Here is a 496,047-nt window from a genome sequence, read left to right as displayed (position 1 = left end):
TCCGCGACTCGACTGCTAAACGCACGCTGTGGATCGATCAGATATGTATCAACCAGTGGGATCTGGAAGAGAAGGCGGCGCAGGTGGCGCTCATGCGCGACATCTACAGGCAGTGCACGCGGTGCGTGACGTGGATGGGCGAGCTGGTGAGAGACGGGAGCGAAGTCCAGGTCCGCGACGCAGAGGCAGTGTTTACTTTCCTGGAGCAAACCGCCGCAGCGACAGTCACGCCGCTGGATGGCCTGCCAGTGCTCTTCCTGGACTCAGAAGAAGGCGAGGCCGCGCGGGAAGCCTTCAGGAGCTTCTCCATGTACGGCAATCCGTGGTGGTCACGCATCTGGACAGTGCAAGAAGCCATCATCCCGTCGTCAGGCGTGCTGGTATGGGGTCCGCTGTCGATTACTCGCTCGACTGTGCTTTCGGCGGCGCGCAACCTGCGCGATCTGGACAGTTGGGCTGCGCTCCCCGACGGCTTCGCGGCTCTCCGCCATACCTACACCGAGCTGCTTCGACGGCTTCTCTACCCCGTGCACGGCTTCAACCACTCGAAGAACGACAACGCGCTCAACCTGCTGATGCGCTGGCGGCACCGAGAATACACCAATCCGCGCGACAAGGTCTATGCGCTGCTCGGCCTGATCGCGCCAGCCGCCATCCCCAGCGCCCAGAACTGCGACTACACTGTCGCAGTACCCCGGCTATTCGCACACGTCACACGCGATCTCATCAGACACGAACAAGGCCTGCGGCCGCTGCTGGGCGCCTGCGAGATGCCGCACGCGTCCGCCGCCACACCCTCGTGGGCCATCGACTTCGCGCGCTGCAACCGCATCGGCAAGCGCCAGATGACGTGGTGGGGCCACTCGCACCGCTACGCCGTCTTCTCCGCGTGCGGCGACCACGGGCTCGAAGAGCTCGACACCGACCCGGAGACCCTGGGCCTGAGAGGCGTCTACGTAGACGAGGTGCGGGCCACCGTCGCGCTGCTCCGCGTCGACCCCCAGGACGCAGTGGACCCCGGCGCACTCCGCGAAGCCATCGCCGCCTGCGCCCAGCTGCTGGCGCAGTACCGTGCTTCGGGGCAGGCTGCGGCGGTGTACGAAGACGGCTTCTCGTGGGCCTCCGCGTTCTGCAGGACGCTGGTCGGCGACTTGCTCATGGACGAGATGCCCGTGGGCAGACTCGCATCGCTGGGGCGCGAGCGGCTGCAGGACGCGTTCGCGGAGCTCTTCGACGCGCTGGGTGTTCCGTGTAGTGAGCCCTTGGATCTGGATTTCGTGTCCGCGCCGGGCTCCCCTGGCTCTTCGGCTTCGCAGGCGTACTCACCCACGTCGCCCCGGCGTTCGCGTTCACCCACGTCTCCAGCGTACTCTCCGACTTCCCCAGCGTACTCTCCGACTTCCCCAGTGTATTCTCCGACCTCCCCAACGTACTCCCCGACATCTCCTAGATTCGACGCATCCGCCATGCCCACAGCCTCGCGCACAGCCGCCGTCCTGAACGGGCCCGGCAGCCCCCCAAGCCCCTTCGAGACGCCAGTCGCCACCCCACACAGCCCGTCCCCCAGCGCCCCAGACCCCCGCGATCCAGACTCGGCCTCCGACGCCGACAGCACCTACAGCTGGACCTCGGAGCGCCTGTACCGCCTCCCCACGCAGCGCGCCCCCGCCACAAACGCACAAAACGCGCCCGCTTCGCCCCCGCGGCACACGCACCGGCGCCGCCCCGGTTCCTCGTCGCCAGGTCATGTCTCAAGTTCCCCGAAGGATCTCTCGCACCTCGACCCCAAAACTCTATCCACCCACCTCCGCGAATCCCTCACCGGCAGCCTAGAAAACCAGACCTTCTTCGTCACGCGCACGGGCCGCATCGGGATTGGCCCCGCGCCGACGCGGAGGGGGGATGGGGTGTGGGTTCTCAGCGGGGGGCGGGTGGTGTTTGTTCTAAGGGGCGGTAGTAGCTGTGGCACTGGGTATGGGTATGGGGACGGGGACGGGGACGGGGACGGGGACGTGGACGGAGGAGTCGATGGCGAAAGCGGAGGAGAAGGTAGGGGCCCGCGCAGCGCAGAGCCTCAGCGGCTCACGCTCGTCGGCGACGCGTATCTGCACGGCTGCATGGACGGCGAGGCCGTGCGGGCCGGGGCGGCGTGGGAGCGGGTGTGGATCTGCTAGGGTGCCTGCGGTTCCTGCGGTTCCTGCGGTACCTACGGTGCGGTGCTGGGGACGCGCGGTGCGGTACTGGGGACTCTTTAAACGCGTACAGTAGTACGCTAATATGCGCCGGCACGGGTTGTGCGGGACGCGTGCACTGCACATCGGACACTGCACGCCCGCACCACACTCGGATACAAGGGGCGGTGGAAGACCGGTTGAACTGCATCGTCTACGATGGAATTTCACATTACACTACATTGAATCCGAAGAAGCCACGCCACCCCAACGCCCATAACGCCCCGCGCCACCTCTCAATCCTCATACATCCAGGCGTCTCCGCAACGCACACCCGTCTAGTGACCGCCCGTGGTGGGCAGCCCCAGGCCGACCTTGAACGAGTCGTAGATCAGCCACTGGAACGCCGTCAGGGTGCCGATCATGAAGATGCGCGTCGGCAGCCCGTTCCACAGCCCGCGGAACCCGATGTTGCCGTAGATGCGCGAGATGGCCTGGCCCGCGCCTTCGCCGGCCTTGCGGTCCGAGTTGAGCTTGGAGACCATGACGTCTGGGGGCGTTAGCATTCACACAATTCATACGACCGGGAATGGGGAGACGTACCCGCGGGATGCGACACAACCGCGCACCCGACGCCGGCGATGTAGCCGCCCAGGAACGACACGCCCGTCTGCTGCAGCCCGCTGAGCTGCTCCTTGGGCTTGCCAATCGCCTTGTAGATCTGCGACACGGTTTCCTCGAACGTGGCGAACTTGACCATGGTGTACGGGATCTGGCGCGCCCACAGCGGATACAGGCCCTTGTACAGGCCGCCGACGCCCTCCTGCTGCACGACCTTGCCCCAGCCCTCGCGCAGCGTGGCCGCGAACGGCGGGACCGAGGTCTGCATGCGCACCTTGATGGCCTCGAGGGGGCACAGGGCCAGGTCGGCCAGGAACTCGGCGCTGGCCGAGGCGGCCAGGAAGACGAGCGTCTTGGGGGCCTCCGGGGCCAGGCGCTCGCCGTACAGGTACTTGAAGACCTCGTAGAAGCCGTACTTGCCGGCGCCCTGCAGCGAGTAGCCGACGAAGGTGGGCGACCAGCCAGTGAAGACGCCGCGCAGGCCCTCCTTGGCGTAGATGGTTTTCCAGGCCTGGACGTTGGATTTGTAGAGGTTGGCGTCGACTTGGCGGCGGCATTTAACCTGGGTGCGTTAGCGATGGAGGTGGGAGAGGTGGGAGAGGTGGGTGAGGAGGGAGAGGTGGATGGCGAGATAGCGAGCTGGGTGAGAGGTGGACGGCGGGCAGGGTGGACGGCGGACGGGACGGCAGACGGGACGGCGAGCACACAGATCCAGACAGCGCTCTGAACAGCGCTCTGAACTCGCAACTCACACGCGCCCACCCCTCCCCCTCACCAGCAACCCTCAACCCCCAACACCGAACAGTCTCCACAACAGCCCTAAGAGCACCATTGCAGACCCGTCCGCACCGCACACCCGCATGCCGCCGTTCCAACCAGTGACCGCGCTCCCGTCCAGAGCCCAGCATCCGCAGCCACACGTCGACGGCCTCCTCCACCCCAATCTCCCTACACACATCTAATACGTACCAAATCCAGCGGCGTAACCATAGTATGCGTCGGCCCGCACGCGACGATCCCGCCAATCGTGCATGCCGCGAAGTAGCTGCCCGAGTACAGCTCGATCTTGCGCTGCGGCTTGAGGCCGAGTTTGTCTGCCATTGCGGCGGAGTTGCGGGGTCAATTGCTCGTGGGCGTCGTTGGGGGGTGCGGTGCGGATTCGCAGCTAGCAAAGCGGCAGAGGGACGGCGTAGGTCTGGTCGCGGAGGTGCGGTTCAAGACGAGAGGCTGGGTGGGAGTAGCAGTAGGAGTAGGATAGCAGCAGCAGTGTGTAGTATCGCGTCGCTATGACGTCGTCGGCGCAGCGCTCAGCGACAATCCCACAATACAGCACAACTAGAAACCTCGGGCCAGCAATCAACAAAGCAGGTAAACAGCCAAGACTGCAGAAAAGCTTCAGCCGCGTCTATATATCTATTCTCTCGCAATCGCACGCGCAATGACGCTGCAGCGCGAATCTTGACTCCCGTGGCTTCCGCTGCGCGGTGACGTCGCTGCGCGCTATCCACGCGCTAGCCTAGAGGAGGCTGATAGTGTTATCGCTGCGGAAGCGCGAGGCGCGAGGGGGATCCGCCCGTGTCGGTTCGCTTCGTACGAAGCCAGTAACACTACTAACTGCTGCAGGCTCGGAGTTCTCGCGGCGCAGACAGCCCGGCAGGGGGCACGGCAGGGGAGCGCGGCAGCGAGTGGTGGTAGCCGTGTGCTGCGCGACGGGCTCGTGTGGATGTGCTTCGTGTGCGCGTGAGTATGCAGCGCAGCGGGCAGAAGACAGACACCAATGCAGTCCACCGAAATCAAAGGATCGCCTACAAACACTACAAACACCGCCTCTTTAGAGCAAACATACTTTACGGCAAGCTTGGAGTAACATCTAACGAGACCAATATACACAGACAAGGCACTTGATACCTAAGTTTGCAGAATTCAGATACCATACTCTCACATCACAACCACTCCGTCACCCCAACCTACGCGCAAGCTAACCTCTAACCTCTAATCTCTGGGTGTCACTTGCTTCGCCAGCCGCGCTGGGCATGTGCGGTACGAGACTTCTACACATCCAGCCACGAGCGCGAACGCATAGTACAGTGCAGCACAGTACCGCACCTACAGTACAGTCAACCCCACTCTTCCCCTCCCCCCTCCCCCTAGCAGTAGTATATAGTATACGCAGGCAAGCGAGATACAGCACAGCAGACAGACACAGCAAGAAGCAAGTTCTATAGCAGATTCGCAGTAGAAGGTTTCTTGTCTTGTGCAGCTACGCATCTGTACCTAATAGGTAGCATAGGTAGTATCTAGCCCGTCCTTTGTACTACGCACTCCTAACACCCCTAGCGCTAACGACAGCTGTAGGGCTGGAAAAGAACAGATATAGATATACGCCAACCTCAACCTCAACCCCCGAAAATGCTGGAGGCAGGAGGCAGGAAACAGGAGGCAGCTCAGACGTGCCTACCTACGTGCAGTGCAATATCTTGCTCCTGGGTTAGCAGTAGTATGCGTAGGTAGGCGAGGGAGATACAGGAGAAGTATCCAGGGCCAGGTAAGATGGAGCTGCGTGGCGGCTCCGCATTCTGCAGTGGAGGTTTCCCAGCTTGACGGTTACTTGTCGTGAGATAGGTATGGGTGAGAGAGCAGTGTAGACGACCTGAATGCACACACGCCTTGAACACACAACATGAACGCACCCACGCCTCCAGAACACTTGTCCAAACACATCGATTCTTCTATCTAGCCCCCCAAAGTATCTGTTCTGTTCTGTGTAACATAGCATAAGCATACCAGCCCGCCAAGTAAATCACCAACAACACATGTCAAAAGCACGACCGCACATCCGGTCCCCCAAGCCGGCGCCGAGAACCACTTTTTTGCGCCCCCGCGGGAGACACAGCCGCCGCATGGATCGTCGCGTGCATAGCAATACATCTATTCGTCGCTGTGGCGTGGCAGCCGACACTCGCCTCGAAAGCAACAACCAGAGCGGCAACGCCCGCGGGAAATAAACGTACACGAACGGACCAAGAAAAAACGCCTACGTAACCCCAAGCCATGCTGTGCAAGTAGCGAACGACGGTAGCGAGCGTGAGCGAGGGCCGATGGCGGGCCGGAGAAGAGAGAGCATGCACGTCGTGAGGTAGAGAGACACAAGGCAGGCCAGCTCCCTTCTCTCCAACACGCGGGGGTCGTATACAAAGGGGATGAGATGAGATGAGATGAGATGATGATAAGATGATGATGTTATGCCGCTTATCCGCTCGCTCGAAGATGAAGGAACAATAGACAAGAATAATGCGGTGCTGAGGCTGCGCAGCCGAGATCTAGCGCAAGCCCATCTTGAGATGTTAGATCTCTTGAGAGACGTTAGACCTCTTGAGAGACGTTATATCCAGCGCGAGCCTATCTCTTGGAGAGGTTAGCGTCTAGCGCCGGGCGCGGGGGACGCATTTCTGCTTACCCGACCGCGTCGCTGGCCACCGCCGGCAGCCTGCTGCTGCTGCTGCTGCTGAGGCATGTACATTCCTCCGTACGGGTACATTGGCGCGCCCATGCCTGGCGGCATGCCCGGCGGCATGCCCTGGCCAGCGAGGTTGACCGGCTGCATCATGGGCGAGCCAGAGAAGCCAGGAGCGGCCACCGGGGAGGCGTTGCGGTAGGCGTCCATGCCGGGCTGGAAGCCGTTCATCTGGGGATAGAACTGGCCCTGGCGCGCGAGCAGCTGCTGGTACTGCATCTGCTGCTGGCCGTTCATGGCTTGCATGTTGGGCATGTACATCGGGGCGCCGCCCATGCCGTACTGGTCGAAGCCGTTCGAGTCCATGCTGGAGGTGCGCTGCAGGGCGACCGGGTCGAAGCCGGGAGCGGGAGCGCCGTAGAATCCTCTGGGCTCAATCTGCGAGCTGTCCCGCGACGCCGATCGGGTGGTGGACGACTCGCGGTTGCCAGGTCCGCCACGAGTAGAAAGACCCACTTCGTCCATGAGGCGCTTGTAGCCCTGCTGGGGCTGGGCCTTGATGCGCACAAGCACGTTGCGGACGTTCTGCACGACCTCGGCGCGGATCTTCTCGTCGAAGAAGGGTGTGGTGAGCACCTTGAAGATCAAGGTCGCACCGCAGTTCTGGTCAGACAGGATCTCCTCGAGGATCTGGTCGTTGGGCGAGAAGAATAACGCCTGCAGGATGATGTCGCGCGCCTCGGGCTCGTTGCGCTGGTTGATGATCTTCAGCACTGTGAGGTAAGCAACCTTGTGCGTGCACAGATGGACAATGTGCGGGACAAGACGAGGAGCCAGGACAGTGCGCCTCCTGGGGAAGGTGCAGGTGTCGAGGAACCAGGTCAGCAGCAGCGCACCGTTCGCGTTTGTGGCGAGCTGGACGCTGTGGAGAGCAATGGCGGCCGCCACTGTACGCTGCTGGTCCTTGCTCGCAAAGTGGCTTTCCAAACACGCACGCATCGCGCGAGATCCAAAGCGGCCCTGGGCAAGATCCCAGAGACGGCCGAGCATCACCTCGAAGATGAAGTTGTTGAGGTGCTGGTACTTCAGGCAGCCCTGCATGACGTAGTTGCCGAACTGGTCAAGGAACAGAGCCATTGCGTATGGCCGGAGAGCCTCCACGACCAGCTTCTGCATGTTCATTGTCTTGGAGACGTCGATGATCTTCTGTGCAGCCCACGTTCCATTCTTATGGATGCCAATCTTGGCCAGGTGGGGCGCGATCTCGCGAAGCATGGCCTCCTTGGTGTGCTCGGAGCAGTGCTCGAACAGCTTCTGGACGACCGTGTTGCCGAGGTAGTCGGACGAGAGCTCAGCAATCTCGGGGAGCATGTTCAGGGCGATCGACTCAATCTCCTCTGTAGAGCAAGAGCCGTTGTCGATGCGCTTGCGGATCTCACGCAGTCGGGGTGCATCGTGGACGCGAGTGTGGCTGGGCTCCTCGACAGCAGGGATCTCATCAACGTAGCTGTTGTACTGGATGGCCGCCTCCACCTGGGCGATGATCCTGCCCTGGTCTTCGTCCGAGGCACCCAGTTCTTTCACGATCTGGAAGATGTCGCCGCGGATGTCAGTCAGCTCAGGGGTGACCAGAGGCGCGTTGGCGGTAGTCAGGCTGGCAAGGTTGGCCTTTGTGGTGTTGATAGCGCCAATGCCCTCGGCCTGAGTCTTGGCCAGCGGATCAGGGCTGGGCGAGGGGAAGACACCGTTGTGGCCGGGAGTAGCAGCCGCGCTGGGGATCTTGGCGTAGCCGATGCGCACGGGTCCAGCGCCGGGGAAGATCTCCTTGCCGTTGAGCTGGGACTTGGCCTGCACAGCGCTCTCGAGGCTCTCGAAGTTGACGAAGCCACAGTTCTTGTGTGTCAGGACACGAGTCGACTCGATGGATCCGAACGTGCTGAAGATGACGTTCAGGGAGGAGACGGTCGTGGAGGATGGGATGTTGCCCAGCCACAGAGAGCGGGTCGGGCCTTCGAGCGTGCCGTCGTCGCCGAGGTTGGCGCTGGACTCGTGTGCATTGCGCAGATGGAGGTTCTTGACAGCTTCAGTCAGGTTGTACTCTGCGTCCTCGGTCAACTCGGAGGCGCCCAGACGGGTGGGCATGTAGCTCCGCATCAGGCGCTGCTGGGGTGCGTCCAGGACGCCAGCAGTCCTGGCACGAGGACGGGCGTTGGAGGCGTAGTTGGCGAAGGCCTGGACCTCGAGGTTGTGCTGGCGAACGGCCTCGTGGATCAGGAGGGCATTCGCCTCGGCGGGCGTCATGGCACCGCTGTAGTTGCCGAACTGGTCGAGTTCGTCCTCATCCTCGGCATACTTCTCCTTTGCGTTGACCGAGTAGGAGCGGAAGCGGTTGGCACTGTTGATGCTCTGGCCGGTGGCGTTCCGCTGGCTCTCGAGAAGCAGCTCGATGTCGGACGGGGCCAGCTGAGCGCGGACGGGCTGAGGGGTGTCTACAAGACCGAGGTAGTCGAGGGTCCTGACGTCGGTGTCGGCGAGCGAGTCTCGCGAGAAGTGCGACTGGGGCGAGCCCGGGCCGTTGGACGGCTGCGAGGCAATGCTCTGCAGGGTGCTGCTGCGGTCGCGGCTGCTGGCCCAGCCGCCCGAGAACATGGAGTTGCCAAAGGGCGAGACGGCGGGGGGCAGGTAGCCCGGGCGTTGAGGCATGGAGCCGGCACGCAGGCGCGAGAGCAGCACCGACTTGGCAGCGGCGTTGGTGGAGCCCGGGGCGGCAAAGACGTTGCTGCTGTCAGCGGGGGTGCCGGGGGCGGGCTTGAACGGGCTTGTGGAGGGAGTGGGACGCGAGGTCTTGGGCAGGAGGGAGGACGAGGACATAGACATTAAGCCGCCAGGCGCTGTGGAGGGAGAGAAGCGTGAGGGCAGGGTGCCGGCGCGGGCACGGCGGGTAGATGTCTGCGAGGCTGACGTGGGCTCGGGCATGGCTTGGTTGAAGTCAGGGAAGCTGTCCGCGCTGGGGGACTCCGGGATGGTCTCACGCAGCGGCGTCGAGTTGCCGCTGGTGGGCGGACCCCACATTTGTGGAGTCAGGCCTTCCTGTGCTTGGATCTCGCGTGCACTGGCGTTCCATGTTAGCAGGTGACGGCATGTTTCAGGAGTGCGACAAACCGTTTGGAAAATAAGCGGCCGCTGTACTCATGCGACGGGGATGCGGAGCCGAGGCGGGCGCCTGCAGCTGTCGACGAGGCGGGCGGAAAGCGGGCAGACGGGGGCTCGACGGGCGAGGCAGCGCCGCTGGACGAGGCCGAGTGCGGGGCGTTGGCGCTCAGCTGGGGCAGGTAGGCCAGGTTGATGTGGTTCTCGGGGCGCGCGGTCGGAGCCATTACGATTAGATCTGTCTCTCGACGGAGCGGGCAGCGGTGTGGCCGACGGCTCGGCGGAGTGTGCAAGGGGCTTCACGCAGAACGCCCTTGGATCCAGTCCTGGTGTGCGGGCGCGGTGGCAGCAGACGCGGGTCTGGCGTGGGCGGGGGCTCGGCGGGGCGCGGTCGCGGAGGGCTCACAGCGCAGCGGCGGGAGGGCTACGAGGGCACGGAGCCAAAGGAGTGACTGGCAGGCCCGCTGGTCGCAGTGAAGCGCGTCGGGCAGGCGGGCGTGGAATAGACAGCGCGGCGCGGCTGGAGAAGAACGAAGGAAAGGGATTACGCGGGGCTCTGATTAGACGCGGCGGTCATGGGAGACAGGCTGATAGCAGAGGCGGTCCAGCAGCAGCAGCGATGGGGAAGGTGGGCAGACGGTGCGAGCAGCGATGGAGGCCAGTCTCGCTTGTTCGAAGAGGCCCGTCTGCGCTGCAGTAGCGCGGGAGCACGTTCACCACCAGTACGACGAGCCCACCACCAGTAGCGATGCGCGTCCACCACGGCGACAGTGCGGGCTGGCCGCGCCGATCGGGCGATGCGCATCACGGCTTCATCTCCACGGCGTCGTCGAGACGATGCTGTGCTGCCCGCCTGCCGCTGCCGGCAATAGGGGCCTCTGTGCCCGCGGCGTGCCTGTCTGCGTGTGCGGTGGTCTGCTACAGTCCCGCCTGGTTGGCCCGCGGGCATGGCTAGCAGGCCGGACTGAAACGTTCAGCAGCGCGTCGCACCTCCAATCTGACGTGGAACCCACGGCTCTGGCCTGCCATGTGTCCTCATTGGCCTGCGCGGCTGCTGTCTCAATATGCGTGCTCGATATGCGTTGCGAGGTGCATGGCCGCCAGAGTCATTTTCGAGCATTGCCTGTGCCCGCCGCTGCAGACGCGCTCAATGGGGCGCTGCCAGGCGTCTCACAGCCCAGCGGCGCGTCGCACACAGATGAACGGCCGGGATGGGCGTTGAAACGCCGTTTCCTGCGCTGCGCGGCGTCATGCTCTGCTGCTCGGATCGTCGAGTGCAGTGTTCGTCAGCTCTGCACGCGACCAAAGCGGACTAGGCGGCTTCGACCGCGTCGCCGTTGTCAATCCCAGACCGGCGCTACGTTTCAAGTGCTGAGGGCGCCGTCGCCAGAGCCGAAGCCACCGCGCCTTGGCGACTCTGAGCCGGCGCGTCACTGTCGACGACCAGTGCGTGCAGCGACTGCCGCCTGCTGCATTGCCCTGCTGCACTGCACCCGCGACACGACCGCACGTGAAACGCGCATCGACCGCGCCGTCAGACTCGCGGCTGCCGGAGCCCCACGCGCATGGAAGCCTGAAGCCTTCGAGAAGACGCCCCGTCCCCGTGACGTCTCCTGCTCTGTCGCATCTGCCCCGCACTGTGCCTGCGCCTGCGCCATGTCTGCCGAGGCCCCGGAGTCCATGGTGCTCGACGCGCCCGAGGATGCTGTGGATGGCGCATTGGGCGCGGAGAGCGGCCACAGCAATCGCGACCGCGACCACCACAGTGACGCAAATAGCCACCCACACAGCGACGACAACGCCAGCGACGACAATCCCAGCGACGACAATGAAGACAACGACGACGACGACGACGACAACAACGATGACGCCCCCGTCGCCCTCATGGTCACGTCGCGCGCGCGGCGCGCCAACGCCGGCAACCGCATGTCGACGCTGCTGGCCACGGCCGCCGAGGCCGAGGAGTGGGGGGAGGAGTGGGAGGAGGTCGCCAACGAGGAGGAGTTCAAGGGCGGCGACGTCAACGAGGCCGAGGACTACAACATGGACTCGTCCGAGTCGGAGGAGGACAACGAGCCCGCCGACGACGACGAGGGCGAGAAGGAGCTGCGCAAGGCCGAGCGCCGCGAGCGCAGCAAGAAGCGCAAGGCCGCCACCAACCCCTTCGCCGCCCGCGCCGCTGTCGCCGCCCGCAAGCGCGTCAAGATCGACCCCGAGTCTGCGCCCGCCCGGCCGAAGAAGAAGTCGGAGCGCGCGTCCTGGATCCCCACCGAGGAGGACGGCCCCATCCGCACCTCGTCGCGCCGCCAGACGGTCGCCAACAAGGAGAGCACGCTGGCCAAGCTGCAGGAGAAGGACCGCCGCCGCGACGACACCCTGGCCATGATGAAGGCCGCCGAGGCCCGCAAGAAAAAGGACGAGCCCAAGCCGCTGACCCAGGCCGAGCGCCTGGCCGAGGCCGCGCGCCAGGAGCGCATCAACAAGAAGACGCTGCACCGCTGGGAGGAGGCCGAGGAGGCACGCGCCGCCGAGCGCCAGGCCAAGATCGACGCCCTCAAGAACCGCCAGATCGAGGGGCCCTTCATCCGCTACTACAGCGGGCCGGCCGTCTACGTCGACGACAAGCTCAAGTACGCCGGCAAGGACGCCCCGACCGTCGAGCAGCTGGAGGAGAAGCTCAACAAGGAACCACCCGACACACAGCCTGCTGAAACCGCTGACCCGCAGACACCGCGCGATGAACAACCTGCTCAACCGCCCATGAGCTCGCCCGAGATGTTCTCCATACCTGCCTCACAGTCCATCCAGCCCGACACGCCGCTGCCGTGGGCGTCCGGGTCGCACGCCGCCACCAGCGACGTCTTCATGGGCGGTGACGTGTTCATGGGCTCGTCGCACAACCTGCCCTACAGCACCCCCGCCACCGACGACACCCCCACCATGTTCGCCCCGCCGCAGAACCAAGACTCCTTCCTCTACGGCATCGACCAATACGCCACCCCGCAGCCCGCGCCCTCCACCCTCCCCCCAAACCCCTTCACCCAGCCGCAAAACCCTCCACCCGCCTCCACCCCCCTCCCCCCGCGCCGCCGCACAATCCGCCGCACAAACCTCACCCTCATCACCCTCTTCTCCCCCGCCCTCGCCCCGCCCACCCGCCGCCCCCTCCCCGCCCTCAAAGACCGCGACCGCCCCGCCCTGCTCGCCCTGTGCAGCACCCTCTTCGCCTGGTCCCCCGCCGACGCCTCCGCGTTCCTGTCCTCCACCCTCGCCCTGCACGCCGCGCGCACCCACAAAGCGCGCCTTGCGCACCAGCTCGCCCTGCACCCGCCGCCGCCGCGCTGCGCCGTCACGAACAAAGTCGCCCGCTACCGCGATCCGGAGACGGGGATCGTGTACAGAGACGCGCGCGCGTTCGGGGTGCTGAGGGGCGTCGTGGGCGGGGGGTTCGTGTGGGCCGGCGCGCTCGGGTGCTATGTCGGCGGGCGCGCGATGCCGTTGCAGGGCACCGGGGGCGTGGGCTTTCTGGGGATGCCGGCGGTCAAGGGTGTTCCGGGGCGGTTTCTGGAGATGGCGCGGGGGAAGGAGGGCGGCGGGAGTGCAGGGGGGAGTGCAAGTGCAGGCGCAGGAGCGAGTAGCGTGAAGACGGAAACAGAGACGCCGGGGTCAGCGGCCATGACTCCCGCTGCGCCTCCTGCGACTAGAACTGCTGCGCCGGCGCCGTGAGGCGGTGCCAGCTAGCCCCAAGTACGCGCACGCGCGTGCATACATACCCCCGTAAACCACCTGTATCACCACCCGTATCACCACCGACAAGAAGAACGACGCCAAAGCGAGACGAACAAGCACGACGACAACGAGGACGACGGCGAGAAGAAATACAAATAGACTTAATGCAAACACATTCAAAAACACAGCCGCACAGCCGCACATCCACCCGCCACTCACCACTCCCCACGCCGCCGTCCCCCCAGTCCACCGCAAGTCTCTCCCTGCTCCCCCCATCTAGCCCAAAAAGATTTATAGACGCAACGCTGGATCTCAGACGAATATCACGTGGCCCCTGCACAAGCTAGAAGATTGCAGACGCAGTAGGTACTGCAGGCAACACGTCCTTGGATGCGCTATATGGTATCATATCGCTGGTGGTGTAGGGTGAAGCAACAGGGATAGAATATAGAAGAACTATCAGATGTCAGATGCAGAAGTGGAAAAACGTATTCGCACACTCCGTGGCCTGACTGCGCTCGAGAATACGGGCAGATACTGGCTGTTGCTGGGAAGATACGCGGTGACGTTACACCGCCACATGTAGTCGTCCGATACTTGCACCCCAGGCTTTAGTCAGCGGGTGAAGCTCGGTGCTCAAGCGGGGCGCTGAACCTCCTTCCTTTCTTGACCATCTTGTTCAACACCAGTACCGTATACCTAGTTGCAACGGGCCAGGGCGGGTCGGGATGGCAAACTCTTCGAGCACCGTGATGGGCAGCGGGCCAAGCCTGCGTGTGCAGCGGAATGCTGGAGATAAGACGGTGGCGACGTCGAGCCGTCTCGCGATACAGTACAAGACGCCATAACCCGTGTCAACTGCAGGCAACCTCCAGCTCTCACCGTCTGGGCTCGGTGGTCCTACTCAGCGCCGGTCGAGAACACCACCCGTCGCGGTGTAGATGTGTAAGTATCGTGTATGATCTGCATCCGAGCGTCGAAGCGATGCCAAGTCGAGCCCTGCGGAGCGTCGCCCGACTGCCCTGCACGTAATGAGACCGAGCAGCACAGAGATTTCCTCGCTGACCGTCTGCCATTGCGTAAACGCGTCCAGAGAGCCCTCGAGCACCGCTGCCGCCGCCCTGGAGACGAGCCCGGCATGCCACTCTTGTTATCTTCCACGCTTGGCGCCCAGACACGTGGACCCACTCTGCTCTACTACCGCGACGTCAACACGCGAGTCTGGCACCGCGATCGGACCGTGAGCACCATGTAGGTGTATAAAAGCAGAGTGCGGGCGTGGGTGATGCGGACAGTGGTTCCGCGATCCAGCAGTCCGATACCATGCCGTCTCTCCTCCTGTGTGCTGCTGCGGCAGCGCTGGCGTCCCAGTGCGTCCGCTCAGAGCCTCTGCCCAGGGAATATGTCTCGTTTGAAGGCCCGCTCGAGGTCGAGGCGGACGGGATCCGGAACATCAACGTGGCGTACCACGGCGACGTGGACGGAGAACTGACCATTGCGTATGGCGCGTGCGGGATCGAGAGTATGTCGCAGGTCAGCCACCGCGTGGGGAGTACCCATGTCGGCAGCCATCCGTTTGCGAAGCGCCATGCGGACTGGCAGGACAGCAGGCCCACCAAGTTTGTGTGGAGAGCCCCGGCCAACGTTGAGAGGGGGTGTCTTCACGCGTTCGTGGATGACGTGCTGGTGGGCAGGTCGAAGGAACATCAGGTGAAGAGGAGGCAGATGAAGAAGAGGGCCACCTTTGCAGAAGTCTCTGACCCCATGGGGCCATGGTTCGACGGTGTGGAGTATCTGAAGGAGAAGAACGCAAACGAGACGTTCGTTGCGGCTACGAAAGAGAAGAAGTTTGGCATTCTCGGTGGCGGCATCTCCGGTCTGCTCACTGCTGTATGTGTCCTTGCAATCTATCATTCCACGAGACTAACGCCCGCAGCTCATCCTGGAGTCGGTGGGAATCCACAACTGGAAGATCCTGGAGTCGTCAGACCGCCTGGGAGGTCGCATGCTCACCGCGTATCTGAACAACACGAAGCCTGAGGACTACCAGTACCACGAACTGGGCCCCATGCGCTTCCCCTACAGCATCCACGATGCAGAGACCAACGAGACCTTTGCGATCGAGGACCAGAAGATGGTCTTCCAGCTTGCTGATATCTTGAACGAGATGAACAAGGATGAAGATCCGGCACTGCAGGTCAAGTTCATCGATTGGATCCAAACAAGCCAGAACGCCCCCGTGGCGACTTCGCAGCGCCGCCCGGATGGGACGATCCCAGGCCGCATGGAGACGAGGCTGGACCCAGCGCTACTCGACAACCCCAACTCGACCTACTCGAACGTGACTGCGGTGTATGAGGCGATGGCAGCGCTCGACGACTTCAAAGCCCTGACGCCCGAGCGCGTGCGCTTCTACGCAAAGGACGTCTTCCGCGCGCACAAGCAGGCCGTGGAGCAGGGCATGCTCGACTTCAGCGAGGTCGAGTACCTGAGGCACGTCATGGGCTACGACGCCAACATCACCGACCAGGTCACCACCACCGCCGTCTCCTGGCCCATGTGGGAGTTCGAGACCGTCTACTTCATGGCCAACCGCTGGCTCACCATCGACAAGGGCATGAGCCGCCTGCCCGAAGCCTTCCGCCCGCTCGTCCAGAACCGCACCAGCTTCAACACCAAGGTCTTCGGCATCAAGCACCACGCAGACTCCAATTCAGTGACAGTGTCGTCGCGCCCCACCGGCAGCAGCCCGTGGGCTACGAATACAACCGCCGAGGAATTCGACTACGTCTTCAACTCCGTCCCCTTCAACCTGCTCCGCTTCTGGGACCTGCCGCCGCACTCCTCCCTCATGAAGCGCGCCATCGAGCGCACCGTCTTCGACGGCGCCGTCAAGGTCGCCATGCAGTACAAATCGCGCTTCTGGGAGCACCTCGAGCACCCCATCATCGGCGGGTGCGGGCGCGTCGACATCTACGGCATCGGCCAGATCTGCTACCCGAGCTACGGCATCAACAGCACGGGCCCCGGCACCATGCTAACGTCGTACATCTCCTCCTCGGACGCGGTGGTCGCGTGCGCGATGCCCGCAGACGAGCACATCGCGTACATCCAGCGCGCGATGGTCGAGCTGCACGGCCCCATCGCGGACGAGATGTGGACGGGCAACTACGCGCGGCACTGCTGGGAGCAGGACGAGCACCACGCGGGCAGCTGGGCGGTGCCCGTGGTGCCGCAGCAGCAGCTGTACTTGCCCGCGTTCTGGCAGACCGAGTTCAACACGGTGTTCATCGGCGAGCACACGTCGTACACGCACTCGTGGGTGTTTAGTGCGCTGGAGAGCGCGGTCAGGGGGAGCGTCCAGATGCTGTTGGATATCGGGCTGGTGGATGAGGCGAAGGAGGTTAATCGGAGGTGGATGGCGAGGTGGATTAACCTGTAGGTGGACTACGTGGATTACCTCTAGTGGGTATCCCCAGCGTATTGTGGGTGTCTGCTGAGGAGCGTCACTGTCCTTCCACATCTCTACCATCAATGCGAGATACAAAAAAGTATTTTCAACAAAGCCGTACCCACATCTATGAAGTGATTGCAGGCACCGTCACTCTTCCAACCTGGCACACGGAAATCTCAGCAAATCAACCAACAGTGACTTACAGGATCGGAGCACATATAGCTTTTGACTCCACCCAGTAGCATGCGCCCCTCCAACCAAGCAATAGCCTCGAGGATGTAGGCGCACACTTGGAGCCGAGGGAGTAGCCTGATGTGGTGGTGGCAGTATGTGGAAACCCAGGCAAGCCATTTCAACCCAGCCCCATGACAAGAGCTCTGCCATCCGACTTCCACCGGTACTGACTTGCACCCCGATGCTAACTTCCACCCCCAGCCCTCTTCCCCAGACCCACCTGCGTCACCCCCCTAAACAACCCTCTCCGTCAACTCAAACGCCACCGGCCTGGTCTCCACAAACGCCTCCCCAGCATCAATCCGATCGAAATACGCCGCCAGCGCCCCATACGCGTCCCGCCACCCCTCCCGCATCCCGCCAAACTGCACAAACCCGACCGCACACACAATCCCCACATCCGCAATCGACAGCTCCGTCCCGACCACAAACTCCCTGCCCCCGGCCGCCGCGTCGCGCACGTAGCCATCGAACGCGCCCAGCGCGCCCTCGACCTTGCGCTGCTGCCGTGCGGTCCACGGGGCACTCCGCGCTTCCTCCGCCCGCCGTCCCTCGAAGCGGAGGAGCACCATCGCGTCCATGCACCCAACCGCCAGCGCAACGACCTGCCGTGCCTTGAGACTCCCCCGCGTGTCAGCGGGCACGAGGCGCGGCCCGGTGTCTGCGAAGGTCTCCACGATGTAGCTCACGATGTGCGCGCTCTCGTAGACGGGGGCGTGCGGGGGGTGCAGCAGCACGGGCAGTTTCTCCAGCGGATTGTGGGCGGGTGTCGCGGTGGATGCGTGCCAGGGGATCTCGGATTGTAGTGTGAAGGGGATGTGCTTGAGGGCGAGCAGGATGCGCGGCATGCGTGCGAAGGGGGACGGGGTGGCGGAGATGAGGGTCAGGGGTGGGGTGGCCATGGTGGGTGGTGTTTGTATGGTGGTTGGCAGGGGTGGGGAGGGTTTGTAGGGAGGGCGGGGGGTGGTGGCGGAGTATGGGGTTGGGGAGGTGTGCGGGGTCGGCTACTTGCTAGACGTCATGCGGCTACTGTGGTGGACGGGACGGATGGACTTGGTGTTGCTAGGGAGGCGGAGCAGTCTCCGTGGCCACGGGCGGATCATCGTTGTGGTGGGTTGAGTAGCGTGTGCATATGTCATGCGTGGAAGAGTGTCTAGTGACATGTAGCTGTGTGTAGGTAGTCCGCGTCTAGTGTTGCCTTAGTGTAGTTTCTATACACCCGCACTACCCAATACTCACACCACGCCCTACCCGACCCGCTGACACAGCAGCTCCAAACCCAAGAAAATTGTTTGTATGTTCGATACTCTCAGTCCATCATTCTGCAACCCAAAACAGACCTAAAGTACAGACTAAAAACACAGACCCTACCAACCCAGACTCTAGCTATAACAGACCACACCAAGAAACGCCGTTCTCTCCCCAACACTGCTTCCCTAACTATCTGGAAGTAAATCGCATCAGATACGTAGTCTACCCAACACACCGCCTCCAAAATCCACCACGAGCAAACATCCACCACTGCATCCCAGTCTCTCAACTACCTAACCGCTTGTACGCTTCTCCCGCCGACCAGCTTAGAGGAGGGGTAACAGGCGACAACATGTGGCGGTGTAACGTCACCCGTTATCTCCAGCATCTGGCCGCAGTGTTGAGGCCATGGAGTACTCGGAGTGCACGAACAAATTGACGTCTCCACCCCTGCCTCCGCAAGTCCCTTTCGTCTGTTAGATTTCTCGAGCAGTTCCCTTAGTGATACATGTGGGCCCTTGGCCAGTCTGGAGACCTGGACTTCGCCTCGTGTCGGTATGACAGGATTGGCGACAGGATTGGTGAGGATTAGTATATAGAGCAGAACCGGGACGAACTCGTGACACCCATGATGGCGGTTGAGGCGCATGCTGCTCTGTCCTTCATAGCACCGCGTACTGTGAGTGCGTTCTGCACTGCACATACAGCACAGCACCGCTCGACACTCCCCGCCATCTAAAACCCTGGGATCCAGAAGAGACACGAGATGACATACTTGCACGAAACCGCACATTTTATACTAATCCACGTATAAGACTTGAAAACTCCCCATGCAATCTGCAAGAAACCCCGTTCTTTGAGGAGTACAATAACAGCATAATTTGAAAGTTATCTAAGCAGTGAAAAGATTACATATTACAAGTCTAACCCCGTCGACCACGTCCACGTACAACTACAACTACACTTATCTCGTAGTCAGCGTCAACGTCAACGTCAATACTCGTCTTGAGAAGAACACACAACGCCCCAGAACGCCTCACCGCGACCGCCAAGCGGCCCGTCGCGGCGCAGAAGATATATATACATGCACTCGTGCTTCGTAACGCATCGCATCCGTCGCATCGCATCCGTCGCACCACCCACGCATCACACCATATACACAAGCCACCCACCCTCTTATTCCCCTTCCACATCCCCTTCCCCTTCACCAGCCTACCCCCTCATCTCCCCCACAAGATACGGCCCAATAGTAACCGCCGCGGTCCAAACAATCAACACGCTCTCCACCCCCAAAACCCAGGGGACGCGCCACACGGGCCCATCCTTAGCACGGCACAGGACCGCGTAAAACGCAACGGCGAAGAAATGCCACAACAGCGTCGCGGGGTTGCGAATCAATCCCGACAGCAGGCCCGCGGGTTCGCTCAGCGCGGCGCCGCCGAGCTGGAAGTACCGGAAGCATCCGTTCTTGAGGGCGGTGAGGTGCGTGTTGTGCGCCGCGAAGAGGGCGTAGAGCGCCATGGCGAGGATATTAATCACGGAGGAGTGCGGCTTGCGGGCCCAGTGGAAGCGCGACATGGCCGCGACGACACTCTCCGCGTCCTCGAGGTCGGGGATGTGCGCGGGCGCGAGCAGCGACGTGAGGGTCACGACGTCGGCGAGCGCGACCGTCATGCCGCCGCCGGTGAGCGGGTGCCGCATGTTCGCCGCGTCGCCGAGCAGGATCAGGCCGCGCGTTTTCTGCGTCGTCGGCGGCAGGAACGAGTTCGGCATGGAGCGGAACTTGCCGGCGGCGAGGGCGCGGGCGAACGAGGGCTGCAAGCTCGCAGGCAGGCTGGGCAGCACGACGGAGGTGAGGTGGTTTTTGACGCCGCCGGCGGCGGGGGCGGCGCTGGGCAGGGCGTCGGGGATGTCGATTAGGATGCGGGTTTCGTGCGTGCCGATCTGGTAGACGAGGACGGGGGGCGCGTCGGTGAGGAAGACGTGGCCGTGGTTGGGCAGCGGGAGGTCTGCGTCGATGAGCTCGAGGGCCCAGAACTTGCTGCGCACCGCGGGCTGGGCGGGGATGTACTGCTTGCGGAACTTGGAGGCGTAGCCGTCGGCGACGAGCGTCACGGCGCCGAAGTAGTAGTCCTTCTCGCCCTTGGTTTGGCACTCGACGCCCAGCACCTGCCCCGTGTGGCCATTCTTGACCAGGTCGGTGACGGTGCTCTCGACGACGGTGACGTTGGGCGCGGCGAGGGCGGCGGCGCGCAGCTTCGAGATGAACTTGCCGTGGTGGAACGAGCGGCCCTCGGGCTTCTTGCCGGGCTTGTCGGAGAGCAGGTTGTCCGGGTAGGGGATGTGGACGGGCTCGCCGTGGTACGAGACCTGGTAGCCGTAGCACGGGATGGCGTCGATGCCCTCGAGGCAGTCTGTCGGTCAGCGCGGCGCTTCAGTATAGGGGGGCCACATACCCTCCATGCCCAGCTGCCTCAGCGCATTCACGCCGCCGGGCTGCAGCAGCTCGCCGACGATGCGGTCGGGCTCCTTGAGGCTGCGCTCGAGCAGCACGACGCTGCGGCCCTGCTTGCCGAACGCGACGGCGGCCGCGCAGCCGACGATGCCCGCGCCGACAATCACCACATCCGCCTCGTGGTGCACGCGCCGCCGCTCCTCGCGGAGGCCCTCGGTGTACGTCCCCGGGGCGGGTGCAGCGGCGGCGGGCGGGCTGCGGGCGCGCAGCGAGGGCGACGCGGAGACGCCCGGCGGCAGCGTCATGATCTTCTCGGAGAACATGGTGAGCATCGACATGGCGGCGAGTGGCGGGCCTGTTGAAGGTCCCAGGTGTGCGAATGAGGTTGAGCGGGTGAGGTGAGTCGATCGTCCAAAGTCCAAAAGTCGTGCGTCCCAAACCAGATCGTAGCCGTCGATCCCAATCCTCAATATTAATCTCTTTCCGGTGCAAGGAGTCTTTCAGCGAAAAATCACATAAAACAACCAACTCGTAGTCCGTCACCAAAAACCCAACGCACGTCAGGACCCTTCAAGCCCGCAAGCGGCGATGCGCCCATCTTAAACCCGCCGTGGCAATCGCAGGCGGTGAGCGCCCTCTGCGCCCCGCCGCCCAGAACCCACAACCCCGGCTCCCGCGCCCCTGGCAGAACCGCCAACCACTCGCCGCGGTGGCGTGAAGCTCATCTCATGCCGCGACGGCGTCGTACCATTGTCTGCCGTTCTGCGTACACAATCGCTGCTTCCGTGTATATTTTTTCTACACGAAGGATTTGTGGGTTTAAGGGATCGGAGGGCACGTCTTTTTACTGTATGATTTAGGCACGCACAACTTTCACATGCGGAGACGGGGTCACGTGCACGCGCTGCAGAACACGTTGTATAGTACAGTATAATGTAGTATAGTATGGTATGGTATAGTGCGATAAGTATGAATTAAACCCGCCCCGCCAGCGCCAAAAACCCCGATTACCCATCCCCGCGCTCCCGCGTCGTCAAGCCCGTAATCGTGCGACTCTTTACACTACATAGTCCACTACGCCGCCCAGAGAAGACGCCGCGCGCCGTGCAGTCCCGCTGCGCGAGTTCTTAATGCCGTCTACACGACTGTCTGAAGGACTTGCGTGGCGCCTCGACGGACTGCTGAGCGCCGGCGAGCGGGTTCGCCGCCTCGCCCAGGAAGCTCTGGCAGTAGTAGGGCTTGTAGAATGCGGAGAGGCGGGCGAGCGCCGCAGACTCCTGGGCGCTGTGTCTGTCGTTGCACACACTACTCGCACTACTCGCGCTGCTGCACTACCAGCATCACGCCGCGTGCGGGTACTCAGAGTCTGGGGAAGGCAGCCGCGGGGCGTGCGTCTATTGCTTGCTAAATACAGAAACCCTCAATCTGGCTACCTACCCGGCTCGTCGACGCGGATCTCAGGCGTGCGTGCGTTCCTTGCGGAGGCGGGCAGCAGGGGGAGCCCCGTGGTGGGGGCGTGGCCGGGGGAGGGAGGCGTGGCGTGGCCGGGGTGCTCAGACGCGGCCCGGGTGGATGCGTCGGCGTGCGAGACGCGCAGGGCGTCGGGCATGGAGATCGAGGGCGCGGGCGAGTAGGAGTGCGGGTTGAAGTCAGCGGAGCGGGGCGAGGTGGCGGTGTCGTTGTCGCTGTCGGGCCCGCCGAAGGTGGTGGGCTGGGTGCGGAAGCCGGGAGAGGGGGGGACGCTCAGTGACATGTCTACTGAGGCGTCGTAAGGGTTATGCCTTCCGCTGAGTTCAGCCTCGGACGGTCGCAGTTTCATGTGAGGAGGGGATTGCCTACGGTCTGGGAGCGTCTCCGAGTCACGGTTGCTGTTCTTCCCCAGCGACAGGCTGACTGTGCTTCCTCCGTTCGGGTGCGGCTTCAGCAGAGGCGAGTTGGGGTTGGCGACGAGCGTCGACGAGCTCATGTTGGGGTGCCCGACGATCGATCCAGCTCTCGAGGTTGGCCGCGACTGTGCAACGCCAGCGTAGAAGCCAGCCTCGATGGCACGGATACCGAAGAGGTCGCCCTCGTCCTTCTCGCGCTGGTTGAGCTCTACTGTGTCTTCCCTGGTAGCCGCAGTCTCCTCATCCTTCTTCACGAACGCGTTCAACCTAATCCCGTAAGCCCAAAATTACACAGTGCATGTGATTGAACTCACTTCCTGCGGTCAAAGAAAACCTTGATAAACCCAGCCAGCATCACCAGGGCCAGAAGAGACAAGAAGACGACACTACAGCTATCAGCATCCAGTTCAGTCGGTCCGAATCTCGTCTTACATGTACTTGTACGCCAACTGGAGGTCGCCAAACCAGTTCGACATTATGACTTATGGGTATAGTAAAGAAAGTTCGAAAGCACCGGCTGCGTTGACTCGTACTGAGCGTGATGATCACTTGGTGAAGTGGTTGTCGGGATCCTCGTCTGGTAATCAAACGTATAACAGGCGGTTCGAAAGCGGTAAAGCAATGATGATCTTGGCTGTAAGTAGTCGATGTAGTAAATCCAATGCGGAAAGGCAAGTTCTAATGAGAGGACGTGTGGTAACACACTGTAAAGAGTGACTGTGAGCGCGAATGTAACACCTGGGACCGAAGAATCCTAAGAGAAGTGCGAGGACCTGGAGTTAAAGGTGAGCTATTGCAAGCGCGTAGCCTCCTTCGCTGGCGCCATACGAACGGTCGGCACGTTCGATACGATCTAAAAGCGGTATGACAACCTGGCTCAGGATCCCTGTCTTAAAATGCGAAACGCGGAGCCAATGAAAAAGTCTTGCGCAGTGGGTGCCGCCCAAAAGAGGTGCCCTGTTCGCGTAGACTAGCTGCTATGGTCATGGCAGCGTTTTAAACTTGGGCTTCGGCCTGTCTAAGGAAGGCCAGCCTTGCACTCTTCGGCGGTGTTTCTGGCGGTGCAAGTGCGGATGTACAATGTCTCGTCCATGTGGTGACTGAGGTCGAGGCGGCTTTGTTGCTCTCCAAGACAGTGTCAGATACTGTCAACGTGGCTGCGACAAACCGATGAACTCTGAGACCTGCCATTCGAGGAAGCATGTTTGCGTGGCGAGCATCAGGCGTCTGGCAGACTCTGGTTGAGGCACGCGTGCGCGGTGATTCGTCGTCGTCCCGTCGTGCCCCTGAAGCTATGCGGGGACGATGCAGGAACAGGACTGGCGGCTATCGGCAGCCCAGTCTCGCGTGCTTGGCAGGGGAAAAGAAAGCCCACACTCGGATAAGTTGAGCATCAGAACGGTCAGTGCTGCATCTTTTTTCGTGGCCAGAGGACCCGGCACGGGGCCTCGAGTCCATGGCCACAGCTTCCGGTGTCAGTCCATACACCAATCCTGGTGCCTTTCGGTGTTTTTCCCTGCAGCGTGGCCTCGACAGGTTCATGCCGGCTACGAGCTGACATGCCGGATCAAAATAACCGCTTGCTTGCTGAGACAACATCCATGCAGTATAGCGATGTGTTCACAGCGCCACCTGCTCAAAGGGTCGTGACAGGCGCAGGAAGCACGTTATTGACTGTCGCACCAGAGTTCAAATGGCAGGCTCCCGTCAAAACGAAACAGCGACGTATCGTCTGACTCTGCATCCTGCGGGGGAGCGGACTCGCGTACAACGACTGGAGCGAGCCTCATTGGGCAAATGCAGTTTCCATCGAAGACGCGCACAGCATGGGCGTCCTCGTTGCTCGAGTCGCCGATGACGTTCTCCACCACAGCTATATCGTCGACTGTCGTTTTTGGCAAGTGTTCGCTTTCAGATCCCTGTCGATCGCCATTTGGCGGTGAACTCAAAAACAATCTGGAATTCGGACATAAATTAGAGTATGCGATGGCGCATTTCCGGTCGCGTAGAATATGGCCAGTCTGCTCGGCGGTGATGGTCTTCGGCCTCGTGTTGGCGCCGGTGGGTACCGAGGACCAAACGAGTCAAATCTCAACACCGTCATGCACGATCAGTGTCTGCCTGTGAAATTGCGATTGCAGTTTTCGTCGTATTGCTCCCCCTTAGTAGGCGCATCGCAGCCATGGCAGGCCGCCTGAACTTGCTATTGTGAGACTATCGATTCGGTACCAGCAAGCCGTCCGTTAAGTGGATAAAGGAGAGGATCGCCAACAGCTTCCGATCAGCCTTGCCGACGCCATTGCGGGTAAGACCTCGTTTCGCGGCGCAGTTCCTACCGCTTCTCCGCTCCCGTTGCCTTCGAGGGCTGGCTGAGACCAAACGGTCTTGCAGCAGGGGCTTCGTCTTATCAGATCATCACCAACAACACGTTCAAGATGTCGATGTAAAGGGTGAGCAACGTAGTTGTTTAAATGTGGACTGTAGGCACATGGATATGTAGGCATCATGGTGGGTTCACCGAATTGCTAGATCTCGGCCTTGGCGTTCGCGATGTTTGTCGTCATCGACTCAGTTGCGCCCATCACACAACGCAAGTCAAGTTCACTGCGTCCGATCACTCAACGACAGCAAAATCCATATAACATAACAAGAATCCCATAATCAGTTCCATCCGCACCCCAACCCCACCATGACCTCGACAACAAAACCCTCCTCCAACCCCTCCAAAGTCCTCAAAACAGAACCCCTCGTACGCCCCCAGCACCCCCGCACCACCCCCTCTAACACCCCCCAGGACCACAAAGACGCCAAATGGGCAACCCTAACCTCGTACCCCCCTCCCCCTCCCTTCTAACCCCCCCATTCTAACCCCCCCAGCATCACCTTCCTCGACCCCTCCGGCAACCAGCGCCGCTGGGAATCCGCGTCGCGCCTGACGCGCCCGGCAGGTAGCTCTATCGACGCTGTGGGCGTGGCAGCGATCCTGCACGACCCCGCAGCCGGGTCGCCGCGCATCGTGCTGCAGAAGCAGTGGCGCGCGCCGGCGGAGGCCGTGGTGATTGAGATTCCAGCGGGACTGATGGACGAGGGCGAGACGGCGGGGGAGTGCGCGGTGCGTGAGTTGCGCGAGGAGACGGGGTATGTGGGGCGGGTGATGGAGGGGGAGTTTGGGGTTAGTCCGGTGATGTTTAATGGTATGTGGGGTTCTGGTTTTGCAGCGGGTTTGTGGTGGTGGTGATGAGGGGGTGCGGTGCTGCTGTGCTGTGAAGTGCTGACGCGGTGTAGATCCCGGGTTCTGCAATACGAATCTCAAGATGGTGCAGGTCGAGGTCGATATGGCGCTCCCGGAGAACCAGGACCCGAAGCCGCAGCTCGAGCCCGGCGAGTTCATCGAGACGTTTACGGTGCCGCTGACGGATTTGTATGCGGAGTGTGTGCGGTTCGAGAAAGAGGGGTATGTGCTGGATGCGCGTGTGGGAACGCTGGCGCAGGGCGTCGAGTTTGCGAAGCGGTGGAAGTTGGCTTGAGCAAGGAGACAGAGCAAGAGGGTACCAACGAGTCTATTCCCCACGCAAATCAGACTCGCGGACAGCTCTGGTGCTGCGTCCGCATCGTTGTCCGATCTGCCTCGCACCGCAATATCTACATACCCAGGAGCCTGCTAACCGACTGCACCTTCCGTGGTAACAGGCACAAGCAACAGCGAAAGTTCATCTTGCTACCCCTCTCATCCTCCCTCTCCTCCACCACCCCCCGTCGCAGTAACAACAGGCACAACAAAAACCCTCCTCCACTCCTCTCCATCCCTCCCCCTACCTCCCCTCCAAACCGCCCTCCCCCACCACTCAACCCCACAACTAACAACCGCCACCGTTGCACCCCCAGTATCCGTAACCGCCCATGTCTGCATTTCTTTGCGGCGCCCCACGCCGTGCGCGGTGTACGGCCATGTTGGGGGTAGCTGGGACAGGAGAGAGGGGGGGATGGCGTAGGTTGTCGTTGGCGATGGTGTTGGGCCTACAGTTGATGGGGTTGACGGTGTAGGAGTTGGAGACAGCGGTGTAGGAGTTGGTGGGGAAGGAGTAGGAGTTGTTGTTGGCGTGGGCGTTGGGATAGGGGGTTGTGTTCGCAGAGGGGGGGTCGGGGTCTGCGTTGGCAGCGAAGAAGAAGAAGAAGAAGAAGAAGAAGAAGAAGAAGAAGAAGAAGAAGAAGAAGAAGAGGTAGGGGAGGTAGTATTAGGGGCCCCAGTGGGCGGCCAGACAGGGACCGTGAACGAGGGCACGCGGCGTGTTTGGGTTGGCTGGTAGTGCAGAGAATCAGTGAGCACGGATGTGTCGGTGGTGGTGGTGGTGGCGGTGGAGGAGATAGTGCTAGCCGGGGGCCAGGAAGGGAAGCTGAACGAGAGAGCGGTGATTGTGTTGCCGACAACGATGAAGTCCGGGGTTTGGGTGCTGGCGGCGAGCGCGAGGTCGGGGGTGACAGTGCCGCCGGTGTCAATAACAATGTTGGTGGCGAGGAAAAACGCTGGCGCGTTGAGGCGCGGGGGAATAGCGGATAGTGAGGCCTGGGTTGCGGAGGCGGAGAGAGCGAATGTAGGGAGGACGTGGGATGCGACGCGGAGGACCAACGTGCTTGCTGTGAGGAGGGCGTCAACACGCATTGCGTTCTGGACGCTGGGCTCACTTGTGCTATTGCGTGGAGTGGACACTAGACTGGCGTCTCGAGACAGAGATTAGGGCAAGCAGCTCGTTTGCCTGCAAACGCTTTGTTGTGATGTGCATACACTTCACATCAGCACTGGGAAGCACATTTCAGGTCATCATGCATTGCTATTCAAAACCCGAGTGCCCAACGCCGATGAGGTACGCAATCATGAGGGACGAGCCAGCCATGGGCTGCAGATGCTCCCCTGGTTTAAACACGCTCTAAGCACAGATATGATAGCGAAACGACCTCGAACACTTCAAGGGCCGCCGCGGAAACAATACATACACGACTGGCACCCTTAGCCATAACCTTCCATATCGCCCAACTTTCCTCTAGATGACAGCACCTACGCAGTCTTTGTCTGCTTCTTCGCAGTACCAATATGTGTGTTGTGTACCTTTGTTGCGAACTTGAGACTGGTGACCGTCTCTTGCAAATGGGCTTGCAGCGGGCTGACCATGACAAACATGAGGGTCTTCGAGTTGCCGCCAAGCGAGTATTGAAGGAGGTAAGTCAACTATACTCAGGTTAGCTGTTGATCCTATGTGAGATTCGGAGTACTTGCCTTCGAGTTTCTGTACGGGATGTGACCGCCCTCCTTTGCCGACCCAAGTGCATTGATGACATCCCCAAGACAACTCAAACTCTTGTTGATGTTCTGGGTCTCCTTGAGACGTGCGCCCTCCACCTTCGAGTGCTCAAGACGTTCCGAACCAGCGAGATCGACAAGGTTGAGCGTGCCCTCACTTCTTTCGCCAGTGATTTCGTTGGTACCAACAAGCTTAAGAATAAAGACCGAATGCGATCGAGAAGAACGCATGTTGGCCTTTGTAGCGGCTACGGTTCGGTTCTTGTCGGCTGTCTTCAGTAGTTCGGTGACGCGGTCTGGGCCATCGAGTTCGATGCTGACGGTGTTCTCAAGGTTCGTCTGTTTCTTCACAGGATCGTGTCGAACTTCAACCTTCTTCTTGTCGAGATCCTCAGAACGGCCGAGCAGGTCGTTGTACGTTTCATTGTAGACTTCGAGGAACGAGCCTTCGATCTTGTAGCGCCAGCCCTTCTCTTCCAGACGCTTGGCTTCTGCGTAAATCTGTGCTGTCGCGAGCGGAATCATACCGTCTGCTGAAGACATTGTGTATGTCTTGCCAGAACCAGTCTGACCGTAGCAGAAAATACACACATTGTATCCATCGAGTGCACTCTGCACCAGTTGGCTGATTTCATCGAAGACCTCGAGATTCTGCGACTTAGGACCGAAGACGCGATCGAACGAATACTGGTATGAGGCGGTGATGTCCTTGCCGGTTGCACTAATCTTCTCCGGTCCTTGGATAGCCACCTCCTTGCTGTCGGTATCGACATCAGGAAACGAGATCTTGGCTGGGTCTGTTTCAGATGCGTGCGCTGGTCGGACACGACACATGACTCTGATGTTGCCCTTCAGCTCCTGTACCTGGTTGAACAGCTTTCTTCGCAGCGTCTCTTCTTGACGCAGCTTCTCGTGCGCTTCCTCGGCGGCTTCAATTGCCTCCTGCATGCGCCTGTGGAGATCGTTGTAGGCCGATGACTGCGCCTGGCTGTCCGACTCGAGGAAGTTGATCTTCTCCTTCATAGCCGTATTTGCCGACTCAAGCGTGAGGTTCTTGGTCGTCGCGTCTGTCAATTGACCCGAGAGCGCGTTCTTCAGAGCGCGTTCTCGGTCCAGCTCCGACTTGACGTTAGTCAGATCTCCCTGAACGAGCTGCAACTCCCGTTGCTTAGCATCGGCCTCGATGTTTGCGGCCCGCAGCTTTGAGGCATATTCAGCCTCCACTTCCTGCTCCTTCTGCAGTTGTCGGTTTCGCTCGAATTCGGTCTCCTTTGATAATTTCGCATTGAGTTCGTCCAGTTGTTCCTTGTGCTCCTTTAGGAGCTTGTCGATCTGTGCCTCGAAGTTCTTGCGGATCTTCTCTTCTGCCGCGTCTTTTTCTGACTGCCATCGATGGGCGGCCTTGGAATGCTTGTTCTCCAAGTCCTCGATCTCGTTGCGGTGCTTGCGCCTTGTGTCGTCGGCTTCGAATGCAGCGTTTCGGTTTTTCATCTCCATTTCCATCTCCATCGTCTTCATGCAGCTTTTGGCGTCTTTCAAGTCCGTCTCCAGGTCTCTGTTGACAGTCTCCAGGCGGGCGCGGATGGCTTCGAGTTCCGTAACTACAACATTGAAGATTAGCTTCCCATCACGAAAAATCCAGAATTGGCCGATGCGGTTATGCAGTGAAAGAGCTGCTACAAAGAACACTCACCTCGACTCTGGAGCTGCTGAATGCTCTCTTTTTGATCTGTCGCCTTCTGCATGTCCGTCTCCATCTTCTCCTTGAACGCAGTGAACTGCTGCTCCATGGCTTCCATTCGATCGTCGTAGAAATCTGGACATTGGTCGTTAGTAAATCTGTTAAGAAAGCGCCTGCGCGAAGTTCGAGGTGTAGAAGCAGGCCGAGTGGGGCTCGGCAGCGGAGGCTGGCGCGTAGGTGTTGCATGAGGGAGTCGCGAAAGCAGTGGCGGCTTGAGGAAGGGTTTCTCGCCCTCACCAGAACAGGATATACCACGTCCGAGGCCAACAATGTGATCGTCTGCGTCTGAAGCGCGCAGATTGAACGCTTTCAGACTCCTGCAGATATCCTCACAGTCGGCATCGGTAGGTTCCTCCTGTACTGGTGTGATCGGGCGAAACGCGGGGGATGATATCGATCGTACATGGGACAAAGGACGCGATTGCTGTGCTGGTATGTTGACGGAGTGTGGGCGGTACTGGTGAGCTGAGCGCGATTTCCTGGGAGCTTTAAAGCTCTCGCCAGGGTTTGTAGATATAAGAAATGGTTGCACACCTCTCTCTTCTTCTTCATCTTCCTCCTCGTCGCGGCGATACAGCGATGTCGCCGGGCGCGCAGTCGAATGATGAGACTTGCTGCGCACATGTGTACCGGTGTACTGGCCGTAGGCCGATCGAGGTCTTGGTGGTTTGGCACCGGGGCCCATGCTCGCGCTGAACCCGGTAGTTGTTGCGCTTCGTGAAGCGGGTCTGGTGCCGGCGCGGGACATGGACGTGGACGTGGACGCTGAGAAGCCGCGCTCTTTCCTTGTCACAGCGCTCTTAACACTGGTCGACAGCGGTCGCGCGCTCGGGGGTGCGGTGGGTTTGCGATTGACGACATCCCCGGCCCTGTCGGCCAGCGTTCGTCGGACTTTCGTCGCCGGCTCGGGTACTGAGTATGTCAGTGGCCTGTCCGGCTCACAGTACATGGGCAGGACCGATTTACAGCTCGATGGCTTGTGCTTGTGGCTCATCGGCGGGGGTATGCCACTGCGCGCGTTCATGCTGCCGTTCTGGAGCTCCCCCAGAGGCCGTGGCGGCGATGAGATCTGAGGAAGGCGCGAGGCAGGCTTAGGGAGCGCCGAAGCCTTTCTGACGTCCTGCGTGCAAAGAGTCAACTCAGCCATTCGGGCGCATAGAAGATTGTTCGATGGCACAACGTACCAAGTCTTCCATTGTGAGTCTAAATCTTCTTATACCGTTAGTGCTAAGAGAGCGAGCAATGCGACCTGAGCATGCTACGTCACAGCCAAAAACACGAGCGCGTGGAAGAAGATGGTGTTGTTGCGGCGTACTCGGGTCGGCGAGACTGAACGCCAAGAGAACAGTAAACAACACGAACAACACAACCCCTGTCATAAACAACCGAACCTTTAGCGCCGTATCAACGCTGTACGGACCGCTGTCAAGATACTGCATCTATGTCCGACCAGTCACCTCCCTAACACTTTTGTAGGATCTAACCGTCCTTATCGCAGCCAATGAGCTGCATAACAACTCTGTTCAGGCGCATGCATACCAATAAGAAAGACTTCCAATGATATTGCTATTCCCCAAGTGGCCGGTCGGACGGGCGAGGACCGTAAGGTGTTAAGACATTGCTCGTTCCTGGTAAGCACCGTAGTAGGTAAAGATGACTCGCACCGTACAACCTGACCGAACAGAAACGTTCTCAAACATTTTTTCTGTCAGCAGCGTGTGTTGCAACTTTGCCGGACAGCAACGTTATAAGACATTCTACTACTGGTCAGCAACGTGTGTTGTAACCACTCGCAACCAGTGACACTACTAGAGAACAAAGTTCTCAGACATTCCCTCACACTAGTTGACAACATCTTTCGTGACCTTTCTCAACAGTAACGCCTTGAGACATCCTCTGCTAGCTGACCACGTGAACACTCGCGCCGCACAACCTTTCTGATCAGTGACGTTCTAAGACATGCTCTGCAGCTGACTGGTTACGTGTGTATCATAAGCCTTCCAGACGGTAACGTCCTAAGACATAGTCTGCTGCTGGTCAGAACTGTAGGCCGCGAACATGAGCACTCGCACCGCACACGTTTGCTGATCAGCCACGCCTTCAGCCATTCTCTGCTGCTAGTCGACAACATGTTCGTGACCTTTCCGATCAGTATTGTCCTAAGAAAACCCCTGTACGCGCACCACATCACGAAGCAACACACCCTCACAACAACAGCCGAGACGCAACATCCCAAAACCACACGATGAATAAATATCTCAGTGCTCGCAGCCCATGCTAGTAGTTCTACCGTCCCAACGCCTCGCTGTGCATATGCAGATGCCCGCTCCCGCGCCGTGCAAATACAGAATCATCAGGAAATCCACCGCGAGGTCTACGATGCGGGCAACGTGGTTGGCGACTTTGCGCCGCACGCCTAGGGGCCCGCTTGATAGTGCGCGGTGTGAGCGCTTGAGCGCCATCTCTTCGGTGAGCTCGTGCAGGAGAGCGCGGGTCTCGAGGATTCGGTCGTGGGTGTACTACACTTGTTTCACGTATGCTGCGAGTGTGTTAGTGGGCGGTGCCGACGACGTGGGTTGTTCGGGGACTTACTAGCGTCGATCTGCTTGATTTGCGGCAGGGCTAGGCGCACCTTGTTGCGGTACAGCGCGGGTTGTGCTCTCTGGAGTGGGTTGCCCTCGAAGTACACTGTCTCAAGCTCCTCCTTGTCTTTGAGTTCTTTCTCGACCTCGGCGAAGCTGCTGAGCTTGCAGTTAGAAGCCCAGAATTCTGTCAGATGTGCGAGAGTCTTCAGGCCTGAGAGGTGCTCGATGGGGTTCGAGCTGATGTCGATGACCTGTAAATTTGTGTTGTGCTCGAGGCCCTCCAACGAAGTCAACAGGTTGTGCGAGATGTGTAGTTCTTCAAGGTTGACAAGTTTGTCCAGCCCAGATATCGTACGTAGACGATTCGACTGGATAGACAGGATCTTGAGGTTCGTGAGGGTATCGAGGCCTTTGATCTCTGTGATCTTGTTCTTGCCCAGCCACAGCTCTTCCAGTCCTGTGAGTGTTTCCAGATTCTGAATCTCGCGTATCCTGTTCGCGCCCAGTTCGATTTGTCGCAGGTTGGTCAAGCCGTCTAGATTCTCGATAGTACTGATCTTGTTCTGCACAAAATAAAGGTCCTTAAGCTTCTTCAGATGGTCGACGCGCTTGATGTGCTTGATCTTGTTGAAGGAGAGATCGAGCGAGGTGAGTTCGGTGAAGGCATCGAAGCCTTTGACGTGCGAGATGAGGTTGTCGTAGAGATCGATTTCAGTCATCGTGGCTGCAGCATCGGTCGGTATCTCGATCGTCTGTATACGATTCTGCCGGAGGCAAAGACGCTACATCTATCAGTATAGGCAAGCTGACCTCAGAGTGTCTGCGCACCTTCATTTGCTTGAACCGCTCCAACCTCAGTTTCGACATGTCGCCGATCTTACAGTGCACCAGTTCGATCTCGTCTTCATCGTCCGGAACGTCGTCTAGGAGGTCTTCGTCTGCCTGGATCTCATCGGGCGGCGGCCCTTCGTCCTCTGATTCTTCCGCATCGCTCTGCACTTCTGCGTTGGGGTCTGCCGGATATTTCACGACGACTTGCTTTTCCACTCTCAACTTTCCATCCCATCCCTTACTATCTCGTGGTTTGTCATGCTCATCTTTGTCCTCATGCGTGGGAGCAGCGGTGGTTGGCGTGGCGGGGTCATTCTCGGCGTGCGGGGCAGCATTTGGCTCAGCCATGGCGAAGAATATGTGAAACGAGCGAACACACAAGAGTGAGTGTAGAAGCTGGTTGCGGAGTACTATGACGAAGTGAGAACAATGGAGGTTAGCAAATGCAGAAGTTACGTAGAAAGCTTAGCTGCAGCTAGGAAGAGCAAGGGTCTCCAGCCTTGTGGGGTGAGACGACAGCCTCCACCACGAGTGGCGGTTACGTAGGCAAACAATGCTATGGTGCTGATCAAGCATTACGGCAAACACCAGCCTCTTACTAACGGGAGCAGAGTAACGAGAGTTTTACGTTTCCAGGTACAGGGTCGTACGTCGGGCTGATGCAGACAAATCAGAGCTCAGGACTGGCGTGCTGCCCTCGTAGATTGGCCAAACTCTGAACAAGCACCTGCGAGCTAACATGATCTGCTGTGATCGGTCCATGCACCTCGCACCCACAGATCTGTGAGACTCATGGCCAAGTGCAATGGTAAAGTCAAATTCGATCTAGTACCCGTGCTGTGCTGGATGTCTGACCAGACTCTCCCAACCTGACATCTCTCCTATCAGCTCGGGTTCCATCTGACGGTCTTCCAGAAGGTAGCACAGAGGTCCATAATTGCTTCTGGCTGGAACCTGTGTCAGGCGGAACGGATACCGTTTTTGTGAAGCACTGGACGTTTATCTGCGTTGATTGCCCGTCTTTGCTTCTTCCCGCAGCGCTTTTGAACAGCCGAAGGCACAACATCACGGAACGGCCCAGCGCCCCGCAGTCTGTGGCGGTCGCAGGCCTTGGATTGGGGTGACCCTCAGGCTACCGCAGACCTTGTGATGATGCGACCAGGAATGGGTTGTTTGTAGATCGGCACGGGATGATCTCGACGTGCGACGGGCCGTTAGGGTGCTGCACTGCACTTGGTTCGCCACAGCGTGGAACGCAAGACACGGCATGTGACAGTGCACCAGACAAAAGTACATGCCTGGGAACGCAGCTGGTCAGCGCAAGCTTCGATGGACTCTTTCACGCTGCAAGGTCCGCTTCGCAGCTGACAGGATCATGGATTATTGCGGGCGCAGGATGCAGCGGCTGGTGCTTCTGGTCTTACGGCTGAGGCGGGCGTCGATAGGCTGCAGCGGTAAGCCTCCCTGTGCGACGGCGCTTAGCAGTGAGCTTAGCTCGGCCAGACGGCCGGGTGAAAGACCAGAGGCCACAAAGGCTCGTATGCAGGGCGCGAGTTTATTGAGCGAGGGCCAGCGCTCGGCGGCCATGAGGCTCTTGAGCAGCCATCACGGCCGCGCGAGGAGGCCCTGGGCAGCGTGCGTCGGCGCATTCCCAGGCCACGGCGGGTTCCTGTGCGGTGCGCAGGACGAGGGACGGCTGGCAACGCATCAACGAATCATCGCACCAGCAGCGCACCCACAGATGGAGTGCAGATGGGAGCGAGTTAGGGCCTGGGCCGCTCAGCAGCGGCCGCCCGGCTAGCACCCAATAGTGCTAGAGAGCAGCAGCATGCACTCTCCATAAAGAGGCCCCTGTCGCAGACGGCGTTCGCACGAGAGACAGACGCTGCCAGCAAGCCCGCCGTGCGTCACGCCTCTGCCTGCCTCGCTGTCTCGCATTCCACGACGGCCTCCGCAGCGCACCCGCACACGCAGCCGCATCGCAGCCGCAGCGCAGCTCGAGGACGCATCCCGTGCAGCAATTCGTTGGGTGGAGTATTGGCGCTTGATGACGGTGAAAGACGGCGTCTCATTTCCGCCCGCGTTAGCGAACCAGCCTCATCCCCAGCACCGATCCTGACCTCGTAGCTCCCTACGCCGCCTCTCTCGTTCCCTCGCGCGCCCCCTCGACGACCTCCCCCATCGCGACGCCGCGTCCGCTCATTCCATCTCGTGCGCCTTCCGACAGCTGTGCTGTGCCTGCCCTGCCATCCAATTGCCCGATTGGGAGTCCGCCGGAGCTTGGTCAACGGCTCGACGACAGCTCTGCCACGAGGTCACCGCCAGGTCACCGCCCCACGCGACACCGCTGCATCGCCGCCGCCGCCGTCCATCTCGACACCTCGCCGCCGACTCGCTGCCGTCTGAGCACCGTCGCGCGCCATGAGCTCCGACCCGCACACCGGCGCATCGTCGCTCGGCGCCGCCCAGCCCAACAGTGACGGTACGCAGACGCAGCCCGCGCCGCCCGCCGCGCCGCCCGCCGGCCCATTGCTGACCATGCCAGGCTCGCACACCATCGTCCCGTCGACGTCGTCCACCGCCGAGGGCAAGCAGCCCCGTCTGGACGTCCCCTCCGACGCACACGCACCCTCGGGCACCGGGCTGAGCGGCGTCACTGCCGCCGACGCCGAGAGCGTCGGGAAGGGCTCGAAGCACTCGAAGCGCAGCTTCATGGGCAAGCGCCGCGCCGGCAGCACCGCCAGCAGCAAGCGCTCCGGCCAGCCCACCAACCACCCCGACAAGACGGCCCAGGCCCCGCCGCTGCCCGCCACGCCCGCCGCCCACCGTGAGGGCTCGACAAGAAGCAAGGCCAGGAAGACCGGCGGGCTGCTCTCCTGCCTGCCCTGCTTTGCGCCGAAGGACATCCGCGACGAGGGTACACCCCTGGAGAACGTCAAGCGGGCCGAAAAGATCCCGGAGGGCCGCACCTCACAGTCCACTCCCGTCAAGAAGCAGTACCCGGTTGCCGTAGCTGAGTCCAGCGCCGCCGAATCCAAGGACCCCGTCGACGAAAAGGCCCCCGCCGAGACGTTCAGCCCTGGTGCCGTCGAAAAATCCAGGTCTGGCGGCGACGGCACCGTCGAGCCCGTGCGCCCGTCCCATGACAGCCCCCCTCAGATTGTGACGAGAAGCTCGTCTAAGCGACAGCAAGCCTCGGACCCCGTCCATGCCCCGGCCGTCGTCCAGCCTGGCCTCCTGCAGACTGACCACCCTGCGATCAACGTACAGACCCCGACTCCTGGCACTACGCCCGTTGTGGGCAGGCCCTCGGAAGACCAGCAGCGGATCATCGAGGACCAGACTGCGGAGCAGAAAGCGCTGGATGCCGACATCGAGATGAAAGACGTCCCTTTGTCGAGTAACGATGTGCACCACGAGGGCGAGGACCCGATCGCGGCCGCTGCCGCCGAGGCCAAGGTTGATCTTCCTCCCCCGCCGCCGCTTGAGCAGAGGCAGGACGCTATCCAGAAGCAGACTTCGGAGATGTCTGAGGCCTCGGAGCCGCAGAAGTACCTCCTCGGTCCCATCGAGCCCAGGTTCACAGGCAAGAAGTGCTTAGTTCTTGACCTCGACGAGACTCTGGTCCACAGCAGCTTTAAGGTATGTGGTTGTCGAGATCGTTCTGGCCCCACGCTAATACTGCATAGATACTGCATCAGGCCGACTTCACCATCCCGGTTGAGATCGAGGGTCAGTACCACAACGTGTACGTTATCAAGCGTCCAGGTGTCGATCAATTTATGAAGAGGGTCGGCGAGCTGTACGAGGTTGTGGTCTTCACTGCGTCCGTCTCAAAGGTACGTTTTGGCATCTCACCTCGCACGCAAAAGCTAACAAGCACAGTACGGTGACCCGCTCCTCGATCAGCTCGACATTCACGGCGTCGTACATCACAGACTATTCCGCGAAAGCTGCTACAATCACCAAGGCAACTATGTCAAGGTATGCCGTCCGTCACGCCCTCTCTGACCGTACTAATATCTCCTAGGATCTCTCGCAAATCGGTCGCGACCTGAAGGACACTATCATTATCGACAACTCGCCCACATCGTACATTTTCCACCCGCAACACGCCGTCCCGATCAGCAGCTGGTTCTCTGACGCCCACGATAACGAACTCCTCGACCTGATACCCGTACTCGAAGACCTTGCTGGCAGCCAAGTCAGCGACGTCAGTTTGGTGCTCGATGTTGCTTTGTAGGCGGAGACGAGAAATACCCCTTGCGCATACCCTGTTTTATCGCCTGACATAATCTTTCCGGAGTCTTCGATTCGGAGCTTGTACTTTGTAATCAGTCTTGTAATCTGCACGAGACATGCAAAGTGGACAGCCTTGGGATGGGCAGTCAATCGCCTTGCCTACGCTGCATCGCTACGCTTGTCCGGCGCGGTTCAAATACCCCTTCTACGCAAAAATCTGGAGCAGGCATCGGTGTTGGAAGGATTCGAAGCTTGGGAAAAGAAACACTAATACTGGTTTATTCATACATACCCCTCCCCCGATGTACACTCCTCGAGCGTCACTGTCGAATACCATTTCCTTTGTACCTACCGTTTTCCTTGACCTAGTATAGCATTTCGGCGGGCTGCATCAATGCATTTCCTTTTACTCTGTTGAACATGGGTGAACCAGGATGTAGAGCAGCTTCAAGAGTGAATTCATTTTGTAGAAGCACACAGTGTCGAGTGAAGCCTGAGGTCATGACGTTTGAAGCACATAATTCCGAAGTCTTGGCGTTCACATGCCTGCCTGACTCGCATTGGCCAGCCACTCGTCTGTGATATCCGCGTCAAGCCAGCCAAACTTACCCACACGACCAACTATTCCCCTTGCCACGCTGCAGCTTGCAGAAATAGGCAATTGAAGATTACAAGCTTCCGTAGCGTTATAAGCTTGCTGCCTCCGCTACCCGTAGCACATTCCTCAGCAAACTCATGGAATCGTAACATCGCACCAAGATGGAAAAATACAGCCAGTTCCGCGACAAAGGTGCGCATCTAGTAGTGCTGTGTGATATGTGCTCGAGCTGATGATGAGCTGCAGGTACGGCGATAGCGCCTTTCCTCCCTGTGCCTCCCCCGCCCGTCAGCATCGTCTGGACGCCAATATACGCCTTTCTGTTCCTCTGCCGCATACCGTTTGTAGTTGGGCTCTCGATTCTCCACTTTGGCATCGTTGAGTGGCTGCCTCTCGGCGGGAGAGTAAAGTATGCGGTGCTCTGGGCGCTGCTGGGCGTGACTGGAGTGTGGTGGGTCGACTTCCAGGTCGACGGCGTGAAGCGTGGGTGCGTATTGAGTCTTGCAAACAGACGCTTCAACATGTACTAACACCATACAGAAAGCTCTCCACGTCGAAAGAGCACCTCCCCCAGGCCGGCACAATCATCGCGTCCTCGTTCACCTCCCCGCTCGACCCCCTCTACCTCGCCGGCATCTTCCAGCCCATCTTCACCCGCTCATACCCCAACACCCGCAAAGTCGAGCCCATAACGCTCCTGCGCGCCATCCTCCTCGCCTTCGCGCCCCCCGCCATCCTCCCCGAAGACCCCACCAAGCTCGTCACCCTCGCCTCCCTCGTCGCCGCAAACCCCAAGAGCATCATCTGCGTCTTCCCCGAATGCACCACCACCAACGGCCGCGGCATCCTCCCGCTCAGCCCCAGCCTCCTGGGCGCCACCCCCGACACCAAAATCTACCCCGTCAATCTGCGCTACTCGCCCCAGGACGTCACCACCCCCGTCAGCGGCGCCGTCCTGCGCTGGCTCTACCGCCTCCTCTCCAAGCCCTCGCACCAGATGCGCGTCCGCATCGCCATGCGCGTCTTCAACAGCGCCGCCATCGACGCGCCCGGCCGCCCCGAGAGGGCCGTGGCCTCCGGCTACGACGCTAACATTTTCGACACGCCGGCGCTGCGCAACGGGAACGCCAATGGGATCGCCGCGCTCGAGGCCGAGACGGGGATGCACGTTGCGCCGGGCGCGGACGGCGAGGTCAGCGCAGCGGAGCAGCGGGTGCTGGACCGCGTGGCGGAGGACTTGGCGCGGCTGGGGCGCGTGAAGCGCGTTGGGCTGGATGTCGGGGACAAGATTGAGTTTCTGAAGGTGTGGTTGAAGCGCAGGCGGTAGGCGGGGGATGATGTGCAGTTTGAGTGTGCTGCTCGGTAGGAGGTTACCGTAGTCGTGTTGAAGCAGTGCTTTTCTCGCTGCTACAAATACTAAAACTGAAATCGAGACTGAAATCGAGATCGAGACCGAGCCTGAGACTGAGACTGCAACTGATATCCCACGCCCCGCTGTGTTCTTCACTCTTCACTCTGCATCCACCCCCTTCTCTCTGCTCCACACGCCTCTAATCCTAACCTCCCATCTTCCACACACCGTGTTTTCTCTGCCCCCCTCCCCCTTTCAAACTCTTACCTGCCCAGCTATATCTCCTCCTCCCTCAACGCCGCCAGCGATACGTCTACTAAACCCGCGCCGCTACGAAACGAAATGAAATGAGATAAAGCGTCTCAGCACGCTGCCGACCAGAAAGGCCACAACCCACGCTTTACCCAGGCCCGGCACCGCATTCACGGCCTTGATGTTGGAAGCGCGGCTGGCGGGTGTTAATGGGCTGTGTTGCTGGGTGCTGGGTGCTGGGTGCTGGGTACTGGATACTGGCGGCTGGCTGCTGGGTAATGGGTGCTGGGTGCTGGGTGCTGAGTGCTGGATGCTGGATACTGACTACTGACTACCAGGACACACGCAGTCTCGCAACAAGCGCACTGCAGTCCGACGTCGCGGCCAGCCCGCCCGTGGCGAGAACTGTCCATGCGTGTGCGCCCACGCAGGGAGGAGAGGGCTAGAAGTGCCAGAGAGGGAGAAGGGGACGAGATGGCGAGCTGGCACGGCACTTAGCACGAGAGAGCCGGGCCAGCGAGTGAGGCGTTAAGGAGCGAGGCGTTCAGGAGTGAGGCGTTCAGGAGCAAAAATAGTCTATTTTATATATATCGCGTTCATGTGGCATGTCGTATGCACGTTTCCCCAGCCAAGTCTAGGTTTTCTTTCGTAGATATAAGGATACACAAAGGCAAACTCCGGGTTCGCTAGGGGTCCAGCTGCGTCGGCTGGTGTCTTTTCTTCTTTACACGGTCTGCTGTCGTCGGCGGTCACGTCCTGCAGTCGGTGGCCACCTCCTCCAGCCGCCGGCCACCTCGTTCCGTCAACGCCTAAAAATCCCCGTTGACTGCACCCTCCGCCTTGGCGCCGCCCTGGTACTCGCGCGTAATCTCGTCCAGCACGCCCGCCGACGCCGCGACGAAGCCCAGATACGGCCGGCTGGGGTCCAGCACGCGCGACAGGTACTCCGGGTGGAACTGCACGCCGACGTACCACGGGTGGTCCTTGATCTCGACGACCTCCATGCGCACGGCCTCGTCGTCCTTGCCGACAAAGTGCAGCCCCGCGTCCTGCAGGCGGTCGATGTAGGCCGGGTTGACCTCGTAGCGGTGGCGGTGGCGCTCGAGGATCGTGTCGGAGCCGGCGTACAGCGCGCGCAGCTTCGACCACTCGGAGCCCGGCTGGAAGAGCGTCGGGCGCAGGCCCAGCCGCATCGAGGCGCCCATGGTGGTCTTGTCGACCTCGGGCATGAACATGATGAGCTTGTTGGGCGCGTCGCCGGCGAACTCCTCCGACGTCGCGTCCGCGATGCCGCACACGTTGCGCGCGTACTCGATGACGGCGATCTGCATGCCGAGACACACGCCCAGGTAGGGTTTCTTGTTCTCGCGGGCCCAGGTGGCGGCGGCGATCATGCCCTCGGTGGCGCGCGAGCCGAAGCCGCCGGGCACGAGGATGCCCGAGGCCTTGACGATTTCGTGCCAGGCGTTGTGGAACTTGGCCGGGTCGGCCTGCTGCATGTGCGGCTCGAGGTGGTCCGAGTCGATCCAGCGGATGTCGAGCTTGCGGCGGCAGCGCATGGCGGCGTGCTCGAGCGACTTGACGACGGAGAGATACGAGTCCTGCAGCTCGACGTACTTGCCGACGAGGGCGACGGTGACGGGGTCGTGGAAGCGTGTGTCGCTGCCGGTGAGCGTCTTCCACTGGTTCCAGATCTTGACGCCCTTCTGGGTCATGGCCGCTGGGATGGTCAGGCGGTCGAGGGCGAGGAACTGGCGCACCAGCGGCACCAGCTTCTGCTGCTCGAGCAGCATGGGCACCTGGTAGATGGACGGCATGTCCTTGACGACGACGACCTGCTCGGGCTCGACCTGGCAGAAGTTGGCCAGCTTCTCGATGACCGACGGCTCCAGCTCGCGCTCGCAGCGGCAGGCGATCTGCGGGGTCAGCACAATATCGTATGTCGTGGCTTTCAGGGGCCTACCAGATCCGGGATCATGCCGTTGCTGCGCACCGTCTTGATGGCGTGCTGCGTGGGCTTCGTCTTCTGCTCGCCGTGGATAATGGGTATGTATGAGACGTGGATCTGCATGAAGTTGTCACGGCCGGCGCGCCTTCTAAGCTGCGCCAGCGCTTCAACAAACGGCATGCTCTCCATGTCACCGACAGTGCCGCCCAACTCGATGATGCACACATCCGGCTCCTCGTTGGTGTCGTCGACGGGGATGCGCGCCACCTTCTGCACCCACTCCTGGATCGCGTCGGTGATGTGCGGCACCACCTGCACCGTCTTGCCCAGGTAGTCGCCCTTGCGCTCGCGCTCGATCACGTGCTGGTAGATCTTGCCCGTGGTGATGTTGTTGTCGCGCGTCAGCGTGATGTTGAGGTAGCGCTCGTAGTTGCCGAGATCGAGGTCGACCTCGCCGCCGTCGGAGAGGACGAAGACCTCGCCGTGCCTGCGCTGCTCAGCATGGGAAGAGGGGGCCGGGGCGGAGCGCGTACTCCTTGGGGTTCATCGTCCCCGCGTCCACGTTGAGGTACGGGTCGATCTTGATCGAGGACACGTGCGGCCGTCAGTAGAGCCGCTGGTGCGTCGCGCGGGCACTTATCTTGAGCCCCATCGTCTTGAGCAGCAGCCCCGTCGAGGACGCTGCACGCGAGGGTCAGTCTACGCGCGCATTGCTGCCGTCACCGCGTCTTACCTATGATGCCCTACATGCTCGCGTCAGTGCTACTCCCGCAATCTACGTGCTCTACGCTTACCTTCCCCACGCCGCTGATCACACCACCTGACACAAGCACGTACTTCATGATTGCTTATAGTGCCCGGGCTGCGGTTTGGGGAAGGGAAGGAAGAAATATAAGTCGCGGCGCGTCACAAGAAATTTGTAGCGTCCCGCCCACTTTGGCTCGGGTGGGGCACACCGCCCGCCAAACCTAGTCGAGCCAGTCAGGTCAGCCGAGGGCCTGCAACCGACCGCCCCGACATCACGCCGACATGTTCTTGAACGTCCATTTCTATCGCTGAATTCAGGCTATCAATGGTATCGTGCGCAATCAGGCTATCAAATGGTATCGTGCGAAATGCCGTGCTAACCTCAAATGCCCTACCCCAGTACAAGCCCTCGTCGTCGAGATAGTACACGGCCACCAACAGAAACACCCTTCATCATGTCGTCAGATGCCAAATCATGTCCGCAGAAAATGCTCCAGGTATACAGAATATGACTGTGCCGCCCAGTGCTTCAAGAAAATATGACTGTGCCGCCCACCGCTACAACAAAATATGACTGTACCGCCCAGTGCCACAAGAAAATGCCCATATAATATCGCTGAAAGAAACCTCCCTGGAGCGGGAGCTGCACCTTACATCCTGCGTCGCCGCTTCATCTCTTCTTCCTCCTCGTGCTCCTGGCTGGCGGTCAGACGCTTGCGAGCCAGCGCCTTCTCATTACCCTTCTTCACCTGGATGTTGCAGCCTTGCAGCTTCAGCGCCCGAGTCAGGGCACTGCTCGGCCGCATGCCGGGAAAGTCCTTTGCGGTGTACACGGTGAAGACGTCACTCATGACCTCGGTGAGGATGGGCGAGGACCCTCCGACATGCAGGTTCATGGGGTCGATGCGCATGAGCACGAACCGAAGACGGTACCTGCCGTGAGTGCGACACGACAAGTCAGGGAAGCAGAAGAAGCACCCTTCGTGGTCGTGTTCATCCTTGGCAACCGAGGGCGACGCTACGAGCTGGCCCATGAGTCTGCGCGTGGTGCGGCGATCCGGTTGGATGAGCGCTGTCTCCTCGTTGGTCCCGTCCGCATTCCACAACGTGCAATGCACCACGTTAAGCGAGTACCGGAGCTCCTCCTGCTCGGCTACACCGGTCTTTGGGTCTGTGACTAGCAGTTGGATGATCGGCGGAGGGTCTATCACTCTGCGGTCACGTTCACCGAACCCACATGCTCTTGCTGCGACAGGCTGTTGTCTTACTCGCAGTTCAAAGTTGAGATTTCTAGCAGTGTTAGTCTTGTTCCACACGTTCAGGGCACATGGCATGCTCACAGTTGCTCGTTGTACACAGGCTGTGGTATGGATCCAGGTAATGGGATCGCACGCACTTCTTTCCGCGGAGGGGGGCCAGGTGCATGTGGTTCGTGGTACGCTACCGGGCCCAAGGGAGCTGCCACAGACCCGCGTTGCGAATGCGAATAGGACCCCACAGATCCACGGAATGTACTACTCGAGGCATAGCTCGGAGTGTATCCAGGTGACGGGAGCGGAGCATAGTGTCTCTGCTGCTGCGAGGGCTCGACTGGAGATGCAAGGGACGAGTATGGCTGCTCGTGTGGTGCATGGTGCGCGTGCCGAGCTTCGTCGTATGAAGCGTAGCGTTGCTCACTGAGCCTTCGCGGGTCTCTGTTGTCGTACTGCGAGCGAGGCGAGACTTGCTGGGCGTAGTTCTTTGGCGAGTAATGTGCTTCCGACCTGGGGGGTGTGTATGGGTTGGTGTGGTGTACTAGCTTTTCGAGAGGCACTGCTGGTCTGTAGCGTGCTGTCGGAGGTTGCTGGTGCTCGTGCCGTTGGGGAGGCTCAGAGTGTATGGAGGGCAAATGACCAATGGGTGAGCGAAATTGGTAGTCCGTCCGTGGTGGTACAGCGTCGGGTGGGATTTCCAACTGCTTGAGCTGGATAGGTGGGGGCAGTCGTCGGTGATTGAAATCCAAAAACCTTGGCGGCGGGAAGACAGGAAGCTTCTGAGTTTCTGTCATGTCTGGAGCTGAAGGGGAGGTGTTTGACGGAGGAAGAGACGACAGCGGAGAGGGTGGATGTGGTGGTTGGGACATGCGTGTATTATCATTTGCTCAGACCAGGACACGATGCACAAGGCCGAATTGGGCGGTTCACTACTGTACGCTTGTGTTCAGTTCGGAGGTTCCTTCACACTTCGGGAGTGCCAGGGAGTCGTGCAGTGTTGGACAGAACGTCAGGAATGCGGGCACCGCCTTGACTGTGGCGGCGTGAGAGGTTTATAGTTTGGAGTCCCCTTGTAGGCGACCCTGTACGTATCTGGATCGCCAGCAGCCAGATCGCCGCCCGAATGCTTCAGTTCGGTTACGTCGACGTTGGGTGGAGGCGCCGTGATGCTAAGACAACGGGCAGCCGGGAGCGAAAAAGGATGCCGACGAGGGTGGCCTGCCACATACCTGGTCAATAGGCAAGCCTCACGCCAACTGTCCAGAAACGCCGGTTCGGAGTATAAAAATGACCAGGAAGACGACGAGGTCAGCAGGGGACGGGCAATACGTGAACGAGGATGCTTGGCATGTAGGCCACACTTTCCTGAACAAGTGGGTGGAGCAGAGACGGTTGACGTATAGCGCGTTGAATTCCTGGAACGCGCAGAAATGGGCTCTGTTTGTGCAAAGAGCGGGCTTGTGGTGACTACGAAACGACAGGGCCATGCTAGCCTAGTCGCTGCATGTGTCGCAGCAGCAACCCACTTTCTCTCAATTGCGCTGGCTTGCATGCAGCAGTGGACTTGCGAGATGCTCTGATTGCTCCGAGCGAATCCTCTTGTGGTCCAACGGCGAGGGAGACGGCTCTCTAGCTCGCTGCCGGGTGCACGCTGGCTTTGCTGGCTTTCTGTATTTTCGTGGGGCGTCGCCGAATAGGCTCGCACCCGGGTAAAAGAGACAAACAATGGTCGTCCCCAGGGTGCCGCAGGTGGGCGGCTGTTCGAATCACGGCGGGCAGGGCGTTGCACACTGTAACCCGGCAGCAGCCAATTTGGCGCAATATGCCAGATTACCACGTAACTCGGTCGACCGTCACCGTTCAGCGGAGGTAGCATCGCGAAGCGGCTGCCCAGCCAGAGCATGCGAGGACGGCTGGCATGAGGGCACGGTGGGCGTCCCCATCTGGCCAGCCGCCTACGAGCAGGAAGAACAGGCCCGCGGAGGGTGTGGCCGGGGGCGGCTGCAGCGACGAACCTGGATGCTGCAGCAGCATCAGTGCATCCTGAACATTTGATCTGTCAAGGCGTGCGGCGGCCAATGGCACGCGGCGACGCTGCGGCTAAGGGGATCACGGTCGCCGCCCTGCCACAGCTGGTCGCGTCGCCTCTCCGCAGCGCGAGTCGCGGTGGGGCGATCCTAGCAGGTTCCCTGTGCCGCGATGGAACGGGGGCCGGACAGCCAGTCAGCATCCCAACCGTCTCCCAGGTTTCCGGACGCATCTGCGCGACGTGCAGGTCCGTCTCATGCATCACAGTCAGTGACATGAGACAGCGTTTCCTCACCTGGATGCCGGACTCTGCCTGGCGACGGACACGGCCGCCATGCTCGTTTGTGGCGTGCGCTTGTCTCGGGCGAGGGCAGGCTTCTTGGTAGCGAGGTCGCGAGAGACATGTCGCGGGCAGTGGCAGTAGCAGTGGCAGCACCACGCCGCACAGCACCGCGCCCTCCCGCCCGCCAGCTCCTCCAGCCAGCTCCTCCAGCCAGCTCCTCCAGACGGCGAGTAGCTGCCGGTGCCGCCAGTGCGAATTGCACATGGCGCGTCCCGGGCAAGCTGGCGGCGGGGCTGCTGGCTGCGGCGGGCGCTGTGCTGTGCTGTGCTGTACTGTGCTGGGCGGCGGGAAAAAGCAGCCTTGCGCCCACCGTTTCACCGTCGCACCAGTCGCGCCCTCTGCCGCTGCCAGGCGGTCCCATACGCGCCAGAGCACTAACGGTGCTCGCCAGCGGTCGTCTGTCCCATCCGGCGACTGCCCTGTGGACCGCGGGCGCTCTGTCGCCTCGAGTGTCGAGTGGCCGCGCATGTACCGTCGCACCACGTCGCCGGCCCCTGGCCCTCACGGCCTGCGTCAATACGCTAGCGCAGCTCTCTATTGAGCGCTGTCGCGTCTGCACAGTGCGAACGCTTCGCGCACCCTGCCCTGGGCCTGGAGGTGCAAAACATACGGGCAGCCGGCGGTCTGTATGCGGTGCCGACACCCTGGATGAGCGCAGCTCCGCCCTGTGCTACATCAAGCGGTTGCATTCCCATCTCAGCCCATTCTCTCACAGACATGCATCACCCTGCTTGCTCAGGTGCACATCTGCTGGCCGTTGCAGTTGGCTGTGGTTGACACTAGCTGGTGCTCCATGGCGGCTCGTCGCCGTCCACCAACTCTACGCGAGGCCGCCATTCACCGTTTGCCCTCACCGCCCGTCTCAGAGTCCACGGCACTGCCTGCTGCAAACACTCCCGCCGCTCGCCCAATCCCCCGCCGTGCAGTCGCCCACCAGCCCACCGCGCCCCGCGAGATTGTGGATTGTGCTGCGAGATTGTGCTGCGGCCACCCGAGCATCTCCCCTGGCCACGATCTGCATCCTGCCTCCGAACGGTTTCCCTCGGCAGCGAAAATGGCCACCAACTGGGGCAACTACACCGGTAAGCATCTCCTCCGCCCGGCCTGCCTTGGCCTGCCTTGGTCAGGCTTGCATCCCTCCCAGCCTCGCATCGTCGGCATCATCGGCACGACCAGCACCTGCGTCTAGCTGACATGCTTATGCCTATCACTTAGACTACACCGGTCCATCACGAGTTGCTGGGACAGCTACCCATGTACTAGATGCCCGTCTAAACCTGCTCACCACCCTAGTGCCAGCGATCTTCACCGCGAAGACCTGCCTAGACATTGGCTGCAACGCTGGTAATGTTGCGTGCCAACTTGGTACGTGGAGGGTTCCCCCCGGCTCCTTGTCCTAAGCGACTATACCTACCAGATTTCCATATTAACCTATGCCACAGTCTTCGACTATCATGCATCATCAGTCACTGGCGTCGACATCGATCCAAAGCTAGTGGCCCAGGCCGAAAAACTCCTGGCGCTGCGCTCTTCACGTGCTCGCCCTCCCACTGGACACACGCAGCACCTCGTGGACTACTACCCAATATCCGCGCTCTTGAACCACGGTTACCGCATCGAGCCAAAGAACAAGGTCTCTCGCATCTCGTCACCCGCGGCGACAACTTCAGATTGGCCTTCCGTCCATTTTGTCTCCGCAGATTGGGTTGCATCGGCAGACCGGGCAATCTCTGGCCCATACGACGTGATTCTGGCCCTCAGTGTGATCAAGTGGATTCATCTAGAACACCTCGATGAGGGGTTGATGTCATTCTTCAAGAAATGTGCAGATAGCCTCCATTCAGGCGGATATCTGGTGATTGAACTGCAGACCTGGGACTCCTATGCAAAAGCCGTGCTCCCGCATCATTCGCCGCACTTCGGGGAGAATATGAAGAAACTCGTCTACCGGCCAGAAACATCGTTCGATGGTTTGCTCGCGGAACATCACCTGAAACTCTGCGCTTCGTCCACCGAGCTTCCCCGGCGCATCAATGTCTATCGTAAAGACTGAACATCGGAGCTCTGCACCAAACTCGGACATATCTCTTCGCCCGTCACAAGCGTACCCAGAATTGCAAGCCGCGGTGATCGTATTGTATCCACCAACAATGTGACTTGAGCGGATCTTTCCTTGCTGCGACCTCCATTCATCGTACTCCTCTTGCATACGAGCAGCATCACTGTAGTCGAACTCTATCGATCTAGTCCCGGTAGACGGTCAGAGATGGTCCGTGATTCAAGTCTTCTGCCGTTTACCCAGTTGTAACATGTGGAAATTGGGTCCTCGGCACAGGGTTTGCACGATTGCGCTCCACGTTTGAAGAATTCCAGCCAATCCGGGCTCGCAACCTGGTGACGATATTGTCCAAGATTTTCCTGGACCATTGAACGTGGTGTCGGAAAGTGTGGCATGTCTTCAAACCTCCCTGATTCGCTGGAATTCCATTAGGTTCCATTCCCCTTTTTGATTAACGAATCAGGCAGGTACCCTTTACACAGGACCCGTTTCGGGCCTTTGCTTACCGTTGCTAGGCTTTCCTGGTCGTCATGCCTATCACATCTAACAATTGCGGGTACATGCGCTCAACACGGCTCGTGCATCGTACGATGTTGTCCAGCCAATGCCCAATCAAGCACTATCATAAAGGTCTACGTGCATTGGCAGTACATATCACCACAGCATGCAATTATCGATTGTTAGTCCACTATATCGCGGCAGGGAACGGTCCAGTCAAGACTTGAATGGTAAGGCACGTTTGTGCAAGCATGCGATAACCCTAGTCGAGTGCGAATTACGACACATAAATGGTCAGGATTATATGACCATTTTCGAAACCTTCAGGCTTGGATGAACAGTTCGAATGAAGCGGACGCAGCGCAAGTATACCGGTCTCCACATTATTACGCGGCCAGCATTAAAGTTCAATGTCGAGTTCTGCTGTGATGTTGTAGTGCATTCAACCCATGCAATTTTCCTTCATTTCTCCTCAGTCCCATTACCTCAACCCCATACAATCGTAGCATTGCTGGACAGGGGCTTTCATTGGCCAAATGCATGGCAGGTGCATCTAGGACAGGCTATAGAGCGAACACAAGCAAGTCGTGCGAGTACTTGGGCACCAGCGCGCCTCGATTAGTTGCAGTCCTATGTGTTTTGTTGACTACATCGAAAGACGCTGATGGAACCTCGAGATCGGCTACTCAGAAGACAGTGGCAGGTAGAGCATAGGATGCTAGACACGGGTGAGCTTCACATCACCTCATCGTCAAGGCTAGTTGACCCACACGTTGAAGTCGTCACCGGAAGTTTGTGCTCAAATTACCACCCGCCGACAGACCCGACTAGCAGTGCTTGCCGGCCCAGATGCTTCACCTACCTGGATCGTCGCTGGCTCAAGTAAGCACCCCCACCAGGTCTCATGAGCAGAAGACACTGGCATTGAGGGACGTCAGCACCAACGAGACCCAAGCCCGCTCAGATCCCAGCTCGTCGACGTACAAGATTCGTAGCAGCTAGGTGACAGGCACAGCTCTTTTGCGACCGCTCCTGCTAGCATCAGGCCTCAGGGCTCGTGCTCAAGCACACCCGGCCTACCGTCGCGTGAGTAACCCAGCTTCGATCCTCTCTGTCAAAACCCCTACTAACGGCGAACGCGTGCTAAAACCCACTAGTGCCAATAGAACACAGCAGCACGCAATTAGAGGTACGGCGCGGACGGAGTGATGCGGCGCTACAGAGAAAAGCGGTTCCAACTGCTTGCTGATCTGCCCTGCGTTACTTGCTATGAGACGTCTCACTATGCAACGTTCACAGTAGCAAGTGGGCATACATACACTCATTCAAGGCAATACTGATGAGGCTCGGCTCTTCGGTGCTGCTCAACCGGGTGAAACCTTCCTCCGAGAGCCTGAGCCAGCGGATAGGTACGCTCCCAAGAACCATAGTTTTGGCTCATTCTTACAGGTACCCATACGGTGCTCGTACCACGCCCATCTCGTAGCATGAACGAGCAGAATCGTAGAGCTGTTCGTCGTGCAATTCCGTCTCTCGTTCAATCAGGCTTTGCATCGAATACGCGCCAACGCACCCAGCACACCATCAGACATCTCACAAAGGCACCAAGCTTGCAAATATTCGCCCAAGCGACCAGTAGAACGTATTGGTTTGATGCTGTGGAAGTTGACCCACTCGCTTGTCGAATGGGTGTCTCATGACACGCACCTTGTGCGGCATAGTCTTGCTAGATCCACGCATGTTGAACAACCTGTCGGCCGCCATACAGTGCACTTGTTCGAGTTGTACGACAGAAAAGTCGAGCAACATACGACCTACCTATCGATAGTAGCGTCATTGATCACGCTGTCCATCGTAAAGCACCGCCATACCAATGGCATTGTGATCTGCACACCATTTCAAAGCTTCGGCAACACCACGCCGATCTGAAGAATAAGGTCAAGTCCGCGGAGAGCCAAGAGCCAAAACTACGGGGGCAAATCCGCCGAGTACAGAGTTCATGCTTGCCTGCTATGCTGGTGAATGGATAGCGCGGCGGGGAACTGTTTTCGATCCATGTATATAGCACAGCATGAAAGTGCAGCGAAGACAATGCTGAGCAATACCTTCCCGGACTGCCGCGCATAATGTGTCGTGTATGTACGTACCTGAATCGTGAACGGAATAGTGCTTTTGCGCTCTTCTCCATCAGCATTCTGAGCATGGCAATTGAGGCTATGACGCAGCAGGTCCAGAACCACAGAGTCGGTCCCCGGCCAATAAACCAACAATAGAGTCAGCCACTTCCGTGCTGTCCACGTCGTTTCCACGCGTCGAATCGTCCTTGCCTGTTTGAGTGGCAAGAGAATAGAATCGAGAAGAGTGCAGAGACGGCAGCCAATGAAGAAAACCCGGTTGCTGCACTGCTAAGAACCTTCCTTGCGCCTGCAGAACACCTCCTTCGTTGCACGACGACAACTCAGCAGCAACTAACCCTTCTCGTGAACCACTCCTGAGGCACAGCATCGAAGTTCCGGCCATTACTTATGCCAACGTCCTCGTACTCCGTTTGCACCGTTGCCGGCGTTACCCTGAGGCTGACCGCTGTGAAGATGGGGCTTTTCGACGTTGGGGTGCGGCGTCCACGTAGCGGCCGAGCGGCTGCGTGCGGCGACAAGTCTTTTTCTTGCTGACAGGCTCCGCGCCTCGCGGCACAGTCGTCTCTTCAGAGCAGAATAGTGTTTGCAGTCTCACAGGCCTACGACTGCAGCCGCACGATGCTAGCAGCTGGCGTGTCGCGCTTCGACAATGCCACTCGCAGCTGTCGTCCGTTCGCTGGTGGCGGAAACGCTCAGCTCGAGAAGAACACCCAACCAGTGATAACCACAAGCGCAGCCAAGGATTGCATCGTGGTTTTTCGCAGCAACAAATACTTATATGAGCATGCGAAATTCGTGGAGGCGAAAACCATTACAGCTGTATATCCTTGCAGCTCGCTCTTGCCGCGCTGCTGAAACGCCACAGACTGGTAGTCAGTCAGCCATCCCGACGCTGCCGCACAGTAGGGTCCAATCCTCAAGTAAGCATCCACTACTATACTCGTACGTCAAGTGTGCCTCGTGCGGCGTCAGGCGATGCAAAGGGCGGCGTTGAGCGTGATGCTGCGAGGAGTGGCGCGGCGCGCTGTGAGCCACAATATAAGATGCTTGAGGCTGACGACGGAACAGGCCTAACAAGATTCGCACAAGCCTTTCACGATCCTTCCTGCGGATCTGGTGCGCTCGTAATTTCGAAGTCAGCTTACAGGTGGCCTTGCTGCAACCGTCCACAACAAAGCGAATGACCACTACGTCCAGGTGACACAACCTAAACTAAACGACCATTCCTGATCTACGCGATCCGTGTGCGGAGACACAGAACCAAACTTTTCGGACGTTACTCGCATCTTCGTTGCAAATTGTGTTGCAGGTCAGGTCCTGGGAAGGAGTAGACATCTGCCCCCTTGAACCAGCACATCGAGTGATCTGGTTTCATCACAATCTTGAGATGCCACCAACCAGCTCGTCCTTCACAACCCTTAATGTTCCAAGCGATGTCGTACCAGAATATATGGGGTCGTTCATGCTTGCCGCGCCTCCAAATACAGATCTGTGGAGAAAACCGCCTTCCCGAGACACGTCCACAGCACCCGTGCTCTACACATCCCTGCGCAACCCATTCATAGCAGCCGAAGTTACCGTCTCTGCCGACTGGGAACTGGAGTGGGATCAAGGCGGGCTCGTCATCTTTGCAGGCACACCGCCAGGTCAGATAGCCCCTGCAGCAACCCCAGACGCCCCAAGCGTGGTCCCCATTCTGCTCGACAACTGCACAACACCGTCAGCACCAGCCCCAAGCACACACCACAGGAGAAGAACCTCGAACTCCCGAATTCCGGTTCCAGAAGCAGGCCCTTCCCCTGCCCGCTCCAGCAGCCCACCGCCGGCGTACGCCACGCCCGCTCCAGCATCGAAGTGGGTCAAAGTCGGTCTCGAATTCTGCAATAACGCATGCCACGCCACATCCGTAGTCGCCAATTCAGAGGGTGCCGACTGGTCGCTGACTGCGCTGCCCGCGTACCACGCCCGCCGCCTAGATCTGCGCGTCAAGATCGAGCGTATTGGGTATGCGCTCTGGCTCTGGTACGAGGACGAGATGCTGGGGTGGAAGAAGTTGCGTGAAGTGACGTGGTTTTTCTGGGGCGTCGAGGACAAGGCTGTCCGCGTGGGCGTGTATGCGAGTCGGCCGGCGAATTTCGGGGTTAGTTTGTTTGAAGGGCGGAATGGGTGGGTGAATTCTGGGACGAGGAACTTGTGTGTGGATTTTGAGGGGTTGGAGATTTTTTGAGGGGGAAGCGAGGATTTGGGCTTCGGGAAGGGCATGGTGTTGCTGTCGAGCCAGAGGACATTGTGCGCGCCACATCAATGGTGTTAATGCCAGGTTTTTCACAAACGCCGCCTCTACAAATCTTAACTGCAGCTCTACGAACAACCACTACGGCTCGACATAGGGTCACGGAGAGCTGCAGTAGGTGTCCGTGGACAAGCGTTTGGGATTTGTGGAGGCTACATGCTCGGAATGCCTGGCTATGATGCCATTGGTGTGACGCTCACAGCAACCTCTAGCTCGACAGCATCGCAGGTGGGCTTTTTGGCCACTCGGAGTGGAGGCTCATCTTCAATGGCGATGGGATCGCGCGCCGAACCAAGCCACTTCACAGAAGCGACACGACGACGGTAGGAAAGTTGTAATGGGTTCTTTCTGTACATGTGGTTTGCATTTTGGAATTTGTTGTCATTGTATCTATCCGTCTCTCACGTTTCCTCCTCTCTTCATTCTCGGGCAACTGGCGATTGCATATGCAATGTTCGTAGTCGATACTTCTTCTAATCCACCACGGTATCAGGTATCCATGCCAAACATGCGCACGTAGTCCTCCTGCATCTCCTCGTACTCCTCTTGCATCTCCTCGTCTCCCTCCGTCTCATCATCCCCGCCCGCCACACTCATCTGGGCACCATCGAAAACACCTCCATCGCGCTGACCCCGAGCATCCAGCCCCGCGAGCTGGCCCCGCAGGCTCTCGATCTCAGCGTCCTGCCCCCCGCTGGCTGCCGTGCGTTCGTGCGTGCACTGCTGCGTGGCCTCCGAGCGCTGGCGGACGGCCGATTCACCTGGGACGAAGTCGGCGGTGGTGTAGTAGGGCAGCTGGACGCGGGCCGTGGAGACGTGGGGCGCGGGGATGATGTAGATGGAGTCGACGTTGCGCATGGCGATGCCGGGGGCAACAGTGTTGGGCGTCATGTTCCACGTCAGTGTGGTGCGGGAGTGGTGCGGGTTGTCCATAGTGAAGTCGTGGAGGTACGCGAAGGACCAGTGCTGGCGGAATATTTTGCCGCGCTGTTCACAATAGGCTTTGAGGTATGGGCCAAAGGGATCGGTGCGGTGGATGCGGAGGAGGGAGAATACAGGCCTGTCTTGGTCGAAGGGGTTGGCGTACACTCGCAGGGTGACGATCTCGTTGTCCTGCCCAAGACTATGTGTCAGCTCGATGGATGTTTGAGGGGACAGAGAGACTGACCGGGTCGAGGTGGCCTGGTGGCAGGGCAGCTGGAGGAAGTAGTGTTGGCATTTGAAGGCTCCACTGAGACGGCAAGAATGCAGCAGATGTTGCTGGAGCGAGAAAGACGCTTGGAGGCGGTCCGAAATGCTGTCGTAACTGCTGACTTCCGTAATAGTCTCGGTTCAAGCGCTCAGGTTGCAAGAAGCCTTGCGTCTCTGGTTGTTGACTTGAAGCTACAGAAGCTGCGTTTGATCGAATCAGTAACTGGTAATCTTCACAATCAAGCGAAATCCAAGACAGACAGAAAGCAAGCAAAATTCAGTAACATCGACTTACACCCGGTTGACTGCTCTCGCAACCAGTCAGATACTGCGGCGTTCTTGGCCTGTAATTTCTTGGTCTGTGATGGCACCTTTGCTTGAGGAGGATCGGACACACGCTCAGCGCTGTCATCAATAGCTTGTTGATTAGCCATGGCCTTTCGCTTGTTGTTGTATGCCTCTGCCAGGCTCGCGCTCAGGTTTGCATGAATCTTGCGCTTTTCAGGGTTCTGGTTACGAGAAGTGATAGCTTCGTCATTGGTAGGCGTCTCAACGCGTGCTGAACCTCCTGGCTCGGTCCAGAGCTCAGTGTGGTGTTCGTTGCCAGCCATCTTCCGCGTCTGTCGAGTAGTTGGTGTGTTGAGTCGAGGTCGTTGTTGCACGGCAGATTCAAGTGTAGTGTTGTTTGTTGAAACTGGAAAGTTTATAGGGCAAGGGCACGTGTTCGTAGGCAGCCAAGCTCTGTAGCGTCCTAACGTGGTTGCAGTGAAGTACTCGGTTGCTGCAGCGACGTCAGGCAGCTTCTGACGCGCAACTTTGTCACGAGTTAGGCCATGTGCAGTCTCGAAGAAAGTTAAGCTGAAATACGCTGAGCCAATTCTGAATATGTGAGACTGTCGACAATGAAGCAGAGCTTGTGGCGTGCGCTCTTCTCCGCAACTCTCGTCATCAACCAAGTAGATAGAGAGATATTCACAAAGTACAGGAAATGATCAATCAATATTGGACAAAAGGGATCCTGGGTTACATAGAGGGGTTACTGAGGGAGAGAGCAGTGAACGAAAGAAAGTTGACCGGAGTGAAAAGAGGGAGCCTCCACGTGGGAACAACGCAGGATATTTAGACAGTCACCTTTCCCTACATTCCAAAATGCATCACACTGTATATCGTACAATAGACAAAGCTTTGATGCTGGTCTACGGACCTTCACAGAGTGACTTGGTAGCCTCTCGCGGCGCTGCTATACCTGGGGGGAGTACATTGTTGCTGATTATAGTATTCACAATGCCTATTGCCTACATAATTGCGTATAATCTGAACAATACGTCTTGCTCAACACGTGAAACGTGTGTTGGATAGATGTGATAAGATGAATGTGGTGGGATGAGAGGTCAGATGCATGTTCCCGACATCGATGCAGCCCCACTTTTATTTAACTCGATCGCTTCTAGTCTCGATTCGGGAGACAGTTGGTGAGCCGCAGCCCGCTGACATCTAAAACCGCCACGATCCCAATCAAGTATACAGCCTTTGATCGAGAATACATCTATGAGAAATGTTAAAAGACTTTCTTTTCCCATTGCATTTGCTCCTGCACGCCCGGTCGAACTTTAGATGCGCCACTCCGTTCAACGTGACATTTCAGCAATGCTGAAAGCTATCTTCATTGCATTTGTTGACAAGTAGATATGTACGACCAAAGTGCGGTATATATGCGGTGCGTGGCTGTTGACCGGCTGCCTTGTACCGCTGACTTCTGCATGTTTTGTTTTCACCTCAATTACCAAAACATGGGTCGATGTACTATTTTACTACGTAACATATGCCCAACACCATTGTCGATTGAGCCAGAGTGGTTTCATCTACTGTGAGCATGCCAGGTTTCCGATCATCCAGTGACTTCGATCGTGCTCATTGACCAGAGTGAATGGTATGCAACAATCTTTCAATTCATTTGAGTGCTGGTATCTGGCATTTACTGTCAATATAACCTACCGTGAAACGTATTCTCGAGCACACAGCGATTCACCATCTCCGTTGATTGGCTGCGTGGCCAGCAATTGTAGGACGACAACTATCGTCACTCTGGAAGATCGAGGCTGTTCATGAATTCTGGCAGTATCAGCAAAGCTCTTCAATTCTCAACAACGTTGTAATACATATGTGCATATATTTCAAGTGCCCGAAACACTACGACTTTTTGTAGCGAATCTTGTCGGAATAGCCACTGCTTCCGCGACGCCTGCGTTTGAGAAAGCCCCCGAGGTCAGCTTTGCAGCTTCAGCCTTGTCACTGTTGTGAACAGACTGCAGTTCCATATGCCACCTCAGCCTTGCGTCAATCAAGCCACAGTTCGACGGGTAGTACCGGCACTATTCGTAATACATTGGCTATTGAATGCGCGTGCATGACTTTGCCGCTAAGATCTCCGCAAGTTGTAGTGACGAAGTGTGAATGCTTCATTGAGATCTTGCTTGGAGATGCTAAGCAATCTTGGTGTGTCCAAGTTCCAAGTACACTTTCCAGATCCACTCCTGCGTATGGGCATATAATTCACGAACCGATGGTACGCTACTCTTATCTGTAGCCTCTAATGAAGTCACGCTCCCCCATCAGACGAGGCCTCAGCAATTCATGTAGCCGATTGAGGCCACACGTCAGGGTTGGAATGGAACACCGGCATGACTGAACGACTCGACGAAAGACAGGTGTGAAGTGGAGAGATATAATTGTGTTAAGCCTCCCATTGCTGTCATCCACTGAGAGAATGAGCTTTACGGTTGAGAAAATGATTACACGTTGAAGAGTGGATTGTCTGACTCGAACCGATGTCACTGCCTCTTTTGCCGTGCAACGAGGTCGCTGACTTCCAATTAAACCGACACTCGTGAAGTCTGTAATTTGATAAGTGTTTCGTGATCTTCGCGATGCAGCCTTGCCCGCGGCCTGACAACCACGCTCGCTTGACCCTGCCATGGTAGAGGCACCCCCAGAAAGATCGCTTAATCTGCAACATGAGCTGTCAATGCATGATAGAAGTGATGCTTGCTTGTATATCGCATCCGTTGGATACAACTAAATCACGCAAGTCTTGGCTGGATGACTGAATGAGGCGGAGTGCATGAGTGCATGCATGATGGTGCGGAGAACTGATCTTGAGATGCCTGAGGCTCATGGAATGAGGTCACGAAATACAGCCACTAAAGTTGCGAATGCACGCTTGACCCAAATTATCTGGCAAGGTTTTGCGAGCTTACCTTCACCGGATTCTCTGCAGCATTTACCGCAGAGCCTCCTTGGACTATGTCACGGCGAGTTTCGTTGGTGGTCTGCGCAGATGTTTTAATAGACCGGGCTCAAATCTAGTGTCGAAAACGCCTCCCAAGGGTCCCTTTGGTGATGGTTGTGGTTGAGAGTGATCGAGGACTGGCTGTAGCAGCTTCGCGAGTATTCCAACCTAAGCGAATTGAAGCTCATCGCTGGCTTCACAGCCTTGCGCGCTGTGTCTCTTCCAAGTTTCTTTCTGCCAGGCTGGCGTTCTAGATCCTTGGCTTCATACATGACATGCTGCTCATCGGTGAGGTTTGGCCGCGTTGTTCTACGGCATGCACGAGGCAGACTCCAGGCTGTGTTCTCGCAAGAGGTTCGGCGCAGGTGTGAGTTTTCCGTTGCAACATATGTCGTTCAAGCTGTATTGCGACCTGCGAGAAGACCATCGCAAGGCTAATTGCAAAGTGAGTGTTCATGCCCCTGTCTTGACTCGTCACAGAGTTGGAAGGAGTAACACCGCGGTTTCGGCAGTGAAGCAACAACCCACGACCGGCCAGCTGGTGGCGTTCTGACACGTATGTTCTTGCCGTTGAATGTGCATATCGGTTGTTGTGAAAGACTAGGTAGGTTGTGCTTAGCGTGTGCTCGTGCCTGCAGCATTAGCTCTCTGAGGAGCATCCAATGTTGAAGCTTCAATTCAAGACTATGAGAAAGAAGATGTGGTGTGTTGTATACGATCTACCGGGCACACACCGAAGGTGGAATATACGTGCTAGCTCTTTCAAGCCACGCAAGTGTGAAGGCTGACGGCATCTAGGGGTGTCATGGCTCTGGGAAGTGCGGAGCATGTCGATTGCTCGGTAGGCCTAAGGACCCTAGTGTCCCAGTCGCAGAGTCTCTCGCGGCTCTTTGTGTGCGTCCTAAGCTTCACATCAGACAGTAGTCGTTAACACCCATTTGTGTTTATCTGTCGACATTCTCCTTGTGGCGTCTGTTGCCGGCCAGACTTTCATACCTAAGTAGCGATAAGTGGGACGGGATGGCAGCGCGTGCCGGTGTATCGTTGGGTCACAAGATGGCAGCCTGCTCTGTACTCGGTATGTGCCTACCTTAAGCCTTCGTCGCACTTGAGTACCGCCCATAAGATCGAAGACGCTGACTGTCATCTGTGTGCCTGAAGTAAGTGGAGTGGCAGCATCTAACGGACAGGCCTCGACTCGTACCCTATCAGCAGGAGATATAGCCGGCATAGCTACGGCGATTGTGGCTGTTCCAGGGTTTATCATTGCGATGATGCAATTACTTCGAATTCGTGCTGCGAATGCTAGTGAGTGACAACTCTCCAATAGAGACGTGGCAGGTAGCGATTGATGGCGATCAATGTATCATCCCGAAAGGCTTGAATGAGCAGCATAGTCAAAATGAGCTCTTGAGAACATCTGCTTGACATGTCCTCGACAGTTCACCATGCTGACGAGGCTGCTTAGGGAGTCGCAACTGGCCAGCCGCCGTTGGCAATGAGATGGAGATGCCAAGTCGAGATGTAGTTACGACAAGCATGGGCATACTTCCGATAGCATCAGTGTCCGGCTCTGACGTGATGGCTCAGGGCAGTTTAGACTTACCTCAAGTACCAACAGCTGCTCTAATTGTCCAACCTGATGGTCGAAGTGCACAGGATGGGATGTCTGTGTTGCAGTCATCGCAACAAGCAGTTCCGACGCTAGGCAGGGTTGACAAGCAGAACATACATCGCCATGATGCTGAGCTGTCTGTCCTTGTCGATTGTGAGCGGGCAGTGTGGGCCTGATGACTGTGATCCAGAGCACCAGTGGCTGATGTTAGGTCTTGATAGCGGCGAAATAGAAGTTTTGAATCCAATGTTTGATGATGGTGCGATGATGAATCCTCGACGGAGAGAATGCAAGAATGTTACGACTTGGGAAGAGCGCTGAACATAGAGATGTATGGCATGAGCGCAGATACGGCTGTTGATCATCTGCTATTGTAAATAATGGACGATGTGATCATACTCAGCCAAGACGTCTTTTCGGGAGGCGAGGAACCAGTGTGCCAGCGATGAGAGAGGTCGACAAGAAGATGATTAGCAAACCGGGGGAATGTCGCAGGCTCGAAACGAGTTCAAGAATGCTTGGTCAAATGGGTGAGGAGGCATGAGGCTTCTGTAAGAAATGAAGGGGCATACTCAAAAGCGAGAGGGGCATAAAGGGCAATGGGAGAAGGGGGCAGAGGGCAAAGGGGGAAGATGGCAGAGGGCGAAGGGGCAAGATATCTGCCGGCTGATGTTTCTTGGGCTGTCGGGTTGCCCTTTGAAAGCTCATCCGCTAGCGCTCTGAAGGACCACGCTAGTGTCAGTAGCGGCGCACCGATCTCCATACTGTGCATTTACTTACCTATCCGACGACACCCTGGACGGGCCCCCAGTGCCAACGCAGTGTGAATGGCACGCCGTCGCCGAATGCACGTCTCTTCAGCTGCATGCCGTCGAATCTGACTGAGCGGATATTGCGCAGGCTGGATGCGTACGTGTGTCCTTCTGTCGCAAAAAGTGCTGGGGACGGCAACATGTGGCTGTTTTCTCATCACTCTCATGTTTTCTGATGTCTTATTTTTTGGGTTGTCTATGAGTTTTAGGCAGAAAGCCTGCATACACTTTGTTTCGTCTGTCCACACCAGGCACATCTACTGCATGGCTGCATGCACACAGATTGACGTAAACCATGATTGAGGAGCGTCTGTCCCACAAGGCAGCATTTGCCATCGCGTGTGTTAATCGTATCAATGTGGTTCATGTGCTTCCGTGCGCACGCTGCGCCGCAGCCACCCATTATTGTAACCCTGCAGTCTGAGTGTCTGAGTCCTTTCGTGTGTCTGGTGTCAGAATCCGCCGCTCTTCCCACGAAGCCTAAAGAATGGCTGCATTTGAGTGCGATAGCCTAGTAAATATATTCACGCTCAATGGTTTGCATAGCGAACTGCTTAGTGGACACCCCAAGGATATTTCGTGATAGTCTGCTTTATTTTCCTACGAGTGTGCCTCTCGAGGTTGCGCTTCGCATACTTGCCGGTGAAAATCACCACGCACTTTCGACACCCTTCGACACCCTAATTGAAGGGTAATATTCAGTGGAATTCGTACGCACCCATTTGCCCAGCTAGTCCTAGTGCATCTCTCCCGCACCGCCACACAGCCCGGTAGACCCAACACCCAGCGCAACAATGACAATACCGTCAAGCGACGGCTTCAACTGCGGCGCAAGTGCACATGACAACGCCGCGACTGCCCATGTTTCCCTGCGTGACGCGTGTTAAGCCGATCAAGATCAGACGATACAGTGATGCCTGCGCCTGGCCAGAGGACACAGTTTCTGCGAGCACATGCTGCACTGTTACTTTCCACCTACTGATCTCGACTTGACGCGCCGCAGACCGGGTGTTGGTTCGGCAGTGCGAGTCTCGCGACTTACACATTGCCAGACGTAAAAAGGTTTCTTCTTTACGCAGTACCACAGCATCGCACCTAACTCTCAACATTCAAGCTTAACTCTAGTATATAACAGTATAGCAATTATGGTGCAGGCGTATAAGTCTTGCAACTTACGCACCGCCAGACGTAAGTGTATTTCTTCTTTGCGCGGTGCCCCAGCCTCGTACTTGACTCAGAATGCTGTTTTGGCTCGATTTGGATATGTGGTAGTATGGCGACGGTGGTGCGCGTGCAGTCGTGACTGGTGTTGAGAAATAGTGTGTTCAGTCTCTGCTCCGGTGCGTAGGTCGTCGGTCGACTCATAGTGATCAAAGAATTGGGTCGCACGGCCAGAAACACAGTGGATCGATGCATTTCCTTTCTGAACTGCTACCAATCTCAACCTATTCCTCTCTCGCAAGCCATACACACCCCTACCCCCTCCACCCGCCACCGCCCCTACCTCTCCACCCCCCACCGCCTCTCCCCCGAAACCCACCGCCGCCTCGCCCCCTCCCATCCCCACCCTCAACCATCCCCTCAACAACCCTCCCCTCATCATCAAAACAATACCTGTACTTGACCTCCCCGACCAATCCCCTCCCCCTTCGCACCGCCTCAGGATCCCACTCCCGACTCGTCTCCCGCCTCAGCTCCTCGAGCCTCTGCTCCGCAACCTCATCCCCGACCGGCAGGAAAAACAACTGCGGCTTCGCCACCGTCGCCTCGAACAACTCATGCAGCGTGCGAAACGGGGCTGCATCTTTCGCCTCCTTCGCGGCCACCGGCGGCGGAACGGGGACGGGGACCGGCGCGTCCGCGCGCGGCCCGCGCGGCGCATTCGCAGGCGCCCCGGCCCCGACCTCGCGGTGCTGCGCAACCACGCCGTGCGGGGCAGTCGTGTACACGACCTCGAAGCGGGCGCTCGGCGCCGGGCGGCCCGCAGCGCGCGCGTCTTTCTCGGCGCGCTGCGCGGCCTCCTCGACGGCGATCCAGCGCGCTGCGTCGTCGGCGGGGACAAAGTCGGCCCACAGTTCTTTGCGGTTGCCTTCGGGCGGCCAGATGGTGGCGTGCAGGGCGGCGCGGGCGCGGGATGCGGCTGTGGGGGAGGTGAAGAGGGCGAGGGCGTGGGTTTTCATGGCGTCGAGGAAGAGGGTGGGGAGGAGGGTGGGGTCGGGGGTGCTGGAGGGTGGGGTGGCGAGCGCGGTGAGGTGCGTGTGCAGTTGCGAGGGGCGGAGGGGGCGCATTAGATTGCGGATGTAGAGGGCGGGGGTTACGGGGTGGATGGCGGGGATGGTGGGGCGGTCGTCAGTGAGGGTGTCGGCGGGCGGGTTGGAGGTGGGTTGGAGGAGGTCCTTGTATCGGTCGAGATTCTCTTTCTTGTCCTGCTTAGGGTCGGAGGGCGAGTCCTCAGGTCTTTGCTGCTCCATGACTACGTCGTTAGAGGAGACGTCTTGGACTGGCTCTTGACTCAGTCGGAGCTTCTTTGCCAAAGCTTCTTTCGCGGTGAGGTCTGGCGAGTTACTCCTTCTCTTCCTCTTCTTTGTATCCGCCTCCAGCTCCTCGGTGTTGAGTCTCGAAGTTTCTGCTGTCGACCTCTCCGGTATCGGCAATAGCTCTGGCTTCTCGACAGTGTCCCGCTCGTTCGGCGCTGGGGAAGGTGTCCCCATCTCCATAGCTGTGTCTTGCGTCTCTGCTGGCGTCTCTTGCTCCGGCTGCGCAAGTCTCAAAGTTTCAGCGGCCGGCCCTGGAGCTTCAGGAAGCTCGCCTTCTGCATCTTTTGCTTTCTCGCCTTTCGCATCGATCTCGGCCTCCTCATCTGTAGGTTCGGTGATGTGCGGTCCAACTTGGTCGTCCTCGGGCGCCGCAGGCGCAGGTCTGAAGACTTCCGTAGGCTGAAGGCCGCCAGCTTCTTCCTCCGCTGTAGTGTCCTCCGCCGGTCTTTCAATCGCCTTAGTCTCGTCAGGCGGTGGCATGTCACTATCGATGTGCGAAATCGTTTCCGGCGAGCGATCGGCTGTCGGCGCAGGCACAGGCGCGGGCTCTGCCGCTGCCTTGGTCTCGGCGGCTGTTTGCTTGGGTTCTAAGCTTGCGTCAGCTCCACCTGCAGCTGCAGCATGAACAATTGGCATACCTCCAGCTTCTTCAAGTGGTGGATCGGGCACGTCATCTTCCCCTGAGCTTTTGTCTTCAGCCGGTTCGGACTCCTGTGCAGCATCTTCGGTCGCATTGCCTGCCTCGGTTACTTCAGTACCAGCAGTATCTTCCTCCTCAAGCTTCTCGATGATTTGCGCTTTCCGCGAAAGCCCGGTGCTCGGTATGCCTCGATCTTTCAGCAGCTGTCGCAGTTGCGCGACTGTCAGCTTGTTGTAGTCGGCCATCGTGCCTCAATTCGCCCACGGGTAGGACTCGCAATGCGCACGTTATAGATGTGAAGGATTATACAAAAGAGGCAATGTGTCAAGAACGTGCGTCAGAAGACAGAAGTCGGCGATTGGTGACTGAAACTCGACGTTCGCAGCTCTCAAAGAGCAACGCGACAAACGACGCTAAGTCGACTTGGCTTGCATCAGCGTGCGCCTCGTGCGTGAAGATCATCAACGGTTGTGGGGCCTCCGCCTTGCCGACCACGAGGTGGCTTTGGGCCACATTCCGACAGACACTGACACATGGGGTACCGAATTCAAACAGTAATGATATTCGCACATGTCGCTAACCCAAATATCCTCCTTTTGACGGAGAGCGAACGATACACTTACAAGACCTCCCACGCTGGCATCATATGTCCACGAACCTCTCCTGCTCTATATTTGGATCCATCATCACGGCCGAGGCCGCCTGGCCGATGATATCCGCTATATGTAGATGCTGGTTGATCCCAGCAAGCTCGTCCCTGACGTACGATAGATCGTACCTGGCAGCGTCAGCGTGAGAAACGGAGAAGACATAGCCTTGAATAGATCAAGACCTGGCTTCCTCGAGCTCAAGCTCCAACTGCCTGATGCGCTCATCCTTCTCGCGCGATGATGGGTCTAGTGCCTGTGCACTGGCCTTGGTCTTCAGCTGCGTGACTTCGCGAACGAGCAATGCAATTTGGTCAGACTGATCGGCCATGACCTTGGTCTGGTGCTCAAGCTGAGACTTGATGTCACCAAGCGCATCACGCAGAGCCGAGGCCGGTCCTCCCGTGCTCGGTGTGGAAGCAGGGGGCGCAGCTGCTGGGGCGGGCGTGGGTTCGGCTGGCGTGGCCTTTGCTTGTGCGGGAGCAGATGCTGTGGGAGGGGTAAACTTCTGTTGCTCCGGTTCCTTGGGGCTTGCGGCGATGACAGATGGGCGCTGGACAGGCTTGGCCACCTCTTCGAAGCTGGAGTCGCTCTCCTTGTCTGACTCTCCATCCTTCTCAGCGAATCGATCGGCCTGGGAAGACAAGGAAGCATTGTCCTTCAGCTGCGGTGGTGGGGCGCGGAACACAGGAGCAGGTGTCGGCTCCGGCGCTGGCTTTGGTGGCTCAGCCTTGACGGGGGAAGGCTGAGCAGCAGGTGGCTTATAGTCGGAAGGCACCTCCTTGGGCGCCTCGCCGTTGTAGAGGCTTTCCAGCGAGATCTTGGGCGGCAATGCAGTCTTACCGCCAAACCATTCTTCAGCAGTGACGCCAGCATTGAGGCCGTTCGTAGGTGGGAAGATGTCGCTCTGGAACATCTCGGCACGGCGAGGTACAATGAAGGATACGGGTTCAATGAAGCTGTCGTTAACAGTCTTGAAGCAGCGCAAGACTTCGTTCTCGTGAAGGTTAATACCGCGCTTGGGCATGAAGGCAACACCTCGCTGCGGGTTGGGAGAAGAGTATTCGGACAGGTACTCGAACTTGTCGTTCTCGTATTCGTAGTAACGGATGTTGCCATCACTGAGAGTGTTAGTTTGCATCCATTGTAAAGCGCGACGATCTGCTTACCCCTTGCCAGCAAGGTACAGGCACTGTGTACCATCGTCCCAGAAGGGCATGCAGACACCGGAGATCGAGTCGAGGATCTGGAAGCCGCCGATGGGCTCCGACGGGTTGCGGGGGTCCCACAGACCCAGCTGGCGGTCGCTCATGCGAGAGAAACCAGTGGTGGCGATACGGTCGGTCTCACCCATCCAGACGGCACGGCTGTTCTTTGCACCAGGGTGTCCAGCAACCTCATGGGCGGGCTTCTCCTGGCGGACGTCCCATACGCGCAGCTTCTTGTCTCGGCACGTGGTGACGAGCTGGGAACCGTCGGCACTCCAAGACAGCGACTGCACGATGTCGTTGTGCTTGAGGGTGAGCTTGGCCTGGCCAGCCTCGACATCCCAAAGCTTCACGGTGTAGTCGCCGGAGGAACTGGCAAGGACGCTCTCGGCAGCGGGGTTGAACAGGACGTGGCCGACCTTCCTGAGCCAGCATTAGCGGGCGATCGCAGTAGGCCTCGACAGTACGCACCTCATGTGCCCGCTCAGACGAGCGACGGGCGAAACGTCGGCGGGCTCCTCGCCATCACTTTGCAGAGTGAAGTTCTCTGGGACCTGCCAGATGAAGACCTGCGCGCTGTGAGCTTCCCCCTGTCATCACATGTGGGGCGGTCGCACCTTGCCGTCGTCCGAGGCAGACGAGATCAATCGGTCGTTGAACGGACTCCTGCAAACTCATGAGCGCCAGATTTCCCTCTCGAGCATGTGTGCGTACCAGTCGGTGTCGAGCACGGCGGCGGTGTGTCCGCGGAAGAGGGGCATGAGCTCGGGGGCGCGGCCATTCTCGTTGATGGGGATGACGGCAAAGGCGCCACCGCCGCTTGCCTCCCAGTTCACGGAGATGTACTCGGGGTTGGCCTGCGAGGGTATGAGTGGTCATGTTGTGGTGTCGCGTGCGAGGCTGCGCTGACCTTGATCAGGTTGGTGTCCCACGCATTCTTCGAGATGCGGATGTTGTCATAGCTTTGTTCCTGCCGCGCATTAGCCTACGTCCAGGCCCGTAGACACACGATCCGTACCTTCTTCGTGCCCTTGCCGAAGACGTGGCCTGGTGCAATTGTCAGTCGCGTCAGCAGCGCGGAGGCGGGTGCAGGAGCACGCACGGTACTTGGAGGCTCTCACGAAGCGGCCGGCCATGGTTGCGGTATGTGCCTGGCTGTTGGTGCGGAGGTAAGAGAAGATGAGTGTGCAGCCCCTGAGGTCGCAGTCCAGTAGGCGCCGGTGGTGAATCAGGGTCGCCTGTTGTTCCGCGACGTTTCAATGCGCTGCTGCTTCCCATTGCTCGCTTGGCGATCCACCCACCAATCCATGTCGGTCGCGGGCGCTAGCCATCGTCATCATGCTGCTCTCCACCACCCCTCTGCGCTACTGCGAACACCAGCTTGCCGCCCGTCTAGCTAGTCCACCCGAGCATGGGTCGGCGTGACTTGCAGTCATGAGAACGAGAGGAGTCGACGGAACCGGCACCCGAGCGACACAAGACTGCCCAAATGCTGTTCACGGAATATCACACGAGCAAATGGAGCCCTGTAAATACTAATTTTCATTACCTCAAGCACAACTACGTAGTCTTATCATTTTACGACCTCACCCTAACTCATCACACATCTTCTACGTCTCGTACTTGCTGTCGACCTCAGTCACATCAGAGTGTGCATTCTCCGCCACCCATCCCAGCTCTCCGCACCGCTCTGTCAGCCATTGCTTCCAATTGCCGTTTCCAGCTACCAGCACAACATTGTTAAGGGGTAATATCTCCACTGCGTCCTCGTCAACGCCTTGTCTATGCCCCTGATGAACTCCTGCGTGTTGATAGGGTTCCACTTTGCAAATAAGTCCTCGAGAACTTCACGCACGCACTTTTTATACATTGTCTCTACTAAGCAAGTGTATTCCTCTTTGCACTTTCGCTGCTTGTAGCGCTCTTTTCGGTCATACACCTGGAACAGTATGTCGGCCAGTGCATCAGGTACATTTTGAGTCTTGCACAGGTGAAACATAAAGTTAGCAACTGCGTACACGAAATCTAGCGCCCACTGAAGAGCCATCGGGATTGGTATGTGCCAGTTCATGAAGTTTTCGAGGTGCGTAACGACAAGGTCTTCGATGCTGTAGAGGAGGCGGCCGACGCTGACGCCCTGGTCGAAGGGGATGCGGTTTGGGGCACACCCTTGTCATGGCCTCGAGTAGATCACTGTCAAGCCTCATCATGATTCCAATGTGTGGTCACTGGAATCTGCACAAATAAGTCGGTATAATATTATATGCATTCGTGCTGTGAATTGACAACGTGAACGTTAATTTTATGACAGGTCTTAAACGAGATTCAGGCTCTTGTTCTGAGTCGCTGCTATCTATTATCCTGAGCTTAAAGGTGGTGCCCTGTTACGAGAGCCCGTTGAATAGTCTATGAAGCTAAAGCGAGCAGAAAGGCGCTGGTTTTTACTTCATTGACATCGAAGTGGCCATCGAAGGTGGATCACGAACGTACCACGTCATCAATATTTCGTATGCGTACTTTGAATGATACTCAGCATGACTGTATTTATCTTGTCATGATCAATGGATTGCATTGCCTCTACATTTGGGACTCTGTTCGCGCGCTCTTATAGGTACCAAACCGACCATCTCTAGATAATAACTACGAGTACATAACACTGCGCGAGCTCAAGCTAGATTATAGGATTTTGCTGCTTGCTTGCCTAGTCTTACATCGTATGGCGGATCATGGTCTGTTGTAACGTATAAGCGTAACTTTTGCACACGATACGTATTCTCTTCAAAACACCATGTCAAATCAACGTATCCTTCCAGCTCTTCGCCTGATAATCTTGTTCTGACAAACTCTGCAGTCTCCTTATCGATGACCGCTATCTCAGTGCCTAGAACCTCGATGACAAGGCGGCGTGAGATTACGTTTTCGTTCGCTGTGTTGTCGACTGACAATATTGCATTCCTCCATGAGTCGGATACGTGGATTTTTATTCGTGCTCGTCCTGATGGCTTGAGCTGTGATTACCGGCATGTCAGTCACTTTCACTTCCACGGTGTACGAAGGTGGAGCACCTTGGACTTCGATTGGAAGCAGCTTGTTACATTCCATGAAACCATGTTGGAGGACAAAGAACGAGTAGTTGTCCTTGGTGTTGTGGAGATTGAGTACACCAGTGGGGAAGATTCAAAGAAGGCACTCGTGCAAAGGCTTAGGGATCCGCTATATTTAATCGCGCAAGCCGTACAGAGACAACTGCATTGACCGGGCTGCGCATGCATCAGCAACCCTGGAATACAACCAATGTTTTGATTGGTGGCTTCGAGCTCCCAATGCACCTGCAGGGATGCCACCCCGCCCCTCTTCGAGCTTTCACAGCAGGCATTCCGCTTCAACACACATATCGACAGTCAAAAATCTGATCATGGAATCTATGTGTCGGTGATAGGACGTCCCAGCCGTGTGGCATATCCTTATCAGTTGAAAGAGGCAAAGAACTCGGCCTTTTTGCTCAAATGCGCAAGATCAGTCACAGCCTCATGCATGGATTCACGAAGCACTTGTCGTGCTGTCATTCGGCCGTTGCAAAGGCCCCATACGTTTCGGTGTACATCTGGTAGGCTTTAAGGTCCTTCAAGCCTCGTCCTAGGTTCTTTTTAAAACCCAGCCTGTTCGCCACGTAATCTCTCAGTTGTCTAGTGATCCGTCTAACCGCCGAAACACCTGCAGCCTTGCAGCCATGACCTCTATAGATGTCCTTCATGAGATCGTACCAGGCTATCCGAAGCTAGCGGCACGTATAGAGCTCCAGCCCGAGCTCGCAATATACCGCAGATTCGTTGCTCTGAACGCTCAGAATCTTCTATATTTTCAGGCAGAGTTGACAGACCTTGAACGAACCCTGAGAGAGCAACAAGTTATCGACCACAGAGACGGAACCGGAAACAAGTCCAGATATGCGGTACATTGGTATTGGTTGAAGGAATCGGAGAGAGACAGGGATACCGACCAGCTTGAGCTTGTCATGAGAGTCCGGGAGGTTCTCAAGGAGTACAGTGCGTGAGCAATATTTTGGTAGTCAAGCTGGAGTGATCAGTGCTAACTCTCCAGATCACGCCCTGATGCAGCAATCCGCAATTCTGAACTACCCAAACCCAGATAGATGGGACCTTCATCACATGCAAGATTATCTACAATCAGCAGAGATGGGCAAAATGGCCTTAAGAGGATTTGATGCAGACATCTGGGGTACGGCACTGCAACGCGACGACCACAAGTGCGATCTCGTCACTCTGCGCCCGCGAGCGCGAGAAGACCCTTTCTCGAAATGGGTGAACGAGAACGCCATCGTCAGATTCTTCCGGTGTGGGTGCGCGCGCAGAATGAAGCCCTCGCCGGTGCATGGAATGATTGGCTACGAGGATACAACAGTCTTCCGCATAACCTACTGGTTCACGAGTATCTTGGCTTCTCTGCTTCTGGTCGCTTCGATCGCGATTTTGTATAGCGTTGAATCCGTTCCTGCGCGCCTGGGTATCATTGCTGCTTTCAACGTCGTCGTCTCGATATGTTTGATGGGCCTGGCAAACGCGAAACGCGCAGAGGTCTTCGCTATTACAGCTGCGTGAGTTTCACGCTTTACACACTAGGTCATCACTGACTCAAATGCTGTACAGATTCGCCGCTGTTCAGGTTGTCTTCGTCGGATCTGATAATAGTAAATCAAGCTAAAAACGGGGCATACGGCCTGATTCCTCAGTTCTGGCTGTCTAGTTCGCAAAGGCGATGAGCAACGCGTACGCGGGGACAAATTTTGAGAAGTCATAATGCCGAGACTATGTATTAGATCTGTGATGTAGACTCTACGAATGATTTCAATATACAAGGACAGTACAGCGATGGTCGTTGATGAGGTACATCTTGCACATCATTCGTCCCTAGGTGCTAGGAACGCTGGGCGGCTTTTTCTCGCTTCTGTTCTCGTCAGTACTATCGATACAATGTGATAACCACATCTTTAACCCACCTTTCGTTCTTCGTCAAGCTTCTGTTGCTGCTGGGCGAGAGCACGCTCGTTTTTGGCTTTAGCCGTCTCTTGGGTAAGCACCGCGACTGTGTGAAACGTAAGCGAAGGGCAGCAGAGGGAAAGGCGAGATCAAATAGTGTTCGGGTGTAAGAGTCTGAGCATGCGACACGTACCATTTGTTGGGGGAATGTAGGTAGTCAGTGAGCCAAATAAGACCGAGTCCGGGTCAAAGACTCCGTGTTCTGCAATCGTCTCGGAGCCCATGACAACATCGATTGCCTTTTCATCGACAACGTGAAAGATAGACGTTTCGTAACGTGGGTTATTCGAGGAAGAGATGTACCATCGTGCCTCAATCCTATCCAGGCTCACGACTTTCCCGCCTCCAAAGCCAGTACCAATGCGCCTTTGTTTGTTGACGGACGACCCTTGCCAGCCAAGGCGCTGCGCATGCTCTTTCGAGATTAGGTTTAGTTTGCAACCAGAATCGAGTGTTACTTTTCCATAGCGTTGTACCTCGTGATAAGATCCAGGCGTGACATAAAGTATGTCGATAGTTTGCACAGTTGCGATGGACCGGGCAGGAGGACACGATGATGGAGAGTACTGCCTTCTGGGCTTGAGAAATCCTGGAAGGAAACGCATTGCTACAATGGAAGGCAGGATTTCAATAAGAGCGTGATGAAGACCTTGAACGATGCAATCGGGGTGCCGGCAGGCGGTCGAGTGGTGCCCGAGATAGAGGGGAATAGTGTGCTGTGACACCACGAAGAATCGAAGAGTCTATTCGAGATGCCAGGCTGAGATGCAGATTATTGTCGACGTTATGACAAGACCTAGAAGTGCCAGCTGCAATATAAAGGATGGAAGAAATAACTAGGGGGCCTACGACTCATGGTCCCATCATTCTCGAAGAAGTTCCACGTTGTTGACGGTATAAGGTTGGCATGTTTCGTAATCTAGATCAACGTCGCGTCTCCAGGATGCTTGTAACGGGAAGGCATTTCTTCAGTCCCCGCGACCTGTGATTGATTAAGCCAGTTCGTTAGTGCGCAATCCGTAGACGCTCGACCTTATAAGGGGCTCGTGCGCGCCAGAAGTCATCACTCGAGTTTGACACTTCGTCATTCTGTTGGTGTCGCTCGCCCTGGTGCAGATAGCGGTGTTGTACAGCAGCAACCACTATGCCTGTTTGAGCGTGACTGTCACTTAAATAGGTATGGTCATCTCTGTTACGGGTATCGTAGGTTTTGGCTAGCGACTGGCGGCACAATCCCTCCGCGTCCCCGTACCGTTACCGATTCTCAGGGTAAAGGGCCCCGGTACGCCGTGTGCTGGTTGAATTCCCATCCTTGTGGCGGCAGCGGAACGATTTCGGAGTTACATCCGCTACCACCTGGTGGCTCGCTTAGCAGTGATATATACAGGGGTATCCATTAGCTCACGAATTATACACGCTAAGCGGTGAAACATAGGTACTAGGGACAAGGGTACCTAATTCTTTAGTTCACGGGATGTACAACAGCTACACCAGTCTCCGAGAGCTTCTGACTTGCTGGATGCGTGCCGCGCCGGCACACTGTATCCGCCCGACGTGCACCCCCCCTGTACATAGGTACATACACAGTAAATCAGTACGGAAGCCGCACAACAGCCAAGCCGAGAGGATCTGAGCTGCAGAACTCATTCAATTAATGAACCCAGAGCCTCCACTAGCTCATCTCTCGTTGCTGTATGTATGGACTGTTCTCGTGCATCAGTGTTCACTGTTGCGTACTTGCTTGAGTGTGATACCTCATATCTCAAACTGGTGCACATCGAATCAACTAGTAAGCTTTGGTGTGTCTGTCCAGCTAATTATATAAGCGCCTGTCAAATTACCTGGACAGACACACCAAAGCTTACTAGTTGATTTGATATGCACCAGAAAATACGGTAGTCTATTGATAGCTAAAGTAGAAAGTCGATGTTTAGAAGCACGCTGAGACAACTCTACGTATAGGTAGCTGGACGACGAGCGTAGAAGCCGAAAACGCGGGCGTCGAGCCAATGAAAAAACACCGCACCTGGAAAAAGCGTCTTTCATCCAATCACAACAGTAGGATTTATGTCTTTTCTCCACACCAATTGACTGGAGCCGAACCTCGGTCCAACGGGATATGCGGAGAACAACAACCTTGGTATCCCCGCGTATCCCTTACCCTGATTCTACCAAATTGTCCTGCACTCTCCATATTACCCAAAACGACCTGCAGTATGTCTGAAGAGGATACAAAACCTGGTGCCCCTGCGGCGGAAGTTGTCGCCGAGAAGGCCGAACACATCGAAGATGCTGGCGAAGCTGTGGAGAAGAAGCTGGAGGCTATCGAGAAGAAGCTAGAGATTCCTGTCAAGAAAGCTCCGGGTAGCGCACTGAAGCTGCTGAGCGATGTCGACAAGACCGCACTGAGAATCAACAAGTATGCATCAATGCGCAGTAGTGTGTCTGATACACCAAGCTGACAAAAAGGTCACAGGCTGCTTGCGTTGCCTGGCGGGCTCGCGTCGTTCCTCTCGACATTCAACTACACCCTTTACATTCTTGCCTACGCTCAAACGAAGTCGCCCTCCATCACATCGCTTCTACAGAAGGTCTTCTCGGCCATACGCACCTCAAGCGCGGTCACAAAGCCTAGCACATCGGTCCTGGTCAATGCAGGCGCGGTCCCACCCATCGCTGCGCTCGCAGTCCTCGTATCGAAAGCGCGCACAACTCTGCGCCTATTCGGCTGTTTCCCGCTCTACGCATGGCTCCGCACACTCCTCGCCGGCCCTAAGCCCGGCGCAGATGTAGTCCTGCACCGCATTGCCACCTTGCAAGCTAGCAGCTACTTTACCTACCAGGCCCTCGAGAACATCTCGCTCCTGGCCGATTCCGGCGTGGTCGGGCCTGCGTTCATCTCTGCGATCAACCGTGGCGATTCGAAGACGGCGCGCGTGTACCTGTGGGCATACCGCGCGTGGCTGGGTGGTGTCTCATGCGACTTCCTGCGTCTGGCGAGGGAGTGGCAGCTTGAAAGCCGCAGGAGAACAACAAGGGCCAGAATGCAGAGTGAGGGCAAAGCAGTCGCGGAGTACCAAGATGATGAGGACGCGAAGTTCGATCAGAGGTGGTGGACAGACGCTATGATTGCAAGTGCATGGTTCCCTATGGCTTTGCACTTTAGCAGCTCGACTGGCGGAATCCCTGGATGGAACCTCGGATGGATGGGCATGTGTGGCCTGGTCGCCGGCAGTACCAGGATAACACAGCTCTGGGCGAGCACAGCTTGATCGAAGTCGATGGTCCTGCAGGAGTATTGAAGGCTTACTTTGATGTGCTTCAAGCACTCTGGTGTAGTGAGTGAACTGCGAGTTGTACATTATTTGCTGTCGAGTTCAGCAGGCTTGTTCAGGCAACAATATACTTTACCAACGAATGCTCAGTGGTGATACAGCAAACTCATGTGAACAACCATGCAGAAGCCAAAGATGCGTCAAAACATAAGCAAAAGTCCATGTCGACGGCCTCGACATAACCACATTCGACTCGACCAGTAGGCTAACCGGATTCGGCAAGTCCAACCGGTCTATGATAAGCGGGGAGTGCATCATGTCGACGATGCCGCACTCCGAACATGTACTCCATGAATTAAAGTGCGTTACCGGACGCCAAGCAGTTGGTATTTAGACGCCATACACGATACAGATACAAATTGAGAGACTTTGATCCTGTCTCATCATCTGACTGCCGCACGACTCCAAGACGCTTATCGATCCGAGCAAACAACACATCATGGTTGGTTCTGCACTTCAACCGATTATCGATTGCGCTCTAACTCTTTGCGGTTGCAGGAATCCGAGCTTCCATCAACAGATGGCTTCAACATCGTCGAAGCAGACATCTCGTCACATCTGGACGCATTGGCATCCGGATCAACCACATCAATATCACTCGTTACCAGCTATCTGAACCGAATTGCAACATACGATATCGCTGGAAATTTGAATGCCTTCACAGTATTCAATGACAAAGTCTACAAAGAAGCAGCAGCATCTGATGCTCGACGAGCTCAAGGACTACCGCCGAGACCACTGGAAGGCATACCTTACACCATCAAAGATAGCTACAAGTACCTCGGTCTAAGCGTCACTGATGGCTCGCCCGCTCTTGAAGGTGTGATGTCAAGCGAAGATTCGACGCTTGCAAAGAGGTTGAGAGATGCTGGTGCGGTGCTCCTTGGCAAGACGAACATGCCGCCAATGGCTGCCGGTGGTATGCAAAGGGGGCTGTACGGGCGCGCGGAGTCGCCATACAATCCCAAATATCTGACCGCAGCTTTCTCTTCGGGATCGTCAAACGGTGCGGCGTCGTCTTTGGCTAGCAGCATGGCAGTGTTTGGCTTGGGAAGCGAGACAGTAAGTTCGGGGAGAAGCCCGGCGAGCAACAACGCACTTGTATGTTACACACCATCGAAGGGGACTTTAAGCTGCAGAGGTCTTGTACCGCTGTATGTAACGTGCGATGTCCCGGCGCCATACACACGATCTGTTTGTGATATGTTGGCACTCCTTGACGTTATAGCCGCACCGGATGAAGAAACAAAAGGCGACTTCTACAGAGAACAGACATTTGTTTCCATTCCTGGACCACCAAAGATCGAGTACGCTTCCCTGAAAAATGCAGATGCTTTAAAAGGCAGAAGAGTAGGCGTACCGAAGATGTACGTTGGCCAGAAAGACTCCGACTCACATGCGAAGCCAACATACGTCTCACCTGAAGTGATCACCGCATGGAAGAAGACAGCTGAAGATCTGCAAGGACTCGGTGCAAAAGTAGTCTACACCGACTTCCCACTCGTCACCAACTATGAGAACGACTCTGTCTCCCAAGAAGCCAACAACGTCGTCGGCGCACCATCAAACTGGAACCACGTAGAGCGCGGCATCCTGATCGCAAAAGCATGGAACACGTTCCTCGAGCACAACAACGACACGAAGATCAAGAGCCTGGGCGACATCCAAGACTCCGCCATGCTATTCCCCAAGCCGAAACCTTACGTTCCTGACACTTTCCTCGAAGTTCGAAACTGGATCGACTACGCCGGCCTTCCTTCCCTCCTACAGCAATCCAAAGAAGAATCCGTCTTCGACGTACCCGGCCTCGAAACCGCCGTCAAAGCACTCGAAGCCCAGCGCAAGCGCGATCTTGAGGACTGGATGACAGCGCTCAATCTCGACGTCATCGCATTCCCAGCCCAAGGCGATGTGGGCCTCGCCGATCTCGAATTCAGTCTAGAAAGCACAAAGCACAGTCTGCAGAATGGCGTCAAGTATAGCAATGGCAACAGAGCGGTACGACACCTCGGCGTGCCGACCGTCAGCGTGCCGATGGGCGTGCTCGAGGGGAAGGGTATGCCTGTTAATATAACGTTTGCTGGGCGAGCGTATGAGGATCCGAAGTTGTTGGAATATGCGTATGCGTTTGAACAGGCTACGAGGAGGCGCATCAGTCCGCCCTTACAGCCACTCGCCACGGATATCATAAGGCCGGGAGCTATTCAAGCCTCTGTGCAAGGATCTATAGAACTTGAAGTTCGTGTTCAAAGTCAGACAGTGGTAGATGGAAAGCTTGCGATCGAGATCAATGGCTCTGTTTTGCCAGATGGTACCGAGAGAGAGGTACAGATCTTCGTTGATGGCAAGGAGATGTGGAAGGACAGGATTGTGACCGAGTCCTGGAGCGTCAAGCTGGAGCATACTCTGGTGCGACGAGAGTGTCTTGGTTGGGACCTCAAGCCGTTACCGCCAAAGAAGGCTATGGTCATCGTAATCGTGAAGGGGGCAGGGACACCAGAGGAGGCGAAGCTGATGTGGGCGGAAGTACATTAATTGGGGTGGTCTTAGAACTGCTCATCAACTTTAGAGCGGGTAATGCCAGTTCAAATGTAGGATGCTAAAGGTATCGAGTCACAGATCAACGTGAGGAAGAAGAGTTGACATATCTTGAATGCTTTATCTGTTTTCGTAAAATGTGCCGTTCACGCGGCGCCTTATTCTCCCTCGTGATGGTATGAAGGCGCGAGCCATCATTCGATTGTGCAGTGTGTATGCAACAGTCATGCTTCCAATCTGGTCCTCCACCTAGGCTTCACCATCAGCATCCTCCGGTCTTGAGGCAACAATCCTGCTCCTCGTCACTCGATCCCGTAGACTTCGGTAGTGGGCTGGTTGTACTGACCAACCCTAGGCACCACGTTCACATCGACCGGTAATCCAAGATCCAAGCGCCACTTACTCAGATGGCTCACGTCTAGGTCTTCCACAAGCGCCTTCATCCATTGCTCCTCGAGATCAGTCTTCACATACACTTCCAGTCTCTCCAGCACAACAATCTTCGACATCCCGTTCCATCTGGTAGCTACTCGCCAGGCTTTCGGCACGACCACCAACTGTTTCACGCACTCAGAAAGGAACATGTAGAATCTTCCATGTTCTTCTGGGCGATGGACGAGACGGATCATCTGGATCGTGGCCCAGCCATAGGTGATTCTGATGCGAGGCGTGGAGGCGCACAGAATGACAGCATCGCGCAACTCAGTGGTCTGGTCACCATCGTCGATCTCCATTCTAATGTTGCCGACTTTCTGCGGCATGACAAAGACACAAATATATGCTTCGAGCTCGGTGATGCGGACGGAGATAGGGATGCGCGCTCGGTATATGGGCAGGAACTCGTTGCGCAGCTGGCGACACACTTGAGTCAGGCCCAGGCAGGATCGTCTGTACAGGCGCCAGTTGCGAGTGAGAAGCTGCGCCTCGCGAGTTGTTCGCGCCTCGCGTTTTGGGTGCGCAAGGCCTGGCATGGTGCCCTTGTTGAGAACGTCGGCGACTGCGAGGACGTAGATTCGGTTTCGGATTTCTGTGACTTGTTCCAGAAGGCTGTTCTGGATGAAGTAAACTGCTTACCTCCAGGCACCATGAGAAGATGCGGGACTCCAAGCGGTATATCATCGTATTGCGGTACTACGGTCCCGCTGTTTATGGGGATTGGTTGCGACATCGTGTGTCGTTCTTGTAGTGGTGTTGGAAAGTTGCACTGATAGTGATTTATACTCATCACCCGGGTGATTCCCAAGCTGCTGTGTAAAAGCGCGTCTCGTGTAGCGGGAAAGTAGCGCGTTGTTTGTTGACAGTCGAGTCTCTTTCACCTCACCTTAGTCACGTCCCCTTCGCTTCACCACACCTAAAGAATCCTCATATCTTTCATGACGTCTACTGAAGGTGAAGTCCGTGGACAGGTGATAAAATCCTTACGCAAAAACCTAAGAAGATAGCCAAATTGTGATGACGACGTATAATGGGAAGCTGGTGCTAGACTCGATTTCTTGACCGTAGAAACAGCTTGATCTCAACTTGACATGCATCCTAGTGTTCGCTTCCCAAGCGAGTACTCAACTTGTCCAACCTAGACACGATGTCGTCTTGTATAGAGGAGCGTGTACTCGAGGACCTGTTGGAGGTTGGTAAAGTTCTACAGGTGCTTGTCCATAGGTACAGATCGCCTTGATACGAATGCGATAGTATATATACTGGTAGCTTCCTGCAGGGTTTAGAGAACCAGTTGACTACCGTTAAATTCTATATCTTATTGCTCAACGGAAGCAACAATGAAGGCTTTTCGTTTAAAAGCAGCCAGCAGCAAGCAGTAAGCATCAGGAAGCAACTGTTCCTATCTCCACCTGTGGCCTGAACGGACACCTGATCTTCTTCCGCCCCGTCAATCCCAGCGCAATCTCCCAGTCACCCATCTCAGCTCGGTACTTCTCGAAAACAAGCGGCTCGCGCATCCACTCCTCAGCAAACTCCCGTTTCACATGCAGCACACAACCTTGAGTCAGCGGGTAAGGCCATGGCTCTTGATCGTCATCCGAGTCCATGCTGCCACAGACAGCAATAAAGTCGTCAAAATCTATATCGACTACGACCTGCGTAGTTCTCTCTGAGATATAGGCATGAAACTGCGGCCAACGATCAGCATCGAGTAAGATGGACATCATGTCGCTTTCCCGCTCTGGGTGCGTGAATTCAAGATGAAGATGCGGCGCGCAATTGTGTGACAGCAGCAGATCCTGGAGATCGATTCTGCATGGAGATGTAACATCGATACTGATGTTCCCGTAAAGTAGCTCAGGATCGGCGGTGGTGGCAGGTTGGATGACTTTGGCAAGATAATTTTTCAGGTCCCAAATATCGATGCGTATTTTAGTGTTCTCTCTGTACATGGGAAGGAGCTCCTTCCGGACCTGACGACAGCACTGTGTGAGACCATACGCTTGCCTTTGGAAGCCGGCCCAGTAACTGGGATGGGTAGGAGCCGAGACATTATCGGAGTTGCTTCGAGGCACAAGCCGAGGCAAGCTGTCGTTATCGACGGGTGGATCGCAGCAAAGTAGGGCTTCGTATATCCGGTTGCGAAGTTCTGCAAAGCAACCTAAGTCAGACCGCTTGGCACAAGGTCACGATATGTGTCTTACCTCCAGGGATCGTGAGCAGTCCTATTTTGGCCAACACTGAAACACCACCACTGGAAAGTACGTATGCATCGTGCATCGTTATGTTTCCAGCAGGATATGCAAAGTTGTAATGAAGTCAAGAACGTGGGTTGTCCAACACGAGACTGAGTGGGCTGATTGTGGCCTCACAGTCAACGAATCACTGCCCGGTTCGCCCAGCCGCTATACCTGTTTAAGCAACCAAACACCACATCCATTCCAGCTCTGTGTATGTATGTACACGGTCGGTGAGGTAGCCGTAGACGTCATCCAGCTCGACTGAGATATTGACCATCTCCTGGTGCATTGTAAGTGACTCGTCGCGAATCGGGCAGCAAACTTGCGTCAAGCCGAGAAACCCGTCGTCGCATTTCACCTCAGCGGGGGGTTATGCGAAGCCTAGACGCCGTGGAGTGTACAAGAGTGGGACCGTCCTCGGTATTTGTGACAGATATCAGGGCTAGTTCATGCGATCTTGCGTCAATTGTATTTCCATTTGCAAAACAAAGGTCGCGAACCTCTGGGAAGGGCCAATAGGCGCAAGTGTTCCAATTGCGTCACGAGTGTTGGTGTTTGATGCCATTGATCATATGTAGCGGGAAAATGAGCTCAACTCCGATATTGGAAAGAATGGTGGAAGACAAGTGACGGATCCGCTGCGTAGAGAAAACAATAAGCGCGCCAAAAACAACCGCATCATTCCTTTCACTTGGGCAAGAGCGAATACGGCCATCACGACTATCAAGAATCCTTGTAGAAACGATCAAAATGTTTCCTGAGTTCCAAAATGAGCAAGTAATTACATTGCTCGGGAAACGAATCAACTGCTTTGACTCTTGCGGTTACACGCGTCGCCCGTTGACCCAACAAACTCGTATACCTGGTCCCTGGAGATTCACCACTTACTGACCCGAACGCCGGATCCAGAGACGATCCTTGCCGCTTCGTAATACCTCAATGTTCGACGGCAGTTGCAACTCCTCAAACCACTCTTCACCCGTCAACTCAGCCACGGTGGTGTCACGGCCAGCAACGTGAACGGAGGTTCCAAGATACTCAGGCTTGAGATGAACGAGAAGCCCTGATATGGAGGTACTGCCTTCGAGACCGCGTGCAAAATGAAATGATGAGCTGTACATTCTCAAAGCAACGCGGACAGTGCTTACATGGTTGCTAATCAAGCTCCACCACCTCGGAATTTGCATTTCTCTCTCAGAAAAGAGGGGCTTTAAGGCACTATCGATACCATTCGGCCAGGGTTGCGGACCAGCCTCGTGATCGTAGCATGTATAGGAGAGATGAAGGTTAGGTGCCTTACTGGACGCCAGTATCATGGGAAGTACGTCTACCCTCAACTCCCACACGAAAGAGATCCGAACGTCGATGCAGCCCACAGCTGATTCTGGATCATTTGCCTGCATAGCAACAACATCGTTCAAGTAATCCGCCGTAGCCTCGAGAGCGACACAGATCCGGATATTTGAGTGCAGGCCCAGAAACTCTGCTCGAAGCTGTCGACAGACTTGAGTGAGGCCAAGATAGGGTCTTTTGGGCGAGCACCAGTCCTGGGAGGCACTGGAAGTCTTGCGAAGAAGAGGGACGTTTCGCCTGCGTTGGTCCAGGAGTGCATTTTGTCGCTGGTAGTAATGCGTAATGTGGTCGAAGTCTTCGTCCTGCCAGGCATTGGCATCTTCAATAGCCAACTCGTAGATGCGATTCCGGATCTCTGCGATGTGTGCATTAGTCAAGCGATCTCAGTTGCGCAGGATATCACTGACCTCCAGGAATCGCAAGCAGGCGCGACGTCTGCGCAACTACAGCGCCGCCCACTGGAACTTGCATGCCAGGTGCTGTTAGGGAATTTGTGTTGAGATCAGCGTGACGCGTGATGTTGTGGTGGTGTTGCGAATTTGGTGGGGATAGAGCGAGCCGGCGAAGATAGTTTATATGCATGGAAGGCACAGTGAAAGACTGAGGAAAGCGGAGCCTGATCTGAAGCTATCCTTCACTTGCATCACACCGGTAGGGCTGTTTGCGATCGAAAGTTACCCTCATGGTTCTATGCTTGTGTCAACCCAATCAGAAGAGTCAACAATGTCGTGAAAGCTCGACAGCGTTTGCTCAGACGAAAGAGATTCACAGCGCACTCTGAGGCGGCACCACGACCCATGACAAGGACTTGCCGGAAACATATTGAATGCTGCACCCAAGGATGGCCAAGTTGCTATCAATACAGCTCCAAGGCAAGAAACAAAGGATAGGTGGCAATAGTTGCAATCTTCCTTATGAGTGCAGTTGCGCTCAAGTAGAAACATTTAGATGTGATTAAGGAGGCTTGTTAGTTGTGCCAAATCAAATTTCAATCCTTCAGGACTACAACAAAGCTACTTGGACGTGACTGGTTGCGGTACGTCTTGGTCGGATAGCAATCTCGTGACGAAGCCCCCTAAAATAAAATAGAAAAAGCTACAACTTACAAAGCTACGCTAGGGGAGAACAGATGTTGCTCTTCAGGTACGAGCATCTTCGTATTGCCGTACCATTGTGGTGAAATTTCCAACAAAGTGGGGCTCAAGTGGCTGTGCATAATGTCACAGCTGTTCAGACACTTCGAAACTGTTAGCGGTGTTTCGTATTGCGAGTGACTTGTAGGTTCCAACGCCTAAGAGAAGTGCAACGCAGGTTCCAGCGTTGATGGTGGTATGATGGTGACAGCGGCGACAGCGGCTACCAAGCTTCCCAAGCCTGCGCCAACAATCTTGACTGCTGACGGCGTGGCGCACTGCAATGCAACGTCGATCACTCAGCACCGCCGCTCAACAGACCCGCAAGCGACCTGCGGTGCAGCGCAGAAGAGCCCTTCATTGGCGTGAATATGCTGATTGCACGTTGCAAAACAGCGTCGAGACGCCACACCGCAGGGCTGACCCGTCATGCAGGGACTCAGCGCGCGCTACCGGGAATCGTCGTCACGTTGCGGGTCGCTGAAACGTGCATTCCTGACGGACGCGCAACGGTCATAAGGACTGAATCGCCCCGCGCGACAGGTCTGCTCTCCTGACGCTGCTGACGCTGCCTCGATGGCTTCTCTGATCCCTCCTACGCACAAACGAACATAGCAAGAGCGCCCTTGCCTACGCTACAACCAACCACGCTTCCGCGCGCCTCCCGCATCCCCGTCCTGCCAATCTCCGTCGACCATCGATGCTGAGCTCTTCAGTCGACGCGCCATGAATGCACACCCGTGGACACGCGCTGGGCATTTTGACCCCATGCCACACCTCAGCAGACGGGCAGAGTGCAAGAGCGATGCACTTGAACACGAGACAAGTAGGCATGCATTCATAGCATTGGCGCAGCAGGCATTGACCAAGGGTAGTCAGTGAGAAACCGCTGTGGAAGGCCCTGACCTTTCACCACTTCGGCCTCATACTCTCAGCGACTTTTGGCGCGATTGCAGTAGTCATCGCCTTCTTCCTCATCTTCCGGCATGCTACCCACTACCTGAAGCCGTATGAGCAAAAGCAGTACGTTTGCACACCTACTGCACCTCTACAGAAGCTGACGCGCACAGCATTATTCGGATCCTTCTTATGATCCCCATTTACGCCGTTGTCTCCTTTCTTAGCTATCTCTACTACAAAAAAGCCATCTACTTCGAACTTCTGCGAGACTGCTATGAGGCCTTCGCCATCGCTAGCTTTTTCACACTCATGTGTCATTACATTGCACCAAACCTCCACGATCAAAAAGAGTATTTCAGGAATGTCGCCGCCAAAAATTGGGTTTGGCCCGTTACATGGATGCAGAAATGTACCGGCGGAGAGAACAACGGGTGGCTGAGAAAGCCGCGGAGCGGGCTGACATGGTTCAACGTACGCAGAAACCTCTTGGACTTATATGCTCTGGCTGACAAGTTCTCAGGTCGTGTGGATTAGCATCTTCCAGTATTGCTTCATTCGACCATTCTTCACCATCGTCGCCGTGGTTGCACAGACGCAAGGCCGCTACTGCTCGAGCTCCAAAGATCCCCGATATGCATACATCTGGGTGGCAGGCTTTGAAGCTGTCTCGGTCACGATCGCCATGTACTGTGTTGTACAGTTCTACATTCAATTGAAGGACGATCTTGCGCCACATAGACCGTTCCTAAAGGTGCTGTGCATCAAGCTCGTCATTTTCTTCTGCTTCTGGCAAAGTTGGATAATCTCTTTAGTGACGGCAGATGGTGGTCCCTTGAAGGCAACTGATCAGATCGCTGGACCAGACCTACGTATCGGTATTCCGTCGATGCTCACCTGTGTTGAAATGTCCATTTTCGCAATCATGCATCTCTTCGCCTTCCCATGGAAGCCATACGATCTCAAACGCCAGAGCCCATTGGATACGACTATCGACGGATATTCACCACAGCCGACAAAATACGCGAACGGAGCAGCACGCGCCCTTCTAGATTCTCTTAATCCCTGGGATATCGTCAAAGCCAGCGGTCGCGGTTTCCGTTGGTTGTTCTATGGCGCACGACACCGCGAAAATGATGCCTCGTACCAGACAAAGATGGAGCCGGTTACCACGAATACCAGCTACAACGGCCCAACGTTTGCAGGGAATGGCGAGCCAATTGTTGCGTCTGGATCCGTGACGAAGAACGAAGGGTTTGGCGACTCAGATACCACAGGTCTTCTGAGCAACGCGCAAGCTAACCCGTACCTACAGCAGGGTGCGACTTCGTACGACGGCGCGTTCGGACCCGGGACAATCTATGGAAGCCCGCCAAATCCGGACCGCCTTCCGCAAGCGCCGCTTCCTGGACAGGAATACGGCGTAGCCCACCATGGCTCTAGAAACGATCGATTCCAGGACTTTGAACAACAAGACACTACGTATCATGGTGGTGCAGCTGTCGATAGCTACTATGAGCGACCAAGATACTATCAGGGTAACAACGATGTAAGGCCGAGCACAGAGTGGGATATGTTTGCAGGAGCGAATCAGCCTGCTCAAAGGCCCGTAGGCGATAGCAATCGCCCTCCAGGACGGATGTAAACTTCATTTTCTTTTAACTGCATACATCGTCTGGACGAGATCCATTTGATATCCCAGGTCAGGCGTTTGTTTTTCTATTTTTTTTTCTATGCCTGGCATGAACTCCACACACAGGAGCTATGACCAGCGCCTCCTACTCAGACATAGGCCTTCAAGGACAACAAGTCTGCACTTCAATCCGTCCCAAAACTTCTCGCTCACCCGTGCAGTCACATACATCGCGCAACCGAACACCCTCAATTCTGCACAAGCCAAATATGGTCTGCCGACAAGCGACACACACGATAAGCAAACATGCTGCTCACTGTTTAACTTTCCACCGTTATTGGCGTTGCTTACAGCGATCATGAGTTTCTGAACAGCCACGACGCGCAGGTCCGGTCGAGGATTTAAAGCGGGAGAGTCAGCGTCCTGGACACCCGCAAGTTGGACACGTTCCATTGCTATCAATATCAAGGTGAACATGGAGTCCGAACTTCACACGACGCTGAACTCGGTCTCCCGAAGACATAAGAACCACACAAACTTTAGCCCATTTCCCTTACAAGCAAAGACTACAATATCGCCCCCGCAACAGCATGACGTTAAACGCGTTTGATGATGATTTCTGGACGTAGGTCGTACAAAACTTACAACATCCGATTTTGACACAAAGACGCGCCGATTACAAATTTAGTACACGAGCACCACATCAAAGGTGTACGAGAAGTACAGATAGGTACACATCAGTACATATCGTTGGATCACGCCTGCATGGAGTGATTAGTCTATCCTAGCCTCATGCCCATGACTTGTTTAAGTGAGGATCCGCACTGCTACTTCGGTGAAATCGTCTAGCCGGTCCGGGCTATGTTCCGCCGGAAGCATTTCACGACTCGAACGTTCACTGGATCTAGAAGGTGGTTCTCGAACTCGCCGACTTAGCTGACCCCGACGCCTTCGTTAGAGACAGCCCGAGCGCACATGTCGAAATACCTCCCGTTCGGTTCTTGGCCTAAGTTTGTTAACGTTGGCGCGTTGGCGTTTACGGTTCCTTATGAATCCACAAGTCAGGATGCACAAGTACTACAACTGCTCGTTTATCAACGTAACAACCTAGTGTCATGCGTTGTAAGATAGTTGGTTTCTGTCTACGACCACATTGAGTAATACTACGGCGAAATCAACTGAGGTCGGGACGATTGGCTAGACAACAGACATTCACCAAGAACTTACGATGGCACGGGCCGCAAGACTACCTTCGACGTTATGCGAACTGGGTAGAGCCTGCGACCTAGTTTTGCCGCCCGGCCGATTGGAAGTAACAGTAGATCGACAAGCGGACTGTTCACAACCAAACAGAGTTCGCTGGATCTGGAAAGGGTCGGTCGGGACTGTCCGGGTCACGGAAGTGTCAATGTGTCAAAGGTGCTATACGGTGCGGCATAGGGCTTGTGCGCTACTGTCGCAGTGGCTTGGGAAACGAAGCCGGGGAATTTTACAATGTCTTGTTTATTGCAGAGCAGAGCTCGTGTTCGACAAGTTGCAGAAGGGCCTAGATCATGTGGATACGACTTCCCCATGCTGGGATAGGGGTTCTCACCACTGTGGCACCGCAGGAAGGATCCGCCGTTGTATCCCTACAAATGCCAATTCTGTAAGTACGGTTTACGCAGTAAAGCGAGCTGTGGGCTGTCTGGGGTATCAGAGTACACTAAAGGTCAGTCCGCTTGAACCCTGTGGTAGAAACAGAGTGAAATTCTGATTGTCACCACCAGAATCAAGCATGCCGCCTACACTGACGGTAAAGGAGGCGACAATTACAGTTCAGAAGTCTTTGAGGGTGACCCACAAGAGTCAGAATGAGCTGGAGTTGCTTCCGCTCTCGCAAACCACATAGTACGTCGTAAACCACACTGTATGAGGTCACCCAGATCTAGCAGTGATGTCCGTTCGTACCTTCCGGTAAACTCGGGAGGCTAACCTCCACCGTGAACATCTATATTTCGCTTTTCTCATTTCGGAGCGTTAGTTTGGGATGCTCACCGGGCTGTCATTGTGGCGGCGCTTGTTGTTTCGAAGGTTTGATCGACCCCAGGGTATATCAGCGCTCTGACTTTCCACCACCCATCATTCGTCTTTAAATCAATGTCACATTGAAACTGAGTGCCAAGGAAAGGCCTCGAGGTGGGGTCGTAATCAAGTACGGCTGGCAATCAATGCATAATTACCTACAGAGTGAAGGTTTACTAGCGGTGCGGGTAGTCAAGTTTAACATGCATGACACAATACCTCCGCTCCACAATACCAAGACAGCCAAACCCCCGTTGCCAAGCTCTTTAGCCAAAATGCACGACTCGCCACGCTTGTTTCCAAACAGCCCCAGGAAAGTACTCGAATGAGCCAAGAGAAATGATGTGCGGCATCGTTCGATACTATAGGAGATGCGCTTGCCGACGATGAGCTCTATAAAGTTATAAGTGACACCTCAATATCGAGAGTACAACTCACCCTTCGTCTTTCATTCGATTCTTCCGTGCAAGCTTTACATTCGTTTCCCATATATTCGGTGCCGGGCACAATTCCTTCTCTTCGATCAAAGCAATTACTGTCTCATCCAAGATGAAGTCTACACTCGCTATCTCCACCCTCATCGCCGGTGCTCTCGCCGGTGCTATCCCTGGTGATGTCCACACCGACATTCACCGTCGCAACGCCGCTCCCGTCTGCGCCTTTGAGGCTCAGGGCCTCGCCTTCGATGACTCCAACGCCTGGAACACCACCCCCGCCAAGCGCGACCTAAACGTGAAGACCTGGAACCCTCCTTCCAACCTCAAGAAGGGTCTCGATGCCGTCTGGAAGCACCAGGTCGACACCTACTCCAACGCTCTTGGCTTCAAGAACTACGGTTATGATCAGCTCATCGCCGGCAAGGGCAAGATCAACTACTGTGTCCGCTGGGAGGGTGACGCCAAGGTCACTGCCGCTCAGCGCGCCAAGGTCCAGGCTGCGCTCAAGAAGCAGTACAACAAGTGGATCAGCGTGCTTGCTGGATTTGACGGCTTCCCCTACAAGACGGTCGATGTCAACGTTGTTGGCTGGGCCGTCAAGAACAAGAGCCAGCTCGAGGGCGATGTCAGCGGTATCACCGTCTACACCGACAAGGACTCCGAGGGCGTCCCTCAGTGCGCTGAGAGCTGCGGAAGGTTCTTCCACCAGGACAACAACTACGCCGCCTGCAAGGCTGGTGCCGCTAAGCACTACGGTAAGCTTTCACTTTTCCACTGACTGATTTGAAACATGCTGATCTTGACTAGACCACTCTCTCTGGCTGACTCCCGGTATGCAGGGTGGCGCTGGCGGTGACTGGGGCCAGCGTGTCGGCCAGGAATACTTCATGCAGAACGTCGATGCGGAGAACATCCACATCTACCTCCACGAGGTTGGCCACACCTACGCGCTCGACGACTTCTATGACTGGACCCCGGAGGGTGTTACCAACTTCGTCATGTTGGCGGGCAGCGCGATGGAGATCACCGAGTTCGATGCCTGGATGGCTCGTGACTGGTGGAGGCACCTCAAGTCCAGGTACAGCTTGTAAGCGTAGTACGCTCACAGTTGGTATCTGTGCCCCTCTGCATGAGATGTTGGCAGAGGCGGTGTGGCGAAAAGGTGTGCAGGGCTGTATTTGCTTTGCTTCTTGTCAATATTACCCCTTACATACAGCTTTACAGCAATTTATACTTAAGGCGACCGAAGCCACTCCATTCCTCGGAAGTGTGACATGTCGTGAGCTGCGCTAGAGAAAGCATACTGATGCAAAGGAAGAAAAGATAAAGCAGGGTTCTGCTCGAGCAGCCGTCGTATGCTGCGAAAGATTGCTGTTCTCGTCCTATCCGTACAGTCAGACAGGGAAGTCGCTGACATCGTCCGTCGAGATCAGGTGAAGCTGTCAAACATTGTTCATGCTCACTCTGCTGTTCAAAGAACATGCTGGTCCACAAGTCGAGGGTCTAGTCCGAGGTTCACCCAGTCCAAGTCGCTAGGGCCGCAGGTATACCACTCTGGATCTATTCCCGACAACAACAGCTATGACCATCATGGATTCCGGCACACGTCGTTACACGAAATTACCTCGTGGCTCCATCGTCTGACGGCAGGCCGAACGACTCAACTCTTGATCCATCCGTTAACGTTACTGCCATAAGTTGTAGAATTACCGCCCGCTTATAGAAGATTTGGAAATCAGAGACCCGAGACTCATTTCGTATCGTCCTTAATTCACGGATGCGGTAGTCACCCGGCATCTGCGCGAAGGTGGTTCGGCTATGCAACGTCGGCAATGTCGCGTCGGCAACGTCAGTTCCTTTCACGGCCAATCCATTACACTTTCCTGCCGGTAGTGCTGAGTACAGGTAATTTAGCGAGGCGCCAGACGCTCAAGCAGTCGAGGCCGCGGTGGTGTGCTGGCTTGTCTGGAACGCAGCCACAATGTGATCAAGCGCCAGAATTGGGGCCTGCAATTTATTAAGTACCACTGCAGGATGTCGTACTGCGGCTGCAGCGTCTGTTCCTGAGCCACTAGCCGGGCGTTTCTCTTTTAGCGAAGTTGAAATATGTGTCATCGATACTCATGCTTGCAGCGCAGCAATTTATTATAGGGAATACCAGAATAGAGGATACAGCGCGAAGTGGTAAGAAGAGTCTTGCTTCGTTTGCGCTAATTATGTCAGCAGTGTTCATTCTCCACCACACGCTTCGTCTGTACAATATCGTACATCATTCAGATCCAACCCGGTTCAGCGCTATGGATCTACGGAATATTGGCTTGTTGCATCGCAACAGCTGCAGCCGACTTCGCACGAGCTGCAGCTTGCAGTTGCATGCCATCTGTTGAACCTTCCTGGACAAAATCGGCATGCTCTCGGAATGTGCGTCATTGCGCGCATTTCCATCTCTCTCGGAACTGGAACGCGACGTTCCTTGAAGATTCCGAGCCAGCTGCTGGGCCCAGTGCTTGCTCGGCACCGGCCGACGTCCTCAAATCGCGAACTTGTGCATCTCGACGCGCGTGCACTCTAAGATATATGCTTTCATCCAGTGCGAAACACAGAGAAACACTTGGCTGGAAAAGACATTTGGTTTCAAGATTGATGCTTGTACGGGAACAATGCGTCGGCTGAGTTGAGCCGAGAAAGTAAGCCACCTTTGCGTCCGCCACCAAACCAAGCTTTTCAGTGAAGCTTGGGTGCGGTTGGCGTTCATCGCCACCACAGTGTTGCGAAAGCCTCCGGCGTACCTCGTGCTTCATTCCGTGATAATTCGAATCTGTGTTTCTGCTGATCAATCAGAATGCGACTAATCAAATGCCGAAACTCATTGCCAGTCTATCAAGACCCACCCAGTAGTCCGCTGGTGAAGCAAGTAGGACTCAACAATCAAGCATGGCCCGGTGATGGCTACCGTATGTGGCTGCCGTTATCTGCGTTTGGGTTGGTCGGTGTGATTCGCAAAGCCTAGCGATGCCGTTGTGACGACAATCCACAATTAATCCTGCCCCATGGGCCGCGCCATCGCTGTCTGGGGACTCCACTCGACGGCTCCACGGTTATACTGTTACCCCGTGAACTACGAACCAAACCCTAAATCGGCGATACAAGAAGACTGTAGCGCAGTTGCTTCGATCTTCGTCGAACCATTCTCTCCTGACTTTCCACACCTCGCGCAGCGCATTGGACGATCATGGCTGCTGCAACCGAACACATACCTAAGGATAAGGAGTTCGTCTCTGGCGTTCCTCAATACAACGAGGACCTGGAGCATGCGAATACTCATGGCACCTATCTCGATTCTGCTGAGACTTCTCATCTCTCAGAGGAGCACCGCCAGTATCTGCTTCAGAGACATGGCACACTTGAGCTCGATCCTATGCCTACTATGGGCGATGCAGACCCTTACAATTGGCCCACCTGGAAGGTTGGCATTCGACAAGCAAACCCAAGTGTTATAGAAACTGACAAAGTTGCAGAAAATCCTGAATCTCGTTTTCGTGGCATTTCACGCTTGCATGTGTGCGTTCGCAGCCTCGGCCATCATTCCGGCCTACGAGAATATCGCAGAAGATCTCGGGGTCAGTTTGCAGAGGACGTCATACCTGACCTCGCTGCAAATAGCTATCCTTGGCGGTGCACCGCTTTTCTGGAGGCCTCTGTCGACTCGCTACGGTCGTCGGCCGATCTTCATCATCTCTTTGATAGGAAGTCTGGCCTTCAACATTGGCTGTGCGAAGAGCACAACGTATGCATCCATGGCGGCCTGCCGTGCTCTTCAGGCGTTCTTCATCTCGCCTCCCAATGCTATCGGCAGTGCGGTCGTCGTAGAAACCTTCTTCAAGAGTGAGAGAGCAAGATATATGGGCGTGTGGACTGTCATGATTACACTTGGCATACCTCTTGCGCCACTCATCTTCGGATTCGTCACGTATTATGAGGGTTACCGATGGATTTACTGGATCTTGGCCATCGTGAGTATATCATCTATCCCATTTGAGATCATGTCACTGACCGCCACAGATCAACGGTATTCAGCTGGTGCTCTACACCCTGTTCGGTCCAGAGACACGCTTCATTCGTCATGATAATGCCGAGCACGCCGTATCTGGTTTCGCCGCCTTCAAGGAGTCGTACCTTAAGTTCCGTCGTATCGATCCTACGCCTATCACCGTTATGGAGTTTGTCTCGCCCCTTCGACTAGCCAAGTACCCTTGCGTCATGCTCCCAGCCTGTGCCTACGCCATGGTCTTCCTCTTTGCCTCCGTTCTCACAACGGTCGAGATTCCACAGCTGTTCAGCGAGAAGTTTCACTTGAACTCTAAGCAGCTCGGTCTTCAATTCCTTGGCCTGATTATTGGTTCAATTATTGGTGAACAGATCGGCGGCCATTCAAGTGATATGTGGATGCGTGCTCGCGCAAAGAAGACCTCGCCCAAGAAGCCCGAACCCGAGTTCAGACTGTGGTTGAGCTACTCCGGTATTCTACTTTCGATTTGCGGTCTTGTGGTCTTCCTGATCCGCATCGAGCAAGCCCCCGAGGGTCAGTGGAATGTCACACCCATCATCGGTGCTGGTATTGCCGCAGCAGGCAATCAGATTGTCACGACGGTGTTGATTACGTACGCTATCGATTGCTACCCTGAGGAGGCTGGCAGTATTGGCGTATTCATCACTTTGGTCAGGCAAACTTGGGGTTTCATTGGTCCCTTTTGGTTTCCTGATATGTTCGCCAATATTGGTCTGGCTCCCAGTGCCGGCGTTGTTGTTGCCATGTTGGTGGTAGGCTCCCTCATTCCTGTCGTATTCTGCCACTGGAAGGGCAGAGCGCTCCACAGCAATATGAGCAAGCGATTGTAGGAAGTCCTAAGTATACTAAATTGTGGATTCCATACGCATTCAGATCGAATGGTTGCAATGACGTGGATTTTCAACGGCATGCCTGAGTCCATTTGAGTCGCTACGTAATGTGCTGAAATTGATGTATACAGAGGTGATCAATATATAAACTACTTACAAACCTGACTCTCACGTTGCAGAAAAAACGGTGGATAAGCGACCTCCAAGTAAATCATTTCCAACATAGAAGTTGTAGCTATTGTAATACCTAAAGCCAATATTTAGTGACGTATTACTACATTGTAGGTAAATAAGTGTTTAATAGAGTTTTTTTATGTTACTCCTACTTTGCTGTTGCGTGGTGGAAAACTTGGCTCATACCTTAGCCCACCGTTTATTCCGCAACGTGAGAGCTTGCCACCAGACCCTCCGTCTGACACAATTCTTCTGCCTGTTTTACCACATTGGTTCCGTACACCATGGCTTGGACGTCTGCGTCTGCCCACTTGTCCGGAACCTTGCCACCTCCCAGCTTAAGTGCAGCGAACTGCTTGTCCCGTTCCTCCTTCGCCTTGCCGGCACCGAGATGCATGTTACGCCCACTTTCAGCAGCAAGCTCAACCAACGCCTCGGCTCTCGGCTTCCTCAGTTTCTCGTACAGCTTCAGCGCCTTGTTGATCGTCTCCGGGTCTGCGTCTCCAAGTCTTGATGGCTCAAGTACGACACCAAGCACGGCGCCGTCTTCAATCGCTTGTGCCGCGCCTTGCGCCATGTGCGGTAGCGTGGGATGACAGGCATCGCCGACCAAGGCCATGCTGCCGCTGACCCATGTGGGAAGTGGATCGTGAACTCGCAGTTTCCATTCAACGACTTCGCCTTCCGGAACCAAATTCAGCATGTCCTGGATCATGGGACAGAAATCCTTGTACACTTCCAGCATAGCGCTCTTGCTACCCCTGGTCGTGTACTGCGCATCTGGTGCGCCGGCAAAATTGACGTCTGGCTGTGCAGTCGACAAGTTGTAGATCTGCTTATTGTGGATGGAGTATGCGATGATATGTTTCTTTTCTCCAATCCAGCGCGTTACCGTATCGCTATCAATCAGCTTGATTAGCTCGGGGTACGGCGCCATCTGCTCGCGGGTGAGCATGATGCGATACGCAGCCTGGCCCGAGTCCTTGACCGTTGCTGTCTCGCCCAGCCCGTCCAGCATGGCAACGCGGGTGTTGCTCTTCACACCGTCACAGCCGAGTAGGATGTCACATTCGACGTCTTCCTTCTCACCAGTCTTGTTGTTGGTCACCTGGAACGAGGGCTTGGCGCCGAAACGCGCATTTGTGATCGTGCTGCCGAACTTGAAGGTGATTCCACTCTCCTTCTGACAGCCATCATACAGACCGCTTGCCAGCGAGGCACGATGTCCGACCATGTGCGGGTAGTTGTACTTCTCCTGGACGTAGCCTAGATCGACATATCCCAGCTCGTTGTTTGAGGCGCCGTCGCGGATGGATGTGTTTGCGCATTGCACGGCTTCGGCAGCTATTTGCTTCCAGACGCCCATCTTATCAAGAATGATAGCCATGTTGGGTGCTAGCTGGATGCCTGCCCCCACGAAGCCAAGGTTTGAGGCATGCTCGTACACTGTGATGTTTTTGTGGCCGGCTTTTGCAAGAGATAAAGCTGTAGCAAGGCCGCCCATCCCAGCGCCTATGATTGCTATCCTAAGGTTGTCCGCCATTTCGTGGATCAATGCTTGTCAAGTGATGGTGGTTGTTGATGTGCCAGGCTGGGTTCCAAGCTTTTGCGGGGAAGTTTCCGTTGGTGCAATGGCTAAAGATGTTGACCTGCTTGAATCGACAAACAACAGCTGACTAGAGCTCTTTATTCTACAAGAGCTTGATACACTTGCACAAATATACCAGCTTGCGTGAAGCTCTTATGCTCCGGTAGCCAAACTATCACCGAGGTGTGGAAAAGGAATTATCCGAGGTCTTGTGGGAAGTTGCGTACGTAGGCAACGGCTGATTGGGCAAGATCGATGAGCAGCAACGTGAGACTCGATACCGAACTTGGAGGCCCCACATGCACGTGAAGGTTGAAGACGTTCGATCTCGAAGCAAATGGTCTCGAGATTTCGGATGTTTGCATCTGCCGCGCAAACCCACCGAGGTGAGGTGGGGCCAGGGCCAAATCTAGCGTCCGAGCTCCAGAGAGGGGAAGCTGGCAATCCGACCTGCCGTTTCTGCAACGTCAAACATCCACCATGAAAATTAAGACCCGTTCGTCAGCTCTTGCAATACAGTCAACAGTATTGACTCAGGTTCGGACTCGCAAGTCGTTGCTTACGAGTATTGTACCCTCGCTACGAGTGGATAGAGCCGCTCGGCGTTTCATTTCGATACCAGCCCGGTGCGGGTCAAGATGTCGTACAAGAAGGCCCCTGACGCCATGTACATACTACCCGTATGTGGGGAAAAGATAAACCTGCTACTCTATTTCGGTGAGATGAGCTACTGAAGGATCTTCTGGCCATGACATGTTAAAGTCTTCATGGGAACACAATCTGCCGAGTTCAATCTTGACTCCTTCTTGCCCTGCCTGTAGGTGTTTTTATTGACAAGATGATGCAAGCTTTGCTCGGAAGTGCTGTGCTCATTGGAGTTGCACAAGCATTGAACTACACATGCACGCCTGCCGCGATTCAAGCTGCACTACCTGAGGGTGCCAGTGTCAACTTTGCATACCCTGTTGCAGCAAATGCAACATTCGAGGTTCCAAAAAGCGACACGGGCTACCCTAATAGCCCACCCAATCTACCAGAGTTGTGCGCCGCATCAATTCAGGTCCAGTCAATTGGCAACAGTACTTTTGCATTCGGTATCTTTCTCCCCGAACAATGGAACGGTCGTTTTCTGGCAGTTGGTAACGGTGGCTTTGCTGGGGGTATCAACTATGTTGATATGGTAAAATTCGACGTAACCTCGGTTCTTTCCATTGTTAACATAATCACAGGCATCTGGTGTACGCTACGGCTTTGCCACCGTTTCGACAGATACCGGGCACAACTCTACCAGCAGTGATGGTACGTGGGCGTACAAGCAACCGGATCGTGTTGAGAACTGGGGTCATCTTGCTATGCATGGCTCCGTTGTTCTTGGAAAGGAGATCACCGCTGCGTACTACAAGCAAAACGCATCGTACAGTTATTACTCTGGATGCTCCACCGGCGGTCGCCAAGGTCTAAAGGAGGCCGAGTACTATCCAGAGGACTTCGACGGCATTGTCGCCGGCGCCCCGGCGTGGTGGACAGCGCATCTCCAACCCTGGACTGTCCGCATCGCGCTATACAACCTTCCCACCACGGCGGACTATCATATACCGGTCGCACTGTTTCCGATCCTGAACGCCGAGATTATCAAGCAGTGTGATCCTCAAGATGGTCTGGTCGATAACATTGTATCGGATCCATTGGGCTGCAATTTCCAGCCCATGACATTGTTATGCGGCTCCAACGGTTCGAGTATCGCCAACGCCACATCATGCTTCACTGGCCCTCAGCTCGACACGGTGTTCAACATCTTCAGCGACTATATCGGCGAGAACAACACTGTATTGTTTCCTGCCTTCTTCCTTGGCAGCGAAGGACAGCCTGCCTTCTTTTCAGGCAACGCACCCAACCTGCTCGGCACAGGGTACGTGCAAAATTTCCTCGGCAAGGGGCCCGACTGGAATTTCACGGACTACAATGACGATATCATCACCCTGTCCGATGCTATGAATCCCGGTAATGCGACTGTAGGCTTCGATCTGTCTCGATTCAACGCTAAAGGCGGCAAAATTCTCTCATATCACGGGATGGCTGACCCTCTCATCCCAACCGGCTCAACTCCTTACTACTACGAGCATCTCACTCGAAACATGAAGCCAAAAGGTGTCGACGTGGATGATTTCTTCAAGTACTTCCTCGTACCTGGCATGCGCCACTGTTCTGGTACACAAGCCGGCGTGGACGCTCCCTGGTACTTTGCTGGTGGCAATCAGCAGCCTGTTCTTGCAGGCGATATCTACAGCGTTCCCGGCTTCGAAGACGAGGAGCATGATGTGCTCAAGGCGATGATGGCTTGGGTCGAAGAGGGCAGGGTACCTGAGTACATGATTGCCACAAAGTATGTCAACGACACTACGCACGACGAGGTACTGCGACAGAGGCCAATCTGCATTTACCCTAAGCAGGCCAAGTACACTGGCAAGGGAGATGTTAATGACGCTGCGAACTGGGAATGTAAGGGTCTGTACTAGATGGGTTGGCTATTTACTGTGCATCAACTCAATGCACTCTACACAGTAGGCATAATATTAGGATACACCCCACCATCTGTGCCCCACAATAATTATGGCTTTCAAGACTACCTATATTCATTGTTTTGTACAACGTCAAACGAGTGCTGCTGTCATCAAAGCATTTGGTGATCGCAATACGTGTCCGATCTTTACGAGTGTTGTACGAAGGCAAAAGAATGTTGTTGTACGGAAGTACTTCTGCAGCCGTATATCAGCCGAAGTGGTTTCCGCGGGGAACAAGAAGCCCCGCGCTAGCGCATGAGGCTGTCTGTGGGACGCTTCAAGACACAGCCGCGTCACCACTTTTATACTGAAGGAAGGTCGTTTCGCGCACCACTTCTGGGAAGACAAGTCATCAATCAGACTCAGGCTGTCACCTAAAAAGCGGGATTGCTGCAGCATAGTGGGAAGAGCTTTCATCCGGCTGCTACGTTGTCGACCACGTAATCGAATTGGAATATCCAAGAACGTCAGAATCTAGAGGCCCGGAATCAGACTCGGCTCCGTACTGTTAAATTGAAGGTGTACAGGACCATAGCGGCTTGGTGGATTGCGACTGTCATTATCCATCGACTGCACCCGCATCAAGAACCACTACCAATCCAACGATCTTTACGTAGGATCTTAAAATGGCCAGGAGAAACTCATTCGACGAGGCATCCGTTGCCTTCCGACAACATCTTCATGATCTGAGTACACCTCGTTTCACTACGGCTGCTAAGCAGACAATCTACGAATATGCAAAAGACATGCAGGACAACCGGAGACCGCCATGGCTATACGATCTGACCAAGGTCTGGGAAACACTACTTGCTGAGCCATACAAAGGAGTGACCAACGACGGGAAGATGAGAGATGGCTTATTCGATGCGAAAGATGAGGGCTTCGACACCGAATCTGTTGTCAAGGCTGTTGAGGGACTGTACAATGAATTGGACGAGGAAAAGAAGAACAAGTTGTCTTACCCAATCAATGCAAGAGAATGGAGAGCGTGGAGTAATCCGGAGTTCATATTGCGACCTTTTGGCATCCGCCTGGAGGAGGGTAAGTAGAATTGCTCAATGTGGTGTCACAAAATGCAGGCGCTAATCGGGAATAGTCTCTGAATCAATCGCACAAACTATCCTGAAGGTAGTTGAAGCATCATTATCACCAGAAGGATACAAAAAAGCTGTTTCCGCCATGCGCGTCAATCACTTTCTCGGCGAGGTCGTCAAACTTCCTAACATCATGAACAAATACTCGTACAACTTCCTCATCTTCGGCACTCCCTCATCATCTCCATCTTCGCCATGGGGCTGGCTACTATACGGCCATCATTTAGACATTGCATGCTTTTTCAAAGGCAACCAGATCATCTTGAGCCCCTCGTTCACCGGCGCAGAACCTAACATCATCGACGCTGGTGAATGGAAGGGGACCGAGATCCTGCACAAGGAGGGCAACCTCGGCCTACGGCTGATGCAAAGCCTAAAGCCCGAACAGCAAAGCACTGCACAGGTGTTCAAGACCCTAAGAGATCCGGCGATGAAACAGGTCTACGGCAACTCTGATAACGACGAGTCGAAACGCGACGAGCTCATCACCGATACCTGGGGTCCAGACGACCAACGTCACCGCTGCGGCGCATTCCGCGATAACCGTATCGTCCCGTATGAAGGTGTGGTAGCCTCCGACCTTTCATCTTTGCAGCAGCAGCTCATCCTAGACATCTGCAACGAGTTCCTCTTGTACCACCCTACCAAGTCTCGCGCACTCAAGCTCGAGCAAGTCAAGAAGCACTTCGACGAGACGTATTTCTGCTGGATCGGAGGCTATGGTGACGACGATGCGTACTACTTCCGCATCCAGAGCCCGGTCATTCTTGTCGAATTTGATCACCATTCGGGCGTTTTCTTGGCGAACAAGGAACCAGCGAAGTTCCATACGCACACGATTCTGCGTACGCCTAATGCAGGAGATTACGGACAGGCTATTAGGGAAGGTGACGAGAGGCTGCAGTGATACGATGATGGTCAAATGTGATGGAAAGCCATGATGTTGTTGATAGAAAGCATGTTAATATCCTACTCACTTCGCAACAACCACAAGATGCTTCGATGATCCTCTCGATCTTTTGAAATTGTGCACGTCAGTATACGAAAGAGGTGTTGCATCTGAACATGAGCACTCTACTGCTTTCCAAAGTGTTTCTTCAGCCACGGCTCAATCCTCTCCACTACCTCATCTGGCGCCTCATATGGCACCCAGTGCGAGGACTTAATCATTTCGGGTTCCTCGAGGTGCGGGAGCAATTGCGCCTTGTAGGCCGCCATTAATTCTGGTCGACACACGGGGTCTTCACTACACCCAATGTACAACGCAGGCACCTTGACTACCATTCTATCACGCGGCAGCTCTTTGTCGCTTGCGCTTTGGTAGTTGAGCGTCGTAGCCCTATACCAGCACTGAGGACCCTCAAAGCCGTCCCTCGTCATGCGATCGATGAACGTCTTCTTGAATGCCGGATCCTGGGCGTACGGACGCAACTCATACTCCTGGCCACCCTTGGTTAGGTACTCTCTCGTCGCACCCGGAACGGTCCAGATTTTGGACATGGCATTTCCTGCACTATGTTGTGCGCTGAATGTACGCTCCAGGTTGTCGTAGAGGATCTTGGGGCCATCTTCGTTGGCGAACACATCCCAGTAAGAAAAGACTGCTACGCCGAGCTTCTCTTTGGTGACAGCGTCGAACTTCTCGAGGTCGAACGTATCGCCGCTTGGAGGCGTGTAAGGCACGTTGAGGTTGGCGAGCCCAACGACTCGGTCTGGATAGTGGTTGTAGAGGCGTGAAGCAGCGCTGGAGCCCCAATCGTGTCCGATGGATACCACATTGTGCGCACCCTCAGCGTCGGCGATCTCCATGATATCCTTGGTCATCTTGTGGAATTGGTACTCGGCAGGGTCAGTTGGCTTGTCCGTTCCATCATACCCGAGCATATCAGGGATGATCATGGGATGCTTCGTTGAGAGAAGGCCTGTCGCGACCTTCTCCCACATTGCCGCGTGGTCCGGCCAGCCATGATGGAAGATGAGCGTTGGGAGTGATTTGTCGCCCTCGGTCACATAGTATGTATACGTGTAGCCCCTTGATGTCTTCAAGGTCTTCTTCTGAAAAGCGTCCATGTTGTGCTATTGATGGTTCGAGCCTGATGCAAATCTACAGTATGGACAAACGTGGCTATATATGTGTTGTCGGCAACTCGGTCTTGCGTCCAGAACAGACACCGCCCAAGATCAGCTTTGGTCGAAGAGTGCGACTCCACAGTGGTTACCTAGCGGTGCAGCAGCTGCTTACAGCGATGGCTATCGAATGATGCGGGGTGTCTGGCAGACACCAGACTCTTACGATCGAGTAAGGTTCTGCGTACCATATGTCATAGTGGAGGTTAATTGGGTACATCGGAGCCGGGCTAGGCGCTCAGCTGGTGTAGCTCCGTGCGCTAGACACGGACTCTGACGTATCAGGCAAGCGTTGCGATCAAAACAGTAGAGTAATCCCGCTCTTGAGGTCGAAGGTTCCTCGGCTGTCTCAAAGACCTGAGTTTACGATAGCGAATCTCTATTATATTTGATACTCATCACCTTACGAACTCGGTGTTGTATCGGTGAGTTGTGTACGAGACAGAGACAGTCTGCTGAATAGAAAATGAACACGCGTCATCTTCAAACCCACCAAGCGACTAGACCAGCTCTTGGCCTTTGTGCAGCCCACATCTAACGGCCGTACTGATAATCAGTTATCACATCCCAAGTGGCAATGTCCAAACACATATACCTGTTCGGGAAGGTCACCGTAAGCAAGATGTCAGGCCTGCCGGTGTGTGAGAGTCAGACCTTTCCTGAGCTCTGTCAGCAACAATAAACTTCAGACCAAGAAGGGTAATATGAACAGGAAATAATTATGAGCTTATTCTTGCAGTGGCTACTTATCCAAGATGCACGATCTACAGCTTGGCAAGGAGTTTCTCCTTCGCCTGTATCCGTTTCACATACTCGCCCTTCAGCTCCAATACTCCGAAACCCTTCTTCGCCCACTCATCTTCCCACGGTGGCAGCTCGTAAGCCTCAGATCCCTCCGCTGGAGGCCCAGCAATCGTTCTCAGCGTATCAAAGTACTCCGCGAAATCCGGTGCAATAGTATGGAAGATGTGCGTCGGACCTAAGCGCTTGATTCGGTCTTCCTCCCATTTGGTTTGCTCAGCGGTGGATGGTAAGGTGCCGCGACCAGCAAGTACACGGGCTACAGCCACAGCCTGATACTCGTATGCGCGGAATGAGAGAGCAGCGCGGATCTGACCCACGACTGCAAGCGATCGATCGGCAACGTTGAAAGTGTGCTGATAGAAACCTGCCAGTCGGTTCTTTGCGGTGACGGGGTTGGGTTCGAGAAAGGGATAAGATAGCCTGTATCCTGTGGCAAAGTAGACGACGTCCACGTCAGCACCAGATATCCAGCTTCCATCACTGAACTCGACCGTTCCATCATTTTCAAGCGTAAAGCGCGAAATCGTCGGCTTTTTGGTGACGCCAGGCAGTTTCCAAACATCATCGAGTGCCGGGTTCGCATTCTCGCCTCGCTGCGCTATAATCAACGAACCACGGACAGATTTGTATGTGTCAAGCACGAAGTCGCTCGCAGACACGCTGCCACCAACTACAACAACGGACTTGTCAACGTATGCATCCCGGCTGCGGAACTGTTTTGAATGCTGGAGACGATCAGGCCAGCGTTTGTACCATTCTTCGATGCCTGGAATTTTCGGGATATATGGCACACTGTAATGGCCTGTCGCGACAACCACAGCGTCAAAACTCTCGGTCCACCAGTAATCGTAACCTTGGCCCTTAAAGCGGACATCCGACTGCCGCAGCACAATGTCCCATTTACCGGTCTCTATATTTTTGCGAATACTTTCGACAGTGGTGTTGAATGAGACTCGGTACAGATGCTTCGCAAAAATGTCTTCCAGGTAATCAGCAACGACTTTCCAAGGTCGGGTTGGGTTTGCATGGCCGAATCGTCGCACTGACAGGGCTGAATTGATCTTTGGAATCGATGCGTAAGTAAATTCCATTACAGCGGCACCAACATTGCTGTCGAGGTACTGATACAATCCTGTCCTTGTTGTTGGATCCTCTGGTGCGGGAGGCGTGAAGGTAGGTAATTGCGAGGGGACCTCGTTGTGCTGCGGCGAGACCAAGGTCGAATTGAATGTGTCAGGAATCTCATCGTACAGCCTGTAGATTGTCAGCATTTGCGAGGCGCAAAAAGTTAACAAGCGGTTGACGCACCAGGTTCCACCAACTCTGTCTCTTCTTTCAAACACACGGATTGTGTCAAAAGCCTTCTCTTCATCTAGTGCTTTTACAGCTGATAGGCCGGATGGCCCAGCGCCGATGACTGCGACAGTTCTGATCGGAGAATTTGAAGGCATATTTGAATTGTATTTGGACAGCAACTGTGCCGCTGGCGGCAATTTAAGCTTACGACGGTTGAGAGATAACAACCTGACGCCATTCTGCACGACATAGCGTTTACTCGAACAAGGTAGAAGTGGTGGAGACGTAGTGCGAGGGTTGAGCTTTTGTCGTTGGCCGAGGCTGTCACGACATTATGGGATGCGATGCGCTCATCATCAAGCTCGACTGAAGAGCGGCAATTCGAATCAAAAACTCTCGCGTCCTGAAGAGCTTTACGGAAATCTTGACGCATCATTTGCACCGTGCGCAAGAAGCATTATGTCAAGCTGTAAGAAGCCTTGGTACTGCTTGTTGACGTCTGAGCAACGTGTGCTGCATGACTCGCGCCGGGATACAGAAGCTCAGTACCTACCCTGACGTTTGTGCATTGGAGTCGCGTCGGTCATTGCCAACATACCTATCTGAATGTTGACGACGCATTCTAATGTTGCAGGATTGTGTGTGTGCACGCAAAGGAGGCATTACCTAAGTAGCGATTGTAAATGTACCTATTTAGGTGTCAATGCCTTCTGATTAACATTTGTCTGTGGTGCGGCGCACCATCTGCATCTGCGACTTCTCAATTAAAGATACGGGTCGACGATAGTTTGAAGCGTATCACTCGTTCCGGAGCTAGCTCGGATATTCGTCACTGAGTGTGCAAGAATATCGAAGGCTGTCCAGGAAGGTACATCAGGTGACTGCGCGTACCCGCACACACGTCCAACATCTTGGCGTATCCGCCCTGGCTTGGCCAATGTCTACCCTCGCGTCCTCCTAAAGGGTCGCCCTGTGCATATGCGAGAAACTTTATAAATTTCTATGACGAACTCAGGGCGCGTTGGCTTATCCCCGCACCAATCCCATCCAACCCTCGTCATCGTGGTGCATCCGGCTCAGCCCGGTACCTGATCGGCTCTGCTCCCAAGGGATCGCAGACGGCTTTGTGCAACAACAACGGGCCGCTGGGGCATGTAGGGATGGCTACTCCGCGGCGGACACCTTGCACCTGCCTATTGCGGAACGATTGCATAGGGTTGCCGAGACCAGCTCAAAGGTTAGAGACCTCCACACAAGCAACATACCAGAGAGTTATACCCGGTCTCAACACCAACTCAAGCAGGTCCTGTCAGCCCACATGCAGGCCTTGCCTAATGCTGATGTCATACCAACTCACATCTTGTCTGCTCTCACTTGCTGTTCTACTAGTGAGAGACGGCTCGCGAAATGAAGCTACGAGACATATAAGAGCGTCTTGGCTCCCTTACTTTACTTCGCGCGGCGCCTAGCAAACAGCTCTCCACAGGGACAGGCAAACGTAAGAAGGTCGAACCGACAAACAGCGCAGTATACATAAGGATACCTTAAGCCGACTTGGTGTAGCAAGCACTTGACACTACCATGAAGGCCTATCTCTTGGTCGGCCTCGTATGGGGCATGGGCGTTGCAGCTCGCGCGCTTCACATCGATGATACTTCTGGCGGCGTAACGTACCGCGGTCTGGAGCGCGATGGCATACAACACTTCTATGGCATACCATATGGACAAGACACAAGCGGAGAGAACAGGTTCAAACCTCCCCGCCCATATGTGCCACTTCCTGGGTCGGCTATTGATGGGACAGAACCTGGAGCCGCCTGTCCACAGCCGCTTGGAAAATCGTCCCCACCATTGGGTCAAGGCAACATCACAAAAGTTTCCGAGGACTGTCTAAACTTAAACATCGTCAGGCCGAGGCTCGACGACGCAGATGCGCACCTAAAATTGCCGGTAATGGTCTGGATCCACGGCGGTTAGTCGAGACCTTTGAACCAATGAAGATTGTGACGGCTAACTGACAACGAACAGGCAGCTTCTGGTGGGGTTCGAACATGGAGCCAACTTTTAAGCCTGACGGATTAGTCCGTCAGTCCGTCGAGGGCGGTAATCCAGTGATCCATGTGGCAATGAACTATCGCCTGGGCTTCTTCGGATTCGCGCAGTCAGACTTCCTTAGACAAGAGGGCAGTGAGAATGCTGGACTTCGGGATCAACGCCTTGCGATTGAATGGGTCCGCGATAATATCGACATCTTTGGCGGTGATCCAGAGAATATTACCATTTTTGGACAGTCTTCTGGTGGCCTTGCAATTGGAATGCACATCCTCGCTTACGGGGGAACAAAGCCCTTGCCGTTTCGAAAAGGTATCGCACAGTCGCAATCTCTTGAGCCTGGCATCACCGGGAATTTCTCAAGAGATGCAATGTCTGCCCTGGTAGACTACGTTGGCTGCAATGCGACCGATCTTCAAGCCTCAGAGACGATTGCTTGTCTGCGCGACATGGACACCGACACACTGTTGAATGCGTCGATCACCACTTATGCAAGCGATATTGGCCACAACGTTGGTGACATATGGCTGCCGGTGGTTGACGGTGATTTCCTGCCTGCGCCTCCGAGTGAACTGATTGAAGAAGGTCGATTTGGAAATGCGACATTTACGACAGGCTGGACGCAAGACGACATGAATTTCTACACCAACGTCAGCATAGCTACAGCTGATGACACATACAACTTCTTTCGCTTGTACCTTCCAGCCCTACCAAGGCAGTCTCTGAAAGCACTCTTGAAGTTGTATCCAGTTGCTGAGTTCGCTCCACCATCAGGAACAAATTTGACAGCAGAATTCTATCGAGCAGCGCGTATCTTCCGGGATATACTGATGGTCTGCCCATCACTTCATTTGGGCGCCGCAATGCACAAGGAGCACGGTCCGTCGGTCTTCTACTACGACTTTAATCAGACGATCCTCGAACCGATATTGGAACACACCATCAACGTATCGCATCTAGGACGCGTTCACACATCCGAGTTTGCGTACGTCTTCGGCAATGTGGAGGCATACAACAACTCCGGTAACCCCGTCATTCTGACGGAGTCGGACTATGCTTTGCAGGAACGCGCGAGCCGATCGTGGAGTGCCTTTGCAGCGGACGGAAACCCAACGCAGAAGGGGCAGAATACTCTACAAGGCTGGCTTGACGCATACAATGCCCCGGATCAGACTCACGTCATGACGATTGGCGGGCCGTGGGAGGGCTGGTGGCCATTGAGCGGTGTGAGCTCGCCTGAGGTGGTGCAGCATCAGAAGCTCGTTGAGAGGTGTGCATTCTTCAACAGTCCAGAAATAATTCGAGACCTCCAGTATTGACCGCCGGTCTTGCTGCTTTGGAGCAGGTCGTGAAGCTAGAAACGGACCAGATGCGACGCCTCGGAACGAGAGTCCTAGGCAATGGAACCGGAAATATTCTACATGATGGGGATCAATAGTGAAACGTGCCACACAGGTGGACTGGTAGTTGGTCCTTAATGTCCGTCCACGGTAGGGCCCGGCTCTTGTTTGCTCTCGGCCATATTCATAATATATGCCCATTCTTCTCTGCGAACGCGGCAGACACTCAGCCTCCCATTTGTAATCAGCTGCATGTCTCGCAGCTTGCCTCCGGCTGCTGCGTTATCTTTAATGCTCTTAAGGTCTACGATATCGTCGAACTTCTTGACAAACTCAACACCCACGCAATACCACTTCGGCTTCGCCCTGTCGCTCTTGGGATCATAGTACGGATCCTTCTTGTCGAATGCTGTCTCGTCAACTTTCGCTTCTTCCACTACACGCAAAATGCCCACAACACCAGATGGCTTCGCGTTGCTGTGATAGAAGAAGCCGAGGTCGCCCTTTCGCATAGCTTGCATGTTGTTGCGCGCCTGAGGGTTGCGCACGCCACCCCAAGGTTCTGGCTTCGTGCAAGCAGCCAAATCGTCGATGGAGAAGGCGACATTGATGCCGTTCTCATATCGAGGCAATGGCTCGGCCTTGAGAAGCCAGTAGACTTCTTGATGGCCGTCCGAGTCGCGATTCGATTCGTTCGTCGAGGCTGCGGGTGCTAAACTCGATTTCGGTTGCTTAAGCTCGGCTTTGGTTGGCTTCGATCCTGACTGTAATTTTGCGCTTTTCTTGGGGGGTGCTTGACTGCCGCAGTATCAGCTTACTGGTGTGTTCAGGAAGCAAACGTTCGAAGGTACTCACGCTGCCCCATTCACGTCTTCCTCCGCATCCTGTTCTCGTGCGCGCTTCTGGCGGGTCGTCTTCTTAGCATTGCGTCTCGGTGTTGCTTCCTCAGACGACGGTGAGCTGTCTTCATTGTATCTTGGGGCTGATGAAGGTGTTTGACGCGTTGAGCGACGCGTTGCCGTCATCTTGAGCGCGTTATGGCTAGTTGTTGGGGTTGGAGTGTAAGGTGAGTCCGAGGTGGAATGTCATGATTGGTCAGAGAACACAGGGTCGTTTCCAGGCCCGGTTGGTTGTTCAGATCTAGAGCTTCGAGAGCACCTAAGTATATATATCTGCAGACTCATGTTGAAATTGGAAAGCCATTGCAGGACACCCACAGGATGCTGACAGGATGTTCCTTGCCCGCGAGACGCCGATCCTGTCTCCCTAGATCGACACAACTGCATTCAGAGGTCTTCGTAAGCAAAAACAGCACTTCTGCTTCGCTCAAAATGAATACCTCCAGGGAAGCTCTTTAATTGTAATAGCGGCTTGGAAAAGTTATTTATTGACATCATAGTTAGCCATGTTTAGTTAAACTATGTTTGAATAAATTCGGACTGCAACACCCAGTCGGTGTCCTTGCTCCCACCGGAGCCTGCTTCATCACCTTTATTCGATGCACTCGACACCACGGACGAAACCGTTTGCCTTCCGATCAGCAGCTCGGATTACGTGGGGCCAAGAGAGCTTCTATAATCTACATTCTGCAGTGGGATACACATGCGCGATCGCTGACTTTCAAGTCTTTGGGATGGTTTGTGCTGCTTCAGGTTTGCCGTGGCGTACCATCCACAATAGGACCAGTTGACCTCGCTCGCGTATATATTTCGATCAGATGGCCGCAACAGTAGCGCGCTACCGGTTTTTGTTGGTTGTAAGGTCCGCCTAAGCAGCGCTCCGCAGCCAGGATGACGACAAGGGATGGCTAAGCAAGAAAAGCCTTTTCGTTCCGCCATGTCTGAAGAACAGGGTAGAGATCAAATCCTACCAAAAGAGTTTGATGGAATGGCTCTGAAGGCATCCAGTAAACCTCCATCTGGCTTTCAGTGTTGAAAGCATACCATGTCATTGAGGCATTGATCGTAGGATCTACTGCTGGTATCAAGTGGAAGAATACTGAAGTGTTCGCGTCGCGACTCGACGTTCCGACACACACGCCTAGGGGAATGATAGCTGGATACCGGTTGTGCCGCATTTGTAACGAGAATCGAGCGTTTTGGTGTATGATTCTCGAGGCTTCGATGCCAATATTGTTGAACAGTGCTGTTGCTGACTCTATATCTGGTGGCGGACACGCAGTGACAGAACAATGCGAACGCCATCAGCTCATCATCAATATTAATCAAGTCTCCCATTCAACAGCGTTTGACCCCCTCTTGTCCCGCCATTCCAACATCCTCCTCACGTTTGGTCCATACTCGGTTTGAATCCACGCATCCGTAATCCCGTACGCATCGAAACGATCTCTCAAATTCAGGCTCATCGATCTCTGCATATTGAACCAACTGCAGATCATCGGGAACGATTGAACAGCTTCTTGGTCACTCCAATACAAGTTGTCCTTGACAAGTCGCAAATGAGACTCGTTGCTGTAGACGTATAGACCAGTTTTGTGGCGATGGAAGCGCTCCAAGAGGTCTTTCTGATTTGAGGGATGGGGCTGCAGGAGGACGAGCTGCGGGCGGTAGCCAGCTGCTTGTTGAACAAGGGGTTTGCCTACGAATGTCGTGTTTGGGGTAGGCATGAACTTGGCGGTACTCAGGTCCGGGTCCATAAAGGTTTTTATTTCGCGCCGAGAATTCATTTGCAATGGATTGGGGTCCTGCCACTGATGAATGCCCACTCGAACAGTGGTCAGTGTCTGGTGAAAGGGAGAGAGCAGTGATTCGAGGGTTCGCACTTCGCTCCATATCGTCGGATCGTCCGTCATGGATCGCTTGTTGTTCACCAGAACAGTAAGGTCCTTGATAGATGCCAGAAGATGTGCAACGTGCTCAATTGGGGCTGGTTCGGCGTGCATGATGATTGATCCTTCGACAGCGTGACACCGCAGATCAGTCAACGCGGCAGTCTCGTGGTTCGTTGCCCGGGTAGTTGATATCGTCGCTGCCAGACTTCGAAGTAGTCGTGATTCCTGGTATTCTTCTTGTAGGCGCGTGCATGTTCGAAGCACGGCTGGGACTGGGGCCTTGTGTACATCGATCGCTACGCAATGCACATCGTGCTTGTTAAGCTCCCATCTTAGTCGGACTGGCTGATAGAGATAGCCATAGATCTGATCCCTAATCTCTCGGGGAAGATCAAGGAGCTTGAGACTTCTGGTTTGGCTGTTGTTTGGCGTAGAGGTAATGTATTTGCGACATTCGTGGTGCGAGTCCATTCGAGCCAGGACTGGCCTTACTTCCAGTACTTTTTTATTCATCGAGTTCCTGTATAAAGACTGAAGAAGATGCGCATTTGACTCAAGATAAGAAAGTCAAGGTCACGTGATGCTCGGAACGGGAGGCGGTGAAACGCTCATTTGCGAAAACGCTCGTGCACGCTCGCCATACTTTACCTCGCCAGCTCAGATGCCGAGCCAGTTACAGAACAACCGGTAGCCTCACTCTGATCGTGTCCACGATACGGGGATGCTGGGTCGCCATGATTCAGGGCCGGTGTTCCGGTTTTCAGAGGCCATACCGTCACTTTTCAATGGGCATGATCTACAAAGGTACGGATCACCTTGCGTAAGATCGCGAAAACAACCAGGAGTCCTTGTAGGTGATGTCGGCCAAAGAAAGTTAAACACAAAAGAGATGAACAAAGACGGCGTTGGAGAAGGGAACTCGGAAAGGTTCAGGATCGGCGATGAGAGGGGGGCGCCACGACAAGCATAATGACACCGCTCTTGCTTCTTGCAGCTCTGCTGCCAACGTCCACCTTTTTGGTGTTCTCTACTGTGTAAATCCTTGCAAATCTTCACCGTTCTCAACGGCTCTGAAAGCACGAGCTTTGATTTCAGAACGTGGCTGTGCACTTACCAGTACGCTGTACACAAGCAACGTAGCACTGCCACACAACGTCACCTGCGCACGTTCATCTCGCAATCGACGCGGACCACTACGGAGTTTTCTGTGGAGTTGTAGGTAAGAGGTTGGTGCACAAACGACACAGCCAGTTTCCAGCAGCCAAAAATAAGAATCACGCTAGGATCCACCACTGAGACCCTGCATTTCTGGTAGCCCTGTCGTCGCTACGTGGCCTCGGTTCTCGACCACATCGCCGCCGACTCTTCCGTTGCATTGACCACGGAACGCGGCCTCAGTCTCAGAGTACCGGCCCCATTGGCTAAGCTGTGGCTGGGATGGGCTCGATGTGACGAGCACTGCTGTCCCACCCCACAATGTCGCCGTGAGAGTGGCGGTGTCGGCCGGTTGTTGAGACAGCTTTCGTGCGATTCGTATGATGACACTGCGCATGATGACATGGCATAGAGGGGCATAGAGGGGTTATATAAAGTTAAGGTCAGTAAGGAGGTTTTCGCTGCGATTTTGCACATACCACTTCTGTTTTCATTCTCTACTACTATAAACCCTCAACATGTCTTACAACCAAGATGGATACGGCCAGCAAGGCGGCTACGGTCAGCAGCAGCACCGTGGCGAGGCTAGCGAGTTCTACAACCAGGGCAGCAACAATGGCTACGGCCAAAACAATGGCCAGCAACAGTACGGCGGTCAGCAGGGCGGTCAAGGAGGCTACGGTCAGGGCCCTCCGCAGTACCAGCAATACCCCTCTGCTGCAGCACATTCCTCGAACGGAGGCCGCAACTCCGAGAACCAGGGCTACCAGAACCAGTACGGCGGTGCGGGCGACCCAGAGGGCGACCGTGGTGTCATGGGCGGCCTCGCTGGAGGTGCCGCAGGTGCCTTTGGTGGACATAAGCTAGGTAACCAAGCTGGCCACGGTACCGCAGGTACTATCATCGGCGCCCTCTCTGGCGCGTTCGCCGGGCACAAGGCTCAGGACGCGGTCTCAGACTGGAAGGATGATCGCGATGAGAAGAAGAAGTGGGAGAAGGAACAGGAGGAGAAGGAGAAGTACAACAAGCAACATCACGGTGGCCCACCACCCCAGCACGACCAGAATCGCCGCAACAGTGGCGACAGCCGCGAGCGTGGTAACTTCGGGGGCAACTTCACTGCCTCATCGAGGGATATCCGTATCGACGCGCACGGCGACTTCACCCTCCACGCTCAATGCGCCCGCACCGATGGCTCGTACCAGTCCAGCTCGATCAACTTGAACCAGTTCATCGAGAACGACAATGGCAGCTTCCGCTGGACGGGAGGTTGCAGCAACGGCGCCCAAACATATACTGTCCAGCAGGGCGATACACTCCGAGCCATTGCGGGCAGGTTCTCGCATTGCTCATTTGAAGAGCTTGCGAGGCACAACAACATCTCCAACCCCGACCAGATCTGGCCCGGCCAGAATCTTCAGATCCCCGGTGGTGGCAGCCGTGGTGGAGGCAACTTCGGTGCTTCGGCCAGGAATGTGAGGCTGCAGCATGGTGGACAGGAGCTTGTCGCTGACCTTGGTCCTTCGTGGCACACAAGGACTCTCAACCTTGATGAGAGGATCGGTAACAAGAACGGGTGCTTGGAGTTTGTTTAATCCGCTGGAGGAAAAGTGACAGTATGAATACATGACGAGACACCAAATCAAAAGAATTGAATGACAATGCTCAATTGTTAACTCAGATCTCATGTTTGCAATTGTGATCGTCGAAACTCTCTTCCGTCGGGTGGGTTGACCATGTTAAACGCGTCGGAGTAGAAGAATACTGATATTGCATTGCATTCGGCCTTGTTTGTGACATGCCATAAATTCAAATTATTTTTTGTCATTACTTGGCTTCTTAAGCTGGTACACAAAGCCGAAAGGTCGACAGGGCCCTGATTTTCTAGTTTATATGCATACCTTGACTCTGTCTGTCTTCTCAAACTTAAATGATCCTCGAAGACGCTATGGAGCTGATCCTTGTTTGAGATCACTCAACTTTACTCTTCAGGTCCACCAAAATTCCATCCTCTGAACCCATCGAATCTCTTTGGGACCGAATGAATTGGAAGAACATATACATCATTCTCGACTTTCTTCTCGGCTGCTCCTCAGCAACACATTCTTCCCCTATGAAATTTAAATGTTGCGAATGCACTCCTTATGACATGGACCCTCGCGTGGCTTCGTTCAGCTCACAGAATCCCTGGAGAGAACTCTATAACATCTATCCCCTTTAAAACGCAAGCCTACGAGCTACGCGGAGGCAAGCGCATGTTATGTCGCAAGTGGTTGAGTTTGACCGGTGTAGCACACGGCCTTGCCTTGCAATCTACTACTGCGTGTACAAGGCGTGCTTGTTGATAACTTCACACGTACATCCAAAGACAACATAGGCCAATGCGTGCGCCATGGCGAGGCGAGCGTGAAAAGGAACCGTTGCTCAAGATGACTACCAAGCAAAAAAGAAACACGTACGTGGAGACGACTGTTATGCGTGATATTGCGATGCCCTCAACTCTATATAGGCCACTGAAGGAGGCAGTGTAAGATAGGTGCAAGATCTTGGGTATCAAGAAATAGGAAGAGCTAAGGTGCAGGAAGAACGCTCATCATGGTATCATATAAACACATACACCTCGTCGCGCGGTCAGATCGAGCGGTCCGTGCTCCCAAAATCTCGCCGCGTGATCCCCAATGTCCAGAAAGATGCTTGAAGAATGGAAATCATGAGGAATAAGAGAGGTAAAACAATGTACGATGTCGTCGAGCTCAATACCAACGGGCACCACCACCATCCTCCTCTTGAACCCGGTGCGGTATCAGCGGCTCCCTGATATCGTACGCTCTGATGAACATCTGCCATGTTGGGTAGTCGATACTGAACACAGCTTGGTGTTTCTGTGCGCCTTGATCTCGTTGTTCCGTGACGCCTCGGGGGGCAGCAGGTACTATAACGTGTCAGTGTGATATTCGCGATCAAGGAGTATACTGACTTACGGAGCAGTGGTAGCCCATCATTGTCCTTAATAATCTGCGCATTGCCTTCTCTTACCAGAAAACTAATGTAGAATAGGTTTTCGATCGTCTGCCCAAAGTCGCGCGGATTGATGGCGAAGTCGAACAAGTGAACGCCAGCCTCGTCGTCTGGTGTCCTAGCAACACGATGCCTGGCAAACGCAGCAGCTTCGTCTTCCTCTGTTATCGAATCCTCCCCAACATCCTCAGTCAGCTGTTCGATTTCAGTAGCCGCAGCGTCTGCTGCAGCTTCCAAGTGCTGCTCCAATCTCGACTTGATGCCCTTGACCAGATGTGTGAGATTGGTATTCTCAGACTGCGTGATATCGCCTTCTTTAATTTCATGTGGCCTGGTTGCGGGGCCGACAGGACCTTTTCTTTGCGTTGCTCGTCGTTGTGTGGTTCTGACCTTCTTCTGCACTGACAAGGGACCGAGAAGAAAACTCGACGTGGGTGGTCGCTTATTGCTCGGAAAACAGGCTCGTCGCCCGAATAAGGCCCAATCAAGACCATCGCCGGTGTCTTCCTCTTCATCCTCTGCGACCGCTATGGCTGGCGCGTCTTCTTCGCCATGTCTATAACCACCGGACTTCATAAAATATATGCACTTCGATACGAATTGATCGAGATCAATACCAGCGCCACCACTACCGTGCAAACTCTTCTGCAGCTTCATGTTGGCCATATCTGTCGCAGTAACAAGAAACCTGGAGTCGACTGTCGCATCTGCGGTCTGCCTCACTTTCCCAAACGTCGAGTCGTTTTTCTTGAGCAGCTCGAACAAGCCATTGTTCTTGGCTTGAATGAATGTGTCACGATTTTCTGGGCTATGTCAGCGTGATTCAAGAAGATGTAGGTCTGGCGTCGCGTACCCTCTAGCTGACGGTGATGATCGCGCAGCTGATAGCGGACTTGGCGGCGCTTTTCGGGATCCTGGTTGGGATTGTAGAGTTTGATTTGGCTATCTTCATCTTCCTCGGGCTGGGTAGTCGGTGCCCTCCGCGGGTTCCGCTGCTCCTGTTCTTCCTCGTCTTCATCTTCCTCCTCATCCTCATCCTCGTATAACCCGGAGTTGCCAGTTTGACGATAGTTGTCGGTCCGCCTCCGTTTGTTGCTGGTGTCGCTGGTTGTAGAGCCAGTATCGGGCGTTGGGATTCGCCCAGACGCGTTACTGAGGCCCCTGCGTTTCGGTGGTTGCGGCGTGCTCTCGCGTGAGATGTTCTCCTTATCGGACGACTGCGACGGGCTCAAGACTGAGTATGTGGAAACACGCGCATGGCTGTGGCTGTGAGGCGCGACTGAGGGGTCACGGTACAAGGAATCGACTGTTGAGGCACGAGCCTGAGGGGTGGCCGAGAGATGTGTGTTGAGACGCGCCATGACGGCTTGTCTTGCGCTGAAAGACAGATAATAACGAAGGAAGGGCGGTGTTGATGTTTGACGTCCGGGCACCACAGGCTGTGGCCCGGCCAGGACGCGGCTGCCGTTTGCTTAGCGCGAATCTCGCGAAGAAAGTGCGGAGCGTCATTGGTCACGTGTGAACGCTCGAACGCGTACCCCTGCCATTCAGTGGAGCAGGTGCATCCGTGCGGGCAAGCAAGCCACACCCCACGTTTCACACCTCGCAACCGGGAGACTTCTTGACGCTTGTTCTGGAGCAACCAGGGCTTTGGGTGAAGCCCGTCGGTGTCGCGCGCCTATGGACAGCGGTAGCGCACAGCTTCCTCACCGCTCACGATGGAAGCCTTCAACTTCGCGACGTCACTTGACCTGACCGAGCTGTCAGTGCATGTGAAGATGTGAGCTTCTACACTGCTGTGACCGACGTCAGCTAAGAGATGGCAGAGACCGTCTAGATGGGAACCAGAAGCAAATACCGTACTCGGTGCTGCTCAGGCGGCCAGACCTTCGGCACCGAGCTTCCAACATCAAGTAAGTGACCGCCTAGGCCGGAGCCGGAGAGCGCGCGGCTGATGCTATTAGTCCTCACTTTGAGCTATATGTGACAGCACAAATCTGGGCTGACAGTAAGCCTCTTACCATTCCCGTCCAGACCGCCTACAAGTCGTTCAAGAATGCGCGCATATGGAACGAATGGCTCGAACTGCCCGTCACCTACGCCAACCTCCCTGCTTCTGCGCAGCTCGCCATAACTTTATGGGATTTGTCGCCTCTAGAAGATACCGACTCGAACATGCATGCTGTACCCTTCGGCGGCACCACCATACCGTTGTTCGACAAGGACAACACACTACAGAAGGGCCGGCAGCGATGCAGGATCCACCGTCACAAGGCTGCAGATGGCCTGTCAAGTACTACCACACCGTCAGTCATACCGCCAGCGCGACGAAACCGTAAAGCACCTGCAGTGGAGGACACAGTCGATGAGCAAATTGCTGAGATGCAGCGCCTGGAAGATCTGCTGAAGAAGCAAGAGATGGGCGACTTGCCAACCAACACATGGCTAGACAATCTCGTTTACAAGAAGATGATGAAGATTCGCAGCGACGCGCTGAAAGCCGAGGCCGCTGCCCTCAACCGCAGGAAAGACACAAACGGTAGCAGCAACGGCACTGATGATCATGAAGATGATCTAGAGTTATTCTATCTCGACATCGAGTTTCCGCGCTTCGATCATGCTATTGTCTACACAGACGTAGAGTATCCTCCGCCACCCGTCTCTGACTTACGGTTACCTGCAGAGTCAGATATCCGGTTGCGTCCACCACCGGAAGTGTCATTTGGACCCGACATAGATGTCGATGGCGTCGGGTACGGTGATGCCGATGCTGGCCGGCTCATCAAGATATACGATCCTGAGATTGGGCGAAGGGTCAACCCAGCCGAAGACAAGCATCGAGAGTTGATGCGCAGCCAACAGACAGACTCGCTGGACCGCGACAGAAAGCCTAACGTGCATGTTCGCGACAAGCTGAATTTGTTGATGGCCAAAGGTCCACTTGAAGAGATCACGTCACATGAAAGGGACGACATCTGGAAATTCAGATACTTTCTGCTTCGCGACAAGCGCGCCTTGACCAAGTTTGTAAAGTGCGTAAATTGGAAGAACCCAAGAGAAGCGCGTCAGGCTGCACCTTTGCTCGACAAGTGGGCAGAAATCGATGTAGATGACGCGCTGGAGCTACTCGGTCCCCACTTCGACCACCCGGTTGTGCGAAGCTACGCTGTCGAGCGCCTTAAGAAGGCCGATGATGAAGAGTTGCAGCTATATCTCCTCCAGCTCGTACAAGCCCTCAAGTATGAAGCAGCCGGGGAGGGTGATGACTCGTCTCTTGCGCGCTTTCTTGTGACACGAGCAGCGAACAGTTTCGCACTGGGCAACTTCTTCCACTGGTATCTCATGGTCGAGATCAGCGATATGAGCTCTGATCAAGAACCTGAACACCGCGATCTCTTCGCAAAGGTCGAATATGACTTCATGGTTGAGCTCGAGAAAACACCAGAGGGAGTTGAGACTCGTAATACTTTCCGTCGTCAAGGCGAGCTTCTCACTATTTTGGCCAAGATTTCGAAAGACGTGCGATTTGGCGGTGGTGATCGAGTCACGAAGCTGGCTCGTCTCAAGAAAGCCCTTGCCGATCCAAAGAACGAGCTGACGAACTTCGAGCCACTACCTCTCCCACTGGATCCTTCGGTCTACATTACTGGTATTGATCCCGAGAACTGCAATGTGTTGAAGTCGTCCCTTCTGCCTATAGTCCTCAACTTCCGTACCAGTCACTCGCAGAAATACCCGATTATTTTTAAGTTTGGCGACGACTTACGCCAGGATCAACTCGTAATTCAGATCATCACGCTTATGGATCGACTTCTTCGCAAAGAGAATCTCGACTTGAGACTTACGCCGTATCGTATTCTCGCCACCTCCACCTCGGCCGGTGCCTTTCAGTTCGTGCCCTCGATGAGTATTGCAGCAGCATGCCAGAAGCACAAGGGGTCACTTCTTGCGTACCTGCGCGCCAATAACCCCGACACAAACGCTGACCTCGGAGTCAAAAAGGAGGCAATGGACACATACATCAAGAGCTGCGCGGGCTACTGCGTCATCACATACCTGCTCGGTGTTGGAGATCGTCACTTGGACAACCTACTCATTGCACCTAGTGGAGCTTTCTTCCACGTCGACTTCGGTTACATCCTCGGTCGCGACCCCAAGCCTTTCGCCCCACAGATGAAACTCTGTCGCGAGATGATCGAAGGAATGGGTGGAGCTACGCACCCTAATTATCTTTCCTTCAAGGAGTATGCGTTCACGGCCTGGTCCACGCTGCGCAAATCTTCCAATCTGCTACTGAACTTGTTTGCGCTCATGCAAGGCGCTAACATTCCTGATATCAAGGTCGAGCGTGAGGGTTCAGTACGGAAAGTACAGGAGCGTATGTGGATGGGTAAGAGCGAAGGCGAGGCAGCGGAGATGTTCGAAAGACTTGTGGAAGAGAGCATGGGTGACTGGAAAGCAGGGGTTATCGATTGGGCACATGAGTTTGTGCAGACATATTGGCGAAAGTAGATTCGGAGTATGTATTGCGACTGGACTGGTTGCAATTGGACGCTTGACAAACCGCTTGCAGGGGTGACACGCCCTTCGGTCTCGGTGTGTTTATGAGTACAGCTATCAAGTGCATGTACGAGCGTTTGACACTCCTCCCGCAATATACTACGCAGATCTGGTCTTCTTCCCAGGCTCGGATAGATTGTTCGACTTACTCCAGCATCTTGCACTCTCTACCCTGACCTTTATTAGCAAAATTCTCTCCAAGACACTCCAGCAAGTCGGCCGGATATAGGTTATAGCTCCACGAGCCCCAGGACTTTGGAGCGCAGAATCGATCACTTTGCGTTGCAAGCGTGTACACGTAAGATGCCACCCGGGCAACTGCGTGCATCTCCCAGTCCTGGAAATCGATCCCAAAGTCCCGGTCGTCGACCTGATGTTCAACCATGCACGACTCGACATAGTGACCGTGTCATGGTAGACCAGAGGCAGACCAGCCATTGTAGGAGGGTACTGAAGTAGCCTTGACTCAATATTTTCCACCGTCTTCTTACACAAAAGCGATTCTTCGTCTGTAAGTCCTGTGTAGTTGTAAGAGTACTTCCGTTCCAGAAGACTAGTCTCACTGATAACATCGAGAGCATCGCATAGGACGACCTGCATCGTTGCCAGCCGTGGAGGCTTCTCACGTAGTGCTGCTGCAAGCTTCTGCGCGTTCTGCCACACCTCTTGGTTGTGCTCAGTACGGTAAGACATGTTGCTCATGAGGACGACGGCATTCCGCAACTGAGAGACAACATCGACACTGATCAGCCTAGCATAATATGTGGTCTGTGTATTCATGTTTTGGAAGCTTTCGATATGAGTTTGGCTGCGATGTCATCATTGCATGTAGGTTGGCCCTCTACCAGGCACACAATATACAACCATACGGCAGGTGTGCTCACGTTGGAAGTAGGTGCAAAATTGCAAGATGAGTGCCCGTCGGGTGTACTTAAGTGCCACACCACACGGCATCCAGGCACAGACGTCCAGTGTCACCATCCCGTTGTCTTCTCTCCGACTCGTTGAGCTCTGGGGTCTGCACTACAGACACGTTATCGCAACGTTCCTCTTTCCGTTCGATCGCCGTGGGACGTTCCACCTTAGCCCTGTCCGCTGAGGCTAGGGCCAATTCAGGTACAGGTGTACAGTATCGACATTCCCTCATCGTCTGTTCAGCTCCCGAGGCCGTTGAGTCTGCATTCTAGGCCCTCACATCGGTCCTCTTACTGCCGTGACTCTATTTTCTTCCGGCCCAACTGTTGAGGCTACGGCGACTTTTGCGTTGACCCGCTTCCAAATCCTCACATCGGAAGTGTTCCCCTTCAGGCTGATTTCGTTCTACTCGGTTTTGGCGATGATCCGAACAAACTACACCCGTTCCTCATTTTCCTCACAAACCGTAAGTACTCCTCAAGCGCTTCGATATGCGAGGGGTATGTTCTTTCCTTGTTCATCGAAAGCTTCAAGTACTTGCCATCACTCCGGCCTCTGAGCGCACAGTAGTACTCGCCCTCGTGCTCAGAAGATCGCCGTAGAACGACCTCAAGCTTCTTGCCTTTCAAGCCTGTGACGTTCGTAGCTTGTTCTAGCGAGTGTAAGTTACGAGTTTGGTCTTGAGTCGATGCAACGTACGTAGGCATTCGGCTTTCAGCAGCGCGATTCTGTCCAGATCATCGATTGACTCAGTGTCACTCATCGCCGTTGAAATTGTAATACTGTTGAATTTTGTCGCGATGTCAGTTGAACAACACCAGACTAAAGGATCGAGTTTCTGCAGATAGCGAGTACTGAATGTCGCCGTCAAAATAATTGCGATGGGAGTCTTTTATCTCCGCAAGGCTCTGAACTCCATGTACCTAATTGCAGTCTACCCGCAGGAGTCCAAAAGCTTTGCGTGCCCAAACACGGACCACAATTGGGTAGAAAGCAATGGAGATCGACCGTTGAGCCGAACGTGCACGACCCAAAGCCCAGGATCTAGGGACTGGGGAAGGAATTCCTCCTCCGTATACCGTCATTGTGGGCTCTGCGAGAGATTCCTCCGCTACCAGTGGTGCTGAAAGTGCTTGGAAAAGGGGCTATTCGGTCGCAGACTTGGGCTGCACACTTAACTATACTAACTTTGATGCCGCATCGAAAGGCCCGTTTGTTTATCTAGGATGATGACACAAGCACACCAGCTCTTTTCAACCAATCTCTCCAACAGAAAATAAAGCACCGGCGAGATGTAACTATCTGAACATGCCCATGTAAGAGTGCCCACACTGACTGTAAGGTGAGGAGTGGTGTTGGAACGCGACGATGACGCGACATTTCACTCTAGCGAGCCCCACCTTCATCTCCGCGCCCGCTCCTCATGATCCTTGTCCCGAGCTACATTATGCTCAGATCTACTCTCTTAAATGCACTACTAACAGGTTTTTCGTTGCAATTGTCTGGATTTGACTCTGGTATCTAATTCAGGCTATCTGGAATAGTACTTTAAGGTATACACTTTTGCTCAACGTGTCGAAATATCTGAATACACTGAAATGGAAGGGTAACGCTATACAAGTGTCGCAGCGGTAATCTATGCTGCGATGCCGACGGGCTGAATGCCAACTTCTGTCAGCTTCGCCGCTTCTGGCTCCTTAATTTCGACTTCGACGGGGTCAATAGTATCTGTCAGCCCCATGTACTTCAAACTCGCGGCCCAGCCCAGATCCTCGCCGAAGTAGCTCTGCATAACTTCGACACCATACTTGATACCGTTCTTGGGATCATACGTAAGGCACTGTTTGCCAACCGCAATGCCAATGACGGCATCCCATGATGGAAGCTCCGTCTGCTCGTAGCGATCAGAGTCTGATGCAGTGTCTGGAAGCTCGGAGTTCAGGATCGACGAGTAGATGTTCATCGCGGCGGCCTGACCCATGACCGTAGCGCTTCCAGCACGCTTGATGCCCGTCCATTGGATAACGTCGCCAACACCGAAGTGGTATGTGGAATTGGGGATGGTTTCCTTGAACACGAGACTGTTCTTGACCACAATCTCTTTATCTTTGTTCAGACAGGCGTCGGGGAGGATGCCAGTCGTAGGCTCGCCCTTTCTTGTCGAATCGATGACAAAGTCTGCTGTGATCTTCTCACCGTTCGCCAGGGTAACTTCGAATTTACCGTTTGAAAGCTCCTCAATCTTAGCTCTGCTGCCGAGAACGACGTCAACACCCTCTTCCTTCAGCATGGTCCCCACACGATCTTTGAGCTCTGAGGGCAGTGGCTCCGATGACAGGACCTGATCGCGAGAGTGCACAAGCGTGACTCCGATCTTTGGGTAATATTGCTTGATCTCGCCGGCGAACTCGATTCCAACAGCGCCAGCGCCGATGACGACTACTCGTCGCCCATCGTGCTGCGACTCATCACCGCCTGTAATCTTCTGGATGAATGATTTTCCGTCTCGTAGATAATCCTCATAGCTACCCGATTTTGGGACTGCGGGCCAATGCCTCTTGAGCCCTGTAGCCACTACAAGATAGTCATACGCTTGCTGCTGAGTCTTGCCGTTGCGGTCAGACCATTCGGCAACCTTAGCCTCAGGATCAATGCTCTTGACTGAGCCGTGTCTGAATGTCAAGTTGGACTGCTTCAATTCGTTCAAGTGCGAGAAGCGCTTCCACATGTGACTTGTGTACTTCGGTGCCACATGGGCAAGCGGAGCTCCCACCGAGTGGACTACAAAATACCCCTGTCAGTACACGATCTGCTGCTGGAAAAATTCAAAGACAACACTTGTTGAAGCCTCGGTTAGTGGGGCTGAGAGATTAATGACGTACAGTATCCGTCGCGCTCGTCGATGACGGTGACTTCAACACCTCGTCTGCTCTTTACTCCTTTGAAATCTGGTCCTGGGTAGATGGGCTGTCTTGCCTTGCCGTTGGACAGTTCGAGAAGGTTGACAATTGCTGCAATGCCTCCGTAGGCACAACCGACAACAAGAATGCGGTGAGGTGTTGATAGCGACATACCACCAATGGCATCTGTGAGGTTGGGCATTCTCATAGTGAAAATTTTGATCTGATAACGATTCTAGAGGAAAGACAAGTGGGATGGAAAGGAAATAGAAAAGATGATCTGATTAGATTAGGACCTGCTCGGCGTTTTATCGCGCAGACCGCTTTCTACCGGTATCGGTCACAGGCTACCTTTTCGGAAACAGTCAGTCCACAAATTACGCTTCGGCAGCTCTGACATTGTTCTAGCATCCACTTCTGTTACGGGGTGGTGTGCTGAAGATGCGATTGGCGCAGACCAGCAAGGTTATCAGATCCGCAGCAAATTTTTATCAGATCCTCTCCTTGGCAGCGTCGGCCTGACGGCTCCTCTTCCACGCAGCCCATCGTAAAGTCATTCGCCAAGAATCCGTACATGTGTTGGCGGCAACCTTGTCAGGACTTCTTCGCCTGAAGCTGCTCTGTATTACTGCAAGGGCGGAGCGTGATCCCGCACATGCGTCCGTTGATTTGGGTCCTGCTTCTTCTGACCTTAGGCGTTCACTCTACGACTCGAGTGTGCGATGAACATATGACGAATGTAGGTAGTGCACAGCCGGCGCCGGAGAGACCAGCGACTAGCCTGAGTTGCCGGTGGGTTCAGGTTGCTTCTCACAACGCCAGCTCGGATACCGGTCTGCATCATAAACCGTTCCACAAAACCACGACCAGGGTACATGGTGCGAAACCTATGTCACGTGCATTTGCATCGGACATGAGTCACATATTAGTAAAGTCGCATTGGTGATCGAATTCCGCCGCCAAGTCGCCTTTTAGGTAAGCCACACCAAGCCTGCGAACCACCCCATTGGTGCGGAGTGGCTGTACGAGGATTGCGAACTGTGTTTACTGATCGACTGTGCGGAGTTCCACTGCACAAAGTGCACTCAGCTCCAGTGTTGTCGCTGCCTAGAGCGTTGGTCCCTTTCGTAGCCAACCAGAATCTGTCCTTGACTCTATTACGAATCTTGAACGCGAGAGCTTACAGCTGTACTTTGCAGTGGCCAGCTAGTGTGCCACGGTGGGAACTACCTATATAAATCGCAAGCTTCAGGAGGACAATATGCTTCATTCGAACACAACTTGATTACCGTTCCAGCTACTCTACCAATTCCAACACCATGTCCCAAAAACTGATTACCGTTTTCGGCGCAACGGGCGCACAAGGCTCGTCTGTCCTTCGGAGTCTAGCTGCTAGTAATTCAAAAATGTTTACACTACGTGGAACCACCCGCAGCCCCTCGAGCGACTCATCACAGAAGATCTCTGCCCTTGGTGTTGAGGTCGTGAAGGCCGACGGATGGGACAAGGAGTCCATGGTCGCAGCCTTCAGTGGCTCGTGGGGTGCCTTCGTCAACACAAACAGTGATGACCCCATTTACGAAGATCCTGACTTCAAAAAGACTGAGCTTGATCAGGGCAAGTTGATTGTAGACGCAGCTGTTGAAGCCGGTGTACAGGTGTTCGTGTACAGCGGACTCAAAGGTGCAAAGGAGATTACAGGTGGCAAAGTAGCGAACCCGGCATTCGATGGTACGTGTAATTTGATTATGTCAATGCGGACACTGATAGGATCTAGACAAAGGCGACATTGGCAAGTATGCTGAAGCTACTGGAGCTTTCAAGAACGTTGTTCTTGCAGGTCCAGGTGACTATTACGAGAACTGGACCCATAAGGATCTGGCACCAGTCTTCGGTGGTTTTCCCTACATCCCATCTGAGGACGGCACGTTGGTGTTCCGGTCGCCGAAATGGGGTGGCAAAGAAGAGATCCCATTCATCTCAATCGCGGAAGACTACGGCGATATCGTACACGGAATTTTCCTGGACCCTGCAAAGTGGAATGGGAAGTTGGTGCAAGCCGTTAGCGAGGTCACATCTTTCGAAGAGACAATGAAAGAGTTCGAACGAGGTTTGCATCACTAGTCAATTTGCCTCAAATCGAGAACTGACATATAGTAGTCACTGGCAAGAAGGCCCGCTTCGAGGAGATCCCAGATTGGCGCGACTTCAATACTTATGGTGTCCGTGCACTGGAGACGGTCAAGCTCATGTTCGCCTTCTGCCAGGAGTCCGGTGGGCTTTACTACGGTGAACAGACTGACAGTCATACGGCAGCGGATCTGAAGCAGAGAGCTGCTGAAGCTTGCGGCAAGTCTGGTGATGAGACCAAGCTCTTCACGCTCAAGGCATTCTTCACGAGAGAGTTTACCGGTAACTAAAACAATCATCTGGTTTATTAATTCCATAGTTCTGTACACATAATACATTGTTTTCCTCCACTATCTGTCATCAGAACCCGATGTTTAGATATCTGTTATTTCTCCCACTAATCAACCCAGTAAAGTCAGTAGGGAGCTCAAGCCATTTTTTCACATGCGTTGAATAACAAAAAGTACACATATTACCAAGTGGTATCGGCGTTTGCTCTCTCAATAACGCCCGCAGATGCTCTCATTGCTGCCCGCTAAATCTGAACATTCGTCTTAACGAGCACACAGTCATTGATCTGCAGCTGTTCAATCAAAAGAGATATCGGAACTGTTCTTGGTTCGCACATTTCACAGATCGCTCTCATGAACAGTTCATGAGGGCACAACAGCGTGGATATTGGATGTGGCCAATGTTGCAAGAACGAGAAGATCACACCAAACGCATCTGGGGGATCGCATCCGTTGGCGTTCCTTGTAGTACCCGATCGAGCTGTGGATATTGTATACGCCAAGAGATTTTCACGAACAGAGCAGTCCCCGTATCACTGCTTTACTGCAGTCCCGTTATTTCATGTGACCATGATCAACTTGATAAACGTCGCATTGAATAGGAAGTGGTGTATACTGGATGTACTGCAACCATGTCCACAAGCCACGATATGGGCGTCTCAAGAATCTAGGTTGCAAGGCGAACATGTGTCCTGAAAACATAACTGTGGTCATGGAGTTGATGTCACTAGACATTCCCATCAGATATATGTTCTTGAAATCCCACGTCTTTGGTCTTCCGCCTCCGCGTTTCTTTGCAGAAGCGTCTTGCGCACCCAACCCCATCACATCCTGCAGTATGCTCATGCTCAACTTCGTGCTTGTGCAATTCGGCGTTTGTAAGAAGTCGGTCGTCCGCGCACACAGAGCACTTGTGTTTGAGCACATATGGGGCAGTGTGTATAGGTCTGCGCTGGGATTCTGGGTCGGGCCAACGAATTTGGGTGGTATCGCCCACAAATGCATCGTTGCTGGTATCTGAGGCATGCACTGAGCCGGATGCGGATGGAAGCTGGGATGACATGGAGGGACTTCTTGTGTTCAATTGAAATGGTGGGTAGGCTACCGGGGTGACTATTCGCGATGAATCAGTCAGCGGTGTTGTGCGTGGAGTGATGTCCTCGGTATTTTTGCCGACAGCCGTTTGCGGTGTGGTGGCGGTGATAGAGTCAAGTCTTCTGACGTCGATATTAGGAAAGTCAAGTAAAGCTACGACCAGAGCTTGGTCGAATTGGTAGTTGGGCAGGCCGGCTGCCTTTCGCAAAGATAGACTAAGCATGAGGTTCCACCTGTCGCTCTCACTCACTTTATTCGACACGGTACTCCTTGCGACGTTGTCCAAAAGACGGCTACTGATAACGGCAAAGTATGCACGTTGTAACTTTGAATGGACATCAATTGGTGCCATCTCACGAATTGAGAGCTGAAGGTCACCTTCAAGCTTTGTACATGACAACAATTGTTGGTAGTCTGGACGTTCGGGTATTGGAAACAGGCCGGCCTCCCACCTATAGGTTCTACCGTCCTCGGACCTGGTGGAATGTCCTTGCATCTTTCTGAGCATAGCTTGAAGGACCTCGGTGCAAGTAGGTTCTGCTAGAGTAAGTGCAGCAGCAACGTATGACCGGACCCCGTCAACATGCTCGTATTCAGGATCCGCACCTGCATCGAGCAGCTTCTGCGCCAAGGCGAGCACATCTCCATCTGAGGCCTGTTCAATGCATGCTCTCAACGGCGTCATACCTTGGCTGTTGAGCCCATTAGGGTCGACGCCTCGACTCAACAGAGTCTCAACATCCTCCAACGCCCCTGCATAATGCCTCTTTGCGACTGGACAAACTCCGACCACCTCATGTAGCATCGATACCCCACTGTTACAGGTTTCTTGGCGATATCTGTGAAGTACTTGTCGCGATATGCATGGAGGTGAATGCCAGATGGCTTGGTGAAGAAATGTGTTGCTTGATTCAGCTGCACATGGACTGCCAAAGAACTTCGCCGAGAGATCAGCGCCCTTCTCAACAAACTTTCCAAGGCATTCCATCTCTTCCCAACTTAGTCTCATATTCCAGTGATCAAAGTCGTGCCAAGGCTCTATAAATTTCTCAAAAGAAAAGGCACTGGATCCCTCAGGTGGTGAAGCATGGATGCTGGCCCCTGCGTCCAGCAATAATTTCAGATTCTTGTTGCACTTGTCCCGGACAACTTCGTCACCGTACTCGCGAGCTCGAAGTTCCAGGCAAATTTGTAGAGCCGTATGAATACCTGGACTGGCAGGAGATAGCCCAGCATCGTTCACTCTGGCCCCACGCTTGATCAGTATGCTTACAAGGTTGGGCCCGGCCCAAGCGACGGCTTGCAGCAGCGGCTTCCAACTTTGATTAGGAAGGCCGTTAACTTCGGATCGACCAGGTATAAGAAGTGCCTGCACGGTATAGGCCCGGTCGTTTCTTATGGCATTGTGCAAGGCTAAATCAACACCTGATGGATGCGTTGAGCCTTTGGCGCCATATGAGAGAAGCACCCACACGACCGGTCCGTTCGGCATTGCACTTGCGATGTCTAGCAACGTCTGATGGGGATGTTGCATGATGTCCATTTTCGTGAGGACTGGATGATTGGCGAAACGGCTGTTAGGGGCCTCAAAAGGCATACCGATAGGATCATTCACCTCGCTCATGTGCTCCATCAGGAGCTTTTCTAGCTTGGCGCACTCGTTGTCCAGAACGAACGCGATCATATCTTGTGTTACTTTAGATGCGGTAGGTGGATCTTCCACCCACGCTGGGATCTCAATAGAAGGCACTAAGCTAATATCACTGTCAGTCGTGGAGTACAAATTTGCACCAGACACATACGTTGGCGTCTGTGTGGCCGACCCAGTGAAAGGAGGCTGTGTATACGTGAGTCCTGCACTACTCATGGCTTGCCATTCACCGGGGTTTGTGCGATGCGTGACTGATTCGGTATCAACAGACATAGGCTCAGCTGACAGTGCTGGCGACTCTTCATCACCAATATCGCGGCCACGTCCAAGATTACTGTCACTTTTGTGATCGAGCCGAGGTTTTCGACCTTTGTGTCGCATGAGGCCCCATTCTTTGAGCTTCATGCGATACGCTCGAGTCCTATATAGGGTGAGAATGTGCAAAAATGATTTCAAGCAGCTGCTTACGACGCCCTGAACTTGTACTTGCGCTCCATCAGCTCTTTGACTTCCTCCAAAGGTTTCTTTTGATTGAAGGAAAGCTCTTTGATCTCATCTTGAACTACATCCCAGTCCTTTGTCATGTCTGCGAGTGCGGATATCCCGAGCGTGCAAAGTTTCGAAGTTTGTCAGTGGTCTTGGCCGCCAAGCGCAGCACGAAAGAGGTCACTAATGTAACAGGACGCGTGATAAATCAACGTTGCTGGTATAGTATACGAGTTGCAACGACAGCAAAATCCGGGGAAGTGCATACACGAGAGATGCAAGTGCAAGATTACGAACCCGAATTGCACTTTTATCTGCGCTAGCTTTGAACGGACTAGCGCATATGACATCATCGACTTGCACATTGAAACTTGTGCAATACGACGAATATTGATACAAGTGGTCTTATAGAAAGCATAGATTAGAAGGATGGAGGTGTTAGTTGATGTTTCAGCATGACTGGGCTTCACCAGCAATTCGATGAAAACGAGGGCTGCGAACATGCTATGCCAGTTGTTCCTGAAAGAGAAGTGGAGGTCGAACCCTGTGGGCGGCTCTCAAGTTCAGAAAAAACGGCGGATAAGACTTTAAGCTTACCAACTTTATGGAATACCTAACTTGTAGCTACTATAATACCTAAAGCTAGAATTAAGTTAAGAGTTACCTATATTGTAGGTAAAAAAGTATTCCATAGAGTTTTGCAGTGTTTCCTCTACTGTTGTGTGGTGTACTTGGCTTATATTCTTAGTTCGATGTCTATTCTGCAACGTGAGAGGGCAGAATGCTCCCCGTACTTGTATGATCCTTTGCAATAGGCTAGGTGAGTTATCGATAAAAAGATTGGCATTGGGCGTGACAAGCGATGACAGGGTACATGCCGCCTGTCAGAGATGACGAGATTTAACTTTGTCCCAATACGACGCTCCGCAGTCATACCTTCTTGGAGAGTGGAGCCAAAGCCACCATCTGCGCTGCGTTCCCGCTTTCGCGAATACAAAGTAACAATGTGTCCCGGCTGCCATGCCAGAGGCAAAACGACACCGATTTGAGACATAATAAACTCTGTATACATTCTACTAGGTATCGAGGTTGCTCACGCTCAATCAACCGTTACACATGAAGGACAAAGTGATGGGTGCGTACTCTTGTTCTTGCATTTCCAGTATTGAGGCCCGGCAAATGTCAAGCCAGCATCAAAGTCTTCGCGCATGTAATCTCTAGCGATCCAGACCTCGGTGATCTTCTTCAGTCTCCTGCCCCTGTATCTCTCTCGGCTCATGCGCAACTGTGTCCGACAGACAGACAACACATGCCTGCCTTGTCAACACGACTTCTTCGTGTGAGTATCGGTATGGTGCCATGTGCCACTGGTTGCACGGTTGGTGTGCAGGCGTTTCTCCTGCCGCGCCCATCTCATGACGCGTTCTGCACTGCCAGAACCCGCGACTCGTAACATAGGCATGCATCGGGGATGGCAGTCTTCTTGTGACAAGTGCTGTCATTGGGAGATCTTGGCGGACCGGGATGGGGAGCATCATCGAGTTGCCAGCCTACAGTACTGAGGCTCAAATCAAAGACTTCACGATGCGGTCTCGGAGCGGGCTAATACCGGTGTCTGAAATGGACCCGAATCATCTGCCGTTGACCGTCACTGTTGACCCCATGGGTAAGAACACGACGCCACGACGCACGACAAATAACCCGAGCGCGGTTCCACACTGAACTTGGCAGGTCACTAACCGCCTGTGACGTAGTCTGGGCACTTGCTCCCACATGCACAAGCCATCCCCGCATTTTATCCAGTCTCTGAACATCACAGGTCCGAATCGCATCGCGAAAACTGGCATCCCGTTGTTGCGCGACTCGGTACGGCGTCATTACTAGTTATATTGCCGAACCGCCATCTGTTGCGCCAACAGGCTGCCGTGGATTTGCCGGCGCCATCTGAGGACTACACATGGCGGACTCGCAGGACGATCCGCTATTAAATGCAGGCGATGCCCCGATGCAAAGACGCAGGTCGTCGAGGTGGCTCATAAAACGATTTCCTGTCATCATGTTGTTCTTTGGTACTGCATCGCTGCTATTCTGGGTTTTTGGTTCCACCGGACTCGGGCGGCCGCTAAAAGACACACCATCCAACGGCTCAGATGGCGAGCTGCTTGTCACGCTACCCGGATATGGCTCATTCCAGGGTACACACGTTGTCGCCAACTTGCTCAAGACGGTAACCTTCAGCAAGCCAGTCGATGCGTGGCTTGGTGTTGACTTTTCGACTCAACCTGTTGGTGAAGGTCGTTTCAAGCCTGTTACCTGGCCAGCAGCGTTCGAAGGTATCAAAGATGCCAGTGCTTACGGGCCAGCGTGCTGGCAGAACGTGTATGGGTCGATGCTACAGTCAGAGGCCTGTCTCAACCTAAACGTCTATCGGCCATCTGGAGTGCCTATGGATCAAAAACTGCCAGTGTTTGTCTTTCTCCACGGCGGATCGTTTGTTGGTGGTACTGGCAAGAGCTTCGACGGAGCAGCATTCGTCGCGAAGAGCACGCAACCTCTGATAGTCATCACGGCGCAATACCGACTCGGAGCCATCGGGAACATCCCAAGCAAGCTTATGCAAGAGGAGGATGGTCTGAACTTGGGCGTCCGGGACCAGCGGCAGATGCTGGAGTTCGTGCAAAAGTACATCGAGGACTTTGGTGGCGACAAGGACCAAGTCACACTCGGTGGTCTCAGTGCCGGCGGTCACTCCGTTGGGATTCACCTATTTCATAACTACGGCGAGGATGCTGGCAAGCCTCTGTTCAGCAAAGCCATCCTGGCCTCGGGATCGCCAACAGCACGTGCATTCCCTGGAGTCGACTACCCCTTGTATCAACGTCAATTCTCAGAGTTCATGGACTACCTCAACTGCCCCACGACGCCCAACGACGCCGCACTTGCGTGTCTGCGCAACGCTGAGGTTGATGATATACAGTTTGTCTCGTCGGCAATGTACTCCAATTCAGGATACAACATCACGTGGCCCTGGCAACCCGTCTCGCCTGGCCCGCTCATCGAGAAGCGCGGCTCCACCTCCGGCGAGGACGGCACCTTCTTCAAGATCCCCATCCTCATCACCTCTGCGACTGATGACGGTAGCCCCTTCGCACCGCAGGACCTGCGTACCAACGCCCAATTCGTCGCCTTCTGGAGGAACCTCGCTCCCGGCCTAACTGACCAAGACATCGAAGACCTTCAGACCCTGTACCCCGACCCCAGCGTGTCCGGCGCGCAGTCCCCCTTCCTGCCTGTCGTAAGCAACTTCGTCAGCCCGCAGTTCCAGCGTATCAGCGCTGCGTACGGCGACTACAGCTACATCTGCCCCGTCCAAGATACAGCCTCGCGACTCGCAGCCGCCGGCGCGCCCGTATACAAGGCGCGCTTCAACACCCCCAACTGGTCTCCTACCTGGCAGGGCGTTCCCCACGCCAGCGATGCCAACTACTTCAACGGCCAGGCGGGCACGCAGTACCCCGAGATCGCAGACATCTACAGCAGCTACTATGCCAGCTTTGTCGTCAGCGGCGACCCGAACACGTATGCTGATTCCCGCGCGGCGAAGTGGGACGTCTATACCGGAGCGGGTAGCAACCAATTGGTGGTCAACCCGCTAGAACAGGGCGGTCCGCGTATGGAAGCAGAGGCGGACGGAATTCGGATGACGCAGTGCGCATGGTGGCGGGATGAGACACGAGCCACAAGGTTAAACAAATAAACTAGGCGGATGTTGATGGAACTTTAATAACGCATGTAAACGAATATGACTAAGACGCATTACCTCGCTCCTATTTCAATATCACCTTACTTTCAAGAAACACCAGTCAAGAACAGAATCGAAGATTAAATACATCATAGAACAGCACATAGCGTAATTATATAACAGGTAACGGCTAATAGTATTCGTCAATGTATCTACCGAAATTCTTGCGAGGTTCTACGAGACAAGGCCTTGTTTCTCCAAGTGCCTAGGCTTAATTGTGTCGTCCTGCATCGTATATGGAAGATTGCCAATCTTCTGCTCGAGGATCTGCTTGGTTAGCTTCCATAGGTTAAGACCCAAGACCGGGCTCTTCGACTGGTCTGATGGCTCTGTCACCTTGCGGTCTGGCACGATATATCCACCCTGAACCTGCTCCTTAACGATGTCTGTGTGAGTCGCAGCGAATAAGATCGAGCGGCAGCCTTGCTTAACGGGGTCTTTCAATAGCGGTCGTACAGCAGTGACGCCAATCTTGCCAAGCGTGCCGTATGCCTCAATGGCCTGCTCCTGCTGATCGGTAGCAACGCCGCCAGGGTGTGTGGCGTTGATCCACGGCAGGCCAGTGTCGGCAGTGATCTCACCGAATTGTCCTGCCTTGATGCGGAGCAGCAGTTCGCGGAAAAAGACGATCTGTGCGAGCTTGGTGCGATTATAGAGCTGCAAAGCGCCAATATCCTGGTTCATCTCCTCGATGGAGGCGAATTTGATGTCACTGCTCGCCGGCCGGTGCATATCCGAGGACTGTGCAACGAGACGGGAGTCTGGCGTCTTCTGCAGGATAGGCAGGAGCGTGAGCATCAGATGTGCCTGTGCGAAGTGATTGACTTGCATGTGGGTATCCAGACCGTCCTCGCTCTCGTTATACACGCCAACACCAAGCCCGGCGTTGCATATCAAGGCGTCGAGCCTGGACAGCTCCTTCGACAGCTCCCTCGCAACCTTGTCTGTTTGTTTGAAGGACTCGAGATTACATTGTCTCCACTCGACTCGACTGGCATCGCCCCAATGCTTCAATGCATCTTGTGCCTCGGCAGCGTGCTGTTCACTTTGTGAAAGGAGGTAGATTTTCTGGGGGTTGTGCTGAAGAAGATGGGCGACAATGCCGAAGCCGATGCCCGCGGAGCCGCCGGTGACGACATAAACCTAAGACATGTTAGCAAACTCGAATCAAGATGTAGGGAGTTCACTGACCTTGCCGCTGAGATCTGGGATCTCCGTATCTGGATCGAACGTGTTGCTGGTGAGAGCTTTCTTGATGGTGTCCATGCTGTGCTGTGAGGTCGATAAGAAAGTACGTCGACTGCCGAGCTTCTGGGCTATCGTGTAAAGTTTTGGTGCACCACTTATCATTAGTTCAGCTTCACGTACTTATACCTTTCTACTTTGTACAGCCGTCCGGAGACGCGTCCAGCATCGTGTCGTCATAATGAGATGCACGTGGAGGCGACGCGAGGGATCGATGCTGCGCATGAATCTAGCAGCATCTACGGGCGTACATATGACGTGAGGGATCTGTAGGTGAATACAGACATGCCTCATCCGTCTCGTCGCTGCGTTGTAGCCGTGACGGATGACGCGAGCGTGTCTGGGGAAGCCGCCCCACATGGCTCTCCGGAAGCGCACTAGCTCAACGAAACATCACGATTCTGATAGACATTTTAGAGCAAGACATGTCCTGTTGTTGGTGAATCGTTATTTGGATTTCCGACATCCGTCTCGAACCGTGCGGTCCTGTCAGTAATTATGTCGTAGCCAATCTCCCAACCAACGTCCAGCTCTGCAATAGAGCTTCCCGCAGCAACACACTATCCACCAGGAGGACTGATCTCCTTCTCACGTTGGGGGGACTAGGGATGTGAGCCAAGTACGCCACATGACAGCAAACTAGGGAGAACACAAGAAACCTCTACAGAGTGCTTTGTTACCTACAATTTAGGCAACAGTTAACCAAACTTTAGCTTTAAGTATTATGATAGCTACAAGGCTACAGGTTCAACGTGGAGCTTGCTACAATCTCTGTCCCGATGCCCCGCGTCGGAATCATCGTATACGATTGAATTCGTGACCTACTCCCTTAAAGTTTTTTGACTCAGCTGCCAACCGCGGCTATTGTCACTGACTTTGTTAAGTGCGTTGACTTTGTTGTACTCCTTGACAGCATAAATGGACACGTAATTGTTAAATTACTGTTGTTGAAGACCTCCTCTATTATGTATGTTTTCTCTCGTTTGTCGTCTGAGTCCATCCGAGTGTAGCCTGGCATGACCGCAAAGTTGACACGGACATGGCGGTCTCCTGTGCATTCGTCAGTACGGGACAAACAAGCGATTACCTTTGAAGATGCAGAAGTGGGAAACTCCGTTCAAGATTGATGCGTTTTGTAAAATCATATATTATAGCCTGGACTGTAGTGTGAAGCTATGACTAAGAAGTATTTAAAGCCGTATACCTCGAAAAATAGTGCAGGCCTTACTGCCGTTGCAGAGAAAGAGTACCCTAGAGCTCAAAAGCTGCTTCGCCGGACGGTTGAGAAGTTGAGAGATGAGCAAATGAAAGTCAACGAGAAAGAGGAAAACGAAGCTATCGAAGAAGCCATCGAGGAGACACTGCGTGACAGCCTTACTCTGGAAGCTTTTAATTCCTTAGTTCAACGAGGTGCTACACGGTACGCACGGCCGACTTGCCAACTCGCAGTCTCTAGCGACGAGTGAGATCAGGACCTCTATACACGGAACGGAAGATTCAGCAAGAAAGAACGTATGAAACAACCAGAAGAACCTTTATTTATACCATCTAAGTCATACACCCACCGTGCACGAGCAGCCGAGAAGCCGAAGCGGCCACACACCATCTCCCACCCTACACCTTTGAGGAGTTTTGAGATGGTAAAACGTACGCTTCAACATTTTGCCGCGAACTCAGCCGTGATACCGCCAATTGAACTAAAGCCACGGTAATCATCCTGGTTATCCTCCTTTGAGTGGGAACTTTCTGCAAACATACGCGGCGCGTAATTGCTGAAGGTGACAGAGCGTCCGCTACACACAATCTCCTTTTTGCCAGTGACGAACCATAGCCGGGAGCTTTCGGTCGCCAACAATGTTACAGCCCGTTTGATGACAGCGAACCAGCTCAACATCATCCCAGATCCCTCCTATATGGGTCGCAATATGCTGCACTTGTTCACGTTGATCAGTGTCATCGTGGATTTCTTGCTGACAAACAACGCATTCGAACAGCTGGGTCTCTGAGTGGGTCTCGGCAAAGTGAATCAGAGGTTGGAATCTATTCACAAGCGACACGAGCTCTCGAGCTTCGAGGATGGCGTTGGCTGGCAGTGGACGCGGAAAGATATCATGCGGACCTGCCATATGATTAATTGGTGTTTCACATCAGCAGGGGCATCATGTCAAAACGCACCATAACGCTGCGACTGAGCGCGAAGGTAATTCTCTATAACTGATGGGAGGGTTTTGTCGTCCGAAGCCTGTTCTATGAAGCGCAGAACCTCATCCAGCTGGAAACATGCATTCTTTGCGTCGTAACGAATGACTCTAGCGCTCTGGCGAGCCTTTGGGAAAACATCCCGGTGCTGTAAGGTAGAGGTCTGCTCCCCACTGTACCATTGTATGGCGATGATATCAGTGTGGTGTTGTTCAACTGCTCGCTCTGGGACACTGAGCATCCTCGGTAGACAGGCAAAAGCATCGCCTGTGTGACCTCTTTGATCAATGTTGCGATCTCGCCCTGGTACTCTTGTGGGTGATCGAGAAACACCGGACTCTCTGGAAACCAGAGAGCGACGCTTTGGTTCCTGCTGATGAGATTTCTCCCTTCTGTCGTCTTTGTGGCTGACGTCGTGACTCTCTGACAGTCTTGCTGGTTGACCTAGAGGCTCGGCATCCTTGACAGCCATAGAGCGACGTGCGACTCCATCAGCTGCGGAGATTGCTTCGATTGCGAGGTGCATGTGATTGAAGAGGGCTTGGGCTTCTCCAAATGGAAATTGATCGATGTCAATTATCATTGGTTGTTGCTGTTGCAAAAACAGTGCGAAATGATGCTCTCGTTCGGGCTTACTCTGACCAGCTAAACCATTCGGACCAGCTAGAGTATTCTGCCTGAAGAAATATGCTATTGCATACGAATGACTCATTATCTTTGCTTCTGGTTGCAATTTAGCGTAAGGCTTGAAGAGTGACACTCAACCACAGGTACTAATGGAGCGTTGTGAGTACTGCGAGGCCACTCTGTTGCCTTGTGATTCGTATGGCGGAGGGCCTTGTGACGCCATGGCGGAATTCCGTTGCTGACGCGTCTGACTATGGTGTGTCAGTGGTACTGGCTTTGAGAGTGTTGAGGTGGCGGCGAAAGTGCAGCGTACCTCTTGCCAAGTCTTAGCGCGTCCTGCTTTCTAACGCGTAGGGAAGGAGCGACGAAACCAAACACGTGCCCTTTCACGCCTTAGCGGTTGGAGCCAGACGAGAGATCTTACAGTTGAGTGCACGAATTTCCATGCGCGATCGTCGCAATCCAAGCCCGATGGTTCATGATGGTGGCGTCCTTCGACCGGATGCATTACTTCACAACAGGGAAGACCATTATACTATAGTGCTCGTTTTGGTTCTCACTCTGCCCTTATTCAGGGATATAACCAGTCGTCGCCCAAATCTATAACCTGAAACTGATCGTGGTTGTTCTTTGATCACCACGTAGTCACCGATGGTAAAATATTGGCAGTATCGTAATTGAGTGGCGACTTCTGACCACGCGACATCTGGTGAAACAGTGCCCATGGGATGATAGGTTCGATTGGCAGTTGTGTGTGTCTCGTTGCCCAGGTAGTAGGCGTGGCTTGGGGGAGGCGAACATCCAGCTACCAATTCTGGCAAAGCCATGAGCGGTGAGAGGAGAAACACGAAAATACGATGAAGAACCATGCTGTGACCCGTGTGGAGGTGAAGCGAAGATATGGCTGTAGTTCATGTTTCTGGAGGGCAGGTATTGATTAGACGATGATGGGATCACAGCAATAACCACGCTAGAGCTGATTTTGCAATTACTTTGCTGGTGAAGGTGAGAGACCACTTACCTAGAGGACACATGCGGGAGCTGAATGTGCACGTGTTTGTGTATGGCTTGGGGCTGGAGCAGATTGACTTTGCGTTGCAGGCAATCTTGAGCGCAAGTGAAATAAGATGGGTGGCAGAAATGTGTTCATTGTATCCGAATTGCATCTATCGCAATTTTGTAATATAAGGTATCTCGAAACAAGCGCTAATAACAAGGCAGAAAGTATTCAACATCAACGGTGCCTAGCGACCACCAATCTGGCCCTTGGGAATCGGCCTGACCCACGACAAGCAGAGGTTGAGCGCGATGATCATGCAGCCCATGATCCAGAAAACGCGCGCGTACTGGCCCGGGTGGTAGCGGAAGATGATGGCAAAGATGATGCCGCCAAAGTTACCGGTCGCACCGACAATGCCAGACAGGATACCGTTGGCGTGGGGGTGGATGTGAGGCACGAGCGCGAAGTTGGCGCCGTTGCCGGCCTCCATGAAGATGGCCATGAGTGCAATGAGGCCGATCATGGTGTCGAGGTTGTGAGGGTCGAGCTGGCCGATGACAATCATAAAAATGCCGCTCATGACGCCGACAAAGTGAATCCAGAACTTCTTTGCCCACAGGCTGCCGTTGGTGTACTTGTAGATCAAGTCGCCAATGAAGCCACCGAGCGGGCGGGTGATGACGTTGAGGAGACCGAACATGGCTGCCCAGCGACCAGACTGGGTCTGACCGAGGGTGGGGAAGTTCTTGAGGTAGTAGGAACCAAGGACGGAGTTGATAGCAAGCTCACCACCGAACGAGCAGAAGTATCCAGCACACAGCATGATTGTTTGTGGCGAGACGATAATCTTCATGGCCTCCTTGAGAGTTGGCTTCACGATGACTTCGTGCTGGACTTCGTCGATCATCTGGCCGTCCTCAGAGGTGGAGCCGGACTCAACATCGCGCTCAGGAGCAGGCTTCTTCTCATCAGATGAGCTGATGGATCCAGTCACTGCCGCAGGCTTGTCCATGATGCCGCCGGTGGTGGCAACGACGTTGGCTTGTTGGGAACCATGGACGACCACAGCACCACGGTCGGCCCAGGAGCCAGTGGGTGTATCGTCAGTGAGGAGGAGGAGACCAGTCGCAGTGATGGTAATAAGGATGAACGGAACAATGAAAGACACGCGCCATGCGACGTGAGAAGTCAAGCCACGATCATTGCGAAGCGAATCGTAGATAGCAGGCATAACGAAGCTAATCAGGGTCAGTCGAGTTAGAAAAGCTGCAGCTGGCATACTTACTAGGTAATGCCACCACCAGAGTTACCCCAGCCGCCGACAAGGGCGTTGGCAGTGCCGACAATGTTCCTGTCGAAGAAGCCGGTGGTCCACACCTGGCAAGGAACAAAGGTGCCGCCGAGGATACCGACAAAGAAGCGAATGAAGTACAGACCCATGGCATTCTTTGCAGTACCCGCAAGCGCAGTGGGAATAGCACCCATGAAGAGCAGGGCAGCAAAGGTCTTGCGAGGGCCCACGTGATCGCACATGGGACCAGCGATCGCTCGCACGAGCAGTGTCGCGGTCAGCGCAATGATGTTAGAGTTGGCGACCTCATTCTGCGACAGGTGCATATCCTTCTTGATACTGATACTGAGCTGTACACATGTGAGTACACGATGATTGGTTGGGGGTGTGGGTCATCATACCAGAGGCGGGAACGCGTACCTGGAAGAGTCAGCATGTGTGGAGCCGAAAGGGATGTGGAGACTTACCATGACCAGAACGCGATGAAAAATCCAAGGTAACTGAAGAAGAACACACGGCCATACTTGTCGACAGGGTTGAAGACGGGGATCGACTTCGCCTTCTTGTTGTAGGGGTTGATCTCTGGTGCCGACCAGAGCTGTCTGACTGCGAAACCCATGATGCGGATGATTTGCAGATGTCTGGGGAATGTTGTGGAGAGACTGGGGTGTATGCGGGCCCTGCGGAAGAGAGGAGCTGCTGAATGCCTACAGATAAGACCTGAAGATACGGCACCAGAAGTTATATATTGAGCATGAAAGACATCAAATTCACTACTTCCGCGGTAGAGTACTGTGACGCAGGCCTTTCCTAATCCAAGCCTGAGCTGCACATCATCCGCGGTGCCAAGGGTGATAATTGAAGATTCGGGCTTGAAATGGAGGCTTTGGCGTTTTCGTTATCTGCGTTGGCGTTCAGCACGCTACGACCAGGAGTGCGGGAGTGTGCACAGGTCGACCGCAACTCCGATCAGCGCTGTGGCGCCATCTAGCTCTTAGAGACGTTTCGGTAGAGCCTTCGGAGCATGGATGGACGTCGTAATGTTGAAATTGACGGCGTAACGTTGATGCGGAGCGCTATGATTCGTCAGAATGGCGCTCAACGTGGGATGGTGGAGACGGAAACTTCTCTGGCGGCGGAGCAGGCGTTTTCTTATCTCTGGCTATCTCTTGGCGGACTTCCCCTACCGTTTTCAGAAGACCTTATCAGAGCCGCAATAGATAATAAGAGAAGCTGCTTTTCCGCGGTGCCGCTGACAATTTGACTGTGTCTACAGGTTGATACGATGCATTGATGTTGTTGCTACACTGCCAGCTCGTGGCGTCGTCGTCGTCGTCGCATGGATGAATGGAACAAAATTAGTCCACAGACACGTTTTGCAAGTGAATTAGGCCGCAATACGGTCGATAGCAGCTTGCTTTTGTTGTACATACTGCGAGCTGATCGTCGGAGAAGTGGTGAGCTGGTGAGCTGCTCCAGTGCGGTCGTTCACCAGCCGATAAGCAATGACTTTGCGTAGCACAATGCTGACAATGACGGCAACACTGCAGTCGTACATGTTTCAGCGCACTCAGGGTTTAGGTGTTCACTCCAGATCCGTCGCGTTTTCTGAGATCGCTCGTGCAATCTGGGGTAATGCGGTCAGGGGGCACAAGCCAATCAGCCAGACCGACACTGCCTTATCTCACGGCGACATCACAAGTTAACACTCTGTATCGGTGCTATCTGAAGGTCGACTAGATGTCTCAATGCCATGAGAAGTATATCAGCTCGTTACCTCTGGGCTACCGTCATGGTTCTGCCTAGACCATCCACACGCTTCGGTGTATCAACACATCGCCAAGATGGCCTCTAGCTTACAGATACTCGATACTCAAATCGACAGTGTAGGCTCTTCCGCGGCGATGGACTTTGTGGCTGTACAAGTGCATTTCTGGCATCCGACACGATGATCCAGCCCTCCGAGCGTGGGCGTTGTCGCGACATCGGACTGTCAGCTCCGGAGAAACACCAACAAGGACCTCCAGCGCATGAAAAATTCTATCGGTGTCAGGAGAGATCAGGCTCAAAATGCATGGCGCAGAACGTTGGGCTCGAGACTGCTCTTGGCGGTGGGTACTTGTATGGAGACGAGCGGCCGGCTCGTCCGAGGAGATGTCGCAACAGCAGTTCAGGATGCTATTGCTGAGCTAGAGGTCAAAGAAGGACCGGATAGTGATTGATTTCTAATGGCTGCCAGGTGAGTGCTTTCTCATCGGAGAACTGTGGCTCCCATTGCCATGTTGCCCATCGTGACTGCCTTGATACGATGTTAGTCTCCGTTGCATCCACTGTAAACCGCAATCATTGCTACGAGAAGCGAGAAGTCACAGCTGTAGATGAGTCTTTGTCTGTCGCTGTTCTACCACTTCATACCGACGACGTCGTACCATGCGCCGTACTCTATACTCTTATACCTTGCACCTCGGATGGAGTATACCAGGCGCCAGCTCTACACCCCGATTAGTTTACTTGTCCGAGATACTAAAAGGTAAGCTGCGACGACTGTACCAAACGTTGGCGTAGTGTGGGTTCACGGAGGCGGCAGTCCAGGTGCAGAAGCGCACCATCAATTTCCTTGCCTTCTTCTGCCACTAAATGCATTTGATCCTCCTCGTCAGAGCCATATAGCGTGTAAAGACGTTTAGTCCAGAGGTGGAGGGCGACTCTTGATGCGCTGAGCTCAGCACACAGTCACGTGTGCCACGAGCCTGTCAACTACAGTGAGCTCAAGCATAGCCCAAGCACAGCCCAGCCCAGCAAGCTAGTCCGTAAAAAGATCTGTGGTGTCGTCAGTCGAAATCCAACAGGAAGAGCTAGATCGCACCGCCTGTCCTGTCGTACTGCATGCCGTGGTCAGCGCTGTATCCTAGCTACTACTAACTCTTACTCTCAGTCAGAAGATTTCAGACTCGCAGTCCGCCATAAACGCCCTACAGATCACGACAGCTCTTGGTGGCATTGTAACCTCAGAGGCACTGTCCGCATCGCCCCCTCTCGTCCTGTGCATGTACGCTCCGCAATCCAACTAGAATCCACACATGCGCCAAAACCGCAATAGCACAAGAACAGTTACTAATTTTCGCATTCGATCTACGTCTGCCCTGCCTGTGTGACCACCGGGGCCTCACCCGCCCTTGGCCGCTCTTCCCCTCTCCTCCCTTTCCCCACCACCACCGCACACATGCGGACACAGGCGCGCTAGCAATAACAAGAGGCACCACCGGGAGCCATCGACGGCGGCATATCCAAGCAGGAAGATGTATACCAAGCAGAGACAAAGATAAGGAGAGAAGTACAAGGGCGGGACACAGAGCCGCGCTGACGATGGGTGGTTGGAGAGGGAGGGAGACGGGTAGGGAAGGTTCGAGCATGGCCGCCGGGCGTATAGAGAGACGTGAGGGAGGTAGGTAGGTGGGTAGGTAGGAAAGACGCGACCCTCGACGGCGCTGGGCGGGAGGGTCTAGAAGTCGGGGAAAAGGTGGCCATGCCTATTGGGACATTTTAGCACGTGTTCTACATCGTAAGGAGGTTTCGCCACGCACGGATCATCTCCCGCCTGACCGTACGCCTCTGTCTCTTCGGGATACTTGTCAAACTGGCTGGCGTCACCAACGCCGGCGCGAACGGGCGGCACGTAGGGCGCGTCAATGTCCTTTTTCTGTAGACGGTCCCACGTTACCTCGGCAAACCAGGGGTGGTTCATGACGTCCTTGCTGCCGCCGTGCAGGTTGCCCAGACGCTTGGTGAGGTCGGGGGTGATGAGCTTCTGCAGCAGGTCGTGGGCGTCGGGGTGGATGTAGGGCGGGTACTTGACGCGCGACTTGAGGATGTTTTCGTAGATCTTCATGGGCGAGCCGCCGTCCCAGAAGGGCGTGAAGCCGCACAGCATCTCGAAGATAAGGATGCCGAGCGACCACCTGGCGGGTTAGCGGAGAGCAGTAGAGAGGGGGGAGGGTGAGCAGCGCACCAGTCGACCGACTTGTTGTAGCCCTTGGAGGCGACGACTTCGGGGGCCAGGTAGTCGGGGGTGCCGCACAAGGTCCATGTGATGTCGGGCACCTCCTTGGCGAAGCCGAAGTCGGTGATCTTGAGGTGGCCGTGGCGGTCGAGCAGCAGGTTCTCGGGCTTCAGGTCGCGGTAGATGATGTTGTGCGAGTGCAGGTAGTCGAGGGCCAGGGTGACCTCGGCGGCGTAGAACTTGGCGACGGGGTTGGGGAAGCGCTGCGACTTGCGCAGCAGGCTGAACAGCTCGCCGCCCTCGACAAAGTCCATGACCATGTACAGGTTCTTGCTGTCCTGGAAGGTGCCCCACAGGGTGATGAGGAACGGGTGCTTGACCTGCTGCAGCATGCGGCGCTCGTCGTTGGTGTGCTCGACCTGCTTCATCTTGACGACCTGGGCCTTCTTCAGCACCTTGACGGCGTAGAAGCGCTGGTTGTGCTTGCTCTGCACGAGGTGCACGCGGCCGAAGCTGCCGGTGCCGAGGGTGCGCTGGATGGCGAAGTCGGTCAGCGAGTACTTGCCCTTGGTGACGCGGGCCAGGTTGAGCGGGGCGGCGGCGTGGAACTGCACGGCGCCATTGCGGGCGGCGGGCGGTGCGGCGCTGCTGGCGTTGGTGTTGGTCGGGTGGATCAGGTTCTGGATGCTGGCGACGTGGGCGGCGGGCGCGCTGCTGAGCGGGCTCGCAACGGGCGGCGGGCTGTAGGCGGGGTTCATCGAGTCGGTGGGCTTGTGCGGCGCAGGCGCGGGCGGCGAGGGCGACGGCGGCTGCTGCTGCGGCTGCGGCGGCGGCTGCGGCGACTGCTGGCTCGCAGTGTGGGCGTGCGCGCTGTCGTTGGTGCGCGTCTTGGTCAGGTGGAACGAGCCCGAGGCGCGGGTCTTGGAGGTGGTTGGGGTGATGGGCGCGCCCGAGGCCTCCTTGGTGGGCGACGACGGCGAGTCGAGCTCCTTCGTGCGCTTCTTCTTCAGGAACCCGAGGGTCGGCATCGGCGCGGAATGGGCGCGTGGGCAGCGGCCGGCAGCGAGCAGTGGGCGCGTCGGGGGCGCTGGCAGACGGCGCGGCTCGCGGCTCCCAGAGGTGCGGAATGCGCAGGCAGTGCAATTGGCGAGGGCGGCGAGCGAGGGCGCGGACAGGCGCGAGGCAGGGCGCGAGGGCAACGGGGCGCGAGGGCGACGGGGGCGCGACGAGCGACGGCGGCCTCCAGCGGTGGGTGGGCAGCGGTGCAGAGGAGCTGGGGGAGCTGGGCCGGCAGCGTGAGGGGTCGTGAGGCTTGAGGCTGGAGGCTGGCGGGGAGCTGTGCGCGAACCAGCGCAGCACCGCCCGTCGTCGCCGTCGTCGTCACACAGCCGCGCCTGTTTCACGCCGCCCGCAGCCTGTCCTGTGTGCATCTCGCATCGGGGCAGCTCTGCAGCCGCCAATGCCTCGCAGCAGCAGCGCACGCCCCGCCAACAGCCTCAGCAGCTCCAGCAGCCCTCAGCAGCCCTGCCCGGGTGCCCCTCGCTGCCCCAGTCGCTGCCCCAGTCGCTGCCCCGGCGCAGTTGCGTCATCGTCCCGCCGTCTGCACACCCGGCGCTCCACCAATCAGCCGCAGCTGTGGCCAACGTCGCTGCTGAGTGTTGTATAAGAGCACTGCTCGTTTGTCTGATTAAACGATACTTGGCTGCTGCTATCGACTGCAGAATGCAGTGTACAGAGGCACTGCCCGATCGCATGCTTCAATGGTTCTTAGCTGCTGTGGCCAACGTCACTGAGACATGTATTGCATGGACAGTGTAGTAACAATATATGTATTCGTTCAATCATCCATTCATTCATTCATTCATTATCAGCTCAGGCCATGGCCATGACAGACATCCACCGTGCCGCAACTCCAGGGTATATGCTCAAACAAACTCTATCCACAAACCACTCTTTTAACAAGCAACTCGATCCACAAACAACTCTATCCACAAACAACTCCATCCACAAACAACTCCATCCACAAACAACTCCATCCACAAACAACCCTACCCCCGCACCCCAGGCGCCGCGTACACCTCCAGATCCAGCCCGCACACCTCCATCCGCTGCTGGCGAAACCGCTCGTACAGCCTCCCCCACACCTCCAGCGCCTGCTCGTTCTCGGGCCGCAGCCGCGCGCGCGCCGCAAACGGGACGTCGTACTCGGGCCCAGGCAGCTCCGGGTCTGCGAGGCGCACAAAGGCCGTCGACTGCTCAAAGGCCGTGGCGTTGAAGTCAGCGCCCTCGGCGCGCAGCTGGTGCGCCTCGTACACCATAGTGCCCATGGACAGCGACCAGGCAGAGATCAGCGACTCGGGGGCGTGGAAGGTGCGGCGGAAGAGGGCGAGGTCGGACGACGGCGTGGCGGCGCGCGCGGCTTTGAGCTGCTGGAAGCTGGCCTGGGTCGGGTGGATGAGCAGCAGCGACGTGGAGAGGGCAGTGCGCTCGGACGAGGCGGGGTATGCGGCCATGGGCGCCGACTGCGAGAAGGCCAGCAGCGAGTCGAGCGAGGAGGCGTCGAGGAGCACGCCGGGGCCCTGCAGGTACACGAGACGCTCGTAGTCGACGAGTGAATAGAGGCTGGCGAGCGAGTACGACGAGGGCAGCGTCGGGTCGGCGCCGTCGTGGATGGGTGCCATGGGGGCCAGTGTAACGCCGTAACGGCGGGCAGCGGTGCCCAGCAGGCGCCGTGTCGTCGCCATCTCGGGGCTGAAGCCTTCGGCGTCGGCGTCCTGCAGCCACAGGCGGGGGAACATCAGCACGCGCCGCGCGGGGCTCTTCATGCGGTGCAGGTCCGACAGCAGCATCACGGCGCTGCACAGCTCGACGTGCTCGCGCACCACCTGCACGTAGCCCAGCCGGCCCCAGTCCAGCTCCAGCCCGCCCATGTACTGCGCCATCGGATCCTCCACTGTGGGCCGCGCCCATTTCGCGTCGAGCGTCGGCGGCTGGATGATTTTCGGCGCGGGGAGAGGTTTGGGCATGCGCGGCTTGATTGCAGCCTGCAGGTTGTGTACGTAGCGCTGCTGCAGCACGTAGCCGGAGAGGAAGAGCGCGAACGTGAAGGCAAAGACTGGGCTGTCAGCGAGGCTCCGCCGTCTGGGTGCGCAACATACCGATCATGGCGGACAGCATCACCGATACCTGCCCGCTCGAGAGCAGCAGTCGGCCCATGGTCGCGGCGCGCGGTCGGCGCAATCGAGTTTGGGTGTCGTAGCTTTTGATCGATACAGAGCCCCGCGCAACAGTGGTTCAGCGCAATACAGTTCAGACGAATGCAGCTCGTGCAAGCAGGCGTCCGTCCAGACGCGTGTGACGTCCTGTAGGCCCGAGCCGCACAGCACAGGGCTGAAACCAACGCGGCCGTCGTGCGGGGCAACAATCGATACGCCAGCCGCCCTGACGCCTAGCGCCAAATTATTCCATGCGAGCTCAGAGCAACGCGCATCGCCATCCATCTCGCCCTCGCGCTGCACACCGCACCCGCCACGCACACCCCGCCCTGCACCCCTCGCATGCGCCCGCCATGTCGAAACCCACCTACGACCGCGCCGATGCCTCTGCTCTTCTCGACGACCGCGGCTACTCGGGCCAGCTGATCCGCGGCCAAAACCCCGCGCTGCTGTTCGAGAAGGGCGTGCGCGAGCGCATCACCGAGTCGTATTACTGGAAGGAGCAGTGCTTTGCGCTCAATGCCGCGACCCTGTGCGACCGCGCCGTCGAGCTCAAGTTCATTGGTGGCACCGCGGGTATCACAGGCAGGCCGACGCCGTTCCTGTGTCTGGCCTTCAAGATGCTGCAGCTTGTGCCTGAGAAAGCCATTGTGCTGGAAATGCTCAACTTTGCAGGGGACGAAGAGGACGAGGATGAGGACGACGTAAAGGAGGAGGTGAAAGAGGAGAAGGAGGAGGGCGAAGAGAACCCAGAGAACCCAGAGAAGAAGAGAGACCTCAACGCCGAGGGCAAGTTGGGCACCTTCAAATACCTCCGCTGTCTGGCCGCCTTCTACATCCGCCTGGCCTGGGATCCCGTCCAGATCTACACCACCCTCGAGCCGCTGCTCACCGACTACCGCAAGATCAAGCGGCGGCTGAAGGAGAGCTTTACCCTGACCTACGTGGACCAGTTCATCGATGATCTTCTCACCAAAGACCGCATATGCGCGACCAGTCTGTGGAAGCTGCCCAGCAGAGCTAATCTGGAGGATCTGGATATGCTGGAACCGCGAGAGAGCCCGTTGGGCGACGAGATAGATATGCTGGATGAGGAGGACGAGAGAGCAGCGAGGGAGGTGAGTGTGCGGAGTGAGAGGAGCGCGAGGAGCGTCAGGAGCGCCAGGAGCGCCAGAAGCGCCAGAAGCGCCAGGAGCTACCGAAGTCGAAGCTATGATAGCAGGAGCCGCAGCAGGAGCTATGACAGCAGAGACAGAAGCCGAAGCCGGAGTCGGACGAGGAGCCACGACAGCAGAGACCGACGGCGGAGTCGGAGCCCTGGTGAGAGGAGTGATGGCGAGCGCAGCAGGAGTCGAACAAGGAGCCGCAGCAGAAGCCAAGGGAGGGACTGAGCTGGACACAGCACACACGAGATAAGACATCATAACATCTGGTCTACCCCTACTGTGTCGCACTTTCTGTTCAAGTCGTTGCGGCCATCAGCGCTCTTGCAGGGTCATCCACGGTGAAGCTGCCTCATTCAGCACCCGAGTAGACCAGATAGGCAGTGTGTCTGCTTGAGGGCCAGGGTTGACGACCCTCACTCGGATATATCGAACTAGGGCAACTGCGAACAACTGGAACATCACTTAATGGAAAAACATCGTCAGCCGCGCGTTCCTCCAGTCATCCATCATACACCATCACTATTGCACTGGACCTCACACGGTCGGTACCGCCACTACGAAACATACGAGAGCACGTTGATCCTCACTCGCTTCTCAACATCGTAGCCAACATGGTCGACGTCATCGTTAAGCCGCATCTTCTTACTATACCCCGGGAGATACGAAACCATATATACACCTTCCTTCACCGAGAAATGGAGCTGCGCGCTATCAAAACCATCGGCCACTCCGAAGTCTTCGTCCGCCTATCATTCACTCCCTATCCCAGCGTCAACCTCGTACACTCACGCCTCAACGCCGAATACACCGACACCGGTCCGCATCGAGCTCTCTCTGCGATAATCTTCAACCGCACGTACGCCACCGACGACGATTTCTGGTGCATCCACCCCACCGTCGTATCCAAAGACAACACCGCCCTCTCCCTCACAAGATCTGCCACCCTCCGCTTTACCCCCGATCCGCTGATCCCGACCGCGACCCCAATCGCTCTCCTTACCGCCCTCACCGCTCTCGCGCCCGCCCTGCAAACTATCCGCATCGCAGAATGCGTCACAGTCCAGCATTATATCAGCACACCTCTGACCCACCTCCCGCGGACACCAGACAAACTCGCCGCTATGCCCCGTCGAATCGCTGACCTACCACTCGTACAGCGCGTAAACTGCCGCCGCATCACGACGTGTTCCGTCCATCAGGTTAACCTGCCGCCGTACGAGGAACTTATTGTTCAGCAGTGCAGGATGCATTTGTATGGCGTGGGATGTGCTAAAAGTGATTTTTGGACGGCCTATCAGGTTGTGTTTGGGAAGATGCCAAGGGGGTTTCTGGAGTGGTCGGATTCTTTGGGGCGGAATAGTGGGGTCAAGACGAGACCGAAGATGGACAGAGTGATTGAGTGGAGGTCGGAGGAGATGGAGAGTTAGTTGAGACAGTGCTTCAGTCTGGTAGCTTACAGTAGGCTGAACTACTGCACCCAAGCACCAAGTATATCTGACCAGCCACTTGACACTTCTGTATGATCTAAACCATCTTCGTTGCAGCCGATAGGCCGCAGAACTGCATCTGAATTACTCCATTTGAGCGTATACACCCTAATAGGAAAAAGTGTTGGTAAGAGTGTCAATCCCTCTTGCCGGGTGCTACAGTTTGTCAAGTGGCTGGTCGGACGCGCCGCCTGGGTGCAGTACAGAAGGCAAAGAAGATGAACGGAGGCGATTATCTGATCGTGTCGTGTATTAAAGAGCCACAAGACGGATTGTGGAACCAGATGAAGCACTTCAAAGCCAGGAGACGTATCCAGCGCCCGGAGAACAGGTATTCTGTATGCTCCTGGTCCACGAACCTGATCTGACGAAGATACCTTGGAGGGTCGGGGTGGGTTTCAAGCATATAGCTAACGAACTCTCGTCGGTCTTGGAGATACCATCGTCTCCCTCAATTTACTAAGGCAGTGCGAATTCGCGCCTTCACTCACGTTCACTTGCCTTCCTTCACTCGCACACTAGAGCGGCGTCCGTGCGGTGAGCTTCTCTTGCCGAGTGATCTCCTTCCGCGCTTTTCAACCATTCCCGCCAACCTTGCAGATCCAAGCGCAGTCTTTCATATCTGTAATACGCCCGCTAGACGCTGCGGCAAGTAGCTAACATCACGACAGCTGGTTCGCGAACAATGCAAGACGCGAACATGGCTCCGGACCGCCTTCACCTACTGACGCTGCCTCGCGAGGTACGCGATTGCATCTACAGCCATTTGTTCTAAGCAGGACAGTTTCGCACACTGGCCATCAAGAGAACAGAATCTCAGGATCTGCGCATTGACGTCCGTATCGACAACAGTCCGCTGCTCAACGTGCTCCTCGTTCACTCGAGGATCCGCGACGAGTACTCCGAGGCTGCCTGCTTCAAAGAACCTTCTATCAGTATCGTTTCGGGACGTTCCCATCTTTCGCCTTCCCTCCCGTACAAAGACGTGTCGGCGGATGAAAGGAAGCTCGCCAAAGCCGCCGTCATCCGCGCAAAGCATGTATCGGTTTACCATGACGACACGCCAATGCACGATCGCGTAGATTTCTTGTTCGAGGAAGCTGTACGTTTGGTCTCTTATGACTTGGCTACACCACTTTCAATCCGTATAGTCACTCGGAGCAGGATCGGCACGGTCCACTTCGACGCCTCAACATGTACGCCTGGGGAGTTGCCCAACAAACCAGACGTCATGCTGGACGGAGCGCTTCTCGGACATCCCCTAGCACAGCAGGGTAGCTGCCTTAGCCTGTCTAACAGATCCTACTGGTGGGCTCCGGTACGGGGATGCCACCGCGCCGTTGATTTGGTTACGTTCGGGGTGTATACTTCAGGCAGAGTGGATGAACTTCTGTGGGACGAGGACGTCGTCAGGAACGCCCCGTGGCGCATCAACAGGTACTCGGAGGCTGGGCTCAAACCGATGTCAGAAGAGCAATTGGAGAAGATGAGAGATCTGCCAAAAGTAGCTTTCGATTGGTCAGCACAACGCGTGGACATGCCTGAGTAGGACCTCTGAGATTGCCGGTGCAAGGACCTGCAGTATTCGGATATGGAGACAACACGATTGGTAACTAAAAGTCGTCGCTTTTCAAAGCCTCCATTCAAGCTCATTATCCGTCTTATGTCATGAACCCTTCAAGGTCCGTCTCTTGATCATGCTTCACTTCAGATCTTTTTGCGAAACTCTGCTACAATGTCTTCTTCTCCTTCTTCTCCTTCTTCTTCTTCTTCTTCCCACCGCTGAATCTTGTCACAAAAGTAGGTATTTGAATGCCTTGACATGTCGGCACTGAAACAGCTCATGCGGATTTCAGGCCTTGCGTACATAACACAACACACGCATTCCACCACTCAGTCAGGTATCTCGGCGTGCTAAAACGATTTGTCTTACCCCAGCGTGATACCACACAAAGAGATTGAGCAAAGCCATACTTCATTCGTTTCGTGATTGTATACATCTCGTTTGTGTACCGGTTTGTTTTCTTAGCTGCTTGATGGATTGTCGCTCACACAACCCACTGCTCACTTCTCGTTTGTTCGTCATTGAGTTGTCACGACACATGTACTGAAACGCCTAGCTACTCAAATACTCCGAACCAGTTCAACATACTGAGCCCTTCACAGTACCAAATGACTGACATCGTAAGCGATGGAGGCTCGAACGTTTCGGATGATGGTACGAACAGCCTCATAGAAGACACATCTCGCGATTGTATGACAGTTGTATCCAAGCAGCACCATCTTCTTACTCTACCTCGGGAAATTCGCGATCACATCTACAGCTAGATACTAGATACACGAGCACACCCTTGTGGTTTTATCTATCCAAGGAGGTACTCAGAACAATAACGAAAGACTAGAGATACACGACAGTGCGCAGGGGACCTACCCAGACATCCGTGATTTTATGAAGATCGAGATCCTAAACCTCCCATACTTCAATCTCCTCCTCGTAAACTCCCAGCTGAACGCAGAGTACAAGCAAGCCGCCTGCTTCACCGACCTAGAAGCCCGCTGCACATTCAGCATCTCCAATCCAAATCCTCCGCGCAGGTCTCTCCGCAGAACACCGCCTATCCGCTCCGTCCATGAAGTCGCATTCTGGAGACACGCCTTCCCGCACCACCTCACCTTCGTATACATCTGGCCCGCCGACGACATCTCCTGGCAAACGCCCGACACCGTCTCCGTAGCCGACTCGCTCTCCCCATCGCGCCTGAAGACCTTCCGCGTGTTCCAGCGCTCCCGCTGCGACTACTTGACCCGCCCTGACCAGTCTCCCGTCTCGCCGTTGCACTTCGCGCCCAGCCCACGCATCTTGCGCTTTCTGCCCAAGATGCCGTCGCAGGTGGGTCGGCTGCACATGATTCAGCTTGGCGAGGGTTTGCGATATGGACAAGGAGTGCGTGGGTCAACGCAGATCGCTGGTGAGACGGTGAGTGTGCACGACGTTCGCCGCATTGGGGTGTATGCGTATGGGAACGGAGATAGGAAGGCGCTGAGGCGGTTGTGGACGCGGGACGAGGTGCTTGCGTTGGATGATGCGTTTTCCCCGTGTATAGGTTATGGGCCGGAGGCGTTGGGGGTGGTGACGCCGGAAGTGAGGAAGGTCTGTGAAGTGCTACCTGGTATGCTGACAGGGTGGAAGGAGAAGCGGCGGGTATAGGAGGTTGTGCGTTGGATGTGATGGCGTTTTATTTGGGATGCTGTAGGGATCTGCGTCGAATAGATGTAATAATACAGGGTATTGGCCTCATACTTGCTATCATGTGCAAACTACCTCATCCATGGGACAGGAATGTTGCAAAGGTCTCAAATTGATTCACTCTCCTGAATTTTCGTGCTCGCGGTGCAACTACACGCAGCCTCGAGTTAACATCGGGAACAAGTCATCCTCTTCCTCGTAACTATCTGCAGAGGCCTCAACAATGCCCATATCACCTTCTGTCTCCCAATCGGCCGTGTTGTCGATGACTTCCGTGCCCTCTTTTCTAGGCTTGCGTCGTCTTCGTGTTGCTTACTCATCGAGGGGCTACTTGCGCCATATGAGATGCTGATGAATGCTTCTTCGAGATCACTCTCGATCGGTCTCTTTATCTTTTTGACCATGGAGTTCTGTGGCAGGCGAATCGCGAGCTCTGCCGACAGCTAGCTAGAGCAACCAAACTGGGATCCCCGAAAGTCTCCTCGATCAGGTTATCGACATGTCGGAAAAGGTAGAGCTCGGCCGGACGACTACTCTTATTTTTCTCCGACTTCTTCGAGGTCGCGCTACCTTCTTCGCATTACTCACTGAACAACGAGTCAAGCTCGTGCGCGTCCATTAGATTGCAGCATTGGCAGAAGATCGAAGTTGAATGAAGATACGTAAGTGAGCTGATGTCTTGAAGGTAAACTGCCAAGCACAATGTTGGCTTGAGCACGTGTCCCGTGCACGACTGCCTAGTGTAAATATTAGGCAATCTTGGGTGAAGGAAGCGCATGCGGACGTGTCACAAACTTTCTTCCCTGACTCGACCTGCCATCACTCCTTCCAACTCCCACACCCAAATCAACTACAGTACCCCATCCGATTAATTACCACCACGATGGAGGGAAACAAGATTGAAGTAAGTGCAGCTGTGTTCGCTCTGTCGCCATCACAGTGCCTAGGCACATGTGCGTTGCTAAAACTATTCATAGGATCCCGATCAAAGCAACACGTCCTCCCTGTCACGTGCCTGATAGCTCGTGCTCACGGGTTACTTAGAACCCCACGTAGGCTAGATAGCTCCTTAGACTTATATATATATTTATAAGATTAACGTACCTCACGGGCGAGCGAGCCAACGGGCGAGCGAGCCACTTTTGCCAAGCCCCCACCAAAGTACCCTTTTTATACCAATGCCTCAACAACAACCTATTATTAACGCGTTAAAGGAGGCTCAGGTACAGCTTGCGCTTCAAGCTCTTAAACAAGACGCGAATCTCTCACAGCGACGCGCTGCAGCCATCTACAAGGTGCCTTAAAGCACACTAAGCCATCGACACACTAGACAACCTTCACGAGGTGATACTATGCCTAACTCACGAGGGTTAGATAATAATGAGGAGCGGGTAATTGTTAAGCACATACTTAAGCTAGACGGGCGAGGATTTGGCCCCCGGCTGGCAGATGTGGCTGCTATGGCCAATTCTCTGCGCGCTGAGCGCAATCTAGGCCCTGTTGGCACAAACTGGCCCAGTACGTTCGTCAAGCGTCAGCCAGAGCTCAAAGTAAAGTTCAATCGCAGGTATGACTACAAGCGAGCCCTCTGCGAGGATTCAGGGGTTATGCAGGGCTGGTTTAGCCTGGTAGCTAACGTCAAAGCCAAGTATGGCATCCAGGATGATGATACCTACAACTTTGATAAGACAGGCTTCATGATAGGCCAGATCTCCCAAGGAGCAGTCGTCACAGCTTCAGAGAGACGAGGAAGGCCAAAGGCAGTCCAGCAAGGCAACCAGGAGTGGACAACAGTCATACAGGGCATCAATGCAAAAGGATGGGCTATTCCACCCTTCATCATCTTCAAAGCGCGCCACCACCTTTCTGGCTGGTACAAGGAGGAAGATCTGCCCCAGGACTAGGTTATTGGAGTCTCCAGTAACGGCTGGACTACTAATAAGCTTGGTCTTGAGTGGTTAAAGCACTTTGACAGGCATACAAAGGAGCATACTGTTAGTACCCACCGACTGCTGGTTATTGACGGCCATAAGAGCCACAACTCGCTCCAATTCCAGCAATACTGTAAGGATAACAAGATTGTTACCCTGTGTATGCCTCCTCACTCATCACACCTCCTACAGCCACTTGATGTAGGCTGTTTTGCCCCTTTGAAGACAGCGTACGGGCGCCAAGCCGAAATGCTCATGCGCAACCGAATCACCCACCTTACAAAGGCTGAGTTCCTGCCATGCTTCAAAGCAGCCTATAATGCAGTATTTACTCCTAGTAACATCCAAGGAGGGTTCAGAGGTGCTGGATTGGTCCCCTTTGACCCAGAACGGGTCATATCAGCCCTTGATGTGAAGCTTCGGACTCCATCACCACCAGTCCCTGCCAACAACGTGCCCTGGCAGTCACAAACCCCTAGCAATACCCTAGAATTTGGGTCGCAATCAACACTTGTGAAGTCAAGGATTCAGAGGCATGTAGATAGCTCTCCTACATCTATGGTTGAGGCGTTTAAGAAGGTGTTAAAGGGGGCTGCAATTATTGCGCACAAGCTGGTTTTAGCTCAACAGGAAATCAGGGAGCTTCAAGCAGCTAATGAGGCCGCTACGCGACAAAAATCACACAAAAGAAAGCAGGTTCAGAAGGAAGGGACACTGATAGTTGAAGATGGGCAGCGACTGGCAGCTCTAAAGGAGTTTGGGGCACGTAGCGATGGAAAGAGGGCAAAGAAGCAGGTGCGCGCTCAAGAGGGTGAGCCTGCCCAAAGGCGCTGCAGAAGGTGCAATCAGACTGGTCACAACGCGCGAACGTGCAAGATTGATGTAGAAGAGGTCTCTGAATGATATCACATGCCATAGTCTGCCACAGAGTGCCAAAGTGTGGTGTTGTAGGCTATAATGGGTCAGGTTTTGGTGAGGGCTTGGCAAAAGTGGCTCGCTCGCCCGTTGGCTCGCTCGCCCGTGAGGTACGTTATAGATTCTTATAGATTAGTAGCTAAGACTAATTTATAATTATTTAAATATTTTATTCTTAATCTATTATATATATTTACTTACTATATAATATATCTAGCTTTATAAGCTCTAGTACTTATACTACTAGAGAATATATTATATAGAGTACTTAAATATCTATATATATATACTACTTAGTTATAAACTCTAATAAGCTATTATCTAGTACTATATATTATATACTTAATCTATATTATATATAATACTTAATAGAATTAAAGCCTCTAAGCCTCTTCTAGTAGCACTCTATAATAGTAAGATTATACTATAGTATAACTACTAAAAATATAAATTAAAGAAATAAGTATATATTATATAAATGAAACTAATATATAAGAGTTCTTTTTTCTATATAATAAATAGTATAATAAACTTTATATACCTATTAAGATTATACTTTAAGTAAAGCTTATAAGCACTATTTAATTAGTTCTTAGAGATAAATACTATTAGGGAAACTAAAGGGGTCTTATACTAAGAAGTATAGATATAATCTATCTATCTTAAGGGTAAAAGGTAATAATAAGTAGTATAGAGTAGACTATCTAGCTAAAAGGTTAAGTTAAGATCTAATGTTATAGATTAATACTTAGGTTAAATATAAACTTTAAGGGTTATATTCCTACTTACTATATACTTAGAAATATTCTATAGTTATTCTAACATTCTATATTATATTAATATTAGAAGATTATAGAATATTATAGAATTCTTAGAATAATATATAATATATTTTATAGTAGCATTTTACTAAGGCTTTAGAATAAAAGGGGTTATATTATTATTAGTTATAAATACTAACCTTCTTAAAGACTTTTAGGTTATCTCTAAGTATTATTAATCTTTCTCTTTCTTATCTTTTATTATATCTTATCTTAGGTTTATAATACTATTCTCCCCTTCTTATCTTTATATTCTTATAAATTAACCTATAACTTTTAGAAGTATATTATACTATAAATCTATTAGTAATTAAATTAACTATATAAGATAACTTATAATAGTATCTTATTAGTATTATATAAAGTATAGCCTTAAGTATTATATATTATTATTAAAGAAGAAGTATAAGAATTACTATAGTATAGGTAGCTAGAAGTGCATTCTAATAGAGGTTCTAATTCTAAACTTTACTTATATTAATTAATAGTTAGAGTACTTAGAGTAAATAGAAGCTAAAGCTAATAAAGCTAAGTTTATAGTACTATAAGTAATACTAGCTATATATAGAAAGAAAGATTATATCTATAAATAAAGAAAAATATTAAAGTGCAATAAATAGTAGTAAGTAGATAAGGTTAGAAAATATATAAAGAATATTAAGTTTCTTAAGGTAGTAAAAAGTATTAATTAAGACATTGCTTAGCTAGAGGAGAGCTTAATACCTAGTTCTCTAGCTCTTAACTAGAGTATATTTGTACTATTTATTCTAGAGAGTAATCCTAATTACTTATTATTTATTAATAATAAAATAAGAGTTATTAGTAGTTTATAAGGTATATAACTAGTTTTTATATATTCTCTAAGTCTAGATATCTTAACTATTTAACTAGGTATTCATTATCTAGTCTAGTTTTTATTTATTTTATTATTTTCTTAACTTCTTATTTATTATTACTATTATTCTAGTAATAGAAGTCTTTCTAGATTAGTATTTTAGTAATAGCTAGTTCTAATAAGGAGATATAGAATATAAAGTATATTTTTATATCTTTTAGTAGCTTAAGTTAATAGTTAACTAGGCTAATTTTTTTTAAATAGAAAATAGTCTAACTTTAACTTTATCTAGTTTTTATTAGTCTTTTTATATATAAGTTCTTTATAAGAAGATATACTTTATCTTCTTTCTTTAGTAGAGGTGCTATTTTTCTTTTCTTATTAATATAAGAGATTGCTTATATCTAAGCTCTAATAACATTCTTTAGTAATTTCTAGTATATATTTTTTAGTTTCTTTACTAAGAATATTACTAATTCTATTTAGATATTACTATTAAGACTTTATATAAAAAGATTTAGAAATCTTCTATAGTTTATAAGAAATAGTATTATACCTATTACCTTTAATAATTTATTATTATACATAATTTATACTATAAGTAAGAGTAAAACTTAGTTATTTTACTATTAGTTATAGTAAATATATAGATATATCTCTATTATCTAGTTTGCTTATTCTATTTATATTATTAATTATAGATTATAAGCAACTAAATTAATTAATAGACTAGAATAAATAATTAAGTAAATTAATTAGGTTCTCTATTTTCTCTAAGGTGTTGCAACTACTTAAATATCTACCTTTTTTAGAGCTTAATTAAGCTAAAATACTAAGCTAATTAGAGATTACTTTAGCCTAGACTTAGTATGCAGTTAAGGTAATTAAGGTTATATAATCTAAACCTTCTCTATAATCTAAGAGGGTTATTAATTAGTAACTTGCTATAATATACCTTCTAGGTGCATTAATCTATTAATTACTATACCTGCTTACTATAGTAATTATATTTCCTTCCTTTAATTAGTAATCTTAAAAATTTATTATTATTACTAATTAACTATTATAACTACTCTTAGTGCTTTGCTTAATTAAGCAAGTAAATAGTTATACTAAGCTATATAGTAAATAAATAATATTATGCTCTATACTTATTCTAACTCTAACTCTTCTAATTACTCTTATATAATATTATTACCTTTCTTTACTCTAATCTGTTCTTTGATTACTACTAATTATAGTATAGTTAACTTAATTATACTTAAGAATATATAACGTAAGTGCATAGCGAGTGGACCGGCTAGGCGAGTGGACCGCCCTAACAAGCTATTGGGCACTCTGCAAGCAATTGCGCAACACCACAATGCTTTACTATAGCTAACAGTAGCAAATATTAATTGCTGACTTCTACTGCATCTTTCTCACACGTGCGCGAGTTGTGCCCTGCCTTACCGCAGCGCCTGCAGTGCCTTTTGTGCTGCTTGCCTGCACCTGTTCGAGCCCTACCCTCACGAGTTTCCCCCTCAAGCTGCGCCCCAACGTCGCGTTGGGCTATCAAATCCTCTGCCTGTTCCTTTGAGAGGTCTCCACCCTTCTGAATCTGCTTTCTTTTGCGCGATTTGCGCTCAGAAGCAGCCCTGTTTGACGCTTCAAGCTGCAGCACTCGGGCGGCTAGTAACGTCTGTGAATGCAGTATTATTGCAGTGCCTTTTTGCAGCTGATCCATCATCTCAACTATAGGAGAAGGTGACGATCCTTGGTGCCTCTGAATATGATCGCGAAGCAATGTTGATTGAGCCTCTATCTCATTGGCGTTGGTGGGTGTCTTAGGGTTCCATTGGGGCTCCCCTGTGAGAGGCGGTGTTGGCGTGCGACGCTTCACATCAAGCTTTAATAGCACTACCAATAGATCATTAGGCACTAAGCCAGTTGCTTTGAAGCTTGATACAATGTTTGCCTTTGAAAACGCCTTATCAAACACCTTCCCAAGGGTCGCGATAAAGGCTTTTTTGTCAATCCAGCCAATATGGTCCAGCGCCAAGACTCTGATCTCTTTGCTGTACGCCCGCTTTAGGGGGGCAAAATAACCCACATTAAGTGGTTATAGGATGTGAGATAAGTGTGGAGGCATACATAGGGTAATAATCTTGCTCTCTGTGCAAAGATTTTAGAAAGTAAGCAACTTGTGGCTCTCATAGCTGTTAATTATTAGCAGCACGTGGCTACCCACCCTCTGGCCCCAAATCTGCTCAACAAAGTGCCTTAACCAGGCTACTCCAATATCGTTAGTAGTCCAGCCGTTGTTACTGACCCCAATGCGCCATTGGGGCTTCAAATCAGGGTACCAGGACGCGTCGTGGTTCTTTGCTTTGAAGATAAGGTAGGGCGCAATTGCCCAGCCCATCGCGTTGACTGCAGCAATCAAAGTCACCCACTCACGGTCTCCCTGCTGGACCCTAATAGGTTGAGTACGTCTCTCAGATGCAGTAACTACTCTGACGCAATTTCTAATGCCTATAGTAAAGCCAGTCTTATCAAAGTTGTAGGTATCTTTGTCCTGGATGCCGTACTTGGCCTTAACATTCCGTACTAGGTTAAACCAGGGCCCAATGACCCCTAGGTTGCTGCAGAGAACTCTCTGGCGATCCCTCTGTCAAGTTAATCGTGATTAGAGTCCAGGCTCGCGTTTAACGAAGTTTGAAGCCTATTAAGGGCTAACAGGCTCTGCATCGCGTGCAGCGCGCAATTAATTAGCTATATCTTCAACGCAATGGAGCGTTGGGGCAAGTCCTTGCTTGTCAAGCCTCCTTATATACTGCACAAGCGCCTTCTCTTCTATCTTATTAAGGGCTGATGATTTAGGCTGGGTATCGCGTGTTGACTGCCTCCTAGCGCGTCGCCAAAGGAGGGTTGTTTTTGACACCTGGTAGACAACAGCAGCGCGTCGCACGCTTAGTTCTTGGGGTTTCTTGATTGCTTAGAGTGCAAGCTTGATCCTGTCTTCTTTTAAGAGCGATTTGAGGTTATGTGGCTGATCCATTAAGGTTTGAAGGTTGGAGGGCCTAATGGCTTGTTGGGGCGGTCCACTCGCCTAGCCGGTCCACTCGCTATGCACTTACGTTACTAATCTTTTAATTAAGGTCTTTACTTTAAGCAAAGTCCCTAGTAATCCTCTAATTATGCCCTCTACTATCTACTAAACTTACTTAGGCTATCCTATTACTTCTAAAGCTCTAATAGACACTCTTAAGTAGCGCTAATCTTATAAGTCTTATATTCTAAATAAGTAGAATAATAAGTCTGCTTAGTCTAATTATTCTAATCTTCCCCTAATTAAGAGTAATATTTAATTCTATATATACTTTAGTTATATAAAGAAGACTTAAGCTACTATATTTAAGATCTAGATCTGTTATAACTATCTAAGTAGTAGTAGTAATAAGTATATTAGGTATAGCATATATCTATGCTAGCTTATAAATAGTATAATTACTTAAGTTTTTAGTTAGTGCCTTAGGTATATATATAAGAACTATCTTATAAGTATCTATTTTAATTCTTATAAGGTTATAATTTTTTATTTATTAGATTATAGTTTATAACCTAAGAGTTAGATTATAATTATCTTACTAAGCTTATTACTAAGCACGCTAAGCATCTTAATAAGCTTAGGCCCTCTACTTCTTAATTAATTAAAGGTCTTACTTATCTCCTAATCTAGTATTTCAATAACTTAATTACTAATCCTATTATTGTAACTCTAAAGTTAAAGAATAGCTCTAAGCACTCTACTCTAGGCAAATTATCTAATCTTATTTCTTTTTCTAAGAAGAAGAAGCTTAATATAGTTAAGAAAGTAGGTCTTTTATTAGAGTTTAGGTAAACTTTACTAATTTATTTCTAGCTTTAAGTAAAGTTTTCTTCTAATCTTTACCTAGTTACTCCTAATTAAGAAGTCTTTAGTCCTTCTAAAGCTCCTCTAAGCCTATATAAGCTAAGGTCTTATATAATCTCTTAGAAGAGCGCTAATACTTATAGCTGCTTATTATACTATAATTAGCTTAAGGCTACTACTTCTAATTAAGAGGTTACTCCTCCTATAAGTATTTATTTCTATTTCTTCCTTTGCTTATACTAATCTACTTAGAAGAAGTCCCTTATTATTTCTTAATCTTCCTCTTTTACTATTTCTACTTTATCTATTCTTAATTACTACTTACTTAAGTAAGTCCTTGCTAATACTTAGCTTAAGGCTAAGAATAAGGCTTATACTTAGTATACTGCTTATATTTAGGCTAAAAAGAAGTTAAAGGTAGAGCAGGATTAGAAGAAGCTTACTAAGTAGAAGAAGATTAAGTTTAGAATTAAGGATACTAGAGCTTTTACTTAATCCCTCTCTACTAACTACCTTAACTTTTCTTAGGCTTAGCTTAATTAGTACCTTAAGGCTTATAAGGCTTTATCTACTTAGGTTATATAAGTATTTAGGATTCTAGATTATATCTTCAGAGTAGATAATAATTGTAAAGAGAATAAGGAATAGAAGTAGTTACTACTCTTATATAGTTAATTAATCTCTAGTTCTACTTTTCTTTATTTAATAGTTTACTTTTTTCTTTTCTTAGCTCTAATAATTAATCTTTCCTTCTATAATCTAAGTATCTTAAATATTAATTAGTGCTTTAAATAAGTTAAACTATTACTAAGTAAGCTTCTTAGTTAATTTATCTATAGGTATACTCTTAGTATTAAGGCACTTGACCTTAAATAATCTCTTTAAGTACTCCTGCCTAAGCTAGAGGTTATATATATCTATATAATATAGCTTAGTTATAATCTACTTATTCTTCCTTATTTTAAGCCTAATTATTTGCTAGTTATTATACTAAATATTCTAGACTTACCCTAGGTTAAGTATAAGCTTACTAAAGAATCTCTTAATTATTATTAACTCCTTAGCTATAAATTCTAGGGCAATTAGCTTAGCCTCTATAGTTAATATTATAATTATTAGTTGCCTAGCATCTTTTTAAAAGATTAGTTCTCTAAATATAATTAATATATAGCTATAAGATAATCTTTAAGTATCTAGATTATTAGTAAATAACATATTATTATAGATTATAAGATTAGGGCTATTATAATTACTATACTTAATTCTATTATACCTTATTTAGTATAGGTAGGTAATTACTTAATTAGCTATAGTATAGTATTCTTTACCTAGATTTATAAGGAAGTATAAGAGTTTTAATACTACAAAGGTAATATTAGGCCTAACTATAATTATAGTATATAGTACTAATCTAATCTTTTCCTAAAATAATTTAACCTCCTGCTTAGTTACTTCTCTCTAATTTAGGATTAGTTCTTCTAAGAGGAGTAGGGTAGGTAGAAAGGTCCTATCCTCTAATCTAAACTTCTTTATAATCTTATTAATATATATATTATAAACTAGAGTAATTATTCTCTTTACTTAATCTCTTATTACTCTAATCCCTAAGAACTATTCTACTAGTTCTTACTCTTAAATCTTATACTTACTAAATACTTTATTCTAGATAGCCTTAGCTTCCTGCTTATAGAACTTATAGAATAGAAGTAGAATATTATTAACATAGAATAGAATTAGCATTAATTACTCTTTATTAAAGAATAGGCAGGGCTCTTCTTTTAATGCTATAAGTCTAAGCTTAAGTAGTATTTTAGAGAACTCTTTATACTAAAGAAGTAGAGATTCTCTTAATCTATATAACGCTTAATTTAATTAAATATTATAACTGTAAAGTTTTTAAGATAATTTAGAATAATCTTTACTCTAGTAGATTCCTAGCTAGGTATAGCGCTTAGGTAATCACGCTATAAAACCTCCTAACTCTAAGGAGTATTTTTCCTGTGCTTACCAAGCCTATAGCTCTACTAGTTCTAGAGATATTAACTATTCTATTCTTAGTAGTATAGAGAAGCTTCTAGAATAAGCTTATAAATATATACTACTATTATTAGTAGGGATTGCGTGTATAGACGCGTAATCTGCTTAGAAATCTTGTTAGTATATTACTAATAAGAATACTCTAGTATTATCTAGAATATTCTGCTTAGTAATATAGTAGGGAGGAAGAAAGTATAAGTACTCCTATTCCCCCTATGTTATCCTGTACCTAGCAACTAAGAATTTAAGTTATATATACTATTATAACTTACTCTTTTTATATCTTTATTACCTCTATAGGCTATACGCTTCCCTATTAGGAAATACTAGACTAGTGTGTCTAGGTCTTCTAGTCTAGGAAGAAAGTAGCTTAGCGTCCTCCCCCTACTTTCTTTATAATAACCTGCTTTCTTAAACTCTATTAGTAGTTTATAGATTACTAGATTATCTAGAGTAATTAGAGTATTTAGAAATGCCCTAACTATATTATATTAGCATACTTCTAGATTAAACTAAGCTATAAATACTATTACTATTTAGAAGGATTAAGTAGCTAGAGTAGCTATATATATACTACTTAATATATTATTTTCTTAAAGATTACTTCTAATAACAATCTAAGCTTTATACTTAATAAAGTAGCTATTTTAATTAAACTTATAGGTCTATACCTACTTAAGTAGAAGTAGTTAATTATCTTTTAATATAGGGATCTTAGTCTATATACCTGTTAAGGTTGTACTTTAAGCAAAGCTTGTAGGCACTTATTTAATTAGTTCTTGGAAATAGATACTGTTAGGGAAACTAGAGGGGTCTTGCACTAAGGAGTATAGATATAATCTGTCTATCTTAAGGGTAAGGGGTAATAATAAGTAGTATAGAGTAGACTATCTAGCTTAAAGGTTAGGTTAAGATCTAATATTATAGATTAATACTTAGGTTAAATATAAACTATAAGGGTTGTATTCCTACTTACTATATACTAAAGCTAAGGTTTGCTTATTAATAAGTCACTAATAAGTGTCTAATAAAAGGTAATAAGTATGCTTATTAATAAGCAGAGTTATACTATGCTTATTAATAAGCAGTAGTCTATGCACTTGCTTATTAATAAGCAAGTTACATAACTATAATTATAAGTTCTACTTGCTATACCCCTATAACCTAGATAGACTCTAGTTAGTTACTTATTATACTGTGCTGCACTTCTTTGCAGGATTATAACACTACCTCCCCTTCCTATCTAGTTTATTCTTAAACTATGTAAGTTAAGGACAGGATTATATATAGCTAAGTGTCCCTATATCTAGTAATAGGTAAGTTAAGATGTTTTTGCACATCTGCAACCTTTATCTTAGTCTTAAAATTTGTTAAGCTAATATGCTATCTAAAGTTCCTTATAACTGTTATTTCTTTAAAGGCTATAAGTGCTATATTATGCCTAATACTCTAAAAAGAATAAAATATGCTAAGTGCACTAAAGCTAGCAAGCTATGTGTTAACATGTCCTAGGAGTTATTAGACTATACTTATAAGGAGTATTATAAGAAGGTAGAGAATAATAAGACCTTGCTAGCAACTATTATTGCGCAGTTATTGCAGAATAAGAAGATTCTAAAACAGGCTAAAGATTGCGCGCAGCATAAGGCATTAGGCCTAAATTAAGTTAGGTAAACTTAATTTAGTAGAGGAGGCTAATTGTCCTGCAGCATCTATTAGCATATATACTTTGCTAATTACTTAGGGTGCTATAGGTCTTATAGAAGAGTCTATAGCTAACTATAGTACTTCTGCACTAGTTAGTAGTAGTTAGTAAGGTTTATTACTAGTTCCTATATATTCTCTAAGTTTAGGTATCCTAACTATTTAACTAGGTATTCTCTATCTAGTCTAATTCCTTAATATTTTATTATTCTCTTAACTTCCTATTTGTTGTTACTATTACTTTAGTAATAGAAGTCCTTCTAGATTAGTATATTAGCGTTAGCTAGTTCTAATAAAGAGATATAGAATATAGAGTATATTTTTGCGTCTTTTAGTAGCTTAAGTTAATAGTTAACTAGGCTAATCTATGCTAAAAAAAAAATAGTCTAACTTTAACTTTGTCTAGTTTTTTTATTAGTCTTCTTATATATAGATTCTTTATAAGGAGGTACACCTTATCCCCCTTCTTTAGTAGAGGTGCTGTTTTTCTTTTCTTATTAATATAAGAGATTACTTATAACTAAGCTCTAGCAATGTTATTAAGTAATATCTAATATACTTCCTTTGGTTTCTATACTAAGGATATTGCTAATTCTATTTAGATATTACTATTAAGACTTTATATAAAGAGATTTAGATGTCTTCTATAGTTTGCAAGGAACAGTATTATGCCTATTACCTCTAATAGTTTGTTATTATATGCAATTTATGCTATAGGCAAGAGTAAAACCTAATTATTCTACTGCTAGTTGCAGTAGATATAGAGATATATCTCTATTATCTAGTTTACTTATTCTATCTGTCTATCTGTCTGCAGATAATAGGCTGTAGAAAGTTTCTTCTTTATTCCTATTGCTGCTAGGAATATTGTCTAGAAATTTAAAGTAAAGAGCTTATCTCTATTACTAATAATTAATTTAGGAATGCTATAGTATTAAATAATCCTGTCTAGGAATACTAAGCAAGCTGCTCTATAGTATGGCTATATTAGAAAGGTATAAACTTAGTAGCTTTTATAAATCTATCTACTACTATAAATATTAAGTTATAATTATAGTCTATTATAGGGTCCTTGGAGATTAGTAGTTATATAATAAAATCTATTATAATGTTTGTCTATAGTATAGTTAGTAGTTCTATTACCTGTATTTCTCTATACTTAGCATGTGTACTATGTTTATTCTGCTAATAGTTAATATATCCTTTAATATATCTAGTAACCTTATCTTTTATATTTAGGAACTTATAATATCTTCTAATAAGTTCTATAGTCCTTATAATTCCTAGGTAACTATATAGTAGATTGTTATAATAATTATATATTATTCCTTCCTAAAGGTTATCTAGTACTTAACTTAGTATATAGCGTTCCTATAATACACGCATAATATTATTAAGCTACTATAATAGTCTAAGGGATCTATCTTAGTTAATCCTAAGTATAGTAGCTTTATTAATTATCTTCTTGCCTACTAGGTTATATTATTAGCTAAGCGCGTCTGCTCTGCTAGTATCTTTGCCTAGAGTATATAGGATCTTAAACTTATACTAGCCTAGCATTTCTAACTATCTAACTTGTCTTTAGTTTAGGACCTTAGTAGTAGTAAAGTATACTAAATTCTTATAATCTATATAGATTATAAGGTCTAAATAGCTTTCTATATATACTTGCTAATATTCTAGAGATAATATAATTACTAAGAGTTCCTTATTATGCATATTATAGCATTCTTCTAGTTCTAAGAACTTGTATAAGTAATAAGTAATTAGGTGCTATTATCTATCTTTTTCTTGCATAATGCATACTCCTAATACTAAATCTAAGGCATCTATTTCTATTTAAAGTAGCTTATTACTCTTAAATATAATTAGTATTAGGGGATTAATATATGCCTATTATAATAACTTAAATGCGTTATCCTATTTTTTTTCTAATAAGAAGGGTGTATCCTTCTATATAAGCTTTATAAGTAGTAAGGCCTTCTTTAAGTAATTCTTAATAAATTATCTATTAAAGTTAATAAACCTAAGGAATTCTTAAATCCCTTTAACTATTATTAGGGTAGGCTAATTCTTTACTATATTAATCTTAGTATTGCTTATCTTAACTCTATGTTATCCTATAATAAACCCTAGAAACTTAACTTCCTCCTTATACTATTTATACTTCTTAGGTTTTAGTTAGAGGTCTGCTTATTTTAAGCATTCTAGCACTTCTATAACATATTATATATACTCTTTTAGTATCTTAGAGTATACTAGAATATTATCTAGATATGCTACTACTATCCTATTAAGGTATACCCTAAGGATATTATTAATTAATTCCTAGCACATAGCTAGTGCGTTTGTTAGACTAAATAGCATAACTAGGTACTTATATAGTCTATATCTTGTTCTAAATACTATCTTTTATTCTTTACCTTCCTTTATATAGATAAGGTTATATGCTCCTCTTAAATCTAACGCAGTAAGTACTAAGCTCCTTATAGTTAATCCTATAACTCTAATATATTAGGTAATAGGTATTAATTCTTGATAGTAATATTATTAAGCTTTCTAAAGTTAATATAAGGTTATAGCTTGCTATCTTTCTTTAGTATAAAGAGAATAAGGTACCCTGCAGGTAATTCTAATCTTCTAATAAATCCCTTCTAAAGGTTCTCCTTAATATACTTATATAGTATACTAAGTTCCTTTTCTAATAACTAGTATAGTAGCTTAAAAGTTAGTTACTTTTCTTCCTAGAGCTTAATCTTATAATTCTAGGGTTTATACTTAGGTAGGGCTTTTACTATAAGCTCTTCTTTAAATATCTGTGCATATTATTAATATATATCTAGGATGCTAAGAGTTATATATTTCTCCTTAACTGCTACTTTATAAGGCTAGGGCTAGTTGCTCTCTATATAGTTAACTGCTCTATCTTAGCGCGTCTTAGTTAAAGTAATATTACTAATTATCTTCTTATCTACTAGTTATATTATAGTCTGTGCAGGTTCTAACTATATTATGCTGCATTTGCAGTGCTTTAGTAAAAGCTTCTTAAGTGCCTAATCTATCTATAGGTTATGCTTTTATAACTAGGGAATTCCTAATATAATATTATAAGTAGCTATCCTAAAAGTGTCTAGAGTTATTTCCTTATAGTGTTCTTAGATAGTTATTAGAATAGATAATACCTTATAGGTTATTTCTAATTCCTTAGGTATAGGTTCTCTATTAGCTACTTATAGTAGGTAAGGTTTTATCTTCTAAGTAGGGCGTAGTCTAGCTAGCTATATTGCTTATAAAGAGATATAGTTAGACTATAATCTATAGTCTAATAGTGCCTATATCTATACTTCTCCTAATTTAATAGAGAGTATAACTAGGTAATTAGTACTAATATTATTAATAGATTAATCCCTAGCGCATATTATTTGCGCTAGTCTAAAAAAGACTTATCCTTGCTATCTAACACTTCTTTATATTTAAGGAATTCTTACTGCTTCTTAGCCTTCTTATAGCCCTTATAGTTATTATATAGGTATTATTACTAATATAGGTTTAAGTAGTAATTATTAATTAATAACTATTTAATACACGCATACTAAGTGTCTTTCTCTCCTAGGAAGTAGTATTATTATTACTTATCTTATAAGTAAACTTTGCATATATTATCCTTGCATTTATACTATTTATTATAGCAGTGTTATTTTATACTAGGGAACTATCTACTATTTATTTTATCATTATAGTATACTATGCACAAGTCTATGCTACAGGCTATCTATAAAAGGGTATAGTAGAGGAGGTTCCTTATATCTATTAGGTACTAAGGTGTTATTCTTTATTATATAGGTATTTACCTAACGTTAGGTTTATCCTATACTAGAATATCTTTACTAGTATAATATAGCGTCTTAATAGTTATATAGTTATTTTATTAATAGTCTATAAACTATTTGTTATACTATTCTTTAGGTTTCTTTAGGAGTTTATAGATAGATACTAACGCGTTCTTATAGTTCTTGCAAATTTACAGGTCTAATATTACTATAGCCTATATCTTGCTATTATTATATCTCTATAGTAACTTCTATAATTAAATGCAAGCTACTATAGGTTTATTATCTATAATATTAAGTATGTTGTTATTTAGTGCATAGCATCCTATACTTTCTTTATTATTGCATGCTATGCGTTTATTGCTAATGCGTTATGCTGTATTAGCCTAGTGCTTAGCTTCTAGTTATTAGTCTAGGACCTAGAGCATCTAGTTATAATATTCTTAATATTTAGTAGATCTGTATTATTTAGTAGTATAGACTTCTTCTAACTATTAGTATAGTATAGGTGTGCTACTTTAGACATTTTATTAGTTCTTATTAGGTTTAATATACTTATTATCTATTCTAGATTCTATCTCTAGGTCTTCTATAAGATGTCCTATATTATTAGTAATTATTTCCTAATTACTAATATTAGCAAACCTAACTTTGCTAGATAATATGTTAAGCTGTTATATAACCTTATTCTTGCTATAATAGTCTCTAGCAAAGTAGCCTACTTTGCTATAGCTATAACAAGTTATTAGTAGCTTATTAGTTCTAAAACTACCCTTATTCTTAATATTCTACTACTTAGGTCCTTTATTAATATTAGAAAGGTCTACAGCCTTAATGCTATAGTATCCTATGTTAGTTCTAGTATAGACTTGTTTTAACATATTAGACTAGTAGCGTCTACTATATTATCCTTATTAGAGGTTATTTTTCTATTAGTTCCTAAAGGCATATAGTGCAGAATTAGTAGCCTGCGCTTAGAGGTTATCTTGCAATTCTAACTATAGCTTATATAGTTTAATATTAATATTAATTATAGTATTAACTAATATATTAAAGGTGTTAGTGCTAGCGCTAGTATGCATTAGCTCCTCCTTAATCTTTAGCTTAAGTCCTTACTTAAATATAGTTAAAAGTGTAGTATTATCTTAGTTAGTATGTGTAGTAAGTTATTAGAACTCTATAGTATAGTTAGCAGCTAACTTAGTTTATATAATATGTTAGATCTTATATCTTGTGCTAGAGACTTTGTTAAACATACTAAATATAGGTTTAATCTGTTCCTTAAAAGTATTAAAGTCTCTTATCTAGATATCTACTTTATCTAGGGCCTTGCCTGCGTTATACTATTATATAAAGGGTTTAATCTATTTAAATGCTGCGCTATGCATATAACTACTAACAAGCATAACTCTTTTAATCTCTTTAATGTGTTTGCCTTAGAATAAGAAGAACAAGTTCTATTATATAAGCTAATTATTAAGCTTGTTATATTTGCTATAGTAGAGATTAGGTTTATTAACTATAATATTACTTATATAAGCAGCACTATTATTAGTTATGTCTATATTATTAGACGTTAAGCTAGGGGTAGCTTGGTTTCCTAAGGTAGTAGATATCTTAAGGGTGTTTAAAATATTAAGGTTGTACTTTAAGCAAAGCTTATAGGCACTTATTTAATTAGTTCTTAGGGATAGATACTATTAGGGAAACTAGAGGGGTCTTGCACTAAGGAGTATAGATATAATCTGTCTATCTTAAGGGCAAGAGGTAATAATAAGTAGTATAGAGTAGACTATCTAGCTTAAAGGTTAGGTTAAGATCTAATATTATAGATTAATACTTAGGTTAAATATAAACTATAAGGGTTGTGTTCCTACTTGCTATATACTAAAGCTAAGGTTTGCTTATTAATAAGCAACTAATAAGTGTCTAATAAAAGGTAATAAGTATGCTTATTAATAAGTAGAGTTATACTATGCTTATTAATAAGTAGTAGTCTGTGCACTTGCTTATTAATAAGCAAGTCACATAACTATAATTATGAGTCCTACTTGCTGTGCCCCTATAACCTAGATAGACCCTAGTTAGTTACTTATTATACTGTGCCGCACTCCTTTGCAGGATTGTAATAATACCTTTCTATATAAGCTAATTAATCTCTTTACTATAGGCTTAGAGAAACTAATCCTTAAGTAGATATTATAGTAATTATTTCTAGGTCTTTAGTAGTAGTAGGAGCTAATCTTAATAAGGTTATTCTACTTCTAACTTTAAAGTCTTAGTATTTTAGTTACTTAGTATTGCTGCTATAATAATTAAGTTAATAGTCTTATAACTTAGCTAATTATTCTAGTCTCTATTTAGACTAGGGAAGAAAGTATTTTATAAGTCTAACTATAGTTTTTTTTCTTTACTTAGATCTATAATTAATATATTTATACTTCCTTATAATAATCTGCCCTCTATCTAATTATTATAATCTAACTTATTTCTTTATACTAAAAGGTATTTACTTATAGGTTAATTAATGTTAGGTCTTAAGCCTTATTAGTAATAACTTAATTATATTAGTAGATTATTTTAATATACTTTGCCTAGTATTATAGATATAGCTTAACTAGATTAAGAGGTAACATTAGTTAAGCGCTTACATATTAAACCCCTAGACCCTATCTAGTTACTAGAGATAGGTAGATTAGCTCTTATAGAAGAGTTAACTCCCTATTAATTACCTGCTCCTAAATCCTCCTAAACACCCATATCTTAATTAATTAGTCTAGGCGTTTGCTTAAGAGTAGCTAAACCTATACTTTCTAATTAATCTACTTAATTCTTTAGACGCTTACTAGCCTTATATATATCCTAAGTAGCCTCTATAACCTTAGTTTCCTAATTAGTAGGTAGGCCCTCTATACTAGTTAATATTCTAATCTACTTACTTCTAAGATCTTGCTTAGTAGTTAATTATTCTAGTTAGGTTGCCTAGTACTCTTCCTTTAGAACTAGTATCTTAATATCTTATCCTAGATTATTAAATTCTCTAATCTAGAGTATGTCTGCTACTTTAATTACTTAATCCTTTAGTATTTTGTTATCTTTACTACTTATATAGAATAGATTGTTATTAAATATAATATTTCTTATAATAATTACTTAATTAAAGGTAGGTATCTAGATTAAATAGATATTAAAGGCTTAATAGCTAACTAAGTACCTAATATAACTATAAGGATTAACCTTAAATTCTTGCTTATCTCTGCCTGCTAATTACTCCCTATCTAAAGGATATGCTTAACAGCTATAGGTATATATTCTACTCTAATTAGGGCAGAGATTAGTAGTTCTAATCCTAATCTCTAGAGACTTATACTAGCAGAAGTACTACCTAAACTAGGAGTCTATATAAAGAAAGTAGGGGGAGGACTAGTCTACTTTCTCCCTAGTCTAGTAGACCTAGACTTACTAGACTAGTAATTTCCTAATAGGGAAGCATATAGCCTAAAGAGATAATAAAGATATAAAAAAGAGTAGATAATAAATAACAGTATATATAGCTTATACTCTTAGTTGCTAGGTACAGGATAATATAGGGGGGAATAGAAGTACTTATACTTTCTTCCTCCCTACTATATTACTAAGCAGAATATTCTAGATAATACTAGACTATTCTTATTAGTAATATACTAACAGGATTTATAAGTAGATTACGCGTCTATATATATAATCTCTACTAATAATAGTAGTATATATTTATAAGCTTATTCTAGAAGCTTCTCTATACTACTAAGAATTAAACAATTAATATCTCTAGAACTAGTAGAGCTATAGGCTTAGTAAGCACAGGGAAATACTCCTTAGAGTTAGGAGATTCTATAGCGTAATTACCTAAGCACTATACCTAACTAGGAATTTACTAGAGTAAAGAGTATTCTAAGTTATCTTAATAACTTTATAAGTATAAACTCTAGAACTATAAGATTAAGCTCTAGGAAGAAAAGTAACTAACTTTTAGGCTACTATACTAGTTATAAAAAAAAGAACTTAAAGTACTTTATAAGTATATTTAAGAAAACCTTAAGAAAGAATTTATTAAAAGATTAAAATTACTTATAAGGTACTCTATTATATTTATTCTAAAGAAGAATAGCAAGCTATAACCTTATATTAACTTTAGAAAGCTTAATAAAATTATAATTAAGAACTACTATCTACTATCTAATATTCTAAAGTTATAAGATTAGCTATAAGGAGCTTAGTACTTTACTATATTAGATTTAAGAGAAGTATATAACCTTATCTATATAAAGAAAGGTAAAGAATAATAGATAGTATTTGGAATAAGATATAGACTTTATAAGTACCTAGTTATACTATTTAGTCTAATAAATTTACAAGCTATATACTAGGAATTAATTAATAATATTCTTAAAGTATACCTTAATAGAATAGTAGTAGTATATCTAAATAATATTCCAGTATACTCTAAGATACTAGAAGAGTATATAGAATATATTATAGAAGTGCTAGAATACTTAAAGTAAGTAAAACTCTAACTAAAACCTAAGAAGTATAAATAGTATAAGAAGAAAGTTAAATTTCTAGAGTTTATTATAGGATAATATAGAGTTAAGATAAATAATACTAAGATTAATATAATAAAGAATTGGCCTACTCTAATAATAGTTAAAAAGATTTAAGAATTTCTTACGTTTATTAACTTTAATAAATAGTTTATCAAGAATTACTTAAAGAAGGCCTTACTACTTATTAAGCTTATATAGAAGGATATACTCTTCTTATAAAGAAAGAAATAAGATAATATATTTAAGTTATTATAATAAGTATATATTAACTTCTTAATACTAATTATATTTAAAAGCAATAAGCTACTTTAAATAGAGATAGATACCTTAGATTTAGCACTAGGAGTAAATATTATGCAAGAAAAAAATAGATAATAGTACCTAATTACTTTCTACTTATTTAAGTTCTTAGAACTAGAAGAACACTATAATATATATAATAAGAAACTCTTAGTAATTGTATTATTCTTAGAATATTAGTAAGTATATATAGAGAGCTATTTAGATCTTATAATCTATATAGATTATAAAAACTTAGTATACTTTACTACTACTAAGACTTTAAACTAAAGATAAGTTAGATAGTTAGAAATGCTAAGCTAGTATAAATTTAAGATCTTATATACTCTAGGCAAAGATAATAGTAAAGTAGATGCGCTTAGCTAATAATATAACCTAGTAGGTAAGAAGATAATTAATAAAGCTACTATACTTAGAAATTAACTAAGATTAATCTCTTAGATTATTATAGCAGCTTAATAATATTATATATATATTATAAGAATATTATATACTAAGTTAAGTACTAGATAACTTTTAAGAAGAAATTATACATAATTATTATAATAATCTACTATAAAGTTACTTTAGAATTATAAAGACTATAGAACTTATTAGATAATACTATAAGTTTCTAAATATAAAAGATAAAGTTACTAAATATATTAAAAGATATATTAACTGCTAGTAGAATAAATATAGTATATGGGCTAAGTATAGAGAGATATAAGTAATAGAACTACTACCTATACTATAGATAAATATTATTATAGATTTTATTATATAATTACTAATCTATAAGAACCTTATAAAAGACTATAATTATAATTTAATATTTATAGTTATAGATAGATTTATAAAAGCTACTAAGTTTATAACTTTCTAATATAGCTATACTATAGAGTAGCTTACTTAAGTATTTCTAGATAGAATTATTTAATACTATAGTATTTCTAAATTAGTTATTAGTAATAGAGATAAGCTCTTTACTTTAAATTTCTAAATAATATTCCTAGTAGTAATAGAAATAAAGAAGAAGCTTTTAATAGCCTATTACCTATAGATAGATAGATAAATAGAATAAGCAAACTAGATAATAGAGATATATCTATATATTTACTATAACTAATAGTAAAATAACTAAGTTTTACTCTTACTTATAGTATAAATTATGTATAATAATAAATTATTAAAGGTAATAGGTATAATACTATTTCTTATAAACTATAGAAGATTTCTAAATCTTTTTATATAAAGTCTTAATAGTAATATCTAAATAGAATTAGTAATATTCTTAGTAAAGAAACTAAAAAATATATACTAGAAATTACTAAAGAATGTTATTAGAGCTTAGATATAAGCAATCTCTTATATTAATAAGAAAAGAAAAATAGCACCTCTACTAAAGAAAGAAGATAAAGTATATCTTCTTATAAAGAACTTATATATAAAAAGACTAATAAAAACTAGATAAAGTTAAAGTTAGACTATTTTCTATTTAAAAAAAATTAGCCTAGTTAACTATTAACTTAAGCTACTAAAAGATATAAAAATATACTTTATATTCTATATCTCCTTATTAGAACTAGCTATTACTAAAATACTAATCTAGAAAGACTTCTATTACTAGAATAATAGTAATAATAAATAAGAAGTTAAGAAAATAATAAAATAAATAAAAACTAGACTAGATAAAGAATACCTAGTTAAATAGTTAAGATATCTAGACTTAGAGAATATATAAAAACTAGTTATATACCTTATAAACTACTAATAACTCTTATTTTATTATTAATAAATAATAAGTAATTAGGATTACTCTCTAGAATAAATAGTACAAATATACTCTAGTTAAGAGCTAGAGAACTAGGTATTAAGCTCTCCTCTAGCTAAGCAATGTCTTAATTAATACTTTTTACTACCTTAAGAAACTTAATATTCTTTATATATTTTCTAACCTTATCTACTTACTACTATTTATTGCACTTTAATATTTTTCTTTATTTATAGATATAATCTTTCTTTCTATATATAGCTAGTATTACTTATAGTACTATAAACTTAGCTTTATTAGCTTTAGCTTCTATTTACTCTAAGTACTCTAACTATTAATTAATATAAGTAAAGTTTAGAATTAGAACCTCTATTAGAATGCACTTCTAGCTACCTATACTATAGTAATTCTTATACTTCTTCTTTAATAATAATATATAATACTTAAGGCTATACTTTATATAATACTAATAAGATACTATTATAAGTTATCTTATATAGTTAATTTAATTACTAATAGATTTATAGTATAATATACTTCTAAAAGTTATAGGTTAATTTATAAGAATATAAAGATAAGAAGGGGAGAATAGTATTATAAACCTAAGATAAGATATAATAAAAGATAAGAAAGAGAAAGATTAATAATACTTAGAGATAACCTAAAAGTCTTTAAGAAGGTTAGTATTTATAACTAATAATAATATAACCCCTTTTATTCTAAAGCCTTAGTAAAATGCTACTATAAAATATATTATATATTATTCTAAGAATTCTATAATATTCTATAATCTTCTAATATTAATATAATATAGAATGTTAGAATAACTATAGAATATTTCTAAGTATATAGTAAGTAGGAATATAACCCTTAAAGTTTATATTTAACCTAAGTATTAATCTATAACATTAGATCTTAACTTAACCTTTTAGCTAGATAGTCTACTCTATACTACTTATTATTACCTTTTACCCTTAAGATAGATAGATTATATCTATACTTCTTAGTATAAGACCCCTTTAGTTTCCCTAATAGTATTTATCTCTAAGAACTAATTAAATAGTGCTTATAAGCTTTACTTAAAGTATAACCTTAATAGCTAATAGGCTTAGCATAATATTATATAGGCTATTCTATATAGTATAGTTTTATTATAAGTTATATAATAAGCTTACTTCTTAGTAGTTAAGCTAAAGTAGGTCTTATATAGAGCTTGCATAGCTTATATTAAGCTTAGTAAGCTTAGCTTATATAGCTTATATTAAGCTTAGTAAGCTACTATACTCTCTATAGTATATAGCAAGTAAGAATATAACTCTTATAGTTTATATTTAACCTAAGTATTAATCTATAATATTAGATCTTAACCTAACCTTTAAGCTAGATAGTCTACTCTATACTACTTATTATTACCCCTTACTCTTAAAATAGATAGATTATTTCTATACTCCTTAGTATAAGACCCCTTTAAGTTCCCTAATAGTATTTATTTCTAAGAACTAATTAAATAGTGCTTATAAGCTTTACTTAAAGTATAACCTTAATAATACTCTATACTATCTTCTCTAGTTATACTAAACCTAAGGCTTTTTTTCTTTATAGATTACTACTATATAGCTAAGCTTATTTACCTAATACTAGAAATAAGCTTATATATTAGTAGAACTAGGCACTTTAATAAGCTAGATATTATAGTTAAATATGTAACTTAGCTAGTATTCCTAAAGTCTTTTCTTTTTCTTTAATTTTTTTAGAAACCTAATTTTTTCTTTATAAGGAATAGACTATAGTAGGTAGAGTACTAATATAGGCTTAGAGTTTCTTTATAGAGTTTTTAGTTAGAGTAGAATAGAATAGGCTAAGCTAGGATTATAAGGGGGTAGCTATCTAGTCTTAAAGGCCTTTAGCTAGAGGGGGAGATCCTATTACGTGCCTAATAGCTTATGCTTATAGGTTAATTAGAACCCTATGTAGGCTAGATAGCTTCTCAGACTTATACATATATTTATAAGATTACAGATCCTCACACTCCCCGAAGAGCCCTGCTTCCAATAGGCGTGACCAAGAGAACATTGGCGCTCAAAAGCTTCTCTTAGCGCTGCAGCCTACCTTTGAGTTGATGAAGCGCACATTCGAGAACGAGGCCGAGATCGACGCCCTTCAGAAAGAGCTGGATGCCAAGACCATCCCATTCGTAGTCCCGGAGGGTGCGGAGCTAGTTCTGTCTATCCACAGAGGCATGAGAGCCATCGAAGATTTGATTGTAAGTTCTTAACAGAGGCCGACGATATCCCGAGACTCTAGACATTAATCGTATGGCAGTTGGCATTGAGAAAATGCGCAGACGATATCGAGGCAGAAAGAGATGCTTTCCGCGAGACGCCTGGCATGAAAGAACTCGAGTCGGACTTCGAAAAGCTCAAGAAGAAGCACGGACACACGAGGGCCTTCAAGAATGTGTTTGAGCCCAAAAGCTCTTCTGGCGAGTCTGAGACGCTTGACGATTAGTAGTGTCGAGGTGTGGTCTGAAGTGAAAAGGTGCTTGCGTCAAGTGACAAATCTCCGAGCAAGGCTCCCATGAGTATTCCTGTAGTCTTTAGTTCCCAAAGAGAGCAGACTTCATTGTATGGCATTCAGTTCGAGCACATCAATTCAGTGGGCACGAGGATAAAGTAGAACTTCAGCCGTTGATTGATCGTATGTGGTGATGTCACTGCTTGACTTAGTTGGGGCCACATGATACTAAAAACATCACAGCATGTGTAGCAATCTCGGGACTGAGCAACTCGTTCGATCTATGTACAAGAATGATTCACGGGAATGCTCCGTAGAACTCATGGAACATAACAGCGTGTGTTCCGTTAATTTCGCCACGGGTTTCAATGAGGTCTGAGTACATCACGACCGTTTTCTTCGAGATAGTGTCACTCTAGGCACTGTGCAGCTGCCTCAGGTCCGAAAATCGACGTCGATTTTCAAGTGGCCAACCTTGATAGATGGCTTGCCGCCCCCATCGAACTGTACTCCATACTTCTCCGACCAGACCTTGAGCGCGTCTTGATGGTGAGCGTGCTCTTTGCGCAGACCTTTCACGTCAGCAGATTCTTACTGGTATCGATAGGATGGCTGACCATCTAGGTAAAGAGCTTGGGCTTCGTGATCTCTGTGTATAGTCTTGAAGGTCTGGTCGCCGCTCCTGCGGAAAAGTTTTTGCAATCGCCACCAACGCCACTTCTCGCCATCCTCAAACCTTGGAGGAGTAGACTTTCGGAGGTTGTAGAGTCAATAGAATGCGGGGCCAAGGAATTTTGAAGTGTCTGGGAACGTCAGAGTCGCACGGATCTCGTAGTACTGTAAGATGCACAGCAGTCGCGTGACGATGAGTATCTGGTCCTCTCGTTCCTTCTCGACACGGCTCCCTGCTGGTTCCAAGACTTCATCGCCAAAGTGGTGTCGCCATTTCAGGACAAGAGTGAGCTTTCGGATACCTGTGTCAACGTGCTTGCCCTTGTGACCTTGTCCAACTGCAAACAAGAAATCGTCGAGCACGGTTGCGGTGTAGACGGGATACTCGTGATCAGTGTAATACACGAAATGTGCACGTCCTTTGAACTTCTGCATGGCTGCCCTCCATAGCACTGCATCGAAATCTAGTGGAGTTCGTATGAATGTCCTGATCGGGTCTTCTCTTCTAGCGATGCATGGATTGCAATTGCAGTCAATTCTAGGGGGTTTATGAGTACCGCTATCGGCGTTGGAGCTTCCAAGTTCGCAAGTCGGAGACGCGGTTATCGTGAAGCCCTTTGTGGGGTCTACTTCGAGGGCATGTTTGCTCTCTTGACCAGGCAGGAAAGTTCTCTGCTATGAGAAAGTAAACGTCCATGAGTAGAGTGCTCCTCATCTAAGTCATGCGGGTGGCCAGACGGACTGCTCATAGTTGTTAGCGGGCAATTCATGCACCCTGAGGACTACAGAACGATACCTTCTGGGGCACTATGAACGCCTTTGGAGTCTAGCACAACTGGGCTTGTCGTCTTTACGTTATCCAGTAACTGGGTGGCCATGCTTGGACTTGTATTGAATGTATTGCTGAGGGCAGTGAGCAGGCGAAGGTGATGATGTTGGAATGGTCGATGGACGAAGTTGGAAAGAAGAAGACGAGGGATTGAAACATATACTAGCTCCGATCGAGGTGATTTAAACGAGTCTAGTGCCAAGTATCCGGACAATGCCAAGTATTAGTGGTGTATTGGCGTCGAGGAAGCGAAATGTGAAAGCAGACCCCGAGAGACTAGCCCGCCTCGCAGACCTTCGATCCCGATCTTGCATTGGCTTGGGTGGTGACAGTCAAGACTATCTTTTCCAAGACGACATTTACAATACCAGATACTTCCATCTTGAACAACATTCCAACAGTGGCACCCGTGTTTGCTGAATGCGGCCCCACAACTCCATACTGAACACAGCTGCACGTTCACCAGCGCTCTTGTGCCACATGCAGGAAGATTGCCCGAGACCGACACGCCGCAATGTGTGCAATCGAAGGCGAGGATACATCGGACAGCTAGAACACTGACGCGTACGAACACACGACCGGCCCAGGCGAGGTGCACATGATAGAGGGCCTCGAGGTCTTGAATAAGGTACGGTTCAACGAGTTCCACCACAGTCTTTCACGACTCCAATCTTACCAAATCAGCACGAGCATCTGGAAGATCCCAGGCCTTGTACCATCACTGTTCCCCGTATTACCTTCAACCTTATATGCTTCTAAACCTAGCAGATTTCGTGGGGTATGCTGTTCGTTGTTTCTTGACGCGGAACCGTTGGTGCGCGAGACGGACTTTAATCATGACTACGATACTCTTCTTATCACGATTACAATTGAGGCTAGGGTAGGTTCTTATGAGAATATATACATCACAACAATAAGGTTCGTTATTGAAGGTCCGCTGAAAAGGATACCTAGGCGCAGCCGTGCAGCAGTAGCTCAATCCTTTATTGGTACTGAAGATCATGGATGTGCTGTGGTTCCGAGACAGTCGCTACCTTGCCCCTAGATCCCTTTTGGATGGCGATCCAAAGTTTGGCTGTAGCAGTCCTTGGAATGAAAATCCTCGAATCTGGTCCCTGTGTTCAACAAGACACTACAGTTATAGAGAAATATATAAAGGGCAAATGTCTGCTCTATATAATACAGCTTCGCTTCTCTACTGGCTTCTCCCTCTGTTACGGAATCCTAATCGTATTATACTCGCATTTATCAATACTTAACACCTTCAAGCCCAGTAAAAAAACGACAACAACAACCTTCCTAAGACACCTGAACGTATCCCAGTTCCTAGTACCAAGATGCCTTCAAAAGTCCTCCGTTTTTCGAACCTATTCAGCGGAACAAGACCAAACACGGTCTACGCACAATTTTCTGACCAGAAGCATCGCGAGAATATTGTGGAAATTTACACCCATGCCAATCACAGGTCGCATGCGTGGGTAATCTTTTCTGTAGACGTTTCGCCGGGGGAACACGAGCAGCGGTGCTTGAATGGAACCGAACAGAAGTACTACGCATACGAGTCCAATCATGAAGAAATTCCGTTTGACATCACTTCTCACTCAAGCAAGATCAATCGGTACACCACTTTCGTTGCAGAGAAAAAAAAGGAAGCGAAGACATCCACGCTCGTAATTACTGGGCTTACTTCATCAAATTGGTCTACACATCTTGACGAGATCTTGTCGTTCGAGTCCGCGTATCGTGCGAAAGATACGGCTGGCAACATCACGGTTCAATTTCGCGACATGGAGCGTGCCGAAACGATGTGGGAGAGCATCAAGGAGACAGGCATGCACAAGATATACCACGTCACTGCTCGGTTCGTGCATGATGTCTACAGCGAGGAGGAAGTCAAACAGATGTATGGCGACGATTCCGACGAAGAGGTTGTCATTTAAGTACCTAGATACCTTCGAGCCTGTCAAGGTAGCTTTACGTGAATGGGAACAAAGACTGAGGTGCTTGTCAGCTTCGAATATTTCATATCTGCTTAACAATACACAAATTTCCTCCAATCATAGGTACTGGGATCAAAAGATGCAACTTCAAGTGTGTAAGGTGGTACTATGGAGTCAGAAAAAGCGATCAGTTCCAACGGCAGAATTAGCACGAGATATCATTGACATGTCACTGGTACGAGCTAATTCTGCTTCTGCCTAGCAGACTATTTAGGGTAGGAAAGTCTTGGCATATCACGTGCTACCTCTCTTACTTCACCACAACCTTGCGAAGGTAAGCTGCACCTCTTCTTCACCAAACAATCCAAAACACGTCCAATAGTTTCTCGTCAAACAAACTCACGCGATGGCCAGTCACAAGGACAAAGCTGTACGTTGATTATCGTAGGCCTTCTGAGAACAACTGCGCTGAATATCACACAGAATAACAAGCCTGCTCGCAAAATGGGAAAGAAGACAGAGAAACGGAAATACTCTGGCAATGGTAAACAGACCAATGACAGAGTCATAATCGCAATGCTGGAGCGACAAATCAAGAAGGCTCAGAAGCTTGAGAAGGAAAACGCCGCAATGCTAGAGCGACAAATCAAGAAGGCTCAGAAGCTTGAGAAGAAAAACGCCGCAATGCTCAGAGTGGTTCGCAAGCACTACAAAATGAAGAAGAAGAAGGAGCGTGCTGCCTCACAAGCCGTCAAGAAACTGTATCGCGACCACTGCCCCGATATCCTTCAAAGAAACCAGCAGGAGCTGACCGCTTCGCCCGAGCTTGTCATGAATACAACAGATCTCATCTCAGAAGCAACTGGACCCGCTCCAGAGGAGAGTTTTTCCTCTGAGACGCAGTCTCTACAGAGCGGACCAGACGACTCAGCGACGGTCTCTGAGGAAGATCATAAGGGCGGCAGTGAGGCTCTAGCCAGGGATGACGCATACGATGACAACGAGGAAGACGACACCTCTAGCCTAAGGGACGACAGGTTGAAGTATTACGCCTTCAATACTCCTTGCAGTGACGCTGTCCTGAGTCGCGTAGCAACTGCACTCGTCAAAGAGCACAAGCTTACAGAAAGGCCATCAAACGCCCTACTGTCTGAGATTCGCAGCTTCGGTCAGACCCTCGAAAAGCAACACCCCAACAGAGTGTTCTGGGCTCCTTCCTACCTCGCCTTCAGAAAACTACACACCCTCAACACCGCTCGTACCGAAGAAAGGAGACCCACGACTTTCAAATATACAGGTCTCGCGAGTATAGTCGAGCACGCCCGCAAGTCGGCCGATGACTTCATGGTCGTACTCAAAGACTACGAGAAGAACCATATGAAGGACGGCCAAGAGAAGAAAAGCAGCGCTTGAACTGTAACGGAAGCAGGAGGAGGTGGGTATTGAGCAGAAGAACTCATGGATGACCACACAGGCTATTTTTATATGCTTGCAACGAGCCTAAGACTTCGAAAGAAGTATAAGGGCAAGGCAAACAATCTCTTTGTGTTTGACGCGTCAGGATTTACCGAGTAATTTGGGCGTGGATCTATGGACTGCTGGCTACTGCGACATATTTTTTCTTACTCTATCGCCTGGTGGGCTCATCTCAATGAGATATACAAAAGCGATCATTTCTGTAAGAGTTTTGCTCCTTATGACGTCTTTGGACTCCGGGCTGCCTGTGCGACTTACAGAGCCCGCGATTTTGAGACTCGATAGACATCAGATCCGTACTGTCAGATTCTGCTACATACATATCAAGTCCTACAACCTCCATTGTTTCAGTTGATACAAGTTCTACCGATACGCAGTAGAGAGCGCGACAAGTAGTCGATACACTGAGATAATAATTGCTACTAATCACCCCTGCGCGTCCCATATATCAATGTGTGTCTATGTGGGCAGTCTGTGATAAGAGTGTCCTGCTCTCAAATAGTCTCAGGGCTACTACTACGTGAGTCAGAGAGCTTCTCAGCATTATGATGTCTTCATTTGTCACTCACAATCGATTTCCTCTGCTGGCTGTTGGTTTTTGGTGCAAAATCAAAGTCTGATAGCTCACTGTCCCATTCACCGCCATCAGTGCGAAGCTCAGGTTCTCGTCCACGACCTGTCTTCGAGAGCGACTAAGTGTTGCGAGTTCTGCGCCTGTTGTTAAATGCAGAAACACGCTCTCAAGGCTCTGTAGCGTTGCTAGTTCCAGTTGTGCGCCTGTTATCAAACTCAGAAACACGCTCTGATAACGATGGCTGGAAGACTATTCTCCGATTCGCGATCACGGTGCGATCGATGCTCGAATTCGCGTCCACGACCCGATTTCAAGAGCGATTTAGCGCTGCGAGTTGCGCACCCGGGAAACACTTGTAGGCTGCAAATTCTTAGCTTGAGTTTCATGCGATGCTTTAAGTTCAGTTGAAGGCTTCTGTTATGAAAGAACAAGAACCAACTTAAGTTGGCTTAGTTCATTTCTGTTGAGTACGACGGTAAGGCAGCGCGTAAAATTATGCAGGGGAGGTATAGAGAAACAAGCATAGTAAAAGATGCCGGCAGAGCATCGGTCCCATAACCCGTTGGAAGTCAATGATTGATTGGGCCATTGAAGGCACCAACGGAAGCCCGGAGAGTGGCGCACGGTAACCACATTATGTAGTAGGCGCCTGCCAACCAGTCAGAAGGCACCTGCTCTCCAACGATTTTCATACCTGATGAACATTGCTACAAGGCGCCCCGCCTCCCCCGTACCCAATGCCCAGCGCAACCACCATAGACGAAACTACTCGGCGGGAGACCTTACATTCAGTGCCAATTAGGAGTTTAGAATGGACAACACTGGATTGTCCTATGAGCCCATAAAAGGTATTGTGCTAGAGACTTCTTGAGACCAGCATCTTCGCCGGTGGCTCCCAAGACCTCATCGCCTCACTCTATTCAACACCAAGGCTGCGACGGACAGCTTCGAAGACAATAACGATGACGACGGGATCGCAGCCATCGTCGCCCAAGAGGCTGCCGAGACACATCTCGAGGCAATGACCATGAACATGGACACGCCAAACGACGAACGGAAATACAATAAGCGCCCGGCAGATTCTACAGGCAAAGGAAACGGAGTACGGATGTCCTCTCATTACATTCTCAGCCCAAGCATTTAGTAGCCTCGTCGAGTTGATCTGGATTCCAAGAAGTGACCTGCCACCCAATAGCGTTTAAAATTCGAATTCAAGCTCAAAAGCTATATATATCGACATACTGATTGTATCACTGATATTTTGCGTTGAATCAAGTTGGCTGTGATTCATGGCCCTAAGAATGCAGAATAGAATGACCTAATGCCTTGTCGGTGCTTGTGGATAGGTGCGGACCACCCCCTTACATTGTCGCAGTATGCTGTCATAGTTACGAGCTCAGATACCTACGCATCCTAATTAGCTAGATAGCTATAGGATATGTTGGAAATACAAAGAGTAATGAGTAATTAAGTGTGGCTGCAGCGCGTTGTTCAGTAAAAGTGCCTATCCAACAGGATCGATGCGCGTGTACCTAGGTATGATGTAGGGAGGACATAAGTCTAATATACACCTAAAAGATCCCCTGTAGTACCTTGATAAATATGTTACTGCTCTACTGTCTACCAAGGTATCTACTTACAGATGTCACTGAACAGTTATTTCTATCAGAAAAGGGCAACAGTCATTGGAGAAGTGTGTTCAGACCCGTGGTCTCGATTACGGGGCCTGCGAGTAGGTAGTCTAGCCCTGTTAAAAAGATACTACGCTTAAGAGGCCCTCTCACAGTAGCCTTCCCGCATTTAGGTATGTACTAAAATAGGGGTGGTCTGCATATTTCGGTCATAATCATATGATTAGGAACACCCTACACTCATAATCGCATGCATGCACTCTCGCACGTATATCTCATTCATTTCTTATCTTTCTCTACTCCTTTCGACTACACCAACGATGCCACGGTGAGCTTATAAACCAGACGAAACCCTCCTGTAAGAAGAAATCAGCACTTCACATGCCCTGTTCAGTCTACCAGCAGTTGCGCATAACAACCATGTACAGGGGGAAAGGCGATCAGAACAGTTTTTCATTCACTTGGTCGCAATACACGTTTGAGTCTCCGAACGAGGCGTTGAGGGTCAGGAGTCAGGGTATACTCGTGTTACGATGAATGTTTGGCGGGTCAACGAATACAGGGGGTGAGCGTCCAAGCGCGTCCTAGAGGTCAATGCATGCTTCGGCACAGATCGTTGCCGTGGTCAAGAATGTTTGTTTGTTTGAGCATGGGGCAAGTCAGGTCTCGAAACGCCAAGCTCAAACCTTCCTGAGACAAGCGATTATAGGCACAGTATCACTGACTGCAAGAAAGAACTTGAGTACCTCACGAGTGGGCAAAAGACAATGCCGTTGAGGCAGGCTAGAACCCCGTTTAACTAACTGTTCAGCATCTTGACTATTTACGCTCCCTCTGATACAATCCACCATTAAGCAACTCAATATCAAATATACATAGGCATTAACCATCCAATCATCCATGCAGAGAGGGTGATCCGTGAACCAGCCACAGCGCTCTCACTTCTCTGTTAGCATCCCGAAAAGACGCTCAGTTGTTCTTGTTCTTATTGCCCTTGCCCTTGCCGGCGTTCTTGCCACCAGCAGCAGCGGATGACTGAGCAGGAGCAGCAGCGGCAGCGGGGCTACCCGCAGCAGCACCACCTGCAGCAGCACCGCCCGCAGCAGCGCCGCCCTGAGTCTGAGTGCCTTGAGTGTTTCCGGTCTGCTGTCCGTCTGTGTAAAGTTAGCGATGATCATGCCAAGAAGGAGGAAGACATACTGGTTCCCTGTGTACCCTGGGTGTTAGCGCCTGTCTGGGTGTTGGCAGCGCCTTGCTGTCCGTTGGCGCCTGTCTGAGTGTTTCCAGTACCCTGGGTGTTGGCGCCTGTCTGAGTGTTGCCAGTACCCTGGGTGTTGGCGCCTGTCTGAGTGTTGCCAGTGCCCTGGGTGTTGGCGCCTGTCTGGGTGTTGCCGGTACCCTGGGTGTTGGCAGCACCTTGCTGTCCATTGACTCCAGTCTGGGTGTTGCCAGTACCCTGGGTGTTGGCGCCTGTCTGAGTGTTGCCAGTGCCCTGGGTGTTGGCGCCTGTCTGGGTGTTGCCGGTACCCTGGGTGTTGGCAGCGCCTTGCTGTCCGTTGACTCCAGTCTGGGGAGCCGCTGTACCAGCCTGAGGAGTGGCTGCGCCAGCCTGGGGGGGAGGGTTTCCAGCCTGGGCGGCGGCTTGGGCAGCGGGGATGCCGTTGGCTTGGAGGTTCAGCTGGCCATTGCCGGTTCCTTGCTGTAGCGCTTGGGCAGCTGCAAAGGCGGCCTGGGGCGTACCAGCGGGCTGGCCGGGCAGAGTGGGACCCTGGCTCTGGACACCGCCGGCGACACCGGTCTGGTCGCAGACCTGGGGACGGACCGCCTGGGAGGTGGAGCCGGTGGAGGCCATGTAAGCATCGATGTTGGGGAGGACGTTTGTGCAACGGTTCTGGTTGATCAGGTCGATGTTGTTTGCTGCGGCCTGGCCCTGAACAGACATGATCTGGAGCTTGTTGACGACATCCATGAAAGCACCACCGGTGGCGAGGGTGGAGTTAGCAGCCTGGACGTTGGGCTGGGCGCCATTGGCAGCGTCGATGATAGCCTTGTGGTTGAGCTCGTCAACCTCAGCGTTGTAGGCGACAAGAGCAGCCTGCTTGAAAGCAGCGTTGTTCTGAATGCTGGCACCAGTGTTGAGGAAGTTGGAGACCATGGAGGTGTCAGCCATCCAGTTGGACACCGCGGTGGCGAGATCACCCGCAGTAGGAGTCTGGCCATTGGTTCCCGTAGCACCGGCACCAAGGCCTGTGGGTACGTTCTGTGTTCCTTGCTGCTGAGTCTGGCCATTGCCCTGCTGAGTAGCTCCACCCTGAGTAGCTCCACCCTGTTGCTGGTTGGTGGCCCCGTTGGTATTGCCGCCATTGGCATTACCGTTGCCTTGCTGGGCGAAAGGAGCAGCAAGAGCTGCGGAGGAGAGGAGAGAGGCGACGAGAATGTACTTCATGGTGAATGGTAATATGTCGGATCAACCGAAATGTGAATTAGATGCTTGAGTGGATTATGGTGAACGAATTAAAGGAAGTTGGAAGATGCTGAATAGAAGTTATTAGCCTGTTAATGAATGAGGAACCTGTCCGATGATGCTAATGTGGGTGCAGGTAGTCGAGGTATTTGTAGTCGCTGCACACTGCATCTTGTGTCATTGTCCATGCGCCTGAACACTCCGTGGAGGCGAGTCAGGCTGGGCAGCGATCTGGAACGGAGCCGTTTGTGAAGACTTGGCAGCTATTCTCAAGACAGAAAATTGCTTGAAATGACAGTCTCGTAGTGTACCAAGCGGTGCTCCAGCCCCTTCCTTGAGGTCGAAGTCAGGCGAGCGATGTGTGCTCAGGCTAGATCCCCAGACACAAACACGGAATCTCGCTGGGTGCACCTAGTTCAAACGATCGATGCAGCTACTGACCCTGTTTTGTGTCCAAGTGTCATTGTTTTGGTGGCGTCTGAGGATCAGTTTCGTCTGTCTTGGCACGCAAAGCTTGCCGGAGATCATCGAGTCTTGTCTCAACCTTTACCCACGAGGGACGCTGTTTGCCGCAAGGTTTGATTGGTTAAATCGCCAATACATTGCCGGGCAGAACTTCTAATTGGTAGTGGTGAAGTACAATCTGCGAGTGATTCCCCAGGGTGTGGACTCACTGCGCTCCGCAAGTAGCTTCGCATGGTGGTCAGTGCGCATTGTAAAACGGATTTCGAGATGTTCCGTCTCCGGGGAGTAACATGTGTTTGCTCTCAACCTAGCGGTAATCTGACAATGTGCGGGCACCACCCATTCTTAAAAGAGCCGCAAATGCGAAAGCCCACGAAGGACCTACCTCAGACTTGTTTCATAAAGTTCTAGAGCGCACGTCCTTAGCCAAACTTAATTTTTAGCATCGTACATAGGGTTAGTTGGGGGAACGACTATGATATAGCAAAGCTCGTACGACGGTTCCCATGCTCTGGGGCCGCCCTTTCCCCGCTGTCATGCTCGTCAATATAAAGTTACATACGAGAGGTGCAGCATCAGTGATCGGCCCGGAGCGAACCACATCGCTGACCACAATGCATGCGAGACAGAGCAAGACTCAGTGGGCCGACAGGAGTGATAGACTAATGGCACGTATTCGGCTACCGTCCGCGGTAAACGGTCTTTCTTGATCAACAAATCTAATGAGCCTTTGTTTCATGCCTGGCGTTGCGCTCGAACGCGATGGCTATTGCTGCACATTGGCCTCTGTCTCATTCGAGATGGACCCTTCAGCACCTTTCGCTTGTTCGTTTGGCCACCCGCTCCATTCAACACCGCTCTGTGCGGGATCCATTTGCGTTTCGATCTTTCGCACGATACGAGCGGGGTTACCCGCCACAACAGTGAAATCGGGTACATCCTTTGTTACCACGCTTCCGGCGCCTACAACACACCCTCTGCCTATCGTTACACCGGGAAGAATCATGGCGTTCCCGCCAATCCAACAATCTTGCCCGACGTGGATTTCCTTCCCAAGTTCAGGACCACGAGTCCCCTGGCGAATCACGGGATCCAGTGGGTGTGTACCAGAGTAAAATGAAACGTTTGGTCCGACGAGTGTACGGTCACCCACGGTTATCAGACAAGTATCCAGGAAGACAGAGTTGAAATTGATAAAGACATTCCTGCCGAGACGGACATTGTAGCCGTAGTCCATGGCCAGGGGAGGCTCAATCCAAGGATCATCTTCAAACAAAGCGTCGTCTTCTTCTGGTGTTGCGGCTTGCGGGGGCATTGGAGTCTTGTCCTGAATGATGCTGTTCGAGGCATCAGAAAATAGTACTCCCAGCGCAAGACAAGAGCAGGGCGGGTACCTACTCTCTGAAAAGCTCGGTCAGCTTCCGGCGCGAGACCTCGCCAGCACTCGTATAGCGGGCACATGCATGTTTGCAACGTGCTCGTTCTGCAATGAGTTCTGGCGTAAACGCGGTATAGAGCTCACCGCGAGCCATATGCTGCTTGTTCTGAGAGATAGTCATGATGACGATGATGCCTGATTTGAAATTGCAAGTCTTCGCACGATGGGTAAGCGTCTTCTGTTATTACAATTCACGTGAAAGAGCACTGGCTCAAATTCGTGCCAATCAAGGAAATCCCGTTGTCCAGCATTTAGTAAAGGAAGAGTCTACGAAGGTTTCCCGCGGGGCAACCACGGCTACAAGATTATGTAATAAGAGCTAGATGCGCTAGACTAAATACGGCTTAGTTTTGTGACGGCATCGTCCGTGTTGTTCGCAAACACGCGTGAACAATGGCAGCACCACCCTTGCGCTCTTGATATTGTCTGTCCTCGTTTGCATAAACCCACAGAATTTGTGTGCCTTCGCCTCTTCTTTTGATAATGCTGTAGGCTTCCTGTATTATTTTACCAGCCGTGCCTTCCTCATCTCTTGCCCCAACATGGCCTCAAACGGATCAGCGACTGCGTCGCACAACAACATCTCTTATGTAAACCGCCCAGCGTCGCAGGAGTCGCGGAGCTCAGAGCTTGGTACAGACCTACGTGCACGAGAGGCGCCAAATTTCCAAACCAAGCCTGTCAATCATGTGCCACCAGAGTTTTTCTTGAACGGAACACGCTCACTTGCAGGCATCGGGCTGCGAGCTTTCTTCTTGGGCAACGCTGCGCTAGCAGGCTTCCTTCTCGCGGCACAACTCGCATACCATGGCAGCCACCTATGGCGACCATCTCTTTTCCTTGGAATACTCTCTATATTCCACTTCCTTGAGTTTTACACCACAGCTGCATACAACACACCTGATGCGAAGATAAGCTCGTTCCTGCTCACCAACGGCTCTCACTATCGTATTGCGCATACAGTAGCTTTGTCCGAAACCATTATCACATCCTACTTCTTTCCAAGATGGCAGTCTAGGGTCCACTCACCAGTGGCTGTTCTTGCAGGTGTGCTTATGGTGGTGGGGGGGCAGGTGGTCAGGAGTACTGCTATGGCGCAAGCAGGCACAAATTTCAACCACCAGGTCCAGTCGAAGAAGAACGAAGGCCATGAGCTTGTGACCCGGGGCTTGTACGCGCACTTCCGTCATCCATCATACTTTGGCTTCTTCTGGTGGGGCGTTGGCACTCAGGTCATGGTTGGGAACACCGTTTGCACCTTGGCATTTGCCGGGGTCTTGTGGTATTTCTTTATGAAAAGAATCGACCGTAAGCTTCCGATCGTTTTGGGCTCGGTGGAGCTATGCTAACAATCATACAGATGAAGAGAGACACCTCGTTCAATTCTTTGGCAAGGACTACGAGACGTACCGAGCGAACACACGCGTCTGGATACCTTTTATCTAAGTAACTATGGAACAATAGGAGAAGCTGGGGGCAGGTTGCGACCGGATTGTGTGCTGCCTGGCTAAAGCCTTACATATCTCCCCATCATATCTTGCTTCGCACGCGTCCAGCCACATCAATCGAGTATTTGAAAACTACCCATGAGTGGGGCTTTATGCTCTGCCCTCTCTGCGTCATCTTCCTTCACGTGCTCTCGGTGACCCAGCGGTACCGGTTGTGAATGTAGTTGCACATCTTGGCTGACAGGAAGAATGGTTCTAGGACTGTTGTATACTTGCTCCGCTGAAAGCTTGACGAGCGCGTATGATCTCATGCTAGTGAATGAACGGATGTCGCGACTAAGACTTCTTCAAACCTCTGATCCAGTCTTTCGCCATATTTACCCTTCGCCGCAGGAGTGGGGAATGTCGTCCAGATCGTATAGAATAGAGCATGGGGCATGGAAGAGAGTGTCTGTAACTTATAAGGATATCTCGTTACGTGCTTTGGTATCGATGCGCGAGCGGATCTGCCGTGTCATTCGTGCGGGTGTTGTGTGGGTGAACCCAAGCATCTCCGTATCAGCGTGTTTCCTGCCAGAAATGCAAGGCCGCATCGCGATATCAATCTTGGGTCGACAAAGACATCGTCTTCCCCAGGGAAATAACAACCAATGTAAAGTAAGCGATGATTGCGGCTGCTTGCAAAGATGTGCGTTCGAACCCCCGGACTTATTGCCGAGGCCCAGTAGTGGGCTCTTCACCGTAGGTCTGGAGGTTTCAATACTGTGCCACGAGTGAAACACAGGATTTCATGCTCCTGTGTACAAGTAAGGTGGAAGTCGGCTCCCTGCATATGTACGCCCTAGGTCGCGTGACGCGCCCGACCGCCGATGCGTGCCCCTCACGTAACCGTGCAGCACACCAACAGGCTGCAAGTTGGGAACCTCACTTGCGCTGTCTCACCGGAGCCTGGCAAGCAATGCGAGCGAGACCGGATGCATGTTGTTGATGAGCTGGCAACTCATGACGCCGCCCCAGCTGAAGTCGCCAAGCGCTTGAGTCGCTGACTACATTCGAGTAGTTCGCTCGTCACCGCCATCAAGGGAACTGGCATACAGCACCTTTGACCAGGCTGCTGCGATAGTCGCGCCGCAATGGCAGAAGCTCGGCGAGGTAGTGGCGTTCAGGGTGATCTGGAGAAGGAATTGACGTGTTCGGTGAGTCGAGGTTCGTTCTTCAAAGTTGGTGTTAGAGTCAGGGCGGGGAAGGAACGGTGGGCAGGAACGTCACAACAATGAGAGGGAGGGACGATGAACAGAGCCAGAGAAGGATCGAGATGCCTGTCCAGTGCTCGTTCTTTTCACGGTGCTTTTGTGGTAGGAAGCTGGGATGCGCCTGCTAACAATGCTTAGATCTGCACCGATCTCCTCTACCAGCCGCTTACGCTCCTCGACTGCCTCCACACCTTCTGCGGTGCTTGTCTGAAGGAATGGTTCTCATTCCAAGCATCTGCCGCGACTTCGATCCATCCATATACGTGTCCCTCGTGCCGCGCCTCGGTACGCTCTACCCAACCGAATGCGACTGTTACAACGTTACTCGACATTTTTTTGAAAGCGAATCCAGGAAGGGGAAAGAGCGACGAAGAGAAAAAGGCGGATAAAGAAAAATACAGACCCGGCGACAATGTGTTGCCCAAATTGCGGCGGAGAGGCGGTCCCGAAGACGAGGACGATCGCAGGGTCCTTGAAGAAGTACAACAACTTAGCTTGAGGGAGGTTGGCATACCGAGCAGTAGCAACCATTCTTTGGAGCCACCAAGAGAGAGAAGAAGGCACGAGAGGAGCCGTGAAGGCAGCAGAGAGTCGAGGCGGACCACCAGTCGTAATACCTCACCATCACGGGCTGTCGCACCAGCAAGGACCATAGAGCATCAGGCGAGCCTGCGGTCGCTGCTCAGCGCTTCAGATTTGGGCGCAGATGAAGTGGACGAGGACCTTGTGCGCCACGTACTGGAGGAGTTGCTAGCTGAAGGGGTGGATTTGAACGACATTGGCACTACCCAGGAGGAGGAAATCACCGAAAGGATCGCTGAAGCTGTGCGCAGACGTCAAGCTGAGAGGCAATCTGAACGACACTCAGAGCGGCAACGTGAAAGACGCGAGAGAAGAGAAAGGCTGGCAAGAGAAGGCCTGATGAGTTCATCGCAGACATCACTGCCGCAACCTATACGCAGCGCTCCACTGCGTGACGAAGACGCATCACGGAGACGGGGCCAAGGACGTTCAGAGAGTCGAACGTCAACACCACAGAATGGTACAAGGCATGGCCCGCCAATATCGCGTCCCGGCCTGATCGATGCGGCGAACGATGGCAGTAGGCAACATAGGCGCTCTTCGAGCCAAGGCAGCTCAAGATCAGCGAGGAGAGCAGACCGTCCACCTACTCTTGGCGTCTCGTCTTCCAGACAGAGTGCCAATGGACAGGAGCGGGAGTCGACCTCCGACAATGTGACAGTGTCGAGACGTCGACAGTCAGACAATCAACAGTCGGGCAGCGCAGAGGCTCGTCAGCAATTTCGACGCAGCATCTACGATAGTATGGCTGCTGCAAGTCCGGTCTCGCCTCTAACAACGGGATTCAATATACCCGGTAGCGACAGCCCTGTCAGCACATTGACGACGTTCGCTCCGCCACTGCATCCCTCTCCATCATCACCACCTGCAGAGACCCCTTTCCGTGTCCCGTCATTGCGTCGGATTACCGATCCCGCGAGTGGAAGACCGCCTCGTATTTCCCTCACAGGCACTCCACCACTGGTGTCGCCCCCATCGTTCCTCCGTTCTGCAACTGACCCAAATGTCAATGAAATACGCTCACGACAAGCTTCAGATTCAACGCCTTCAACGCCCATTCTCCATGCGGAGCCACATGTTTCATGTAAGTCTTGTGGCAAGGACCATATTGAGTATGAATTGCACTACAGCTGTCAACGGTGCGACGATGGCAACTACAACATCTGTCTGCGCTGCTTTCGTATTGGCAAAGGCTGCAGGCATTGGTTCGGGTTCGGCTGGGCTGCATGGTTGCGCTACGAGCGCCAGACTCCTCAGGGTGGCTACCCGCCGAATGACGAACATCCTCACGTGCTGACCGGACGTCGATATCGAAGGCCACTCGCCCAACTCGTCGAATCGACCCTACCTCCGCATGAACTCCTAAGTGAGCACAACCCCGACCAGCGCAAAGAACTAGGCGTGTTCTGCGATATCTGCAAAGCGTTCGCGAATGCATGCTACTGGAAGTGCGACTACTGTAATGAGGGCGAATGGGGTTATTGTAATGATTGCATCAACCAGGGTCGTCACTGCACGCATCCACTCCTTCCTGTTGCACACAAGTCTCAGACCGATTTATCCGATAGCCCTGAGCTTTCGCTGCCCTCAACGCCTCACGCCAACACCGATTCTCTCGCACCACCTGACCACGATTACGAAGCTACAACACCCCCGTTGACGCCTAAGACGGCTTCGTTGATGCGGGGCCCGATCCTCTTCACCATCGCAAATCTCACCTTTCGCCCTCTTACATTCACAACACTATGCAATATCTGCAGATATCCCATCCCGCCGTCGAACACTCGCTATCACTGCTTGAAATGCAACGCCGGCGACTATGATGTATGCATGGCTTGCTATCATAAGCTGGTGGTTTCGAACCGGATCAGCAAAGAAAATGGTATCAATGGCTGGCGTAAATGTTTCCGTGGTCACCGCATGGTCGTAGTAGGTTTTGAAGATCGTGACGGGGGGCAGCTGCGCATTGTGGTCAAGGATCTTGTCGGTGGCTGGGCGCTCAAAGACGATGAGGATCAGGCAAGGTCGCCAACATCAAGAGCTCCGCAAAGATATCCTCCAGACGGTGGTACTGGACTTAGATTACAAGCTCGCTGGGGCCACTGGCCGGAGGAGGGCGTCAGAGATGAGCTTGCATTTCCGAAAATTTCAGAGATAAGGGAAGCGGCCGATGTTAATGGCGAGTGGTATTGGGGGGTGTACTGTGGCATGGTGGGTCTATTTCCTGCCAGTCATGTCGCTACTGTTTGAGTTGCAGACCTGCTTTTTGAACACGAAGATATGAATGCATGAACGTAATTGTAAGACATTATCCGAAAGAGTTTAATGGTTGCTAAACTTAACACACCACAAGAATGACCGACTGGTATTGAAATTTCAACTATCGACGGAAACTAGCAGTATCTTGCATCAGGAATTCTCAGTGGCCAAGATGACTTTGTGGTCACATACATCAATCTGGGTTAATCTGTCTCAGACGAGCAGAATGAATTCGTCGAGATTATGTGATCTGTTTGTTTCAGGTGCAACGTCTGTGAAGAAAGAAAGGGACAATCGGTGATGTAAGTACTCTACAGAATTGCCAGAAACTCGTTTTATCTACTGGTGGATTTCCTATGAAATCCCGATCGACTTCCTTTATCGAAGACCTCAATTATGTTCGCATGGCGTAAGCTCAGATTAGTACCATCTGCTGATTCTCCAGTTCCCATCTTGGACCAATTGCATGCATCTTTCAAGAGTAACATCTCTGCAAGCAGTGTCCATCAGAAGCCGGCCCAAGCGCTTATGTGTAACTGTCTCCTTCTGAACATATGATCTGCCATATGTTCTGCCATGTGTGCTGTTGTGATGCATCACAAGGAACACGAAGAACAAAATCAGAAAAAAAAACACAAACGTTGAGACTGCACACTGATACCCTGGGCGCGTTTCCAGCAGAGCCATATGACGGTGGCGGCGAAGGGGCTGTGGCTTCCAACCAGGCGTGTATACGGTGGTCCCTCGGGTGCGGTGAAAGGGCCATTGCATGATCAGTATCTCGGCTCCGTTCGAGCGCTCTTTGCGCAGCGATCGGAGCAGAGACAAGAGGAACCGGCCTACTTATGAAGTTGGATGGTTGTTGACGCTTGGAGTTGTCTCTCAACTCGTTGATGTAAGACAGTGGCGCAAGATAGGTGGTTCCGTCTTGGAGGGTAACTACCTCTTGCCTTGCCGTTTTGCGGAAAGTGTAGCGCATTGTGGATGTGCGTTTCCTGTACAACCTGAATTCGCGTTGGAGATGATAAGAGCAAACGAGTTTCCTCGATGAGCTGAAGCTGTGTTGATGATAAGAGCAAGAGGGTTTTCTTTGTGAGCTGGAGCTGCGTTGATGATGAGAATGAGAGAATACTGTGTGAGGATGGGCAATATATGGAAGCAAGCTACGAAAATTCCATGGTATGGGACGAAAACAATAGTTGTTTACATGATTGACACGATGGCACGAACCATAGGTGCGACGCTGCTTCACTAAAATTCGTCCCTGACTTCCAACACAACCGCCGAAGTCTCAGTCTCCTGAAAGAATTACAGCTGAAAAGTCACCGACAGCGTCGAGAGTAGCATCATCATCCACAAGGCTGCATCTAAATTAATACACGGGAACGAATATGTATCGACACGTATGACCGAAGTCTTGTTGGTCTTGGTAAGAGATCAAAGTGAGGTTATCATTATTTTATTGCGAATCGATACTTGGCTGCCACGTGCGAACCAAAAGAACAAACCAAAGTACAATACTCAGCACTTGAGTTGTTCTTGACAGAGTGATTGCTATCTAAGTAGTCCTACAATATGTATACATGTAATCCAAACGCAAAATTCTGCTACGCCGCTCGTGTTCGCAATTGAACACCATGCCACTGAGCAATTTCTTCCTTCAGCACCTGGTTGACCAACTTGTGCTGCTTGATTACAGTCAATCCCTTGAACCTAGGCGACTCGATTTCAATTGCATACATGGAACCGCAGCCGCCACTGATGTCTTGAACCTGGAAGATGGGTCAGCGTGCCATCCACGAAACATGTTGTCCGCGGTGCTCGATCCTACTGTCGCGAAATTCTCGACAATAAAATCCACTTGTCCGTTCATCTATCCGTTGCGAGACTGGCACGGTGAGGGCGCCGACCGCACGGCGATTTGTGTTAGATGACGTGCATCTCAACACTTTTGCGTACACCGTTCTTCAGCACTGCCAGGCCGCCCCCCAAGGAATCTGACCACGCACCTCAAGCTTAGTAGGTTCCAGCTCCCCCCTTATCTTGTTGAAGATATGTAGCTCTGCATCATTCAGGAAGTCTGGTGGCTCTGGCATACCACTTGCTTGCGTACTGTATGCTCGAGTCGCGCCATGTGTGGCCTGGAACCGTGTCAAGGCGGTCGCGCGTATGCACTGAGGCCTAACTATTGCTGCTGCGGTCGAGAGGAGTTGCGCGCCGGCGCGCATACGAATCTGGGGTTGCACGGATGCAGAGGCTATGCGGCGAATGAGAAATGCTCTGGAAGGCGCCATGGCGTGCTGTAAATATGTATCAGAGAGTGCATTGCGGGGTGCATACTGCAATCGATATTCGTCTAAGCTTACGAGAGAGCACGCGACTGTTTACGTCGAAGTTTGGTTTACGTGAATGGCAGTCGCGAAACTTCGTCATAGCTCCACCATGCCTCCAGGGCAAGCGATCAGTCACGTGGAGTGAGCGTCGTTCTAACTGCAAGCGAGCGATCCATCTCCGAGCCATCTTCGAAGCATTACCGACAGTGCGCTGTTCACCCAGATCCCTTGGTGACTGGGCACTGTCGTTGCTGCATAAGCGCTCCGATTCCTCAACAGAAGATGCAGTCTATGGATCGCACCGCCGAACGCTCTGTGGTTTGTTGGCACCGCTGCATGCATTTCTGGGGTGCAGAAACTTTACAGATTGAGGAGCAGGCCCGGTCGCTCACCGCCGGATCTGTAATGTGTATCTCTAGGTACCCGGGTGTACCTAATCAGGCCATTCGCTCTCAGCCCCGCTCGTTCGACCCTCGACAATAATTACCACCCACTCTCAAGCCCAACGAGGAAACTTTTTGCGCTACCGATGAATGCAACATTTCAATCTGCACGCTGACACAAAGCGATTCCCAACGGTTCGGTGACCACACTTATCCCGCTCGATGGTGATGGCGGGGTGCAGTCGGCTTCTTTGTCTCCGCAATCCATCTCAGCCCATGGGCTCATGTCACCGTATCACGTTTCTGGTCGACATGATCCAACACGGAGGACAGACCCCTCTTTTCCAAGACGCCAGGCCGAGACCATGATCAGCACCATGGCTGGAGGATTTTCACATGAAAACTCAGGGTTCAAGGCAATGCATGGTACTACCTGTCTCTTTCCAGACGCTAAAAGCTGGGGATTGCGAGAGCCGCAAAGATTTGCGCAAGTGGCCATTGGAAGAGGGAGCATATTGGCAACAAATCGCTAGACGGCAGGCACGATGGTGTAGACGCTTGTCGTAATGTTGCATCCCTTGACGTACGGTGATGCCATCTACGCTGTGCGGCAGGATCCCAACGAGGCGATCAGTTGTGAGGCTGGCACATGAGGTCTTAGATCATGCCTTACGGGAGCGCGATTTCGGGCAAGCTAGAGAACATTGCAAACGTCGTAGCCGAGATGGCCCAGCATGGCACTGCGGAGACCGGAGTAGCTCCCATGTCCGTTATGGGCCGTGGCGACGGTTGCTCTATTACTTCACACTCTCAAGTAATGTGATCGCATTCCCTGATAGATTTTTGAGCTGCTACCATAATTGCAGAGATTGCCGGACTCCGACAGGTCCACGAAGCGCACTCCTGGCTCCGAGTAAGCAATTGCTACGACGAGACCCTGCTTCTGCTTGTCAGCTATGCATCGTCCCTTCTCAGCAACGTCATGTTCAAGATTAGACGATGATGCTGGGTTGTATGTGCTGTGTAAAACGTATGACGACTGGCTTTTGGTGGTTCAGAGTTGCCTCACGATTGACCTCATTCTGAGGCTTGCATGAATCGACTGCAGCAATCAGACCAACCCACCACTTCCTGTAGCCTCTCTTCGGAGCAAGACCTTCGAGATCGACGAAAGATGATCGCCGCCACGGCCCCAGCTTGCAACACAGCTTTCGCGCAAACAGACGTTCCGCGCCACACGCTCATCACCGGAAATATGTACCCATTCACCTTCATCTTATCCAATCACCCACGCCGGACATCGCCTTTCTGTGACTACTCTCTAGCGTCCCGTTGCCGCCGGCTGGCCTCCAGACTCCCAAGAGCGCCGTTGATGTCCAGGCCGACTCTTGTGGCTCATGCAGGGCCCACACCACCTCCACGGGGGAGGAATGCCTTGCATGCACAAGACGAGGCCAGCGGCTCCTAGAGCCTCACAAACCAGGAGCTTTACACCGAGCGTACGAGTTGCAACGGCCCACTCTCAACAATTTGAAGTTGCGACCGAAGACATGCCGCGACCCTCATGTAAGCAGCTAGAGGATGGTGGCCGAGAGTGTATGCATACTGGTGGGGAACGGACGCGACAATGAAGGATTGGGTATGCGGAGTGCGGAGATGGTAAAATGTCTCCAGTTTTCAGGGCGTACGCGTTACATCCAAACGCAGCCAGGACATCATCTAGTCCTTCGAAGGTGACGAAAATCTGTGTTGAACGCGTACCAACGCAGATCGTGGATTCTGCTTGTGAACCATCGATGCTACTGTTTGACTTGCCTACGAAAATCACGGTACACGTCTCGACTCGGCGTTTGAAATACTGAAGTCCGAAGCGTAGCGTGTGCTCTGCCGTCTTGGAAGACCCTGGGCTGCACCTATCCGCTCAGGGTCTCATGCTGCATTCGTTGTTTTTAGGTAGTTTACTGTGACAATGACTGCTCGTGTGCCTCGGATCCTCATCAAGCTTCACGTCTGTCGACTCGCCTCCACATCTCACCCCAGTTTGCTTGCGTTCTTGGTTTGCTTTCCCTGCATGTACGCTAGATGCACAGCAGGATCACATCTCTCAAGCTCTGTCTTCCCCTGTCACGTCATCACATCCTTCACGGCTTCTGATAGCCAACCGGCGCTCCATCTAACCCATAACATCCAACGGCCCGCTTATTCGCGCCACCACCTTGGAGTTCATGGCCTCAACACATCCCCAAAGCAGAGCGTGGTTGTCAAAGGATTCAGCAGACCCTGATCGTCGTTCAGCGCCTGTCATGCACGACACAGGTTACTGGCTTGAGCGGCATATGGCTCGTGTTGCGCCGTCAGTGTCTGTTTGTTGGGACATTGCCACTCCGCAACCCATCTACCAAACAGCCACAATATTCAACAAACAGGGGTATTGGTGTTTTTGACAACGCTGAACTGCACATTTCAAGATACTATCATCCAGGGCTCACATTATGCTTTATCTCGCCCACAGCGACTTACCATATTTTGCAAGTGAGATGCTGATGAGAGGTGGTTCTCGCAAGTGGGGCATGTGTGGACGAGGTGTGCTAAGAAAAGCCGGCGCGTGCGTGCAGCCGAGACCGCTAGTCTGCATTGCGGAAGTGTCCTTGGCTGAGTGTCGCAAGGGTCCTCGGTTCCGGACAACGGTTGCGGGGCAAGTTGCGGCCTCGTTTTGTCAGTCAAAGCACGAGAAGCAGTATTCACCATCTCCTGAACTTGAGCTTGGTATACTGGACCCTCACCACTAGACGGAACTTGAAGTTCACTCTTTAAGGGAGCCTTGTTTCGTTGAGCTCAATGATCTCCCCGATGGGACAGAATGCACAGTAACAGCGCGCGTTTGGAGACTAAACAGTGGTAACGCTGCGGGTATTCAGTTGTCGCACAGGAGCACCGGTTATCTCACATGTCCGAGTCTTGTCGATCTGATAAGGTAATGTACAAAAGGCCGCACTGCAAGCTGTCATGCATGATAAGACACGATTCGCGGGACCTGTTAACCGAGTCCTTTGGCAATATGGGGTATGCATGTTGTGTATTTTCCATGGATGGATTTTAGCGCGCGACTGAACAGCATCCATATGCCTATCAGGCGGCGTTGGCACACTGAAATAAAGTCCCTATCGAGCATGCCGAAAGCCTGTATGTTATCGGTCCGCAACCGACCTATCACTTTCGGACCACAGAGCGTAGTGCTGCGGGTATCTTTCATCCTTCCCGTCTCACCTCACCTTACTGCATACTAACGTGCTTTTCTGTGCTTCAAGTACAGCATGTTCATGCACAGGAACCAGGATTACGCCTTTCTGGCATCGCTCTCTGCGTTTGGCATTCGATGGCGAGTGGCAGTTGCCGAGTGGGATTTCGGTATCGTCAGGGGACATTCTCGTGAGCCGACCCGAGCACGTCGTACAGTGCGTGATATCATACACAAAGCTATGTAAGAAATACTTCAGGTGGCCAGGGAGATGACTGAATAACGCTGTGCTCACAGCACGCCTGGCGTCCGCCTACTGTGTACGTTGTAGCGAACGTAAAAACCATTTCAAGTATGCCAACCTGCGTGAAGCAAACCTGTTTGTTGGGCGACAAATTGAAGCAACTGTCTGTTAAGACTAAACCTTAGGTGCTCATCATGGTTTTGGGTGGATGTTTGCCGGTGTTGATCTGGCCTCTAGAGGGCTTCTCATGTCAGCCCACTACGGGATTTGACTGGATCACCGCTGACGGATCGGTCCATACCGTCATCTACACCGTTCAGCGGAAGCCTCTTGTGCCCCGCAATGACATTCCAATTTGACGTGATAACGCGTATAAGCTGGTGTTGTGCGATGTGTTGCCGTAGTCCTATCAATCACCAATCACTGTGATGGGATGACACAGATTAGCCGACCACGGATTGCGGCTGACAAGGAGCAGACGTGCAACTGAACCTCTGGGTTAGCTTGCAAGAACTGTGCAGCAAGACTCGAACTAAAAGAACCCGACTGATCAACGACTGCACGGTCCGACATGTGCAAATCTACAGCATGGTCATGATCATGTATGTAATGTGGAGCGATAGGTGACAGTAGATTCAGATTGGTTATGCCCCACGAGTGAAGCCGAGAACAGCGGCCCGACCGAGAGCGGCCGAAAACGGATACGCCGGGGGCCGTACAATATGCTGCGGATAGCCCGGCCTCGATATCACGTCCACCAAAATTCGAGATCCCATGGATGCGAAGGAGCAGTGTGTTACGCTGTCAGTGTTGGTCGTTGATGGCCGGCCAGTAACTGACGTGTTGTCGAGATGTTGGAGCTTTCGAGGCCAATCATTCGAGTCAACGTCACTAGCGGTACATCGCTTACCGTCAACACGTCGCGCGTCTGTCAAGGAAGGTTACGCATGGTTTCCTTTGGGTACACTGAGTACGTGCGAACCATGCGCATCGGTTTTTTAGGTAATTTCTTTGCTGCATACCTGCAGACTACCTAGCTCCTAGAGGACTGATAGTTGCCATACGAATGTTCTCAAGAACTCTTGGGAGTCGAAATGACAGGAGACTTCAGCGTGCAAGACCCTGGTCAATGGAGCTCTGCTAGGCTATCGTCCGTTTCGGTCCGTCACATCCATGATGTTGGAGTGGGGCACTGGCGGGTACCCACATCCAAAAATGTACATGCGATAGCTCCTTTCTGGCTCTCAAGAGGAACGGCAAGAGGTCCCGCGACCGTGAAGACTTAAACGCGATGCCGGGCATGATTAGACTGATGGTGTTAGAAGACGGTGCTTCAAGAAGCGGTGTACATCAGACACATCGCTGGTGAGGATCAGGTGCCCACGCATCCCTATCTCTGAACAAAAACAAAACTCGCCGTGTGGCTCAAGGCATTGTGACTGGTCGTGTGCACTAGGTATACTGATGGGGCGTCCCTACGAGACCAAGCGCTGTGTGACATCACGCATCGTGAAAACAGAACGGGTCGTGCACATCCCACATCGCTAAAAAGCAGATTGCTGCCTGTGTGGAGATGCACACGATGCATGGGCCACTCCAAGCAACGTGGCCTGACGTCGTTCATGGATGTCTCCAACCCCAAGGCAGTGTTGTCGTAAGATGAGACTGTCCTTGAGTCTCACATATGTTGTGCGCTACAAATCGATCAGGCATTCCTGTTCTGCAAGCATGGCCGCCTGCAACTTGACGCGCTGGAATAGCAGTACCAACTGTGTCAATGGCGTATCCGATATCCGCATTCTTTGTCCTGGTTCGAATGATGGCTGACTGATAGCAGTGACCCAAACCTTGGCTGTAATGGCATCGCCGGAGATGGAGAGTGCATTGACCGGCCGGTGTGGGTATTAGCGAGTCGGGTCTGATTCGCGCATTCCATGCTTTTTGGTGAACTTGGTAAGAATGCCAGTGAGCAAGCTTGCGGCCATGGTTCCATCCCAAACCTAGAAGAGTCAAGGTTATTCCGTTTGTGAGTAGCCCAGCTAAGTACTCGTCAGTACCGTCAATTGGCGTGCGGTGCCCGATCCCGTTGGAAGTTGAATGGTGCTGAGTGCAGCTCGACAGTGGGGATGGAAGCAAATTTCATCGAGGGAACCCACTGCCTTTGACTCCGGTATCTGCGAGCTGCGCGCTTGTGTGACTCTCTGTCCGTATCGTTGCGTCCCGCGCGGTGCTGTTCTTGCGAGAGTGCGGGCGGAGTATTGCTGTAAGGGGCATAGCTCCCGGCAGTCTCGAGTCAAAGCTTCCAACTTAGATCGTCCATCCAGTGGGGATCGACGATGAGCAACGGCGGCCCAGGCGGGGCTAAGAGAGGCAAGGCGGTACGTTCGTGACTGTGCGCTGAGTGGCCCACGCGGGCTGTTCTGCCGGACAAAAAACTTTGGATGCTCGGGCGTTGACCAGAAAGCGGGCTAGTGCAGCTTGGATCTGTGGTCTGGCCAACATGAGGATGTTAGAAAACAGGCGACGAGATGCGTTTCACGTCGCGATAGGGTGGACATTGCTCTCAAACTCCTTCACCGCGTTTGTCCTTCACCGTGTTTGATCGTCCTTTGGATAAGTGCGCGACCGTGGCCTGCAGCCGTGCTCCACAGTGTGTCGGTCAGCGCAATCTACAGGCGGTAAGCCAAATCTGCGCGGTTACCAGTTCCCTTGAGCAACGGTGGGCAATATTAGTGTTGTGGTGGTGTTCGCGGCGTGTCAGCTCACTTGTGAGCACAGCGAGGCGATCAGGATGTCAGCCACCAATGCTTAGGCTCGCGACATGCCGATCAGTCTATGGAGAGCTATGAAGACGCGTAGACGCGCGCGGGTGATTCGAGGCCTGCGGATAGAACGGTACGGCTTGCACGCAGAGGGGTACACGGTCGTAAGCAACCGGCTGGAACAGAATCAGATTGTGCACCTGGGTACAGCTACACGCTGCGTACGCGATGATGCCCTTTGTAAAGTTTGCTAGCGCACTGCACACTCGACGCGCAACAGTGCGGGGAAATTAAGTGGTGAAGCCGCACACATCGGCGCTTTACTGGACCAATGGACGAAGTATCGCAGTGCATTGCTAGGGCAGCCGTGAATGGGCGAGGAGTGTCGACGAGGCATGTCTCTGATATTGACGTGTCCTGTGCAGTCTGACCCCAGGCCCCACGGCACAACGTGCCCGCAGTACGCAAGAAATGCTCCACGCCCCGTGGAGGTTTCAGACGGAGTGGGTTGCTGTGGAGCGTGGAAAAGCTGGTTGCGAGAATAGAGTTCGCTGACGGCTCGCTTGTTTGGAGCAGGGGTTGCAGGGCCAAGTGTGGCCTAGCGCACGCAGCAAACGGCGATCGCAGCCTCATCTGAGCAGTTTGACCACCGAGCAACTGGAAAGAGGTGTGGCTGCGAGCACGAAGCCGCGCCCTACTTGCTCCGATCATTCAGGTACCGCAAAAGCTTCTTTGCGGGTCGCGACACACACCAACACGGGCAGCGCAGAATGGACGGTGCGAAGGGCGGGCAGATGCAGCCGTTTTCATCAGCTCACCCCCATTACAATGACATCACCTCGCTCGGACGCCTGGCTTGTGCGCAAACAGAGGCGAAAGTCTCGTCGACGCTGGCCGTGGGTTGCCTGCGTGGCTTGTGCGGCGACGAGGCTCCGTGGCGCAAACGCATCGCCACGCATTGCAACGCATCAGAACGCGTCTGCACATTGCACACTGCGCACCGCACTCTGCACGTTGCAGTGGCAGCATGCTGCAGCGGACGTCCGCCCAGTCCGGGGGACTAGCAGTGCCATGTCGAGGTCTGAGGTCGTCCGTCTCAGCCCATGTGGGCTGCAGTCGCGTAGTGCGCGGGCACGACGAAGCCGGCGCCGCTGTCCGGGCGCGCACTGGGCGACAGGCCGCGGTGATGAGAGATGGGCGAGGATTGCTTGCGGGCAGGTTTGCGGGCAGGTTTGCAGGCTTGCTCGCAGGGCTCGCGGGCACGCAGGCTGCTGTTGCACCGTTTCGAGCAGCGGCCGTGCCAGACGAGCCGCATGCGCTGCGCTCGGGAGATTTGAGATTTGGTCCAGTCCGGCTCGGTGTGTGCGCTGATAAAGACAGCGAGGCCGTGCAATGGATGGCGCCACCGTCGCGTCTGCCATCTCCGCGCCGGTACCGTCAAGTCGCTGGCAGTCCTTTGTCCCCGCGACCAACAAGCGCCGCCGCCGGCGTCTTTGCGTGCCAGCCAGCAGCGTGCGAGCTCGCAGCCCGCAGCCCATCGCCCACCGCCCACGTCTCCGCTCCCGCGCGCTCGCCCAGCGCCGCAGCTCGACCGGTTGCTGCCGCTTGGCTGCATCGCTGCGCGCAAATCCTTGGTCTGTTGGGGGGTGGATCGTGCTGCGCGCTATCAACTCGCTTGTGCACTGGTGCTGCAGCTGCCCTGGTCAAGGCCGTGCGGCAAATCCTTGGTGGCTGCGGCGGCCTGGGTCCAGCGATTTTCAGCGCGCATCCTGGCACAGCGACTGCCCCAATAGTCGCGGCCCTGCACCTCACCTGCGCTACGCTCCTCAACACTCTCCGCTCCCCGTGTCTGCCTCCAACACTTTTCTGGGCCTCTGCCAGCCTCAAGATCCTTTTAACTGGCCCGCCTGCAGTCATTGAGCCGTTTCGACACCCGCGACCCTCGCCCTCCGGTCCTGTCCAGCGCCCTGCCCGTCGCCCTGCCCTCGGCCGTGCCTGCCCCAGCACCACCTCTGCACTCAGAACCCGCGGAAGCCACCGGCCTCGCCGCATTGCAGTCGTTCCACCCGAACGCTGCACGCCGTTCGTCTCGCGCCCCGCCAGGCCCGAGCTCCCCGAGCACTCCTCCCCGAGCACTCCTCCCCGCCGCCATTGCAGCTTTGACTAGCTGTGACCTGCCGCGTCGCGCCCTCCTCCCAGAACGAGCACCGCCCGTTCGTCTCCTCATCCTGTGAGTGCCTGAGCACCCCCACGGCGCAGCCGCCGCAACACGCAGCACGCCTTACGCAGCACCCGCACGCAGCCGCCGCCCGCCGCTGCTCGACCTGCTTTGTCACCCGCGCGCTGCGGTGCCGGGATCCGCTATCAGACGGTCGACTGACAATCCCCAGATAACCCGCCCGTACTAGCTCCATTCTTCTAATGCGCCCGCAACCCTAATACCTACACGTCTTCCTTCGTTCTGCTTTCCCGTCCCCACGAAGCCGGCCGAATGCCTTACACACCGCCCTCGCAGCGCTCGCCAGCTTCGTCCAAGCCGACCAGCCCTGCCCTCAGCCGGAACCATTCCTACGTCGACACGCAGGCCGCCCAGTCGCCCAGGACCTCACAACGGCCAGCCCTGCCGCGCTCCGTATCGTCGACGTCGTACCTGCACAAGCACCGTCGCTCGCCGTCGTTTCCCACCGCCACATCGCACAGCAATGGAACCCCGGTCGACGGCAGTATGGTAGAGTCGCCGACAGACCTCCACCGCAGCCGCGCCGCCTCCAAGACTAATGGTAGCATCCGCCCGTCTCCTCTCCCTGTGAACGATTCTCTGATACCGTCAGGTGCCATCACCACTCCCCCTGACTCGTCGGACGATGAGGACCGGGGCCGTAGCGTGGGCGACCTGAAGGACTTGGAGGAGGCCCTGCAGCACATCAATGTCAAGAGGATCTCGTCTCCGGAGCGGACCGGAGTCACTGCTACGCCGTCAAACACACCTCAGCTCATGACTGCAGCACGGTCGCTCACTGCCGAGGCACGCAAGATTGCCCACTCGCGCTCGTCTAGCGAAATCATGCTCTCCAAGCACAACGTCGAGCCCCTCGACACCTGCCCAGCCATCATCACATCTTCGGACGATAGCGACGCTGAAGATGATGGGCTAAGGATGAAGCCGCCGCTACTGCGCAAGAAGTCTGGTGAGCTCGTCAAGCCTGCCCTTCGGCCTGCATCGCGACGCAGGCCATCCAGCATGCCTGGCACCCCCACATACTCCAAAGCCGTACACTTCAACGAGGAGATTGAGCAGGTACGGCACTTCCTCTCGGTCGACCGACCGATTGCTGTCAGTGCTGGCTCATCGCCCGTCGAGTCTGCCTACGAGAGCGAGAACGAGTACCCCTTCGAGGATGACTCCCGGCCTAAGACACCGGAGTGGGAAATCAAACTGGCTAATTGGCCAGCGTCCGACTCCTACGAGCGACAGACGGCACCTGTACGGGTCGAACGCATTGCTCTCGCATCAGACAATCAGACACTGGTTGGCAACATCGCGTGTGCCAATGTCGCCTTCCATAAGTTCGTCGTGACTCGCTTTACACTCGACTACTGGAAGACAACGTCTGAAGTCGTCGCCGAGTTTAACCATGATGTTCGTAAGAAGCAGGCAGATGATGGTTATGACCGCTTCAACTTCAACATTAAGCTTGCTGATCAAGCCAATCTCGAATCCAAGACCTTGTTGTTGTGTGTTCGTTACCAGGCCAATGGACAGGAATTCTGGGACAACAACAACTCCATGAACTACCAAGTTGACTTTGCCAAGAAGGTCAAGCAGCAGCAGCAACCGAAGCCAAGGCGTAACAATAGTGGCGGTCTTGGGGCAATACCTCGTAGCAGGCATTCCCCTCTGTCGTCCCGCCCACGCTCGACTGCCGCACTTGACGACGACTTTGGGCATGACCTGGAGAACAAGTTCCAGTTCGGTAGCTCTGGCCGCATCACTGGCGACGTACCCAGTTCAGCTATCCGACTCAAGCCGAAGAGCAAGCAGCGTGCTCAGATCTATCCTGATCAGGCTGGTCGACGATCCCAAGGCCAAGCCTTTTCATCTCGTTATGACTTTGGAGCCTCCCTCTCCGCTGCTTTGACCACTGCCCAGAGTGCTCTGGGTGATCGTAGTGGCCTCAAGGTTGATACTGGCAACAAAGGTTACTTTGATCGGCCAACCTCTCTTCCCAGGTCGCACACGACCGGCCCGCCTGTTCCTGGAACTAGACCTCAAGCGCTATCGACTGACAGCAAGCCTGATCTTCAATCTGCGGAGTACAATGAGTTGATCCAGAAGTTTTGTTTTGTACGTTCTCAACCTCAACAGCCCGACAAATTGGCCTAGACGGATACTAATACGGCTTCAGTTCGGCACACCCACCGGTAAAGGCTCACCTAAGGCAACAACGCCCCTGGTCCAGAACGCTCACAGTGACGGTGCGGCTGAGTACATCAACAGTGCTGAGTCGTCTGCCACAAACAGCCCGCCCTCGCCAGCCATGCCTGTCATGGTGGATGGTGCGAATGACAACAAACCTTCTCGAACACCCTCACCTTTTTTAAACCGCTCTACATCCCCCGGCCCTGTTACAGGATCCGGACCTGAAGACATCCTTGCCTCTCAGTATCAATATGGGTACAACATGCACGGTGGCATCTTCCCTGAGCGAAGCCACACACCTCAAGCATGTGTTTGAGCTTTGACTCACATCTTTACAGGCTATGAGGGATCACCCTTGAGGCCTCACGAATCTTCTTCAAAAACGAAGACACGCTTACGATCCGAATGATACCGACGAGTGGAGCGGAAGTTGCTTGTCCACGAGCAACCGAGCGCTCACGAGTCTTGTTCTTTCCGGTACGAGTTGTTGTTGTGAGACTGGCTATTGTTCTTCTCTCGAGTTTCTTCTCAAGGCAATTGGTTTCCAGCATTCCCGGACGGCTTCCCTTGCTGCATTTCCCGGTTGACCTTGTCGCATGTCTTTTTCGACTGGTGTTCGCAGTACCGCGACGGCGTTCCTCAGTATTCTGTTTTTTGCTTGTTCTTCTAAACCATAGATTGGTTTTAATTGCGCTATCGTTTCAGCGACTCCCCTCTTGTTATGGAGTCCCTGTCAGTCGTTTCCAACGGATGGAAACGGAAAAGTCTGGCTTGCATTGCATTTTGTAGCGATTCCCTCATTCATAAGGACCATCGAGTCTTCGTATATAGGCGGCAGGAGTTGTTACGACGGAGAATGAGATTGTGTTATTACAACCAAGGTCAATAATGTCGTCGTTGTCGTTACTGTCTGCGCTGTGTCAATGCTATTACGTCCCTTGCCATGTACCCAATAGACTGCCGTGTAGTGGTCCCAGCGTGTGTCTGGATACATGTATGCAGCTCAAATATTAAATCAGACTGAGAGGACGGTAACGTCCTTATATACATACCTGTGCCTTGTGAGCCAATCCCACCGTTAGTTGGCCCGTGGGCACTTTTCTTGCCGCCCGATTGTGAAGTCTTACGGTCTGGATTGAAGGGCTTCGACTGGCGATGCCGACAAGTCCGTGTCCCCGCCCACCGCCTTCCTCCTTTGGACAGCTTTGCCCCACGTTTGGCTAGTGGACCCCGTAACATCGTGACTTCTTACACCAACTTTCATTAGGCTTCGTTTGACGGCCTCCCGTCGATTATCGAAAAGAGCGCGGAGCAATACTCCCCGGACGAGTACGCAGTATACGGCAGATTCGACAACGCGAACCATGTCCTTCTGGAGTAGGAAGGCTACTCCCCCGCCTCCTCCGGCGCCCGTCCCGCCCGTCGCAGCTGCCACAGGCCCGCAAATTGATGCCACGACTATCATCTCGTTGCTTGGTGTTCTTGTGCTCCTGGGCGGAGCTTATGGCACGAGTGTCAAGATACTGCCCCATTCGACCACCTTGAAAACGCGTGTCCTGTTCATCTGGCACTTGTTCGATGCGCTCATACACTTCGTTTTTGAAGGCAGCTTCCTGTGGAACTGCTTCTTTGTCTCTTACGCTCTACCAACATCCTTCACTGCGCAAGCGCAGGCCAAGAAGGTCACCTTATTCACGCCGCCGGACGTGTACTGGCTGGGCCAACCGAGTCTCTTGTATGGGGCGAATTACGGAAGCACGCCCTTTAGTCGGCTGTGGCAGGAGTACGCGAAAGCCGACAGGCGGTGGGGTGGCACTGATCTGACGGTCGTCAGTTTGGAATTGCTGACAGTTTTCGTCGCGGGACCATTGGCGCTGTATGTTTGCCATCTGCTGAGCAAAGACGAGAAGAAAGGGGGCTTGAGGAAGTGGTTCTGGATGGTTGTCCTGGCCACAGGAGAGATATATGGAGGTGAGTCACTTGTCCCTGTTCCCCCTGAAAGCGACAGTGGAGCGCGTACATTATTCACAACCCACTCTGATTCGGTGAGGCGGACATGTGGGTCCGCTGATGTTGCGATGTTGTCGTCTCGCGTGCGTTGGCAATGAGAGATTGTGTGGCTGACACGTGGTTGACCAATCCGCCAGGCTGGATGACCTTTGCTCCTGAATGGCTGACAGGCAGCCCGAACCTCGACACTTCGAATTGGATGTATCTGTAAGTCGCGTCTCTCAACCCTGGTTCTCACCCAATACTTTGCTCTTATTGTGCTGCACCTCTGAATTTGCTGTTGTGAGCACCGATACCGTTGTGCCACTTGCACCTTGCCCCTTGTTCCAAAAATTATCTAGAACGAAACGATCGAAACGGTTCCTTGCATACAGTTAGGGCTGGCTTCTCCGCGAGTCCGCAGATCCAGACCCTCGATGGCGATGCTCGCTGCACCATCAGTACAAGTCACTGAACATGGTGCACATTAGTCTCAACGTCTAATCCATTGCTTGTTTGTGTTTTATCATATTAGCCCGATGCTTACACTATCAATGCAGTTACCTCTATCTCTTATTCTTCAACGGTCTCTGGGTCATATTTCCTGGCTGGATCCTGTGGGAGGCATACCGCGCTATCAGTGCTGGTATGAGCCAAGCTGAAATGGTTGATCTGGTTAACTATCTGGGCAAGAAGACCGAGTAATCGTAGCCTCGAACACCTCCGGCCAAGATGATATTTGGAATTTCAGTTCAGAGACTGTTTGTTGGGTATCTATGAGAGTGCGGCAAAATGGCGCTGCGCTTTTCACATGGACTTTCTTTCTGGTAGAACACTCTGCGAAGGCTTGAAGTTGAACATTGAAATGAAGGATACCTAATGTTGATGCACTACGTTGAGCTCACAACAACCCCTCAAAAGGAAGCATGGCATCGTCGATTTATATTCGTTCACTGGTATCAAATTTCCGCCGTTATATCTAGCTTCTGAACGTACGGCATGTCAGATACGGTTTGATCATCTAGTTTCTTATATGCAGTTCTTGCACACATCACCCTAGACATATCTGCCCTTCCACGTTCGTCACCAGAAACCTCCACTCCACGCCAAGAACCATGAACTCACACAACATAGCCCCTATTTGCCTTCCAGACGATACCCTTCCTGGAATCATCCTTCTGCTTCTTCTGGGCCGTAAACTGCTTCCTTTGCAAGATCCAGCTCGTACTGATACCGACAACCAGCGCGATTACCATCCCCCCGCCAAGCACGTACAGCATCATGTTGTCCAAGTGGCCAGCTTCCATTCGCTTCTTCAGGCCATGCTCGCTCGTTGGAGCCGATGGGCAGAAGCCGATGCCTGCTTTGGGTGTGTGGTCAGCATTCGCGCTGGTAGTCTCAGTACTTCGGTAGTTGTTGATTGACTTACCTACAGATACGATGAGGGAGGTACTTATTACGAGTACGGTGATAACTACGAGCATCATGTATGGGCTAGATGGGGCCATGTTGGATTTGATAGTGCGTAGGCACATGCAAGATCCTGAGCGAAAGAAGCGCTCGTTTTGCTCAGGTGCACCCTGGCAGACGGGTGGTGAAGCATTCTCCAATGCTTTGGGAGACATTCGAAGAGGATTGTCATCAGTGATGAAGGGAGACATGTGATTATTGGCAGATTCCGAAGCCGATGCCATGGCCTTGTTTCGATCACTAACGTGTGTTCGACGGGGTATGATCTGCGACAGGGTCGGATCTTAGTGGTGTTTGCGATACAAGGGAAAGAGAAGGGAAGTCTTTATCTAGTGCTCTCAAATACCCTTACTCAACATCCCCGGTTGAAAATCCCATCGTCGAGTCCAACTGCGGTTCTGAATCTCACCCTGAGCCATTCCAATGTTGAACCCTGGCAAATCTATGTAACATGGGACCAACGGAACCACGTTTTCAGCGACGCCTTGCACTAAAATTGCAGGTTCTGACGAGGTCCAATGAATTTAGATCTCATGAGCTCAACGGAACAATATTGGCATGCACCGTAGTCAGTCGAAAGATGGTACCATATGTCGATCGTAAAGATAGAGTGATGCGTTAGATCATAAATGGGTGTCGTGTTTGGCCGTAAATGTATTTGTATCCTACAGTTCCCACCTTTCCCTTATGCACCTCGCTGACGCGCCTGCTGAACGTGATGAAAACGAAATTGACCCGCATATACAGTAGTAGTAACGCTAAATTCCCTCATATACATGTTGCACATGCAATCTGATACAGAAGTTGGAGACTTGCGGCGAACCGCGTCCATGAGATTTGCCAGTAATAACCTGCTCAGCTCTTAGTCCTTGCGCTCCGTCTGGTGCTCGTCCCGTTTGTAGGGGGGCTGCTTTTCTTTGCTTCTCCCGCGCCATTGACTTTCGCCTTGCCCTTCAAGACGGGATTAGTTGCTTTGTCAGCCTTGACAGGGGTGGGATCCTTTACTGAGGAGGTTTTGACAGATGCGACCTTTGCTGGGGTAGCTGCCTTCGTGGAAGTGGCAGTTTTGCGCTTCTGTGCCGGTGGAGAAGACTCCGCTGCGTTCTTCGCCTTCGCTGCTCGACCTCGAGCTCCCCTTTTGGGTGGATCGGGCTCTGGGATCGCTGTGGTCTCACCGGCTTCAGGCTCTTCGTCACTTTCAGCTTTATCAGCGTCAGCCATCTCGACATCCACCTCAGGCTCAGAAGTTGATTCCCTTTCTTCTTCCTCCGTCACATCTTGTTCCTCGACCTGTTCTACCGATTCCGCACCGATATTAATATCCTCGTCGTCGCTGCTGACTTCAACGTAGCTCTTGCCAACATTACTGTGCCGGCCGCTCTTTCTCTTCGGTTCAGTCTCGGGTGCAAGCTGCCCGTCGTCGCTTTCTGCATCATCATCGCTTGCGACGTGCTTCTTTCTCGGCGTTTTTATAGGCCTCTCTTTCTTCTCCTTTCTTGGTCGATCACCCTTAGACTTCTTTTTCCTTGCGCTCTCCACACCGTCGGTAGCCTTCCTCTTCTTTGTACGAATCGCTTTGCGGACTAGCGGATCGAGGTCTTCAACAAGGTCCTCATCAATCCATGTCTTCTTCGCAATCTCCTGAGCGCGTTCATGCGATTCCAAGGCACGAAAGATGCCTGAAGGCAACCGCATCTTACCAGGCCATGATTGCATTGTCCAACTGTTCTGCTCTTCCCAAGAACGTACAAGTGCTTGCGAGAGGTCGGACAAGACGTAGAGATTCTCGTCTGCCTGCTGTGATGGAGCGATGTTATCGGCAACACCTTTGACTCGTTGGGCAACGTGAAAGATGAGGGAGAGATTATCCTCCGTGGCAACACATTTGAGGTAATAAAGGATGTACTCGGACATCAACTTGAGGGTTTCTGGTTCGGTGTCGAAGTCAGGGTGATGGGCAAGAAGACTGAGGAGACGGGAGAAGACAGTCTCAAGTACAGTCTCTTTACGAGCTGCAAAAGCAGCACGGCGAGAACGAATCCACGTAAGTGTGCTCTCTTTTACGCTTCGCTCAGGCTCGTGGGCAAAGAAGAAAAGGATGGTGTAGAACCGGGGTGGCAGACGGTTCTGCCCAAGGTACTTCATCAGCTTCTCCGCGAAAAGTCTACGGACTTGAGGGCAAGGATCGTGAGTGACAAGAGCGAGTTGGACAAAGTCAGCGGGCTTCAACAGAGCGTCCAGACGCTTGTTGGTGGACAATTTGAGGAGTGCATTCGCCGCTAGCAGTCTCTGGCGAGATTTGTGTCCTGCGGGGGTATCATTCGATTCCGATGCTTCGCCATTGTCTTTGACGAGGCGGTTGAGTAGGGCGTAGGTGCTTATTGCAGCTTCGTCAAGATCAGCGTCAGACGGAAGAGAGCGCAATCGATTGATAAGGACTTTCAACGCCCACGCCCTGCCCAAGATGTCGTCGTCAGGGACATCCATCCATTCGACGTCGGCCTCTTCCGTGGTCAAGTGAGGTTCATGGAGTACCTTCTCAATCGCGATCTCGATGATAGAGTCCATGCTATCCTCACACTCTGTCTGGGCAAGCAACACCAGTTGGCTGAGCGCAGCAAGGTTAGTCAGCCAGTGGTCGCCGTTGTACTTGAAATTCTTGATGCTCTTGTCCAGAATCTCCTTGGCGTGCAGCTCCTTTTTGTTATCGCTGTGCATGACGATAGTGATGGCGTGCTTCGCTGCCTGTGCTGGTGTACCATACTGCGAGAAGTTAAGGAAGCTTTGCACCAGCTTACGGCCATCCTTTGTGTTCATCGGAATGTCACTCGGGAACTTCTTCGCAAAGGCTGCGCATGCCTTCAAATCATCGACTGCGCCTGGGGGATTGGGGGTCTTTGCTGTAGGTGCCTCGCTCTCAAGAGTCCTGCAAAGATCCTTGACGTGTGTAGAGAATACTTTTGGGTGCCTGAGAGAGATTTCCTTCAGCAGTTCGTGTGCAACAGCGCCAAGACCCTTGTCATCTGTTCGAGTGTATCCGATGATGGCGGAAACGTGACTCTTGTTGTAGCATAAAAGAGCCATACGGTAGAGCAAAGGGTTTATCACGTCCAGTAGCGTTGCACCCGGTCCGTCTTCGATGCGCTTGCGGAGCTCTTTCTGTGCACATGTCAATACCAGGTTACACGGTTGCAGGATTAGACTTACGATGGACTTGAAGACTCTGCGGTAGTCACTTGCAGGATCCATACAGAAGCGTATCAGAGCGTACGCGCGACGGTCGTGCGCCTTGGCAAACTTCCACAACTCTTCGGTGGTTTTGGCCGGTTCAGGAAGGGTTCCGGCAAAGTAGGCGATGAGACCACTGAGCTTGCTCTTGATATCTTTGTCTTCCTTGTTGATCACACCGCCATTGTACTTCTCAAAAAGCTGCAGAGAAGCCTCCATGGTCAAGGCATTCTTGACTTGATTGCCTTGCTTTGCAAAGTAAACCTTCTTGGCTCTCTCACTGAGCCCATTGACCAACACGAGTTGACGTTCTGTACGAAGCTTGTCGAGCTCAGCTTCCGTGAAGCCTTGATCGCCGTTTGTTTGGCTATCCTTTATCACTTGTGATGCGCCATTCGTGATTGCTCGCGGTTTCATTGGCGGATAGCCAAGAGGCAGAAGAGACTCAAATAGAGCCGTGTCAATCTGAACATTGATGTCTGCATCATTGACGTAAAACGCTTCCAGAATTCTGGAGGGAATTGAGCCGAGTAAGTTGCTGACGTTCTCGTCACCCTCTGCAATCGCACCCGAAGCCACACCCCAAATACGTCCAATGAGTCTGGTTGTCTCGGAATGTATAATACTCTTCTTGTCCTTGACCCGATCTGCAAGATTTGAGAGGATCGAACCAGGCGCTGTCATGTTTCCGTTGCTGCCGAGCCTGCGAACGATGTCGTCGAAGCTGAAGAGTTCTACGGCCTTGACCGCTGCTAAGCGTACCCTCTCGTCACTATCGATCAAGCATTCGGCGAAGGACTTGAGGAGATTTTGTTCTTCTTCAGGATCGAGTCCAATGCCGCCAGCCGAAGTGGTTAGTATGCGGCCAATGGCGGTCGTCCAAGATGCTCGTATGATGGGTGATTTGTCGTTCTTACGCTGCAAGAAGGAGTGGTACGCAACGGGATGCTGTGTTGGGAAGGAGCTGATGGATGTGGGAGTGGTAAGGAAGTCAAAAGGCTGTTGTGCATCTGAACGCGAAAGACTTTGCGACGGATATGCCGAGGGGTCCATTTGTGGTGGCGGTGGAGGTCCTGCTGCGCCAATGCCAGATATCATATCGCCCAGAGTCTCGGTAGCCAGCTGGCGGAGCTGCACGTTCTCTGTGCCAAGCTCGTCGACAAGGTGTGGGACGATGTCTTGCAAAACACCCGGAGCGCACTTCCAGAGCTCGCGCAACAGTCTGTGTGCTTTGCTTGCCTCGTTGAGATCGTCGTCAGAAGGGCCTTTGGCGGCAGCGCTCTCGGCGTCTTCGCTCCCTGCGCGGGCCCGCCTGAAGGACGGGCCTGAGTTTGTGAAGTCGACAATGACGGAGCTAAAGTAGTTGCCGACCAGACGTGCCATCTTGTCCTGGTTGCTGTTGCACACACTCTTGGCCATGTTGTAGGCTGGCGGAGCGTCTTTGCGACGCAAAGTGGTCTGCCTCGCGTCGACTACTGGCGCGCTCTTCTTGGGCTTGGAGCTGCCCAGCGCAATGGGATCGGCCCATAGGAACTGCGCGACGATGATGTCGACGACGTCATGCGGCAGGGCGGCGGCCTCGTCGATGACGGTCGAGAGGACGTCGGTCATGTTGTGCTCGACGTTCTGGCTCAGCTCCTCGGGGCCGTCGTGCTTGGCGGGGCCGGCGAGGACGTCGAAGCAGGCGGTGAACAGGGCCGTGGTCAGGGCGTCGGCGCCCGGCAGGTCGTTGATGAGCAGGATACTCTTCCACTCGGCAAGCGAGCGCAGGACATACAGGTGCTGGCTGTTGTAGGGGTGCGAGGGGTCGGCGAGGAGGGGTAGCAGCTTGGTGATGATGACGGAGAAGATTTCCTTGAGCGTCTTGGCCGGGAAGGGGGCGTCGGGGGCAAATAGACGCAGCATATCGACCAGACAGCAGCAGGCCCAGGCACGCACGCCGGCGTCCTTGTGCTGCAGCAGGCCGGGGCTGACCAGCTCGGTCGCGACGGGCCGCAGCGACGCGTGATGGGCCTCGTCCTGGTCCATGGTGCGCAGCTCGTCCAGCAGCGTCTCGAGGCGCGCCAACAGCACGCCCACGCCGACCTGCTTGCCCAGCGCCTGCTTGAACACCAGCGGCCGCAGCCCGTCGCGCGTCGCTGCCGCGTCCTCGCCCGGCCCGGCGTCCTGGTCGGCGTCCTGCGCGACAGCGGGCGCGTCCTCGACCGCCTCGACCGCGGCGGCAGCGCTGCGCCGGCTGCGTGGCGCCATGTCGCGTGTGGGCGCGTCCGGGTGCGGGCGTCGATGCGGTGCTGTGCTTCTAGCCGGCGGTGTTGAGGTCCCAGCTCGACGCGTTGTTGCCGCCAAGCCGGCTATGTGTCGGGCGGTGGGCGAGCTGTCCGTCGAAGCTGTACGTTTCTTTGCCTGGGGATGCGCGCGCGGGAGAGGCTCTGAGCTCTGAGGCGCTGGGGATGCTGCGTCTGCCCGTGCCGTGGCCGCTCCGCTGTGCTGGCTGCTGGCCGAAGAGTGACGCGCTAGCGAGCTGCACAACGCGCCTGCCCGCCGCCGCGCCCGGGCCACCCGCCCGGCCCTTCACCTCGTCTGGTCTCTGATCTGGTCCTCTGGCCTGGTCCTCGCCCGCTGCTCCTCACCCGCGCCCGCTTGGCGTGTCGCCGCTGCAATGGCGAATCCGATGGAGACCTTCCAGCGAGTGAGTGTTGCCGCGTCGCCCCAGCCCGCCCGCCTGCTCACTGTCGTCTGCAGTTGAAGCAACCCTGCATCCAAGTCCTCCACGCAACATCGGCCTTGGCTCAGGCGCCGGATGCCAAGCGCCGCCTGGTCCACGCACTCGCCAGCTTGCTCCACACGCTCACTGCCGTCGCTTCGCAGCCTGGCGCACTCGACCCCAAGCTGGCCGAGTATGCTTTCGTCCCGGTGTCCCAGGTGCTCAGGCTGTCGCGACAGGTTCCCGTGCGTGCTCTTGAGCTCTGCCTGGAATGCGTCTCGGTGCTCTTGCGTTCGGGCTGGGGCGGTGGGCTTGAGCCTGCTCTCTCTGGCCAGCTTCTAATCCTGTTTACCTTCTTGGCCAAGCCTTCCTCAGCCGAGAACGGTATCGCTGCAACATCCGAGGAGCTGCAAGCACACGCCTTCACATGCATACGCGAGCTCTTCACCCAAGTGTCCCACTCAAAGTCCGCCAAAGACGCTCTTGTTGCCACCAACAACATCCCGGCCCTAGGGGAAGCTGTTCTGATCACATTAGAAAGTCTGGCTGAGAGTAAATCGAACACCATCAAGCTTGCAGCCGTCGACGTCATCAAAAGCCTGATCCCCGCAGTTGTTGATGATGATGCTCTTGCCAGCTTCTTCCCCAAGATGGTGTCTTCGCTCACTAGAATCTTGACTCCTGGCAGCTCCAACAAGGCCGGATACCGTGTCATTGAGCAGGGCCTCCAAGTCATGACTTCACTTCTCTCACGCATGCTGAACGATGATATTACCAAAGACCTTCGAGATGCAACTACCACGAGTGATTCAAATGACACCAAGCAAACGTTGCGTACCATGTCTTGGCTACAGGCCACCGCTTCTCAAATCAAGATTGCTCTGGCCAACGTTTACAAGATGCGCAGTCACGACAAGCCCGAAGTTCGTAGGGCCCTCCTTAAGCTTTGTTTGTGCGTTATACAGGACTGCCGAATATCGCTCTCGGATAGTACTAGCATGAGCATCGAAACAGTTCTTAGTCTCATCGGTCGAGATAGCGCACACGATGACATTGAGAATGAATTGAGAAACACTTTATCTGCAGACCAGAAACTCGTTGGCCTACTGCGCGAGAGCCTTCACGACTGGGTCGTCTCCTTTCCCCGTGTCATGCGCTCACCAGATGACAACAAACGCCGTCTCATCATACACCAGATGTCGGTAGCGTTGCGTTTACTAGGACAAGACCCCGCAGTCATTGACGACCGATTGGCTGACGGCTTGAGAGATGGAGTATCTGCAGTTCTGGCGGACTCGAAAGGCTTGGAAGAGGTCAGCCGTATAGCGGTAGAGGCGTCATTGGAGACAAGTCTCACGTTGGGGCCGAGCAGGCAGTCATCGTTCCAACCCTTACAGCTACAGCTCAAGGGTCAACAAGATCTCATGGCCGAATTCAGATTGCTTTTGTCACATCTTGCCAAGACAGAATCTGCACTAAACATCGCGCGAGACCTCATCCACACTGTCAGCCAGGGCACGCGAGAGATGCAGCTGGCGAGCTACTGGATTTCCGTTAGCATACTTCGGGAAACCACTGCGGCGCAGTCTTTGGATGACTTTATCGACGTTGGGTCAATAAATCCACGGGAAGAACTCCTAGACGACCTATATTCACACTCTATCGAAATTTTGACAGATCAAGACACTGATGTGGATCTTCCATGGCACTTCTATGCGCTAGCCCTGGAGACCATTGCCCTACAGGCAGGACGTTTCCAGGCCGAGTTCCGTGCCGAATTGGGCGAGGTGCTGTATCCAATCTTGCACCAACTCGGAAGCTCAAATCCCGCCCTCCGTGAACATTCCATTACCTGTCTGAATATTGTATCAGACGCATCCGGTTACTCCAGTGCCCAACGCTTAGTCATCGACAACGTTGACTACGTTGTCAATGCTGTAGGCCTGAAGCTCGCTGTTGGCGACGTCTCACCTCAGGCACCGCAGGTTTTGTTGATGATGATGCGGCTGTGTGGCCCTTCGCTTCTACCATACCTAGACGATTTGGTTGGGAGCATATTTGAGGCCCTAGAACGATATCACGGCTATCCAAGGCTTGTTGAGCTGCTATTCTCTGTGCTGAAAGGCATGACAGAAGAAGGCGTGAAAGCACCACCGCTTGCTATCGAAGCGCCGGGGCCTTTGAACACAACTACGGTAGGCTACGCAGACATTCCAATAACGGATGTCACATCCACACTCGGACACATACGATCCGACAGGACCAGGCGCGCACACGAAGCTACACAGGAGGTGCCCATCCCGTTCCCACAAACTCCTTGGACAGGAAACTCGGCCCCAGATTCGGAACATCCGGTGGACCAGCCAACACCCGAGAAGCTGGAACCACCGCCTCCCGCCCCAAGGACATACCATATTCTTTTCACCATCTCAGAACTCACACAACACTATCTCACATCACCGTCCCCCTCTCTGCGCATGTCGCTCCTCACTCTTCTACAGACTACCCTTCCTGCACTGGCCAAACACGAGAACTCGTTCCTTCCATTAATCAACACCCTCTGGCCGGTGTTGCTTCCTAGGCTGCACGACTCAGAGGCGTATATTGTGTCAAGGGCCCTTGAAGTCATCGGGGTGATCTGCAAGCACGCTGGGACGTTTATGCGGTCACGCATCGAAAGCGCGTTTGACGTGCTGAAGAAATTGCATCGCCACACTCAAGAACGCCCAAACACTGACGCTAGTAAAGGCAATCAGGGAGGAAAGCATGAAGTTTCAAACCTCGACACCATTGCTACAAGCTTCTCTTCCCTTGTCATTGCTCCTGCCGCGTCCAACCCAGCACAACTCGACCGCCCAGAACTTTACAGGAGTACACCTGCGCGCATGATCTGGGCCGCTCTAGTCAGTTGTCTGTGTGCTGTTGCATCACATGTATCGCTCCGGGACGAGCAGTTTGAAGAGGTGCTTGACATACTTGATCCGGTACTATCTCGTCCGGATGTGAAATCCGCTATAGATAAGGTCAACGCAGACTCAGTCTGGCTGAGGCTGTATAAAAAGCAAAGATCAAGCCAAGATAAAAAGGCGCAGATTGTGCCGGAAGCACAGGGAAGATGGGAATTGATTTGTATATAAGACTATGCGTGGTCGCTTACGTGCTCGACACTAGAACAGCGCAAGGTCCCAACAACGGCTTGGCTCCTTGAAATGTATATCTATTGAATGCTTCAGGTAGATGACACCTGAATGCAAAGCAACCTTTTCACCGTCCTTTGGAAAACGTTCATCTTACGGTTGCACGCAGGGCCCTTGGGAGGCCCGGCCGCTTCCACGATCACTCGGCGCTGAAGTCAGCAAAGCTGGAGTTGCTAGATAGGGTCAACATGATCAGATCAGACTCCTACTCACAGTCTCGTTAGTAAGGTGGTCGAAGGCGGTGATAATGGCGAAGAAGAGGTCGGAGACAGAAATTCGGGTGAAGAGGATATAGACGGCAGGAGACCCGAGATCAGAGGAGTATTGCTTGAAGATGGAAGCTGTGTTTCATAGAGAGTCAGGGCCAGTTCTGAAGCAGTGGCTTCTTCAAAGCGGCGAGAAGATGTTGGCTTGCTGAGAAGTGTCTTGTTACTTGAAGGTAACGCCTTCGAAAAGACGCCGGCAGAAGTGAGGCACTTGGTGCCGTTAATAGTAGCTGTCACAGTGACTAAGTTGGGTGCCGTTGTTGACGAGGGCGATGAAGTGGTCGCGTCGAAGATTGGGCTCTGCCTTGGCGATCCGATAGAGGTTTCTATCGATTCAACGACCAAAGTGAACGGCGAACCAGTAAATCTTGGCGGGACTACACAGTCAGCTATGTCAGAAGCGAACGTAGCCACTGGAACGAAGATGCCGTCTCCCATAAGATCAATCATTGCAATGCATACACTAATTTTGCTTCCGCTGTGTGTGCTGCTGACAGCTGATGACAAGCCTGAGGAGGATGACGCTCCCGGCACATACGTGATAGTCGTCGACGACAACGTGGGCTGTCTCTGCTTACCGGCTGATGTGACTGAAGTTGGTGCAACGGTGATTGTGCGTGTCTGGGTGGTATGCGTGGTGCGAATTAATCTGGTTGATATGTCAGATACGGTTACCGGGGTTGAGGTGGTAGATGCTGAGGCCGAAGCAAAATAGACTGTCGAGAGAGTGGTCGGCCGTGGCTTGCCCAAAGATGCTTGAGATTGCTCCGGCACGCCAGCGGACGCGGTGTAATTAGCCCGGCCACTGCAGCTTAGGTCCTTAATCCTTGGTTGATAAGTTTTCGTGTCCAAGAGCCCCCAGTCTGGCTGATCAGGCTGGCTGTCTTGTAATAGCTCGAACCAGAAAGTGTTGTACTTGCCAAACGCTTGACAGCCCACCTAACTCCAATATCGCTGGTAATTCTCGGCGCTGGCAACAGCCTCATTTATCTGAGCACCATCGACGGGCCAACCCATCTCTGTTATCCAGACTGGGATGTTACCTGCACGACGCTGAGTGTCTCCCAGGACGGACATGAAACTAACGTTGGCATTATCGATGGGCTTACCCTCCCAGAAGGGATACGCGTTCATACCAGCGAAGTCAGCTCCGGTCACGACAGAGTATGGCGCCGTGTCAGTGTGACCGATAGGCTTATCTTTCATGTACTTGGCGTATGGCGAAGCTGCAATCTGTTCACGCACGCTGTTCATGGTAAACACGAGGTTGTCACTGCTCAGGCCAGCTTGTCCACCGTTGAAACGGTACACGTCCTCACTGCCGACGGAGAGCCCAATCACAAGGTCGGCAAGCCTCTGTCCGTGCTGCTCGAAGCCCTTACCAAGTGCAACAAGCTCGTTCTTAACCTGGACATCGTTCGGCTGCCCAGTCGCACCAGGAGATACCCACATACCCAGCAGCAGGTTCGTGCCTGTGTCGATGGCAGCTTGGAATGCTTCTGTGGGGTCGTCCTTTGTTCCTGTAGTAATGCAAGTGTACAGACGTGCGCTGTCGAAACGCACTGGGGTATTGGTGAGGTTCTTTGCTAGCGTGAAGCCGTGGTAGAAGTCGGCGTATCGCTTGACGTTGCTCTGCTCGGTCCAGAAGGCACCGTAGTTGAAGCCGGTGTAGATCCTTGCAGCAGCCGGCGCAAGACAGGCGGCCAGCATGAGGAGGAATGTGAGCATGATGACAAGATACTGCATCGAGTGGGACTGTTGTGAGCACGCTGAAGAGCACCTTGTGGGAAGCTTATAAGCATCTGCCAGGTCACCTGGGCAAGGGTCCCCATTCACGACGCGTGAGTGTGAAGGCAGCACTGTGATGACACGGGCTGCTGCGTCGTCACGGGCTGTTCAGGTATCGCCAACCTTGCACGCGTGGACGCGACTGCATACACGTGACTGTGCTGTTGACTGTTGATCGTTGATGCATGTAGGTAGCGAAAATGGTCGCTTCAAGCCTGCAAGGGCTGATGATCGCGGCGCCCTTGATTGGCCGCCCTTGGGCGCCAGGCGGTGCGGAGCCACGCACATGTCCCCGACGGAGCGATGACCGGACGTCCCAGCGTCATGGCAGAATAAAAAGAGCCGGGCCGCGCGACGACGCATTCCGTCCGCCATCATGTCTCTCGCCCGCCTCGGAGGAGCGCTCTCGCGCGCACAATGCTCGCCCCGCCCGCAGTGGCAGGCAGCGTGGGTATGCCCGCCAATTGCTATGGATGGAAGCTGACGGTCGCAGCCGCGCCCTCTCCAGCGCCGCTGCGCGCGCCGCCAAAGCCGACTCTGAGCTCAACTCGGTGTCGCGGCACATCACGCAGCCCAAGTCACAGGGCGCGTCGCAGGCCATGCTGTACGCAACGGGCATGAGCGAGTCGGACATGGACAAGGCACAGGTCGGCATCAGCTCCGTGTGGTACTCGGGCAACCCGTGCAACATGCACTTGATGGATCTCAACCACAAGGTCAAGGAGGGTGTCGAGCGCGCCGGCCTACTGGGCATGCAGTTCAACACCATCGGCGTCAGTGATGGCATCTCCATGGGCACCAAGGGCATGCGCTACTCGCTGCAGTCGCGCGAGATCATTGCCGACTCGATTGAGACCGTCATGGGCGGCCAGTGGTACGACGCCAATATCTCCATCCCCGGCTGCGACAAGAACATGCCCGGCGTCATCATGGCCATGGGCCGCGTCAACCGGCCCTCGCTGATGGTCTACGGCGGCACCATCCAGCCCGGCTGTGCCAAGACCCTGGAGGACCAGAGCATCGACATCGTCTCCGCCTTCCAGGCCTACGGCCAGTTCATCACCGGCGAGATCACCGAGGACCAACGTTTCGACATCATCCGCCACGCCTGCAACGGCCAGGGCGCCTGCGGCGGCATGTACACGGCCAACACCATGGCCACCGCCATCGAGACCATGGGCATGTCACTGCCCGGTTCCTCCTCGAACCCAGCCAACTCCAAAGCCAAGATGCTCGAGTGTCTCGCTGCTGGAGGTGCCATCAAGAACCTGCTCAAGGAGGACATTCGCCCCTCTGACATTCTCACTCGCCAGGCCTTCGAGAATGCCATGGTCGTCATCTCCATCACCGGTGGCTCCACCAACGCTGTCCTGCACTTGATTGCCATCGCCGACAGTGTCGGCCTCAAGCTCACCATCGACGACTTCCAGAGCGTGTCTGACCGCACCCCCCTCCTTGCCGATCTCAAGCCGTCAGGCAAGTACGTCATGGCCGACGTCCACGATATCGGCGGCACGCCCTCTCTGCTCAAATTCCTCCTTAAAGAAGGCCTTCTTGATGGCTCGCAAATGACCGTCACTGGCCAGACTCTGAAGCAAAACCTTGAGAAAGTCAAAGACTTCCCCTCAGACCAAAAGATCATCCGCCCACTTTCTGAGCCCCTGAAGTCTACTGGCCATTTGCAGATCTTACGCGGTTCGCTCGCACCTGGCGGTTGCGTAGGCAAGATCACTGGAAAGGAAGGGACAGTGTTTACTGGCAAGGCGAAATGTTACGAAGCTGAGGATGACTTCGTTGCCGCACTTGAGCGAGGCGATATCAAGAAGGGTGAGAAGACTGTCGTCGTCATCAGGTACGAGGGACCTAAGGGTGGCCCCGGCATGCCTGAGATGTTGAAGCCGTCATCCGCAATCATGGGCGCAGGCCTTGGGAAGGATGTTGCCCTGATCACCGATGGACGTTTCTCTGGAGGTTCTCACGGTTTCTTGATTGGCCACATCGTGCCCGAGGCACAGGAAGGTGGACCTATAGGTCTCGTTCGCGACGGTGACGAAATCACCATCGACTCGGAAAGCAATGAGCTCAACGTCAACATCAGCGAAGCGGAATTGACAGAGAGGAGGAAGGGCTGGCAGGCGCCCCCACTCAAGTACAGCAAGGGCACGCTCTTCAAGTACGCGCGCTTCGTTAAGAATGCTTCTGAGGGTTGTGTCACCGATTCCGCGTAATCGGTCTAGCCATGACATTTGTCTTCGTATTTTGGATTGTACTCGTATACTGTCACAGTAAAAGTTAGGTTCGGAGTAAGGGTGACACTATCTGGAGGGTTTCAATGGCTCACGACCAAGACAAACGTATTATGCCGTTCCACTGTTGCGCGCTTTTCTTCTATTACGAGTGATGTACCCTGAGAGATTTGCATCACGACGACCATTCAGCTATGTGCACCTCTCTTTCTTCCGTCCCAAAGACCCTCAACCTGTTCCCAAAGCCGTGCCAGAACTGATCATCAAAATCGGGGATGGTCTCCATATCCTTCCTTGTATGCTTCTCAACAGGGACCCAGCCGGTCTCATCTTGCACATACTCCTCGTCCGCCCAAGTTCCAATTACTTCCGTTCCGTTCGCATATGACTGATCTGATGTCGAAAGGGTGTCATGATCAAGTTCTTCATTGCCATCGGATGCGTCAGACAAGCCCTCGGTTTCCTGAACACTAAGTTCACGGAGCTTCTCGAAAACGGTCTTAGTGGCGAAACGGTGGGCTGCCACACCCTCCCGTAGAGCTTCGTTGTTCTTGCGCTTAGTCTTGCGGTTCTTTCGGCCGGTAGCCACAGAATCGGGCTCGAAGAGCGGAACGGCGACGGGGCGCTGACCTTTGTCCCTCCCACAACCCTGGGCAACCGGTGGCGGGTCTGCCGTGAGCTTTATGCCGCCTTCTGAAGCTTGTCTACCCAGCGCCGGTTTCGATGTCAAGGACGCAGGACCGCCAGGCTCTGACTGTAACACACCCTGCTCCCTGCGCTCAGAACCAAGCTTGGCCGCCAGCCTTAGCATAATTGTTGCGGTGAGAAGACTATCGTATCCCGCCTCATGGAAGGCCTCAATTTCATTGTACTTGACGTGGTCTTCATGCGTTCTGATATTTGGCAGTGGTTGCTTCTGCAAGCTCTTTGCAATTTCCTCTAAACTCGGACTTGCATTCAGATCGCCTTCGGTGTGTGTTGCGAGGTATTTCGTGTCCACGATCCTCGGAAGTAGTGCATGAAGAGACTTGTTAAACTCATCCAATGTACTGGGTAAAGGTCCGACAAAGGTGCGATAGAGGTACACGATGTCAGTGAACATGTTATGACCCACCAGCGCCGGTCGCTTATTCTTCAAGCGCGCTAGAGCGCGGTCAAAGCGACTTCTCTGGTCGCGGGGACCGTGGGTTCCTAAGATGTACAGTAGGTCGGTGTTGATCTCGCCGCCTACAAGCGCCTCGAATATCCATCGAAAGCCCGTTTGCCGCGATATCTGTTCCTTTACGCGACTTTTGATGCGACTTGTGTTTTCTGCCTCCCGCGCCTGGTCAAAGGGCAAAATCCGGATGCACTCTTGGCGGCCTATCGCAACTGCATCTGGAAATTCGGCGCGGACAAGCTGGTGGACAAGTCGTTTCTCGAATCTCGAGATGGCGTATGTGGCCGACGCGTTGGACAAACCGGTAGACGAAGTGATATCAAGGGTCGTCGGCGTCGGTGTTGTCTTTTGCCACGCGGTGATGGCTTCCCGACACCGGCGCACAAAATCTAGAGAGTCTGTGTCTGTGTCTTTCAGCTGCAGATCTGCGATGGGGTTCTTTTTGTCGATGCGGTCATATGCCAGATTCTTCGCCCTTTCCGCCTCTTCCCGAGACAGGTACTGCACGCCCTTGGCAAATGGAGCGCCGAGGTCGAATCCACAGCTCAAGAGGAAGGTACATGCGCCGCTCTGAAAGCTGATCTCACGCTCAAAGTCCAAACGCTCATCGAACAGCGGGCTGAGATTGATGTTGTAGGGCCGCAGCACGTACCTGTTGGCGAGGTAGTCGAATTTGGCGCACGTCAGGCCGATTTGAAGAATCTGGTAGCGGTTGGCACCTTCCTTGGTCTCGGCATAGCGGTCCTCCAAGGTCGGGCGGCCGGCGCCACGGGGGGCTTTGTTGGGCAGTCGACTGGGGATGCCAGAGAGCTCGAGGTCAAAAGAGACAAAGTCGGCTTCGGAGATGTGGATGAGCAGATTAGGGAGTTGGTCGGGGAAGGAGGGGCCGTCGACGTCCATAGCGGCTGCGGCGGTGTGTGCTGCGGCGGAACGGTGGTAGGCGGTGGTAGACGGTGGCAGTTGGTGGCAGTTAGTGGCAGTCGGTGCTGTGCAAGTGAGCGCGCAGATGGGCAGGTCGCGTCAAACGGGCGTAGGTCGCATTCAGGGCGCGTGCAGGTGCGTGTGCAGAGTGGAGGCGTCACAGTGAGAGGCAACAGGCGTGGGCGACACGGTGAGGTCAGTGAGTAATTGATTGTTAGCTCATGATCAAGCGAGACGGTCGCCGTGCGCTGCTGCACGACCAGACGGCATCTGCGCGCTGGGTGCGGTGTGCGGCGGGCTGGTGCTGGTGCTGATGCCGGTGCTGGAGCACTTGTCCAGCGACGCCGACGTTGAACGCGACGGTGCACGTGAAAGCTGGGCTCACGTGCGGCGCAGGGCGTCTGGGGCAGCGCTACGGTGGTGGGCAAGCCGAGGTTGCGCGCTCGGATGTTGTGACGCGGAGCAGGAATGGCGGCCGACAACGTCGCGCGGCATGGGCGTGTGACCGGCTCGCCGCCCCAGCACCACCGGCACCCCAACAGCAGCAGCAGCAGCAGAGCACATGGCGGGGCTCTACGAAGACATTGGCGGGTCGCGCTACCTCAGCAGCTCCATCAGCTCGCTGTCGGCGTCGCGGCAGCAGTCGTCGCAGATTGCCAAAGCGTACCGCCAGGCCGCGCAGCTGTTCCTCACGCGCCGCCTGCCCGAGGCGCTGTCGACCATTGCGCCCATCATCGCGCCGCCGCCCACGCCCGACGACGGCCACAGCCTGCCCGCGCCCGCGCCCGTTGCCACGGCCTCGCGGGGCACGCGCATCAAAGTGTGGAGCTTCTACCTGACCTTCCTCAACAGCGTCGTCGAGCTGGGCGCCGAGGAGGGCAAGCACGCCTTTGGCAGCGCCCGCTGGAAGCAGCTGGTCTCGACCTGCCGCGACGGCAGCGTGTGGGACGACGTCGTGCGCGACGGCTACGCGGGCGTCGCCGGCCATGTCGACGCCGACGTGGTCGTGAACCTGTAAGCCCCAGACTCGCCGTGTGCTGCCCTCCTGCCACGCCCGCTGACCGCCCAGCTCCACCCTGCTGCTCACCCACTCGCCCTCGCAGCGCCTCAACCAGGCCCGCCTTGAGTCGTACCTCGCCGCCACCGCCCACCCGACCTTCGACATCGCTTCGCACCTCGCCTCGCCCTCGTACCCGCAGCGCCGCAAGTCGCACACCGGCACCGACACCCCGCGCGACCTCAACACACGCATCAAGCTGCTCGAGCTGTACACCCTGCACGTCCTGCCGCGCAACGACGAGTGGCACTATGCCCGCGAGTTCATCACCATGAGCGAGGTCCTGGACGACGAGCGCAAGGAGGCTTTTCTGCTAGCCCTGCACGGCCTACAGGAGGAGAAGGAGGACGCCGAGAGGCGTGAGGAGAAGCTGCGCCAGCAGCAGCAGGAGCAGCTCGACGAGCGCCGCCGGGAGACCGAGGCCCGCCGCCTGGACCAGGCCAAGCAGGACGACGACCGGAGGAAGCGCGACGAGGAGAACAAACGCCAGTCAAAGCCTGATGCTGAGCGAAACAAACTCGACGATCGCCCGCGCCAGCCAAAGTCCGCGTCGACCGGCAGCCAGTCGAGCGGCACCCGGAGGGCTCCAGCGAAGAAGCCCCCGATCCCGCCACCTGGCTTGTACCACCGCGTGGGCGGCTTATTTGCCACCATACAAAAGGTCGTAACCGACTCAGCACGCCAGATGACCACTAATCCGCTGGCCTTCTTACGCACTGTACTGTTCCTGATAGCCTTTGCGTTGGCCTTTGGAAGGAGGGACTTAAGAGAGCGCGTTATGCGACTGCTTCAACAAGCTATAGACAAGGTTAAAAGGACTATAGGCATGGGCGTTAAGGTATCTTATATATAACTTCTATATATTAGTATAGCAGCCTCTTTAGCTTTTCTTAAAGATTAACCTATATTCTCTAAACTTACTTTACTATTAGCTACTATAAATAGATGTATAAAACTATAAAGTAGACTTTATAAGTATAAGAAAATAATCTAATAGTAAAAGAGATAGGTAGCTAAACTAACATCTACACGATAGCCTAGGCCGAGAAAACAATACCTCCTACAGCGACCAATCTCATCAGGCTTGATGTGGCGTGGTTATCAAAGGTCGAGTTTGATAGGGCCACAGGAGTCGGCAAATTTCAAAGTCAGAAACGAGTGTCAGAAATGTAAGCCTGCACATCGATGCGTCCGCATCTGACCCTGCGTCAAGCTTGGCAACATACACTGGCAGACGTGTGTGGCTCCACGCATCAGAATTCGCAACTGTACGGGCGATAACAGCGCCATGCTTTGTAATACAGTAAGGTCTCAGAACATGGCTGAGGTCTCGTGAGACTTTGTACAAAGGTCCCTCAATGTTTGGCACAGTTTTGGCTACATCTCCTCCACACACAACGCAAAGCAACCACAATGACGCCCTCCACAATCGTACTCATCACCGGTGCGAATAGGGGCATAGGCCTCGGTCTCACCGAGAGATTCCTCGCAAAAGCTGCCCATACTGTCATCGCCGCAGTGCGTGATCCCGCGCATGTCACCGTGCAAGCACTACAAAAGCTGCCCAAACATACTGAGAGCCGGCTTGTGGTCGTGAAAATCGACGCCAGCATTGAACAAGATGCGCACGATGCGGTTGTGGAGCTCAAGCAGACGTACGGCATTGACCACCTAGACATTGTGATTGCGAATGCGGGAATTGGGTACATCTACCCTACAGTCGCGGAAGTCAGAATCACAGACATTGAGAACCACATGGAGACAAATGTGTATGGGTTGTTGGCGCTGTTTCAAGCGACACGAGCGCTGTTGAAGAAATCGGCGCGCGAGCCCATATTTCTGCCCATGGGATCGTCGGCGGGCCTGCTGGTGTAAGTCAGATTTACCGTTGCTGGCTCGATACGTCATCATGGAGTGCGCTCGGTTGACCAAACGTGTTACAGCAATCACCTCCCCATCCCCAATGCTGCGTATGCGCCTACCAAAACAGCGGTCAATTGGTACACGATCCGCATCAACGCGGAAGAAGAATGGCTCAACTGCTTTTCCATCGACCCCGGCCATGTGGCGACATCATTGGGTAATGGGGCCGCAAAGGCTGTGGGTATGGGTGACTACGCGCCGCTCTCGGTCCGGGATTCGTGTGACGGCATGATGCAGGTGTTTGCCCAGGCTTCGAAGAAGAAGTACGGCGGAAAATTGATCGTGTACACGGGTGAGCTCTCGAGCTGGTAGATCAGTTAACAATAATGAGAACGAGAATTCGTATACGAGGTCTAATACTTTTGAGTGAAAGACGAAACAACTGTGTGCCTAACCTGTCTTTGGAGAGGCTGAGGAAAACCGTTTGATAAGAAAGAAACATACACCTCGCAATCAGGCGGCGCACAGCTGACCTTATTCGTCCAGTTCACAGGCATCACTGCCAACACCGGGCTGATTCGACGAAACAAAACCCGGATCGTAGCATTACCTGATGCTCTACAGGCGTCAGTTGTTGTGGCCTTAGTAATCAATCTTTTGTCGCGCTCTCGCTGTTCATTACCACCATGGTGATGGCAAACAGCGAATTGCGCCAAGCCAGCGCAACGATATTGTCGCAGGTCTTGTTGCCAGGCGCTGTGCTCGTGATATTGTTACTCAGCTGGGCCAGCATGGATTCGCCAGTCGATTTGATGTCGGCTTCGAGCATGCTGTGAAAGGTGGCGGCCATGAGGTGTGGCAACACGTTGGTATCCTTCGCAATTGAGTCTACTTAGCACCAGGCAGTTGCCGAGATGCGCATGTCTTGGAACTGTTGGTAGCGTAGTGAGCCACGAACGCCGGCTGTTGCGCCGTCTTGTCGGTAGGGAGCGAGACGTTAAGCTGGGCGAGCGCGTGGTGGAAGGGCGCCAAGGCCGTCGTTGTATTCGCGGCTGTCGCGCCTGGTAGCGTGGCCGTATTGGGCGAAAAACCCGTGCGGGTTAGCCGCAGCATGACATCAAGCGCGTCAACTTGCTGCATCAACACCTCAACCGCCGCCCAGTACACAGCGCTTGGTAGCTATGCGCGCGCAAACGCTAGACGCGACCTCGCCACAGAAACGTCGTGATGTACCTTGACAGTGACGGACAGTACAACAGCCCAGTTGCCCGCGCCGCCGGCGGTCATGGCCCAGTACTGCAGGTAGTAATGACTTTTTTGCAGATTAAGACTTAGTTTGGTTCTTTCTTAATCTTTTCTTTGCTTCTTCGTGCACAAGATTGGACTTGTTGTAAAATTTGTGATATAGTAACATTTTCTGTTTAGTATCCGTATATCTATACACCGACATCAGCTATAACATTGGAGAGATCCCGTTCCGTAGCCTTCCCATCTTCTTTGAACCCAAGACAAATGCGACAGGGTACGTTCGTGTATTCATCAAAAACCCTAGGCACCGGATGAAACCCGACAACATGCGATGAAACGCCAGATAATGCCGAAAACCAAACGAGCATGCATATGCGCAAACAAACAGATGCTGGACGCCAACCTTGATGACAAAATGTAAATGTCCCTGGTATACCAAATGCGGAACCAGACACTGGAAAATAGAACGTCAACCCCGGCTGGATCCGCCAACCCTCGCCAGTGTTCCGGGCGTTTTAAGAAAGCCAATGTTTCATTCATTCGAAGTCGATGGGATGCAACAAAGGTCGCTCCTGGTGACCCAATCTCGATGCTGCGGGAACGTCATGGCGAGGTACAGCGTCAGAAAGATGCATCGACATAAGCCGTGCTCAAATGGTTCCATGTGTTCGGGTAGAGTGTCATTGACAATCAGACAGTGGATCGTCTATCCTCCTTTACGCTCTGAATAATTCGTAGGCAATGGTTCGCCTGTCGACTTTTGCTCTGTCGTCTTCTTCCGGTTGTTCTTCTTCCTTCGACCCTGTGGGTTCTGCCACGACCCAGAATTGCTGGTGGACGAGCTCGGCTTTTGACTTTTTTCGTTTAGTTTACTTTGGGCGTTGCGAGTATTGTCCTTGGAAGGGACTGTTTTGGAAAGTGATGCTCGACGAGGCTGTTGACTGGTCTCTTTCTGCTGGCCCTTGCCACTACTCACTGTCTTGTGTTCTGTCTGCCTATTGGCAGTCGGCGAAGGCGTGCGTTTTTCGAAAACTGGTGAGAGCAGCGGCAAGTTAGCTGTCTTGATCTCCTGGGGTAAGGCACGAGAAGCATTCGCCGTATCCAAAGAGGAAAGACCATTCGGCAAGGCTGTAGTTCGCCATGGGGGAACGTCTCGCTGGGGAGAAACGTCCTCGATGTGTGCATGCTGGATTTTATCAGCATCGGAATCTAGGGTATGTTTGGAAGCATCTGCGCAAGGCCGTTGATCTTCGCTCGCTCCAAGTATCCAATTGTTGGCGTCAGCCTGGGAGTTGCCCTTTGTCGAGCCGTTTGCGACTGGGCTGCTCGTCGAGTTTACTGTACTCTGTCTCCGCATCTCCTCGAGTACAAGTTGCTGTCGAACTTGGAGCTCCTTGATTTGCTGTTGCGTGTTCTGCTGCAAGCCTGGTTGGCCTGCATAAGCGCTGACAGGGGACGAGGCAAGGTTGTCAGTTGTAACACCGTCTGGCAGTTCATTCCTGTGTTGATCACGAGGCGGCGTTGGAAACGAGCCGTTCACGATGACAGGCCCAAGATCAAGAGGTGGGCGAACGTAATCTACGCGGACTCTGCGTTCCTCGTCGGTTGGCAAGGTCGGGACCGGTCCTTTCGAGTCGTTGTGAACATGTCCTCGAAGTGGTGAGGGCGAACGAGAGACCCGCCGCAGTGCAGTGTTGAGAAGGGGCTGGGTGATCTCTTGGGATACTCGCTTCTTTCTTTGCGCCAATTCGCTGAATGATGGTATGGCGCCAACGACATACTCTTGAAGCGAACGTGGAGACTGGTCGGAGACATAATAGCCTACATGTTCTTTTGGTGTGCTGGACATTGCTGAACCTGCGGGTTCAGCATTGTGAGAAGGCGGGCTTGAGTGCGAGTCGGAGGTAGAGTGCGTCTCGGACGTATTCTGAGATGATTTTGCGACAGGATATCCGCCGAATGTGGAAGGGTCATAAAATTGAGGCATTGGGGGATAGCTAGCCAATACAGGCTGTTGTGGTAGACCACGAGCAGGTTGTGACTGAGAGCGGCTAACGCTTGTGTCGCTAGCATTCGAGGCCCGGTGGACGACTCGACGTGCTCCAGGCATGCTATTGCTCAATGAGGGGGATGATGGATTTGTCCGCACTGAATCTTGAGCAGCAGTTGCGTGCTGTGTGTTGAAGAAGCCAGAATATGGGTACATGAATCCCTGAGGAAGAGCATTTGGTGGAATGTTAAGATCAGCCAATCTGGGACTTGATCTCCCGTTGACATATGGCGACTTCTGTGGAGATCCATTCGCGCTATTGGGGGCAAAGTGTTGTGCTTGTGCCTGCGCGACAGCATGTGCGTGCATCTGGGCTGCACGGTGCGCTTGTTGAGCATGCTGTTGGGCTGCTAGTTGAGCGCGCAACGAGTTCGACTGCATCTCTAGCATCTGATACTGCTGATACAGCTGATCATGCAACTGATCATGAATCCCTCGAACGGTAAAGTATTCCTGGCCAGACCCATGCTGGATCGGTGGACTATGCAAGAAACCCGGCCGTCCTTGGGCAAAAGGTTGGCTACCAGATGACCTGCGGCTGCCATTATTGTGCTGTCCCTTGATGCTGAATCCGCCTCTTCCACCACGATGGCCCGAACCTCCTCGGCTACTCCTAATTGGAACACTGGAAGTAAGTGTAGCCTTCTTTGAAGTCGGTTTCTGGAAAAGCAGAGGGTTGGGCTTTCCCTCAACCGGGAACTGATACTGCTCGCAAGCTTTGTCAAGCTGCTGTCCATCAGCGAGCAAAGCGAACGCTCGCCGAATTTCTAGGTGCAGTCCGTGCCAAGCATAGTCGTCCGCAGAATTTCCCAGGTTGCGCTCGACGTTGAACGGCTCTTCTACGCAAAGTCGATTTGTGCCTTCTTTTTGCCCACCTCCTGGATGCCAGCCCTTTTCTTCTCGTGCGATGCGTTTTCCTTGCCGAACCGAGATGGCCTCTTTCTCGTAGTCTATCTCATGTCCGTATAACCGGAAGAAGTGGAACAGCAACTGTCCGACTGTTTCCTTGTTTGCATCTCCAAAACCGCGGAGCTTCTTGACATCATCAGCAAAGCCAGAGTGTGACGGCAGGCCTGTGAGACTGTCAATCTCTCGGAAAGGAAGGTTGTGCAAGGCCGGCAGGATTGGCGGGTCTCGAGTTTGGAGGAAGTTGATAATCAAACAGATCCAGGTGTACGAGCTGATTGTTCCGCCGATGCCAGCATCGTTGAGAAGACGCTGCTTTGTCCAATGTTTGATGATCATAGCCAATGGTCGCACGCGCTCGTCGATCTGGATGTAGGTCCTTATCATGCGCGTGTTCTCGAGCGCTGCTACATTGTTCACGTTCATGTCGCAGGCAAGCTCCAGTACGGGATCCCAGACCTTTACTATGCGGACCTTGGCCTGTGGTATACAGACTACACGTTCCATCCCGTCTGAGGAGTACGTTAGCATACCGCATGTGCGGGGTCGTAGGGAAACATACGCTTGTCTAGGGCCTCGGCGAGCGGATGCACCTCTTCCAGAGAGACCATGGGGGTTTGGATACAAATGTCGACTGTCAATGTGTCAGCACAAGTATGCAAGAACGAGGCTCGCGTGCAATCTGACCATCACTGTCCGTAGTGTAGAGCATGTTGCCCGAGGAGCCGAAAACGTGCACCTTGGACAAATGTCCAGGGAATTCAGCCTCGAGTATGTGTTCCACCTTCTGGACGAAAAGATCGCGTTTGCGAGTATTGTCTAGGCTGGGCTGTAACCGGTCGTACAGTTCACGCATGTCACCACTAAGCTTGTCGTCTTCGTGGGGGTCCAATGCCTTTTTAGGGGCCTCTTTCGCCAACTCGAGGATTTCCGACGATTCGTACGGCATCCGTCTGCGCCCTAAGGAGCCCGCGTTCGTCTCGTACTTGCACTTGAAAGGCCGCCCCAGACGCAGGGTTGGCATGGTGCTGTTGGCCTCGGACGACACGGAGCGCGGCGAGTGGCTTCCCAAGCCACTGTTGGGGGACGGGGAGCGCGAGCGCGACTCGTACTTGCGGGCGAGCTGCAAGGGCGTCGACGGCACCGAATTGGAGTGCTGGGACACTATCGAGGGGCGCTGGAGGCGCTGGGGCGTGCTGCTGGCATCATCGCGCTTGCCTGCGGCGGAGTTGCCGTTCCGCACGTGGCTTGATGTCATCTTGGGCGCGCTGGTGTGCACGCTGGACGCTGGCTCGCTCTGCCCATCGAGCTGCTGACGCGTGAGCGCCGTTTTGACAAAGAGCTTCTGGGGCACAGAACGGGGCTCTTCCCGCTGCGGTGGCGGGCTGTAGTGCGGAGACACGACGGCGGTGGCGGGCGCAGGCGGGGCGGCGGCGAGGGGGTGCGTTGGGTCGCTGCGCGCGAGATGCAGGCGGGTCGACGGCGTCGGCGGCGAGGGCAGGGCCGACGGGGGGTGGCGGCAGTGCTTGAGCGAGCGCAGCGGGTTCAATGGCGAGCACGAGCCCGGCAGCGGAGACCAGCCGTGGACGGCGAGGGCGGCGGGCGAGTGCACGGCGCGTCGCGGAGAGCGCCCTTGGACGAGCCCGTGGTCTGGATAGGCGGCAGCGGTTAGCGGATGCGGGGCGTAGAAATAGACAGCGCTGGCGTGGTGGCGGTCGCCCATAGAACCCGGCGAGCGTTCCCAGGGCGGCGTGGCGGTGCGGGCGTGGGCGTGGGCGTGGGTGTGGGCGCGGTGCAGGTGAGATGGCCAGGCGGCGAGGCGAGGCGGGCGCTGTTCGAGCGGGCTGGACGCAGTGCTCCGGGGCAGTCGCCAGGGCAGGGCAGTGCGGGCTCAGCAGCGCGGGCACGGTGCGGGCGTCGTCGAGCGGAAGTGACTTGCAGCGAGCCCCTGCGGCGAGGCGAGCGGTGCGGCGCTGGTGCGGCGCGGCGGGCAGAGGCAGTGGCTGCACGGCACGGCGGCGAGGAGGGCAGGGCACGGCGAGACAGAGGGTGTGGACGAGGGCAGCGGGCACAGAGGGTGCGCAGTGAGGAAAGGCAGGTCAGGTCGTGCACTCTGGAATTGGCCCACAGCGCGGCCACAGACAGATGAACGCCAGGGCCCGCCCTCGCCTGCCAGCTAGCACGGTATAGGACGGCCGTGGCCGTGGCCTGCTCCCCAAGAGACGTGCAGACGAGCCAGGGGCGCCTTTCGAGCCGGAGCAATCTACCCAGGCACAGTCGCCGTCGCCGTCGCCGTCATTGCCGCCGGCCTCTGAGCACGGCTGCGTGCAGCACAATACAGACGCGGCTTGGCCGTGGCCTCGAGCATTTCCCCGCGTCGTCCGCCCAAAGACGTCCAAGCACAAAGCACCTCGCAGCAAACAACGAACGCGCAGCGCCACGCCGCGCCGCGCTGGGTGCTCTGCCGTGCCCATTGGGTGCTCTTCACGACACATGCGGGCTGCCTCCACCCAGGGGCTGCTTCACTTTGTTCGTTGCTCACATGACCTGCCGTGCAGAATACCCGTGAACCCCTTGACTGCGACATCAGTCAGTTGCGGGCAGCCAGGGCCTCCACCGCCTGACAGCCAAATGCCCTGAATGCCCTGAAGGCCCTGATTGCCCTGAATGCCCTGAGTGCCATGGCTGCCAGCCACTGCTGCACCGCACAATGCGCGCAAATAGAACGGCTGACCGAACACGATGATAGCTGATGGTGCCCGTGTGCCGTTCCAAATGATGAGCCCGTGCGTCCGTTGCCGTTTCGGAGTAAATTGACAGCCTCCACCGTGCTCAGCGCAGTGACTGCGGAGCACGCTGACCGGCGGCTCGCACATGCGCGAGCTGCTGCAGGGACAATCTGGTGCTGAAGCCGCCACCGTTGCTTCCGCTACGCCGTTGGCCGTCGCTCAGGGGGAGCGTGCCTGCAGCAGCAGTCGAGTGTCTCAGTCGCTACAGTCAGCATGACGTCGCTCGCTCGAAACACGAATAAATTGGGCCAATATGGGCGCAATCGCTCGCAGCGGGTCTGTTTCCAACCAGCCGCCGTGGCTTGTCTCCACATGGGCCAACACCGTGGTAGAGTGCGCTTGCGCTTGCCGAGGCTACTCACTACTCCGGATACAGCAGGAAAGCCAAGAGCAGTATCATGTTGCGCCCTTTGCAGCCACGCGCTCTGCAGTCGTTCAAACTCCTCAGCTATACCACCCGGCAATCGATATCCTCCACCATGGTACAGCAACGCATTGGTAAGCTCCAAGCCCCCATCCCATCCCCACCGCTGACGAGCACGCAGCAAACCCCGCTCTCTTGTATGTGTCCCACCTTCCTGATCTCGTAGCTTGCTGATGCCCTGTCAGTGTCTGTGACCTGCAGGAAAAGTTCCGGCCCGCAATACACGAATTTCCCAAAGTCGTAGCGACCACACAGAAGCTTCTAAAAGCCAGTACGCCACTCTGCTCCCATGCTCCCTCACTGACCAGACTCGTCTGTCTTGGCACGTGCATGCTGTGAGCCAACATTCACATTGATATGCAGGCCAAGTCTTGAACATTCCAGTCTTTGCAACGACACAGAACAAAGGTCGACTTGGAGAAACATGCCCTGAGCTCCAGCTCGATGCGCCAGAAGGCGTGCAGACTCGCGTCCACGCGGACAAGACGCTCTTCTCAATGATGCATGTCCCCACTGCCCGTTATTATACCACCCTACCTATTACTAACCTTTCACAGTACTCCAGAGGTCCAGAAAGCCCTCGACCCTCTTCGTGCGAACGGACCCATCTCCGCCATCATTGTTGGCATCGAGAGTCACATATGCGTGACACAGACGACCATCGATCTTCTACGCGCTGGCCACAAAGTCTACGTCATTGCCGATGGCGTAAGTAGCTGCAATAAGGAGGAGGTTCCTGTTGCGCTCGCGAGGCTCAGGCATGAGGGTGCAATCGTAACGACAAGCGAGAGCTTTATATACGAGGCCGTTGGGGATGCGGGAACTCCAGAGTGAGTCAAGGCCTTACACCTCATCCTGTACTTCAAACTGTATAAGCTAACGCAGCTCAGGTTCAAACAGATCATCAAAATTGTCAAAGATACATCGGCAAGCACTAGAGAGACATTGCAAACGTTGTGCAAAATCTAAGAACCTTGTTGCTCCGAGAATGAAGTACCATCTTCCACCTCGCGACTCGTCAGCATGTTGAGTCGTGCTTTTGAGTTTGTACTCTAACATCTACTTCTTTCCTACAAATCGATTCTTGTCGGCCAACACTCCTTTCGCCATCTCCAGTTGTTCGTCCGTCTGAACTACCAGCGTTTTATATCGCGAGCCCATACCGCTAATATCCGTCACTACATCCACCACTGATTGTTCGTTTTTGGCTTCATCAATCTCAAAACCCAGACACTTTACGCCTCGCACAACCTCTTTCCTCAACCTGGACCCCTTTTCGCCAATGCCTCCAGCGAACACCAATGCATCCACCTTTCCATCCAGTTTGGTGAAGTACGGAGCAACATAGTTCCCAATGCGGTCTACGAAGATATCAAAGGCCAACTTGTCCTCGGGACGGTCACTCGCGCTGATCTTCCCAAAGTCCGTGGTTCCAGTCAGACTCTGCCACCCGCTCTTCTTGTTCAGGATTTCCTCGGCCTGGGTGATTTGTAGCTGCGTGCCTGAACTATGACTTGGTTTTCCGGCGCTGTGGGTAAAGTGGAACATTAAACTCGGATCGATGCTGCCGGATCTTGTTGCGCCGGGCAAGCCGGCGAGAGGTGTTAGTCCCATTGATGTGTCGATACTCTTGCCGCTATGGATGCAACATGCACTTGCGCCGGAGCCAAGGTGTAGAGCTATGATGTTGAGCTTGTCCACGGGCTTCTTCAAGTGAGCTGACACAGCGTGCACGATGAACGAGTACGATATGCCATGGAATCCATATTTGCGGAGCTTGTTTCGCTTTGCGACAGACTGGTCGATTGGATAGGTGCAAACGTGTACTGGTAGCGTATTGTGAAACGAGGAGTCGAAGTACGCAATGTTCTTTGCATGAGGCAGAGTGTCGGCGACTGCGCGGACGATGCTGAGAGCAGGTCCGTTGTGCAATGGCGCCAGGTCACTCAATTCTTCGATGTGGTGATAGGTTTCTTCGTCAATGACTTGGGATCGTGGATAGTCGCCACCATGCACAACGCGATGGCAGATGAAATGGATATCATCCTTGTGGTTTAGTTCGCGAAGGCCATTGTCCTGGGTCAAGTGATCCAAGATGTATGTAAATGCATCCTTTTGTGTTGAGATATCTTCTAGCTCTTTACCCTTGATGACTTCATCGCCGCGCGAGTATCTGAGCTTGGCAGGAGGGGAGGTGAGTCCATCCACGGATGCTTCTGCAAGCTGTACCGGTACATCCGAGCTACCTTCTGGGGTCTTGTAAACGGAAATCTTGACACTGGATGAGCCAGCGTTGATTGCCAGTATTATTTCAGGCATTGTGTATGGACTCTGCTAATGACGTTAAGCTGGTTTGTGTGAGAGCGATTGACTCAAGCCGGTGTCTCGAAATCGAGTTGAAGGGAATTTGTGAGGTTTTTCGCCTTTAAGTAGCAGTCCAATAAGAGTTGCGTCGTGCTCAGCCCACCTTAAAGGGTGTGGATGGTCGAATGATCGGATGGCGGGACCCGCGCTCGACGTGTTGGCGAACGGACTGTGTACGTAGTACGTACCGTACCCAACAAAATATAATTTCGTCATCCCCAATACCTCAACCTTCTGCATTGGACCCTTTAAAAGCCTTTGTCACCATGACGAACTAAAACGCTGCTTACCTTTACTTTGCAAGTTTGCAACACCGTTCGCCGTCAAGACAATGACGTCACCCCGCTTTCGCATTCTAGGCATAGGTGTCTCGATACGGTCAGCTTTTACTGATACACACATTTGCTCGAACCTGAGAGGACCAAACCTCTGCAGATGTTCAGACTACTGAGCCTTACGTTGTACCCCGCAGTATTGCTTTGCATCGCTCGGCTGCGGGGAGAGTCAAGCTAAGCTTAGTATAAAAGAAGCCACTCCTCGCGACGTTGTGAAGGGGTTGCATTTCCAAGGGTCATTTCAAAACCTCGGGTTCCTGACGCTATGAGTAGAATACTGCAAACTATATCCAAGACTGCATTTATCACAGGTGGGTGGCCTGAAGTCCTGGCATCTAGCATCTACTCACCAGAATGAAAAGGTGGTGCAAGTGGAATTGGGCTTGCACTCACTACACGTCTGCTCGACGATGGGTGGTACGTCTTTGTGGCGGACAAGAATGTCGCAGACATGCAGGATACCGAAATGCTCCGCACTATAGAATGCGATACTTCGTCCTGGGACTCGCAAGTGGCAGCCTTCCAAAAGGCGATCCTCTGGCGAGCATCTGACGGAGGCCGCATCAACTTTGTAGCACCCATCGCCGGAGTCGGCGAGCGGCAGTGGCTCCCGTTTCCGGACTTGAGCTCAGCGGAACAGCGGCAAGATTTCTCCAAGCCAGACTTGACAACTCTCGAAGTGGACCTCACTGGAGTATTGTACACGGTCGCGCTAGCAGTGCAGTACTTCCGCCGCCAGACACGTGCCGATGATGGTCTCCTGGGACGGATTGGACTTGTTGCAAGCGTGTGCGGTCTGTACTGTGTTCCAAGTCTTCCAATCTACACAGCTGTAAAGCATGCACTAGTTGGACTGACGCGTAGCTATGGGAAGCTGTTGGTGGATGAAGGAATAACCGTCAATGCTCTGGCGCCGAACGTGGTTCAGACGAGCATCAGCTCACCGCTATTCTACGAAAAGCTGGCCAAAAAGGATTTGCTGACACCAATGGAGGGGTTGATAGATGCGTTCAAGACGATCCTCGATAGCGGGTGTACCGGCGAGGTTTTCGAGTGTGGACCGGCTGGTGGGTGGACAAAGAGGGAAGGCCCAGCATATCTGGACGAGAAGAGCGGGGAAGTATGCAAGCTTCTGCATGAGAGAGCAATGTCCCTACACTACTCTTCGTAGCCAATGCAAGAATCATCGCATAGAAAAGTCCAGCTTGCTTCGCAGGTGTCGTGGTGACCGGGCGGTTTCGGTTGCAACTGCCCCGACGCGACGCGCATCCCAACCTCAAAATGTGGAGAGCCATCCGTCAAGGATGCGCAATCGCCATGTGGCTCCACGGACACACTTCCAATATCTTACGGTCGTAATTTCACGCACTGACAACTCTCTTACTGATCTGAACACGCAGTCACCGCCGCTCTCGCTCTGAGCCTACCACCGTCGCCTGCTGATCCTTGTCGCCCGCCCGTCGCCGCCTGCGCATCTACATTGCGACTGCTCTTTCTCGCAACTGCGACGGTCATCCACCGTACCGTACGATGACGCGCCTCCATCCCATGCTTGTCGCCTGTGGGTCGGCGCTCATAATCGATTGCTGCTCCAACGTTATCGCGCAACGACTAAGGGCGTGGCACGATGGGAAGCCCTTTGTCTTCGATCGCGTTCTCTTCTTTCAATTTGCCTTCATGGTCGTGCTTACTGCGCCTGTCAATTACCATTGGCAACATTGGCTCGAACGCACCTTCCCAGGCTGGAAAGCTGTCAAGCGGGCAAGGCACGCCACCAGCGAAGACGGCGATGCCGCAGAAAAGGCCGTCTTTCTCAACGACGACGGAGAGGACAAGCGCATGGTAGAGGAAGAAGTCCTGGAACGCAATTGGCTCAATATCTTTAAGAAATGGTTCACGGATGTATGCGGATCAGCTTCCATGCAGCAAAGGATGTACTGACAAGCCACAGTGCATCACCATGGGGGCGCTCTTAAACCAAACCATGTTCTTGATCCTGATAGGCCTTCTGAAAGGCAGGACCGGCGCTCAGATCATGCAGAGCTTTCAGAACGTACGTCTCGTGGCTACTTCGCACGCTTCAAGCTCACTGACACTCGACTAGGAGCTCCTCAAGCTCATCTGGGACTCGTACAAGGTTTGGCCCATTGCCAACTTCTTCAGTACCACCTACTGCGCAGTCGAGCGACGTATGATCTTTCTTAGCTTCTGTGGTCTATTGTGGAATATATACTTGTCAATGGTGGCAATTCGTCTCTAGTTGCACAACGATTGTATATCGGAAATGTATAAGGAACATCACCTGCACTTGCCGTTCCTCCACGCTTCCAATATTGCGGCCCAGTATTTGCCCTCATCTTCCCTGATATGCCCGCAATGCGCGCTCTTTTCAAATCTCACCATCGTGACGTCCCAGCCTTTGCTTCGCGCAATAGCAGCATGCTCCTCAACCTCTTCGCACCCTACCATCTCATCCACCCGACTGTACAAATAAACCCTAGGTATCAAGTTATCAAATGTTCTTTCATCATTCAATTCCCGACACAGAACCACCATCTTATTCTCCTTCCTCCTTGCCACGTTGACCACGAACGAGCAAAACAAGAGCAAATGCACCAATACTCCCCCAAACCACTTCCAAAACCACGATTTTGGCAGCCCAGCAGAGATAGCAGCGTAACTTTTCATCCACGGTCCTTTTGTTGGACTTGAGTCCATAATTTGCACTCTCATAGGCAATTTGCCGTCATACCTGGCTCTCCAAGCCTTGACAAATTCATTGATTTGGTTGCCTCCGCCATTGGAGAAGCTGTGCACCAGCAACTCGCCGCCTGCGTCTGTGTGCTGATGAGCGTAATCGAGAGCCGGAGCCAGGAGAGTCGGATAGCGCGCGCTGCGTGTGAACATGTCGGACGTATAGCACCGTACAAGAACGATCCCGGAGCCGGGAAAGAGACGTTGGTAGGAGGCTGTATACTTCGCAATATGCTTGGCGGCTGCAGCATTCCAAGCAAATAACAAGATCAGAGGCAACTTGGGATTGCGGGACGATGGGGCCCAGAGGTAGGTGTTGTGGCCGATAGTGGTGAATTCGGAAAGGGGTTGAGCGACCTTTGGGGGCGTTGTTGAGGCTTCCATGACAGCCAGCGTCTTGCAGTGATGGCGCAGCGGTCTTCAATGTAAGTTGTCAGATGATACATACATGCGCTCCCACGCGGCCTACAGCTAGTCTAAGTGTCGTTGTCCACATCAGGTTCCCACGCAACGTGCCTAAGTGCAAAAGCCGAGGTATCGATCTCATTGGCCATCATTGCCATTGTATCCGCTGAACCTTCCACAACACGAATGTATGTACTACACTACGGCCGTAGGAGTCGATGGCGACTCATCCGGCTGTAGCGTTTCTTCCCAGCAACCACGCCGTGGCAGAAGTGAGCGCTGCTCCCACCTGCGCTGCGCCCGCAGCAAGGCCCGCCCCGTAGCCGCCCATTGCCGCACTCTGAGCTGTGGCGAAGACACCTCCAGCAGGCACAATGGAGAAGTATGACATGACAGAGGCCGCAGCCGAGCCTATTAGCTGCATAAGCACCTGGACTGGAAACAACATGATAATGTGTCAAAGCGAGTGAGGCATACCTGATATTGGACCTGTAGCTCCGAAGCCAAGTGCACTCAGGAATGGAACGGTCGCTGCTGCAGGCGTACAGATGATGACGCCGTTCACCACATGAAAGGCTGTTTGATACGGATGTGCGCTTATCCAATCGATGACGGCTTGAGTGGCGTTCATTGTCTTGGATGTAGCAGATAGTGAGGTTCTTTGGCAGTCGGGTCGATGATGGGGACAGCAGTACGCATGCAGGTGACTGTATGACTATGAGCGTGACAAGGCTGAGAGTGGGGTGCATGAGTGAATGTTGCACCAACAGCCTGCGAGCGTTGCAATTGGGCGATTTTCCATGCGGACAGATGGAAATACCAACACCGTAGTCAAGTCTTCTTTCTACATCTTCTATCACAACGAAGAGGAAGTCTGTAACTTCCACATCTCACGCCTTAGCGATGTGCCGGTCCAGCAAAGTCTGGTACTTCAGCAGACTGCACTACAACATCTACGTCTTTGGTGGACCTGCCCTGACTGCACTGCTGCGGTTCGCCCTCGATGGGAACGATATCATCAGGAGCTTGCGAAAGCGGCTCAAAGTGCGCATTGCCGAGTCTCTTCTTGTCAACGCGGCGCCTCCACGGCTTGTACAGCAAGACACTGAGACCCCCGAAGACGACGAACGCGCCGCAAATGGCCCCGCCTGCAAACACGTTAGCATTTGATCACCACTAACAATGGTTCCTTCTTACCGACTATATCCCAGCTGTCACCCAGCCTCTCAACTCCGTCCCAGAACCGTCCGTCCGGCTCCGCGACGTTCAAGATCAAGTTGAGGAATTGAACAGTGCCTATGATGATCGCTACAATCACTGTGATGACCGTGAGTACGATGCTGTAGTAGCATATCGCAATCGGATCTCTTGCTAGCTGGGTACTGGTGTACAAACTCATCATCAGCGCACCGTCGGTTGTGTCCAGAAGGCACATTCCAGCCGTGAAGAGAAGCGGAAATATGAGGATCAGCCAAATCGATGTGCCTTTCGTTGCCTGAATAGATGATATACCAAGAATAGCTATTTCGGAGGACGTGTCGAAACCCAGCCCGAAAAGAACGCCTAGTGGGTACATCTTCCAGGGTCGGTCGACGAGTTTGAAGAGCTTCTGTAAGATTGGGAAAAGGCAACCGCCGCCCTGAATCTTGAACTCCGCATGCTCCTGACCTGGTTCTGATTCGAGTATCTTACGCATCTGGACGATTAGCTTGTACAATATATAGATGTTCATGAGGCCCAAGAGCAGGAGGAAGACCGCGGATACGGAAGTGCCAATGATGCCGCCAATGCGCTCGAAGCTATCGAACTTTGATGAGACAGCGGCCGCAGTACCAGCGACGATGAGCGAAGTAATGATCACTATTGTGCTGTGTCCGAGCGAGAAGAACATGCCTACAGTCACCGGTCGCTGGCCTGCGGCGATGAGACGCCGGGTCATGAGATCGATGGCGGAGATGTGATCTGCATCCAATGCATGACGAAGTCCAAGGGTATAGGATAGAATAGCTGTTGATACTAGTGGCGTATTAAAGTGCTATAGCTACTTTAGCACCTTGCTTAAAAACCCCGGAAAAATGGCATCAACTCACGAGAACGACCCCAACGGCAGCCCAAACAATCAAATTGACGACAATGAGCGTTACAATAATTGCGATTGCAGGAAACGGGAGCTTGCTGATATACGGCACACGCGAATGATATTCCGAGGCTTTCTTCGAGACATTGCTGAAAAGCGTCGGTTTGTTGGTTTCAGCGTTGAGAACGTGGGATGGAGTCGGAGAATTGGCCATTTTTGTTACGCGGACTACAAGAAGGAGGAGCAGGCATTGAGAGGGAGGAGGAAAGAATGGACGTGGAGGTTCAGCTGGTCTGCGGGCGGTACCGAGGAGCATGGTGGGGCTGGGCAGTTGCCATATCGCAGCGCGGGGCAGCTAACAGATGTGATGCCGAAATCTTATCGAGTAATTCGATGATCATTATTTCCAGAGTGGTCATTTGAGCTACTGTCCATTAGACCATCATTCTTGTACACGTTGGTCTTACTTCGACTCTATTGAAGTTTGCGAAAGCACAACGACGCATTGGTCCCCCCAAACCCAAAGCTATTCGACATTGCAACATCAACGTGTTTTTGCTGCGCTTCGTTCGCAACGTAGTTGCAGTTGAACTCTTCTGCTGCGTTGCGCAAGTTCAAGGTCGGTGGCAGAACATTCTGGATCGTCAGCATGGCTCACGCTCTAAACCAATCAACTTACATTGTGCAAGCTAAGAATTGTAAAGATCGCTTCAACGCTGCCAGCGGCTCCAAGCAAATGCCCGATAGCACCCTTTGTACTACTGACATTGATATCACTAGCATTTGTTATGCCATCTTCACCAAGTAGCAGGTCTTTAATGGCTCTGTTCTCCGCTGCATCACCAAGAGGCGTGCTTGTGGCGTGTGCGTTGACGTAGTCAACAGCAGCTGGCTTGATGCCAGCATGCTTCAGTGCTTTCTTCATTGCAAGTCGGGGGCCTTGCCCATCTTCGCGAGGTGCAGTCATGTGATATGCGTCGCTTGACAAGCCATACCCAGCAACCTCTGCATAGATACGAGCTCCTCGGGCTTTAGCATGCTCGAAGTCCTGCTGTTGTCAGTGAGACTCGTCTAGCTGAGGTCTACTTCTTACCTCGAGAACGACAACTCCAGCGCCCTCGCCGATGACGAATCCGTCTCGATCTCTATCAAAAGGTCGACTAGCTTCAGTAGGGCGATCATTGAACTCAGTAGCCAAACTCCTAGCTCTTGAGAAACCCGAGATAGCGAGAGGGTGTATGCATGATTCTGCACCACCAGCGATCATTACGTCAGCGTCGCCCATTTGGATCATACGCGATGCGTCGCCAATACTGTGGGCTCCTGTTGTACAAGCTGTTGTGGCCGCGTGGTTCGGCCCCTACAGAACATTAGCATCAGAAACACAACCACCAACGAACGACCCACTTTAAAGCCGTATCGCATTGAAATGTGACCCGCTGCAAGGTTGATGAGGAGCCGCGGGACGAAGAGAGGAGACACCTTCCGGTGGCCCTTGGAATGATAAGCAATCAGGATCTCCCTACATCTGGATCGTACGTACGCCTTTCTCGAAAGCTATGGCTGTGTTATACGCATCGTCTAAGCTTCCAATGCCTGAGCCGATGTAGACACCCTGGTTGAATCAATAAATAAGCCGCAGGATCTTTGAAAGCGACCCACAGTAGCTTCGAGTTCATCCTCTGTAGTGGGTGTCCAGCCGGCATCGTTCAGAGCTTCCTCTGACGCCACCATAGCATACTGTGCAAATTTCGCCATGCGGCGTTCATCCTGAGGACTTAAGCGTGATTGTACTGGCAATGCTGCGAGGAACGTACCCCAGCTTTCATAAACTCTTTGGAGTTCCAATTCCCATGCTCTCTCAACCCTTCAGGTACAACAGCAGCGACTTGACTTGGTAGTACTGAAAATTGAGGACCTCTGTCTTTGGTGGATGTGATGCCGCATTGCCCGTTTAGCAAGCGCTGCCATGTTCGACGGACACCTTCATCTCGCACGTCAATCGAGCTCGAATAGAAAGGTGGACAGCATTTACCTATTCCAAGGGGCGTGACGAGCCCTATTCCTGTGACTACTACTCGTCGCATTGCATCTCCTGATGGGGTTGGGTGAGACTGAGTCTCAAGGGTTGGAGGAAATGAAGCTCGTGCCACAATTCAGCCACTGTGGCGCTATCCTTGACTACGGACGTCCCCATCCGCCAACACCGGAGTAAAGGTTGTTTGATAGAACGCTCTGAACTAAATCTTTATGGCACACATGATAGCTGATCGATACACCATACAGTATACCTATGGAGCAATTTTAATGACCGCACGTCCCACGAGCTTGCCGGCCTTCATCTCATCACAAAACCGGTTGATATCTCCTAGCCCACCGTGCGTCAGGATTGGACGCACAAGGCCCCTTGCAGTAAAGTCCAAAGCTTCATCACATTCCTTCAGTGTTCCTACGACACTCCCTACCACGTTCAGTTTCTTCATGCACATTGTGATGGGATGCGCGCCAGCAATGACTGTCGAATCTGAAGGTAGTCCTACGCATACCATCGTGCCTCCAGGACGTAAAAGAAGAGGGGCTTGTTCATAGCCAGCCTTAGTTGCAGAGAAGACGATCACGCCGTGAGCACCGTATGATGTGATCTTCGTGACCTCAGCCGGGACATCAGCCGCAGTCGTGAAGTCGATGAAGACTTCGGCACCAAGTTTCAGACAAAGCTGGCGCTTGGACTCACCGCCGTCAATGGCAATAACACGCATACCCATTGCTCTTGCGTACTGAACACCGAAATGACCGAGACTACCACACGTCAGAACCAAGACCATTTCATAGCAAAACAACTTACCCTCCACCAGCCCCAGGAATAACGATCCACCCGCCAGGCCTGACCCCACTCCTCTTACAGGCCACATATGCGGTTAGTCCGCCACACATGATTGGCCCTGCCTCCTCATCCTTGACTCCATCCGGGATTCTGGTCGCATATCTTCCATCCGTGAGTGCATACTCCTGGAAGGTTCCTGCGACGGTGAAGCCGGAGTTCAATTGCTTTGGACAATGACATTCGTCGACGCCATTGGTGCAGAACTCGCAACGTCCGCATACACTTGCAATCCACTTGATGCCGGCACGGTTGCCTACCTGCCAGCGGTCCTGCATATTAGTCCCGACAGCGACGACTACGCCGGCACCTTCGTGACCAGCGATACCATGTGTAGCAGCTTGCATGCCAAACGACCATTCGTCACGGAGGAGGGACTTGTCCGAGGCGCACAGGCCAGAGTAGTGGATCTTTACCAAGATCTGGTCAGGTTCGGGATGCTGCAGCGGAACCTCTTGGACGACGACGGTGGCGGTGTCGCCTGAGCCTTGTTTGACGGCGGCCTTCTGAACCTTTGGAATATCCATAGTTGCTTATTTATCGACTAGGAGTGAAATAAGAACTTCGGTGGGAAATGATCAAGGATAAGTTAGACAGCGATCCGCCACTAGAGGGCTTGAACAAGAGAAGTAGTGGTATGTTGCACATTTTATGTATCCTCTTAGCTCTTTGAGCTTACCTGCGGGGTTAGGTCTGAGCATGATTCGATGGTACGACTCGCTGTACCGCATGTGCGGATGCCGCGGTAAGAAGTTTATCGTGTTTGTCAGAGGTCGTCCAGCAACAACGTAGTACCACTTTACTTCATGCTCAGGCCACGCCCGGTGAGACGCTGCACGAATCATCATTGCAAAATCAACAGAGTCCCGAGGAACATCGTGTGAGATAGAGGGCCTGCGGTTGTGGCGTTGAGGGGTGCAGGGTTATACTGTACAGCGGACGGATGTCGGAACGCGGGGTAAGCTGACATTGAATCTTAGCCGAGCAATCGCATGTGGAGATGTAGTGCCAAAAGGGGAAGCATGGATTGAATGGAGAGTGATGACTTGTTACCGCCTTGTATTTTGTACATGATCGTCTATCTCCACTTTGCCATTGATTGAGGGGTTGAACCTCAGCTCTTCTCTTCAGAGCGTATCATATCGTACAGCTTTCTTTCAAGCGTATGCCGAAAACTGACGCCGGACCATGCATTTATTCTTTGTACCCAAAACGCCGCGCTTAAAAATAAAAATAAAACTAGACTACCAGGCGGTGATGTCGTCGACCTCGGCTTCACCAAATGTGCTGGTCTTTGTGGCCTCCATGCCAGAGTCATTGGGAACGATGTCTGTATCTGGTGTTCTGCTCATGATGTCTGGAAGATATTGGTTCAGGAAGCCCAACAGGTGGCGATTGACCTGGTCGAACTCCAGGAGGAAGGCGTCGTGGCCGTCGGGAGAGTCGATGGTCTTCAGAGAGGCGTTGGGGATGTGGGCGGCAAGCTCTTGCTGCTCGGCGTAGGTGAAGAGACCATCGGACTGGATGCCGAGCACGAGTGTCGGCTGCTCGATCAGCGAGAGGGCGTGGTGCAGGGCCGAGACCGGGTCCAGGGTCTGCTCGTCTTCGCCATCGGGGTAGCGGTGGCGCGAAACGTCGTGGGTGTCAAGCTTGCGGGTGATGGCAATGTAGCAGTTGGCGTCGAAGCGCTTGATGAACTTCTCGCCCTGGTAGCGCAGGTACGACTGGGCGGAGAAGTAGTGCTGGGCCAGCGGCTTGTGCTTTGCGCTCGCGGTCGAGTCGGTGCGGCGCAGGGGCGGGGTCGGCGGGTTGGAGGCGTCGTGGAACTCGAGGTCGGCGGTGGTGGCGGTGGTGGCAGGCAGGGCGGCGCTGCTGGAGGAGCGCGAGGCGGCGGCGCGCGGCGAGCCAGCGTTCTTGTGGCCGTGGTTGTGGATGGCCCAGTGCTCGTTCGAGGGCGTGTGGGGGCGCGACACGGTGTTGATGCTCTGCTGGCGCGACAGGTCGGGCGTGTTGCGGCCGAAGCGCGCCTCAAACGAGTCGCGGCTGCGGTAGGTCAGCAGGGCCGACATGCGCGCGGCACCCAGGCCGGTCGACGGCGGGTCGGCGAAGGCGTAGTAGCCGTCGTCGTACTTGGGGTCGCTGTAGATGCTCTGGCGCTGGGCCTCGCCCCAGCTGATGCCCCAGGCGCTGTAGCGCGCCGACGTGGCGATGGGCGCGATGGTGCGCACGTAGTCGCTGCCAAAGTAGGCGAACTCGAGCACCAGCATGCCGCCCATGGAGCCGCCGACGACGGCCGCAATCTGGCGCACGCCGAGGTCGTCGAGCACCAGGCGGAAGATGTTGACGTCGTCGCGCACCGTCGTCAGCGGGAACTCGGGCCCGTAGCGCGCGTTGGCCGCGTCGCCGTCGCGGGCCGTCACGGGGCTGGCGCTGCCGTACGGGCTGCCCAGGCTGTTCATGCACACGACGAAGAAGCGCGACGTGTCGAAGGCCTTGCCCGGCCCGCCCAGCAGCGGGCCCCACCAGTCGCCGACGTCTGCGCTGCCCGTCAGCGCGTGGCAGATGACCATGGCATTGTCTGCGCCCGCCGACAGCCGCCCATATGTCTTGTATGCCACCGCCACGTCGCGCAGCACCACGCCCGACTCGAGCTCGACCTCGGGGATCACGGCAAACGTCTGCTCGGGGATCAGGCCCGCGTACGGGTTCTCGGGCTGCGCCGTCACCCTCCCTGCGCCGCCCGGTTAGCTGTCGCCCCGCCGTGGTCCGCGTCGAGCCGTACTGTACTTGTGTGTGCCATTGCTAGCGGCGCCCGCGGCAGGTGCGGTGGCCATGATCGATGCGGAGCGTGTGGGAGGAGCGATGTCCGCCCGCGCTGCTGGCTGACTGCAATCGCGGGGCGCCATCTTTTTTGCGCCCCACCTGCAGTTCACTCAGCCGCCGCTAAAGCGTGGGGTTGCAGCGTCGCCGAGCACGTCATCGCGCCTGCACGGGCAATAGCGGGTGGACCGCAACTCACGCCTCACGTGATCGTCTCCACAACACCCAGCGCACCAATTTGATATACTTCAGGACTTTCTCAGCAAATCACACCTAACGTGATGGCCTCCACAGCACCCAGCGCACCTCCCTGACCCAGTGACTTTCTCAGCAGCTCACGCTTCACGTAATGACCTCAATGTCGTTCCATCCAACTATCGTTTTCTGGGTATAGTACAAGAAGTTGAGAACCTGGCAGACAGCCTTCAAGCCCTTCGCCCCATGCATATGTACACGTTGCAGTCGTCAGTCGCAACTCATCATTACTCCAACCATTTCCCCCTTTCCATCTGCGCCCTGGAGCCGGCTGTCCTATCGTCGGTCCCTTTCCCGCTCCACTCGCTCCATCTCTCTCTCCACATCGCCCTCAGTCCTGATACCTCCTCTTCTCGTTCTTCCTGCATTCTTCCTCAACCCAGCAGTGAACATGTTGGCGATACTGTTGTCGCCGCCAGCACCCGACTTCCTCCGCTTGTCGCGATGCGATGCGGGACCAGTGGGCGCTTTGACTTCACCCTGGCTGGGTTCACGCGGTGCATCATCTGCATCTACTTCATCCTCGCGCGAGCGTTTCGAGGACAGCGAGCTTCGGGATGACGAGTGGATACGCGAGTGCAACGATTTGCTGACCACGTCGCGTTGATCACGATCCACACGATCGCGGCTGTTGCGCTCGCGAGCATTTCTCTCGCGCTCAGCGGCATAGTGGTCTTGTGTAGTGGGCTCGGTGGGTGTGGCTGGTGTGGATTGGACAGACGAGACACTGCTCTTCCCGCGTGGCCTGTCCCTGTCGCGATCTGCTGCAGGTCCCTTGGGCGGCTGGAACTTACGCGGTCCTGTAGGAGGCTGCGGTGGCGGCATTACATTGGATTTTGAGCGGCCTGCACCTTTGATAGAGAAAGTGTTTGCTGAAGGGCCGGTAGGCGCATTGAGGGGTGGCGAAGCCGCACGCTTTTGCATCATCTTGCCGACCACATCGTCCTCTGCCGCACGGTCGATCTTTGTGTCCCGCTCGCTCTGACTGCGATCGTCTCCATCTTGTTCTTCTTTGTTTCGCTCTTCTCGGTCGCGGTCCTTGCGGCTTCGTCGAGACGAGCGGTGCCTATCATCATCGTAATCACGCTCTTGCTCCTCCGCCTCGCGCTCGCGGCGACGCCTCCGCTCCCTGTCTTTGTCTCTTGGTCGGTCCTTCTCACGCTCGTAATCGTAGTCTTTCTCTCGATCCTTGCGGTCTCGTCTGTCTCGCTCACGATCCTTATCGCGTGATCTATCACGGTGCTTATCTTTGTCGCTCCTGTGCTTTCGTCTAGCGCCAGACTCTGATTCTCGATCGCCGTTAACATACGCGTTGTCTTCATACTTGCCCTCTTCGACAGGCGAGCGCGAACGGTGACGCCGACGTTGTTCTTTGCTGCGATCCCGGTGTGAGCGTGAAGAGCGGTGCTTCTCCTTATCACGCCGACTGCTGCGGTGCTTTGAATCAGCCGATGCACTACGTGTTCTGTCGCCTCGACTTCCTCTACCCTCGCGATGCCGGTCCTCATGCTCGTCATCCCAGTCATCATGTCGCACTGAGCGCTGGTGTCGGCGGTCACTGCGGCGCTCGTATTCATCTTCACCTGGTGGCGTTGCGGAGCGGACTCTATCTTCTCGCCTTGATTCGCGGGCTGCTGATCGCGAACGAGAACGCGAACGCGAACGCTCTCGACGTTCGTCCCTCTTTTCGTCCTTCGCGCGAGAGCCTGACCGGGAACGTGACACCGACTTGTCCTTGATACGGAGATTCTCATCTCTCAGAGGCGAGCGACTGCCGATGTGTCAGTGTTACATCTGCAGAGATGGCATGTGCTGTACTCACGATTTAAGTCTACGCTGTGGGCTGCGAGCACCGGTGCTTTGCGCAGGAGTTACACTCTTAGGGGGCGGCTGATGGCGCGTGTTGTTCATTCGGCTCGAGAAGCCAGTGTTCGGTCTACCCTCGCGCATTGCTCTCGGTCCTGTGGGCGCACCTTCCACACCACGTCCCTGTGGCTCACCTGTTAATACTGTAGCTGCGCCGTATGCGGCATTGAAGCCACCACGAGGGCCAAAATTGTTGTTCTGATGAAACCCCATATTCATGCTAGAATCGAAAGGCGCATTCATTTGCATCTGGTTGGGAAACTGATTCATCATACCGTTAGCAAAACCCATATTAGGCTGCATGCCGTTGACCATCATCGACTGATCGTAATCTTGCATGTCCCCGTTTTCAGTATCAACGGTCTGTATCTGACGCAGTCCGTTGGTCTGTGTGGAATCGTTCTGACCTCCTCTTGCAATCGAGTCCTTGGCATCACTCGCGCTATCGGTAGTGTTGGCGACTAGAGCAGTGCTTTGCGTGCTACCATCAGGATTGTTACCTTCTTCAGTGGGTTTTTCAGCAGTGTCTTGCTCGCCATCTGGTTTCAGACCGACGGCTGCATCAGTATGTGCATCAGATGACTCGCCATCACGCTGTTGTATGCCAATGTTGTCAGTTGCTGGCTTCAAATACGGGAGTACCAAAGACGGTTGTCTTGGCAGATGTTCAAGAAATCGACGTACGGTTGGGGCAGGTCCACTGCGACTCCCAGGACGACTGTTGGTGCTCTGCTGTCCACCAGGCCTAGGCACGGAGTCTCCCTGACTGCCAGTCCTATTGTTCTGCTGAGGCAGAGCTCCCCCTTGATCGGCAGGAAAACGATTCTGGTTCTGGTTTTGGAAATTGTTCTTGGGGAATTGGTTCATCATCTCGGGATATGCTCCAGATTGATTATATCCGCCCATCTGGTTGAACCCGTTGAAGTTTCCATAGCCACCACCCATGCCATTCCACCCGTTGCCGTAGCTGCCACCGAAGTTCATCATGTTCATGGCGGACATATCATTCATCATGCCCATGTTTCCACCAAAGTTGTTATACATGCTGTTCATGTTGTAGTCTGTGCGGCTGTCAGTCGTTGAATGCCAGATAAAGCAGACGGGAGAACGTACCCATTTGATTCATGCTATTCCAGCCAGCATTGCCCATCATGTTCGACATGCCGTTGAAGCCCATGCCTCCGAAGTTGCCTTGACCTTGGAACCCAAATCCCATCTGGCCCTGCATACCGTTCATCATGGAGCTGTTGCCCGTCGTGTTTGCTGGGCCGTCAGTCTTGTTTTGCTCGTTGGAAGACGCGTTGGCGCCAGACGGCTCTACGCTCTGTGTCGCAGATTGCGATATCAAACTTCCGCGGCGTTCCAAGTCATGGGCCTCTGGTGCAGGTGGATCCTGTCGATGTCAGCAAACATTCAAGGTAAGATGGACTACTGCAGCCACCAGCACGTGTAAGACGGACAGAACACGTTCACTTGAACGGTCCAAGATGCCCTGTTGGGTCTGCATGGTCTTCACGGGGGCTGCACACGCGATTACGTGTAGGAGATGAAGCAAGAAAAAGACTCACCTCAGTTGGCTGTGCAGAAGCCGATACTGTCCGCAGCTGTCCGTCTCCAATGTCCCCTGCAGGCGCTGCAGGCGCGGCCGGCGCATCGCCTGCAACCGGGGTCTCCTCAACACTATCGATCGGCTTGTCCGCACCCTCCAGCTCGAACGGTGCTTCTGTTACAGCAGGCGTGATTTCTGGAGCGGGTGTGGCGGCTTGCGCAGCCGCCTTTGCCTCTTCTTTCTTCTTCTGCTTCTGCAACCATACGCGCATTGTATTGCGCAGAGCCTTGTTCGGGGTGCACGAATCGGCCTCGAGGGGCGAGTGGTCGCATGACGGGCAGGTCGTCGGAAAAGACAGCTTGGCTTGGCCTGTGGACATGTCAGTCACCGCGTCGCGTTGCTACCGTCGCGCGCGAGAACATACATGGTGAGCAGATGGCCTTGTTGCAGCACAGCAGCTTGTACGAGTCGATTGCAAGCTCACTGCACAGGGCGCAAAAGAAGGCCTTGGGAAAGCCGCTGGTGGGCAGGGAGCTATCCCCAGTCAGTGCGTGGTCGCGATGCGCAGATCAATCGTGACATACAGCGCGAGTTCCTTTAGGTCGTCGGCGAGCGGCGCCGCCTTTGGGTCGGTGGCCATGGCGAGGTCGTGCGTGCGAGCTCCCAGTCAGCGCAGGCGGCGATGGAAGCGTTCCGAGACTGAGCTTCTGCGGTACCACTATTCCATGAGAGCGTAGAGCCGACCGAGGAGAGACTGTAGGCAGGTCGACAGAAGCTGTGACGATGGGAGTGGTGGGGTCGACTGCGCTTGTCGCAACCGTTTTGCGGGCATGGCCATGGAATTTCTTTGGTCGGGCGCGCCTTGCTCCACCGGGCGTAGGGTCACGTGTCTACCTGCACGTCGACTCCCCCTCCCAGGCTCTGCGCCACTCCTTCTGCTTGCTGTCAGCCGCCTCTCGCTGCCATGCTTGTCTGCTGCATCTGCATTGGGCCTCCCCCACGCGTCTGCATCTCAGAGGCGCCGTTTCTTTGGAAGCACGCTAGCCGCCTCTTCGTCGTCATTAACCAAGCCGCCATGTTGGCGACACCGTGAGCCACGTTCCGTTGACAGATGGTCTATCCAACGCGCGGCTTTCTTTCGCTTTTTGTCTCCCGTTGTGACCATGATACTCGGTCAGATCTCGTTCCTCGATTGTTTGGCCTTTGTAGTCTTCCTGGCCCCTCAATTGCTGATCCAGATTGGCCTGTTCCCTGTCTTGACATGGCTGGTCCCAGCGCTGCCGTTCATAGGTGAGCACGCGTATCGTGGCGTCGTCGCGTACTGATATTGACAGCCTGTCAAGTTTGCCTCATACCATATCAATTCGTGCGCGAGCGATACTTTCTCCCATATGAGAAGCGCAGTCCGTTCGTGAAGAAGGCGACGCCGTTCCAGGACTTTGTCATCAGATGTGTTCGCTACGCATTCGCCAATATGCCCGCCTTCATTGGCCGGGTCTTCTTTTCAAAAGCCGTTTCCTTGCCTTTTCTTCGCTTTCGAATGCTGCGCCATGGCATCGTCACAAGTCCCATTAGGTGGACTGAAGTCAACAGGGTATGTCCCGCAGTACTCCCGCGTCTTAGCCACACAAGACTGACTTCTGCAGCCTGACTTCAGAGGCGTATTGATCAAGCACAATCAACAAGAGCAGCCTGATATCATCGTGTACTATGCTCACGGTGGTGGTTTCTCCATGGGTAGCTCCTACTTCTACATGGAGTTTCTGCTTGCATGGGTAACGCTCCTGAAAGCTGCTGGTTATAGAAATCCCGCTCTCTTCGCACTGGAATACACTCTTGTACCGGATGCAACCTATCCAGTGCAACTCCACGAGACGTTGGCAGGATATCAATACGTCCTTTCGCTCGCTCAGTCTTCAACAAGAGTAGTGGTCGGTGGCGATTCTGCTGGCGCAACCCTAATATTGAGCTTCTTACTTTACTTGACAGACCACGCAGAGCTGAGGCACCAGCAACCGGGGTTGGCAGTGATGATAAGCCCATGGGTTACCATTGTCTCGAAGAACAATCGCAATACAGCTTCAGATTTCCTCAACGATAAATCGCTCGAACAGTACGGCCGCCAGTACATTGGCACAAAGGTGTCTGAAACCAATTCAATGGTATCGCCTGGCCATTGCACAGACGCCAAAAAGTGGTCTGATGCCTCGCCCGACTATGGTTGGTACTTTTTGTACGGGAGCGAAGAAGTGCTCGGTCCTGAGACCAGAGAACTCATCAGCCTTCTGAAGAGTGTAGACACGCAAGTGGATGAGTGGGAAGAGCAAGGCGGCATTCACGCATGGCCCGTTGCCAGTCTATATCTGGGCGAAAGCAGGGAGGAAAGGCTCGGAGGACTGCAGAGCATGGTTGGAGCTATCAAAGACAGGATACTTTGTTAACGACGGAGTCTGGCCCAAGAACGCTATTGGCAGTCATCTCTTGTAGCACTGGAGTGGCAAGTTGAAGCCAAGCTCATGAGCGGCTTGTTGAAGCCGCGCAATCCTCCTCACTTCCTCCAAAGCCCACAGCTGATCGACCGCGGACGGATCGGCGTTTTGCAACGACAAAGCTTTTGCAGAGAGAGGTGTCAAAATTCCTGAACATCTCCGTCTACGTCAGCAATCGGAAACATGTGCACGCCACACACACTTACGAAGAGGGTGTTGCATTGTTGCTTGTGGATAATGAAGAAGCTCGAGACGATTGAGCGGACGACTGGTTTGACAACATCGAGTCTAGACTGAGATGGCAAAGGGCCGGAAGGTCTGGGAATATCTCATTGTCCTACATGGCGCTTAGGAATTGATGGAAATTTATACCGCTCAGCCCAATATGCCGCATGACCACGTTAAGTGCCAATCTCGCTACCCGGTACCTCTTCCAATCTGGTTTTCCAACTATAGCTCCTCTACTATCTCGTCGAAAAGTAGATGGTAGTCATCTCCATTTGGTGTAGTTTTGGCTGAAAGTAGCTTAGCGGTCGCCGTTGAGCGGTGTTTTGCGAACCGATCCCGCTCTGGTCTGCCTCAACCCTTGCAGGCAACGAAGTGGGTCCGTGTCCTGCATGCGTTCGTCAGGTGCCGATAGCTGACAGCCTTCGTAGTCCTGGGATTCGGTGTACGGCCTGTCAGGTACGCTGGCACAATTTTGTTGAGAGTGGCAATTCTCATTTAGTGACGTCCAGTGCTCACGCGCACACGGTGAATACAGCTACGGACGTCAATGTCGCCGAATCTGCGAAATTCACCAATTGCACCTAGACGCCGAGCCGCTTCGACTAGATATACTGCTGACAGCAGCGTCATGGCAGAGAGATTCTGCAACGATGTTCAGTGATCCGCAAGCCGATCCAAGACTAATATCGACAGTAACGAGCTTGAGACTGGCAGTGCGTACCAAAATCTATCTTTGTCAAGACGAAATCGGTGCCAGATAACAATCATCGTCTTGGGCTTGCCCATATCCGCCTTGACAAGTGGGGATGCATGTTTGTGCTGCCCTCAAATATGAAGATCCGTTCTCGGGTCTATTTTGGTGTAAACGCGTCAAAGCACGGTCATCCAGTTTCTGCTTCGACGCTCTTTTGGTAGTCGAAATGCACAATCAGAATTGTAGAGTCTAAGAAAACTTTCAAGAAGTGATTCCAAGAGATACAGCGCGGAAGTGCGCTAAAAGATGGAAATCTCGTCAGGTCCCCCAGCAGCGTCATCTCGAAGCAGTCGGCGATGTTGAAACAGAATTCGAGATGAGGTCCTTTACTTGAAGACCGTGATAATCACTAAGCCTCATTATACTGACATTATGGTTCTATGTAAATCAAGTCATATCGCAGGTATGTTCCGCAAACTAGCTGTTCCAGTCCTCATCGTCAAGGTCAGCGAAGTGCCCTCCAGTCTTCACTCACAACCCTAATCTCATTCGTAACGCCAATGATCCCAAGTTCAATTGGTGCATCCGACCTCAGTCTCGATTGACTCTCTGACCCGTAATCTCTCGACTTATAGCGTTGCGAGCCATAGACTTGGGATGCCGTCGTCTCCCTCACCCACTTAAGAAACCTAGGAAACGATATAAAGCATCCGCACAAAATGACCATCGCAATCTCGACAGCCCCCCAGAGACCAACAAGAGCAAGCCAGTAGGTTTTATCGTTGCTCTTTGCTTCCTGGGAGGAGTAATACAGTCGAAGTACCGAAGCGCCGCAGGCACTATTCGCGTGAGCTTTTGCAATACTTAGACATCGAAATACGCACATGAAACCTGTTGCAAATACGGCCGAGACGGCAGCTTTCTTCCGCTTGTCCATCTGCAATTGCACAGCGCCGACGACCGGAAGCAGCAAGACTGCGATGTCGCTGATAAGATTGATCGTGCCGGAAATGTAGCCAGCAGCTGAGTTGTGGCATCGGCCGGGCAGAAGAGGGTTCCAGGCCTATGTGCTGATTAATCACTTTCTGCAAGACGAGCAAGAAAGCTCTCACCTTGCGCACTGGATTGCATGAGAACAGAAGTACCATCAACGTAGCAGTATATGCGCAGGTAACAAGTACAATGAGCGTCCAGCTGGCCCAGAAGATGAATGTTTTGCGCTGTTGCGTGCCTTCGAAGATGTGTTTTATCTGGAGAAGGATACTGAGCTTCGCAGCGTAAAGCGAAAGACAGTACATAATCTGCACAGCATACACGTACTAGGTCTGGTCAGTATTCTATTTTCCCGCAGAGCGCGCTTGCAGACGTAGACTGAACGTACGCGGAGAGCTATAAGTAAGTCGCCAACAGTGACATTCCATTGGTGTTTGGAGCCGCCGAATTGATATGCTTTGAGTTGTAAACCAACGATGGGAGCGAACAAGATCTACGCAAGACATGGAGTCAGCTTAAGTTTCCCATTTTTGAATTTGTCAAAGTTTACCGTTGCGAAGATCATTAGCGCTGTGAATGGGTTAGCCTATAGTAGCACTCCAATGCAATCTGTAGAAATTACCATCTTCCAAGGTAAAGAACCTTTTGATAATGTACATCCTAGTGAACACACGCAGGGCCATACTCAGTGCAATCAGCACACAGCATGCAGTCAGAATACCCAGAGAGGTGGACCATAACGAAGACGCGTTTGGATCGAAAGGTAGCTCACCAGCTGGTGGTGCCAGAGCCGGACATGCGGGATCGATGTTAGTTGTTGTGTTGGAGCACTTGAACATCAACTGTAGTAGCTCTCCAGGCGTCATGGTGCTGCAGTGACGACGATGAGTATGAGGGTACGACAAAGCGTGTGGAAGTGGGAGATATGGTCAAGGACGTCGAATTAGGTGAGCCAGGCAGCCGGTCAACAAAGAATGTGTCAGGGACGATCACTTGTGTCTGTTTAGAGACTACTCGAGAACTCCTCTTTGACATGTCAGTAAACGGGCCTAGCCCTAGTACAAGTGATGATGCAGCACAAAGGACACAATTTACAATAGCAATGAGGGCTGCGCTAAGGTTTCAATGATCAGTGCACGACGGACGATTCCAACACGAGAAGACTTCGCAGGAGAGAACTGATCTCACAATCATTGGCCAGCATTGATGAAAGCCAGCCCTTCCCAGTCGCAGCCCTGGCGAATACCAATTTGACTCAAGGCGCCTGTAATAGTAAAGCGAGACATGCTCCAAACATCACGCATTTGCGGCAGTATGTAGAGAGTGCGGTCGAACAAGTCATGTGCTCGTTTTCATGTCTACTTGGATATCATTTCTTCTCATGCGGTTGCGATGCACTAAGAGTTTATCGTCTGTGGTTGACAAACTCCCTTTGCTCACCACCCAGTCTCGATGCGACAACACAGGCTTCTCTGATTGCTGTCGCAACCGCGTTCCTGACACCGTCCTTCTCAAGGGACATCAGACCGCCGATGGTGCATCCACCGGGTGTCGAGACTTTGTCCTTGAGCACAGCGGGGTGCTCGCCGTTCAGTACGAGCCCTGTGGTTCCGCGCATTGTCTGTGCGGCCATCTCATAGGCCTGAGCACGCGGCATACCCATGGCAACGGCACCATCGGCAGCAGCTTCGAGGATCAGAGCGAAGAAAGCGGGACCTGAGCCGCACAGTGCAGTTGCAATGTCCATGTTCGCAGGAGGAAGTGTGGTAACGCGGCCAATGGAGCTGAAGACAAACTCAACCAGCTTGTACTGTGCCTCTGACAGCGGCGGGTCGCTGGTCTCGATGACACTCATGGACTCACCGACGAATGACGCAGTGTTGGGCATGACGCGAACCACTCTGCAGGCATCGTCGGCCTTGTCGGCACCGTCGGGGTAGAGGAACTCGGAGATCTGCCTCTGTGTGACACCAGCCAGGATGCTGACGATGATCTTGCCCTTGAGGGCGTCGCGCATGCCCTCCTCGCCCAGAATGGTCTTGAAGCCGTAAGGTTTGCACGACAGCAGGACAATGTCAGCCTGCTGGACGCCCTTGAGATTCTCGTTGGTGAGGGTCTGTAGGTCGAAGTTGTAGTGGCCGAGGGCCTTCTTGACATTGTCCTCGGCAGGCTTCCATGTGTCGCAGGCAACGAATCTGGACACGTTCGGCGTGTCCTTGGGGGCGGACGAAGGGTCAATGGCAGCGGCGGTTTTGGACTTGGCGAGCGAGGCCATGACGCCGCCCATGATGGCGATGCCCATGGTGCCTGTATGGCCAGGTTAGCTCTGCTACATGCTGAAGAGCGCCGTGCAGACGGTGGGCCTGTGATGGGGGACGTACCGGCGCCGAGGACGGTCAATGTGAGGGGCTTGGATTCTTGAGACGCCATTGTGTGTGTAGGTCGCGCTGCAGTACACGGTACAGCTTGCGGTGCTGGACAGTGTTGCAGTGTGTGGCTGGCCAGCGGCCGGAATGCCAAAGAAATCCCCAGGCCCAGAGCGACGTCGGCGTGGGGTACGAGGCAGCTCCGCACGCGCCGACGGTATGCGCGCACCAGCCTTGCCGTCGCCCCTGCTTTCTCGCCAGCACTCTTGCGCATGCGCCGTACGCTCCCACGCAGCTCCCGCATACCCACGGCTTGTTTCCCCGGGCTTGTTTCCCCGGGCTCTGCCGCGCACCGCCAACGCGCACCGCACCGCGCACCGCCCCGCGCACCATGGCGGACCCCTTCGAAGTGCGCCAGCGCTTCACGACGCTGCTGTCGCATCTGAGCGCGTCGCACACGTCCATCCAGAAGGCCGCCGTCTATGCGCTCAAGAACCGCGACATGGACGAGGACCTGCACTCGTGCATCCTCGAGCAGCTGGAGCGCACCAACATGAACACGCGCGCGAACATCATGTTCTTCATCGAGAGCCTGTGCGAGATGGCGGTCAAGGACGCCGGCCCGCCGACCGGCGAGGGCAGTGCCATGGGCTTTGTGCGCATGCTGCAGCGAGACATACTGCCCGTCGTGGACTGCGTCGTGGGCGAGGAGGGGGCCAATGTCCGCGTCGTGCGCAAGGTCCTCCACACTCTGCAGAAGATTGGCATCCTGCTCTCCGAGACCGTCGCCGAGCTCGAAGTCGTGCTCAAGGCGCGCGAGCCAGAAGACCCTTTCCAGCCCTCGCCCTCCAATGCCGGTGCCCACAAGAATGCAAAACTCGACAAACGCCAAATCGAGCACCGCATAGAAGAAGATCGCGAGAGACACAAGAGGTTGCGCGAGAGCATCTGGGCTGTGCCCGGCGAGGGCGAGGAGGAGATGCACAAGCTGTGGGACGAAGCAAGCGACATTGGAGAGGATGACTACATCATTGGACAGGAAGACAAAGACGAGAGAGAGCAGGCTATCGCCTTTGGGTGAATTGCGGCTTTTGGACGCGCGATACCGTCTTCACCGCGTCGTGGCGTTTGGGGAATCTGCATTTTTAGGGCGTTGGGGTGTGGACGTGATGTGATACCTACTGCATGGCTCTGGTGTCAGACTGGGGTCCCCGGTGTTTGTTGGATGAATCAGTGAATGCCGACCAGCTGAGATCACATGGTTGATTCTTGTACGCCGTCTATCGTACTGCACGTATACTCAATACATCCAAAGTTGACCAATGCCATATGCCATACATATCTGTACACGCCGCAACTCGCTATGATACAGTTTCTGTCCCCATGCTGACCTTGCCCGACACCAGTTGGTCTTTCTACTCCATGACGACTGTCGCACCGAGCGCCTTGAGTGTCTCGACGATCTTCTCTGCTTCCTCCTTGGGTACACCCTCCTTCATCATCTTGGGTGCGCTCTCGACGAACTTCTTGCTGTCCACCAACGAAAGTCCCAGCATGCTCTTGATCTCCTTGATGACCTTGGGCTTCGACCCGGCGTCAAACTTCTCGAGCTTAATGTTGAAGAGCGTCTTCTCGGCGGCGGCGGGCGCGGCTTCTTCCTCTTCGGCGGGCGCGGCGGCAGCTGGGCCAGCGCCACCAGCGGCAACAAAGCCACCCATGGGCATGTCGGGGATGTTGAGGCGGGTCTAGCAGTACCATGTCAGCTATTTGAATCACGCAAAGACGAGCGAGTTGCAGGAAACAAGCAGGCATGCAGCGTGGCAGTACAACGCTCGACTGGACCGGGGCTCCTTCAGGCTCACAGCGCTCGGCCTATTGAAGGCACGTGACCGTTGGGTCGAATCAATTGCGCCGTGAGCGCGCTCTAAGGCTTATTCGGATGCCCACATCACGGTGCTGCCGCTGTAGCTCTGTGAGCAGCGCCCGTGTCGGACACTGCCAGCGCTCCTGCTGTCCGCACCCTGCTCTCATGGTATGTCGGTCGTACCTTTAGTGTCGAGACGAGGTCTGCTGTTTCCAGCAGCGTCAATTGGCTGATCTGATCGACAATTGTTGCAATCTTGGGGTTTGCAGGCGGCGCCGCGGCATCGGACTGCCATCTCCGCTGTATCCTCTGCTGTGCTCCTCCAACGGCCGGACGGGCTCCCATCGCAGGGCGGGCGGCGCAGACGCAGCGCCTGAGAGCGCGAGATGCGGGGGCGGACATGATGTGCTGTGCGGATCGGGTGGTCGATGGATGGATGGCTGTCAGTCGTTGTGTCGTACTTTCCTAGAATTTGCGGACAGCAACGCCCTGTTTGCGGTTTAGCGCGCTTCGCTAGGGCAAGCGCGCCCGAGCCAACCCTGCGCTGTCCAGAAACTTTTGTGAACGAAGAATTCGAACGCCACAACAAACCCACGTTTGTTATATGAAAGCGTCGGAATTATGGGAAGGCGCCCCGAAAACACAATACAACAGAACGATATCAGGATTGGACGGTGATAGCGCCATCATGGCCCCGAAAATGGCCAATATCAACGAGCTTGCCACGGAAGCACTGAAGCCTGCATCTTCCGACGACCTATTCGTGCGGTATGAGGGCTTGTATCCTGAAGTATGTGCAAGATGGATCACATCTGGCGCCCAGAGCGAGGAGAAAATCGCCGCTTTTGGACGAATCCTTCCTCTTGCGCCTCACCTTGCGGAGCACGCGGAGCGCTTCCTTGCACATGTCTCGCAGTCGCCGTATTTTGGGTCGCATCACCAGCACAGTCCTAACGGGCCTGCAAACTCACAAGTCGTCGAACCTTTGCTTGGCGCCTTCCGGTTATTGAGCTACGACTGCCGGACCTTCGCCCAGTATGTGCGTCCAGTAGCCATTCAGCAGCTTTTCCAGCATGCGAACCGCTTCGTACGGTATATTGCAGTACGGCTGTTTTGCCTGTACGTTCATGCGGCAGATCATGCTACTCAAGAGATGGTTAGGAGGCATGTCGGAGAAGGCGAAGTGGAAGGAACCTGGGAAACACAGCAGATTGATTACAGGTTTCTCTCGTTGTGGGAAGAAAAGAGGTGGAAGAATGTGCGCTTAAGACTGCACCAGCAGTCGGAAAATATGGAAGCTGCCGCCCCCCACCTGCTCTCAGACCTCTCACCATACACTGTGAACATCAACGGAACACTGCTTCCACGACTTGATGGCGCTGCTTCTCAAGAACGGCCTTCTGACCTCATTTCTACACCCACAACGGTCGCTAACCTGAGCAAGATTGCCCATGGACTGCTTGGTTCAAGTCCTCTTCTTCTCACTGGACTTGCAGGCTCAGGAAAGACGCTTTTAACAAGACACTTTGCCTGGCAGCTTAATAAGCTTGACAAGATGGTTACCCTTCACCTGAACGAGCAGAGCGATGCAAAGCTGCTGATTGGCATGTATGCCACAGGTTCGAAGCCAGGGACTTTCGCATGGAAGTCTGGTGTGCTGACGACAGCGGTCCGCGAGGGGCGATGGATTTTCATCGAAGATCTGGATCGAGCGCCGAACGAGGTTATCAGTACACTTTTACCACTGATTGAACGCGGTGAGCTTTTGATTCCAAGCCGCGGAGAGACAGTACATGCCGCAAGGGGCTTCCGCATTATCGCTACAATGCGAAGCACGCTCAACCCAAGAGGGCAGGAGATTATCCCCCGTCAAAACATGATTGGTCATCGATTCTGGAATTCCATCACGGTGCAGATGCCCCAGCTCGAAGAGTTCAAGCAAGTCATTTCCGCCAAGTTCCCAGTGCTGCAGAACCACCTCGCCGGTATCATGAAGGTATACTCTCGATTACTGGAGCTCTATTCCGACGCGAAGTTCTCGTCCGAGAATGGCACGTCGCTCCGAGCATTGACTCCACGGGATCTCCTGAAATGGTGTGACAGAATAGCTGTGCTTCTGGCTCAGGTATCTTCTTTCAGTACCGCCCAAAGGGATGATATCTTCATGGAGGCTTTTGATTGCTTTGCCGGCAGCTTGCGCAGCGACTCGGCACGGTTAAGAGTCATGACCTGCGTAGCTGAGGAGCTCCATATTGATCCGCAAAGGCGAGATCACCTCCTTCGAGACCGCTCTGTGAAGCTTTTGATTTCTCCTAAATCGGCAGCAACAGGACTCATTCAAGTTGGACGAGCCAAGCTTCCAAAACACAAGTCTTCGAAGCGCACATCGTCTAACCGAACCTTTTCTACCAACAACTACACTCTGAGATTACTCGAAAAGGTTGCCGTGGCAGTTGATCGCAACGAGCCTTTGCTTTTAGTTGGAGAGACAGGTACCGGTAAAACAACGACTATACAGTACCTAGCTGAACAGCTTGGTCGCAAGTTAGTAGCATTTAACTTGTCTCAACAGAGCGAGAGCGGTGATCTTTTGGGTGGCTACAAGCCCGTGAATGTTCGCAGCCTTGTCATTCCACTCAAAGATGAGTTTGATGACCTCTTCGACACTACCTTCTCGAGAAAGAAGAATCTGCGCTTCCTTGAGATGCTGGGCAAGCGCGTTGCAAAGGGCGAGTGGAAACGTGTCTGCACTCTGTGGCGAGAGGCACTAAAGATGGTGGATGCGGCGCGTAAGGCGCACGAGTCGCAGCCTTCTTCTCCAGATGCGGACGGTGATCAACCCAGAAAGAAGCGGAAGATGGACTCACTACCAACAAACTTCCCGGCAGCACGCTGGGAGAAGTTCGCGGCAGATCTACACGATCTTGAAGCTCAGATTGCAAGTGGCTCTGAAGCGTTCGCATTCTCTTTCCTGGAAGGCAACATTGTCAAGGCTGTTCGAAACGGCGACTGGGTCTTACTTGATGAGATCAACCTGGCGTCATCGGATACCCTTGAGGCACTCACTGATCTCCTGGGCGGAGGACCAGACGGGACTCCCTCGATACTGCTAACTGAGACTGGCAACGTCGAGCGAGTTGTCGCGCACCCCAACTTCCGGGTCTTTGCAGCCATGAATCCTGCCACCGATGTTGGAAAGAAAGATCTGCCCCCAGGTATTCGTTCAAGATTCACAGAGCTCTACGTTGAGAGCCCAGATAGTGACGAACAGAGCTTGCGGAACATCGCAGAGAAGTACCTTGGAGGTGACGGCACCGATCCGGCTATTATCAGAGTAGCGCGCGATGTTACTAGCCTCTACCTCGAGATTCAACAGCTAGCGAAGGCGAACATGCTCGTTGACGGTGCTGATCAGAAGCCTCACTTCAGCTTGCGTACTCTTACAAGGACCCTTGCCTACGCGCGAGAAACGGCACCATTATGTAGCCTCCGAAGAGCTCTCTATGAGGGTTTCCACATGAGCTTTCTGACCTTTTTGAACAAGGCGTCTGAAGATCTTGTTGCATCCCTTATCATAAAGCACCTGTTCCCACAGAAGGCGTCTTCGAAGGCTGAGCTGAACAAACCGCTACAGCAGCCGAATGACGGGCGCGCATACGTGAGACAAGGTCATCACCTCCTTCGACAAGGCCCACATCCTGTGCAAGAGGAGCCACACTACATCATAACCAACTTCGTCAAGCGAAACATGAGCAATCTTATTCGAGCTGCATCAACACGACGATATCCTGTCCTGATCCAGGGACCGACTTCGTCTGGTAAGACAAGTATGATCGAGTACCTCGCGAAACGATCCGGCAATACCTTTGTTCGCATCAACAATCATGAGCACACAGATCTGCAAGAGTACCTCGGTTCATATATATCAGGTGCTGATGGGAAGCTTATATTCCAGGAAGGTATTCTCGTACGCGCTCTGCGGGAGGGTCACTGGATTGTGCTTGATGAACTCAATCTGGCGCCCACCGATGTGCTAGAGGCTCTCAACCGACTGCTTGATGACAATCGCGAACTTCTCATCCCCGAGACTCAGGAGGTCGTTCGACCGCACGACGACTTCATGCTTTTTGCTACCCAAAACCCCGCTGGTCTCTACGGGGGTCGAAAGGTTCTGTCTCGAGCGTTTCGCAATCGTTTTCTCGAGCTCCATTTCGACGATATTCCGGTCGAAGAGTTGAAGGAGATTTTGCATCGACGTGTTCAGATCCCCGAGAGCTGGTGCGGCAAAATCGTCCAGGTCTATCAGGAGCTCTCTACGCTGCGACAGGAGAATCGTATATTTGAGCAAAAGAGCTTCGCAACACTTCGAGATCTGTTCCGATGGGCACAGCGTAAAGCCGAGACCATCCAAGATCTTGCTGTGAATGGCTACATGCTTCTAGCGGAGCGTGTACGCAAGGAAGAAGAGCGCATTGCTGTCAAGCAAATCATCGAAAACGTCTTGAGCAGGAACGGGCCGAGAGTTGTCATCGACGACGAACAGATCTTCAGTCAGGAGAATGTGAAGCACATCATCAACAGTGCCCCTGAAGAGTCGAAGCAGATCGATAGCGGCGTCGTTTGGACCCGGGCAATGAGAAGGCTCTTCGTGCTTGTTCGCTATGCAATGGTCAATAACGAGCCCGTTCTGCTCATTGGCGAGACGGGCTGTGGAAAGACGAGTGTCTGTCAAATGCTGGCAGATGCATTTGGGAAAGAGCTACACGTTCTCAATGCACACCAAAATACTGAGACTGGTGACCTGATTGGAGCCCAACGACCGATCCGCAATAGAGCAGCGATTGAAGAAAGTCTTAGGCGAGATGTTCTGGAAGCATTCGAAGGCATACCCTCAGAAGTCGAGCCCCATACTTTGGACCTGGACGCACTTCTCCATTTGTATGATCAGCTTGACAAGGAACCTGCGATAACGATCAGGCAAGATCTCCGCGTATCAATTCAGGTCAACCGTATCAAGGCCGGGACACTCTTTGAGTGGGCAGACGGGAGCCTTGTGAATGCTATGAAGACAGGGCAATACTTTTTGCTTGACGAGATCTCACTCGCTGACGACTCCGTTCTAGAGCGCCTCAATAGCGTTCTTGAGCCTTCGCGCACACTTCTACTCGCCGAGAAAGGACCTGTCGATTCGCTCGTGGTTGCGGATTCTGAGTTCCAATTTCTTGCCACCATGAATCCCGGGGGCGACTACGGCAAGAAAGAGCTCTCACCTGCGCTTCGTAATCGATTCACTGAGATCTGGGTCCCGGCTTTGTCTAACCTCGAAGACATCTTGCAAATTGTTAGGTCGAAGCTTAACTCGACTGCTGCACAATATGCTGAAGCTATCGTCTCTTTTTCGCAATGGTTCAACGACAAATACAATACATCTGTGGCGTCGTCTGTCTCAATCCGAGACACTCTTGCGTGGGTCACGTTTGTCAACAGTACAGAACATGACAATCCCGTTTATGGCATTGTCCACGGAGCTGCTATGGTCTTCATAGACACACTCGGTGCCAACCCAGCAGGCCTACTTGCCATCTCCGCTAAGTCGATCGACCAAGAACGGAGAGCATGTCTCAAGCAGCTCAGTAAGCTTCTCCAACAAGATATCTCGCCACTGTACTTTGGGAACATCGACATTATCAGCACAGCACAGTCCTTCCAACTCGGCAGTTTTTCGATCCCCAAATTTTCGTCCGCTGCTGCAGACGCAACCAGTTTTGCGCTAGAAGCACCGACTACTCGTGGCAACGCCATGCGAGTGGTCCGCGCCTTGCAATTGGCCAAGCCAATCCTACTCGAGGGTAATCCAGGTGTCGGAAAGACGACGCTTGTCACAGCACTTGCGAAGGCCGTCGGGAAGCCTTTGACCAGACTCAATCTTTCAGAACAGACGGATCTCATGGATTTATTTGGTTCCGATGTTCCGGTCGAGGGCGGCGCTGCGGGCACTTTCGCATGGCGTGATGCCCCGTTCCTCAAAGCTATGAAGAACGGTGATTGGGTTTTACTGGACGAGATGAACTTGGCTTCGCAGTCCGTTCTCGAAGGCCTCAATGCTGTTCTGGATCATCGAGGTGAGGTGTACATCTCTGAGCTCGACCAAACGTTTCAAAAGCATCAAGGTTTCCGTGTCTTTGCTGCGCAAAATCCTCACCACCAAGGTGGTGGACGAAAAGGCCTGCCGGCATCCTTCGTCAACCGTTTCACGGTTGTGTATGCAGATGTTTTCCGCCCTGAGGATCTAGTCCTGATTTGCAAGAAGGTCTTCCCTAGAATCGAAGAAGAAGAGGTCAACAAGTTGATTGGGTTTGTCGCACAACTAGACGACCAAGTTGTCACTCATCGCGCTTTTGGTAATCTTGGCGCGCCCTGGGAGTTCAACCTGCGTGACACACTCCGCTGGCTTCAGTTACTGGCTTCTTCGGAGTACCCTGGCTCAGCGAGAGACTTTCTTGACGCAATCTTTCTACAACGGTTCCGTGCTGAGGATGACCGCGCGCGGCTACTAAGACTGTTCGGAAATGTTTACGGCGCGCATGAACCACGTACGAGTCTTTACCACAACTTTAGCACTGAAGCAGTCCAGGTAGGATTAGGCTTACTGCATCGCGATACCGCCATCGCACGACCGCACCCAGTTTCTACACTGAGAGTCTCGCAGCTGGGACCCATGGAAGCATTGCTCATCAGTGTCAAGCAGAATTGGCCTATCATCATGGTCGGCCCGCCAGGTTCTGGTAAATCCGCCATGATTGGCCATCTCTCCTCATACGTCGGTGCAGAGCTCGTCACGTTCTCAATGAATGCCGATGTCGATGCTATGGATCTTGTAGGAGGTTATGAACAGATCGACCCATCGCGTCACGTGCATCAATGTCTGGAGCAGCTGGAAGCTTGGATCCGCCGTAAGATTGCAGTCTCCGAGCGGCCTTCTCAGCATCTCGTCCAACTGCTGGAGCATCTATACACTGACGGGACGCGTCTCACTGACGGCTTTTCCCGTTTGCTGGAAGATATTGCACAACATGACACTGAAGCTGCAGTATTAGCTCGCGATCTGCACACTGCCTTCGAATCTTCCAACCTGCAGATAGACGGCGCTCGTTTCCAGTGGGTGGACGGTATTCTTATTCGTGCACTTGAGCAAGGCAAGTGGCTCGTGCTCGACAACGCGAATCTCTGCTCCAGCGCTGTTCTTGATCGATTGAACTCGCTCCTTGAGCCTAACGGTTGTTTATCCATCAACGAGCACTCAACGGCCGATGGAGAAGCGCGTGTAGTACGACCGCACCCAAACTTTAGGATCTTCATGACCATGGACGCAAGATATGGCGAACTGTCGAGAGCTATGCGCAACAGGGCAGTTGAGATCTGTGTTGTCGAGACCGAACAAGCCGCAGGTTGCACGACTATGCCGCAATATCCACTGGAGTCCGCCATGTACCGTTTCCGACAATTTTCCACCCGCGAGGAGACTATAGTCCAGACTCTTCAAGCGAGGTTCGAGAACACTTCCTTCACTGACAACAACCTACTGGAGAGCTTTGCAAAACAAGCCCGTCTAGGTTTAGTGAGCCAGTACGAATCAAGCGGTATCAATGGCATTTCAGCCCACGAGACGCTGCAGATGGTAGCACCTGTTCAGCTGCCACGCACACTGGAAGATGACTTCGCTCGCTTCACTCAATTCATCAATAAAACATGGACACAGAGAATGCAAGTACAAGTCGGTTTTGATAACATGGCCGGATTACTCCCGATTCATCCCCTTGGCAACGAGCTGAGCCTTAACCGCTCAACCACTCTACAGGCGAACGCTTTGCAATATTCTCAAATATACGAGCTAATGCTCGATCTGTATTCCATGCAGCAGGCGATTCATAGGTTGCCTTCCGCCAAATTCGAGCGTCGCAAAGAACGGCAAAAGATGCCTGCATTCTTGCATTCGTTCTGGCAAGCCATGGTAGAGCTCACCGACGGTATCTGGGCTCTTCACAACGAGGGTCAATATATGGATCTCTCCTTCCTCAAGCCTTTACGAACCATGTTCTGGGCGTTTTTCGCACTGGCAGAAGGCTCCGCGTTCGATCGGGCCACTTTCCACACGTACCTTAAGATGCTGAGTTTCAGCACACCAGTGGTGTCAACTGAGTCTCACATCGTGGTACGGACATTGGCTACTGTGCTATCGAAGCAGGTTGCCACTTTTGGTGCAGACGTTCAATTGACTACTGGTCTCTACATGGAGCCACTGTGGCGTCATCTCAAACCGAATACGCCCAAGTCTGTTGCAGACCTGGAGGCAATACTCGGACTCCAAAATCTTGCTGACAGATTGGACGCCGTCATGTGGAAGTCTGATCTGAGTGCAAGCGAGATGATACAGATCCGAGAGCGGTTCGCAAGCTCTTTGCAGCTTGTTTGTGCGACGGATGCTAAGCCTGACGAGCTGGCAACAGTTCTAGACAGTGCAGTGCGGGAACTCGAAGAGAGCGTTGGTCAGGACGATGCCACAATCGCACCTTACTTCGAAGAGGAGTTTGAAGGGCTCTGCCAGTTCCTCGATGTTGCTGTCAGACAGGATGGCGTCCAATATCTGCCTGACAACGCGTCGTCTACATTGTTGACTACGAGGTCGAAGGCAGCTCTATTCGCTCGACGCCCGACCAAACTTACTTACCTTACAGTTGGCAGAGCCCAGAGTGCGACCGATATTTTTGCTAAAGTGTACCGTCATATTGGATTGGTCAAAGAGCCAGCAGACTCTATGGCGCTTCAATCTCGCTTCCATATTGCTGTGTTCGCGAAACTCCACGGCGCCAATGAAGTGAAGCTTACACAGCTTGCACGCTTCGAGACAGAGCTTCAAGTCATATCGCAACAGTTGGTTCTTGATGCAGAGAAGGTAACTAATGATCAAGACGAAGCCTTGGACACGCTCTATCTGGACCTGTGGCAAGCTATCGACTCGAGCATTCCTGGAACTCTTCACACAAAAATCAGGGCTTCTTCCAAGGCCTCTGGGCAAGAATGGATCGAGCTTGCCCTTATTGGGCTGAGCGCCTACGTGCCAAACTACCCCCATGACCCAGCTCTGCGACCTATGATCGAGCGCAAGATGTTCAATGAAGAGAGAAACAGTCTCCTTCTTGCTCTCAGCGCTCTCAGGCAGTTCCAAACCCAATTTACTGGTCAAGACACGAGCCTGCGTATCCGACAGATCGAAATTGCCATTCGGAACCTGGGCCAAGAGCCTCCAGTACCTGCCATTGCACGTCCTGAGGTGTCACAGCTTGACGAACTGCAAGGTGAATTCACAAATCTGCTCAGTATCGTCCAGCCTCTACTCAGCAAATCTATGTCGGCGAGTGAGGCAGCCCTCGATGTTACGCTACATCAGAACGTTGTCCGCGTCATTCAAAGGCTGACGGAAGGGTACCGAGCTTATGACGATATTACCGACACCGTGGTTGGTCTCCTCGCCTGCCTGTATCTTGGATTGCTACTGGCTAAGAAGGAGCATGAAGATCATGTGAGGAGCAAGCCGAGAGAAAGTATACAGTACCTGTTCGGTGCGACTCCGTTCCTTGGTCTACACAACAATACTTCTTCTATCACCACATCAGATTTCATTCAGCGCGCGGAAGAAGCTTTGTCACGGGGCAATACCACCATCGACCCTCGCTGGCACGCCCTTTACGTTCTGTCTTTAGTCAAGAGCACAGACCCCAACTCAATGTCCCAGCCAGCAGCACGAGGGTTGTTACACGGCATCTTTACGTCATTTTTTACGGAGTTCAAGACAAAACTTCTCAAGGATCAAGAGAAAGAAGCGCAGGACAAAAGCCTATACTCTTTCCGCGGTATGGAAGAAGAAGAGAACGAAGAAGAAGACCGAACGCTGTTCCCCGACTATGAGGCTGAACAGGAGAACGGTGATCAATCTGCAACGTCTACTGTGCAGTCTGAAGCTCAAGCGACGTCACGTGACCATGCGATACGTTTGGCTAATATACACACCGAGCTATTCCTTGGTGGCGGGGAGGTGTCAGACTCGGTGAAGAACCTGCTCGATTGGTGTGCACTGGAGGTGAACCGTGTCGCCGAAGGCACCAGCCATGGCACCTCGCCCGAGGATAGTCTCCCTGCCATATACCTGGCACTCGAAAGGAAGTCTGACGCACTCAACAGCTCCGGCACTGGATCAAACTACAACTTCTACTTTGATGCGAACCTGCCTGAAGCCAAACGTTTGATCACTTTTGTACACCGCATCCAGGCTCGCTACCGTCAAATTCGTAGCGTCTGGCCCGAACATATGACGCTCACAGACGTTTTACGGACCTGCGACGAAGCTCTTGCCTTCCGCCATGTTGATCCTGTTGCCAAGTTCATCACCAAGGCCGAGAAACTGCACGCCTACATGTACGAGTGGCAGAGAGTCGCTAGCAAGCAATACAGTACTGCAGATCTTTTCGATGATCTGACAAAGTTACTGGTCAGTTGGAGACAACTTGAGCTCACGACATGGGCTAGGCTTTTTGATTTGGAAGTCGAAAAGTGCCGCGACAGTGCAAAGAGCTGGTTCTTCGTTGCGTATGAAACCATCATCGCGGCGTCTGAGAGTATTGAGGATGAACAGGCCATGAGAAGACATGCCAAAGACCTACTGAAGTCTCTGGAAAGCTTTTTCGAGAGCACCACGCTAGGCCAATTCGAACAGCGACTCAAGCTCCTTCAGCAACTTCGACAACATGCTGCGATGCGGATGCAGGACCATGAGCATTTCAGGATTCTCCACTCCGCGCTCGAAAATTTCATTGCGTACTTTTCACGGCTGGAGAAGCCGGTACACGAAGCGCTTACTAAGGGACGGCAATTGCTGGAGAAAGAGGTCAGCAACGTTATCAAGCTTGCAAGCTGGAAGGACACGAATATCGAGGCCCTTAAGCAGAGTGCAAAGACAAGTCATCGCAAGCTGAGTAAACTTGTGAGGAAGTTCAGAGCTGTGCTCAACAAGCCGGTCTCTAGCGTTATAAGCGCTGGGTTCGCGGACGACGGGTCTTTGCAAAGGGACGCCTCGGAAGCACTTGTCAGCCCAGCAATTAACCCTGAAGCCAACGCATGCTGCGATAGTCATGTTCCTGGCTGGATAGAGCGGCCTACACGTTTCAAGAACCTGCAGGTTACAATCAACATGATGCGCCACTTGTCCTTGCCAAGTAGCGACAGGGTCAATGGAGCGGCATATATCGAAGATCTCGTGAGTAGCGTCACAGCGTCGATAATGGAACTGCAAAAGGCCACGCCTTCTACCCTGACGGAGGACAACAAGACAGAAGTCCAACAACTCAAGACTCAGAAGCGCAAACTTTACGCGGATACGATGAAAGAGTTGCGCCAGATGGGCGTCAAGTCAAATCTGAGTGTTGACACTCTGGTCAAACAAGACGAGCTTTCTACAGTATTGTCGACACTGCCTATAGTTCACAGCACAGGTATTGGATGTGGCCTTGTTGCTGAAGGCCACTTGCACAAAGCGCTCAACCTGATGCCCCAAGTCCGAGCAGTGTCAAAGGAGCACTCGGGCGATTTGACAAGCAACGATGTTGCTAAGAGCATTGGGTACATTGAAGGCTTGTTGCAAATGTCGATCAAGCAAAGAACAATCCTTAGCCGTGCTAGTCAAACTCTCGAGGCAAACAAGACAACACTGACAATCGTCGCAAATCTTTGGCGGGCCGATGGAAGTACTCTTGTGGCTGCAACCCAACAGCATACTGAGGCAATCCAGTCTTTGCAGCCTAACTTGAGGTGGCTTGTCGCCGCGCTTGAGACTGCTACTAGTGTCGTTGCTGCACAGGCAAAACTTGGAAAGACGAATGAGCTTGATGTCTTGCTAAGAGCTATGCGGGATTGGACGACGAAAATGAATGATCTTGTCAGTGTATCCGACAAGTTGCCTGAGTTGCCATCCAACATCCATTCGGACGCCCATGAGGCATTTGACAAGGCTGTCAGGGCCACAACCGCAGACCTCCGATCCGCGTTCGACGGGTGGAACACCAACGAAATTGCCCGAACAACGCTCAAACACATTGTGCCGTTCATCTTCCGGATCCCGGAAGTCGATACTCGACAGAATTCGGACGAGTTGCAATACACAATCGATCAGTGCTCGAAGGACATCTTTAGTGCCTTAGACTCGATCTTGGGATCCATGCAAGATGTTGATGTCGCACTAAAAGAGCTCCCAACATCGTCCGAAGATGCTGCATGGCTGGTGAAAGAGGAACAGGCTCTGTCTGCTGCCATAGGTAGCATCCATGCGACCCAGATCTGCAACACTCTACAACTTATCCTTGAAAAGATGCAGTATCTCCACAGCAATGTCCATCTTCAAGGAATCGCTGCTATGTTCGCAGCCATTCAGCCTGTCTTGAACCAATACGTTGCATCACATCAGTACCTCGTAGATCGCTTTGACGCACTACATGCATCAACAACCGACCTTCTCTACCGACTTTCGAGATCGTTCATACAGGTTGGTACTCAAGGTTTCTGCCAACCCCCCGAGAAGTCTTCAGATCAACAAAAGGCTAAGGACGACAAACTTGAGGAAGGCACTGGTCTCGGGGAGGGCGAAGGTGCGGAAGACATTTCCAAGGACATTGAAGACGACGAGGATCTCGAAGACCTGGCTCAAGAGAAAGGTGAACGGGAAGGTAGTATTGAAGAGCAAGACGATGCTGTCGATATGGGCGAGAATGATATGGAAGGGCAGACTGAAGAGGTGGGTGAGAGAGAGGACAAAGGTGATGAAGAGGGCGAAGAGGGCGACGACGATGTGCAGAGCGAAGTTGGAAGCGTCGATGATCTTGGTCCAAGTGCGGTGGACGAGAAGATGTGGGATGAGGGCGGTAAAGACGAAGACGCAAAGGACAAGGAGGGCAAACAGGATGTCGGTACTGAGGACCAAGAGGAGCAGGTCGCTAGTGAGCAGAAAGAGAAGGAGAAAGAAGAAGCTGGCGAGGAAGGCAAAGAAGAGGACAAGAAAGACGGTCGGGACGGCGAAGAGGATGAAGAAATGGAAGGAGAAGATCAAGATGAAAACGTAGGTGCGGGCGAAACTGAGCAGATGGACCCACACGCGAAAGAGGAAGAGACCCTTGACCTTCCTGAGGACCTCAACATGGATGGTCAAGATGAAGACAGCAAAGATAACGAGCTGGATGACTTGGATATGGGCGATGATGTTCCCGAAGATGGAATAGATCCTGATGTGGACCCCGACGCTGGACCTGACACCGTTGACGAAGAGATTGGCCCCGAGCAGGAAGATGAGGAGGAGAAGGATACGACCGGTCATATCCAAGATGAAGAACCACCGGCGGAGGACGAAGACGAGGAAGGCGATGAGCTAATGGAAGATGATGCCATTCCTTTACCCGACGAAAATGTGCCGGATGACGAGCCCCGCGAGCAGAAGGACACCGACCAGACCGATCCGAATGCTGAGGCAGGAGCCGGTACAGAGGCAAATGAAGAAGCACATCAGAACAAGAATGAGCAAGCCTCCGCCAGCGCTGCCAATCGCGACGAGGGTGAAGAAGGCGACGGGTCAGATCAAAAACAAGATACTGCTGCCGAGGATGGTACACTAGGTGAAACAACTGCTCCTGATGCAGGCGGCCGTGGTGAGGAACCTGAACAGTCAAAGGAGTCTCAATCCTTTAAGAAGCTGGGCGATGTGCTAGAGAAGTGGTACAACCAGCAGAAGGAGATTTCCGAAGCGCGGGAGAAGGATGAAACCCAAATTCAACAGATCGATAAAGAGATTGACATGGCCGACCAAGACTTTGAGCATCTTCAGGATGAAGAGCAGCAGGCTGATACCCAGGCACTGGGCACCGCGACCGAAGAGCAAGCCAAAGCGCTCGACCACGACATGGCCATGCCGATGAATGAGAAAGAGGAAGAAGACAAAATGCCTACTCGACCCGAGGACAACGATCAAGACACGGCCAATCCACAGGATGTGGAGATGGATGATGCGGATAGCAAACCTGAGGTCGAACAAGAGGAGCAGCAGCCTCCACCTGGTGCCACAGACGGACTGCCACAAGCTTTCATAGGTGATCAGAAGCCTTTCACCAGTCAAGACGATGAAGATATGAACGACGCTATGCCTCTTGACGAAGACTTGTCCGATTCTGAGTCCATACAAGAAGTCGACCATCGACTTGAGACTACGCATCTCGAAGCATCTGCTATGGACTCAACGACCGCCCGATCCCTTTGGCTTGCCCACGAAACAGCAACGCACTCGCTCTCTCAACAACTTACCGAATCTCTTCGCCTAATCCTTGCGCCTACACTTGCGACCAAACTCCGCGGCGATTTCCGTACAGGAAAACGTCTCAACCTCAAGCGCATCATCCCTTACATCGCATCGGGTTATAAGCGTGACAAGATCTGGCTGAGGCGTAGCCAGCCAAGCAAGCGCAGCTACCAAGTCATGATTGCACTGGATGATAGTAGGAGTATGGCGGATAGTGGGGCTAGCAACCTTGCGCTCAAGACTTTGACCTTGGTTACGAGATCGCTAGCTATGCTTGAAGTTGGCGAAGTGTCAGTCGTAGGATTCGGCGACTCGGTAAACGTGGCGCACGACTTTGACAAGCCATTTACGTCTGAAGCGGGTGTAAGGGTATTCGAGCAGTTTGGGTTCGACGCCGCGAAGACCGATGTCCGCGGGCTTGTTGACAAGTCGCTCGATCTCTTCGCCGAGGCAAGGAGCCAGGGAAGTTCAAGTGCAGGCGAAGATCTGTGGCAATTGATGCTCGTTGTCAGTGACGGTATATGCGACTCACATGCGGAGATTCAACGCCTTGTCCGTAAGGCGCAAGACGAGCGAGTCATGATTGTTTTTATCATTATCGATGCAACAGCAGCTGCGCCGTTTGCTGCGCCGGTGCCAAACTCCAGCGACAACTCGGCCAGTCAGACCGGGGTGCCAAAGAAGGAGTTGAAGAAAATGAGTATTCTGGATATACAGTCAGTGAACTTCACACCTGAAGGTAAGGTGGACAGGTGGAAGTACATGGAGCGCTTTCCATTCAAATACTACTTGGTAGTTAGGGATGTGCGAGAGTTGCCAGGAGTGTTGGCAGGTGCGCTGAGGCAATGGTTTGGAGAAGTCGCGGGAAGTGGCTCATAGGTATCTGCATCTGCACCATATGGCGTTCTGAACATGTGTGGTACATTTGTGGGGTCTGGGGTAAAAATTGTAGGCTTGGATCTACAGGAGTAGATGGGGGTCTGCAATAATCGCAATTGTTCGAGTTCAGTGTACGTGCCCTAGTTTGTGCATGCACGGAGATAATTGGCGCTTGGAGCATGAGGCTCTTGTGCCCGTTGTGGGTATAGTAGTTGCGGCCCGTTCCCGTTCACACTCTACCCCGCAGAAGTGATTGTCTGATGCAGTCACAGCTCTAAACATGAATCAAGCGTTCAGGACTGGATAGAATGATGATATTGACTGAGCTCTATTGAACCGACTCATGACACTTCTAGTTTGCCAACGAACCTCCAGCACCGTTGACCTTCTCGCAGTAATGGTTCAGTTCGTCTCCCCCAATGTGCCACGCTGGGGAGGAGCAGACGTTCAAGTTGCCAGTCACTTTCTGCTCAAAGTCAGTATACTCAACGACTGCCCCTCAAGAGGTGCTTACCATCTCGCAGTCCGGGCACTGATCCCACTGCTTGTTTCCAGTGTTTCGTGCTTTGTAGTTACCGCATGCGGCTTTGGTTGCGGCTTCGTTGTAAACCGCGACACCTCCCTTGTAGTCAACGCAGATACCGGCGTTGTGGAGGTCTGCGGCCACGAAAGGTGCCAACAGGGTTGTGAAGAGGAGGATTGCGGAAGTAGAACGCATCTTGATGTTTTTGAATGAGTGTCGAGGCCTGAAGCGAATGAGTGTATGTAAAAGAGAGACTGTTTGGATTGCGATGATGGCTGTCACGGCCAGGTTGTGCTGGATACTTATCTTCTGGCTGTCTCGATGTACGACCTTACTACTCCTTCTCTGTTGTAAGCTGCCAAGCTGTCAAAGTGGATTGGGAGATTACTCGGTGAAAATGTGGCGAACACCATAGGGCTTGAAACACCAGCCTCTACGCAATGGGAATCGTTCAACCGGTCTGAACTGGTGTTATTTCGGCTATTCAAGAGCGAACACGAGGCTATCAGCCCTGTAGAGTGTCCGCATGCAACTGTCACGCTCGTTTGGGTAAGGCATGCTTGTCTACGTCACGGTTGTGAAACGTCATGCACTTCGGTCCGATCGTTCTATTCTTACGCGAGCCAATTGGGAGTGACGCCGAGACAGCGCATTAAGGAACAGGAAAGTCGAATCTCAAAACAGTTTGTACTGGCGAATGGGAGTCTGTCTAGTGATTCTCCAGGTACGTGCTTTCGCCGCAAGGAACAGCCCGAGTAAGTTGCGATATTCATCAAGGTGCGGACCGATGATGCCCCTCCACCCCACTCAAGGTACTGCCAAGTGTCTGCCCTAGGGCTATCATGCGGTAGCATCGGATTTATCTTGTAATGGGGCTGAATGGTCAGTAGCAAGTCAAGCCTGTATAAGTACGGTTACCAAGTTCACTTGGAATCATCATCGTCGCTTGAGCATTCCAACCTACAACACACATTCGTTCCTTCGGTCTCTCAGACTCAGTCATTCTTTCAATATGCACTTCACTCAAGTTCTTGCTCTCGCTTCCAGCGCAGCACTGGTTGCTGCCGCCCCGGCTCCTATCACCGTCGGCGTCGACGATGTCATTCTCTACGGCAAAGATGGTCGCTTCACGGTCATGAAGCGCGACGATCTCGAAGAAGTCAGGAAGCTCCGCGAATCTGGTGTCGCGCCTCCTAAGCCCGGCAACCTTGATGATACTCTTATCACTATCCCTGCCAACTCGACCACCGGCTCCGACTCTCTTCAGAAGCGTGCAACTCGCCTCATCATCCCCAACCCTCACCAGCGTTTCTTGGGCTGGGACGTTCTGACCAGCCAGGCTGTCAAGGGTAAGGAACCTATCACAAGTAATGACACCATGCTAACAACCCTCTAGGTGCGCCCACAACTATTTCCATCTCCACTGGCTACTCCATCTCCAACACCATCACCATCGGCTCAAGCGCTTCGTTCTCGCTTGTGGAAGACTTCCTCTCGGCTTCCGTCTCGATTGATTATAGCACCTCGTGGCAAACTTCTCAGACCCAGGCGTTCAACGCCGAGGTCCCGGCTGGAAAGTATGGTGCATTTGTAACCAATGCATGGACCAACCGTGAGAGCGGAAATGTTTGGGAGGGTACGATCGGTGGCGAAGGTAGCTTGACATACTACCAGGCAGATTCTTTCGAGAACAAGGGCTACGGAGACATGCAATGGGTCGACGGTGTCATTTCGCTCTGCACGAGCGATTCGTTCCCCATCAAGAGGTGTATTGGTGAGGGCAACTTGTAGATATGGTAGACCATGAGCGGAAATGGGGCTGAGTCGCATGCTTGAATGCATGGAGTTTGTCTGCGTGTGCATCAGGTTACTTCATATCACATAATAGACAAGATAAAGCACGAATGCTCTTGCCTTATATCTATGTAATGACCCTCAACCTTCCTCTGGCGTTTACTACCAATGTCGTAACATAACAACCATGTATCGTTTAGACAAGAACTGAAGTCATCGATGTCTCCAATAACAATATGAACGGCATTGAATACAAGATTCCCAGATCCTCATCACGCGAGCTGCCCAATATTGGCATGTGACTTGAGCTTGCGATGCTACCATCTGACGAATTGCGCCTCATTGAAGTTACAAAATGCATCCACGGAAGTGAGCCATGGGCTTAAGGGGTGACGAAAATGAGGTGTTCGTCACGCGATTCGTTTGACTTCGAACTTTGTTCGGACGTCTAAATTGTTGCTATCTCATTTCGATCGTCGTGAGATAGCCTACCCACCAGACTGCAGCGTCATATTCTAGCTGCACTGCGAAGACTATTGGGAGCTGCAAGCAAGGCCCTAGCTCCCAATATGTGAGCTCACAGTCCAGAATACACCATGCCCATGGCTACGTAATGTTAAGTTCTGTTGTGGAGGTCAGATGATATTCAAACCAGACTCCACTCTATCTTGAATTAGCTCGAACTTAGGACTTACATGCTCAGAAACATCTCCGAGTAGACTCCTTTCCTATTTCCTAAGAGCATTCGATACGCTAGAGCGAGGTCCATTCATAGCGTGGTAGCACTGTGCTGTCAGTGTACAGTTCGGCTTACTGCAGTCAGTCCCACTGCCGCTCGGACAGACTGCACACACCATTCTCGATGTAATGGGACCCCCTGACTAGTGAGGTAATCGCCCCATTGAACATGACACCAACGATAAATCCAACTAAGGGGGGGTTCGATGTCCCCCAGATCCAGCCAAATGGATTCACTTGGATCCTCAAAGCAGCCTTTTTCAGAAATAAATGAGTTCTCTGCTCGCAAGACTTTTTCACTCGATGCACATCATGCATATGCAGGTCAAACAAGAACAAGGTGCTTGCAAGCGTGAGTCGCATAACATGCTAACTTTTGTCCAACACATCTGTAGCGTCTGGGTAAGGATCGAGCATATGTATTGAGACAGTTAGAAGGCAAGGGTGTAGTGCGTAAACATCGCTCGGGCGCAAACGATTCAAACTTCGAGAAGTTTGCTGCGGATCAAGAAATTGGGTACTGATTCACAGAGATGAAGGTCCACAGTGAATAGGCATACTGCCGGCCGTAGAAAATCAAAAGACTAAAATCAGGCGGAATTTGTCTACTCATACTCATGGCTCCTTCTTGCGGTACAGCCCGGGGCATGTCAACATCGGCTGTAACGGATGCCTTCTGGTATGACAGCGGTAACGAGTATCAGCTTCGTGACACTGGGTGACTAAATAGCACAGCATCTTCTCCCGTTGCAAACGATGATCGAAAGTCTTAGGTGTCCTTCTTGAGAGTGTTTGGGGTTCGAAGTAGCTCTGTAAAGATCGCAATCAGGGCCGAGCTTTTGGTCCCGATGTCTCCAAAAGTCAGAAAACGTATTCTATTGAACTTGTCTTTGAGGATCGGATGTAAAGATTGAACGATGTTTCTCAATAGTCTGGCGTATATAGATAAGTTGGCGCCACTGATACTTGCCTTCACATATGATGATCGATGACCTACTGAGACAGCCACGATTGCGAGGTACATCGCCTGCAACTATGTTGAGGATATGAAACGCTGTTGCAAGGTAAGCTTCATCCAAGATTCGGCGTTTCTTTTGCTGAGCCGATTACCCAGGCCAGGTTCTCGGTTCTCCATTATGCCACCACGCGGGATTATCCTGAGCCTTTCAACAAAAACTGTCCAGCATTATGCACACCCATGTTGCGGATTTCTCCACACAAAGCCGCTCTTCAGGGTTCGCGACTGGAGCAGCGACAACGGCGAGCTTCCTACTGTGTACGTACTGCCTTCTTCATGTGCAGGGACAAGAAGGCCACACTGCATGTGACCCACCTGCGCTAAGTTTGTGTCGGCCCGAAGTATCGCATCCCCGACCCCGGACCCACTAGCAAGGCACACGTCTCAGGGAGCGCTGTGATGACCACGACGACACGAAAGTGATTCTGCGAGAGCCTTCACTTCCAAGGTCAACATCGAGGTTTCGTTATGGATAGGCGCACTTTTGGACCTGCGGATACTGTACAGTACATTTGGACGACCCTGGGTCTTCCAAAAGATGCGCTAGAGTCCCTGAATCTTCCGACCGAGGCAGAATACTGCCCTTCTTCATTCAAGGTTGGGCACCTGGCTCAAGCCTCCATCGCCTTATCAGCTCTTTCTGCAGCCCTCGTCTGGTCGGCCCACCACGAAAAGCCAGTACCGAGTGTAACAGTATCAGCAAAGCATGCTTGTGCCGAATTTAAATCTGAACGCTTGTATGTGCTCAACGGGAAAGCCGCGCCCTCCACTTTCGGCACGATTGGTGGTCTACACAAGACTCGGGATGGTCACATCAGAATGCATGATGGGTTTCGAAATCACAGAGAGATTGCTCTGCGAGTTCTAGGGCTGAGGGAAGGTGCAACGAGGGAGGATGTCGCTCAAAAGATGTTACAATGGAATTCGATCGATCTCGAGACCAAAGCGATCAGGGAGGGTGCAGTGATGGCAGCGCTTCGGTCTTTCCAAGAGTGGGACGCGCTCCCACAGTCGAGAGCAGTTGCTGATCTACCTATCCTATTAGACAAGATCGCAGATGGAACAAGAGATTCAACCAACAGCAGTCAATCAACGCAAGCAACTAAGTGTCTCCAAGGCATTCGCGTGGTTGAGATGTCGCGCGTCATTGCAGCTCCAGTAGCAGGAAAAACCTTGGCAGCACATGGAGCGGTCAGTGATGATTCGTGGTTGTAATTAGTCGAGCAGCAACTAAACAGATGACAGGACGTTGTGTGGATTACCTCTCCTTCGTTGCCGGATCTCCCAGACGTTGATATCGATGTTTCGAGGGGAAAGCGGACGGTACAGTTGGATATCAAGCGCCCCACCGATAAAAAGGAACTGTTAGAACTTCTACGTACAGCGGATGTCTTCATCCAGGGCTACCGACCAGGTAGTCTTGCTGCTCAAGGTCTATCAAACAAGGATCTCGTTGAATTGAACCCGAACCTTATCATCGCAAGTCTGAGCGCGTACGGTCCAGACGGTCCTTGGTCACAACGCCGTGGCTTCGACTCCCTTGTGCAAACATGTTCCGGTATCAACGTTGCCGATGCTGAGCGGTACGGGTCCAGTGAGACGGCTATGGTGCTTCCATGTCAAGCCCTAGATCACGGCTCTGGCTATCTATTAGCCACAGGCGTCATAGCGGCTTTATATAAACGAACGACTGAAGGTGGAGCTTATGAGGTGAGAGTGTCCCTTGCAGGTGTGATGCGATACCTGCGTTCACTCGGTCAGTACGAAGGTAAAAGCGGATTTGATCGCAGGGATATCAAAGGACCTGAGGAAGCGGGCGATTTTCTGGAGACAAGGCTGACGGAATTTGGTGAGCTGAAGGCTGTCAAGCATGCCGCCCATATCGATGGAGTGGAGGTTGGGTGGGTGCACATGCCAAAACCTTTGGGTCGCGATAATCCGGTTTGGCTACCTAGGTAGTCAAGCCACACGACCATTGTGCTGAGCCTGAGGCTGCATACTTTGCGTCTATGCGTCCAAAACTCTCACTAAGGTATCCTCGAGGGATGCGGTGTTTGTCATCTGAGTGTCTCGAAAAACGGGTCCATGAGCTGCATAACGTCATGATGCACTTCGCTGTTCCCATCTCCTACACAGGTACCTTATCTCTTCATATTCAAGAGCGGCTAGTCGCAAATGTATTTCATATCTCATCATCTCTTGTAGTCTCCGCCTCAATAATGAGGATGGCCTCGGCCAAACCCAAAGGACTCTCTTCATAATTGGTTCGACTGCAGTTGACTTGTTCGCTAACTATGTCTATCACAACACGCAGGAATATCGTGTAAGCAAGAACATAAAATGTGGGAGACGAGCTGCGGCCAGGCCCAGAGGATTGTCTCACTTGCAAAGGGTGTTTATCGTACGAAGACAGGCATCTACATTCCATCATCTTCAAGTCTGTTAGCTTGGAGTCTGTAGTAGTACAAAGGACGGGCAAACGAAGCTTAAAGAACGAAGGCGATCGTATGTGGTATTCCACCCAGGCCATAGAACAATGGTCTTTCGGTACATCAACCGTCGCTTCTCAATGAGAGCTTATGTAGATACTTACAATCTGCGTGTGCTAATCCTATTTAAACGATCGTACTTCTAAATTTTTAAGACAGTTTGAATCATCGCTCTATCTGCGATCGACGTAAAAAGGGAGCTGTGAAACACTGACGTCATGGCATACTGGTACCTGCAGCAAACATCACCGTATCCACCATTCCCCCTGTAAACCACCAATAACGAGCTTTCTGCCATCTGGAATCACGAAAGCCCTCCCGCCCGCACAAGGGAAGAAATCAAGAGACGACATGGCTGCCGAAGTTGTAGCCGGAGCTTACATCGCTGCAGAGGCCATCGAGCACACCGCTGAGGCTGGCTACGCAGCATACATCGTTTCCAAGCCAACGCTACCTCTCAAGGCTACCTTCCATCGGATAGCAACGACTTCGGGTGATCATTCCGGGTAAGCTTTTGCCATGGACTGCTTCCAGAGTCCGCTAACATCTGAAGTCGATCACTAGAGAGATCGCATCACACTTTGTCAGTCGTCAAGAACAAAGCATATATCTTCGGTGGTATCACAGCGGACAATCAGCTAGCAAGTAACGAAATTCATGCGGTGACTCTCCAGCACTCCGGCGAGCCTGAGATGGACTACGGCCTGATCCCGGCTATTCCTTCAATCGAGGGCGAACGAGTTCCAGATCCGCGATCGAGTCATGCAGCCTGCACATTCCATGGTAATATTGTCGTGTATGGAGGCTGTAACGAGAAAGACGAACTGAGCGATGAAAAATCATCAGTATGGATGTTCAGCCCAGAACGCAAGACCTGGGAACATCTGGTGCCTTCGACTCTCGACCTTGCCCCTGGTCCACGACGACAAGCAAAGCTCTTCGCGCAAGACAAGTGCATTGTTCTTTTCGGTGGCTACGATGGATCGGGCGATCGGGCTAGTGATATCTGGCAATTCGATATCGCTTCAAAGGTGTGGTGGCAATTACCAACTGCGCCGGTTGCTACCGGCAATGCAGCTCTAGCCAACGATCAGCTCTGGATGATCTCTGGCACAGATTCTATGAGTAGTCAGATTCATCACTTGGATATCTCTTCGCCCAAGAACGAGATGTCATGGGATACTTTCACCTTCCCAACAAATCCGATGGCTCCTGGTCCTCGCGCTCGGCAAGACGGTGCGCTCATACCAATCCACACCGGCTACGGCCGCAATTACCTTATCTACCTCCTTGGTGCCCGTGCAGACACATCATCAGTGACAACCATCGCTCCCGAAGACCCGAAGCATGCCAACGATGCTACGCAATGGAGCGACACCTGGGCTTTACAGATACCTTCTAGCGACCTTCAGGTGAAAGCCTCCACGTCGTTCAAGGAGGCTATCAAACCAGCGAAGATCAAAGACGCGATCAGATCCGCTCTCGGGGCAGACACCCATGAGCTGTCTTGGGGCGAAGCTGTCGTTCAATTGCCGTCTGAGAAAGAGATGGAAGAGATGGGAAAGCTACATCCGGGTCCCAGGGCTTTCTTCGGTGCTGATGTTATGCAGGACGAGACGAGTATAGCCCTGTGGGGTGGTGTAAATGCGAAGGGAGAACGCGTCGGCGATGGGTGGATAATCAGCTTGGCATAGACGATACTGCTGCTCTACATAGCCAGCAAGTGTGACAAGGAACACACGCGAGATAGTCGCGGCTCGGAAAGAAGTGATCGGTCATCTTCTCAGATTCTGCTCTGTGAGAATGTTTCGACGCATTTAGCGGAGCTTCACGTGCATTCTTGGCAACTGGGAGCGGATGTGGTGAACATTGTGTCTGTCTTCGCAGATGCAATGCACTGCTCATGTTGGCTTGCTGTGATTAGCATTTATCCCAGAGACTGACATAAGATGTCCATCCTCCGTTATCGAATAGATTGAAAACTTGGAATTTACACGGGTAATATTAGTTTACGTCCCACTCGTTGACAATGGGAATATAGCACAGTAATTTACAGTATACGACTCCGCTCCGTTGACATGGGAAATACAGTTCCCCCGTGATGGGCTTTCTTTCTTGACAATACTCAGTGTTACCAGATGCCTTCAATCTTCCTCCTGACGTATGGTTCTCGGAATTTTCTTACTTGAGTGCAAGTGGTAAAGATACAGTGTCGTTCATACGTACAGCTTGCTAACCGGATTGGCGTGATTCAAGCGTGATCTCGATGAGAACGTTTGTAGAAGCAATGGAAAAATGGTAGAGATCGAGCGGGGCGGTCCAAGCCGACTGACTTTCGATATGACTATACTCTAATCCCGTTGCCATATACCAATAAGCCAGCATACTCTCAGCAACGCCAGTCCCCAAGCCATGCCGATACTATCCCAGATCACGTTGAGTTTGCTTCCCATTACCTCCTTCCATCCTATCGCGACTTCGATCATGGCAATATCAGCGCTCTCGGCCAGCATGAGCATCTCAACATCGAAGATCCAGCCTTCTGAGTGCATGTAAGGCACGATATATGGCAGAGACGGCCTGGAAAAGAGTTTGAAGCCGCACTGTGTATCTTTGATGCGGGCGGTTGCGGCTGGAGTCATGACGCGCAGAAGAAGATGGAAGGAGTACATGAGAAAGTTGCGGAGCCTGGAGCGCTGGTTTGACTTAGTGTTGATAACTCAGCATGAGATAGTGGCAAACATACCTTGACAACGGCTTCGCTGCCTACCAGGTGAGCTCGGCTGCCAATTGCAACACCTCGACCATCGATATCCTCAATCGTTCTACAGCCCTCGACCAGCTTGCCTAGGTCGCTGAAACGACTTGCGCCATCTGCATCCGCGAAGACAATGTACTTTCCTCGTGCGTGCCTCATGCCATGAACCACTGCGCCACCCTTGCCTCGATTCACTTCCAGAGTGATGACACGAATACTACCATGTGGAATATGGGTGGAGGGAAGGGTCATTTCAGTACCGTTCTTTGTCCATGGCCCAGCAATTGGGACTGGGTGTTCGCTCAATTGATGTTCCTTGGCAAATTCCAGCGCCCTCTCCACTGTCTTGTCCGTGCTGCCATCGCTAACAATCAGTAGCTCCCAGCCCTTGTCTTCCTTGCCACCCTTCTCGCCTGCATGCGCTGAGCCATACTGCCTCTGTAGGTAGTCCACAGCCTCTTCCAGCATGCCACCCATTCGCTCTTCTTCGTTGTACGCGGGAACCACAACAGTCATGAACAGTTCCGCCTCTTCGATAGGCATCTGTGGCGGTATCACGACCTTTGTTCCCGGTGTCTTCGCAGCCTCTTTCTTCGCCAATTCCTTCTCGGCAGCCCATTTGTCCAGCCAACATGGCAGTTGCTTCAGCCCGCTTCGTGTGCCGTCAGGCAATATGGTTTCGTATTGCTTCTCAGATGGTCGTGGAAGTCGAGGAGAGGGCGCGAACAGTGTAAGGGCAACGTACGTCTACGCGATTGCTTTAGTGACCCTATGTATGCTATGTTGCAACGCGTGCTTACCCAAAACAACAGCGCGCCTACTAAGAAGGTCAGGCCCACGAGGATAGCCCAAGTCGGGGGCATTTCCAGTCTCTGTTTAGGAAAGCTCTCAAAGCCATAGCCAGATCCCAGCTTTGATGTATCGAAAGCGCGGTTCGACATGATATAGCGACGATACCCAGTGTGGGCTAAGGAATGCGTAGGCTACCGGAAGATCTTCTCAGACATCTACAACGCACTCAAAATGCAAATCTCGACGTGAGAAGCTCAATCGAAAGGTCAGCGTAAACTTGTAGTGGTGCAGCCAATTGACTCGCGAAGATGCAACGTGTTTGCTGACGTAGACCGAGGGAGCGGGTGGGACGCGGTGGCACTTGCGCTCCACAAGCCACACGCTAGGAACCGGTAGCGTCAGGCACAGCCGGCGACTGAAGACCCGTGTCAATCCCCGTAACTTTCCTCGCACCATAGGTCTTAGTTCAAATACATATTCTGGCACAGCATCATTCGACACAAGGACAACACACGCTATGCTCGCAAGCTGAACTCCTCTCTGATGTCTGTACTTGCTCACACAGATTATGACATTTTGTCTTTCTTCCAGCACCGCCTGATATCCCTCTGCAAGCAACAGAAATAGGCACGAAGAAAGCTGGAACTGCTTTGCTCCAGCCTGATCGTGGACTAAGTTACGGGTCAAACCGCTGATCAGACGCGGCAAGATGAATAGGGAGCGAGAGTTCGCCTCTGTCCAAACTACCTGGGTCCTACTCGGCACATTCAGTGCTCTTGACGTGTACGATGATCACCGGACAGGAACACAAACCTATTGGCCTGCTTTTGTCGCTCGTGCTGGAGCCCTCGACCGCACAAATCAACGACCGCGTGAGCTCTGCAGCTCAACGAGTTCTTGCTCCGACCTCGGCCATGGGGAAATCATGATCAAGTATGATTATCCTTCTACCATCAACGATTTCACATACGACCATAGGACGTTGAAAACAAGGCTTCCCGTTCGCTCAGCCCTATTTAAGCAACGTACCGGTAGACTAGTACTCAGGTGGGTGACCACTGGGGAATCCCTACTGTTGTATGTCTCTACTCTCTTTTTGCCTCCATTTTACATCTGAAGTCGTGTGTGGTGGCCCAAAAAGTTGTTTGGCGCCTCTGTCTCTGTACGTGGTGTTCCTTCCTCAGCATCGTGAAGGCAACTGCCCCTAATTGGCGCTTACTTTTGACAACGGTTTTGTATGGATGGTCAGTGATTGACTGGTCTCTCGTTACGCGCTCACAGCGGTTTAGGCGTTCTTCGGGTACAAAAAAACAATGCACAGCATGGATCCGCATTGCGAATCTTATGGTTACAAGACTAGCGGTTCCCTACAGCTGGGTCCATGCCGTAGTGTTGGATTCAGTGCAAAACAGAAACAACTTCAACTCTTTTTTGACAAAAAAGAGTTAGTTTGAGCTCACAGCACGGATAGTACCTGGTCAATGTTCCGTCCTGGCAATCTCGAGATGAGACATCCCTGCGAGAGCCTTCTTTCAGTCCGTGCAACGGGTGTCACACAAACAGATCTCGATAACGCACCTAAGCGAACATGTAGTATCTGCCGAAAGCAGCAGAGGTTTGAGCGCACGAGGCCGTGGCTTGGGTTTGGAAAGCGACAAGTCATCTCTTCAAGATCTACTACTGGCACCTATTCGTCAGCTTGGGTCAGTACATGCATCTTTTCTCAACAATCTTCGACACTTCGACGATCTCACCGAACACTCAGTCTTAACGGTCAATTCTTGGTGGGTTACAAAACATGTGTCCCATGTTCGTTCCCGAAGATGTGGAGGCAAGTCTATCGATATCGAAGCCTTCGTTTGATGGTCAGCTCACACCGATAAATTCGGTGTGGTGATCCGACAAGACGGACTGATCCATTGTTTGTCGAATGTATGGTAACGAGATTATGGATGGCCTGACCACATACACACCTTTGGAACTCGCGAGCATAGCACGGATCCCATTCATTTGCCGGGCTTTTCTAACACAGTTGTCAAGAGACATCTGCAGAGAAACATAAACAACAAACACTCGATTCCCCGTTTCAACTTACTTCACTTGATGGTATTCCGATATGTGGTCGTAGAGGTGTGAATCACTGCATATGCCAGACCATATCCGCGTGTTTGCCAAAAACGCGTGCCTGACACCCATGATTCAGGGATGTCTGCAGGTGAGCTTCGTGTTTATAGGTCGCCTTTATTTTTGTGTGACAAAGGCGCTTTGCGGATCGGGGCGTCTGTCACCCGAAACACGCCTCTGAGCGAAAGCTTCTCGCAAACCTGTCAAAACAAGATTGATGACATTGACGCTAACAGCGGAAGGCTTTATACTGTGGAGGTAAATGCAGGCATCATCTGCAAGCCGCCCGTCGCTCTTAAATTACCGACAACGCTTCGTGACGATCGTGGCGACATGCAGCCGTATAGGGATGCCATAGACAAGCTGACCGCAGTATCTTGATCAGACTTACTTCTTGCCTTTGTTTGAGATTACCGCAGAATTTGCTTGTCAAACCTGCAATCTTGAAACAGTACACGACAGGCCTCTGCACTACCACCCTTGCGAACACGCTGGAATGGGATATTACTAAGGCCATGTGGTTATCTGTATTTAGAAGGGGGTATTAGCATGCAGTACAACTATACTCGCGTGTGTTGACCTGTTGTGTGAGCTCGCTTGCCCCAGAACAGGAAGCCTGACTGGCTGCCATATTGCCACTCCCCGCACATGGGTCTCGGTTCTGAACGTAAACATTTGCAGAAACTCGTCGTTTTTCGATTCTTTTGGTTTTAGCCGCATCAGGCTACAAGTGCAGTTCCTGTGTCCGGATCATGTACACAGAACAATATAAGACTGGATACGGTGTCGCGGCCTCCTGCCTTCTACATTGGCGCCTCTTAAATTCTTTTCATCGGCCTTCTGTCATCATCTGCGTGTGATTTTTATATCCGCACATCTTCTCCTGCAAAACGCTACAGAACAGACCCGAGAACAGAGGTCGGCCAATTTCATTCTCAATCCACGCGTCCAAACTCGTGCAGTGTTGTATTTGTGGCAGCCATGACGATGGCCAGCCCCGATCAGGATCCTGGGCAAACAGCGAGACAATACTTTGCCATTCAAACTCTTATAGAGGAAGGATTGAAACAGGAGGAAATTTTGGCTTCTGTGCGTGCCTACAATCGCGCGGCTGAGAACCGATTCTTCGATCTGATCGCTGCAATTGCTGCTATCCCCTCTGAAGCTGTTCTTCTTGCAATAATGCAAGAAATTCGTGCGTATCATTAATCACATCTAAGTCGGAGAGACTGACTTTGCATCAGTTGATGCATCTCCCAGGACTATCGTTGGTAACCGCCATGTTAGTCACATCCATTCCTCCATGAAGTACAACGATGCTAAACATCATGAGGCTCGAACGCTCGACGAGGTATCTCCATATATTGAAACGCCTTCAAGGCAATCTACAGATATGATGTCCAGGAAGAGACCAGTCGTCAGAAGACGCTGTCCCGGCAACAGCTGTAGTTGGGCATGCCCTGATAGACCAATGGACGGAAGGAGACACTGGCAATCATTCAAACCGTTCTCCGATCACTTCATTGCTACGCACATACATAGCTACAGAACTGAGACCGGCGCACATGCCATATGCTCCTTCTGTCAACCACCAGTCGCCTTTAACGGCGATGGCACGTTGCTTGTTCATCATCTCTGGACATCGCACATGGATCCTTATCTGTCCATTTCAGCACTTCCTGCCTCTTGACACGATCGCTCCATTTCGGAGACCAGCTTTATTACTCCGGTGATACAATGATCTTCGGCCTCAATGTAGCGTCGCGGGCTCTCACTCACGACGTTGCTGGTCTTCATGCAGGTTCATTGTTACGGCACATCTTCTGGTCGGAAACTCATGTATCTGTAATAGTATCCGATCTTTTCCTATCATTGTATCACTACGGCGTCGTATCCGCCGAGAAGCTTTTGGCTCGGGTGTCGTGTTGTCGAAAAACATGTTGATGTCCCAGATCTGGTAACAACGACTGGAAATTCTCGCAAGTTTTTGTTCAACTTCCAGTAGATAACAAAGATTCCATTTCCCATAGACTCAGGACACATGATGTAAGATCACGAGCCTTCCACGGCCAGTCTGAACGTCTCTATAGCACTTCTGCGCCTGTCACGCAAGTTATAACTTTTTTCTGGTGACGACTAGATCCAACATGTCCTCTTCATATTTGATAAATCATAAACACACAGATAATGTGAAAGCAAGGAACGAAGACCAGAGGACCAAGATGGTATTTGCAAAATATGTTCATCTGCACATTGTCTTTGCGTGTGCTGGGATTTGAGCTTTGCAAAACCAGTCACGAACAAGTAAGCACGATATTAACAGGCGGAAAAGCATATGGTTATCTAGTTGTCATTGAAAGTCCAGACTCAACAAAGAAAACGATAATAATAAAGGATGTGTCCAATCTACATCTACAGTCTATCCTGATCCATGTGGAGCTACCAGGCTACCAGCCGTTAAGTCTAATTGTAACTCCAATCCCCAAACATGAAAGGTCATAATCTCAGTCTATCTCTATCACTTCTATGAAGCCAGCTTCACTATACACGCCCAGGGTGATTGTCTTCCTTTCACGCTCCAACAGGGGCGGTACCGGTGTAGATCTGACGGGGGCGCCAGAGGCAGGGCTGAGTCTGCATGGACTCGCGCCAGTGACCGAGAATACCAGCGGAGCGGGCAGTGATGGCGAGGGGAGTGAAGATGCGGACATCAAATCCGCTAGATGTTTGTTAGTATGCGTTCTGTCTGGTGAATCTCTGGAGAAAAAACTTACAGTGCAGCGTAGACGAAAGAGCCGTAGAGATCGGCGTTGATGCTGAGCTTCCTGGACAAGAAGTAGTCGTCATTGAAGACAGCGTTCTCAATCTCCTTGGCGACCTCAAGAAGCGGGTTGCCGTTGACCTCGTTGCTGAACTTGGACATCATCTCGCGAAGGTAGCCGACGCGGGGATCAACAGTGCGGTAGACGCGGTGGCCGACACCCATGAGGCGGAACTTCTTAGCCTTGACATCCTCAATGTGCTTCTTGACACCACCATCGGTGCCACGGATCTCAGCAAAGCGCTTGTACGCAAGATCGATAGCACCAGCGTGGAGGGGACCAGCACAGGCAGAGATACCAGTGACCATGGAGGAGATGGGGTCGGAAAGCGAAGAGGCGGCGTGCAAGTAGGCAGCGGTCGAGTTAGTCATCTCATGATCCGCGAAAAGAACCCAGAGCTTGTTGACAGTGTTGCTGTACTTCTTGTCCACGTTGCCAAAGCGGTCAGTGTGACCCATCATGATGAGCATGTTGTCAATGAGGGAGAGAGCAGGGTCGGACTGAACGAAGAAGGTCTTCTTCTGCTGATGGCATGAAGTCATAGCGGTGACAGTGGCAAGGGCGGCGAGCGAGCGGTACACACCATCGTCAACGGCTTCCATGTTGCCAAGGTAGATGCGATCACCAGCATGAACTGGGATCTTGGACGGGTCAGCGGCGGCCCAGGCAGAGAGACCAGCAGAAATGATCAGATAGGCCGGAGCGGCAGGGTCAAAGGCACGAACAGCGCGCATAACGGACGGCTCAGGTACCATTGCTTCGGCGAGATTGGCACGGAAATTGCGCTTTTGCTCAGGTGTTGGCAGATCCCCGAAGATCAAAAGGTAGCTGACTTCCTCGTAGTCGTGGTTCTCAAAGAGGTAGCCAACAGGGTATCCGCGGTATGCGAGAGTGCCTTTGTTTCCATCGATGTGAGTAATCTGAGACTTGACGACAGCGGTGTTCTTGTAGCCCTCGTCGAGGACGGTCAAGCCGGCAGAGAGATGGTCGATAACAGGAGCAGTCATGGAGAGAGGAGAGATCTTGCGGAACTGCATTGCGTCGATAGCGTTGTGCTTGATCGCAATGGAGTATGGGCGGAAAGTTCGTAGGTCCCAGACCCAGAGTGTGTCCCAAGAGGGAGTGGGGATAGAACAGATCAGCTCAAACAGGTAGAGGAAGAAACCCGTCATAAGCTTGGCGAAGGTGTTGAAGTAGAAGACAATCTTGTCGGTCGCATTGCGGTTGACAGTGATCTTGAATCCGTGGGCGCTGGAGCCCTTGGTTGACGGAGCGAAAGTAACGGCAGGCATCTTTGCGGATGATTGTTAATGAGACGATGAATATGAGAGCAGATTGAGAAGGTTCGTAGAAGCGAGGGTAATTGTAGAAACAGGAGCTGAAAGAGTGATACTGAATGTAGAGTTAGATGCTGAAGTGAGTGTAGTTGTTTGGTTTGAGAGTTTAGTTGATCAAACCCCTTCCATATATACTGAAGCGCAATACACAGAGCATTCTCCAGGAGCGTCATTCTCACCAGTCGTTTCGCGGATGACCTAGAAAAGAAACGGTGCTTATTGTGCATGTCAATGACTGTGCGAAGTCCGTATGGCTCGCTAGAAACCTAGGCAAGAGCTTCGGTGAGGAATCAGCTCTGGACTCAGGTCGTATAATGTTTTAGTGGCGTAGTATCTGTGCGACGAGCGGGGTGCTAAGACGTCCGCACAGTCACTTCTCGTATGGAACACACGTGAGGCTCCGAAGCGTTGTTCGTTGAGCTGGCGAGGATGAACGAATCATGGCCGAAAGGTGCCCGAAGCGCCGCGGCCTTGAAACTCAACTTGACAGCCACACCGAAGGTCCGTTGCGGCTGTGGCTGCTTACTCAGTCAGGTCTTGGCGCCCACCCAACTCGGGTCTTCAGTACTCCGCCACGTGCTATGTAACGTCCTGTACCTGATGAGCCGGGATTATTACTTCTGTCTCGCAAATCCTTTCGGTCCTTCTGACGGCCGCCTGTAAGCCCTATCTGAGGCCGACGGACGTATGTGGACCAACTCAAGTCGCAATCCTTGACGCCTGTCCACACTGTGGCGCACACACCTGTGCTCTACCTGGGTCGTCTTTGCATACCATGCATCGTGTTCCTCGAAACTGTTTTCCCTGGCAGATAGGACTTCACAACTGCTCATACATCATCGATTTGCTGCGTCTATGACGTTAAGTCCGTGTTGAGCCATCTCGCGATCACGTGCGAGTGCATGGAGAACGGCAACGGATGGAGCTGACCCGCCTTAATGGCACCTAGAGCTCGTGGAGCCTGTACAGAATCTGTCAGATGTCACTCGTTCCGCACTATCGGAGTCAGGCCTTTCTGTTACATCTGTCTGTCCGCGTTGTCGCACTGAGAGTTGAGCCTCTTAGCTGAGTTTCGGACTACACTTCCTGATGCACGCATCGACAGCCACAAACGGAATTATTGGGCGACATACTACTGTCATAGTGGAAAATGGGCTCGTTCTCACAAAGCGGAGTCGTGGCGGACTACAGAGCGGTGTTCATCGTAGGGACCTGTCTCAGCAAGTGGACTCTACGGTTCGATAGTATGATGCTCACACACTCGTACGGACAGGCAGCAGCGCTATGCACGATTCCAACTCAGCTCCGTGAGCAAGAGTTGTTCATCATTCAAATACAAGCTACTCTTGGGCCCTCTAAGACGAACAAGCACCATACACAGACACAAACGCCTCATCAGTGATCGAGTAGAGCATCAAGCCTCACTCGGCAATTCTACATTCATTAGCATGTCCATAGCCTTGTCTACAGCTCCCAGCTTTGCAACACAGGATACCAGGAGTGTCTACTTCGGGGACTCGACTGAATCGCTTGGACTTTGCGGTAAAACAGAGACAGTTGTAAGTCGCAGATTGTCTTGACCCTGCATCACGTACACATCTAACCCCTAAACAGACTTGGGAGAACGAAACAGATCCCCTCAACCCATTAAACTGGACATCGGGGAAAAAATGGTTCAATGTCCTCCTGATTGTGATGCAGGCCACACTGTCGCCGATAGCATCAACCATTCTGGCCATCGGCGCCGGCGAAATTGCCAAAGAATTCGAGCTGAAGAGCGCAAAAGTGCCATCGCTGCCTACAGCTTTGTACGTTCTGGGTATCGGCAGTGGACCTCTCTTCTTGGCTCCCTTCTCGGAGGTGTTCGGGAGAAGGGTAGTCTATTTGTCCGCGTTCGCCTGCTTCACGATGCTCAACGTTGGATGCGCTCTGTCACCGAACATTGCCGCGCTCTCGACGCTGCGGTTCCTGAGCGGAATCGCTGGATCTGTCGGGCCCAGTCTCAGCGCTGGTAGTGTGGGCGACATGTTCGCTGTACACGAGCGAGGCAAGGCACAGGCTCTGGCGTCCTTCGGTCCCGTATTTGGACCTGTACTTGGTGGTGTCATGGGCGGCTTCATTGTTTACCACACCACTGGTTGGCGGTGGTTACTCTGGACCGTGGCCATCGCCGCTGGAACTGTCACTCTTGCTGGCATCTTCTTCCTCCGGGAGACTTACGCCCCATATCTGCTCGAAAGAAAAGCCGCAAAGCTTAGAAAAAGCAATCCGGACATTGAGTACCGCACTGCCCACTCGAAGGCGAACATGAGTACAGGTCGGATCCTTGCTCATTCCCTCGGACGGCCGGTAAAGATGCTATTCACATCTCCTATCCTGGCTTTCATGGCCGTATATCAGTCTTTGTGAGTGTCCGGTGCGATCCACATATTATCGACACCAGCTAATCTTTCGTACAGAATTTACGGCATCCTCTACCTACATCTCATCACGATCCTCCTGCTCTTCGGACCTGAATCGCTTTACGGGCTTTACACATATAGGTTCACCTCTGGTACAACCGGTCTTGCATATCTGGGTGCAGGTAGCGGAGCATTCATTGGCATGATTCTCACAGTCAAGTTCATGAATCGCTCTTTCGCTGGTGCGCTCGCTCGTCAGATACGGAGAACGGGTGATACAACACCCACACCTGAGTTGCGCATCCCTTTTCTCCAGATCGGCATGATGATCGTTCCCTTCGGTCTGATCATCTTTGCATGGACAGCTGGTAGGGTTCACTGGAGTGCTTGCCTTGTTGGTGCCTTCTTCTTTGGCATCGGTATGCTAATGGGCTATGTATGCATCCAGTCATACCTTGTCGATTGCTTTGGTGATTACTCCGCGAGCGCATTGGCAGCTGTCATATTGGCGCGTTGTCCCATCACATTCTTGTTCTGCTTCTTTGGGTTCGAGCTGTACAAGTCATTGGGATATGACTGGTATGTTCTACCCCTTCCTCTCTCCTATATACGGGCTTGTACTTACACTTCTTAGGGGATCGATGCTACTCGCCTTCCTCTGCATAGCCATGATACCAGCCCCATTTATGCTCAAGATGTACGGCCCGGCTCTCCGCGCGAAGCAGCCTGTTTACTAACACCCAATTTTTCACTTTTTGTCACTCATTATCTGTATATAAATTGCACCACATAGACTTTGTAGCCTCAGCATACCGCAAAAACTTTGCGACGCCGGTGAACTAGACGTTCGTCGAGATGGTAGTTAGCACGGGTGGCATCTACAGTACTTAGCAGTCCTTGATCCTTGCGTAAGCGCGAGCGAAATGAAAGCATTATCCAAATGATCACCCTTGAGCATTACTTTTTCAGAGGTCAGTCAATTTTGCACCTAGCGTCCTACGATATTAGTTTCCCGCTATTTCAGATATTCTTGAACTGCGTGACTGAGACATTTGGCGGAACAGTAAATACTTTGTGTGCTATGCACATTACGTGGTTACGTGAAGCTGTCAGACATGGGTTGTTTTTTAAGGTAAGGGCAGCAACGGATGTCTGGAGAAAATCGTTCGTTCCGAGCCACGGCAAGAAGCATGTCGGCATGGGAAGAAGCGAACAATTCACGCTCGTCTCGAGTCTCCTTTGACACATGATACACATGCAATCTCGCAAGGCAAAATTCGGGTCTCACGGTTTGTGGGCTCCTGTCTACCTATAATCGTGCCATATAACTATTCATAAAGCGAGAAAAAAGCGCCTGCAGATACTGCGTCAAGCCTGGGTTTTATCTAATGCCATGATGCCATGCCATGTTACGTTTCGCGATAGAGTAAGATGAAGATGCTAGGAGATGCAGACTACGCTGGAAAGCGCGTCAGCTGGACTGCTGATATAAAAGCAATAGCGCAGGTACTGGATATTCAAATGGTAAAAGAAGAGACAATCGAGCGTGATATAATGGGAAGTTGAGCATCCTCGAAGTCATTGGTGTAGGATCGCCTAGACCGGGTATATTGGCGTTGCTTCATGTCGTGGTCACGACCCCCCTACCGTGTATCCCTAGCTCTTCTGAAATGAACGGACGTATAAGAAAGGTGATGTTACAGTGTCGCCGCGCATCGTATTCATCGGGCAGGCCAATGCTACCTGGATCGCCTCACTAGCGATTACCTCACAGGCAATTCAGGCGTTGTGTCGTTCGCATCATCGTCCTCAACCCGTCTCTTCAAACCGCCTTCGATTTGAATGCCTTGTTTCACCCAATCCATCTTCTCGATATCCTCTAGGCTCTTGCGTCCACGAGAAACCTTCTTGAGAAGACCTTCCACACATTCCCGAGCACCGGCCCATTGCTGGCCCTTCTCGGGATCCCACTCCCCATCATCGTCACCATATTTGACCCAGACCCAATCGCATCTGGCAATGCGATGAGCGGCCCTAGTTCGCGCACCGGCTTTGCCTGGTGGTGGGTCGAAAGGCAGACGCCCTTCCATCAAAGCGTACAATAAGACACCCAGAGCCCAAGCGTCGGTGGAGCGGCCATCGTATGGTTGGCCTAGTAGGATCTCTGGTGCGGCATAGTCTTCACTACCACAACGAGTTGTCAAAAGAGGAGACTCTGGAGGAGCGGGTATACGACGAGAGAGACCCAGATCTGTAAGTGTCGCAATGGGGTACGGGTGAGACTGTGGACTCTTGAGAAGGGGTACAGCAGAGACAGGAATGTTGAGCAGAACGTCTGTCATATATTAGTACAAGACCACTGTGAGTGCACTGACCGTTTTGTGATCAACGTTGAAGAGCGGAGAGATCTACTTTCTAGCTTGATGTCGCGGTGCACAATTAAGTTTTGATGCAGATACCGTGCCGCGCTGACCATTTCAGCGAACACACGTTGAACGATGTCTATGCTCAAAATGTCGCGGTGGTCGCTGGCCACATCAAACAGATCACCACCAGGGCAATAAGTCAAGACCAGAAGAGCCTGGGCCTCATTGTGATCAAAGGCTCGCAGGTGAACGAGGGAGGGGTGCGAGACGGAACGGAGCATCTCCACTTCTCTTTTAAGACTTAGCTCGACGCGTTCCTCATCAGCGCCACCAGCAGGACCGTGCTCGACGACCTTGATAGCAACGAGCTTGCGAAGGTCTAGAGATTTCTCGTCCAGCGGATCCTTGGCCGCAGTCCTCTCGCACGTGGCCAGATAGACTTTGCTAAATGTGCCTTGACCGAGTTGCCGGACGGGGCGCCAGAGCTTCCTCTTCATCTGAGAGCCGTGGCGAACAGCAATATACTTAGTATCGTCATCTTCCGCGACGTGGTCTTCCTCGTCGGTGACGCTTCGGTTGCTGGCATTGCTAGCAGGGGGCGTAGGCAGACCCGCGGGGACTTGCGCAGGAACGATTCCACGCTGCGAGGCGAGGTACTGCTCGCGGCGCAGGCGCTGCTGCATGGTTGCGTCACCGTCTGCAGTGCTGCTGCTAACGGTGACATTCCGGGGCCGGGGGTTGTGCAGGGACTCTGGGGTATACTCGCTGATGCTCCGGTTCCGCTCACGAGCTGTCTCGCTGTTTTGGTGCGCCTGTATGCGTGCTTCTGTGGCCTCCACCCCGGCAGTCTTGAGCCTCTGGTAGCCCTTCTTCTTCAGCGAGGGCGAAGGCGAAAGCGTGGCCCGGTTAGAGGAGAGGTACATGTCGTCGCGCGAGCTGGTAGACGCTCCTCGGGGTCGCGGCACTGCCCGTTGCCATGGCCCGGGAGAATCACCCATGACTAGCGGCGAAGGGAGTGGAGTGAGGTCACCGAGGGCGTTCAGCGCCGGCGAGGAGATGGCCGACGAGGGCGACAACGAACCTGCCAGGCTGTTGCTAGACCGTGCAGTCCTCAGGAACTTTTCGTCGATCATAATCGGCGCGGTGGCCAACTGGCGCAGCCCTTCGCTGCCCATGCGCGCGGCGGTGGTGTTGCTGGGAGTATTGCGCGCGGTCGACGTCGTGGACGGTGGCAGGTCGGTAACCAGAGTCAGGCCTCGTGAAGCGGGAGACGCGGTGCAGTTCGTACTCGGAGCTCTTATGTGCATGCGCGGCACTTCCAGAGGAAGCGGGGCGTTGGCAGGCGCGTACTGGGCACTGAAGAGCGGCAGATGGACGTTTGATATCGAAGAAGCAGCGTTCAGAAGCGCTGGAGATGCAGGACTGGCATCGGTGCCCGCTCTCAGTGCTTTGCTCAATTCGCCGAGGGGCGCTGCAGGTCGGGGGCCGGAGGCAGGGTCGCGGGCACCCTGGGATGACTCGGGGCCCTCCATGGTGGTTGTAGGCGGGCACTTTGGACGAGGCGCGGGGGAGCGACCAATGTCGGGCTGGAGGCTTGTGCGTCTTTCCGGTCATCAACTCTAAGATAGCGCGCCCACTGCACTGGCCGAGTAACCTGGTAAATTTGATAGTCCTGCTGCAGCAAGTGGAATAGCGCTCGACTGAAACGCGGCAAAGAGCAGGCGGCAGCATCTACGCTGGAGACATTGCGATGCGCCGGTCGACCAAGTGCTGTTTGCGGCGCTGTCTCTTGCCATCATCGACTGCCAGCCCGAGCTCTGCGTGGATACCGCGAGCCGGGCGTGCCTGGGTGCGCCAATAATAGAAAAGCACGACTAAAGGAACGTTTGACGCGACTAGCCTATGGGAAAAGCGCGTGCAAGCACGAAGGCGGCCAGGGCTAGATTGCTTGGAGTAAGCCTAGATCCATCATGCATGGTTCGCGCAACCCCAGCTTTTGGGCCTCAATCCTTCAACACTGCTCGTCTTCTCAGTCAGCAACCGCGCTGGAAGTCATCAACCGACTGTAGAATGCGTTATTCGCATAGCAAGCGTTGCGACGCCATGTCAGGCCATCAGCTGAGAGCCTCAATTCTAGGCCCACTAGTCAATACGAACACTAGCATAACAAATATAACAAACATGTCACGGTCAACAAGCTCTAGAGCTTCTCGTTGTGATCGTGTTTTATTGGCTATGCTTTTTGTTTGCTAGACTATTGTTTCGATACCCGCGAAAGGACACTCCGTGACATGGCAAGGAACAAAAGATCTGTGCCACCGCCTTGCAGTCCGTGTATCGCCACCAAGCCAAACCATGTTATTATACAGAAAACTCGCCAAACGGCATGTCGTGGACCGAGCCGAAATTTTCCATCGCCAGACTTCCGAATGCCTCATTGAGCTGGCTTCTGGCCATAGGTGTACGGCTGGTTAGGGCTGGACGGGGAGAAGTTGTCAGCAGAATAGCCGTTCATGTACGTGTTGTTGTACTGGCTGCCATTGCTGTAGTGATAGGGATTGACACCAGCGTACGAAGAGGCCTCCCCTCTGTGGCGGCCTTGGTATGTCGAACGGCCGTTCCATGCTTGAGATTGCCAGTTGTTGCCGTAGTTGCCTCGCGGATCGCTGTGTGAGTCGTACTGCTGGGCCGCCGGAACGTGGGGCATCGGGTTCGTATCATGGGACATCGGGTTCGTGGTATGGACCATCGGGTTCGTAACATGGGACATCACGTTCGATGTACCAGAAGTAGGCAATGTACCAGTACCTGGGTGATGAGGAGTAGGCTTGAGCTCGGACAGCTTTTCCACAGTCTGCTGCATATGCGCCATTGCCTTCTGGATCTCTTTCAGGCTTGACTCCACTTCGGCTGTCTTCTTCGTCTGCTCAGTCATCACACCGAGCACTTCGGTCTTGAGAAATGTTTCGAACTGGTCAAGCTTTGCACCGATATTGTGAGTTTGGTTGCAGTTGTCATCGGCCTTCTCGCTAACCAAGTTGATGCGAGATTTCAAGTCTTCGATATGTTTGTCCAAGATGACCACAAGCTGTTCATGCTTAGTATTCGTTGCGTTGATCTGTTGCTTTGTGTACATGTCGAGGGCATCGTATGTGGTTTTACCAACAACATCCAAATGTTCGTTGGTCATGAAGAAGTGATCCTCGACTGTTTTTTGTGTACGCGGAGAAGGCCAAGGACCAGAGGGAGCAGTACCGTTGCCGCCGCGGAGCATAGGCGCAGGTGACATCTCGGCGTGCTGAGTGTGCGCGCCGGATCTTTCGCTCTTACGGTTACTCTCACACCCACCAGTGGGCAGCCCATGCATACCCGCGAAGCCGTCCTTCACGCGCGGGGGACCTCCAGAAGGTGGCTGTGCGCAGTCTTTGTCGGCTGTCTGTGGTTTTGCGGCATCTGACTCAATGGCATTCACACTGTTCTGATACATCGTTTCGACCGATTTGTCGTTGGAGCCTTCGTTGAGCAGGCTAGGCTTGAGCGGCGCGAAGAGCATACGGCTGGCGTCAGTCTGAGGTAAGAGTCAGTTCGGTGTAGAAGAAGATGCTAGAAGCTATGGCTTGGGAAATCACAGTGAACGTGGAATGAAGCAGGTCACTTGAACTAGGCAGGAGCTAAGCGCAGACCCACTATTTCGACGGGGTGAGTAGGGGAGAAGCGTCTCTCACTTACATTCTGCGACGGACTCTCACCGTCGGTGAAAAGCTGAACAGATCGATCAGATGGAGAGTAAAACCGCGGTGGCAGGGGACTCAGCCGGCGACCAATTCGCTCGTTGTAATGTTTGTCGTCGCTGCGACTCGACTGAGGAAGCTGCAGCAGCAGATCACGACGTTCGTCGGCCAGTGGTGCGCTATGGCCGCCTTCTTTCATTTCGCCTGCTTCACCCTCATCAGCATGGAGCCAATGCAGCGCCTCACCTTCAATGAGCTTGGTGTAGTCTTCAGCAGTGTATGGCCGATATTTAGTCGGACTCACGTCACCCATACCGTGAATAGCGGTCTTTGGAGGCGATGGACTGAGTGCAAACATTGGAAACGGTAATTGAACTTGCATGCCTTTATTTGGATGGCTGCCGTAGCTCTCGCGCAAATCCTCGTGAGAAGGCGCTCGTCGTAGTGGACTTGACGGGCCCCTGTGAAGACGAAACTCGGGAGGCGTATCTTTAGCAGGAGGAGTAGGAGGAGGCATAGACTCGAATGACGATTGCACTGAGGCTTGCTCTTGAAGCGGCGTATTCTCTTTTTCCGGTGATGAGCGCACAGTGGTATGGTTGCCACGTGTCGAGGTAGTGCGGTGAAGCCCGTCCGACGTAATGTCGCCATACAAGGTTGCGGACAGAGACTTTGATGTGTCTGATCGTGAGATCTTTGTAGGCGTCTTGACAACACGCGCCGACCTGATTGGGCGTGGCTCGAACCGACGAGGTTTCCGTGAGGGTTTAGTACCAAAAATCTGGGCTGCTTTCTGTGGCATTGCAGGTGCGGTGGCAACTGCGGCTGTCTTGCTGAACATGGGGAGACTGACACCAAAAAGCTTCTTCTTGGGGCTTTTAGCAAGCTCACCGCTTTCAGTATGTTTGTCGCCACTAACAGCCCTGCACTGAGCGCGAAGGTCTTCCGTTCGAATAAAAACCTTTTCCGGATCGATGGGTCCTACAATGTGTGAGCATTGGCCGTCGTTGTATGACAAATAGGGTATCAATACCTGTGGTGGGTGTTGGAGGGATCTGACCAGTCATTTTGAACAACTTGTTCTCAGTGCGGGACTCGATCTGAGATCTTGAGGTTGTCTCGTCTTGATCAAAAATCTCAAGCTGGGCTTGAGCTTCAATAGCGCTGCGGTGGCTGCGCTCTGACTGGCGGGAGCGCGTAGTCGAGCCATGTCGACTGGGTACGGAGCCGTGATCTGGCTTCCGTGGTGAAGTGCGGGCTTGGCCCATGAGACCCGAAAGTGTTGTCATTGCTGATGCACGGTGCTTGCTCGCTTGGGAGCCAGATTTGGGGACTGCGAAACCAAATTCTCCAAGTTCCAGCGGCGACGTCAGCGGTGTCGTTGTTCCAGAGCGCGCGGCTTGTTGGGTCGACGAAGATGCAAAACGCTGCGGGTGCTGATTACTGCCTTTGCCTTGAAGTGGCGCATTGGGAAAGGCGTTTTGGCCGTGAGCAACAGGAGGCCACTGGGGAATAGCGATTGGCGGAGGCCTTTTCTTGTAGTCTGGAGCTGGCGCAGGCATTCTGAGAGGTAGAGCTGCAGGATTATCAGGGCAGATGTGAGAGAAAGTGAGTAAGGTGACAAGGGACCTGCGGTATCTGTCTCCAGATTGAGAAAAGTTCCAATCACTCCCAAAATACAGGGGTGGAGGTGGAGAGCGTGTCCGCAGGCTGCAATGTTATGGCCCTACCAATGCAAATCTGTTGGCACGGGCAACCCCACACTAAACAAATCCAACTTTCACCTCACCTCATGTCACTTCGGATGAAGGGGGAAGAGTGCCACCTCGGATGTGCGAGAGAGCGTTCGAACAGATGGGGCCGCTGCCTAGGCTGTCGTGCTCGTAGCCGGTCGCAAATCTATGTGGCATGCCTGCTTCAATTAGCTCACAACATTGGAATATAACTCCAGCATGTTCCCAAGGCGTTGAGGTGTGTAAGGCTGTCGCCAATGGTATGATCGATTCTGTCGTTTTCGCTCATCCTGCGTCTATTATGGCCAAGTAAGAGACGATCAATGGCCAGAAAGGAACATTGTGCAAGCGAGCATGGGCAAATTCATAACTTCGAAGAAAAGCCGCTACCCACAGATGGCGCCAGAGAGGTATCCAAAAAAATTACGCCCAGTCAAAAGTCCTGCAAACCAAAGCCCACCTAGCTTGCTCTCTCCACTGCACTACTGTCGTATCCGTGCCTTAGAGGATAATGCACTTCTTCTCCTTTTTCGGTCCCTTGCCCTCTTTCCTTGTTGCTGGTGGCTCCAGTGCTGCGACAATTGCCTGCAGTCAAGTTAGCGTTACGCACCATGTCGCCCTCTGTCCTCTACTCACCTCATCAAACACATCCTTCAGCTTATATTGTGTCAGAGCCGAGCACTCGACGTACTTGACTGCGCCAAGCTCTCTCGCCATTCGCTCACCATCCTCGCGCTTGACCGGGGCCATCCTCTGCTTTGACAGCTTGTCCTTGACGGCGTTGTCTTCCCTTAGATCGACCTGTGTGCCGACAATCAAGCACGGGACACCAGGGCAGTGGTGATGTACCTCGGGGAACCATTTCTCGCGTACGTTTTCGAATGATGCAGGCGATGTGACGGAGAAGCAAACCAGGAAGACGTCGGTCTGCGGGTATGAAAGGGGCCGGAGTCGGTCGTAATCCTCCTGTCCGGCAGTATCGAAGAGACCAAGGGTGTACGGCTCGTCACCAATCCTTCGTTACAGTCAATCACAGCTCACATCGGAGTCGCGCAGGTCCGCCAAGCTCGCAATGCAAGCTCTACAAGGGCAGGCGCGGGAAAGAAGAGTGGGGGGCTCACATTACAGTGACAGCATAGTTGTCGAAGACGGTCGGGACGTATTCGGAGGGGAACTTGTTCGTGGTGTAGCTGATGAGGAGACATGTCTTGCCGACAGCACCGTCGCCGACGACGACGCACCTGTGGGGGAGAGCTGTTAACGTCTGGCTGCCTAGCGCGCACAGGATGGGCGGAAGGAGAGGTTCTGGGCGTACTTGATTGTCGCAACTACCATGGCTGGGGCTGGGGGCGGTTGCTAGGGATGCAGCTGCGGGTGTGAGCGGTGTGGATGGCAATGGCCGGCTCGTGGACAGTATGCGACAGCGGAGGCAGGTCGTGTGATGGCGGCCAGGAAGTGCGGAGATAGAGCTAGCGGGATAGAAGTCCTGCTTGATGTCCAACAAACGAGGGGTCGAAATGAGTGGAGAGCGCCTAGAGAGCTCGCCCGTCAGTGTGCACATTCACGACCGTTTTGCGGTTGACATCCGCTCCCGCGTACCTCTTGAGTCGTCCTGCGGTCCGGCGGCGGTGCGTGCTACGCTGGCTGGGCGGGCTTGAAACCGAACGTTTCGAGTTTCACGGCGGTCGGCGAGATGGACAATGAAGCGAGCGGGCCGGCACAGGCGGTGGCGGCGCAGCGAGCGGGCAACAAAGACACGGCGTGCGCGACAGAGGCCAGCGAGGTCACGTTGGGGCGAGGCGGAGGGCGGAGCGTGGAGCGTGGAGCGTGGAGAATAGGGTTGGAGGTCGGTACGTCCAGCTTGCCAGCGGAGGTCCAGCTATCCTATCCATGGAAGCGGTTTAGTGGGCTATCGTAAACCCTGCATGGCCCCGTTGGTACATATTGCTAGGGATCTGCACAATTTGGTGCCGGGTCTGCCTCTGCACGCATCTGCTGGCCAGGCCTGCTGCCGCGGCCAGATTGAGTTCAACGCGTGGCAGGCCCGGTTTTCGCAATCTCTACCCGACGCGCCGCCTGTTGTACATGGCTACCCGACACGGGCACATGCACAACCGCGCCCGTCATCGTGTGTTTGCGAGCATTCCAGCAGCGCTGCGGCGGGCTCAGCCTCCGTTGTACGCTGCGAGCGTGTCCAGCACCGCCCGTGCGCCGCCATGTGGCTGCTGGCTGCATTCCGTCATGCCATGGCCGAGGAGCTGGCCCGTTGCCTCAACGGCTGCCGCAGCAGGGAAGCGGTCAAACCTCAGCGTACAGACTGCCTGGGGGACTGTCCTCGAGCTCTACTGTGTACACAGTGCAAAGCGCCTGCTGCCCCATAGAAAATGTTGCAAACGAGCCTCGGCGGTCACTGCGAAAGCTGCCCCTGTGTGCGCTCAACATGTCGAGCGTGCATCCCACGCGACGCAGAAAACAGCACCGGGCTCTTTGTTTCAGTCTCGTCAACCGTGCCGTGCAGGACCGTGGAGTCTCAAATTGCGCGACCACCGCGAAGGAGTCGGCTTTGGCTTGGGACGCTGGAGGCTGATCAAACCCTTCTTGTGCCTTCCAAGCATGTCCGAGGACTTGATCCGTGCCGAAAAGTGCACCAGAGCTATGACCTTTCCTCAAACACCGCCGCACCAAGCTCCACGCGCATGCACCAGCGCGTTATGAAGCCTGCACCCTTCATCAGCAAACACCCTCGGACTGCATGTCGACGTTATAGCCATGGATGATCTTGATGATGATCTGGATCTACGCCACCATCGAGGCGTGAAACCCGATGTGTACTATCGGGTCCCAGCTAGTGAAGTACAATGCCTTCCTAGTCTGCAGACACCCTAGCTAAGATGGTCTTATTGTAGTCTTTGGATGGTGCACTTCGAAACGAGCTGGACAGGAACGCTTCGAGCCTGATTCCTTCAGATGTAGTGACAGAGTTTGTTTTTGCGGCCGCCTCTACAGTCACAATCCCTGTGACCCAACAAACCAGCCTAGATGCTCTCATTGAACCTCAAGATTACGCCCAGAGCATTCAAGTCGAGTATGCATTATGTCGAGAAATTGATGGCAAAGAGAGACTTGTCATACAGCGTGCAATTGCGAAGTACGCCATGCGCCCCTGCATACATCGGCGCCAACGCTGACACATGCAGATCCATTGTAGCAGCCATCGAAGAAACTGACGGCTTCAAGTACTCTGAGCGCCATGCTTCTAATTCTAAAGCTCGTGGTGACGGCGCTCGGTTTAGGTATGTCTGCCAAGACAGTCTGGAGAATAAAGACCGAAAAGCCAACAAGAAGAAGAAAGAGACGGATGCAGATAAGGCTGATGAAGTCGTCGTAGCCAAGAATCTAATACCAACACACGACTGTGGCGGTGCGATTCATGTGAAGTTTTCGATCAAGCGCGATGCCATCCACGTGGTGTACAAGCACAATCCGCTTCACAGGGATGTCGAGAGCCGACGAAATGGCAACAGGTATGTGGGCATATACCCGTGCTTCTTGCGGCGTCGCTGCTCTCCAGTACCACTTCGGAGGAGGAATTGACTCTGTACAGCGACTCTGCCAACCCGGAAGCAAACGGGGAATCCACACCCCAATCTGCAAAGATCTCCAACGGTACCACTAAGAAGAGGAAGCGAAGCAAGACAGACCACCCTGTGGCGGCTGACACCGATTTCCATGATCCAAACCTCGACATGTCTACCTCGCCTGAGGCGCCTAGAACTTCAGTGAAGAAGAAACGCGGTAAAGGTAGCACTACTTCTGCTACAGGCGCCATCAAGTCATCGACCAAGAGGACCAAGGCTTCCAAGGCGGCTTCGGCTTCGTCTCCAGTCAAATCTCGAAGGAAGGCTGCACCAACAGAATTGACCCCGCCGCAGAGACTTGCTAGGAACAAAGCATGTATTAGGTGCCGCGAGAAGAAGATCAAGTGCAACGAGGCAAAGCCGAATTGCAATCAGTGTAAACGAGGGCTGTGGACCTGTCAGTATGAGGTGGAGGGACCCAAGCGACGCTCGAAAAATGGCTGCCTCAATTGTAAGCAGCGCAGACGCAAGTGTACGGAAGAAAAGCCATCTTGCGCGTATTGTCTCAAGGTCGATGACGACTGCGAATACGCCGAGTATTCTTGAGAAGCCTGTGGCTGATATGGCATACACTGCCTACGGGATCCTTGACGCCAGCGCTGCCCAAGCCATGCGTGTTTACATCAGGCGGAGCACCAACTGACAGCTTGCATCAGCCCGCGCGCAAGAGTTTAATGCCGGAAGCAGCGAGACATTAGACAACTCACACGCTTACCCAAACATTAGAAGACTGCTCCGATGGTGTATAGACCTCGATAATTATTTTTAACGTGGTCAGCGATACCAGTACATGGTCGACGCCTGCACGCTGCTCGAATCATAATAGCGGCCAATATTTAGTACTGCTGCCAAAACATGCAAGATATATGGTGGATTGTGCAGCTGTCATCATCATACATTGATGACCAGTATACCAGATACTTCAAAGTGGCTGCATAATTTAAAAATTCAGACGAAACAGAGCTTTGAGCGACACTGGAGACGAGCCACGCAATATTCCATAGGGAGAATGGATCTATTTCAGTCTTTAGCAAGCATTTGACTATATACTTCGAAACACCGAAACATAGTCACTCTCTCAAGTTTCAGAGAAAACGGCGGATAACACCCTAAGTTTACCAAGTTTATAGAATACTTAACTTGTAGCTATCATAGCACCTAAAGCTAGAATTTAGTTAAATGTTACCTATATTGTAAGTTAAAAGGTGTTTTATAGAGTTTTTTCTTTTTTCCCTACATAACTGTTGTGTGGTGTACTTGGCTTATATTCTTAGTTCGCTATTTATTCTGGAGAGCCACTGGGTGTAAATTCTCTGGTGTATCGATCAAATGTGTACATTAGCCGATATCGGAACGGCGGTTGACTGTAAGGCGCCGGCGTGTAGAGGTGACCCACAGAAGAATTCTACTGCTTCTGCCGCACGCCCTGCGGCTGACAGCGGGTTTCGCTGGTACTCTTCCAGTCCGCTGCACAATTGCCCGTTGGGGCTACAGTAGCTCATGAGCCAGTGCTGCTGGTGGCAGATCTGTAGATAAGCACGATTCCTATGAGCAAACAATTCTGCGTCACGCACCAAGCACCATCACTGCACGCCGAAGTGCTCCGAACAGAGCTTCGGTGCTAGACGAGGCTTGCAGGGCGTTGAATGGTTCAGGAGCCTCACAGTGGGTCGCACCGCGAGCCCTCGAGCTTCCCCGGACACCTTTGCATTTGGTGATGTGCTTCGATGTGTCCAATCGATGGGCGGACAAGTGAAATTTTGTCACTGCGCGTCATTGGCACGCCCTGAAAAGGACTAGCCTTCGAGTGGGGAATGACCGTCGGCCACCTCGCGATAACCTTTCACGACTCACACAAAACCCACCAACGCCTCTCGCAGCTCGACACCATCACTCACACATCTCCCAAGGGTCCTTTAACCCGCCCTGTACTGACCTCTCCGGCTCTCCTTCCGTTGCGCTTATGCGTGCTGTTCAAACAACCTTTACTTCCCAGGTACGTAACCACCCACCGCACACTTCCATGATCCCTTATCTGTGGCCGCACACCGTCAATTCACCGCTTCCCATCCCTTGGCTCCTGCCATGTCCACTACATTGTTACTCCCGACCATCCCGACACGCTTGACTCTTGCTGACTGACTGGTGCAGGACTACATCTCAGGTATGCCGCCCGATGTTCGGCGCGTCGCGAGCGTCACTGACAATGCTGCCAGACCACCTGTGGAAGGCCTCAGTAAACTGAAAGCCTACCCAAACGATCAACCACACTTCCACCGCTATCGACCAACTCACACTTCGCCACCATGTTGTCGCAAATCATCAAGCCTTCCGCCATGCGGTCTGTCAATGTCCTGGGACAAGTAACAAAGAACCGTGTCCAGGCGCGTTACCTGGCCACCGTCCAATCCAGCACCGAACGCAAGAGTCCTTCCCCCCACCGAAAGTCCACTGAGATCTCTACTGAGCGGGCTACCTTTACAATCAAGGTATGGACGGCTGTGTTAGCATGCAAAAAAATTGTTGCTCACCAATATATAGAACGGCCCTATCTTCTCAGGCAAGTCCTTCGGCGCCAAGGCGAACATCTCTGGTGAAGCTGTCTTCACCACCTCGCTTGTTGGATACCCGGAGTCCATGACCGACCCCTCTTACCGTGGACAAATCCTCGTCTTCACCCAGCCCTTGATTGGCAACTACGGCGTGCCCTCATCTGCCCGTGACGAGCACGGTCTGCTTCGATACTTCGAGTCCCCCTACATCCAGGCCTCTGGTATCGTTGTTCAGGACTACGCTCTCAAGCACAGCCACTGGACCGCCGTTGAGTCCCTTTCTCAGTGGTGCGCTCGTGAGGGTGTCCCCGCTATTTCGGGTGTCGACACCCGTGAGGTCGTCACCTACCTCCGTGAGCAGGGTTCTTCCCTCGCTCGCATCACTATCGGCGAGGAGTACGATGCCGATGAGGACGAGGCCTTCATTGACCCTGAGGCGATCAACCTGGTCCGCCGTGTTTCGACCAAGGCACCTTTCCACGTGAGCTCGTCTCTCGGCGACATGCACGTTGCTCTCATCGACTGCGGTGTCAAGGAGAACATCCTTCGCAGTCTCGTCTCTCGCGGAGCTAGCGTCACCTGCTTCCCTTACGACTACCCCATCCAGAAGGTCGCCCATCACTTCGACGGTGTCTTCATTTCCAACGGCCCCGGCGACCCAACTCACTGCACACAGACTGTGTACAACCTCCGCAAGCTGTTCGAGACGTCGCAGGTTCCCGTCATGGGTATCTGCATGGGTCATCAGTTGATCGCCCTCGCTGCCGGTGCTAAGACCATCAAGCTCAAGTACGGCAACCGTGCTCACAACATCCCGGCTCTCGACTTGAGCACCGGCAGGTGCCACATCACCTCGCAGAACCACGGTTACGCCGTCGACCCCACCACTCTCAGCAGCGAGTGGAGGGAGTACTTCACCAACCTCAACGACCAGTCTAACGAGGGCCTGATCCACAACTCTCGCCCCATCTTCAGCGCGCAGTTCCACCCCGAAGCCAAGGGTGGCCCTCTTGACTCGGCCTACCTGTTCGACAAGTACGTTGAGAACGTGCAGAAGTACAAGGACCTCCAGTCCAGCTTCTCCAACAAGAGCAATAAGCCCAGCGCTGTCCTTGTCGACCTCCTCAGCAAGGAGCGCGTCGGTGTCCACCCCGACCAGCCCGATTTCGACGTGGGCTCCCAGGCGCCGTCGGTCGTTGTTGGCGGTGCTGTGCCTTCGTACCAACCCATCTCCACTGCTGCTTAAGTACGCTTGAGGATGCTTGAGTAGGGGATTGTTTGGTGGCACGAGGGATGGGGTCTGGTCGTTTTTGGAGTTTTGACGCGGGATATCTGCGGGGAGTTTTGTTTTTATGCTACTGGGATCTAGCAAGGGGTGGACAAATTGAGCTGTAGCCTCTGATATTTTGTATATGAATCAATACAATCAACCACTTAAGACCAAAAAAGCGTGTATAGACATGTTTGTGAAAGTCGACAAGTCGGATGCGGTGCTGGAAGTTGAACGACTTGTTGCATCTCTAGCACGTATGCACTCTGACAGCTGTACACACTCCAGCTCCCCGCCGTGAGACGCAAACACCCCCCCTCTCCCACGCCCTATGCCTTGCCAAAATCAGCCTCGACCTCGTCGGCACCCTCCTCCCCCTCGCCTCCCGCATCTCCACTCTCACTGTCCTTGGCGGCCTCACCGGCCCTGACCTCGTTCACGCGCCTCTCCCGGCGCTCAACCTCCTTCTTGCGGGCGCCGGCCTTCAGCTTCTCCCACTGGTCGCGGTAGCGCCCAATGACCTGCCTATCCCGCTCCGTCTGGCGGGCGAGCTGGGCGTTTGTGGAGCCCAGATCCGCGAGGCGGAGCGACTGGGCGGCGAGCTGGGCCTCGAGCTCGGCGATGCGGGAGCTTGGGGCCGAGGAGGGGGAGGGGGAGTCCGGGGACAGCGGGGGCTGGAACAGGGTGTTTTGGATCGGGGGCGAGAGCGGGGCAGGCAAGGTGTTTGGGCCGTGGGCGTGGGCGGGGGCGTTTGGGTCGCGCTGGGGCCTTGTGCGGAACGACTGGGCGAGGGCGGTGAACTGGTTCTGCGAGTTTGTTTCCCACATCTGGATGCGCTTTGCCTGGTTGTCGACGAGGGACTTGAGGGTTTCGTTTTCGAGGGCGAGTTCCTCGAGGGTCTTGAGGCCGGCGCCGCGGCCGGCGGCGATGGTGCGCTGGGCGGTGACTTGGCCGGTGGAGCTGCGCGAGCGGGGGCGGCGCGCGGTGGTGGGCGAGGGCGGGCCGACGCTTTCTTGGGCGTCGACGAATTCGTCTTGGCTGCCTTTCAGCGAGCCGGAACCTTCGTCGATGGGGTTCAGGTGGTGGGGCTGGCTGGCGGAGCCTTGGAGCATGCTCGCGTAGGTGACGGTGCCGCCGGATGTGGGGACGAGGTAGAAGGACTCGTTGGGGTTGAGCGGAGTGCCGCCATCGCTGCGGAGGGCGCGCAGAGCGGGCTTGCTGATCAGAGCGGCGAGATCAGGTACGGAGGACTTGACGGTACGCGAGGCTTCTGGCGACGAGTTGCGCGACTTTGCTCGCGACGCCTTCTCGGCTGCTGGAGGCGGGGCGGGCGTGGGAGGAACGGGGTTCAGCGGGAGCGAGGTGAATGCCAGGGGCGCCGAGATGGCGGAGATGACGCCCCCGAAAGCAGAGTAGAAGCGGCGGAAGTTGTCCTCGGGCGGCGGCGACGAGGGCGGCGGGGCCTCTTGTTGCTTCGCGAGTTCTCGCGAGCGGCTCAGGTCGGCCTTGCGGGCCTGGCGCTCCAGCAGGTCTCGGACGGGCGTGGCCTGGCCATCGCGCGGGGCGTTGGCGCCGGCGACTGTGACGACGTTGCCGCTGGTGGTCCGTCGGGCGCTCGGGATGCCGCGCTTCTCGGCGAGGTTGCTGGCGATGGACGGCTGCGGGAGACGGCGGTGGGTTCGCGGGGACGGCGAGCTGGTGCGCGCGGCGGCAGCCTTGGCCGTGGAGGCGGCCGTGGCGCTGTCGGCGAGTTTGGCGGTGCTGCTGGCGGTGGTCTTGCGGGCGGTCTTGCGCGGGGCCTCCTTGATCAGGGCGGCGAGCTTGCGGTGGTGGTCCTCGAGCAGGCTGAGGATGCGCAGGGCCTCGGCGTTGTGGGTGTCCTGGGCGGCGTCGCGGAAGAAGGCGGCGGCGTGGTCGTGCTCGTCGCCGGCGGTCGCGATGCTGCTGCTCAGCGTGGCCGTCTGGGCGTTGCGGACGTGCTCGTGGGCGGTGGTGAGGTGCGCCGACTCCATCGCGTCTGGCGTGGGTGCAGCGGCGTGGTTCCCGCGACGGCGTTGCAGGCTCCAGTGAGCAGTGGACTGGAGCCCGGTGACGGCGGCAGGGATGTGGTGTGCTGTGCCGTGGCGCCGGGCGATCACAAGCACTCCAGGGACCATGACGAACCGGTGGAGGCAGGTTTCAGCTCGGGACCCGGGCTGCGGCCGCCATCCGCGCCGGAACCAAGCTTGGGAAGCTTGAAGAGCCCGCCATCCTCGCCTGCGAGCCTCCTGCCACTGTCCTTGCCATTGCCATTGCCAGTCCGCCTCCCGCACCGCGCCCGCACCGCCGCAGCACCTCCGCCGCAGCACCTCCGTCGCTACGTAATCGTCCCCGCACGCTCGCCCACACCGCGACCGCGTCGCCTGCCGGCCTGAGGCCCGCCAGCTGAGGCACACCCGCGGACGCACACGCGCACCAGCACCGACTCGCACCAGCAGGCACCGACGCCATGGCGACCGTGGGGCGCAGGCGCAGCATCACATCGTCGCTGGGGCGCCGGAGCCGCGAGCAGTTGGCCGCCCCGGCCGACCGCCTCTCCAAGAGCGCCAGCACCTCGGCGCTGTCGGTGGGCAGCGACGGGCAGGGCGACGCCCTGGACGGCGCGCTCGATCGCCTGCGCAGCCGTGCCTCGGACGACGGCCGCAGCGACAGCTCGTCGACGCACCACCAGCGCCGCCTGTCGGGCCTGTTCAAGCGCAAGAAGCGCGCGCCGCACAGCAGCGGCCACGGCAGCAGAGACGACCTTGCCCAGCAACACGCCGATACGACGGCCGACACGACGCGCCCCGGCCCTGACGCGCGCAGCCAGAGCGACGACTCGCTGGGGCTGCACCGCAGCGTGGCCAGCAGCCTGCTCACCGACGACTCCGACTCGGAGCCCGCAGCGTAAGTCGCGTATCCCGTTGCGTATCCCCGTATCCCGTAACCCGTAACCCGTGCGCCGCTGCGTCCTCCGGCACGCCCTGAGCCCCTGTGTTGCAGAGTGCGCCGAGGCTGCCTTGCGCGCCTTGCCCGCGCGTCGCAGCGCCGTCGTGGGTGTGGTGCGGTCCTGCGGCTGCGCAGTGCTTGGACGCCGGGGCGAAGTTCTGGCCTCCACCTTCCCCACCGCACCACACTGCACACCAGCCCGCCGTATCGCCTCCCGCACCCTCGCTCGTGCGCCTGTCCTGTCATGCCTCGTCGTTCGTGATTCCTGTCGCCTGTCTTTTTTGTCGCTTTTGCCCATTGTTCCGCCCTGCATCGCTCATAGTTATACCTCGCCGTCCCCGACTGACCGCCGCCTCAGCTCGCCCGCACCTCGCCCGGGCATATCACCGCACAACTCCCATGCCGGCCTGCTGACCCTCTCCTCGCCCCTGATCGCCTCCGAGACCCTCGACTCGCTCGCTTCTGCCTCCTCCGCCGATGCCACCCTCGTCAACTCGCTGACCTCCGACGAGCCCGCCTCCACCCGCACCGCTCCCACCGTCGACGCTGCGCCCAACAAGCGTGGAGTCTCGCCCGTCGGCAAGCTGAAGGAGGCCTTCACTCCCACCCGCCGCGGCACCTCGCCCAAGCCCCGCGCCGACACCGACAGCGTCAAGCCAGGCACCGGCGCTGGAGCACTCGGCTCGCTCTTTGGAGGGAAGAAGCGCGAACAGCGGGTCCTGGACGACCCCATTGTGGCCTCCCCGCCCCAGATCCACGTTCCGTCTGAGAAGCAGTCGTCGCCGTCCCTGCGGTCGCTAGGTCCGACGCCCATCATCACCCGTCTTCCTGCAACCCCTCCAAACACAGTCGACGCCCCCACTACCTTTGTCACACCGCCCACCCCTGTAGATGGGCCTGGACCCTCGCCAACCGAATCTCTGCACTCAAGAAACGGCACCAAGCACAGTCCTTCCCAGTCGAACCCCAACGTAGTCGTCTCCCCTTCGGGGAACATGATATCGCACAGACGCGTGCGCTCAACTTCAAACGCCCCAAGCAAGCTCTCCAACTACATCTCGGCACCGCTCACCCCTCATCCCGAGGAAGCAAAGACCCCTGGGGGCACCGCTGTACTCAACTCGCCCAATACCGGTTTCTTTTCGTCCGTCTTCTCCGCCGCACAGAACGCTGCGAACCAGTTTAGCAACACTATTACGCAGAACACCGTGCCCAAGAACAAGACAGACAAGCAGCAGCCCAAGGAAGCAGAGGAAAGCAAAGACGAAGGAGAAAAAGTCACTGGTCCCACAACTGTCGAACCAACAACTGAAGGAGCTGAAAAGAAGCGGCCAGCTATTGAGACACTTGGGTCTGGAAATCTCAGTCTAGCACAGCTTGGCATAGCAGAGAGCAACGAGGTTAGCCCCATGTCCTCCGCCACGAACGTCACCATGAAGGCCGACGAAGCCTCCGCAAAGGTCGAGGACGCGGCGGCTGCAGATGCTGTCTCAGCAGCTTACGCAGCACAACCTACACCGATCATCAATGAACGTCCGCGCTCGCTTACCGTCGAATCTGGAGGAGCTGGTGCCGCTTCACCCAAGCGGGATGGCGATATCACAGATTCCCCAGCTGCTGGCTCAGTTCAGAGGCAAGGAAGCATCCGCAGCCGCATCAGCGGTGGAGGAGGAAAAAGAAGACGGCACAGGGGTAGCTCCGCTGCCACTGGCACTACCGTTCCTACTGCCTTTGGAGGTAGCACCACCAATTTGGCTCCTGCATCTGCATTACAAGGCCACCGACTGAACGGTACCGGCTTTGCTGTGGCGCCGCCAAAGCGCAACAAGGACTTTCACAATCTCTTCAAGAGCGTCCCAGAAGACGACTATCTAATCGAGGACTACAGCGCAGCACTCCAGAAGGAGATCCTGCTCCACGGTCGATTATACGTCAGCGAGGGCCATCTCTGCTTCTCCAGCAATATCCTGGGTTGGGTGACTAATCTTGTCATTAGCTTTGATGAAGTCGTGTCTGTTGAGAAGAAGTCGACCGCCGTGCTTTTCCCCAACGCCATCGTCATCCAAACACTTCATGCTCGCAACGTGTTCGCTTCATTTCTGGCTCGAGACTCCACCTACGATCTGATTATCGGCATCTGGAAAATATCACACCCCAATCTAAAGTCTTCGCTGAACGGCGTGACACTCGATGGTGCTGCTGGTACTGGCGACAAGACCGAAAAGGCCGAATCGATCGTTAGCGATGAGGGGACCAGCGAATCTGACGACGAAGTCTATGATGAGGATGCAGATGACGATGACGGCATTGGTAGTTTCACTGAAGCTGGTGAGGGCAGTGTGGCTGGAAGCGAAATCGGCTCTACGGCAGGCGATGCACCAGCAGCACGCAAGGTCAGCGCCGCCGTTGCCCAAGCGGTGGGCAGTGGCGGGCAGACTACTGAGACAGCAAAGGCTGCCTCGAATGGCGCTGCAGCGGCAACTAACGATTTCCCTGGTTCCGCAACCCACGCGGCCTCAGATTGTGCTGACGCTGATAAGCACTACGACAAGCTGCTAATCGACACAACCATTCCGGCGCCTCTGGGCAAAGTCTACAGCCTGATGTTTGGTCCAGCCGCTGATGTCTTCATGCGAAAATGGTTGATCGAGGACCAGAAATCAATGGACCTGCAGATGGAGCACGACAAGGACGGCCTGGGCGAGAAGAAGACGACATTCAACTACGCGTATACTAAACCACTATCCGCACCAGTCGGGCCTCGACAGACAAGATGTAACATCGAGATGACACTCGAGCAGTACGACCTTGAGAGAGCCGTCAGCGTGAATTGCAGCACGCAAACACCTGACGTCCCGAGCGGCAACATCTTCCTCACGAAGACAAGATACTGTCTGATGTGGGGACCGGGCAATAGCACGCGACTGATTATGACGTTCACAGTGGAATGGAGCGGCAAGAGCTGGCTGAGAGGTACGAATCGTCAATTCAGTCTCAATTAATATGCTAACATGGTTTAGGACCTATCGAGAAGGGTGCAAACGATGGCCAAATGTCTTATGCTACCTCCCTCACAGCTGCACTGCGCACTGCTGTAGCCTCCAAGATTACCTCTGGCCCCAAGACACCAGGACGCAACGGAAAGTCTAAGAAGCGATCCAAGACTGCAGCCCTGGAGGAAGCGCCCGTTATCGCCGCACCTGTCGCTCCCCAAGCAAAGCAAAGCGACTGGGGCCTCCTCGAACCGATCCGTCTTATTGTTCCCTTCTCCGACACGATCGAGTCTCTGTTCACACCGCAAATCATCATCACCGTCCTCGGCGCCCTGCTAATGTACTCCTGGTTCTTCCGCGGCACACCCGCCGGCGTCTCCGGCCCCAACCACTGGAACACGCACCAGCGCCAAGTCGCCTACGACGAAATCTGGCGGCACGAGGAAAGCGAGCTGTGGAAATGGCTCGAGCACCGCGTCGCCATCGACCGCGTCCAGCACGAAGCCGCGTACAAATTCACGCCCGACGCGGCCCAACGCGTCGAGCCCAAAAACATGAAGGAGCGCGAGATCGACGAGGCCATCCGCGTCACCGAGCAGAAACTCGCCGAGCTCAAGGGCTCCGTCGAGAAGGAGAGGCTGCGCAGTAGAACAAACAGCCCCATGGAAAAAGCGACGTGATCCCGCTGCGCCTCAAAGGAGTAGAATGCAGAGAGCCGCACGCACACATAGACGGGGAGGAGTGTTGTATATTACGCATGGCGATGGCGTTTCCCTGCTTCATTTTTGTTTCGTTTTGTCGTCTCTTTTTTTTCCCTTGTTTCTCGGTCTCGTTTGTCGTTTCCTTGCGTCTTGGATCAAAGCTTGTGTTGTTCAGCGCTGCATAGCAGCGTCCTTGGGCCCGTGTGGCCGTGTTTCATAGCGTTTGGGGGGTTGTGAAGAATACATCCTGTAGAGTCCACAATCGTTGCCTGTGCCTGTGCCTGTTCGAAACTGGTGTGGCTTGATGTGTGTGGTCCGGCGTCTGCGCTAACGTGATCGATATGCTGCCTGAAGTGAGTGAGCACTACGATCACGAGAGGTTGGCCAGAAGAAGGTAATGGTAGGCGTGACTAGACTTGTTTGATTACACGCATGCACTGCGCCTTCAAACTACTTCGTACTCCCGGCAGCCTCCCAGCCAAGGAAACACCACCGTCTCCGCCACCAGGCGCCCGTATTACACATCACCTAGATATACTTCTTAGTCCCCGCCTGCACCGTGGTCTGCACCGCCTTGAACGGCTCCAGCGGCACCGGCGCCTCCTGATACAGCCCGGGCACGCGCGCAACAACATACACCTTCGCGCACCACTCCGCCTTGGCCTGCATACCAGGCGCATTCTCATAGAACTTCCTTGCCACCACCAGCGGCGTCAGACTGCCAAACTTGGCCGTGTACCCCGTCTGCGGGCGGCAGTGAAACGGCACGCTCATGCAGATGCTGTCAGCGTAGCCCGCGAGCTGGCGGCCCCACATCATGAGCTGCTTGGGCTCGAGCGCGCGGTGGGTGCGCAGCAGCTTGAACGTGTTGGACTGCATGATCAGCATGCTCATCCAGTAGATCATGTAGCAGATGCCGGCACCGAAGTAGTGGAAGTTGAATACGGGGTCGAACACGCGGTCCGGGCAGATGGACTCGAGGAACGCTTCCATCGAGGCAATGTCCACTCTGTCGTAGCGCGGGCCGTATTTTTCGAAATCTGAGAGCCATTCAAAGGCCCGGTTGGCGAGCTTTTGCGAGTCTTCGATAATGGAGTCGAGTTCAGTTGGCGGGCAGTCCGGGGTGCCGATTTTGTCGGTGCGTTCCAGGAGCCGCGGGATGCAAATGCAGATGTCGTTCAAAGCGACATAGGGGTCTGTTTTGGCGGAGCGTGCGGTCACAGTAAGCCATTCGGGGCTGTCTAGTAATGAGGCTTTGCGCATGTGGTAGCCAATACTCAGCTATTTGTGATTAGTAAGGGGCATCTCGTGATCGGAACAATTCATACTGAGTTGTAGCGGATCGCATGGAAGATCTGGAGGCTCAATCGAGTAGTGAAGGATGCTGGGCCACGTTGTCTAACCAGGTGGAGCAGGCCTTGTACGTGGTAGAAGAAGCCGTGTCCTTGAGTGACACCGACAAAGACCTAAAACAAGAATTAGAGCACAGCGCTGTTGATGGCATTATTCAGCACATGCCTCGTATAATGTCAACATATAGGTTGACAGGAGGGTCTCGTCTTTCACAGCCAACACCGGGTCTTGAATCGCCTTCAACATCTGGGTCAGAGCTGCGCCATACATTGACCGAGATCGATTGACTAATGCACGGTCGCGATCATTTACAGCAAGCTGTGCAGCGGATAGTGCATCTATTGCAGCGAGCAGCACCGGGCTATTCGCTGGCATGGTTGGAAGCGCAAGCATCAGGGCTGATGGAGGCGGCAAAGCTGGACCATCAGCTCTTGGTAGGTAAAGTCGAATGAAAGTCCCCAGGTGCTGAATGCGATCCACAGCTATGACGCTGACCTGTTTAGGCACATTTGGCTCGACAGCAGGGGCCTGCTCCTCCTGAACAACCAGAGTGCCATATGAATTGTTTCTCGACGAATGGGCAGATGTGGGCTCCAACGCTTGTGGCGTTCGGTATGCATAGCGGTAGCGCTCCTCGTCCTCTTTGATCAAATGCGGCCGCTCTGTCTCGTTGTCGAACTGATGGAGAATAAACGATTGCGGAGGCCTGTATCCTGGACATTTCGTGCCTCTTCGTAAACAAGTATTGCACTCGGGCTTGGTCTCATCGCAACGGACTTTTCGCTGGGGAACGGTTTCAACTTTCGATCATGTGGAATGTAAAGGCGAGCCGATTTAGCGTACCTTCCTGCACTCAAAGCACCCCGCGGATCTTTTGGGCATTGCAGTACAGCGCGCACAACGGGTTTCACGAACTTGTGGCTCGAAGAATTGGAGGCAGTTAAGGTTGCGTTAATCGTGGGTGGTTCGAGCGAGACGTGTGGGAACGGAAGCTGTCATTCCGACTCGCGCAGAAGTCGAGATGAGCAGACGGCGTGGGCGGGGGCTAGGAGGGGTGACAGGGGCTAAGCTTCTCGCATCCTCCATAACGGCGACCAATCGACGATGACGACTTTGCAGATAACCATCGCTCAAGTTTGCGCAGCCTCGTCCATCTCAGCCGGTGGTGGAAAGATTCGTTCCGAGAGGGGGTAGTGATCCCCGCAGTCATTCACGAGCCTCGGCTCCTCAAGGGTTCGAAGATGTTGGTGCGGTTCTGTCCATTCTTTTACTCGGGCCTACGACGGCGTGGCAAGGCTTTTGTGATACTTCGCGACCGACATGCTTCCTAGTGGGGCCGTCGAGGATCCAGACGTTTGTGGTACCTACAGATCCTGTTGTCATCTAAAGTCGCATGTGGCAATAATGAGTATTGGGTTCGACGTCAAGTTCAATCGAAACTCAACGAAGAGAAGTTGATGACACAAGACACTTGACATGTCGGTGACGTTGGCGCTTCGTCCGGAAGTGGGGGACCTCTTGTGTTGAGGACGTTCTTGCGGTTTCAAGGACAGCTGTAGGGAAAGCGCGACACCGAATCTTATACCTCCGGTGTGTATTCCCGCGATGAGCATCATCACAAATCCTCCGCCACGTGACGCTTCCCTTTACAGCAAAGTTCTGCGAAGATGAGGCCGGTAAGCGAATCTTTGGGGCCGGGACAGCGAATACTAACAACGACCCTCAACCATTGGACGTATTTCACCGAATGATCGGCAACGGCACGGCTCTCAACATCGCTAACTATACAGTTGTAATGCTTGTTTCGACATCCGGGTCTCGAATAGCGATAGAGATCCGTCAACTGGCGGAGGACTTCTCCACGTGGGCTGGGGGCTGTAGATCTCGAGCGCACTAGGATTTCTTTCGGAAGGCTTCCCCTCTTCTCTACAGCTTCACCCGTCTCACAGTACCCACCTGGAAGCTCAGATTCTACTTACACTGATGTAGATCAGCACCAACAGATCAATTTTGAAGGACACCCCATAGCCTAGTATCGCTTGATCAAATGTGCGTCACCCACAAATCCACTTCGATGGACCAACCTTCCACCTCATGTAACAGGACAAGCCCTGATAGCGGAAAATTCATGAGATGTTCATGTCATCAACAAGCTCGCCTGATTGCAATGCCATGATTGATTTGCATGAATTACATATTTCCATCTACAGAAAACTCTCTCTGTAGCGGAGGCCGGTAAAAATGGCCGCCATCTGCCAGATGTTTGTATGCAATGGAGAGCTACGAGCAGAGATGTAGCGACGTAATAGATGACATCCGCTTGCCATGGTCAAAGCTGTCAGTATGACACTAGTGACGCAAAAGCTTGCATAATATCAGCGGCGGTGGGATAGTACTGTAGGACTAAAAGAAACGATGTCAAAATTAGAACTGAGCCAACTCTCAATTGTAGACACCGGCCCACCGCACTCGTGTTAAAACGTATGAGTTTCCACTTATCTACTGTGACGACCAGAACTACTCAGATTACGAACAGCACATGTGCCTTGCAGCGTCCAAAGCGATGTCGACTCAGCATAAAGGCTTTAATTGAATGAGCAACAGATGACGATGTCATCCGTGATTGAGTGCTTTAGACAGCAGTAACATTAGATTTAAGTCACATTCTAGAAGAGTGTTTATCTAATCACGTTGAGCAGTGTGGATGATATGTTACTCTGGTGCGCATTACGAGGAGACACGAAGCTGGTGGCAAGAACGGGGGTCCTCGTTGACACAAGTAGGGTTCCTCCGTGTGGCAGGTACCAGAAAATACGACGAGTAACCAACTCTTTATGTCTTTCGTTATTGTTGCTCATTGGACCTCATGTGTGAAGCGAGACCTGACGTCCTATCACAAACCAGAGCCTGTCGTCAGCGTGCGACGCCTCGGATCACAGTCTCTAAGTGCTACATGTGGCTGATGTATGAGCAACAAAGACACAGCGAGACACACAGTAGATATGAAATCAGGTCTCCATCACATAATTCTCTGTAATAAATTGCACACCGCCGTAATCACCGTATTGCGCCCCACTTATAACATCTACTCGGCATTTAATTGACATAAAGCCCGAAACACGCAGCAGTCCACGTATCAGCAGTCTCAATTCGGAAAAGCTGCATGCTTCGTTGCTCAAGCTTCGCTGTCTTATCCACAATTTGCCCATCAACATCTTGGCACTCTTGTGCTGCTTGCACAGCACGCTGGCGCAACTCCAAAGTTCCAGTCCTACGTCACACCCTCGCGCACTTCCCAGGATGGGAATTCGCTCGAAAAGCCCTTCCTCTCCAAGGCCAATCCAATAAAGCCCATACCCCTCCCAAGCCACTACCGGGATGCTTACTTGCGGTAGCTCCACTGCCGCATCGCTGGTGATCCGCGCTCCCGTACCTAGCCCTGCCCCTAAGCCTAATTAGACGCATCGTTATCATCGCCCTTTGCGCCTCAAGTAGGCCGCCAGAACACAGTCCTCGCTGCTCCTTCCTCGCTGCAGAAATTCGAGAGCCAAGCCTTCAACGACCCGTCACACCCGGGCGAGAACGAGCTCAAGCCAAAATACCGTCGTAGGGCCTCAATCGATGACGTCGGGCTTCCGCGGAAGCCGGAGCTAAGAGTACCCATCTGCAGAGATTGGTCAGACGAGCACACTGAGCTTCAATTCACAAAAGTCCCCGGTGCTCATTCGTCCATACACCTTTTTCTTTACAGCGACTTTTCAAAACTCGACGAATCGGCGTGCCGCATTCGGCGAAGCACGGCCAGCACGCACTGTGCAAGTCTCTCGAGGTCACGTCAGGTCTTACTCTGGAGCGCGCGGATCGTTCATATCGACGCCGGCGCCCTTGCTTGCGTTTGACTCTTCTTCTCTGCATACGCGCGCCCCCGTTGATATCCTGAGATACCATTTTGCTCTGCCCATTGCCGCGTGCGACGTTTTGACATTTGAACATGGAGTTGTCGCGAGAGCAAACGCAGACGAGGTCAGTTTCCGCGGGCTCCCGGATCGTGCAAAGCGCGGTCAAGAGCGCGAAAACGCGAATCTTCGTACAAGCAAATGAGTTCTGACTGTGACTAGATTTCTGGCAATAATTCTGCCCGTGCTCACACTCTCGACGCATTTGCTACTTTTGCTGTCTTCTGCACTACCAGGAGACAGCCAGACATGCGCGCTTTGGTCGCTGACATATAACGGACTGGGAGTGTTTGCAAGCATGCTCGGGTTATTGGGCGCAGTCAAGGTACGTAGTCCTACACAGCACCGACAAGCATTCTTCCGGAGAATGGCAAAGACGGCCCAACTGCACACTGCAACCATGAACGTGATTACTGACATTATTCTACAGTTATTACCTCGGCTCGTATCAGTCTACACCCTCTTCCAGGCCACTACATTGTCCTTCGTCACCCTCGCTCTCCTCAACACACTTCTTCCATTCGACCTGCGTTATATGAACCCGGTGATTCCGAGTTGGCGGGTAGACGAGACAGCGATATGCCGAGACATTCATGCAGGTTTCGGATGGGACGAAGAGTGGCTCATGCGGTGCTCGAAGAGCTTTGGCATGGTGCAGGTGGGCGTTGCTTGTGGCGGTCTGGTGCTCATGATCGCGCAGTGGTGGGCGTTGGTCACCGTAAAGAGCTGGAGCAGCGAGTTGCAGGGCCAACGGCGGAACAGAGGAGATATCGAAAAAGCTGGCTTTGAGACTGGAGAATATGGTTATGTGGTCAGAGAGAAGCAAGCGCTCTGGGAAAGAAGCGATATGTAACGGAACCTCCGTATGTTTTCAAAACCACCTGGTACGAACCGGTAGCCACTACACAATGGAATGCCTCTCTATGGAAATCTTCTAGCCACAAGTATCGAGATCAGAGGTGATGGTCGTCTGGGAATGTCTGGGATCCGACATGAGTATGTGTCGTGTCTTCGTCAGAGTGCCGGACTCGCATGTGAATGATTCGATCTGGATCCGCAGATTCTACTCTCAAGTCAATCTGGAGCACGATGACCATGACTTGATACTACAGGGGTACATACCAGGATCGACACACGTTTCCCGGACAAACAGTTGACTCCTTTCAGCTTGTGCGGCGTCACCGTTGGTTATGGCTTTCCTGTAAAAGACGAACTTCTTGCATTCTGTCTTGTTGTTTAGATACCGTGTGTATGCTGTCACAGGCCTGACTGAGCAGCTGTCACACTTGCAATCACACTTCAACCAAGACTGGATCGCCCCACAGTGCATGCACATCTGTTCCGAGCTGTCGACCCACTCATTTCTGCCATTAGCTTCCGTATGGACGATTCGCGCTAGACGACCGACGTGCCAAGAACAGAGCCTTTGAGGTAGTTCGAGGACGTCTGTGTCTCCCACGTTGGAATCATATGAAAACGGTATACATGTCGGGCTACTCGACGATCGGAAGCTTCTCAGAGGATAGACTGCTTTGCACAGAATGCATCGAAGATGGGTTGGATTCAGTGAGGGCTTTGCGAGGTAACTGAGGACTGCAAGACGTGCGCAGCGCGATAGGGTCTGATTTCGGAGCCGCGGTGCAAGAGGTAATGAATAATTCAATATCCGGTGGGAGAATTTCAGAGCCAGGATGCTATCTGCCGGTAGATAGTCGGCAACCTCCAATATCAACTCTGGAGGGAGGCTGAGTAACGACAAGGCCGCCGAAGTCATCTTTGAGCACTGGAATAAGTAGTGTGCTCGAGTGTTATCGCGATCAGTATGATATATGTGCTGAAGCTGTCACAATGGAACGGGTCACATAAAGGATAGACAAAGTGTTGACCTGTGCAGGTACCTTTTGCGTCACATGCACGGGATTCCGTTTGTGCACCAGGCGCGACCCCAGGATGACGGTGACGAAACTTGCGCTGTGGCAATTATCAGCAAATCCTGGTTCGTGACTGTTTCCGGTATCAAAGGATGAATATCTGATGCCAGGATCCTCATACAATAATGGCGTTTGACATCAGTTCGATAACAATAGACTTTGTGGCTGAGGTGATCGTTCAAGACATGGAAACAGGCGTGATTGCAGGCCCCTGACATCTTGCCTGTTCACTGGTGGTCATCAACGCCGTACAGAAAAGACAAATCTTCGGTGTCGATGTCATCCTCAAAAGCGCGTGACAAAGGGCATCCCGTGCTGTCAAGGGTTGGTAATCTGGTCACACAGTCAGGTACAGCGGAATGCGGTTTGATGATGGGAGATGTGAGGTGAGACAAGAGCCAGTCAAGAGAAGAAGGTACTGCACCGCGCCACACAGGCACGTCTGACCAGCCACTTGGCACTTTTGAAGGATCCAACTCATGCTCATCGCAGCCAAGAAGCCGCGTCTCTGACGCTCGGTAACTCCGTTGAAGCGCATACACTGAAAGAGGAAAGAGTGTTGAGGAGACTATTGATCATTCTTGCCTGATGGTGCGGGTTGCCAGGTAAATGGTTGGACGTGCCTGTGCGCAGTTGAGCTGTTCCGAGACGTGCCGCTGAAGATGTTGAGAGAAGAAGGGCTGTGCCTCCGTTACGGGAGAATGGGCAGACATGGCAGGGGTGTCAGGACCGTTACAGTCTGCAGAACGGACCTGCTGGCACGGACACGCTGCATCGACGTTCTCCAGTCGTTGTACTGGTCGGATGAATCATGAGGCTCGTCGACGGGCCGTGTACCACAGACGACAGGTGGGACAAAGCGCTACCGGGTTGCTCGGACAATGAGATGTTTGTTGTGGTGTGTTACGAAGCTGACATGAGGAAGACCGGCAACAGATGTCCGTTCCTTCAGCGGCTCGCACAACTGTCGACTGCGAGCTCGGCACGGTACCGTGTGCATGGTGGTGCTGCAGGCCGTGCAGCTGGTGATGCTTGGTCCGCAGAAGCGCTACAACCGCAGAGCAGACGAGATGGCGTGCATGCCGGCCCCACTCCAGCCTCATTTGGAAAGACGGCCGCTGCGTACCTATTCGAGGGAACCGAGATGTCCCGTTGGAGAGGTGCAGCAACAGCCATGGAAAGCGAGCTGTCCACAAGCCACGCATGTTGCTGACCATGGTGCTCTCAGTCTGTGACTGCAAGAGCGACTCGACCAGCAGCCACCTGGCGATATCACATCGGCGGGCGGCGCTAATTGGACGGTGCTCGCAAAGTGGTGGCAGCCCCGCACGATAGTGGGCTGGCTATCAAGTAGTCTGCGATGGAGGAGGGCAGAGCTGATCACGCTGGCCGCCAACGCCCGCCAACGCCTGCCAACGCCCGCATTCTCCTGCCGAAGACGGACGGCGCAGTGGTTGGCCCGAGGCGGGGGTGCAGGATGGCATGCATCCCTTTTGACTGTGCTGCAGCCATGCGTGCGGTAGGGCAGGCTGGCGACGGCTGCGAACCGCCGTGTTCGCAGGCGCTGGACGCAGCACACGACTGCGCGCTGCGCGCTGCGCGTGGCCAGCTGGGGTGCGCGTGTCAGAGCAAAGAGAGGGTCTCAGCCCAGGGTCCACGTGCGGCTGCGGAAAAGGAGAGGGCGGCCTGGCGGGCATTTATGGTGCCCTGCGTCCCGAGCAGTGCTGGTGGTGCTCGACCGACGACGACGCTCACATCGCTAGCGCCCCAGCAGCCTGCATCTCCCGCACTCGAGGGCACCTGCAGCTGCCACAAACGTCATGTCCGCAGACTCTGCTGGTGCTGCGCCTGAGGCCTTGGCCCGCCGGGCGAGCGCTGCAGCGGGCGTGCGGGCGCTGGCGACGGGCACTGCGACGGGCACTGGCGATGGGCACCTGGCGAGCTGGCGACCACGAGAGCCCTCTCGCCGCGAGGCTGCGGTGGGTCGCCGGCGACGACATGCGCCGCTGCAGCGCGCAGGGCCCATCAGTTGATTGCGTGCGAACTCGAGGCTAACTGCATCTCTCAATCTCCCTCCGCTCCTCACGACCCACGGGCCTGAGCGCTTGGCCAGGGTTAGCGCTCGACTAATATGTATGTGAGGAATATCCCCCTCGAGCCCGCTCCGCGAGTTTTCCCGTACCAACCCTTCCCTGACACCGCCCAGCTGTGCTGCCTCTCGGTCTCGTCGCCTGCTCGTCCGTCGCGTGAAGCCGCAAACGCCACCGCTCCTTCAGCCTGCGTCGCATCTGTGGAGTTGCATTTCTCGGTAAGCGGCAGGACCCTATCTCAACCCTCTCCGCAACTTTAGCAGCGCGCCAAAAATTCTGCGCTGCGCTCCCGCGGCGGCCTCATTTCCCGCCCCCATTCCGTGCATGCCCAGCGCGCCCGACCCTGGCCGCTCGACCCTGCCATTGACCGATCCTCTCTGACACGCTGTGCAGCAGGGCTTCGTTGCTCTCTCGGATCCTCTCCATCCGTCCCCGGACCGCGTCCATATTGCCTGCCGACCGCCCGCCGCGACCGCCGCCCAACGACTCCTCGCCGCCGACCATGTCCTACTACAACGACCCCTCCTGGCCTGCGCCCGCCGCCGCCCGCCAATCGTCGTGGGAGCAGCCGCCGCCGCCCTCGCGCTCAGGTACCGGACACAGTGGTTACAGCCGCGGCAGGACACCGAGTAACATGGACTCAGGCGCCAGCTCGACCGTGAACAGGGACGAGGCCAATGCGTTTGTTGCGCAGTTTGACGGTACGTCGCAGCCGGACTGGACCCCGAGCGGGTCGCTACCGTAGCGCGTTGCACAGTGACAGCGCATGGCAGTGGCACGCTGCTGACACGGGTCCACGAACTCGGCTAATTCGCCGCTCACAGAAGTCGAACGCGCCGTCGAGAACCTCGCCAAGGGCGGAAAGCCCTTCGGCGGATATCCGCCCGCGACGCCCCCGGCGGGCACCCCGACCAGCCGTCGCGAGTCGATGCCCATGATGGGCGGTGGCGCCCCCCGCCCCCCGTACAACGAGCAGCAAGGTATGCCCGCACGCCCGCATTGGCCCCGGGCCCCGACTGACGGACGCAGACGCTCGCTACGGCGGCCAGCAGCGCCACCACTCGGTCAGCGAGTACGATGGCATCCGCTCCCACTCGGCCTCGAACGCGCAGGGCTTCTACCAGAACCAGCGCTTTGCGCCCCGACCGAACGACGCGGATCAGATGGCGCAGGCGAAGCGACGGATGGCTGCTCAGCGCGAGCGTGAGCTGCGCAACTACCACCAGGAGCAGCAATACCACAGAAGTAAGGACTCAGAGTCAGGGCAACAATAGAGGAAGGACAGTGGTTGACTAGGATAATAGACGTTTCGGGATCTGGATCCAAGTCGGACCGCTCCATGAGTCCCAATACCATGAATGAAGACGACCGCCGCGAACTCATCGCCCGCCAACATCGTGCCCTGTACGGCGAGAACTCAGCCCTCTACAATAACAACCCCACCTCCAGCCAGGACGTCCGAGTCCAGTCCGCCGGCGCTAACCGCGGAGCATCTCCACTGGCTTTCGATCCATTCGGCACCCAAGCACAGTCCATCTCTGGCGAGGCCGCCGTCCAGATGCCCCCTCGAGGCGACAAGGACGCTGCAGGCGGAGCACAGGAGGCCCGCACCAACAGCAACTCGTCTCCTTCTTCTCATCAGAACCCGGCCTTTGGCCTCTTCGACGCGCAGCAGGCTAGCCGCACCTCGAACTCATCCCCGGGCGGATCTCCCCCCGTCTCGGGTTCTAACAAGACGAACGGATCCGGCGTTGCTCCCATTGGCACTCGTCCGGCTCCCAACCAGCATCAGCAGGCTGGTGCACCCCTCGGCAAGCGGGCGACCACACCGCTCCCGTCGCCCCTTAGCTACGGCGCTTACAATGCTAGCGAGCAGAAAAACATCGCTGCTTCATCTTCTTCTTTGAACCCTTCGTCGACGATTACCGACAAGGGTGCTATCTGGAACAACGGTCCTTGGGGTAACACGCCCAACCAGGGCGTTCAAGCCTCTGTGTGGGGCTAAAACGGAGTTTTCATTAGGGAAATCTTGACGCACATTCGGAGTTCCTGCATTTCAAGGTGTCCTAGGCATTCGTGTCGGCTTTCCAATCAATATCCACAGGCGGAACAGGTTATGGGTGGTCGGCGAACAATTACCCTGGGTTCCAGTCATGCTTTTACGGCGCGTTGATCTGCATCTAGGTCTGGCTGAAGATGATATACCATTCACGTGTGGGTTACATGGGGTGTTCATTTGTGGGCTCAAGGTTGCCCACGGTTCTTTCGCTTAACGGTTGGGAGGGGAGTTCTTGAGGTTTTATTGTTTTTATGCTTCACATAGTCTTACGATTTGGTTGGACACGGTTGGGAGCATTTGCGATGGGGCGGTGGATGGTTCCGCCTCTGGTAATCTTTGGACGGTATGGGCACATCTGGGAATAATGCGAAAAAGTGGTTTTCGGGCAACACTCTTACATTATGCTGTGACGAACGTCTGTGTGAGATGGGGAGCTCTGAACTCTAGCCAATCAAAGCTTCGATCTGGGGTAATGCAGGGCCGAGTGAAAGGGAGCTGGTGGAATGCGCCTGTGCGTTTGGGCTAGCCGCGGCCGCGCTAAGCTCACCCTGACCACCCCCGGCTCGCAGCTTCCAGAAGCGTGGCCTCTCGTTAGCAAGAACCCCCGACGAGCAACTGCCACCTCGACCACCACACGAACACCACCTCCATTGACGCCCCCTCGGTTTACTCCTCCCGGTTTCTATTACGCCTGAACAAGATGGTGAGTTTCTAGTCCATCTCCGAACCATTGGACACCACGGCGCGCGCACAGTGGACAGATGGCTGCTGGATGCGAACACAATAATTGACGGCCACGCAATGTGACATGACAGCTGCGGCGCTCGTGTCTGCTCCCGCCGCTGCGAATGTCACTGGCTCGCTTCCTTGCCCAAATCACGAGCTTCGATGCGGTAGCCTTTGCGTTCTGCACATTTGTGAACTGCGACTTTCGCACAGTAACTGACACGCTTCTGGCAGTCTGCACCGCGCCCCACCTCCCCCGTCAACAATGCCGCGTCTGGCACGACAACAGCGCGCCCTGCGTCGCCCAAGCCCCCGGGTGGCCCTGCCACTGTCATGCGCAGGAAGGCTGCTGCCGACCGCGCTGAGAAGGTTTCCAACCAGCGACCAAGCAGCACAAGGGCTGCCGGTGCCGGTGGTAGCTCCAGCACCATGCTGAGTAAGTTGCTTGCCCAATATCAAGACGTTCGGGACGGTGAAAGATCGAGAAGCACACATCGCATCACCTGGACGGGACGGTAGAGAAACCACGATCTCGAACATGTGTGCTAACGTTCATCTTTAGGGCTGTACACCGATGAGTCCCCTGGTCTCAAGGTCGACCCCGTCGTCGTTATGACCCTGTCCGTGGTCTTCATCTTCAGCGTCGTTGCTCTCCACGGTACGTCTTATGACAGCCTTGATGATTTCATGTGGCTAATGCAAGCTCCAGTCATGGCCAAGGTCGCTCGCCGCTTCACCGCATAATCGCCCACAATCATACCCTTTTTATACCACCAACAAACCTCGCTCGGTGAGCGCTGAGCACCGACCACGCCACGACGCCGAGTCCTCGTGTCCTTTTTTTTCCTTCCGTCAAACGGCTCGTTGCTTGGGAAGACAGGAAAAGCATATGATCCGATTATCTGATACCTGATGTGTGCATGGAGCCATTGGGAAGCGCTTGGATTGGGAATCTGCATGCTGTATTATTAGGTCTACAATGAAACCGGATTTTGATCGAACAGCTGCATCTAGTCAGCATCTGCACTAATACGACCTGTAAGAATCATAACTTGTGTACACACCAATAAACTGCCATAATGCTTGTAGATTGCTTCACTTTCTCATTGCTCGTATTGCAAACACACAAACTATTCCAGCTGACACTCCGTTCCAGACGAGGGATCTACTGACGTTTCTTGAAGTATGTGTTTCGCTGCATGTTGTCAATCGTGCGTGGTATGAAGACTAGAGTCTTTCGACTTGGAAGCGCATGATTCGGCGCTATACCAAGTAACAGACTAGCACTGAACGAAGACCCTGCTTCTATCCTTACACCGACAAGTCCACGGGAATTGCCCAGGTGGGTTGAGGCCGCTCACGTGACATGGAAGATCCATGCGGCACAACCCCGCCAGCTTGCCCTCACCATTACCTTGATGGGCAGCTCGGTTCAATGCGGTCTTTCTCCTACATACGGGCCGAGGCAGCAGTTCCAGGAGTATCGAAGTTGTGGCGATCGTATTTTTGTCTACGTCATGTTCATTTTTGTAGTCTTCACTGCCTAATAGCAGCGCCGTAGCGATACTCTACTTCACCTTTTCCCCTCAAATGGCTTTTGAAGATCCCTGAACGGCCATTAGTCTATTTCGGACAAGCAGCGGGTCAAACGTTACAGCCATTAAGTCTTCACACTGCAAAGGCGCCCAGAAAGTATCCACCCGTGGATGTGTCTAGAAGCCGAGGTTCACCGCATTTAAGACGCTGCCACTGTTTGAGCCTCAACTGGTAGGTAATCGCATACAGGCTTCCGTCTAAATCTCTTTCACTGCTTTGTAAGAATTGCACTTTGTTGTAGATATACAGTGTCATCCCACCTCCAAAGTCGGTCATCCACTCTCCAATTTCTACTCGAACCATCGATCCACCAATACACAATGCCTGGCCAACAAGCACAACAATGGGTTCTGTCGAACCCCCCCACCGCCGACCCTGTACTTGAGGGCGACAACGCTACCTTCAAGCTCGCGAACGTTACCCTCCCCGAAGTTGGCGCCGGCGAGGTCCTCGTCAAGACCCTGTACCTCTCGAACGACCCCGCACAGCGCGGATGGATCCAGAAAGGCATGGACCCGGAGCGTCTCTACGTTCCTCCCGTCAAGCAGGGCGAGACTATGCGTTCGTTCGGTATCGGCGAGGTCGTTGAGTCGAATGCCGACAGCTTGAAGAAGGGCACACTGATCTCCGGCTCGCTGGGCTGGACAGATTACGCCATCGTCAAGGCGAATGAAGTCCGCGCTGTTGCTGCCGACGAGAAGGCTGGCATCCGCGTCACAAACTACCTTGGCTCCCTCGGATTCACTGGTCTCACAGCCTACTACGGTATCACCGATATCGGGCGCGCCACCAAGGATGATGTCGTCGTCGTTTCCGGTGCTGCTGGCGCTACTGGCAGTATGGTCGTCCAGATTGCCAAGAACCTGATCGGTTGCAAGAAGGTCGTTGGTATTGCTGGAGGCGAGAAGAAGTGCAGGTGGGTTGAGAGCCTCGGAGCCGATATCTGCGTGGACTACAAGTCGGCGACCTTCAAGGAGGACCTGAAGAAGGCCACCGAGGAGTATGTCGACGTTTACTTCGACAACGTCGGTGGCGAGATCCTCGATCTCATGCTTTCGCGCACTAAGCGCTTTGGTCGCGTTGCTGCTTGCGGTGCGATCGCGACATACAACGACCCCACCGTCGGTGTCAAGAACTGGTTCGAGATCATTGCCAACAGAATCGAGATCAGGGGTTTCATCGTCCTCGATGCGATTCCCAAGGCTGGAGAGATGCTTGCAGCGATTACACAGGGTGTCAAGGACGGCAAGATCAAGATTGATCCCGAGAGCGAGACTATCGTGCCTACCAAGTTCGAGGATGTGCCCAAGACATGGACAACACTCTTCACAGGCGCAAACCAGGGCAAGCTCGTCACTCAGATCCAGTAGAGGTCGGTGTGACTTAATACATTAATGCAATACAAATTCAACAACGTATACCCATATTTCTGTCTCGCTCTTCGTTCATCCAGAACACCCCGTCACTCTTTGCAGCACTCTTCACAGTCATAACGTGAGCCAGTACCTCCCTGAGATGCAACGTCTATCTTGGCACCCCTATGCGATCTCTTCGCCAGTCTTGTAGTCCTTCTCATAATCAGGTAGCTTCGTCCTCACACTGACATCAGGAACCATGAACCGGCGTTAGCAAGCACAGCACGTACATCGACAGTAATAACAATGCACAACCTTCCCACTCACACCCTTGAAGTACTCCGCCCCGCAGCGCAGCAGACTAGGCCCACAGAACAACGCAGTCGCAACTACCAAGTAGTGGCACAAAACAAACACAAAATCCTCGCCCTCCTCGACCCCGCCGTCCCACACGACGTCCCCGCAGTGCCACTAGTCTCTCACTCACTCGGTGCCAACAGCGCGCAGTTTTTGCCGTACTCGACCGTGCCACCTTGGCCCAACGACTGCGAGAGGTCGGCCCAGGGCTCACCCCGTACGAGGGAGGCGAGGTGCTTCTGTGATGCGAGCTGGAGACCCGGGGTCGCTGGAAGGCTTTAGAGGTTGTCGTGGTTCGCGTGAAGTGGTAGTGTGTACGGCGTGAGTGTTTGGCTTAGAGGTGGCGCGGTTGTGGGGGTTGGAAGGAGGGGGTGTGTTTGGATGGTGGTGAAGTAGGCTTAAGAGGAGGTAGACTGTGTTTAGTAGGAGCTCGATAGTATGCCGACGCTTGAAGGGAACGGTATGGGTTGTTGGAGTGTCTGGGTCATGGCTGTGCACTGATTTCGGCAGCAGAACAGTGTAGTACTGTATTGCCTGGAAGGACTACATTTGTGAAAGACTGTGTTACTCTGCAGGATTTGGGCAGGTGATAGTACGCGGGATGTTGTTGTATTCAACTTTCCCTGCAGTCCTTTTAGTTCTTCTATAGAGATTCCAGGAGACTGCCTCTTCTCTGGATTGTTACAACTAGGATCGAAAGTTGATCTTGGAAATGTCGATTGATGTTCTTTGCAACTGCCACTTTCCACGTGCAACGGCTCAGTTATCACCGATGGGATTCTTCGGTTGGGATGAACAGTCGTCAGAGACAGGGGTGAGCTAGACATCGACGAAGTTCGCCAAATAGCTATCGCATTTTTGGTAACGTCTTGCAAGATGCACAATTTCACTTGCAACGTCAATGCACGTGAATTTCGGTATTGCCTGAGAGTCATGGTAAGTTACTGTGAGAGCATAGTGACATATCAACATGTAAGGCGTGCACTTGGCAATGTTCGCATAATACCTGTGCTTCGTTTCAACTTTGTTGAGTCGTCGTGTATCCACAAGAATTGATCCACATTCACTAGTGGAAGGAGTTGAAGCACAAACCACAGACACGCAATTTTCTGTCCAATTCATGTGTCAAGACTCCACACAACGTATGATCGGGGATGCTCCACGACGCCCACGCAAAGCCCACACATTTCCACGTAGGTGATCATCCCCCCAAGTGTCTACGGCCCGCCCTACCGTGTCCCGCCGTTCGACCTTCGATATAGACCGTCACGTGACATGAAAGTAGCCCCGGACCCTTCTCAACGTCCGGACAGCTGCGCAGCTGTAAATGCGGTTGATAGTTGCCGATAGATCGGTGTTCAGAGAACTTTACCCGGTGCTTCAAATCAAATCAGCCGTCGTCAGTCGCGATGTAGGAATGGCGGGGCAAACTACGAGAGAATGCCCCACCTTGAACAACAACCGCGGACTTATAGCATGCTGTGCACCCACCATGAACATTGAACATAGTCGCTGACTTCTAGAAAACGCACCTCAGTGCATTTACAAGTCTACAGTTTGTCATTTGCGCTACTTTGTGACACCACGGAGAATCTATCTCGATGACTGCACGGTGATCTACGTAGATGCGGGGTACAGGTAGGCAAAGTACTCGAACTCCATATCTCTGCGCATGGAAGGCTAAATGCATCTAAGAGCTTATCCACCAGGGTAAAGAGAAGCTCTGGCTGTATGGTAGACGGCGTGAAGCCCGTGTTCGTTTCGTGTTTAGCGCGCTGTATATACCGAAGAGGTGCCCAAAAATTTGCATCATCCAAGAGGCTATGCTTGCTGGTATCTGTTACCGCGCGACTACTAATATCCCTCGAGCCTGCTCGTATTTCCGACTTTCATACCCAGCTTTCAAACCAGCCCTCAGTTCTGCAATACAGCGACTTCCTCCTTCGAACCGCAGCTTCCTCACAACAATGGCTGCCAACACTCCGTACGTCACGCTTAACGATGGCAACAAGATGCCTCAGGTCGGATTTGGGCTGTGGAAGGTCGATAATGCCACCTGCGCGGACACTGTATACAACGCCATCAAGACTGGGTACCGACTGTTCGATGGAGCCTGTGGTACGTGATCAGTCCAATCGCTTTTCGCGTCAGCCTCGAGCCATATACAGACCCGCAATCAAGTTCAATTTGAAATATTTCAAACATGGAGACTAATTTGATGACCAGATTACGGTAACGAGAAGGAAGCCGGAGAGGGTGTCGCACGTGCTATCAAGGAGGGAATTGTGAAGCGTGAGGATTTGTTCATTGTGTCAAAGCTGTGGCAATCTTTCCACGACTACGAGCAGGTTGAGCCTATCACCCGGAAGCAGCTTGCTGACTGGGGTGTTGACTACTTTGATCTTTGGGTTATCCATTTCCCTGTAGCGCTCAAGTACGTCGACCCCAAGACGCGCTACCCACCTGGCTGGTACAACGATGAAGCCAGCACCAAGATCGAGCACAGCACCGCAAGACTCGAAGACACATGGAGAGCCATGGAGGACGTGCAGAAGAAGGGTCTCGCAAAGAGCATCGGTGTCTCAAACTACAACGGCGCTCTGCTCCTTGACATGTTCACATACGCGAAGGTGAAGCCCGCGACACTCCAGATTGAGCATCACCCGTACTACGTCCAGCCAAACCTGCTCAAGCTTGCTGAGCAGCATGGAATTGCCGTTACTGCATACTCATCGTTCGGTCCTCAGTCGTTCATCGAGTGTGACATGAAGATCGCCGCAGACACACCTCTCCTGTTTGACCATCCGGTCATTACAAAGATCGCAGAGGCACACGGCAAGACACCAGCACAGGTTCTTCTTCGATGGTCCACACAACGTGGTCTCTCCGTCATCCCCAAGAGCAACTCGCAGAACCGTCTGCAACAGAACTTGGACGTAACAAGCTTCGACCTGAAGTCCGAGGAGATTCAGCAGATTTCGGATCTGGACAAGAACTTGAAGTTCAATGTGCCCACAAACGTATGTGGCCTTGCCACCAAACTTTACTTGAGATTTCCACTAATTAAACACCAGTATGGCATCCCCTGTTACGTCTTCGCCTAAGCGCCTGACAGCGGCGCAACGCTCGACTACGGACCAAACGGTATAGTCGCGATCGTATCGCGATCGCAGCGGATACTAGTCATGATGCAGCAATCAACGAGAAACTGAAGATAACCTTTGGCGCTGCTCGCAAGCACTTTTTGCATAGAAAGCGATCATGAAATGTGTCATGTCTCGTATGCCGACAGGAGACAGAATGCAGGGGGCTGACACATTGGATGCTAGTTTATGGCCACTTGCTAAGAGTTTGACCAATCCGTAGAACCGAAGCATTTGTCCTTGTGTTTTGATTTGCGATCATGTACGCCGCGCCGGCACATCAGCCCAACGCAGATACCCTCTTGTATACCACGAAGTTTCATGTCCCGCATTGTCTTAATTCTTCCTATAGTAGAACGAGGACATGCATCCGCAAATTCCGTGGCTGAGCTGTCGGTGTCAACGTAGCGAAGTCGAAACTCGTGCGTTCGAAGTCCGAGACCGCTTCTCTCCGTGCCGCCATGATCCGTATCGTATCGTTGTTGATTCCCCATCGAGCAGGTACCGAAGCTTCTACTCGCATTAACGATCACACGATATTCAGCTACCGACAGCGCCCACTTCACGATCGGCAGTTGGATTGGATGCCCAAGCGCACTAGGTATGCGGCATGCAGATGTGTAACTTATAATTCTTCCGGACCCAGATCATCAACTTCTCCAGCATCTCCACCGCAATCACCACACTAGTATTTCAGAGTCTTCTCGCCTTGTTCTTCCTAATGACAGTTGTGGCTCTGGAATGTCTCTGGCAATTTCCGCTATAGCGGCTGGACGTGATTTATACCCTGTCATGTCATTCCAAAACAAGACGTTGCCGCCCCCGGTCGGGCTACTGCACCCACCAGGGCGAGGCGAGGAAGGCGGAAGCGAAGGGCTTTAACCACAAGAACGAGTCATGGACAGCCGCGTACCCGTGGCACGGATGGTAGGATCTTGGTCGAACGTGCCGCTAAGCTTGTCGATCACATGGGAAGCAGACACATGGTGAGTCGGTCCGTATCGCCAGCCTTGCAAATGATCATCAACGTCTCTCATTGTCATCTTCATGTGGTTCTAGAATCCATTCGTGTACGCTAGAAATACACTAAACAGTACGCAGGGGGTATCCATCCATAGCAAAGTAGGCGCACAACGGCTTGCGTTGAAATCACTGGACTCAGTCGGCCCTGCCGCTCTCTACCTTCATTTCCGTCTTCTTCGTAATGACCAAGCGAGTCTCGTCACTCATGTGTCTGAACACGTCATCCGTTTCTCGTACACTCGATGAGCGGTTGCCGACCCAGACCTCGGCATCATGTTTGAGACCTTCGTGCGGCGGACGGAATGTCGGCGGCTCCGCCGCTCCGATGATAGATGTCTGCGACGTGGGCGAGACCTGACCGGGTTCAGGAGAAGGGGCTTTTGACGACATCGGGCAGAGGCTGCGTTGGCGCATCCGCACTGGTGCTGCTGCTGGTCTGTTCTCCTCGAGGTCAAGTCGACTCATCTGGTAGCTCGGTTGAGACCCTCCAGAGTGGGACCCAATCACGTCGCCATTCCTCGCGTACCGTTTGGCCACATAGCTCATCATCGGGTCCTTATTGAAGGGGCGTAAGAAAGGACCCATGCCAGTGATCGTCAGTGAGATAATGGCGTAGCTCATCTGCCACTGGTTGGCGACCAAGTAGAAGCTGCTGGCATAAGTGACGTTTGTGTCGAAGATCGCTTCCCGGAAGTAGTAGAGTCGAACTGCTGCGATCATGATAACTGGAAGTCGTGCGGAGAAGGCGAAAATAACAAGGAATTTGGCTTGCCATCGCATGTGCAGCGACCACACAAGTTGGAGAGCAATGCAAAAGATCAGTCCTTCAGTGCTGATATCAAGGGCTGTGATAGCCTGCCATTTGGGCCACTACAATGCCTGTTAGCTGGGAGTAACTACAACGATGGTCGCAAAGGCATACATACCATATCAGTGCACTCTCCAGGTTGGCTTGTGTAGAACTGCGCGGGATTGCACGGAACCGATACAAGTACGACGGAAGCGATTGCCCAGATGGCAGAGGCCGCCAGCATCGTCCATGATGCAAGTTTGTGAGTACCGCTCGGCGATAACCGCATGTACAATAGCAAAATGGAAGATTTGGTGGTCCATATGGTGAGGATGTAGAGGATCTGTGAGGCGAACCCTTGCTGTGGTGGTTGTTAGACATAGGTAGTTCTAAACAAATGGTGGGTCGCACGAATGCCCCATGAGGGGAATCGTCTGAACCGTGTGGGGAATTTTTTTGAATCTTACCTTGCCGATGACTTCCAGTTGTTCTCGAGGAATTTCTTCCTGGGGACCACCTAGGCCCAAGTGGATGAGGTTGAATATAACACCGGTCTGTATAGTTTCTAGGAACTACGCAAGTGATCAGCAATTGCGCTGCAGCCATACGGTCGAAGCTGAACTCACTGTCGCTGCTGCTAGGAAGTAATCGTCGGACCTCCACTCCCTAACCTGCGTGCGAAGCCATAATCGAATGATAAAGCACACCCAAACGAAGGCCAAGGTACATCCTGCTGTAACGGCGATCAATCCGCGTTTATCATGTTCTGTAATCGTGTATGGTGGTTGAATAACGTCTCCAGCCATGGCTGATGGAGAGTGACTCGAAGGTTACCAACGAGGCTGTAGGACTCACGTCAGCTGGCCGAGGTGGATTTGAGTAAGATGCAGACCCGCAAGCAGCAGATCCGCGTCCTCTTCTTCGCCCTGCATCCTACCCAGGTTCACAGCCATTCCCAGCGCAGGGGTACGCTGATGCCCGAATTCTTGGACCGCTTGGCCGGAGCACACGACCGATTGCGTTCCATTCGCTAACTGTGCGTCACCGTCTTTAGACGAGCCCATGCGAGTTTACCCATACAAAGCTACATTCGCGAACATGGCCGCCATTATAGCGCCAGCCCATCGGCGGAATCTAATGTACACTCTCGTCCCGGGTTCCAGCGGGATGCTTCCCACGAGCGATAGCTGGAAGTTTATCTGAAAACGACCTTAAGCGGCATCGTATGTAGTCCTCGGCAGTCGTCACAACGGCAACGACCGCTTAGGTACCCATCATCCAACTGTAGGTCGCTTTGTTGTCCAAGTTTCCAGGCGCCCCAACAGGAACCGGGCAGGATTCCAGAGGAACCGGATCAGCAACGCCCATGTCGTGCAGCATGCTCCCACGGGGCGAAATCTGCTCGAAAATTCTCTTACCCCTGCTCAACTCCTGGCATTTGTTAAGCGCACATAACAGACACGCCATGTACACGAGGGCATACCCTGCCGACGCGGGATGAAGCTCCAGTCCACTTTAAATCATACGCTCAAGAGCGGCTCCTGCATACCGATTCAGGCCAAGGGTCCAGCCGTCGCAAGACTCCAGACCAGTGGAAGCGGGCCGCAGGGACCGATTGGCTTGTGGCAAATGCATATGCCCCACTCAAGCTGCTAGATTTCTGCCACACCGTCCGTGACGTTTCGTTGGTCGACGGCCCATCGGATTAAGTGCACATTGCTGGCATTCTCTGCCGTTCATGCATGAGGAATCGCCGAACCCGTGTTTCTAGCGTGCGGCATGGATTGCACGGTGTTCAACATCGATTTACCCAAGATCAGAGGGAGCTATCCCCGCAGGTCTTTTCGCATTTGAAATTGACAGAACGTTTCTCTTCTATCATCTATCCTGCGTGGCGCTCACCTGCATCTGCGCTCCTGCAAGTCATTGAACAATGGGTTCCTCGTACGACAGCTCAGTCGTTGTGCCCAAGGAGGCCAGCACAACATCACATCGTCATCAGGACAGCTTGGAGTACGCAGAGACTGGCGATGAGTATCACAGTTCTATCCAGGGCCACACGAGGGCCGACAACCGCGACATGGCTCGCATGGGAAAGATCCAAGAGCTGAGGAGAAATTATCGCCCGTTGTCAGCGCTCGCGTTCACGGTCATTCTTCAAGGTGTATGGGAAGTCCTCCTAACGTAAGTCCCTGTCATGCGTTGCGCCTTTGTGTAACGGTGCTAACAATCGACTTCAGCGCCACCTACCAAGGCCTTCTTGATGGTGGCCCAGCAGGTCTGATCTGGAGTTTCGTCTGGACATGGTTCGGCTTTAGCATGGTCATGTTGTCCCTTGCTGAGATGGCCTCCATGGCGCCGACTGCTGGCGGTCAGTACCACTGGGTTTCCGAATTCGCTCCTGCTTCATGCCAAAGATCTTTGAGCTACTTCACCGGATGGATGTCGACCCTCTCATGGCAGGCCGGTACAGCATCCGGTCCCTTCCTGGTCGGAACTTTGATTCAGTCCTCAGCCACCGTCATGTATCCCGACTACGAAGCCACTAACTGGCAAGGCACCCTCATGGTCATTGCCGTTACCATTCTGGTCTGGGCGCTGAATGTCTACGCCTGCAAGGCCATGCCTCTGTTCCAGAACGTCATGCTTATGGTGCACGTCTTTGGTTTCTTGGCTATCATCATTGTCTTCTGGACTCTGAACCCTAGGAACACCGCCGAGGTCACCTTCACCCAGATCACCAATGGCGGCGGCTGGAGCTCAACTGGTCTGTCTCTAATGGTCGGACAGATCTCCGCCATCTATGCTTGTATCTGTAAGTGAAACTGCTGAGCCAAGCGTTTGACATCACACTAACATCTTCCAAGGCTCTGACGGTGTCGCGCATTTGGCTGAGGAGGTCAAGGATGCTGGAAAGACTGTTCCCAGGGCTATGATCAACGCGTACCTCATGAACGGTGCTATTGGTCTTGTCTTCTTGATCAGTTACATGTTCATGATCACTGACCTTGACACTGCTCTCAATGATCCCTCTGGCTATCCCCACATGTGGGTCTTCGCTCAGGCAGTCAGCCCCGGTGGTGTTGTTGCTCTCAACGCCATCCCCACCGTCCTCATTTTTGCCGGTACCTTGACGTACAACCTGTCCACCTCTCGCCAGACATGGGCCTTCGCTCGTGATAACGGCCTACCCTTCAGCAACTGGATCGGTAAGGTTGACAAGAAGCTCGACAATCCCGCCAACTCCGTTACTTTCACCTGCATCATTACTATTCTCCTCTCTCTTATCAATATTGGATCCGACACGGCCTTCAATGCTAGTAAGTCCTCCTTGGCGGTACATTCACACGAGCCTCCATTAACCATGCCATAGTTATCTCTCTCAACGTGGTCTCCCTTATGATCACATATGTCTTCTCCATCGGCTCTGTTCTCTACCGCCGTATCACCGCACCTCAGACCCTCCCTGTTTGCGCCTGGTCCCTCGGCAGATGGGGTATCCCTGTCAACCTCGCTGGTGTCCTCTACGCCTCGCACGCCTTCTTCTGGTGCTTCTGGCCCGATAGCACGCCCACAACTCTCGAGTTCTTCAACTGGGCGTCTGTTATGTTCGTTGGTGTTGCTTTCCTCAGCATGGTTGACTACGTCCTGCGCGCCAGGAAGTACTACAAGGGTCCCGTTGTGCTGGTCGAGGGCTGGAAGGGCGAGTAATAGAAGAACTTGCGCTGCTCTGAAGAGTAACAGCAGTTTTAGCTGCTTAATAGAATTATTTCTGTAGATAAACGATACTGAATATGTATCTTGAAACATGTAATAGAGCGTTCGACGATAGCAAAGAGTCGAACGAATACCCATGGCCTATGAGCCGACTCCTGTAACTCCGGTGCCCTGCCTCCATCCAATGTGAACCCTAAATGCGCCAGGCCTAGGAATCGCAGTCTATGTGGCGATGTCCTTGTTTTCTACATGGTGAACATCCTCTGTTGCGTTATCTTGCGAAGATGATGTAGGACTCAATGTGTCATCCTTGTTTAGCTCATCAGGGAACTCCAACGGCTCCTTGCCGTCTTCGTTGCCGCTGATAAGTCCGTCCGACTTCATCTTCTTCACCACGTCGTACGTAGCAACACCAAGATTGCTCGTCCTGCTCAATATGGTTTTTGGGTTAATGAAATCGAGATAGTGGCTCATTGAGAAGCCATGCAGCAAATAAGTGGCGGAAAAGTCCATTTCCCACTCGGCGCGTCTCCTCCTGTTTAGTACGAGGTTTTCATATAACTCCATCGGATTTGTGGTGTTTGTAAATAGTGGTTTGGGGGATGGGTGGCCGGGGTTGGGTTTAAATAGCGCGTCAGTGCCCAAGGCTGAGTCTGGGAACCTGAGTCTGCGTGAGTGGCTCGTCCTACGAATTGATGTCTGTGCAAACTTACCAGTGAGTAGGCGCGAAGGAATTACGGTCGAGAATAAGGACTTCGTTCGGAATAGTGACAAGGTGTTCAGCAACGATAGTCATGCTGTGCAAGTTCGAAGCCCAGGCGCCGTTGAACCCGGCGTGTTGCTCACGCACGATAATGCGAGCCATTGTGCTGTTCGGCTTCGTCAAGAAGGCGCCGTTGTTGATTGTGCCGTTCACTGAGCCGTCCTCGTTCGCTCCACCGTATTGGCGGCCACCAACAAAAGCAAACCCGGCGTTGAGAAGTGGTGTCAGGGGTCGCAGGGGCACGACATCCCAATCCAGATAGATTCCACCAATCTTCGCGATCGTGTCCCACCGGATGAAGTCAGACTTGTGCTGAATTGTATTGATGCGTTGGTTCTCGTTGGGTCCAGCAAAGTTTGGGACTGAGACTTCGTTCCATCTTAGAATGTCTGGGAAAGTGTTGATAACCGCGCGTGTCCATCGATCGCCACTGAGGCTGGCGTTCCTAATCTCAGTCTCGTTGAAGTCGGTGTGTATGTAGATTTGCGTCGGCTTTATGTACATCACCGATGCAAACAGGGTGAGGAAGCTTGCAAACGGGAATTGTATGACCGATTCGACATCCTTTTTGATGTATACATAATGGACGATGCTGGGTATCGGATCATCTGCGGACGGCGGAGCAGACTTCAGTCTCCCAAATTCTCTCCCCCTCTCGCCCGGCTCAACAGAGTTTATGGTCACTGCAAGCGTGATGATGATGCATATTGCTATGGCGATCTTGACACCTATGCGTGGGCGTGCAATAGGAGGAAGAGGGCTGAGTGGTGCGTAATCGTGCGATTTCCGGAAAACGTTGAAGGAACGGAGTATATGCGTCATGTTGACACGAAAGGAACGCTAGGAGCGAGTAACGGGTGAAAGACTGCACCAAAACAAGAAAAATGGTCGCTGATGGTCTTGAGGCCGAAGCGATGGAGTGCAAGATCAACTGAATGGCCCTGCGAGTGGGAACAGAGACATCGATAAGAATCTTCCAAAGGGATCTGTATTCGAGGAGTACAGCCACTTGTTAGAGTTTATCATTGATACACGGGGTCCGAATGCACCAGTGGCTTGCAACTTCCCTGTCACCCTGTCTGCCTGTCAGGGCAGCTTTGAGCCGCCAAAGACGCCACATCGCGTGACAAACCAGCACTACTGGTGCCAAATGTCAAGTCAGCTGGAATCGGAGGCATCCACCAAATGAAGCTGGGGGTCGCATCGCTTTTCCGCCTCCTCCTACAGCTTATCGGTCTCCGAATCGGGAGTCGAAGTTGCCGACGGCATTACAAAGAAAGACATTAATGGTTAAGGGAGGCATTACCAAGACAACAATAGCCAAGGGAGATTTGAAGCAGCGCCTGCATCATATCCCAAGAAAGTATTGATAGCCAGAGGAGGATGTATTTCTGTCGTTGTCGGAGCCTCGATTCGTCCTAATTAGGTAGTTTAGTAACTCGTATCCGTTCAAACGTCTTCAGCCGCTTGCGACAATTTAGTACAGCACACAGAATGTCACCGGAATGGAATTTCAGTTAAAAGCATCCAGATGCAGGCGTATCAGCCTACTTACGACTCTAGCTGGGCACATGCGACCTGGAGTGTTGGCACTGTGGCACTCAAGACGAGGAACCAGCAGAGGTGGAAGTCTCAGTGGGGCCATGTCAAAGTGCCGATCGACGCTAAAATAGATCGCCATCTCTCGGTCTCCACTCTCGGCTTGCTCTGTGGTTCAACACAATTGAGTTCCCCTGAATATGTGCATTTCTTTTGATGGCCAACTCATCCGTGTATTTTCTATGACAAGCGATATATTTAAGACTGCTCACTCCCTTGCGGCGGCTACCACTCTAGAGAAAATCTGAGAGTAGATGTTGTAACACATAAATGCAGATATGGCTTCAGTCTACTGCACTCGACTGGTGGCTGGCTGATATTGCCAACAGCCTCATCGTTAGCTGACGCCAGTCAGTCAAGTACGAGCTCAACGCCACGCAGCTGTCTGCTCTGGTGTAAAGGGCGTCGAGACCGATGAGACTATTCAAAGCCAGCAAACTTAGCACATGTTTCTTGATGAAAGCTCGGCTTGGTTCAGCACCTGCAGTGCCACATTCCGTCCATACGCAGAGTACCTGCAACAAGGGAAGTATTACACTAGTCAGATCGCTACTGCTGTGTCTCAGGTGCAATGCTAGGGGCTGCGCGTCTTCAAGGCAATTCCTAAACCAGCAATTGGTGGACATGAACATCTTCCTGTTCAGATGTGAAGAAGACTCATAACTCTATTAATGGAGATACGTCCCCTCATATCCACGTCTGTCGCTTCCACAGCTTCTCGGCGGTGTAGATTTAAATTGCCGACAAAAAGTTTTACAGCTCACCTTTGCAATACAGCTCCCGTCTTGCATTGTCGCTCCATTACTCATCCCATCTGGTACCGTCTGAGGAGAATTTGGAGGAGTAGGGGTTTACCTGTCCTCAGTCGCACATCCTTCTGGAGCATCTTAGGGCTACACTGTCTCAACGCTTCGCCTTTGTCTTGCGTGTGCTTAGTAATCTCGTGGGTCTTGGGTTATCATCCTCTGTTGGACGGACGTCTGCCAAAGGACCGCGATATTCGGGTTCTCCTGGCCATCGTGTCTGTTGACGGCAATGCATTTTTCGAAGACGTTGTCAGTACGATCATGAGCGCACTCATGTATGCCATCGCTATCGAAGTTTACGAGCCCATGATTGTTTGCATCACGTAATGTTTGAGTGCATGCACTATCCTCCTCTCAGTTGATGTCTTGAAATGATATTTGCAGATGTAATCGGGAGTGAACTGCGATATCCACGTTGGGAACCTTGAAAGGTAAGCGGGTACCTGCAGGTAGCAGGGCCGAGTCTGTTCAGCGATCTGTGTCATGTGACTGTTCGACAGCAAGCCTGGAAGTGCTCCTCATTTGGCTATCGAAGCAATGTCCAGCACGTTGCATCTCACAAGAAGCTCCAGTTGACACTCTGATCGGCATCTATATGTAGGATGCCGTGTTCGCCTGGAGAGACCAATGAGTCGTAATAAACCAAGCACATAATGGTGTTGGGCAGGGTCACCACCTAAACATCGAGGCAGCTACCGATCGTGCACGGACTTCTCCGCTCCAGCCAGACATCACCGCGTTCAATCCACTCGTTCTCGGCGCAATCCCAACCACAGTGGCTACAACCTCTTCGTTCGCCCTCTCAAGCTCCTACCCTTACGTAACAAGCTCTCCAGCTTTGAAAAACTACTGCATTCTGCAGAGCAGCTTGATATCTGCGAACATGCCTCAACAAGGTACGGCGCACTCCCGGTTCAGCGCGTCGCGCTGGTTCAACGGACGCATTCACAGGGCTGACCAACTTACAGCAGCGAGAGCTTTCTCGCAGAAAGATCTCCCACCTTCAGTAGAGGCTGCTTACTACCGCAAGTGCATCGAGTTGCGCCGACGAATCAATGACATCGAAGAGAACAACGATGGAACAAGACAGCGCATCCAGCGCTTGAATCGCGGCATCCAGAAGATGCGCCTCGAGCGTGCCTTTCTTCTAGATCGGCTACAGAGGCACCAAGAATACAGCATGGACGACTCAGATCGGAGCTCAAGCCCGCCTCCTACACCCACAGACAAGCCGCTTCGTAGCAAACGCAGCCACAGAAAGGGTACACCTCCTGCCGCCAGCGCCGACGCAGCTCCAGACAGTGGTGCTAGAGCACACTCGGGCGCTCCTCACGCAGCTTCACCTGGCGAGCATGGCTCACACCTCGCCATCTCGCACCCACACGCCATAAACCCCATGTCCAGCGCGCAAAGCACGCCCGACCCCTCACGGCATACGAATCCCTTCTTTAGCTCCATCGGCGCATCTGCCTCACCACATGCCTCTCACTCCACCGTGAACGGCAACCAGAACGCCTTGCCGCCCCTCCACTCCCTGCCCGGTATGCAGCCGCAAGGCCAGCAAACACCCACGCCGCGCGCATACTTCGACCCAGCGTACGGCGCCGAGCGCCCAACACCCGTACCTGCGGAGAGCGAGGGTGGGAGGCAACGCGCATACTCGGGTGCGCAGCCGCCGCAGCATGCCGAGGCGCCGCACAACGGGGACACGGAGATGCGAGATGCTGCCTTCTCGACCGCCAACAACAACCAGTAGAACTGGGAAGCTGTTCGCGGCCCACGTAACTTACGCAGGAGACCTCCAATACAGTATTACTGGAACCCATACAGATGAGGTACTTGGGAAATGCGTGGGACTCGTGGGGCAAGATGGTGCGTAGCAGCGCAGCAGCGCAACATCATGATGGACCTTCCTTTCTGCAATTTGGCGGTCGTAGGGAGGTCACGGATACTCGAGTATAAGTGAGTGGCTCGTCTCCACGAGTTGCAGTCGTCTGGATGAAAGCATCAGGCCTTTTATTATGGGGTGCAGCAAGGCGTTAGGGTTGGGCATAATTTGCGAGGACATGGCTAGCATGACTGCGTAGCACATGTCTGTATTAGTACTAGTCAGGGATAATGGCCGCCGGCGATTCCAAAGATACTCTCTTCATATACATGTTCCGTGAGGAGTGGCTGCACTTGGATCATACAGCACTGCCACTGGGCCCGCCGGCTAGTCAAAGCTTGTGTGCACTGCCAAACCGCACGACCCTGTGTCTATGTAAATAGATTGGTTGGCCGTGTGGATCTCTGTTCCAATAATACAATTATCCTAGTCGATTTTCCAGTGCAGACACGCGTCACAGACGAAGGTCTCTGGAACTCACGGCTTGTTCACAGGGGCAGCGAACATTCATGGCACAGGAGAAATGGATTGAGGATATAGAGTCGTCTCCCGGAGACGATGATAAGGAGTAAGCAAACTGGGTCTTGCGAGCAACCGAGTTGGCCCCAAATATAGAAACCTGCCCAATTACTCGTCGCAATCAGATCTCGGCCGTGGCACCGTCATGGTATGCGTAATCATCCAAACATGCGTTTCCGCCGCTTATTTCTGCATCATGAGCTGGACAAACTCGTTGTCTGTGGGACGTTAGCCGCGGTGCTGTTCCTGCAATAGAGGGAACTTACAGTCAATGCGACCATCACCGTCCTGGTCAGCCTCCCTGATCATCTCGTCAACCTCGTCGTCGGTGAGCTTCTCACCGATCGAGGTCATGACGTGACGCAGCTCGGCAGCAGAGATGAAGCCGTTGTTGTCGCGATCGAAAACCTTGAATGCTTCCCGAATCTCCTCCTCAGAATCGGTGTCCTTCATCTTGCGCGCCATCATGGTAAGGAACTCTAGAAAACTACCGTCAGCCAAGTCTCTTGTATTGGAAGCGCCGAGACCGTACCGGGGAAGTCAATGGTGCCGTTGTTGTCGGCGTCAACCTCGTTGATCATGTCCTGAAGCTCAGACTCGCTGGGGTTCTGGCCAAGCGAGCGCATAACGGTGCCGAGCTCCTTGGTGGTGATCTGGCCTAAAGGATAGCATTGTCAGCTACGCGCTTTTTAGGGTACGTATGGTGGAGGAAGTCGAGCAGCAGTACAGGGGCACTCGAGACTAGCCACAAGCCATTCGTGGCATTTGTTGTGGCTGTAATCGAGGGACTTCTGGGTGAACCGCGTTTTGTCGTGCGCTTGTGCTGGGGAGGGACTACCAACCATCGCCATCCTTGTCCTGTTCGCAAGACGGTCAGCAAGCCATTTTCAATAGGGGCAGTTGCACTGAGGCCGCTAGGCAACAACACGCCGCACGGCGACGGGAGAAATACTTACAAAGAGGGAGAATGCTTCCTTGAACTCGGAGACTTGCTCCTCGGTAAGAGAGTCGGCCTGCGGTGTTTCGTTAGCACCAACATCGAGTCTTGCGCAGCAGGCTGGCGCTGTGTTGATTTCCAAGGCGGGGTATGGCGCGGAGGGCAACGCGGGGTCCACGCACCATGTTAATTGCGAGATGTGGTTTGGCTGGGAAAGTAAAGGCAGGAGCGGAAAATAACCGGCAGAGGTGTGCAGGCTAGTGTGGGTATATGTAGGCCCGGGTGTGGTGTGTGAAGGAGGTTTGGCTGTGTTTGCGGCTGGAGAGATGGTGGAGCTCGCTGTCAGATTGGCACTGGCCTAAGCGGCGCCCTGCTGTTGGGAGAGGGTAATTTAGGAAGCTAGGCCGCCCAGAACGGCAAGGGCGGATGGTGAGCGCGGCCCAGCTCCTGGTGCGGCTCCAACCGTCAAGGCGACCACAAACCAACTGCGCAGTCCCAGCTTGCTCGTTTGCGCTAGAGATCCGTTGGAGCTTGCGACTGCCATGATAACTCCGCATTGAAGCTCGCCTACCCGCCATGTGGCGAGACCGGACCAACCTGTACGCTGCGCAGCTTGTGTGTTCAATGTGTCCTCGCTGACGTAGCCTGTATAGCTTCATATCCTACCGCCAGTCCTATTCGCACCACCCCCAGAAGAAGACGCGCTATGGCGGATCTAGCACGAATGGCTTCGGCGACGGCAGACGCATGTCGGAGGAGCGGCAGGGGCTGATGTCCAGCGGTGCCTATGAAGACGATGGCGACGCGGTGATTGAGATGGACCTGCTGCCGCCGCGCTGGCTGGATGTGCAGGACGAGATCACAGATCAGCTCGCGGAGATAGCGAAACAGACGCGCCGACTCGACCAGCTGCATCAGAAGCACATACTTCCGGGCTTCGATGACGAGGACGTGAAGAAGCGAGAAGAGCGCGAGATCGAACAGCTCACACAAGAGATCACACGGGGCTTCCAGAGGTGCCAGCAGGCGATCAAGAGGATAGAGACGATGGTGCGCGAAGCGAAGCAGCAGGGAAATATCAATCAGGGCGAAGAAGTTATGGCACAAAACTTGAAAATATCCCTGGCCACAAGAGTTGGCGAAGTGAGCGCGATGTTCCGCAAGAAGCAATCTGCGTACTTGAAGAGTAAGCGACGCATCTTGTCCCATTTGCCGTAAGGGTTCCCTAACGCAGACAGAATTGAAAGATCTCGGTGGCTTTGCTTCACCCTTTAGGTCTTCCACGCCAATGCAGAACCCGTACAACGATCCGGCAATGCAAGAATCAGACGCCGACCGCTCATTCGCGCAATCGACATCTCTCCAGACGAAACAGCAACGCATGCGTCATGATCCCAATGAAGCCTTGATTGCACAGCGCGAGCGCGAGATCGAGGACATTGCACAGGGCATCATTGAGCTGGCGAACATCTTTCAGGAACTGCAGACCATGGTAATTGACCAGGGCAGTATGCTTGACCGCATTGACTACAATGTAGAGAACATGAATAGAGATGTGAAAGAGGCCGATAAAGAGCTCAAGGTGGCCTCGGGCTACCAGAGGCGAACTATCAAGAGGAAGATCATGCTACTGCTCGCAATTCTGATCGCGGGTGTCTTCATTCTGCTCTCATTGAAGTTGGGTACCAGAAGTAGTACTTCACCAGCGCCAGCAATTCCAGACGAAGATCCACCGATGGTAGTGTTACGGACCAAACGTCAAGCTATGGCGTTGGCGACAAGTCGCAACTGGCACCGGCGAAAAAGACGTTTATGGAATGGCTTTACAGAAGATGCACTTGGTGTTTGAGAGGTCACGCCACTTTAGATGATATATATGCAACGATAGTGTATCCGCCCGTATAATGGTGTTTCTTGACTGGCACCGTTCTGATGACGAGGCAGACGAGCACCGTCAGCCTTAAAGCACCACCAAAAGCCCCGCAGCATAAGTCCAGTAGATGAACGATCGTCTGTACGCTATCGCAGTGCTATTTTGAGCGCTTCAGCCGTTTGTGCTACTCCACTACACGACAGCAGCGGCTGATGACGCCGGTGTATCTGCTTCAAAATCACGCCTGATCAAGCAGTATGATGGGGTTTCGACGCGTTTGCACTTGACGTCTCTGATATGAACAACTCGGTGGCACTTGTCGCGGCTCCTCTGACACACGGTGTGTAATGTTGGGACTCTGATACCGCTAACTATCTGGACTTGGAAAGGTTGAAGGGCAGAGCATCCTTCGACAGATGATCTCAGCTTCGGGGTGGAGGCTGACTTGGCGCTGGGCGCAATGTAACGCCAGGTGCGCAGCGGGCATCATCAAATGAAGATATGCGGCGCAGCGCGAAGAAGCACGTAATCAGGTCCATGGGTCACAGAGCGCGACATGCACTTGGGTGGTTTCTCTCGGCCCTGACACTGCTGTGAGGGTTGCTCGGCCCATTACGAAAGACCACGAGTGCATCTTCAGGTCGCCAGGGTCGCGCTTGCGCGTTAGACTTGGGCCAGGGTAGGCACTGCCTCACGAATGACAGCGTCCAAGCTCGTACCTGCCTTCCAAGATCCCCAGCCCTCCAGAACTCTCCGAAACGTCGAATTCGCTCTTGAGACGTGGAGCCATCTTGTGATTCTCTTACAGCCCGCGCACCATTCACTAGTACCTCGAGGCGACAACAAACGCGCATTCCTCGCAAACCGCTCGTCAGTCAAAGTGGTGTTACTAGCTTACGCAGCTCCGCAACCTCCTCCGCCCGCGTCCGCAACTCGACGCAGCGCGCACAAGAAACGTCAGCGGCAGCTGGGCGACTTGCAAGAGCTTGGACGGCAGCGAAGCTGCGCGGATAGTGCTCCACACATTTCACGGCCGCAATGGCCGGCCGTCCTGGAGAAGGACAGCCGTCTCACCACGACAACCTGATCGACTTCGATGAACCACAACCACATTATTACTCTGGCGCGCGGCCACCCGTAAACGACGAGGATCTTCTCACGCGCTACGATATCGACAGCTCCGACACTGCGCCGCAGGGCAGGCCGTCGGTATCTTACGATGAATTCGTTGGGGGCGGAGCGAACACCTCGAACTTGCCGGGAGGCCCTGGCGCGGCGGCAGGACAGACGCCATATCTGCAGACAGGAAGCAGAGCATACTCGCAAACGTCCGACCTCAACAACTATCAGCGTTACTCCGACGCCGACATACCCGTTGATGATGACGGGCGGTCAACCCAGGGCTACTATGCCACCGGCGGCGCGTTCGACCCCACGTCGCCAGGCCTACAACGAGGTGCTTCCAAGAAGAACCACAATAGGAATAGTATCATGAGTCTAGGTGGAGGACTCACTGGCCGCGTCAAGAACATGCTGGGGCGAGGCAATGAGTACTCAGAGATGGATTTACCATTGACAGAGCATGCAGCGCAGCAGGGTCAGTCGGGGGCGAGCACATACGACGACGGTCAATCAGCGAAAACAAAGAAGCGCAGCTCAGGCAAATTCAAGTTTGGCTTCGGGCGCGGAGCACCGGACCCATCGACTCTGGGACCCAGAATAATTCAACTCAACAATCCGCCTGCCAACGCTGCGAACAAATATGTCGACAATCATATATCGACAACGAAGTACAACATCGTCACATTCTTGCCCAAGTTCTTGTACGAGCAGTTTTCGAAATACGCCAACTTGTTCTTCTTGTTCACTGCTGTTCTGCAACAGATACCCGGGATTTCGCCCACTTCAAGATACACTACCATCGTCCCGTTGATCATTGTATTGCTTGTGTCCGCGGTCAAGGAATACATTGAGGATTACAGGCGAAAGCAGTCAGATTCGCAATTGAATAACTCCAAGGCGCAAGTACTTAAGGGCTCTTCATTCGAAGACACCAAGTGGATCAACGTTGCTGTTGGTGACATCATTCGAGTGCAATCTGAACAGCCTTTCCCTGCCGATATCGTTCTGCTCGCCTCGTCCGAGCCAGAGGGTCTGTGCTACATCGAAACCGCCAACCTGGATGGAGAAACCAACTTAAAGATCAAGCAAGGCATACCAGAAACCGCTGACTACGTGAGTCCTTCCGACCTCGGTAGACTTGGTGGCAAAATCCGATCAGAACAACCCAACAGTAGTCTGTACACCTACGAAGCGACTTTGACCATTGCGGCTGGAGGAGGTGAAAAGGAATTGCCTCTGCAGCCCGATCAACTGTTGCTACGTGGCGCCACACTTCGCAATACGCAGTGGATCCATGGTGTGGTTGTGTTCACGGGCCACGAAACCAAACTTATGAGGAACGCAACCGCAACACCCATCAAGACTACCGCGGTCGAGAGAATGGTCAATAAGCAGATTCTCATGCTTGTGCTTATCCTTGTTGGTCTCAGCGTCATCAGCTCCATTGGAGACGTGATAATCCGATCGACTCGGGCGCAGAATCTTGAATACCTTCGACTGGAGGATTTCAACGGCGCAAAGCAATTCTTCTCTGATCTGCTGACATACTGGGTCCTGTACTCGAACTTGGTACCCATATCTCTTTTCGTTACGATTGAAATCGTCAAGTACTACACAGGTTCATTGATCGATTCCGATCTCGACATCTATCACGAACCCTCGGATACCCCAGCAAATTGTCGAACATCGTCGTTGGTAGAAGAGCTTGGTCAGATAGAGTACATCTTCTCGGACAAGACAGGCACCTTGACATGTAACGTCATGGAGTTCCGGCAAGCATCAATTGCGGGTATTCAGTATGCAAACGAAATACCCGAGGACAGGAGAGCTACTGTAGAAGACGGAGTTGAAGTCGGCATTCACGATTTCAAGCAGCTTGAGAACAACCGACAGACGCACCAGAATAGGCACATCATCGATCAGTTTCTGACACTCCTTTCGACATGTCATACAGTCATCCCTGAACGAGGAGGCGAAAAGGGTGTAATCAAATATCAAGCTGCTTCTCCTGACGAGGGTGCCTTGGTGGAAGGTGCTGTAACACTGGGCTACACATTCACAGCGAGAAAACCGCGAGCCGTTATAATGGAAGTTGATGGACAGCGAAAAGAGTATGAACTTCTGGCTGTGTGCGAGTTCAATTCGACAAGGAAGCGCATGTCGACCATCTTCCGCACACCCGAAGGCAAGATCGTCTGCTATTGCAAAGGTGCCGACACTGTCATACTGGAACGCCTGGATCAAGATAACAACCCATATGTTGAAGCGACGTTAGCTCATCTCGAAGAGTACGCCTCTGAAGGTCTTCGGACTCTTTGTCTTGCTATGCGCGAGATCTCTGAAGCCGAGTATCACAATTGGTGGAAAATCTACAACACGGCGCAGACTACAGTTAGCGGTAATCGTGCCGAAGAGTTGGACAAAGCCGCCGAGCTTATTGAGCGTGACTTCACATTGCTCGGAGCGACTGCTATTGAGGACAAACTGCAGGACGGTGTGCCAGACACTATCGCAACGCTGCAATCTGCCGGCATCAAAATCTGGGTCCTGACTGGTGACCGACAGGAGACTGCGATCAACATCGGCATGAGCTGCAAGTTGATCAGTGAAGATATGAGCCTGCTTATTATCAACGAAGAATCGAAGGAAGCAACAAGAGACAACATCGCCAAGAAGTACAACGCCATCATGAGTCAAGGTCAAGGAGGTGCTGAAATGGACGTCTTGGCTCTAGTCATTGACGGGAAGTCTCTCACATATGCACTCGAACGCGACCTTGAGAAGCAGTTCCTTGATCTGGCTGTCAGGTGCAAGGCTGTTATTTGTTGCCGTGTCTCCCCTCTACAAAAAGCACTTGTCGTCAAGCTTGTGAAGCGCCACCTAAAGGCCATTTTGCTCGCCATCGGTGATGGTGCAAATGATGTCTCCATGATTCAAGCCGCCCACGTGGGTGTTGGTATCAGTGGAATGGAAGGCTTGCAGGCAGCACGAAGTGCAGATATCTCTATCGGTCAGTTCCGTTTCCTGCGCAAGCTACTTCTTGTCCACGGCGCGTGGAGCTATCAGCGTGTCAGCAAAGTCATTCTGTACTCCTTCTACAAGAACATTGCTATGTTCATGACACAATTCTGGTTCTCCTTCCAGAACGCTTTCTCAGGACAAATCATCTACGAATCTTGGACGCTCACCTTTTACAACGTGTTCTTCACGGCGGCTCCCCCATTCGTCCTCGGTATCTTCGATCAGTTCGTCAGTGCTCGTCTCCTGGATCGGTATCCGCAGCTCTATCGGCTGAGTCAACAAGGTTATTTCTTCAAGATGCACTCTTTCTGGTCTTGGGTAGCAAACGGCTTCTATCATTCGCTAATCCTGTATTTCGGCTCTCAAGCCTTCATCCTTTGGGATTGGCCTCAATGGGATGGCCGTAATGCTGGTCATTGGACGTGGGGCGCTGCATCGTACACTGCCAACTTGGCGACTGTGCTTCTCAAAGCCAGCCTCATCACAAACATCTGGACAAAGTACACCTTCATTGCTATTCCTGGATCCTTCCTCTTGTGGTTTATCCTCATGCCAATTTACGCGACGGTTGCGCCCATGGTCAATGTTTCGAATGAGTATATCGGAGTCATCCAGCGCGTTTTCCCGGACCCAAGATTCTGGGCGATGGTAATAGTGCTGCCTCCACTCTGCTTGATCCGAGATTTTGCTTGGAAATATGCCAAGCGGATGTACTTCCCGCAAAGCTACCACCACGTACAAGAAATCCAGAAGTACAACATCCAGGATTACAGACCAAGGTACGTTGTATCAAATTCGTTGAGCTGTAGGGCCACTAGCTAACATTGTATCAGAATGGAGCAATTCCAAAAGGCTATCCGCAAGGTCAGACAAGTCCAGCGCATGCGCAAGCAGCGCGGTTACGCCTTCTCGCAGACAGATGAGAGTCAAGCGAGAGTGCTGCAGGCATACGACACAACACAGGAGCGTGGAAGATATGGTGAGATGGCGAGTTCGAGAAAGTAATCGATGTTTGTCCGGCGTTGGTGGAGATACGATATGAAGGGACGACCTGTTTTGAGCTCCACGACAAGAGCCGTTCATGGAAAAGAGTGTGTTTGGTAGCGTACTATATTTGCAGTATCTTGATGCAATGGTTGATGGGTGATCCCCTGGCCTTCGCCACGATTTGCTTCCATGTCTTCCCACGTTCGCCAGATGCTACAGCTGGAGCTTCCACATTTGAGTGCCGCTCTGCGCCTGCAGTAGCATCACCAGAAAAGCCCCCACTCTAAGCTAAGGAACAACATTACATGTGGCTTTATTCCTACCCACAGTCGTTGTTGTTAGCCTCCAACAGCCGTGATCAGACGCGGCTTACCTCACGTACCAAGTACCATACGACAGCACACACTGTACAGCACGGGATTCACTCTAACCAAAGTGCAACCTACGCCGCCCCTTACCTAAGCCCACAAGCCACCATCCCCAGTAGCACCTGTTCACCCGCTCTTTTCATCCCAGCCTATCATCAACACAGGTATCGACAGGGTATCCTGTGTCGTGTGTAGGATATGTATGTCGGTCAGCGTACGCTTGGCGTCAGCGTCAGCGTCAGCATCAGCGTCAGGACCAGCGTCAGCACCGTCCTGTGATCTGGAAAGGCGGAAGGCTTGCTCTTCTGGCAACTTCCGGCAGCTGGTCCCGTCGCCCGTGCTAGAGACTGCAGTGCACGATGCTACCTCACTGACTGCCCAGGGCTGTGTTACAATCCTGTGCAGGAGCACGGCATAGCGTAATAAGTGACCAACCAGGCCTCACCCTTGCAGTATGTTAAAGAGGATGTGTACTGGATGTGTTTAAGAGAGGCACTTCTGCTCTGTACACTCTTTATCGAATGTACTTTATAATTTAGGAGTATAGAGTAAGATCCTCCTACAGGAGGAACCTTCGAGTTTGACTGTACGCTTGCGTTAACGTACGCGTCCTCGTTTCTCTGAACCATGTGTTTCCTCAAACTGAGCATACAGCGAATCGCTATCATCTGCGCGTCGAGTGTTGTTGCATCTAAACATTAGAACGCCATCCACGCCGCGTAGCTTTTACATACCCTTACTCTCGAGATACTCCTGCACCCTCTCAATCAGATCCGCCTTCTTTCCTGCCACCGCCTGTCCCCTTTGACTCAGATACGCCTTCAGTATAGCAACAGTCTGCTTGCTGATCTGCCCCTTGTTGTTGAGCCCCGCCATCTGCTCATCCGTCAACCCTCCATCACCGCCGTCCTCATTCTTGACCTTCGGCTCAGCCTTCACGCGCTTGGCTGCTGGCTTTTCTCCGTCTTCAGGCTCTGCCGTCCTCCTCTTTGCTGCAGGCTTGCCACGGACGGCCAAGGAGCTATGGGCTAGCTGCGCGTAGGTTTCCGCGAAGGCTTTGCTATAGTCTTCGATGTACTCGCCGCAGCGCTTGTCGATTTGCTTGTAGCGTGGGACCGTCTTGTCGACGGGCTCCTCGGGGATGTCTTCTTCGAGAGCCATGGCTTGTAGCATGCGGTAGAACCACTGCAGGTCTGGGTTGGGGTATTTAGAGGGGTCGTATACACCTCCTGGCAGTTGGAGTTGTTCCATGATGATGCGCATCTTATCTGTCAACGCATCTGTGGTCTTGAGAGGCTCCTCTGGTTGTTCGGGAAATTGGCGGATGTCGTCTGCGTAAGGTAACGGGATAAGCCATAGACCTGGTGGCATCTGTTGTTGGCCGTCCTCGTCAATCTTCTCCTCAGAAGGTAGCATCGCGCATAGAGTTGGCGATGCGTTACGTCGTGCGATGAACCAGACGAGACCCATCTTTTTCGACTTGATGAGCTTCTGCTGCAGCGCTGAGAAGACACGCGTTGAACCGATGAAGTCTGCTTCGGATGGATAAATGAATGTGGCCTTGTTCGTGTTCGCCCAAATTGGGACACAGGATATGGGCTTAAATCCAATGACCCGAATTACAGGATCACCAAAACACTGCCGTATCTGTGTGATTTCGTCTGGTGTGAATGTGATGGCGTCTCCACCAAACTTGTAGGCCTTGCGTAGTTCAGTCTTCTCAACTACCCTCGCTGTATCATCGGCCATGTGCGACGTAGACTGCTTAACAATTTGTGTTTTCTCGCCACCTACCCAAACGTAGCAAGATTTTACATGCTCTTGACGTTTGAGCAGAAGATAACCTTTGACACCGATCTTTAGGCCAGGACCAAGCTCTAGGGGTAGAGAAAACAGTGCTCGGCGAGCGGCAGCCTTTGAGTTGATGGACGACAGAAGCTGTCTTAGCAACGAGATACCTTCGCCACTCTTAGCGATTTTAGTGGTGGAAGGGATAGCTACTGGTGCATCGGGGTCTGATGGTGAAGTCGGATAGACTAGGTCGTCATAGAACTGCGCTCGGTCGAAGGTATGATCGTGACGCGAGATGGGAAACAAGTCAATGGTGCAACCCAGGTCGTACAGGTCGCGGGCTCGCGTCACAGCAGCATCTTTATCCTGCTTCACCTTGACTGGATAGTCGTTGTCTGTGACAAGGAACAGGCGTCTCGAGGAGAAGTTCGGCGCCTTCGTAGTGAAGATCTGGTTTGCACAGAAGAGAACAGTGGCAATGCTGGCTCCGTCTTTGTTTGGTTTCAACAGCTTCTCTGCCTCTTCCTCATCCTCGACTAGATCTCTCAATTTCTTGACGTCCTGTGCTGATGGGACATCAAGATCTGACAGCAAGTAGCAGTTCTGAAATGTGCTGTCACCATCTTTCAAGTCAGTCTTTTCAGTGCCGAAGAGTAAGATGCTCATCATGTCCGTAGGGTTTGAAATTATACGCTGTTGCATCAATTGGTACGCGCACTTGAGCGCAGCAGATGTTGGTGAGTCGCGATCTGCCTTCTTGTCGCTTGAAGGAGCTGGGCGCTCCAACATTGAAGGACTGACATCAATGGCAAACAGAACGGCATCTTTGATGGTCTTGTAGCTCTGTGAAAGGTCAACATTGGTGCTCGTGTTTTTCCGAGCCGAGTCATACGGTATCATCGAGCTCTTCCTCCTCATCCTCTTCGTCTGGCTTGCGATCTTGTGTGTCCGCCATTGTAAGCACTCTATGTCCAGTGTAGAATGCAGTAAATACGCCGAAATACAGTTTTTGTTTCAACGGGAGCAATCAGGTGTACGCCAGAACACGGTTTGCTGGTGATTGCTGTTGATTTATGTGAAAACCCAACGCCGTTTCGCGTGAGCTGCCTTGCACTAATTGTTTACAAGGCAACAGTGCAGGGAGACGCGTTTAGCAAGTCGCGGTATCCGGGGAAGCAGCCTAGCGTGAGTCGGCCGCAACGGATCGCCGACCACTCGATCTGCGAGCTCGATCTTCGTCATCACTGCTTTCAGGGCCTTTATTGGCCAGAGCTTTCCCTCCGGTGACATTATTCACATTAGCTGTCTGGCCACTGCTGCTCTTCTCATACATTCGCTTGACCGAGGTTCCTTCTTGTTTCTCACATCTTCCCCAATGGCTCTTCGCACACCTTTGGCGCACGCCGCGAGGCGTGTCACACCCACAGCGACCGCTACACCCGCTCTTTCGGCATACAGCGCGCAATGGAGGCGAGGGAATGCATCTGTTGCCCCCGTCACACAGAGCCACGGCTCAAAGAAGGGCACTGCTATGGTCTTCATGAATATGGGAGGGCCAGCGACAACAGACGAAGTCGGCAGCTTTCTGAGCAGATTATTCGTATGTTCGGTCGGGCGTCATCAATATGACAAGAGCTGACGGGTGCAGGCTGATGGCGATCTCATTCCCTTTGGTCGCTTCCAGGATTACATTGGACCTCTGATTGCGCGACGACGAACACCGAAGATTCAAAAGCAGTACGCCGAGATTGGCGGCGGGTCTCCTATCAGGAAATGGTCGGAATATCAGGCATCAGAGATGTGCAAGATTCTTGACCAGACTTCCCCGGACACTGCTCCCCACAAACCATACGTTGCCTTCCGGTACGCAGACCCCCTGACGGAGGACGTGTACAAGCAGCTGCTTGCCGACGGTTACGGTGGCGGTAATGGTGGCAGGGCTGTTGCATTCACCCAGTACCCTCAGTACTCGTGCTCGACCACCGGCTCGTCACTGAATGAGCTGTGGAAGTGGAGGACGAGACTTGAGGGCAAGAGGGCAACAGGAGAGGTCGACACCAAGGGCGCAATCAACTGGAGTGTCATTGACCGCTGGCCGGCGCACCCGGGTCTGGTTGACGCATTTGCGGAGCTAATCGAGAAGAAGCTGGCTGAGTACCCGGCCGAGCGAAGAGACAACGTCATTTTGCTCTTCTCGGCGCACAGCCTGCCCATGTCTGTCGTAAACCGCGGTGACCCTTACCCGGCTGAGGTTGCAGCCACTGTGTACGCAGTCATGCAGCGATTGGGCATGAAGTACAAGTACCGTCTCGTATGGCAGTCGCAGGTCGGCCCTCAGCCATGGCTCGGCGCGCAGACCTCAGACACTGTCAAGAACTTGATGAAGAAGGGACAGACAGACATGCTCCTGATTCCTATTGCGTTCACCAGCGATCACATCGAGACTTTGTACGAATTGGACAAGGAAGTCATCGGCGAGGATGCAGAGGGCCACGAGGGTGTCAAGCGCGTAGACAGCCTGAACGGCAGCCCCACATTCATCAAGGCACTCGCGGATCTCGCAAAGTCGCACTTGCACAGCGGCGAAGCTTGCAGCCCGCAGATGATTCTGAGATGCCCGGGGTGCACGAGTGAGAGGTGTCTTGCGCAGAAGGAGTTCTTTGCTGGGCAGTCTGGGCAGAACAAGCAGGAGGCCGCTGCGGCGTAAACCGGGAAAACACGGAATGTACATCTTGTATGATATTGTACGCTATCTCGCATAATAACGACGCGCGGAGCAACCTACGTTGGAACTGATTCTCTATCTTGCAGTGATGCGTGCTTTTTGTCTGAAGTCTGATGTGTGAGGCCTAGCTAGATGCCCTACTGCGAGCTGAGCTCTTACCCATACTCGGGCGCACTTCTTGTCCGATGCTGCCGAGTGACGGCTTTGCAACATCTGCGCGGTGGTTGTCTTGATAATTGGGATTATATGCTGCATCAAACTACTGTTCTGGTTTCCAGCATCTGACTATTCGTCCCGCCGCATGCTCGACCACGCGCGGTGACAGCTCTGGCAACTGTCAGGGTCGGAGTTCGGCCGCCGCATTGCTGCATCGCTGTTGGGGTGGGCCCGCGCACTAGCGTAGATGGTGATCCGCGACAGCTCAACCTTTTTGCACTGAGCGAAGAACGTCCACTCCCCCCGTCACCACCCCGCCAGTCACCTCCCGCCGGCGCCAACATGCTTTCCAGGTCCATCAGGAGGAGCATTGCCTCGCCGCTCCGCCAGCGCTTCGTCGCCCCCGCCACGCGCCCGGCCTTCAGCAGATTCGTGACCACCGATGCCGCTTCGTCGCACGCCGAGCGGGACCAGGTCCCCGAGGTACGAGAGCCTCAGCGCGCGCCAATTGGGGCCGCTGCAGCAGTCGTGATGGAGCTGTGATGGCTGACGCACCGCAGGCGGACGACCAGCCCTTCGAGGTCCGCCTCTCCGATGAGGCCTTCGAGACCTACGAGCTCGACCCCCCGCCGTACACACTCGAGACAACCAAGAAGGAGCTGAAGCAGATCTACTACGACATGGTTGCAGTCCGGTACGATTTCTCCGCCTGCAATTTGCGCCCGCACGCTCTCTGACATAGCACACAGCCGCATGGAGATGGCCGCCGACAGGCTGTACAAGGAGAAGAAGATCCGCGGTTTCTGCCATCTTTCCGTCGGTCAGGAGGCCGTTGCCGTCGGTATTGAGCACGCTATCGAGCGCGCCGACCACCTCATCACCGCCTACCGCTGCCACGGCTTCGCGCTGATGCGCGGAGGAACTGTCAAGAGCATCATCGGTGAGCTGCTTGGCAGGCGGGAGGGTATCGCCTACGGAAAGGGCGGTTCTATGCACATGTTTTCCCCCGGTTTCTACGGAGGAAACGGTATCGTCGGTGCCCAGGTCCCTGTCGGCGCTGGTATTGCTTTCGCCCAGCAGTACGAGAACAAGAAGCAGGTCACCCTCGCCCTCTACGGTGACGGTGCCTCCAACCAGGGTCAGGTCTTCGAGGCCTACAACATGGCCAGCCTGTGGAAGCTCCCCATCATCTTCGGTTGCGAGAACAACAAGTACGGTATGGGTACCGCTGCCAACCGCTCGTCTGCCATCACCGACTACTACAAGCGCGGACAGTACATCCCTGGTCTGAAGATCAACGGCATGGACGTCCTCGCCGTCAAGGCCGCCGTCAAGTACGGAAAGGAGTACTGCGCTGCCGGCAAGGGTCCCCTCGTCTACGAATACGTCACCTACCGCTACGGAGGTCACTCCATGTCCGACCCCGGAACCACCTACCGCGTAAGCTCCCCGTCACACAATATTGAAAGCCATAGCTAACAGGCCTAGACACGTGAGGAGATCCAGCGCATGCGCTCCACCCAGGACCCCATCGCCGGTCTCAAGCAGAAGCTTCTCGACTGGGGTGTCACCACCGAGGAGGAGCTCAAGTCACTCGACAAGCAGGCACGCTCCGACGTCGACGCCGAGGTCGCCGAAGCCGAGGCCATGCCCGTCCCCGAGCCTAACGGCAAGGTACTGTACGAGGACATCTACGTCCGTGGCTCTGAGCCCGAGTTCCTCCGTGGCCGCGTCCCCGAGGAGAACTTCTACTACACCGAGCACGACATGGGCGCGGAGAAGAAGTCCGTCGCCAGGACATAGAGTGGTCAACGTGGAGTGGAGTAGAGCGCGGCATGAGCGAGCTTGCATATGTGTAATTCTAGGGTTTCGGGCGTGTTCGCCTCGTGAGGATAGGCTTTCAATTACATATCACCATCTTCAAAGCGTTTGAGCTGTGACGTATGGAGTCCACACTCCCGACACGCATGCGCCGCGAACCCATCAAAGCTCCAACATGGACATCTACAACAGCGGGGAGGCTCAATTTGGGTATCAATTGTCGTTCGTTTAAAGATATCTTTGCCAGCGCTTTTGCTGGTGCTACTAGTTGTCGCTTTTGTATCCCTCGTTGTCCGACTCCTGCTCGAACTCGGGCTGTGTGGATTTCTTCTTCAGGCCCTGCTTTGTCGCCGCGAGACCGCCCGATGTCAGGTACAAAAAGGTCGAGTCTCTGTAGTTATCCAAATGTGTGAAGAACGTATTGAATCTGCAACATTGGTTAGCATCCCGCTCTAAATCCATGCCAACTTCCGTGTTTCATAAGGGGGAGAGTAGTTTAATAGGGTGCAACTCACTGGTTTCCCTGCGCCTCTTCGCGGAAGATGCGCTGGTAAATCTCCCGCTCCTTGAACTCCTGAATCTTATCGTCGTACTTTGCAAAGTCGATCTTCTCGCGGCCAAACGCCTGCGCCGACTTAGCGTTATAGCTATCGAACACAGGGCGCTCGAGGAGCAAGCCCAGCCCGGGCGCTTTCGGGACGCGAACGGTGTTGTTCTCGAAGCTGTCCAGCATGATCTTGGGGTTGGTGCCGCAGCGCACCGTGAGCGCGGCCATGCCGACCATCTTGCGGATCTGGTGCATCATGAAGCTCTGGCCGTGGACCTTGAGGCTCAGCCATTCGGTGTCGTTGATGATGATGGGTTTCGGGGCGACGTTGAAGTATTTGATGTAGCGCTTTGCGCTCGTGTCGCTGAACTTCTTCTGCACGGTGTAATTGTGGTAGCGACGGGTTCCGAGGTAGTTGTCCAGCGCGGCTTGCACGCGTGCCTGGCGCTCGGGGCTGATGCGGTACGCGCGTTTGGCGTCCATGATGGCTTTCTTGAGCGCTTTGACTGCTTCCTCGAGGGCGGGCTTGTTCACAATGCCGGCAGGAAGAGGAATGGAGCCGTCGGTTTGGTCGTCAAATGTTGTTGTGGGATGCTGAGCTTCAACCTTCTCCACAGCTTCCTTGACCTCGTCGACTTGCATCGCCTCGCCTGCTTCGGGTCTTGCGGTTTCGGCGGCTGCCTCTTCGCTTGCGTTTTCTGCTGCCGCAGCCTTCTTTGCAGTGATGGCGTCCGTCACGTCTTTGAGTGTTTCATCGATCGATGCTTCGATGACGGGATCTTGATCTTCGGGCGCGTCTGTTGTATCGGCAATGTACAGAGCCTCCTCCACGAGCGGCCGTATCGAGTCGTCCAACGTCTCAAGAATGGGCTTGATCGACTTCTCTTCAACGTCTGACCAGAAATCTGCCACCTCAGCCTGCCTCTTCTTGTACTCGTCCAGGTCACCGGCCTTCTCTGCCTCTTCGACCAGCTTCTTCCCCATGAAGCTCGATGGGTGCGGTGGAAGGAATGAGTGTGTTGGGATGAGGTACTCGTACCACCGTGAATCGCACGCCTGGTAGCAGCTAAAAGATCCTGTCGTTCGCTGGATGCCCCATATCCGAATCTGATCGGAGAGATTTGCGTTGATCTTGTCCACAATATCTTCTTCCTCGATGATCAACTTTAGGGAAATGACATTGCCAGCGGCGTGGACGCCCTTGTCGGTACGTGCGCAGCGCACAAGTGCCGACTTTTTGGGGTCGTCTGCGTTCGCTTTTGAAATTGCACCGGCGGCGACGAATGCCTTGAAAAGATCGCCCTCGATTGTCTTCTGCTTGTTGTCGATTTGCATACCCTTGTAGCCAGTGCCAGAGTAGCCAACCAAGACGGCGACTTTGCGCTTCGGCCTGCGCTCCTCGGCTGCAACTTCTTCGGTAGAGAAGGCTGCGGGAAGCGCTGGCTTCTCGTTCTCACCCCTTACGAGTGCTTCCTTATTGCGTGCCTGTTGTTCTGCGTTGCGACCTCGCCTATCTAATTGATCGTTGCTTGCTTAGTTAGAGAAAGGCAGAACGCAGACGCAAGCAAACTTACGCGTGGTCCTTACGGCCCATATTTCTCTTCTTATTCGGACGGCTGCCGTGCTGCATGTTACCACCCCCACGGCCTCGCCCGCGACCGCCGCCGTTGTTATCCCATTTGCGCTTGCCGCCGTCGTTCGAAGAGCCGTTGTCAGCCATTGCGAAGTCAAGTGCTTGCTACGAGAGAGGAAGAGCATAGAAAGAAAGTATGCGGTTCCAGATAATGGTGGGAAGCTCTGCTGCGATCATCGAAATTCACGAACTTTTGGACTTGGCGCGGCAGGTACGCGCCTCACCGCCCGCGTTACCGCTCTAGCATTCATGATCGCTGCCTTCAGTGTCTCAACGTCTGCTCTCCAACACCACCACGCTGTCACGTTCACTCGCTCGCGGACAGCCGTAACCCAGTGGACAAAGGACTAATAGAGCTCCGGTATTTGGTGATAGATTCAACTGCGCCAATCAAAGCAGTAATCGCGTCCGGCGCATGCAGACAAAGAACGAGTCTGCCTTCTCGTGCTGAGGAGATCGAATCCATCTTCGCCATCGAGCGTACACCTTTCATCTATCGCCATTATGGGGAAAGATCCTTTGGAGACTGCGAAGCAGCTCGTGAAAATTGTTGTCCGCATGTTCTATGAGACGGAACATATCGTTCTCCTCGATGCCCTCTGTTACCACGGCGCTTTACATGTGTCAGACATGGTCCAGATTCTCGACGCTGGCAAGAACTCAAAATACGTCGGAAAGCTGGTCGGTAGGCTGAAGGAGGCAGGCTTGTGCACAACGTATGTACAGTCTGAGAGGTAAAGTCGAGTGTAGAATGCTGACAGACGCAGCTACACCGAGCAAGTCAAGCGTGACGGCGCGACAAAACTCTCGAATCGCGAGTGGTACTATATTGACTACCGTCGTGCCATCGACTCCACCAAGTATCGCATTCACAAGATGCACGAACGGATCAACAAGGATGCAAAACCAACGACGGAGAAAGCAGAGCTGTCGTGCAAGCGCTGCAAGTCTCAGTACACCATGATGGATGTGCTTGATAACCCCGATTCCCAGGGCCGGGCATCGGGCTTCTTGTGCCTCAAGTGCAACTTCCCGCTTGATGAGATTGACGAAGGCAACCAACATGATGCCGACGACACTCCAGCGAGATTCAACAAGCAGTTCAAGCCACTGCTTGACATGATGAAGATAATCGACGAGTTGAAGATTCCGTTGATCGAGGGCAAGGATGCAGTCGACACAAAGATCGAACTGCCTCGCGACAAACTCATCGATCCTGGCACGAAGCTAGAAGTTGTCGATCCATCCTACACGAGACCTACAGCTGTCAAAGGGCTTGCTGCAGAGCCCGAGAAAATCAATGTCCAGATCGCATCCACAGCCGAAGAGAATGAGAAGCAAGCAGCGGCAGACAGAGCTCGCCAGGAGCAGATTGCGGCGCAGAACCAGCTGCCATCGTGGCATACTCAGTCTACAGTTATCAAGGACGCTAGCGGGACCGCTGCAGGTAGCAGGCAGGAGACGAATGGCACACGCGGGCCAGCAATCAAGACGGAGCAGACCGATGGCATCTCCTCGACGCAAAATCTTGATGATGTCTTCGCTCAGATTGAGGCTGAGCGTCGCAAACAAGAACAAGAGGAAGACGACGACGACGACGAAGATGAAGATGACGACGAGTTCGAGGATGTGGCTGTGGGTACCCCGAGTGAGCTTCCAGACTCCAAGCGTGTGAAGATTGAGTCATCGGCGGCGCCGACGCCCTCCAATGTTGCGACTCCAGCCTCAAACGGCAACGGTGGCGAAGAAAGTGAAGAAGACGAGTTTGAGGACGTTTGATTGTTTCATTGCATAGCGCTGGCGTCATGGTTCGATGGTGTGCTTAGAGTAATGCTCACGTTCGGCGTTGGATAACAAGAAAAACTACGGATTGTTCTTTTGTCCTTCAGCAGCTATAAATACAGACAGACGCTTATTGGATTGTGTGCGAACGACTCTTGCACTGCAGACTACTGGTACCTAATGTCATCAGGGAGCTCATGCGCACAAGCCACACCAAAGAGACAGCTAGCGACATCCCACCTCATCTCCCCGCGTGCTGCACTGTGACCTCCGCATCTAACCCCCGCCAGCGCCACTACACCCTTGCCGAATACACAATTCCGTCGCCGATGGATGATAGATAAGTGGCGACTGTAATAATGGCAAAAACACTCTCCGCGCTCCTTGCGCAAACCTCCATTGAGGACCACAACGAGATTCTTCGAGCCGCCAACGCCGAGATCAAGAAGAACAAGAATGATATCGAGGCTCAGCATGTGAAGGCAATCGCGCTGTTACATCTAGATGACTTCGAGGGTGCGCTCAAGGTGTTCGAGGACGTGAAGGAGCTGCAACAGAAGTCGCAATTCGATTACGCCTATACACTGTACAAGACCGGCGATGCAGCGAAAGCTGTACAAGTCGCACAGAGCTTAGGTGCTAAATCGGATCGCAAAACACAGCACATCCTGGCCCAAGCTGTATGTGTTTCGATAAAGATATAGAGGCTCTGAGGCTGACAGGCGCAGGCATACCGGTCAGAGAACTTCGCACAGGCTGCGAAAGTGTACAAGGAGCTAGCGAATCACCCTGTCGAAGACGAAGCCTTTGACATCAATATCAACTCTGGCGCCGTAGACGCTCAATTAGAATGGACAGGACAAGGCGAGCTTGCGCAAAAGAAGAAGCCTACAAGAGAAGACCTTGAGGCATTCGAGACAGCCTTCAATGCAGCATGTGGAAGCATATCGCGTGGCGAACTGGCGCAGGGAGAGGTGTGCCTGAAACGGGCCAAGGACCTCTGCAACGCGGTTGAGGACTTTACTGAAGAGGAGAAGAAGGCGGAGATACTGCCCATCACCGTGCAACAGGTGTATGTGCTCACACAGATGGGCAAGCTGGACGAGGCTGCACAGCTGGCGGCTACCATCCCTCTTGCTGAGTGAGTACCAAAGACAGTCGGATGTCATCCAAAACTAACGCTGTGCAGCATCAAGGATCTCTCTGTCCGCTACATTGCACAAGTCAACAGCATTGCCGCATCGAAGGAGCACTCGAACCCATACCTATCCCACCGCCTCTTCCACTCGTCGCCGAAGCCGCCAGTCACTAACCAGCACTTCTCGTTCCAGGCAAACATCCTGCAACAAGATGAATACGTCATCTCGCTCCTTTCGCAAAAGACTGCTGGCGTCGCATCGTCGACTGAAAAAGTCATCCAGGCATCGCCGTCTCCGTCTTTATCGCCAGCTGTGAACATGGCTGGTGTCATCAATGCCGCAGCTCATGCACGCAATGCTGAGACTGAGAAGGCAGCATTGAAGGAAATCGTACCTCTGTTGGAGAAGAGGCCTAACGATGTTGGTCTGATTCTCACAATCGCCCACCTCTACATTCTCACCAATAACTACGCTGCGGCCACCCACCTTCTGGAATCGTTCTTCAAGCGTCTCGAGCAAAGCGGGTCCGCGTCTGATCTCGATGTGCGGTTTGCACCAGGTTTGATTGCATCGCTTGTCTCCCTTTACACACAACAAGGGCGTCCAGGCGCAGCAAAGTCTGAACTTGCAAAAGCAGCAGAATACTGGAGGACGCCGCACAAGTCCAAAACAGAGGCGCCATCCAAGTCTCTCATGGTTGCAGCCGGCACAGCACTGCTCGATCCACACAACCCCGAGAACGCTAAAGCAGCAGGCGCCATCTTCCAGAGCCTCTATGAACAAGACGACGAAGACCGAGCTGCCATCGCCGGCCTCGTCGCCGCCCAGAGCATCTATGACCCCACCTCCATCCCTGCCGACCTGCTCGCCTACCTTCCGGAAGCGAACCGTCTTGTCGCTGATATCGATGCCGCGGCCCTCGAAAGCGCCGGCGTTCCCACGACCACAGCCCTCGTCTCCGAAGCACGCAAGCGCAGCGTTGCGCCTACAAAGACCATTGCATCGCGGCCGAAGCGATTGCGCAAGGTCCGCATGCCGAAGGACTACGATGCGAACAAGAAGATAGACGCAGAACGATGGCTGCCAATGCGCGATCGCACGTACTACAGGCCGAAGGGCAGGAAGGGGAAGAAGAGGGCGGAGGGCCTGACGCAAGGCGGGCCGGTCGCCGAGGAGAAGAAGGTTGAGGTGAAGAAGGATCAAGGGAAGAAGCAGCAGCAAAAGAAGGGTAAGGGGAAGAAATAGAGATTTGCATAGAGAAAGGCTCGTGTAGTGAATAGCTATCATGTGGCAACTTGTTGTAAGATCAACAGAGTGCCTTGCAATGAAAGAGCTGTGTTTTGCAAAATGCGTATAGAGAATTGCCACAGTCTCCGCAGAACTGCACTGTAGCCATTCTGATCAAGCATAACCAGCATGAGCCAGCCTCGCAATCCCTCCCTTCCCGGTACTCGCCTGCACCAGCCCATACAGAAAAGGTCACGGCAGAGCACATGGAGGTGTGCTGGAGCTACTCAAGGCAGGGCTTAAGTCGCTCCAAAGCATCACCAGTCACTTGGCAAAATGCAGCGTGAGGCAAATAGTTTGTAAGGATTCTTCCTGATTAGATTGTATACACTTGAACGAATCTATTCGATGATATTCCTTCTGCTTGTTTGCTACGGTATCGATGGTTTGGATCCAACAAAATTGCAAAGTAGCTGGTCAGACATGTCTGGGTGCAGTGTAGTGTGTATGACACATGGTTGAATGTCGAAAACGATCCCAAACAAACCGACCGTACTACAAGCTGTATGAACAGCAGGGAGATGTTGCACCGTTATTAGCTATCCAGTTGAACTGGGTCTTATCTCCATCGAACTTTTGAAAGAAATTGGTGCGTTGTTACAGCATGCTTTCTGGAGCTCAGCCGGTACTACGCTCTTTAGGTTTGACAAACTTGCAAGGTGATCACGCATCGTCCCACACTCTTCGGAAGCGAACACGGGACCCACTTTCCGCACGCAATCAGGCGACAACGGTGGGACCGTGTCTAAAGCTCGATATTGTAGCAGTATATATGTTCTGTTTTTGACCTTCTTTTCATCAACATGACATCCAATCATGGCACTTTGGGTAAGTCACACCACGAGAAGAACCACAATTACGCTGTATCCTAACATGAATTCAGCGGAGTGGTTAACGCGATGCCCTGCTATCCATAGTCAGGCATTTCCTTCGGGAGCGTGTGTTCGAATCACACAGGTGTCGATCTTTTTGCTGGTGTGTTCCACCCAACACGATGGCAAGATAGCTGTGTTTTTTTGACTCTAAGGATATTACGTATTTGTGTGTACTTATTTATACAAGTTCACGTACACTGTTATTCAAACTATATATTGTACTGCGTTACGCACTACCTTTATCTCAGAGGATGCCATATGTGTAAAATATTCCAAGTATTCTCCCAGACACCAAGTGCTCTTCGAGAAATGTCTACCTCCGGGCTGAAGAAGAAGGTCAGCATACTATGCGTCCGCAGGGAGATCTCCCGATGTGGGCTCGGAGTTCTCTTCAAGGTGGACTATGCATGATCAGCAAACCATCTACTAACTGTATCGCTTGGAATCTTACCATGAGGTCGTACGAACCAGCTGCACAAGAATGCCAAGCCGAACATTGAGGCCAGGACTACAAACACAGTCTGTCGATAGCCTGAGACAGTCGCACTGTAGATACCGTTGAAGATAGTAGGTCCAACGACTCTAGCGATGGCATGTAGCAGTCCTGTCGCACCGAGCAGCTGCCCGACTTTGTCACTCGGAACATGCTTTGTCAGTGCTGCCCCAAGTGCTGGCGATCCAATACCTCCGACTGCGGTAACAACGCCGGAAAGTGTGAAGAGGGTTCCACTGGGTGCCAGCGCGTAGCCGATGAAACCCAAAGTATCGAAGAATATAGCAGCGCGAATGATTGACAGATCAAATCGATCAGTGCCTGTGCTGCGTTGCTTCATAGCGCCGTTCTTGCCTCGCACCAAGCGGGTAAGGAGAGGGAGGACGCCAAGAAGAGCGAACACACGACAAGCGTTGACTATGCTGACGAAGCGTCCGGACTCGAGTGTTTGCCAGTCGAACTGAAGGCGAGTGTAGACAATTACCACGCCCATGGCACCCATGGCAATGCCAAACATGATGGTGTCTGTGGCAGCAAGGAGGATCAGATTCCATCGAACGACAGAAGATGAGCCAGGGCCGGTGGGCCAGAGGATCTTCAGTGGGCGGAACAGGTTGATGTGTCGCAGCTGGTTGATCCAGTCTGACTCTGGGCCCAGTCGCTCCATCTCCTCTCTATGCTTCTCTCGTGCAGCTTCCTGACGTGACTTGCTCAACGACTCCGGAATACAGAAGAGAAGGAACATGATGAAGAGGCCATGAGCCGCAAGCGCCAGATAGAAGATGAAGACTACAGCGTCGATCTTGCTCGTGTACTTCGAGCGGGCCTCGATAATGTAACCTGCCGCAACAGGCCCAAGTGCAATGCCGCCGAACAAAGCGGCGTGGAAGTAGGCGAAAGCGACGTTTCGTTTCTGTGGTGCCACACAGTCACTTGCATAGGAATGTGCTAGAGCCATGCCCACAATGAATGAGCCGGATAGGCCTTCTAACGCGTAGCCGACTAAGATCCAGTTTACGTGCACAGTCTGGGGGAACTTAGCGGCTAAGATGGTGAGGATCTCTCCGAAAAGTGCACCAGACGTGTTAACGACCATGAAAGTCTTTCGACCGAACCGGTCTGATAATGCACCAAGCTGCGGACTTGTAATAGCGGCCAGTATTCCGGAGCAGAGACTACCGTAAAGGAGAAACAACGAGGATCGAGAGGATACGGCGTCGTTTCGGCATCGGTCTGTGCCGGGGTCCATGGGGCTTGAGATAGGATCGCCGTTGCCGTCAAGAGAAGCATAGTACTCCTCGCACACGAGATCCATTATCAGGTTGAGTTTAGGCACCACAACGCCTCCAAAAGCTACGGTAAACAGAAGGAAGGGCGGCAAGAGCCAGTAGATCGAGGGTCGCTTCCACCAGGGAAGACCTCGGAATTCACGAAACCACTCTGGCTCATCGTCCTTGTTCGCATCGTTGTTTGTAGTCTGGTAATCGATCGGTGTGGGATTTAGGAGTCGAGCGTTCTCGTCGTCGCTATCGAGCCCAGGCGAGCTTGCGCCACTCTTGCCTGGCTTGCTATGGACAAGAAGCGGCACTTTCGCATTTGATTTCGAGGAGCCAGGCCGTTGGCGAAAGGTCCGATCGATGTCATTATCGTCGACGAACACACCATCTACATTCTCCGTCATTGTGAATATTGACGGGTGCGCTGGGTTGACACAGGGGTTTTCGAAAGGCGTGGTCTTTTACTGCTGCATAAGCATCGCTATTGTGGACTGCGGTGAATAATTAGGACAGGTTCCCAGATGTGCTCTATTGGGATGGGAAGACAGCATGCTACATCATCACAGACTTTGTGGGGCTGGTGTAGTTGTCACCGAAACTCGCGCTTTGCTTACCAAACTGACACGCTTCGACGCGCCACAACGCTTGTGCTAAGGACAGAACTGATAAGAGATTTGAAAAGGCTAGGACTTCGTCCGCAACATCTGGTCCGCAAGGGTCAAAACGCTAGCAACCGTGGTTCCCTGCGCCTGGAGATGCAATGGGGGATTTCCATCATGACGTGGTGATTTCCACTACATTCGCATTCGTCGGTGATCCGGCCGCGTTCCTCGTCCGGCGCTAGTCACACTCCCCCACACTCGTGGAGCTGAAAGCGTGGGTCTCCTGAACACTTCAGGTCCAAATTCTCCCAGCTTCCCGATAGTTTGCCTACGCGATGTAGGATCTTGCTTTGTGGCCGCCGTTATTACACTTCTAGCTTCTCGTTGTGCGCCCTCGCAGCTATCGATTTCATGTTGCAAATACTGGACGTGTGAAGGGTGTCGCGCTGCTCACTCAAAATATTTGGGTGTTCTCCGTATGCGTTGATATCTGGCAGAGAATCGCAGCTGGAAATTTCGGTGTGTGTCGCGGACAATGTCGTGAAAGAGCAGGATTGGTGTTCTTAAGATAATTAGGCTGCAACTCGAATTCGTCCACACAGATGCAGTACGACAGCGCTGCTGCAACAGACTCATCGCACAATTTAAGGGGCGATTTACCTAAACTGTGCTTTCGAGTTTCGCCTCTCATGCCCTTTTTACTTGAAGGTATCGACAACTGAGCACTACTTCTCTGGGTCCTGAAATCACGCCCGGGGTACTAGTGATGAGCTTGGAGAGACTTTTCTCTGTAATTACAAGTACGTCCTTGCATTTTATCTCTAGGTGATTCGCTACTAGAGAGTGTTTGTCTTAGACTACATACGTTCACCGGTCCTTGTTGCTAGGCAGCCTTCCAAGGTTGCTTGTCGTAAACGACGTATAGTAGGCACACGTGATAGCAATAGGGTTCCGTCGCAGTACACTGTGCATATTCCTAGTATATTCTGGGGCTTCGAGACCATGAACGGATACAATTTCGAACACTTGACGCCATCACAGCTTTCATTATCGCCTTCCAAGTCCACTCGAACATGGTTATGTTTCTGCCTTTGATCTTTGGACCCTTGCTGTCCCCAGCAATAAAACATGATTCAGGAATCGTCTTCGTTCAGCTGAAGATACAATACGAGTCCTACCACGCCAATTTTATGAGCAACAAATCAAACGCGAGGATCGTTGAGCCTTGGACGGGCACCTCCGTGGTAGGTTCAAATATTCACATCCAACACGACGCACGCAACAGAACACAGCCTCAAAGACCGAAGCTCCCGCAACGAGAGAATACAGAGGTAAACCCTGATGATGACGAAGCATATGGTAAGACTAGGCTGGACGAAATTTTGGTCCCATGCGCAAGGCGATGCAAAGGTCTGTAAACACTAAGCTACTTCGACTCACCTATTGTCTTTGATATTGCGAATCTATCCTTCCTCGTTCACCGACGTCTGAAGCTGATTCTGCACACTACCGAGACAAAAATAGTTGCTGAAAAGGCTGCCGTCCCAGCCACTGACATCGTCTGACACCCAGCGTAGACAGGTTACGCAAGTTCTCAGCCTCACTTGCACGCAACGCGCAACCCCCCGAGACAACACAACACCTGCGCGTGACAACATGCGCGTGCTCTTTTGCAGCTCTTAGGCCCAGTCTCGCGAAAGGAGCGGTCGAATAGTGCCTGCTTTCCGCTCCTTTAAGAACGTGCTTTGACCGGTGAAGCGACTCCTTAGCGCGATGCACCTTTGGAAGCAAAGGACCTTCGTGGCACGGACGCACGCAAGTCACTTCTGCGGAGCGGCCCGAGATCATGCAAGTGATTAGCACCAAACTTTCACGCGGCAAGCGCGAGATCTGACTGTTGTGTTACACAAAGGCGGCGTGGCGGTTGCGTTGGCAGATCATGTGGATACCTAGGTACCTACCTAGGTAGCTTAGCCTTACCATCGATGTCCAGGTGCGCATCGTTCTAATGCCATCAAACAACTTGGTATGACTTCAATGCGAAGCCTCGGGTAATTCCATAAATGTGCTTTAGTCTTACCAGGATGGTCTTTTGCCTTCTTGCTCCGCGACTCAGACATTGCTTTTTCCTCCGTGTCCCTACTTTTTCCACATGTCTTTGACCTTCCAATTTGGGATATCCTTCGGATCCGAGTTCAATGGTATAATTATGGATTAGAGGTTATCTGAAGGCAATCGCCTGGACAGTCTTGCAGCAAGGTCCGCGTAGCAAGTATGATCGTAGTCCAGGATGACCTCTGCTCGCGATCGCCTGGGTGACCCACCTTCACAAAATTGTAGCGACAAGCGCGCATGGTGGTGTCATTTGAAAAAGTAAAGAAAAGCGAATTGGGGGTTGAGGGCTTAGGGGTTTGGGGTTCATGCCAAATCTCAAGGTACTTGATCGTCGACCGAGGACAGACTGAGTAGTGGCCCGATTTATGCCTTGATCGACCGGAAAGTTTGTAGTAACAAAAGTATGTCATTGATGGAAGAGAATGACTCAAAATCAAGACCTCTGCAGATCCAGGTCTGCATCAGGCGTGAACGTCATGGCCTAGGGTTGTACTATCAGCCTACCTAGGTTCAGTCCTGCACCAATTTGGCCCCCATTTTGTATAGTGATCAATCTAGGCTTTCGAGCCAAGGCTAGTATACTTCAGCCTTGTGGATAACAGTTTTCGTACCGTTCAACCTCATCCAAGCATGTGAGCCACGTTTACAGTATGTTCACTTCATCTTTACACTAGGGAGTGCAGTGCAAGATTTGTGCATCGATCGATATCTAGGTACTTAGAGGACCGTATTTCCCTGCATGACAGCCTGTTAGGAGGCCATATCGCCGACCTGGTGACATACAACGCATGCATGAGCTGTAAGCTTCGAACTCGTCCTTCGTTTAGTTGCATCAATCAAAGTCAATCAGGCAAATTCGATGTGGCTTCGGATGGTGATACATGATCCAGGACTAGTAGCAGCACTTACACGAGATAATTCATTATGGCAATGGCGGCCGACGTTTGATTATTAGCTGACCGTCCCACTACACTAGGCAATCCTTCAGAAATAAGCATAGTATGCGCCACCAATAGGACCATCGGTCATCACTGGTGATTGTTACTTGGGCCCATCGTTCCAATCTTACCGGTGCGGCTGAGACGTAAGCGTCTCAGGTTGCGGAGGCCGCTTAGAAGTCATTGACGGCCCCAATCTGACGACAGCTACGTAATTATTAGATAGACAGTGTCGGGTGACTACTGCCTAGATGAGACGAGCTTCATAGATGGCTTACTTAGACTGACAATGATGTGCAAGGCCGTACCAAGGTACCTAGGTAGTTATCATGCGCCGATACCGGTGAGATACCTCAGCTTTTGCCTAAACAGTATGTTTTTCCAAGATTACGACCCCCTCAAGCTTGCAGTTCAATGGAAACGCCGTCAAGGACCATATCCTCACTGTGACGAATGACTTGTGCGCCGTATGGAGTCGCCCTTTTTCTTTCTTTCATGATGAAGTATATCACCGTGTCAGCCCTGACTCATCGCTAAATTAGCTTATTGGGGGACATCTTACCTTGCAATCACTCATCTGACTTTTACATACCCTGGTGCTCGTTGTACTGAACAGTGAAGCGGCATCTCACAAAAGTACCAACCAGGTGATAAAGTGTATCCACCGAAAAACCATGATGCTTCTACTTTATGCGAGACAGTTTCAAAGCTCGGAATTCAATCATTGAGAAAGCCATGCAGACAGGCGTGTAACATCGTTGAGCAAAGATTTGATCTGGATGAGAAAGTCACAAAGAAGCATACCTGTCAATTCCAAGTGTGTACAAGATTAAGGTACGTATAGTTGTCTGCATAAAGAAGCCCCGTAGTGAGACTTCCTGAAAGTCAACTTTCACCGCATGTAAGTGAACTTGCAGGTTGCACGGTGTATCGGCGATGCAGGAACAACTCAAGCAGGTGGGGCGTGTACTGATACACATCCATGAATTTGAACATTTGTTTCGATTCTGGGTAGGTATACTGCTAGGAAACCTCACCATTCACTGTTGTGATCTCACGTACCTATGTGGATGTCTCAAAGATTTGGTCTCCTCTGTGAGACCGTAAGTAGATTTGATCGTCATGCACCCAGGGCAATCATAATCGCGTTGTGACTGAGCTCCAGAATCCAGTCTCAATGAATTGAGACGAGCGAAATAAACTCCAGCAGTTCCGAAGGCCTGGCGAGCAACATGGGTGCACAAGTGCAACGTTCTTCGTGCACATAGTAAGCACGCCCTTTGCCCTTCTCTTTATTACACCACCTGCAAGCATTGGTTTGCAAGTCTGCATGCCGATTATTGAAGGATTTGGTCATTCAGATTCAACCAATGACTATCTAGCCAACGATAATGCAATGACGGCAAGCACAATGTCCCTGGCGTTTAAGGAGGTGCGGGACGAGCGGGCTGTGGTCCCCGCTTTAAGGCAAATGTTTGCCTTCCCAGGAGCTCGCTTAGTGTTATTGGCCCAAGAACCCTTAGTTACTCTCTGGCAGCTGTAGAAGGACTCTGCATCGAACACCTCTTAACACAAAGACCGCGGATCTGGTTCTGGGTCAGGTCTTACATGAGACAAGAATCGGTACTGTCAACTCCACTCGTTTGCAGATCGGGGATTATTCAGTCAAAGGCTGACACCGGAGGAAAGGTCCAGCGTTCTAGAGTTTCAGACCGTGCTTTGTGTAGGGTTCATATGTCGTCGATCATCTATCTGGTTGAGCGTCTCGGGATCCGAGGAAAAGGCATCGCGATGCGCCTGCAGCTACCGTGCGTCTGATATAGTATGACTGTGCTATGTAGAATACTAATGAGGTACGCGCTGGTATGTTGCACCACGATTTGTGATAGGTGGTTCGGACCTGTACACACCACATGCACGCCTCGAAGAGAGACTGACTTCTTTGCCTACATTGGAAGCCATTATGATTGGTCAGAGAAGGTACTCAAGGGGTACACACCAGTTTCCATAAGCGTGCAGTGTCATCATTCCCGCTGTATTGTGATGTACATTGGTCATATGTCGAACCAAAGGGTGGACCAGAATATTCGTTGACTGGATGCATGCACACTTACATTCATCACAGGGTCCGCGTCTTTGGAGGTCGCAACTCTAAGCATGTCGTTGGGTGTACCAATATTCGCATGCTGACGCTTTCGTGATCGGTCCCGGAATCATTATGCGCGTTGGGCTCATTCGGTTGGAATCCACCTCTAGTATGCACTTGAATGACGCAGCTATTATCGTGGAATCACAATATGGCCATTCACTGTGGTATAGTGTTCTGGTCTCGTGCATAGCTCTGGCACACGCACGGATCCAGAGACAAGCGCTAGATACTGCGAGGCCCTGTCAGTCGCTTGTATTATCAGAGGACTCCAGGCAGTGAAGAAACTGTGTCTGGCGCTTCTCTCGCTGAACGACGCTTTTTCCAGCCTTTCGCATAGACTAGCGCTAAGGACACCAAAGCAGACGCCTCGTTAATAGGAAGGCTGGCAGGGCAACAGATACACCCAAACTGTGTCAACGCATTGTGCATCGCCAGCACGTTTCGCAGGACTCCACACTACGACTGTCCAGTATCGACGAACCACGCAGTCGTGGATGTGCGGACCCGCAGTATAATGCAAACTTTCCTCGTTGAGCTTAGATTACCCCTCTACGAAACACTTTAATTTTCTCCGTGCCAATGGGAGAGTAATACATGTCTCTCTGTGTAATTGATGGCTCACGGAGTGATCCGAGGTGGTGGCAACAACGTCTTGAGCTGGGCAGTTTCTGTTTGATGGCACATGTGTCATCACCCGTCTCGAGCAAAGTGGAGGACTCGTGGCTGGCTGCGTTGGGTCTATGCATATGTGTGACTGACGATACAAGGAGGTCTTTGCAGGTGGCCTCCAAAAGTAAGCAGTGGACGGGTATGGCAGTCAGATGCTAGAAAGCTGAGGTGGGTGTAGATTGCCAATAATCAGCTATAGCCTCTCATCGGTCTAAAGACTACAGCACGGTTAGCAAATCCATCGCCAGTACTCTCAATCGATCAGAGGCAAACTTGAACACCGCACAGGCATTGGATAAGTAAATTCCAGGCAACAGAGCCTAAGAATGAATCCACGGGTTCAAGAGCTTACACGAGCTGCGTACTGTGCATTTCTGTGTTATGCTCTGCATACGACAGCTGTTTTACATCAACGAAGAATGTGCACGCCTAAGTCGCCAAAATGGGGAAAATTTCATGGCGCGACCTAGGTATGTAGAATGTGGAGCGAGCTCAGTCTCAGCCTCGACGCGGCTCAACACGCTGTCAGCATAAGAGAAGGCAACGGTGCGCCTCCAAGAATATCCATGAGAGGTAACTGGGCAAAATGGGACTACTGCGGTGTTGGCGCAGGATTGTTGCCTAGCGTTTGCCTGTTTTGCCTGACGGTTCGCATTTAGGCGGAGCGACTAGTGTCAAGGCGGCCCTGCCTCCAACCCATCAACTATGCAGAACTATCTCTTTATCTTCTTCTATTAATTAATGAGATACGCTCGATCTTGTCTGCTCTTTGATTCGGGTCTGTGTACTCGTTGTTCTCCTGGGTCAGGCCTCGATTGAGCAAACTAGTCTCTTCTCGACCTACACGTCACTTTCCTCTCCATGTGTCGGCTTGAACCGTAACCCCCACGAACATCAAACTTCTTCTTTCCAGCAAGAGATACGCACAAATACCTGACATTTCAATACGCAGCTTGCTCATGTTCCGTCATTTGTCAACATTATCGGGCTGTTCTACACTACTTATCGTTCGGCAAGCTCGGCATCTGGATGAGCAGCAGAGTTGCGGGGCTTGAACATACAACATTCGAGATGGAGTTACCACATGTTGACATACAGTCGCGTTTTGTTACCGCCCTGAGAACGCAAGCAAGTCACAACGCGGGCGACCGCTTATCTGGGTCGTTCCTTTGTCCCTATGCCCACGACCATAGCAGCGAGGTTTTTCAGACTCTAGAACAGTTGTTAAATCATACGAGAGTCGAGCATGCTTCAGAAGTACAGGATTTAGATGACAAGCAAGGACGTCTAAAGGTCCGAGACGCAGTCGTCAAAGCAAGGTAAGCAAAGAAGGCTGCAGCACTGACATAACTCTAATGCCGCTATCAGACAATCGAGGCGATCTCCAGACGCTTTTACGAGTGGTACAGGTGCACCTGATGTTGCTACTTTATCTTTGGACGCAGGGAAAGAACGTCAGACATCGCCTTCCTCAGGAAAGAAGAGACGAGCTCAGTCAGATATTCGTACATATCAGAAGAAAGGATCCCCCCCTCGTGACAATGTTGCATTTGCCGATCCCGATTATTCGAGGGATTTGGCCTATACGATGGGACCTAATAAATCTCCCTCTAAAATTACCGACACTCGCCTATATAACCCTAGACAAGGTGCAAAAGGTACCTTATCTTCCCGTCAGTCCAACAAGGAACAATGGAGTGATAGGTCAGCTGATGCCTCTTCAAATCAAAGACATCTCTTATCGTCTACTAAGCAAACACGGAACGATGCCTCACCGTCATCGACTGGACATCCTCGCCAAGCTGGAATACTTGAGATACAGAAACACGACTCTCGTTTTCCGGGGCTTTTGTTACAGCCAGATAGCCGCCCTATATCGCAAGAACAGCTTGGGTCAGAAGTAAAGTCAATATACGCCGGGCTAACCATGGTGGAGACGAAGTGCATCCATGTCGATCGAGCACAGGCAGCTGTTCCGCAAGACTCGAATCAGAAGCTGGCTCCTGACCACTGGCAGGCGCTTATCGCACTTCATCGTACTCTTCTACATGAACACCACGATTTTTTCCTGGCCTCTCAACACCCCTCAGCGTCTCCAGCGCTTCGACGACTGGCTGCGAAATATACAATGCCAGCACGGATGTGGAAACACGGAATTCATTCGTTCCTTGAATTACTCCGTAGACGTCTCCCGGAGAGTCTGGACTACATGCTCGCATTCATCTATTTGTCCTATCAGATGATGGCATTGCTTTACGAGACAGTGCCTGCTTTTGAGGATACCTGGATAGAGTGCCTAGGCGATTTAGGACGATATCGCATGGCTATTGAGGATGAAGATATTAGAGATCGAGAAACTTGGGCTAACGTTGCAAGATCTTGGTACATGAAAGCAGCTGACAGGAATCCTCCTGTCGGCCGCTTGTACCACCATCTCGCTATCCTTGCTCGACCGAATGCTCTTCATCAGATCTACTACTACGCGAGATCTCTCAGCTCTGTCGAGCCGTTTCCTAGTGCTCGAGAGTCTATCATGACCTTGTTTGACCCTGTTTTAGGGCGGTCTCCAGCGAGCATGTCGGCTGCGCTTCCAATCGATGCCAGCTTTATCAAGGCCCACGCCTACACTTTCGAAAAAGATCTTTCGGATAAATTCGAAACAGCACGTGGGGAATACTTCCTTCAACTCGACAATCATATCGGTCGAGTTACAGCCAAGTGGAAAGAGCAGGGCGTATACACCGCAGTGACGAACATCGCGTCATGGTTCGACTATGGCTTCAACATGAACATTTTCCGACAACTTTTTCTGCTACGCGCTGAGCAGCGTAAGCAACCTGGATATGCGGTTGAAGCGCGTGATTCAATAGGCCCTCCTGATGCGGATCTGCAAAAGCCCAAGGTTCCCGAAGAAGAGATAGTACCCAAGCTCAACACTCTACTATCCGACACAGCGTTCAACAGAGCCACATGCCTGACGAACGATACATTTTCTCTTGTCCTTCGCCGCATTGGTGACAAGAATGTTCTCCCACATGTACACGTTATGCTTTCCTTCTTTTCCACTCTTGCGTCTATTGAATACGTTACCAAATTTCTCGACAACTCTCCTTGGTCAGATATCGCCGCATTCCTCAATACGTTAGTCAAAACCGAAAACCAACAAAGTCAACCTTCTGAAATCAACGCCTCTATCTGCCAGTCGGTCTTTCCGTTGGATCAGGACACGCAGGAGCAGGACGAACTGCCACTTCCAGAGGACTATCTAATTCGAGGATTAATTTGGGCTCAGGAGTATCTCCCAGCGAAGTGGTTCGACAGGGAGCATGACGAGGAGGACAGATACCTGGAATTAGCTAGCACGGCAAAACGACGCGCAGAGCGAGTTCTTCGACTCGGTCACCAACTAGCCATAGTAAGTTCGCATCTTGTCTTCGTAAGAAATATACTAAGTCCTCAGCCTAACCGTTGGATGTCGTATGACGAAGCAAGTCATGCATTCACAGCACTGTAACCATAACACTGGCGAATCCGAATTAAGCCTGAGAACAGCACAGCCTATGGGTAATACGTCGGATCGTAAGATAAACAAGCACGGTTAGCCACGTTGGCGTAGGTTCGAGTTTTGAGCGCAGATTCCCGTGAAGTTGGCTCCAAGTGTGGTAAGTCTTGCAGTGCTGAGATTACTCGGCTCGGGCCGATCTCAACAGGCAGGGGATCTGCCTGCCACAATCTTGTTGCCGAAGGAAAAGGCCCTTCTAAATACGAAGGTGCAAGGCAGCGGCGCTTGCAAGCCGCCCTCTCTGGGCGGATCATGCTGTGCTGCACCAGCCGAGTTTTATACGTTTTTGGTTTCTTGTTCAACGTTTCAGATAAGTTCGTTACCATCAAGCGTGTGTGCAACAGACTTTTGTATGTGAGATGCCCTCCAGGTCTTCCGCCACAATTCCGAGTTCGGTCTTGTCTTTATTGAGATTGCGAAAGTGCACGATGATTACACCTAAGAAGTAAGTATTCGAGCCTCCTCTCGTCCTGCTAATGGTCATGCACACAGCCCAGATGTGTACGTGTCCCACGAGCCGCTTTGGACATATGCGCCCAAATCCATGAGCAACTCATCATTACGCCAGCATTGTGAGCATATCTGCATCATCCACGGAGTATTGGACTAAGGATCGAGACCGCTGTGGCGATAGTTTCGAGCCGCGCGGTTACAGAATCCCCATGCAATAAACTTCCAACAAAGCCCCACAAAAATCCTGGAATACGGAGCCAGTCAACCCTCACGTTTCCGCATCTACTAGGTGCCTCGAGAAAGTCTATGTATGGTGCTCGACTGGTCAAGTCTAAATGGACACTGTACAACACCATAACTCGTTCGACCTAGTTGCCTACGACACTGCTTTTTGAACTCAGCACATACTTGAACAGAAAATATCTCGTTGGTATCATCACTCGGGCCATCAGAAGATGTCACCTCATCTCTGCCTCGTTTGTCGATCTATTCCACCCAAATTGTGGTGTCACTCTTTCAATCTTAAGGAGAATAGCAGAGAACTCTGTGTCAAGCTTCAGACTCTTGAGGGTATGGAAGCAGCCAAAGAAAATGGCTGCCAGCTCTGCACAATTCTACTCGACTCCCCCCAGTTCTGTCGAGAGCAAGAGATATTTGGTTACAAGCTCTGTGGCAAGAATGAGATGCTGCATTTGCGTAGATCACTAGCGTTTCCAGAACGGGCTGTCGAGCTGGGTGTTGGGCCCAAGGGAGCGCAAAGCATCTCCAGGACATTCTTCTATCGCATGCCTGCAGAGTGGTGTAAGTACATTCGCAGCGCACGTTACTTGTGATGCCGTGTGTCCTTTGCCAATCAGTATGTAGGCTAATACTGCTTTAGGCCATCCGGGTCTCTGGGCCAAAGAACTTGAGGTTAAGACCGGCGATATACCAGACTCCAAGCCTGTGTCCATAAACGAAATTGTTGACAATGCGGGGCTAATGAAGAATTGGCTGCGTATGTGTAAAGAAGAGCATGCTGAGTGTTCTAAGCATCGGTCGTCTTTCCTCCCTACGCGCTTACTAGACGTATGGGCATTTGAAAGAAGTGCGGATGTCAGACTGATCGCAAGTCAATCTTTGGTCAGCGACGTGTGCTCTGCACCCACTTATCTTACGCTTAGCCATTGCTGGGGCAAGACACAGTTGATCACTACCACAACAAAGAACATTGAGTCCAGAAAAGATCGGATCTCCTTCAGCGACCTTTCGCAGACCTTCCGCGATGCCGTTACGTCAACCCGGGAGCTAGGCCAGCGATATTTGTGGATTGATTCGCTGTGCATCATACAAGATGATAAAGAAGATTGGGTTGAAGAAGCCGCCAAGATGGCAAAGGTGTACGGTAATGCCTACTGCACACTAGCAGCCCTAAGTTCGGCTGATGGCCAAGGTGGATGTCATCGTGAAGCTTATGTGCAAAAGTCGATGAACAACACCTTTTTCGATCTCCCGAACCCAAGTTGTGCAGCAGAACCGTACATTCGCATCTTCTGCAAAGAGCCGACAGACTGGAAAACCGACTACGACGGTACATTGGGTCGGTCGAACGAGTGTCAAAGTCCCCTCAGATACCGAGCATGGGTTCTGCAAGAAAGAGAACTCTCTAGGCGATCGATTCACTTCGGCAAGTGTCAGCTCTTGTGGGAATGTAAGCAAATGAAGGCATCTGCGCAGTTGCCCTGGCTTGAGATGAAGAAAAAGAAGGGGTTGACATATCCAGAGGGCTGGCTTCAACTGGTAGAAGATTACTCGCTTCGTGCGCTCACTAAGTCCGAAGACAAACTACCTGCCCTTTCAGGTGTCGCAGAACAGTACCAGGAGCATAAGGCGCAATACATGGCCGGTCTATGGAGTAGCCAGTTGCCCGCTGCATTGATGTGGCAATCTACAGATCCTTACGCCAAGAGACATGATGCTTATAGAGCGCCAAGTTGGTCGTGGGCTTCAATTGAGGGACGCGTGTCATATGTGGGTCTACCAAAGTGCTGTTGCACTGCACATATAGCTTACTTCTCTAGGACAGCCAACGCCTTGTGCCGCCGTACGAAGATTATTCTGACCCTCGTGACAATCCTCCTAGGATGTTGAACAGCGCATACGGGGGTATTGAGCTTGAACAAGCAGTGGTAAAACCCAACCATCCCTCTTACATGTATGGTGAGATCAAAGAAGGGGCTTATATCGAATTGAAGAGTGCGTATCTTTTCGAGATAGACGTACCTGCTTGGACCCTACTTCTCAAGGAACAAGGACCCAAAAGGGACTCTGAGCCATTGCTCAAGAATGGCAGACAGGTTGGCGTCTTCTATCGTGACACTATGGACAACGTCATCGATGCAAAGACGGCATTCATGTTGGTCCTTCAAAACGAGTCAATATTCCCACGCACCGAGCATCCTTTCCAGTTACACCAATCTAAGGACATGATAGACACCGTAATGGGCATCGTTATTGTAGGCGACAGGCATCATAAGTATTCCTTCATGAGACTCGGTCTTGCTCGCTGGGTGGATGAAGCATTGCTGGAGGGAACCAAGCCGTGCAACGTAAGACTTGTATGAAGCAAAGTTGTAGAGGAGTAAAGAGAACAAACCACTAGCACATTGGGACGCAAACTCCGCAGACGCATCGTGAGGTTACTCCGTATCATTATGGCGCATTGGCTGGTCACATGTCATTTCAACAGTCATGACCTGTTATCGCCAGTCTTTCGAACGAAAGAGCCATTTTGTTTCCTTATTGCAATAGTCAGCACCCAGAGGCCTGCAGTGCGTTCAGCCCTGGTTTGTACTGCGTGCTTTGTTACCCTGAGTCATATCGTGCTTCTTCTCACTGTCAATGCTAAAAGGGTCATGACGGAAGATCAGGAGACGAATAAAGTGCAGTGGATGTATTTGAGTAACATTGGCACGCATTGAGGCGCCTCAGTGAACAGTCTGGACGGAATGGGCGGTAAGAGGCTTCTAGAATTCACTAAGAAAGGGAACACGACGATGGAGAGTGGCAGCAAGCCCTACATAGGTTCTCAAGATCCTCTCTACATGGACGTCACGACTGAGGCCTTGTTGGTGTTCCAACGCGTAAGCACAACCAATTTGATGGGTACAAGAGGGCCCCGGGGTCATTCTACTTGTCTTGCAATTTTCTGGCCATGAGTGATGCCACTTCGGGAATTCAGCATACCTAGAGTCGCTCATTACCCAGATCATCACATTGAGGATAGTTGTAGATGTTGATATATTAGCACAGAGAGCTAGACAGTAAGTTGCTTCGAAGAGAGGGGCTAGCGGGGTAGCTGCTCACGGAACTGCGGCTAACCCCGGTTGCTACATAAAGATGGAACCTGCAGCTCGCATCGAGCATTAGCATTTCTACAACATTTCCCCACAAACGTCTCGCAATGCCCTCCAAATCACGTGGTTTGAGGACCTCGACGGGCTGGTAAGTCATTCGAAAGTAGAAGCATTGATGCTTTCTGCAACCTTTTGCAGTACATTGTAAACCGCGTGCTAAACATGCTTCAGTCTTGTCTGTCGCAAGCGCAGAGTGAAGTGCGATGAGACGCAGCCTCGCTGTAAAAACTGTACAAGAGTCGAACGGGACTGCGAGTATCCGCAAAAGTCGGCGACTCCTCAGCGGCCTCGCGCCCTGAGTGCCCGGACAGTCGAAGAGGCGCCAGTGATCCCCGGTAATCTACCTCTTCCAGGTCCCGATGCGACTCCTCTGAGTCTTCCTGTACCACCCGATGGTCTGAGCTCGTCTGCGCCAATTACCACGCAGTCTTGGATCCCGTTCAGTATTGATCCACCGCAGATTCCAGGCACCGCACTCCCGGACGACAGCTTCTTCTTAGACGACAGCCTATTCTCATTCGGTGACACCCTGACCCCTTCATTTGGCCCGTGAGTACGCAAAAGTGTCCTGCAAATCTTAGGCTTAATGTGACGTAGCATTGAGTGGTACGATCTCTTAGCTCAAGATGCCATAGACACCATGCAAGATCAGAATCCCAGCAATCGCTGGAACTTCGACTATTCTAGCTTGTCACGTCGACAGACTCCTCGACAGTCTGTAGCTCCGGATACTGGTCTTGACGATGGCGATGGGCCAGCGTCAGTAACGCAGGACCTAATATCTGAGCCTTGGAACACTGATACCCCTATCGAGCTGAAAGAAGATGAATTGATATTCTTCGAACACTACATTAACGTCGTGGCACCCATCTTAGATCTTTTTGATCCACTCAACCACTTTGCGAGCATGGTCCCGCATCTTGCTCTGCGCAATGTTGGTTTGTTGAAATCAATCCTGGCCGTTGGGGCTCGGCATCTCACACTTGGACAAAGCCACACTGACTTCAGCGAAGCCACCCTTCATGTTCCACCAGATACACCGACGTCTGTACATAGTCTCTCACCGAACGCTGCAAAGTTTGCCGAGCAGTACTACTTCGAGACACTACAATATCTATCACAGAACTTACTTTACCAAACGTACACTGGATCTCATGAGATACTGGTCACTGCCATCATGATCTCGACGTACGAGATGTTCGGGACGGCGGAAAACCCTGACCACTCCGCATGGGATCGCCATCTGAGGTAGGTATGCTCAACATGTTTGTAGATGTTAGCTGATCACATTCAGGGGTGCATTCTGGATACAACGCAACTCCAACACGAGCGGTGAATCGAATGATAGCCTCAAACGCGCGGTCTGGTTCTCGTGGTTGCGTCAAGATATATGGGCTGCTTTTCGCACAGGTCGCCCAGCATTGACTATACATCAGCCAACAAAGTCAATGTCCGAACTGACGACAGAGGAACTCACCACACGCATCATCTACATTACAGCCAAATGTGTACGTGCCTGACACCCAGAAGCTTCCACGGAACTGACGCATATCAGGTACAATTTGCAGCGACTCCGAAAGAGCAGAACATCACAGAATATATCGAAGCCGGTGCAACACTGATGCGAATGTTAGACGCATGGAAAAGGCGTCTCCCCCAGGCCTTCGAGCCGATACGCATTACCAACACTTACTCGACTCCAAGGTCGGCTTCCGATTCCGTGTCACTTACACCAATATGGATCCATCCACCTGCCCACGCTGCCGCGATACAAATGTACCACTTTTCACGCATCGTCATGGTTCTTAATCAGCCCTCAATAGGAGGCCTGAACGTTCATCAGACACGCTTCAAAATGCTACGCGAAAGCACTACCGTGATTTGCGGAATCGCTGCTGCGCAACAATCACAGAACCTACCTAGCGCTTTTGTCAGTTTTCAGGCTGTATATGCTGGTGAGTCACAGTTTACAATTCCTGCTGGTATTTGTACTGATAGGTAATGTGCAGCCGCCTTGTGTGCTGACAGTCAGGAGAAGCAGGCTGAGATTCTTGAGATCCTGGATAGAGTTTTGCATATCAGCAAGTTCCCTTCAAGGTCAATCTTGAGCGACCTTGTAAAGGTCTGGAGTGGAGGTGGCTAGTCATCGCTGCACAACAATCATTTGGCGAGCTCGAAGCGAGTCACTTGCATACCACCATGCACGTCGCAACGCACATCGCAGGCCCATCGAATGTCCACCCCCAGAGCATCCCCAAGCAACACATGTTCATATCTCAAGTATTTACAAGTTCACGTCTCGAGATGCGGGGTCATGCATCAAAGACGGGGACGGTAGGCTAGCTCTCCGCATTGCTCGAGACGAGCTCCAATCGATCTGCGCTAAGGCACCGCCAATCACAGGTCTCACACTCGTGAAGACTCGAAAGCATACACCTGTCGCATCGAGCGATCGTTGCGGCTTCGTTGAAAGTTATTGGCAACTGTCACCACAAGCAGCAACGATGTTGATAAATACAGACCAGCCAGATCTCTTAAAAACAACATCAGAGGCTTCAATTCAACACCCACTTTGCATATCACATATATAATGGCTCCTTCTCTCGAGTATTACGATGAGGTCTCACAAAACCTTCCCGTCAAGCCTGTCGATACAAAGATAAATGGTGTTCCAGCAGTCGCGGCCGTACAGCTCGAAAAGTGCGATCAGCATGGTCTCGTTCTCAACCATTTTCGCGCATACATCGCAGATCTTTGCCAGCAATTCAATGGTGGACATCCAGGGTAAGAGCCTCCGAAAGATAACTTCAAAGACATTGTTCTAACAGCATACAGGTCGGCCATGGGCATGGCTGCAATTGGAGTGGCACTGTACAAGTATGTGATGAAGTTTTCCCCCAAAAACGGCAGCTACTTTAACCGCGATCGGTTTGTTCTATCCAACGGTATGCTCATGACTGGAAGACAGGGCATCGAACACGAAAGCTGACATGTATCAGGTCACGCTTGCCTATGGCAGTACCTATTCATGCATCTCGTTGGTGTTGAGGAGATGACTACCGACCAACTCAAGTCATACCATTCCGAAAAGTATGATTCTATATGCCCAGGACATCCTGAGATAGAGAACGACGGTGTCGAAGTCACCACTGGCCCCCTTGGCCAGGGTGTCGCGAATGCGGTCGGTCTCGCCATGGCTACTAAACATCTTGCCGCAACATATAATCGTGAAGGCTACAAAGTTGTAGACAACATGACATATTGTATGATTGGCGATGCTTGCCTCCAGGAAGGTGTTGGACTCGAGGCAGTGTCACTTGCTAGTCACTGGAAGCTCAACAACCTGTGCATCATCTACGACAACAACAATATCACATGCGACGGAACCGCTGATGTCGCCAACTCCGGCGAAGACATGAATGCTAAGATGAGAGCAACCGGCTTCGAAGTTATCGATATCCTGGACGGTCACTCCAACGTGAGCTCGATAGTTCACGCATTGCTCTCCGCTCGTAACAGCGACAAGCCCACTTTTATCAACATCCGAACCGTAATTGGTATTGGTTCTTCAAAAGCTGGTACGCCAGCGACACATGGCGCTGCATTGGGATTGGACGATATTAGAAAAATCAAGAAGACCTCGGGTCTCAATCCAGATGAGCATTACATTCTGCCAGATGAGATGTACAGCTTCTTCGGAGATGTAGCCCCTCGTGGGAAACGCCTCGAGACTGAATGGCTAGAGACTTTGAAGTCATACGAACAAAGTTATCCTGAGTTGGCTGCTGAGTTCAAGCTTCGTGTCGCTGGAAAGATGCCCGAGGATTGGACCAAATTCATCCCAAAGAAAGAAGATTTCCCAGAGGAGCCTACTGCTACTCGCAAGTCGGCAGGTCTTGTTGGCAACCCTCTTGCTGAGAACATGAAGAACTTTTTGGTCGGCACCGCTGATCTAACACCTTCCTGTAATGTTGCGTATAACAAGAAGGTTGACTTCCAGTCGCCTGAGCTTCGCACGGCTTGCGGCTTAGATGGGGACTACACTGGACGCTACGTGCACTACGGTATTCGTGAGCATGCGATGTGCGCTATATCTAACGGTCTTGCGGCATTCAACAGGGGTACTTTCCTGCCGGTCACGAGTTCCTTCTTCATGTTTTATCTCTATGCTGCACCCGCGGTACGGATGGGTGCCCTCCAGGGACTGCAACAAATTCACATTGCAACGCACGATTCTATTGGTACCGGAGAGGATGGTCCTACGCATCAACCAATCGCTCTGGCAGCGTTGTACCGGGCTATGCCCAACGTTCTCTACATGCGGCCCTGCGACTCTGAGGAGGTTGCTGGTGCGTTTGAGGTCGCAATCGGGGCGACCGAGACCCCCAGCATTATCTCGCTGTCTCGACAAGTTCTACCTCAGTGGAAGCAGTCGTCACGAAAAAGTTTTGCAAAAGGCGCCTACGTCTTGGTTGAGGAAGAGCACTTTGATGTGACCCTCATCTCGACAGGTTCTGAGATGGTTTATGCCATGCAGACCCGCGAACTTCTGAAAGAGAAATTCAACCTCACCGCACGCGTTGTCTCATTTCCTGTTCCTCGCCTATTCGAGCAACAGTCTCGCGAGTACAAGCAGACAGTGCTGAAGTCCAAGGCCGCAAAGCTTACAGTCGTCATTGAAGCATACGCAGCGAATGGCTGGGAACGTTACGCAGATGCTGCCTTCTCAATGCGCAGGTTCGGTAAAAGCTTGCCCAGCAAGACGGCATACAAGTACTTTGGTTTCGAGCCTGAGATTATGGCGCCGAAAATTGAGGCGCTGGTCAGAGAAGTGCAGCAGGACGGCATTGAGGTCTTGAGGGGTGACTTCAGAGATCTCAACGGCACTTTGGGTATTGGTTTTGAGCACTAGATATGAAGCCGAGTTTTTGTCTGTTATATTTGTAAGCAATTTAGTTTTACACGTCACATTTAGTATCATTACAATCAATTCACCAATCACGGACCTTTGTAGACATCGTTACCTTCTATCGCGAAGTTTTTGTTGACACCTGTGGGTAAGGGCTACGTTCAGACGCATCTCGCTTCCGATACAATGCTTTGTCTGCATGGAATCTCGTGGTACTCCCACTCGGATTCGTCTATGCGACCCAAAAACCTCATTGTTGAAATACCTCTTTCCTTGTTGAATTTAAGGCTTACGTTCAATCACAAAGCCGTTGTAAGTAAATTGGGTTTATACACCATTTGCCATCATGCTGTTTCGGAGGAGTGCCACAAATCCCAGGTAGACTTCTGAGAAAATCGTTTGCGCTATCCTTATCCTGACAGCCATCAACCTGTAGTCTTCAGCTCACGCTGATCTAATCCTGCGCTTCTGGATTTAACAGTCGACCCTCTGTATTATAGAAGAACCATCTTTGAAATTTTCCTGGAATCTCAGCCGGTTTGCCAGGCCTGTTCATCTCTGGTAAATCAAATTTCTTGGTCACATCTTCACAGCTTATGTAGCTATCAAGTTCGCTGTCAGACGTCTGCGCAAACTTGATCTCGTTCGGATTGGCTTTGCCAGCTACCAATTCTTTCCAGAAGCCGTGACTCTCAGCAACTTGGCGTACGCAGAAGGTCTGGTTTTGGTATCCCTCGCCAATAATTGGCGTCTTTTCTGATTCAAAACCAGCGAACCAATTGTGAAAAGCTTGCATAGTTCCAGGGCGATACCTCTCGACGTCTTCGACAGAGTTAATGAGTTCTGCAAGAGGATCCTGCACGTCGATGCCCATCATTTTCCAGTCTGTCTCATTGTCGTCGACAACCGCAAGACCTCCAAGAATCTTGATTTGCTTCACTTGACCGTAGTAGCCGGGATCCTGACCGATGTCGAAGAGATCCATGGGATCGTTGTCACCAGGATAGCCAGTGGAACTGTGGTTGAAGTTCGGAGACTCCCAGGTTTGCGGGATAGATCCATACAAGAATGGGTGCGCCTTATAGGGCCAGACGTTTTCCCTGAAGCGTGGAGCATCGTCCATCTCGTCGTGAAAGATGGGATTGATGGGTTCGTCACGCTTGATCTCGACCTTGCCTGCCGTCCATCGAGGTATCTCGACGACAAAGTGCACGACAGAAGTATCACTAGCACTTGGATATGTTGGCACATCGTGCCATGGAGATATCGGGTTGCCATTCAACTCTAGCCACATGCGCCAATTCTACTTTTAAGTCAGTACCGCCGACGAACCCTTTGGGCCGTTACTTACCAAAGTGTTTCGGCTGCCACGTTCGCGAAGGCTTAAGGCTGAAGCATCAAATTTAGAGCATGGTGCAGGCTGAGGATGACGGAATGTCTGAGGGGTGGCAGCAGCGAAGCCCAGTAGCGCGAATTCGATGATATTTGCCCTCATGATGCCTCTTGCTATATTGTCCTCAAGTGGCAGATCCAACTTATCTCTGTAGGCTACTCCTGTACTTATGCATGATGAGTGGAATCATCTCATCTTGACAGAGCGATCGAGTGAGCCTGATTTCAGCGTTGATCGTTGGAATGATGATGGAACAGACGTCACATCGATCGATTTAGTGGACAGAAGTCGCGGCCAAGAGCTCACTGTGTCCTTCCTGACTACGCCGCGTAAGTGAGCGATCAGTGTAACTGGCAAATAGAACACTAAATGGCTACACGTGAGAAAAGCTCGTGCAATAGGCGTGCTTAGTGCCTACACGTGTGCTTGTATCATGGCAGCCGTGGAGAAGAACCCGTCCCTCGGCGCCAAGAGAAATGAACGGAAATCGGCGACCGGAAGTGATCATGACTTGTAAATTGGTGCCATAAAAGACGGAAGCCATCTTTAAGGACTAATAACATCTGGTTCATGATGCTGTGGAGCTGAGATTGCGCAAGAGCATCGAAGCACTGAGGTTCACGCCGGATGTGTGTGAAGGTCACCCTTTTACGTTAAACCAGGATAGCACACAGGTTCACCTCGTAACATCGATGATGCGGAAAGATTTTGAATTTGCGACGCTTCAATACACTCATGGAAGTTGATACTACTTATGCTGAGGTGGTACAGCACGCGAAGTGTAGTTTGTCCTCGGCACCGATACCGCTTGAGCTACTTTAGGCTATGTACTAGCGCGGAGCTAACATGTTGCACTATGTATGACGAATCCTGTTCACGTACCTCATCACCGTACCATTCATGGGAATCAGCAGAAAAACCCATGTAAATTCGTGATCTCAGCGCAAAGCGGCAGCTGCAAATAGCGGTTTCACCATCGATCTGCCTGAGCTCTGGCTCAGGCCAGTTCCGCCGTAGTCAACGCGTCAGGAGATTCAAGGACAGCAGTGCAGTGAAAAGCATGTAATGATTCGTATATGTATTATCGTTCGTAAGGAATGACTCGTTATCGTCAATGCATGTCCACGCTATGCAACCCATTGTTTAGGCAATAAACATTACGGCCTTTGGCCTCTTCCATCTCCAAGGAATATACAGAGTAGCTCATAACCTTCCATCAATGCAACTTAGAAGCCGCAGTTGCTGGTGGCTACCTGCGCGTACTGAGCCTCGATGCGACCGAGGGCTGCCGCCTGGCCGTTGGTCAGGTCGTCCATAGCCGCCTTAGCAAGGTTGAAACCATTGGCGGTGTGGTCGACAGCCAAGACATAGATGGTCTTGCCATTGTATGTGACGCCGTAGCAGGTACCGCACTGAGGAGAGTTCCAGCCCGCAACACCCTGGTAGCCACCGATACGAGGGAACGAGGGGACGTTGGCCTGGTTGTTCCAGCCGAACCTTGTGATGAGACCGTTTGCGCCGTCCGAGCAAGACAAGGCAGTCAAGGAACGGCTGCCGTCATCGTAGCCAGTGTCGTAAGAGACTGCACATGTTAGTTATATCCATCTTTTCAACAAATCCTTCATATCGTACCAGAGATAGCAGAAGTAAGGCTAGCAAGGCCAAGGGCAAATGCAGAGGTAGAGAACTTCATTTTGATGTCGAGGGGATTTTGCAAAGGATTGAGCGGGTGTTGATTTGTGACGGAGATTGAGGAAGCTGGTGCTGGATGATTGTAAAGCTGATAGTGAGGTCTAATACTTGAGGCCTCGTTCACTTTATACTCATTTACTCCGCTTGCCGTATACAGCTTCATTCCATATTTGCGTCATAGCAACAGTCGTACACGGCAACGATAAGCGGAAAACGAGGGAGATCCATGGGTTGGAATACGGTGTCGTGAAGCTAGCTGCAACCGTCGGCGCAGGTGACTGTGTGCAGGCGGAGCTTGAAGGCAAATAGAGTAGGTGAGCTCATAGCGTCGACGAACACGAGAGCAGATGAGGAGACGGGTATATTTTTGGCAGGGTAAGAGTGGGTCTCGTCTGCTTTGAGCTATGTAAGCGAGAGAATTGTCCGAGGCTACTGGGTGGGTGTTGGCTGGTTACATCCGCACTTTCTACAAGAAGTAATTTTAGACAGCGATCAATAAAGATGGTAGCGATGCTTTCCCTCGCGCGGATACAGTCAGGTTATCTTTGAGGTCAAAACGCAAATGCCAGTGCTGAAAGGGGTAGCCTCAAGGTGGACCCTGCCGGCTGTGGCGGGAGTAGCGTCCACGTCAGGATCCGATGGCACCGCGCTTGTAACGTTGCACTACCAAAGGGCAGTGCTCGAGCGGCTTAGAAGAAGGTCGGTATATAGTAGAAGCAGCGAGAAGCAGACGAGTGTGCTCTTCGTGTGCTCTTCGTGTGCGTCTATGTAGCAGCTGGGTACACCGCTGAAGGCAGGCCTAGCACTGTTAGGATGGACTGTTTTCACGGGCTCCTCTCGAAACCGTGTGTTGACCTGAGCGCTGGGTCAATGCAAGCTAACGACCACGTACTTATCGTACCCATAGCTAGTACCGGCATCTTCGCTGTGGTGGGGAGCAGTCAGTAATCCAACACGATGGCGGTGAGAATTTGGGATGGGTGAGGAAGTCTGTACGATTGCGCTGGTGGCGCGGCTGCGCGGTCTTCGAGCGTCACCCTCAGAAACACTGTTTGCGACATGCGAAGGGCCTTGTCAACGAGTCGGCTCTTCAGATGTCATGGGACAAACGGCCGTTATTGCCGGTGCTTGCGCTGTCAACGGGACAGCGACAGCAGCGAGGCTGGCGATTGTGGGGTTTCACGCGCTAGGAATGCTCTGGGAACGCGCTAGGAGGGATTCCACACATCTCGCGTCTCCAACGACAGCCGTCATCAAGTTTCATCCCCTTCGCAGAAACACAACAGATTTCAGCCGTGAGCTGTACGCGCTGGCATGATACCAGCCACACAGCAGTAACTCAGTCAGGCCTGTTGTGCCCAGGCACCTGTGGCTTTCCCAGGCGCTTGCCGCGAAGGTGTCCAATCATAGCTCCTCCTTGCATACCAAGGCGTTACTAGAAACGAGGTTCTAGGTAGCAAGGCATCGATTCTTCATGCCTTCGCGACGCCTGAAGTCTCGAAGTCGTTCCGCCATGGCCAACTCAGGCCGACATTGCCATCTTGGTGATGCTCAGCCCGGCGGCAAACAACTCTTATGTGATATAAAACCAGCTCAAATGTTCTCAAAACCAGAATCATCTCATCAGGCAGGCCCAATACTCTCTTCTCTTCTCTTCTAGTTCACAGAACAATCTCTACGTTTCACCACCACATTTACACCGTTACCCAAACAGGCTAAACTCTTACCTTCACAACCAATCATAATGCAGTTCTCTACACTCTTCGCCATGACCGCTCTCGCTGGTTCCGCACTAGCAGTGGACCACAAGGTCGCCGTTGGAACCAAGACCGGCGACTTGGTCTTCAAGCCTGACACAATCACCGCCGCCGAGGGCGATACCGTTACTTTCCGTTTCTGGCCCAAGAACCACTCGATCGCTCAGGCTGCCTTCAACTCTCCATGCGCACCTCTGAACACTGGCTTCTGGTCTGGCTTTGTGCCCACCACCGACACCCAGAACGTTGCGAACTGGACTTTCACTTATGAAGTGACAAACGCCTCGGCCCCCATCTGGTTCTACTGCACACAAGGCCAGCACTGCCAGAATGGTATGGTCGGTGTGATCAACCCACCGTAAGTCGGACCCTTAACATTATGTCCATCGTCATACTCACAATTTGCAGTGCCACTGGCCCAAGGACTCTTGCTGCGTTCAAGAATGCTTCTGCTGAAGCCAGCACCAATGTATCGCCTACCGTCCGGGCTGGTACAGGAGGCAACCTCACAGAGAGCTCTGCCTCCTCCACATCACCATCCGGCACTGCATCAGGGTCACCGGCATCTTCGACTGGTGCGGCCTCCCACATGTCTGGCAGCATCACCTTCGCTGGTCTCGCCGGTGTCTTTGCATACTTCCTGATGTAAGAAATGGATTTGAGTGGCAGACTAAACGATATACCCTGGATGAGAGAGACTAGTAGTCGTGAGCACTCGGTAGATCCGAGCGCCACGCACACGGGAGGTAGGAAAAGACAGCGTCTGGAACGAAAACTGTAATAGATTGTCTAGTAGTAGCAGGTGGTTGAAGTACATACTTACAATACATACCTCATGTGAACAGTCTTGGGGCCCTCCGAATGTGTGAACAGAAACCCAAAGTGCATCCACAGAGCCAACGCGACCTTCCGGCTTCTATGGCTGCAAGACTGAGAGCCAAAGCCACTGTCTTCTCGATCTTCCGACAAGTCACGAAGAGCACACCTGGATAATTCATACCAGATCAGTTTCTACCCAATGGTTATCATAGCCGTTCTACGAGCCGTCAAGCTAGCACAAGTCTTTTGCCCAACCATGACCCTGCAAAATTGCGGTGCATCGGGAAGTTCATCAGTAGCTCGGTAACATCCCTCAACAAGCAGTCAGGTTGTGCACTATCTTCAGCGCGAGATTCTATACTGCAGCAGCACTGACGGAGGAGGCTCTCACCCTCATCTGCTAGCATCATGTTTGATCACGGAAATGGGCGCATCAAGCTACATTGACGGACGAACCCCGAATCTGTACTGGGCTCAGTCATTGAGCGTTTGATTGAGTTCATCACTCTCGACGTACGCGCACACATTCTGAACCTGTGTATGTTGTGCAAGTTCCACTGCGCAACTGTCATAGCACGCGTCTGCAGGCATCACATCGCAACACTCAAGTGAACCATTCCAGGCCAAGAGTAACGACCTCGCGAACGCAATCAAAGCCTGCGCGTCAGTTGCCATCCGGAAGAAAGCAAAACACGCCCAACCTCAGCGCCTCAACAATCGCTCAACTCCCAGGACCATGATATCATCTCCCAACGATCCTGCAAATTTTCCGCCTCGAATCCACACTGCACACACGATGACGGAGGTTCTCGGTATGTGGAGGCTCAAATGCGAAAGCACAGACTTGCGGCTCTGGTGGTGTTGCGTCGCGCGGCCGTCGGGTGAGGTCGGGTGGAATCGGCTTGTGCGACGGCTTTGGGTGAGTGGACAGACCACCATCATCAGGAGAGATTTTGGCTGTGCGACGTCAGGAGTGGGGTGGAAAATTGAATGGTAAGGGGGGGTTGATTCGGAGTGATCACGAAAGTCGACTTTGGTTGTTATTTTATTTGATTGTTTTTACTGAACATACGGAATGTTTGCTATGGATGTTTATTGCTTTCGTGGCTTCGTAGCTGTCTCGAGGACAGTCTTGTTTCCAGTTTGTCCTGGTGCTTTCTCTCTCAATGCTAATCGCATGTGTTCTTCCTCCGTCACTTCTTGAGGGGTTGGTATTGAGCGTTCAAACTTTGCAGTGACGGTCTCCTCGTGCCCTGTGGTGTGACTTGTAGCGTCTTGTGCGCATACATCCTCCTTTCCCTCCTCGTCGTACCCTGTGTCTTACAAAGAAACGGTGTGAGGTGCCCTCGTCAGCCTCAAGCTGGTGGTTGATCTTCCTTCGTCATACATCTTCTTCGGTGTAGTGATCAATCACTGAACCTCGTAGATTTGCATGGCCCTCTCAAGGTCCTTGATGCTGCTCCTGTCGCCGTACGCTGCCTCGAGTGCTGCATTTCTGTCTTTCTGGCTCGTAGTGCGGGCCGACATGCCAGCGATAGCCCGCTCCATATCCTCGAGGCTAGATCGCTCGCCATAGAGATCCATGAGTTGCTGGTTCTTTTGCTCCTGGGTGAGCTCAGTGGGCACGTGGACGGCTCGGTTGGCTTCGTTCAGTGCAGTGGTGATGCTGTAGCCAATTTGACGGTTGGCAGCATCAAGAGTGACAGTTCGAGGCTTGGCTGGTTCGCTGGGAAGGTACACGCTGGCTGGAATGTACATCATGCCTACAGCCGCGACGGCCATTGAGGGGAGATACCATTTGGCGATCCTTCCAAGCTTGGGAACAGCCCTGGAGGCTGCTGCTAGCTCCTCGGTTGCAACATCGCCAATAGCAATAGCGTGGCGAGACCTTGTCGATGTAGTGAAGAGCCTCTGGCGAAGTAGTGGGGTGAATCGTGAGAAAGGCATGGTTGCTCTGGGGTTGATAGAGTTTGATGTTCAGGATGCTTTCGTTGCAGTGATATTTATATGTTCGATTTCGTCTTGGTGAATGCTCAACGCTTTAGCCAAGAACGGTGGTTGTGTCGAGTGTATTTGGGCGTGTGTGATGGTCGCTTGAAACAGTGTGTACTTCAAAATCGTCCAAGCAGCGGAGGTGTTTGAAAGTATATACTGGAGCCTCGTGCGGGGAAGCGTATGTCACGAGTAGGCTGTGCGATGGTCTCTCCACCCAGATTCATCTCCGCGTGCCAGAGTGTCAGGCCACGAATCACAGCACCCGACGTCACGCGAGAATGTATCGGATTGGCCACTTCACCGCATTTGGAACGCGGAGAAGCGTCACAGCCTTGACGCCCAGGCACCGCAGCTTCCGCGAATACCGTTAGAGATGCGCTGACGTAGAGCTTCATTGAATGTACTGCTTCTCGGCCGCGCAGATGCTGCGGCTACTGCAGCGGCTCTGTCTCGCGGCGTCTCTGGAAGGTCGAACTGACTCGTACGACACCGCGGCTTAACGTGTTTGAGCATCGGAAAGATGGGGGTAGACCCAGGGAGGCAAAGTGGAGGTTCGAACAGGTTAGCTGATCGTGGAGTGAGCGGGCGGCCGAACTGAGAAGGGATCGCTATGTCAGCCAACATCTGCAGGGACTGACCGGAAGCCTGCTTTACGACTGCAACACGACGTCAACATCATCGTGAATTCCTCCGTCTTCAACATCGTCATTGTGCTCCACCACAAACTCAACAATTTCAGTAATTTTCTGCAGCCGAACTTCTTCACTTCTTGAAGTTCGCGAAGAACGACGTCATGGGCCCATCCTGTCGGCCTACGCTCGGCAAGTTAAGTCTCACACCTTTTGCTCTTCCCCAGATTGTATCGGTGCGCTCGCTAGTTCCTAGCCCGAAGAGACGGCTCGTGTACGCGGCAGCAAATGGTGTTTCACGTGCTTATCGACCTCTGTTCTGACCAATAGGGGCGTGACACTGCCATACCTCGCTCTCGTACGGGAGGGTCCAGCACTGGAGTCGGCCGCAGACCTGGCCCCAGGGCCCAGGCCAGGTAGCCAAAACATATTGTTTGTGTTGTTGTACAACCGCATCCGCGGCCTATGCCTTCACGGAGAAATGGAAGCCCACGGATAGCACTTTCGGCTTTGAGGGCATGAACACGTATCCATTCACTCGGAACAGACGACCGTCGTTAGATTGAGGCTGTGCAACGAGAGACCTTCATTGGTCATCATACTATTCGTTGTATCTACGGGTATGGAAACAATGGGTTGTAACACCCCTGGCGGCTTATCAAGGTGAGAAGTTGCCGCGCTAATCAGTGTTACCTTCGGTATCGTCGCTGTCGCTGGAGCAAACCTGCGACGAGGTGCAAGACACTAAGTAGGTAGAACGTTCGGTGATGGTGACCCTACGCGCTGTCGTTTCTAGTGAAACTCGACGGGCCGAGCCGATGCTGGGGGTGTTGGCTATCTGTACCGGGGAGATCTTTTGCTGGATGTTCGATTGCAGGACTCAAGTGCGCGTGCGTTTCATGCCACCATCATTCTTCTTATGCTTGTAACAGAAATGCCCAGCGGAATGATGATACTTCTCCTGTGCTGTTTGCGACGCCGGAGGTAATTGTTCGGTCGCTTTCGCTAATATTTCAATGCAGGACGGCTGGACAAGGGGAACAGGATGCAATAATCATGACCACCTTTCACCACCCGCCCTCAAGCCTCCAGGACCACCGCCGATGTCGAAGAAATTGCCCTCGGGCGGCCCTCCGTAGCCGCCCATAATGTTGCCCATCCGGCTTTTGCCCTGACTCTTGGCATTTTCGACGATATGGCTTTTGCGGCCGAGTTCTTTGGCTGAAGATACAGAGTTTGTGATAGATGCCAGGAGGTTCACGAGCTGAACGTCTGATGCTTCTTGTTGGGACTCGAGTGTAAACGCATCAGAATCTGGTGGAGCGAGGATGTTGAGGCGCGCAAGTGTGGCCGAGATGCTACGGAGGATGGTGTGATCTAGCGGTAGTGATTGGTTGGCGTCTGGAGCCGCGCTTGGTGCGAGAGATGGGTCTGAGAGATACGATGGCGGTAGGGCGTTGAGATAAGCGCGGAGGAGCGCGACGCGACGACTTAGCATGCGGACGGCGTTCATCTTTGCTGTCAGTGACGAGAGGACTATAGGTCATTAGCATGTGCTACACCGAACGTTAGATTGAGTCCACGTACTCTCTTCGTCATCCGCGTCCAATACTGTCGCCTCGTCGATGGGAGCATCCTTCTCGCTGTCTTTCTCTTTCTGCTTTCCCTTTCCCTTCCTTCCTGCGCTCTCGTTGGCTTTCGAAGTCTCGGCTGCATGAGTAGAAGCGTCAACAGAGCCCTCAACAGCAGTAGCGTTACCTCCTCCGCGCGCAACAAAGTCCACGCTGATCATCTCAGCCTCGCCAGTCTCGACGGAGTATACGAGTTCCCTGAACTTGATAGCTTTGGCTTGGATAGCGCCATCGATGTCCATAGCCTTGTCGTTGGGATCGCTGGGTGCATTTTCGGAGAGTGATTCGTAAAGTGTGAGTGGCAACTTGCCGGCCGCGGTGGCCTCTGTGTATGTGCTCTCCGGGTGGAACAATAGGAGGATGGGTGAGTCGTTGTATAGCTCGACTATGCGCGTATGTATCGGTAGGACGTGAGGACCGGGCCCGGAAGCTGCACCAAGCGTGAACCAACCAACCAAGTCTAGTTGAGGCTGTTTGTGCACTTCCTTGACTACAGAACGTCAGTATAGCAGCGGAACAGCGCTCGAGGGGTGTCAACTTACAGTCTTCGACACGCTTACTGAACCAGTCGTCATCAAGTGTGACCTCTCCATTTGCATTGCTGTTCAGCTTTGCTTGGAAAGCCACCTCCATTGTGACTTCTTGACCATTCTGAGCGCCTAGAATAGCTCCGACCACTGGCCCTGACTGCTGTCGTAATGTGTGTCGTGATATACAGTCTGATATTGTGAGGAGTACAAGCGGATGGAGTTGAACGATGGGGCTGGTGTCCGATGCACGGGAAGTCGAAAGCAGCGGGTTTTCTGCGGTTGTCGACATGGTTGCGATAATAGCCGACTTATGGGTGGAATTCGAGCGGCGAATACCGCAGGATAGTGGTTGTTTTGGAGCCTCGTAACGGTGAGCGGCGTTGAAGGCAACCGCGGGGAGCTTGCAATGAGCTCCGACTCGCCGCTCTGGGCCCCACTCTACCCCGCACGTGACCGCGCGTGTTGGTCGAGCTGCGGACTGTCACTTTCCAGTGTCTCCATCTCGACACAAGAAATCACCACATCGTCCATTATCACCTGCAACATCACCCAAGTAGGCTGCCTATTGCATGTCTCATAGAATTTACCGTGGTATTGCTGTCCCGAACGCCTATTGCATTACTGCTGTTTTATGTACGCTGGCAAACGATGGTATCTCAAAATGCTCCAGCTTCTAAAGTCACTCAAACGCCAAACTCCAACCTGTTGTATCCATCTTGATGACTGAGAAGTCAAATCATGCCTCAACGAGAACTTTCAGTACAAGGTTTCCATCTTTGTCCGTGGTTTTTCCAGCAAGGTCAAAAGCCTCCTTCGCGGCAGCAAGACCCTTGAAGCGGTGGGTGATCATGTTCTCGAGACTCGGCAAGACACCCGATGAGATGATCTTGATTCCAGTCGCGTACGTATTCGCGTATCGGAAAATACCAATGATATCGACCTCTTTCAGATGAGATGCGGATATCGGTAAAGTCTGGATTGGAGTGCCCATCCCAACCATGATGAGCTTGCCACCTGGTCTGGTCGCCTGCCATGCATTAGAAGCCACTCGTCGGACTACGCAAAGACAACTTACAAACAGTCCAGCTTGCATGCAAACCTCCTTTCCAGTACAATCAAACGTCACGTCTGCACCTTCAAAGTCGACATCGTCCAGCGAAGCGACTTGCATGACATCTGCAGCGAGCTCCTTTGCGGAGCCGAACTGTCCCATCATCTCTGGATTTTGGCGCGATGGAACAACAAAGCCTTTGTGCGCAAAGCTGTTCCTCAGTGCGTATTCGATCCGGCCATGGTCGACGTCGACAATAACAACTGTCGTTGCGCCAGACATCTTAGCCATGGCAGCAGTAAGTAGACCAACAGTTCCGGCACCAAATACAATAGCTGTGTCACCCTGCTCGACGGCTGCTCTCCGTGTCGCATGAATAGCCACAGACAGCGGCTCGAGCAACGCAGCCGACTCCAAAGACACATGAGAAGGGAGTCTGAATAAGGTTGTCAGCTGAGGCTGTGCAGTCGTTCGGGTATGCAAGACATACTTGTGGCACCACTTTGCCGGGTGGTTTAGTCGTTCCTGGAGCGTACCCTGGAAGTGAGGTACTGACTTAGCGCTGCTTCGGAAGCGCATTGACGGACATAGATTGTATCGTCCTCTCTGACATGATCGGCAGTTGTCACAAGGCACGCCAACTTCCAGTGCCACGCGCTCACCGACTGAGAAGCCCTGCACACCAGGGCCGACGGCGACCACGACACCGGCCGACTCATGGCCCAGGCTCAGTGGTTGGACCGCCTGCAGGTCACCGTTGCGGAATTTGTTGTAGTACGATACATCGCTGCCGCACAAACCAGTCGCTTTGATAGCTATTTGAAGCTCACCAGGACTGGGGTCGGGGAGTGATCGAGTTTCCTATTCGTTCAGTCAACACGCTGTCTCAGACTGCCATGCAAACCCCCCACGAACAGCGGGCAGCGTGGGATGCGCGACGGAACGGCACGCTTACCAGCCTTAGATCCCGTGGCCCATGCAGGACACTTGCCACCACAGTCGAGGACTTTGAGTAGTGCCTCGCTGGGATTGGGTAAAGGTCGGCCAGTGCCGATGGAGCCATTACGAGAAAGGTGGGAGGGCAGTTAAAACAGTGTTGAAGGCGGCAGTTGTTGAGCACTACCCCACGGGAGAGCGTGGAGGCTGATATACCTGATGGTAGAAATCTACACTAACGGCTTCCAGGATCAATCACCTTTCCAGCTTCATCAACAACCTTTGCATTGGCGCGATAGGTGTCGTTGAGAGCAGAGAACCTAGGATCCACGTCACTTGCCGGACCGACCAACCTGGCTCAATGCACATGCATTACGATGCACACGGCGACTACCTGCCATGGAAACTCAAGACGCTCTTCTCTATCTTGTTCACGGCTTGTCTGTACTTGAAGTTAGATCGCCATTTCGACGAACCGGAAGTCTATGCGTCATATCCGCAGCAGCCTGTGATTGGATGGGCGTATCTTGACTCGTTTTCTACCGGATTAGCAGCCTTGACCCCCCGGGGCTGCATAACGGCTACGCTTCACATCACCCAGTTGTCATAGAATCGTGTCTGGAGTAGCAGCGATTCGAGGCGTGGCGCTCTAACAGGTGATGCAGTAGCGCCGTGGAACTATGATAAGGCAGGCTCGTCCCGTGGAATCGGCATCGACATCGTCTGCATGCAGCCACCGCTCTTCTCCAGCAGACGTGGAGCTGTACATGGGTGGTCTTGAGCAGCACGTCTTCTCTCGCCATCGTCTCGGCCGTCACAGCAGTGGGCAAATGTCGCGCCATCGCAACAGCGATATTCGTCAAGAGACAAACGAACTTTGATTGGAGTCGAAGAACGGCCTCAGTCATGCCGTACTTCTACTAGCCATGAAGATCCTCAACGGTGTAGGATGCCAGGGTTCCAGAGCACGTTTCTACCCATAGTACTGTACATACCTTAGCGGATCCTTCGGCAGTACTCAGATGGTACATGTTCTGTCCAATCTCGGGTGACAGTGCTGCACGCCTCGCGGCATTTCAACCGAGTAGCAGCCAATCGTCGGTAGTGTTCGATGTTTACCAAAACCCCGGGATCATGATCAAGCACATGCTTATCAGCTTCGGATTATGACACAACAGTGCTTGCCAATGCAATTCCTACTGGGCGAGAACGCAGAGACGTACGATTGACATGTGTCTTTTCAAGACAATCGCCTGCGAGATGATGCATGGTAATACCGTGGAATGTGCTGCTCGATCCATGCACACAGGACATGACGATCATATGAAACAGATGACGGCCTTGGGACATCCACAGAAACAGATCTTCGGTGCGCAATCTATCGAGAGTGGCGCTGACAGATTCGTCCGTCGTGCAAATGTGGCAGCGGCACGGCAAAAGCAATAAAGTGAGGCCAGCCGACAGATGCACGCTGCATGGCACAAGACTGAATGGTTCCGGGAACGAGGCGCGATTTGGGCGGACTGGAGCCAGGGTCCACAGCACCACAGCTTTACTTCAACGTCACAAGCTGCATCGAATCAACAACTGCTGCGGCAGTCCGATGTTTACGAGGAACGATTACATATTGACAGCACATGCTAGATACGACGCGCATTATCATCTACCTACATGCATCACAATCGTTGCCTTCACGATTAGCGTTACGAGTCGACCAAAGTACATCGGGACAGACCCGACTGACAGACTCGGCACGGCCTAACTAATGCACCATTCACCCAAAGCAGTAATCGTCCAGCTACGCGTCCAGGGGCTGTCCTCGGCTGCTCAGGTACAGAGCAGCAGCACACCCTCAGCAACAGCCGGGTCAAGCCTCCGTCATCGCTCATTGACCATGTACCACGCGGCGGTGAACGGAGCCGTCTCCTCGACTAACACCCTGCCAGCAAAGCAGCGCGCGCGGCCTTGACCATGCACTTTCATCGCCAGAGGCGAAGCGAAGGCGGTCTACGGAACACAAGGTTCCCTATCCCAGCATCCTTCGTGCGCCGTACCGCATCGAGCATCGGAGTGCTGCTTCCGCCCCTGCCACCTCTATCAAATCCACCAATGCGCCCACGGAGCCTCCGTTCACCCGTCAGCGAGCCACGAGGTGCCGTGCAATTGTGCCACTGGCTATACATTCTTCCGTGCCGGTACAATTCACGTCGGATCCGCATTCGCTATCTGCGATAAGCGCCGCACCGGCTGTATGTACAGTACTCACAACGCGGCGCCTCAAGCCATCACAAGCGAAGCACAAGCGAAGCGCGCAGCTCCGCGCAATATCTGGGTACGAGTAGCTCGCAGCGCAATCAACTGTAGAACAATGTAGAAACGGCTTTCCAACAACCGGCGTCGCTACCCCGGCCGCCGCGGGCCCTCCCGCTGTCACCGCCGCCACAACGCCACCCTGCCCACCCTCACAACGCGCTCTTCGCCCGCACCAGACCCTCCTTCTCCAACCACCCGCGAATCAGCGCATTCACCTCCGCCGGCTTCTGCGTCAGCGCCCAGTGAGTGGCCGCGACCTCGGCGCGCGTGAGGCGCGGAATCAGGCTGTCCATGCTAGCCGACATCTCGGGCTTGAGGACCGAGTCGTAGGCGGCCTGGATGAAGAGGACGGGCTGGTGCAGGGTCTTCTTGGCGAGGAGCGCCTGGTCTTCTTCCCAGTTTGTGTAGCGCTGGCGGTACCAGTTGAGGGTTGGGTGGATGCCGTGGATGGCGTATTGTTGGACGTAGAAGTCGAGGGTCTGGGGGCGTTAGATGTGCTGTGGAGTGGAGTGGAGTGGAGTAAAGCAAAGTGACGTGAAATGCTGTGGGTGAAATGCTGTGGGTGAAATGCTGTGGGTGAAATGCTGTGGGTGAAATGCCGTGCGTGAAATGATGTGGGTGAAATGCCGTGCGTGACATGCCGTGCGTGAAATGCAGCGGGTGAACTGAAATGAAATCAAAGAACAACATACCTCCCCATTCAACACCCGGCTCTCCCCCACCCGCCCCAACCCCTCCACATCAATCCCCTTGAGCGGGTCGAACACCACCTCCCCCCCCGGCCCCCGCGCCCCATACACGCCCTTGAGGAACTGCCGTATGGCCGCCGCGTCCGTGACGCTCTTCTCGATCTCGCCCGACGCGAGGTGGATCTGGTACGCGAACTGCGGCAGCGGGCCGCTGACGAGCTGCTCGGTGGAGATGTAGTGCTTGTGGGGCGCGGTGTAGGGCGCTGGGGGTGGGTGTTAGCGTGGGTAGGGTACGTGAGTAGGGTACGTGAGTAGGGTATGTGAGTAGGGTACGTGAGTAGGGTACGTGAGTAGTATATGTGAGTAGGGCACGTGTGTACATGACGGGATGGGAGGGGGGACGTACTGCACACGGAGAACACATGGGTGATGAGCTGCGGGTAGTACGCTGCGGCGCGCCAGACTACGGAGCCGCCCCTGCGTCCTGTCAGTATCGCATTCACCGTCTCTCTCTTTCACTCTTGTTCTTCTCTCGCGATGGCTCGTGTGGTAGCAAAGAGTGGAAGGGGACGCACCAGTCGTGGCCGCCCAGGATGATGCGCGGCGCGTTTACTTCCTTCGCGAGCGCGGCGATATCATCCGAGGCGCGTTTCAGCCCGTAGAGGGTTATAGAGTTTGGCGGGACCTGGGGCGCGTCCTGGGGGTGTCAGTATCCGATCGTGTCCTTTCGCGTGCGCGGTCGACGAGACGCGGGATGTCGTCTGGTGCACCCAGCTTTTGTCGTCCCGCGTCCCAGCACAGAAGCAAAACATGATCATGAGCACGGATTCTTGATGGCCGCGGTGCGAGTAAGGTGGTGTAGAGGATGCAAACTCACCGTCCCCCCGTACCCCATCATGTCCGGCGCGACAACCCTGAACCCAAGGCCCAGCAGCATGGGGATCTGGTAGCGCCAGCCGATCGAGAGATCGGGCCATCCGTGGATCTGTCGTGATTGAATTAGCATCTGTCATCTTGAATCGGCTCAGCTGTCCCTCTCTTCCTCTCTTCCTCTCTTCCTCTTCCTCTCCCTAATACCGAGCACTAATACATCCACACACGCCTTGAACCACCAGAAGTAATCCTCCCATCCACCTCGAACCCCATACTCGCTGTCCACACATACCAAAACAACAGTGTCGCTCCACTTCCCCCCCTCGGGCTCGGCGTACAGGTAGTGGTACTTCACGCCATTGAGCACGGCGTAGCGGTGCTGCACACGCGGATCGTCGCCGGGGCGGATCGAATCGACTGGCATTGCGTTTCCTGCGTGGACTGCGACGCGGGATGGACGGTGGGGTGGGATTCGGGGTTGGCGTGTGGGTGGGCCTCCGACCGGGCTTGAAGGTTCAGGATTTTGTATGTCTTTTGCAGTACTGCTTCGCCAGTCTTTATTTCGTATGGGGCTGCATAGTACGAGTGCGTTCAATGGGTTGGTGTAATGTTGCTGGCAACGGGCGGCGCGTCGAGTCGCGAGAGTCGCGAGCTGCGCCGAGGTGCCGAGGTGTGTGCGGTGCGGTGTGGGGTAGCTCCAAGCTCGACGGCGATCAGCAACGACACCGAAAACGGGCGGGGCGCTTCGACTAATCCCACGTGGCAATTGAATGGCCTGCGGGATACAGATGCTAGTGGCTTCACGGACAGACATAGGGTTGTTTCACGTGATGGCTGGCAGGGTTTTGAGGCTGTTGAAGCACGCCGATTGAATATGGCATGTGCTGGTGGCTTTTGGATAGCGCTATTTTGGGTCTGCGCGCAGGAGTGTGGAGGTATAGCGAGCTTTGATGCTCGTTGTAGGCTTCTACACGCCGTCCTCATCCTTTTTATGCCTCCGTTCTCACACCCACCGCCGTGAAGACATGTTTCGTGTGTTTGGTGCTGACAACCTCCTAGCAAGCCTGCGCACCAGGGTATGCGGTCCACGTGGGACGTTCGCCAAGTGTCTGCGTTTGCCTGCGGACGCCGCTGGTATGTAGCTGTTGCCAGTCTCGAGGGGTGGGTATAGGCCGTGGGTGTGATGTGGTGTGTAGAGCGCGCCATGCGTACTGTCTGTCCTCGTAGATCATCAGTGAGCCGGTGTCTTCGCGCCTTGTCTTGGACCAAGTTGATATATCCCTCGCGACTTCCTGACCGTGATCGAAGCCGGGAGTTCGGATAGGACCGGGTCCTTGCATGGACCGAAGATATTGTCCTTGGATACTGTCTCCAGATATTACCTAGGATATCGTTCTAGGATATCGTTCTAGGATATCGTCCAACGTTAATGTCAGCTACTAGGGCGTCTAGTAAATAACAGTATCCTCAGCAGCCTCGACGACTTCCTCGTCCGCGTCCTTGGTGGGCTCGTCGGCAGCGTCGGGTTCCGCCGTCATGTCCGTGTCTGCAGGCTGTGGTGCCGCGGGCTCTGCGTCGTCGCGCATCTCCTGGTCTTGCATAGGAGCGTCCGCCCCGTGTGCCGCCTCTCTCGCAGGCGCCGCGTCTCCCACATTGGCCCCCCGATACGTCCACTCATCCGGGCTCGCGCGCTTCTCCCGCGCCCGCTCGGCCTCCTCGCGCGCCTCAAACTCCTCCCTCTCGCGCCGCACCACCTCCCGCGCCTCCGCCACCTGCGCCTCGACACACGCCTCCTCCTCCTTACTAATCTCCCACGGCCGATAATACAACCGCGGCTCGGCCTTGGTGCACAGAAACCGCGCCTGGAGCAGCAAGCTCTCGTGTCTTGCTTTGATCTACTTGCGTCAGCGTCGCGTCTCCACACTTTACACGTTTGTTGTTACGCACCGCCAGCCGCTCAAAGCGCCTCGTCTCGACCCCGCGTTGCACCGCGCGCGCCGCCAGCCGCTCCGCCTTGCGCGCCGCACTCTCCGCGTCGTCGTGGCGCCGCTGCGCAAACTGCCGCTTCTCGATCTCCGCGCGGCGCTGCTGGCCCGCGGACGAGGGGTTCTGGGCCAGCGCGCCGAGCACGGCGCCGAAGAGGCGGCGCTCGCGGCCGCGTTCTCTGCGCTTCGGGGGCGCGGGCGGCGGGGACGTGCTGGTGGGGCGCGGGCGCTTTGTCGCTGTGGACGCGGGCGGGGAGGGGTGCGGCGGCGCGTCGTCGGCGTCGGGCAGCACGACGGCGGAGGCGATGGGGCCGCTCATGGTGGGTGGGGTGAAGGTGGTGGGTGTGGGTGTGGAAGCTTCGAGCTTGGGCGCGGCGCTAGGGAGTCCGCTTTCACGACTGCCATACAATAACGCGGCGGCGCTTGGCGACTTTCTCAACTACACCACTTCGCCGCAGCTTCCTCTCGCACCGCGCAAGCTCCACGCGCCCGCACTCGAATACTCACCGCGCATCGCTTTCTCACGAGCCAGACTCAATAACACTCTCCGACTCAGCAACACACTCCACCTCACCATGTCCCGCCACCACCCGTAAGCCTCCCCCTCCTCCACCGCCACCTCCCCCTCCCCCTCCCCCTCCCCCTCCCCCTTCTCCCCCACTAACACCCCCCAGCGACCTAGTAAAATGCCTCAAACAACCCGGCACCTCCCTCGGCCGCCTGTGCGAAAAATGCGACGGCAAATGCCCCGTATGCGACTCGTACGTGCGGCCCACCACACTGGCGCGCATCTGCGACGAGTGCGCGTTCGGCAACTACGCGAACAAATGTGTTGTGTGCGGCGGCGAAGGCATCAGCGATGCGTTTTATTGCTTCGAGTGTACGAGGGTCGAGAGGGATCGGGATGGGTGTCCGAAGATTGTGAATTTGGGGTCTAGTAGGACGGATTTGTTTTATCAGAAGAAGGGGTTTCGGAATTCTTGAGTCTGGGCTGGGGGGTTTGAGGTGGAGGGGATGGGGATGGGGATGGGAGAGAGGGTTCTTAGACTTCGGGTGGTAGGATGGGAGGAGAGAGAAGGAGGGCATAAAAGGCGTTCGGCGTAGGCGTAGGCGCTCAGATGATTTCGGATTCACAGCGGGGATGGAACGGCATGTGTACGCAGTGCACGGCGCTCACGGCGAAAAGTTTACTCAGAATGGATACTAAATACTAGACACCAGTCTCCCCATGCTGCACCGTGAACAACCCAACGGGGACAGATGCTCTCGCCAGCTGCCTTATCGCAATGCCTTCCAACAGTCCCTCGGCCATAGACATAGATATGCCGCTCATCAGCAACAATAAGACGTCCACACCACAATCATACAAGCAGCCAAGACATTACTTGCATGCAGTACACATATTACAACACTATGGATATCGCGACAACGGAACAAACGGGGGTATAGCGGAGCCTGACGCTGGCAATCTGGTGGTACACGGAACTTACAACTCCAACACCTCGTCCTCGACCGCGGTCTTGGGGGCGTTGTCTACAAGCACCCAGTCGTCTTCAATTTGCACGTCCTTCACCTCTTTCGCATCTTTAGTGTCCGTCTTCACATCCTTACCGTCTGTCTTCGCCTCCGCCACCCCCACCTCGCCCAGCATAAAGCGCCCAAAATACAGCACCGCATCCAGCATCTCCTCACCCGTCGGTGCGATATTCTCCTTGGGGAGCAAGAACCCATAGCTGCCCGTATCGCGCAGCTTCACCTGGAACGCATACTTGACTTTCAACTCATGATGGAACCAGTCTAGGGCAGAGCCGCCGCTGGCCTCGATGCGCGGCAGCACCTTGCGGTCGCGTTTCCCGCTGAGCAGCACGTTGCCCTCACACGCCGAGGCGACCTTGTAGGCGTGGCCCTTGCGGCTGATGCGGATGGCCTTGGCCAGGCCCATGGCGAGCTCCTCGAGGTCTTCGAGGGCGGGCGGGTCGTCGGCGCAGGAGTACGAGTAGGGGTACAGGATCTGCTGGGAGTACGAATGCAGGTCGAGGAAGCCGACAAAGTGGGTGTTGAGGGCGGATTCGTTGCGGGCCCAGGCGGCGAAGGAGGCGGACTCGGCGGCGGCAAAGGGGGCGCTGCCGGCGTACGACTCGCTGCAGGGGTTGGTGCGCAGGGCGTCGCCGTCCCACTGGAAGCCGTAGCTGCGGTCGAGGTCGATGCCGTTGCAGAAGCGCAGCGGGGTTTCCTGGCGGTTCTTGCGCCACAGGCGGTCCGACTCCCACGAGTAGACGTAGCCGTCCGGGTTGAGGGTGGGGACGAGGACAAAGTCGAACTCCTCGAGCAGGCGGGTGATCTCGCGGTCCTTGCCGTAGGCGTTGATGAGGTTCCAGGCGACGTAGTTGACGGTGCTGGTGGAGATCCACTCGCGGGCGTGCGAGCCGGCGGTGATGAGCACCGTCTTGCGCGGGGCGGGGGCGTCGTTGTTGGTGGGGTGGACGCCGACGCGCAGGGCGGGGATGTCGCGGCCCTCGGAGGTGGTGCCGACGGTGATGCGGCGCACGTGGGTGGTGAACATGGAGGCCATCAGCTTCATCCACGGGTCGATGACGGACAGCGGCTGGTAGTCCTGCAGGAACGGGTGGCCCTTGCTGCGGGGCGCGCGGAGGGAGGGGGCGAAGGCGTCGTCCTGGTGCGACTGTGTGGCCGAGGTGGTGGGGTACGAGTCGAAGACGGCCTGGGCGAGGTCGAGGTCCTGCATCAGCGGCTGGTGGGCGTGCCTGAGCGAGTGCGGCAGGAGGCCGAGCAGCGAGGGGACCTGTCTGTCAGTGGCGGCCAGGCAGAGACGACGGGCAACTCACCACGTCCTTTGCGACGCGGATATCGGCCCAGTCCTCATTGAACTCCCACACGTCGAGGAACAGGACGTCGGCCGCGTCGGCCAGCGCGTGTGCGTCGGCGGCAGAGCTGATGGTGAAGCGCAGCACGACGTCCTCGCCATAGCGGGCCACGAACGGCTCGGTGGCGGCGGGCAGGATGCGGCCATTGTGCTCAGCACTCTCCGGGCGCGGCAGGCTCCATATGCGGCGGATGATGGCGTCGGACAGGCGGCGCCAGGACGGCGGCGTGCGGCTGGGCCGGGAGGCGGGCGCGTCGCGGTGGTCGTGCGGGGCGGCGGCGGCGAGTGGTAGTAGCAGGCCTAGCAAGGCGAGCGAGTGGGCGCGCATGGCGGCGAGGGCAGAGCGAGCATGTGCGGGCGGCGGGCGGCGGGCATGCGCTGGAGACGTGGCCAGGTAGAGGGTGGCCGGGCAGAGGTCAGCATGCGCTGTCGCTGTCGAGAGGGCGGCGGGCGACGAACGGGCTCTATGGGCGATGCAGGATAGATTCAGGGCTAGAAGCCCGCGCTGCTTCTGGGCGACTCCACAGACGCAGGCAGCCACGGGCGACGATCCAGCCAGCCGCGCCCCCGGCTTGGTGCAGTGCACAGCTCCGTAGCATGCGCTGTGTCCGCGCCGTGTCCGCGCGCTGAGCCTGACTGCTGTCTGACTGCTTGCCCCGGCTTGTGTCTTGCCGCTCACTGTGTGCACTGTCTGTTGTCTGCGCTGTCTGTCTGCACTGTCTGCCTGCACTGTCTGTCTGCACTGTCTGCACTGTCTGCACTGTCTCGCACGCCCTGCACCGCCTGATCCGTCTGCCTGCCTGCCTACACGCCCACCCGCTCGCGCCTCCTGGCCATCCTCGCACCTCGACCTCGCACCTCGACCTCGCACTCGCACCATCCTCCGCCCCACGCCGCCGCCCGTCCTCCTGCTGCTTGCCATGTGCTGCGCTGAGACGACGTGAGCCCCGCGACAATGCGGCTTCGCCCCGGCCGCAGCGAGCACGAACTGCTCAAACGCCGATCGACGCTCGACCCAGCGGGCCTGTTTCGCCGCAGCGAGAAGGCCGACAGCGACAGCTCCGAGCTGGCCCCCGCGCGCGGCGCCGTTTCTGCAGACGGCGGTCGCCCCGATCCGAGCCATGTGCGCCCGTCCGTCTCGCGCGACTCCCACGACATTGCAGCGTCGCCAAAAGCGCCCGCCTCGCGCCGCTTTTCGATGCTGCGCTTCCGCCATGCCTCCGACTCGCAGCTGTCGACCACCGCCAAGGAGCACGCCGACCGCGATGCGCCGCCTGTCCCGTCCGTGCCCGCCAGCGCCGGCGAGTGCAACGAGCGTAGGCTGTCCGCAGGAGACGAGACGTGGACGTGACTGACAAGCCCAGCGCCCGCCATCATCACCACCCCCGCCGACCTTCATGGACCCATTGCCTGTCGCCGACCCCGACCCCGAGCCGCCGCGCCGCCGCCGCCTGCAGGCCTTCACCCTGCGCCGCCGCAGCTTCGATCCCGCGACCGTCGACCGCCCGGGCGGCCTGCTGCGCAAGTCCATGGACCGCAAGCGCAAGCAGAGCAAGCTCGACCTGCGCGGGGACGCCGACGTCGCCCGCGCCTCCACCAGCCACGACCAGTCCGAGGCCCGCGACTTCGCCGACAGCGCCGCCCTGGCCCCGCCCTCGCACCGCGCCTCCGAGTCGTCGCGCTCTGACGGCTCCTCGGGCGGCCATGTCTCGTTCGAGACCAACACGCGCCCGGCCCCGCAGCGCATCGCGTCGACGCGCTTCGCCTTTGGCCGCCGCAAGCAGCGCGCCTCGCTGTTCCCGCTGCCCATGAAGATCGAGCCGCCGCAGTTCCCAGACACGGCCCCCGCAACCCCGCGCCCCTCCACCGGCTGCGCCAGCTCGCCTACTGCCAGCCCGCCCCTGACTGCTCGCCGCTACACCGCCGACGATGGCGCCCACACCTCGCCGCTGCTCTCGTCCTCGCAGGTCGCCCTGGCCGCGAACTCGCTGGGCCTCGCCTCGCCCACCCGCGGCTCGCTCTACCGCAACGACTCGTCGCGCTCTGCCCACTCTGCCCGCTCCTCGCCGCAGCCCCTGAAGCGCATCGGCCTGCGCGGCCGCTCGTCGACCATGGGCTCGCTGGGTGGCATGTCCGACGACAACCCCACCCAGACCCCGCCCAACGGCCTCAGCGGCCGCACCTCGACCTCGACGACTGCTGGCCGCAGCAGCTTCAGCAATCTGTTCAGTCTGGGAAGATTCCGTCAGAACGATCTGCACCCGTCGAGACATGGCTCCCCCGCTCACAACTACGCAGGCACCTCCGCCTCGTCGCACCAGAACTCGCTCAGCATCAGCAGGGAGACGCTGGTCATGCCCGAGCGCGTCGAAGGCGAGACCCCCGGCCGCTATCTCGAGCGCATTGAAGCCAACAACGTCGACAAGAGCGTCATCGCCAGCTTTCTGAGCAAGACCGAAGACGCCTTCCTGCTGTCCGTGCTGCGGAGCTACATGCGCAGGTTTGCCTTCTTCGGCGATCCCATCGACATGGCCATCCGCAAGCTGCTCATGCAGATCGAGCTGCCCAAGGAAACCCAGCAGATCGACCGAGTCTTGCAGGGCTTTGCCGACCGCTACCACGAGTGCAACCCCGGCATCTACCTCAACACTGGTAAGCAGTGTCTCTTGCTTGACATCACGTGCTAACAGCTGCAGACAAAGCATACTTCATCTCCTTCTCCATCATCATTCTGCACACCGACTTCTTCAACAAGAACAACAAGCGCAAGATGCAACGGCCGGACTACATCAAGAACTCGTCGTGCGAGGGCGTGTCGGATGACGTTCTCGGCTGCATCTACGACAACATTGTCTACACGCCGTTTATCCACATTGAAGACGAGGTCGATTTAAAAAACATCTCGTCCAAGAAGAGTCGGAGAACAGCCGTGCTCAAGGGCCCGAACGACCCTGCACGGAAAGCAAAGAGGGAGCCCATCGATCCCTACACGCTGATCTTTGAGGGAAAGCTGGACGTCCTCCGGCCTACCATCAAGGACGTTATGAATTTGGATGACCCATACAACTACCTTGGAACCGCCGCCACGCTTGACACCAAGAACCTCTACAAATCGTTCACTAGATACGGCGTCATCCAGATTGTCTCGTCACGCTCCCGACCGGAAGCCTTTATGTCGGAAGCCGCCCAGGAGAACCCATTCGGGACGTCGGTCGGTATTGTTGAGATGCCTGTGACCAAGGTCGGCATCCTGTGGAGAAAAGACCCGAAGCGCAAGAAGGCACGCTCCCCGTGGCAGGAGTGGGGGGCTGTCCTCACACGATCCGGCCTCTCGCTGTTCCGTAACAGCAGTTGGGCCAAGAACCTCATGACGCAGCACGAGCAGCACGTGAAGCATGGCGAGACCGGGCCTGCGGTCTTCTCGCCCGCTCTTTCCGAGTTCAAGCAGGACCATATGATACCCATGGACGGAGCGGTTGCTTTGGTCGACAACACCTACAAGAGACACAAGAACGCCTTCTCCATGTGCTCCAAGATCGGAGAAGAGACATTCCTGGCCGACAGCGAGCAGGACCTGAACGACTGGCTGGGCGTTCTCAACTACACCGCAGCCTTTGAAACGATGGGCGTCCGCTCAAGGGGCATGATCGGCGGGCTATACGAAGGCCAGAAGAACCGCGGAATCAGACGTCTGGATTCGTCTCAGTCTGGGAAATCCATGCCCTCGGCGACCGGGGAGGTGGTTGTTCAGAGCGGCAAGATCGACCACCAGTTCGCGCAGGAGGTGGTAACTGCAAGGAGAGAAACCATGCAGGCTCGCATCTCAGACGCCGAGGACAAGCTTGCGGATGCGATCAAGGAGCTCGAGGCACGCTTACGTGATGCCAGGCATTTGCAGATCCTGGCGCCAATCCAGCCAAAGACGCGCGAGCTTGTCATCCACGCAGCTGGACGTCTGTCGGCGAGGCTGAAGTGGTCGCGCGTCGAGATCTGGCGTATGAAGTGCCACCGCGACATCCTCGCACACGAGCTGGACGACGAGAAACAGAGTGCGACAGAAACACAAGCGCGGAATGACAAGATCGCCGAGTCTTCGCAACCGCCACCGCCCGTCTCCAACGGCAAGGCGTCCAAGATCGCTGGCCTTGCGCGTCTCGCTTCCAAAACAAGCTCCCTGACGAGCAGCCACAGGCCGCCACACTCTCCAGAGGGGTCCACCGCGCGTCCGACCACAAAGTCTTCTGCCAACACTGAGATGGACGAGGCTGTGTTCAAGACGCCTCCTGAGACGTCTCGCCAGACAAGCCCTACGTTTCCCTCAGGCTCCTACAGTGTGCCACCGATCTCGTTCAGTCCGCCTGCCTCCGATCGCCGCAGCTCCATGGCGAGCAGCTCCATGCAGTCTCCGAAGATGTACCCAGCTGACAAGCGGCCGTCGGTATCTACCTTTGATGATGGCACGATTGGTTCTGATGATGAGTCTGATGACGATGTTAGATATGCTACACCGCCCCTGATCGAATCGGATGCAGTACACCCGAAGACGGCAGAACCCACAGACGGTGCTGCCGAGTCGGACGCTGAGCTCAGTCTTGCAGCGCATGCTGGCTCTCCTGCATCGCGCACAAAGCATAGACGCAGCTTGCACCGCACACTTCGAGACTCACACGGCGGCACGTCGCACCGCCGCAGTCACAAGGGCCGCGACTCAGCTTCGACCATCACCAGCGAAGGAGCGTCGGAGAGCGAAGGCCTGAACCGGAGCAAGGGCAGCTTCACCGTGCACGGCAAGAAGGCATCTGTGATCCAGTTCGGGCCTGATTGGCACAATTCAACCGCCGAAGAAAGGCTAAAGGCCAAGAAGCAGCTCCAGGAAGCCCAGGAGCTGGCCTCCGCCGACGAGCGAGACGGCAGCGTCAGCGACGGCACTGTCGTCAGCCCGGTAGAAAGACCAGACGACGCACCGCGCCGCAAACTGTCGTCCGGCCAGGTCAAGCAACGGCACGTCTCCGCCCAGACCATCACCCCCGACAACTTCCACCAGTCGCTGGAATACCAGGACGCCTCGGACGGCGACTCTGAGCTGAGCGACGTCGCCGAGGAGCGGACAAGCAAAGACGGCGAGGAGCGAACGAGCAAGGACGGCGAGCCGCTCGACGCCTCGCCCCTCGACACCTCGCACCTCGACACCACGCCCGAAATCGCAGCAATCCCAACCGCAGACCCAGCACCGCCGCCCGACCCCACCAAGCTCGCCGCCGAACACACCGAGAGCCTCGCCCCCAGCCCCGACCCCGAACAAGTCAAGGCCACATAACCCTGCCATCGTACACGCGCCATACCATTTTCATTTGTGTTTGTCTGTCTGCATCTCCCGGATCTCGAAAAGCGGTTCCTCATCTCGTTGTTCTCTCGTCGCATTTGCATGCACCGCACTGCACTGAACGCATGACATGCATGGCTGCAAGCGAGTTTTGATTTCTTTACATATTGTGCTTTTTTTGCCGTGCCTTCTCTGGGTCTTCTCTGTCGCCGGCAAGCGGGCTGGCACGTCGCGTCGCATCGCATCACGGCTCAAGCACAACCTCGTACACGCCTTTTTTCTTCTTCTTGGCTTTCCTCAAACTTCCCTTTTTTTCGTTTTCGTGGTCGAGGGCGTCGATGCTAAGACGCGGTGTATCTATAGATGGGGTGTGGGGCGTTTGGGCGCGCTGGTGTGCTGTGCGGTGCGTTGCGTTGCGTTGGTTGGATTGAATGGGCGGATGGTGTGGGTGCGCATGGACATGGGGTATCAAGTAACCAGGGAGCTGGGCCGTCTGCATAGTGTTGTGTCGGGGTGAGTAGATTAGTAACGTGATTGTTCAAAGGACTTTGGCTGCTGTGGTGACGGTGATGTGGGGACGGTGTGTGGTGGCTGTAGTGTCTGCGGTACTACAGTCCGCCGTATGTCATTGGTATAATGCACTAACGCCGCGCTATACAACCGCAACACTACGTTTACAAGAACAACACTCTCCTATTTACAACACCTCTCCGCAAAAATGCCAGGCGAGTTCCGCGTCGAGGAAGCCGACCCGGCCGACTTCCCAGCCCTCGCCGCCATCGTCGCAACCTGCTTCCAGTCCATGCCCGTCGAAGCCCTCACCACCGGCCCCCCCACCCCATCCAACCTCTCCGCCCTCGCCGCCCGCTACCTGCACGCCCACCATCTACACCAGGCCCACGCCACCGTCCCCGCGTTCCTAAAATGCGTCTACACTGACCCCACCACCCGCGCGCAAACCATCGTAGCCACCGCCCAGTGGTACATCTACCCCCGCCAACGCACCGCTGAGGAAGTAAGCACCCCGCACTACCTCCTCAGCTGCGCCTGGATGCCCGACGGCCCGGACAAAGCCAAAGCAACGGCGTTCTACGCGCCCTTTCTCGCCGCCCGCAGGCGCTGGATGCGCGCGCGCCCGCACGGCGTGTTGATGTATCTGGCCGTGCTCCCGGCGTGGCGGCAGCGCGGCGCCGCGTCGCTGTGCGTGCAGTGGGGTCTCGAGCGCTGTGACGCGCTGGGTGTGCCTGCGTATCTTGAGGCGAGCGAGGCGGGGGTCCCGGTGTATGAGAAGCTGGGGTTCGAGGCTGTGGAGGTGGTGGAGTTTGAGTGGGAGGGTAAGGGGGGAAGGTGTCCGGTTATGATCAGGGGCGCTGGGGGGAGCGGGTGGGAGGGCGATGGCGAGGGGCGGGAGGGCGCGCTGGGGGAAGCGGATGGGTGACGGTGGGCTTGGGTGTGCGTGGTGTGTGTATACAGCACGTGATTATAGTTGGTGTCGAATCGCCAATCCGAGTCAGCAGGAGCTAGCTCACTAATGCTACCGAGTACCCTAGCTCCCGCCGGCCCCACCCAACTTCCTCCCCACATTTCAACGTCGCCGTCTCCGCTGTTTCTTGACAACGGATGACTGAGCGTGCGTCATGCAGCATTGCACTTTGACGCATGTGCATGCCGTGAAGCGGAGCCTAGTGCCCTGGTAGCTGCGTCGCCACACCCACGACTTTTCTGCTGTGCGTTGGGTGGGCATACTGTAGAGTGCCGAGGAGGTGACTAGCTACAATAGTACGGGGAGTCGCGTGGTGTACTTCCTCCCTCGCACTGTCGATCTGTACTCGAGCGATTGGTGAGGAGACATACAGTCCAGTGCGCCCGTAGCTCGATCCCATAGCTCAACCCCAGCTTTACCTCGGGGTCCGCGCCAGGGGAGGGGAAGCGGACCCACTTGGCCCCTCGGCGGCGTGCGCTGTGCGACGTGACGGCGGGCTCGGGTGCGGGACTGCGTCGGGGGAAGGGCGAGCGGGGTGGAGGGGAGGGGGTGTTTAAGACGCGAGGTGCCTGCACAGCATTTTTTTGTTTGCTGTTCCTGTTGATCGGCTTTGGGGTGTGGTTGTGTGTTATCATCCTCGTCCACGGCCTCGTCCTCGTCTTCGACCTCGTGCTTGCAGAGCACGGCTGCCGCCCGTACTCTCGCGTGTACATCTACATCCCTGAGCCCTCGGGTTTTCATCTACACCCCGCCGCTCACAGGTCCTGACTTCCTCGCCCCGCTACCACACCACACAACACTACACCACACCCTTGCACCCCCCCCCCCCGACACCATGGGCGTCAAACTCACCCCCGACGCCCCCCGCACCAATGCAGACCACACGCGCGCCAGCGTCGCGATCATCGGCGCCGGCATCTCGGGGATCTGCATGGCGATCGACCTGCTCACACGCAACAGCTGCGCCGACTTTGTGATCCTGGAGCAGTCATCGGGGGTTGGCGGCACGTGGCTGGACAACAAGTACCCCGGGTGCTGCTGCGATGTGTGGTCGGTGCTGTATTCGTTTTCGTTTGCGCAGAATGCCGGGTGGACGCGGGCGTATCCGGGGCAGGAGGAGATTTTGGTATGTACCTTCCACTCCTAGGAACGCGTTGGAGACGGGTGGTGTGGTGTTGGTGTTGATGTTGATACTGATATTGATATTGAATAGGAGTATCTCCGCAATGTGGCCAGCAAGTACCAGCTCTACAAGTATATCCGCTTCAACAGCAAAGTGCAGGCGGCGACGTGGGACGATGCGGGCGGCGTGTGGAAAGTCGACGTCGGCGTCACGGGCAGCAAGGATAAGGAGTTCTCGCCGGGCTACGTGCTCGAGGCGGATTTCCTGGTCTCGGCGGTCGGCCAGCTGAATCAGCCGCGGTATCCCCAGATCGAGGGCTTGGAGTCGTTTGAAGGCAAGGTCGTGCATAGTGCGCGCTGGGACTGGAGCTATGATCTCCAGGGGAAGAGCGTGGGGATCATTGGGAATGGTGAGTGTGGTGTACACGATAGGAGATGTCCACTGACCACGGTGAAGGTGCGACGGCGGCCCAGATCATCCCGGAGATTCTGCCTGTGGTCAAGGACCTCACGGTGTATCAACGCTCGCCCAACTGGGTCATCCCGCGCGACGACGCCCCCGTGCCGGCCTGGCAGCGCACACTGTACAGCTGGGTCCCGCCGCTGCGCTGGCGCAAGCGCGCTGCCATGATGGACTTCCGCGAGTCGTTCCACGCCGCCGTGACCGACGGCTCGTCCGCATTCGCCGACCTCCTGCGCACACTCTGCGGCGACATGATGCGGCGCCAGATCCCCGACCGCCCCGACCTCTGGGAGAAACTGACCCCAACCTACAACCCAGGCTGCAAACGCGTCATCATCTCCGACGACTACTACCCGGCCCTCGCGTCGCCCAAAACCACCCTCGAAACCACCGCCATCGCACGCATCACCCCCACCGGCATCGAAATGCGCGACGGCACCCACCACGCCCACGACACCCTCGTCCTCGCCACCGGCTTCCACACCACCACCTTCCTGGCCCCGCTGCACATCACCGGCCCCCACGGCGTCCCCCTGCCGCCCACAGCCCCCGAAGCCCTCTACGGCACCTCGATCCCGGGACTCCCCAATCTCGCGCTCTTCTACGGCCCCAACACAAACCTGGGCCACAACTCCATCATCCTGATGATCGAGGCACAGTCGCGCTACATCAACGGCCTGGTGTCCGCGGTGCTGGACGCGCGCCGCCGCGGCACCAGACTCAGCCTTATGCCCAAAGCACCGCGCACCCGCGCGTTCAACGCCGACATGCAGGCCGCGCTGCAAGAAAGCAGTTTCGCGGATAAGGGGTGCGGGTCGTGGTATAAAGACGCCGAGGGCCGGGTCGTGAACAATTGGTCGGGCACGGTGGTCGAGTACCAGGAGTTGGTGAGCAGGGTGCGGTGGGATGAGTTTGAGACCGTGGAGGGGGCGTGTGCGAGTGGTGTTGTGTTTGGGGGCAGGGAGGAGACGAAGGTTGGGAGGGTCAGGGAGGAGACGGTGGTGAGTAACACGGCGTTGGCGGTGGGCGCGCTGGGGGCGGTGGCGGCGGGGGCGGCGTGGTGGGCGGGGTTGGGGCGAAGGGTGAGGTTTGGGAGGTGAGGTGAGGATGTTGGTGGAATGATGAACGTTGGGTTTGCTCTGGAGCCGTGTTTTCGCCGTGTTTCTGTTCGTGTGCAAGGCAAGAAGGGGAGGTACAGTTAGACGGTGACCGATACAGGGCATACTGCTGTACGAACAATGAATCTTAAATCGTGTTCAGATACAGTCTCTACTTTACTACATGTCGCTATCAGTGCTTGTCCAATGTACCGACCCTCATTTCATGGAGCCGAGCTGCTGTAGAGGCTACCATTGGCTGTACATGTTCGGTTTGGCAGACGTTACAATTCAGGAGTCATCATGCAGGGCAAATCACAGAGCTAGTTGCCTTTCGTACCATGGTACGCATCTCAATGCTTCGTGATGAGGAATCCGCATATCGTGATAAGCGTTATAGAAGATGCAGTAGCAACGCGAAACCTTCTGACGTCAATTATGGCGGAAAGTAAGACCCGTATCGGTTGATCAATACGACTATGGTAATTCTACTGCTGAGCCACGAGCCTCAGACAGTCCTTCTCATCCTGCTCGAACCGCACCAGCACCTTCCGCTGATTATCCTTACTATCCGACCTCAACAACCTCTGCGTCTCGTCGTCAAAGCCATGCAGCAGCGTCGGCAGCGCCGATTCCTTCCACACCGGTATGCGCAGGCGACTCGACTCGATGATGGTCAGAAGCACATACACGATGCCCGCGATAAGCATGGACACAGGATACGCCAGATACGCCCAGTCGACGTGTACGTGCAGCACCCATTTCTGCAGCTCTCCGCGGTGGCGGTCCGGGGACGAGTTGCGGATCTGGTTTGTCAGACTGCGGGCGACGTTGTCGAATGTGGCGGTCAGGTCGGTCGAGTTCCACAGCGCGTCCAGGACGGCGGGCTGCGAGGTGTCGTCCCACGGCATGCCCATCATGCCCCATGTATGATCGAACTTGAAGCCGTCGAGATCCAGATCGCTGTCTTTGAGTTTGAAGCCTTCCTGTAGATTTGCTTTTTGCGTGTAGTCGATGAGGAAATCGATAGCGCTGAAGATGAAGGCGTGGGATACGTTGAACTCGCGTCGGACGTGCGATGGGAGACCTTGAGACTGTTCCGGAGGGATGAGTAACTGGAGATCTGTTCGGTCGATGCGCGCATCATACAGGCTGCTGCCCGAGCCCTCGGCCCAGGCCTCAGCACCTGGGTCAAAGTTCCAGGCATTGGCGTCGGGGGTGTACGAATCTGGGGCTCTGTTTGCCCATGAATTCAGTACACGCTCCTTGACTACGCCGTTCTCGCTTGTCGACTCATAGGCGTTCGCACAAAGGTATAACGCGCATTCCGTGGCTGTTGGGCTCGCATCTTCCCATTTGATACTGGAATCAAGCCAATTGTGCGGGGCTCTCATGACCGTGAATGCCATTAAAAGCGTCTCCATGTCCTGGAATGCTACGGTCCCTTTCGCATCTACTGTAGTGTTTGCCGTCATGTAGGTGCGCTTGGCGGTGTAATTCACCCCAGGCGTCTGGCCGTCCTCAAGCAGGCCTACGTAATTTCTGATATTTGCGTATGGTGTCTCAAATTTGATGTAGCTGCCATTGTATCCGTTATAATTCGATGGGATGTTTGTCCCGTTTGGGCCGTAGAACGCTTTGCGATCCAGACGGCTCGAGATATCGTTGCAAATACTGCAGACAGCAGCTGACGTGAAAACTGGCCATGTGCAATTACCAGTGCTGCACTCGGCACCAATTGCATCGTTGCGGAAGTTCGAGGTGTTCTGGAATCCGCTCCAGACAGAGCTTATGAAGCCAAAATCAGCTCGGCTGCTAGCAGCTACATACACAAGTCCGGTTTTCATGTCTCGCACTGCAGCTCCGTGGGTCTGCTTTATGGTGCCACTATTAATTCTGAACGACTGTCCAATAGTCGCGTCGGCATTCGACGCAATGTCGTCCAGCTGACCATGGGTACTGATGACTGCTTGGAGGAAGGGATCGAAAGCTATGGCGCCGACGGTGACAAGCGCCCCTAATGCCGCCCAGTGTCTGCTTCAGTGTAAGCTGGAGTCAGGCAGTCAAATGCGCATAGAATGCTAACCTGGCGCGCAGCCACACAAATAGGCGTGTGCCCCCCCACGGCCCTCGACTGGCTTCATCAAACCTCTCCCAGGCTACGAGGCTGTCTGGTTTCCGCCGTAACCAATTCCACTTTTGCTGTCCAATACACGCGCTAAGCGCGAAGGCAAGGGTGGTCCGCGCTAGCGTACCAAGGGCAGCAACTACTGTATTGAGCGTGACAGCTAATTTCCATGAGGAGAGTGACCTCCCGTTCTCGCGATGTAGGAGAGCAACAATAGAGACAATAGCGCCAGTACTGATGGTTATGGCAAAGATTTCAAGAATCCAAGAACTGATAGGAGCGCGGGTTGAGGAAAGTTGTTCGGATGAGTTGCGCTTCGTGGACTCTGATTCGAGATGGCTTGGCTCGTATGCTGTGGAAGATCGTGTTGGCGATGAATATCCAGGGACGGATACCAGAGGTTGATGGGGCAATGGACCGTAGCTGTTTTCATTGTGTGGTTCATAGGGCTGTCTCGTTCCAGGATGCCATCGAGGAGCATCATGCTCGGGACTATTGTGAGGAATAGTATAGGGCAGACTGCTGTAAGACGTCATGGCGGTAGAGGTGGCCGCCGATGCTTAGATCGTATTGATCCCGGAAGAGCTATCAGACATCTTATACTGTGTAAGTAGAGCCCCGCACTTGTGCGCAACATAGCTGGACGACGTGTATACTTAGCCTTGCTGCGGATGCGGGGATTAGTCGTAGCGCGTCGCTTTCGATTGGTAGAAGCCTGCAATCCGGGCGCAGTTAGGCGTCAGCCTCACGCCTGGATTGTAAGCCTTGCCCACGTCTGTCATCACCGGAAGTGCCTCTCTGGCTGTCGCGTATACATCTTGGTGGCATTGGCTGTGATTGAAATAGCCACTATCGTCGTACATCATAACGACCATTGTCACGTATTGCAGAGCAGTACGTTTTATGATGGCGCATCTGTGAATGTGGGAGGGGGCTGGAGTTGCTTAGCTGCATGTTGTACTTCGCACTAGTGAGATCCCCGAAGTCACCACTACTACCTGATCAGTGCACGTGCTCGTATGCTATTTTGGTCTTGATCATCGAACTTGGTTCAGTCAACGCTCACTGCCTTGCATAAGAGTAAAACCTTCAGAACTATCACTACAGGTGTACTTGTGGCACCATCGAGTACGCCTCGTCAAGATCAGCGAACAATATCGCGCTCGGCTACAAGACGCAGACAGTCGCTCTTCTCGTCATATCCGAATCTCACAACCGTCTCATTGGCTTTCATGCCAGCTGCTTGTGATTGCGCATTTCGAAGCAAACTCTGCGTTTCGCTGTCCAGACCGTGCAGCAGACTTGGAAGAGCCGACTCCTTCCATGCCGGAAGATGTAGTCGCGTGGATTCAACGATCGTGAGCAGAACGTAGACAATCCCGAGAGCTATCATGGCAGCGGGGAAAGCCAGATATGCCCAGCGTACGCGAACATGAGTCTCCCACTTCTGCGTCGTTCCTTCCACTTGGTTGATGTGCGAGGCGTTGGTGGCTGTCTTGCGTACCTGGTTCGTCAGGCTCCGTGCGACGTGATCGAAGGTCTCAGTGAGATTTTGAGATGCCCATAATGCGTTGACCAAGGGTCCCATGCGACCATCCCATGATGGGAAAGCCATCATCTGCCCTGTGTCTTTGGCTCCGGCGGTAAAAGTCTTCATGAACTCTGAAATGGTCCTTATAAATGCGTAAGATACGTTAAACGTCCGTGGTTCGATTCCCTCGCTCTCGCCTTCAGGAACCAACAGTCGAAGGTCTGTTCGCACAATGTTTCGATCATAGAGTATGTCACCCTTTTCGGCTAGGAAAGCGTCGACTTCAGGGCCTGTTTCAAAGATAGACGAGTTTAAGCTAGCTTTATAGGACTCTTTATCCCTCACAGCCCACGAGCTTAATACGGTTTCTTTGAGTTTGCCATCTCGGATCTCGGTTTGATACTTGTTCACACACAAGTAAAGGGCACACTCCGTGGCTATGGGTTTGGAATTGTTCCACGCTACCTCACCCTGCATCCACTCCTCTGCTGCTCTCATGATGACGAAGGATACTATCATGGTCTGTAGGTCCTGGAAGCTTGTCGTCGCAAGTGCGTCCAATGTTGTATTCGCTGTCAGGAGTGTGGCTTCCTGTCCCGATCGTTTACCACCCTCTGGACTCTCATATTCTTGAGTATTGGCATTCACCAGATTGGCGTATGGTAGTAGGAAGTTGGTGACATTTCCAGTGAACATCACATTAGTTGGACCAGGAACGGTACTTGACTTGTTGCCAGCTCCTCTGCTCACAGATACTTGATCGGAAAGATCGTTACAAGTGCTGCACATGGCTGCGGAGGTATAAGGGGCCCACGTACAGTTGCCTGTTGTACAAACACTGCTAACAACTTGTTCGTCGCGGTACCACGAGCTATCGTTACGGAACCCGTTGTAGACTGCACTGATTATACCGAAGTCAGGCTGAGCGGACGAGTCTCCGTTCAGTGTCAAGGTCCCAGCCGACGTAGTCCATCTGCTCTGGGCGACAGTCGAGATCTCCACGATGGTTCCAGCGTCAATGACAAGAGCTTGGGGAACATGGGCCACGGCAATGTCATCATCCAACTGTCCCTGTATAGATATCACGGCCTGGAGGAAGGGATCAAAAGCCACGGTACCGATGATGACCAAAGCGCCGAGGGCCGCCCAGTGTCTATGTCATTGTCAGGCTATCTCGAAACATGAAAGTAGAGAAGCTTACCTAGCTCGTAGCCAGATGAAGAGTCGAGTTGCACCCCATGGCCCTCGACTCGCCTCGTCGAATCGCTCCCACGCAACAAGTTGATCAGATCTCATGCGAAGCCAATTCCACTTTTGCTGTCCCACGCAGGCACTCAATGCAAATGCTAGCGTGGTCCTGGCCAAAGTGCCGAGGGCGGCAATAACTGTATTCAGTGTTATAGCGAGCCTCCATTCTGTGAGACGTTTGCCGTCCTCGCGCCTTAAGACCAGAATTATCGCCAGCAGGGCACCGAGACTGACCGTTACAGCGAAGAGCTCAAATCCCCATGACAGAAGTGTTGCTCGTAAAGCTGGATTTGGTTTGGCTGACTCTGGATGCGTTAAACTTTGATCATGCTGAGAGGTCAGCGAGTTTACGGAGGCCACAGCTGTTTTTGTCGCCTTCGACCCTGGGTTTGTGATGCTCGACACCGGCGAATTCGATTCCGGTATATTGCCTTGATAAGATGTATAGCTGTTATCTTGTGCGAGATAAGGGCTCACGTATGGCGCAGGTGGCTGCGGTGTGAATCGTTCATATCGCTCTGGTACCTGCTGCTGGAACCTCCCGAGCTCGTATCGATCATTAGTTTGCCCCTCTCCCGCGGGCTGCACAGGCAGTCGGGTATACTGAGACGCCATGGATAGCGGGTCGATGTGATCTGAGTGCAAGCAGTGACGCCTGAAATGTGCAATGTTGATCAGTGGGCTGAGTCAGAATTTGGCCCCCAAGCAAGGCATCAGCCTCGTGCGGGGCTGCTTGTACCGTACGATCATTGGCCTGCGATCATCACTCGTGAAACCGCATGGCGCTGCGAGGCGGGTGACTGAAGTATCACATATGTACCTAAATAAGCCATCGCAGCGAGCTAACCTTGTTTAGAATCACGCCAAATGGCATTGACTCTTAGAAGAGTGGTAGCGCATACTTCTCCTACGATGGAGTTTTGTACATCATGATCTCGTGAAGTTGTATACATAGGTAATCTTCAATGGCACTTCGAGTCTGACGAAGTACTAGGAGAGTCTGAGAATTTGGTAGGCCCCGTTGGATGCGACGGGCCCTAAGACTCCTCTCTGTTGGCCCCAAGGTGGACTAGCGCTCTGAAAACTTACCCGACAACCCGTCCGCTGTCTAAATAGTACAACATGTATTGTGCTGAGATTCTTTCTCTGCACCTACTTACGGATCAGATATTCCAATGCAATAGAAAATGGTGTTGACATTCCGATGAGCGACCAGAAAGTTTCTCCAACAAGACAATGCACTTCTCAAGTATTCCTCTGTACATCGGAGAAGGTAAACCTGAAGCGGTACTCGAACAATACCTCAGTGCAGATGACAAGGCAATGAACTTTGACTGACAGGAAGGAGGATATTCAAAACGAAAATGTCGATGAGTAGAGCTCGACAGGTCTGGGGCGCTGTGCAGATGTAGGCGCTGAACCTCAGTTGTTTCCCACCGTGTGTATCATCCTGGCTTCTCCGAACAATCTTCGATTGCTTCTCTCTCCTGCTGGAGCGAAGGCGCCTTCTGAATGAGGTGGCAGGTACCTACTACTAGCGTGTTTACCTTAAGCCTTTCCCGGGTTTCCTTCAATCGTTCACCCTCGTTCACCCACTCAATCACATGCAACGACTCCTAAAGATTGCCAAACCTGTCTGCTCAAGCTGCTCAACATGCGGCCCTCAATCCTAGTCATTGCTCTTGCAGCCTCGGTGTCCGCCATCCACATCCGTCTGCACGCCGCTGCCGACTGCACAGGTGCATATCTCGAGTGCGACAATGTCGACCCGATTGTCTGCTGTACCGACAGCAGTGACTGGTGGTTAGCAGCTCGATTCTTTGCGATTCCTCGAGGTTGGACTCTCCGAACCGAGGTCTTCACCGGTCGTGACTGCGGAAAATTGCTGGAATCGTGGACTGCAACAAACAACCGAGATAAGTGCATGGGCGGTAGTGAGTACTCTCTCGGTGACCAACAGCTACGATAGTCGAGGCTGACTCAGATTGTGTCTTAGTGGCCACTCAAGGTAGTGCAGTTCAAGCGGGACTCTACCATTTCGCGTCAGTAAAGGGAGCTGTAGACGAACAATCTCCCGCAGAAACCGGCTGCACCCCTCAGAAGCCTAATGTTTTGGCTCTTGAAGATGGTCAGAGGTACAACATCTCCGGAATGAACGATAGTCAGCTCCAGCCGCTTCTTAAGCTTGCTGTCGGTGGTGCGGCAATTGACGGCATCCCAGCAATTTACGGTAGCTTCGTGATTTGAAGGAGGTCGTTTGTGGAGTCCGGATGTGTTGAGTGCGGCGCATATCATACGAGGGGCGTCCTCCAAGTACAACAAGGCCGTAGACTACCAGCTACCTACCATTGCGGATTACAAAGAGATTATGCAAGCTTCGATATGCTTTTGTGTTCCATGTGCACGTTGATCAGATGTGGCTAAAAGGAAGCAGATGTGGTATTTAGAAAGCAAGGGCAAGCGATTTGTGTGCCATCCTGAAAGCAGATGCGCCTAACATGCTGGTGAATTGTAAGGAAAAGCAGTGACGCCCGCAAACAAGGAAAATCGAGGTGTCGCGTTATTGATCCCGAGTTTAAGCCTTACACTCCCATTGTGAAGTCATGCTCTATACCGGGAGTCACACTGTCCAGTATTAGCATAGTTCGTTATCGATGAGAGTTTCTCAGCACTTACCTGGCCATGAACTTCAAGAAGACAACGAGGTACTGATCCACGCGAATCGCAACCTCGTCGTCTTGCTCCTCAAGTACTTCCCAATCATCCTTGACCTCCTCCCCACCCTTATTCTTCGCTTGCTCGGTGAGCTTGAGCAGTCTTGTGTCGTCGACGAGGGCCTCCATGCCGCTGTCGAGCTTACTTACTTCTTTGCCTGCCTTGAGTTTCGCAAGGCGAAGCTTTAAGGCAGCATCTGCGCGATCGAGAAGCACCTTCATCACTGACGAATGCTTGCAAGGGTGCACTGAAGCGGTCTTGAGAGCGTGCTCGAAGAACGGGAAATCCTCGATGGTCACTGTCTTGTCCTTGTAGTCACCAACGATATCCTCCATCATTTCCTGCGGCTTGAGTGGTACTGACGTCGAGCCGTATCCGGAGAGGTACAGGCGCGGCGTTCGGTAGTGTGCGGAGTATGTGATGTAGAGGGTGTACGTTCGTAGGGGACTTTGTCTTTGTTAGCCAGTAGTTCAGACAGGCCTTGATGTCCAACATGAGGTGACCTACGCTTGCGTGTTCGAGCCAGCCTGCGGATCTCTTATGATCGCCTCTTCGTCATCTTCATCGTCCTCCATGTCCGGAATGTCATCCTCCTCCTCTGCTGCCCCGAGATTGCCGCTTTCATCAACTGTCCTAACGTCGCGAACTTTGGCTTCTTGACTTGCCGCCATGCCACCAGTCCTCAGCCAGCCATCGTCGTCCGCGCCGCCTTCGCCTGCCGTGAAGCCGTCGCCCACTATAGTCTCATCCTGCCCGGCCTCTCCGGCGAAGTTGTCATCGAGACGGCGGTGGCATGGTACGCCGCGAGTAACTAGGAACTGCTTTCCCTCTGGCAAATACGGCGCGCGCTTTGCTGGCGAGGAAGCGTCCGCCCACTGCCAAGAGGGGAACTTGAAGACTAGAAAATCTCCGGCAAGGACGAACTCCTCTGGTGTAATCTGCCCAGTTTCACGGAATGTGGAGGTGTGGCTGATCGCGGCGGTGCGCTCCCGGAACGTGTCTATGTATGAGCGCACGAAGTTGTACGCCATAACGATATTTGCTGCGTGGATCTCGAGTTTGTATATGCAAGTGATCTAGGTTCGGTGTGCAGAGCTTCTGTGCTTCGAGATACTCGCAGTTGGTGGAGGGGGCAAGGCGGTGAATGGAGGGGCAGCTGCCTACGAGCACGCTCAATGAGGTTAGCGCCATAACTGTCACAGCCACCGTCTCCGAGCCGCCTGCACATGCCGCTGTCGAGGTCACGACGCCGTGCTCCGCGCCTTCTTGGTACAAGCTACACTATCACAAGCTCGAGGTCATCAACGCTGATCCGAACACTTGATCACGAGGTTTCTGAAGCATGGTCAGCAAAGACGTCACTTCTGTCACGGGACAATAAGACTCATCAACCACATGTCGGAGGTGGAATGTGTTCAGCCTTGAGCCCGTTGAAAACAGTAACAGCTTCGTAACCCGTAGACACTCGCAGCTATTGGCTCCGTCGTACTCAGACTCAACAAATATCATCCGGGGGTTATTACTACGCTTTCTACTGGCACACAAACCAATCGTCGTCCAAGCATTCGACGCAGGAACCGGGACTGCAAGATTGAGCGGGCCGGCAGATCATAGATCGCTGTCATGAACACTGTGCCTCCCGAATGCAACCTGTACTTGGCTCTAGGTGTGCGTTTGCCAACGATAGCATAGAGGTGGGTTACACGACCTGAAATGCCTTTCTAATTCCGCCTACCCCTCTTGCGGTTGCTTCGGCCCGTTGACATGGTACAGCTTGAACCAGAATGTAACGACGGCTTTCATACATTCATGTGTGATCTGCGGACATGAGCGTTCCATCCCCGAATCTCTTGACAGAAATAGCTCTAAGTACCGAGCATATGTCAAGATCAACGCCGGTTTTCAAGGTCATTTGGCAAAATATCTGTGCGCTAGTAGCCCTCCTTGGGCAACGGCATCTGATTCGGGCCTGTTCTTCAGGTCGGGACTCGGAGCATACATTTACGCGTCAACAATGCACCCAAGTAACAGGGTCCAAGGTGCTGGGTGCTCATGCGTCCAACTGTTTGAAGCATACATGCAGCGGACCATACCCTCTTCAGGATTGCTCTAGCAATTGGTGTAACAATTCGTCTCAATTGATCCTTTAGGCACACAGTTCTTAGAGCACCAGCTTATCTCGCCTGCAGCCGCGGAGTATCCAAAGAATCCGATGACAGCTTTGGTCAGTAAGCGAACATCTCACGAAAGATGCACGACTATTGCACCCTCCCGTCAAACGTCAACAAGGATGGTTGCCGACGCTAACTATTGTGAGATACAGTGAAGACAAGTCCGCGTCTATTCTCAATGAGTGGCGATCCCGCCCAACAGATGATAGTTCTGGAGCTTGCGTTCAATGAATAACTAATCGCTAGATGATATCTTGGCTATAACAACTCCATTTTGATGCAGAATCGAAAAGGCTTAAACATGACCGAATACCCACACGCTGTAGCACAATATTTAAGGGCCAATGAACAATTCTGAGCCCCGATAAAGTACGTGCGACCCACCATGGCCATGACGGTCAGACTAAATAAGGCGCTAAGGCACGATATTATGCACGACATGACGCGCTATAGGATGCTGTGTATAATACAGCCTCATACCGTACTGGTCTCTAGCACGTCCTGAAGAGGCAATACCTGTAACTTGAGATCTTGGTTTGTTTATGACTGCCAACAACACATGCACAGCATCACTATCGGAACCATCCGGATGAGATCCAACATCTACAGCGCATGACATATCGTCGGGGCGAACACCAGTGGAGCAAGTCTCGCGAAGTCGTACCATTCGGCTCGCTTCCACACAATCAAGATCGTGATGGACCCCTGGCGTTCCCGGTCCTTCACGTTCAGAATCCTATGAAAAGGACCAGAGGTCGTATAAATTCTCTTTTGATCCATTGTTGCTTGACTATCATATTCCTGGACACGATTGCCTATCAGTCTAGGCTGCTTGTTGATCATCAACATCAACACAGCTTCCATATATCCACTCTAGTTGCCTCGTCACTACATCAATATCGTCATTTGAACTGCCCCTTACTTCATCACTGTTAAATGGCGAACCCTAATCCTCACGTCAACACCGAGGGTACACAGCCACGCTGTGGGGGTCTTCATATAGGGGGTAGCACCGGTGCTAAAAATGACAAGGTGAGGATACAATGTGCAGTGGGACCGAGCTTCATTGATCAGTGCCTGTCGGCGCAGCTCTCAACTTCTTCGCGGTCATAGCCGGGTATCAACAAATGAACTCGTAACGGCTTTAGTCGGATCGAAATGGAAGCTGTACACTCTACCCATGGTCTTTCAATCCTTGGAGATTGGCATGGGTGACATTTGGTCGACCGGGTTCCGCCCTCAAAGCTGATTACGCAGTTGTTGTTTTCAACTTCTCTTGTTCAGTCTTCACCCAACTTACTGCATGGCAAAGGTGGTATCTGTGTACTTCATCGTATCTAGTCATTTCGCTTAGAAAGATCCATAGCGGAACACATAATTAATGCATGAAGTAGATGTTGAGATGCCCACGATAGCTGTACCCAATGAGCGAATTATCGCTTTCGCATTGTTTCATCTAACCATATTCCTTCCTAGCCCACTCAATCCAACTGCAGCGACGAAAGTGTCAACAGCAGTTTCGATTGGTACGGTGTGGCCTTCGAAGTAGTGACACCAAGAGTCTCCAGACCTGCACTGAGAAGCACTCGCGGCAATCGATGCCCGTTTGTCGGGTCACAGTCTGTAGAAACCTCGATCCAATCCATGCAAATCATCTTCGACTGTACCTTATGCAAGTCATTGTTGCTAGCGTGTGTGTCTTAATGCAGTGGACATTACAACACACTCATTGTAGTTGCAGTGGGTCTGTCACTACAGTGATGCAGCTTGACTGAACCCCTGTCGCGCTAGCACCCCGCATTTGGCCCATGGAGTCCTGCCGAGGTTCGTCGCGACTCTCCACACGTAGATACCGAGAGTCATGTCTCAACCGGCATTGGACGCTCCTCATATTTCCAGCTCTCCTCATATGCCTCCCTGAACTTCGAGCAACGGCCTGATCCCCCACTACACACTCGTACCCACCCGCGCAACACGCACGACACGCACAATGACCCACGCAGCCTCTGCTGACGATCTTCGCGTTTCAACGCTCTACGACTTCTCCAACCATGTCGCATTGGTGAGCGGAGGGGCGACAGGTCTAGGCGAGATGGCCGCTCAAGCCTTCGTTCAGAATGGTGCGACCGTATTCATCGCTTCTCGTAAGGAGAAAGAGCTTAAAGCCACTACCGACCGACTGAATGCCTTGGGCCCCGGGAAATGCAGCTACATCGTCGGTGATTTGAAGGATAAGGCTGGCTGTCTGGCAGTCTGCAACGAGCTGAAGAAGCGCACCGATAGACTGACGGTCCTGGTCAACAACACGGGAGCGAGCTGGGGCGACGATTACTACAACTACCCCGAGCACGCATGGGATAAGCTGTATGATCTGAATGTCAAGAGCATATTCTACATGACTGTGGAACTGGAGCCGCTGCTACGTAAGGGTGCGAACGCTGATAGTCCTGGACGAGTTATCAACATTGCGAGTATGGCGGGTATCCAGACTCTAGACGTTACAACAGGCGCAGCTGGTGGCCTTTCTAAGCCCGGACACGGCACCTTTAGCTGTGAGTGCAACATTGATCTAGCTTTACCGTTTCCGTACTGACCATGGCTGCGTAGACGGACCTGCTAAAGCAGCAGCTATTCACCTCACCAAAATGACCGCGTCCAAGCTCGCACCCAAGAACATCATGGTCAATGTCATTTGCCCTGGAGTGTTCCCCAGTCGTATGACGAACTTTGGTCTCGAGAAGTTCGGCAAGACCCTCACTGCAGGACAACCCACAGGCCGCATTGGCAAGCCTAGTGACTTCGGAGGTTTGGTCTTATTCTTGAGCTCAAGGGCAAGTGCACACATGACCGGCAACGCAATCGAGATCGACGGCGGTGCAACACTGAGCGGATGGAGAGGATCAACAAACGGCGACAGTGGGAGTAAGTTGTAGATTGTGTGGATCTTGAATAGAAGCAGCTATTCGAATGAAGTTGACGCGCTCTCAGAAGCCCTGCTGACGATGCCACTTCTCTTCCCAACCCGGAAACCACGGACTCTCGTCCAACGTTCTCGGCTCCCAATCCCTCTCCACAATCCCTCTCTCGACTTGTTCCTTGTGGAAAGCTTCGAGCGCAGGCTTGACCACGTGCTCCGTATGCCACGAATTCTTGTAATCCATTAACGTCCTCTTTCCCTCATTGAGCACCTTCAATACTAGACCTGGTACGTAGGGCTCATCACGAAAGTCCTCCACGGGCGTAAAGAGTGCCTTGAAATTGAAAACCACACCGCCTGAGAGTGGGAGGCGACGTAGCGTCTGCCAGTCGACACGTAAGTGACAGCGCGACAACTCAAGGTCTGGCATTTGATGGGATCGATAAGTCTCGTGGCCATCGCCGGGCGGCATGAATAGAGGCTGATCAACTTCTAGACCCCACGAACCGCGCTGAATGGGTTTGTCGGTTGGCTTTTTGGCAAAATATCTATCGTGCATTGGTAAGTACATGTCTTCTGTATCATGCGAAGCAACATACCTGTCCATGGAGAACTGCATCTTCTCTTTGTAGTCCGGTATCGGGGCATGGATCTCGTGTAGATGCAACCCCATCTTTGTGCCGGCATTCCAGCCCAGGGCACTGCAGATGATGCCGGCACGGAAGATGTAGAGTCCAGTCTTCTCATCGCGCAACATAATCGCAAAGTCCTCTGGTACATTCTGGAAGAGCACGTGCAGAGGCGGTGTCTGCTTGAGATCCGTTTCGGTCTTCAGAATGGCATTGTGAAACACCGTTTTGGAGGCGCTGAGGGAGAAGTATTGCGGGTATCGGGCGCACAGAAATTGCAGCACCATCTCCATAAGTTCTTTGCACGCTAGTTCGGAACCTGGGAGCGCTTGTAGTACTGCGTCACCATGCTCAACGAATAGCTGCGAGCGCTGCCTCATGCGGTGTTCGTATGTGTTCTCGAGTTCTATCCACCAGTCCGGCTCCATCTTCGTAAGTGCTGTGCAAGTGATTAGTATGGACAAATTTTATGGACAAACTTTATGGACAAGTTCACCTACACATTGTCTGATGATATGCCCATCGGAAGGGTCTGTATGGTCTTGGGAGTGCCTTGTGAATGTCAAAGTTGTGGTATGGTGCAGGAAGAGGCACGCCACTCAGGGTGGCGTAGTCAGGGAAATCGCCTAGGGCTTTGATGTCTGCAATAGAGAACTCGCATGGCGTATATTCATCATCGGTAGCTTCAAGGTAGGACGTTTCGATAGGTAGAACATGTTTGGTCCAGTCCTGATGTGAAGCTCCTACTGCTTTAGCTAGAGTAGAACGCCGAGAGGGCGGAAATGTAGTTGAGTAGTCAGGAGCTGAGACACTTTGGGCTCTCTTCCTTTCTGGTGAGAACGATCTTGGTGGTGTTCTGGAGCCAGAGTCTCGGCGTCGTTTTAGGTGGAATCTTTCGAGGATGACGTCTCGCCTCTCGTTCTGCACGATAAACAATGTGATAGAGGACAGCACGAACACTGCTCCGAGTAACAGGAGTATGGTCGCCATTGTAGTAGCTGGCTGACCTAAAATCGGAGCGGAGATGAAGATCACAGTTGGAGGACGGTCGTCAGGAAGTCCACAGACCAGTTCATGCCAGTAAGATACTTGAAGTGCTGCCTTTATAACTAGTTTACGCACGAGGGACGGCTCCTATGTATGGCCCCGGTCTGGAGACAGTGCCTTATCAGATAGAGGAATATGATTGCACTTGCTGGTGTGGGGCTCACTCTAGAGTACGATGTCACACGCTCAAAGTACGTCAAAAGAGCAAAGATCTTAACCCAAGGAGAGTGAGGTGAGGTGCGGGCACGCGCTGCAAACGCAAGCCTCTAAGGCATCTTGACAGGCACTGTTATCTTGACCACCTACTTCGGGATTAGTGATTACCGTACATAGTATACAAGTCCCAAAGTCCTTGGCGCGCATCGATGGTTCGGTGCGGGAGGGGAAGTCAACTCGATAAGACAGGGCAGGGCTCCATGTATCGACGCTAATTTACCCCGCTACTCACTTCACAGCTGCCAGCCCAACATGACACGATCGCGATGTTGAACAAACATGATTCGAGGTGTAGCTATTCCAGAAGATAATTAAATCCATTATCGACTGATATCGACGATGGTTATCGAGCAATTTGCTAGTTGCTCCATGTAGCGTAAATCCCCTTTCATCGCTGCTTGATGGATATGCCCGACTTGCACACTGTAAAGATAACATTGGAAGACCGCATCAGGTCTTGGTTCTTCGACCTCAGTTGAGACTTTTTAGTCTCACAACATGGCTTGAGTATATTGCGTCTACTCTGGCAGCAATTCTTCGAGCTTGCTAAAGCTACATCAGGTTCCTGACTCCTGCCGTGGCAATCTTCCGACTTTGATGCCGTCCTGTCGCTATTTCGAGTGGTAGATAAATCTACTTTTGTATTTTCTCAACGACCTTGACTGAGCAGTTTCTTGACCCTAGTTGGGTAGCCGTGTAAGGAGCATCTTCACTAACCATCAGCTCCTCGCCACTTATTCTTCAGAACCACTACGTGTTCTTACGATAATGATGCAGTAAACGCGAGTCGATACTCGGTTCTTGTCACGCAACAGATCCTGTTTACAGAACCCTTTGACCTAGAACAATCATGGGTTCGGCAGTCTTGAGGTTCTTATACACGACACACAGTACGAGATCCTGGGATTAAAGAACCTCTTCATACGAATACAGTCCTAAAGGGCAGGTCGATTATAAGGTTATGGCTGTTGTCTAGTGGTATACAAAGGTATGTAGAAGTTTGAAGGTTTCTTCTTTCTGGCTTAAACTGAGTTCAAAGCAACGAGAATGGCGTTCTACTACCAATGATTTCCTCGCCAATCTGCGTAAGCATGAGCCCAATTGCTGCAGAGCCATAACCTCGTATATTGCCATATCCAGCCTTGCGAGGCTGGTGAGAAGTCAATATAGGAAACACCCGGTGTCATTGCGGGGATTCATCGTCCTCAAAACTTATAAAATTGACCCCTTTGCATTCGACAGATTGACATGTTTACGTCTAATAGCATTTCTAGCTATTGGGAAGGTAGCCGAGTTGTTGCTTGACAAGACGACTGACAACATCTGGATACACTTGCAAGCATACCATAGGCTAACACCTACAGTCTTATTGCACCCGAAAAAGGCTTAGTGAAGGCGAATTCCCCACCATACAGCTATATACTGTCGTTGGGGTGGAGACAGTAATGATTAGAGAATACCGGGACTACATACATATGTACTCCACTGCTCCAACTAGTTGACAAAGTCTCACGGCGTATGCTTGGGAAACGAAAAGATGATCAGCTGACTCGGACGTGAAAACACGTCGAAAAAGTAGCTGGCCGAGGTCACTGAATTGTCGATCAAGGTATACAGCGGTTATTCTACTCAGACCCACTACACAGACTTCCGCACGTATGCCACCGGTCCCGCATACACGTGCTTACCCTTGAAAAGGTAGTAAGCTATAGATAGCAACACCGTGGAGCCGAACATGAGGATACTCCAATTCATACCTGCTGCATTTGGCCGTGGCCCCATCGGCATGAACGAGAAACCAAAAACGAAGACGAGAAATACAATGGACGCAATGTTGATGGGAAGACCTGCTTTTCCCAGGTTAAACTTTGACGGGAGAAGTGGCTCGCCGCGAACACGCTTGAGAATGATGCAGGATATCGAAACAATGTAAGAGGCAAGAATAGCAGCAGTCGAGAGGGAAGCAATGTTCTAGACCTTGTCAGTATTTATCGAATACGAGCTGACTGATATGACATACCAGGAGGGCGGCGGTCGACCCGAGGTTGATCAAGGAGAGCAGGCATGAGATTGCGAAAGACAAGCAAATTGCGTTAACCGGTACGTTCCATTTTGGTGAGACCTATAGAAGTTAGGTACGCGAGTGTCAAATATCAGGGTACTACTTACGTAGGCAAAGGTGCTGCTGAACGGAACGCCCTGATCTCGGGCAAATGCGAAGAGCTGGCGGGAAGATGTCGCGGTAATGGAAAGATTGCAAAAGATTGCCATGGATATGACCAACACTCCCATGACCGTTGCTCCTGCGACCGACTGGGTGGAGTTGTAAAAGACGTAAAGGTACGCTTGCTTTGTAGGGGAGGCCAATGCGTCGTCGATACTGCCTAGGACAGAGCAGAACGTAATGAGCATGATGAAGCCCATCGAGCCGTTCACAAACGTCGTCCACAGCATACTTCTGGGCAACGTCTTCGAAGCATCTTGGAGCTCTTCCGACATGTGAACAGCAGCATCTGCTCCAAGAAGCGGCAGGACTACAGCTACGAGTCCAGACAGTGTGGCTAAACTGATAGAATTCCATCCGCCAAAGTCGTTGAAGGTAGTGAACGTCGTGTGGGCATCGGCTATTGGTCCAGTCACCCAGAGGACAACGAGTATCGCGAAGAAGCCGAAGATGTGGACCACTAGAACGATAGACTCAATGAGAGGTAATCTCCTGACAAAGAATGTGTTAAAGACGATGTTGAACGCGGAGACGGCAAAGACCAGCAAAGTGCCATGCCATGCCTGGAATTCGTAGTCCGGCTTGTTCAGTGCAATGAGTCCTTGTATCTGTGAACCAGCTAGGAACGCAGTGTTGGCCGCACCTGTCTGCCACCCAAGCACGCAAAGCCATCCTAGGGTCTGAGTGAGCATGACCTCATCCCAGCAACATACGATTCTTACCAATCAAATAGCTCAAAAACTTCTGGCTCTGTGGTGGAGCAAACTCCGAGACCCAGTGGTACTGACCGCCAGCCTGGAGGTGCATCAGCTTGCATACCTTGCAACAAGACAATAACGTACCGTCGGTGCCATGGAGGCCATCTCTGCCATGGATGTGTTGACACATATGAAACCAATCCAACATATGAGATACATCCAGATCAGCCCAGCAGTGCCGCCGTCGATAAGCCCAATAGCTGCAGTGCTACTTCTTATCAGCTATGCTTCTTCTTTGTAAGAACATGCAAACCTACCCAAGCATAGTCTCCCAACTGGACATCAAGATCATGGAAAACGCCCATACGGATACAAACCTAAAGTTGCGCCGCATCTCTTGCACCTTGCCCATCCGATGCATCGCATCCCTGTCTGCGGCCGTGCCTGTTGCCTTTGTGACAGTGGCATGTTGCAGTTCGATTTGGTCCTCACACGCTTGCCCACCAACGGTAGGCGTCTTGATTGGCTCTCCCATGATGAAGTATAGAAGAAGTTGCTGGGAAGATCGAGAAAGAAAATGAACTCATATGCCAATACTCGAGGGAAGAGTCGTCTTGAGTCGTACGACTGAGAATCCCGTTCCGCCTTGCTGGCACCAACAGTGAGACACAGACATTAAAGAGCAGGGGGTAGCGAGAGGCGTTCATGCAATGAGTTAGTGCAAGGTAGGTGTTACCGTCCCATCCCCTCGGGTTCATACCTTCGTATCTTTGACAGGAGTCAGCTCCGCGCGGACGCATTGCTCCGACTTGCTGAGAGCAAAGACCATTCATGCATGATTGGGCACCAGCTAGGCATTCTGGCCGTCTCTTTGGTTTTCCTAAAGAGTTATTCTCGTATTGCCTGTAGAGCGACGATCATATCCCGTGTCTTGTTGGACCCATGTTGATATCCCCTGCGGCAGTACGGTTCTGACAGTCCATTGGGGCGGCTTTGCTCCTTCTTCAGTGACGGTTGCACGTTAGTGATGCGGCCTGCGACAGTGGCTTGCGAAACAACTGATTGTTGCCGTTCGGTGCGCGGGCCGCTGCCGCCTCCGGTGGCCTCGCACCAGTAGATCGTTGCGGACGTGGGGTCCGCGGATGACCTCTGAACTCAAACACAATCACGGATCAATTAAGCGAAGCGACATTCGAGGGACCAAATGGGTAGCAGTGACCCGCGTAAGAGCAGGTGGCTATTATGAAGAGGGACCTGGGTACTCTTGCCGTCTGCGAGACTCTAGCCGCGTCCACGTGACAGACGTCGATCTGCCCCTGCGCCATCTGGACGTGTACCAAACTTGCTACATTACACCTGTATCGCAGTAGATGGAGCCCCATAGTAGCGTTCTCAACGACCCAACCTTTCACAGATGGCAGGAAAGCGTCCTCTGATGGGATCATTGCTTCGTAGAATCCTGCCAAGATTCCGACATTCACCCCCACTCGCTAGACTACGACAAGCTTGTATCAGACGGCACGTTAGCCCAGCCTCACGCTACATCCCGTCCGGTCTTTCATCCGATGCCCCGTCTGGGCTCATACCACTGCACCCGTCCGTAGGGATGTGGCTTACTGCAGGTCTCCTCGGTCAACGTCAAGCCAAGGTGCGAGGTCTAGGTGTCACCGCAGTACGCCCCTCGATGGGCAATAATTCATTTGAACGACCATTCCTTTGGACGTCGACAGATACCTCTATGCCATGTCGTTGTATCGCTTTGCTCCCAATACAGCAGACAATTCTTCTGGACAATTGTGGATTGCTTCTATTCTTTGCCTCATATACTGCACCTTGGTATTGATTGTTCGCCTACATATCAAATGGAGATTGTACGGAATGGACGACGCTGCGATCAGTTTAGCGACAGTGGGTCAACGCCTGGTAACATGTGCTCATTATGTACTGATGGACCATAGATTTTGCAACTGGGCGAAAATATACCGCTATTCATCGCCCTGAGGAATGGCCTTGGTACTTCAGAACAACAGCTTGATTCATCACAGATAGCAACCATAGGAAAGGTCAGTATGCACCACTGTTGTTGGGGGCTGTGATACTGACATAGTCGATAGGCTACTTTTGCAGGACAATTGTTCTTTCTCCTTACACTTACAGCATCAAAGCTCTCGATCGCCGCGTTGATGCTGCGTCTCTTCACTCGCGACATTATAGTGACCCGAAGAGCCCGAATACTCTGCCACACGACGATCGCCGTCACGTTACTCTGGGCAATCAGCTCCATCGTTGGCACAGCAGTATCCTGCAGCCCGTCTGATTTCGTCCGCGATGGGACAACAAGTCACTGCTCCAGACGACTGCATCAGTGGAAAGTCACAGCTGCCCTCGACATCTTAACGGAGCTTTCTCTCGTGCTTCTGCCGATACTGTTTGTGTGGCCAATCCAGATGAAACGCCACATCAAGGTCCAGGTCGCTGTGGCTTTTGGGTTCAGAATACCATTAATCGCCATTGCAGCTGTGCATCTACATTACGTATCGAGATACAACAATGAGTCCAATATGTCACAAGCCATCGTTCCAGCACTTGTGCTGCAGCAGTGCGAAGTCCTGTGGTCACTCCTATCCGCAACTATTCCAACACTCAAAGCGTTCATGCGGGCATTCAATTCCGGATTCGGTATGGAGATGGATGTATACTCTCCTTATGGCCAGAGATACGGTCCTCAAGGGAGCAAGATGTACATTTTAGGGTCGGTTCATGGTTCGGCAGATCGTAACACGGCCACAACTCCCGATGCATGTATAAACGAACACCAAGCGCGCCCCTCTTCTGTCGAAATCATACAAGGGGTAAAAATACACAGCTTGGATGAGGAGGCTTTTGATTCAGATGGGTCTGACAGGAGACCTATGAGTAGCGTCAACAGCGACAGTAGTCAAGACATGATCATCAAGCGGGAGACCACATGGAGTGTCTCCTACGAAGAGAGCAGCCGACAGGATTCGTGAGGCTCTCCTATATGTATCTGAAAATGAAACTATATTACAGCGACAATACAATCATACGCCTCCTGGCCAAAGTGAGGTGCTCCGCACGCGATCATTTGACTTTACACTATCCCGAGATAAGCTTCTCTCTGGAGTCCTGGCATCTCAACCACGCGTCATCGCAGGGAACGTTTCTAATCTAGCTCTGATGCACCTCAACGAACAAAACGGCCACCAAGTACATGACCAATGCGATATTCTATCGCTGTGTGCACCCTGTATATTTTTTTTTTTTCAAGATTTCAATGCATATTACTGTAAGTAGAGGTGCGGTGCTTATCACGTTCTCATTTCGTTGCCTAGACCTCATCGAAATTCAGTCCGTGAGATAGCAGCAAACGTGTGGACATGTTTCTGTAGATGAAAATGTTTTTTTGGTGGTCGGGAGCTGCAGTGAAAGCTACATAGTCTTCTCAATCAAAAACGCTCTGCCTCGACCATTTGCTTCCCCTTCTAATTCGCTTTCCATAGATATAGAACACAAATGGGACCGGTATCAGAAGTGCTGCAAATCCGCCAGTAATGCTGCTCGCCGGCCCAACTCCTATGTTATGATACATTGGAGTGACGACCAAGGGAAACGCACCAGCAAAACAACTCCTGAGGAAGGTATTCGCCGCAACCGCGGAGGCAGCATACTCTGTAAACGTGTCGACGAGGTAGTTTAGCGCTGCTTGGAAGATCGTGAAGAATCCGGTGCCCAGCATGACAAGACCGATAACAGGGGCAATCCAATGAAATCGCGGGTCCGCCGTCCATCCCATAACGAACTGCCCCGAGGCGAAGAGTACAGACCCCAGCATCATGGGTGGAAGACGCTTCTCCGGCACTGCGCGGTCACCAGCTGCATGATACGCCTTGTTGTACAGGATTTGGTTGTACGAGTTTATTGCACAGCCGAAACATGCTCCGAGAAAGATGGCCAAGAATGGAAGGGTGGAAGACACAGCAGACCAGCCTCGTAGCTCACCGAAGATGATGGGAATGCCGCCAAGCTGCATGTACAGAATACCGTAGCAGAAACTGGCGTATAGCGCAACGAGGAAGCAGATGGGTGTCATCAGGAGCTGCACCGGGCGAACCAGGAACTTGCGGCAGAGTTGAGAGAAGCTGACATCCCACTCCTCGAACTTGGCGTGGAGTGCCCAGTTGCCCGTTTCGTGGCGCAGGCGGCGTGCCTTGTAAACGAGAAGCTTGGGCGGGTAGCACTCATCGATGAATATTACATCGACCACGAGAATAGCACCTTGTATGATGCCAGTGAAGTATTCAGTCCATCGCCAACCGAGAGAGGGGTTGGCAACAAAGGCTGCGGATACGATAGGTCCTGAGAATGGGGTTAGCCGATGCCCACACGTATATGAGAAAGTACTTGCCTAAGCATGGACCGCCCACAACAGCCATAGCGTAGCCAGCAAGCGCAAGCGCTCTCCAAGCCGGACTGAATAAATCACCCAACACACCACCCGTATTCGTAACCGGCGCACTGGCAAAGAACGCTCCAAAGAAACGAGTTATCATCAGCGTCTGGAAGTCCTTCGCTACCGCACTCGCAAAGCTAAAGCACATCGCAACAAACATGGGACTCAGGACAGCCAGCTTCCTGCCAAAAACTTCCGACAGAGGCGCCCACAGCAGCGGTCCTGTACCAAAGCCGAACAGAAATAACGTCGTACCCAGCACAGCGACCTGATTACCAACATGGAACTCCTCAGCAACCTGCCGAGTTCCTGCACTGTACGCAGAAGACGCCCATGTCGCAGTCATGGTCGTCATACCGTACATCATAGTCGTAAGCACCTTCTTCTTGGTCGGCCAGTTCATGGGTCGGTACGGATCGTCCGGCCCGTCAAAATCGACGAGCACATCTGCGGTGGTCTGATGGTGCGCCAACGGGTGTGTGAACGGTGCTGTGTTCGTCCGCGTCCGCAGCCTTGACAGCGCTGTATCGCGTCTCGACAATGTTTTCGAGATGGGTGCGCCGATACCGGTGGTCGTTGCGATGGGTTGTTGAAGTGGAAGAGAGTAGCTGGCTCGGCTGCGTGATCGGGATATGCTCTTCTTTACTTCTCTGCTCGACGGTCGATGGCCGTCATTGTCCTTTTCATCTTCGTCGTCGAATTCCGAGTCGGAGGTGTCTGAGCCGGATCCTCTTCTCCTCCTGTTTCTCGGCTTTCGCTCTGGTTCGATTGCTTCTTCTAATTCTAATGACGCGGATCGATGCTTCTGCGCTGAGCTTGCGCTTGGTGCTTCTGACATTGTGGCGCTCGTGTAGGAGCTCACAAATAGAGTTGTGCTGATCAATAAGTAGGTAGCAACGGGTTCGAGCGTCGCAAGAGCACGTGCTGAGCGATTTCTTATCCTAGTGTTGCTATCCCAGTTTCCGGCTCTTTATGTACGAAGTACGATGGCGAATTCGATATAACTTGGCGGCGACAGCAAACAGAGAGTTGGGATCGTGAAAGACCAATGCTACGTGTCAACGCTGATGTAAATCCGACCTTCAAGATAGTGCGACTGTCAAAGATCTTTAATCTAGAGCACTCCGTCGCTATCAGCATTGCGAAAGGCTTTCATATCTAGTTGAACATGACGCACTGTTGCTAAATTCGACGCTAGGAAATACAAGGCCGGCCAGGGTGCTGGTTATATCCGTGCATTTCCGGCCGGAAAACCACAGGACGTTTCTGACAGCTTCATGGCTTTCGCCTCAAACATGCTGATAACTCCGTGTGCTAGTTGCATGACAAGCAAATCTTTTCTTATTGTGATGAGTCAAGTGATATGCGCCCTTTGACGTTGAAATGTGGCCTTCAGGTTTAGCTCATTGATCATCCGTGACATCTCAATAGTGCTATTCCTGCGAATAGTCTGGTCATTTCGAAAGAATCCTTTCCAATTGCAAAGAACGAATCAAGATGATCGCAAGCTTTTTGCGCTACGGATCCTCGGCGTCAACTACATAAACCCACCGACACCATCCTCAAACTGGCCGAAGATCTCCACGGGGAACTCATCTGCCAAACGCTGATATCCAAGAGGGCCAGGATGCAAATAGTCCCCAGAATCGTACTGAGGAGCAAGTTGACTCGGGTTACTCGGGTCAGCAAGGAACTTATCGAAATCGGCAACTGCATCAAACGTCCCAGAATTGCGAATGAAGTCGTTGATTTTCTGCCTGCAACATTGTTAGCAACAACGCTCTCCACTGATAAACACGCATTCACAAACCTCGTCGCCTCTCGAACAGGATTCGAATAACTTGATGACGTGAAGTTACTCGGAGCAGAGAACGGCGTGATAGTGGCGCCAAACACTGGGATACCGTGTGCGTGAATCAGCGTCACGATCTGCTTGTAAGCCTGGACGAGATCCTCGTACACTGCGTTCTGCACCTCTGCCGTCGGCGCTGCCCCTCCAATGTCGTTCACGCCCTCGAAGACCATTGCATACTTGACACCAGGGTGCGCGAGGACATCGCGGTCAATGCGGCCGAATGCGTTCGGGCCCAAACCATCGATCAGAACGCGATTTCCGCCTGCTGCGAGATTGCCCAGAGAGATGGATTTGGTGGCATTGTTCTTTTGGAGGCGAGCGAGGAGCAGGTCCGGCCAGCGTTGGTTTGTATCGGGGATAGAGCCGCGGCCGTCAGTGATCGAGTCGCCTACAATCAGCAAGCTACCGATGCTCTTTGGCGCCCATGCTTCTACGCTGGAGAGGAAGTACCAGTGTGCTGCTGATTGCGTGGCAGCATCTGTGATGGCGAGCTGCGCTGCATCCACAGCGTTGCCAAACTGCCACCAACTGGTCGTCCTGCTCCCAGGATGGCTGGTGATTGTATTGGTCTTTTGGCCTGCTGCAAGATATGCGGTTACTGTGATGACCTGCTTGGCCTTGATAGCGAAGTTGAGAGGATCAGAAACGGCCAGAGCTCCGTTAGGAATGCTGATTGAGTCCTTTCCAGAGAAGGTGACTTTCTGCAATGTCTGAGCCTGGATCTGATGGATGCCCGCAGTATTGTTGGCAGACAGAGCGACTGTGACCGCTGTAATGGGTAGGTTGGAGCCTCCGAACGCATTGGAAATTTTGATGCGTATCTGCGAAGCGTCCGTTGTCATGTACAAAGTCTGCCTGACCGTAGAGTTGACGAAGACTGCGCCGGTTACATTCTGTGGTTGAAGTCAGCAGGTCCATACGTGACGGAGTTCAATTGCTCTTACGAAAGGCGCTGGAGGGAGATTGGCAGGCTCTGTGTTTTGTGGCATGCATGCCCATGCATCGACCCAGTGTCCATTGGGAGGGTTTGGGCGTATGGCCTTGTCATTGGTAGTTTGCCCTTGGACAGACACAACAGCACCCGCCAACACAGTACACAACTTAGCGAACAACATTGTGACGAACAGCAGAGCTACCTAGTGACTCCAGCTCCATAACTGCGGGGTGGCTATTATATCGTCTCGCGGCAAACTGCGGAGATTAGACGCTAACGTTGGAACTGGTGATGCAATTTGGACCTTTGCCAGGGTTCTGGCTGAACACGGGAGGATCTGCAGCCTGTGCCTGAGCTTGCGACCGAAGTGCGGGTGTATGGAGAAGGACGGCTAAATTGCACCGGACAAAATCCTGGGGTTGTTCCATAGAGCCGCATCACGAATGCAGTTGCAGGGTGGTTTAGCCGCATCGACCGCCTGACCAATCATAATTTGGGTGAGTTCGAAGTATAAATACCAACGATCGCATTTAGAGAAGCTCAACTGCGGCTGCAACAATAGCGGGTGTATTTCGAGAACTCTGCGCTTCATCACGTTATGGCGGAACAGAAATCGGGGGCGCAAGTAGTGTCATCATATTTCATTGGTATCATCGCCTTACGAGCAGACTGAAAACAGCAGTCCGAGTAATTGAGGCGTTCTTCATCGCATCATCATGCGCTTATGATATGTCGTCAGGCGCGGGAGGGGTACATTACCCGATCTCATTATCCCTATTGTCCCACCAGATAGCCTTGTATGCGGTCGGTGCGCAAAAGCTAATTTGTAGAGTCCGCCATAGGCATTCGGGGTGATATGAGGAGCGGCGAAGATAGAACGGGCGTACCATTAGGCTTGATGGCGCTGGAGAGGACTCAACGGATACAGTTCTGACAGCCTTGGACTCATTCCAATGCTGCGCGAGAAGAGTTCCGCACGCGCTCGCAACACCTAGCATGCCTTCAGAGGATGGAATACAATCTTCGCTTGGGTAGTTCAGAAGTCGTCGTCATCATCTGCCTTCTTTCTGCGACCGCGAGTCGCCTTCTTCTTTTTGCCATCGTCCATCGCATCAGCCTCGTTCTTCTCGGGCGCGTCGGCAACCTTCGATACAATGTCGTTGAGGAAGTCGAATTGTTCGTTCTTGACTATGGCTTGCTTCAGGTGGACTGCGCCGACGCGTTTCGAGTTGCGCTGCTTGGCCTCGGCGGCTGCTTTGGTGACGAGAGAGATCATGAAAAGCTCCAGAGCCTTCGCTGCAGTGGTGTTAACAATGATACATGCGCGTGGAGTATGCTCAGTACAACTTACAGACAACTACTGGTGTGACCTGCGCAACTTTTCCGACGTCATCATCGGCCTGCATAATGCGCTTGATGCGCGCGACCGGAAAGTGATTCTTGATGATGATGCTATCCACGTTCGGCGGGAGCATGGAGCCTCCAGTTGATCCATTGCTCATCTCAGGCATCTGGAGAGCCGCGTGCGACGCGTCTGGTATGTAATCCGCATCTTGCATCTTTTCTTTGCGCCCGCTGGTAGCTGCGTACGGTGAATACGGTGATGTGGTGGGTAGCGATGAACTGGACAGGGGCCGGGGGTTCTGGAGTACGGCGTGCGAGACTGATCCTCGGTAGCTCTGGTGCTGGGGGTGTATGGGCTCTGCGTCGGCGGAGTGGTAGGAAGACAAATCGGGGGACTGTGGGGCCCAAGAGTCCATTGGCCGGGTATTTAACAGCTGCGCGTGGACAGCTGCTGCAATGCGATCAAAGCTTGTGGGTGGGTCTCTGCAATGCACACTGATGAAATGTTTCGCTGTGAGCGGATTAGACGGGCGGTGAGAGAAGGCAAAAGGCAGGAACAGGACTAATGGAATAGCACGGTGGATTCAAGCGGGGCAGGTGCAGGTTTTATGTGGAAGGCGCAGCTGGTGCCAAGTCTTCGAGAACGAAACCATTCGTGCTGCCAGTTTCTTTCTCCAGCTGCGCGTTTGCGGCAGTGGACGGCAACTCAACCAGCCAGAGACTGTTGTGATGCGCGTTTGCAGCAGTGGATGACGATACGAGCAACCAGAGACTGCTGCGATGCCAACAACATCGCAGCGCCTTGCCCTCTTGCACCGATGAAACCCGCCCTGCGGTCGAGGTTGATCTTTGTAGTGGGTACGGGGAATCGCTGACGGTCATAACTTGATCTAATCTGACACTGAAATACACTCAATTATATCCTACAACATGTTTCACTCTTCTTTTGTAATACTGCCGTCATCCTGGTGACCTTCGCGATTAGGCCCCTCTCTGAGCCACGTGCTAGCGAGGTTGTTCTTAGGGTCTTCGTCCGAGTAGCCACGCTGCCGCCTAACATCAAGCACAGCCTTCCTGATGCGATCAGTGCATTCAATCCGTATTCTGACAGCCTCGTCCGAATATTTGAGCGCCTCGTTCAGGACGCCGATATCCAGCGTCCCGTTCTTCTGCTCTTCCTTCTCGCGCAACTGCCTCCACCTAGCGCGCAAGTCTCCAAACACCTCTTCTGTGTTGAGCTTCTCGCCGAACGTCACCCTGACGTTTTGAAAGGCTCGTGGTATAAAGCGCGGGAACGTGCGGTCCTCGTTCATAATCTGGTCAAAGCCTTCAATGAAGATGGGTACAACATCGGGCATCGGTTCGCTCTCCAAGACCAAGCGCGAGACTCCCCATTTGAAGTAGCGCATTATACGCTGTTCAGACTGGTGTATCATGCCCTCTGGAAAGATGTGCACCCATGCATGTCGTCTGTTGATGTATTGCGAAGGCGCAGGAAAGGTGTCGGTGCCGTTCGTCGAGAAAGTAAGGTGACCACTACTGAAAGGGTCAATGAGGTCTGGACTCTTGGGAGAGTTGGCGGGTTTTTGAGGAAGATCGGCATTCAGGAAGGGGCCGCACGACAGGAGGCGGATAGCTTGTGTGATTGTAGGTTGGAACAGACCACCAAACTGTGAATGTGCGCTTCGATGGGTGGGTAATGTCTGGCCGAACGTGAAGAAGGTAGAAAGTCCTCTGCCATCATGTCAGCGGTTGTTACGTGCCTCCAGATACCAAAGTGTACTTGTTCGTGAAGCATAGATCGTAGCTAGCCAAGCCCCAGCGCAAGTTGTCCGGTTTGAACATATAGCTCAGAGGCATTATCCCCCATAATATGGGATCATCCATTCTATAACGCGACACTTGTTAGTCATATTCGAGTATTATCGTTGCGCCTCGGTACGTACACAGAAATGTGGTTCGATACTGCAGCCTGTTAGCCCTCGAGGTACTCATTTTCACACCAAAATGGTCGCATACCTGTAATAAGACCTCGTTCCCTTTCTTTTGGATCCTGCCTCTCATCGAGCAGCTGTAAGAAGCGCTCCATGCCATGCAGCTCAACCTTATTCAACCCCAAAAAGCCCTTGCAAAGTAGGCCCACCGCGCCCATAACAATGGCAGACGCCGCCCGCCATGGCGCGCTGGGAGCCTCAGGAGCCTCAGGCCGCTCCTCTGGTTGCATTGCTCGATGTTGCGATAAAGACAGACATGCAGGAGGACTCGGGTCAGGTGAATTGCAAGAATCGCTTGTGCTTCCGATCAGGCACGACGGCCGCCCGCGGTGACGTGCCGCGGCGCAAAACTTCGACAGGGGTCAGGGTTTACGCGCTCCGCGCAGCCACGTGTGGCGCTCTTTCTCGCGACTGGCTCCGTTTTCGTGACCTCACCCGTGATTTGTACATCAACTTCATACTTCATCATGCCGCCGCCAAGTCACGTTTTCTCTGCTCACGAGCGCAATGCTCTGAAGGATCGATGGGGCTCGCAAGCAACGCGCCTTACACGCGACTCCTTCCTACCATTTGGATCATGTCAACTATGTCTCCTTCCTGCGGTTGACCCAGTATGCTGTCCTTCGGGCGACCTGTTCTGCAGAGAGTGCGCCATGACCAACCTCCTTGCTCAACGGAAAGAGATGAAACGACTTGAGAAGCTTGCCGAGCGGCAGAAGTTGGACGAGGTGGACCAGCAAGAGCGAGAAGATGAATCGGCGCGGCAGCGTGCTGTGCAAGACTTCGAAGCAGTGCAGATGGGCCTTGAATTCAAAGTTGGCGCGGGATCGAAAGTCGTAGGGCGAGAAGGTGGAAAAATCATGGTTGAGCAGGAAGGGAGTGCAGGGAGCAAGGGTACGAAACGCAAGTTCGAAATCGACGAAGAGGAGCTGAAGCGCATTGCCTCTGAGGAGCGTAACAAAGCCAAGAAAACGCTCGAGGACGAGCGTAAAGCTGCGAAGAAAGAATTGCCGAGCTTCTGGGTCCCGGGTGAGACACCAGAGTCGCACCACAAGGGCCTCAGCAAAGCGAAACAAAATCCCACATGTCCATCCAGCGACCTCGAGCACCCACACGATCTATCACTGAAGACGCTGACAAGCGTCAATTTTCACGAGGAGAAGTCAGCAGAAACCGGCAAGACCGTTCGCACCTGCCCAAGCTGTCAAAAGGCTCTATCGAACAGCACGAAAGCTGTTCTCGCAATACCATGCGGGCACGTTTTATGCAAGCCATGTGTTGAGAAGTTTTTGAAGCCGGAGCATCGGCATCACCGCGATGCACACGACGACAGCCCGGACCCGGAGACCGTGCACTGCTATGTGTGCGACGCGGATCTCACGACGGCGCCTGAGTCGAAAGAAAAGGAGGGCAAGAAGAAGAAGAAAGACAAGGAGAAGGGCGTCAAGCCCGGGCTGGTAGACATCAGAAGTGAGGGCACAGGTTATGCGAGTGGAGGGAAGAGTTTGGTCAAGAGGCAAGGTGTTGCATTTCAAGTCTGAGAGGTACCTAATAATGCATATACTACCCTCCCGCGTAATAACAGTTGAAAAGCTTGCTTACGCAAGACTGCAGTCCCCAGTCAGACTAGCCACGCTCCGGTCCGAGCCAGTCTATCGCTATTATTCCTACGTTTCGCTATCATCTCGTGGGTATCAGTTTGTTACATCTCATCTCGTCTTCGCCACTCAATCATCCTGATGCAACGAATCCAGTCGTTATGCCCATTTGTGCCATTCACATCGTCGTCGAATACCGATCTCTCGGAGTCCTGAGCAGCTACCACGGACTGACCTCGAAGGCAAGCGTGATACCAGGACCTTCACGCTTACCTCCGTGGACCTCATCGTAATGATGCCGGATCGAGGTCGTGGTGTAAATGGCATCGAGGAAAACAGCCCGCTCCGGAAACATCGTCATACGTTGTGCGCAGAGCGTACGAGTCTTTCCGCAGCAGAGCTCGCCTTTGTAGGTGCAACAAAAACATATAATCAGAAAGTCTGCTTTCATCGATTTGCGATGGAGAAACGGCATGACAAGACAGCCAAATTCACCTTCCTTAAGCCAGGCCTTATTGCGCAGAAGCCGCTTCTGTTCGATTGACGATGGCGTAGGCTCATATTTGCACTCACCCCCGAGGTCGAAGCAGTGGCGAGCGAGATTGTAGACATCCAGGTAGGGTGCCAGTTTGCCGCAAGTGTCGCAGGTCGTCTGGCATATCTTCGCGAACAGTTGAGGGAGGGTGATGCGTTCAGCCGATCCCAGGATCACAGCCAGACGAATGGCGTTGGAAGTTTGGGTGCGTTGCATAATCTGCTACCGGTTAGCATAATCTCAGACCTTCGAGAGGCTTCCATACCTTTTTCCACTCGGGTAATGAGTCTACCAGCTCCCTAGCCGCAGTGCCAAGAGCGCGAAAGGCCAGGAGAGACTTTATGTCGAGGTGGCGTATGATCTCAAACTTCATTTCCGTCGGTAGCCAGAGTTCGTCAGGCTTGGTCTTAGCTTGACTGTTGCTGGCACGACGCCTGGAAGGGTAATCGAGCGGCACAAGCGTTTTCAGAAGCGAATGGTCGACAGTCAGTGAGCTGAAGATCTCGGATGATACGAGAGCATCCTTCATGAGGGTGGTTTTCGATAACGCGCTCATGATTAGTAAGAGGGTTTGGGATTGGTTGAAGAGTTTTGCTGCAATTGGTTGGAGAGGTTGCAATCGGTGGGAGAGTGCAATTGGTGGGAGAGTCTGCAATTGGTGGAAGAGTCTGCGATTGGTTGGAGAAGTTTTCACTTGTGGGAAGAAGTAGATGATGAGAGTTACAGAGAAGAGGCGTAGGGGGAAATATAAATACAAGAGAGAGCTAGGCCTTCAAAGGTACCGATATATTGTTGAAGAAAGAAACCATAGTTACGCATTCGCGCAAAGGAAGAGGATTGGGATCGACCAGTTGAACCCGCAAGATATGGACCCTGCTGGAATTCAATAGTAGTCACCAAACCAATTCTCTTCAAAGTATTATGAGCATTTTACCGGAATATATGATAAAGCGTTAGGGGTCTCTTCAGAAGATATACATTCAGCCGAGACCCTTAGTACTCATACCAGTTCACGGCTCCACGCCACATCACCAACCAACCAGGATATTCAGACACTTCAAGGTTCTTACGAAATTTCCCAAGCTATGGAATCTTATTTGTAAGAGCCTTTTTCACTGCACTGGGTCGACCTGATACACGAGATACCCAGACGTAAAATTCAGCCCTGAAAGACCCGGCAAACGGCAACTATTCAGTACGTACGGCAGAACAAGCTTGAGGCGCTCAGCTTGCTACGTTTGGCCAGCAAGGGCGATTCCGCGCTCTGGGTCACTTTCGAGCCTTCATTATCGACATCAAATACGCTTATGATCAAGAGAAGTTTGCAGACCACAACTTTACTCCACCACATGGGCTTTTGGTCTCGAATAGGAGAAAATTTCTATCCACGACCTATATATGTTTTCACATCCATTACAATCCCTTTGGCTGGATGAGACGAGTTCAGCCACTTACGACTGATCTAAGGCCCGCACCGAATCACTGCCTAGACATTAGTTCGGGAAGGCTTCACGCGGCCTGCATGTCATCAGATTGACACAACAGCATATGGTTTTCCTTTGGGGAGGCTCCGTCTGATCGAAATCACCACCACCTAACGATTCCATGACAAGCCATGCAAGTTCTACATCCAGGACGCACTCCCGGCGGACTAAGACTGCCACGTAACAGAAGAAGCCTGCTAATCGCCAAAATTGTACCTTGTCGTTGTAGCGGCTACTCCAACTTGCAATTCCACACCCTATGGACATACTTCACTGTCCTCATTCCTATTTCCTCCCAACATCAATCTCCAACCACCTCCCCCAACCCTTCCTACCCGCCCAAGCCATGTCCTAACAGTCAACGCCATGCACCTCCCTCAAATGCCTGCGATACTCCCCCCTGCAAAGATACACCGCCCACGGAAACGGCCCCGACGAATCCGCCCCCCAGTTCTCCCTCTGATGCCTCACAACCCGCTCATCGACATCGCCATCATCCGCGCGACAAAACCCACACCGCACCACCGTCTCGCCCACACAGCTCTCCGCGCTCAGAAACGGCGCAAGCACGAGCGTCAACCGCCTGTGCTCACTGTTAATCACCGGCGGCGGCACGACGCGCGGCTCCTCGCCCGCCATCACGGACAGCAGCTGCGCCAGCTCCGCTGCAGCGCCGCAGTCGTACATGCGCACGCGCTTGCTCTCGAGGTCCGGGTAGCGGGCTGTCGTGTAGCGGCCGGGGATGCTGCGGAAGCTGGGCAGGCGTGCGACCTGCGCGGGCGAGAGGCCGTACATGTACGCGACCATCCAGGCGTGCTGGGGGACGTGCGCGGGGTCGGGGCTGTTGCCGCAGGGCACGCAGAGGCGGGCGAGGGTGAAGACGTCGAGGTAGGGCGCGGGGTTGGTGCAGTGGGGGCGGTCGCAGGTGCGCTGGCAGAGCTTGGTGAATAGGGCGGCGAGGGAGAAGTGCTGGGCTGTTTCGAGGGCGAGGGCCATGCGGATAGCGTTTGCGGTGTCGCGGTACGCCATGATCTGGGGGTGTTAGTGAACGTGTGGCGTGTGGTGGGCTTGGGATATGTGCCTTTATGAATTCTGGGAGCGAGCTGGTTACCGCTCTTGCTTGTTGGCTGACGCGGCGGCATCGCAGGAATGATGCTACATCGAGATAGCGAAAGACCTTATGCTGGATCTGTACAGGGAACCGATCGAGGCTACCCAGGCTGCTTTTCGGATCTGATCTCGCTGAAGGGTGCAAATAGTCAAGTGAACAGTGATTGAGCAGCGTCTGTGGTGAGAGGATATTGTCGCGCTCGATCTCTTGCGGCTCGAAAGCGGTGTCATGCGTATGGCGTTGCATGATTGCAGTGAGAGGGAAATGAAAGCTGCGAAGAACTTCCTAGGCACTCGAGCAAACGGTTCGCTTCCATTTTAGGTAGCCGGCCGCCGACTCACCGACTTTGTTGAAGTGAAGGCATTGTTTTTTAGAACTCCAGACTGAAGGCCCGCTAAACGGGTACTGTCGCAATATATGGTGTATTATAATACACAGCAAACATCACGACGATCTAAACGGAGCCTGAGCCTGGAAGGTCAACTGATGAGCGTTCAATTACGTTATCTTTGGTTCTATGGACCATGCCTCCCTGGGGGAATCGTCCGACGGGCAAAGCTGTGGGAGGTAGCTCTCTGCCCACTACCATGTCCCTATTCCTGTTCGTAACTCGCTTGAAATCCACACACCATGCATATATCTTGCAATGAGATCTCGGCCAGTTGAGTAATCGCTGCTGGATTCAACTAGATGCAGATTGTCGGTGCTGGAGTAGCTTGAGACGGAGTCTTAGTCTTCCCAAGGATACCACTTCTTGACCAAGGCAATATCGCCAGCCGAAGGCATATCTCGCGGTGGGATCCTCTCCAACCCAGCCGTCTTGCCGCCTTCTTTCTTGTATTGGAGTAGTGGACACTGGTGCATATCTATCACACAGATGCTGTTGGACATGACCAATGAGTGATAAAGCATGATGGAATCCAGATCGAAATTCCCCTGGTCCACATTCTCGCCCCCAGGGCTTTTGAGGAACTGAGTGCCAAAGAAGTTATATTTGGTTGCGAAGTCGAAATCTTCACACAGCTTTGCAGACGCATCCTGTTGGCTCATTTTTTCGGCCGCCATCGCTTTGTCCAAGCAGTCTTGGTAGCCGATGACATGCTTGCATTGATACAGCACGTAGTCGTCGCCTGTCAGAGCACCAGATCAGCGTGGCCATAAGCCTAGTAGGTAATCAAGGAAGCTTACGGTCGCTTCGGTGCACCTCATGTACCAATCCAAGCACTGTGATTGAGTTAGCTTGTTACAAAGAGCGTTATGTTACACAAACCGTGTCCGAACTGTATCCGGTCAGCCGTGCTCAGAGTCAAATCGGGTCTTTGTTGACCTACCTCATGTACAGCATCGCTAAGGTTCGTCTCTAAGCCTATCTTTACGAAGTTTCGTCCTGGTGTTGTAGACTCAGAACTGTCGCTATAGCCAATACTAGACAATGCCAACCCAGGGTCTTGGAAATATATGCTTATCATAAGGGCGTCTCCAGGGACCTTGGGGTTCCAATTGCCGTCTGGGGTGTGGCAGTACTGAAGCACGCGTTTCTTTGGGTCCGGATTGTCGTCGTGGGTCTCGTGCCATGCCAAACTATGACCAGTCTTCGCGCTGGCAGGAGTCCCGAGTTTGTTGCCCCATACAGTAAGTGCAGGCATAACATGGGAGCAGTGAAGTGCATTTCGTGCTTCAGGGCCACTGTAACAGTATTTGATCAATCGATACTTCACGTTGTTGAGTTTGACTTGAGGCCATGGCTTCCGATGACCTAGATGGAAGAGACCGGCACCTCCGTGTTGTTCTTGCTCACCACTACCATCCTTCACCATGACAACGCGTTCATTCGTAGCGCAACCAGCGCTCACGAACGCAAGAGGCCAGAGGGCAATCCAAGTTAGAAGTAGGACCAGCGTACGCATGTTGAAGGTGCGGGGCAGGTGAGGAGCCCAAAGTGAAGATATCGAAAGAGCCGTGTATGGTGGAGCCGCAGAAGCAAGTGATATCCCGCTGTTCCGCTACGCTGAGTTAAACGGTGACATACGAGGCTGGGTTGTGCGAGGTGGTCTGGGCCTGGTGTGGCGGAGATGTCGGCGAAGATGTAGCGGGGGAAGGAGCGGTCTACGACAACGAAAGACTTTTACGTCATTACTGCCTCAAATTTCCAGGTGCGATTAGCTCAATACAGATAAACTAATTCATACGAACGCAAACGATGCCCCATAGCACATGTACAACCAGTGCTGTGAATCACAATGCTTGAATGGTGGCTATGGAGAGAGGGGATATGTTGTATCAAGATCTATTCCTGACATCTATTCCTAGAATCTATGTCTGCAGAACCGAGATAGGTGCGAAATTCTACGTCTTCGTGACCAGCAAGTGACCAAATCCACTTCTAACAAGTTTCTCTTGACCATGCCTTCTATGCCCAAAGCCCTGTAGCCACACTCCACCCAGCCCGCCGCTCCAACTTACGCCGCGGCCGGATACCATCTCTGAACAAACTTCGCGTCCCCGTCCGAAGGGTCTTCATTCAGCTTGAGTCTTTCCAAGGGCAACTGCTTGTTAGGCGGATCCCCACTGTACCGCAGCAGTACGCATACGGAAAGATCGTGCTCGCACGCCGGGGCGGAAGCAAGCAAGGAGTCGTATAGCATAATGGACTTGTAGTCGAATGGTATCGTGGGCTCGTCGTGGATGCGGCCGAAGGGGTCTTTTACGAAGTCCGAGCTGCCGAATTTGTAGCGGTCGGCGAACTCGCGGTCGTTGCAGAGCTTCTCGTGGGCGTCGGCGTAGTTGAGTTTATTCTCGACTCGGGCCAGGGCGATGGTTTCGGAGTAGTTGGGCAGACTCTTGCACTCGAAGTGGACGTAGTCGTCGCCTACCAGGGTGTCAGTGTTGGTTAAGATGGCTAGCAGTTTGGCTTACTGTCATGGCGGTTGTGTTCGTGGACCATACCGAATACTGGGATATGTCAGTTGAATTTCACTGATGGCGTTTCTAACTGACCATGGCCGAGCTATTTGTCATTGTCAGCTGCAGTATTTTTGACCACCTATCGTTGTTACCTCATGTGCGATTGTAGCGGTCGTGACATCAGGGCCTATATTCATAATGTGATAACCGAACAGGTCCTTCTCCCGCGTGGGATCGTATCCGACTGTAGAGGATGCAGATTTGCCTGCGTTTCGATCGATTCGAATGGCAAGAGTGTCATGGGGCACATTCTTAGAGTCCCAGTTCTTATCTGCATCGTAGCAATACCTAGGCTGGCGCTTCGAGCGGTCAGGGTTGCCATCGCTAAGTTCCTCCCAGTAAAGGTTCGTCGTGCCCTTGAAAGCCGGTGAATCAAGCTTCTGCCTCCATTTGTCAAAGGCGTCCCTGAACCGGGGGCAGTCAAGGTGATCCCTGACGTGTTTCTCGCTGTAACAGTACTTGACTATGCGCATCTTCCGGCCTTTCCTGTCGACTTCGGGCCAGGGCTGCTTGAAGCCAGTTGCGAGTTCGCTAGCGGCGCCGTACTGCACCAGTGCAGCAGCCACATCGGGAACGAGAGTTGTGTTCGATCGGACCGAGCATTCAAAGCCATTACGACGGGCGATGATTGAGGGTAGAAGAGCGAGCAGCCCAAGGCAAGCGAGCAATACACGGCGCATGTTGGGTGTGAGGAGTTGAGCGAATGGTGGAGCAGTCGGTGAGGTGCGAGAAATAGTGAAGGCTGTCTATTGGGACATAAGTGGGGTCAACAAACAGGCACATGCTCACTGTCTGTGAGCAGGTTGTCACCTTGGTGTAAAAGAGGAAGCTACGCACGGTCACGGCGAAAGACCAAGGGACCGCGTGCTGAGGTACACTTTTTGATTACACGCGCAGAGACGCTCACCAATGCTTCCAAACGCCGCATGCGACTCCGCCGTCATCATGTACAGCTCAGAGTCACTGCAATCGCGATCGTTTCAATCATCTAGTCTAATGCAAGGCATGACAGTGCGTAAAAACCTCCCTCTCAGGCTTACAACTTCGCTGGGTCTTGGATAGAACAAAGTGCTACGTAGCCAACGACAGTCTCTCTTCCCTCCGTGGTGGTCGTTCAGACATCAACGAGACGTTCGAAGAGCGGTTCCTAGACGCTCGGAATATAGATCTCCTTGACATCGTCGTCATCAACCCCGGACACGGGTTCAAAGGTGTGCAAAGGCGTTGATGTGCCGGGGTATGTAGTATCATCATCGCCAAAGTCCTCTAACATGCGCTCTGCCAGGTACTCGCCACTGTCCGAGCCCAAGGCGGGTGCGTTGGACGAGGCATCGTCTGAGTCATTCCTGCGGGTGTTGAGGGTGTCGAAGCTCCACTGCGGTTCGTCTATGTAAGCAGGGGCGTGCGGACCGCTCATCCCTCCCTCAGTATCGATACCACTGAAGCCCTCGTCATCGCCTAATGTTTCGTCGTCGTAGTAATCGGGCGGACTATGACCGTCGAGAATCCCGAGATCTGCTCCGCTCTTTGCTAGGCTCCCTTGAGGGGTTGCGGCTGCCGAAAGGGCTGAGCCATCCCCGCGCAGGACTACGGCTCCCGCTCCTGCTGCGCCAACTCTCGACGACCCATTGCGGGACGAACCGCCGAGGCGCGAGCCGTTTCCCGCCGGTGAGCGCGATCGGTTCTCGGTATCAGAGTCTTCATCAGAGCCGCCCTCGATATCCTTTTGAACGATGTTCTGAAGGGACTCTGGTCCTAAAGGGCTGCTAGAACGTCGACGATAGAAAAGCAAGTAAGCAGCCTTGGTCACAGCTTCCCGGCCTGACGAGAGCGATACTGAAGAGTCTGCTTCAAGTCAGTACAGTTGTAAAGGAGACTAAGGCGAAGAGTTCGATACATACCATTATAGTTGTACCACTGCTTGTCGAAGAAGTTTTGAGCAGTGGCTGTATAGTGACCCCCTCCAAGTCCACCGAAGTGATTGTCAACCGCGAAAAGATCGTACACCAGGCCCTTGCCCTCGGGGAAACCAACCTTACCAGTGAGATCGAGGCCCTCGACTGGAAAGTCGACTTTGTCGTCAATCTTGTCCCGGAACGACCGGAACCCACTGAACCGCTTCAGATGGAAGATGAGAATGTCGGGTACTGTCCAGATGTCGAGAGTCTTGGTCGCACGACGCATTTCCTTGCAGTTGCTGCAGTACCACGGGTTGTCTTCGGACAGCGTCTCGCTCTTCGAGGTCTCCGTCAAGCACTCATCCAGCGTGATCCCGCTCTTCTTACGAGCAATGCGCTTGGCCTTCTTCTCCCGGATCTCAGGGTCGTCAAATGTCTCGATGGTCTTCAGCACATCCATACCACGAGAATCATCTGCATTCAGGCCGCCGAAAAGCGCATCGAAGGCTTCTGGGTTCCAGTCCAGCACAATAGCTTCCCCGAGACGAATCAGACCCTCGTTCTCGTCGTTGCGGTCGTCTGCGAAAACTGGCTGTTCCGGTACCCTAGTTTTCTTCGCCTTCCAATTCTTGTTGTTCATTTGTTTACGTTCCAGCTTGCGCTCGTGTTTTCTGGCCTTCTTACTCTTCTTTTTCTGGCGACCGCCCTTCAAAGGCTCAGAAGGTTCGACAAGCTCGATGGACGGCATCTCATCGTCGCTGCTGACGTTCGCTTCCTCGATAGCGGCCTCAGTGTCAGCGTCAGCCGCCGAATGAGGCGAGTTGGCGTCTTCCTCGCTCGATGACTCGCTGCCTGCGCGGGAGGATTGTTCGGAGTCTGCCCGCTCCGAAGGTACTGGGATTCGCTTCGAGATAGGGTCTAGCGCCTTTTGATGATCAATCGAGTTCCAGCCGGTCGGCACAAACTCGTTACCCTTACGGCTGTACTTAATCTCAAACAGGTGCCTGAACTCTGGATTGATGAAGGCACCATCTTTAAGAACCTCTGGAAGTTCAGCGTGGCCTGCGGTGCCAGCAACAGGTACCTCCGCATCCGTCATTGTTACTTCGACCATGTCCTCGCCCTCGATAGAGCCATCTTTGACACGTGGATCGCTGTTAGGTAATGCATCCTCTTCAGTCGTCAGAACAACATCCGACCCTGGACGAGACTGGTCAGAAGAGTTGCCACCGAGTTCTGTAAGGATAGGACGGCTAGTAGACTGTGCAACCTTTGCAAGCACTTTGCGTAGAATAGCGTCGTAGTCCTTCGCCTCCTCACGAGTTACAACAATATGGAAAGGCCACAGTGCCATTGCGTACGATGAACCCCTGTACGATGACGCACTTGGCCCTCTCTGGAAGACGGGAACCAGCACCTTGTCGTGAAGCGGAGATGCCGAATTGGGAATGTCTTCGTCAGAAGAGTGCGACATGAACGACTTGTATTTGGCCTTTTTCTTAGGGGCCGGCCAGTTGCTCGGAGCATGCTCGAGTTCGTAAAAGTAAACGTCGTCGCGGGTCGTGATTTGGCATTCAGAGATCGTAGCATTATCGTCGAAATGACGATAGAACTTGTGACTATAGACCTCGGAAGCCATAAGTCGATTGGCCTTTACACCGCCAAATCGCTTGCCAACATACTCCTTCAACGTTTTGATGGTGGCGTTCTTATCGATATCAACATCGAGTTGCTGAAGTTTGCCGTATAGAGGCACGTAGGTGATCGTGTGTGACCAGGATTGCTCGATAGGTAATTGCAAGGTCAATTGACTGTACGGATCGAATGTGATGCTGACCTTATCGCATTCAGGACACACCATAGTGTTCTTGTAAAACCCATTGAAAAGATCTGTTGAGACAGAGTCGTTGCGTGCGCGGTAGTTCGCTCGATATACCTCGCCCAACTGCTTCATCGCCTCCGGATCACGGAATGTGTTATCATCTGAATCAGGGTTCTCCTTGTAAGGTTTGGTGATGATGCGGTTGAGATCCTCATGAAGCGCATCAATGAGCCAACTCAGGAACTCCTGCGAATCTTGCTGCCCGTAGCCGCTAAACAGACTGTTGGCTCTACCGAGGGTCTGTTTGAACTGCTTGGGCGAGAACGACGAAGAGCCGTTGACACTGTAGATACTGTTGACCAGATTCGCATACACGCTCGCGATCTGTCCCTTGTAGCCAATGGGGTTGACCTTATTCACCTCCCTTTCCCACTGGTCGTTGAGGAAATATAAGCTCAGCTCTTCCACGCTGCGTAAGCACTGGAGCGCCGAATTCATGTAGCAAGTGTTGCCCAAATTTGTCAACCCAGTCTGCCCGCGGACCTTACCGCTGCGCGTTCTGCCTCGTGTGAGTGGGCCGCCAGTGGGCGTACTCCTGCCACTAGTGTTGCCACTCTTCAAGCCTTCCCTGAGCTGTGCTGCGGTCTTGTACTTCGTTGACACTGTGGTCGTATCCGTGATGAAGTCACCTTTCTCGTCGGCCTCTTCAAGAACGATGACCTGATCCTGTGTGAGGCCGGCAGCGTCAAGAGACAATGAAGGATTTGAGTCCTCATTGGCCTTGTCGTCTTTCCCTGTTACTTGCTCGCGCTCGGTGCCAACTGCTAGCCTGGTGAAGCTCGCGGTATCCATGATCAGAGGTAAGCGCAAGGTCTCTTCGCCGGCAGCAGGAGAGCCGCCGCGCGGTGAGGCGTCGGGTGTCAACATGCCAGATGGTTGCAGCTGTGTCTTCGGCTGGGGTTCATCGGAGGGAGCTGTATTGAGTAGCCTCCAGACGCGCATCTTGTTACTGACATCGATACCAGCAGCCCTCTTCGCAACGCCAAGAAACTTCTGGAAGTTGTCGCTCCTGCTAGCGACGATGCGTTGCGCAGACTTTGCTTCTTCTGTTGGCGTCGCTGCAGCCTTGCGAACTTTGCGGATAGTAAGAATAGGCGGGTAGAGCTCCCACAGCAGGTTGGTGCTGCTCTTATCGGGCACGGTGTTCTGCACATAACGCCGAATAACAGGGCTACCATCCTTGAGACCGTACCAGCGAACCACGAGCTCCCAGGCTTTCGCAGGCAGCACCTCGAGATTCTGGTGCAGCATCAACCCTTTACTCAAAGGTACGAAATCCGCACCGCTCTGGTCGACCAAGCCAGCATTCAAAGCCTCGATGTCGACGAGTCTCGAGTTGTCTACGGGTCCGATTGGGCCTTCGGTAGCCTCTTTGCTGTACTCCTTCGGGTTGTTCTTTCCCTCCGATGTCCGAGCAAACACTCGCTCCAGCCAGGCTTCAGATACAACGTAGCCCTCTTGCCCCTCCTGGAGCTCGCCGCTCATCATGTTCATGACGGCCGCAACCTGGTCGTCCAGGCTGGGCAAGTCTGCCGGCGACGCAGACTCCGGGCGGTCACTGTCGCTGGACGCGTCTGCCATCTCCACCGAGGTTGCGCGGGCGCTGCGCTGCAGGGCAGTGGCAGCGGGGAGCGGCTTCGTGGGCCGCGGGCTCGACTGGTTGCTACCACGGCGAGGGTTGGCGGCAGCGGGCGAGTCGACATCCATACTGCTGGCGTCGTCCATGTCCGAGTGCAGGCGTTTGGCGGGCGAAGAAGCGCGGTGGGCAGGGCGCTGGCCGTTGTCGGACGAAGGCACGCGCGTGCGCTCCGAGGAGTCGGTCATGGAGCCGTCGGCGCTCTCAAGCGAGAGGTTGGCGTAAGCCTCACTCGGCGAACTCGCGCCAGTGGCTATGCTCTCTCCGCGCACGCCGGGCGTGCTGCTGTTCTCCTGCGAAGCCTCCTTGACTGCTTCCTTCATGTGGGGCGGCAGAAAGCGCGGCGGCGGTGATGTCGATGGATGCGGGGACGAGCGAAGCGAAGCGGCGGGCGAGCCCTCATTCGAGGACGGCGAGGATTTGCGCAGCCCGGACTGTGAGCTGCTGGTTTGCGCGGCGGTCACCGTCTTCCGTTTCTTGGTGGAGGCCGTTGTGAAGCTCTGAGGCCTGCCCGGAGCCTCGACAGCTCCAAGACAGACAAGGCGGGCGAAGAATGGCCGGTGCTGGGGGAACGCGTGCCGGCGCCAGTGGTGGGCGAGCTGCTCGCGCGGAAAGTGAGGCAGGAGGCGGTGTATGTGTCGGGTAAGCGTAATCGGCGGGGCAGAGCGTGCAGGGGCGGTGTGGTTTGAAGAAATCGCACTCCTCCGTCACCGCGCTCCAGTTTGCTCGTCCGCAAACCAGACACTAAACGCCTCGCTTAGCACCGCAAGGCTGAGAGACATCCATGCAGGCGCACGGCCTGTGCCCGGCCAGACACCGTGTCGATGACCAGTGCTTGGCCGTTTGACACCTGAACATTGGAGCGCGTGCTGCAGGCAGGTCACAGTGATTGCGCAAGCCCTGGCACCAGTCGGCGTGCCGCGGCGACGCAGGTTCGATCTGCAGCAACGGACCTGTCGGCCGCATGGAGGCCTGCAACTTGCATGAAACCATCAAAAGTAGGGCCGCTTGACTTCACAAACAGCATCACTGGCGTGCATGGGTGTAGGAAGAATGAAGTCTCTTGTTATTATTACTACTGTCAGCATCGGCGTGCCGCTATGGACATCAACATCGCAGTGTCTGTGTGGAGCAACAGGAAGAGAACACCGGCGATGCAACACGTTCACCTCGATCCACCCTTGAGCCAAGCGAAAGCAGAAGCACCACCCACGGGATTGGCAGGGCGCTTCGTGCCGGAGTGCTGGTTCTCTTCCTTCTCGCCTGACATTGCCCGGCTGAGAGACGGTGCAGGTGCGCCTGTTACTGCTTCATCATCCTTCCTTTTGCCGTCGTCGAAATAGCGCGACTGTCCAGTGCCAGCTGCAGTAGTCGATGAAGAGAACGTTCGTGATGACGACCTTGACGGCCGCAATACCTTGATCTCACGACGCGGCTGGCCGGACGGAGCCGCAGTGGTTCTACCCACGTTTGCCCAGTCCAGCGAGCCGCTGTTTGTCTTCTCGTTTGTATCACGCCGCCAGCTGCTGAGCGTAGCAGGTGGAGGCCCAGGGCGTGGTGCCGCTGTGACAGGACTTGGAAGAGGCGCATCCTTGGACTCAGACCGACTGAAAGTTGTCGAAACGGGGTGGAGCCGCTGGTCGAGGCTCCTCCGGCCGCTCGAACCGCCATCATCAGAACCATCCGCGGTACCAGCCTCTGCAGCACTATGCGCAACTACATTTCCTGTCTCGGTCAAGTCAAGAAACTTCACCTTGGGTTCGACTGGTATCGGTGTACTCATCGCTGCAGTCTTTGATGCCGAACCTGGTTCGACGGTGTGACGGATTCCATGCGAAGTCGACAGAGACTTGAAAGCGCTTTCGTCCTCTGGTCGCACGAGTGGGACCTGGAGCTTGCTACGGTCGTCATCGTACATGATCAATTGGTTGGTGGAGAAGAGCACGTCGGCATTGTGTGCTCGAAGCAGGTCGCTCCCAATGACAATCTGAACAGCCTTTGGCGTAGCCTCATCGTATTCATCGACCACGGTAAATTCAACAGTAATCGAAGGAAGCTGAGGAGCAGGGCTTTCAGACTGAGTTGAAGTCAAGATGGGAACAGCTTCAGGAAGATATACTGTCAGTTTGATCTTCCTCGTGCCATCGTCGCTTCGAGTGATCTGGTCCTGGAACTCGAGGTGATTGATGAGATGCAAATCTAGATAAGATGTATGCGAGCCACTACAAATAGCAGCATACAACAGGGTATCGTGTCTGAAGTTAGTGTCGAGCCAGCAACGTATAATGGAAGGTACAGAGCCGAGTATGAAGAGACCGGGTGCCAGACCTGGGATCTCCACTGGTGTTGCCGGACCGTAACTTGTGAGGCTATTAGCTCGTCCTGATGTAACCGAGTGAACAGATTGGCCCGCTGAGCTCTGTCTGCCATCCGACTTGTGTGAGTAGCTGCGTTCACTCAAGGCATGCCCGCCGAGACTACTGCTAGAGCGGGGTAAGAGCTCCAGCGAAGTTCTTGACGCATGAGCCCAGTGCCCGTGGTTCGCTGTCTCGTCAAATCGAACGCTGTTGGCACGAGATGTTGTCCCTACTCGTCGAGGCTCATCGTCGGCGTCGAGCTGGAGGTTGCCGATGAGGTTACTGGACTGGTCATCGTCGAAATTGGAGAAATGCTCGGCTGTAGGTTGCTGTAAAGGAACTGAGACCACATTAGGAGGACATTGAAATGGTTCAGCACGCTTAGCGTACCTTGCTGCGGGGTGCCACCAAGTACGGAAGGAAATGGCGAGGACGTTCCCCAAACGTTCTTCAAACGAGAATCGTCATCTTGCTTGCGTTCTAAGCGGGCGACGCGGTCTGTCAGCTCGGCCTGGGCTTGTTGCACCCGCAGCATCTCGCCTTGAAACTGCCAGAAGTCGTCGCGGGGCTGGAACACTACACTCTCCGGGTCCATTCCTTCCAGGCTATCATCCCTTGGTGGGGACGCTCAACCAACAAGAGCCCCCGTATCGCCGCTGCTCTCCTGCCAGCTGATTCCCCTCCCTTTAATCGGCAGCTCCACCACTTCCACCGCCCTTAAAGCTCATCCGACGTTGTATCCCTCTGTTGTAATGCTGTTCGTGGTTTGAGACGTTTCGGAGTGTGATTCAGAACGGCAGACCTAATGTGAGGACTAGAAGGCGATTGCTGTTGGCAAATACTGGAACGTAACGTGAAATTCGACAGGCGCTGCAAGCCGTGTACGAGATGTGTACTGCAAAACTGGGTTGTGAAGGCAATCAACAGACACCACTGGGAACTTAATGTGTCAGGTCTACTGGCGAACAATTGCGCAAACGTCAGGAATTGAAGTTGTTACGAGAAACGCGTGTTTTGGAGGTGTTTGGTGGAGCGGTTGAGGAAATCGTGCGTGTCGTTGTAGCGAGCACGTTGACTGTCGTTTGGTGTTGTCGATTCGGGAGCTCTGTTTGGAGACACGCCACGGAGCTTAGCTCGGCGGGGCTAAGGTCACCGCGTCACCACCGACCGACATTTACTATGGAAAACTGGTACAGCGTTCAAGTCAAACGTGCTTTGTCTATCTTATTTCTAATTGATCATTCAAGCTGACTGTTGCGATGCTGTCCAAGCGGCCCAAGCATCTTCATCGTTCCACCCCGGGAAAACAGTTGGCAGCTTCCCTGGTGCCTGATCGGGCCACACATCAGCGATAACCTTTGTCAATTCCTCGAACAAAATTTGGTAGCCAGCGGGATGGAAGTGAAGACCTAGATGCCGGTCAGTTTAGGGAACTTTAGAGCTGGCTGCTCGACCATAATGCTTACCATCGTACATCAACTCTACCAAGGCGTCGTTCTGCGCTGTCTCCAGCGAACCTGGAAGGAAGTCACCAACCTTCCATGCATCAATCTGGAAGTCGGTCTTTGCCATGAAAGCTTTCCATAGGTTGACAACAGGTATTTTGAACTCTGCACCGAGCTCAACAACGGCATCAGCATACTGCTTGGTGGCGGCGGCGGTCCTTGTAACTGAGCCATATCCCGACGATTGATCTCTCGGCCACCATAGATGCTCGTTGATCGGCGGGGGAGCGATCAAGATTATGCGAGGGTTGTGGGCTACAATCTGCGGGTGCGTGATGATCTTCTCCAAGTTGGCCTTGTACTCGTCCAGGGGGATATGTTGCTTATTCGGAGCATCCGGAAGCGAGGCATCGTTGGCACCGAAGAAAACCGTCTAGGATGGTTAATCTATGCTCGACCAAGTTCGGGTTTGTCGTACCAGGAAGCGAATCTTGGCCTGCTCTGGAGAGGGCACGATGCTGGGCAACACGCGGAGGGCCTGTCGGGTATTATAGCCGCTTTAGGTTGTTAGGTAAAGTTTATGTATCGAGTTCTGGGTTCTTGGAGACGTACCTAAAGCCACGATTGACTACATCGAGTCGTCTAATGTAGTCTGCCTCCGTCAGCATGCAGGGTCATGCAGATGAGCCTCAGAACTGCCGGAAAAACTGGCAACCAGGTCGATGCTCCGAACACGCCAAAACATACCAGCCTGAAGTGCTGCAGAAAAGCCGAATCCTCTCTCTTGGTTGAAGGAGTCCTGGGTGATGGAATCACCAAACAGGAAGAACTGCTCGTATGGAGTTGGCTGCAGAAGCATTAGGTATTTCTTGCAGCAGTCCAACGTAAGACCGACCACTCACCATGTCGATCGGTCATCCGATGCGAGGTCGAATCTCTGGGCGCCGTCAAGAGTATCACAAGGGTGAGTCGGTTCGGGATAGGCTTGATTACTCCGTCAGTCCGTCAAAGGCTACTCTTGGATCTCGATATGCTCGGATTACAGCACAGGAATCGAGCTCAAGATGTAGGGGCACTGAAGGACGCTGCCGGACAAACTGTAGACAACGGAGCGATGGTTCATCCTCCGGCTCAGTTCCTCCGGCGCTGTAGACGGCAAACAGGCGTCTTAGTGGGGTGTACTGGACTTCTGGTTGCCATTGGCCGTTTCCACTTCAGACGCACCTTGCTGTCTTCGGTGTAGCCCCAGACCATTGGACCCTGAACCCATGACGGAGCACATCACGCGCTTGCCGCTGAGACAACATTGCAATGCGCCTCGGCGCACGCGAAAACAAAGAATCCTGCGTGCTTTTCGTAGGCCCTGCAGCGTTTGTGAGGCAGGAAAACTGGGTCGTGCTACAATCAATACGAGCGCGCAAGATAACGCGCTGTGATCGCCATGTTCGAAACAGCAGGGCTGCCGAGAGTGGCTCCGCGGCTTGTAATGTTGTGGGGACGGGTGCCCAGCATGAGGACCCTCTACGACACCGCCATCTTCAGATGACCTTGTAGCTGCCTCGAGACGGCGATATGTGGCTAGGCGCCCCCGGTACAACAGACTGCCGCCCCGTACTTGCTCTCTCCTACACGCACATCGCCCATCATGCCTAAGTCGATGAGGTCCTACCGTAGCATCGAGGACTATCATGGCAACGACGATGATGCCGCCGAGCAGCGCGAGGGCGCCGACACCATCAGCAGCACCACGCCCACGTCGCCGGTTGCCTACCGCCAGCGCCCGATGCGCGGCTCCGAGACTGACCTCACCAGAAGCGGCCTGTCCGAACGGTCCGCGCTGCTGGGGCATGCACACGGCTCGAGGTCCTACATGAGCGTGCCTGGGAGCGTGCCGGGCACCCCGCGTCCGGGCACGAAGCGACACAACAGCGGCCTGCCAACAGGCATCCGCATGAAGAGCAGAGCAGGGTCGTTCAGCCATTCGTTCAGCCAGCGACTGGTGAACGCCCTCGGCGAACGCAGGGCGGGGCTGGACGAGAGCACGCAGTCTGCGAAAACGACCCTGTGGCAGGACAACAGGGTCTGGTATGACCAGTTCACGTCGACAGACTGGGTCCACGATAACATCGCGGACGCATACCGCGTGAAGGCCCTCCGAAGCCGAAAAGACATCAGAGGGCGGTTGGCAGCCTGGTTTGACGGCGCACAGGGCTGGGTGCTTGTGGCCATCATCGGCGTGCTCACGGCCATATGTGCCTACTTCGTCAACACCACCGAAAGCACAATCTTCGACCTGAAGCAGGGCCACTGCACGAAGAAGTGGTTTTCCAGCCGCAAGGCCTGCTGCGCTGGGGCCTCGATATGCGAGGACTGGGTACATTGGTCGCAGGTTTTCCGCAGTGACAGATTAGATGTCGTGCACACGCAGTTCGGCTTCTATGTTGTATCGGTTGTTCTGCTGTCCATGGCATCATGCTTGTTGACGCTCACAACCAAGACCGTCATCCCTTCAGCCATCTCGCTCTCCACGCTTGACGAGAATCTGGGAGCGGAAGACCTCCGAGATTCAGCCCTCCAGGATAACGAGAATCACAAGCGCAGCTCGAGCCCTCAGACGCAGATCAACGAAGCCCAAGTGCGACCACCGATGGTCTACTACTCTGCTGCTGGCAGTGGAGTTGCAGAAGTCAAGGTCATCCTGAGCGGCTTCGTTCTTCACGGATATCTTGGACTGCGCACGCTAATCATCAAGACCATGGCTCTGATATTGAGTGTGGCATCTGGTCTGAGTCTCGGCAAGGAAGGGCCAGTGAGTGCACACGGCATTGGACGCCAGACCTCCGCTAATAACATTGTCTAGTACGTCCACATCGCCACATGTATTGGCAACATTGCATGCCGTATCTTTTCCAAGTACAGCGACAACGACGGCAAGCGCAGGGAGATTCTCAGTGCCAGTGCTGCAAGTGGTGTAGCTGTTGCTTTCGGCGCTCCAATCGGTGGAGTGCTGTTCAGTCTGGAGGAAGTGAGCTACTACTTCCCCTCCAAGACGCTCTTCAGGACCTTCTTCTGCTGTATTGTAAGTACCCTCCGCGTGAGACAGTCTCTCTCTAACCTCAATAGGCTGCGGCGCTGTCGCTGAAGTTCCTCGATCCCTATGGCACGAAGAAGATTGTCCTGTTCGAAGTCCGCTACCACCTCGACTGGAAGTTCTTCGAGCTCGCCACGTTCGTCTTCACTGGCTGCGTTGGCGGCGTTTTGGGCGCGTTGTTCATCAAAGCTTCACGCATCTGGGCCCGGACGTTCCGACGCATCCCGGTCATCAAGAAGCACCCTCTCCTGGAGGTGTTTGTTGTAGCGCTCGTCACAGGCCTTATCAGCTTCTGGAACCGCTACACTAAGCTCCCAGTCACCGAGCTTCTCTTCGAGCTGGCCAGTCCTTGCGACACCTACACCGATTCCGGAGATGGCTTGTGTCCCACAAAGGAGCACATTCCCTCGGTGCTCTGGGTCCTGTTCGTCGCGTTCGTCATCAAAGCGGGTCTAACTATCATCACTTTCGGAATCAAAGTGCCCGCAGGTATCTATGTGCCATCGATGGTTGTTGGTGGTTTGGCCGGGCGCTTCATTGGCCACACTGTACAGCTTTTCGCACTCCGGTTCTTTAACAACTTGGGCGTGTTTGGCGAGTGTGAGGCTGACGGGCCACCTGGATCTTGCGTGGTCCCGGGTGTGTATGCCTTGGTCGCAGCCGGCGCAACGATGACCGGCGTCACTCGATTGTCGATCACGCTCGCCGTCATTCTGTTTGAACTGACCGGCAGTCTCGACCACGTTCTGCCCTTCTCGCTCGGCATCCTCGTCGCCAAGTGGACCGCCGACGCCATCGAACCGCTCAGCATCTACGACCTCCTCACCGACATGAACTCGTACCCCTTCCTCGACAACAAAGTCCGCCCCATCTTCACCTCGGAGCTCGGCGACATCACCTCGCGCGTGCGCCCCGACCGCATCATCGACATCTCGGACGACTCGCTGATCCCCGCCACCGAGCTGCGCGTGATGCAGCAACTGCTCCAAATGGCGGGCGAGCTCGACGGCGGCGTCCCCATCGTCAAGCACGGCGTCCTCGTCGGCCTGATCCCCGCCCCCGATCTCGAATTCGCCCTCGACAAACTCGACAACGAGGAGAACACGCTCTGCCTCATGTCGCCCCAGGTCGACTGGGCCGCGGGCCGCGAACCACAGGCGTCGAGCGACGACGGCGATAGGCCGCAGAGCGACCCGAGCGACTTCACGCCGTACATTGACCCGGCGCCTATCGCGCTCGATGTCCACTCGCCCATGGATCTGGTGTACGAGTGCTTTGTCAAGCTGGGCCTGCGGTACATCTGCGTGGTGCGGGACGGCAAGTACGCCGGTCTGGTAAGACCTTACTCTCATACATTATATTGTGTTGTTGCTAACGCGTGCGGCAGATCCACAAGAAGAGCTTCGTCAAGTACATGAAGGAGCTGGAGCTGGAGGAGAAGCGGAACCACGACATCTGAGGAGCGAAGTTTACGAGCATCATCATCTTCACTGGGGGGGTTTTTCTTTCTTCACTCCTTTGGTGCGGTCGCTCGCATTGGCATTTACATGATATCCAGCACTCATTTGCATTGGGGGCGTTTGTGGGCACGACTGATGGGGGACTTTGGCTTTGAGCATTCAAGACACATTCGCTGCTGCATTGCGCGTTACATCTAGCTTTAAGCCTGTGTTCGTGATGTCTCCTGGCTGCGCGTTACACTCAGCTTTCAACCCCATGCTCGTGATGTCCCCAGCCTGCCCGTCCACGACCAAGATATCGTGTCAGCCATGTCGCTACCGCCGCGCACTCCACAGCTGATCGATAATTTGAAACACGGCCGTAACATCCCGCAGCGTCTGCTCGTCAATCCGCTGCCCAAAGCGCCGCTGCATCTTATCCGGATGCCAGCGCACGCGCTCGGCCTTGAGCAGCGCGCCCGCGCCCTCGCCCCACGCCGGCGCCGCGCGCAGAAAACCGCTCGATCGCGGCCTTGTCGACGTCAGCCGGCGCGCCCGACAACACGGGCCAGGGGATCCGCTCACGGACGGGCGCCGCCGCGGTCTCAGTCTCGGGCGTGGGCGTGTCCAGCGCCGCCCACTTCGCGCCGTACACGTCCCAGGCGCGCGTGGCCTCTTTCGCGCGCCGCCGCGCCTCGCCGCGCCGCAGCGACTCCTCCATGCGACGCCCCAGCGCCTCGCGCTCCCTCTCCTCCTGCCTGAGCCCCTCGTCCCCCCTCTCTCGGGCTTCCTTGCGCTCCCTCCGTGCCCGCTCCCGCGCCTCCCGCTCCTGCACCACGTGCTGATGCGTCTTCTCCCACATCTTCGCACGCACGTGCTGCGCATACTCGTCGTCCGTCATGCGCTCCAGCGTGCCGTCGGGCCCCGGCCGCGAGTCCGGGTAGATGGTGATGGGCTGGCCGTAGACGGCTTCCCAGTAGGCGGCGCCCTCGTCGTCGGCGAGCGCGTCGAAGAGCGATTCGCGGAAGGTGGTGGCGCTGGGGGATGGGGGGGCGTCGAGGAGGGATTCGCGGTGCCGCGAAGAGGGGTCGTAGTAGGTGCCGTCGACGGTGGAGGTTGGGTGGCGGTCTGGATGGCGGTCTGGATGGCGGGAGGTGTGTTTGCGCCGGTGGTGGTGCCGGTGCGAGGAGGAGTGGTCTGAGCGGTGGCGCTTGGAGGAGCGGTGGGATCTGTCGGCGTCGTCGTCGTGGTGTCGTTTGCGACGCGACGAGGATTTGAAGTGGAATTTGGAGGGTTTGGCGGTGGTGTAGGCATCGCCCTTGGAGGCGTCGTCAGCCGGGTCCTCCATGGCGAGGACTGTGGTGGTGCCGTGTCCAGTTGTGCATGCTCTGACTGCGATCGTGTGATGGTGGAGGAGTGCAGTGGTGAAGTTCACGACGCGGAGGTGGTGCGGAGCGGGCGAGGCTCTCACTGGTCGCGCAGCCTTGGCCTCACGCTTCTCCGGCGCTCCACCATCACTCCGCCATTCCACGCCATGTCATTCAAGTTCGGGCTCAATGTGAAGAACAAACTCGCCAGCGGGCCCGCAAAGCCCGGGCTTGCAAAGAAAAAGAAACTCTTACTGGGCGACGACGAAGACCCCAAAGGCAAAGGGAAAGCCAAAGCCGACTCGAACGTGCAAGAGATCAGCGACTTCAACTTCGACGCGACGCTCGCCTCGTCGTCGGAGCCCTCGAAACCTGCCGCGCCCAAGCCCAAGAAAGGCGAGCCCCCGGCCCCGCCCACGAAGAAAGCAACAGCCAAAGCCGACGACCCCACAACCATCGGCTACTCCGCCAGCGCCCTCGAAGCCGAACAGCGCGCGCTCGAGGCCGCCAAGCAGGATGCCTCCCTCTACGACTACGACGCCGCCTACGACGCCATCCACGCGCGCCAGGCCGCCGTGGCCGCCGCCGCCCGCGAAGACGCCGCCGCGCGCAAGCCAAAGTACATCGACGCGCTCTTCTCGGCGTCGGAGCAGCGCAAGAAAGACCAGCTGCGCGCGCGCGACAAGCTGCTCGCCCGCGAGCGCGAAGCCGAGGGCGACGACTTCGCCGACAAGGACGCCTTCGTCACGGGCGCCTACAAAGCGCAGCAGGAAGAAGCGCGCCGCGCCGAGGAGGAAGAGCGCGTGCGCCTCGAGGAAGAAGAGCGCCAGAAGGCAAAGTTCGGCATGCAGGGCTTCCACAAGCAGATGCTGCTGGAGCAGGAACAGCGGCACGCGGAAGCGATGGCGTACGCGGCCGCCGCGGCCGCCAAAGGCGAGACCCTCGTCGTCGAGGAGGAGAAGACGGATCGCCAGATCGCCGAGGAGGCGCGCCGCCAGGGCCGGACGGTCACGCTCAACGACGCCGGCGAGATCGCGGACAAGCGGCAGCTGCTCAGCGCGGGGCTCAACATCGTCGCCCCGCCGAAGCGCGCATCCGCTGCGGGGGCTACTGAGAAACCCGCGCCGAGCCCGCTGACGCACCAGCCGCGGGCCGCGAAGCACGCGCAGCGCGAGCGCCAGACGGCCATGGTCGCGGAGCAGATCGAGGCGGCGGCGAAGCGCAAGGCGGACGAGGACGCCGAGGAGGCGGCGCGGGTGCAGCGCGCGGCCAAGAGCCAGAAGACGGCGGGCGAGATTAGCAGTGCGAAGGAGCGGTACTTGCAGCGCAAGGCGGAGGCGGCGAGGGCGAAGGCGGAGGCGGCGGGGAAGTGAGGGAGGTGGAATGTGATACCCAGAATCAGATTACGTTGTAGTATACAGGTCGAGTCGGCGATGGAGTGCGTGGGATGGGGAGCAGACACTGCCAACTGCCAACGCTGCCACCAGAATCGCGAAGCCAATGTGTCGTTTGGAAACGCAAGCCACACTCTCTTTCCTCTTCACTTTCATCATCTCCCCCTTTTCCTTTCTTCACCTTTTCCCTTCCTTCTCCCTCTTTATCTCCCCCCCCCCCCTAAATCCCCCCAAAAACATCCTCCCGATCCCCCCCATAGCAAACCCTCGCCACCCTCTCCGCCTCACGCGCATGCCCCCTCGCAACCTTCATCAGCACCCTGGCCTCAGCCTCAGCCTTGGCCTTGGCCTCGGGTTTCACCTCGGGTTTGGCCTCGGCCTTCCCCTCGGCCGCCCGCGCCGCCAGCGCCGGCAGCACGCGGTCCGCTAGCACACAGCGCCAGCGCGCGAGCTCGGGCGAGGCGCAGCCGGCGCGGGCTAGGTCGCGGAGGAGGGAGAGGAGGGTGGTTTGGAGAGTGGGGAGGTCGGTCTGTGGGGGGGGTTAGCGTGGTCGAGGAGGAGGAGGAGGAGGAGGAGGAGGAGGAGGAGGAGGAGGAGGAAGGCAGTGTGTGGCAGAAACCCAGGGGAAGGAAAGGGAAGGGGAAGGAAGGAAAGGAGAGGAAGGAAAGGAAGGAAATGAAACGAGAGGAAACGGAATACACACCTCCCCGCCCTCCCCGGCCTCGACCCTTGTCAGCCCGTCTGCGATGACTACCGCCCTTGCCCCCGCGCGCCCCCTCGCCCCCTCATGCCCCTCAAACCCCTCCCCCTCCTCATCACAAGCCTCACACCCACACTCCGCCCCCAACGCCCTCAACTCCGCCCCCCGCTCCGCCTTCCTCGCATACCACCCGCCCTCCCCCAGCGCACTCAGCAACAACTCCTCGCCCGCCGCGATGCCCCGGGCGGCATGCACATTCAGCACGCCCCGCTGCGGATCAAACGACGCGACGCAGTTCGGGACGCAGCTATGCCGGATGCGGGCGCGGGCGAGGAACAGCGCGGTCGTAGGCGAGCCGCGCGGGAGCATCGCACCGGTTGTCTGTGGGGCGAGGGATGTGCGGTGCCGGTGCCAGCGCGCGGCGACGCGGTACGTTAGCATTGCGTTCTGCAGCTTCGGCAGCATGGCGTCTAACTCCGCGGTCTGCGCGACGGAGCGGGCAGCCGGCGGCGTGACGATGGTTTCCCGCAAAGCGAAGGCCAGGCGGTCGGTCAGGAAGCGCAGGTTCGTCAGCTGCTCGCAGGCATCCGGGGCCGCGGGCTGGAGCGCCCAGAAGTGCGGCAGCGAGGCGGCGGGCAGGTTGTGGAACGCGATCATCAGGCCGTCGAGTTGGTCGCCGGGCGCGGGGAGCGTGAAGAGTGGGCGCTCGCTGATCAGGCGCGTGCCGGCGGGGATGGGCTGCGTGGCGAAGAGGCCGTGGGTGGTGGCGTTGGGGCTGGGGAGGGGGCGCGGTTCGTAGTGGGCGAGGACGGGGACGGAGAGGTAGGGCGTCGTGGGGGGGCGGGGGAGGGCGCGGCCGAAGGGGAAGGGGGGGAGGGGTTCGGTGGCGACGGTTTCTGCTTCGGAGGGTGGAGATGATGGACGGGTGTTGTTGGGCTCGTCGCGCTCGCCTTCACTGGCTTCCGCAGAGTCGTTGGTGGCTGTATCCGCGTTGTTGTGCTTTGGTCGCTGGCTCGCTCTGTTCTTCTTTCTCCTCGCCATTGCGCCTTGCTCAGCCCGCGCGCCCTCGTTCGCCGCGTTGCCACGGTTGCCTTCGATCATATCCATGTCGCTGAAGATGGACCGCAAGGCTTCTTTCTCTGGCGTGGCTGTGGCAGACGAATTCTCTGGCGTGACTGTGGCAGATGAATCATCCAGCGACATGGCGAGACTCCAAGAAATGGGCCAAGAGTAGTCAGACTGAGCCACGTCAGTGTATGCGTGGAGCGGTAGTGGTTATACAACGTACCACTGATGTTGCGCGAAACCGTAGAGTAAGGTTGAGAGTGAGGGAATGAGAGACCAAGACACGCGGATATGTATGTGGGCGTGAAGCGAGGTGAAGCGAGGTGAAGGCGCGCTTTGCGCGAGAACAGTAGCGGAGCAAACGGACCCCAAGACTGGAGCAGCAAACACGTCCGACATACTTGGTATTGGTTGGTCACTGGTGTGTGATGTTTTGACAGAGATGCCATGACGAGGAGTAGAGGTATATGAACGGATGTGCTTGAGAGATTGAGAGACTTGGAATTTGAAACAGAAGACGACCCAAATCTTCACATCACATAAACACAAGGTCAGAAGCAAGAAAAAGGCGACTGTCAGCAATACCTTCAGAGACAGAATATTGGAGTCCGACTGAGTCGCCAGAACTCAATGATTACTACCATATCACCATCCGTACCTATTCCCGGCCTCTTTCTTATTCCTGTAACCGGCGGCAAAGTGCTCCTCGAGCGCGTCCTTCTGCGTCGTCGCACTGCTGACAAGGCTGCGGAGACTGTTCTTTCCGGTGCCTGAGATGGATTTAAGAGGGTTGTGCTGCGCCTGCTCGCCCTGTTGCCGCAGCAGCTCGTTGTGGGCATACTCGGTATCTGTGTTGAACTGGACGATCTTCGCGGAGGAGAAGTCGGGCGCGTTCCGGCCCTTCTTGCCAAACAGCTGCCGCCGCTCGGCCTCGGAGAGGTTCAGCTCGGAGGCTATGTTGGTGAGCTCGTTGGGCGCGGCCGGTGTGGGTGCGTATTGTGTGGGGTGATGTGCAGGCTGGGCGTTGAAGGTCTCGTCGGCGGCCTGGTCGTCGTCTTCTTCGTCCTCATCAAAGCCGTACATGATCGGCTGGTACGCGCCACCTGGGTTTGTTGTCGGCGCCTCTGCTTCCTGTGAGACGCCGAACAACGACACCTTTGGTTTCGGAGGAGGAGCTTCGACAGGTGCTGGCTTGCTTTCCTGCGCTGGGGCTGGGGCTGGCCGAGCAGCAGGCTTCTTCTTCTTGCCCTTGCCCACGGACATGGGAACGAATCTGGGGGCTGCTGGCTTGGGCGGCGCACCTTCTGCAGCGTCTGGGGCTGGTGCAGGCGAGTCTGGTGTTGGCGACTTCTGCGGCGCTGACTTGGGGGTTGGCAGGTTCAACATGGCTCTGAAGTCCTCTTTGTTCATCGGCTCCTTCTTGATGACATTGCCCTGCTCGTCGTACTCCTCCAGCTCGAGCTTGGGCTCCCGCTTGAAAGCCGGCTCTGCGCCAGTCCGCAGGTTGATGCCCGCGCCCAGTCCCTTTCCAAGGCCTCTGCTCCCTGGCGTTGCGGCGGCGGGTGCTTTCACATTTGCCTTCTTGGGCGCAGGCAGCATCGAGTTGAAACCGCCCAGGCCGCCCCCTCCAACGCGCGCTTTTTTCGCTGGTGGCGCTTCGGACTCGATGTCGTCTCTGGGAGCACTTGCTGACGATGCGCCGGGCAGACTGAGCTTTATACGGCCGGGGTTCGCGCGGTCGACGACTTTCTGGAACGTCTTGGGCGCAGGCTTGGGCGCCGGCACGGGCGCGGGCGCGTCGCCGTCCGACTCCGAGTCCGAGTACGCGGTCAGGTTCATGGCGGCGGTGGGCGGGTGTCGTGGAGAGGGTCGAGGTTCAGGCGCGATGATGCGCCGCGGTTGACGTTGATCGCTGATCGCTGATCGCCTCTCCTGCCTGTCCGCGCCCACGACCCCCACACTTCACACCCACCCTTTGAGATACCCCTTCAGCTGGCCTGGAGACCACCACTACCTTCGCATGCAATGACGTGACGACACAGCGGCGCCATGTCCCTCCTCCAGAATGAAGAGTAGCCACCCCCCACCCGCGCCATGCACCGCCACTAACGCCCGCAGCTTCGTGCTGTACCAGCTGCGCACCGCCTACCTGGCCTCGATCAAGGACGGCGTGGGCGAGCGCCTGATCAACGTCAACTCCAGCGTGCTCAACCAGGTCGGCTTCCGCGCCGCGGGCTGGGCGCCCAACCCCGCCGACATCAAGCGCACGTACTCGCCGCCCATCCCCACGGCCATCACGTCCGAGTACTTCCAGGCCCCGCGCTCGGCCGGGCTGAAGGCGCCCGAGGGCTTCGGCGACGACGAGGACGAGGGCGGCATGGTCACGGGCGGCGGCAGCAACGACACGGTGGGGCCCACGCTGAACGCGAAGCGCCGCCGCCGCAAGGAGCTGCTCGAGGAGGACGACAGCAGCGACCTCAGCGACGAGAGTGACGACGACGACGCCAGCGACCGCCCGGCCAACCAGATCAAGTTCACCAAGATGCCGCTGCGCACCCGCTCGGGCTCGTCGCCGGTGCGCGGCTCGGCCCTGCGCAACGAGCTGGCCGACGGCGCCGAGCAGCCCTCGCTGATGGTCACCTCGCCCTCGCGCCCGCCCGACAACCTGCTGCCGCGGGGCTCGCTCGGCACCATCGACGCCGTCAAGGGCCGCGCGCGGCGGGACACCATCACCAGCAGTGAGATGTCGTCCGAGAACGAGTTCGACAACTCGGGCTTCCAGAAGCGCCGCGTCAAGCATGTGCGCAAGGCCGCGAGCTCGCACCAGCTGCTCTCCAAGCGCATTCCCGAAGACTTTGGCGAGACAGATGGCCGTCTGGAGGCCCTGCACGAGGGCAACGAGTCCGACAGCTCCCTCAGCTCCGAGTTCTCGGGCTCTGCCGACAGCGGCTCGCTCATGGGCGACAGTGGCATCCCGCTGGATTCGTCGCCGTCTGCCAATCTCCCCGGTATGCCGGCGTTGACCACATTCAACCAGTCGCCCAAGCGGAGGAGGGAACCACTGCAGCCGACCCTGCAAGCCCTGCCGCCGCCCCGGCCCATCAGCTTCATCCTGCCTGTCAGCGCCCTGACGCAAGCGCTACAGGCCAAGTCTTCCAAGCCTTCAAACCCTCTGCAGCGCTTTGCTGTCTGGAACGCGGCCAGCGAGGCGCAGTCCAACCCCATATACCTCAAGCTTTACTGTCCGTGGTCCGCGAAGCCCCTGAAGCCGCTGGAGCTCCTCCTCAGGAAGTTCAACGACAAAGGCGAAGGTATCACCGTGGCCGAAGCCATCGGCTATGCAATGCATCGCTACCAGGAAGAAAAGATAGAGCCGCCGCTGGCGCCCGAGAAGTGCAATGTGAACTGCTGGGTCATGCGCATGTGGGATGATGATGAAGTCGATGATGAATTCCCGCCGCTGACGAGACACAAGCCGTTGAAAGACTTTGCCTCCAACAACGCTCGCGGCATGCGGCCGCGTGCTCGAGACAAGCCGTGGGACGAGTTTGCTCTGGTGGAAGCTTCAGAACGAGAAGTCCTCGAGAATGAGAAGGCCACACCTATCTACAGCAAGGAAGCTGCTGAGGCGACCCCTTCGCAGAACGACATACCCGAGGATGAGGAAGAGCAGCCCGTCAAGCAACCGGCAAAGCCGATTCCAAGCCGTGCAAAGAGCTTCCGGAATCCCATCACCGGTCCCTCTTTTGCACCGAAAGCAACACGCAAAGACACGAGCACCCTTGCAGATGCGCCTACTACCTCCTCATCGCACGCTGCAAGCCGCATGGGCGCACCGAAGACAGTCAACGTGCACTACACCGACGAGAACTTCAACACAAGACACATTCCCGTTCCATGTACGACCGACACCTATATTGATGAGATCTTCGACAAAGTGTGTCACGACTTGCATCTAGACAAGGCGCTGTACTTGCTCAAGGTCAGTCAATCGACCACAGTTGCGCCGCTTGATCGTACAGTCGAGGCCCTCGGGCGGTATGCAGATGTCGATCTGCTGCGCCGGCGATTCATCGCTGATGGCATCATGGGTCTGTCTGGTAGCCCTGGCTCCTCTTCGCCCAACGCGCCACTGATCATCAGCACGGGCGGCGCGCCGAAGAAGACAAAGAAGGGCGAAAGAGTACACGCTGCCGTCTCTGGACAGCAGCTCATCCACCCTCTCGCGAGGAATGTTGATGCTTCAGCACTAGCGCTCACGTCGACCGGCTACTACCGCCGCTACGTCGTGCTCCGGAAGCAGCCCATGTCGTTTGCATCATCGACAACCCGTATCATCGCCCTCGACAACGAGTATATTCACATCATGCCTGGCGAGTCTACACGGCGTACTGCTGGCGCGGCGGTCGAGGGGCAGGGCAAGACCACTACAGTACATTTCAGCAGTGTGGTGGGCACAAAAGTCAGCAAGAAGCACCCCAAGACAGTCAGGCTGCTGGTGTACAGAGAAAAGGAAACAAAGAGGTACGACTTCGAAGCTGCGAGCGTCGACGAGGCAGCAGACATCGTCAAGGAGATCAAGAGGGGCGTCGAGCGGTTCCAAGAGGGTATTGTATAGAGTACATGCCCTGAGGAGCAGTCGCATCTGGAGCCACTGTGGCTGGACCTGGCTTGATGGGCGAGCTCCTAGGAATGAGGCGGACGATTTTGTGGCCTAACACAGGACAACAAGTCTCTTTCGATGACGGAAGAACTAGTTTGCTCCGTGAGCGAAGATGCAGACATGTACGATATCGCAGGTTTGCTTGGGCACGTTGCCTACCTGGGTAGATTCAAGGCCAGAGGTCACCCTCCTCTTGTACTGATCGCCAGTGGAGCAGGCGCCTGGCCAGTTGGCACAGTACCAGCGACTCTGTACGGGATGGCCAACAACAACGTCCAGTAGCGAAGGACATGGCACCGCTCAGGTTACGGAGAAGATATCCAGTGGACACTCCAGACTGCTGAGCTGGCGGTCCGGCCCACTTCAGGTCGTCCAAGGATAGCAGACGACCACGATACAAATACATTGAATAACTTCCACTTCCTGCCACTCACTGCTATATCACACACCATGTCTTGTAAGTAGAGCCCGAGGGAGGAAGACATGCATTGGAACCTGGGTCCGCGCCGAAGTATCAATGCCCACGACGCAGGAAATACGCTGTCTCCACTGACGATGAGTGTTTGACATATTTAGAGATGAACTCATTCAGACATTTAACGTTCAACTACTCGTTATGGTAGGTGTACCTTACACTATGGGACCTCCTGACGTGACTGCGGACTACTGCCTCTTATCGAGTGCAGAAGTACAATCCGTTCATCATCTCTCTTCACTATTCTCTACTGGGATGGGATGGATCACAGCGTCCTCTGTTGCGCGAGTCATCAGCAACGATCCTGGTGTCTTTCACTTCACCTCCACCTTAATCCAGTAGGCTAACTCCAGAGATACTTAGACTTTCTCACTTGACAACCCTTCTTAGATCGCCCACTCCATAACATCATAGCTCAACATGCGCTGTATCCTACTTCTCGTTCTCGGCCTAGTCTTCGTATGGCATTCGCAGCTCGTCACCGCCAGGCGACCCTGCACTGCCACCTCCAACACCACCATAGTCCACGACGCACTCGCCGAGCAAGCGCGCCTCGGACCCCGCGCTGCCAGCGCCCTCCGAGCCGGCCTCGCCCAGCCATGGCCCCAGCTCGTCCGCAACGGCCAACAGCTGCGCGTCATCCGGTACTGCTACGCGACCAAGCTCTACCGCGACTACCTGCACTGCAGCAAGTTCAACCCCGCGCTCAAGCTGTGGGCCGACAAACTCGGCCACCCGGCAAGCGCACAATCCGGCCACGCCGTCGCCTGGGAGGAGGCCAACGACGGTGGCGCGCCCGGCAAGCGCAAGCGCAGATACTGCTACTCCACGTACGAGCACGGCAAGGGCGGCACGTGGAACAAGAACGTTCCCATCGACACGCTCGCCATCTTCCTCGATCCCACGTTCGACGGCGCGCGCGCAACCACCGGCTACGACGCCGCCAGCACCGACGAGGGCCGCCACCAGATGGTCCTCGGCGTCGACTCGGACCCCGTCGAGATCGCGCACGAGGTGAGCCCCCATCCACACCCACACCCCCCCCCTGTGTAGTGTAGCCGCATACCTAACCCCCCAGCTCGGCCACGTCCTCGGCATGTCCCACGAGCACATCCGCTCCGACCGCGACGCCCACGTCCTCTACACCTGCACCTCTGTGCTCGGATACGCCGACGCGCTCTCGCGCGCCATGGCCACGGAATCGCTGTCCGCAGAAGCCGCGCACCAGCGCCTCTGCGACGACCGCGCGTTCGCGCAGAAGTACGACTTCGCCGGCTCCCAGTTCACCAAGAATCCGCACGGGCGCGTGCACGACGAGCCGGGCGGGTTCGATGCCAAGTCGATTATGCTGTACGACTCGGACGTGTTTGCGGGGGAGGGGGCGCCGTTGGTGTTGCTGGGTGGGGGGCGGATTGAGAGGAACGTTGAGCCGTCGGTGGGGGATGTGGCGTGGGTGAAGCTGTGGTATCCGTGGGTCGGGGGCGGGCCGAGTGGGTCGTGAGGTCCGGGGGGGGATATGGGGTCTCGCTACCGGGGGGATGGTGCGGTTGGTGTTTGGCCGCGTGCTAAGACTGTCGGGGGCTTGCGTGCGTGTGGGTTTGGTGTTTGGGGTGCTTTGCTGGTTCGCTGGGTTTGCTGTCTGGAACTATCTGCCACTGTCACGAGACCCGGGCAAACAATCGACGGCCTCGCCAATAGAGTATTTAAGCTAGTCGCCCCTCGTTGTGTCTCTAGGCATCCAGTCCTCAGTTATACCTGCACAGCACAGATGTAGTCTCCCCGCTGCACTCCCCGACCGGGCGAAGGGAGTCCAGCAGCAGAGATGCAACAGCTGGTGTGTGCAATCAAGAGCTGTTTCACTCGCCTCCTCCCGCCATCATTCTTCCAGACTATATACCCCCCTCACCTCAACCTCCTATATACCTCCACGCTCCCTTCCATGGTACCAAGCACCCCTTCTCCATATACACACCCCCAAACACCGTAATCCTCCTCCTCACCTCCATGGCTTCACCCGCACCTTCCCTCGCCCACAGAACCACCGTCCGCATCGCCGCATTCCTCTGGCAACATAGCAGGATCATCTCTCTGCTGACGCCTCCCCTCCTCCCCGTGCCCGCACTACTGCACTCGCGCCTGCCGTACCGACGACGCAGCACCAGTGTTTGATCTGCTAGCCGCGGCGACGCTCGACGATCCAACGCAGTCGAGATGGGGCGCCGGGACATCTTCTGGACCTCTACTCAATGTGCTGGACGCCGCGGTTCGGTCGTCTGGATCGACGGCCGTGGTTCTCCTCGGGACGGATTGCGCTGGGTGGCCTCAGAGTGACCCAGTAACACACAGAGAGGGTGCTGGGGCGCAGACTGCATCGGTGTCCCGCATGTCGAGCAGAGACGGTTGCTCCTCAGTAGACTGCCAGCCCGCCGGGCCTCCGGTGTCGACGACGGTGCCATGTACAAGACGGCAGGGAAGGCGAAGAAGATTATAGGAAGCCGTTCCCTTGACCGGGATCCGCATGCCTCTCCTTTTCCTGCGTATTCCCAGCGCGGCAAGACCGCAGGAACGATCACTGCGCCGCTGATGCAGCCAACCGCCTCGATACCAGCAGGCCCAGCAGCGCTCGGACATGTCTGTGGGCTGGCGCGTCGCTGCGGATCTGGTAACCCAACTGCCTCGTCCGCCCTGGCTGGTAACGACAACGTAGTGCTTTTGTATGGTAGCAGCAGATGGGCTCCCCGAGTTCGACGAAGAAGAAGCACGTTGTGGCACATCCCAGTCTCTGCAGCCGCGCAAGCGCCGGATGAAGGTGGTCGAAAGTCCCCACGCGCGAGAGTACCGAGAAATGTTCCTCGCCCACAAGGACAGAGAGTTTCTCTTGAAGCTCTGCAACGACATATACGACCACGCAGACGAGCTGCTGCCAAACACCGCGGGCGTGTCGCAAGTGGCCGCGATCTTCAACCAACCACCAGAGAAGTTGAGCAGCATCACCCTCGCCGCCATTCTGATATCGTCTTCCGTGCGCATGAAGGCGATGTGGACCCATGGAATGCTTTGCTCCCACGTTGTCCTTGCAGGATGTTGAACCAAACCAATATCCCTTGCCTGTTTCGCGCTTAGTGGGCTCTGCGCATTCTTAGCAGATGCTCGCGCTCTTCGTGCGCAGTTGTCAAAAACACAGACAGTGCACTTGAACAGTCTACAGCACATTGGCATCAGGTGCAGAGGTTCGGCAAAAAGAATGCCCTCTGCCCGAATCGAACGAGCGATCTTATCATTGCTGACCGAAGTCATACTAGTGATACGCTTTACCACTAAGCCAAGAGGGCTTGAACTGAGTCAAGATTCCAACGCTGTTGGATTAGCTTGTGATGCAACTGAGGAAAATTACAAATCTTATATTGTACAAAAAATTGTAGCAGCACGGTAGTTCATCATCTCCATATAAGCTACTCACCAAAGACACATTGAAGGTCACGAAGGCACATACTTAGCCGAGTTTCAGCGATCAGCCCACAAGCCGGCGTTTCGGCCTCCCCCCTCTCAACTTCACGTCGCTGCCAGCACCTGTGATCCTCCACTCCCCCACTTAACCCAAACTACCTAACCCATCCCTCCCATGCATGCAAGACACAGTCATCCCCGCCGCAATCCCTGGCTTCTGCATTCTACCCGTCAGCCCTAACCCGCAGCTATCGGTGCCCGGACTTCTTCGAGCGCGGTTTGGTAATGCGATGATTTAGTGCTTACACGCGGACACGCACTCTGGTCCTCATTAGGCTGGCTGCTGCTCGTGCATATCGGGATCTCGGGCTGCGGTCTTGACTGGCTTTGTGTATGGCCGTTTGATGTGGGTCTAGCGAAGAGCAGGGCTTCCTGCCGTCACTGTCTTGCACGGCTAGTACTGGGAACTGGTGGTGATGATTGGGTGGGGTTTCTCGTGTGATATTGGTTTATCACGATCTGAGTGTAAGTCTGGAGTGAGATTGTGGGTATAAGTATTGCTCGAAGTCCAGGACTAGTCGTTGCGTTTGCTTGTTCGAAAGAGATACCAAGTAAAGATAAAGAGATCATGACACTCACCGAGGATATTCTCAATCTCGCGTCTAGAGGACCGACGGGCCTTGACGAGCCAGAGCGGCTGGCTCTTCTCCAGGCGACTGAGAAGCTTACTGTGGCGCTGGAAAATCCGTTGGAGAAATTCATCCGGCTTTTCCTTGTATGTATTGTCCTCCCTCGATACCAACAGGCCTATATATCGTAGCACGATGATCTGTTCCACGGGATTGACACATACAGACGCTCTACGACCCCATAGTAATCCGCCTAGCCGTCGACCTGAAGCTGGTTGACATCACGCTCGCACACAACAGCCCCATCACCGCCGCCGAGCTGGCCGAAAAGAGCAACGCAGACGTCGAGCTAATTCGTATGTCTAGAACTTTCACCCAACCATTCGATACCTCAACTAACCGTAACAAGGTCGCATACTCCGCATGCTCATCACCATTGACATCTTCACCGCGACCGCAGACTCCCCACCGCAATACTCCGTCCTTCCCTTCGGCCATGCACTCGCCACCGGCTCACCCCTGCGCTCCGCCGTTCTGCACATCTCCCACTGCTTCCCCGCCACAGCCGCAATGCCGGACTACTACGCAGCAAACGGGTACAAGAACCCGAGCGACGCACGCCACAGCCCCTTTTCATTCGCATACCAGTGCCCAGGCGAGACGTATTTCGATTTCCTCGGCAGGCCCGAGAACGCGGCCATGAGCAGCGCCTTCAACGAGACAATGGCGATGCAGAAGACGGGCGAAGATGAGACCTTCGTGTCGGCGTACCCGGTGGCCGAGCGCTTGCAAAATCAAGATCCGGAGAGGGTGTTGTTTGTCGATGTGGGCGGGGGCGTGGGACACCAGCTCGCCAAGTTCCGGAAGCGGGCTGGCGGGCTCAAGGGCAGATTTGCGTTGGAGGATCTTCCGGCTGCGCTGGCGCAGGCGAGTGATTTGCCAGAAGACGTTGTGAAGGTGGGGCATGACTTTTTTCTGCCACAGCCAGACACAGTAAAAGGTGCGAAGGCGTTCTATCTTCGTACGATATTGCACGACTGGCCACAGATGCAGGCCGAGACGATTCTCAAGCATATCGTAGATGTCATGGCAGAGGATTCGGTGGTGTTAATCAATGAATTGATACTACCGGAGACCGGTGTTGGACATTTCGAGGCCAAGATGGACTGGCATTTGATGAATCTGGCAGCCCTGGAGAGAACGGAGGAGCAGTGGAGAGTGCTTGTTGGGGGTGTAGGGCTGGAAGTCCAAGCGATTTGGTGGGAAGAAGATGGGACGAAGGGACGACGAGCATTGATCGAGTGTAGATTGAAGCGCTGACAATTGTCACGTACCATGCTCTAAGAGTGGTAGTCCTCTATCTGAATATATTATATGTTGATGTTGTGAATGGCGCTCTTTGAGATGCTGTGCAAACGCCTAAAATGCTATGTTATCACTTCCCGAACGCCGCATGGATGCCCACTACAGGAATGTCTACTCTTCGGTTTCCCAACCCTTCTCCTGGTGACATTTAACCTGAACAATCTCCGTCTTGCCCTTGTGGTCTACTACAAGCGCTGTTAGCTTGCCTCCACTGACGCATCCGCTGTCCAGTCCAAATGTGAACTCCTGAAGATTCAAACCCCTCTTCCTATTGTGTCCATACACGACACTCAAGCGCTCGTGCTGTGCCTTCTTCTTTTGCTGATGATTCCAGAACTTCTCCCATGGTGTGCCAGCATGTTTAGAGCTGGGTATGTGTGTCTTCAGATTAATGGTACGCATGTTCATGACGTGAAATGGGTCTTGGTTTTCAAGTGGGATATTTGGAACTAGACCGGCATGGACGACAGCAAATTCGCCAAGGTCTGGGACGTTGCCGATACGTAGAATGACGGGACATTGCTGGAGGTATGCAATTTGGTGCTTGGAGAAGGACTTCGCAAGTTTGCGAAGCGCGTAATCGCCGTGGCTGTGTGACGCTTCGTCGAGGAAGTCTGTTTTGCGGTCGGGAGACTCATCAGGGCCAGGGAGTATGTCGAGGTGTCGCGCTTCTGACTCGGCAATGCTGAGGAGGACCTTGTCTTCCCAGTTGCCACGCACGCAGGATGCACCGAGCTTCTCCGCCAGCGAGATGACGCCTGGCGAGTCGGGGCCCTTCGCAATCATGTCGCCAGTCAAGACGAGATGGTCATGCTTCTTCACGAAGTCGACCTTTTTCAGCAGGTGTTCGAGCTCTTCTCTGCATCCATGAACGTCACCAACAAAGATAAGCCTATGTCCCTTCTTAGGGAGGTGCTGGCTGTCCATGTTCCTGACCTGAATCATTCCCTTGAACTCTGGACGCACGTTGCTTCCATAGCTCATGATCGGTGTCTCATCCATATCCTTCAACTCTTGTAGCTGCGCGGCACGTCGCGGTCCAAGGTATGCTTTCCAGCTTAGCAGGAACAGAAATGCGACAGCCAAGGCTATGACGACACAGCGCTGTAATTTGCGTGGGACTCGGTTCGATGTCTGTGTGATCAAAGCCTGTAGCTTTGGAGGGATAAGTTGGTCGTCTTCTTTGCTGTAGAAATCGTCTTCCTCGTCAGAGGCGTCAACGTCATCGTGGTGCGAAGGTATGAGGTCGATCAGCGGGCGATGCTGCGCGGGCGGGTAATCGCGGTACGACATTGCAGCTGCAGGCGGCCCTGGAGGGAAAGTCGAAGTTACTTCGTAGGGATATCCCGATGATGTCTGTAATGCTCTCGGGTATGCTGTAGAGTGCTGTAGGATGTGATGGGATCCGGAATTCGTTTGTGTTGGTCGCTGGCTTGTGGATCTGGCTGGGTTGACGGAGTAGTCACTTGCGCCTTCCTGTGTTTGCGACTGTGGTTGCTGGTGAGTGCGACGAAGTCGACTGCCGCGACTCGAGTTGAAGGCCTGGGAAGGCCGCTCTTCATCTCTCGCCTGACGCGCACGCCCATCTCCAGCGCGTGGCCCCTGCAATCTGGGGGTGTCATACGCCATCCCTAGCCCGGCTCAGTTGGTGGCGCAGATCCTCGGGAAAACCGGAAGTGCCACACTTGGCAGCAGCCTCACGGGAGGCTGATGTTTTCGCTAAACCGTGATGGTTGATTTGCGTCTGACCGCGGCTCTGAGTGGCGATCAGAAGTATGGTGTAGGTATTGCTCACACTTGCCATTTTATTCTAGGGGTTTTCAGAAGTGAAAGCGAAGCTGGAAGGTACCGACGTCACGGCCACACTGCGCCTTGGTCATCAGACCAGCCTTCCTGAGCCTTCGACTAGGTTAGTAAATATCACACACCTCCTAAACGCGTGCTTAACACCACTACACTGGAGCTTGGGCTGGACAGCACAATGCATACCTCACCCTACTACAACATCGTCGTGTTTGGCGAACCCAGCGTAGGAAACACCTGTTTCGTCGATCAATTTTACTTTGGTAGATCGTTCGTCATCCACGACCCTGTCAATAGCGCGTTCTCACATGAGATTGTCGTAGATGGGCGGACTTCCAACTTGACACTCATGGACCTGAGCACCTCATTCCTGAAGCCAGAACAAAGCATGCACCCTACGGGCTGGGCAGAAAAGATGCTTGTTGAAGCAGACGGTATCGTCCTGTTGTACGATATCACAAGCTCAGCGAGTTTTGAATATGTAACAAATCAGGCGTACAGTTATCTTTGGAGTTGTCGCAGGTCAATGAGTGAGAGTGTTGTTGGGGAGGCTGGTAGGGATCAGCGTAAGAATTTTGGGTGTGTGCTTGTGGGGAACAAATATGATCTTGTGTCCACTGGCACCAAGGCCAGAGCTGTCAGTCAATCTTCAGCGGATGAATGGGCACAGACTCAGGGTATCAGAAGTATTGAGATAGACTCACTTACACGGGCTGGGCCGCAGAGCGCCCTCGAGCTGTTGGTGAGAAGTATATGGAAACTGGAGAAGCTGAATCCGAAGGGAGCAACAGGTGAAGGAGGGCAGGAAGAAGAGATGTCTAAGGAACACAACAAGAGTTCGATTCGAGATACACTGAGGGAAGCTTTCAAGTCGTCAAAGACATGACTTACCGAGCCACGTTTGGTCCCTACTCGTGGTCGGTCTTTGTCGCAATAGGGTCCCACTCGTCCAACAACTTGATCGTATCGTTGACCTTGCCACGAACAGCGATCGAACAGTCTGTTCCTAGCACCACACGGATCGGAACTTCCTTCCCTTCGGCAACGCCACTCTTTGTCAGAATGTCAACGATCACCTTGGAGCCCTTCACGACATCACCCGGCTGGTTATTGTCGACCTTATCCAGTGTCTCTCTCACTTGTCCGACCGTCGTCTCGTCGTACTCCTTGATTCGTTTCTCACTTTTGATTTGCGCACCAGCATTGAGGAAGCCAGTACGGAAGTAGCCTGGCTCGATCACTGTCACAGCAATGCCCAGCGGTGCAAGCTCGGCGCGCATAGATTCAGAGATACCACTGCATGCCCACTTTGTGCCGGCGTACAGACCAAAGCCTGCACCGCCATGCCAGGAGCCAAGGCTACCGAAGTTTGAGATTGTACGGTGGCCTGCGGTAGCTCGAAGATAGGGTAGAAAGGCTTTTGAGACATTCAGCATGCCAAAAACGTTGGTGTTGAATTGGTTGAAATCTTCTTCGGGTCTGTCTTTTGTTAGTTTGACGTCACTTTCGGGAGCGAATACTCGCAGGGTCTTGCTTACGATGTTTCTTCAACTGCGCCGACAAGGATGTATCCAGCTGCGTTTACCAGATGGGTCAGATAGCCATACGTCTCATTTGCAGCTTTGGCAACCTTCTCGATCTCTGCTTGCGGCGCTGTCACGTCCAGTGTCACTGTCACTGCGCCCTTCTCTTTCAAATCGGCGATCCGTGACGTGCTGCGTGCGCTGGCTATGACCCGGTGACCTCGAGAGAGAGCTTCAAGAGCTATGAACTTGCCGAAGCCGCTTGAGGCCGCGGTGATGAACCAGACTGGTGTTTGCGATGCCATGATTGGTGGGTTGATGAGATTGCTGTGGTCTGTTAAGGGTCACGGCTTGAGTGAGAGTGTGAGTTTGTGTTGTGAGGAAGATGCACTAGTCTCCAGAAGAAGGTGCGCTTTACGTCCTTTATAGCAGCATGACCTAGAGGCTCTACCGAACTTGCTGACCCGATCCGCAATTTTTCGGAGAAGCATGATGTTGCATAGGCTTCTTGGCTATGTCAATCCAGGTTGTCGTTTGGTCAAGCTCATGTAACAAGGCGGGGTTAGTGCCAATGACCGAAGTGCAGACCGATGGCGTTAAGCAAACCACCACACTTTCGTAAATACGTAAGTTCTCGTATTTACGAGTATACTACCATTTTTATGCCTCGAGTCGGAATCTCCAGCTTGGCTACGTCTTGAAAAACCAACGTTTAATCACGAAACACCTCCTTTCGACTGAGCTTGTTCGCTGTCGCACCATGACATGTGACGTAGCACTCCCAAAGTTGAGAAATCAATGCATATAAGACACCTTGGCGGCTGACTGAGCGCCTTATTCTTTTCTTCCCAAGTACTTCGCAGCTCTGAGCAAATCACCATGGATGCGCGACCACGATTGACAGTCCCGGTCCTGCAAGCACTTGCGCTTGTAGCACCAAGTCTCTATACGGGTACGCACTTGCTCTCCCACCCTCGCGATTGTGACTGATGCGTTCTCAGGACTTGCCTTTACTTACAGCCATGTCGTGATCCCGCCGTTGACCACTCACGCCCCACCAAAGCTGCTCGCGAAGCAATGGCTGCAGGCTTACCAATTCGCGCCAATCTACGTTGCACCTCTTATCCTGCTCGGTGCATCGAGCAACGCACTGCTAGCTTACCTGTCTGCTGGGTCATCATCGCATGCATCCTTACTCTACTCCGGAGCCGCCATTAGCATCGCCAGCATTATCCCATACACCGCACTCTATATGGAACCAGGAATCAATGGTGCAGGCAAGTGGAAGGTACAAGAGCTGTTGCGGGGCGAATTTGAGTTGAAGCGTGAGGGTCAGGGCACAGACAAAGACACAGCGAGGGCCAGCTGGAAAAGATGGGCTGAGAACGTAGACATGAAGACTATTGCGGAAGTGTGGGCAAACACAAACTCCTGGCGGTACGTGATCACAAGCATAGCTACAGTGATCAGTGCCGTTGCGATAGTCGTTGAGAATTGACGGACGCAGCCTACGCGTTGAACTACACCTGGGCAGCTAGGCCACCAAGTGAGGGGCTCAACCGCCTAAAGTTCGGTCAGACACATAGGCAACCCCTAATCGCAACGGCGGCACGCAAGACTTCCCAAGCAACCAAAGATTGTGCTTTCGAATTTATCAGGCAGCAACAGCTTTTCTCCAACACTTCAATAACAATCATGACCAATCCGCCCTGGCAGAGGCTCAGTCGCGACCAGCTAGTCAACATTATTGGCGATTATTACAGGTTTCTGACGAAACTCTACATTCCAGAATCAGCCCTCAAGTTCCCGCCTCAAGAGGGGTGGCCTGATATCACTCAAGAGACCACGAAAGACTTTCCCCGTACATCGATTGTGATTGATCTTCTTAAGCACCTGCCCTACATCGACGAGGCCAATGCCGGCCGGATGATAACTAACATCCACTACAAAAGTGATGTAGTAGATTACTCAAGATGGAAGCCACACCAGTGGACGGAAGACGATCAACCAGGAGCATTATCGGTGCTAGAAATGGCCGAGGAGTTTGCAGAGCGGAGGACGGAGGAGTCTGAGGACGAGGATGAAGACGAAGGGTATCTATGGTACCGGGACGAGGACAGAGATAAAGACGGCGATGATAAGGAAAACTGGTTCGACGGCGATGATCCTGAAGACATCAAGATGGAGAACATGATCGTCTTGGCCGATGGCTACGAGAGCGGTGGCCGCAGTATCATCCTCGATGTGTTCAAGGGCAACATCTACGAAGACATTCTCGAATGCAGTGGTCTGAAAAGCGAAGAGACGGTTGAAGGCTATTTCGACGAGCTGAAGACCATGTTTGAAAACCTGGTAATGGTCCCTGTTCCGGGCGATGGGTCGCTTGAGGGTAGACTCTACGGTGATCTCGGGAACATGGAAGAGGTTGATGAAGAACACTTCGACGAATCATTGGTGAGCTCAACCGATAATGCCGCCCAGCAATTCAGAAAAATATATCGGAGCTTTGGATGGCCTGGTGACGCTTATGACAAAGAAGCGGCTGTCACGGCGGTCCGAGCACACGCACAACGCAGACACGACGCGATGGAGGCTTCAGAAGCGGAAGAGTGAGAGGCTCTCACCCAATAGTTTCCGCGGGTACTGGGCGCAACAACCTTCTTTTCATGGTACCTGAGGCGAATGAGGATAAGGTCCTTACGACAGTGCACGGCGAAATGCATGAAGGTGTAGCCCTATACCGTCCTGGTCCGCGCGAAGAGTGTAGCAAACATCATGATCACATATACCATATTGTACGCTTGACAGCTTGTTATTGAGTTGGGATGTAGCACGTTGAGTGCTTGCTGTATTGCTAATGTGATGACTATCTAATTCCTGTTCCATGCCCTCGTCCGCACTGGCGCGATACGCATAGTATGTTCGATAAATAACTTTTGTAAAGACAACGCTGTCATGCCAAGCTACGCCTGCATAGCAGTTCTTCGGAACGATATATTAAAATCCGTATATGTAAAGGTTGGTGTTGTGAAATAAAGCGGTGATTTACTGCCTGGGTGTCGTCCCAAGCAGTAGGCCAAGACTCCCATTGGCAGGCGACAGCGATGGTACAGGCGATTTCGCGTACATGATCTCGCCCTCGATAGTGCTCATAGATGTCCTCGAGACCGGTGGCGCCTTGTGCCAATATTGCTTAGGACTAGAAGGGCCAGTCATAGGGGTGACGAGGTCGATGGACTTTGATGCGTATGACGAGCCATGTGTCCTGGGTGGAAGCGGTCGGTTGTTGGAAGCTTGAGTATATGGCGTATAAGGGAGTGAGAAACTGTACGATGATGTGGGGGTATGCGACAGGGAAGGCGCAGCACTGAAGTTGGCCGACGACGTTGATGCACGCTCGTAACGAGGTCGGACGGGTCGCACTGTATCAGTCCCATTCGCGATGTTCTGGAACTGGCGAAGGTAGTTGGAGGCGTCAGAGTCTGAGCGGTGATAGTCTTCATCTATCGAACCTTCCGAAGAAGCATAGGAGTTTCGCTTCGAGTGTGATTGAGTAGGCGAGCGCTGCGGGATGATATCATGGAAGTGCAAGTCGTCAAACGTGAAGTTGGAGAAGGGTGTTGTTGGTGGTGAGTAGTCGTAGTAGGTGAGACTCTTCTCGGCATCCTTCTTCTTGCAGCTAAGTAAGTCAGTCAGCGTGATCATGACACCTTTTCGAATACATCTGCATACCTCTCTGAGCAATATAATACTGAGTTGCTTGGTACAATGATTTGCTTTTCGCAGACAGTGCTAGGATTCATGTTAGTATACGCTAGTAGATGTACTCTCCTCGTCAACATACCAGTAGTTCAAAAAGCTCACGGCCATCGGATCTTCGTCTTCGTCTTCAACTACTTCGCGGTGCTGAGCGGTGTGCGACTGAGCTTTCCTTCCGTGAGATGCTGAACGTTTCGACAAAGGGGCGGGCTTTGAAGGCCTTGGGTGGTTTGGATGCGCTTTCTTCGAATGATGCGATGGATGGCGGACGTGATGGGTAGCCATGTCGAGATAGGATGTATGTATATTTATTAAAAGCCTCACGACTCAAAATCGCGCACGGTTCGTCGTGGTGCGCAATTGCTACGAGCTGAGAATTACGAAGAAGCGGTAAGTGCACAGCCCTTGGAAGTGCAGATGACGGAAGGACGTGCGTCTTTGTTTAGAATCGTTATCTTCGATCGCCCTGCAGCCTATGAATTAGCAAAGGGCTAGGGTTCGGTAATATAATCTCGTAGATAAGACGAGGCATGCACGGTTCCTTCCCGCACCAAAGGAACCGTCGTGACACGAAGAATGTATGAAGAGAGCAGCAAACTTACAGTGACGTTTGATAAGGGGTGCGACAGTGACCGCGGGAGCTTGGAAGGGAGGCGATCAGACAGCAAGTGTCGTGCAGTAGCGTTGTCGTCCCAGCGGAGGTGAGCGATAAGGATCTCGAAAGTCAGGAACAATGCCGAGGGTTGCCAGTCGATACACGGTTCTCAGCGGCTGTAGCTATATAGGAAGATAACAATTATCGTGGATCGTGAGCGGCAGGCGGGAGTGTTAAGTAGCTGAGAGAATGTGTGGGTACTTGAATTCTAGAACATTGTTGACGACAACGGCCGACTAAATTTATGGAGTTATCGTACGCGTGGAGGTGATGATACGCGATGCGCACGCCATCTCCAAGCGTTCGGCTGACTCTTCGCTGCCTGCACCCCACATCGTGTCCACCACGGTGCTTTCGATTGCTGCATCAGGCCAATTCAGAGTTTTCCCAGGTCAGAACCGCAGGCACAGGCACACAGAGTTCATTGCCGACAGGTTAATCTGCACAAGACGAGGGGCCGGTGCGGTCCTCGGTCCAATTGCATCCAGGAGTGCTCGCAAACGGAACGGCCCTGATCTGACAAGCCCACAAGCCCACGTCCCGCAACTCTGCTGCATATCCGGTAGCAAGGTACAGCAGACGATGGGTACCAAGGTACTGTGTGCAGCTGTCCATTCAGGTGCCTGTGACTACTCGGAAACGATCACGTCTTGTATCACGATCTTTGCTGCGACAATGAGCACCGATGGCGAATGTGTCCGTGTCACAGATTCCCCATTGGGCATACCGTAGCCGTAGCTTCCGCTGAGGTAATGGAAACCCGGCTGGTTATCCGAAAGTCAAGAATGTGCTCAGCATGCAGGACAGGGCAAAGCGCCAGTCGGAAACATCTGCCTCATCCGAAAGCTTGTTAGTATGTGCTCTCGTCGTCACGGATGCATCTGCGTGGACAAATCGCTCGACTAAGCGAATGTGCTCGACTTGACAGCGCCCAGTGCCTCGGCCAATGAAACATCGCAGCTGGGCCACTCGATGGTTTAAGATCCTGCGTAAGAAACTTGAAGTACCCTGGACTTGAGACATTACTGCGTGCAGTATTACAGGTATGCTACAGGTCGCGAAGTGTGGTCTAGACCGACGTGCTAGATCATAAACTATGCACCTTGTCGATCAGACAGCAAATGGATCCTCACGAGGTGCCTCAGGTTTGGTGATGCGCCATATTTGGATCGGTGTTGACGTTGGATAAAAGGGTCCTCTCTGTTCGGACTCTGGCAATGGCGGGAAGCCGACTTGTTCAAACCTGAAACCATTCCGCCCTAGTTACCCCACAAGGTCAGCGACAACTCACAGTAATGACGAAGGGAGTACCCACTACACGCGTTCAGAAAGGTCTCGAATGTAGCCTCGTTGCGAATTGTCGCCGAGATCAAGATCTCAAGAGCTGGATTCAAGTCGAGAAACTCATTCATCGTACACACTAAGCGTGGAATGACAGTCTTATCGTAGGTCTGCTCATGTGTTAAGGTCAGGCTTCCCTGGCAAGTGGTCATTACGATGCACTTACGACGTCCGCACCAAGTAGAATATCCGGCACTTCCATTCCATAGTCCTCAGAGAATGCCATGGCATCGACTGGCCAACCCCATTTGAGGGCTGCGGTTCGAATTTGACAACCTTGCAGGCTGTCTACATCAAGCCCATTGAGGAAGGTGTTGGTCTTAATTGCATCGACGACAGCCTCGTCACCATCAGTAGCAACCACGCCAGCTGCTTCGAGATGTTTCGCGCATAGAATGGAGATGACTCCGGTACCTGCACCCAACTCAAATACTCTCTTTCCTTTGATCATTCCCCGGCCGTCTTCGGTAATCAGAAACGATCCCAGTAACAGAGCGGCTTCCCACGTCCTGAGTCCAGTGGTACCGGACCCTGAGATGACCGATCGAGCTTCGAGGAGGGTGACCCCCTTTTCTTCCGAGGTGGTGTCGTCAGCTGAGTGGAGTGGATACGAGTATGTCACGAAGGCTTTTTGTTGAGCGGAGTCGGCCTCGGAGGGTACGTTGGACGTGAGTAACGTTGACATTGCAGACATGAGGTCATCTGAAATCTCCTGCACGTTAAGGCAAGCGGTCAGCAGCTGAAGATGTGATTCTTGCATTTGAAGCGATTTGTAGTACAATATTTTGACAAACATGATCAAGTGCCCTTGAGAACGGAACGGGCCACGAATAGGCGGAAATGAAATTTGAGGAAACAGGAAACCGTACATCCTCCTCTGGGTCGACTATTGACCGCTCCAGTATCGAAACAAGAAGCTTCAAGACTCTGAGCTGGTAACGTTCTGGGGGTGGCGTCTTGACCGTACTTTCGTCAAACATGTGTAGAAAAATCCAGGATTGAACTTCAGCGCTCTTCAGTACCTGTGCATCTGGCCACCTCAACTGTGATGGATCGACCAGTTGCAGGTACTGGCGCTGCAAAATTCGCAGCTGCGCCAGCTTGTCTGGTGCGATACTCATATTTAGTGCAACTGCGACGCAAGGTCAGAGATCACCAGGAAGAATTCACGATGTATCCAAAGTAATGTTGTTGTGTGCGTGGTATTGTGATGGGGGTGTTCGATGCTGCACTTGGTTGAGGCGGCGGAGGTGCGTTCTAGCGCGCCAAGGTGCTCCACACTAAGCGAGAAACGCACCTGCCTCGTCGAAATTGAACCACAGACTTATCGACGACAGCCTCCTGCGTTACTAACACAGCCCATCGACAACAGAAGGTTCGATTCCGTCAAGTACGTCCCTAGCGAACCTCTGCATCGCCGTCGCATATGTCCTTCGGACACTGACAATTCCGCTCAGGTCGAAAGTCCAACCTCCAACATGGCCGATTCTCAGGTTACTCTGCGCACGCGCAAGTTCATCCGCAACCCCCTCCTCGGACGTCGCCAGATGGTCGTGTAAGTGCATGGTGCACCGGGCAAGCAGCTGCGAATGACAGGCTCTGACATTGCTGTGTAGCGATGTCCTCCACCCCAACCGCGCCAACGTCTCCAAGGACGAGCTCCGTGGCAAGCTCGGTGAGCTTTACAAGGCCAAGAAGGACGATGTCTCTGTCTTCGGCTTCAAGACACACTTCGGTGGTGGCAAGAGCACCGGCTTCGCCCTCATCTACGACTCCAACGAGGCCATGAAGAAGTTCGAGCCCCGCTACAGGCTCGTCAGATACGGCATGGCCACCAAGGTCGAGAAGGCCTCCAGGCAGCAGCGTACGTTACAATCGCCCACGCATACACTGTTGTGGATCTGGCACCGGGTCTGGGTGTTGTGGTGATGAACACATGCTGACAATAGTACAGGCAAGCAGCGCAAGAACAGGATGAAGGAGTTCCGGGGCACAGCCAAGACCAAGGGTGGCGCGAAGAAGGACAAGAAATAAGCGGTTTCGCTACGACAATGATCACGACGAAGGTCATGGTTGGGGTGGAGTGGCGATTCTTCTGGGACTGGTTCGCCTGGTTCTCTATCATGGTGGACATGGAGTTGCAGCGGGCATCGGCATCGTGTACAGCAACTACGAACGCCTGAAAATTACTTGCGGACAGGAACGGCACTACGGATGGCGTTTGAGATTCCTTGTCTGCTAACCATCAATGCATATCATGGATCTTTCGATTCTACAAACAACCCCACCAATCCACACCTCCGTCTTTCGCATCGAATGCCCCTATCGTCTGTCAATCCCTATGCGATGCGAGCCTCCCATGGTGCTGTGTCGATATTTCTAAATTACGTCCGGTCAGGCAATGCTGCGCTCTTGCGACGACAATGTGTGAATTTCCATGTAACCACACCAAAACTGCACAAAATCATGGCTCAAGCATGTACAGACTTAACACTTTTTATTACATGCACAACCATGTATATTGTCGCATTTGCGACAGCCCGTGTTGATTGAATGTCACTCCAGCAATTGGACCTATTGAATCAAGCTGTTCAAGTTTGTTAAGCAGTGCTGGTGGTCTCGAATTTGAAAGGCAATGAGTGTTCCGTCTAGTACTAACGAGTGATTTACTCTGTGTAAGGATGCGAACCAGAAAGCTGCAACCATCTGTCAGGTGGAGTAGTTGTATGACAGAACACAGCGCACCCATATTAAGGTGTTCCCCTGCATCGCGGAGATCATTGTCCACCCAGGGATATGTGCTACTTAGTAAGCAATGGCTTGGCACGCTCGTCGAACAACGGGAAGCCTCGAAGCTCATTCACGTAGAACGCGCTTTCTAGGGTAGGACCTTTTGAGGTGCACTCGCTGCATCCACACTCCCGACTCCAATCTCCGATACTCACATACTGCTCCGCGATTCACCATGCCGTCCTCTGTGCCAGTCCATGCCCCGCCGCCGCATATGCCAGGCTTACTGGTGCCGAACGATGATGCGAGAGCGCTCAAAGAAGACGTTGCAAACATTCTCGAGCGCGATCGCACGACCTTTCCTGGCGCACAACCTGTTTCTTTTGGCCGTGAGCACCTTGCTGAGCTACAGCAGCGCGAGTACTTCATGTGCGAAAAGACGGACGGACTCAGAGTCCTACTATTTCTTCACTGGTACGACGATGGATCAGGTGTGCATCCGCTCACCTTTCTCATCGACCGCAAAAACAACTTCTACAATGTTGAGCCCGCCATAAAAATACCATACTATCAAGATCCAAACGATCGAAATAAGTTTCTCTTCGGCACAATACTCGATGGGGAGCTGGTCAATGATCAGTATCCCGGAGAACCGTCGCCTCGCCTCATATACTACGTATTTGATGCCCTTGCAGTAGACAATCAAAATCTCACAGCCAAAGGCATGGATAAGCGGCTAGGTCGCATGAAGGAACATGTCCTCAAACCCTACAGCAAGTGGCTTGAACAGAACCCCTCCCTCAATGTCGCACACCTGCAGCCATTTCGTCTCAAGGAGAAACAGATGCATCAGTCGTATCACCTCCAGCACATCTTCAGTAACATCCTGCCCCAACTCAAGCACGGCAACGATGGCCTCATCTTCACATGCAAAGACACGCGCTACCAGTATGGTACAGATCAGCACATTCTGAAATGGAAGCCTCCGCATGAGAACACCATAGATTTCAAATTGCGCTTGGGCGAGTTTCCCCTCATCGACCCTGAAGACGGCGAAGAAGGCCCAATCCCAGATTACGATGCGCTTCCCGCTCCTGTCCAGCTCCTGGTCCAACACAACAATAACGACTACCGGCCCTTTGCCGCGCTTTCTTTAACGCTTGCGGAATGGAATATCTTGAAGTCTCTCAATCAACGCCTCGACGGGCGAATCATTGAATGCTACCGCTCGCCTGCTGGCCAATGGAAATATAAAGCTGAAGCAGATGGTTCACCGCGTTGGCGTGACGATAAAAAGGATGCGAACCACATCAGCACCGTCAACAGTGTGCTGGCCAGCATTGAGAACCCTGTGACCGAGTTGGACTTACTGGGTAACGAACAGAAGATAAAGGAGGCTGTTTACCGCATTCAAGGCAGACCTCTGCCATCGCAGACCGGCGAGGATGAGAGGGAGGCGAAGAAAAGGAAGTTCGGTGAAGCGAATGGGCAGCACTGAAACGACTGCCTTGCAAGAATTGCAGGTCAAGGGCAGGGGAAGGGAGCTCTTCGGCAGTCCACTAGAGATCATGCACACTTTCGGAACTTTGGTCTCGAAACAAAAACAGATGGACCAAGAATAGGAATTGAGTTTCGTTGGGAACTGGGACGATAGAGTGCAAGGCTGGACAACGTAAAAGCAAGGATTTCCAGTCTGGACGTTTGCATTCCACCATTCAGTACCTTCAAATCTTCGACAAATATCTGGGACTTTATCGCAAACAATGGCCGCCGAAACAGGATACAGCCGGGTGCACCACCAACCCAGCGCGTCGAGCCTGGGTAGCGAAGTCTCAGTAAAACGTCACTAGGGACACCAGGGCCCTCGATCAGATCAGGAATATGACACTCTCGCTCTGAACGATTCTCAAAACGGCCTGAGTATGGGCGTAGCATTTGAC

At 53.2% G+C, this 496,047-nt stretch overlaps 188 protein-coding genes and 2 non-coding genes across 190 annotated transcripts in view; 86 read left to right on the top strand and 104 right to left on the bottom strand.

Annotated features, from left to right (window-relative positions):
* C7974DRAFT_361465 (heterokaryon incompatibility protein-domain-containing protein) overlaps positions 1-2,357 on the top strand; it is a gene marked incomplete at its 5' end in the record, with an annotated part of 2,574 nt that extends 217 nt beyond the window's left edge. Inside the window, 4 exons of the mRNA XM_046139711.1 lie at positions 1-325; positions 662-1,216; positions 1,757-1,953; positions 2,047-2,357. The exon at positions 1-325 is cut by the window's left edge and continues 217 nt beyond it. Coding sequence (XP_045996663.1) covers positions 1-325; positions 662-1,216; positions 1,757-1,953; positions 2,047-2,174 — 1,205 coding nt within the window. The 3' untranslated portion in view covers positions 2,175-2,357. The remainder of the gene's footprint in view (positions 326-661; positions 1,217-1,756; positions 1,954-2,046) is intronic.
* Positions 2,358-4,204, bottom strand: C7974DRAFT_396890 (mitochondrial carrier domain-containing protein). Its single transcript, XM_046142125.1, has 3 exons — positions 3,762-4,204; positions 2,775-3,354; positions 2,358-2,721 (listed from the first exon to the last, which is right to left on the bottom strand). Exons 1-3 carry the CDS (start codon positions 3,891-3,893, stop codon positions 2,510-2,512), a joined length of 924 nt encoding a protein of 307 aa, XP_045996662.1. The 5' UTR covers positions 3,894-4,204; the 3' UTR covers positions 2,358-2,509.
* Positions 4,205-5,891: 1,687 nt separating this feature from the next.
* Positions 5,892-9,623, bottom strand: C7974DRAFT_456251 (RNA binding protein-like protein Jsn1; the record flags this gene model as incomplete). The annotated part of the gene is made up of 2 exons (XM_046146005.1): positions 5,892-9,358; positions 9,409-9,623. The coding sequence occupies 2 exons, from the start codon at positions 9,621-9,623 to the stop codon at positions 6,208-6,210; spliced, it is 3,366 nt and encodes a 1,121-aa protein (XP_045996661.1). The 3' UTR covers positions 5,892-6,207.
* A 1,453-nt stretch (positions 9,624-11,076) lies between these two features.
* Positions 11,077-13,122, top strand: C7974DRAFT_313181 (YL1 nuclear protein-domain-containing protein; the record flags this gene model as incomplete). The annotated part of the gene is made up of 1 exon (XM_046138395.1): positions 11,077-13,122. The coding sequence occupies one exon, from the start codon at positions 11,077-11,079 to the stop codon at positions 13,120-13,122; it is 2,046 nt and encodes a 681-aa protein (XP_045996660.1).
* A 1,181-nt stretch (positions 13,123-14,303) lies between these two features.
* Positions 14,304-16,661, top strand: C7974DRAFT_209156 (L-amino acid oxidase-like protein LaoA). The gene is made up of 2 exons (XM_046136927.1): positions 14,304-15,015; positions 15,062-16,661. Exons 1-2 carry the CDS (start codon positions 14,449-14,451, stop codon positions 16,565-16,567), a joined length of 2,073 nt encoding a protein of 690 aa, XP_045996659.1. The 5' UTR covers positions 14,304-14,448; the 3' UTR covers positions 16,568-16,661.
* A 385-nt stretch (positions 16,662-17,046) lies between these two features.
* C7974DRAFT_456248 (glutathione S-transferase domain-containing protein) lies at positions 17,047-17,715 on the bottom strand (the record flags this gene model as incomplete). The annotated part of the gene is made up of 1 exon (XM_046146004.1): positions 17,047-17,715. One exon carries the CDS (start codon positions 17,713-17,715, stop codon positions 17,047-17,049), a length of 669 nt encoding a protein of 222 aa, XP_045996658.1.
* Positions 17,716-19,276: 1,561 nt separating this feature from the next.
* Positions 19,277-21,155, bottom strand: C7974DRAFT_464210 (squalene monooxygenase; the record flags this gene model as incomplete). Its single annotated transcript, XM_046146260.1, has 2 exons — positions 20,521-21,155; positions 19,277-20,478 (listed from the first exon to the last, which is right to left on the bottom strand). Exons 1-2 carry the CDS (start codon positions 20,855-20,857, stop codon positions 19,277-19,279), a joined length of 1,539 nt encoding a protein of 512 aa, XP_045996657.1. The 5' UTR covers positions 20,858-21,155.
* Positions 21,156-21,937: 782 nt separating this feature from the next.
* C7974DRAFT_209113 (uncharacterized protein) lies at positions 21,938-23,141 on the bottom strand. Its single transcript, XM_046136926.1, has 3 exons — positions 22,838-23,141; positions 22,720-22,791; positions 21,938-22,672 (listed from the first exon to the last, which is right to left on the bottom strand). The coding sequence occupies exons 1-3, from the start codon at positions 22,879-22,881 to the stop codon at positions 21,949-21,951; spliced, it is 840 nt and encodes a 279-aa protein (XP_045996656.1). The 5' UTR covers positions 22,882-23,141; the 3' UTR covers positions 21,938-21,948.
* A 1,841-nt stretch (positions 23,142-24,982) lies between these two features.
* Positions 24,983-26,245, top strand: C7974DRAFT_338205 (NUDIX hydrolase domain-like protein). Its single transcript, XM_046139227.1, has 4 exons — positions 24,983-25,154; positions 25,200-25,234; positions 25,283-25,599; positions 25,691-26,245. The coding sequence occupies exons 1-4, from the start codon at positions 25,095-25,097 to the stop codon at positions 25,930-25,932; spliced, it is 654 nt and encodes a 217-aa protein (XP_045996655.1). The 5' UTR covers positions 24,983-25,094; the 3' UTR covers positions 25,933-26,245.
* Positions 26,133-27,065, bottom strand: C7974DRAFT_414351 (uncharacterized protein; the record flags this gene model as incomplete). The annotated part of the gene is made up of 1 exon (XM_046143796.1): positions 26,133-27,065. The coding sequence occupies one exon, from the start codon at positions 27,063-27,065 to the stop codon at positions 26,133-26,135; it is 933 nt and encodes a 310-aa protein (XP_045996654.1).
* A 154-nt stretch (positions 27,066-27,219) lies between these two features.
* Positions 27,220-30,589, bottom strand: C7974DRAFT_464207 (P-loop containing nucleoside triphosphate hydrolase protein; the record flags this gene model as incomplete). The annotated part of the gene is made up of 4 exons (XM_046146259.1): positions 27,220-27,629; positions 27,678-29,302; positions 29,395-30,354; positions 30,385-30,589. The coding sequence occupies 4 exons, from the start codon at positions 30,587-30,589 to the stop codon at positions 27,459-27,461; spliced, it is 2,961 nt and encodes a 986-aa protein (XP_045996653.1). The 3' UTR covers positions 27,220-27,458.
* A 1,206-nt stretch (positions 30,590-31,795) lies between these two features.
* Positions 31,796-33,486, bottom strand: C7974DRAFT_209056 (uncharacterized protein). Its single transcript, XM_046136925.1, has 3 exons — positions 32,856-33,486; positions 32,035-32,809; positions 31,796-31,981 (listed from the first exon to the last, which is right to left on the bottom strand). The coding sequence occupies exons 1-3, from the start codon at positions 33,204-33,206 to the stop codon at positions 31,962-31,964; spliced, it is 1,146 nt and encodes a 381-aa protein (XP_045996652.1). The 5' UTR covers positions 33,207-33,486; the 3' UTR covers positions 31,796-31,961.
* A 1,629-nt stretch (positions 33,487-35,115) lies between these two features.
* Positions 35,116-37,283, top strand: C7974DRAFT_209030 (HAD-like domain-containing protein). Its single transcript, XM_046136924.1, has 5 exons — positions 35,116-35,340; positions 35,404-36,500; positions 36,548-36,697; positions 36,744-36,842; positions 36,889-37,283. The coding sequence occupies exons 1-5, from the start codon at positions 35,280-35,282 to the stop codon at positions 37,099-37,101; spliced, it is 1,620 nt and encodes a 539-aa protein (XP_045996651.1). The 5' UTR covers positions 35,116-35,279; the 3' UTR covers positions 37,102-37,283.
* Positions 37,284-37,694: 411 nt separating this feature from the next.
* C7974DRAFT_208970 (uncharacterized protein) lies at positions 37,695-39,268 on the top strand. The gene is made up of 3 exons (XM_046136923.1): positions 37,695-37,890; positions 37,945-38,185; positions 38,239-39,268. Exons 1-3 carry the CDS (start codon positions 37,860-37,862, stop codon positions 39,023-39,025), a joined length of 1,059 nt encoding a protein of 352 aa, XP_045996650.1. The 5' UTR covers positions 37,695-37,859; the 3' UTR covers positions 39,026-39,268.
* A 585-nt stretch (positions 39,269-39,853) lies between these two features.
* On the bottom strand, positions 39,854-42,145 carry C7974DRAFT_396863 (CTP synthase N-terminus-domain-containing protein). The gene is made up of 6 exons (XM_046142124.1): positions 42,044-42,145; positions 41,983-41,992; positions 41,890-41,930; positions 41,783-41,844; positions 41,265-41,736; positions 39,854-41,217 (listed from the first exon to the last, which is right to left on the bottom strand). The coding sequence occupies exons 1-6, from the start codon at positions 42,089-42,091 to the stop codon at positions 40,111-40,113; spliced, it is 1,740 nt and encodes a 579-aa protein (XP_045996649.1). The 5' UTR covers positions 42,092-42,145; the 3' UTR covers positions 39,854-40,110.
* A 501-nt stretch (positions 42,146-42,646) lies between these two features.
* On the bottom strand, positions 42,647-44,043 carry C7974DRAFT_414344 (velvet factor-domain-containing protein; the record flags this gene model as incomplete). The annotated part of the gene is made up of 2 exons (XM_046143795.1): positions 42,647-43,286; positions 43,337-44,043. 2 exons carry the CDS (start codon positions 44,041-44,043, stop codon positions 42,647-42,649), a joined length of 1,347 nt encoding a protein of 448 aa, XP_045996648.1.
* Positions 44,044-46,674: 2,631 nt separating this feature from the next.
* On the top strand, positions 46,675-47,673 carry C7974DRAFT_434836 (Bicoid-interacting protein 3-domain-containing protein; the record flags this gene model as incomplete). Its single annotated transcript, XM_046145015.1, has 3 exons — positions 46,675-46,702; positions 46,836-46,985; positions 47,063-47,673. 3 exons carry the CDS (start codon positions 46,675-46,677, stop codon positions 47,671-47,673), a joined length of 789 nt encoding a protein of 262 aa, XP_045996647.1.
* A 3,675-nt stretch (positions 47,674-51,348) lies between these two features.
* Positions 51,349-52,744, top strand: C7974DRAFT_208778 (uncharacterized protein). The gene has a single exon (XM_046136922.1). It carries the CDS (start codon positions 51,703-51,705, stop codon positions 52,540-52,542), a length of 840 nt encoding a protein of 279 aa, XP_045996646.1. The 5' UTR covers positions 51,349-51,702; the 3' UTR covers positions 52,543-52,744.
* On the bottom strand, positions 52,726-54,464 carry C7974DRAFT_456202 (uncharacterized protein). Its single transcript, XM_046146002.1, has 3 exons — positions 54,095-54,464; positions 53,777-54,000; positions 52,726-53,721 (listed from the first exon to the last, which is right to left on the bottom strand). Exons 1-3 carry the CDS (start codon positions 54,408-54,410, stop codon positions 53,098-53,100), a joined length of 1,164 nt encoding a protein of 387 aa, XP_045996645.1. The 5' UTR covers positions 54,411-54,464; the 3' UTR covers positions 52,726-53,097.
* Positions 54,465-60,775: 6,311 nt separating this feature from the next.
* On the bottom strand, positions 60,776-63,395 carry C7974DRAFT_456189 (uncharacterized protein). The gene is made up of 2 exons (XM_046146001.1): positions 62,691-63,395; positions 60,776-62,639 (listed from the first exon to the last, which is right to left on the bottom strand). The coding sequence occupies exons 1-2, from the start codon at positions 62,935-62,937 to the stop codon at positions 60,991-60,993; spliced, it is 1,896 nt and encodes a 631-aa protein (XP_045996644.1). The 5' UTR covers positions 62,938-63,395; the 3' UTR covers positions 60,776-60,990.
* A 122-nt stretch (positions 63,396-63,517) lies between these two features.
* Positions 63,518-65,683, bottom strand: C7974DRAFT_313655 (actin-binding protein-like protein; the record flags this gene model as incomplete). The annotated part of the gene is made up of 8 exons (XM_046138422.1): positions 63,518-64,460; positions 64,509-64,970; positions 65,019-65,116; positions 65,165-65,213; positions 65,262-65,404; positions 65,458-65,517; positions 65,566-65,594; positions 65,650-65,683. 8 exons carry the CDS (start codon positions 65,681-65,683, stop codon positions 63,518-63,520), a joined length of 1,818 nt encoding a protein of 605 aa, XP_045996643.1.
* Positions 65,684-66,268: 585 nt separating this feature from the next.
* C7974DRAFT_396843 (uncharacterized protein) lies at positions 66,269-66,711 on the bottom strand (the record flags this gene model as incomplete). Its single annotated transcript, XM_046142123.1, has 1 exon — positions 66,269-66,711. The coding sequence occupies exon 1, from the start codon at positions 66,616-66,618 to the stop codon at positions 66,271-66,273; it is 348 nt and encodes a 115-aa protein (XP_045996642.1). The 5' UTR covers positions 66,619-66,711.
* A 353-nt stretch (positions 66,712-67,064) lies between these two features.
* On the bottom strand, positions 67,065-67,804 carry C7974DRAFT_396841 (uncharacterized protein). Its single transcript, XM_046142122.1, has 2 exons — positions 67,613-67,804; positions 67,065-67,555 (listed from the first exon to the last, which is right to left on the bottom strand). The coding sequence occupies exons 1-2, from the start codon at positions 67,655-67,657 to the stop codon at positions 67,214-67,216; spliced, it is 387 nt and encodes a 128-aa protein (XP_045996641.1). The 5' UTR covers positions 67,658-67,804; the 3' UTR covers positions 67,065-67,213.
* A 473-nt stretch (positions 67,805-68,277) lies between these two features.
* Positions 68,278-69,166, top strand: C7974DRAFT_312261 (uncharacterized protein; the record flags this gene model as incomplete). The annotated part of the gene is given in 2 exon segments (XM_046138356.1): positions 68,278-68,597; positions 68,617-69,166. The coding sequence occupies 2 exon segments, from the start codon at positions 68,278-68,280 to the stop codon at positions 69,164-69,166; spliced, it is 870 nt and encodes a 289-aa protein (XP_045996640.1).
* A 316-nt stretch (positions 69,167-69,482) lies between these two features.
* On the bottom strand, positions 69,483-70,209 carry C7974DRAFT_377310 (uncharacterized protein; the record flags this gene model as incomplete). The annotated part of the gene is made up of 3 exons (XM_046140345.1): positions 69,483-69,512; positions 69,565-69,650; positions 69,738-70,209. 3 exons carry the CDS (start codon positions 70,207-70,209, stop codon positions 69,483-69,485), a joined length of 588 nt encoding a protein of 195 aa, XP_045996639.1.
* A 1,406-nt stretch (positions 70,210-71,615) lies between these two features.
* On the top strand, positions 71,616-73,214 carry C7974DRAFT_338176 (uncharacterized protein). Its single transcript, XM_046139226.1, has 2 exons — positions 71,616-72,023; positions 72,081-73,214. Exons 1-2 carry the CDS (start codon positions 71,821-71,823, stop codon positions 72,874-72,876), a joined length of 999 nt encoding a protein of 332 aa, XP_045996638.1. The 5' UTR covers positions 71,616-71,820; the 3' UTR covers positions 72,877-73,214.
* C7974DRAFT_396837 (amidase signature domain-containing protein) lies at positions 73,215-75,595 on the top strand. Its single transcript, XM_046142121.1, has 2 exons — positions 73,215-73,381; positions 73,438-75,595. The coding sequence occupies exons 1-2, from the start codon at positions 73,379-73,381 to the stop codon at positions 75,472-75,474; spliced, it is 2,040 nt and encodes a 679-aa protein (XP_045996637.1). The 5' UTR covers positions 73,215-73,378; the 3' UTR covers positions 75,475-75,595.
* Positions 75,596-75,779: 184 nt separating this feature from the next.
* Positions 75,780-76,645, bottom strand: C7974DRAFT_414335 (uncharacterized protein; the record flags this gene model as incomplete). Its single annotated transcript, XM_046143794.1, has 2 exons — positions 75,780-76,504; positions 76,552-76,645. 2 exons carry the CDS (start codon positions 76,643-76,645, stop codon positions 75,780-75,782), a joined length of 819 nt encoding a protein of 272 aa, XP_045996636.1.
* A 365-nt stretch (positions 76,646-77,010) lies between these two features.
* Positions 77,011-78,245, bottom strand: C7974DRAFT_396835 (uncharacterized protein). The gene is made up of 2 exons (XM_046142120.1): positions 78,120-78,245; positions 77,011-78,064 (listed from the first exon to the last, which is right to left on the bottom strand). The coding sequence occupies exons 1-2, from the start codon at positions 78,193-78,195 to the stop codon at positions 77,298-77,300; spliced, it is 843 nt and encodes a 280-aa protein (XP_045996635.1). The 5' UTR covers positions 78,196-78,245; the 3' UTR covers positions 77,011-77,297.
* Positions 78,246-78,330: 85 nt separating this feature from the next.
* Positions 78,331-79,979, bottom strand: C7974DRAFT_414333 (uncharacterized protein; the record flags this gene model as incomplete). The annotated part of the gene is made up of 3 exons (XM_046143793.1): positions 78,331-78,435; positions 79,487-79,863; positions 79,916-79,979. The coding sequence occupies 3 exons, from the start codon at positions 79,977-79,979 to the stop codon at positions 78,331-78,333; spliced, it is 546 nt and encodes a 181-aa protein (XP_045996634.1).
* A 1,430-nt stretch (positions 79,980-81,409) lies between these two features.
* C7974DRAFT_377305 (putative DUF300 domain protein) lies at positions 81,410-83,183 on the top strand (the record flags this gene model as incomplete). The annotated part of the gene is made up of 4 exons (XM_046140344.1): positions 81,410-81,467; positions 81,517-81,664; positions 81,712-82,012; positions 82,062-83,183. The coding sequence occupies 4 exons, from the start codon at positions 81,410-81,412 to the stop codon at positions 83,181-83,183; spliced, it is 1,629 nt and encodes a 542-aa protein (XP_045996633.1).
* Positions 83,184-85,674: 2,491 nt separating this feature from the next.
* C7974DRAFT_208568 (uncharacterized protein) lies at positions 85,675-86,895 on the top strand. Its single transcript, XM_046136921.1, has 2 exons — positions 85,675-86,427; positions 86,480-86,895. The coding sequence occupies exons 1-2, from the start codon at positions 85,785-85,787 to the stop codon at positions 86,761-86,763; spliced, it is 927 nt and encodes a 308-aa protein (XP_045996632.1). The 5' UTR covers positions 85,675-85,784; the 3' UTR covers positions 86,764-86,895.
* A 1,794-nt stretch (positions 86,896-88,689) lies between these two features.
* On the top strand, positions 88,690-90,758 carry C7974DRAFT_208534 (major facilitator superfamily domain-containing protein). The gene is made up of 3 exons (XM_046136919.1): positions 88,690-89,138; positions 89,191-89,685; positions 89,735-90,758. Exons 1-3 carry the CDS (start codon positions 88,905-88,907, stop codon positions 90,569-90,571), a joined length of 1,566 nt encoding a protein of 521 aa, XP_045996631.1. The 5' UTR covers positions 88,690-88,904; the 3' UTR covers positions 90,572-90,758.
* C7974DRAFT_208535 (uncharacterized protein) lies at positions 90,759-92,398 on the bottom strand. Its single transcript, XM_046136920.1, has one exon. The coding sequence runs from the start codon at positions 92,286-92,288 to the stop codon at positions 90,945-90,947; it is 1,344 nt and encodes a 447-aa protein (XP_045996630.1). The 5' UTR covers positions 92,289-92,398; the 3' UTR covers positions 90,759-90,944.
* A 416-nt stretch (positions 92,399-92,814) lies between these two features.
* Positions 92,815-94,946, top strand: C7974DRAFT_396828 (Tannase/feruloyl esterase). Its single transcript, XM_046142119.1, has 2 exons — positions 92,815-93,513; positions 93,563-94,946. Exons 1-2 carry the CDS (start codon positions 93,172-93,174, stop codon positions 94,847-94,849), a joined length of 1,629 nt encoding a protein of 542 aa, XP_045996629.1. The 5' UTR covers positions 92,815-93,171; the 3' UTR covers positions 94,850-94,946.
* Positions 94,947-95,416: 470 nt separating this feature from the next.
* C7974DRAFT_208528 (uncharacterized protein) lies at positions 95,417-96,979 on the top strand. Its single transcript, XM_046136918.1, has 2 exons — positions 95,417-95,935; positions 95,991-96,979. The coding sequence occupies exons 1-2, from the start codon at positions 95,521-95,523 to the stop codon at positions 96,893-96,895; spliced, it is 1,320 nt and encodes a 439-aa protein (XP_045996628.1). The 5' UTR covers positions 95,417-95,520; the 3' UTR covers positions 96,896-96,979.
* Positions 96,979-98,452, bottom strand: C7974DRAFT_208524 (Alpha/Beta hydrolase protein). Its single transcript, XM_046136917.1, has one exon. The coding sequence runs from the start codon at positions 98,056-98,058 to the stop codon at positions 97,063-97,065; it is 996 nt and encodes a 331-aa protein (XP_045996627.1). The 5' UTR covers positions 98,059-98,452; the 3' UTR covers positions 96,979-97,062.
* A 13-nt stretch (positions 98,453-98,465) lies between these two features.
* On the bottom strand, positions 98,466-100,462 carry C7974DRAFT_208338 (putative dimethylaniline monooxygenase). The gene is made up of 2 exons (XM_046136911.1): positions 100,228-100,462; positions 98,466-100,173 (listed from the first exon to the last, which is right to left on the bottom strand). The coding sequence occupies exons 1-2, from the start codon at positions 100,368-100,370 to the stop codon at positions 98,880-98,882; spliced, it is 1,437 nt and encodes a 478-aa protein (XP_045996626.1). The 5' UTR covers positions 100,371-100,462; the 3' UTR covers positions 98,466-98,879.
* Positions 100,463-101,459: 997 nt separating this feature from the next.
* Positions 101,460-103,664, top strand: C7974DRAFT_208319 (Alpha/Beta hydrolase protein). The gene is made up of 2 exons (XM_046136910.1): positions 101,460-102,187; positions 102,244-103,664. The coding sequence occupies exons 1-2, from the start codon at positions 101,797-101,799 to the stop codon at positions 103,584-103,586; spliced, it is 1,734 nt and encodes a 577-aa protein (XP_045996625.1). The 5' UTR covers positions 101,460-101,796; the 3' UTR covers positions 103,587-103,664.
* On the bottom strand, positions 103,390-104,743 carry C7974DRAFT_208393 (PUA-like domain-containing protein). Its single transcript, XM_046136914.1, has 2 exons — positions 104,463-104,743; positions 103,390-104,405 (listed from the first exon to the last, which is right to left on the bottom strand). The coding sequence occupies exons 1-2, from the start codon at positions 104,630-104,632 to the stop codon at positions 103,742-103,744; spliced, it is 834 nt and encodes a 277-aa protein (XP_045996624.1). The 5' UTR covers positions 104,633-104,743; the 3' UTR covers positions 103,390-103,741.
* Positions 104,744-105,831: 1,088 nt separating this feature from the next.
* Positions 105,832-106,869, bottom strand: C7974DRAFT_377295 (uncharacterized protein; the record flags this gene model as incomplete). The annotated part of the gene is made up of 1 exon (XM_046140343.1): positions 105,832-106,869. One exon carries the CDS (start codon positions 106,867-106,869, stop codon positions 105,832-105,834), a length of 1,038 nt encoding a protein of 345 aa, XP_045996623.1.
* An 803-nt stretch (positions 106,870-107,672) lies between these two features.
* On the bottom strand, positions 107,673-108,227 carry C7974DRAFT_208343 (uncharacterized protein). Its single transcript, XM_046136913.1, has one exon. It carries the CDS (start codon positions 108,028-108,030, stop codon positions 107,725-107,727), a length of 306 nt encoding a protein of 101 aa, XP_045996622.1. The 5' UTR covers positions 108,031-108,227; the 3' UTR covers positions 107,673-107,724.
* C7974DRAFT_313463 (CVNH domain-containing protein) lies at positions 108,072-109,148 on the top strand (the record flags this gene model as incomplete). Its single annotated transcript, XM_046138412.1, has 1 exon — positions 108,072-109,148. One exon carries the CDS (start codon positions 108,072-108,074, stop codon positions 109,146-109,148), a length of 1,077 nt encoding a protein of 358 aa, XP_045996621.1.
* Positions 109,149-110,306: 1,158 nt separating this feature from the next.
* C7974DRAFT_377293 (Nse4 C-terminal-domain-containing protein) lies at positions 110,307-111,932 on the bottom strand (the record flags this gene model as incomplete). Its single annotated transcript, XM_046140342.1, has 3 exons — positions 110,307-110,485; positions 110,535-111,374; positions 111,425-111,932. The coding sequence occupies 3 exons, from the start codon at positions 111,930-111,932 to the stop codon at positions 110,307-110,309; spliced, it is 1,527 nt and encodes a 508-aa protein (XP_045996620.1).
* Positions 111,933-112,164: 232 nt separating this feature from the next.
* C7974DRAFT_396817 (kinase-like domain-containing protein) lies at positions 112,165-115,168 on the top strand. The gene is made up of 3 exons (XM_046142118.1): positions 112,165-112,351; positions 112,398-112,484; positions 112,536-115,168. Exons 1-3 carry the CDS (start codon positions 112,290-112,292, stop codon positions 115,081-115,083), a joined length of 2,697 nt encoding a protein of 898 aa, XP_045996619.1. The 5' UTR covers positions 112,165-112,289; the 3' UTR covers positions 115,084-115,168.
* An 853-nt stretch (positions 115,169-116,021) lies between these two features.
* On the bottom strand, positions 116,022-117,257 carry C7974DRAFT_396815 (uncharacterized protein). The gene is made up of 2 exons (XM_046142117.1): positions 116,746-117,257; positions 116,022-116,698 (listed from the first exon to the last, which is right to left on the bottom strand). Exons 1-2 carry the CDS (start codon positions 116,807-116,809, stop codon positions 116,436-116,438), a joined length of 327 nt encoding a protein of 108 aa, XP_045996618.1. The 5' UTR covers positions 116,810-117,257; the 3' UTR covers positions 116,022-116,435.
* Positions 117,258-117,682: 425 nt separating this feature from the next.
* On the bottom strand, positions 117,683-119,172 carry C7974DRAFT_312989 (uncharacterized protein; the record flags this gene model as incomplete). Its single annotated transcript, XM_046138385.1, has 2 exons — positions 117,683-118,827; positions 118,929-119,172. Coding segments are annotated over 2 exons (1,389 nt in total), but the record flags the coding sequence as incomplete, so codon positions are not given.
* Positions 119,173-120,079: 907 nt separating this feature from the next.
* On the top strand, positions 120,080-121,391 carry C7974DRAFT_208293 (uncharacterized protein). Its single transcript, XM_046136909.1, has 3 exons — positions 120,080-120,677; positions 120,724-121,056; positions 121,107-121,391. Exons 1-3 carry the CDS (start codon positions 120,266-120,268, stop codon positions 121,364-121,366), a joined length of 1,005 nt encoding a protein of 334 aa, XP_045996616.1. The 5' UTR covers positions 120,080-120,265; the 3' UTR covers positions 121,367-121,391.
* A 639-nt stretch (positions 121,392-122,030) lies between these two features.
* On the bottom strand, positions 122,031-124,859 carry C7974DRAFT_208269 (uncharacterized protein). Its single transcript, XM_046136907.1, has 2 exons — positions 124,581-124,859; positions 122,031-124,533 (listed from the first exon to the last, which is right to left on the bottom strand). Exons 1-2 carry the CDS (start codon positions 124,694-124,696, stop codon positions 122,094-122,096), a joined length of 2,556 nt encoding a protein of 851 aa, XP_045996615.1. The 5' UTR covers positions 124,697-124,859; the 3' UTR covers positions 122,031-122,093.
* A 1,795-nt stretch (positions 124,860-126,654) lies between these two features.
* On the top strand, positions 126,655-128,355 carry C7974DRAFT_434816 (Alpha/Beta hydrolase protein; the record flags this gene model as incomplete). The annotated part of the gene is made up of 1 exon (XM_046145014.1): positions 126,655-128,355. One exon carries the CDS (start codon positions 126,655-126,657, stop codon positions 128,353-128,355), a length of 1,701 nt encoding a protein of 566 aa, XP_045996614.1.
* A 219-nt stretch (positions 128,356-128,574) lies between these two features.
* C7974DRAFT_312535 (uncharacterized protein) lies at positions 128,575-129,666 on the bottom strand (the record flags this gene model as incomplete). The annotated part of the gene is made up of 2 exons (XM_046138368.1): positions 128,575-129,543; positions 129,592-129,666. The coding sequence occupies 2 exons, from the start codon at positions 129,664-129,666 to the stop codon at positions 128,575-128,577; spliced, it is 1,044 nt and encodes a 347-aa protein (XP_045996613.1).
* A 1,731-nt stretch (positions 129,667-131,397) lies between these two features.
* Positions 131,398-132,654, bottom strand: C7974DRAFT_208185 (uncharacterized protein). Its single transcript, XM_046136906.1, has 2 exons — positions 131,821-132,654; positions 131,398-131,764 (listed from the first exon to the last, which is right to left on the bottom strand). The coding sequence occupies exons 1-2, from the start codon at positions 132,554-132,556 to the stop codon at positions 131,439-131,441; spliced, it is 1,062 nt and encodes a 353-aa protein (XP_045996612.1). The 5' UTR covers positions 132,557-132,654; the 3' UTR covers positions 131,398-131,438.
* A 155-nt stretch (positions 132,655-132,809) lies between these two features.
* On the bottom strand, positions 132,810-133,578 carry C7974DRAFT_208165 (uncharacterized protein). Its single transcript, XM_046136905.1, has 2 exons — positions 133,493-133,578; positions 132,810-133,390 (listed from the first exon to the last, which is right to left on the bottom strand). Exon 2 carries the CDS (start codon positions 133,338-133,340, stop codon positions 133,002-133,004), a length of 339 nt encoding a protein of 112 aa, XP_045996611.1. The 5' UTR covers positions 133,341-133,390; positions 133,493-133,578; the 3' UTR covers positions 132,810-133,001.
* A 21-nt stretch (positions 133,579-133,599) lies between these two features.
* Positions 133,600-135,249, bottom strand: C7974DRAFT_396804 (nitrate transporter-like protein). Its single transcript, XM_046142116.1, has 2 exons — positions 134,757-135,249; positions 133,600-134,709 (listed from the first exon to the last, which is right to left on the bottom strand). The coding sequence occupies exons 1-2, from the start codon at positions 135,086-135,088 to the stop codon at positions 133,716-133,718; spliced, it is 1,326 nt and encodes a 441-aa protein (XP_045996610.1). The 5' UTR covers positions 135,089-135,249; the 3' UTR covers positions 133,600-133,715.
* Positions 135,250-138,264: 3,015 nt separating this feature from the next.
* C7974DRAFT_312248 (kinase-like domain-containing protein) lies at positions 138,265-139,790 on the bottom strand (the record flags this gene model as incomplete). Its single annotated transcript, XM_046138355.1, has 2 exons — positions 138,265-138,721; positions 138,772-139,790. The coding sequence occupies 2 exons, from the start codon at positions 139,788-139,790 to the stop codon at positions 138,265-138,267; spliced, it is 1,476 nt and encodes a 491-aa protein (XP_045996609.1).
* Positions 139,791-140,738: 948 nt separating this feature from the next.
* C7974DRAFT_396794 (uncharacterized protein) lies at positions 140,739-142,141 on the bottom strand. Its single transcript, XM_046142115.1, has 2 exons — positions 141,921-142,141; positions 140,739-141,877 (listed from the first exon to the last, which is right to left on the bottom strand). The coding sequence occupies exons 1-2, from the start codon at positions 141,976-141,978 to the stop codon at positions 140,811-140,813; spliced, it is 1,125 nt and encodes a 374-aa protein (XP_045996608.1). The 5' UTR covers positions 141,979-142,141; the 3' UTR covers positions 140,739-140,810.
* Positions 142,142-142,330: 189 nt separating this feature from the next.
* On the top strand, positions 142,331-143,368 carry C7974DRAFT_434811 (PRP38 family-domain-containing protein; the record flags this gene model as incomplete). Its single annotated transcript, XM_046145013.1, has 1 exon — positions 142,331-143,368. One exon carries the CDS (start codon positions 142,331-142,333, stop codon positions 143,366-143,368), a length of 1,038 nt encoding a protein of 345 aa, XP_045996607.1.
* A 209-nt stretch (positions 143,369-143,577) lies between these two features.
* Positions 143,578-144,782, top strand: C7974DRAFT_208150 (uncharacterized protein). Its single transcript, XM_046136904.1, has one exon. The coding sequence runs from the start codon at positions 143,755-143,757 to the stop codon at positions 144,568-144,570; it is 816 nt and encodes a 271-aa protein (XP_045996606.1). The 5' UTR covers positions 143,578-143,754; the 3' UTR covers positions 144,571-144,782.
* Positions 144,783-146,802: 2,020 nt separating this feature from the next.
* C7974DRAFT_456142 (uncharacterized protein) lies at positions 146,803-147,838 on the top strand (the record flags this gene model as incomplete). Its single annotated transcript, XM_046146000.1, has 2 exons — positions 146,803-146,814; positions 146,966-147,838. The coding sequence occupies 2 exons, from the start codon at positions 146,803-146,805 to the stop codon at positions 147,836-147,838; spliced, it is 885 nt and encodes a 294-aa protein (XP_045996605.1).
* A 27,995-nt stretch (positions 147,839-175,833) lies between these two features.
* Positions 175,834-176,436, top strand: C7974DRAFT_377277 (uncharacterized protein; the record flags this gene model as incomplete). The annotated part of the gene is made up of 1 exon (XM_046140341.1): positions 175,834-176,436. The coding sequence occupies one exon, from the start codon at positions 175,834-175,836 to the stop codon at positions 176,434-176,436; it is 603 nt and encodes a 200-aa protein (XP_045996604.1).
* A 357-nt stretch (positions 176,437-176,793) lies between these two features.
* On the top strand, positions 176,794-177,849 carry C7974DRAFT_425421 (uncharacterized protein; the record flags this gene model as incomplete). The annotated part of the gene is made up of 2 exons (XM_046144475.1): positions 176,794-176,866; positions 176,920-177,849. Exons 1-2 carry the CDS (start codon positions 176,843-176,845, stop codon positions 177,847-177,849), a joined length of 954 nt encoding a protein of 317 aa, XP_045996603.1. The 5' UTR covers positions 176,794-176,842.
* A 3,057-nt stretch (positions 177,850-180,906) lies between these two features.
* Positions 180,907-182,750, bottom strand: C7974DRAFT_208100 (uncharacterized protein). The gene is made up of 2 exons (XM_046136903.1): positions 181,318-182,750; positions 180,907-181,271 (listed from the first exon to the last, which is right to left on the bottom strand). The coding sequence occupies exons 1-2, from the start codon at positions 182,561-182,563 to the stop codon at positions 181,087-181,089; spliced, it is 1,431 nt and encodes a 476-aa protein (XP_045996602.1). The 5' UTR covers positions 182,564-182,750; the 3' UTR covers positions 180,907-181,086.
* A 2,115-nt stretch (positions 182,751-184,865) lies between these two features.
* Positions 184,866-186,056, top strand: C7974DRAFT_208065 (prenyl cysteine carboxyl methyltransferase-like protein Ste14). The gene is made up of 2 exons (XM_046136900.1): positions 184,866-185,792; positions 185,845-186,056. Exons 1-2 carry the CDS (start codon positions 185,027-185,029, stop codon positions 185,928-185,930), a joined length of 852 nt encoding a protein of 283 aa, XP_045996601.1. The 5' UTR covers positions 184,866-185,026; the 3' UTR covers positions 185,931-186,056.
* C7974DRAFT_208066 (uncharacterized protein) lies at positions 186,057-187,025 on the top strand. Its single transcript, XM_046136901.1, has one exon. The coding sequence runs from the start codon at positions 186,182-186,184 to the stop codon at positions 186,707-186,709; it is 528 nt and encodes a 175-aa protein (XP_045996600.1). The 5' UTR covers positions 186,057-186,181; the 3' UTR covers positions 186,710-187,025.
* Positions 186,888-190,178, top strand: C7974DRAFT_208073 (RING finger domain-containing protein). Its single transcript, XM_046136902.1, has 3 exons — positions 186,888-187,128; positions 187,324-190,067; positions 190,121-190,178. The coding sequence occupies exons 1-2, from the start codon at positions 187,066-187,068 to the stop codon at positions 190,015-190,017; spliced, it is 2,757 nt and encodes a 918-aa protein (XP_045996599.1). The 5' UTR covers positions 186,888-187,065; the 3' UTR covers positions 190,018-190,067; positions 190,121-190,178.
* Positions 190,179-191,469: 1,291 nt separating this feature from the next.
* Positions 191,470-192,487, bottom strand: C7974DRAFT_396774 (bola protein). Its single transcript, XM_046142114.1, has 2 exons — positions 192,036-192,487; positions 191,470-191,798 (listed from the first exon to the last, which is right to left on the bottom strand). The coding sequence occupies exons 1-2, from the start codon at positions 192,318-192,320 to the stop codon at positions 191,634-191,636; spliced, it is 450 nt and encodes a 149-aa protein (XP_045996598.1). The 5' UTR covers positions 192,321-192,487; the 3' UTR covers positions 191,470-191,633.
* An 8,682-nt stretch (positions 192,488-201,169) lies between these two features.
* Positions 201,170-203,925, top strand: C7974DRAFT_207921 (putative phosphatase regulatory subunit-domain-containing protein). Its single transcript, XM_046136899.1, has 4 exons — positions 201,170-201,199; positions 201,377-201,766; positions 201,818-203,331; positions 203,393-203,925. The coding sequence occupies exons 2-4, from the start codon at positions 201,478-201,480 to the stop codon at positions 203,720-203,722; spliced, it is 2,133 nt and encodes a 710-aa protein (XP_045996597.1). The 5' UTR covers positions 201,170-201,199; positions 201,377-201,477; the 3' UTR covers positions 203,723-203,925.
* Positions 203,926-204,458: 533 nt separating this feature from the next.
* C7974DRAFT_396756 (Emopamil-binding protein) lies at positions 204,459-206,445 on the top strand. Its single transcript, XM_046142113.1, has 3 exons — positions 204,459-205,377; positions 205,554-205,623; positions 205,956-206,445. The coding sequence occupies exons 1-3, from the start codon at positions 204,771-204,773 to the stop codon at positions 206,098-206,100; spliced, it is 822 nt and encodes a 273-aa protein (XP_045996596.1). The 5' UTR covers positions 204,459-204,770; the 3' UTR covers positions 206,101-206,445.
* Positions 206,446-206,516: 71 nt separating this feature from the next.
* Positions 206,517-207,089, bottom strand: C7974DRAFT_377267 (uncharacterized protein; the record flags this gene model as incomplete). Its single annotated transcript, XM_046140340.1, has 2 exons — positions 206,517-206,755; positions 206,825-207,089. 2 exons carry the CDS (start codon positions 207,087-207,089, stop codon positions 206,517-206,519), a joined length of 504 nt encoding a protein of 167 aa, XP_045996595.1.
* A 285-nt stretch (positions 207,090-207,374) lies between these two features.
* Positions 207,375-212,203, bottom strand: C7974DRAFT_396754 (armadillo-type protein). Its single transcript, XM_046142112.1, has 2 exons — positions 210,073-212,203; positions 207,375-210,024 (listed from the first exon to the last, which is right to left on the bottom strand). Exons 1-2 carry the CDS (start codon positions 212,119-212,121, stop codon positions 207,721-207,723), a joined length of 4,353 nt encoding a protein of 1,450 aa, XP_045996594.1. The 5' UTR covers positions 212,122-212,203; the 3' UTR covers positions 207,375-207,720.
* A 475-nt stretch (positions 212,204-212,678) lies between these two features.
* On the top strand, positions 212,679-215,934 carry C7974DRAFT_456114 (HEAT repeat protein-like protein; the record flags this gene model as incomplete). The annotated part of the gene is made up of 2 exons (XM_046145999.1): positions 212,679-212,782; positions 212,836-215,934. Exons 1-2 carry the CDS (start codon positions 212,753-212,755, stop codon positions 215,932-215,934), a joined length of 3,129 nt encoding a protein of 1,042 aa, XP_045996593.1. The 5' UTR covers positions 212,679-212,752.
* Positions 215,935-216,955: 1,021 nt separating this feature from the next.
* On the bottom strand, positions 216,956-218,226 carry C7974DRAFT_207858 (glycoside hydrolase superfamily). The gene has a single exon (XM_046136898.1). It carries the CDS (start codon positions 218,004-218,006, stop codon positions 217,200-217,202), a length of 807 nt encoding a protein of 268 aa, XP_045996592.1. The 5' UTR covers positions 218,007-218,226; the 3' UTR covers positions 216,956-217,199.
* A 197-nt stretch (positions 218,227-218,423) lies between these two features.
* On the top strand, positions 218,424-220,418 carry C7974DRAFT_396750 (dihydroxy-acid dehydratase; the record flags this gene model as incomplete). Its single annotated transcript, XM_046142111.1, has 2 exons — positions 218,424-218,495; positions 218,542-220,418. Coding segments are annotated over 2 exons (1,807 nt in total), but the record flags the coding sequence as incomplete, so codon positions are not given.
* On the bottom strand, positions 220,419-222,689 carry C7974DRAFT_396749 (ribonuclease H-like domain-containing protein). The gene has a single exon (XM_046142110.1). The coding sequence runs from the start codon at positions 222,351-222,353 to the stop codon at positions 220,470-220,472; it is 1,884 nt and encodes a 627-aa protein (XP_045996590.1). The 5' UTR covers positions 222,354-222,689; the 3' UTR covers positions 220,419-220,469.
* Positions 222,690-222,851: 162 nt separating this feature from the next.
* Positions 222,852-224,413, top strand: C7974DRAFT_338090 (uncharacterized protein). Its single transcript, XM_046139225.1, has 2 exons — positions 222,852-223,388; positions 223,444-224,413. The coding sequence occupies exons 1-2, from the start codon at positions 222,937-222,939 to the stop codon at positions 224,282-224,284; spliced, it is 1,293 nt and encodes a 430-aa protein (XP_045996589.1). The 5' UTR covers positions 222,852-222,936; the 3' UTR covers positions 224,285-224,413.
* A 27-nt stretch (positions 224,414-224,440) lies between these two features.
* Positions 224,441-225,700, top strand: C7974DRAFT_338088 (uncharacterized protein). Its single transcript, XM_046139224.1, has 2 exons — positions 224,441-225,302; positions 225,375-225,700. The coding sequence occupies exons 1-2, from the start codon at positions 224,845-224,847 to the stop codon at positions 225,664-225,666; spliced, it is 750 nt and encodes a 249-aa protein (XP_045996588.1). The 5' UTR covers positions 224,441-224,844; the 3' UTR covers positions 225,667-225,700.
* Positions 225,623-226,291, bottom strand: C7974DRAFT_396745 (uncharacterized protein). Its single transcript, XM_046142109.1, has 2 exons — positions 225,715-226,291; positions 225,623-225,659 (listed from the first exon to the last, which is right to left on the bottom strand). Exon 1 carries the CDS (start codon positions 226,142-226,144, stop codon positions 225,944-225,946), a length of 201 nt encoding a protein of 66 aa, XP_045996587.1. The 5' UTR covers positions 226,145-226,291; the 3' UTR covers positions 225,623-225,659; positions 225,715-225,943.
* Positions 225,990-226,581, bottom strand: C7974DRAFT_456108 (uncharacterized protein; the record flags this gene model as incomplete). Its single annotated transcript, XM_046145998.1, has 2 exons — positions 225,990-226,473; positions 226,528-226,581. 2 exons carry the CDS (start codon positions 226,579-226,581, stop codon positions 226,183-226,185), a joined length of 345 nt encoding a protein of 114 aa, XP_045996586.1. The 3' UTR covers positions 225,990-226,182.
* A 667-nt stretch (positions 226,582-227,248) lies between these two features.
* On the bottom strand, positions 227,249-231,221 carry C7974DRAFT_377258 (uncharacterized protein; the record flags this gene model as incomplete). The annotated part of the gene is made up of 3 exons (XM_046140339.1): positions 227,249-230,010; positions 230,061-230,132; positions 230,186-231,221. 3 exons carry the CDS (start codon positions 231,219-231,221, stop codon positions 227,249-227,251), a joined length of 3,870 nt encoding a protein of 1,289 aa, XP_045996585.1.
* Positions 231,222-232,342: 1,121 nt separating this feature from the next.
* On the top strand, positions 232,343-233,725 carry C7974DRAFT_207496 (isochorismatase domain-containing protein 2A, mitochondrial precursor). Its single transcript, XM_046136891.1, has 6 exons — positions 232,343-232,785; positions 232,833-232,848; positions 232,897-232,982; positions 233,075-233,213; positions 233,269-233,541; positions 233,602-233,725. Exons 1-6 carry the CDS (start codon positions 232,686-232,688, stop codon positions 233,678-233,680), a joined length of 693 nt encoding a protein of 230 aa, XP_045996584.1. The 5' UTR covers positions 232,343-232,685; the 3' UTR covers positions 233,681-233,725.
* C7974DRAFT_207574 (Acetokinase family-domain-containing protein) lies at positions 233,542-235,445 on the bottom strand. Its single transcript, XM_046136895.1, has one exon. The coding sequence runs from the start codon at positions 235,028-235,030 to the stop codon at positions 233,771-233,773; it is 1,260 nt and encodes a 419-aa protein (XP_045996583.1). The 5' UTR covers positions 235,031-235,445; the 3' UTR covers positions 233,542-233,770.
* On the top strand, positions 235,299-236,637 carry C7974DRAFT_396738 (uncharacterized protein). The gene is made up of 2 exons (XM_046142108.1): positions 235,299-235,721; positions 235,773-236,637. Exons 1-2 carry the CDS (start codon positions 235,676-235,678, stop codon positions 236,579-236,581), a joined length of 855 nt encoding a protein of 284 aa, XP_045996582.1. The 5' UTR covers positions 235,299-235,675; the 3' UTR covers positions 236,582-236,637.
* A 124-nt stretch (positions 236,638-236,761) lies between these two features.
* C7974DRAFT_207633 (integral membrane protein-like protein) lies at positions 236,762-237,689 on the top strand. Its single transcript, XM_046136896.1, has 3 exons — positions 236,762-237,312; positions 237,362-237,463; positions 237,515-237,689. The coding sequence occupies exons 1-3, from the start codon at positions 236,941-236,943 to the stop codon at positions 237,668-237,670; spliced, it is 630 nt and encodes a 209-aa protein (XP_045996581.1). The 5' UTR covers positions 236,762-236,940; the 3' UTR covers positions 237,671-237,689.
* C7974DRAFT_207571 (uncharacterized protein) lies at positions 237,530-238,671 on the bottom strand. Its single transcript, XM_046136894.1, has one exon. It carries the CDS (start codon positions 238,546-238,548, stop codon positions 237,709-237,711), a length of 840 nt encoding a protein of 279 aa, XP_045996580.1. The 5' UTR covers positions 238,549-238,671; the 3' UTR covers positions 237,530-237,708.
* Positions 238,672-238,795: 124 nt separating this feature from the next.
* C7974DRAFT_312821 (uncharacterized protein) lies at positions 238,796-239,200 on the bottom strand (the record flags this gene model as incomplete). The annotated part of the gene is made up of 2 exons (XM_046138381.1): positions 238,796-238,980; positions 239,047-239,200. 2 exons carry the CDS (start codon positions 239,198-239,200, stop codon positions 238,796-238,798), a joined length of 339 nt encoding a protein of 112 aa, XP_045996579.1.
* A 266-nt stretch (positions 239,201-239,466) lies between these two features.
* On the bottom strand, positions 239,467-240,860 carry C7974DRAFT_313079 (high-affinity nickel-transport protein-domain-containing protein; the record flags this gene model as incomplete). The annotated part of the gene is made up of 3 exons (XM_046138390.1): positions 239,467-239,717; positions 239,767-240,604; positions 240,660-240,860. 3 exons carry the CDS (start codon positions 240,858-240,860, stop codon positions 239,467-239,469), a joined length of 1,290 nt encoding a protein of 429 aa, XP_045996578.1.
* A 181-nt stretch (positions 240,861-241,041) lies between these two features.
* Positions 241,042-242,815, bottom strand: C7974DRAFT_207568 (3-oxoacyl-synthase-like protein). Its single transcript, XM_046136892.1, has 8 exons — positions 242,682-242,815; positions 242,464-242,636; positions 242,309-242,416; positions 242,190-242,261; positions 242,054-242,140; positions 241,740-242,006; positions 241,326-241,694; positions 241,042-241,282 (listed from the first exon to the last, which is right to left on the bottom strand). The coding sequence occupies exons 1-8, from the start codon at positions 242,731-242,733 to the stop codon at positions 241,121-241,123; spliced, it is 1,290 nt and encodes a 429-aa protein (XP_045996577.1). The 5' UTR covers positions 242,734-242,815; the 3' UTR covers positions 241,042-241,120.
* A 122-nt stretch (positions 242,816-242,937) lies between these two features.
* On the bottom strand, positions 242,938-244,054 carry C7974DRAFT_434786 (alcohol dehydrogenase; the record flags this gene model as incomplete). Its single annotated transcript, XM_046145011.1, has 2 exons — positions 242,938-243,445; positions 243,492-244,054. The coding sequence occupies 2 exons, from the start codon at positions 244,052-244,054 to the stop codon at positions 242,938-242,940; spliced, it is 1,071 nt and encodes a 356-aa protein (XP_045996576.1).
* Positions 244,055-244,497: 443 nt separating this feature from the next.
* C7974DRAFT_396731 (Alpha/Beta hydrolase protein) lies at positions 244,498-246,482 on the bottom strand. The gene is made up of 2 exons (XM_046142107.1): positions 246,310-246,482; positions 244,498-246,258 (listed from the first exon to the last, which is right to left on the bottom strand). The coding sequence occupies exons 1-2, from the start codon at positions 246,431-246,433 to the stop codon at positions 244,772-244,774; spliced, it is 1,611 nt and encodes a 536-aa protein (XP_045996575.1). The 5' UTR covers positions 246,434-246,482; the 3' UTR covers positions 244,498-244,771.
* A 99-nt stretch (positions 246,483-246,581) lies between these two features.
* Positions 246,582-250,962, bottom strand: C7974DRAFT_338058 (uncharacterized protein). The gene is made up of 7 exons (XM_046139223.1): positions 250,602-250,962; positions 250,442-250,551; positions 250,037-250,386; positions 249,582-249,861; positions 249,153-249,529; positions 248,425-249,062; positions 246,582-248,373 (listed from the first exon to the last, which is right to left on the bottom strand). The coding sequence occupies exons 1-7, from the start codon at positions 250,655-250,657 to the stop codon at positions 246,879-246,881; spliced, it is 3,306 nt and encodes a 1,101-aa protein (XP_045996574.1). The 5' UTR covers positions 250,658-250,962; the 3' UTR covers positions 246,582-246,878.
* Positions 250,963-251,180: 218 nt separating this feature from the next.
* C7974DRAFT_313955 (Alpha/Beta hydrolase protein) lies at positions 251,181-252,458 on the top strand (the record flags this gene model as incomplete). The annotated part of the gene is made up of 3 exons (XM_046138434.1): positions 251,181-251,307; positions 251,352-251,611; positions 251,664-252,458. The coding sequence occupies 3 exons, from the start codon at positions 251,181-251,183 to the stop codon at positions 252,456-252,458; spliced, it is 1,182 nt and encodes a 393-aa protein (XP_045996573.1).
* Positions 252,459-253,850: 1,392 nt separating this feature from the next.
* Positions 253,851-255,435, bottom strand: C7974DRAFT_207391 (uncharacterized protein). The gene is made up of 5 exons (XM_046136890.1): positions 255,044-255,435; positions 254,972-254,991; positions 254,810-254,914; positions 254,541-254,747; positions 253,851-254,491 (listed from the first exon to the last, which is right to left on the bottom strand). Exons 1-5 carry the CDS (start codon positions 255,285-255,287, stop codon positions 253,934-253,936), a joined length of 1,134 nt encoding a protein of 377 aa, XP_045996572.1. The 5' UTR covers positions 255,288-255,435; the 3' UTR covers positions 253,851-253,933.
* Positions 255,436-255,826: 391 nt separating this feature from the next.
* Positions 255,827-256,851, bottom strand: C7974DRAFT_312558 (pyrroline-5-carboxylate reductase dimerization-domain-containing protein; the record flags this gene model as incomplete). The annotated part of the gene is made up of 2 exons (XM_046138370.1): positions 255,827-256,728; positions 256,803-256,851. The coding sequence occupies 2 exons, from the start codon at positions 256,849-256,851 to the stop codon at positions 255,827-255,829; spliced, it is 951 nt and encodes a 316-aa protein (XP_045996571.1).
* A 327-nt stretch (positions 256,852-257,178) lies between these two features.
* C7974DRAFT_456082 (CTD kinase subunit gamma CTK3-domain-containing protein) lies at positions 257,179-257,948 on the top strand (the record flags this gene model as incomplete). The annotated part of the gene is made up of 1 exon (XM_046145997.1): positions 257,179-257,948. One exon carries the CDS (start codon positions 257,179-257,181, stop codon positions 257,866-257,868), a length of 690 nt encoding a protein of 229 aa, XP_045996570.1. The 3' UTR covers positions 257,869-257,948.
* A 142-nt stretch (positions 257,949-258,090) lies between these two features.
* Positions 258,091-259,168, bottom strand: C7974DRAFT_396722 (54S ribosomal protein L12, mitochondrial precursor). Its single transcript, XM_046142106.1, has 2 exons — positions 258,835-259,168; positions 258,091-258,532 (listed from the first exon to the last, which is right to left on the bottom strand). The coding sequence occupies exons 1-2, from the start codon at positions 259,051-259,053 to the stop codon at positions 258,203-258,205; spliced, it is 549 nt and encodes a 182-aa protein (XP_045996569.1). The 5' UTR covers positions 259,054-259,168; the 3' UTR covers positions 258,091-258,202.
* Positions 259,169-274,386, top strand: C7974DRAFT_396719 (uncharacterized protein). Its single transcript, XM_046142105.1, has one exon. The coding sequence runs from the start codon at positions 259,256-259,258 to the stop codon at positions 273,917-273,919; it is 14,664 nt and encodes a 4,887-aa protein (XP_045996568.1). The 5' UTR covers positions 259,169-259,255; the 3' UTR covers positions 273,920-274,386.
* C7974DRAFT_377247 (uncharacterized protein) lies at positions 274,272-274,637 on the bottom strand (the record flags this gene model as incomplete). The annotated part of the gene is made up of 2 exons (XM_046140338.1): positions 274,272-274,385; positions 274,434-274,637. 2 exons carry the CDS (start codon positions 274,635-274,637, stop codon positions 274,272-274,274), a joined length of 318 nt encoding a protein of 105 aa, XP_045996567.1.
* Positions 274,638-275,041: 404 nt separating this feature from the next.
* On the top strand, positions 275,042-276,481 carry C7974DRAFT_396716 (uncharacterized protein). The gene is made up of 3 exons (XM_046142104.1): positions 275,042-275,197; positions 275,333-275,791; positions 275,839-276,481. The coding sequence occupies exons 1-3, from the start codon at positions 275,140-275,142 to the stop codon at positions 276,231-276,233; spliced, it is 912 nt and encodes a 303-aa protein (XP_045996566.1). The 5' UTR covers positions 275,042-275,139; the 3' UTR covers positions 276,234-276,481.
* Positions 276,482-278,460: 1,979 nt separating this feature from the next.
* Positions 278,461-279,951, top strand: C7974DRAFT_312205 (CoA-transferase family III domain-containing protein; the record flags this gene model as incomplete). Its single annotated transcript, XM_046138353.1, has 2 exons — positions 278,461-279,183; positions 279,238-279,951. 2 exons carry the CDS (start codon positions 278,461-278,463, stop codon positions 279,949-279,951), a joined length of 1,437 nt encoding a protein of 478 aa, XP_045996565.1.
* Positions 279,952-280,755: 804 nt separating this feature from the next.
* Positions 280,756-282,475, top strand: C7974DRAFT_361278 (uncharacterized protein). The gene is made up of 2 exons (XM_046139709.1): positions 280,756-280,987; positions 281,035-282,475. The coding sequence occupies exons 1-2, from the start codon at positions 280,833-280,835 to the stop codon at positions 282,173-282,175; spliced, it is 1,296 nt and encodes a 431-aa protein (XP_045996564.1). The 5' UTR covers positions 280,756-280,832; the 3' UTR covers positions 282,176-282,475.
* A 1-nt stretch (position 282,476) lies between these two features.
* Positions 282,477-284,354, bottom strand: C7974DRAFT_361275 (nucleotide-diphospho-sugar transferase). Its single transcript, XM_046139708.1, has 3 exons — positions 284,040-284,354; positions 283,228-283,986; positions 282,477-283,177 (listed from the first exon to the last, which is right to left on the bottom strand). The coding sequence occupies exons 1-3, from the start codon at positions 284,178-284,180 to the stop codon at positions 282,833-282,835; spliced, it is 1,245 nt and encodes a 414-aa protein (XP_045996563.1). The 5' UTR covers positions 284,181-284,354; the 3' UTR covers positions 282,477-282,832.
* A 2,723-nt stretch (positions 284,355-287,077) lies between these two features.
* C7974DRAFT_456080 (uncharacterized protein) lies at positions 287,078-287,971 on the top strand. Its single transcript, XM_046145996.1, has 2 exons — positions 287,078-287,350; positions 287,400-287,971. The coding sequence occupies exons 1-2, from the start codon at positions 287,137-287,139 to the stop codon at positions 287,843-287,845; spliced, it is 660 nt and encodes a 219-aa protein (XP_045996562.1). The 5' UTR covers positions 287,078-287,136; the 3' UTR covers positions 287,846-287,971.
* A 755-nt stretch (positions 287,972-288,726) lies between these two features.
* On the bottom strand, positions 288,727-290,149 carry C7974DRAFT_312548 (citrate synthase; the record flags this gene model as incomplete). Its single annotated transcript, XM_046138369.1, has 2 exons — positions 288,727-288,874; positions 288,930-290,149. 2 exons carry the CDS (start codon positions 290,147-290,149, stop codon positions 288,727-288,729), a joined length of 1,368 nt encoding a protein of 455 aa, XP_045996561.1.
* Positions 290,150-291,661: 1,512 nt separating this feature from the next.
* Positions 291,662-293,487, top strand: C7974DRAFT_207232 (major facilitator superfamily protein). The gene is made up of 4 exons (XM_046136889.1): positions 291,662-291,873; positions 291,929-292,719; positions 292,774-293,295; positions 293,351-293,487. The coding sequence occupies exons 1-4, from the start codon at positions 291,763-291,765 to the stop codon at positions 293,451-293,453; spliced, it is 1,527 nt and encodes a 508-aa protein (XP_045996560.1). The 5' UTR covers positions 291,662-291,762; the 3' UTR covers positions 293,454-293,487.
* A 506-nt stretch (positions 293,488-293,993) lies between these two features.
* On the bottom strand, positions 293,994-296,664 carry C7974DRAFT_396703 (kinase-like domain-containing protein). The gene is made up of 2 exons (XM_046142103.1): positions 295,129-296,664; positions 293,994-295,051 (listed from the first exon to the last, which is right to left on the bottom strand). Exons 1-2 carry the CDS (start codon positions 296,612-296,614, stop codon positions 294,480-294,482), a joined length of 2,058 nt encoding a protein of 685 aa, XP_045996559.1. The 5' UTR covers positions 296,615-296,664; the 3' UTR covers positions 293,994-294,479.
* A 641-nt stretch (positions 296,665-297,305) lies between these two features.
* C7974DRAFT_456076 (uncharacterized protein) lies at positions 297,306-300,383 on the bottom strand. The gene is made up of 3 exons (XM_046145995.1): positions 299,847-300,383; positions 298,812-299,794; positions 297,306-298,650 (listed from the first exon to the last, which is right to left on the bottom strand). The coding sequence occupies exons 1-3, from the start codon at positions 300,373-300,375 to the stop codon at positions 297,517-297,519; spliced, it is 2,646 nt and encodes an 881-aa protein (XP_045996558.1). The 5' UTR covers positions 300,376-300,383; the 3' UTR covers positions 297,306-297,516.
* A 396-nt stretch (positions 300,384-300,779) lies between these two features.
* On the bottom strand, positions 300,780-302,026 carry C7974DRAFT_207206 (P-loop containing nucleoside triphosphate hydrolase protein). The gene is made up of 4 exons (XM_046136888.1): positions 301,862-302,026; positions 301,668-301,787; positions 301,183-301,561; positions 300,780-301,131 (listed from the first exon to the last, which is right to left on the bottom strand). The coding sequence occupies exons 1-4, from the start codon at positions 301,879-301,881 to the stop codon at positions 301,048-301,050; spliced, it is 603 nt and encodes a 200-aa protein (XP_045996557.1). The 5' UTR covers positions 301,882-302,026; the 3' UTR covers positions 300,780-301,047.
* A 1,080-nt stretch (positions 302,027-303,106) lies between these two features.
* Positions 303,107-305,120, top strand: C7974DRAFT_207173 (uncharacterized protein). The gene is made up of 4 exons (XM_046136887.1): positions 303,107-303,399; positions 303,453-303,694; positions 303,744-304,070; positions 304,151-305,120. The coding sequence occupies exons 1-4, from the start codon at positions 303,316-303,318 to the stop codon at positions 304,728-304,730; spliced, it is 1,233 nt and encodes a 410-aa protein (XP_045996556.1). The 5' UTR covers positions 303,107-303,315; the 3' UTR covers positions 304,731-305,120.
* Positions 305,121-306,020: 900 nt separating this feature from the next.
* Positions 306,021-308,183, top strand: C7974DRAFT_396692 (carbamoyl-phosphate synthase arginine-specific small chain). Its single transcript, XM_046142102.1, has 4 exons — positions 306,021-306,180; positions 306,336-306,348; positions 306,401-306,673; positions 306,726-308,183. The coding sequence occupies exons 3-4, from the start codon at positions 306,491-306,493 to the stop codon at positions 307,980-307,982; spliced, it is 1,440 nt and encodes a 479-aa protein (XP_045996555.1). The 5' UTR covers positions 306,021-306,180; positions 306,336-306,348; positions 306,401-306,490; the 3' UTR covers positions 307,983-308,183.
* On the bottom strand, positions 308,184-310,232 carry C7974DRAFT_396687 (uncharacterized protein). Its single transcript, XM_046142101.1, has one exon. It carries the CDS (start codon positions 310,160-310,162, stop codon positions 308,336-308,338), a length of 1,827 nt encoding a protein of 608 aa, XP_045996554.1. The 5' UTR covers positions 310,163-310,232; the 3' UTR covers positions 308,184-308,335.
* Positions 310,233-310,293: 61 nt separating this feature from the next.
* Positions 310,294-315,041, top strand: C7974DRAFT_456064 (uncharacterized protein). The gene is made up of 3 exons (XM_046145993.1): positions 310,294-310,931; positions 311,332-313,946; positions 313,994-315,041. Exons 1-3 carry the CDS (start codon positions 310,495-310,497, stop codon positions 314,644-314,646), a joined length of 3,705 nt encoding a protein of 1,234 aa, XP_045996553.1. The 5' UTR covers positions 310,294-310,494; the 3' UTR covers positions 314,647-315,041.
* Positions 315,042-316,983, bottom strand: C7974DRAFT_207102 (uncharacterized protein). The gene is made up of 4 exons (XM_046136886.1): positions 316,864-316,983; positions 316,186-316,803; positions 315,996-316,133; positions 315,042-315,948 (listed from the first exon to the last, which is right to left on the bottom strand). The coding sequence occupies exons 1-4, from the start codon at positions 316,900-316,902 to the stop codon at positions 315,196-315,198; spliced, it is 1,548 nt and encodes a 515-aa protein (XP_045996552.1). The 5' UTR covers positions 316,903-316,983; the 3' UTR covers positions 315,042-315,195.
* Positions 316,984-319,848: 2,865 nt separating this feature from the next.
* C7974DRAFT_207036 (uncharacterized protein) lies at positions 319,849-320,956 on the top strand. Its single transcript, XM_046136885.1, has 3 exons — positions 319,849-320,043; positions 320,139-320,301; positions 320,407-320,956. Exons 1-3 carry the CDS (start codon positions 320,012-320,014, stop codon positions 320,827-320,829), a joined length of 618 nt encoding a protein of 205 aa, XP_045996551.1. The 5' UTR covers positions 319,849-320,011; the 3' UTR covers positions 320,830-320,956.
* Positions 320,957-321,275: 319 nt separating this feature from the next.
* Positions 321,276-321,750, bottom strand: C7974DRAFT_313150 (uncharacterized protein; the record flags this gene model as incomplete). The annotated part of the gene is made up of 2 exons (XM_046138393.1): positions 321,276-321,340; positions 321,378-321,750. The coding sequence occupies 2 exons, from the start codon at positions 321,748-321,750 to the stop codon at positions 321,276-321,278; spliced, it is 438 nt and encodes a 145-aa protein (XP_045996550.1).
* A 470-nt stretch (positions 321,751-322,220) lies between these two features.
* C7974DRAFT_396669 (uncharacterized protein) lies at positions 322,221-323,336 on the bottom strand. The gene is made up of 2 exons (XM_046142100.1): positions 322,531-323,336; positions 322,221-322,240 (listed from the first exon to the last, which is right to left on the bottom strand). The coding sequence occupies exon 1, from the start codon at positions 323,122-323,124 to the stop codon at positions 322,717-322,719; it is 408 nt and encodes a 135-aa protein (XP_045996549.1). The 5' UTR covers positions 323,125-323,336; the 3' UTR covers positions 322,221-322,240; positions 322,531-322,716.
* Positions 323,337-324,499: 1,163 nt separating this feature from the next.
* Positions 324,500-326,002, top strand: C7974DRAFT_312298 (uncharacterized protein; the record flags this gene model as incomplete). Its single annotated transcript, XM_046138360.1, has 4 exons — positions 324,500-324,698; positions 324,822-324,977; positions 325,027-325,242; positions 325,302-326,002. 4 exons carry the CDS (start codon positions 324,500-324,502, stop codon positions 326,000-326,002), a joined length of 1,272 nt encoding a protein of 423 aa, XP_045996548.1.
* Positions 326,003-326,569: 567 nt separating this feature from the next.
* C7974DRAFT_396665 (Sec61beta family-domain-containing protein) lies at positions 326,570-327,860 on the top strand. The gene is made up of 4 exons (XM_046142099.1): positions 326,570-326,759; positions 327,017-327,218; positions 327,345-327,440; positions 327,492-327,860. The coding sequence occupies exons 1-4, from the start codon at positions 326,757-326,759 to the stop codon at positions 327,524-327,526; spliced, it is 336 nt and encodes a 111-aa protein (XP_045996547.1). The 5' UTR covers positions 326,570-326,756; the 3' UTR covers positions 327,527-327,860.
* A 341-nt stretch (positions 327,861-328,201) lies between these two features.
* On the top strand, positions 328,202-330,102 carry C7974DRAFT_396659 (uncharacterized protein). Its single transcript, XM_046142098.1, has one exon. The coding sequence runs from the start codon at positions 328,699-328,701 to the stop codon at positions 329,746-329,748; it is 1,050 nt and encodes a 349-aa protein (XP_045996546.1). The 5' UTR covers positions 328,202-328,698; the 3' UTR covers positions 329,749-330,102.
* Positions 330,103-331,760: 1,658 nt separating this feature from the next.
* On the top strand, positions 331,761-333,314 carry C7974DRAFT_206960 (NADP-dependent oxidoreductase domain-containing protein). Its single transcript, XM_046136884.1, has 3 exons — positions 331,761-332,208; positions 332,317-333,110; positions 333,165-333,314. The coding sequence occupies exons 1-3, from the start codon at positions 331,914-331,916 to the stop codon at positions 333,192-333,194; spliced, it is 1,119 nt and encodes a 372-aa protein (XP_045996545.1). The 5' UTR covers positions 331,761-331,913; the 3' UTR covers positions 333,195-333,314.
* Positions 333,315-334,059: 745 nt separating this feature from the next.
* C7974DRAFT_206928 (uncharacterized protein) lies at positions 334,060-336,053 on the bottom strand. The gene is made up of 4 exons (XM_046136883.1): positions 335,673-336,053; positions 335,514-335,618; positions 335,183-335,407; positions 334,060-335,126 (listed from the first exon to the last, which is right to left on the bottom strand). Exons 1-4 carry the CDS (start codon positions 335,850-335,852, stop codon positions 334,392-334,394), a joined length of 1,245 nt encoding a protein of 414 aa, XP_045996544.1. The 5' UTR covers positions 335,853-336,053; the 3' UTR covers positions 334,060-334,391.
* A 661-nt stretch (positions 336,054-336,714) lies between these two features.
* On the top strand, positions 336,715-338,871 carry C7974DRAFT_206913 (amino acid permease-domain-containing protein). The gene is made up of 4 exons (XM_046136881.1): positions 336,715-337,230; positions 337,287-337,861; positions 337,914-338,366; positions 338,420-338,871. Exons 1-4 carry the CDS (start codon positions 336,980-336,982, stop codon positions 338,755-338,757), a joined length of 1,617 nt encoding a protein of 538 aa, XP_045996543.1. The 5' UTR covers positions 336,715-336,979; the 3' UTR covers positions 338,758-338,871.
* A 33-nt stretch (positions 338,872-338,904) lies between these two features.
* Positions 338,905-340,443, bottom strand: C7974DRAFT_206923 (uncharacterized protein). The gene is made up of 2 exons (XM_046136882.1): positions 339,477-340,443; positions 338,905-339,424 (listed from the first exon to the last, which is right to left on the bottom strand). Exons 1-2 carry the CDS (start codon positions 340,346-340,348, stop codon positions 338,986-338,988), a joined length of 1,311 nt encoding a protein of 436 aa, XP_045996542.1. The 5' UTR covers positions 340,349-340,443; the 3' UTR covers positions 338,905-338,985.
* Positions 340,444-341,585: 1,142 nt separating this feature from the next.
* C7974DRAFT_206894 (uncharacterized protein) lies at positions 341,586-342,441 on the top strand. Its single transcript, XM_046136880.1, has one exon. It carries the CDS (start codon positions 341,797-341,799, stop codon positions 342,256-342,258), a length of 462 nt encoding a protein of 153 aa, XP_045996541.1. The 5' UTR covers positions 341,586-341,796; the 3' UTR covers positions 342,259-342,441.
* Positions 342,442-342,814: 373 nt separating this feature from the next.
* C7974DRAFT_434757 (uncharacterized protein) lies at positions 342,815-343,687 on the top strand (the record flags this gene model as incomplete). The annotated part of the gene is made up of 2 exons (XM_046145010.1): positions 342,815-342,827; positions 342,900-343,687. 2 exons carry the CDS (start codon positions 342,815-342,817, stop codon positions 343,685-343,687), a joined length of 801 nt encoding a protein of 266 aa, XP_045996540.1.
* A 619-nt stretch (positions 343,688-344,306) lies between these two features.
* Positions 344,307-345,656, bottom strand: C7974DRAFT_206857 (EF-hand protein). Its single transcript, XM_046136879.1, has 6 exons — positions 345,458-345,656; positions 345,295-345,351; positions 345,181-345,196; positions 344,871-344,996; positions 344,605-344,817; positions 344,307-344,556 (listed from the first exon to the last, which is right to left on the bottom strand). Exons 1-6 carry the CDS (start codon positions 345,458-345,460, stop codon positions 344,522-344,524), a joined length of 450 nt encoding a protein of 149 aa, XP_045996539.1. The 5' UTR covers positions 345,461-345,656; the 3' UTR covers positions 344,307-344,521.
* Positions 345,657-345,851: 195 nt separating this feature from the next.
* On the top strand, positions 345,852-347,124 carry C7974DRAFT_434755 (t-SNARE; the record flags this gene model as incomplete). Its single annotated transcript, XM_046145009.1, has 3 exons — positions 345,852-345,874; positions 345,929-346,461; positions 346,514-347,124. 3 exons carry the CDS (start codon positions 345,852-345,854, stop codon positions 347,122-347,124), a joined length of 1,167 nt encoding a protein of 388 aa, XP_045996538.1.
* A 970-nt stretch (positions 347,125-348,094) lies between these two features.
* C7974DRAFT_206842 (phospholipid-transporting ATPase-like protein) lies at positions 348,095-352,494 on the top strand. The gene is made up of 2 exons (XM_046136878.1): positions 348,095-352,070; positions 352,125-352,494. Exons 1-2 carry the CDS (start codon positions 348,187-348,189, stop codon positions 352,294-352,296), a joined length of 4,056 nt encoding a protein of 1,351 aa, XP_045996537.1. The 5' UTR covers positions 348,095-348,186; the 3' UTR covers positions 352,297-352,494.
* Positions 352,495-352,937: 443 nt separating this feature from the next.
* C7974DRAFT_361220 (ATP-dependent DNA helicase II subunit 1) lies at positions 352,938-355,581 on the bottom strand. Its single transcript, XM_046139707.1, has 2 exons — positions 355,330-355,581; positions 352,938-355,280 (listed from the first exon to the last, which is right to left on the bottom strand). The coding sequence occupies exons 1-2, from the start codon at positions 355,390-355,392 to the stop codon at positions 353,373-353,375; spliced, it is 1,971 nt and encodes a 656-aa protein (XP_045996536.1). The 5' UTR covers positions 355,393-355,581; the 3' UTR covers positions 352,938-353,372.
* A 98-nt stretch (positions 355,582-355,679) lies between these two features.
* Positions 355,680-357,229, top strand: C7974DRAFT_473050 (uncharacterized protein). The gene is made up of 2 exons (XM_046146553.1): positions 355,680-356,037; positions 356,086-357,229. The coding sequence occupies exons 1-2, from the start codon at positions 355,813-355,815 to the stop codon at positions 357,142-357,144; spliced, it is 1,284 nt and encodes a 427-aa protein (XP_045996535.1). The 5' UTR covers positions 355,680-355,812; the 3' UTR covers positions 357,145-357,229.
* Positions 357,230-357,539: 310 nt separating this feature from the next.
* Positions 357,540-359,386, top strand: C7974DRAFT_206742 (pyruvate dehydrogenase E1 component subunit alpha). The gene is made up of 4 exons (XM_046136876.1): positions 357,540-357,801; positions 357,879-358,012; positions 358,068-358,758; positions 358,807-359,386. The coding sequence occupies exons 1-4, from the start codon at positions 357,661-357,663 to the stop codon at positions 359,119-359,121; spliced, it is 1,281 nt and encodes a 426-aa protein (XP_045996534.1). The 5' UTR covers positions 357,540-357,660; the 3' UTR covers positions 359,122-359,386.
* Positions 359,287-361,501, bottom strand: C7974DRAFT_206781 (pseudouridine synthase). The gene is made up of 3 exons (XM_046136877.1): positions 361,261-361,501; positions 359,655-361,214; positions 359,287-359,566 (listed from the first exon to the last, which is right to left on the bottom strand). Exons 1-3 carry the CDS (start codon positions 361,404-361,406, stop codon positions 359,404-359,406), a joined length of 1,869 nt encoding a protein of 622 aa, XP_045996533.1. The 5' UTR covers positions 361,407-361,501; the 3' UTR covers positions 359,287-359,403.
* A 102-nt stretch (positions 361,502-361,603) lies between these two features.
* On the top strand, positions 361,604-363,362 carry C7974DRAFT_396637 (uncharacterized protein). Its single transcript, XM_046142097.1, has 2 exons — positions 361,604-362,035; positions 362,087-363,362. The coding sequence occupies exons 1-2, from the start codon at positions 361,824-361,826 to the stop codon at positions 363,096-363,098; spliced, it is 1,224 nt and encodes a 407-aa protein (XP_045996532.1). The 5' UTR covers positions 361,604-361,823; the 3' UTR covers positions 363,099-363,362.
* C7974DRAFT_337966 (uncharacterized protein) lies at positions 363,360-365,854 on the top strand. Its single transcript, XM_046139222.1, has 3 exons — positions 363,360-363,781; positions 363,830-364,242; positions 364,291-365,854. Exons 1-3 carry the CDS (start codon positions 363,461-363,463, stop codon positions 365,483-365,485), a joined length of 1,929 nt encoding a protein of 642 aa, XP_045996531.1. The 5' UTR covers positions 363,360-363,460; the 3' UTR covers positions 365,486-365,854.
* A 548-nt stretch (positions 365,855-366,402) lies between these two features.
* C7974DRAFT_t86 lies at positions 366,403-366,490 on the top strand. The gene has a single exon. It is a non-coding gene; the product is annotated as a tRNA-Ser (tRNA).
* C7974DRAFT_396634 (tetracycline-efflux transporter-like protein) lies at positions 366,411-368,809 on the bottom strand. The gene is made up of 2 exons (XM_046142096.1): positions 366,855-368,809; positions 366,411-366,804 (listed from the first exon to the last, which is right to left on the bottom strand). The coding sequence occupies exons 1-2, from the start codon at positions 368,574-368,576 to the stop codon at positions 366,748-366,750; spliced, it is 1,779 nt and encodes a 592-aa protein (XP_045996530.1). The 5' UTR covers positions 368,577-368,809; the 3' UTR covers positions 366,411-366,747.
* Positions 368,810-375,716: 6,907 nt separating this feature from the next.
* Positions 375,717-378,159, top strand: C7974DRAFT_313777 (uncharacterized protein; the record flags this gene model as incomplete). The annotated part of the gene is made up of 3 exons (XM_046138428.1): positions 375,717-375,964; positions 376,014-378,060; positions 378,106-378,159. The coding sequence occupies 3 exons, from the start codon at positions 375,717-375,719 to the stop codon at positions 378,157-378,159; spliced, it is 2,349 nt and encodes a 782-aa protein (XP_045996529.1).
* A 665-nt stretch (positions 378,160-378,824) lies between these two features.
* Positions 378,825-381,367, top strand: C7974DRAFT_206634 (heterokaryon incompatibility protein-domain-containing protein). The gene is made up of 3 exons (XM_046136875.1): positions 378,825-379,461; positions 379,541-380,670; positions 380,721-381,367. The coding sequence occupies exons 1-3, from the start codon at positions 379,116-379,118 to the stop codon at positions 381,261-381,263; spliced, it is 2,019 nt and encodes a 672-aa protein (XP_045996528.1). The 5' UTR covers positions 378,825-379,115; the 3' UTR covers positions 381,264-381,367.
* Positions 381,368-382,076: 709 nt separating this feature from the next.
* C7974DRAFT_206588 (fungal-specific transcription factor domain-containing protein) lies at positions 382,077-384,422 on the top strand. The gene is made up of 6 exons (XM_046136873.1): positions 382,077-382,143; positions 382,227-382,604; positions 382,653-383,303; positions 383,350-383,563; positions 383,611-384,010; positions 384,065-384,422. Exons 1-6 carry the CDS (start codon positions 382,103-382,105, stop codon positions 384,196-384,198), a joined length of 1,818 nt encoding a protein of 605 aa, XP_045996527.1. The 5' UTR covers positions 382,077-382,102; the 3' UTR covers positions 384,199-384,422.
* Positions 384,374-387,058, top strand: C7974DRAFT_206586 (transketolase). Its single transcript, XM_046136872.1, has 3 exons — positions 384,374-384,839; positions 384,891-385,000; positions 385,055-387,058. The coding sequence occupies exons 1-3, from the start codon at positions 384,646-384,648 to the stop codon at positions 386,965-386,967; spliced, it is 2,217 nt and encodes a 738-aa protein (XP_045996526.1). The 5' UTR covers positions 384,374-384,645; the 3' UTR covers positions 386,968-387,058.
* A 171-nt stretch (positions 387,059-387,229) lies between these two features.
* C7974DRAFT_206592 (inorganic pyrophosphatase) lies at positions 387,230-388,705 on the bottom strand. Its single transcript, XM_046136874.1, has 2 exons — positions 388,316-388,705; positions 387,230-388,267 (listed from the first exon to the last, which is right to left on the bottom strand). Exons 1-2 carry the CDS (start codon positions 388,457-388,459, stop codon positions 387,419-387,421), a joined length of 993 nt encoding a protein of 330 aa, XP_045996525.1. The 5' UTR covers positions 388,460-388,705; the 3' UTR covers positions 387,230-387,418.
* Positions 388,706-389,583: 878 nt separating this feature from the next.
* C7974DRAFT_414233 (Cerato-platanin) lies at positions 389,584-390,050 on the bottom strand (the record flags this gene model as incomplete). Its single annotated transcript, XM_046143792.1, has 2 exons — positions 389,584-389,939; positions 389,990-390,050. The coding sequence occupies 2 exons, from the start codon at positions 390,048-390,050 to the stop codon at positions 389,584-389,586; spliced, it is 417 nt and encodes a 138-aa protein (XP_045996524.1).
* Positions 390,051-391,580: 1,530 nt separating this feature from the next.
* C7974DRAFT_206526 (Cupredoxin) lies at positions 391,581-392,661 on the top strand. The gene is made up of 2 exons (XM_046136870.1): positions 391,581-392,164; positions 392,215-392,661. The coding sequence occupies exons 1-2, from the start codon at positions 391,794-391,796 to the stop codon at positions 392,453-392,455; spliced, it is 612 nt and encodes a 203-aa protein (XP_045996523.1). The 5' UTR covers positions 391,581-391,793; the 3' UTR covers positions 392,456-392,661.
* Positions 392,662-393,829: 1,168 nt separating this feature from the next.
* Positions 393,830-394,758, bottom strand: C7974DRAFT_206529 (uncharacterized protein). The gene has a single exon (XM_046136871.1). It carries the CDS (start codon positions 394,570-394,572, stop codon positions 394,036-394,038), a length of 537 nt encoding a protein of 178 aa, XP_045996522.1. The 5' UTR covers positions 394,573-394,758; the 3' UTR covers positions 393,830-394,035.
* A 1,545-nt stretch (positions 394,759-396,303) lies between these two features.
* On the bottom strand, positions 396,304-397,699 carry C7974DRAFT_313963 (uncharacterized protein; the record flags this gene model as incomplete). Its single annotated transcript, XM_046138435.1, has 3 exons — positions 396,304-396,785; positions 396,837-397,370; positions 397,423-397,699. 3 exons carry the CDS (start codon positions 397,697-397,699, stop codon positions 396,304-396,306), a joined length of 1,293 nt encoding a protein of 430 aa, XP_045996521.1.
* A 224-nt stretch (positions 397,700-397,923) lies between these two features.
* C7974DRAFT_361176 (chaperonin 10-like protein) lies at positions 397,924-399,650 on the bottom strand. The gene is made up of 4 exons (XM_046139706.1): positions 399,417-399,650; positions 398,952-399,322; positions 398,486-398,897; positions 397,924-398,437 (listed from the first exon to the last, which is right to left on the bottom strand). The coding sequence occupies exons 1-4, from the start codon at positions 399,522-399,524 to the stop codon at positions 398,147-398,149; spliced, it is 1,182 nt and encodes a 393-aa protein (XP_045996520.1). The 5' UTR covers positions 399,525-399,650; the 3' UTR covers positions 397,924-398,146.
* Positions 399,651-401,859: 2,209 nt separating this feature from the next.
* On the bottom strand, positions 401,860-403,696 carry C7974DRAFT_414228 (Alpha/Beta hydrolase protein; the record flags this gene model as incomplete). Its single annotated transcript, XM_046143791.1, has 6 exons — positions 401,860-402,189; positions 402,403-402,662; positions 402,806-402,876; positions 402,975-403,096; positions 403,277-403,384; positions 403,565-403,696. The coding sequence occupies 6 exons, from the start codon at positions 403,694-403,696 to the stop codon at positions 401,860-401,862; spliced, it is 1,023 nt and encodes a 340-aa protein (XP_045996519.1).
* C7974DRAFT_206469 (uncharacterized protein) lies at positions 403,635-404,642 on the bottom strand. The gene has a single exon (XM_046136869.1). The coding sequence runs from the start codon at positions 404,476-404,478 to the stop codon at positions 403,864-403,866; it is 615 nt and encodes a 204-aa protein (XP_045996518.1). The 5' UTR covers positions 404,479-404,642; the 3' UTR covers positions 403,635-403,863.
* C7974DRAFT_456042 (pinin/SDK/memA/ protein conserved region-domain-containing protein) lies at positions 404,643-405,576 on the bottom strand (the record flags this gene model as incomplete). Its single annotated transcript, XM_046145992.1, has 2 exons — positions 404,643-405,167; positions 405,220-405,576. 2 exons carry the CDS (start codon positions 405,574-405,576, stop codon positions 404,721-404,723), a joined length of 804 nt encoding a protein of 267 aa, XP_045996517.1. The 3' UTR covers positions 404,643-404,720.
* Positions 405,577-405,758: 182 nt separating this feature from the next.
* On the top strand, positions 405,759-406,543 carry C7974DRAFT_206377 (putative Pre-mRNA splicing factor ini1). The gene is made up of 2 exons (XM_046136868.1): positions 405,759-405,849; positions 405,932-406,543. The coding sequence occupies exons 1-2, from the start codon at positions 405,833-405,835 to the stop codon at positions 406,239-406,241; spliced, it is 327 nt and encodes a 108-aa protein (XP_045996516.1). The 5' UTR covers positions 405,759-405,832; the 3' UTR covers positions 406,242-406,543.
* Positions 406,544-408,623, bottom strand: C7974DRAFT_206373 (putative metallocarboxypeptidase ECM14). The gene is made up of 2 exons (XM_046136867.1): positions 408,104-408,623; positions 406,544-408,060 (listed from the first exon to the last, which is right to left on the bottom strand). Exons 1-2 carry the CDS (start codon positions 408,467-408,469, stop codon positions 406,744-406,746), a joined length of 1,683 nt encoding a protein of 560 aa, XP_045996515.1. The 5' UTR covers positions 408,470-408,623; the 3' UTR covers positions 406,544-406,743.
* Positions 408,624-408,732: 109 nt separating this feature from the next.
* On the top strand, positions 408,733-413,458 carry C7974DRAFT_361167 (protein transport protein sec73; the record flags this gene model as incomplete). The annotated part of the gene is made up of 3 exons (XM_046139705.1): positions 408,733-409,457; positions 409,501-410,793; positions 410,832-413,458. Exons 1-3 carry the CDS (start codon positions 409,097-409,099, stop codon positions 413,456-413,458), a joined length of 4,281 nt encoding a protein of 1,426 aa, XP_045996514.1. The 5' UTR covers positions 408,733-409,096.
* A 559-nt stretch (positions 413,459-414,017) lies between these two features.
* On the top strand, positions 414,018-414,902 carry C7974DRAFT_473031 (acyl-CoA N-acyltransferase; the record flags this gene model as incomplete). The annotated part of the gene is made up of 1 exon (XM_046146552.1): positions 414,018-414,902. Exon 1 carries the CDS (start codon positions 414,183-414,185, stop codon positions 414,900-414,902), a length of 720 nt encoding a protein of 239 aa, XP_045996513.1. The 5' UTR covers positions 414,018-414,182.
* Positions 414,903-415,518: 616 nt separating this feature from the next.
* Positions 415,519-417,794, top strand: C7974DRAFT_425349 (flavin-binding monooxygenase-like protein). The gene is made up of 3 exons (XM_046144474.1): positions 415,519-416,073; positions 416,161-416,479; positions 416,527-417,794. Exons 1-3 carry the CDS (start codon positions 415,783-415,785, stop codon positions 417,630-417,632), a joined length of 1,716 nt encoding a protein of 571 aa, XP_045996512.1. The 5' UTR covers positions 415,519-415,782; the 3' UTR covers positions 417,633-417,794.
* Positions 417,795-418,070: 276 nt separating this feature from the next.
* Positions 418,071-420,679, bottom strand: C7974DRAFT_396606 (uncharacterized protein). Its single transcript, XM_046142094.1, has 2 exons — positions 419,716-420,679; positions 418,071-419,663 (listed from the first exon to the last, which is right to left on the bottom strand). Exons 1-2 carry the CDS (start codon positions 420,291-420,293, stop codon positions 418,118-418,120), a joined length of 2,124 nt encoding a protein of 707 aa, XP_045996511.1. The 5' UTR covers positions 420,294-420,679; the 3' UTR covers positions 418,071-418,117.
* Positions 420,680-420,751: 72 nt separating this feature from the next.
* Positions 420,752-423,256, bottom strand: C7974DRAFT_396605 (uncharacterized protein). The gene is made up of 2 exons (XM_046142093.1): positions 422,490-423,256; positions 420,752-422,441 (listed from the first exon to the last, which is right to left on the bottom strand). Exons 1-2 carry the CDS (start codon positions 423,149-423,151, stop codon positions 420,902-420,904), a joined length of 2,202 nt encoding a protein of 733 aa, XP_045996510.1. The 5' UTR covers positions 423,152-423,256; the 3' UTR covers positions 420,752-420,901.
* Positions 423,257-424,190: 934 nt separating this feature from the next.
* C7974DRAFT_377197 (uncharacterized protein) lies at positions 424,191-424,783 on the top strand (the record flags this gene model as incomplete). Its single annotated transcript, XM_046140336.1, has 2 exons — positions 424,191-424,470; positions 424,533-424,783. 2 exons carry the CDS (start codon positions 424,191-424,193, stop codon positions 424,781-424,783), a joined length of 531 nt encoding a protein of 176 aa, XP_045996509.1.
* Positions 424,784-424,949: 166 nt separating this feature from the next.
* On the bottom strand, positions 424,950-426,408 carry C7974DRAFT_206301 (autophagocytosis protein). The gene is made up of 3 exons (XM_046136866.1): positions 425,759-426,408; positions 425,213-425,698; positions 424,950-425,161 (listed from the first exon to the last, which is right to left on the bottom strand). Exons 1-3 carry the CDS (start codon positions 426,280-426,282, stop codon positions 425,119-425,121), a joined length of 1,053 nt encoding a protein of 350 aa, XP_045996508.1. The 5' UTR covers positions 426,283-426,408; the 3' UTR covers positions 424,950-425,118.
* Positions 426,409-429,412: 3,004 nt separating this feature from the next.
* On the top strand, positions 429,413-430,259 carry C7974DRAFT_275760 (uncharacterized protein; the record flags this gene model as incomplete). The annotated part of the gene is made up of 2 exons (XM_046137561.1): positions 429,413-429,974; positions 430,030-430,259. Coding segments are annotated over 2 exons (792 nt in total), but the record flags the coding sequence as incomplete, so codon positions are not given.
* Positions 430,260-430,380: 121 nt separating this feature from the next.
* On the bottom strand, positions 430,381-432,247 carry C7974DRAFT_206295 (uncharacterized protein). Its single transcript, XM_046136865.1, has 3 exons — positions 431,469-432,247; positions 430,939-431,407; positions 430,381-430,887 (listed from the first exon to the last, which is right to left on the bottom strand). Exons 1-3 carry the CDS (start codon positions 431,956-431,958, stop codon positions 430,407-430,409), a joined length of 1,440 nt encoding a protein of 479 aa, XP_045996506.1. The 5' UTR covers positions 431,959-432,247; the 3' UTR covers positions 430,381-430,406.
* Positions 432,248-433,731: 1,484 nt separating this feature from the next.
* On the bottom strand, positions 433,732-436,183 carry C7974DRAFT_396598 (amino acid/polyamine transporter I). Its single transcript, XM_046142092.1, has 6 exons — positions 435,471-436,183; positions 435,298-435,421; positions 435,178-435,250; positions 434,401-435,128; positions 434,252-434,353; positions 433,732-434,202 (listed from the first exon to the last, which is right to left on the bottom strand). The coding sequence occupies exons 1-6, from the start codon at positions 435,686-435,688 to the stop codon at positions 433,870-433,872; spliced, it is 1,578 nt and encodes a 525-aa protein (XP_045996505.1). The 5' UTR covers positions 435,689-436,183; the 3' UTR covers positions 433,732-433,869.
* A 564-nt stretch (positions 436,184-436,747) lies between these two features.
* On the top strand, positions 436,748-438,268 carry C7974DRAFT_206270 (uncharacterized protein). The gene is made up of 3 exons (XM_046136864.1): positions 436,748-437,061; positions 437,112-437,216; positions 437,268-438,268. The coding sequence occupies exons 1-3, from the start codon at positions 436,897-436,899 to the stop codon at positions 438,162-438,164; spliced, it is 1,167 nt and encodes a 388-aa protein (XP_045996504.1). The 5' UTR covers positions 436,748-436,896; the 3' UTR covers positions 438,165-438,268.
* A 282-nt stretch (positions 438,269-438,550) lies between these two features.
* C7974DRAFT_473022 (major facilitator superfamily domain-containing protein) lies at positions 438,551-440,792 on the bottom strand. Its single transcript, XM_046146551.1, has 2 exons — positions 439,580-440,792; positions 438,551-439,530 (listed from the first exon to the last, which is right to left on the bottom strand). The coding sequence occupies exons 1-2, from the start codon at positions 440,460-440,462 to the stop codon at positions 438,617-438,619; spliced, it is 1,797 nt and encodes a 598-aa protein (XP_045996503.1). The 5' UTR covers positions 440,463-440,792; the 3' UTR covers positions 438,551-438,616.
* A 334-nt stretch (positions 440,793-441,126) lies between these two features.
* C7974DRAFT_206233 (SGNH hydrolase-type esterase domain-containing protein) lies at positions 441,127-442,699 on the bottom strand. Its single transcript, XM_046136863.1, has 3 exons — positions 442,424-442,699; positions 441,435-442,372; positions 441,127-441,381 (listed from the first exon to the last, which is right to left on the bottom strand). Exons 1-3 carry the CDS (start codon positions 442,592-442,594, stop codon positions 441,162-441,164), a joined length of 1,329 nt encoding a protein of 442 aa, XP_045996502.1. The 5' UTR covers positions 442,595-442,699; the 3' UTR covers positions 441,127-441,161.
* A 750-nt stretch (positions 442,700-443,449) lies between these two features.
* Positions 443,450-443,972, bottom strand: C7974DRAFT_434726 (DNA polymerase-like protein epsilon subunit C; the record flags this gene model as incomplete). Its single annotated transcript, XM_046145008.1, has 2 exons — positions 443,450-443,709; positions 443,765-443,972. The coding sequence occupies 2 exons, from the start codon at positions 443,970-443,972 to the stop codon at positions 443,450-443,452; spliced, it is 468 nt and encodes a 155-aa protein (XP_045996501.1).
* A 704-nt stretch (positions 443,973-444,676) lies between these two features.
* Positions 444,677-446,052, bottom strand: C7974DRAFT_396592 (uncharacterized protein). The gene is made up of 4 exons (XM_046142091.1): positions 445,777-446,052; positions 445,704-445,722; positions 445,541-445,645; positions 444,677-445,491 (listed from the first exon to the last, which is right to left on the bottom strand). The coding sequence occupies exons 1-4, from the start codon at positions 445,979-445,981 to the stop codon at positions 444,693-444,695; spliced, it is 1,128 nt and encodes a 375-aa protein (XP_045996500.1). The 5' UTR covers positions 445,982-446,052; the 3' UTR covers positions 444,677-444,692.
* Positions 446,053-446,188: 136 nt separating this feature from the next.
* On the top strand, positions 446,189-447,430 carry C7974DRAFT_206199 (uncharacterized protein). Its single transcript, XM_046136861.1, has one exon. It carries the CDS (start codon positions 446,219-446,221, stop codon positions 447,290-447,292), a length of 1,074 nt encoding a protein of 357 aa, XP_045996499.1. The 5' UTR covers positions 446,189-446,218; the 3' UTR covers positions 447,293-447,430.
* C7974DRAFT_206202 (uncharacterized protein) lies at positions 447,357-448,522 on the bottom strand. The gene is made up of 2 exons (XM_046136862.1): positions 448,150-448,522; positions 447,357-448,103 (listed from the first exon to the last, which is right to left on the bottom strand). The coding sequence occupies exons 1-2, from the start codon at positions 448,438-448,440 to the stop codon at positions 447,570-447,572; spliced, it is 825 nt and encodes a 274-aa protein (XP_045996498.1). The 5' UTR covers positions 448,441-448,522; the 3' UTR covers positions 447,357-447,569.
* A 1,197-nt stretch (positions 448,523-449,719) lies between these two features.
* Positions 449,720-450,397, bottom strand: C7974DRAFT_414210 (uncharacterized protein; the record flags this gene model as incomplete). The annotated part of the gene is made up of 1 exon (XM_046143790.1): positions 449,720-450,397. One exon carries the CDS (start codon positions 450,395-450,397, stop codon positions 449,720-449,722), a length of 678 nt encoding a protein of 225 aa, XP_045996497.1.
* An 811-nt stretch (positions 450,398-451,208) lies between these two features.
* Positions 451,209-452,386, bottom strand: C7974DRAFT_456032 (uncharacterized protein; the record flags this gene model as incomplete). The annotated part of the gene is made up of 4 exons (XM_046145991.1): positions 451,209-451,609; positions 451,668-451,703; positions 451,750-451,759; positions 451,811-452,386. The coding sequence occupies 4 exons, from the start codon at positions 452,384-452,386 to the stop codon at positions 451,209-451,211; spliced, it is 1,023 nt and encodes a 340-aa protein (XP_045996496.1).
* A 507-nt stretch (positions 452,387-452,893) lies between these two features.
* Positions 452,894-454,356, bottom strand: C7974DRAFT_206176 (uncharacterized protein). Its single transcript, XM_046136860.1, has 4 exons — positions 453,536-454,356; positions 453,477-453,486; positions 453,396-453,431; positions 452,894-453,348 (listed from the first exon to the last, which is right to left on the bottom strand). Exons 1-4 carry the CDS (start codon positions 454,121-454,123, stop codon positions 452,939-452,941), a joined length of 1,044 nt encoding a protein of 347 aa, XP_045996495.1. The 5' UTR covers positions 454,124-454,356; the 3' UTR covers positions 452,894-452,938.
* Positions 454,357-454,590: 234 nt separating this feature from the next.
* Positions 454,591-462,297, bottom strand: C7974DRAFT_361139 (uncharacterized protein; the record flags this gene model as incomplete). Its single annotated transcript, XM_046139704.1, has 5 exons — positions 461,607-462,297; positions 460,029-461,556; positions 459,656-459,709; positions 455,345-459,558; positions 454,591-455,291 (listed from the first exon to the last, which is right to left on the bottom strand). The coding sequence occupies exons 1-5, from the start codon at positions 461,809-461,811 to the stop codon at positions 454,591-454,593; spliced, it is 6,702 nt and encodes a 2,233-aa protein (XP_045996494.1). The 5' UTR covers positions 461,812-462,297.
* Positions 462,298-463,829, bottom strand: C7974DRAFT_396585 (SGNH hydrolase-type esterase domain-containing protein). The gene is made up of 6 exons (XM_046142090.1): positions 463,564-463,829; positions 463,409-463,508; positions 463,274-463,313; positions 463,140-463,218; positions 462,683-463,094; positions 462,298-462,625 (listed from the first exon to the last, which is right to left on the bottom strand). The coding sequence occupies exons 1-6, from the start codon at positions 463,564-463,566 to the stop codon at positions 462,459-462,461; spliced, it is 801 nt and encodes a 266-aa protein (XP_045996493.1). The 5' UTR covers positions 463,567-463,829; the 3' UTR covers positions 462,298-462,458.
* A 76-nt stretch (positions 463,830-463,905) lies between these two features.
* C7974DRAFT_396584 (chloride channel) lies at positions 463,906-467,381 on the top strand. Its single transcript, XM_046142089.1, has 4 exons — positions 463,906-465,470; positions 465,522-465,740; positions 465,785-467,086; positions 467,140-467,381. The coding sequence occupies exons 1-4, from the start codon at positions 464,307-464,309 to the stop codon at positions 467,209-467,211; spliced, it is 2,757 nt and encodes a 918-aa protein (XP_045996492.1). The 5' UTR covers positions 463,906-464,306; the 3' UTR covers positions 467,212-467,381.
* Positions 467,382-468,691, bottom strand: C7974DRAFT_396582 (uncharacterized protein). Its single transcript, XM_046142088.1, has 2 exons — positions 467,752-468,691; positions 467,382-467,711 (listed from the first exon to the last, which is right to left on the bottom strand). The coding sequence occupies exons 1-2, from the start codon at positions 468,537-468,539 to the stop codon at positions 467,528-467,530; spliced, it is 972 nt and encodes a 323-aa protein (XP_045996491.1). The 5' UTR covers positions 468,540-468,691; the 3' UTR covers positions 467,382-467,527.
* Positions 468,692-468,715: 24 nt separating this feature from the next.
* Positions 468,716-470,199, top strand: C7974DRAFT_206097 (coiled-coil domain-containing protein 55-domain containing protein). Its single transcript, XM_046136859.1, has one exon. It carries the CDS (start codon positions 468,726-468,728, stop codon positions 469,929-469,931), a length of 1,206 nt encoding a protein of 401 aa, XP_045996490.1. The 5' UTR covers positions 468,716-468,725; the 3' UTR covers positions 469,932-470,199.
* On the bottom strand, positions 470,173-472,264 carry C7974DRAFT_456028 (uncharacterized protein; the record flags this gene model as incomplete). The annotated part of the gene is made up of 2 exons (XM_046145990.1): positions 470,656-472,264; positions 470,173-470,481 (listed from the first exon to the last, which is right to left on the bottom strand). The coding sequence occupies exons 1-2, from the start codon at positions 471,853-471,855 to the stop codon at positions 470,173-470,175; spliced, it is 1,509 nt and encodes a 502-aa protein (XP_045996489.1). The 5' UTR covers positions 471,856-472,264.
* On the bottom strand, positions 472,149-473,619 carry C7974DRAFT_206092 (mitotic checkpoint regulator, MAD2B-interacting-domain-containing protein). Its single transcript, XM_046136858.1, has one exon. It carries the CDS (start codon positions 473,554-473,556, stop codon positions 472,363-472,365), a length of 1,194 nt encoding a protein of 397 aa, XP_045996488.1. The 5' UTR covers positions 473,557-473,619; the 3' UTR covers positions 472,149-472,362.
* Positions 473,620-473,667: 48 nt separating this feature from the next.
* On the top strand, positions 473,668-476,630 carry C7974DRAFT_206069 (stress-activated map kinase interacting protein 1-domain-containing protein). The gene is made up of 2 exons (XM_046136857.1): positions 473,668-473,789; positions 473,836-476,630. The coding sequence occupies exons 1-2, from the start codon at positions 473,767-473,769 to the stop codon at positions 476,333-476,335; spliced, it is 2,523 nt and encodes an 840-aa protein (XP_045996487.1). The 5' UTR covers positions 473,668-473,766; the 3' UTR covers positions 476,336-476,630.
* Positions 476,631-477,275: 645 nt separating this feature from the next.
* C7974DRAFT_414198 (uncharacterized protein) lies at positions 477,276-478,356 on the top strand (the record flags this gene model as incomplete). Its single annotated transcript, XM_046143789.1, has 2 exons — positions 477,276-477,869; positions 477,934-478,356. 2 exons carry the CDS (start codon positions 477,276-477,278, stop codon positions 478,354-478,356), a joined length of 1,017 nt encoding a protein of 338 aa, XP_045996486.1.
* On the top strand, positions 478,341-479,002 carry C7974DRAFT_396573 (uncharacterized protein). The gene has a single exon (XM_046142087.1). It carries the CDS (start codon positions 478,372-478,374, stop codon positions 478,627-478,629), a length of 258 nt encoding a protein of 85 aa, XP_045996485.1. The 5' UTR covers positions 478,341-478,371; the 3' UTR covers positions 478,630-479,002.
* C7974DRAFT_396572 (uncharacterized protein) lies at positions 478,980-480,164 on the bottom strand. Its single transcript, XM_046142086.1, has one exon. The coding sequence runs from the start codon at positions 480,150-480,152 to the stop codon at positions 479,178-479,180; it is 975 nt and encodes a 324-aa protein (XP_045996484.1). The 5' UTR covers positions 480,153-480,164; the 3' UTR covers positions 478,980-479,177.
* On the bottom strand, positions 480,101-480,187 carry C7974DRAFT_t83. Its single transcript has one exon. It is a non-coding gene; the product is annotated as a tRNA-Thr (tRNA).
* Positions 480,188-480,541: 354 nt separating this feature from the next.
* C7974DRAFT_205790 (S-adenosyl-L-methionine-dependent methyltransferase) lies at positions 480,542-482,329 on the top strand. Its single transcript, XM_046136855.1, has 3 exons — positions 480,542-481,077; positions 481,158-481,287; positions 481,341-482,329. The coding sequence occupies exons 1-3, from the start codon at positions 480,931-480,933 to the stop codon at positions 482,249-482,251; spliced, it is 1,188 nt and encodes a 395-aa protein (XP_045996483.1). The 5' UTR covers positions 480,542-480,930; the 3' UTR covers positions 482,252-482,329.
* Positions 482,330-482,407: 78 nt separating this feature from the next.
* Positions 482,408-483,589, bottom strand: C7974DRAFT_313257 (serine/threonine protein phosphatase; the record flags this gene model as incomplete). Its single annotated transcript, XM_046138399.1, has 1 exon — positions 482,408-483,589. One exon carries the CDS (start codon positions 483,587-483,589, stop codon positions 482,408-482,410), a length of 1,182 nt encoding a protein of 393 aa, XP_045996482.1.
* A 1,407-nt stretch (positions 483,590-484,996) lies between these two features.
* C7974DRAFT_205779 (uncharacterized protein) lies at positions 484,997-486,132 on the bottom strand. Its single transcript, XM_046136854.1, has 2 exons — positions 485,638-486,132; positions 484,997-485,578 (listed from the first exon to the last, which is right to left on the bottom strand). The coding sequence occupies exons 1-2, from the start codon at positions 485,925-485,927 to the stop codon at positions 485,008-485,010; spliced, it is 861 nt and encodes a 286-aa protein (XP_045996481.1). The 5' UTR covers positions 485,928-486,132; the 3' UTR covers positions 484,997-485,007.
* A 369-nt stretch (positions 486,133-486,501) lies between these two features.
* On the top strand, positions 486,502-488,235 carry C7974DRAFT_313370 (uncharacterized protein; the record flags this gene model as incomplete). The annotated part of the gene is made up of 4 exons (XM_046138411.1): positions 486,502-486,574; positions 486,624-487,091; positions 487,115-487,986; positions 488,047-488,235. 4 exons carry the CDS (start codon positions 486,502-486,504, stop codon positions 488,233-488,235), a joined length of 1,602 nt encoding a protein of 533 aa, XP_045996480.1.
* A 183-nt stretch (positions 488,236-488,418) lies between these two features.
* Positions 488,419-489,986, bottom strand: C7974DRAFT_205818 (life-span regulatory factor-domain-containing protein). The gene is made up of 3 exons (XM_046136856.1): positions 489,467-489,986; positions 489,355-489,414; positions 488,419-489,301 (listed from the first exon to the last, which is right to left on the bottom strand). Exons 1-3 carry the CDS (start codon positions 489,664-489,666, stop codon positions 488,668-488,670), a joined length of 894 nt encoding a protein of 297 aa, XP_045996479.1. The 5' UTR covers positions 489,667-489,986; the 3' UTR covers positions 488,419-488,667.
* Positions 489,987-491,146: 1,160 nt separating this feature from the next.
* On the bottom strand, positions 491,147-492,594 carry C7974DRAFT_361103 (putative methyltransferase-domain-containing protein; the record flags this gene model as incomplete). The annotated part of the gene is made up of 4 exons (XM_046139703.1): positions 492,247-492,594; positions 491,544-492,089; positions 491,352-491,487; positions 491,147-491,295 (listed from the first exon to the last, which is right to left on the bottom strand). The coding sequence occupies exons 1-4, from the start codon at positions 492,496-492,498 to the stop codon at positions 491,147-491,149; spliced, it is 1,083 nt and encodes a 360-aa protein (XP_045996478.1). The 5' UTR covers positions 492,499-492,594.
* A 261-nt stretch (positions 492,595-492,855) lies between these two features.
* On the top strand, positions 492,856-493,411 carry C7974DRAFT_414189 (ribosomal protein L23/L15e core domain-containing protein; the record flags this gene model as incomplete). The annotated part of the gene is made up of 3 exons (XM_046143788.1): positions 492,856-492,932; positions 492,994-493,241; positions 493,332-493,411. 3 exons carry the CDS (start codon positions 492,856-492,858, stop codon positions 493,409-493,411), a joined length of 405 nt encoding a protein of 134 aa, XP_045996477.1.
* An 836-nt stretch (positions 493,412-494,247) lies between these two features.
* Positions 494,248-495,639, top strand: C7974DRAFT_205734 (mRNA capping enzyme, catalytic domain-containing protein). The gene has a single exon (XM_046136853.1). The coding sequence runs from the start codon at positions 494,343-494,345 to the stop codon at positions 495,603-495,605; it is 1,263 nt and encodes a 420-aa protein (XP_045996476.1). The 5' UTR covers positions 494,248-494,342; the 3' UTR covers positions 495,606-495,639.
* Positions 495,640-496,047: the final 408 nt, after the last annotated feature.

This window comes from Boeremia exigua, assembly GCF_020726555.1.
Source record: "Boeremia exigua strain MPI-SDFR-AT-0100 chromosome Unknown C7974scaffold_7, whole genome shotgun sequence".
NCBI lineage: Eukaryota > Fungi > Ascomycota > Dothideomycetes > Pleosporales > Didymellaceae > Boeremia > Boeremia exigua.
Note: the sequence above shows the minus strand (reverse complement) of the source record. Positions and strands in the feature narration are given on the sequence as shown.

Coding starts and splice junctions, on each gene's coding strand:
- C7974DRAFT_396890 (XM_046142125.1), bottom strand. CDS start 3,893: ATGGCAGACAAACTCGGCCTCAAGCCGCAGCGCAAGATCGAGCTGTAC. Junction 3,355..3,761: donor TGGTTACGCCGCTGGATTTG/GTACGTATTAGA, acceptor TAACGCACCCAG/GTTAAATGCCGCCGCCAAGT. Junction 2,722..2,774: donor GGTTGTGTCGCATCCCGCGG/GTACGTCTCCCC, acceptor TAACGCCCCCAG/ACGTCATGGTCTCCAAGCTC.
- C7974DRAFT_209156 (XM_046136927.1), top strand. CDS start 14,449: ATGCCGTCTCTCCTCCTGTGTGCTGCTGCGGCAGCGCTGGCGTCCCAG. Junction 15,016..15,061: donor TCTCCGGTCTGCTCACTGCT/GTATGTGTCCTT, acceptor TAACGCCCGCAG/CTCATCCTGGAGTCGGTGGG.
- C7974DRAFT_209113 (XM_046136926.1), bottom strand. CDS start 22,881: ATGTCGAACTGGTTTGGCGACCTCCAGTTGGCGTACAAGTACAT. Junction 22,792..22,837: donor CAGTTGGCGTACAAGTACAT/GTAAGACGAGAT, acceptor TGATAGCTGTAG/TGTCGTCTTCTTGTCTCTTC. Junction 22,673..22,719: donor GTTTTCTTTGACCGCAGGAA/GTGAGTTCAATC, acceptor TTACGGGATTAG/GTTGAACGCGTTCGTGAAGA.
- C7974DRAFT_338205 (XM_046139227.1), top strand. CDS start 25,095: ATGACCTCGACAACAAAACCCTCCTCCAACCCCTCCAAAGTCCTCAAA. Junction 25,155..25,199: donor TCCTCAAAACAGAACCCCTC/GTACGCCCCCAG, acceptor AACACCCCCCAG/GACCACAAAGACGCCAAATG. Junction 25,600..25,690: donor TAGTCCGGTGATGTTTAATG/GTATGTGGGGTT, acceptor GACGCGGTGTAG/ATCCCGGGTTCTGCAATACG.
- C7974DRAFT_209056 (XM_046136925.1), bottom strand. CDS start 33,206: ATGGCTGAGCCAAATGCTGCCCCGCACGCCGAGAATGACCCCGCCACG. Junction 32,810..32,855: donor AGCGGTTCAAGCAAATGAAG/GTGCGCAGACAC, acceptor TGATAGATGTAG/CGTCTTTGCCTCCGGCAGAA. Junction 31,982..32,034: donor AATCAAGCAGATCGACGCTA/GTAAGTCCCCGA, acceptor ACACACTCGCAG/CATACGTGAAACAAGTGTAG.
- C7974DRAFT_209030 (XM_046136924.1), top strand. CDS start 35,280: ATGAGCTCCGACCCGCACACCGGCGCATCGTCGCTCGGCGCCGCCCAG. Junction 35,341..35,403: donor CGCCCAGCCCAACAGTGACG/GTACGCAGACGC, acceptor TGACCATGCCAG/GCTCGCACACCATCGTCCCG. Junction 36,843..36,888: donor ACCAAGGCAACTATGTCAAG/GTATGCCGTCCG, acceptor AATATCTCCTAG/GATCTCTCGCAAATCGGTCG.
- C7974DRAFT_208970 (XM_046136923.1), top strand. CDS start 37,860: ATGGAAAAATACAGCCAGTTCCGCGACAAAG. Junction 37,891..37,944: donor CAGCCAGTTCCGCGACAAAG/GTGCGCATCTAG, acceptor GATGAGCTGCAG/GTACGGCGATAGCGCCTTTC. Junction 38,186..38,238: donor GTCGACGGCGTGAAGCGTGG/GTGCGTATTGAG, acceptor AACACCATACAG/AAAGCTCTCCACGTCGAAAG.
- C7974DRAFT_396863 (XM_046142124.1), bottom strand. CDS start 42,091: ATGAAGTACGTGCTTGTGTCAGGTGGTGTGATCAGCGGCGTGGGGAAG. Junction 41,737..41,782: donor GGGACGATGAACCCCAAGGA/GTACGCGCTCCG, acceptor TGAGCAGCGCAG/GCACGGCGAGGTCTTCGTCC. Junction 41,218..41,264: donor ACGGCATGATCCCGGATCTG/GTAGGCCCCTGA, acceptor CTGACCCCGCAG/ATCGCCTGCCGCTGCGAGCG.
- C7974DRAFT_208778 (XM_046136922.1), top strand. CDS start 51,703: ATGCCACCAACCAGCTCGTCCTTCACAACCCTTAATGTTCCAAGCGAT.
- C7974DRAFT_456202 (XM_046146002.1), bottom strand. CDS start 54,410: ATGGCTGGCAACGAACACCACACTGAGCTCTGGACCGAGCCAGGAGGT. Junction 54,001..54,094: donor GCGAGAGCAGTCAACCGGGT/GTAAGTCGATGT, acceptor GATCAAACGCAG/CTTCTGTAGCTTCAAGTCAA. Junction 53,722..53,776: donor CACCAGGCCACCTCGACCCG/GTCAGTCTCTCT, acceptor AGTCTTGGGCAG/GACAACGAGATCGTCACCCT.
- C7974DRAFT_456189 (XM_046146001.1), bottom strand. CDS start 62,937: ATGGCCGACTACAACAAGCTGACAGTCGCGCAACTGCGACAGCTGCTG. Junction 62,640..62,690: donor ACCACTTGAAGAAGCTGGAG/GTATGCCAATTG, acceptor ACGCAAGCTTAG/AACCCAAGCAAACAGCCGCC.
- C7974DRAFT_396841 (XM_046142122.1), bottom strand. CDS start 67,657: ATGGTTTCATGGAATGTAACAAGCTGCTTCCAATCGAAGTCCAAG. Junction 67,556..67,612: donor GCTTCCAATCGAAGTCCAAG/GTGCTCCACCTT, acceptor CGGTAATCACAG/CTCAAGCCATCAGGACGAGC.
- C7974DRAFT_338176 (XM_046139226.1), top strand. CDS start 71,821: ATGTCTGAAGAGGATACAAAACCTGGTGCCCCTGCGGCGGAAGTTGTC. Junction 72,024..72,080: donor ACCGCACTGAGAATCAACAA/GTATGCATCAAT, acceptor AAAAGGTCACAG/GCTGCTTGCGTTGCCTGGCG.
- C7974DRAFT_396835 (XM_046142120.1), bottom strand. CDS start 78,195: ATGCACGATGCATACGTACTTTCCAGTGGTGGTGTTTCAGTGTTGGCC. Junction 78,065..78,119: donor ACTGCTCACGATCCCTGGAG/GTAAGACACATA, acceptor GTTGCTTTGCAG/AACTTCGCAACCGGATATAC.
- C7974DRAFT_208568 (XM_046136921.1), top strand. CDS start 85,785: ATGAAGTCTACACTCGCTATCTCCACCCTCATCGCCGGTGCTCTCGCC. Junction 86,428..86,479: donor TGGTGCCGCTAAGCACTACG/GTAAGCTTTCAC, acceptor GATCTTGACTAG/ACCACTCTCTCTGGCTGACT.
- C7974DRAFT_208534 (XM_046136919.1), top strand. CDS start 88,905: ATGGCTGCTGCAACCGAACACATACCTAAGGATAAGGAGTTCGTCTCT. Junction 89,139..89,190: donor ACAATTGGCCCACCTGGAAG/GTTGGCATTCGA, acceptor ACAAAGTTGCAG/AAAATCCTGAATCTCGTTTT. Junction 89,686..89,734: donor TTTACTGGATCTTGGCCATC/GTGAGTATATCA, acceptor TGACCGCCACAG/ATCAACGGTATTCAGCTGGT.
- C7974DRAFT_208535 (XM_046136920.1), bottom strand. CDS start 92,288: ATGGCGGACAACCTTAGGATAGCAATCATAGGCGCTGGGATGGGCGGC.
- C7974DRAFT_396828 (XM_046142119.1), top strand. CDS start 93,172: ATGATGCAAGCTTTGCTCGGAAGTGCTGTGCTCATTGGAGTTGCACAA. Junction 93,514..93,562: donor GTATCAACTATGTTGATATG/GTAAAATTCGAC, acceptor ACATAATCACAG/GCATCTGGTGTACGCTACGG.
- C7974DRAFT_208528 (XM_046136918.1), top strand. CDS start 95,521: ATGGCCAGGAGAAACTCATTCGACGAGGCATCCGTTGCCTTCCGACAA. Junction 95,936..95,990: donor TGGCATCCGCCTGGAGGAGG/GTAAGTAGAATT, acceptor AATCGGGAATAG/TCTCTGAATCAATCGCACAA.
- C7974DRAFT_208524 (XM_046136917.1), bottom strand. CDS start 98,058: ATGGACGCTTTTCAGAAGAAGACCTTGAAGACATCAAGGGGCTACACG.
- C7974DRAFT_208338 (XM_046136911.1), bottom strand. CDS start 100,370: ATGCCTTCAAATTCTCCGATCAGAACTGTCGCAGTCATCGGCGCTGGG. Junction 100,174..100,227: donor GACAGAGTTGGTGGAACCTG/GTGCGTCAACCG, acceptor GACAATCTACAG/GCTGTACGATGAGATTCCTG.
- C7974DRAFT_208319 (XM_046136910.1), top strand. CDS start 101,797: ATGAAGGCCTATCTCTTGGTCGGCCTCGTATGGGGCATGGGCGTTGCA. Junction 102,188..102,243: donor AATGGTCTGGATCCACGGCG/GTTAGTCGAGAC, acceptor GACAACGAACAG/GCAGCTTCTGGTGGGGTTCG.
- C7974DRAFT_208393 (XM_046136914.1), bottom strand. CDS start 104,632: ATGACGGCAACGCGTCGCTCAACGCGTCAAACACCTTCATCAGCCCCA. Junction 104,406..104,462: donor GAAGACGTGAATGGGGCAGC/GTGAGTACCTTC, acceptor ATACTGCGGCAG/TCAAGCACCCCCCAAGAAAA.
- C7974DRAFT_208343 (XM_046136913.1), bottom strand. CDS start 108,030: ATGTGCAAAATCGCAGCGAAAACCTCCTTACTGACCTTAACTTTATAT.
- C7974DRAFT_396817 (XM_046142118.1), top strand. CDS start 112,290: ATGGAAGCCTTCAACTTCGCGACGTCACTTGACCTGACCGAGCTGTCA. Junction 112,352..112,397: donor CTGTCAGTGCATGTGAAGAT/GTGAGCTTCTAC, acceptor AAGAGATGGCAG/AGACCGTCTAGATGGGAACC. Junction 112,485..112,535: donor CACCGAGCTTCCAACATCAA/GTAAGTGACCGC, acceptor TGATGCTATTAG/TCCTCACTTTGAGCTATATG.
- C7974DRAFT_396815 (XM_046142117.1), bottom strand. CDS start 116,809: ATGAGTGACACTGAGTCAATCGATGATCTGGACAGAATCGCGCTGCTG. Junction 116,699..116,745: donor GCTGAAAGCCGAATGCCTAC/GTACGTTGCATC, acceptor TACACTCGCTAG/AACAAGCTACGAACGTCACA.
- C7974DRAFT_208293 (XM_046136909.1), top strand. CDS start 120,266: ATGTCCCAAAAACTGATTACCGTTTTCGGCGCAACGGGCGCACAAGGC. Junction 120,678..120,723: donor AGCGAACCCGGCATTCGATG/GTACGTGTAATT, acceptor GATAGGATCTAG/ACAAAGGCGACATTGGCAAG. Junction 121,057..121,106: donor AATGAAAGAGTTCGAACGAG/GTTTGCATCACT, acceptor GACATATAGTAG/TCACTGGCAAGAAGGCCCGC.
- C7974DRAFT_208269 (XM_046136907.1), bottom strand. CDS start 124,696: ATGACAAAGGACTGGGATGTAGTTCAAGATGAGATCAAAGAGCTTTCC. Junction 124,534..124,580: donor AAGTACAAGTTCAGGGCGTC/GTAAGCAGCTGC, acceptor CACCCTATATAG/GACTCGAGCGTATCGCATGA.
- C7974DRAFT_208185 (XM_046136906.1), bottom strand. CDS start 132,556: ATGAGTCATTCGTATGCAATAGCATATTTCTTCAGGCAGAATACTCTA. Junction 131,765..131,820: donor CGCTCAGTCGCAGCGTTATG/GTGCGTTTTGAC, acceptor ATCATATGGCAG/GTCCGCATGATATCTTTCCG.
- C7974DRAFT_208165 (XM_046136905.1), bottom strand. CDS start 133,340: ATGGTTCTTCATCGTATTTTCGTGTTTCTCCTCTCACCGCTCATGGCT.
- C7974DRAFT_396804 (XM_046142116.1), bottom strand. CDS start 135,088: ATGCACCTGTCGCAGAATGAGGTCGCCAACTCTAACATCATTGCGCTG. Junction 134,710..134,756: donor TCTGGTGGTGGCATTACCTA/GTAAGTATGCCA, acceptor GACCCTGATTAG/CTTCGTTATGCCTGCTATCT.
- C7974DRAFT_396794 (XM_046142115.1), bottom strand. CDS start 141,978: ATGGGCCGACTGCTGCTCTCGAGCGGGCAGGTATCGGTGATGCTGTCC. Junction 141,878..141,920: donor GATGCTGTCCGCCATGATCG/GTATGTTGCGCA, acceptor CTGACAGCCCAG/TCTTTGCCTTCACGTTCGCG.
- C7974DRAFT_208150 (XM_046136904.1), top strand. CDS start 143,755: ATGGTCGACGTCATCGTTAAGCCGCATCTTCTTACTATACCCCGGGAG.
- C7974DRAFT_208100 (XM_046136903.1), bottom strand. CDS start 182,563: ATGAAGTACATTCTCGTCGCCTCTCTCCTCTCCTCCGCAGCTCTTGCT. Junction 181,272..181,317: donor CCAGGGTACACAGGGAACCA/GTATGTCTTCCT, acceptor AACTTTACACAG/ACGGACAGCAGACCGGAAAC.
- C7974DRAFT_208065 (XM_046136900.1), top strand. CDS start 185,027: ATGGCCTCAAACGGATCAGCGACTGCGTCGCACAACAACATCTCTTAT. Junction 185,793..185,844: donor CTTTATGAAAAGAATCGACC/GTAAGCTTCCGA, acceptor ACAATCATACAG/ATGAAGAGAGACACCTCGTT.
- C7974DRAFT_208066 (XM_046136901.1), top strand. CDS start 186,182: ATGGTTCTAGGACTGTTGTATACTTGCTCCGCTGAAAGCTTGACGAGC.
- C7974DRAFT_208073 (XM_046136902.1), top strand. CDS start 187,066: ATGGCAGAAGCTCGGCGAGGTAGTGGCGTTCAGGGTGATCTGGAGAAG. Junction 187,129..187,323: donor AGAAGGAATTGACGTGTTCG/GTGAGTCGAGGT, acceptor AACAATGCTTAG/ATCTGCACCGATCTCCTCTA.
- C7974DRAFT_396774 (XM_046142114.1), bottom strand. CDS start 192,320: ATGGCGCCTTCCAGAGCATTTCTCATTCGCCGCATAGCCTCTGCATCC. Junction 191,799..192,035: donor TGGAACCTACTAAGCTTGAG/GTGCGTGGTCAG, acceptor CCCATCTTCCAG/GTTCAAGACATCAGTGGCGG.
- C7974DRAFT_207921 (XM_046136899.1), top strand. CDS start 201,478: ATGCCTTACACACCGCCCTCGCAGCGCTCGCCAGCTTCGTCCAAGCCG. Junction 201,767..201,817: donor CGCCGCCTCCAAGACTAATG/GTAGCATCCGCC, acceptor TGATACCGTCAG/GTGCCATCACCACTCCCCCT. Junction 203,332..203,392: donor TGATCCAGAAGTTTTGTTTT/GTACGTTCTCAA, acceptor ATACGGCTTCAG/TTCGGCACACCCACCGGTAA.
- C7974DRAFT_396756 (XM_046142113.1), top strand. CDS start 204,771: ATGTCCTTCTGGAGTAGGAAGGCTACTCCCCCGCCTCCTCCGGCGCCC. Junction 205,378..205,553: donor CACAGGAGAGATATATGGAG/GTGAGTCACTTG, acceptor CCAATCCGCCAG/GCTGGATGACCTTTGCTCCT. Junction 205,624..205,955: donor ACTTCGAATTGGATGTATCT/GTAAGTCGCGTC, acceptor CTATCAATGCAG/TTACCTCTATCTCTTATTCT.
- C7974DRAFT_396754 (XM_046142112.1), bottom strand. CDS start 212,121: ATGGACCAGGACGAGGCCCATCACGCGTCGCTGCGGCCCGTCGCGACC. Junction 210,025..210,072: donor GCAGAGTCTTCAAGTCCATC/GTAAGTCTAATC, acceptor ACATGTGCACAG/AAAGAGCTCCGCAAGCGCAT.
- C7974DRAFT_207858 (XM_046136898.1), bottom strand. CDS start 218,006: ATGCAGTATCTTGTCATCATGCTCACATTCCTCCTCATGCTGGCCGCC.
- C7974DRAFT_396749 (XM_046142110.1), bottom strand. CDS start 222,353: ATGGACGTCGACGGCCCCTCCTTCCCCGACCAACTCCCTAATCTGCTC.
- C7974DRAFT_338090 (XM_046139225.1), top strand. CDS start 222,937: ATGGCGGGGCTCTACGAAGACATTGGCGGGTCGCGCTACCTCAGCAGC. Junction 223,389..223,443: donor GCCGACGTGGTCGTGAACCT/GTAAGCCCCAGA, acceptor CTGACCGCCCAG/CTCCACCCTGCTGCTCACCC.
- C7974DRAFT_338088 (XM_046139224.1), top strand. CDS start 224,845: ATGACGCCCTCCACAATCGTACTCATCACCGGTGCGAATAGGGGCATA. Junction 225,303..225,374: donor TCGTCGGCGGGCCTGCTGGT/GTAAGTCAGATT, acceptor AACGTGTTACAG/CAATCACCTCCCCATCCCCA.
- C7974DRAFT_396745 (XM_046142109.1), bottom strand. CDS start 226,144: ATGGCCGCCACCTTTCACAGCATGCTCGAAGCCGACATCAAATCGACT.
- C7974DRAFT_207496 (XM_046136891.1), top strand. CDS start 232,686: ATGTTGCGCCCTTTGCAGCCACGCGCTCTGCAGTCGTTCAAACTCCTC. Junction 232,983..233,074: donor ACAGAAGCTTCTAAAAGCCA/GTACGCCACTCT, acceptor ATTGATATGCAG/GCCAAGTCTTGAACATTCCA. Junction 233,542..233,601: donor GGGGATGCGGGAACTCCAGA/GTGAGTCAAGGC, acceptor AACGCAGCTCAG/GTTCAAACAGATCATCAAAA.
- C7974DRAFT_207574 (XM_046136895.1), bottom strand. CDS start 235,030: ATGCCTGAAATAATACTGGCAATCAACGCTGGCTCATCCAGTGTCAAG.
- C7974DRAFT_396738 (XM_046142108.1), top strand. CDS start 235,676: ATGAGTAGAATACTGCAAACTATATCCAAGACTGCATTTATCACAG. Junction 235,722..235,772: donor CAAGACTGCATTTATCACAG/GTGGGTGGCCTG, acceptor CAGAATGAAAAG/GTGGTGCAAGTGGAATTGGG.
- C7974DRAFT_207633 (XM_046136896.1), top strand. CDS start 236,941: ATGACGCGCCTCCATCCCATGCTTGTCGCCTGTGGGTCGGCGCTCATA. Junction 237,313..237,361: donor TTAAGAAATGGTTCACGGAT/GTATGCGGATCA, acceptor GACAAGCCACAG/TGCATCACCATGGGGGCGCT. Junction 237,464..237,514: donor TCATGCAGAGCTTTCAGAAC/GTACGTCTCGTG, acceptor ACACTCGACTAG/GAGCTCCTCAAGCTCATCTG.
- C7974DRAFT_207571 (XM_046136894.1), bottom strand. CDS start 238,548: ATGGAAGCCTCAACAACGCCCCCAAAGGTCGCTCAACCCCTTTCCGAA.
- C7974DRAFT_207568 (XM_046136892.1), bottom strand. CDS start 242,733: ATGCGACGAGTAGTAGTCACAGGAATAGGGCTCGTCACGCCCCTTGGA. Junction 242,262..242,308: donor AGGATGAACTCGAAGCTACT/GTGGGTCGCTTT, acceptor TGATTCAACCAG/GGTGTCTACATCGGCTCAGG. Junction 242,007..242,053: donor CAATGCGATACGGCTTTAAA/GTGGGTCGTTCG, acceptor AATGTTCTGTAG/GGGCCGAACCACGCGGCCAC.
- C7974DRAFT_396731 (XM_046142107.1), bottom strand. CDS start 246,433: ATGGCGCCCCGCGATTGCAGTCAGCCAGCAGCGCGGGCGGACATCGCT. Junction 246,259..246,309: donor CAATGGCACACACAAGTACA/GTACGGCTCGAC, acceptor CGGGCGGCGCAG/GGAGGGTGACGGCGCAGCCC.
- C7974DRAFT_338058 (XM_046139223.1), bottom strand. CDS start 250,657: ATGGCCACCGACCCAAAGGCGGCGCCGCTCGCCGACGACCTAAAGGAA. Junction 250,552..250,601: donor GACCTAAAGGAACTCGCGCT/GTATGTCACGAT, acceptor GACTGGGGATAG/CTCCCTGCCCACCAGCGGCT. Junction 249,063..249,152: donor GCAGTGGACCTGCCCCAACC/GTACGTCGATTT, acceptor GGCATACAACAG/CGTGATGGCGAGTCATCTGA.
- C7974DRAFT_207391 (XM_046136890.1), bottom strand. CDS start 255,287: ATGACGCCTGGAGAGCTACTACAGTTGATGTTCAAGTGCTCCAACACA. Junction 254,992..255,043: donor GTTCTTTACCTTGGAAGATG/GTAATTTCTACA, acceptor ACCCATTCACAG/CGCTAATGATCTTCGCAACG. Junction 254,748..254,809: donor ACTTACTTATAGCTCTCCGC/GTACGTTCAGTC, acceptor GACCAGACCTAG/TACGTGTATGCTGTGCAGAT.
- C7974DRAFT_396722 (XM_046142106.1), bottom strand. CDS start 259,053: ATGTCCGCCCCCGCATCTCGCGCTCTCAGGCGCTGCGTCTGCGCCGCC. Junction 258,533..258,834: donor ACCTCGTCTCGACACTAAAG/GTACGACCGACA, acceptor TGGTACTGCTAG/ACCCGCCTCAACATCCCCGA.
- C7974DRAFT_396719 (XM_046142105.1), top strand. CDS start 259,256: ATGAAAGCGTCGGAATTATGGGAAGGCGCCCCGAAAACACAATACAAC.
- C7974DRAFT_396716 (XM_046142104.1), top strand. CDS start 275,140: ATGGGAGTCTGTCTAGTGATTCTCCAGGTACGTGCTTTCGCCGCAAGG. Junction 275,198..275,332: donor CGCCGCAAGGAACAGCCCGA/GTAAGTTGCGAT, acceptor AATGGTCAGTAG/CAAGTCAAGCCTGTATAAGT. Junction 275,792..275,838: donor GACCAGCCAGGCTGTCAAGG/GTAAGGAACCTA, acceptor ACAACCCTCTAG/GTGCGCCCACAACTATTTCC.
- C7974DRAFT_361278 (XM_046139709.1), top strand. CDS start 280,833: ATGGCTGCCGAAGTTGTAGCCGGAGCTTACATCGCTGCAGAGGCCATC. Junction 280,988..281,034: donor ACTTCGGGTGATCATTCCGG/GTAAGCTTTTGC, acceptor TAACATCTGAAG/TCGATCACTAGAGAGATCGC.
- C7974DRAFT_361275 (XM_046139708.1), bottom strand. CDS start 284,180: ATGTCGAACCGCGCTTTCGATACATCAAAGCTGGGATCTGGCTATGGC. Junction 283,987..284,039: donor TAGGCGCGCTGTTGTTTTGG/GTAAGCACGCGT, acceptor GCAATCGCGTAG/ACGTACGTTGCCCTTACACT. Junction 283,178..283,227: donor GCAGCGAAGCCGTTGTCAAG/GTATGTTTGCCA, acceptor AAGTCAAACCAG/CGCTCCAGGCTCCGCAACTT.
- C7974DRAFT_456080 (XM_046145996.1), top strand. CDS start 287,137: ATGACGATGGCCAGCCCCGATCAGGATCCTGGGCAAACAGCGAGACAA. Junction 287,351..287,399: donor TGCAATAATGCAAGAAATTC/GTGCGTATCATT, acceptor ACTTTGCATCAG/TTGATGCATCTCCCAGGACT.
- C7974DRAFT_207232 (XM_046136889.1), top strand. CDS start 291,763: ATGTCCATAGCCTTGTCTACAGCTCCCAGCTTTGCAACACAGGATACC. Junction 292,720..292,773: donor ATGGCCGTATATCAGTCTTT/GTGAGTGTCCGG, acceptor TCTTTCGTACAG/AATTTACGGCATCCTCTACC. Junction 293,296..293,350: donor AAGTCATTGGGATATGACTG/GTATGTTCTACC, acceptor TACACTTCTTAG/GGGATCGATGCTACTCGCCT.
- C7974DRAFT_396703 (XM_046142103.1), bottom strand. CDS start 296,614: ATGGAGGGCCCCGAGTCATCCCAGGGTGCCCGCGACCCTGCCTCCGGC. Junction 295,052..295,128: donor CCGCGACATCAAGCTAGAAA/GTAGATCTCTCC, acceptor AATATATGACAG/ACGTTCTGCTCAACATTCCT.
- C7974DRAFT_456076 (XM_046145995.1), bottom strand. CDS start 300,375: ATGCCTGCGCCAGCTCCAGACTACAAGAAAAGGCCTCCGCCAATCGCT. Junction 299,795..299,846: donor CCCTCCAACACCCACCACAG/GTATTGATACCC, acceptor CACACATTGTAG/GACCCATCGATCCGGAAAAG. Junction 298,651..298,811: donor GTGAGAGTCCGTCGCAGAAT/GTAAGTGAGAGA, acceptor CTCTTACCTCAG/ACTGACGCCAGCCGTATGCT.
- C7974DRAFT_207206 (XM_046136888.1), bottom strand. CDS start 301,881: ATGGTAGTTGCGACAATCAA. Junction 301,788..301,861: donor ATGGTAGTTGCGACAATCAA/GTACGCCCAGAA, acceptor TCTCCCCCACAG/GTGCGTCGTCGTCGGCGACG. Junction 301,562..301,667: donor AACTATGCTGTCACTGTAAT/GTGAGCCCCCCA, acceptor ACTGTAACGAAG/GATTGGTGACGAGCCGTACA.
- C7974DRAFT_207173 (XM_046136887.1), top strand. CDS start 303,316: ATGGATGATCTTGATGATGATCTGGATCTACGCCACCATCGAGGCGTG. Junction 303,400..303,452: donor ATCGGGTCCCAGCTAGTGAA/GTACAATGCCTT, acceptor GTCTTATTGTAG/TCTTTGGATGGTGCACTTCG. Junction 304,071..304,150: donor AGCCGACGAAATGGCAACAG/GTATGTGGGCAT, acceptor GACTCTGTACAG/CGACTCTGCCAACCCGGAAG.
- C7974DRAFT_396692 (XM_046142102.1), top strand. CDS start 306,491: ATGTTGTCGCAAATCATCAAGCCTTCCGCCATGCGGTCTGTCAATGTC. Junction 306,674..306,725: donor GGGCTACCTTTACAATCAAG/GTATGGACGGCT, acceptor ACCAATATATAG/AACGGCCCTATCTTCTCAGG.
- C7974DRAFT_396687 (XM_046142101.1), bottom strand. CDS start 310,162: ATGGTCCCTGGAGTGCTTGTGATCGCCCGGCGCCACGGCACAGCACAC.
- C7974DRAFT_456064 (XM_046145993.1), top strand. CDS start 310,495: ATGGCGACCGTGGGGCGCAGGCGCAGCATCACATCGTCGCTGGGGCGC. Junction 310,932..311,331: donor TCCGACTCGGAGCCCGCAGC/GTAAGTCGCGTA, acceptor CCGCCGCCTCAG/CTCGCCCGCACCTCGCCCGG. Junction 313,947..313,993: donor CGGCAAGAGCTGGCTGAGAG/GTACGAATCGTC, acceptor AACATGGTTTAG/GACCTATCGAGAAGGGTGCA.
- C7974DRAFT_207102 (XM_046136886.1), bottom strand. CDS start 316,902: ATGCCCAAAAGATCCGCGGGGTGCTTTGAGTGCAGGAAG. Junction 316,804..316,863: donor GGTGCTTTGAGTGCAGGAAG/GTACGCTAAATC, acceptor ACCGTTCCCCAG/CGAAAAGTCCGTTGCGATGA. Junction 315,949..315,995: donor ATGCGATCCGCTACAACTCA/GTATGAATTGTT, acceptor AATCACAAATAG/CTGAGTATTGGCTACCACAT.
- C7974DRAFT_207036 (XM_046136885.1), top strand. CDS start 320,012: ATGGAGTTGTCGCGAGAGCAAACGCAGACGAG. Junction 320,044..320,138: donor CGAGAGCAAACGCAGACGAG/GTCAGTTTCCGC, acceptor GACTGTGACTAG/ATTTCTGGCAATAATTCTGC. Junction 320,302..320,406: donor GGTTATTGGGCGCAGTCAAG/GTACGTAGTCCT, acceptor ATTATTCTACAG/TTATTACCTCGGCTCGTATC.
- C7974DRAFT_396669 (XM_046142100.1), bottom strand. CDS start 323,124: ATGGTCAGCAACATGCGTGGCTTGTGGACAGCTCGCTTTCCATGGCTG.
- C7974DRAFT_396665 (XM_046142099.1), top strand. Junction 327,219..327,344: donor TAGCTCCAGCACCATGCTGA/GTAAGTTGCTTG, acceptor GTTCATCTTTAG/GGCTGTACACCGATGAGTCC. Junction 327,441..327,491: donor CAGCGTCGTTGCTCTCCACG/GTACGTCTTATG, acceptor TGCAAGCTCCAG/TCATGGCCAAGGTCGCTCGC.
- C7974DRAFT_396659 (XM_046142098.1), top strand. CDS start 328,699: ATGCCTGGCCAACAAGCACAACAATGGGTTCTGTCGAACCCCCCCACC.
- C7974DRAFT_206960 (XM_046136884.1), top strand. CDS start 331,914: ATGCTTGCTGGTATCTGTTACCGCGCGACTACTAATATCCCTCGAGCC. Junction 332,209..332,316: donor ACTGTTCGATGGAGCCTGTG/GTACGTGATCAG, acceptor TTTGATGACCAG/ATTACGGTAACGAGAAGGAA. Junction 333,111..333,164: donor AGTTCAATGTGCCCACAAAC/GTATGTGGCCTT, acceptor ATTAAACACCAG/TATGGCATCCCCTGTTACGT.
- C7974DRAFT_206928 (XM_046136883.1), bottom strand. CDS start 335,852: ATGGCTGGAGACGTTATTCAACCACCATACACGATTACAGAACATGAT. Junction 335,408..335,513: donor AACTGGAAGTCATCGGCAAG/GTAAGATTCAAA, acceptor CAACCACCACAG/CAAGGGTTCGCCTCACAGAT. Junction 335,127..335,182: donor CTGGAGAGTGCACTGATATG/GTATGTATGCCT, acceptor CAGGCATTGTAG/TGGCCCAAATGGCAGGCTAT.
- C7974DRAFT_206913 (XM_046136881.1), top strand. CDS start 336,980: ATGGGTTCCTCGTACGACAGCTCAGTCGTTGTGCCCAAGGAGGCCAGC. Junction 337,231..337,286: donor GTATGGGAAGTCCTCCTAAC/GTAAGTCCCTGT, acceptor AATCGACTTCAG/CGCCACCTACCAAGGCCTTC. Junction 337,862..337,913: donor CGCCATCTATGCTTGTATCT/GTAAGTGAAACT, acceptor ACATCTTCCAAG/GCTCTGACGGTGTCGCGCAT.
- C7974DRAFT_206923 (XM_046136882.1), bottom strand. CDS start 340,348: ATGACGCATATACTCCGTTCCTTCAACGTTTTCCGGAAATCGCACGAT. Junction 339,425..339,476: donor TCCTTCGCGCCTACTCACTG/GTAAGTTTGCAC, acceptor ACGCAGACTCAG/GTTCCCAGACTCAGCCTTGG.
- C7974DRAFT_206894 (XM_046136880.1), top strand. CDS start 341,797: ATGGAGATACGTCCCCTCATATCCACGTCTGTCGCTTCCACAGCTTCT.
- C7974DRAFT_206857 (XM_046136879.1), bottom strand. Junction 344,818..344,870: donor CGGCACCATTGACTTCCCCG/GTACGGTCTCGG, acceptor GTAGTTTTCTAG/AGTTCCTTACCATGATGGCG. Junction 344,557..344,604: donor CGGTGATGGTCGCATTGACT/GTAAGTTCCCTC, acceptor AACGTCCCACAG/ACAACGAGTTTGTCCAGCTC.
- C7974DRAFT_206842 (XM_046136878.1), top strand. CDS start 348,187: ATGGCCGGCCGTCCTGGAGAAGGACAGCCGTCTCACCACGACAACCTG. Junction 352,071..352,124: donor ATCCAGGATTACAGACCAAG/GTACGTTGTATC, acceptor ACATTGTATCAG/AATGGAGCAATTCCAAAAGG.
- C7974DRAFT_361220 (XM_046139707.1), bottom strand. CDS start 355,392: ATGGCGGACACACAAGATCGCAAGCCAGACGAAGAGGATGAGGAGGAA. Junction 355,281..355,329: donor AGGAAGAGCTCGATGATACC/GTATGACTCGGC, acceptor GACCTTTCACAG/AGCTACAAGACCATCAAAGA.
- C7974DRAFT_473050 (XM_046146553.1), top strand. CDS start 355,813: ATGGCTCTTCGCACACCTTTGGCGCACGCCGCGAGGCGTGTCACACCC. Junction 356,038..356,085: donor GCTTTCTGAGCAGATTATTC/GTATGTTCGGTC, acceptor TGACGGGTGCAG/GCTGATGGCGATCTCATTCC.
- C7974DRAFT_206742 (XM_046136876.1), top strand. CDS start 357,661: ATGCTTTCCAGGTCCATCAGGAGGAGCATTGCCTCGCCGCTCCGCCAG. Junction 357,802..357,878: donor AGCGGGACCAGGTCCCCGAG/GTACGAGAGCCT, acceptor GACGCACCGCAG/GCGGACGACCAGCCCTTCGA. Junction 358,759..358,806: donor ACCCCGGAACCACCTACCGC/GTAAGCTCCCCG, acceptor TAACAGGCCTAG/ACACGTGAGGAGATCCAGCG.
- C7974DRAFT_206781 (XM_046136877.1), bottom strand. CDS start 361,406: ATGGCTGACAACGGCTCTTCGAACGACGGCGGCAAGCGCAAATGGGAT. Junction 361,215..361,260: donor ATGGGCCGTAAGGACCACGC/GTAAGTTTGCTT, acceptor TAACTAAGCAAG/CAACGATCAATTAGATAGGC. Junction 359,567..359,654: donor GAAGAGGCGCAGGGAAACCA/GTGAGTTGCACC, acceptor CCAATGTTGCAG/ATTCAATACGTTCTTCACAC.
- C7974DRAFT_396637 (XM_046142097.1), top strand. CDS start 361,824: ATGGGGAAAGATCCTTTGGAGACTGCGAAGCAGCTCGTGAAAATTGTT. Junction 362,036..362,086: donor GAGGCAGGCTTGTGCACAAC/GTATGTACAGTC, acceptor TGACAGACGCAG/CTACACCGAGCAAGTCAAGC.
- C7974DRAFT_337966 (XM_046139222.1), top strand. CDS start 363,461: ATGGCAAAAACACTCTCCGCGCTCCTTGCGCAAACCTCCATTGAGGAC. Junction 363,782..363,829: donor AGCACATCCTGGCCCAAGCT/GTATGTGTTTCG, acceptor TGACAGGCGCAG/GCATACCGGTCAGAGAACTT. Junction 364,243..364,290: donor GCTACCATCCCTCTTGCTGA/GTGAGTACCAAA, acceptor AACGCTGTGCAG/CATCAAGGATCTCTCTGTCC.
- C7974DRAFT_396634 (XM_046142096.1), bottom strand. CDS start 368,576: ATGACGGAGAATGTAGATGGTGTGTTCGTCGACGATAATGACATCGAT. Junction 366,805..366,854: donor GCTGGTTCGTACGACCTCAT/GGTAAGATTCCA, acceptor TGATCATGCATA/GTCCACCTTGAAGAGAACTC.
- C7974DRAFT_206634 (XM_046136875.1), top strand. CDS start 379,116: ATGTCACCTCATCTCTGCCTCGTTTGTCGATCTATTCCACCCAAATTG. Junction 379,462..379,540: donor TCGCATGCCTGCAGAGTGGT/GTAAGTACATTC, acceptor ATACTGCTTTAG/GCCATCCGGGTCTCTGGGCC. Junction 380,671..380,720: donor TTGAGGGACGCGTGTCATAT/GTGGGTCTACCA, acceptor TTACTTCTCTAG/GACAGCCAACGCCTTGTGCC.
- C7974DRAFT_206588 (XM_046136873.1), top strand. CDS start 382,103: ATGCCCTCCAAATCACGTGGTTTGAGGACCTCGACGGGCTG. Junction 382,144..382,226: donor TTGAGGACCTCGACGGGCTG/GTAAGTCATTCG, acceptor AACATGCTTCAG/TCTTGTCTGTCGCAAGCGCA. Junction 383,564..383,610: donor TCTACATTACAGCCAAATGT/GTACGTGCCTGA, acceptor GACGCATATCAG/GTACAATTTGCAGCGACTCC.
- C7974DRAFT_206586 (XM_046136872.1), top strand. CDS start 384,646: ATGGCTCCTTCTCTCGAGTATTACGATGAGGTCTCACAAAACCTTCCC. Junction 384,840..384,890: donor TTCAATGGTGGACATCCAGG/GTAAGAGCCTCC, acceptor AACAGCATACAG/GTCGGCCATGGGCATGGCTG. Junction 385,001..385,054: donor TCGGTTTGTTCTATCCAACG/GTATGCTCATGA, acceptor GACATGTATCAG/GTCACGCTTGCCTATGGCAG.
- C7974DRAFT_206592 (XM_046136874.1), bottom strand. CDS start 388,459: ATGAGGGCAAATATCATCGAATTCGCGCTACTGGGCTTCGCTGCTGCC. Junction 388,268..388,315: donor GTGGCAGCCGAAACACTTTG/GTAAGTAACGGC, acceptor ACTTAAAAGTAG/AATTGGCGCATGTGGCTAGA.
- C7974DRAFT_206526 (XM_046136870.1), top strand. CDS start 391,794: ATGCAGTTCTCTACACTCTTCGCCATGACCGCTCTCGCTGGTTCCGCA. Junction 392,165..392,214: donor GTCGGTGTGATCAACCCACC/GTAAGTCGGACC, acceptor CACAATTTGCAG/TGCCACTGGCCCAAGGACTC.
- C7974DRAFT_206529 (XM_046136871.1), bottom strand. CDS start 394,572: ATGCCTTTCTCACGATTCACCCCACTACTTCGCCAGAGGCTCTTCACT.
- C7974DRAFT_361176 (XM_046139706.1), bottom strand. CDS start 399,524: ATGGCTCCATCGGCACTGGCCGACCTTTACCCAATCCCAGCGAGGCAC. Junction 399,323..399,416: donor GGCCACGGGATCTAAGGCTG/GTAAGCGTGCCG, acceptor CTGAACGAATAG/GAAACTCGATCACTCCCCGA. Junction 398,898..398,951: donor CCGGCAAAGTGGTGCCACAA/GTATGTCTTGCA, acceptor AACCTTATTCAG/ACTCCCTTCTCATGTGTCTT.
- C7974DRAFT_206469 (XM_046136869.1), bottom strand. CDS start 404,478: ATGGCGCGCTCTACACACCACATCACACCCACGGCCTATACCCACCCC.
- C7974DRAFT_206373 (XM_046136867.1), bottom strand. CDS start 408,469: ATGCGCGCCCACTCGCTCGCCTTGCTAGGCCTGCTACTACCACTCGCC. Junction 408,061..408,103: donor TCCGCGTCGCAAAGGACGTG/GTGAGTTGCCCG, acceptor ACTGACAGACAG/GTCCCCTCGCTGCTCGGCCT.
- C7974DRAFT_425349 (XM_046144474.1), top strand. CDS start 415,783: ATGGGCGTCAAACTCACCCCCGACGCCCCCCGCACCAATGCAGACCAC. Junction 416,074..416,160: donor CGGGGCAGGAGGAGATTTTG/GTATGTACCTTC, acceptor GATATTGAATAG/GAGTATCTCCGCAATGTGGC. Junction 416,480..416,526: donor CGTGGGGATCATTGGGAATG/GTGAGTGTGGTG, acceptor ACCACGGTGAAG/GTGCGACGGCGGCCCAGATC.
- C7974DRAFT_396606 (XM_046142094.1), bottom strand. CDS start 420,293: ATGACGTCTTACAGCAGTCTGCCCTATACTATTCCTCACAATAGTCCC. Junction 419,664..419,715: donor TTTGTGTGGCTGCGCGCCAG/GTTAGCATTCTA, acceptor ACACTGAAGCAG/ACACTGGGCGGCATTAGGGG.
- C7974DRAFT_396605 (XM_046142093.1), bottom strand. CDS start 423,151: ATGGCGTCTCAGTATACCCGACTGCCTGTGCAGCCCGCGGGAGAGGGG. Junction 422,442..422,489: donor TTCATCTGGCTACGAGCTAG/GTAAGCTTCTCT, acceptor ACAATGACATAG/ACACTGGGCGGCCCTCGGCG.
- C7974DRAFT_206301 (XM_046136866.1), bottom strand. CDS start 426,282: ATGGCGTACAACTTCGTGCGCTCATACATAGACACGTTCCGGGAGCGC. Junction 425,699..425,758: donor GCTGGCTCGAACACGCAAGC/GTAGGTCACCTC, acceptor ACAAAGACAAAG/TCCCCTACGAACGTACACCC. Junction 425,162..425,212: donor TTCTTGAAGTTCATGGCCAG/GTAAGTGCTGAG, acceptor AATACTGGACAG/TGTGACTCCCGGTATAGAGC.
- C7974DRAFT_206295 (XM_046136865.1), bottom strand. CDS start 431,958: ATGGCGACCATACTCCTGTTACTCGGAGCAGTGTTCGTGCTGTCCTCT. Junction 431,408..431,468: donor GGCATATCATCAGACAATGT/GTAGGTGAACTT, acceptor TCACTTGCACAG/CACTTACGAAGATGGAGCCG. Junction 430,888..430,938: donor ATGCAGTTCTCCATGGACAG/GTATGTTGCTTC, acceptor AATGCACGATAG/ATATTTTGCCAAAAAGCCAA.
- C7974DRAFT_396598 (XM_046142092.1), bottom strand. CDS start 435,688: ATGGGAGAGCCAATCAAGACGCCTACCGTTGGTGGGCAAGCGTGTGAG. Junction 435,422..435,470: donor AGTTGGGAGACTATGCTTGG/GTAGGTTTGCAT, acceptor GATAAGAAGTAG/CACTGCAGCTATTGGGCTTA. Junction 434,354..434,400: donor TCAGCAGCACCTTTGCCTAC/GTAAGTAGTACC, acceptor TAACTTCTATAG/GTCTCACCAAAATGGAACGT.
- C7974DRAFT_206270 (XM_046136864.1), top strand. CDS start 436,897: ATGTCGTTGTATCGCTTTGCTCCCAATACAGCAGACAATTCTTCTGGA. Junction 437,062..437,111: donor CTGCGATCAGTTTAGCGACA/GTGGGTCAACGC, acceptor GATGGACCATAG/ATTTTGCAACTGGGCGAAAA. Junction 437,217..437,267: donor AGATAGCAACCATAGGAAAG/GTCAGTATGCAC, acceptor CATAGTCGATAG/GCTACTTTTGCAGGACAATT.
- C7974DRAFT_473022 (XM_046146551.1), bottom strand. CDS start 440,462: ATGTCAGAAGCACCAAGCGCAAGCTCAGCGCAGAAGCATCGATCCGCG. Junction 439,531..439,579: donor TGTGGGCGGTCCATGCTTAG/GCAAGTACTTTC, acceptor CCCCATTCTCAG/GACCTATCGTATCCGCAGCC.
- C7974DRAFT_206233 (XM_046136863.1), bottom strand. CDS start 442,594: ATGTTGTTCGCTAAGTTGTGTACTGTGTTGGCGGGTGCTGTTGTGTCT. Junction 442,373..442,423: donor ATCTCCCTCCAGCGCCTTTC/GTAAGAGCAATT, acceptor CTTCAACCACAG/AATGTAACCGGCGCAGTCTT. Junction 441,382..441,434: donor CCTGTTCGAGAGGCGACGAG/GTTTGTGAATGC, acceptor ACAATGTTGCAG/GCAGAAAATCAACGACTTCA.
- C7974DRAFT_396592 (XM_046142091.1), bottom strand. CDS start 445,981: ATGCAACCAGAGGAGCGGCCTGAGGCTCCTGAGGCTCCCAGCGCGCCA. Junction 445,492..445,540: donor GATCTATGCTTCACGAACAA/GTACACTTTGGT, acceptor ACATGATGGCAG/AGGACTTTCTACCTTCTTCA.
- C7974DRAFT_206199 (XM_046136861.1), top strand. CDS start 446,219: ATGCCGCCGCCAAGTCACGTTTTCTCTGCTCACGAGCGCAATGCTCTG.
- C7974DRAFT_206202 (XM_046136862.1), bottom strand. CDS start 448,440: ATGAGCGCGTTATCGAAAACCACCCTCATGAAGGATGCTCTCGTATCA. Junction 448,104..448,149: donor CATTACCCGAGTGGAAAAAG/GTATGGAAGCCT, acceptor AACCGGTAGCAG/ATTATGCAACGCACCCAAAC.
- C7974DRAFT_206176 (XM_046136860.1), bottom strand. CDS start 454,123: ATGCGCCGTGTATTGCTCGCTTGCCTTGGGCTGCTCGCTCTTCTACCC. Junction 453,349..453,395: donor CGAACACAACCGCCATGACA/GTAAGCCAAACT, acceptor ACACCCTGGTAG/GCGACGACTACGTCCACTTC.
- C7974DRAFT_396585 (XM_046142090.1), bottom strand. Junction 463,314..463,408: donor TTCTGCAGCACTTCAGGCTG/GTATGTTTTGGC, acceptor TGACGGAGGCAG/ACTACATTAGACGACTCGAT. Junction 463,219..463,273: donor GTAGTCAATCGTGGCTTTAG/GTACGTCTCCAA, acceptor AACAACCTAAAG/CGGCTATAATACCCGACAGG.
- C7974DRAFT_396584 (XM_046142089.1), top strand. CDS start 464,307: ATGCCTAAGTCGATGAGGTCCTACCGTAGCATCGAGGACTATCATGGC. Junction 465,741..465,784: donor GGACCTTCTTCTGCTGTATT/GTAAGTACCCTC, acceptor TAACCTCAATAG/GCTGCGGCGCTGTCGCTGAA. Junction 467,087..467,139: donor ACGGCAAGTACGCCGGTCTG/GTAAGACCTTAC, acceptor CGCGTGCGGCAG/ATCCACAAGAAGAGCTTCGT.
- C7974DRAFT_396582 (XM_046142088.1), bottom strand. CDS start 468,539: ATGGAGGACCCGGCTGACGACGCCTCCAAGGGCGATGCCTACACCACC. Junction 467,712..467,751: donor CGGATCCCCTGGCCCGTGTT/GTCGGGCGCGCC, acceptor GCCGCGATCGAG/CGGTTTTCTGCGCGCGGCGC.
- C7974DRAFT_206097 (XM_046136859.1), top strand. CDS start 468,726: ATGTCATTCAAGTTCGGGCTCAATGTGAAGAACAAACTCGCCAGCGGG.
- C7974DRAFT_206092 (XM_046136858.1), bottom strand. CDS start 473,556: ATGAACCTGACCGCGTACTCGGACTCGGAGTCGGACGGCGACGCGCCC.
- C7974DRAFT_206069 (XM_046136857.1), top strand. CDS start 473,767: ATGTCCCTCCTCCAGAATGAAGA. Junction 473,790..473,835: donor TCCCTCCTCCAGAATGAAGA/GTAGCCACCCCC, acceptor TAACGCCCGCAG/CTTCGTGCTGTACCAGCTGC.
- C7974DRAFT_396573 (XM_046142087.1), top strand. CDS start 478,372: ATGGGGTCTCGCTACCGGGGGGATGGTGCGGTTGGTGTTTGGCCGCGT.
- C7974DRAFT_396572 (XM_046142086.1), bottom strand. CDS start 480,152: ATGACTTCGGTCAGCAATGATAAGATCGCTCGTTCGATTCGGGCAGAG.
- C7974DRAFT_205790 (XM_046136855.1), top strand. CDS start 480,931: ATGACACTCACCGAGGATATTCTCAATCTCGCGTCTAGAGGACCGACG. Junction 481,078..481,157: donor AATTCATCCGGCTTTTCCTT/GTATGTATTGTC, acceptor TGACACATACAG/ACGCTCTACGACCCCATAGT. Junction 481,288..481,340: donor CGCAGACGTCGAGCTAATTC/GTATGTCTAGAA, acceptor AACCGTAACAAG/GTCGCATACTCCGCATGCTC.
- C7974DRAFT_205779 (XM_046136854.1), bottom strand. CDS start 485,927: ATGGCATCGCAAACACCAGTCTGGTTCATCACCGCGGCCTCAAGCGGC. Junction 485,579..485,637: donor GGCGCAGTTGAAGAAACATC/GTAAGCAAGACC, acceptor AACAAAAGACAG/ACCCGAAGAAGATTTCAACC.
- C7974DRAFT_205818 (XM_046136856.1), bottom strand. CDS start 489,666: ATGGCTACCCATCACGTCCGCCATCCATCGCATCATTCGAAGAAAGCG. Junction 489,415..489,466: donor GTGAGCTTTTTGAACTACTG/GTATGTTGACGA, acceptor CATGAATCCTAG/CACTGTCTGCGAAAAGCAAA. Junction 489,302..489,354: donor GTATTATATTGCTCAGAGAG/GTATGCAGATGT, acceptor TGACTTACTTAG/CTGCAAGAAGAAGGATGCCG.
- C7974DRAFT_205734 (XM_046136853.1), top strand. CDS start 494,343: ATGCCGTCCTCTGTGCCAGTCCATGCCCCGCCGCCGCATATGCCAGGC.